We start from the raw sequence: 576,716 nt of genomic DNA, 5'->3' as shown, positions 1-576,716 counted from the left end.
TTGGAGGTCCGCTCTTCGAGCGGCGGGGCGTTTCCGCGGCTGGGCCAGCCGCAACAAAATAATTCACCAAGGTCTGCCCCTGTAGAAATGCCACACACAAAGGAGTTTTTGGTCCATATTTATTGCAGGTTTCCAAACAGAATTGGCTCCTTCCGCCAATGCTAATCTCATGCCATACGCGTTTCGGGCAGCAGGTCTGCCCTTGATCACTGGCTTGTAACGATCACAGCTATCTTCAGGATCTGCCTTGATAAGTGTAACAAGTCCCGCCTCAGTGGGCGTGCCACACTGGCCTTCTGGATCTTGTAGTTCCTCAAATATTAACCCCAGTGGGTGCCGTTGACAGTTACAACATTATTGTTCATTGTTACCCATGTGGGTTGCTCGGTCGTTGGAGACCTAAATCCTGCTGGCAATAGAACACCACAATTCAGGGCTCCTTGTCCACTTCATCGTCGGGAAATCCGGTGTTTGAGGTCCGCTCTTCGAGCGGCGGGGCGTTTCCGCGGCTGGGCCAGCCGCAACAAAATAATTCACCAAGGTCTGCCCCTGTAGAAACGCCACACACAAAGGAGTTTTTGGTCCATATTTATTGCAGGTTTCCAAACAGAATTGGCTCCTTCCGCCAATGCTAATCTCATGCCATACGCGTTTCGGGCAGCAGGTCTGCCCTTGATCACTGGCTTGTAACGATCACAGCTATCTTCAGGATCTGCCTTGATAAGTGTAACAAGTCCCGCCTCAGTGGGCGTGCCACACTGGCCTTCTGGATCTTGTAGTTCCTCAAATATTAACCCCAGTGGGTGCCGTTGACAGTTACAACATTATTGTTTATTGTTACCCATGTGGGTTGCTCGGTCGTTGGAGACCTCAATCCTGCTGGCAATAGAACACCACAATTCAGGGCTCCTTGTCCACTTCATCGTCGGGAAATCCGGCGTTGGAGGTCCGTTCTTCGAGCGGCGGGGCATTTCCGCGGCTGGGCCAGCTGCAACAAAATAATTCACCAAGGTCTGCCCCTGTAGAAATGCCACACACAAAGGAGTTTTTGGTCCATATTTATTGCAGGTTTCCAAACAGAATTGGCTCCTTCCGCCAATGCTAATCTCATGCCATGCGCGTTTCGGGCAGCAGGTCTGCCCTTGATCACTGGCTTGTAACGATCACAGCTATCTTCAGGATCTGCCTTGATAAGTGTAACAAGTCCCGCCTCAGTGGGCGTGCCACACTGGCCTTCTGGATCTTGTAGTTCCTCAAATATTAACCCCAGTGGGTGCCGTTGACAGTTACAACATTATTGTTCATTGTTACCCATGTGGGTTGCTCGGTCGTTGGAGTCCTCAATCCTGCTGGCAATAGAACACCACAATTCAGGGCTCCTTGTCCACTTCATCGTCGGGAAATCCGGTGTTTGAGGTCCGCTCTTCGAGCGGCGGGGCGTTTCCGCGGCTGGGCCAGCCGCAACAAAATAATTCACCAAGGTCTGCCCCTGTAGAAACGCCACACACAAAGGAGTTTTTGGTCCATATTTATTGCAGGTTTCCAAACAGAATTGGCTCCTTCCGCCAATGCTAATCTCATGCCATACGCGTTTCGGGCAGCAGGTCTGCCCTTGATCACTGGCTTGTAACGATCACAGCTATCTTGAGGATCTGCCTTGATAAGTGTAACAAGTCCCGCCTCAGTGGGCGTGCCACACTGGCCTTCTGGATCTTGTAGTTCCTCAAATATTAACCCCAGTGGGTGCCGTTGACAGTTACAACATTATTGTTCATTGTTACCCATGTGGGTTGCTCGGTCGTTGGAGACCTCAATCCTGCTGGCAATAGAACACCACAATTCAGGGCTCCTTGTCCACTTCATCGACGGGAAATCCGGCGTTGGAGGTCCGCTCTTCGAGCGGCGGGCGTTTCCGCGGCTGGGCAAGCCGCAACAAAATAATTCACCAAGGTCTGCCCCTGTAGAAACGCCACACACAAAGGAGTTTTTGGTCCATATTTATTGCAGGTTTCCAAACAGAATTGGCTCCTTCCGCCAATGCTAATCTCATGCCATACGCGTTTCGGGCAGCAGGTCTGCCCTTGATCACTGGCTTGTAACGATCACAGCTATCTTCAGGATCTGCCTTGATAAGTGTAACAAGTCCCGCCTCAGTGGGCGTGCCACACTGGCCTTCTGGATCTTGTAGTTCCTCAAATATTAACCCCAGTGGGTGCCGTTGACAGTTACAACATTATTGTTCATTGTTACCCATGTGGGCTGCTCGGTCGTTGGAGACCTCAATCCTGCTGGCAATAGAACACCACAATTCAGGGCTCCTTGTCCACTTCATCGACGGGAAATCCGGCGTTGGAGGTCCGCTCTTCGAGCGGCGGGGCGTTTCCGCGGCTGGGTCAGCCGCAACAAAATAATTCACCAAGGTCTGCCCCTGTAGAAACGCCACACACAAAGGAGTTTTTGGTCCATATTTATTGCAGGTTTCCAAACAGAATTGGCTCCTTCCGCCAATGCTAATCTCATGCCATACACGTTTCGGGCAGCAGGTCTGCCCTTGATCACTGGCTTGTAACGATCACAGCTATCTTCAGGATCTGCCTTGATAAGTGTAACAAGTCCCGCCTCAGTGGGCGTGCCACACTGGCCTTCTGGATCTTGTAGTTCCTCAAATATTAACCCCAGTGGGTGCCGTTGACAGTTACAACATTATTGTTCATTGTTACCCATGTGGGTTGCTCGGTCGTTGGAGACCTCAATCCTGCTGGCAATAGAACACCACAATTCAGGGCTCCTTGTCCACTTCATCGTCGGGAAATCCGGTGTTTGAGGTCCGCTCTTCGAGCGGCGGGGCGTTTCCGCGGCTGGGCCAGCCGCAACAAAATAATTCACCAAGGTCTGCCCCTGTAGAAACGCCACACACAAAGGAGTTTTTGGTCCATATTTATTGCAGGTTTCCAAACAGAATTGGCTCCTTCCGCCAATGCTAATCTCATGCCATACGCGTTTCGGGCAGCAGGTCTGCCCTTGATCACTGGCTTGTAACGATCACAGCTATCTTCAGGATCTGCCTTGATAAGTGTAACAAGTCCCGCCTCAGTGGGCGTGCCACACTGGCCTTCTGGATCTTGTAGTTCCTCAAATATTAACCCCAGTGGGTGCCGTTGACAGTTACAACATTATTGTTCATTGTTACCCATGTGGGTTGCTCGGTCGTTGGAGACCTCAATCCTGCTGGCAATAGAACACCACAATTCAGGGCTCCTTGTCCACTACATCGACGGGAAATCCGGCGTTGGAGGTCCGCTCTTCGAGCGGCGGGCGTTTCCGCGGCTGGGCCAGCCGCAACAAAATAATTCACCAAGGTCTGCCCCTGTAGAAACGCCACACACAAAGGAGTTTTTGGTCCATATTTATTGCAGGTTTCCAAACAGAATTGGCTCCTTCCGCCAATGCTAATCTCATGCCATACGCGTTTCGGGCAGCAGGTCTGCCCTTGATCACTGGCTTGTAACGATCACAGCTATCTTCAGGATCTGCCTTGATAAGTGTAACAAGTCCCGCCTCAGTGGGCGTGCCACACTGGCCTTCTGGATCTTGTAGTTCCTCAAATATTAACCCCAGTGGGTGCCGTTGACAGTTACAACATTATTGTTCATTGTTACCCATGTGGGTTGCTCGGTCGTTGGAGACCTCAATCCTGCTGGCAATAGAACACCACAATTCAGGGCTCCTTGTCCACTTCATCGACAGGAAATCCGGCGTTGGAGGTCCGCTCTTCGAGCGGCGGGGCGTTTCCGCGGCTGGGCCAGCCGCAACAAAATAATTCACCAAGGTCTGCCCCTGTAGAAATGCCACACACAAAGGAGTTTTTGGTCCATATTTATTGCAGGTTTCCAAACAGAATTGGCTCCTTCCGCCAATGCTAATCTCATGCCATACGCGTTTCGGGCAGCAGGTCTGCCCTTGATCACTGGCTTGTAACGATCACAGCTATCTTCAGGATCTGCCTTGATAAGTGTAACAAGTCCCGCCTCAGTGGGCGTGCCACACTGGCCTTCTGGATCTTGTAGTTCCTCAAATATTAACCCCAGTGGGTGCCGTTGACAGTTACAACATTATTGTTCATTGTTACCCATGTGGGTTGCTCGGTCGTTGGAGACCTAAATCCTGCTGGCAATAGAACACCACAATTCAGGGCTCCTTGTCCACTTCATCGTCGGGAAATCCGGTGTTTGAGGTCCGCTCTTCGAGCGGCGGGGCGTTTCCGCGGCTGGGCCAGCCGCAACAAAATAATTCACCAAGGTCTGCCCCTGTAGAAACGCCACACACAAAGGAGTTTTTGGTCCATATTTATTGCAGGTTTCCAAACAGAATTGGCTCCTTCCGCCAATGCTAATCTCATGCCATACGCGTTTCGGGCAGCAGGTCTGCCCTTGATCACTGGCTTGTAACGATCACAGCTATCTTCAGGATCTGCCTTGATAAGTGTAACAAGTCCCGCCTCAGTGGGCGTGCCACACTGGCCTTCTGGATCTTGTAGTTCCTCAAATATTAACCCCAGTGGGTGCCGTTGACAGTTACAACATTATTGTTTATTGTTACCCATGTGGGTTGCTCGGTCGTTGGAGACCTCAATCCTGCTGGCAATAGAACACCACAATTCAGGGCTCCTTGTCCACTTCATCGTCGGGAAATCCGGCGTTGGAGGTCCGCTCTTCGAGCGGCGGGGCATTTCCGCGGCTGGGCCAGCTGCAACAAAATAATTCACCAAGGTCTGCCCCTGTAGAAATGCCACACACAAAGGAGTTTTTGGTCCATATTTATTGCAGGTTTCCAAACAGAATTGGCTCCTTCCGCCAATGCTAATCTCATGCCATGCGCGTTTCGGGCAGCAGGTCTGCCCTTGATCACTGGCTTGTAACGATCACAGCTATCTTCAGGATCTGCCTTGATAAGTGTAACAAGTCCCGCCTCAGTGGGCGTGCCACACTGGCCTTCTGGATCTTGTAGTTCCTCAAATATTAACCCCAGTGGGTGCCGTTGACAGTTACAACATTATTGTTCATTGTTACCCATGTGGGTTGCTCGGTCGTTGGAGTCCTCAATCCTGCTGGCAATAGAACACCACAATTCAGGGCTCCTTGTCCACTTCATCGTCGGGAAATCCGGTGTTTGAGGTCCGCTCTTCGAGCGGCGGGGCGTTTCCGCGGCTGGGCCAGCCGCAACAAAATAATTCACCAAGGTCTGCCCCTGTAGAAACGCCACACACAAAGGAGTTTTTGGTCCATATTTATTGCAGGTTTCCAAACAGAATTGGCTCCTTCCGCCAATGCTAATCTCATGCCATACGCGTTTCGGGCAGCAGGTCTGCCCTTGATCACTGGCTTGTAACGATCACAGCTATCTTCAGGATCTGCCTTGATAAGTGTAACAAGTCCCGCCTCAGTGGGCGTGCCACACTGGCCTTCTGGATCTTGTAGTTCCTCAAATATTAACCCCAGTGGGTGCCGTTGACAGTTACAACATTATTGTTTATTGTTACCCATGTGGGTTGCTCGGTCGTTGGAGACCTCAATCCTGCTGGCAATAGAACACCACAATTCAGGGCTCCTTGTCCACTTCATCGTCGGGAAATCCGGCGTTGGAGGTCCGCTCTTCGAGCGGCGGGGCATTTCCGCGGCTGGGCCAGCTGCAACAAAATAATTCACCAAGGTCTGCCCCTGTAGAAATGCCACACACAAAGGAGTTTTTGGTCCATATTTATTGCAGGTTTCCAAACAGAATTGGCTCCTTCCGCCAATGCTAATCTCATGCCATGCGCGTTTCGGGCAGCAGGTCTGCCCTTGATCACTGGCTTGTAACGATCACAGCTATCTTCAGGATCTGCCTTGATAAGTGTAACAAGTCCCGCCTCAGTGGGCGTGCCACACTGGCCTTCTGGATCTTGTAGTTCCTCAAATATTAACCCCAGTGGGTGCCGTTGACAGTTACAACATTATTGTTCATTGTTACCCATGTGGGTTGCTCGGTCGTTGGAGTCCTCAATCCTGCTGGCAATAGAACACCACAATTCAGGGCTCCTTGTCCACTTCATCGTCGGGAAATCCGGTGTTTGAGGTCCGCTCTTCGAGCGGCGGGGCGTTTCCGCGGCTGGGCCAGCCGCAACAAAATAATTCACCAAGGTCTGCCCCTGTAGAAACGCCACACACAAAGGAGTTTTTGGTCCATATTTATTGCAGGTTTCCAAACAGAATTGGCTCCTTCCGCCAATGCTAATCTCATGCCATACGCGTTTCGGGCAGCAGGTCTGCCCTTGATCACTGGCTTGTAACGATCACAGCTATCTTGAGGATCTGCCTTGATAAGTGTAACAAGTCCCGCCTCAGTGGGCGTGCCACACTGGCCTTCTGGATCTTGTAGTTCCTCAAATATTAACCCCAGTGGGTGCCGTTGACAGTTACAACATTATTGTTCATTGTTACCCATGTGGGTTGCTCGGTCGTTGGAGACCTCAATCCTGCTGGCAATAGAACACCACAATTCAGGGCTCCTTGTCCACTTCATCGACGGGAAATCCGGCGTTGGAGGTCCGCTCTTCGAGCGGCGGGGCGTTTCCGCGGCTGGGCCAGCCGCAACAAAATAATTCACCAAGGTCTGCCGCTGTAGAAATGCCACACACAAAGGAGTTTTTGGTCCATATTTATTGCAGGTTTCCAAACAGAATTGGCTCCTTCCGCCAATGCTAATCTCATGCCATACGCGTTTCGGGCAGCAGGTCTGCCCTTGATCACTGGCTTGTAACGATCACAGCTATCTTCAGGATCTGCCTTGATAAGTGTAACAAGTCCCGCCTCAGTGGGCGTGCCACACTGGCCTTCTGGATCTTGTAGTTCCTCAAATATTAACCCCAGTGGGTGCCGTTGACAGTTACAACATTATTGTTCATTGTTACCCATGTGGGTTGCTCGGTCGTTGGAGACCTCAATCCTGCTGGCAATAGAACACCACAATTCAGGGCTCCTTGTCCACTTCATCGACGGGAAATCCGGCGTTGGAGGTCCGCTCCTCGAGCAGCGGGGCGTTTCCGCGGCTGGGCCAGCCGCAACAAAATAATTCACCAAGGTCTGCCCCTGTAGAAACGCCACACACAAAGGAGTTTTTGGTCCATATTTATTGCAGGTTTCCAAACAGAATTGGCTCCTTCCGCCAATGCTTATCTCATGCCATACGCGTTTCGGGCAGCAGGTCTGCCCTTGATCACTGGCTTGTAACGATCACAGCTATCTTCAGGATCTGCCTTGATAAGTGTAACAAGTCCCGCCTCAGTGGGCGTGCCACACTGGCATTCTGGATCTTGTAGTTCCTCAAATATTAACCCCAGTGGGTGCCGTTGACAGTTACAACATTTTTGTTCATTGTTACCCATGTGGGTTGCTCGGTCGTTGGAGTCCTCAATCCTGCTGGCAATAGAACACCACAATTCAGGGCTCCTTGTCCACTTCATCGTCGTGAAATCCGGTGTTTGAGGTCCGCTCTTCGAGCGGCGGGGCGTTTCCGCGGCTGGGCCAGCCGCAACAAAATAATTCACCAAGGTCTGCCCCTGTAGAAACGCCACACACAAAGGAGTTTTTGGTCCATATTTATTGCAGGTTTCCAAACAGAATTGGCTCCTTCCGCCAATGCTAATCTCATGCCATACGCGTTTCGGGCAGCAGGTCTGCCCTTGATCACTGGCTTGTAACGATCACAGCTATCTTGAGGATCTGCCTTGATAAGTGTAACAAGTCCCGCCTCAGTGGGCGTGCCACACTGGCCTTCTGGATCTTGTAGTTCCTCAAATATTAACCCCAGTGGGTGCCGTTGACAGTTACAACATTATTGTTCATTGTTACCCATGTGGGTTGCTCGGTCGTTGGAGACCTCAATCCTGCTGGCAATAGAACACCACAATTCAGGGCTCCTTGTCCACTTCATCGACGGGAAATCCGGCGTTGGAGGTCCGCTCTTCGAGCGGCGGGGCGTTTCCGCGGCTGGGCCAGCCGCAACAAAATAATTCACCAAGGTCTGCCCCTGTAGAAACGCCACACACAAAGGAGTTTTTGGTCCATATTTATTGCAGGTTTCCAAACAGAATTGGCTCCTTCCGCCAATGCTAATCTCATGCCATACGCGTTTCGGGCAGCAGGTCTGCCCTTGATCACTGGCTTGTAACGATCACAGCTATCTTCAGGATCTGCCTTGATAAGTGTAACAAGTCCCGCCTCAGTGGGCGTGCCACACTGGCCTTCTGGATCTTGTAGTTCCTCAAATATTAACCCCAGTGGGTGCCGTTGACAGTTACAACATTATTGTTCATTGTTACCCATGTGGGTTGCTCGGTCGTTGGAGACCTCAATCCTGCTGGCAATAGAACACCACAATTCAGGGCTCCTTGTCCACTTCATCGTCGGGAAATCCGGCGTTGGAGGTCCGCTCTTCGAGAGGCGGGACATTTCCGCGGCTGGGCCAGCCACAACAAAATAATTCACCAAGGTCTGCCCCTGTAGAAATGCCACACACAAAGGAGTTTTTGGTCCATATTTATTGCAGGTTTCCAAACAGAATTGGCTCCTTCCGCCAATGCTAATCTCATGCCATACGCGTTTCGGGCAGCAGGTCTGCCCTTGATCACTGGCTTGTAACGATCACAGCTATCTTCAGGATCTGCCTTGATAAGTGTAACAAGTCCCGCCTCAGTGGGCGTGCCACACTGGCCTTCTGGATCTTGTAGTTCCTCAAATATTAACCCCAGTGGGTGCCGTTGACAGTTACAACATTATTGTTCATTGTTACCCATGTGGGTTGCTCTGTCGTTGGAGACCTAAATCCTGCTGGCAATAGAACACCACAATTCAGGGCTCCTTGTCCACTTCATCGTTGGGAAATCCGGTGTTTGAGGTCCGCTCTTCGAGCGGCGGGGCGTTTCCGCGGCTGGGCCAGCCGCAACAAAATAATTCACCAAGGTCTGCCCCTGTAGAAACGCCACACACAAAGGAGTTTTTGGTCCATATTTATTGCAGGTTTCCAAACAGAATTGGCTCCTTCCGCCAATGCTAATCTCATGCCATACGCGTTTCGGGCAGCAGGTCTGCCCTTGATCACTGGCTTGTAACGATCACAGCTATCTTCAGGATCTGCCTTGATAAGTGTAACAAGTCCCGCCTCAGTGGGCGTGCCACACTGGCCTTCTGGATCTTGTAGTTCCTCAAATATTAACCCCAGTGGGTGCCGTTGACAGTTACAACATTATTGTTCATTGTTACCCATGTGGGTTGCTCGGTCGTTGGAGACCTCAATCCTGCTGGCAATAGAACTCCACAATTCAGGGCTCCTTGTCCACTTCATCGACGGGAAATCTGGCGTTGGAGGTCCGCTCTTCGAGCGGCGGGGCGTTTCCGCGGCTGGGCCAGCCGCAACAAAATAATTCACCAAGGTCTGCCCCTGTAGAAATGCCACACACAAAGGAGTTTTTGGTCCATATTTATTGCAGGTTTCCAAACAGAATTGGCTCCTTCCGCCAATGCTAATCTCATGCCATACGCGTTTCGGGCAGCAGGTCTGCCCTTGATCACTGGCTTGTAACGATCACAGCTATCTTCAGGATCTGCCTTGATAAGTGTAACAAGTCCCGCCTCAGTGGGCGTGCCACACTGGCCTTCTGGATCTTGTAGTTCCTCAAATATTAACCCCAGTGGGTGCCGTTGACAGTTACAACATTATTGTTCATTGTTACCCATGTGGGTTGCTCGGTCGTTGGAGACCTAAATCCTGCTGGCAATAGAACACCACAATTCAGGGCTCCTTGTCCACTTCATCGTCGGGAAATCCGGTGTTTGAGGTCCGCTCTTCGAGCGGCGGGGCGTTTCCGCGGCTGGGCCAGCCGCAACAAAATAATTCACCAAGGTCTGCCCCTGTAGAAACGCCACACACAAAGGAGTTTTTGGTCCATATTTATTGCAGGTTTCCAAACAGAATTGGCTCCTTCCGCCAATGCTAATCTCATGCCATACGCGTTTCGGGCAGCAGGTCTGCCCTTGATCACTGGCTTGTAACGATCACAGCTATCTTCAGGATCTGCCTTGATAAGTGTAACAAGTCCCGCCTCAGTGGGCGTCCAACACTGGCCTTCTGGATCTTGTAGTTCCTCAAATATTAACCCCAGTGGGTGCCGTTGACAGTTACAACATTATTGTTCATTGTTACCCATGTGGGTTGCTCGGTCGTTGGAGACCTCAATCCTGCTGGCAATAGAACACCACAATTCAGGGCTCCTTGTCCACTTCATCGACGGGAAATCCGGCGTTGGAGGTCCGCTCCTCGAGCAGCGGGGCGTTTCCGCGGCTGGGCCAGCCGCAACAAAATAATTCACCAAGGTCTGCCCCTGTAGAAACGCCACACACAAAGGAGTTTTTGGTCCATATTTATTGCAGGTTTCCAAACAGAATTGGCTCCTTCCGCCAATGCTAATCTCATGCCATACGCGTTTCGGGCAGCAGGTCTGCCCTTGATCACTGGCTTGTAACGATCACAGCTATCTTCAGGATCTGCCTTGATAAGTGTAACAAGTCCCGCCTCAGTGGGCGTGCCACACTGGCCTTCTGGATCTTGTAGTTCCTCAAATATTAACCCCAGTGGGTGCCGTTGACAGTTACAACATTATTGTTCATTGTTACCCATGTGGGTTGCTCGGTCGTTGGAGACCTCAATCCTGCTGGCAATAGAACACCACAATTCAGGGCTCCTTGTCCACTTCATCGACGGGAAATCAGGCGTTGGAGGTCCGCTCTTCGAGCGGCGGGGCGTTTCCGCGGCTGGGCCAGCCGCAACAAAATAATTCACCAAGGTCTGCCCCTGTAGAAACGCCACACACAAAGGAGTTTTTGGTCCATATTTATTGCAGGTTTCCAAACAGAATTGGCTCCTTCCGCCACTGCTAATCTCATGCCATACGCGTTTCGGGCAGCAGGTCTGCCCTTGATCACTGGCTTGTAACGATCACAGCTATCTTCAGGATCTGCCTTGATAAGTGTAACAAGTCCCGCCTCAGTGGGCGTGCCACACTGGCCTTCTGGATCTTGTAGTTCCTCAAATATTAACCCCAGTGGGTGCCGTTGACAGTTACAACATTATTGTTCATTGTTACCCATGTGGGTTGCTCGGTCGTTGGAGACCTCAATCCTGCTGGCAATAGAACACCACAATTCAGGGCTCCTTGTCCACTTCATCGTCGGGAAATCCGGCGTTGGAGGTCCGCTCTTCGAGAAGCGGGACATTTCCGCGGCTGGGCCAGCCGCAACAAAATAATTCACCAAGGTCTGCCCCTGTAGAAATGCCACACACAAAGGAGTTTTTGGTCCATATTTATTGCAGGTTTCCAAACAGAATTGGCTCCTTCCGCCAATGCTAATCTCATGCCATACGCGTTTCGGGCAGCAGGTCTGCCCTTGATCACTGGCTTGTAATGATCACAGCTATCTTCAGGATCTGCCTTGATAAGTGTAACAAGTCCCGCCTCAGTGGGCGTGCCACACTGGCCTTCTGGATCTTGTAGTTCCTCAAATATTAACCCCAGTGGGTGCCGTTGACAGTTACAACATTATTGTTCATTGTTACCCATGTGGGTTGCTCGGTCGTTGGAGACCTAAATCCTGCTGGCAATAGAACACCACAATTCAGGGCTCCTTGTCCACTTCATCGTCGGGAAATCCGGTGTTTGAGGTCCGCTCTTCGAGCGGCGGGGCGTTTCCGCGGCTGGGCCAGCCGCAACAAAATAATTCACCAAGGTCTGCCCCTGTAGAAACGCCACACACAAAGGAGTTTTTGGTCCATATTTATTGCAGGTTTCCAAACAGAATTGGCTCCTTCCGCCAATGCTAATCTCATGCCATACGCGTTTCGGGCAGCAGGTCTGCCCTTGATCACTGGCTTGTAACGATCACAGCTATCTTCAGGATCTGCCTTGATAAGTGTAACAAGTCCCGCCTCAGTGGGCGTGCCACACTGGCCTTCTGGATCTTGTAGTTCCTCAAATATTAACCCCAGTGGGTGCCGTTGACAGTTACAACATTATTGTTCATTGTTACCCATGTGGGTTGCTCGGTCGTTGGAGACCTCAATCCTGCTGGCAATAGAACACCACTATTCAGGGCTCCTTGTCCACTTCATCATCGGGAAATCCGGCGTTGGAGGTCCGCTCTTCGAGCGGCGGGGCGTTTCCGCGGCTGGGCCAGCCGCAACAAAATAATTCACCAAAGTCTGCCCCTGTAGAAATGCCACACACAAAGGAGTTTTTGGTCCATATTTATTGCAGGTTTCCAAACAGAATTGGCTCCTTCCGCCAATGCTAATCTCATGCCATACGCGTTTCGGGCAGCAGGTCTGCCCTTGATCACTGGCTTGTAACGATCACAGCTATCTTGAGGATCTGCCTTGATAAGTGTAACAAGTCCCGCCTCAGTGGGCGTGCCACACTGGCCTTCTGGATCTTGTAGTTCCTCAAATATTAACCCCAGTGGGTGCCGTTGACAGTTACAACATTATTGTTCATTGTTACCCATGTGGGTTGCTCGGTCGTTGGAGACCTCAATCCTGCTGGCAATAGAACACCACAATTCAGGGCTCCTTGTCCACTTCATCGACGGGAAATCCGGCGTTGGAGGTCCGCTCTTCGAGCGGCGGGGCGTTTCCGCGGCTGGGCCAGCCGCAACAAAATAATTCACCAAGGTCTGCCCCTGTAGAAATGCCACACACAAAGGAGTTTTTGGTCCATATTTATTGCAGGTTTCCAAACAGAATTGGCTCCTTCCGCCAATGCTAATCTCATGCCATACGCGTTTCGGGCAGCAGGTCTGCCCTTGATCACTGGCTTGTAACGATCACAGCTATCTTCAGGATCTGCCTTGATAAGTGTAACAAGTCCCGCCTCAGTGGGCGTGCCACACTGGCCTTCTGGATCTTGTAGTTCCTCAAATATTAACCCCAGTGGGTGCCGTTGACAGTTACAACATTATTGTTCATTGTTACCCATGTGGGTTGCTCGGTCGTTGGAGACCTCAATCCTGCTGGCAATAGAACACCACAATTCAGGGCTCCTTGTCCACTTCATCGACGGGAAATCCGGCGTTGGAGGTCCGCTCTTCGAGCGGCGGGCGTTTCCGCGGCTGGGCAAGCCGCAACAAAATAATTCACCAAGGTCTGCCCCTGTAGAAACGCCACACACAAAGGAGTTTTTGGTCCATATTTATTGCAGGTTTCCAAACAGAATTGGCTCCTTCCGCCAATGCTAATCTCATGCCATACGCGTTTCGGGCAGCAGGTCTGCCCTTGATCACTGGCTTGTAACGATCACAGCTATCTTCAGGATCTGCCTTGATAAGTGTAACAAGTCCCGCCTCAGTGGGCGTGCCACACTGGCCTTCTGGATCTTGTAGTTCCTCAAATATTAACCCCAGTGGGTGCCGTTGACAGTTACAACATTATTGTTCATTGTTACCCATGTGGGCTGCTCGGTCGTTGGAGACCTCAATCCTGCTGGCAATAGAACACCACAATTCAGGGCTCCTTGTCCACTTCATCGACGGGAAATCCGGCGTTGGAGGTCCGCTCTTCGAGCGGCGGGGCGTTTCCGCGGCTGGGCCAGCCGCAACAAAATAATTCACCAAGGTCTGCCCCTGTAGAAACGCCACACACAAAGGAGTTTTTGGTCCATATTTATTGCAGGTTTCCAAACAGAATTGGCTCCTTCCGCCAATGCTAATCTCATGCCATACGCGTTTCGGGCAGCAGGTCTGCCCTTGATCACTGGCTTGTAACGATCACAGCTATCTTCAGGATCTGCCTTGATAAGTGTAACAAGTCCCGCCTCAGTGGGCGTGCCACACTGGCCTTCTGGATCTTGTAGTTCCTCAAATATTAACCCCAGTGGGTGCCGTTGACAGTTACAACATTATTGTTCATTGTTACCCATGTGGGTTGCTCGGTCGTTGGAGACCTCAATCCTGCTGGCAATAGAACACCACAATTCAGGGCTCCTTGTCCACTTCATCGTCGGGAAATCCGGTGTTTGAGGTCCGCTCTTCGAGCGGCGGGGCGTTTCCGCGGCTGGGCCAGCCGCAACAAAATAATTCACCAAGGTCTGCCCCTGTAGAAACGCCACACACAAAGGAGTTTTTGGTCCATATTTATTGCAGGTTTCCAAACAGAATTGGCTCCTTCCGCCAATGCTAATCTCATGCCATACGCGTTTCGGGCAGCAGGTCTGCCCTTGATCACTGGCTTGTAACGATCACAGCTATCTTCAGGATCTGCCTTGATAAGTGTAACAAGTCCCGCCTCAGTGGGCGTGCCACACTGGCCTTCTGGATCTTGTAGTTCCTCAAATATTAACCCCAGTGGGTGCCGTTGACAGTTACAACATTATTGTTCATTGTTACCCATGTGGGTTGCTCGGTCGTTGGAGACCTCAATCCTGCTGGCAATAGAACACCACAATTCAGGGCTCCTTGTCCACTACATCGACGGGAAATCCGGCGTTGGAGGTCCGCTCTTCGAGCGGCGGGCGTTTCCGCGGCTGGGCCAGCCGCAACAAAATAATTCACCAAGGTCTGCCCCTGTAGAAACGCCACACACAAAGGAGTTTTTGGTCCATATTTATTGCAGGTTTCCAAACAGAATTGGCTCCTTCCGCCAATGCTAATCTCATGCCATACGCGTTTCGGGCAGCAGGTCTGCCCTTGATCACTGGCTTGTAACGATCACAGCTATCTTCAGGATCTGCCTTGATAAGTGTAACAAGTCCCGCCTCAGTGGGCGTGCCACACTGGCCTTCTGGATCTTGTAGTTCCTCGAATATTAACCCCAGTGGGTGCCGTTGACAGTTACAACATTATTGTTCATTGTTACCCATGTGGGTTGCTCGGTCGTTGGAGACCTCAATCCTGCTGGCAATAGAACACCACAATTCAGGGCTCCTTGTCCACTTCATCGACAGGAAATCCGGCGTTGGAGGTCCGCTCTTCGAGCGGCGGGGCGTTTCCGCGGCTGGGCCAGCCGCAACAAAATAATTCACCAAGGTCTGCCCCTGTAGAAATGCCACACACAAAGGAGTTTTTGGTCCATATTTATTGCAGGTTTCCAAACAGAATTGGCTCCTTCCGCCAATGCTAATCTCATGCCATACGCGTTTCGGGCAGCAGGTCTGCCCTTGATCACTGGCTTGTAACGATCACAGCTATCTTCAGGATCTGCCTTGATAAGTGTAACAAGTCCCGCCTCAGTGGGCGTGCCACACTGGCCTTCTGGATCTTGTAGTTCCTCAAATATTAACCCCAGTGGGTGCCGTTGACAGTTACAACATTATTGTTCATTGTTACCCATGTGGGTTGCTCGGTCGTTGGAGACCTAAATCCTGCTGGCAATAGAACACCACAATTCAGGGCTCCTTGTCCACTTCATCGTCGGGAAATCCGGTGTTTGAGGTCCGCTCTTCGAGCGGCGGGGCGTTTCCGCGGCTGGGCCAGCCGCAACAAAATAATTCACCAAGGTCTGCCCCTGTAGAAACGCCACACACAAAGGAGTTTTTGGTCCATATTTATTGCAGGTTTCCAAACAGAATTGGCTCCTTCCGCCAATGCTAATCTCATGCCATACGCGTTTCGGGCAGCAGGTCTGCCCTTGATCACTGGCTTGTAACGATCACAGCTATCTTCAGGATCTGCCTTGATAAGTGTAACAAGTCCCGCCTCAGTGGGCGTGCCACACTGGCCTTCTGGATCTTGTAGTTCCTCGAATATTAACCCCAGTGGGTGCCGTTGACAGTTACAACATTATTGTTCATTGTTACCCATGTGGGTTGCTCGGTCGTTGGAGACCTCAATCCTGCTGGCAATAGAACACCACAATTCAGGGCTCCTTGTCCACTTCATCGACAGGAAATCCGGCGTTGGAGGTTCGCTCTTCGAGCGGCGGGGCGTTTCCGCGGCTGGGCCAGCCGCAACAAAATAATTCACCAAGGTCTGCCCCTGTAGAAATGCCACACACAAAGGAGTTTTTGGTCCATATTTATTGCAGGTTTCCAAACAGAATTGGCTCCTTCCGCCAATGCTAATCTCATGCCATACGCGTTTCGGGCAGCAGGTCTGCCCTTGATCACTGGCTTGTAACGATCACAGCTATCTTCAGGATCTGCCTTGATAAGTGTAACAAGTCCCGCCTCAGTGGGCGTGCCACACTGGCCTTCTGGATCTTGTAGTTCCTCAAATATTAACCCCAGTGGGTGCCGTTGACAGTTACAACATTATTGTTCATTGTTACCCATGTGGGTTGCTCGGTCGTTGGAGACCTAAATCCTGCTGGCAATAGAACACCACAATTCAGGGCTCCTTGTCCACTTCATCGTCGGGAAATCCGGTGTTTGAGGTCCGCTCTTCGAGCGGCGGGGCGTTTCCGCGGCTGGGCCAGCCGCAACAAAATAATTCACCAAGGTCTGCCCCTGTAGAAACGCCACACACAAAGGAGTTTTTGGTCCATATTTATTGCAGGTTTCCAAACAGAATTGGCTCCTTCCGCCAATGCTAATCTCATGCCATACGCGTTTCGGGCAGCAGGTCTGCCCTTGATCACTGGCTTGTAACGATCACAGCTATCTTCAGGATCTGCCTTGATAAGTGTAACAAGTCCCGCCTCAGTGGGCGTGCCACACTGGCCTTCTGGATCTTGTAGTTCCTCAAATATTAACCCCAGTGGGTGCCGTTGACAGTTACAACATTATTGTTTATTGTTACCCATGTGGGTTGCTCGGTCGTTGGAGACCTCAATCCTGCTGGCAATAGAACACCACAATTCAGGGCTCCTTGTCCACTTCATCGTCGGGAAATCCGGCGTTGGAGGTCCGCTCTTCGAGCGGCGGGGCATTTCCGCGGCTGGGCCAGCTGCAACAAAATAATTCACCAAGGTCTGCCCCTGTAGAAATGCCACACACAAAGGAGTTTTTGGTCCATATTTATTGCAGGTTTCCAAACAGAATTGGCTCCTTCCGCCAATGCTAATCTCATGCCATGCGCGTTTCGGGCAGCAGGTCTGCCCTTGATCACTGGCTTGTAACGATCACAGCTATCTTCAGGATCTGCCTTGATAAGTGTAACAAGTCCCGCCTCAGTGGGCGTGCCACACTGGCCTTCTGGATCTTGTAGTTCCTCAAATATTAACCCCAGTGGGTGCCGTTGACAGTTACAACATTATTGTTCATTGTTACCCATGTGGGTTGCTCGGTCGTTGGAGTCCTCAATCCTGCTGGCTATAGAACACCACAATTCAGGGCTCCTTGTCCACTTCATCGTCGGGAAATCCGGTGTTTGAGGTCCGCTCTTCGAGCGGCGGGGCGTTTCCGCGGCTGGGCCAGCCGCAACAAAATAATTCACCAAGGTCTGCCCCTGTAGAAACGCCACACACAAAGGAGTTTTTGGTCCATATTTATTGCAGGTTTCCAAACAGAATTGGCTCCTTCCGCCAATGCTAATCTCATGCCATACGCGTTTCGGGCAGCAGGTCTGCCCTTGATCACTGGCTTGTAACGATCACAGCTATCTTCAGGATCTGCCTTGATAAGTGTAACAAGTCCCGCCTCAGTGGGCGTGCCACACTGGCCTTCTGGATCTTGTAGTTCCTCAAATATTAACCCCAGTGGGTGCCGTTGACAGTTACAACATTATTGTTTATTGTTACCCATGTGGGTTGCTCGGTCGTTGGAGACCTCAATCCTGCTGGCAATAGAACACCACAATTCAGGGCTCCTTGTCCACTTCATCGTCGGGAAATCCGGCGTTGGAGGTCCGCTCTTCGAGCGGCGGGGCATTTCCGCGGCTGGGCCAGCTGCAACAAAATAATTCACCAAGGTCTGCCCCTGTAGAAATGCCACACACAAAGGAGTTTTTGGTCCATATTTATTGCAGGTTTCCAAACAGAATTGGCTCCTTCCGCCAATGCTAATCTCATGCCATGCGCGTTTCGGGCAGCAGGTCTGCCCTTGATCACTGGCTTGTAACGATCACAGCTATCTTCAGGATCTGCCTTGATAAGTGTAACAAGTCCCGCCTCAGTGGGCGTGCCACACTGGCCTTCTGGATCTTGTAGTTCCTCAAATATTAACCCCAGTGGGTGCCGTTGACAGTTACAACATTATTGTTCATTGTTACCCATGTGGGTTGCTCGGTCGTTGGAGTCCTCAATCCTGCTGGCTATAGAACACCACAATTCAGGGCTCCTTGTCCACTTCATCGTCGGGAAATCCGGTGTTTGAGGTCCGCTCTTCGAGCGGCGGGGCGTTTCCGCGGCTGGGCCAGCCGCAACAAAATAATTCACCAAGGTCTGCCCCTGTAGAAACGCCACACACAAAGGAGTTTTTGGTCCATATTTATTGCAGGTTTCCAAACAGAATTGGCTCCTTCCGCCAATGCTAATCTCATGCCATACGCGTTTCGGGCAGCAGGTCTGCCCTTGATCACTGGCTTGTAACGATCACAGCTATCTTGAGGATCTGCCTTGATAAGTGTAACAAGTCCCGCCTCAGTGGGCGTGCCACACTGGCCTTCTGGATCTTGTAGTTCCTCAAATATTAACCCCAGTGGGTGCCGTTGACAGTTACAACATTATTGTTCATTGTTACCCATGTGGGTTGCTCGGTCGTTGGAGACCTCAATCCTGCTGGCAATAGAACACCACAATTCAGGGCTCCTTGTCCACTTCATCGACGGGAAATCCGGCGTTGGAGGTCCGCTCTTCGAGCGGCGGGGCGTTTCCGCGGCTGGGCCAGCCGCAACAAAATAATTCACCAAGGTCTGCCGCTGTAGAAATGCCACACACAAAGGAGTTTTTGGTCCATATTTATTGCAGGTTTCCAAACAGAATTGGCTCCTTCCGCCAATGCTAATCTCATGCCATACGCGTTTCGGGCAGCAGGTCTGCCCTAGATCACTGGCTTGTAACGATCACAGCTATCTTCAGGATCTGCCTTGATAAGTGTAACAAGTCCCGCCTCAGTGGGCGTGCCACACTGGCCTTCTGGATCTTGTAGTTCCTCAAATATTAACCCCAGTGGGTGCCGTTGACAGTTACAACATTATTGTTCATTGTTACCCATGTGGGTTGCTCGGTCGTTGGAGACCTCAATCCTGCTGGCAATAGAACACCACAATTCAGGGCTCCTTGTCCACTTCATCGACGGGAAATCCGGCGTTGGAGGTCCGCTCCTCGAGCAGCGGGGCGTTTCCGCGGCTGGGCCAGCCGCAACAAAATAATTCACCAAGGTCTGCCCCTGTAGAAACGCCACACACAAAGGAGTTTTTGGTCCATATTTATTGCAGGTTTCCAAACAGAATTGGCTCCTTCCGCCAATGCTTATCTCATGCCATACGCGTTTCGGGCAGCAGGTCTGCCCTTGATCACTGGCTTGTAACGATCACAGCTATCTTCAGGATCTGCCTTGATAAGTGTAACAAGTCCCGCCTCAGTGGGCGTGCCACACTGGCCTTCTGGATCTTGTAGTTCCTCAAATATTAACCCCAGTGGGTGCCGTTGACAGTTACAACATTATTGTTCATTGTTACCCATGTGGGTTGCTCGGTCGTTGGAGTCCTCAATCCTGCTGGCAATAGAACACCACAATTCAGGGCTCCTTGTCCACTTCATCGTCGTGAAATCCGGTGTTTGAGGTCCGCTCTTCGAGCGGCGGGGCGTTTCCGCGGCTGGGCCAGCCGCAACAAAATAATTCACCAAGGTCTGCCCCTGTAGAAATGCCACACACAAAGGAGTTTTTGGTCCATATTTATTGCAGGTTTCCAAACAGAATTGGCTCCTTCCGCCAATGCTAATCTCATGCCATACGCGTTTCGGGCAGCAGGTCTGCCCTTGATCACTGGCTTGTAACGATCACAGCTATCTTCAGGATCTGCCTTGATAAGTGTAACAAGTCCCGCCTCAGTGGGCGTGCCACACTGGCCTTCTGGATCTTGTAGTTCCTCAAATATTAACCCCAGTGGGTGCCGTTGACAGTTACAACATTATTGTTCATTGTTACCCATGTGGGTTGCTCGGTCGTTGGAGACCTAAATCCTGCTGGCAATAGAACACCACAATTCAGGGCTCCTTGTCCACTTCATCGTCGGGAAATCCGGTGTTTGAGGTCCGCTCTTCGAGCGGCGGGGCGTTTCCGCGGCTGGGCCAGCCGCAACAAAATAATTCACCAAGGTCTGCCCCTGTAGAAACGCCACACACAAAGGAGTTTTTAGTCCATATTTATTGCAGGTTTCCAAACAGAATTGGCTCCTTCCGCCAATGCTAATCTCATGCCATACGCGTTTCGGGCAGCAGGTCTGCCCTTGATCACTGGCTTGTAACGATCACAGCTATCTTCAGGATCTGCCTTGATAAGTGTAACAAGTCCCGCCTCAGTGGGCGTGCCACACTGGCCTTCTGGATCTTGTAGTTCCTCAAATATTAACCCCAGTGGGTGCCGTTGACAGTTACAACATTATTGTTTATTGTTACCCATGTGGGTTGCTCGGTCGTTGGAGACCTCAATCCTGCTGGCAATAGAACACCACAATTCAGCGCTCCTTGTCCACTTCATCGTCGGGAAATCCGGCGTTGGAGGTCCGCTCTTCGAGCGGCGGGGCATTTCCGCGGCTGGGCCAGCTGCAACAAAATAATTCACCAAGGTCTGCCCCTGTAGAAATGCCACACACAAAGGAGTTTTTGGTCCATATTTATTGCAGGTTTCCAAACAGAATTGGCTCCTTCCGCCAATGCTAATCTCATGCCATGCGCGTTTCGGGCAGCAGGTCTGCCCTTGATCACTGGCTTGTAACGATCACAGCTATCTTCAGGATCTGCCTTGATAAGTGTAACAAGTCCCGCCTCAGTGGGCGTGCCACACTGGCCTTCTGGATCTTGTAGTTCCTCAAATATTAACCCCAGTGGGTGCCGTTGACAGTTACAACATTATTGTTCATTGTTACCCATGTGGGTTGCTCGGTCGTTGGAGTCCTCAATCCTGCTGGCAATAGAACACCACAATTCAGGGCTCCTTGTCCACTTCATCGTCGGGAAATCCGGTGTTTGAGGTCCGCTCTTCGAGCGGCGGGGCGTTTCCGCGGCTGGGCCAGCCGCAACAAAATAATTCACCAAGGTCTGCCCCTGTAGAAACGCCACACACAAAGGAGTTTTTGGTCCATATTTATTGCAGGTTTCCAAACAGAATTGGCTCCTTCCGCCAATGCTAATCTCATGCCATACGCGTTTCGGGCAGCAGGTCTGCCCTTGATCACTGGCTTGTAACGATCACAGCTATCTTGAGGATCTGCCTTGATAAGTGTAACAAGTCCCGCCTCAGTGGGCGTGCCACACTGGCCTTCTGGATCTTGTAGTTCCTCAAATATTAACCCCAGTGGGTGCCGTTGACAGTTACAACATTATTGTTCATTGTTACCCATGTGGGTTGCTCGGTCGTTGGAGACCTCAATCCTGCTGGCAATAGAACACCACAATTCAGGGCTCCTTGTCCACTTCATCGACGGGAAATCCGGCGTTGGAGGTCCGCTCTTCGAGCGGCGGGGCGTTTCCGCGGCTGGGCCAGCCGCAACAAAATAATTCACCAAGGTCTGCCGCTGTAGAAATGCCACACACAAAGGAGTTTTTGGTCCATATTTATTGCAGGTTTCCAAACAGAATTGGCTCCTTCCGCCAATGCTAATCTCATGCCATACGCGTTTCGGGCAGCAGGTCTGCCCTAGATCACTGGCTTGTAACGATCACAGCTATCTTCAGGATCTGCCTTGATAAGTGTAACAAGTCCCGCCTCAGTGGGCGTGCCACACTGGCCTTCTGGATCTTGTAGTTCCTCAAATATTAACCCCAGTGGGTGCCGTTGACAGTTACAACATTATTGTTCATTGTTACCCATGTGGGTTGCTCGGTCGTTGGAGACCTCAATCCTGCTGGCAATAGAACACCACAATTCAGGGCTCCTTGTCCACTTCATCGACGGGAAATCCGGCGTTGGAGGTCCGCTCCTCGAGCAGCGGGGCGTTTCCGCGGCTGGGCCAGCCGCAACAAAATAATTCACCAAGGTCTGCCCCTGTAGAAACGCCACACACAAAGGAGTTTTTGGTCCATATTTATTGCAGGTTTCCAAACAGAATTGGCTCCTTCCGCCAATGCTTATCTCATGCCATACGCGTTTCGGGCAGCAGGTCTGCCCTTGATCACTGGCTTGTAACGATCACAGCTATCTTCAGGATCTGCCTTGATAAGTGTAACAAGTCCCGTCTCAGTGGGCGTGCCACACTGGCCTTCTGGATCTTGTAGTTCCTCAAATATTAACCCCAGTGGGTGCCGTTGACAGTTACAACATTATTGTTCATTGTTACCCATGTGGGTTGCTCGGTCGTTGGAGTCCTCAATCCTGCTGGCAATAGAACACCACAATTCAGGGCTCCTTGTCCACTTCATCGTCGTGAAATCCGGTGTTTGAGGTCCGCTCTTCGAGCGGCGGGGCGTTTCCGCGGCTGGGCCAGCCGCAACAAAATAATTCACCAAGGTTTGCCCCTGTAGAAACGCCACACACAAAGGAGTTTTTGGTCCATATTTATTGCAGGTTTCCAAACAGAATTGGCTCCTTCCGCCAATGCTAATCTCATGCCATACGCGTTTCGGGCAGCAGGTCTGCCCTTGATCACTGGCTTGTAACGATCACAGCTATCTTGAGGATCTGCCTTGATAAGTGTAACAAGTCCCGCCTCAGTGGGCGTGCCACACTGGCCTTCTGGATCTTGTAGTTCCTCAAATATTAACCCCAGTGGGTGCCGTTGACAGTTACAACATTATTGTTCATTGTTACCCATGTGGGTTGCTCGGTCGTTGGAGACCTCAATCCTGCTGGCAATAGAACACCACAATTCAGGGCTCCTTGTCCACTTCATCGTCGGGAAATCCGGCGTTGGAGGTCCGCTCTTCGAGAGGCGGGACATTTCCGCGGCTGGGCCAGCCGCAACAAAATTATTCACCAAGGTCTGCCCCTGTAGAAATGCCACACACAAAGGAGTTTTTGGTCCATATTTATTGCAGGTTTCCAAACAGAATTGGCTCCTTCCGCCAATGCTAATCTCATGCCATACGCGTTTCGGGCAGCAGGTCTGCCCTTGATCACTGGCTTGTAACGATCACAGCTATCTTCAGGATCTGCCTTGATAAGTGTAACAAGTCCCGCCTCAGTGGGCGTGCCACACTGGCCTTCTGGATCTTGTAGTTCCTCAAATATTAACCCCAGTGGGTGCCGTTGACAGTTACAACATTATTGTTCATTGTTACCCATGTGGGTTGCTCTGTCGTTGGAGACCTAAATCCTGCTGGCAATAGAACACCACAATTCAGGGCTCCTTGTCCACTTCATCGTCGGGAAATCCGGTGTTTGAGGTCCGCTCTTCGAGCGGCGGGGCGTTTCCGCGGCTGGGCCAGCCGCAACAAAATAATTCACCAAGGTCTGCCCCTGTAGAAACGCCACACACAAAGGAGTTTTTGGTCCATATTTATTGCAGGTTTCCAAACAGAATTGGCTCCTTCCGCCAATGCTAATCTCATGCCATACGCGTTTCGGGCAGCAGGTCTGCCCTTGATCACTGGCTTGTAACGATCACAGCTATCTTCAGGATCTGCCTTGATAAGTGTAACAAGTCCCGCCTCAGTGGGCGTGCCACACTGGCCTTCTGGATCTTGTAGTTCCTCAAATATTAACCCCAGTGGGTGCCGTTGACAGTTACAACATTATTGTTCATTGTTACCCATGTGGGTTGCTCGGTCGTTGGAGACCTCAATCCTGCTGGCAATAGAACTCCACAATTCAGGGCTCCTTGTCCACTTCATCGACGGGAAATCCGGCGTTGGAGGTCCGCTCTTCGAGCGGCGGGGCGTTTCCGCGGCTGGGCCAGCCGCAACAAAATAATTCACCAAGGTCTGCCCCTGTAGAAATGCCACACACAAAGGAGTTTTTGGTCCATATTTATTGCAGGTTTCCAAACAGAATTGGCTCCTTCCGCCAATGCTAATCTCATGCCATACGCGTTTCGGGCAGTAGGTCTGCCCTTGATCACTGGCTTGTAACGATCACAGCTATCTTCAGGATCTGCCTTGATAAGTGTAACAAGTCCCGCCTCAGTGGGCGTGCCACACTGGCCTTCTGGATCTTGTAGTTCCTCAAATATTAACCCCAGTGGGTGCCGTTGACAGTTACAACATTATTGTTCATTGTTACCCATGTGGGTTGCTCGGTCGTTGGAGACCTAAATCCTGCTGGCAATAGAACACCACAATTCAGGGCTCCTTGTCCACTTCATCGTCGGGAAATCCGGTGTTTGAGGTCCGCTCTTCGAGCGGCGGGGCGTTTCCGCGGCTGGGCCAGCCGCAACAAAATAATTCACCAAGGTCTGCCCCTGTAGAAACGCCACACACAAAGGAGTTTTTGGTCCATATTTATTGCAGGTTTCCAAACAGAATTGGCTCCTTCCGCCAATGCTAATCTCATGCCATACGCGTTTCGGGCAGCAGGTCTGCCCTTGATCACTGGCTTGTAACGATCACAGCTATCTTCAGGATCTGCCTTGATAAGTGTAACAAGTCCCGCCTCAGTGGGCGTCCAACACTGGCCTTCTGGATCTTGTAGTTCCTCAAATATTAACCCCAGTGGGTGCCGTTGACAGTTACAACATTATTGTTCATTGTTACCCATGTGGGTTGCTCGGTCGTTGGAGACCTCAATCCTGCTGGCAATAGAACACCACAATTCAGGGCTCCTTGTCCACTTCATCGACGGGAAATCCGGCGTTGGAGGTCCGCTCCTCGAGCAGCGGGGCGTTTCCGCGGCTGGGCCAGCCGCAACAAAATAATTCACCAAGGTCTGCCCCTGTAGAAACGCCACACACAAAGGAGTTTTTGGTCCATATTTATTGCAGGTTTCCAAACAGAATTGGCTCCTTCCGCCAATGCTAATCTCATGCCATACGCGTTTCGGGCAGCAGGTCTGCCCTTGATCACTGGCTTGTAACGATCACAGCTATCTTCAGGATCTGCCTTGATAAGTGTAACAAGTCCCGCCTCAGTGGGCGTGCCACACTGGCCTTCTGGATCTTGTAGTTCCTCAAATATTAACCCCAGTGGGTGCCGTTGACAGTTACAACATTATTGTTCATTGTTACCCATGTGGGTTGCTCGGTCGTTGGAGACCTCAATCCTGCTGGCAATAGAACACCACAATTCAGGGCTCCTTGTCCACTTCATCGACGGGAAATCAGGCGTTGGAGGTCCGCTCTTCGAGCGGCGGGGCGTTTCCGCGGCTGGGTCAGCCGCAACAAAATAATTCACCAAGGTCTGCCCCTGTAGAAACGCCACACACAAAGGAGTTTTTGGTCCATATTTATTGCAGGTTTCCAAACAGAATTGGCTCCTTCCGCCACTGCTAATCTCATGCCATACGCGTTTCGGGCAGCAGGTCTGCCCTTGATCACTGGCTTGTAACGATCACAGCTATCTTCAGGATCTGCCTTGATAAGTGTAACAAGTCCCGCCTCAGTGGGCGTGCCACACTGGCCTTCTGGATCTTGTAGTTCCTCAAATATTAACCCCAGTGGGTGCCGTTGACAGTTACAACATTATTGTTCATTGTTACCCATGTGGGTTGCTCGGTCGTTGGAGACCTCAATCCTGCTGGCAATAGAACACCACAATTCAGGGCTCCTTGTCCACTTCATCGTCGGGAAATCCGGCGTTGGAGGTCCGCTCTTCGAGAAGCGGGACATTTCCGCGGCTGGGCCAGCCGCAACAAAATAATTCACCAAGGTCTGCCCCTGTAGAAATGCCACACACAAAGGAGTTTTTGGTCCATATTTATTGCAGGTTTCCAAACAGAATTGGCTCCTTCCGCCAATGCTAATCTCATGCCATACGCGTTTCGGGCAGCAGGTCTGCCCTTGATCACTGGCTTGTAATGATCACAGCTATCTTCAGGATCTGCCTTGATAAGTGTAACAAGTCCCGCCTCAGTGGGCGTGCCACACTGGCCTTCTGGATCTTGTAGTTCCTCAAATATTAACCCCAGTGGGTGCCGTTGACAGTTACAACATTATTGTTCATTGTTACCCATGTGGGTTGCTCGGTCGTTGGAGACCTAAATCCTGCTGGCAATAGAACACCACAATTCAGGGCTCCTTGTCCACTTCATCGTCGGGAAATCCGGTGTTTGAGGTCCGCTCTTCGAGCGGCGGGGCGTTTCCGCGGCTGGGCCAGCCGCAACAAAATAATTCACCAAGGTCTGCCCCTGTAGAAACGCCACACACAAAGGAGTTTTTGGTCCATATTTATTGCAGGTTTCCAAACAGAATTGGCTCCTTCCGCCAATGCTAATCTCATGCCATACGCGTTTCGGGCAGCAGGTCTGCCCTTGATCACTGGCTTGTAACGATCACAGCTATCTTCAGGATCTGCCTTGATAAGTGTAACAAGTCCCGCCTCAGTGGGCGTGCCACACTGGCCTTCTGGATCTTGTAGTTCCTCAAATATTAACCCCAGTGGGTGCCGTTGACAGTTACAACATTATTGTTCATTGTTACCCATGTGGGTTGCTCGGTCGTTGGAGACCTCAATCCTGCTGGCAATAGAACACCACTATTCAGGGCTCCTTGTCCACTTCATCATCGGGAAATCCGGCGTTGGAGGTCCGCTCTTCGAGCGGCGGGGCGTTTCCGCGGCTGGGCCAGCCGCAACAAAATAATTCACCAAAGTCTGCCCCTGTAGAAATGCCACACACAAAGGAGTTTTTGGTCCATATTTATTGCAGGTTTCCAAACAGAATTGGCTCCTTCCGCCAATGCTAATCTCATGCCATACGCGTTTCGGGCAGCAGGTCTGCCCTTGATCACTGGCTTGTAACGATCACAGCTATCTTGAGGATCTGCCTTGATAAGTGTAACAAGTCCCGCCTCAGTGGGCGTGCCACACTGGCCTTCTGGATCTTGTAGTTCCTCAAATATTAACCCCAGTGGGTGCCGTTGACAGTTACAACATTATTGTTCATTGTTACCCATGTGGGTTGCTCGGTCGTTGGAGACCTCAATCCTGCTGGCAATAGAACACCACAATTCAGGGCTCCTTGTCCACTTCATCGATGGGAAATCCGGCGTTGGAGGTCCGCTCTTCGAGCGGCGGGGCGTTTCCGCGGCTGGGCCAGCCGCAACAAAATAATTCACCAAGGTCTGCCCCTGTAGAAACGCCACACACAAAGGAGTTTTTGGTCCATATTTATTGCAGGTTTCCAAACAGAATTGGCTCCTTCCGCCAATGCTAATCTCATGCCATACGCGTTTCGGGCAGCAGGTCTGCCCTTGATCACTGGCTTGTAACGATCACAGCTATCTTCAGGATCTGCCTTGATAAGTGTAACAAGTCCCGCCTCAGTGGGCGTGCCACACTGGCCTTCTGGATCTTGTAGTTCCTCAAATATTAACCCCAGTGGGTGCCGTTGACAGTTACAACATTATTGTTCATTGTTACCCATGTGGGTTGCTCGGTCGTTGGAGACCTCAATCCTGCTGGCAATAGAACACCACAATTCAGGGCTCCTTGTCCACTTCATCGACGGGAAATCCGGCGTTGGAGGTCCGCTCTTCGAGCGGCGGGGCGTTTCCGCGGCTGGGCCAGCCGCAACAAAATAATTCACCAAGGTCTGCCCCTGTAGAAACGCCACACACAAAGGAGTTTTTGGTCCATATTTATTGCAGGTTTCCAAACAGAATTGGCTCCTTCCGCCAATGCTAATCTCATGCCATACGCGTTTCGGGCAGCAGGTCTGCCCTTGATCACTGGCTTGTAACGATCACAGCTATCTTCAGGATCTGCCTTGATAAGTGTAACAAGTCCCGCCTCAGTGGGCGTGCCACACTGGCCTTCTGGATCTTGTAGTTCCTCAAATATTAACCCCAGTGGGTGCCGTTGACAGTTACAACATTATTGTTCATTGTTACCCATGTGGGTTGCTCGGTCGTTGGAGACCTCAATCCTGCTGGCAATAGAACACCACAATTCAGGGCTCCTTGTCCACTTCATCGTCGGGAAATCCGGCGTTGGAGGTCCGCTCTTCGAGCGGCGGGGCATTTCCGCGGCTGGGCCAGCCGCAACAAAATAATTCACCAAGGTCTGCCCCTGTAGAAATGCCACACACAAAGGAGTTTTTGGTCCATATTTATTGCAGGTTTCCAAACAGAATTGGCTCCTTCCGCCAATGCTAATCTCATGCCATACGCGTTTCGGGCAGCAGGTCTGCCCTTGATCACTGGCTTGTAACGATCACAGCTATCTTCAGGATCTGCCTTGATAAGTGTAACAAGTCCCGCCTCAGTGGGCGTGCCACACTGGCCTTCTGGATCTTGTAGTTCCTCAAATATTAACCCCAGTGGGTGCCTGTAGGAGAGTAGGGTCTGCAATCCTATGATCACCCAGATTTTTGCTTTTTGCTGCACTGGTTTACGACTTTCCCTGGCTGTGGGCCTGCTAATCAGACCCACAGCCTAGCTGTTCTCTCTATCCAAATTGTACTCAGGTACTGAATTGGCACTGGGCCCTCTCTAAGTCCCTGTACCCAGGGCTGAGGTGCACCCAGAAGTCTCCCAGGGACTGAAGCATGTATTGTGCCACCCCTGGGCTGACTAATAAACTGACACAACTGGCTGCACGACAGCTGGGGCAAGGTGGTGTAATCACCCTTTGCTTTAGATATAGTATACCTATATCTAACCCTAAAAATGGACACACAGATCTCCTATCAGTCACTCCTATGGCAGGCCTTAACAATCCTGAAGGCAGAGTGCTTGGAATCGTGTGAGATGGTGCTCTGGCATGAGCTGAGCCTGTCTGCGGCTTTCGGGATCCATCCCTTAGCCGTTTCCATGATATCGCATACCATATACTCTTAAGTGCATTATAATCCTCGCGGTTATATGCCAACTCTGGTATCGCTTTATCAAAACATGTCGAGTAAGGTGTCATACGAATTGGAATACTAACCCCTCGCCAATTCTGGCGACGGGGTTAGCATTCCACCCTTCTAGAGGGACACGACATGTATGTAACCTGTAACCCCGGTTAAAGTCAGACATAGCCTCAGCTCCACAACGACCGAGCAACCCACATGGGTAACAATGAACAATAATGTTGTAACTGTCAACGGCACCCACTGGGGTTAATATTTGAGGAACTACAAGATCCAGAAGGCCAGTGTGGCACGCCCACTGAGGCGGGACTTGTTACAATTATCAAGGCAGATCCTCAAGATAGCTGTGTTCGTTACAAGCCAGTGATCAAGGGCAGACCTGCTGCCCGAAACGCGTATGGCATGAGATTAACATTGGCGGAAGGAGCCAATTCTGTTTGGAAACCTGCAATAAATATGGACCAAAAACTCCTTTGTGTGTGGCGTTTCTACAGGGGCAGACCTTGGTGAATTATTTTGTTGCGGCTGGCCCAGCCGCGGAAAAGCCCCGCCGCTCGAAGAGCGGACCTCCAATGCTGGATTTCCCGACGATGAAGTGGACAAGGAGCCCTGAATTGTGGTGTTCTATTGCCAGCAGGATTGAGGTCTCCAACGACCGAGCAACCCACATGGGTAACAATGAACAATAATGTTGTAACTGTCAACGGCACCCACTGGGGTTAATATTTGAGGAACTACAAGATCCAGAAGGCCGGTGTGGCACGCCCACTGAGGCGGGACTTGTTACACTTATCAAGGCAGATCCTCAAGATAGCTGTGATCGTTACAAGCCAGTGATCAAAGGCAGACCTGCTGCCCGAAACGCGTATGGCATGAGATTAGCATTGGCGGAAGGAGCCAATTCTGTTTGGAAACCTGCAATAAATATGGACTAAAAACTCCTTTGTGTGTGGCGTTTCTACAGGGGCAGACCTTGGTGAATTATATATATATATATATATATCAACAAAACCCTGGCGCTTAGGCAGGCACACGACACTGTCCTGCACCTTGCGGTGTTCTCTGCCCCGTTGCAGCTCGCTGTCAGTCCTCCTTAGATTTCTCTCGTGCCCGACGCGTTTCGAGGCAATCGCGCCTCTTCCTCATGGGCTTAGCATAAAGGCATAGAATTTGCATCACCTAAATGAACTGCAATATCCACCATGCAATGCGGCATTATACTAAACAAGTTACGCCCACTAAAGGCTATTCCGCTTAAATAGAGAGGAAACAAACAGGTGATACAAATTCTATTCCTTTAGTTCCCCCTCTGCAAACGCGCCAGGGGGCGTGTTTGCAGAGTGGTGCAATCCATCTCCTCAAGCCCTGTCCCCTCCCTGCACTACTCTGCAAATGCGCCCCCTGGTGTGTTAGCAGAGGGGGAAGTAATTTCCCTTGAATACTGGGGGTACCTGGGGGCCAACTAGCTCACCAGGTACCTCCAGTAAAAGCCATGGAGCTGCTTTGCAGAGTGTTGTAAAAAGGGGCATGGCTTCATTACACCTCTCTGCAATGCAGCTCCCTGGTGCATACTGGAGGTTCCTGGTGGGCTAGTTGGCCCCCAGGGACCCCCAATATGCAAGGGGAATTAGTTCCCCCTCTGTAAAATCATAGCGATATCTAGAGACGGAGTACAGTACGCGTAACTTCCCGAGCACGAGCTGCATGCTGATTGGTTATCAACTGTCTGTCAACACTCGAAACCAGGAAGTGTTGGCAGCCATCTTGTGCCTCGGTAGAACCGAGTCACAAGAAAACAGGGAAACAAAGGTAAAAACAAAGAAAAGGGGGCAGGGTAGAAACACCCTGACCCCCTAGGCCTGCTCAGGCCCCCCAAAAATATATATATTTTTTTTAAATCGCGGGGTACGCATACACTGCCGATCCCCTCCAAAAAATTAAGGCACCACTCTGCAAATGGGCCCCTTGGCGCGTTTGCAGAGGGGGAACAAATTCCCCTTGAATACTGGGGATCCCTGGGGGCCAAGTAGCCCACCAACAACCTCCAGTATGCGCCAGGGGGCTGCCTTGCAGAGACGTGTAAAGAGGCCATGCCCCTTTTTATAGCTCTCTGCAACGCAGCACCCTGGCGCATACTGGAGGTTCCTGGTGGGCTAGTTGGCCTCCAGGGACCCCCAATATTCAAGGGGAATTAGTTCCCCCTCTGCAAACGCGCCAGGGGGTGCGTTTGCAGAGTGGTGCAATCCGTCACCTCATGCCCTGCCCCCTCCCTGCACCACTCTGCAAACGCATCCCCCTGGCGCATTTACAGAGGGGAAAGTAATTTTACTTGAATACTGGGGGTCCCTGGGGGCCAACTAGCTCACCAGGTACCTCCAGTAAGTGCCATGGAGCTGCTTTGCAGAGTGTTGTAAAAAGGGGCATGGCCTCATTACACCTCTCTGCAATGCAGCTCCCTGGTGCATACTGGAGGTTCCTGGTGGGCTAGTTGGCCCCCAGGGACCCCCAATATGCATGGGGAATTAGATCCCCCTCTGTAAACACACCAGGGGGCTGTGTTGCAGAGAGGTATAAAAAGGGGTAGGGCCTCATTACACCTCTGTGCAACGCAGCCCCCTGGCGCATACTGGAGGTTTCTGGTGGGTTAGTTGGCCCCCAGGGTCCCCCAGTATGCAAGGGGAATTAGTTCCCCCTCTGCAAACGCGCCAGGGGGCTGCCTTGCAGAGACGTGTATAGAGGCCACACCCCTTTTTAGACCTCTGTGCAATGCAGCCTTCTGGCGCATACTGGAGGTTCCTGGTGGGCTAGTTGGCCCCCATGGACCCCCAGTATGCAAGGGGAATTAGTTCCTCCTCTCTAAACGCGCCAGGGGGCTGCGTTGCAGAGAGGTGTAAAAAGGGGCGGGCCTCATTATACCTCTGTGCAACGCAGCCCCCTGGCGCATACTGGAAGTTCCTGGTGGGCTAGTTAGCCCCCAGGGACCCATAGTATTCAAGGGGAATTAGTTCCCCCTCTGCAAACGCGCCAGGGGGCTGCCTTGCAGAGACGTGTAAAGAGGCCATGCCCCTTTTTACACTTCTCTGCAAGGCAGCCTCCTGGCACATACTGGAGGTTCCTGACCCCCTAGGCCTGCTCAGGGGGTCCCACAAGGACCCCCAAGGCCAATGTTTTTTTTTAGAAAATCCCAGGATACGCGCAGGGTACGTGTACCCTGCCGATCCCCAAAAAAACATAAAGGCACCACTCTGCAAATGCGCCCCCTGGCGCGTTTGCAGAGGGGGAAATAATTCCCCTTGAATAGTGGGGGTCCCTGGGGGCCAAGTAGCCCACCAGGAACCTCCAGTATGCGCTAGGGGGCTGCCTTGCAGAGATGTGTAAAGAGGCCACGCCCCTTTTTAAACCTCTCTGCAACGCAGCACCCTGGCGCATACTGGAGGTTCCTGGTGGGTAGTTGGCCCCCAGGGACCCCCAATATGCAAGAAGAATTTGTTACCCTCTGTAAACGTGCCAGGGGGCTGCGTTGCAGAGAGGTGTAAAAAGTGGCGGGCCTCATTACACCTCTGTCCAACACAGCCCCCTGGCGCATACTGGCGGTTCCTGGTGGGCTAGTTGGCCCCCAAGGACCACCGGTATGCAAGGGGAATTAATTCTCCCTCTGCAAACGCACCAGGGGGCTGCGTTGTAGAGAGGTGTAATGAGGCCACGCCCCTTTTTACACCTCCCTGCAACGCAGCCCCCTGGCACATACTGGAGGGCTAGTTGGCCTTCAGGGACCCCCAGTATACAAGGAGACTTAATCCTCCAACTTAGAACGCTCTACGGGCCGCGTTTGCACAGTGGGGAAGGTAGGGGGCGGGGCTTGAGGTGATATGTTTGCAAACATGCCCGGTGGCACGTTTTAAGTTGGGGAATTAATTCCTCTTCAATCCAGAGGTTCCGTAGGGGCCAACTAGTCCAACAGGTACCTCCATTAAGCGCCACGGAGCTGCGTTGCAGCGTCTTGTAAAAAGGAGGCGTGCCATCTGAACACCTCTCTGCAACACAGCTCCCTTGCGCATACTGGACGTACCTGGTGGGCTAGTTGGCTCACAGGGGACCTCAGGATTGAAGAGGAATTAATTCCCCAATCTAAAATGCGCCACAGGGCATGTTTGCACACATGTCACCTCAGGCCCCACCCCCTTCCTAGTGAGCACAATATTCCTCTAAAATCAGCGGAACTACGAATTCCGATGTACTCACCTGTTATCACAAGAGACGTCAGTGCTGCATCTTTGTGCCCAGTACGGACCCTGAAAAGTAAATCTAAGCATACTTACCAGTAACTTGTATTTCCTTCCATAGGAATCTATTGGGTGGTTTTCACCAGAAAAGTTTCTAAGTGTCTATTTTTGAAACGTACAAATATTCCTCTAAAATCAGCCGAACTACGAATTCTGATTTACTCACCTGTTATCAGGAGAGACCTCAGTGCTGCATCTTTCAGCCCACTACTGATCATGAAAAGTAATTCTAATCGTAGTTACAGTAACTTGAATTTCCTTTCTAGGTTAACATTGACTGGTTTGACTTGGAAATTTTTCTAAGTGTGGAGTTTTGGAACTTTAAAAAATTCCTCAAAAATCAGCCGAACTACGAATTCCGATTTACTCATCTGTTGTCAGGAGAGACCTCAGTGCTGCATCTTTCAGCCCACTACTGATCATGAAAAGTAATTCTAATCGTAGTTACAGTAACTTGAATTTCCTTTCTAGGCTAACATTGACTGATTTCACTTGGAAATTTTTCAAAGTGTGCAGTTTTGGAACTTTAAAAAATTACTCAAAAATCAGTCGAACTACGAATTCCGATTTACTCACTTGTTATCAGGAGACCTCAGTGCTGCATCTTTCAGCCCACTACTGATCCTGAAAAGTAATTCTAACAATACTTACAGTAACGTGAATTTCCTTCCATAGGCTAACATTGACTGGTTTCACTTGGAAATTCTTCTAAGTGTGGAGTTTTGGAACCTAAAAAATTCCTCAAAAATCAGTCGAACTACGAATTCCAATTTACTCACCTGTTATCTGGAGATACCTCAGTGCTGCATCTTTCAGCTCACTACTATTCCTGAAAAGTAAATTTAACTGTACTTACCAGTAACATGAATTTCCTTCCATATGATATCATTGCCTGCTATATAAAATATATATAAATTAAAAAAATATTAAATAAAAAAAATTACAATCTCAATATTTTTAAAAACAGTTTTTTTTTCAATTTATATTACAAATATGTAATGTAATTTAAAAAACTAAAATATCTAAAAATAAACATTTTAAAACAATGTAGTAAATTAGTATAAAAAAATAACAATTAATATATTTAAAAATTATCATTTTCAAAACCTTTGAAATTCACTGAAAAAAACATAGTTTTCAGCCACGTTATAGTTAAAAATTAGCATTTTAAAAACCTTACAAATTCACTGAAAAAGCCATAGGTTTCACACACGTTATAGTTAGGAATTAGCATTTAAAAAACCATCGAAATTCACTGAAAAAACCATAGGTTTCACACACATTATAGTTAAAAATTAGCATTTAAAAATCCTTAGAAATTCACTGAAAAAACCATAGGTTTCACACGTTATAGTTAAAAATTAGCATTTAAAAAAACCTTAGAAATTCACTGAAAAAACTATAGGTTTCACACATGTTATAGTTAGCTGGACATTTCACTCAAACAAAACCATTGAAATTCCCCCGTTATAGTTAGTTTAGTTAACTATAATTCGCGCGCCCGCAATGCACTGCTGATGACGTCACATACTACATCACTCATGACATGGTCAGTGAATTCACTCATGACATCACTGATGACATCTCAAATGACATCACTGATGACATCATCCTTGTGAAAGTGTGGCAGACCTCCTCTCACCCTAATATAACCTTTGATACACACATTCAAAAATAGAAAATAAAATTTTCAAAAAAATGGAGATACCAATACCAGTTTCAACAACCTATTCAGTAATTCCAACATCTACATACACATCCACTCATTCACCAACATTTCTATACAGTCACTCATACATGTACTCACTCATCATATGTACTCATACATCTATACATCATGTTACACACCGACACTCATACATAGAGTTACTCACACACATACTCACACATGCAAATAAACTATCAAACATCCATTTACTTGCATATACAGCTATACACACACCACTACACTTACTTCTACAGAAACATACACATACTTACTCTCTTAAACAATCACTTATAGAAACAAATACTTATTTATACAGGAACTCTTCCAATCACTCACTCTCATATATACTCACTTATATACATCAATACTCACATATACTAGTTTAAAACATATGTACTTACTCATAAGGACACTATTGGGACAGTCATTCACTCACTAACACACCCATACACAAACTCATCCACCCATACAGTCGTGCACACATACTGTCTTCAAAACACATACAAACAGTGAGTCAGTCATTCATGCATCTATACGCTAAGTAATATCCCCCACCGAACCATAGATACTCATACTGATACTCAAAAAACCAACTAATAAGCCATATACACACTCATGTAGCTACTCACCAACCCATGCAGCCACTTATACACAAAATGAGACACTGATACAGATATTTACATATTTAAACATTACTCCCTAATACATGCATTCACTAAGATACACTTAATAAGTCAGTTATAGAATCAATTTCACACAAAAAAATCCATTTAGACATTTATTTACCCATTTATTGTTCCATCGACCTTTAGATATACATATATAAACATGTTTATTTTTCAGAAAGACACACACTCACTGGATGATGTCATCAGTGATGTCATTTGAGATGTCATCAGTGATGTCATGAGTGATGTCACTGACCGTGTCATGAGTGATGTAGTATGTGACGTCATCAGCAGTGCATTGCGGGCGCGCGAGTTATAGTTAACTAAACTAACTATAACGGGGGAATTTCAATGGTTTTGTATGAGTGAAATGTCCAGCTAACTATAACATGTGTGAAACCTATAGTTTTTTCAGTGAATGTCTAAGATTTTTTAAATGCTAATTTTTAACCATAACGTGTGTGAAACCTATGTTTTTTTCAGTGACTATATATATATATATATATATATATATATATATATATGTAGATACTCCTCCTCCCAAAGAAAGAAGCTGTGACCCAAAGGGAGAAACAAAGCAGCACTTTATTGGTTGAATGTCCCAGGCGAATGCATTTCGGCAATACCAGCCTTCTTCAGCGCCCCTCTCCAACTGCTACCAGTGCTGCGGTGTTTGTAGATCCGCCACGCTGCTGTTTGCAAAATCTTGCTCCGCCCCCTTGGTGACGACCGGCACTCCTTTGTAGCCCCGCGTTGTGGAACTACAGGTCCCATGATGCCTTTGTATTGCGCCTCATGGGATCGGAATTTCTGCTCGGGGTGATATTCTCGGAGTAGATGTCCGTGGGAAACACAGCATTGGCAGTACCCTGGGAGGTGGGGCAAGCAGTCAATTAGGCGCCACCTCGAGTCCCCCTTCTTTTCACGCCGTTACCTCAACTCCCGGAATATTTTACGGTGGCTAGCACAGGAATCCTGGTTGCCCACAGAAGGGATATGAATATCCCCTGCCCGCAATATCAGCCAGGTGCCAGGGTGGGTGCTGGACTCGACTGCTACCGCAGTCCAAGGTAAAAATGCTCCCGACGGAGCCTGCCAGAAAGTCCGGACCTCTTGTACGGCGGGGGTACACAGGATTGCGTACTGGCTTGTAGCAAGTAAAGTCTGTAGATACTCCTCCTCCCAAAGAAAGAAGCTGTGACCCAAAGGGAGAAACAAAGCAGCACTTTATTGGTTGAATGTCCCAGGCGAATGCATTTCGGCAATACCAGCCTTCTTCAGCGCCCCTCTCCAACTGCTACCAGTGCTGCGGTGTTTGTAGATCCGCCACGCTGCTGTTTGCAAAATCTTGCTCCGCCCCCTTGGTGATGACCGGCACTCCTTTGTAGCCCCGCGTTGTGGAACTACAGGTCCCATGATGCCTTTGTATTGCGCCTCATGGGATCGGAATTTCTGCTCGGGGTGATATTCTCGGAGTAGATGTCCGTGGGAAACACAGCATTGGCAGTACCCTGGGAGGTGGGGCAAGCAGTCAATTAGGCGCCACCTCGAGTCCCCCTTCTTTTCACGCCGTTACCTCAACTCCCGGAATGTTTTACGGTGGCTAGCACAGGAATCCTGGTTGCCCACAGAAGGGATATGAATATCCCCTGCCCGCAATATCAGCCAGGTGCCAGGGTGGGTGCTGGACTCGACTGCTACCGCAGTCCAAGGTAAAAATGCTCCCGACGGAGCCTGCCAGAAAGTCCGGACCTCTTGTACGGCGGGGGTACACAGGATTGCGTACTGGCTTGTAGCAAGTAAAGTCTGTAGATACTCCTCCTCCCAAAGAAAGAAGCTGTGACCCAAAGGGAGAAACAAAGCAGCACTTTATTGGTTGAATGTCCCAGGCGAATGCATTTCGGCAATACCAGCCTTCTTCAGCGCCCCTCTCCAACTGCTACCAGTGCTGCGGTGTTTGTAGATCCGCCACGCTGCTGTTTGCAAAATCTTGCTCCACCCCCTTGGTGACGACCGGCACTCCTTTGTAGCCCCGCGTTGTGGAACTACAGGTCCCATGATGCCTTTGTATTGCGCCTCATGGGATCGGAATTGCTGCTCGGGGTGATATTCTCGGAGTAGATGTCCGTGGGAAACACAGCATTGGCAGTACCCTGGGAGGTGGGGCCTGCAGTCAATTAGGCGCCACCTCGAGTCCCCCTTCTTTTCACGCCGTTACCTCAACTCCCGGAATATTTTACGGTGGCTAGCACAGGAATCCTGGTTGCCCACAGAAGGGATATGAATATCCCCTGCCCGCAATATCAGCCAGGTGCCAGGGTGGGTGCTGGACTCGACTGCTACCGCAGTCCAAGGTAAAAATGCTCCCGACGGAGCCTGCCAGAAAGTCCGGACCTCTTGTACGGCGGGGGTACACAGGATTGCGTACTGGCTTGTAGCAAGTAAAGTCTGTAGATACTCCTCCTCCCAAAGAAAGAAGCTGTGACCCAAAGGGAGAAACAAAGCAGCACTTTATTGGTTGAATGTCCCAGGCGAATGCATTTCGGCAATACCAGCCTTCTTCAGCGCCCCTCTCCAACTGCTACCAGTGCTGCGGTGTTTGTAGATCCGCCACGCTGCTGTTTGCAAAATCTTGCTCCGCCCCCTTGGTGACGACCGGCACTCCTTTGTAGCCCCGCGTTGTGGAACTACAGGTCCCATGATGCCTTTGTATTGCGCCTCATGGGATCGGAATTGCTGCTCGGGGTGATATTCTCGGAGTAGATGTCCGTGGGAAACACAGCATTGGCAGTACCCTGGGAGGTGGGGCAAGCAGTCAATTAGGCGCCACCTCGAGTCCCCCTTCTTTTCACGCCGTTACCTCAACTCGCGGAATATTTTACGGTGGCTAGCACAGGAATCCTGGTTGCCCACAGAAGGGATATGAATATCCCCTGCCCGCAATATCAGCTAGGTGCCAGGGTGGGGGCTGGACTCGACTGCTACCGCAGTCCAAGGTAAAAATGCTCCCGACGGAGCCTGCCAGAAAGTCCGGACCTCTTGTACGGCAGGGGTACACAGGATTGCGTACTGGCTTGTAGCAAGTAAAGTCTGTAGATACTCCTCCTCCCAAAGAAAGAAGCTGTGACCCAAAGGGAAAAACAAAGCAGCACTTTATTGGTTGAATGTCCCAGGCGAATGCATTTCGGCAATACCAGCCTTCTTCAGCGCCCCTCTCCAACTGCTACCAGTGCTGCGGTGTTTGTAGATCCGCCACGCTGCTGTTTGCAAAATCTTGCTCCGCCCCCTTGGTGACGACCGGCACTCCTTTGTAGCCCCGCGTTGTGGAACTACAGGTCCCATGATGCCTTTGTATTGCGCCTCATGGGATCGGAATTGCTGCTCGGGGTGATATTCTCGGAGTAGATGTCCGTGGGAAACACAGCATTGGCAGTACCCTGGGAGGTGGGGCAAGCAGTCAATTAGGCGCCACCTCGAGTCCCCCTTCTTTTCACGCCGTTACCTCAACTCCCGGAATATTTTACGGTGGCTAGCACAGGAATCCTGGTTGCCCAGAGAAGGGATATGAATATCCCCTGCCCGCAATATCAGTCAGGTGCCAGGGTGGGTGCTGGACTCGACTGCTACCGCAGTCCAAGGTAAAAATGCTCCCGACGGAGCCTGCCAGAAAGTCCGGACCTCTTGTACGGCGGGGGTACACAGGATTGCGTACTGGCTTGTAGCAAGTAGAGTCTGTAGATACTCCTCCTCCCAAAGAAAGAAGCTGTGACCCAAAGGGAGAAACAAAGCAGCACTTTATTGGTTGAATGTCCCAGGCGAATGCATTTCGGCAATACCACCCTTCTTCAGCGCCCCTCTCCAACTGCTACCAGTGCTGCGGTGTTTGTAGATCCGCCACGCTGCTGTTTGCAAAATCTTGCTCCGCCCCCTTGGTGACGACCGGCACTCCTTTGTAGCCCCGCGTTGTGGAACTACAGGTCCCATGATGCCTTTGTATTGCGCCTCATGGGATCGGAATTGCTGCTCGGGGTGATATTCTCGGAGTAGATGTCCGTGGGAAACACAGCATTGGCAGTACCCTGGGAGGTGGGGCAAGCAGTCAATTAGGCGCCACCTCGAGTCCCCCTTCTTTTCACGCCGTTACCTCAACTCCCGGAATATTTTACGGTGGCTAGCACAGGAATCCTGGTTGCCCACAGAAGGGATATGAATATCCCCTGCCCGCAATATCAGCCAGGTGCCAGGGTGGGTGCTGGACTCGACTGCTACCGCAGTCCAAGGTAAAAATGCTCCCGACGGAGCCTGCCAGAAAGTCCGGACCTCTTGTACGGCGGGGGTACACAGGATTGCGTACTGGCTTGTAGCAAGTAAAGTCTGTAGATACTCCTCCTCCCAAAGAAAGAAGCTGTGACCCAAAGGGAGAAACAAAGCAGCACTTTATTGGTTGAATGTCCCAGGCGAATGCATTTCGGCAATACCAGCCTTCTTCAGCGCCCCTCTCCAACTGCTACCAGTGCTGCGGTGTTTGTAGATCCGCCACGCTGCTGTTTGCAAAATCTTGCTCCGCCCCCTTGGTGACGACCGGCACTCCTTTGTAGCCCCGCGTTGTGGAACTACAGGTCCCATGATGCCTTTGTATTGCGCCTCATGGGATCGGAATTGCTGCTCGGGGTGATATTCTCGGAGTAGATGTCCGTGGGAAACACAGCATTGGCAGTACCCTGGGAGGTGGGGCAAGCAGTCAATTAGGCGCCACCTTGAGTCCCCCTTCTTTTCACGCCGTTACCTCAACTCCCGGAATATTTTACGGTGGCTAGCACAGGAATCCTGGTTGCCCACAGAAGGGATATGAGTATCCCCTGCCCGCAATATCAGCCAGGTGCCAGGGTGGGCGCTGGACTCGACTGCTACCGCAGTCCAAGGTAAAAATGCTCCCGACGGAGCCTGCCAGAAAGTCCGGACCTCTTGTACGGCAGGGGTACACAGGATTGCGTACTGGCTTGTAGCAAGTAAAGTCTGTAGATACTCCTCCTCCCAAAGAAAGAAGCTGTGACCCAAAGGGAGAAACAAAGCAGCACTTTATTGGTTGAATGTCCCAGGCGAATGCATTTCGGCAATACCAGCCTTCTTCAGCGCCCCTCTCCAACTGCTACCAGTGCTGCGGTGTTTGTAGATCCGCCACGCTGCTGTTTGCAAAATCTTGCTCCGCCCCCTTGGTGACGACCGGCACTCCTTTGTAGCCCCGCGTTGTGGAACTACAGGTCCCATGATGCCTTTGTATTGCGCCTCATGGGATCGGAATTGCTGCTCGGGGTGATATTCTCGGAGTAGATGTCCGTGGGAAACACAGCATTGGCAGTACCCTGGGAGGTGGGGCAAGCAGTCAATTAGGCGCCACCTCGAGTCCCCCTTCTTTTCACGCCGTTACCTCAACTCGCGGAATATTTTACGGTGGCTAGCACAGGAATCCTGGTTGCCCACAGAAGGGATATGAATATCCCCTGCCCGCAATATCAGCTAGGTGCCAGGGTGGGTGCTGGACTCGACTGCTACCGCAGTCCAAGGTAAAAATGCTCCCGACGGAGCCTGCCAGAAAGTCCGGACCTCTTGTACGGCAGGGGTACACAGGATTGCGTACTGGCTTGTAGCAAGTAAAGTCTGTAGATACTCCTCCTCCCAAAGAAAGAAGCTGTGACCCAAAGGGAGAAACAAAGCAGCACTTTATTGGTTGAATGTCCCAGGCGAATGCATTTCGGCAATACCAGCCTTCTTCAGCGCCCCTCTCCAACTGCTACCAGTGCTGCGGTGTTTGTAGATCCGCCACGCTGCTGTTTGCAAAATCTTGCTCCGCCCCCTTGGTGACGACCGGCACTCCTTTGTAGCCCCGCGTTGTGGAACTACAGGTCCCATGATGCCTTTGTATTGCGCCTCATGGGATCGGAATTGCTGCTCGGGGTGATATTCTCGGAGTAGATGTCCGTGGGAAACACAGCATTGGCAGTACCCTGGGAGGTGGGGCAAGCAGTCAATTAGGCGCCACCTCGAGTCCCCCTTCTTTTCACGCCGTTACCTCAACTCCCGGAATATTTTACGGTGGCTAGCACAGGAATCCTGGTTGCCCACAGAAGGGATATGAATATCCCCTGCCCGCAATATCAGCCAGGTGCCAGGGTGGGTGCTGGACTCGACTGCTACCACAGTCCAAGGTAAAAATGCTCCCGACGGAGCCTGCCAGAAAGTCCGGACCTCTTGTACGGCGGGGGTACACAGGATTGCGTACTGGCTTGTAGCAAGTAAAGTCTGTAGATACTCCTCCTCCCAAAGAAAGAAGCTGTGACCCAAAGGGAGAAACAAAGCAGCACTTTATTGGTTGAATGTCCCAGGCGAATGCATTTCGGCAATACCAGCCTTCTTCAGCGCCCCTCTCCAACTGCTACCAGTGCTGCGGTGTTTGTAGATCCGCCACGCTGCTGTTTGCAAAATCTTGCTCCGCCCCCTTGGTGACGACCGGCACTCCTTTGTAGCCCCGCGTTGTGGAACTACAGGTCCCATGATGCCTTTGTATTGCGCCTCATGGGATCGGAATTGCTGCTCGGGGTGATATTCTCGGAGTAGATGTCCGTGGGAAACACAGCATTGGCAGTACCCTGGGAGGTGGGGCAAGCAGTCAATTAGGCGCCACCTCGAGTCCCCCTTCTTTTCACGCCGTTACCTCAACTCCCGGAATATTTTACGGTGGCTAGCACAGGAATCCTGGTTGCCCACAGAAGGGATATGAATATCCCCTGCCCGCAATATCAGCCAGGTGCCAGGGTGGGTGCTGGACTCGACTGCTACCGCAGTCCAAGGTAAAAATGCTCCCGACGGAGCCTGCCAGAAAGTCCGGACCTCTTGTACGTCGGGGGTACACAGGATTGCGTACTGGCTTGTAGCAAGTAAAGTCTGTAGATACTCCTCCTCCCAAAGAAAGAAGCTGTGACCCAAAGGGAGAAACAAAGCAGCACTTTATTGGTTGAATGTCCCAGGCGAATGCATTTCGGCAATACCAGCCTTCTTCAGCGCCCCTCTCCAACTGCTACCAGTGCTGCGGTGTTTGTAGATCCGCCACGCTGCTGTTTGCAAAATCTTGCTCCGCCCCCTTGGTGACGACCGGCACTCCTTTGTAGCCCCGCGTTGTGGAACTACAGGTCCCATGATGCCTTTGTATTGCGCCTCATGGGATCGGAATTGCTGCTCGGGGTGATATTCTCGGAGTAGATGTCCATGGGAAACACAGCATTGGCAGTACCCTGGGAGGTGGGTCAAGCAGTCAATTAGGCGCCACCTCGAGTCCCCCGTCTTTTCACGCCGTTACCTCAACTCCCGGAATATTTTACGGTGGCTAGCACAGGAATCCTGGTTGCCCACAGAAGGGATATGAATATCCCCTGCCCGCAATATCAGCTAGGTGCCAGGGTGGGTGCTGGACTCGACTGCTACCGCAGTCCAAGGTAAAAATGCTCCCGATGGAGCCTGCCAGAAAGTCCGGACCTCTTGTACGGCAGGGGTACACAGGATTGCGTACTGGCTTGTAGCAAGTAAAGTCTGTAGATACTCCTCCTCCCAAAGAAAGAAGCTGTGACCCAAAGGGAGAAACAAAGCAGCACTTTATTGGTTGAATGTCCCAGCCGAATGCATTTCGGCAATACCAGCCTTCTTCAGCGCCCCTCTCCAACTGCTACCAGTGCTGCGGTGTTTGTAGATCCGCCACGCTGCTGTTTGCAAAATCTTGCTCCGCCCCCTTGGTGACGACCGGCACTCCTTTGTAGCCCCGCGTTGTGGAACTACAGGTCCCATGATGCCTTTGTATTGCGCCTCATGGGATCGGAATTGCTGCTCGGGGTGATATTCTCGGAGTAGATGTCCGTGGGAAACACAGCATTGGCAGTACCCTGGGAGGTGGGGCAAGCAGTCAATTAGGCGCCACCTCGAGTCCCCCTTCTTTTCACGCCGTTACCTCAACTCCCGGAATATTTTACGGTGGCTAGCACAGGAATCCTGGTTGCCCACAGAAGGGATATGAATATCCCCTGCCCGCAATATCAGCCAGGTGCCAGGGTGGGTGCTGGACTCGACTGCTACCACAGTCCAAGGTAAAAATGCTCCCGACGGAGCCTGCCAGAAAGTCCGGACCTCTTGTACGGCGGGGGTACACAGGATTGCGTACTGGCTTGTAGCAAGTAAAGTCTGTAGATACTCCTCCTCCCAAAGAAAGAAGCTGTGACCCAAAGGGAGAAACAAAGCAGCACTTTATTGGTTGAATGTCCCAGGCGAATGCATTTCGGCAATACCAGCCTTCTTCAGCGCCCCTCTCCAACTGCTACCAGTGCTGCGGTGTTTGTAGATCCGCCACGCTGCTGTTTGCAAAATCTTGCTCCGCCCCCTTGGTGACGACCGGCACTCCTTTGTAGCCCCGCGTTGTGGAACTACAGGTCCCATGATGCCTTTGTATTGCGCCTCATGGGATCGGAATTGCTGCTCGGGGTGATATTCTCGGAGTAGATGTCCGTGGGAAACACAGCATTGGCAGTACCCTGGGAGGTGGGGCAAGCAGTCAATTAGGCGCCACCTCGAGTCCCCCGTCTTTTCACGCCGTTACCTCAACTCCCGGAATATTTTACGGTGGCTAGCACAGGAATCCTGGTTGCCCACAGAAGGGATATGAATATCCCCTGCCCGCAATATCAGCTAGGTGCCAGGGTGGGTGCTGGACTCGACTGCTACCGCAGTCCAAGGTAAAAATGCTCCCGATGGAGCCTGCCAGAAAGTCCGGACCTCTTGTACGGCAGGGGTACACAGGATTGCGTACTGGCTTGTAGCAAGTAAAGTCTGTAGATACTCCTCCTCCCAAAGAAAGAAGCTGTGACCCAAAGGGAGAAACAAAGCAGCACTTTATTGGTTGAATGTCCCAGCCGAATGCATTTCGGCAATACCAGCCTTCTTCAGCGCCCCTCTCCAACTGCTACCAGTGCTGCGGTGTTTGTAGATCCGCCACGCTGCTGTTTGCAAAATCTTGCTCCGCCCCCTTGGTGACGACCGGCACTCCTTTGTAGCCCCGCGTTGTGGAACTACAGGTCCCATGATGCCTTTGTATTGCGCCTCATGGGATCGGAATTGCTGCTCGGGGTGATATTCTCGGAGTAGATGTCCGTGGGAAACACAGCATTGGCAGTACCCTGGGAGGTGGGGCAAGCAGTCAATTAGGCGCCACCTCGAGTCCCCCTTCTTTTCACGCTGTTACCTCAACTCCCGGAATATTTTACGGTGGCTAGCACAGGAATCCTGGTTGCCCACAGAAGGGATATGAATATTCCCTGCCCGCAATATCAGTCAGGTGCCAGGGTGGGTGCTGGACTCGACTGCTACCGCAGTCCAAGGTAAAAATGCTCCCGACGGAGCCTGCCAGAAAGTCCGGACCTCTTGTACGGCGGGGGTACACAGGATTGCGTACTGGCTTGTAGCAAGTAAAGTCTGTAGATACTCCTCCTCCCAAAGAAAGAAGCTGTGACCCAAAGGGAGAAACAAAGCAGCACTTTATTGGTTGAATGTCCCAGGCGAATGCATTTCGGCAATACCAGCCTTCTTCAGCGCCCCTCTCCAACTGCTACCAGTGCTGCGGTGTTTGTAGATCCGCCACGCTGCTGTTTGCAAAATCTTGCTCCGCCCCCTTGGTGACGACCGGCACTCCTTTGTAGCCCCGCGTTGTGGAACTACAGGTCCCATGATGCCTTTGTATTGCGCCTCATGGGATCGGAATTGCTGCTCGGGGTGATATTCTCGGAGTAGATGTCCGTGGGAAACACAGCATTGGCAGTACCCTGGGAGGTGGGGCAAGCAGTCAATTAGGCGCCACCTCGAGTCCCCCTTCTTTTCACGCCGTTACCTCAACTCCCGGAATATTTTACGGTGGCTAGCACAGGAATCCTGGTTGCCCACAGAAGGGATATGAATATCCCCTGCCCGCAATATCAGCCAGGTGCCAGGGTGGGTGCTGGACTCGACTGCTACCGCAGTCCAAGGTAAAAATGCTCCCGACGGAGCCTGCCAGAAAGTCCAGACCTCTTGTACGGCGGGGGTACACAGGATTGCGTACTGGCTTGTAGCAAATAAAGTCTGTAGATACTCCTCCTCCCAAAGAAAGAAGCTGTGACCCAAAGGGAGAAACAAAGCAGCACTTTATTGGTTGAATGTCCCAGGCGAATGCATTTCGGCAATACCAGCCCAGCCTTCTTCAGCGCCCCTCTCCAACTGCTACCAGTGCTGCGGTGTTTGTAGATCCGCCACGCTGCTGTTTGCAAAATCTTGCTCCGCCCCCTTGGTGACGACCGGCACTCCTTTGTAGCCCCGCGTTGTGGAACTACAGGTCCCATGATGCCTTTGTATTGTGCCTCATGGGATCGGAATTGCTGCTCGGGGTGACATTCTCGGAGTAGATGTCCGTGGGAAACACAGCATTGGCAGTACCCTGGGAGGTGGGGCAAGCAGTCAATTAGGCGCCACCTCGAGTCCCCCTTCTTTTCACGCCGTTACCTCAACTCCCGGAATATTTTACGGTGGCTAGCACAGGAATCCTGGTTGCCCACAGAAGGGATATGAATATCCCCTGCCCGCAATATCAGCCAGGTGCCAGGGTGGGTGCTGGACTCGACTGCTACCGCAGTCCAAGGTAAAAATGCTCCCGACGGAGCCTGCCAGAAAGTCCGGACCTCTTGTACGGCGGGGGTACACAGGATTGCGTACTGGCTTGTAGCAAGTAAAGTCTGTAGATACTCCTCCTCCCAAAGAAAGAAGCTGTGACCCAAAGGGAGAAACAAAGCAGCACTTTATTGGTTGAATGTCCCAGGCGAATGCATTTCGGCAATACCAGCCTTCTTCAGCGCCCCTCTCCAACTGCTACCAGTGCTGCGGTGTTTGTAGATCCGCCACGCTGCTGTTTGCAAAATCTTGCTCCGCCCCCTTGGTGACGACCGGCACTCCTTTGTAGCCCCGCGTTGTGGAACTACAGGTCCCATGATGCCTTTGTATTGCGCCTCATGGGATCGGAATTGCTGCTCGGGGTGATATTCTCGGAGTAGATGTCCGTGGGAAACACAGCATTGGCAGTACCCTGGGAGGTGGGGCAAGCAGTCACACCTCGAGTCCCCCTTCTTTTCACGCTGTTACCTCAACTCCCGGAATATTTTACGGTGGCTAGCACAGGAATCCTGGTTGCCCACAGAAGGGATATGAATATTCCCTGCCCGCAATATCAGTCAGGTGCCAGGGTGGGTGCTGGACTCGACTGCTACCGCAGTCCAAGGTAAAAATGCTCCCGACGGAGCCTGCCAGAAAGTCCGGACCTCTTGTACGGCGGGGGTACACAGGATTGCGTACTGGCTTGTAGCAAGTAAAGTCTGTAGATACTCCTCCTCCCAAAGAAAGAAGCTGTGACCCAAAGGGAGAAACAAAGCAGCACTTTATTGGTTGAATGTCCCAGGCGAATGCATTTCGGCAATACCAGCCTTCTTCAGCGCCCCTCTCCAACTGCTACCAGTGCTGCGGTGTTTGTAGATCCGCCACGCTGCTGTTTGCAAAATCTTGCTCCGCCCCCTTGGTGACGACCGGCACTCCTTTGTAGCCCCGCGTTGTGGAACTACAGGTCCCATGATGCCTTTGTATTGCGCCTCATGGGATCGGAATTGCTGCTCGGGGTGATATTCTCGGAGTAGATGTCCGTGGGAAACACAGCATTGGCAGTACCCTGGGAGGTGGGGCAAGCAGTCAATTAGGCGCCACCTCGAGTCCCCCTTCTTTTCACGCCGTTACCTCAACTCCCGGAATATTTTACGGTGGCTAGCACAGGAATCCTGGTTGCCCACAGAAGGGATATGAATATCCCCTGCCCGCAATATCAGCCAGGTGCCAGGGTGGGTGCTGGACTCGACTGCTACCGCAGTCCAAGGTAAAAATGCTCCCGACGGAGCCTGCCAGAAAGTCCAGACCTCTTGTACGGCGGGGGTACACAGGATTGCGTACTGGCTTGTAGCAAATAAAGTCTGTAGATACTCCTCCTCCCAAAGAAAGAAGCTGTGACCCAAAGGGAGAAACAAAGCAGCACTTTATTGGTTGAATGTCCCAGGCGAATGCATTTCGGCAATTCCAGCCTTCTTCAGCGCCCCTCTCCAACTGCTACCAGTGCTGCGGTGTTTGTAGATCCGCCACGCTGCTGTTTGCAAAATCTTGCTCCGCCCCCTTGGTGACGACCGGCACTCCTTTGTAGCCCCGCGTTGTGGAACTACAGGTCCCATGATGCCTTTGTATTGTGCCTCATGGGATCGGAATTGCTGCTCGGGGTGACATTCTCGGAGTAGATGTCCGTGGGAAACACAGCATTGGCAGTACCCTGGGAGGTGGGGCAAGCAGTCAATTAGGCGCCACCTCGAGTCCCCCTTCTTTTCACGCCGTTACCTCAACTCCCGGAATATTTTACGGTGGCTAGCACAGGAATCCTGGTTGCCCACAGAAGGGATATGAATATCCCCTGCCCGCAATATCAGCCAGGTGCCAGGGTGGGTGCTGGACTCGACTGCTACCGCAGTCCAAGGTAAAAATGCTCCCGACGGAGCCTGCCAGAAAGTCCGGACCTCTTGTACGGCGGGGGTACACAGGATTGCGTACTGGCTTGTAGCAAGTAAAGTCTGTAGATACTCCTCCTCCCAAAGAAAGAAGCTGTGACCCAAAGGGAGAAACAAAGCAGCACTTTATTGGTTGAATGTCCCAGGCGAATGCATTTCGGCAATACCAGCCTTCTTCAGCGCCCCTCTCCAACTGCTACCAGTGCTGCGGTGTTTGTAGATCCGCCACGCTGCTGTTTGCAAAATCTTGCTCCGCCCCCTTGGTAACTATTACGGGGGAATTTCAATGGGTTTGTATGAGTGAAATGTCCAGCTAACTATAACATGTGTGAAACCTATAGTTTTTTCAGTGAATGTCTAAGATTTTTTAATGCTAATTTTTAACCATAACGTGTGTGAAACCTATGGTTTTTTCAGTGACTATATATATATATATATATATATATATATATATATATATATATATATATATATATATATATATATATATATATATATATATATATATATATATATATATATATATATATATATATATATATATATTTGAAAAAACAAATGTTGCCCTCTTTGGAAAGGCCATCGTGAGGACAGCAGTGGAGCCAGCCTCTACCTCCCAGCACTCGCCAAACATGTTTCGGAACAAACTTCCTTGATCACTGGCAACAGAAGGACGAACACCTGCAATGAGTTGGGTACGCCTCTTTATTCAGATAAGTTCCGCCCCAGTGGGCGTAGAGGTCTCGCCGAGTAGGCGTGTGCACTGTTGCACTCTGGTCTTGGTAGTCCCGCTCATTAAAATCCAAGTGGGTGCCGCTGGACGCCTCCCATCAAAACAATGTTAACCCCAGTGGGTTTGCTGAAGGGTAAATTCATGGCGCCACTGCCAGTAAAAATGTCACTCACAGTTGTGTGCCCCCCGGTCCACATAGGTCTCAAAGTGAAAAGACCAAGGATCCGCTTTGTCAGCGACGGGCCTCTCCGCGACCGGACTGGCCGCCAAACATGAAAAAACAAAGGTTGCCCTCTTTGGAAAGGCCACACACGGGGGGTTTGTACCTCCATCGTGAGGACAGCAGTGGAGCCAGCCTCTACCTCCCAGCACTCGCCAAACATGTTTCGGAACAAACTTCCTTGATCACTGGCAACAGAAGGACGAACACCTGCAATGAGTTGGGTACGCCTCTTTATTCAGATAAGTTCCGCCCCAGTGGGCGTAGAGGTCTCGCCGAGTAGGCGTGTGCACTGTTGCACTCTGGTCTTGGTAGTCCCTCTCATTAAAATCCAAGTGGGTGCCGCTGGACGCCTCCCATCAAAACAATGTTAACCCCAGTGGGTTTGCTGAAGGGTAAATTCATGGCGCCACTACCAGTAAAAATGGCACTCACAGTTGTGTGCCCCCCGGTCCACATAGGTCTCAAAGTGAAAAGACCAAGGATCCGCTTTGTCAGCGACGGGCCTCTCCGCGACCGGACTGGCCGCCAAACATGAAAAAACAAAGGTTGCCCTCTTTGGAAAGGCCACACATGGGGGGTTTGTACCTCCATCGTGAGGACAGCAGTGGAGCCAGCCTCTACCTCCCAGCACTCGCCAAACATGTTTCGGAACAAACTTCCTTGATCACTGGCAACAGAAGGACGAACACCTGCAATGAGTTGGGTACGCCTCTTTATTCAGATAAGTTCCGCCCCAGTGGGCGTAGAGGTCTCGCCGAGTAGGCGTGTGCACTGTTGCACTGTTGCACTCTGGTCTTGGTAGTCCCGCTCATTAAAATCCAAGTGGGTGCCGCTGGACGCCTCCCATCCAAACAATGTTAACCCCAGTGGGTTTGCTGAAGGGTAAATTCATGGCACCACTACCAGTAAAAATGTCACTCACAGTTGTGTGCCCCCCGGTCCACATAGGTCTCAAAGTGAAAAGACCAAGGATCCGCTTTGTCAGCGACGGGCCTCTCCGCGACCGGACTGGCCGCCAAACATGAAAAAACAAAGGTTGCCCTCTTTGGAAAGGCCACACACGGGGGGTTTGTACCTCCATCGTGAGGACAGCAGTGGAGCCAGCCTCTACCTCCCAGCACTCGCCAAACATGTTTCGGAACAAACTTCCTTGATCACTGGCAACAGAAGGACGAACACCTGCAATGAGTTGGGTACGCCTCTTTATTCAGATAAGTTCCGCCCCAGTGGGCGTAGAGGTCTCGCCGAGTAGGCGTGTGCACTGTTGCACTCTGGTCTTGGTAGTCCCGCTCATTAAAATCCAAGTGGGTGCCGCTGGACGCCTCCCATCAAAACAATGTTAACCCCAGTGGGTTTGCTGAAGGGTAAATTCATGGTGCCACTACCAGTAAAAATGTCACTCACAGTTGTGTGCCCCCCGGTCCACATAGGTCTCAAAGTGAAAAGACCAAGGATCCGCTTTGTCAGCGACGGGCCTCTCCGCGACCGGACTGGCCGCCAAACATGAAAAAACAAAGGTTGCCCTCTTTGGAAAGGCCACACACGGGGGGTTTGTACCTCCATCGTGAGGACAGCAGTGGAGCCAGCCTCTACCTCCCAGCACTCGCCAAACATGTTTCGGAACAAACTTCCTTGATCACTGGCAACAGAAGGACGAACACCTGCAATGAGTTGGGTACGCCTCTTTATTCAGATAAGTTCCGCCCCAGTGGGCGTAGAGGTCTCGCCGAGTAGGCGTGTGCACTGTTGCACTCTGGTCTTGGTAGTCCCGCTCATTAAAATCCAAGTGGGTGCCGCTGGACGCCACCCATCAAAACAATGTTAACCCCAGTGGGTTTGCTGAAGGGTAAATTCATGGCGCCACTACCAGTAAAAATGTCACTCACAGTTGTGTGCCCCCCGGTCCACATAGGTCTCAAAGTGAAAAGACCAAGGATCCGCTTTGTCAGCGACGGGCCTCTCCGCGACCGGACTGGCCGCCAAACATGAAAAAACAAAGGTTGCCCTCTTTGGAAAGGCCACACATGGGGGGTTTGTACCTCCATCGTGAGGACAGCAGTGGAGCCAGCCTCTACCTCCCAGCACTCGCCAAACATGTTTCGGAACAAACTTCCTTGATCACTGGCAACAGAAGGACGAACACCTGCAATGAGTTGGGTACGCCTCTTTATTCAGATAAGTTCCGCCCCAGTGGGCGTAGAGGTCTCGCTGAGTAGGCGTGTGCACTGTTGCACTCTGGTCTTGGTAGTCCCGCTCATTAAAATCCAAGTGGGTGCCGCTGGACGCCACCCATCAAAACAATGTTAACCCCAGTGGGTTTGCTGAAGGGTAAATTCATGGCGCCACTACCAGTAAAAATGTCACTCACAGTTGTGTGCCCCCCGGTCCACATAGGTCTCAAAGTGAAAAGACCAAGGATCCGCTTTGTCAGCGACGGGCCTCTCCGCGACCGGACTGGCCGCCAAACATGAAAAAACAAAGGTTGCCCTCTTTGGAAAGGCCACACACGGGGGGTTTGTACCTCCATCGTGAGGACAGCAGTGGAGCCAGCCTCTACCTCCCAGCACTCGCCAAACATGTTTCGGAACAAACTTCCTTGATCACTGGCAACAGAAGGACGAACACCTGCAATGAGTTGGGTACGCCTCTTTATTCAGATAAGTTCCGCCCCAGTGGGCGTAGAGGTCTCGCCGAGTAGGCGTGTGCACTGTTGCACTCTGGTCTTGGTAGTCCCGCTCATTAAAATCCAAGTGGGTGCCGCTGGACGCCACCCATCAAAACAATGTTAACCCCAGTGGGTTTGCTGAAGGGTAAATTCATGGCGCCACTACCAGTAAAAATGTCACTCACAGTTGTGTGCCCCCCGGTCCACATAGGTCTCAAATTGAAAAGACCAAGGATCCGCTTTGTCAGCGACGGGCCTCTCCGCGACCGGACTGGCCGCCAAACATGAAAAAACAAAGGTTGCCCTCTTTGGAAAGGCCACACATGGGGGGTTTGTACCTCCATCGTGAGGACAGCAGTGGAGCCAGCCTCTACCTCCCAGCACTCGCCAAACATGTTTCGCAACAAACTTCCTTGATCACTGGCAACAGAAGGACGAACACCTGCAATGAGTTGGGTACGCCTCTTTATTCAGATAAGTTCCGCCCCAGTGGGCGTAGAGGTCTCGCCGAGTAGGCGTGTGCACTGTTGCACTCTGGTCTTGGTAGTCCCGCTCATTAAAATCCAAGTGGGTGCCGCTGGACGCCACCCATCAAAACAATGTTAACCCCAGTGGGTTTGCTGAAGGGTAAATTCATGGCGCCACTACCAGTAAAAATGTCACTCACAGTTGTGTGCCCCCCGGTCCACATAGGTCTCAAAGTGAAAAGACCAAGGATCCGCTTTGTCAGCGACGGGCCTCTCCGCGACCGGACTGGCCGCCAAACATGAAAAAACAAAGGTTGCCCTCTTTGGAAAGGCCACACATGGGGGGTTTGTACCTCCATCGTGAGGACAGCAGTGGAGCCAGCCTCTACCTCCCAGCACTCGCCAAACATGTTTCGGAACAAACTTCCTTGATCACTGGCAACAGAAGGACGAACACCTGCAATGAGTTGGGTACGCCTCTTTATTCAGATAAGTTCCGCCCCAGTGGGCGTAGAGGTCTCGCCGAGTAGGCGTGTGCACTGTTGCACTGTTGCACTCTGGTCTTGGTAGTCCCGCTCATTAAAATCCAAGTGGGTGCCGCTGGACGCCTCCCATCAAAACAATGTTAACCCCAGTGGGTTTGCTGAAGGGTAAATTCATGGCGCCACTACCAGTAAAAATGTCACTCACAGTTGTGTGCCCCCCGGTCCACATAGGTCTCAAAGTGAAAAGACCAAGGATCCGCTTTGTCAGCGACGGGCCTCTCCGCGACCGGACTGGCCGCCAAACATGAAAAAACAAAGGTTGCCCTCTTTGGAAAGGCCACACACGGGGGGGTTTGTACCTCCATCGTGAGGACAGCAGTGGAGCCAGCCTCTACCTCCCAGCACTCGCCAAACATGTTTCGGAACAAACTTCCTTGATCACTGGCAACAGAAGGACGAACACCTGCAATGAGTTGGGTACGCCTCTTTATTCAGATAAGTTCCGCCCCAGTGGGCGTAGAGGTCTCGCCGAGTAGGCGTGTGCACTGTTGCACTCTGGTCTTGGTAGTCCCGCTCATTAAAATCCAAGTGGGTGCCGCTGGACGCCTCCCATCAAAACAATGTTAACCCCAGTGGGTTTGCTGAAGGGTAAATTCATGGCGCCACTACCAGTAAAAATGTCACTCACAGTTGTGTGCCCCCCGGTCCACATAGGTCTCAAAGTGAAAAGACCAAGGATCCGCTTTGTCAGCGACGGGCCTATCCGTGACCGGACTGACCGCCAAACATGAAAAAACAAAGGTTGCCCTCTTTGGAAAGGCCACACACGGGGGGTTTGTACCTCCATCGTGAGGACAGCAGTGGAGCCAGCCTCTACCTCCCAGCACTCGCCAAACATGTTTCGGAACAAACTTCCTTGATCACTGGCAACAGAAGGACGAACACCTGCAATGAGTTGGGTGCGCCTCTTTATTCAGATAAGTTCCGCCCCAGTGGGCGTAGAGGTCTCGCCGAGTAGGCGTGTGCACTGTTGCACTCTGGTCTTGGTAGTCCCGCTCATTAAAATCCAAGTGGGTGCCGCTGGACGCCTCCCATCAAAACAATGTTAACCCCAGTGGGTTTGCTGAAGGGTAAATTCATGGCGCCACTACCAGTAAAAATGTCACTCACAGTTGTGTGCCCCCCGGTCCACATAGGTCTCAAAGTGAAAAGACCAAGGATGCGCTTTGTCAGCGACGGGCCTCTCCGCGACCGGACTGGCCGCCAAACATGAAAAAACAAAGGTTGCCCTCTTTGGAAAGGCCACACACGGGGGGTTTGTACCTCCATCGTGAGGACAGCAGTGGAGCCAGCCTCTACCTCCCAGCACTCGCTAAACATGTTTCGGAACAAACTTCCTTGATCACTGGCAACAGAAGGACGAACACCTGCAATGAGTTGGGTACGCCAAAGAGGGCAACCTTTGTTTTTTCATATATATATATATATATATATATATATATATATATATATATATATATATATATATATATATATATATATATATATATATATATATATATATATATATATATATATATATATATATATATATATATATATATATATATAATATATATTAATATATTACTAAAATACAAGGCGAAGTAAGGAACACAAGATTAAGAAGGTTGCTCCCCCATCAATTCTAGAAGTGTAAACAATAGAACTCGTACATACTAGTGCTTTTAAAGCAGGTAATCTGGAAGGGGAAAGTAAGTTAAACAAGGTTCCTGTATTCACAAGTGGAAAATTCATGCATAGGAATTAGTACATGACATAGTCTTTGTGCCATGCAGGTTTCCTATAATAGTTAGGTAGTAAACAATTACTGTGTGGGAAACCAATGAAACCCTTACCCTGAGTACCATTGTTACCCCCACTATCAACTTCCCCCACAATGTCTGCACAGTTGTCCCTCACAATGCTGTCCTTGCTCCAAGTTTGGTCATCATCTAAAACAACAATATTTTTAGTACTCTTCTGGGTGCAGAGTATTTAATCTCTTCAGAGTGCACCAATTTAAGAATCTTCATCCTCACCATGTCCCCATCTCTCCATTTTACAATTCTTCCACTAACTTTGTTGTTATAATTCCTCACATATTTCTCTTGGTGAGCCGGAAATCTTTCCATGACTCTTCCTCTGTCAACCCTCCCAGCTCTGTATCCTACTAACCACTGCAGGCTAAGTTTTGTATCTGGATTTCTTCCTTTTAAAGATAAAAATTGTGAAATTCTTGTGATTGAGTGGGGAGTAACATGGCAGGACCAAATCATATCCTTCAAAGCCTTTTTCAAGTTGGAGCACTTGGCACAGTTGAGTTGGATACAGTCCTTTATTAGGCGATTTGTATACTCAACCAAAGCAATTGCCCTTGGACAATAGAGAACAGTTTGTAAGTGTTTTACAGAAAGACTACTCAAGAAGTCTTTCGTCTGTGTAGATGTGAACTGCAAACCATTGTCTGTTCCAACAGTCTGTGCTATGCCCTCATCCTGAAACTCTCCCTGTAAAAATACAATAACAGTGCTATTCCCCAAGAGTACTGCCTGTTCATTGATGCACAATTAATCTTCGGGAGCATCCTGCCATTTGTACAAGCCAAAGCAAAAGCTTGCTGGCTCCAGATTACTCGGTGGGCTCTTCTAAAAGTTATATACACCACAAACGATGGATTCAGTGCCATACAAATGATGGTAATGCAGCACCGCTATGTACTTGACCTTATGACGGCAATGCAGGAAGAGGTATCCAAGAAAATGGAAATTTGTGCTGTACTTTTATCCCAGTGAATGATGTGGATAATGAATCTTTATCAGAGTCTATACAGTCACTGATTGATTGCTATGATTGATTGTATAAGTTGCAACAGAAAAAGGTAGATGAAGTAGGTGCCACAGATAATTGGTTTAGTGAGTGGTTTTCACTAATGCCATATTGGATGTTGGGACTGTTGACAACCTTGTTGCTTACTATTGTGGTCTTATTGCTAATATATTGTGTCGTACAGTTAATTTTAGCATGATGTAGGAGAACAGGTGCAAAGGCGGGAGGGATGTTTTCAGTTAGGACACCAACGCAAGTAATGGATTCCCAAAGCAACTTGTATCATCTAGTGTCCAAGTATAGACGAAGGTTTGGATCAAGTAGTTGAAATATCAACTAGCGGGTGAAATGTTGTAGGAAATATAACATATGACCCACAGTGGAAAATGAAAAACCATAGCACGACAACAGACACCAGCAGAAAACACACAGCTATACACACTGAAAGAACAGTTCTGGCCCAAATCTTGTGCTGAGCAGAGTGAGGTGAAAAGTTCACTTATGAACACACTGGAATAGGTAACTTGAAAGGGTTTTAGTTAAAGGCCAACTCTTTGTAGCAAGCATAAAAATATTAATGGGTTTCGCACATGAGATCACGGCACGCACTTCATGCTTCCAAAGAGATTGTAACCTGATGAGGCAATGGGTGCAGGAAACATAATTAGCTCTCATCATAATAATAATAATACATATTTCTATAGCACAAAGGTATCACCTCTTAAGGTTTCAACGTGCCAGGGGGCGTTGAAGTGATTAATTCACGATTAGAAGAATGCATTGTTTGTGGAGTATCATAAGAAGTGCAATAAAGAATGTAGAAGTTTGGGGTCAATATGTAACCTGCAAGTAAAATATTATTTGCTTTTTGTAATAAAGCATTGTGTAAGTTTTGTAGCAGTAATTTGAGAGAGACCGACAGCCTGCCTGTGTGCAGCCAAGGTTAGTCTCTCTGTCGCAATAGTAAATAGCTATCTTTGTGTTGCCAAGAGGAGTCTGTGTCTTTCTTTATTTTAAAGGCTTTAGTCACCTCACAACAGTAGCGAACCAGGAGGGGGCAATGATTTACCAACAAGTGAATCTTCGAAAGAAACATAAGAGCTGAGGTGTACCGTATGGCAATTCTCTGGACTCAAGTGTGTGTAATAAGGTAATTCAGGCTGCCTAAATTCCATAACATGATTGTAAACTCTTGCATGAGGTTGGGGAAGAGCATGTGTAGTGAATGTAGGACCCTGCTGCCCTGACAGGTGGGCAGTGCTGTGTGATTTAAGCAATAACGTGCCCTGGGAGGTGGTTGTTGACTAGTATAAGACTGTAACAAACACAACTAAAACCTTGAAGTGAAACAAGCCCAATCTTGCAAACAGAAACAACTCGCTCCCCAACTACTCCCTCCTCATACTTCTCCCCAGAAGCATCTATCACCCTCCCAAACAAAAATAGGTGTTCGTTTTAATCACATTTCACAATGTGAACCGGGTGGTGGCAGTTTAGTGAAGGATACAATGGTTCTGATGGGTAAGGCCGGATTTCTTCTACGGGGTGCTCTTAAATCCGTGGAGGTCTCTGAGTGAAAGAGTCGAGGGGATGGTGACCTCCTCCGTGGTGCAGTAGTGTTCAGGTTATGAGCTTGGTCAGGTGGACCATCCTCTAAATCCGAGGAAGGTCAGTTCCTGGACTTTGCTTGCTGCCTTCTATGGGATCCCCTATGGTCCTCATGCACTGTCACCGGTCCGGGACCCGCCTTATAGTCCGGGGTGACCCACGGTAGGGCCTAATTGTTCCAGAGGTGTTGCGGTTCCATTACCCAGACCCAGGCGGTCTTTGGGTTATCAAAGAAGAACGATTTGGAGGTTTGTATCACTCCGAGTGCCGCCAGGTACAGGAGCATATACTACAGTTTGAGGGCCGGGAGTTTCTGTTTGACCTTGTTAGAAGATTTCGTCTGTTGCTGGACCTGGCAAGTATAATCGGGGAAGATCATTATGTGTTGAGAAAAGAAGACAAGGTCCCCCCCCCCCCTCGATATGCCTCTTGCATGATCGTGTCCCTGTCTTGATAGTTGAGGATCTATGCTATGGGAGGGTGCAGGGGTGCTCCAGGAGGAAGCTTCTGTACTATGATCTTTGGGCCCGTTTTATGACAAAGTAGGCGGAAATGGTCTGCCGCCACCCAGGATAAAATCTATTTTTTAAAGAGGGCCTCTGAAGCAGATCCCTCCATGCCTTCAGGAAAGCCCATGAAGCAAAGATTGAAACATCTTGCCCAGTTTTCAGTGTCTTCCATCCAATTTTCCTGGGTCCTTGACATATCTGAGAGACAGAACACCATGGCCAAGAGTTCCTTCACCTTATCCTCCAATTATGAGATATGGCCTTCCATATCAGTGACCCACTCAGTCACTCCTGGAGATCCCAGTACGGCACAGGGAAACTCCAACTCCAACCTCTCCAATTGGGGATGATCAGGAGGTTTGGATGGCTTGCAGGATAGTGTTGGTGTCAGATGTCTCGGTGGGCTACCCCAGCAGTCTGACTGCTCCGCTGGTGCTCAACACCAGGGGCGTAAAAGTATTGATTTTACTCTGCTTAGTCTCTGAGGCCCTGGGGACCATCTTTCAAATAATATGGAGGGAAGCTACCCTGTGCCGTACTGCTTCCCCTGCTGCTCCGCTCCTGCGAAGGGGGATGCTGTGCGGCAAGTAGTAAGAAGTACGCCTATGAGAGTAAGGGCCCAGGAAGTTACCACGGGTCGTGCCAAAGTTCGGGCTGTCCGAGGGAGTCTGTTGATGCCCTACTGCTCTCTCTGGCCCAACCTTACCCTCTCGAATAATGGGCGGGTCTTGTGCTGCCCCACTTCGTCAACAAGGGCCGCTGGGCTCAGGAACTCACCAGGGCCAGGAAATTCCACCAACACTTCTCTGAAATTACAAGCTCTGCAAGTGTCGTTGGGGGTGCCGGCAGCCAGCAAGTCAGCCATTTGGCACCCAGTTGCAGGCGGGCGACCCCTCTATGCCGATTCAGTGGTCCGGACAGATCACAGTAGCCATCTTGTGCCACCCGATCGTCATCTTCCCTGGAACTTGTATGCAGCGGGCGGATCGCTCACCCTGGTCAAAACCGCCCTGAGCTTTTCACTAGTGCAGTGGAGGCAGAGGATGCTGGTCTGGGGTCCCTGGCAGCACTGAGGATCATTCAGCAATCCGCCTCGGAACAGAAGCTCAGAAAGAAGCATCCACTATTTTAGCCCGCTTGGCCACGCCCCCATATTTATATCCCTCAGAATGTAATATTAAAGTGTTATTTCACACTCCAAGGTGGGTAAAGCAGCTTGAGTTGCAAACTGTGCACAATGTAAATACTGCATATTGCACAAGGGCTATTTACATGATGCTGAATGTGTGCCCATGAACCACTCCAGGCAAAATTCTACAAGGGACATACCAGCTCTTAATTTGAGCTGGTGGTTGCTGGTGGGGGGCACTGGAACTTATTTTTGGGGGCCAGCACCTATTTTTCTGCATCAGGCACTTACTGCGAGCAAAAGGCATGTATCGGAAAGACGGAGGAAGAAAAAGATGGAAAAGTGTCACAAAGGGAGAAAACAGAAAGTTGCAAGAGTGACCTGAAGGGGCAGGGAGTGGCTGTAATTAGATTAAAGAGGCCCGAGATGCTCCCGGTCTTGACGGCGTTTCCGCAGATTTTTATAAAGCCTATAAAGATGTCTTAGTTCCGAGACTGTTGGAGGTGTATGCTGAGGCATTAGAGGTGGGTATCCTTCCCCCAACATTTAGGGAAGCGGTCATTATTCTCCACCCCAAGCCAGGCAGGGACCCTAAACTATGTAGCTCCTATAGGCCGTTGTCTTTATTAAATCTTGATTATAAGATACTGGCCAAGGTAATTGCGATACGATTGTCCTTATTAATAGAATCCATCATTTCGCCGGCAGTCGAGTTTTGTGCCTCATAGGTCCACATCACTCAATCTGCGAACCTTATTCACTGCATTGCATAGGATCGATCCCACCACACCCGCTGCCGCTGTCCTCCTTGATGCCGAAAAGGCATTTGATTCTCTCAAGTGGCCCTTTTTCCTGTCCATCATGCGACATATGGGCATGCCCGAATGCTTCGTCTCTGCAGTGTCTCTGCTGTACACCCGGCCGACTGCTAGATTGCGCATGAACTGCACTCTTTCCCGCCCTTTCACTCTGTCCCGTGGCACGCGGCAGGGCTGCCCCTTATCCCCACTGCTTTTTATTTTGGCGATGGATCCACTGGTACGCCACTTCCAGGAAAAACACCTGCACCGTGGCATACAATTTTGTACTGGCCCCTCTTGATCTCGCTCTATGCGGATGATACTATTTTGTACGTTAGAATGCCCCAGCTTAATCTCGAACCCTTAATTTTGGAAATCATACGCTTCGGTAAGTTTTCCGGGCTCAATATCAACTGGCATAATTCGATTATTTTTCCACTAACAGCCGGCACAACTTCATGGGCCTGTGAATCCCCGCTTGAGTGGTGCCAAGACGCGGTCAAATATCTTGGAGTTTATATCCACCTCGACACCACTACCATGATTAGGCTGAATTACGGTAGGGCGATCTACTCCCTTGAGTCCCAAATTGTGCAATGGCTGCGGCTGCCATTGTCAATAGCTGGGAGGGTCGCCATAATTAAAATAGTAGTCCTCCCTCGGTTCTTATATATTTTTAATAATTTTCCCATCCCACTTACCAAAACCTTTTTTTCACAACTGCGTATACTCTTACTGCTCCTTGTCTGGGGGGACAAAACACCTCGGATCAACTGGCAGAATTTGACCCTCCCATATGAGCGGGGAGGCTTTGGTGTCCCAAACCTTTATTTATACTACCTGACAGCACAATGTTGTTACGCACACGTTTGGTTTCATCCAGACGTACGCATCCCATATTTGAAGCCGGAGGCAGACCTGGTGCTCCCTCGACACCTTTCCACTATCCTACCTACGGGATTCCCTCGAGACCCCCACGACATTCAAACTGTATCGACCAAATGCTGGGCATGGGACAGGCTTCATAGACTGCTGGGCCTTGAAAGGCTTTATTCCCCAGCATTACCTCTACCTAACCCCTCGCTGCTTCCAATAACGGGTGAGATCTTGATCCAACGCACACTGGAGAAATTTAATATTCTCACGATAGGCGACCTATTCCCTGAGGGCCATGCCTTATTGGTACTAGAGGATGCCCGATTCACCAAACGCTCCTTTATGGACACCTTTGTTTTGACTCGTATGCACTCCATGCTTCGAGCCACATTCCCTTCATTCCCTACGGCCACTGAACCGACCCCACCATTGACTCTGCTTATCCAGAATCCTACTGGCGCACATTTGATCTCCAAACTATACGAACAATGTGGGGCCTCCATGCCTGTTTCTGACGCCAAGGTGCCTGCGGCTTGGGAGGTGGATTTGGGTAGGCCAATTACTGACGACCAATGGGAGCAGAGCTGTAGGGCTACCAAGGAGATCTCTTTGAACAGCAGGCACAAACTACTTCATTTTAAGTTTCTTCGTAGAATGTATCACACACCTGCACGTTCACATAGAATTGATCACAATAGGCCCCACCACTGTCAGAAGTGCAGGGCTCCCTTTGCTGATCTTGCTCACCTCGCCTGGACGTGTCCCAAGATACACCAATACTGGTCCCTGGTCCACAACACACTAGGCGACATACTTTCAGTGCAGCTCTTGCCCACCCCTGAGATCGCAATACTGGGTTATGTGGCCAGTTTCCCCCGGGCAGTCAGGAAGCTGGCAGCGCTGGGCTTCCTGTTGGCTAAAAGAGAGGTTGCTCTATTGTGGGGTAGCAAGAGAGCCCCACCACTGCAGGCGTGGCTCAGAAGCTTGGCTTTTTGTAGCGTTAACTGTGAGGAATACTCCACTCTGATCCCTAGCTTGTCACGACCAGTGGACATTTGGGGCCCATATAGGGATTACATCGTCAAGAAAAAATCCGATACACACGCACAGATAGCAAGCGGCATTGTTCCTGAAGGGGTCGGCTACACTCGAGTTTTGGAACATATGCCTGTATGGTTGATCTGCCTTTATTACTTGCCGCTGTCATTGTGGTGATGTTTATGATACTTCCGTTCCTGTAGAAGATATTGTCTCCTAGTGTTGTAAATCTTTCTATTGTCCACTTTTGATCTCTGTCATTGCTTTCTGCCCATAATGCACTGTCCCTTTACATCAGTGACTGTAATGCCTTTGCCGCTTGATTTGATATGCATGTTTTTTTTCTTTTTGTTAATGCTGCCGATGCTATAATCTGTAATGTACTGATTATTTCGTTCCTATATATAAAACTGGGAAAAAGAAAGCTTTAAAAAAAAAAAGAGGCCCGAGATGGCTTTAGGATTTTATTGCCTCAGTATTCTGTGATCACATTTAATTGCAACAGCAACGTGTTTCACAGGAGAGCTTTGGGCATGGCACGTTTTTATTTACAAATTAAGCAATGGGACATACTATGCGCAAACTATGCTCTAAGCAATGAGACTGATCACCATACCTAAGTACCCAAGGTGTGGGAGGCAGCAAGGGACTTACATCCACACATTATGGAGATACAATGTGATTTCCACATTCTAGGGAGGTGAGAGCAGACCGATCTCAATACTTTCAACACTAAACAGAGTTCTGATACTGCAAATATCATTTGTTGGCATTGGGGAGGTTTTGAATTTGCACCAATATAGTTGGCTGTTATTTTCCCTATGCATCATATTTGAGCATAGAATGGTTGTTGAGGGGCCAAGAGTGACAGTAAAATGAAGATGGCGAAGAGATACGGACTAGAGATGGGTGAACAACTGAAGGATCGAGACAGATAAATGTGTGAAAGATAAATGGAAAAAAAACAACAGTACCCATGATGAGAGGAAAATAAATTAAGAAAAAAATGTGTGTGTGCAGATCTCAACTTGTGTCTTATGTCCTGCTGACCAATGTGCTACTCCGCAACATCAATAATATCTGTGCAGGTCACTTTTCATCCTGAATTGACCCTGGAGGAATGCAAACTATCTGCTTCTGCGTTGAGACATTTGCTGTTCCCATACAATAATGACCAAATATCATAATACATGGCTAAGATAATATGCATTTCACTTGCCATTGTGTTTAGGTAATGTAGAACTTTTTCTAATTGCAGAAAGCCTTGTTTAAATTATGCCACTCACCTGCTAAGCTGTAAATGCTATATTTTTGCAGGCCACATCTTACGAGGAACCAGATAACCTTTGATCACGGAGATTTGAATAAATACATCTGTGTTCCATCTCGGGAGGAGTCTGGTGACTGATGTTCTGCATCGGACAACACACTACTTAGGCGCTTCAAAATCAAAATAAATGTGTATTCTGGTATTACCTGGGAAATGTTTTTTCCCAAAAATACTAAATCTGCCTCGAGGCCGTTTAGGTAATTGAAGCCAATCTGTTAATAGGTGACTGACTTCTCTAACCATACCGTGAATCAGAGAGGAAGGTCACAGAGATGAGAGATGAAGAGGCAAGGGAGAGGAGCAGAGGCTGGGAGGGAGGAAGATGGACAGTTGTCAGGAAGATGCAGAGCAGAGAAGGTACAGGTGATAGCTTGCGACAGGCACATCAGTGAAAATAAACTATGGAAATGTGCCATTGGGAGCGGTGAGGAATGGAAATGGAGAGATAGATCAGTGGGGTAAAACTTGCCTAGCAAGAGGGTTGATACAGTGACTGTCTGGTAGGAAAAGCAGGTAGTGCTGGGGCAGAGTCGGTGTGACTGAAAGTGTCTGACTGCACTACCAAGCTTTTAGGGGCGCTAACTTGTTGCAGTATGCCCATAGAGGAAGACTGACCCCTCAGCCACCAGAGAACAGGGTTCAAACAAACAGGAACACAAAATTTCCCTGGGTACCTATACTTCACAAATGTTCACTACTCACCAGACTCATTCAATCAACTACTATAAAATTCTAATAAAGATACACTTATCTACCACACAGGTTTTAGAGGGAAATACATAGCTTTTAATATATTATACTCTAACATTTCAAAACAAATGTCTCCACATAAAACCATAACATATTAAAAACATTAAAATGACGATGCACATAAAATCTTCAGGAGAAATATTTATAGACAGAAGAATTTGTCTTTGTAAACAGACACGTCTACTCAGTTCATCACTAGTTTTCTATATATCCATTTCACATGTGCAAAAGAACCAGTACTTTGTATACTGCGACTTCAATCCCTTTTCGACCCATTTCTGTGGTAACTAGAAATACCAACTACCTTTCTCAGGACCAAAATAATATCACTTCCCCAATGGTCAATTCATTTGACATCTAAAAAAAGTCATCAAAGTGTACAATGTCATAAATGTTGTATACCCATTTCAAATTGGAAAGTTCAAAGATTTATGATGGAGCAAGGTTTCACATATATCGAAACTTGCTCGTACTCAGCCCTCTCGAAATAACTTGTAATATATTAATCAACATGTTTTGTCCATTAATATTTGCAATACAAAACATATTTAGTATCTAGGGGAAGCTTTCCGATGTGCTTTTACTAACAGTAACTTGAGTGTCCTAATTTTGCCGCCCAAAACGCGGGAAATTTACTGCGCATGCGTCTGCCACATCTACGTGGTGTGACGTACCTCTGCTTTGGGTGGGAAATTCTTGCTTCTGCGCACTAGTGCCAGAAATGGCTGCTTCAAACCTCACATGCTAATGCTTAGGCAGCTGCTTGTACTAAGCTTGTTCGTTCTGCTTAACTATTAATTCCAAAGGTAAAATAAAGTAATGGGGTTAGAATAGATATAAGTGGTATACAGAGCATTCATTTATTTTTGTATTGTAATGTGTCTTTCTTTGACTTTGTTACTAGCTCGTTTTTGGACCTTAAATAAGATGAAACTCCATATTGAAAAGCTGCACCTGCGCAAAGAATCCCTGAAAGTCATGCAGTCATTGTAATTGAATGACTGCCAACACCCTTCTTACCCATGATGTTCCTGGGAACCTGCTCAACTGACCTCTAAAGAGGAAGCGAGAAGACTGAAACAAATACAATGTACATAATTTGTATACCAATATTGTTTGGTGGAATAAAACCGTGAGAAAATAAATTATGGGCGGGAACTTAATCAATACAACCTAATGAAGAATGATCTCATCTTAGTATGGTGTGATGACCTCTCCTCATCTTTCTGACCAATCATTCAAGGGGAACACATATATTTGCAACATTTAGGGGTGGTACATTGCCCTGAATATGGTATAACTAAGGTAGATTTATTTAGAAAAATTGTCAGACTTGTCCGAGTAGCTGACCTGTCACTGACCCAACGCGTGCTATTGGAGATCGAGAGCAGAGGTGCTGGCGGAGCACTCTGTCAGAAGAATCGAGGTATTTGTGGGAAATTGTCGATTACCCAGTTAGGGTTCCAAGGAACAGATGTAGGTAGCCCAACACCGGTCGGTAACGGCCGAAAATACAGATTTTCTGCCGTTTCCGACCGGTATTGAGCATTTGGGATGTAGGAGAGTGAAAATCGTCAGAATCGGTAAATTTACCGAATCGGTAAAGTTACTGAATCGGAAAATATTCCGAATCGGTAAAATTACCGAATCGCAACGGTTTGCGAATCGGTAAATTTACCGAATCGGTAAATTTACCGAATCGGTAATTTTACCGATTCGGTAAAATACAGAATCGGAAAATAAGAAGTGGTAAAATTGAATTTTGAGATGTAGGGAAGCTCAGAAATACCGAATTTGCTTGAAATTCGGTATTTAAGAGTCGGTATTTACCATGGATTGAAATCAGGTGGTAACAAGGTACAGCCTATAAAAAAGGACCCAAAATGCATTCTTTTTTTAACAATGGCGGCATTCTATGTCATTGCGAGAGGGCTACGGCTACAGGAGGAAGGAGAGAGGGACTGGGGAGACAGGACCAGGTCTACAGACAGAGGATCACCTTGTTCATGCTCACAGAGGCAGAGATACTCCTGAGGTACAGGTTGGACCAAGACACCATTTTGGACCTCATCAGGGACCTCCAACCACTGTTGGAGCACACTACCCCAAGGGCACACGCCATTCCACCCCACGTGCAGGTGCTGTGCAGCCTACACCTGCTTGCGTCTGGGAGCTACCAGAGTGTGGTTGCTGCGGTAGGTGGGGTGACCCAGAGCAGCCTGTCACGCTTTTTCCACAAATTCATAGATGCCATGTTACAGAGGATGGACCATTATATATCATTCCCTGCAACCCATGCTGAACTGCTCCAAACAAAATCAGACTTTTATCAGATGGCGCATTTCCCCAACATCATTGGCTGCATTGATGGCACACACATTCCCATTTGTCCCCCTGCAGCCACAGAATACATATATAGGAATAGAAAGTCCACCCACACCATCAATGTGCAGGTGATTTGCAATGCCAAGTGCACCATCACTGACCTTGTGGCAAAATTTCCTGGGAGTACCCACGACTCCTACATATTTCAAAACAGCGGTATATATGCACGGCTGACAGCAGGGGAATTTGGTGAAGGATACCTGCTAGGTAAGACACAGTGTACGACCCCATTCACACCTATTGCTGAAAGATGTACATGTATGCATGTGAGTAATGTACTCCCATTTCCTTTTAGGAGACAGTGCATATGCCCTCTGCTCCTTCATACTCACCCCCTACCTCAACCCCTCAACACCCAGTCAAAGGAGATATAACAGGGCCCACAAGAGCACAAGAAATATTGTGGAGCGTACCTTTGGTATATGGAAGAGCAGGTTCAGGTGCCTGCATAAGAGTGGAGGTGCCCGGCAGTATACCCCCATCACCTGCTGTAAAATAATTGCTGCCTGTGCCATGTTGCATAACCTTGCTGTGAAGAAGGGCACAGAGGTGGAGTTGTCAGACTTTGAGGATCATGACGACGAGGTTGCTGTGCCTGAAACATAACCTGCTGGAGTGTCAACACCAAGTGATGGCAGATACAGACGTGAGGATATCACACGCAACTATTTCTGAGTAAGTAATGAGACTGAGACCTATATTGAAAGCACGAAAATGTGTTTAATTTTGTATATATCTCGGTATGTTAAAGAACAAAAGTGCACCAGTAAGCATTTCACTTCAATGCTCACAGTTAGTAAACACACACAGACAGGTGTTGAATGCACCCACCGTAGTTGTATATTGTCACTACGCAGGTTTCAAAGGCACAAATGTGCAACACAAACTTTAAAATTTCTAAATTGTATGTCCAATGGCAGTAGCCCATACTAATAACTGTTCATTTGCGTCCACGCTTCGCACTGCCAGATGTATGTGGCTCACTCTGTTCACTGGGCGTTTGGCCTGTAGCCTCACCTTGTCGCCTGCTGCTCCTCCTTGTCTCTACAACAAGGGGGCTTGCCATGCTGCTCCTACTGGTGCTACCTTCACTCTCAGGCACTTCAATAGCAGCAGTTTGTGCTGTTTGAGCATTAATTAGAGCCTCTAGCGCACCGGTCATTCCGGCTATGCCCCTTGTCAGGTGATTGCTGTTTTGAGTCAAGACCTCCTGACTGTTCATGCTACGCCTGCATAGCAGGGATGTGGCTGTGGCCAGGCGGTGAATTGCTTTGTCAGTTCTCTGTGCACGCTGCTTCTCCCTGCGCCTTGATGGTATTTCTGAGTCCAGTTTTGTGCACAGTTGCTGCATGGATTGTGTCATGTCATGTATCCCTGTAGCCATGTTCTTGTTTACTTCCACCAGTTCCCTGATGCCCTTACCAATTTCCTTCATGTTGATATTGAGGTTGGGCATTTGTCGTTGACAGGACATGATGCCCTTACCCTGCATCCTCTGAATCTTGACCATGGATCCCTCCAGGCCTTGGAAGACACTGGACCCCTCCCCACGTGCACCTACACTCCTTCCTTGTACTGTGCGGCGTCTTGTGGTACTAGGGACAGGCTCTGCGCTGGGCTGCAGTGTGGCAGAGATGTCAGCTCCAGGCAAGGTGTGTGGGTCTTCACCCACCATTTCACCTGCAGCTGTCTCCATTTCCATCAGTGGGGGAACGACATGCCTCCTGCTAGGTTGTGCTGCAGGTGTTTCAATATCCAGTGATGCTGGCATTTCTGGTGACGACAATAATAGTGGGGACTGTGAAGGTCTTGGGGATGCCTGCATTTCTTCAGTGATGTCAGGTTCTTGGGAAGGTGGCTGCCCACTCGGTACACCTGTGTCCTGTGATGCACTGGGACCTGGCTCATGACTTTCATCCCTCTCGCGTGCCGTGCCTTCTGCCTCCTGTGACTGCCTTCTGGATGTGTGACCTGTGGACATATGAGCGTATATCAGCTAGGCGCAAATGTCTCACAGCCACTACAATTAAAACTTTGGAAATTGCACTTATTACATGCTGCCTGCCCTTCATTATGTCTGCAATCATTTGCCTAACTTGGTGGTTACTGTGCTGTATGACATGTCATTTCATTAACTGACTACACGTACCATGATGCATTGCTACTGTTTGACGCAGACACACTGGAACTGGGGTAACTTAGCTTCAAGGGGTGAGGGGAGGATGAGGGTGTGAGGGGGATTGCTGCGCATGCAGCTTACCTTTTCTACTTGCAGCTTTGGCCGAGCTGTCCACTTCTCCCAGTCCGCAGACGCTTTCAGGCTCCAAGGTTGTGGCCACCATCTCCTCCAGGTCAGTGAGAGGGGGTGCTGTGTTCTTTCCTCCACCTGTTTGCGAGGCCTGTTTGTGGTGGTCTGCTAATTCTTTTTTGTGAGGCTCCTCAGGTCATAAAACCTCTTTTTTAAATCTTCTGTGACTCTGGTGGTCACTCCCACAGCATTGACTTTGTCAAGGATATCAAGCCAAATCTTCCTTTTTGCTGATTCAGCCACAAAGAGGGACTGCCTTCCAAAAGGTTTGTGGTGCACCTTTACCACCTCCTCCACAAGGACCTGGAGCTCCATGCTGCTGAATTTGAGCTTTCTTTGTCTTTCTGTCTGCTCTGTGTCCTTGCTGCTTGCAATGTTTAAGGTTTTAAACTGCACAAACTCTGCTGCTGCTCCCAGTCTCTCTGCTCCAACTGCCTCTCCAGAACCTTCTAATTAGTTGCAGCTGCCTGTGTAGCCACTTCCTGGTAGGGAGGGGGAGGGTGGTTGCACCTGTTTGGCTGTTGTCTTAAGTTTCACTTTTGCTTGCTTTCCGATTCGGTATTTACCGAATCGGTATTTACCGATTCGGTATTTACCGATTCGGTATTTTCCATTCATTCCTATGGGCCTGGCCCATAGGGATGAATGGGAAATACCGAATCGGTAAATACCGAATCGGTAAATACCGATTCGGTAATTTCCGAAAGTCCGATACCGAATTTTTCCGATTCGGAAAAAAATACCGATTTTTTCCCTACATCTCATTTACCGATTTTTGAATACCGAATCGGTAAAATTCGGTATTTAAGAATCGGTAAATGACATTTACCTACATCGGGCCCCAAATTTGCTAGAGAGGGGTGTGATGCTGGTGTTGCCCTTAGCTAAGGTCACCTGTCCTGAACTGCACCTGCTTGTCCCGTGGGCACCTGATTAGTTGGGAGCCTTGTCTTTTGCCCCAGCCCATGACCAGGATTGGTCCTTGCACCATTCTAGGTAAATATAATACATGTGGTACGTCCTTGTGCTATTTCCCTTTCTCACCCTTCCCAGGTACCAATGTTTAAAGGTGTTACTGTGATTTCTAGCAAACTTTATATTCTATTAATCATATTCTTACTTATGAAATTTATAGTCTCTATAATTTGAATGAAGACTCAATTAAAACTTGCATAGATAAAGCTTTAAAAACTTCTCCAGAGTCTGTGGTTATTACAGGAAAGGTAAATTGTTTAAAACTACTTTTATATTCTAACACCCTTTTCGATCCCTAGGACTTATAGCTAAAGTGACAAGGATTGGTAAGTCATGGTTTACAGACATAAGTCCTAAAAGGACTCACAGTACTGATAGACTGTAAGTAATAGAAAACGCAGGACTACTAGGTCAAGTGTGAATGTATATGGGCCCAGGTGAGTATGGTGAAATTGAGCTAGTAGGTCCCCCGCGCTCTATCACAATGTTATAAATGTTGTATACCCATTTCAAATTGGAAAGTTCAAAGATTTATACAGTACCCCCAATACTCACAATACCATTATATATTTTTTTAAAACATGTATGTCAGTAACCTAATGTAGTATATGTTGAAAGTTTAAATATCCATAAATCATCCATTCCAATTCCTGTGAGGATCACATCCAAAATCAAACACTCACTTGAAATACATCAATTATTCACAAAACGACTGCGAACAAGAAGAACGTATTAAAAAAAAAAGAATTAGAAAAAGGTGCCTATTTGTTATGTCCCACTAAGGGGCCGATTACGATTTTGTCAGAAAAACCTTCCCACAGAATGCGGTTATGAATGCGTTCTGAACGATTCGTATTCTGGGAGTCCTACCGACCGATTACAATGTGACTGGATGCTTACGGACTCGGTTTGATCTGACCCCTATTGACTACAATGGAAGCGGTGTTGCAAACAAGAACACAGTCTGCCATTGTAAAAAAATGGCTGGTGGGGAAAACCTTGCACCCTGTGGTGGGCACCCCATGATGCCTGCCACACTGTGCTTGATTGGGAAGGGGGGTCCCTTGGGTACACCCACAGGCTCCATCTGGAGGCCTATGGGTGAAGGGGATCCTGCTACTGGCCCCCAATGTCCGATTCCCACAGCCATTTTGTCTTGGTCAAACTGATTTGGAATGGCTGTCCAAATCGGTCATCATACTCACTCGTTCAGAAACCGTTGCAGAGTGACTCGGGCTGCCTGAATCCCATTCTGAACTGATTCGGACAGCCCGGGCAGCTTCCTTGCATCATACTCGGTCATCCGGAAAGGTGACCGATTCCTGCGGGAACAGAGGTACCGAATCGGATTCGCAGAATCCGAATCATCATGTTAGGAGCCTTTCCTGACGACATCGTAATCGGCTCCTAAGTGGGAATCATGTGAACAATTTCTATTTGCTTATTCCAGGAGATATACCGCTTTCTTAACAGATCTCCAATAATTGGTGCTATTGAACACACTGATTATACTTGATAGGTATGGTGAATGAATCGTATTACAACATTCCTCAAGTAGATTTTCATGAGAGGTAGGCGAGAATGCGCTTTTCCTTTCGTTGTCTTTGAAATGCACTACTTCGGTCTTCACGAAAAAAAAGATAAGGAATGTTTTTAAAAAAAATCACATCTAGCTGACCCAACTTATGCTTAAAAAAGTATTACCTCATCTTAGTCAAATACCATCTGTTTTAGTTCAGAGGAACTTGACCAACACAAAGTCTTCTTGAAGTGGATAAGTTGATAGGTCTCGCTCAATTGTGGACCTTAATAGACAATAATGTTTTCTTTATCACTGAAAGCACAACATAATCCTCACATAGCACTAATGTTAACCTCTTGTTCCAAAATAGAAAAAAACTGAGTTTGTTTTAAACCTATACATCTGTTCTTATGCTCCCTGATCTTCAAATGTTTAAAAGTCATGAATAAAAAAGAAATTAGTGAATAGATGGAGGGGATTGTAAGCAACGTGAATAAAACTTTGGTACATTAAGTAAAGGTAAGTTATACTTCCATTATAGTGATTGTTTATGTTAGTCAATTGCTAAATCTTAAGTTCACAGCCACCAAAGATCGATGTAAATGAGACTTCCTTGACATATCAATGAAGGAAGTACCTGGACACTTAGAAATAGAACTATTTAGCAAGCCCATGGACAAGAACAAGGTTTTACACTACTCTAGCTATCATCCCAAAAGAAGGACAACATACTCTTTGGCCAGTTTCTCTGAAGAAACTGTACTTCTATTGAGGACTATAATAAACACTCCGGATCCTTACAACATAAGCTGAAGGATAGGGGTTATCCTAAAAAATTGCTCAATCGCTCATACAAGTGAGCCCGATATTCTGACAGTGAAAGCATGCTCTAGAAAAACAACAGAAGTGAAAACAAGAAGCTGATTGTATGTGTGAGCAGTTTCTCAGGGATGAGTAACATGATTTAAAATGTGATCAATAGGAACTGGAATATTCTGAATAGTGGCGATCACACAAAGTTAGAGAAACCATTATTCACCTTTCATAGAAAGAAATTTAAGGTACAAAATGGTCCACACATACAGGGAAAGAAGACCTCAAATACAGTCGAATTTGAACAATAAAAGGATTGAGGGCAATGCCCATAGCATGTGCATCAAGTCTGACTAGTCGGCGTGACCCCTGGGGCAGCTGAGGGGCACCACAGGAAAGATCAGGTGCAATTTCTGTGGTGTGAAATAGGCCCTGTGTAATAATGAGAATGTAATCAATTAAATCAGGAGTTTCTGGGGATCATGGAGTGGTATGCTGTCAAAAAGTGCTGTTCCCTATCATTTAGGGCTTGACCAAGGTTCCCTTCCCAATTTCTGCAAAGAGGTGTTAGGGAGATATGTAGGTGTGCACACAAGCATTTATATAGCTATTTGACTAAGTACCTCCCAGCACCCATTTTGTATACTGCTTGGATGAAGGAGTTTGTCTCAGATTCTGTGCCAGAGGGGCCATGTGTGTCTGGATATAACGTGAAATGGTTGCATGCATTAAGAAGAGGAAGATGGGCAAGTCGTGGTTTTCGGTAAGCTCTTGATGGGAAATTAGTTCTCCATTGGCAAATAAATCTCCCAGTGTGAATCCCAGCAGACTCCCAGAATTCCATTTTAAGGGAGGTGAGTGGGTCCATTGGTGTCTTCAATCCTGCAGTGGTATATACGGAGAATAATGTGTAGCTGTCTTCGTGTATTTTAGAGCTTGTCTCCAGTACGTTAGAGCATTACTTAAGAGTAGCAGTAGGCGCTGAGGACGTGAAATAGCCGGTAACAGTAGAGCATGCAGTTTACCCTGTCATAGCCTCCGAGGAGTATAATCTATTTCGGTGAGATTGAAGCCTGGCAACCAGTATGCTAACCATTGTAATTGAGCTACATAACAATAGGCCTAAAAATCAGGGGCACGCATCCCACCCTTGTCCAGGGGTATTTCTAGTTTAGTCAGGCTTACTCTGCATCTCTCTGTACCCCATATTAAGTCAGTGAGTAGAGTATTAAATTGTCTAAAGTAAGTCATAGGGGCCACTATAGGTAGGTTTATGAAAAAATACAACAGTCGAGGGAGCCCCACCATTTTAGACAATGCCAGCCGGCCCATTACTGACAGAGGTAGAGTGTCCAGAACCCGACCTGTGTACGGAGAGAGGTAATAATCTTAGTTAAGTCACCATCTAGTAAGTCAGCCTGAGACCGGTAGATCTGTGCTCCGGGGTAACAAAAGGTATGAGAGGCAACTGGAAAGTAGAAGTGCCCAATGATAATGCATCACCCAAGACTCATTCCCTAAAGGAGAAGGCATAGGATTTGGTATGGTTAACTCAGAGATCGGAAAGATCCCAGAAAAGGCTGAGTAGGGTGGTGAGTGGTGCAAGATCCACAGTCAAGTTGCGCAGATAAATTATAATGCCATCTGCATACATAGTTACAGCATGGCATTGGGGTCCCTGCATTATACCCTATCTGTAGGCTATCTGTCTGAGGCCCTGCGCTAGGGGTTCCATAGCACGTACAAATAATGGTAGAGAGAAGGGACAGCATTGTATGGTGCCTCTGTAAAATGAATAAGTGGATAGGATCCGGTTCGTGCTTGTGCTGTTTTATTTCCTTTTCAGAGTTTTATATAGTGCAAACTTAACCTGAAGGTATCAGAGCACTTTGCAAGAGCACCAGTTTCGTTACAGATGGACACATTCATTTTTTTTGGTTAGGCACGGGGAGATTAAGTTGTTTGCCCAGAATCACAAGATGTTGAGCATCCCTGCTTAGATTCAAACCCAGATCCCCAGCTTTGAGGTTGACCGCTCTAGCCGTAAGGCTACATACTCTGCCCTATCTGTTGGGTCCAGATACAAAAGTTTGAGCCATTTAATATATGTTTGGGGGATGCTGAATTTGGTTATGGTGGTGAACATATACCCCCAGGGTATTGAATGCCTGCAGGAGATCACGGGAGAGATATCCTGCATAGGCAGGTAGATTTAGCAACATCCATCAACTGATGGAAGCGTCTAATATTTAGGGAGGTGGTACGACAGGGAATGAATCCATTCTGGTCAGCGTAAACTAAGTCTGGGAGTATAGAGAGCAGCCTTTTCACCAGAGTTTTGCTCAACATTTTGGATTCTGTTTATATTAATGATAGTGGCCTATAGGAGGACATCTCTCCTGGGTCATGGCTAACCCTGGGCATAGTGGGCTATGCGGAGGTCCACAGAGTTGCGAACAAACTTCGTGAAACTTCACTACGCCACCTGCCTCCACCCCCCCATAACAAGTAATTTAACATCAATTAAAAATACATTTAACATCACTTACCTCTGTACTGCGGCATCTCTGGGCTGCCCTCCTCCTGTTCCTCCCAGTCTCTGTAATCCTTGAGAAAACTGCGCATGGGCGAGCGCCCGCGCATTTCTTGCGAGAAATGCGCAGGCGCACTCTGCAGATGATTATGGAGCTCCCTGGTTTGCTCTATGACCATGTTCCCTTTCACTCCCCATTAAACAGCGATTCAGGCAGCTAGTGTTATGCAGATATGAGGTGCCTGGACCACTCCAAAACACCCTTCAACAGGCATCCCCCAGAGATGACAGCGGTTCCTAGTCATTAGAACAGGGTTCTACAAAGTCGGTCCTGAAGGGCCAGATCCATGCCAGATTTTTAAGATAACTACATTTATGTAAATGGGGATATGCTAACAATCTGGCATGCATCCGGCCCTCCAGGACCGAGTTTGGAGAACCCTGCATTAGAAGGTTGGGTGACAGTGTGTATCGGCAGGTGGTGTGCATAGCAAGTGTTTGGTCCCAAGGGAACAGGCAAACAGTAGCAGGCAGTGAAGGGTGGGTCCCTGTGCCGGCGTGCAGACGTGGTGAGGCCAATTTGGAGTACTCAGGAAATTGAGCCTACAGTAATAAAAAGGCCCCAGGGGCTGAGATTGCTGCAGGATGATGACACCCCCCTTATTTGGGAGTCATGGAGCAGATAAATCCTCGAGGAAGGCTGAGTGCCCAGGGTCTTCTACCACCCACAGAAGGGGTCCTTTTCCAGGATGCTGTGCTGTTCACAGGCGAGTGCACCTAAGGCCGCTGTAGTTTCATGGGCCTCGCAAGCCAGTTCTTGCCACACAGGCTCAGAGGGTCGCCAGGCCATCCAGCACACCTGACTCGCTGTCTGAGGGGTGGCGCCACCACTCTACTGAAAGCGGGTGCCCCACCCTCAAACAATTCTGTGGTCTCACCTTGGGCCTGGAGGCGCCACCGCCGTGCACTGCCGAGTCTGAGGGGAAGCTCACCACAAAGCGAAGCGCCAATTCAAGTCTCCAGGCATAAGAGGTTGAGTGAAGGATGCGGCTCCTAGGCCATCCTGGCTGCTTTGCCTCCGTCAGGGCTAGAAACGGCCCCACCACCATTCGTTACAAGCACAGGAGCAGATATTCAGAGAAAGAGGGTAAGAGGCATCAAAATTTCTCCGGCGTTATAGTGGTGGTTATGTCTTGGAGAGCGACGAATATTTAGTCAAATTTCCCAGTCGCCTCTCGGGAGCTACACTGAATTCCATCAGCCATCTTAGGCAGCTGGCCACGCCCCCCTCCTCCCCCCAGGAAAGTATATGTTTGTGGTTTATTTTGTGCTTGAAAATGGAGAAGAATGACTAATCCAGCATTGTATCAGCCTAGAATTGCCTAATATACTACCATTTTATTTATTTATTTATTTATATTCTTATAGCGCGCCTGAATCAGCCCCGAAGGGGTATCTCCGCGCGTGGCTACTGTATGAGATGGACAAATTATATTAAGAAAGTGACAGAGAGAAAGGTCCGGTTAACCTGATGTGAACAGGAACGTTTTTAGTTTCTTCCTAAAGGAAAAAAGATTGGAGATTTGTCTCAGCTGCGGTGGAAGGGAATTCCACAACAAAGGGCCTTTAAGGGAGGGTGCTCGGCCTCCCTGTCTAGCTCTGGTAACTTTAGGTATGTGTAGCAACATAGTGTTGCTGGATCGCAGAGCACGTCCGGGAGAGTAGAGGAAAAAAATATCTTTTAGATATTTGGGACCAGACCCATAAATGCACTTATGCATAATGCAGCAGAGTTTAAAATGTACCCTCTGTTGCACTGGAAGCCAGTGGAGGTGGGAAAGGAGAGGGCGGGAGGGGGTACGGGGAGGGGCATTCAGGATGAGTCTTGCCGCGGTGTTCTGCACCACCTGCAGTCTACGTAGTTGTTCATGGTTGGCGGAACTGAGTAGACTATTGCAATAGTCTACCCGTCCAAGGATTAGTGCCTGTACCAGCGTTTTCCTATGGATGTTTGGTAGGAAAGGGAAGATACGCCGTAGAAGACCAATTGTGCGGAAACACGTTCCCGTGACCTGGCTGACGTGATCTTTCATAATCAAAGTTTGGTCTAGGCGTACCCCCAGATTTTTGACGGTCTGTTTGGGCGCTGGGACAGGACCTAGCTCAAGTGGCCACCAATCCGGTGACCAGAGCAGGGTGGCCCCTCCAAACAACATGACCTCCGTTTTGGTCACATTGCATTGGAGGAAGTTCTGGGCCATCCAACCAGCCACCGCTCTCATGCCGTTTTGGAAAGATTGCATGACTGCAGGTGTGATAGTTTGAAAGGGAAACAACAGCTGAGTATCGTCAGCGTAGGAAATTGGTGAGAACCCGTAAGATCTAATAATCTCTGCCAAAGGGGCCACATATACGTTATACCACATACCATACCATTTATAATATAATACTTTTGAACATGTGGGGATCAGATTATTAGGGAGTATAGGAACTGATATACAGGTTTATAATATACTTAGTTTTTGTATGTTGGAACATCAGAGGTAATGGGTAGGCCCATTAATGAAAAGGAAATTAGTGTATAGAGGGAGGGCATTGTGAGTAAATTGAGTGAAAAGTTGGGTACATTTAGTAATGGTATGTTATATTTGTCAGATAATGATCGTTTATGTTGCTCAATCGCTAAAAAGTAAGGTGGTGAAGGTCACATGAATCGAAGGCTGACACCATGCATAGGTAAGAATGTTATTAATAAAAAGTATAAAATAACATCACCAAGAGGTTCAAATTCATGCTATGTGAGGAGTTTCAGTGATAAGTTAACCTTAATTGTCTATTAAGATCCATACTTTAGTGAGACCTATCAAAGTATCCGCATCGAGAGGACTTTGTTTTGGTCAAATCCCAGTGAACTAAAACAGATGTTTTTTGACTAAGGTGAGATAAATAATATTTTTTTAAGTATAAGTTGAGTCTGCTAGATATGATCCTTTTTGGTTTCAAACCTATTTTTATTAGAATTTTCCATAAAGACAATTTACAGTGTCCACCCACACTTACATCCACCAGCAGTGAGTAGAAAAGTGGTTAAATAACAATATAACATATAATCTTAACATGGGGGGAGATCCACACTCAATAATTCACAGAAATCATATTAGTCAGTCGGTGAAATAGCAGTACAAGAACATTAAGAGGGAGAGAATTTACCACTATTTGATTTGTGTGCCAGTTGGAGAAGGCTAAGTTTGCGTGGGTATGTTGGGCAAGTTCATTCCTGAAATTCTTGAGAAAGGTAGTGTATGCATGGGACTCAGGTATTAACGAAAAAGGATAATTTATGTTCAATCGTTGCTGTCAGTTTCTCCATGCCCAGAAGGGTCCAAACCGTATACAACTATTCTAACGTTGTTGGGATGTTATCAGTCCTCCATTTGGCCAAGATGATTTTCTTGGCAGCACAGAGGAGAAAATTAATAGCTTGGACGCGGAGTGAATGCAGAGGGTAAGTGAACGTGTTGAGGAGTCCCAACAAACCATAACTGGGAAAGCGAGGCATATCTGTGTCATACATGGAACTGCCCATGTATAGGACTTCTGACCAAAAAGATTGAAGCGTCGGACAATGCCACAAAATATGAGTGAGCGTTCCCTGTTGTCCGCAATGTCTCAAACATTGTCCATGCTTTCTCTGCATCAACCCGCCAGACAGACTGGTGATTGATACCAATAGATATAATACAAATAGTGTGTGACTTTTAAAAGCATTGCTTTCCCACCAATGCAGCAGGCTGAGACATGTGCTCGATGCAGGATATCTGCCCACTCCTTGGGAGGGAAGGTCCTTTCACACTAAAATTCCCATCTACGCTGTCCTGATGAGATTGGTTTATTTATTGGGGGATTACGGAATGTGTAAATATCTGCTAACAATCTTCTGTCTGGGTCACAGGTGAGGAGCCATCTGTCAAGGGATGTAAGTGGTCGGGCAGTAAGTGATCGAATGTGTTATTGTTTAATGCAGTGTGTAACAGCAAGGTATTGCCAGCGAGCAGTGGAGGGAAGACCATATATTCACTGAAGTTGAGGAAAATCTATAACACTCTCCTGATCAAAATAGTCCCCTACTCGTTTGAAGCCAGAAGTCAGCCAAAGAGCGTAGGATGTTCCTTGCATAGCAGGTGGGAAGTTTGGATTGCCCACAATTGGTGTCGGCGGAGAGACGGGTGAGGAGAGATTCTTTGGTGTGTGTACCTATCCTGTGTACCTAATGTTGCCCTAATCACTGGAGAGATATAAACCCCAACCGGTCTATGAATTTTGGGGAGCCAGGGCGCCTTCCATATGTGAGTCCCAGCTATGGCCTGGTCTATGAAGCTCAAACACAAGAAATCCCTGTACCCAGGACTTTAGTTAGCAATCATCTAACGGGCATGAGAACATCCTCCACTAGAATCTTCTATCGTAAAATTCTAGATCTACCCCCTCTTAAATCTATGATTGGGTATCTATTGTCTCTAATGCCCTACTGTCCATGCCAAAGCACTGTTTGTGAGTACTAATAGGGGGTTCCAGTGTGTATTCAACTCAACACAACCTATGATGTCAGCCCTACTGGGGCAATACATACAACCACACACAGACAATTGAAACAGGAAAAAATGTGTGGCGGAGAGGAAGGCACCTCACGGGCGAACACCCTCGGGGAAATTGGTCAGATGTTTACCAATACTTTACCCCTTTCTCATCATAGGTTGCCAATCCTTTTCCAATAAACAAGCGTGTCACAACACAAAAAAATTATTAGTGAGACAGATAGTAAAAGTAAAAGTGCAGAACAAGGAGCTCAGAGCATAGCTCCCTGACGTGACAGACAATACAGAGTGATGGTAAAATCAGCAGTCACACCAACTGTACCACTTTATTGCCGAATAAGGTATGCACTGCTGAATTAAAAAGGCTGGTAGCTTACTGTTGCATACCACTACCTGTAACCAACATGTTTCACTGCCCAATACATTTTATGGCAGATTCATCAGGGTTAACACTCTGTTGCTGCACCAGCGTTGGACATCTTTAAATCAGGAAACTGTAGAGTTGAAAAAACACACAATTTAAAAACAATTAGAACCCATTCTGAGCCACATTTGCTCTCCACATATTTCTCATAACTGCGAATGAGAATGAAGGGTCACATTACCCTGAACCAGCCATGTTCACTTGTACCAGCCGGTCAGGCAATTCTCCGCCTTACTGTAGATTGTAGTATCAATCTGTAAGTAATTCAGATGTAATTAGTGCGGGAATGCCCCATCCAGAGAGTACCACTCACATGATGTACACTTTTATTTAAAAACAGGGGGGTCCAAATCATCAATAGACTTGTAATACTCATTGGTTCCATCCAATTCATACCCCAAAGAGAAAATGCAGACTTGTTTCAACACGGGTTGTTACACACACATCCAAATCAAATTACACAATGGATTTTGTGTAAATAGGCATCAGACATGGTTATGCCAGGAAATAATATCCGACACAACCAAACTATGCCATGGTTTGTTTTGTATACCAAGACCCTCCGTGTCATAATGCATAGCGGTGTTGAATAAAATTCTGCAATGCGCTTTTAACACCAACACCCTCACCGTGGTTCGTTTTCATACCAAAGCACTGCCTGTCATAATGCAAAGCGATGTAAAGTGAAAGTACTGCAGTGCGCTCCTGACAGCGACACCCTCGCCCAAGATGTCAATACCATTTGAACTTCCCCTCGATGGAGATCTAATCTCAGCAAATGGAGAGCCTAACGCATCCTCAGAGAGCCCACTCCTTCCCGTACAGGTATCGTAACGGGACCGTAAATCATCCCAGGAACGCCAACAGAAAGACGTTTGCGCCTTTTAAAGTCTGTGCGCGATATACAGGTTCGTGGACCGGCCGATAATGTGATCTGGAAACCAGTCACATGGTCATGTGGGAGGAGCGCATTACCATGATGACCAACTGAATCTAGCTCTCTTCCCATATGTACTAATGCGGGTGCCATCTTAGAGTGGGCATATATTGCGAGGCCGCCTGTGATTTCACTTGGTTATAACTGTGGAGTTCCATTATTATTAAAAATAGAGGTAAACCAAGATGTTCAAACTTCCTGCTTGATCCTGCCTCCGTAAATCCCCTTTATTTTAAAAAATATTTATCATAACATCCTGGACGGTAAAACCACTGTACTAATGCCAAATATTGTGTTTTAGTGGTCACAAAGTCCAGTGTTGGGGATGGCGCATCACAATAGTGACGAGCCGATTGTACTCTCATCCCATATATGCCAATTTGGGGGCCATAATTGAGTAGTGATCTGAAAACTATCTACCTCCTCTCTCATGGTTACCACAGTGAATCCTCATAATTTAAAGGTGCAGGCATGAAAATGTGTTAAGGACAACAAACCATCCCGGGCATACAACATTTATTTCCCTTACTAATATAAGATGGTGTAGCAATATCCTGAGAAGCACAGTCAGTGTTATAATGCCTAGTGCTTTATTATACCGCAAATGATGGCCCTATCTCGACCAACCTTTATTTCTCATGTCTACAGTTTCAACATTCTCATATTTACAACCCAGAACAGAGCAATGCATAATTGTTGGACCTTACAGCATTACAATTTAGAGGGGCAGTCAGGGTACCAATCAGAGATGGGCATATTAGAAAGGCAAGCGAACTATTTGACTTTATTCCATTCAATAATTTCATTTAGGCCCCGCCTGTCACTACCCTCTCTAAAAATCCATTTAGCTTCTTTTGTGATCAGGACTGATTCGATGTTGTTCGGATTGCCCTTCACTGTCTCCAAAACTGTCCATGTGAAGCTGTGTTTTTCTTGGTGGCAATGTTGAACCAGTTTGGTCGTCAATTTTCCTGCCCTGATAGTACTTAAATGTTCCTGTATGCGGACCTTTATTTTCCTCGTAGTGAGTCCAATATATTGTAGGCCGCAGCTACATAGTAACCTATAAACAACGTTAGTGGTGTTGCAATTACTGAATTGGTTTAAAAACCATTCCTTTCCTGTAGACAACATAACGCTACTGCATCTTTTGGTCAGGGGGCACACCGAGCACATCCCACACGGATAATGTCCATTGGGTACCGTTGTAGATTCATTTCTTAAAGGCACCCGGTCCCGGGTGTGGACAAGCCTATCCTTAAGATTGCCTGACCGTTTAAAGGCAAATCTAGGTGGGGGCATAGAAAAGTCTTTATTACTCAGTAAGTTCCAATGTTTTCTGATTGACTGCCTGATCTTGGTGGCCATGGGCTCATAGGTCGTCACTACTGGTAAGCAATCCTTTTTTTCTTTATTGGTATGTTCAAGTAGAGCACTGCGGGGGGTATTGAGTGCCCTCTTTCTCGCGTTCTTAACAACCTTACGAGGATAATTTCGCTGTTCCAGTCTCTTAGTAAGGTCACAGGACTGCTCAACAAACGTATCTGTGGCTGAGCAATTTCTCCGGTATCTGAGAAATTGACCCACCGGAAGATTATCCCGAAGGGCCCTCGGGTGATATGAATTGTACAGTAGGAGAGAGTTCCTGTCAGTCAGTTTTTTATGTACCCGCGTACTGAGCGAACACTCTCCACAAGCCTCAATGAACCAGGTGAACTCCAGACTTTGATCCTGTGAGTTTAGCCAAGTGAAAAACTCCAGCAAAGACTCCTCTGAGCCCGACCATATGCAGAGCACATCGTCTATATATCTCTTCCAGAGACAAATCTGACTCTGGTAGGGGTTGGTATCAGTATAGACGATGTGCTCCTCAAACTGGCCAACGTATATACATGCCAGGCTGGGGGCCATAGTGGCCCCCATAGAAGTGCCAGAGGTCTGCAAATATAACTGGTTTTTGTACATGAAATAGTTGCGGGTCAAAGCCACTTCAACACATTCCATGACAAAAGATTGTGGAACGTCATAGAACCACTCGAGATCACCCAGGGCGCGTGCTGCTGCCGCCAGCGTAGCGTCCTGGGGGAACTCGTGTACAGAGACTCGACGTCAATAGTTGCCAGCCATTGTACTTCCGGGTCATATGGGACATTCTCCAAGATGTTCAGAACATCAGTGGTATCCTTTACAAAGGACTTCTGGTTAACCACTGCTTCACGGAGAAAATAATCCGCATATTGAGAGAGGGGCTCCAGAATTTATTGTATTCCCGACACTATGGGCCTGCCGGGTGGAGGACGGGTTGGTTTGTGTATCTTTGGTAAGATATAAAATGCAGGAGTCCTGGGGGTGTCATTCACCAGAAACTCCGCCTCTTTCACAGAGATCCATTTGTTGGTCTTAGCTCTGCTCACCATTTCATGAATCATTTACAATAAATCATCAACAGGATCCTTGTTTAGGGGTCGGTAATTTGCATGTACCCCCAGGACTCCTGCGTTTTATATCTTACTAAAGATACACAAACCAACCCGTCCTCCACCCGGCAGGCCCATAGTGTCGGGGATACAATCAATTCTGGAGCCCCTCTCTCAATATGCGGATTATTTTCTCCGTGAAGCAGTGGTTAACCAGAAGTCTTGGTAAAGGATACCACCAATGTTCTGAACATCTTGGAGAATGTCCCATATGACCCGGAAGTACAATGGCTGGCAACTATTGACGTTGAGTCTCGGTACACGAGTATCCCCCAGGGCGCTACGCTGGTGGCAGCAGCGCTCGCCCTGGGTGATCTCGAGTGGTTCTATGACGTTCCACAATCTTTTGTCATGGAATGTTTTGAAGTGGCTTTGACCCGCAACTATTTCATGTACAAAAACCAGTTATATTTGCAGACCTCTGGCACTTCTATGGGGGCCACTATGGCCCCCAGCCTGGCATGTATATACGTTGGCCAGTTTGAGGAGCACATCGTCTATCCTGATACCAACCCCTTCCAGAGTCAGATTTGTCTCTGGAAGAGATATATAGACGATGTGCTGTGCATATGGTCGGGCTCAGAGGAGTCTTTGCTGGAGTTTTTCACTTGGCTAAACTCACAGAATCAAAGTCTGAAGTTCACCTGGTCTTATAGCCGAACCAATGCTACTTATTTAGACCTAGACCTTGAGGCTTGTGGAGAGTGTTCGCTCAGTACGCGGGTACATCAAAAACTGACTGACAGGAACTCTCTCCTACTGTACAATTCATATCACCCGAGGGCCCTTCGGGATAATCTTCCGGTGGGTCAATTTCTCAGATACCCGAGAAATTGCTCAGCCACAGATACGTTTGTTGAGCAGTCCTGTGACCTTACTAAGAGACTGGAACAGCGAAATTATCCTTGTAAGGTTGTTAAGAACGCGAGAAAGAGGGCACTCAATACCCCCCGCAGTGCTCTACTTGAACATACCAATAAAGAAAAAAAGGATTGCTTACCAGTAGTGATGACCTATGAGCCCATGGCCACCAACATCAGGCAGTCAATCAGAAAACATTGGAACTTACTGAGTATTAAAGACTTTTCTATGCCCCCACCTAGATTTGCCTTTAAACGGTCAGGCAATCTTAAGGATAGGCTTGTCCACACCCGGGACCGGGTGCCTTTAAGAAATGAATCTACAACAGTACCCAATGGACATTATCCGTGTGGGATGTGCTCGGTGTGCCCCCTGACCAAAAGATGCAGTAGCGTTATGTTGTCTACAGGAAAGGAATGGTTTTTAAACCAATTCAGTAATTGCAACACCACTAACGTTGTTTATAGGTTACTATGTAGCTGCGGCCTACAATATATTGGACTCACTACGAGGAAAATAAAGGTCCGCATACAGGAACATTTAAGTACTATCAGGGCAGGAAAATTGACGACCAAACTGGTTCAACATTGCCACCAAGAAAAACACAGCTTCACATGGACAGTTTTGGAGACAGTGAAGGACAATCCGAACAACATCGAATCAGTCCTGATCACAAAAGAAGCTAAATGGATTTTTAGAGAGGGTAGTGACAGGCGGGGCCTAAATGAAATTATTGAATGGAATAAAGTCAAATAGTTTGCTTGCCTTTCTAATATGCCCATCTCTGATTGGTACCCTGACTGCCCCTCTAAATTGTAATGCTGTAAGGTCCAACAATTATGCATTGCTCTGTTCTGGGGCGTAAATATGAGAATGTTGAAACTGTAGACATGAGAAATAAAGGTTGGTCGAGATAGGGCCATCATTTGCGGAATAATAAAGCACTAGGCATTATAACACTGACTGTGCTTCTCAGGATATTGCTACACCATCTTATATTAGTAAGGGAAATAAATGTTGTATGCCCGGGATGGTTTGTTGTCCTTAACACATTTTCATGCCTGCACCTTTAAATTATGGGGATTCACTGTGGTAACCACGAGAGAGGAGGTAGATATTTTTCAGATCACTACTCAATTATGGCCCCCAAATTGGCATATATGGGATGAGAGTACAATCGGCTCGTCACTATTGTGATGCGCCATCCCGAACACTGGACTTTGTGACCACTAAAACACAATATTTGGCATTAGTACAGTGGTTTTACCGTCCAGGATGTTATGATAAATATTTTTTAAAATAAAGGGGATTTACGGCGGCAGGATCAAGCGGGAAGTTTGAACATCTTGGTTTACCTCTATTTTTAATAATAATGGAACTCCACAGTTATAACAAAGTGAAATCACAGGCGGCCTCGCAATATATGCCCACTCTAAGATGGCACCCGCATTAGTGCGTATGGGAAGTGAGCTAGATTCAGTTGGTCATCATGGTAATGCGCTCCTCCCACATGACCATGTGACTGGTTTCCCGATTACATGATCGGCCGGTCCACAAACCTGTATATCGCGCACAGACTTTAAAAGGCGCGAACGTCTTTCTGTTGGCGTTCCTGGGATGATTTACGGTCCCGTTATGATACCTGTACGGTAAGGAGTGGGCTCTCTGAGGATGCGTTAGGCTCTTCATTTGCTGAGATTAGATCTCCATCGAGGGAAAGTTCAAATGGTATTGACATCTTGGGCGAGGGTGTCGCTGTCAGGAGCGCACTGCAGTACTTTCACTTTACATCGCTTTGCATTATGACAGGCAGTGCTTTGGTATGAAAATGAACCACGGTGAGGGTGTTGGTTTTAAAAGCTCATTGCAGAATTTTATTCAACACCGCTATGCATTATGACACGGAGTGTCTTGGTATACAAAACAAACCATGGCATAGTTTGGTTGTGTCGGATATTATTTCCTGGCTTAACCATGTCTGATGCCTATTTACACAAAATCCATTGTGTAATTTGATTTGGATGTGTGTGTAACAACCCGTGTTGAAACAAGTCTGCATTTTCTCTTTGGGGTATGAATTGGATGGAACCAATGAGTATTACAAGTCTATTGATGATTTGGACCCCCCTGTTTTTAAATAAAAGTGTACATCATGTGAGTGGTACTCTCTGGGTGGGTCATTCCCACAATAATTACATCTGAATTACTTACAGATTGATACTACAATCTACAGTAAGGCGGAGAATTGCCTGACCGGCTGGTACGAGTGAACATGGCTGGTTCAGGGTAATGTGACCCTTCATTCTCATTCGCAGTTATGAGAAATATGTGGAGAGCAAATGTGGTTCAGAATGGGTTCTAATTGTTTTTAAATTGTGTGTTTTTTCAACTCGACAGTTTCCTGATTTAAAGATGCCCAACGCTGGTGTAGCAACAGAGTGTTAACCCTGATGAATCTGCCATAAAATGTATTGGGCAGTGAAACATGTTGGTTACAGGTAGTGGTATGCGACAGTAAGCTACCAGCCTTTTTAATTCAGCAGTGCATACCTTATTCGGCAATAAAGTGGTACAGTTGGTGTGACTGCTGATTTTACCTTCACTCTGTATTGTCTGTCACGTCAGGGAGCTATGCTCTGAGCGCCTTGTTCTGCACTTTTACTTTTACTATCTGTCTCACTAATCATTTTTTTGAGTTGTGACACGTTTGTTTATTGGAAAAGGAATGGTAAGCAATGATGAGAAAGGGGTAAAGTATTGGTAAACATCTGACCAATTTCCCCGAGGGTGTTCGCCCGTGAGGTGCCTTCCTCTCCGCTACACATTTTTTCCTGTTTCAATTGTCTGTGTGTGGTTGTATGTATTGCCCCAGTAGGGCTGACATCATAGGTTGTGTTGAGTTGAATACACACTGGAACCCCCTATTAGTAGTCACAAACAGTGCTTTGGCATGGACAGTAGGGCATTAGAGACAATAGATACCCAATCATAGAATTAAGAGGGGGTAGATCTAGAATTTTACGATAGAAGATTCTGGTGTAGGATGTTCTCATGCCCGTTAGATGATTGCTAACTAAAGTCCTGGGTACAGGGATTTCTTGTGTTTGAATTTCATTGAGTGGAGGGCTTTTACCTATGGTACCCGTCTTTCCCTCTAAGCTCCCCTTGTTATTGTCTGGTCTATGAAGCACCAATGCTTTTCCATCCTAGATCGGGACCACTCCACCATATAGCGAAGCTGTGCCGCCTAATAATAATGTATATGATGGGGATGGGGAATCCCAGCCCTCCCTCTCTCATTTGCCAATGTTTGTTTTTTGAGCATGCAGACCCATTTATTGTCCCAAATAAAAGAGAAGTTGCAATTTCCTCAGCAATTGGTCGATGTGGTAGTGTTTGCATTACATATAGGGCCAAATGTAGGTAGCCAAATACCGGTCGGTAATGGAGTAATTCGGTAAATTTCACCGTTACCGACCGGTAAATAGGCATGCGTGATGTAGGGAAAAAAGAATCAGTAAATACCGATTCCTCACCATCTAATCGGAATCTACCGATTCATAAATACCGAATCGGATAAGACTGATTCAGAAAATACCGAATCGGAAAATACCGATTCGGAACATAAGAAATGCTAAAAACGATCAAAGAGATGTAGGAAAAACCGTTAATTAAGAAATCCATGAAATTCGGTATTTAAGAGTCGCAGTTACCATGGATTGATAGCAGGTGGTAACCAGGTGCAGGCCATAAAACAGGCCCCAAAATGCAACAGTGTGATCAGAATGGCGGCTTTCTATGTGATAGCAAGGCGGCTTCGGCTACAGGCAGCAGGAGTGAGGATCTGGACACGGAAGGAGCAAGTCTACAGACAGCGGATCACACTCTTCCAACTTACTGAGGCAGAGATCCATGAAAGGTACAGGCTACACCCCCACACCATCCTGGACTTGATAAGGGACCTGCACCCACTCCTGGAGCACCCAACACCAAGGGCGCATGCCATACCACCACATGTGCAGGTGCTCTGTAGCCTACATCTCCTTGCATCTGGCAGTTACCAGGGGGTAATAGCTGCGGTAGGTGGGGTGTCCCAGAGCTGCCTGTCCAGTTTCTTTAGGAAGTTCCTGGAGGCCATGATGCAGAGAATGCATCATTACATCAGCTTCGCTGACATACATGTGGAACTGCTGAAGACCAAGACTGACTTTTACCAAATGGCACAGTTCCCACATGTCATTGGCTATATTGATGGCACACACATCCCAATCTGCCCACCTGAAGCCCCTTAGTACATCTACAGGAACAGAAAGTCCACCCACTCCATAAATGTGCAGGTAATCTGTGATGCTGCCAACATAATCACAGACATCGTGGCCAAATTCCCTGGAAGCACCAACGACTCCTACATCTTCCAGAACAGTGGGATCTACACACGCCTGGCAGCGGGGGGATTCGGAGAAGGATACCTGCTAGGTAAAACACTGTGACACACCCTGATAGAAACTGCAGATGTAGATGTTGTTGTGCATGTGATTAATAGCTCTCTCTTTTCCACATAGGCAGTAGCGCATATGCCATCCGCTCATTCATCCGCACACCCTGAGCCCAACACAGCAGGAGTGGCGCCAGCAACAGATGGGAGACAAAGACGGGCAGAGATCACACGCAACTATTTCTAGGTAAGTAAGGAGACACAGCCAGTTGTTGTATGTATACGCAGTAGTTTTAATATCTTGGCACTACGCCAGTACACAAAGGCCCAAATGTGCCAGTCCAATTGTTACCATCCATTTGGGAAGTCTTGGGTTACTTCACCCATTCCAGTTCAGGGAGTGTGGGCAGCATCAGTGTCTGAGGGCACGCCCACCGGTGCTGGATGCCATTGGCTGGCTGGCCTCACTGGCTGTGTGGGCGGTGGCAGCCCCATGCCGCCTGCTGCTCCTCCGGGTGTCAGTAACAGGGGGGGGGTCATGCTGCTCCTACTTGTGGTCTCCTCGCTCTCCCCCACATCCAGAGCACCAGTATTTGTCGACTGAGCAGTCAGCAGCACCTCAACTGCACTTGTCACCCTCACAAGGCCCCTGGAGACTTCACTGCTGCAGTGTGCCAGTCCCTCCTGCATGTTGACGCAGCGCCTGCAGAGCAGGGAAGTGGCAGGGGCTAGCCGGTTTACTGCCCTTGTGTTTTGTTCAGATCTCTGCCTCTCCCTGCGCCTTGTTGCCCTGTCCTCACCCAGCTTGCTGCACAGCAGCAGCACTGACTGGGGCATGTCCCGCATGCCCGCAGCCATCTCTCTCATTCCCTCCGCAATTGAGCCGATGCCCTTATCAATGTTTTTTACATTTTCATTTAGGTGCTTCATCTGTCGTTGAACCGACTGGATGGCCTTCCCCTGTATGCGCTGCACCTTTACCAAACTTGCCTCCAGGCCGCAGAAAACACCAGGACACTCACCATGTTGGTTTGGACTGCTGTCCCTGGCCCTGCGGCGTCTGGCACCTGTGTGGGCCCCCTCGGCGGTGGACAGCTGATGAGCATTGCTGTCCTCAACTGCCACGGATGATGTGTCACCCCCCACCGTGTCTTCTGCGGAAGACTCCATTTCCCAGAGTGTGCCCACAACATGCCTCCTGGTTCTTTGCACTGCAGGTGTTGCTGCAGCCGGTGATGCTACCAGTTGAGGTGAGGACAGGAGTAGTGGTGAGGCCAGCAGCTGTGGTGACGCCGGCAGGTGTGGCGAGGCTGTCAGTGTTGGTGATGCCGCTGTTGCTTGTGTGGTGTGCCCTGCACTGGTACTCGCCTTCTGTGTGCCTTCCCTCAGGGGGGCACTGCCTTCCTTGTCCTTGGGACGTCTGCGAGATGTCTCGCCTGTGGACAGAAAATCGTACGTTAGCTCGGTGGTCCAGCAGCCCTGCTTATACAATTAAATTCTCATCTCTGAAACACTGTATATTGCCTCAGCTTACTCATCACTGATGTGTGTCGCATGCCTTGTTGTTTGGTGTGTTGTCTGACATGGTAGCTTTTTCACTGACTACATCTCCCATAATGCATTGCTGGTGTATACTAAAACCTGTACTGGAGTGGGGTTCACACTACCACATTGGGGATGGGGAAGGGGAAGGGGTGGGGGTGATTGCTGTGCATGCTTCTTACCTTTTTTGGTGGCAGCTCTGGGTGAGCTGTCTGAATCCTCAATCCCACAGATGCTGTCCGGCTCTATGGTGGACTCCGCCAGCTCCTCAAGCTCAGTCAGGGCAGGTGCCCTCTTCCTCCCTCCTCCTGTGTGCGTCGCTTGTTTCTGGAGCTCAGCCATTTTTCTCTTTGTCACGCTCCAGAGGTCATACCACCTCTTCTTGAGGTCGTCGATGTCCCGTGGGGTCACTCCAATGGCATTTACCTTGGTTTGTATAGCCAGACAAATCTTCCTTTTGGCAGATTCTGCCACCTGCAGGGACTGCTTGCCAAACAACTTGTGGTGTTCCTTCACTACCTCCTCCACAAGGACCTGCAGCTCAATGGTGCTGAATTTCACCTTCATCTGCTCCTTCCCTTTCAGTGTCCTTGCTTGACATCGTGCTGTTTTCCTGGAGTAAGTATCCCAGTGTCTCAAGGGCTCTGCTCTCCGAGCCTCTCCAACAGCTTCAGATTGAGTGCACCTGCATGGGTGTGGCCACTTCCTGGTTGGGAGGTGGGGCGGTTGCACCGGATTGGCTGATTCCTTAATTGTTTCTTTTTTTGAATTGCCGATTCAGTATTTATCGAATCGGTATTTACCGAATCGGATTTCACAGATTAATTAGGTTTTTACCGATCGGTCTTGGTGATTTGGTATTTCTTTACCGAATTTTACCGATTCGGTATATATTACCGAATTTTTTCCTACATCCCAAATACCGAATTCTTATTACCAATTCGGCAAAATTCGGTAATAATCAGTATTTAAGATTTGGTATTTGGGATTTACCTACATATGGTCCATAGTATTTTAGGTAAAAAGGTAATTTTCCCTGCCGTTAACCTTCCCAACCATGAAAGGCATAATTACGGTCCGCTGTGGTACTCAAGGTAGAGTGAATGAAGACCTAGGTCACTTTGTCACTGGATTCATGCTAGCCTGGCTGATGAGGGGTGTTACCCTGAAACGGTCCCAGGATGCTTGTTTCAGATCCAGGGAAGACCTGGGTTGGCAGTTCGGGCTGGACTGTTCCCATGAGGCACAGGGTCAAGATTCATTTGCATATAGCTGGGTCTGAACTGGGGTGGCGAAGTGAGCTAAAGAACGATGAAGGATTCAACCCAGATCTGTGACTGGGGGTGAGTGTCTGAAACTTTTCAGCGCTTCGTCCATCATCTCCTTGTGTTTGCTAGGTAAGTAACGCCATGGGTTGAGCAAAGGAAAGAAAATTGACTCTCAATATGGGCTCTGTTCGTCTGTGGAATTGTAATACCCAGTATTTGTGTTTTCTGAAGATTGACATGAAACCTGAATATCCTGCCAAAAGCGTCCAGCTCCTGCACAAGGTGGGATAGGGAGGTAAGAGGTTGCATAATAGTCACCATCACGTCATCAGCATACATGGCTAACTTATGGTCCTTACCCCCATCTGTATCCCAGCTACCTGGGTGTTAACTTGTATCTTTCTCGGCCAAGGGCTCCATATATAACGCTAACAAAAGCAGTGGGAGCGGACATCCTTGTCTGGAGCCTCAATCTAATGGCAAAGGGGTTCAAAAGTACCCCATTCACCCTAGCACATGTCATCGGAAGGCGTAGCTGCTCCATATCCATCTCTGAAAGTGTGTCCCTACGCCAAATTTCTTCAAGATCAGGCAAAGGTATGGCCAATGGACGCGATAAAATGATTTTTCTGCATCACCGCGAGAGGTAGGGCCGGTGTATGAGAGTGATGTACCTTATCAATAAGACGGCAAATACATTTAGTGTTGTCACTACAACTTAGTTCGGGTATAAAACCTTCCTGATCCAGGTCCACTAGACCTTGCATATAGAGGCTCAAGCAGGCTGTTATGACACTGGTGAAAATGTATGCATCCACAATGAGGAGTGATATAGGGCGATAAGAAGCACATGACTTAGGGTCCTTTCCAGGTTTGGGAGTAACTGATTATGGCATCTCTCATTGCGCCATAAGTGTTTCAGAGCTGCTAAAGGAATTTAAAAAACGAGGAAGGATTGGGCTAATTTAGGGGCAAGGAGTTTATAGAAATCAGCAAGGTAGCCACAGGGCTCGAAAAATCCACTCGCCCACTCGCATTGTCGAGCAAGATTTATTCAAAACAAGCTATTATTAGGGACTACTCAAACTTTCTGGCAAGTTGAAAATCCTCTAATTTCAGTCACAGACCAAGAACAAAAAGTAAATGTATGAAGGCAAACTGACGTTTTACCTCTGTCCCTGAAAGCAGAGCAAACTTGACAAGATAACAAGATTTAAATGCATCTATATTGCTCACAGTGACAGAGCAATAAAAATGCATTTAAATCTTACCTTGTCACATTTGCTGGCTTTCAGAGACAGAGGTCCAAAGTCAGTTTGTCTTCATACATTTAATTTTCTTTCAGTGACTGAAGTTAGAGGATTTTGTAAAGTGAACTGTGTCACAATTAAACTGTGCAAAGCATGTGAAATGAAAGGCTGTAAGATGCAGGGATGTGGAATTCCTATAGCGAAACGCCCAGGACATACTGTTTGGGGTCAAAGGCAACAAGTTTTAATGTGTATTGAACTTGTTATGCACACCACCTGCTGAGACACTCTATCGCCCAACCTTCTACTGACTAAGAACTGCTGTCATCTCTGGGGACGCCTGTTGAAAGGTATTTTGGAGTGGTCCAGGCACCTCATATCTGCATAATATTGGCTGCCTGAATTGCTGTTTAACGGGGAGTGAGGGAACACGGTCATGGAGCAAAGCAGGGAGCTCCATAATCATCTGCAGAGCGCACCAGAGCAGATCACATGGGCAGTACTGACCATCCTGCAAATACTCATTTTGCGGTCGCTGCGTCCTCAATGGAAGACAACTTCACCTGGCGCCCTGCTACCGGCTCTAACTAACTGCTCCACCACTCCTGCCAGTCGCTCTGGCCTACCTGATGACGGGGGCTCCTGTTGCTCCTGTCTACTGGCACGGGACCTTCCATGCATCTGTCTTCAATGTGTACTGGATCGGTCCCACCTTCCTGTCTGTGAGACCCGACAGAGAGGTCCACTGAGCCTCAACACACGCCCACTGCCCTTTGGAACAGAGGTACATTGTCAACTGTTTCCTACGGAATGCCACTGGTTATGGCCTTATGAGCTGGAGTTTGAAGTTTTGGCTGGGCCCTTACAGGTTGCCTGTATGAGTCCCTTTACCTCAAAATAGGCCGTACTAAATGTAAGAAGTTGGCGTGGCATATGCTGTCCACTACTCATCATCATCATCAAAATCTTTATTTCGGCCAAAAAAGCCATAAAAGCAGAGCAAACATAAATATAATACAACAACAAAAGAGTATATTTCATTTCATGAATTAAACTACAATTTATAAAAACATGGAGCCAGCTTCTTTTTACATTTCACCCTGGCAGACAATAAAACTAAGTCGTTAAAAGGTCAATATCGATAAAAAGTAATTATATGTGATGATGATTATGGAATTGTAGGTTTAATCTACAGGCCTGGTTTGCAGACTTCTTCTCTTCCGCCAGAAGGCTTTCAGGTATTTTGCTACTGCACAAACTACCATGGGGGAAAGGTCGGTTTTCAGAACCCTGTATGCCTGCATGCAGTGAGTGAAACCTAGATTTCTGCAGGGCGGGACTAACCACTTCCTTCTTGCTTGCCCATAAGATTGACAAAAAAAAGAGTATGTGCAGCTCAGTCTCTTGGTGGTAGCTGCAGCCAGGGCAATGACTCAGTGAGGGATCAGTCCACTTACTAGTGAAGGCTCGGATTGGGAGACATCCGTACCTCCACTGTAGGTACAATTTCCTAGTGTGAGATGGAAATATAACATCAAGGAATCCCTCCAATTTGTAAGTGTCCTTAGCCTTTAGGAAGGAGTCAGTCAGGGTACCTGACTGCGTGGCCTGTCTCCGAGCTAAAATTTTACTTTCATGGTAGAGTGAAAGCAGCTGTTTTCTTGAAACCGTGAAGCAGGTGGTCGCAGGTTCAAGCCACATGTTGGGTAGCCCCAGACACACAAGCTCGTTTTTTATGTGCTGGAACCAGGGGATATTCCCTGCGATCGGATAGTTCACGACCTCTTGAAGCTCTGACGTATAGCTAGCCAACTCTGGTGTGGTCCAAACTCTGCGCCAAAAGGTTAGGGGACTAACCCCCAAATCTTCGTCCAGTGGCCTTAGTCCCAAATCGAGCCTCATCGGCAAAAGGGGAGTACTTGGGGGGGAGAGATAAAAGTTGCCTAATAAATGTATTCTCCGTTGCCACTAACTCGCGGTTAGACATATGGCCCCAAAGTTCACTGCTGTACATGACCGCGCCCCTAGCCTGTGCTCTATAAATCTCTAGGGGGGGGGCAATTGCCTTGATGGATGATTTATTTTTATTTATATGGGCAATAACTCCTCCCGCCATTTGGGCCAGTTTGAGTTGCGATTTTGTCCTATGGTGGCACCAGGATATATGCTCGTTTAGGGTCACCCCCAAATATTCGAAGGTTCGGACCCTCTCCAGCCTGTTACCGCCAATGCAGGGATTAGATCGTGTTTTAGATGGGGGGGTTGAAAATCATGTATTTGGTCTTGAGAGCATTAATCTCAAGACCATGGGTTCCACAAAATTCCTCAAAATCCTTGAGGACGCGTTAAATCCCCATGGGTGACTTAGACAGGAGCAGGGTGTCGTCGGCGAACATAATCGCCGGCACCCTGCTTCCGGCAAGTCTTGGGGCATCGCTGTCCTGTACCTCATTTAGATGTCCACTACTCTAGTGGGCACCTTGCACCAGTCCAAACGACCCTTATTGATGGTAGGTTAAAGATAACCTTATAGCAAGCTATCCTAGTGGTAGCTGTGGAGAGCAGCCTTCAGGCTAAGTCTTGAAAGAATGTAAAGCAGCTTTTTTTACCAGTCTATAATCTCATGTAATGACCAAATGAAAGGAGAACCACACCAGGTATATATATCAAATATATGTATTTATTCTAAACACATCCCTCTAGTCTCTTTATGAGGCTAAAGGCAAAAGTACATAACATAAACTTATTTAGCACACAGTAAATTAGCACAATATATGATTAGCCCTAGGGGCATCACAAACCATATACTAAGGAAGTGGTATAAGAACCACGACTGACATAGATACAAGGCCTAGAGCCTTCAGACCCGCTGAGGCCACCAGGAACCACCCAAGGTAGTGACACAGGGGACCCACAGGGGACGCGTGCAGTGTCTAAACACTAAAGTTGCGGTTGGAAAATTACAGATTAAGGACACTTAGGAGTGGACTAGGAACAAACCCCTCCAGAACTAGACAGTTCGATAGTCAAGACCCATGGGAGCACCGGAGTGTTACCTCACCCAGGGAAGCTGGGTGCATAGGTGTCTTTTCGTGTCGGGTTTCGTCGTCGTTTCCTATGGTGAGCTGCAAAGAAGTGCTGCAGGCGACCAAGTGGAATGTGTCCGGATGGATCCAAGAGTGGATCGGAGATCTGAAGAACCTGAAAGTAGAGGGGACAGAGTCTGGGTCACTAGCCAGTGACCAGGAAGGCGAAGAGAAAATGTCAACCAATGTCAGGTGAGTTCAGGTGAAGAAGGTGAAGCTTGACTCTTCAGCCACGAGGGCCAGGAGGCGTCGACGACGACCAGGAGCTGGATTCAAGCTGTCTCATGAAGGATGTTGAGTGCTGCGGTGTCCATTTTCGGATTGGACCCAACACGCCTTGGCAACAGCAACCCACGCAGAAAGCAGACCAGCAAGGTCTGAGGGACTCACCCTTTGGAGGGGAGTGAGGGCACGTCTAGAGCAACCAGGAAAGCCCAAGAAACAAAAGAGTTACCTTTGTGGGGACCCACCAGTCGACGGACCAGGGATAGCGAAGGAGCCTCGAGCTGAAATGCTAGAAGCGGGCCCATGAAAAACTCGTGGAGTGTAGGCCCACAATCTTCAATGCAGATGGTGCTCGGGGCTTGGACTACAAGTAGCCCAATGCAAAACTTCGGAAAAGCTTGGGAAGTCGATGCACTTGCAAATGTGCGCGGTGTCCAGGAGTTCCGGTCCCACGTCTCTCGTGATGGCTACAGATCTCAGCTTTGCTGGGATCTTGTGTCGGCCTGGGAGATATCTGGATGTCGGTGTCCTCTGTCACAAAACCTTGGGGTCCGGCGGGAGCCTCTGAAATGCAGACCGGCAAGATGCTTCTTTAGTGGCTGTTTGAACAGGGGTGTCACTCCTTGACCCCAAGGGAGATTCTTTCGTCTTCTAGTTGAAATAGAATGTCGAAGGTCCAGGATATATTTTGCAGAGTTTCGTCCAGGGTAATCTAAAGTCCTAAGGACTGGGGGGCATATGTAGGTAGCCGTTTGCGATTCGCAAACGCCGGAATTCGGCGAATTTTGGCGTTTGCGATTCGCAAACGGCGTTTTGATATGTAGGTGCATATTAGCAAAATAAGGAATTGCAAAAATTGCGATTCCTTATTTTACTCAAGCATTTAAGGAATTAAAAAATGCGATTCAGGCTTAAGGAATTGCAAAATACCACCTACTCCAAGTAGATGGTATTTTGCGATTTCCTTTAAAAATGCATTTTTTTAAAAAATTCAAAGTGCCATGTGGCGCACAGACATGCCCTTAGGGCATGTCTGGGCGCCACATGTACTTACAGACACATTCCAGGGGTGCGACAGGTGCCCTTTGGACACCCTGGCACCCTTGGAATTGCGATTCTCAAATTGCGATTTTCTCATAGAAAATCGCAATTTGAGAATGTATCCCCCTTCATTCCTATGGGCCTCTTGGCCCATGGGAATGAATGGGACACTCATTCCTTAATTGCGATTCACAATTTGCTAATCACAATTAAGGAATATTAGGTAATCGCAAAACAATTGCGAATTATTACCTACATTCCATTTTGCGATTCTCAAATAGCGATTCCTTAAAAATCGCTATTTCAGAATCGCAAAATGGAGATTACCTACATATGCCCCTGGGTTCCTATACTTATACTAAGTTTAGGGGTTGGACTAACTCTAGGGTCCGACCTATGGGTGGACCCAGGGAGGGGGTGGTTACACCTCTTTCCCTTTGTCCAGTTTCGCGCCAGAGCAGGGACTGAGTGCCCCTGCAACCGGTTTGAACTGGCGTATGCACAGGGACACCAAGTTTGCCCCCAGCACTGTCTGAAAAGCATTCACTGAATACACCCACCCAGCCCCAATACACTATTGCCTGTCTGGGAGGTGGTTACACTTCCCTGTGACAGGAAACCTATTGTCCAGGCCTCCACTGCCGGAGTTTCATCCAGCAGCAGGAGGTCAGACTTGTGTCCGTGGCTGCAGCATCCAGTTTGTGAGGCTGGGGCTCTTTTGAACTATTACCGGTTAGGTAAGTGTGTACATGTCTTCTCCCTCTAGAAGGGTGGAATTCTACCCCTTCCGCCAGAACTGGTGGCGGGGGTAGGATTGCAAAGTGTTTGATGCCAAACACAACATGTTTCAATGCAGCCATTCCAAAGTTAGCATTAACCGCTAGGTTATCATGCACTAAGAGTATATGGTCTGGCTGCATCACAGAACAGCTACAGAGAAGTGATTTCGAAAGCTGCAGAGAGGTACTGCTCATGCATGGGCACCCTCTCACACAAAACCAAGCACTCTGCCTTCAGGATTGAGAAGGCCTGCCATAGGAGTGATTTATAGGTTTATATGTGTCAGTGATATAAGGTAGATATAGGTAATCTATATCTAAGTAAGGGGTGCATGCACCACCTTACCCAGGCTGCAGTAGCAGACCTGTGGTGCCATTTTGGAAGGCTTCCCAGGGGTGGCATAATACAAGCTTCAGTCCCTGGTAGGCCTCTGGGGTACCTATGCCCTTAGTACCTAATGTACCATATACTAGGGACTCACAAGGGTACCCAGTAACCAATCTGGAGTGTTCCTAATGTACATGAAACCAATTTAGAGAGGAAGCAGCTAGGCTGGGGTCCTGGTTAGCAGGGCCCCAGCCAGACTAAAGTCGGAAAACAGTAAACACCAGCAAAAAGTGGGGGTAACCATAGTAAGCAGATCCTACTCTCCTACACTAAAGAAACAAAATCAACCTTTACGCCCAGCTGCGGAAATTCACAGCCGGGAAATGTCCATACTGATGATCACCTGACCACACAGGAATGGACTATATCCCGCAGTAGTGCCCAACACAACTCCTGACAAACTAGATCTAATATTGCAAGAAATTTGAGACTCTAGAACAGCCATAGAACAACGCATTTGCCCATTGACATCAGATCTGGGCCTTCTCCACAAAGAAGAAAGAACACGAAGGGAACCGCATTCTGGTCCCCATCAGGCTGCACAGCCTATTATGAATGAATTTAATCAATTAAATTATTTTTCGACCGTTAATTTATTCAACTCTTTTAACCATTATTATTTTCTTTATTCTTAGTTGTTTCAATCCATTACACTCATTTCCTTTTTCTTTTTCAAAAAACACAGGAGCATCGCTGGTTCCACATGCCACGTTTTATTATCAGTCACCCAATGCATTTCGGGAATCAATCCCTTCTTCGGGGGTTTCTAAAGTACAAAAAAATCTTGATCAGTTCCATAATCCCCCTTGAACAACAAGCATGCTCATCTAAACCATTAATTACAATTTTACAATAAGAACTAAACAACAAGGAATAGCTCACAATATCTGTAAATTATTTCATAGCTTCACGCACTTCCTATGTTAGATATCTGTACTCGCAATCCCTTTACATCTTACAAACGAACATCTGAGCAAGTTAGTCCGTAACTACACTATTCTATTCACCCCTGGGACCCCTCATTAATCTTAGTGAACAAAGCTCCATGACGCGCTTACCATGGCGTGGTGTTTTAATCCTCACGTACAGCCACTGATCATGATTTTCGGCCAAACTTCACTGTTTTTCGAGCGGCTACATTCTGCTTCCACTCTTCAGCTCAAAATGCCTTAATGTACACCGCGCAAATAGGTGATCGGCTTTGTTAACCCCAAATACCTGCAGCTGCACTATAGGAAGTGCGTGAAGCTATGAAATAATTTACAGATATTGTGAGCTATTCCTTGTTGTTTAGTTCTTATTGTAAAATTGTAATTGATGGTTTAGATGAGCATGCTTGTTGTTCAAGGAGGATTATGGAACTGATCAAGATTTTTTTGTACTTTAGAAACCCCCGAAGAAGGGATTGATTCCCGAAATGCATTGGGTGACTGATAATAAAACGTGGCATGTGGAACCAGCGATGCTCCTGTGTTTTTTGAAAAAGAAAAAGGAAATGAGTGTAATGGATTGAAACAACTAAGAATAAAGAAAATAATAATGGTTAAAAGAGTTGAATAAATTAACGGTCGAAAAATAATTTAATTCTTTAAATTCATTCATAATAGGCTGTGCAGCCTGATGGGGTCCAGAATGTGGTTCCCTTTGTGTTCTTACTGATTTGCAGGGCAAATGGGCGGAGCGCGGAGAGCGAGCACGCCGACAATGTTTAATGTGGATTCAAGAAAAATTAACCTAAAACAAAGGAGTACAGATGTGTGCATCTCTCCACCATTGTGGTATTACTGAATAAACCTTCTCCACAAAGACCATCACAGACTAACTGATTGGGTCAGGGCCACATAGACCGTGTGGCCCTTGCCCCTCAATAAAAAGCTCACACAAATGATTGGAGGACATACCTCCCAAATATGCCTTCTGTACGACGAGCTAAAGATGCAGAACCAAGAGCACACCACAACTACATGCACATTATAGGAATGCCTGAGGGCACAAAGGGTTCTAATCCCACACTGTTTGTATAAACCTGTCTGAAAACCATGGTGGCTACACAGGGACTGTCAGACATATTTTCTGTGGAGAGGGCACACAGGGTGCCCACTCATCGACCGCTCTAGTGGGGGCCCTCCAGGCCCATTGAGGCCCGCATCCTAAACTTCAGCGACTGGGACACAGTGCTCCAAAAAGCCAGAGAAAATGCTCCAATACCAGTTGACAATATCGTGGTGCCCCTCTTCCCCAACTCCACACTAGCTGTGCAACGTAAACGATCTTCGTTTCTCGCTGCTAAGAAGCAACTCCAGGCAGAAGGTCTCTCCTATGGTCTTATGTGTCTGGGTTGCTCGAGGGTGGTCCATGATCAGCGCACTTTGTTCTTTGACACCCCGGAATCAGTTTTGGACTGGCTTGAAACACAATACCCAAATGCCCATTCCCCCCCATCCCAGGACACATTGTGAGGTCCCACGCGGCGATACCAGTGATGTGCATTATACGTAGCCTCACACTGCTAAACTTAAAAAACTTGTGTACACGTTTTTATACAGGAACCACTGTCAGTAGTACAGTCCGAACTTCCAACATTTAGAGCACTCACCCCAATAATAAAGGATTTGCATTAATGAACCCTAAATACATGTTTGAACAGCATTAACACATGGACACAAATATTACCTTAACTGCAGACATTGCTCTTCCCTGATCTGTAATGTGTTACTGTAAAATGGCAGCCAAAAACTTTGTGCTGTAAGGGTTTAGCCCTACTTGTCCCAAGGAAAAAATTGGGACAGGCAAACAGTAGCAGGCAGTGAAGGGTAGGTCCCTGTGCTGGCGTGCAGATGTGGTGGGGCCAATTTGGAGTATTCAGGAAATTGAGGCCTTCAGTAATAAAAAGGCCCCTGGAGCTGAGATTGCTGCAGGATGATGACACCCACCTTATTTAGGAGTCATGGAGCAGGTAAATCCGCGAGGAAGGCTGGGTGCCCAGGGTCTTCTACCACCCACAGAAGGGGTCCTGTTCCAGGATGCCGTGCTGTTCACAGGCGAGTGCACCTAAGGCCTCTGTAGTTTCATGGGCCACGCAAGCCCGTTCTTGCCACACAGGCTCAGAGGACCTCCAGGCCATCCAGCACCCAACTCCGCGTCCGGGCGGGACCACCACCACTCTGTCGAAAGCGGGCACCCCACCCTCAAACAATTCTGTGGTCTCACCTGGGGCCCGGAGGCGCCGCTGCTGTGCACTGCCGAGTCTGATGGGAAGCTCATCACAAAGTGAGGCGCCAATCCAAGTTTCCAGGCATAGAGGCTGAGTGACGGATGTGGCTCCTAGGCCATTCTGGCTACCTTGCCTCCGTCAGAGCTATAAACGGCCCCACCACCATTCATTACAAGCACAGGAGCAGATATTCAGAGAGAGAGGCTAAGCAGCATAAAAATGTCTCCGGCGTTATAGTGGTGGTTATGTCTTGGAAAGTGACGGATATTTAGTAATTTCCAGTCGCCTTTCGGGAGCTTCACTGAATTCCATCAGCCATCTTAGGCGGTGGCCACCTCCCGCAGGAAGGTTTATGTTTGTGGTTTATCTTGTGCTTGAAAAGGGAGAAATATGTATAATCCAGCATTGTACCAGCCTAGAAGTACCTTATATACTACCTTACCATTTATAATATAGTACTTTTGAACATGTGGGATCATAATATTAGGGAGTATAGGAACCGATATACAGGTTTATATTATACAAAATTTTTGTATGTTGGAACATCAGAGGTAATGGGTAGGCCCATTAATGAAAAGGAAATGAGTGTATAGAGGGATGGCATTTGTGAGCAAAGTGAGTGAAAAGTTGGGTACATTTAGTAATGGTATGTTATACTTCTCCGATAATGATTGTTTATGTTGCTCAATCGCTACGTAGTAAGGTGGTGAAGGTCTCATGAATCGAAGGTTGATATCATGCATAGGTAAGAATGTTATTAATAAAAAGTATAAAAAAACATCACCAAGAGGTTCAAATTCGTGCTATGTGAGGAATATGTTGCGGTTTCAGTAATAAGTTAACCTTTATTGTCTATTAAGATCCATAATTTAGTGAGACCTATCAACGTATCTGCATCGAGAGGACTTTATTTTGGTCAAATCCCAGTGAACTAAAAAAGATGGTTTTCGACTAAGGTGAAATAAATAATATTTTTTTAAGCATAAGTTGGGTCAGTTAGATATGATCCTTTTTGATTTCAAACCGATTTTTATTAGAATTTTCCATAAAGACAATTAACAGTGTCCACCCACACTTACATCCACCAGCAATGGGTAGAAAAGTGATTAAATAACAATATAACATATAATCTTAACAAGGGGGGAGATCCACACTCAATAATTCCCAGAAATCATATTAGTCAGTCGGTGAAATAGCAGTAGAAGAATATTAAGAGGGAGAGGATTTATTACCATTTGATTTGAGTGCCGACTGGGTAAGGCTAAGTATGCGTACGTATGTTGGGCAAGTTAATTCCTGAAATTCTTGAGTAAGGTAGTGTATGCATGGGCCTCAGATCTTAACGAAAAAGGATAATATATGTTTGATCGTTGCTGTTAGTTTCTCTATGCCCAGAAGGGTTCAAACCTTACACAACTATTCTAACGTTGTTGTGATGGTATCAGTCGACCATTTGCTTGGCAGCACAGAGCAGTAAAGTGATAGCATGTACGCGGAGTGAATGCAGCGGGTAAGTGAACGTGTTGGGGAGTCCTAACAAACATAACTGGGAAAGCGAGGCATATCTGTGTCATACATGCATTGACCGCGGATAGGACTTCTGACCAAAAAGATTGAAGTGTCGGACAATGCCACCAAATATGAGTGAGCATTCCCTGTTGCCCGCAATGTCTCCAAGATTGCCCGTGCTTTCCCTGCATCAACCCGCCAGACAGACCGGCGTATAATACCAATAGATATAATACCAATAGTGTGTGACTTTTAAAAGCATTGCTTTTGCCACCAATGCAGCAGGCAGAGACTTGTGCTCGATGCAGGATATCTGCCCACTCCTTGGGAGTGAATGGCCTTTCAAATTCAAATTCCCATCTACGGTGTGCTGATGAGATAGGTTTATTTATTGGGGATTAAGGAATGTGTAAATATCTGCTAACAATCTTCTGTCTGAGTTACAGGTGAGGAGCCATCTGTCATAGGATGTAAGTGGTCGGGCAGTGTGTGATCCAATGTGTGTTTTTTTAATCCAGTGTGTTACAGGAGGTTATTGCCAGCGAGCAGTGGAGGGAAGACCATATATTGACTGAAGTTGGTGAAATCTATAACACGCTCCTGATCAAAATAGTCCCCTACCCGTTTGCAGTCGGAAGTCTGCCAAAGAGTGTAGGATGTTCCTTGCAAAGCGGGTGGGAAGTCCACTATTGGTGTCAGCGGAGAGACGGGTGAGGATTCTTTGGCGTTTGTACCTATCCCATGTATCCAATGTCCCCTAATCACTGGAGAGATATAAACCCCAACCGGTCTATGAATTTTGGGGAGCCAGGGCACCTTCCATATGTGAGTCCCATCTATGGCCTGGTCTATGAAGCACCAATGCTTTTCCATCCTAGATCGGGACCACTGAACCATATAGCGAAGCTGTGCCGCCTAATATTAATGTATAAGATGGGAATGGGGAATCCCAGGCCTCCCTCTCTCAAGGGCCAATGTTTGTGATTTTTAGTATGCGGGCCCATTTGTTGTACCAAATAAAAGAGTCTATGAGATGTTGCAATTTCCTCAGCTATTGATCGATATGGCAGTGTTTGCATTACATATAGTATTTTAGGTAAAAAGTTCATTTTCACTTCCGCGAAACTTCCCAACCATAATAGGGGGTGTAGATAGGCATAATTATGGTCCGCTGTGGTACTCAAGGTAGAGTGAATCTGAAGGCCTAGGTCACTTTGCCACTGGATTCATGCTAGCCTGGCTGATGAGGGGTGTTACCCTGAAACGGTCCCAGGATGCTTGTTTCTGATCCAGAGAAGACCTGGCTTGGAAGTTCGGGCTGGACTATTCCCATGAGGAACAGGGTCAAGACTGATTTGCTTATAGCTGGGTCTGAACTGGGGTGGCGAAGTGAGCTAAAGAACAATGATAGATTCAACATAGATCTGTGACTGGGGGGGGGAGTGTCTGAAACGTTTCAGCGCTCCGTCCATCATCACCTTATGTTTGCTACGTAAGGAACGCCATGGGTTGACCAAAGGAAAGAAAATTGACTCTCAATATGGGCTCTGTTTGTCTGTGTGATTGTAATACCCAGTATTTGTGTTTTCTGAAGATTGACATGAAACCCGGATATCCTGCCAAAAGCGTCCCGCTCCCGCACAAGGTGAGATAGGGAGGTAAATGGATGTATACTAGCCACCATCACGTCATCAGCATACATGGCTAACTTATGGTCCCTACCCCATCTGTTTCCCAGCTACCTGGGTGTTACCTTGTATCTTTCTCGGCCAAAGGCTCCATATACAACGCTAACAAAAGCAGTGGGAGCGGGCATCCTTGTCTGGTGCCTCGTTTAATGGCAAAGGGGTTCAAAAGTACCCCATTCACCCTAACACATGCCATCGGAGCGGCGTTGCTGCTCCATATCCATCTGAAAGCGTGTCCCTATGCCAAATTTGTTCAAATCAAGCAATTGTATGGTCAATGGACGCGATCAAATGATTTTTCTGCATCACCGAGAGAAGTATGGCCTGTGTATGAGAGTGATGTACCTTATCAATAAGATGGCAAATACATATAGTGTTGTCACTACAACCTAGTTTGGATATAAAACCCACCTGATCCAGGTTCACAGGACCTTGCACATAGGGGCTCCAGAAGGCTGTTATGACACTGGTGAAAATGTATGCATCTACATTGAGGAGTGATATAGGGCGATAAGAAGCACATGACTTAGGGTCCTTTCCTAGGGGCCCATTATGATCACGGACGGACTTGAGTCCGTCCGCGATCACCGAGGAGGAGGGAACCTCCGCATGGGAATGCGGAGTTCCCTCCTGTCCAATTAGGATGTGACCGCCACCCTGGCAGTCACATCCTCTATTTGTAACATTGCGGCGGGTGCGGCTTCAAGCTGCACCCGCCGCAATGTTACAAATGCATACATTGCATTTGTATGCAGAAAGCGGCAGGTACCGCGCGGTGCCTGACGATTTCTGCATACAAATGCAGGGGGGTACCATAGGTACCCCCCATGTGCACCAACCACCTCCCCTTCATCCAGGGGGCCCGCTACGGGCCCCCGAGGTGAAGACCTGCATGCTTTTCCTCGGCGGAGAAGCCGCCGCGGAAAAGCATGTTTTCTCAGCCATCCTAATATGTCTGGCGGTGTCTGAGAGACACCGCCACCATATTAGGCCTTTTCCGCCGCGGTTGTAAGCCAACCGCGGCGGAAAAGCGGCAGACTGAAACCAGGACCCACCAGCCATCCTAATGCGGCGGTGGGTCTTTGTTGGCTCCGCAGAGGATTTTCCGCATCCTCCGGGCCGTCCGTGGCTTCCGCCGGTCCGGAGGATGCGGAAAATCCTCCATCGTAATCAGCCCCCAAGTTTGGAAATAACTGATTATGGCGTCTCTCAATGTGGCCATAAGCGTTTCAGAGCTGCTAAAGCAATTTAAAACCGAGGAAGGATTGGGCTAATTTAGGGGCAAGGGGTTTAATAAAAATCAGCAATGTAGCCACAGGGCTCGAAAAATCCACTCGCATTGTCAAGCAAGATTTATTCAGCACAAGCTATTTTTACGGACTACTCCCCCCTTTCTGGCAAGCTGGAAATCCTCTAACTTCAGTCACAGACCAAGAACAAAAAGTAAATGTATGAAGACAAACTGACTTTCGACATCTGTCCCTGAAAGCAGAGCAAATGTGACAAGATAACAAGATTTAAATGCATCTTTATTGCTCACAAAGTGAAAGAGCAATAAAAATGCATTTAAATCTTACCTTGTCACATTTGCTGGCTCTCAGAGACAGAGGTACAAAGTCAGTTTGTCTTCCTAAATTTAATTTTCTTTCAGTGACTGACGTTAGAGGATTTTGTAAAGTGAACTGTGTGACAATTAAACTGTGCAAAGCATGTGAAATGAAAGGCTGTATGATGCAGGGATGTGAAATTCCTATAGCCCAATGCCCAGGACATATTGCTTGGGGTCAAGGGCAACAAGTTTTAATGTGTATTTTGTCCTTGGGACAAGTAGGCCTAACCCGTTACAGCACGAAGTCTTTGGCTTCCAGTTTACAGTAACACATTATGGATCAGGTAAGAGCTATGTCTGCAGTTAAGGTAATATTTGTGTCCATGTGTTAACGCTGTTGAAACTTGTATTCATGGTTCATTAATGCAAAGCCTTTATTATTAGGGTGAGAGATCTAAATAAATGTTGTAAGCTCGGACTGTATACTGACAGTGGTTCCAGTATAAAAATGTGTACACACTTTTTAAAGTTTAGCAATGTGAGTCTTTGTATAATGCTCCCAGAATGCTCTCTGATTAGATGCAGATATTTGCAGAGGCTTGAAAGCAAGCTTGAGGAGTCTTTGCTTTCAAAATGAAATTTTCCCAAAAAAAATGCAAGTAGTAAAACCACATTTGGCTAAACTACTGTAAAATGATAAGTAACATTTCTTTGCAACATCATTTAGAAAGATGTGTTGATGTATGCTAGCATATCCCAAAGATATTCATAATGGAAAATCAGTGTAACCAGTTTCAATAAGATTGTGGAAAACATAAAAACAAACATGCATTGGCAAAGCCAGCAGGCCTGAAATTGATGGTCAGCGTTTTAGTTTTGTAAAACTACTTTGTGTGCCGATATGCTCCTTGTGAAAGAGCAGAATGCTGTCACTCACAATGAAGCTAGCTGATAGACAGAGAGAAAAAGATGGAATTTTAATAAACGCAAAAGGCCATGGTTAATGCCAGACCTAATTAGGGGCCCAATTATTAATGAGTCTCAAAAGTGCACCCATGGTATATGTCCTTACATTTAGTGCAGATATACAACTTTCGTGAACTCACAAAAAGTTACAGAAGTAGGCCAAGAAATAGTACTCCTAGAAAATATTTGTGAACTGCATTTTAGCATGAGCAAATTTGCATGTGTAGATTTGCTCATGCGAAAATCTCAGTGTTTGCAAGTTCACTTTTCCTCCAACCAATTTTTTCCAAACCCTGGAAGAAGTTACACATCTGCCATGGTCGGGGGTTAAGTTCCAACCTTTCACAATATGGTAAAAGATTAGAGAAGAGTTAGTCAAAATCTTTAAAACAAGCAAGTTAGTAGGTTTGCACAGACTCAAAAGGGCATTCCAACCCAGGAACATAGGGCTTACCACTACCTTCAGCCCCAGATGTAGATCTGCGAAAACGTGCCAACATAAGGGAATGGCTAGTATTCAAACCCTACTATGGTATGAGCCTGGCATAATTAGAGAGGCTATATCAGAGAGCGTATGTAATGAGATTGCTGCCATAATTTGTTTCCGCATAACATGCACAAAAGGGACAAGTGGATTTTATTACAGGACAAGTAGATTTGTGAAGCAACCTGTCCCATGGGCAAGTAGATATTTTATTAAATTCCATGCCCCTGAAGATGTCAGGCTTTTTTCAAATACGCCACTGATATAGCTAAGTGAACTGTTCAAACATTTCAATTATATTTCACTAGTTATGAAGACCCATTTTTTGTAATTCTGTGGTGATAAAAATAATTTTATCAAAACAAATTAGAACACTTTACTTGGTGATGTGCAAATTTTAAATAATTATGCTGAAACCCAATTTCCAAACATTGTTTATGCGCTATTATCAGTAAAACTACGGTACTAGGAAGGTTTTCTGGCCATTTTAATGGAAAATATGATATCTGTAGATGACAGTACACTACCACATTATTCTATGGTAATATATTTATGCAAAGTGAGTTTTTTATTTAAGCATGAACTGGGAATAGTTACTGCTCCTGCCCAGATGGCAATGCTATTAGTGAACTGAGAGGCAAGATAGGGATCATGTGTACCCTATGCATGTGCTTGATTCTTGTTGTACATGGAGCAAACATTTAGTCTAGCAAATAAAGAGAGTTTTTGTTTAGCAGGAATAGTGAACTTGCATACTCTTATGTGATAATAAAGAAAAATGCGGCTCCATAAGACAAAATATTTGCCAAGGATCACACAATTTGAGACTAGATTATGGGTCAAGTACATTACAGTTAGGTCCAGTAGATTATTAAAGTTACTAGACCTGCAGGTCTAGTAACATTTTAATGATTTTCTTTCGAGGCGTGATCCATCTTGGCCAGGTGCTTTCCCTTATTGCAACTGGGATATTGCCACCAAGACCTCCCCCACATGAATATTGTTATCCATCTGTGCAGAGTCTAAGTGCGGTGTGTGTTCTAGATGTATAGTATTGATGTATTGTTGGGCCAAGTCCAGATCAAGCATATCCGCAGTGTACAATGTAGAGCACAAATGTTCACGTTTTTGGGCAATGTCGGAGCCTTGATAGACCCTGGCTCCCTGATGTCAATCCAACTCCATAAGTCTGTGTTTGATAGTTTGGGCCCGCAGACAATGCTCAAGGAGGAACCTTGCTTTGATGCCCCCTACATAATATTGTTGCTTGATAAGAAGGGTTATTCAGCCCTATCTATATCAGGTGCCCGAAGTTCTTTTCGCGCTGGAGTAAGCTGTCATCTCACTCTGTGGGAGCCTGAGCATTTGTGTTCTTTTACTCTATTTCTAAGGGTTGCCGCTTGTCTCGCCTATTTTTATTGTGTTTGGCCGCAATACCTATTAAAGTTTCCCGTAGTGTAGCCTTTAGAGTGTCTCATAGAAGTGCAAAAGGTGTATCAGGGGTGTCATTAGATTCAAGGAACGTAGCAATCGCTGTGTTAATTTCAGTGGGTGTGGAGTCATATTGAAGTAGTTTGGGATTAAGGCGCCATACGCTTTTCTAGGGTGCCGTGGACGAGGTTTGCAGGGTTAAAATGATAGGTGAGTGGTCAGACAGTGCAGTAGGGCCTATTTTCTCATTCATCAGTGATGTCAGTTATGGGGAAGTAAGGTAAAAATGCATTCTGCTACATTTTTGATGGACAGCGGAGTAATAGGTGTATGCTTTATCGGAGGGACGTATCTTGCGTCAAACATCTACAAGTCCCACATCTGCCAACCACTGGAGACCTGCAGCTGTAAATACTCCGGTGCCTACCAGTCTCTGGGTCGATCTATCCATAGTGGGATTGGGTGCCAGAATAAAATCCCCACCCACCAATAAATATATCTGAATCAGGCGAAGTTAGTACACGACCCACTGCATCTAATATAAAAGGTTCCTGATGGTCTTTAGGGGTGTAATCGTAAATGCAGTGGAATGTACGGCAATATGGAGCGAGAGCAATCTGCCTGCAATCTCCGCCTGTGTTTGTACCACTCTGCCTGAAAAGTGTAGCCAATAACAACACGTCTCCAGCTGTTTGTGTGGACCTGAAGACACAAACTGGTGATCAAACTAACGTGAGCGCAGTCAAGGCCAGTCTCTCTGGAGTAGACGAGTCTCCTGTAGGAGACAAACATTACATTTGGACTCCTTAAAGTAATAAAAGATGGGCAATTTTATATTTTACAGTTTTACTAAAGTCGGGATCGTGTTTCTGCATTCAGGAATCGGAAGACTATCCCCGAAATCGGTAGTCCCTGGTCTGAATCGGGATGATTGGTATGTATGGTGCTTTGGCCAGTTGCTCAGAGCCCACGGTAGGTAGGGAGCCAGGATATCTGGAGTAAAAAACCTCAACCATCCCCGCTCTCCAGGGTAGCCCCAGTACTTCCTGCTTGCCCATGCCAGTCCCAAAGGGGTACTGACACTTACCACAAAAGAAAGGTTATAGCAATACGAAAGCAGCACTTCCTCGCCACTACACAATAAACACCATTGCAGCCTGTGGTAGACGTTCTAGTTCGAATATATATTTTTTTTTTTACAAATTGTATTTCTTGCTGCATTAAAAAAAATTTAAATTGGCTTTACTGACTCCCTACGTTAAGTTAAAACAGGAGAATCCGTACGATAAAGGACCCATTTAACTCCGCGAGAAGGATCTTAGTCATTCAGTTCCTCCATGACGTGAGACGCACCAATCAATCTATGCAGGAGGTGCCTCGGAAGAGAGCAGGCGCTGCTGCTTGGAGCCCTCGCCGGGACCCTGACAGAAACGGCGCAGCAATAGGCTACCCCGTGTCTGCAAGAAGCCAGCAGCCCCGGCGGCTCCTTGTCCGACACCTGAGCTCAGGTCTCGGGCCCAGCAGCCCCTGCGGGAGGCGGCGCTGTTCCTGTATCCTGGCCGAGGTGAGGCACTTCCGGCTTACGGGCTCCGTGGCAGTGACGTGGCTCAACCGCGGCGGCAGGGGCAGCGGGAGCCGGGGTCGGGCTGAGCGTAGCGCGGAAGGACGGGGAAAGGACCAGTGCTGACCGCCGTAAGAAGAGAGGCGCTCGCTGGCAGGAAGGAGAAGCAGACAGGAAGAAGCGCCTCTCGGGCCCACTGCTACCAGAAACCAACCGGAAGCGGCCACTGAGAGCTGTCAGGCAAGGCCGCCGGGGGGAGCAGCAGCCGCCCAGCGGGCAACAGAATCCCCCGCGAGTTGCAGGAGCCCCAGGGAGGGAGAAGCAGTAGTAACGGGAGGAAGATCCGGCCTCGGTGTGTACAGGACATGGACTCGTTAAAGATGCGACTGGCGTTACTCTTCCTCTGCGCCTCCCCTCTGCTGCCCGTCCACGCAGATGAACACGAGCACACGGTGAGTGGCACCGGACACAGAGGCCTGCCGTGGAGTAAATACAGAATGTGGTGTTACGTTATAATGAAAGAGAGGGCTAGTGGGCCGTGAAACCGCAGTTTACATACCGGCCAAGGGGTGGGTTGATAATCAGGGGGGCGGGGGGGAGATGTTGGATAGAAGCCTGTATACTGCAAAGTGGGCCATAGTCCAGTCGAAGCTTGCTAGGGATAAACCTAATCCCATGTCAAGAAAGCGGGAGGAACAGGGTTTGCTTTTTACTCTATGTAAAGAAATGTCAGTGGGGGGGGGGCTTTACTGGTCAACTTTTAAGATCCAGGCGGGCAGGAATAACCAGTAGTCATACGAGTCGTGAGTCGCAGTACGTAGATGAGGTGCTAGATGGAGAAACTAAGCCTTGCAGGGGATGTGTAAGGCCTGGACGAAGCGAGACACAAGCAGAGCCGTTATTGTCAGTCGCAGATTAAGTCCTGTACTGAAGGAATAATGGAGGAAATCAGTTCTCAGTGTCAGAGCTTTGAGACAATGAACGAGGGTGGCGTGTGTTTGAAACCTGAGGCTACCGAGCATTTACGAGTCTTGGAACATAGCTGTGAAATTGTCCTGTCTCATGAGTGATTTCCTGCCAGTCCGATTTTTTGTTGTTGCTAACAACATAAAGTTTTTCGAGCCTTGAAGGCCCATACAATGAAGGTGAAAAGAGCTGCATATGACTTGCTGTTTCGCTTTCGTGCAGCCGGGGGTGTTGGCATGGAGGAGGGAAGGTGTTAGGGAGGAGGGCTGGGCATTTGGGTACTGATTTATTAGGAATATTTTGATGAATATGCTGTACATCCTGGAAGGAGAACTTAATGCACAGAACTAAATGTTGGCTGAACTCACTTGGAATGATAATGACGATGGTTCAGTAACATACTGCCTGCAGATATAATATCGCACAGAACACATATGATGTATACGAAGACATGTACGGTAGATATGTTTTATTGTTTGGTAAACCCCCCCAAAAAAAAGTTTGTTAAAAAAATAAAAATAAATAAGAAACCCGGCCTGGTTGCAAGTCTCCCGAAGACATGGGGCTACTTAACATCTGTGTAGGATAGGATAGGAAGAGGATCTCCTTTACCTCCCTGGAATTTACTATTGAAAAAGCGTATTCAAGTGGGAGGGGCCCTGTTGATGCAGGTCCCTAAAAATCAGCCACAAAGCCTTAAAAGCAATGTGTTTCCTCACAGAAAGCTGGTGCAGGGACCTAATACTGCTTGGGGGTGTTCAGAATGAGACGAGCTGCTGCATTCTGTACAACCTGAAGCTTGTTCAGGGAGGAACTATTGATGTTCAGATACAAAGCGTTACAAAAGGGGGTGGTGATGGACGGAGCATCTGAATCAATCAAACACTCACACCCAGTCAAAAGATCTGGGTTTAATCCATCACAGTTCTTTAGCCCACACTGCCACCCCAGTTCAGACATGGCTATATGCAAATCAGTCCTCGGAAGCTTGTTTCCGGTCCAGGGAAGGCATGGCTTGGCAGTTTGGGCTGGACTGTTCCCATGAGGCACAGGGTCAGACTGATTTGCATATAGCCATGTCTGAACTGGGGTGGCAGAGTGGGCTAAAGAACGGTGATGGTTTAAACCCAGATCTTTTGACTGGGTGTGAGTGTTTGATTGATTCAGATGCTCCGTCCATCACCACCCCCTTTTGTACCACAGATACGTAGCAGTAGTCCAGCAGTGAGGTAACCAGGGCAATGATGACTGACTGGTGCAGCTCCGATGGGATGTAGGGGACAACCAGTATCATGGTCCTTGTAATGTAGAAGCAAGTTCTGACAGTGCGACTGTCCTGAGCATCAAAGCTCAGTGTCGTCAAAGATGACACCTAGGTTTTTGGATGACCTGCCCGGGGGTGGAGGTGGAGTGGTCCGCAGTCATCTGGCCACCAAGTGCTTTACCAGATCGACTTTTGAGAACCAAGCACAAACACTTCAGTCTTGTCTGCATTAATCTTCAGAGTTGTCCTTCATTCTGCAGGTGATACTGGATTGAACTTCCCCGCCACCCGCTGTAGGTCCCTAGAAATGGAGATGATATGCATGTTGTTAGTTTTTGACAGCACTTGAAAACCAAATGAACTCACCAGGTCAGGCAGAGGGGCCACCAAGAGATTGAAAAGGGTAGGGCTCAGAGATGAGCCCTGTGGTAGCCCGCATGGAAGACTGAAAGACTTGGCCTTGAAGCCTCCACAGCTGACAGTTTGCGCCCTGTTGGACAGAAATGAGTGGAGAAGCTGCAAGGCTGTCCCACTGACCCCCAACTTGATGCAGACGCTGAACCATCTGTGCCGGAGAGATGGTATCGATTGCTGCAGAGAGGTCAAGCATTATCAAGATATGGGAATGACTCTACACTGGCGTCTCCAGTCTTGGTAGGAATGGATTTGAGCCGGGACCTTTAATTTAGCAGTCTAGAACAGTGGTTCCCAAACTTTTGACTCCTGAGGACCCCCATTGAGTCACCACTGGAAGCCGGGGACCCCCAAGCAATTTGTATGAGTTAAATTTCAAACATTAAAACAATAATTCGAAAAAAATACACATGTGTGCACACAAAACAAATACTCAGAGTACTAAGGATTTTGGGGCCCGATGTACGACCATTTCATTTAGCGCCTCGCAATTGGCGACACATTGCGAGTGGCAAATTGCGAGTCACTAAATGAAATGTACAACAGTGTGTTTAACACTGTTTGGGATTCCCAATGGGGTCATAAATAGCGAGGTTCATTAATATTAATGAGCCTCTCGCAATTTGCGAGCCCATTAGGAATGCCAGCCCTCCCAGCGATGGTGGCCTGATGGGCTGTGCAGGCCACCATGTCTCGGACTGCTTTTAAATAAATGCCCCTTCCAAATAGCAAGTTGCAAAACCTATTTAGAGAGTCGCAAACAAATTGCGACTCGCGAAATAGGCTATGTACATGGCCCAATAGGTTTTTGCATGCGCAAACGGGTTTGCGAACCCGTTCGCGCATACAAAAACAGATCGTACATCTGGCCCTTAGTATTTTATATTCAAGTAATAGCCCCTCTGTCACATGTATTTAATTTGTTTTGTAGCATCTCTCATACCATTGTAGGATGTCAGATCACTTTACATCACACACATATAGAGACATTGAATCATACATGTAAATCAGTGTGTATATAAAATGTTTAAAGAGTGCTTGGTCTGGAAAAGCATAAACTCAGGATTCAGAGCATAACACAGTGGCTAGCATTGACTTTAACATTAAAAATGAATTTCCACCCAAATATATATTTTTAGCAGCGTCAGGATAATGAATAACTGGGACAAACTATAAGTTACTAACTGGTACCATGCAGTTTGCAAGCAGATCTTTGATAGTTTATAAGTCCCTCTGCTAGGTTACGATTGTCACTTATGAAGTGCACAGTAATTAAGGAATCTGTGACAAAAGCAGTAACCACGAACCTAGGCACATAAAATTCAGTTTTTTAAGATGCATGTTACACGTTCTTTGCAGTAGGCACATTAACCCTCTGTGCTACATTAGTTAAATCAAAGCTGCCACTGAACAAAACTCTCCTCACACACCAGCAGGTACATTAATCACTGGCATTCTCTTGACACTTTTATTGTTGTTGGAAAGCTGCTAATTATACAAGAAATGTTTTTGTGCTTTTAAAACTGTTGCCTACGGACCCCCTGGGAATGTGTCACGGACCCCTGGGGGTCCGCGGACCACAGTTTGGGAAACACTGGTCTAGAAGCAACCTAAACCTAGCCAGAAAGACGTTGTTTGTACTTCTTTTATAGTACCAATTCTAGCATCTGAGGGTAGGTAGATATGAGACACGAAGTAAGGCACGCTACAGCATGGGGGTCGATTCACCTAAAGGCCAGGGTTGGTGGAACTGACATCACATACACTTTGACCATAATGACATCACAGGAAATGACGACACATTTATTTATTTATTTTTTAAAGTTTTATAGAGCGCGAACACGATCCTTACGGATATCAGAGCGCTTTACAAACATGACTCTGATTTTGTTATTCCCAGGAAGCGTTGCATATTTTTCCAAAGTAACACACAAACTATACCCTGCTTTGCTTGCTTTTGCTTCAAAGGGGTAATCCATGGGTGGTGCATGAGCCTTCCTATGCAGCCACCCATTGGTGTTGATTCAGATCCCTATCTACAAACATTGGTAGACAGGAATTTGTGCCAAAATGTTACTACTCCTCAAGGCATGCGTAACGAGGAAAAATTTGTTTGTTTTTCCAACCTTGCATGTGTGCTGCGTTGTACAGCACACATACAAATTGGGAAAAGCCCTAAACCATAGTTTTTGTGTGGAAGTGACTCTTTCCAGTACAAAACCTGTGCTTCAGATATTGTACACGCCATTGCATTGTGATGCTAGGGTACATGCGTTGGCACATGGCTGCAAACGTGCACCAGCGCTCAGTAAGAGAAAAAATGCACCATATCTTAATAGATATGGTGCATTATTGCTGCTGCATTGCCTTGTCGAAGAACAGTAAATCTGAGTCTCAGTCTCACTCACTACCTGTCACTTAATTTCACCCGCACACACATTCTTTAAACCTCAAAAGTTTTGCAAAAAGAAGACCTATTAGAGAACTTTCTCTGGAATTGCCCCAAGAATTTCGAACTGTCTTCCTCTAGCGATTAGGACCATTCTTCCATTCGCTCTTTTAAAAAACGAAGTAAAAACAAGTCTACTTGAATAATCTCCTTCCTATCTGAGGTGACTATCCATGCCAATTTGATTTTGTTGCTGGTGTTTTCACTATCTCTTTGTATTATCTTTTCATTCTGTGTATTGTATATTTTGTCCTTATATATTTGATGCTATTCGTTAGGTTGTACAGCGCTCTGACAACTCAAATTTTGGTCTTGTTCGGGCTTTATAAAACAAATGAATAAAAATACATTCTCACACGTATAGACACATTCTCACGCATACTTACTCTTTCACATATACGCACGCTAACCCCAAAGCATGAACACAACGTACATATAAAGCAATTTTTACTTACCACTGCTTCCACCAAAGGTCTCGTTCCAGCTAAGTGGGTTCCATTTTTTTTTAATAGCAAATAAATGATGGACGGAATTTTGACAATGCAAACATTCTCCCCCAGTCAAAAGATCCGGGTTAAATCCATTGTTCTTTTGCCCACTACGCCACCCCAGTTTGGACCGAGCCATATGCCAATCAGTCTTGACCCTGTGCCCCATGGGAACCGTCCAGACCGAACTGCAGGCCAGGTCCTCCCTGGACCGGAAACAAGCATCCTGAGACCGGTTTCAGGGTATGTCACCCTTCTTAGCCAGGCTAGCTTGAATCCAGTGGCACAGTGAGAAAGGGACCCACGTCTGGGCATCTCCACCCCACTTAGGGCGAAAAGTGTTACAGCAAACAAATGATCGATGGAATGCTGACAATGCAAACATTCTCCCCCAGTCAAAAGATCTGGGTTAAATCCAGCCCATCTTAACTAAGTCCTTCATATTTCAGAAGCACATAGAACGGATATCTTCTGTACCTTCGAGCACCAAAGTTTGTCCCAAAATCGCAGGTTTGCTTTAAAGGCCAAGAAATTTCAAGCCTGCAAATCCATTTCAGTCCTAATGCCTGGCCCTTCGCACCTTTTGAGATCGCCAACAATTTTTTCAAGCACTTGTCCTCACACCTCTCCCAACTTCCCTCCATACTTGGGGACAATACCTCAGCCCCATAAAGACATTGAGTAGGGACCATTGTATTATAGACTGTCAAAAGGGGAAACCAGGACGGACCACCAAAGGTATTCTTAAAACAGACTAGGTCCCCTATCATTGCTAATGCCTGTGTCGCCACCAATTCTTTAGGTACAGTCCAGTTCAGCTTTCTTGTAAACGTCATCCCTAAATACTTATAAGAGTATACCACCTCCATCCTCCTGTTACCCAGTAACCACTTATACGGTTTAGATTTTTTCCCAAAGGGGATTATTTTTTATTTTTCTCAAGTTCACCTCTAATTTGTTAGCTTCATCATAGTTATTCAATCTATTAAATTTTCTCTGTAGGCCTACTTTGGTCAAATCTAGAATCGCGAGATCAGCTTAGAGTAGGCACAACATATGTCCACCTTCTATTTTCGGCGAAGAGGACTGAGTTCCCGCAAGCACTCCCTGAAGGTCTGCTAGGAACAAAATGAGCAAAGAAGGGGCCGGGACGCAGCCCTGCCATATGCAATTTCTAGAGGAATTCTTTTGAAAGGGCCTCATCCAAATTAAGCTCTACATGAGCCCAATTTTTAGAGTGCTATTCCTGCAGCATTTCCAGCACACATTGGTGGATTCCGTGCTGTGTTAATTTAGCCCAAATTATGCTGCGATCCTCCGAAATCAAAAGCTGAGCAGAAATCAACAAAACATCAGAATAAACTCTGAGTTGTTCTTTTAGCCTTTTCCACCAGTGCCCACAAACTGAAGCAGTGATCTATCTTTGCGTGCCCACTCTTATAACCTTGGTCCATTGGGACTATTTCATTGCTCTCAATCCCATTATTCAATGAGCTAAGGATGACCTTGGAATACAATTTTGCTCCAACATCTAGCAGACCTATCAAGTGGTAGTTGCCCGGTACATCCATCTCCCTTTTTTATGTATTTGTTAGGTCGAGCCTGGAATTCACATCCGAAGGATGCGTCCAGGTGGAGACTTATAGCTAGCTGACTCGGGGGAATGAAGGACAAGAAACTGCCACGCGCTTCTCTTCGGCTGGATTACACTGCGTGCACGCGCACCAACACGCATGCATGCGCACATCACAGCCACACGCATACACAGCCACACGCATACACAGGCACACACCCCCCCCCCCCGTCGCCGCCGCACCTACACACACTAGCGCACCTACACGCACACACAGAGACCCCCCACACACACACCAGCGCACCTACACACACGCACGCACACATACAAAGACCCCCCTCCCCCCGCCGCCGCCATCGCCATCGCACACATAGACACACACACACCAGCACCGGACCCCACTCACCGGCTACGCAGGATTTCTCTTCTCTGGGGCGGCCCCGGGGCTCTCCCTAGCTCACGGGAGCCCCGGGCCGCGGGCGGACTCGGCTTCTTTGCTCCATCCCGGCGGGCAGCCAATCATAGGCCAGCAGCAAGCGGGACTTCCTTCTTTCTTCTGGCCCGGCCCACGTCTTCTCTCCAGTTGCCTGGCTTCCTGCCTCAGGGGTCCGCCAATGGCAGCGCGGCCCCGAGCAGGGAGGCGGGCACAGCGTTTCCTCGGGAATCCCGGGCCCGTCGGCGGTGATAATTTATTTGGGGACACAAATAATTTAGGACGAGGCGCTGCGTGACAAAGCATTTTTGAGCCGGTCAGGTGAGTGACTCTCTCTGGTGGCGGGCCGTCCGATTCAAAATATACATTATATGAAATCACTCAAGAACCGGATTCCCGAGTGGAATCACTGCAATAATAATAACCAAACTCTTGTGCTTTTTTAAGCGCCCTGATGCCTTACAGGCAGCACAGCGCCGTAAAAGTGGCAATAAATGTTATAAGAATCTCAAAACCCTTTGCAAATGGAAAAGGAGGAAGGCGCGAGCTGTAGAAATGTTTTCACATTTGACGACAGAGATACAGTAATTGGAGGGAGCTTTACCCTCGGGGATTCATGACGAGCCCAAAAAGATTCCATGGCCGCCTCGTGGCGCTGGACGGCAGCCAGTCTCCAGGCAGGATCACAGGGAGTGGCGCGGAGGCCTGCAGACTGCAGACATTTAAAGGCATAGTTTTATGTTGATAAACTACGGGTCTACTTTTGAAATATCAGATGGAAATGTTGAGCTGTGTGGTTCATAATTTGAATATATTACTGATGGCCATTGTTCAACATGTGTTGCAACACCGCAGCCCACTTGTTCCACATTTGGACATATTTTGCCCCAATCAATTTTACTCCGAGGAAGAAGCTAGGATTGTGGAGGGAGTCAACTGTGGCTGACAGAGTCCCCTGGGGGCCCGGCGCACCCTGTAGGAAGTCGGTGGTCACTTCTCCGAAGACGCACCTTGCTAACCTCTTGGGGGTGTGTGGGGGGGAGGAGTCAGGGGTGCCCTGACCCTCTTGTGTCCGATAGCTACTGCTTACCTCCTCTTCAGTCCCCAAAACATGTCAGAGTAGGGGTATTGGTTTGATGTTATTAAATATATTGATTTGTTTACCCTTGTGATGTAATCGTTGTTGGAGTGGTAATGTGCTTTGAGAGAGGACGGTGTGCGCTGTATATATGTACGTGTTTGTGCACGGTTTATAGTATACACTGCCCCCTGCTGGCGAATGCGAAGTCTACACTCATTGATGCTTGATTTGTATTTTGGTATTTACTGTTGACCTAAAGTTGGCTTGTTTTGGTTAGATCCTGTGTTTGTCTAGCTGTGCTTCGGAACCCTCGAGGCGCTGTAAACAGGATCCCAAACCTATAGGAGAATGCAGAAAACGCGCTAAGTCTCAGTAATGGGGGTGTCGGCCGGGGCTGGGGCTGCTGCACCCCATTCACCTCAATTTTAAAAGACTGACAGAACGCAGTAAAGAGATAAAACATTTCGTATTCGTGACCAGCCAGCAGGGGGGCGTGGCTTCAGAGTTGTAGGTGCAGGCACGTATGTTGACAGAATCTAAAGTCACTTTACCTGCCTCATAGGGGATGTCTGCCCCCCTCCCAGCTCCCAACCCGCTCCCCATCCCCCCATCGTCCAGCTGCGCCTCGGCAGCTGTGGAGTAAACCCGGCTTAGCACTCCTCACGATGACTGACAGCCTTTTAAAGCGAAGCTCGGGGTGTTATTGTGGCACCGGTGCTCGCATCGCAGCCTAGCGCCCAGCACGCTCAGGCTGATTCTAGGCGCTACCCCAGTCTGGGACCCTCAGTAATCGACTGTTTTTGCAGAGAAGCTGGAGACCCCGCTCGGAGCTCTGTATTACCAGCAGGGCCGGCGCTGCACTGAGGCGCGCTCCAGGCACCGGGTGTGCGCGTTCACAAGTCCCGGCGCAGGCCCAGGGGTGAAGTGATGCTGGAACTGGCCCTGTTCGCACTCACTTCTCGCCGCAATAAACTGGTGGCACCTATGCGCGGTCTGTGTGCGAGGATTTATGTCCTGGAGGCTGGCGACTCATGCACGTGGCTTCACTCGAGAGACTCCGGCTCACACTCAGCAGGTGTGAGGACATACTTCACAGCGCACTAAAGGCCATCTCCAGTGTTTGCAGGACTTCCGTTTATGTTTCTGTGCTCATCTAAGCTTTAGGCAACTGTTAATGCTGGATGAGGCCTGTTTGTAAGCGCTCCCGCGATAGGAAGATGTTCGAAGAGAAGCACAAAGTTGAACGGAGGTGTCCACGATCACACAGTTTGTAGAAGTGGAATTGGACGGATTACAACGCTGGTTGCTGAGCTGATGGACCATGTCTGCCCTTCCCTTGGCCTTGTGGTTAGTCTGTGATGCACCAGCGCCACTGACACTGCCGCCTGCACCGTACCACCCCAGACACTGCCAACTAGACGCAAGTGCCTCGAAGTACACAGCGCTGCCCCAAACGTTGCAGCCCAGTATAAGTAAGTGTTCGCCAACATAAAGCCTTGGAAAGATGTGCAGAACTAAAGACACTGCCCGCCTCAAAATAGTTGCAGTTGCACAGTAGCTGCCTAAACTGTATCTCCCCCGTGCATGCTGGTAAATGCAGTCATTTGTCCTGCCCCTCAGGGTAAATGTTGTGTTTTGAAAATAGTCATTCATTCCCCAACCACACACTCCAAGCTTCGCTGTGAGGCATAGCACGTATATTAAGAGCACAGAACAGCCAATGCACAAACAGCAGCAGTGCAATTTAAACTAGCACCGAACGGGTGCAACCAGACTCCGACCCACGGGCTAAGATCGTCCTGCAGACAGAACGGGAAGAACCCTTCTGTAAGAGTGCACATCTCATACGCACTGCACGCACATATGTTTTGATATTCTCCATTCTGTGCAACAGTTCAACAACAACTGGTTCAAATATGTTCTCTCAATGTTTCAAGCTTTATTTCAACTGTGACAAAAAGATGTTAATATTTCACTTCTGTTCTTGGATTTACGTCACAATGAAATACACTGAACATAATCTTCACAAAAGTTATTTATAAAAGTTTATGCTATTGCCATTATAAATTACAATAACTTTCATTTAAGTATTAATTATTACAAAAAATAAAAGCCATTGTTATTTGTAATATCAATACATCTAAGTCACGTAAATACAACACATATTGCATTACAAATGCTATAGGTGTCCCATTTGCGAAAGGTGTAACTATTGACACTGTAAATGAAAAAGCTATTAATTTCACTATTTTCAAACCTAACACATAAATAAAAAAATTGTCATTTACAATACCAATAGCTCAAACTTTCCTAATGCGAGACCTATTGCATTGCAAATGCTTGTTTAATTATTGCACCCTTCCAGCTGGACGGAAATATATCCGACTTCGATATGGTTATAAAAACTTTTAAAAAGAAAGTTGCCCACCACATTGGATTAGATCTAATCTCAATTGCAGGGAGATTATCCGGCCCAGCTGCTTTGTCACATTTATTAAAGTTATCAGTTTAGCTATGGATTGGGCAGAGAAAGATTCCAAAGTATCTACTGCCAATTTTGGCCAGGTATCCCACACAGTTGTCTCTTATGAATATTGCTTAAAAAGGTCACTTAGTCAGTGTCTGCAACCATACATCTTACCAGGGGACACACACTACTTCACCCCCTTTGAAATAGCTTCCAGAACTTTCTCATATCTTTATCCTGTATGGTGCTAATCATTAGGTCTCAATTTGACTGAAAAAAGGTCTGCTTATTTGTCCTTACCAAGACTTAATACTCCCTTTTTTTTGCAATTATAGGTCTTAGTTTTATTTAAAGGGTCCAGGAAGCGCCTGGCCATTCCTGCTTTCCTTAACTTCTTCCTTATTTATTTATTTTATTTATTTTGAGAGTTTTATATAGCGCGAACAAGATCTTTGCAGATAACAGAGCGCTTTACAAAGGCAGGTGGAGGGTAGGGGAACAAGGGGGCATAGTAGGGAGGTAGATCAACATGATCATGTACATAGCACCAATATAGTATATAACATAGTACCAATATAACGTATAGTACAGGTATGAGGTAGCAGGCATAGTTGGAGCGTAGGTCATCAACAAGTTCATGTACATAGTACCAATATAGTATATAACATAGTACCCATATAACGTATAGTACAGGTATGAGGTAGCAGGCAAAATTGGAGCGTAGGCCATCCACACGCTGTAAATAATACAGAGTAATATTATTATACAAAATAGTATGTATAGTACGCATAGTACAGGTATGAGGTAGCAGTGCATAGTTGGAGCGACGGCCATCAAAACGCTGTAAAAATAAAGAAGGACTAAAATACGTCAAAGCACACGTGCATAGGAATATATAGGCAATATCATAACACAATACTGGTAATACTGTTCTTAATGTAAATCAAGCGAAATTGTTCAAGTGTATTTAGCCATAAGGATACTTTTGACTTCTTTCTTAAAAAGAAGGGAGGAAGAGATGAGCCTCGTTTCAGGAGGAAGTGCGTTCCAGATCCTGGGCGCCATACCAGAGAAGGAGCGTTTGTAGGTTTTTTCCTTCCGGAATCTTCGCGGTTTCAGCAGAAGATTGTTCGTGCTCCTGGTAGTTCTGGACCCACCAGAGATTGTCAACTTATGAGTGAGGTAGCTGGGTGATTTAAAGTGAATAGCCTTGTGCGTCATGCAGGCAATTTTCAGCTGAATTCTGGCTTCCAGAGGCAGCCAGTTCAAGGCTTTGAAGTCAGGAGAGATATGCGAATGCTTTTTTGATCCAGTGATGTCTTGCTGCCGCATTTAGTGACGCTCTTAGGGGTGCAGTTGTCGTTAGGGGGAGGCCGCAGAGGGCCACGCTGCCATAGTCTATGCGAGGGATGACTAGAGCTTGTACTGCTGTTTGGAAGTCTTTTGCTGGGAGGAAGGGTTTCAGTTTTCCCAAGGTGTTTATTTGGAAGTTCGCCCCCTTAGTAGCCTTGCTGATATGCTGCTGCATGCTGAGGTTGGTGTCTAGTGTTATGCCTAGGGATTTAGCTGAGTCCACGATGGTCGGTTGGACATTGAGTGCTGTTAGGTGCTTAAGCCATGTTTGTGCGGAAGATATTTTCGTGGGAGGTGAGATTAGGAGGAACTCAGTCTTCATAGCATTGAGTTTGAGGTGGTTGTCAGCCAACCAGGATTGGGTGCTTCTGATCGTTGAATTCAGACTCAGGATGTCTTTGGGGGATTGTAACTTGAGGTATATTTGAGTGTCATCGGCGTACATGGGAAAGTGTACATTGGATGCTTGTAACAGAGTGGTGAGAGGTTCCATAACTAGGTTAAACAAAGTAGGGGATAAGCAGGATCCTTGAGGGACGCCTAACGATACCGGTACTGGGGAAGACATTAGGTTTTTGCTCTTGAATTTTTGAAACCTGTTGTGTAGAAAGGAAGTGAACCAACGAAGCACAGTCCCAGATAGGCCCATTCTTGATTTTAGGAGTTCGAGTAAGCTCTCATGTTTCACTGTGTCGAATGCCGAAGAGAGATCAAGAAGGATGAGGAGGCAGGTATTGTTTTGATCTAAGATTTGGATGGCGTCGTCAATAATGTGAGTCATAGCGGTTTCAGTACTGTGCCCTGCTCGGAAGCCTGATTGGTGTGGGTTGAGGAGATCAAACTGTTCTATGTGCTTTGTCATTTGCAGTTGGACGCATTTTTCTAGCAGCTTGGCGAGAGTGGGAATGTTGGTAATCGGACGGTAGTTGTTTAGATCGGTGGGGTCGGCTGTTGGTTTCTTCAGTAAAGGTGTAACTTGTCCAACTTTGAGGGAGTCCGGGATGGTTCCTTGTTGTAGTGAACTATTGATAATTTTAGTCCAGAGTGGGAGTAGCAGAGGGATGAAGTATTTTACGGCGTTAGCAGGAAGAGGGTCAGTGAGGTGATTGGATGGTTTTAGAGTGCTGAGTATTCTGCCAATTTCTCCTTCAGAGTAGGTGTCAAAGGATGACCATGTCGCATTGTTTTTTAGTTCAATGGGTGTTATGCAGTTGGGTATTGAGTACAGGCTTGCGTCATTGCGGAGGTCGCTCTTTATATTGTCAGTTTTATTGTTGAAGAAAGCTGCAAAATCTTCACAAGAAGGGGTAGTGCTGATAATGTCGACAGCTGGGGGTTGTTCCTTAGATTGAGATCGGATTAGTTCGAACAATTTACTTGGACGGTTTTTAGCTTGGTCTAGCTGGATTCTGAAGAACTCTGACTTTGAGCGTTTTATTTTCCTGAAGTATGCATTTCTCTTTTTCCTAAGAGTTTTGAGATGCAATGTCGAGGGAATTGATCTACAGGTACGCTCTGCCGATCGCATAGCCCGTCTCTCTTCATTGAGACTCCCGTTGTACCAGGGGTTGGATATCTTCGTGGATACTCTTTTCAATTGCATTGGAGCGGCCTCATTGATTATTGTGGCCATGGAGTTGAGATAGTGGTCAGTTAGGACCAGCACGTCAGAGGTGTCGGTAGGGGGGAGTAGGAGATTGCAGCTGTTGGGGGGTAGAGAGTTTGGATTGAGTTTCCTCATGTCTCTTTTCCAGACTTTGGGCATGGCGTATTGCACCGGGATGAGTTTTACCTTTTCCTTGATGATGAATGTTATAATATGGTGGTCTGACCAGTCACAAGGTTGTATTGAGTCGAGTTGAGTGGTGCCTTCTTTGGAAATGACCAGGTCGAGGGTCGAGCGTTTGTCGTGTGTCGGAGTGTTGCAAATTTGAGTGAGGTCAGAGGCGGTAAGGAAACTTTTGAGGCTATTAACTACTGCGTCACTGCCATCATTCCAATGGAGATTGTAGTCACCAAGGTAAATTTGTGTGTGTAGCCGTCCTGCGTTGATTAATATTGTGTCCATGAGTTGTTGGGAGAAGACGAGGTTGTCCCCCGGGGGGTGGTACATGATGTGTAACGAGCATACAGGTTTATTCTCACTGGTGACATCAAGGCAGAAGTATTCACAGGAGGTAAGAGAAGGGGCGGTGACTTTATTAATAGAGAGGTTGCTCTTGTAAATGCAGGCGATTCCGCCACCTGTCTTGTTGGGCCTGTCAAGTCTAGTGATGTAGTAGTTGGGGGGGACTAGGATATCCATGATAGGATTGGAGGATTCGGTTAACCATGTTTCAGTTAGTATGGCCAGGTCAAGGTTCCTAGACAGGATGAGGTCAGCGACCTCCGTCGAGTGTTTTTGGGCCGATCTACAGTTGAGACGTGTGCATTTGAGACTGGGGGTGCAGGGGGAGGTGGTGGGTTCCGTAGTGAGAGGGACTTTAGTGAGGTTGTTGGGAACAGAGCCTCTGTTGCTATACGTGGGGTGCCTACTGGGGTTGGAGAGAATCGTAGAAATGGACATGTGCGTGGTGGCTAAGCTGTTTTGGGTTGCCAGGACATATGTGCTGAGTAGGGTGTGTATGTCGCGGTCCGAGAGAGTCTTGATAGCGCGCTGGGGGCGGTATTGCGAGAGGGGATAGAGGTCCAATGTAAGGGGCGGTTAGGAAGTGTCTTGATAGTGCGCTTAGGCCTGTTGGAGGTATTGCGAGAGGGGATAGAAATCCCATGTAAGGGGTGCCTAGGATGTGGGGGGGTGTTGTTCATTCGTTGACATGTGGTCGTGCGGGGGGGGTGCGGGAGGAGTAATTCTTTGAGCGAGTGGAGCTCTTCTTTCACTTGGAGGGTGGTCATGATTATATCCAGCGTGACGTTGGGAGTGGGGTTAGAGTTATTAGAAGGGTAATCAGCGTCAGGCGGGGTGAGGCAGATGCGGGACGAGTGGAGACTGGTCGTTGCGGGGGGGCAAGTGTAGTGATGGGGAGTGAGAGTGGGGGGAGAGATGTTGAGGGGGAAGTGGGGACCAGGAGTGGAGGGGGGGCTAAGGGTGGGGGGGAGTGAACTGTTGAGGGAAGAGTGGAGGCTTGGAGTGGCGGGGGGGATATGTTAAGGGTGGGGTGTATGTCTGGCCTGGGTTGAGTGCCGAGCATACGGGGGGCGCTGATGAGGGGGGAGTGAAGGCTCGGAGTGTCGGGAGTGCAGGGAGTGGGGGGGAGATGTCGAGGGAGGGGTGTATGTCAGTATTTCTTTGAGTGGGGGTGGGGGGGAGATGTTGAGGGAGGGGTGTAGGTCTGGAGTGCGTTGAGTGCAGAGACTGGAGGGCGCGCCGTTGAGTGAGGAGTGCGGGCTAGGAGTGGCGGGAATGCAGGGAGTGAGTAGGGAGATGTTGAGGGAGGTGTGTATGACAGGAGTTGTTTGAGTGCAAAGAGTAGGGTGGGGGGTGTTGGGGGGTGTTGAGGGAGGAGTGGGGGCCAGGAGGGGGGGCGCAGGGAGTGGGGGGAGAGAGGACACGGGTGGGGGGGAGCTAGGTGCGGCGCGGGTGTAGGGAGTGGCGGGGGTGGAGAGATTGGAGGGGTAATTGGGAAGGCATAGAGTCGCGTTGTGAGGGTCAGAGGCGGTGGGTCGTTCTGAGACGTTAGTTGGAAGTGAGGAGTTCTGGTTCAGTTGTATTGGGGTATGAGTGGAGGGCCGCCGATTTGAGAGGTGCTCTTTGAAAGTGGGGAACAGGTTGTCTAGTAGTTCCAGGTTCCTGTCTGTGGCTTGAATTAGAACAATCCCGTTATTGTAAATAGTAATGGCTGTACTGCCAGGGAAGCGTTTGGATGGAGCGATGGAGAGTGATAGTCCATGAGCGGATTTCCTGATGGTGGAGACGTTGAGCAAGGCCTGGAAGGTTTTTCTCCATTGAGCTCTACGTGCGGTGTGGAAGATGATATCGGTGTTCAGGGATCCCTTAACCGGAGAGAAGTAGGTGTCGGCAAAGGGTCTTTCAGGGTGGGACCTCAGGAGGTTGTGTTTAAAGCGTTTAGCGGCTTTTTTTGTGAGTGCGGGTGGGTAGATTATTTTAAATGTGTGATTGCCGCAGTGATCCATGTTAGGAAGGTGCAAGGTGGGTGTGGGAGATTGAGCAGAGGAGATGTGCAGGATCGCAGATAGATGCAGACAAAATGTTACCAATGCCTGTAGACGGTATGTTACATAGGTCAAAAGAGGCAACTGCAGACCATATGTTACAGGTGTCAGAAAGGGCACTAGTGGGACAATATGTTACATGGGTCACAGGAGATAGCTGCAGACCATATGTTACAGGGACAGAAGAGGCTCTAGTGAGTGAGCTAAATATGTATTAGCAACTAGGTGCATTATAAGCATAAAAAGCGATGGGAGCAGCATACATAGGTATATAACTATATATATAAACAATCAGCTATGCGTATAATACTGCTGAAATATTGTAGCAAAAACATATGTCCACTGCAATTTAATGCGTCAGGTGACGCTAATGAGCAGGGTGAGATAGGTGCTCGAGTGTGTGGTGATGTAAATACCTTTTTTGCAATTACTGCAGCTCAGCAGGTTGTTCAAGATGGCTGCCGAAATAGTATGTAGTCAGCAGTGTTAGTCCTTTGTCAGTTATTGTCAATGTTCGGGATGACCAGTTTCCCTTTCTGTTGAGGGCGAGTTAGTCCTATTTCTGTGTTGCTACTTCCTGGTTGCTGCTTGGAGGGAGGAGCGAGACTTATCTTCTTTTTGGTGCCCCTTGAACTAGTTGGAATGCATCCTCGCGGCCGAAGTAGGGGCGGTGGTGTAATTTATAGCTTGTTTGATGATGTTGTTTTTATGGCCCCCGCCATTTTACACTAAGGAGACCATGGCGATACAATCCAGCCGGCGAAAAACGTTTTAATTCGTTTTTACCGCAGCGTCCCTGAACCCTCTGCAGCTCCGCTTCCTCAATTTCTCTGTGTCCTCCGGGGGGGGGGGGGGGGCATGCAATCCTTGACAATAAGCAGTCCTTATTAACCCTTTAAGTGCGCCTGTCGGCCAACGGCCGTCGCGAGCTATACCTCAGTAGTGCTGCGCACGTCCCTTGGCTGACGTGGGCCCGCCCACTTAATGGCACGCCCCACACCGCGGCGGAATTGCCTTCGCAGTTAAGGCGATAAACCACTGCTGCTTAGAGGGCTAGCAAGCATATCGTTTTTTGCCTCCTCATTGCAAAACCTTACTACTGGTACCAAATGATTAACTACCTCCGCAATGGTTTTAGAATACCATTCCTAAATGGATGGATCTACATCCCTTCCAAACTCCAACTCATTAAGGATTTGGTACTGCGTCAATTGGGCCATATACCTTTCATCTACTCTAGTTGTTGGGTGTTTTGGATAATCTAATTCCATCGGGACCACCCTCTCCCTAGATATTGGTGTTGCAGCTATGGCCATTTTTTTGCCCCAGTGATCACTTCCCCTTATTCCCAACACCTTAAACTTTGTACAGACGTCAACAAAAACAACACCGGAATGCACATATCATCAATCGGACACTGCTGGTTCCCATACAAAAACGTTTGGGATGCTGGTAAATCCCCCCCCCTTAAAGCGGCCATTTAGGCAGAAAACCCCGAACTCAGAGCGGAATTGTGTAATTTTTTGTTCAAATGTAGACTGAACACATTCTAGGAAAATTGCATTGGGGATGCCATATCACTCTAACATATCTGAAACCCTGGTATCTACCTGTGCTGGAACAAGACGAAGATTTAAGTTCTCTAAAAGGAGAATCAACGGGCCCCTTGGGAATTCAGACAAACCCAACAGATCCCTCTGGAACACCTCCCACATCTCCTTCCGAGTCTCATCCTGATTTTATATAGACATTAGCAACTATTAAGTTATTTTGCCATAGGCAGTCCTCATAAAGATCCAGTGAAAAAGCCAATAGCCAATCATTACTTGTCTGGATGAGTCTTGCTCCTTTGCTGCAATTAGTTGATACCAATTTCATTAGCCCACCTCTTAACTGCCCGGGCCCCATTTTAGTTCCTTCTTTTCCAAACTGCGTGAAACCACCCTGATGAAGAGTCACCCGCCAACCAGGTCTCCTGGAAATAAATTCTCTCATTCCCTTGCCATAGTTGTGTGAGATCTGTTCTTCTTATCAAGTTCTCCAACCCGTGAACATTACAGGATATAATCCCCAAACTGGTGATGCAGCAACTACCTAGTCTACCTGTCGTGCCGCCCCCCAAAAGGAAGGACACTATCCCTATCAACGATTAGACTCAAAAATCTATTGCGAAGAGGGATCTTCTCTAACACACTCTCTCTTGGCTGGGATGGAATAGTTACCTTTAAGGTACCACGATTATATCCCACTACACTGGATCGGGTGGAGTTACCCCTCCAATCACCAAACTCATTTGTTCCTGATTTAAGCCAGCAGGATTTGCCAAGAGGGGCATTTTTGGACGGGGAGGCATATCTACCTCAGTTCCCGGCACTGATTTTATACCTAGTTTATTAACCCCTTCGGCGCTGATGACGAGCTCAGCTCGTCATCAGTTGCGCCTCTCGCACGCTGATGACGAGCTGAGCTCGTCATGTAACGCGGCTTTTTGAAAAAAGCCGCGTAGCGTGAAAATCGCCGCAGCTAGCCTCTAATACCAAGTCCAGAAAACCAGGCAAACTAAAATTAACTTTCGTGACTTCTCTACCCGCTTTAGATTAGGTGAAAGCTACATAATCCATGTCCTTTGACGCAAACTCTTCCAGTATTTTACAGGGTGAGAATGCTGTTAATATACTTGATCTGTTTGGCAGCTTTCATTTATTTGCTTATTTCCATTTTTGGGTCACCCTTAAATACACGTATTTTAACCTGGGCTTACCACAAATGGCGTATACCTGGTCTTGAGCTAAATCTTCATCTAATTGCAGAGAAGCTATTATTTCTTGCCCCTCAAACTTCTTGGAACTACTTACAATCTGTAGAGGGAGTATAGTTCCCTGGGTACTTTGAATGGCATGACCTCCACTCTTTACACTAGAACCTGCCCGCAGTTGGGCAAACCCTCCTCTACCTTACCGTTAACCCTTATTTTCGCCCCTTCTTCCCTGCGTCTGCCTCTCTAATCGTTTGCTGGCTCTTTCTGGTGGTAAACTGTTCTGCTTGGACTTCTACTAACCTATGCTTCCGAATGGGAGACCTTTTCTTTAAACCCATACTTTATTTCCTCACATTTGATTGACCCAGATGCCAACTTCTACCCCATCAGTAATTCCTTCTCTTCACCAACATTGGCCTTTTAGATGCATATACAGTTGAGCATCCCTGTTCCCCTTCTTGGGACCGGTGGCACCTTGCTGCGCACAGATCGAGAAAATCACGGCCGTACCAGCGAGGGCATACAAGAAGGATTGCTTTTAATTCTAAAAGGATCTCCTTTTGCAAACCAGGCTCCGTTCTCAGCGACTCATTTGCAGCAAGAGAAGTTCCAAAAAGTACATGTAATGTTTATTGCATTAAAAGAAGTAGGTCCAACATTGAGTAAGGGGGAGTCAGTGTTTGCAGCGGATAGTAGCCAAGGCCCCTTGATCGCCACCCTGGATTACCAAGCTGGTCGTATGACGTGTACCAAGCAGCACTCTCCTCATCTGGCCGTTCAGATTGTTCCTTGCTCAGTGAGAGCCCTTCTACACTCTCTTCTGCTCCAGTCCCCTCACCAGAGCATGCAATTCTCAGCCCTAAGGGACGGAGCCAACAGGGAGAGGAGGAAAGCCGGCGGTGAATCGCACCTGAGTTTCAAAAGCAAGTCCAAGATTTCCTTTTCCCGGCCTTCTAACCACTCCTGAGGGCTGCCCCCTGGGAAAGCAACATGTCCCATATTTACAGAGTCCTGCAACGCAAAGGGTTTAAAATGTTTCCCCCAGAAAGTCTAATTGAAACCGCCAGTGATTTTGCTAATGAATGTGTTATATCTACAGGGTACCCCCAGCCCCAGCTTGGTTTCCTTTTTCATGGAATGGAGACCCAGTGTCAGTGTATCGGCTCTCATCACACCTACTCTTCTCCCTTTTCCTACTCACTCAAGATTTACACCTTTTTTCTTTGGTGGAGGCATCTTTAAGCAAACCTATACTGATTGCAATACAGTACATTGCTTTATCAACTGTTTAACAGAGTGCACCTACCTCCCCCCTCCCACCAATGGTGACTGCAGCTGTATTATGCTTCAACACTGATGCCACCACCCTTGTTCTGCTGTTTCTCTTACAATTAGTGAAAGTCTTTCAGCAGGCCCCTCCCCCACGCCATACGAACCAAGTCCTCACTGGGCGTCCACTTCCAGCCCATCTCCTCCTGCACGATTGAAGAATAAATGCCCCTGATTCCAACCCCACAGCCACCAGCTGAGATTTGGGATCTGGCAGTATCACACGGCACACAGCACATCGCTTCTTTCAGGCGCGGGAGGCTGGGTAACCGCTGAGTTCCGTTTTGGTCACTCTGAGCGGCTGTCAGGACAGACTGCGTTATTCAGACTTGCTACACTTCGAAAAAATTACTCTATCTGGAACAGCGGTGATTCATAGCTGGATGGGCTTGTGGGCGCAAGCACAGATTTGCTGCAGCGCACACACACAGCACACCAGACGTCAGCAGGAGTGGGTGGAAGCTAGGATTTAATTTAAATTCCTGTGCTTGCTCCTGGGATAGTAACACAATCATTTACCTAGATCTTGCTGTTAAGTTTATTGATAACCTGTTAACCACCTTATTTATGAATCCAACAGACCATAACACTTTAGTTAAATATCAGGGCTACCACACCTGTGGCTTCAAAGATGGCCTTCCCTTAGGCCTGCTTCTGCTATAAACAAATATCACAAAAAGTTAACATGCTCCTTAAACAAAATAGGAGTAAGCACAATCTGAAGTGGGACCACAATCGGAAGTGGGACCACCAAGGCCTCTGTAGTTGATCATTTTATGGAGAACCTTCACACTAAAAATGTTATACAATGGCAAGTTATTGAAGTTGTGTAAAAAAAAAAAAATATCTTAAAGAGGTGAACTAGAGGACCTACTCTCCGACAAGTGTGTAAATGGGAACACCTCTTTAATACAATCATAGAATACTGAATACTCTGGACTTCATTTATTAAATATTGATATATCATTCATCATGCATTGTTTTGAATAATATACACTGATTCTGATTTATGATGTATGTTTTTTTGGTTTGTTATTCATCCATATTTCTGTTCCTTAAAGTTATTGTATGTTAAGCCATTTAGTCCTATCTTCACATGATCTTGATATATACTCTTCAGCCTTTGTTTATTATATCATGATAGTACCTTTTTAGGTGAAAATTGCGGATTTAAGCCACTGAGGAAGAGAACGAAGGTTCTTGAAACGCGTATGGCGATGAACTTTGCACGAAATTAATGCCCTGTGTCTGCAGAAGCTGCCTCAGCATTAAAGATTCGAAAATAAGATCGTACCTGTGGCCTTACTCATAGGGGCAACTCTTTGTGTTTGGATATATATATATATATATATATATATATATATATATATATATATATATATATATATATATATATATATTATATATATTATATATATTATATATATTATATATATATATATATATATATATTATATATATATATATATATATATATATATATATATATATAATATATATATATATATGTGTATATATATATATATGTGTATATATATATGTGTATATTACCTACTGGCGGTCGCCAGTAGGTATATATAGTTAGGATTTTTTCTCTATGGGATTTTTGAAAATTCTATGTCAAATAACTTTGGCGTTTGTGGACGGAATTGGCTGAAATTTTCAGGAAAATGGCACATTTTGTTTCTGAGCAGCCCCTGAAAATTGGGGGGGGGGTTCGTCCAGGGGGGGTCGAGAAAAAAGGGGGGTCCCAAAACGTGTTTTTAACATTGAGTTTTCCATAGGGCGGTTGGCCTCACTTTTAGCCCGAACGGCTGAATGGATTTGCACGAAACTTGGCAAAATTGTAGGGACTGGTAGCCCGATGTGCCTTTTGTAGGTCTCAATATATGTGCTACAGTGGATTTTGAGAAATTAACGTTTAAAAAAAATATATATCTGTAACAGCGGACCGGGCAGCGCTCCAGTACGCGTACTTTTCGCGCAACGGAGCTTTGTGAAGCGAAGCTGATTGGTTCTCCGGCGTCTGTAAACATTCCAAACAGTCCGTAGCGGCCGCCATCTTGTCTCTCGGTAGGATCGAGAGACAAGAGGAGGCCAAAGCGAAGGGGCAAATGACCATAAGGGGGCATAGTAGATCCTCGCTGACCCCCTAGGTTTGATGTGGAGGTTTTAAAAGGGCCCCGCGGGGCAAAAAAAAATAAAAATAATAATAATCGAACGGCTGAATGGATTTGCACGAAACTTGGTAAAATATTAGGGACTGGTAGCCCGATGTGCCTTTGCTAGGTCTCAATATGTGTGCTCCAGTGGATTTTGAGAAATTAACGTTCAAAAAAAGATATATATCTGTAACAGCGCTCCGCTTCGCGTAACGGAGGTTCGCGAAGCTGATTGGTCATTCTGTCACTGGGCTATAGTTGGGCTACATCTGGCTGATATTTGGGCTACATTTGTTTTTTTTGTCTCTGGCGGCCATCTTTGGGCTACATTGGGCTTCATTGGGCTTCATTGGGCTTCATTGGGCTACATTGGGCTACATTTGGGCTCCAACATATATATAGGCCAATGTAGCCCAATATATATTTTTCAAAGTTAATTTTCGTAAAAACCACTGGAGCATATATCTTGAGACATAGCAAAGGCACATCGGGCTACCAGTCCCTACAATTTTGCCAAGTTTCGTGGAAATCCATTCAGCCCTATGGAAATGAAGGAAATGAATGGGTAATTTGTAATTAGCAAATAGCTCATCGCAAACTAGGAATGGTAAAGAATCGCTATTTATTCCTTAAAGTTCGCTATTTAGGAAATGCAAAAAACTTTGATGATACATATGGCGGTTCATCTCTAACAAGATAAGAAGCATAGGGATAGATTTATGATGACTGGCGCATCACCAGGGATGTGTTAGTCATTCTGTGCCGCTGTTCCGTCACCTATGGTGTGCTGCATTTACAATGCGGCGCATCATGGGGCAAAAACAGCACAGATGCGTGATGTATCTGTGCCGTAAAGGTGGCGCATTGCTGGAGTTGTATCGCAAGTGTGATGAAGCTCCAGCAAGGGTCGGGGGTGCCCCTGTCGCAGGGTTTCTGTTCTCACACAGAACTGTGGACAGAGGATTGGAACCTCGGCGAATTAGGGTGCCCCAAAACTCACCTTAGTAATCAAAAACCCCTTAGCAAGCTAGGTACAGTGTCACATTGGATATAACAAACTCTCAATGTTTAGACAATCCAGAATATGAACTTATAGTACCTCAGGATACGTGGAACTCATGAACAGTCGGTCGTTATATATTTCTTAGAAACCAGAACATGGAGTTAAGAAGAACACATGTGTATTTGAAATGTTTATTTACTAATGCCGTCTTCTCAGGCGTAGTATCTTAGATAATACAAGTACACATATTATCAGTAGCAAAATTACCAGCATAGTTACTAGTACATAAAAAGCGAATGGTGACAGTATGTTAACATGCTGTAAATGAATAAGAGTTAGCAACACTTATAAGCAGCCACGGGCCGTGGAGGGAGTTACGGTGGGGCGGGGAGGGGGAGGGGCAGGGTGGAGAGGGCTCCACCCTGCCCCTCCCCCTCCCCGCCTCCCTGCCCCACCGTAACTCCCTCCACGGCCCGCGGCTGCTTATATCTCACCCTTCCTAATACACATATTATATTATTTGCTAAGAAGGTCTCTTTGTGTTGGTTTAAGGCGTGCCCATACTTTAGTGTCTTAGATTTGAAGGAATCACATCAGCATACACCAGCTCTCTCTTCATGTGAACCGCATCAACTGTTGTGTATGTGTGTTCGGCAAAGCAATATAAAACCCGCCTCATGCCCAGAATTGGCAGAAGCTGCACTTATGTTATGAGTATGAAGTCGTGGAGATCAGACCTCATATAACAATTCTGTATCGTGTTGTTCTTGAAACTTCAGCACTCGCTGTACAGATATAGTTTAACAAGCAAAGCAGATAGTAGAGCAATAACATATTATTCTCATGTAAACCACGATGAACTACTAGGTTGAAAGCTAAAGCAACAACTAAGTGTCGTGTGCAGAAGTTGCAAAAAAGGAAAAATGGCGTTTAAACCGGTAATGAGCCCATGCTAACTTAACACGGTGTAAAGATATCCAGGACCTAGATGACACCTCCCCATGATCCGGAAACGAACTGAATAAGATAATAGAAGTGCCATCTCATGAGAGCAGATTGCAACTTTATATGTGGACGGTCCGCAAGGTAAAACATTAAAAACTAGGAAAATTTAATGCTAAAGAAAAATAAAACAGCCAAGTACTTTATCGAGTCTTAAGCCAATAGGCAAGCTAAATAATAAAAACTTGACAAATAAGTCAATGAATTGTCAATGAAATGCTAGTACTCAGCATATCAAACATGAAAAACGTCTATGACATAACTGTGTATGCAAAATAAGCTGCAACAGCCTCCAATAGGAAGTCACCGTCTTCATCCGAAAAGAGTTCAGCCATCCAATTTAAAAGCGGAAAAGAACATACGTGCTCTCCCAGCACCGGATCCTCTATCACTTTCAGAGGACAGCTCGGTGGGTTTTCAAGAAAGCTCTGTTCCAAGAAAGACTGTGTTGCCGCCAGTAAATTCCAGGGACCAATTAGTCCATGCATCAATGCCACAGCCATAATCCTTTCGCCAGGACAAACCAACTCGTGAGTAATGATAGGAGTCATCAGCTGATTAAAGTCGACGTCAGGAGAAACCGGTCCGCAGAGACACAAATCAATGGCCCAATCGAAATCACAGGTCAGGCAGTGAAATACAGGCTGGACACAGGTGAAGTAGGAGAATCGAAAAGATAATCCATATGCCGTGCTTAATATCACCAACGGCATTGTGCCATAATATTCTAGCATGCGATTGCGGAACAGTGTCAGCAGCTGCAGGGCGGGAGCTTGCACAGGAGGGACATCCATATTTAAAAATGTAAAAAAGCACAAGAGCGTCCGCTGGTAATGCAAGTAAAAATGGGAATCCACGAAGCACAGTGGAAAAAAATAGAATGAAAGAAAGCAGGGATGACTCCAAAGATTTTCTCAAATGAAGTCACGAGACCACTGGTAACAACTTTAAAAAAGTGCGCCAGGGCCTTTGTGGAGGACGCGTTAAAGATAGTCCGAACCATCTTGCTGAAATGGAAAGGCGAATCAGTATTGAAAAGGGTCTGCACCTCTGTACGGGTGTTCGCTATGTGAAGCACGAAAGTTTCACGGGCCGAACTCAAGGCCACCTCTCTCTGAGACAAAAGAGCTCTTATTCTTGCCATGCCGTTGAAATCTGCTCCCAAGGTTGGTATTTGTGGCCAGATTGAAAACTCCCTATGTTCATGTGTGGGAGGAAATAGAACATTTCTGCAGCAAATAACCCGTTCACTTACTGTTACGATAAAAGGAATACTTTTAATTAACCCAGAACAATCTTCATTATTGAGCATCAAATAACTACCATTTTCCAACAACTTGAACGTGGGGATGATAGCAGGAACTGGCGTGCCTTGCAACACGCAAGCCATATTTGGTCGGTGTTTGTTGCATGAACCGTGTAACTGTATGTGCCTACACATTAGTGAATGATCTGGCGTCTCAGTGCATTCCTCTCCATTCAGATAAACTTCTTGATCATCTTTGAAACATCTGTATGTGTATGGAAGCGACCAGACCTCATGAAGAAAAGCACTACCTAAAGGTTCATAACGACCTATTGGTATATATTTCATACAATTTGAAAACTTATATAAAGCAAAAGGCAGCGTTATTAAACCGTGGATAAGGCACGTTGCCAAAAAACCCGCAATCCTCTGCTGATTATGTCACTGAGCATGTCATGAATGATGTAATATGTGACATCATCAGCAGTGGATTACGGGTAATAGTATCTCTAGTTTACTCCCCTATAGCTGTCTTTCTTTTAACATAAGTGTCTGTTTCCTTCCCTTATACTTACTGTTCTTTTTTTTAAAAAAATTTTTTGGTTCACTTCCGGTTCGCGTACCGGCGAGCGAACTGGGAAGCGAACTACGAGAAATAGAGGTTGGCACAGTTCCAAATATTGTACCAATTTTTTAATAACGGGGAGGTAGTTCTGAAAAGAACTTTTTTTTTATTGTTTTTGTTGTTTTATATTTTTTTTATTATTTTTCTGAACATTTTTTTACTTTTTTTGAATTTTTCTGAACAGTTTTATATTTTTTTGGGTTTTTCTTGCAGGGGGCAATGAAAACGATTCATTGTAAAGGGCTCAACAGGAGCAACAAAACAAAAAAAAAGTATTTATTATTTGGGGCGTTTCGTACAAACTTGCATATGATAGTCAATAGCTCTGTTGATCAGAGTGATGCTTCTTTCTCCGTAGCAAATGAATCCATTGCAATGTACGCAGACGTGTTTTACTTCATGAAATCTCGTTTGAATATTTGGCACCATCTCCCTGCCCTCTGGTCCCGTTACTTCCGGTACAACAGATCTTCTGGCCATAATAGGGAGATTATCTAGGTCGTTACGAAACTGTGCAGCACTGTAGTTGTTAGGATGCCACCTAGTCATATGGCGATGCATTGTGTAGTTTCCGAAACTGTATTTTTTGTTGGTCCCTCTGGACAGTCTATCTTGACATATAAGGCAAGTTACGTATCTTGCATTTACTTTTTTCTGACCTTTGGGAATTTAAAAAAATTGCCAAATGAAGTTTTCTTTCCGGTGAGACGTCCTGGGCTCCTCAGGCAAAAAGTGCCTCTCTTCGTGCTCGTCGTCCTGTTCCTCTTCTTCCTCTTCTTGCTGAATTATAACTTGAGCAGGTGGTCCACTCTTCCTTGGATGTGGTGGAGGTGGTGGGGAAGCACCAGCTGAAGCTACTAAAGAAGCCATTGCTCACTGGTAACAAAGGGTCTTTCTCTCACAATGATGAAAGTCAGAGTGAGGAAAGAAGGAGGGATTTTCATCATTTGGGAAAAACAATAGTTCTCAACCAATGAAAAGTGTTCATTTTAGATTATATGATCTAGTCTTACATCATTAGGAAACCAAAAGTGAAATGAACCAATGAAAAGTGTTATTACCAAGTCACATGACCTGCTGTGTTTACGTTAAGCGCTTTGCAAGGCCTCCCGGTTTGCTTCCAGAAACCTGTGCTTTGCGACTCGGTAAGCGTACCAGTTCGCTAACGTAGCACGTCATATGACGTATCACGCGACAACGCGAAACGTCATGCGGACGGGAGGCGTCACGATGTTGTTTTCTAACGCGGCAGTTGCGGTAAAGAAACGTTTACTGGCTCGCGGTCTATTTCGCGGCATCAAGGTCAGCTAACGGGAAGCTTCCCGATTCGCGAAGCGGGAACGAAGAAAAAAAAATATTTAAAAAAAAAATTATTAATAAACATAAAAAATATATTTTTGGATTTAAAGAAGAATACATTTTACAGCTACAGATATTAGCTGTTAAAAAACCAATGAAATTCACTGAAAAAACCATAGGTTATAGACCATATATAGTTAGGAATTAGCATTTACAAAACCTTGAAAATTCACTGAAAAAACCATAGGTTATAGACCATATATAGTTAGGAATTAGCATTTAGAAAACCTTATTTTACTCACACAAAACCATTGAAATTCCATATATAGTTAGTTGCACTAACTATATATCGCGCACCCGCAATCCACTGCTGATGATGTCACATATTACATCATTCATGACATGGTCAGTGACATCACTGATGACATCACTGATGACATCTCAAATGACATCTCAAATGACATCACTGATGACATCATGACACACCAATACCAGTTACTACATACGCACTCACTGATTCCTACGTCTACACACACATTCACTCATTCACCCATACAATCACTCATACATACAGTCACTCATTATTACAACACTATCATATGCACTCATACACCTATGCAGACAGTCACACACTGCCACTCATCCATGGAGTTACTCACACACCAAGTCAGTCCTGTAAAGAATCAATCACACTTCCATTTCTTCATCTATACAGTTAAACACAGAACACCATACTTCAGTGACACCACTGATGACATCACTAATGACATCTGAAATGACATCACTGATGACATCTCAAATGACATCACTGATGACATCATGACACACCAATACCAGTTACTACATACGCACTCACTGATTCGTACGTCTACACACACATTCACTCATTCACCCATACAATTACTCATACATACAGTCAGTTATTATTAGAACACTATCATATGCACTCATACACCTAGTCAGTCCTGTGAAGAATCAATCACACTTCGATTTCCTCATCTATAGTTAAACACAGAACACCATACTTTTCACACATATACTAACACATACTTACTCTCTTATACAATCACTGATACAAGTACACATTGATATGCACAGCGTCACACACCTCCCAGCCAGCCACACACACACTCAGTCTTCCATCCATCCAGTCATTCTTCAATATGTAAAACGTATTTAAACTTTACAAAAACACACAGACACTAGATGATGTCATCAGTGATGTCGTCAGTGATGTCACTGACCATGTCATGAATGATGTAATATGTGACATCATCAGCAGTGGATTGCGGGTGCGCGATATATAGTTAGTGCAACTAACTATATATGGAATTTCAATGGTTTTGTGTGAGTAAAATAAGGTTTTCTAAATGCTAATTCCTAACTATATATGGCCTATAACCTATGGTTTTTTCAGTGAATTTTCAAGGTTTTGTAAATGCTAATTCCTAACTATATATGGTCTATAACCTATGGTTTTTTCAGTGAATATATATATATATGTGTGTGTGTATATATATATATATATATACAAGGCGCACCCTGCGCTGTTGGAAGGGATCACCACAACATCCTCGCCCTCCGGCGCTGTGAACGGTGCCGGCAACATCAAACCTTCACCACCTTGGATTCACTGAGTCCGACGCGTTTCTGGGCCATGAACGCCCCTTCATCATGGAAAGTAAAATGCAGCATGGCGTGTTCACCTGTTAACATTCCAAATGCGTTTTTATTTGGAAGTGTCCTCCCTAAGTGGGCGTGGCTTGATGAATAACATTGGCCAGGAATCCTGGTAAATGTAGTCCCGCAGGTGAACATAAGTATTTCCTTGAGTAGGTGCCGTGCTGTTCATTCACAATTGTCTATAAAAATTCATCCCTTGAGTAGGTAGGGAGGAAGATATCGAGGTTGCAGCATTAGTATGAATGATGCGCCGAATGGCGGAGAGCTAGTCTTCTGCCTCAGTCACCACACACGTTGTGTTTCTTAACGCGTGTGATGCGGATCCCCTTCCACGGTCCGGGCCGACCGTTAAAATGTGAAGAAGCAGTGCGCACCCTGCGCTGTTGGAAGGGATCACCACAACATCCTCGCCCTCCGGCGCTGTGAACGGTCCCGGCAACATCAAACCTTCACCCCCTTGGATTCACTGAGTCCGACGCGTTTAGGGGCCATGAACCCCCCTTCATCATGGACCGTAAAATGCAGCATGGCGTGTTCACCTGTTAACATTCCAAATGCGTTTTTATTTGGAAGTGTCCTCCCTAAGTGGGCGTGGCTTGATGAATGACATTGGCCAGGAATCCTGGTAAATGTAGTCCCTCAGGTGAACATAAGTATTTCCTTGAGTAGGTGCCGCGCTGTTCATTCACAATTGTCTATAAAAATTCATCCCTTGAGTAGGTAGGGAGGAAGATATCGAGGTTGCAGCATTAGTATGAATGATGCGCCGAATGGCGGAGAGCTAGTCTTCTGCCTCAGTCACCACACGCGTTGTGTTTCTTAACGCGTGTGATGCGGATCCCCTTCCACGGTCCGGGCCGACCGTTAAAATGTGAAGAAGCAGTGCGCACCCTGCGCTGTTGGAAGGGATCACCACAACATCCTCGCCCTCCGGCGCTGTGAACTGTCCCGGCAACATCAAACCTTCACCCCCTTGGATTCACTGAGTCCGACGCGTTTCGGGGCCATGAACCCCCCTTCATCATGGACAGTAAAATGCAGCATGGCGTGTTCACCTGTTAACATTCCAAATGCGTTTTTATTTGGAAGTGTCCTCCCTAAGTGGGCGTGGCTTGATGAATGACATTGGCCAGGAATCCTGGTAAATGTAGTCCCGCAGGTGAACATAAGTATTTCCTTGAGTAGGTGCCGCGCTGTTCCCTTCCAACAGCGCAGGGTGCGCATTGCTTCTTTATAGATATATATATATATATATATATATATATATATATATATATATATATATATCATTCACTAAAATAACTTTTTAACACTCATTATAAAATATGAAGTACCATACTTTAAAGCATTGACACACTAATACAAGTTTCTAAAAAGCCACTTAGTGATTCCTAGATCTACACACACATCTAAACACTTACCTATAGATTCACTCATACATGGTAGTAAAGATCAATACAACACTATTAAATATATACAACACTATTAAATATACTTATACACCTACATCGCACACATCCTATTCACTTTTGCAGTCATTCTACTCACTTATGCAAACAGTTGATCATACTTATATTTACTAAGCTACACGCTTACACAAACACCACTTTATTTATTGATATAGATTGTAACTCATACTTAGTGTTATAAAATCATTATTACAAGTATACAGTTATCCATACGTCAGTCATACAATCAGTGAGTCTTATGTATAGTTATTTATATACAACTGTCACATACACTGCTTTATATATTTCTAGTTTCTTGGACATGTATCATTGAGAAATATATTTACTCATCAACACACACATAAAGAGATTCATTCACCCAAACAACTGTTTCCACATACAGTCTTAACCTTATATACCTACTAAATTAACTATTTACACATCTTTGGACAGTCACACACCTCCTACCCAACCCCACACACATTCATTCACTATCCCATACAAATACTCACTTAACTAATTAATAACTAATATATACTTTCACATAGCTAGTAACCAACTTATGTAGTAGTTTACACAACAAGAGATAGTGAGATACACCTATTCACAAAGATTAATCACTATCCCATATATTTAGTGAGACACTTTAAATTCGTCACTTAGACAGTCAATCACATTGCTACTAAATCCTCCATTCCGACACTTATACATGCACTCAGTCTTCAAGGCAGATAGATATATATATATATATATATATAGCAATCGAACCAAACCACATTCACTGGATGATGTCATTTGAGATGTCATCAGTGATGTCACTGACCATGTCATGAGTGATGTAATATGTGACATCATCATCAGTGGATTGCGGGCGTGCAAGTTCTAGTTAGTACAGCTAACTATAATGAGGGAATTTCAATGGTTTTGTACGAGTGAAATGTCCAACTAACTATAACACCCCTGTGAATTTCTGAGGTTTTTAAATGCTAGTTCCTAACTATAACATGTCTGAAACCTAATATTTTTTCAGTGAATATATATATAATTTTTCAGTCTCCTCCCAACGAAGAAGAAGAGGCCTCACAGGGGAACGATGGACGACCTTAAATGAGACAGACAAATCGGGCATAATGCATTTCGGCTTATGAGCCTACTTCAGATGCCCTCATGTTAAGGGTACTGCTCCACCCCCACCTTCGAATACTGGCTGCCTCGTCCATTGGCGGTACTCCGCTTGACCACAGGTCAGAAGTTGACAACCTAGCTCCAGACTACAGTTCCAGAATGCAACTGTATCAGGCAAGTGTTGTGTGGGGAGAGCTTATCCGATGTCCGCTCCTGTGGACATTGGTGTTGTTTCAAAGTGCAGAGTGTCCGATTAAAAGTCCCTGTTGTAATATCCGTCTTAGGGCTTCCTCGGGTCCCCAAACGCTCAAGCCCATATGCAGAAACCGCCGGGCTGTAAATCAAGGTTTAAGTAAACCTGATTACTCGTGAAGTCACGAGCTGTAAATGACAGCACGCCCATGGCTAGTTCTGCAATGCGAGGCAGGCCGGAGTCCTTCCAATAACTCGGATGAAAATGAAAGCTGCAGCAGCTGATACCAGCATCTCTCCGGCCCAAGCCGAGCGGGGCCTCCCACACGCCACTTGTTAGCGTGAAAATATAAAGGTCAATCTCCTCCCAACGAAGAAGAAGAGGCCTCACAGGGGAACGATGGAAGACCTTTAATGAGACAGACAAAACGGACATAATGCATTTCGGCTTACGAGCCTTCTTCAGATGCCGCCATGTTAAGGGTACTGCTCCACCCCCACCTTTGAATACTGGCTGCCTCTCCCATTGGCGGTTATCCACTTGACCACAGGTCACAAGTTGACAACCTCGCTCCAGACTACAGTTCCCAGAATGCAACTGTATCAGGCAAGTGTTGCGTGGGGAGAGCTTATCCAATGTCAGCTACTTTGGGCATTGGTGTTGTTTCAAACTGCGGTGTATATATATATATATATACATCAACATGAAAGTTTGCCACTTATGAAGACGCCGACTCGCAGTGAAGTTAAAAGCCTTTAATGGAGGACCAACGTCAAGCAGTGGCAAGGTCCCGGTCCAAGTATCAGGAAGCCTAACGCGTTTCAAACACTGGCGTGTTCTTGTTCACAGGCAGGCAGAAAGTGTCAGCAAACCAACTGGGGAACATCTGATAATCGTTCCAAGTACCGCCCTTGTGGGCGTATGCAAGAGAGCATGCTGGTGCTTGTAGTTCACCCAGTGTATTCTTTCAGTAAGGGCCGCTGTACATCCCCATAATCAGCCATTGTATTACCCAAGTGGGTTGGAAGGGCGGATGCTTACTGCAGACGCTGCATAGTTCAATGTCACACCACACGGCCTTCGCTGCTCCTATGTGCTCGGAATGTGCCGAACACCGGCACTGTAGAATCACAGCGGGGCGTCTTCGCGACCGGGCAGGCCGCTTAACATCAACATGAAAGTTTGCCACTTATGAAGACGCCGACTCGCAGTGAAGATAAAAGCCTTTAATGGAGGACCAACATCATGCAGTGGCAAGGTCCCGGTCCAAGTATCAGGAAGCCTCACGCGTTTCAAACACTGGCGTGTTCTTGTTCACAGGCAGGCAGAAAGTGTCAGCAAACCAACTGGGGAACATCTGATAATCGTTCCAAGTACCGCCCTTGTGGGCGTATGCAAGAGAGCATGCTGGTGCTTGTAGTTCACCCAGTGTATTCTTTCAGTAAGGGCCGCTGTACATCCCCATAATCAGCCATTGTATTACCCAAGTGGGTTGGAAGGGCGGATGCTTACTGCAGACGCTGCATAGTTCAATGTCACACCACACGGCCTTCGCTGCTCCTATGTGCTCGGAATGTGCCGAACACCGGCACTGTAGAATCACAGCGGGGCGTCTTCGCGACCGGGCAGGCCGCTTAACATCAACATGAAAGTTTGCCACTTATGAAGACGCCGACTCGCAGTGAAGTTAAAAGCCTTTAATGGAGGACCAACATCATGCAGTGGCAAGGTCCCGGTCCAAGTATCAGGAAGCCTAACGCGTTAGCGTGAAAATATAAAGGTCAATCTCCTCCCAACGAAGAAGAATTTATATATCCACAAAACTCGACCCCTTAAGGAAGAAAGAGGCCACAGACCTGGAGGCACAGAGACATTTATTCGGCAGACACAGCATAGCATATTAATTTCGGCAGATATTCGAGCCATCTTCAGTGCTGGAGGTGTTGCATGGATGCGGGCACACACTAGCGTCTTTAAATATCCCGCCAACATCCTGTTACCAGGTTTGTCGCTCCACCCCTAAGATACATCATATATATATATAATCTCTTGTCCACCTGTAAATATTTTTCACTGTTCCATCTTAACTTGCTTCTCCTCACCCTTTCCTACAATACGGCGTCCTTGGTTCAGCAACACATGCTGATATGTTTTCTGTACCGGTACAGCGACGATTGCCCTGCCTCTCTAATCCAGTTTTTTACGAATTATCTTGCATAATTCTTTGGGGGTAAGGTTTATACGTTTCCCCCATATATCAAGACTGCGTTGTAAAACATTTCTGTTGGTGATTTTTATATTATTTTAGCACCCCTTGAATCTTTTTAGTCAAGCGTGTGAGTACACCATTGGTTTGTTCACACTTTTTCACTTTGAGTTTATTCATCCCGTTCATTTTGAATTACAGAATTTTAGGACTTTACGATCTTTGCGCAACAGTACGTTTTATGCTCATAAGGTAGCCCAATTGATTTGTATTCGCCTGATATATTAAATTGAAACACGGACATCGCTTCAGTATATCCCATATATATTCCTAAGCAGTATGTATTACTCACTGTTGCCCTTAAAATACATTTTGGCTTGATGACTATACCCTAATCCATATTAGCAAAACGTTGTCTACAGAGGTTGATGCTTTATCAGTGGCTGCTGTACTCAATAGTATAGTTAAAGATGAAAAGTCTAACAGACCCCTGGAATAGTGTAGCTTGTTTGAACACTAACTTATTATATTTATATATTTTGCACTTTGTTATATCGTTTGTCACTGTGTGTTCATCATAAGAGCGTTGCACCATTATTGGTTTCTCTTGTATTTGCACACTTTTTTGAGTAAATGCCATTGCTGATTAAAAATAATGGGAGCATTGCGATTTACATTCAGTTTAGTTTGTAAACATTTAATGGCTTAAAATAAGTTCCCAGTGAACCGTTGTTTCTCTCATGTATGTTTTACTTTGAGTACTTTTGGCATAACGGGTTACTTACCCCAGTTTTATGAAAGCTAAAGCTGAGCTATGAGAGGTCTCCCCTGTTGCCACAGGGCTGGGTTCTTACAAGAGATCCACGTATGGTTACACTTTCCTAGAGCAAATGCATGTTTGAGATTTTTAAACTAAGTTCATTGTAGAAAATGATTTCATATTTCCTAAACGCACAGAAAGAAAAGGGGATTGGCTACTCCAATTTTCATCTTCTGAATGGATCTCAAAGAAATAAAGTGCTTTGTAGGATGTAAAGTAAAACTAAATTTCAAGCATGTTACAGAGATTGTAACACAAAGGCATGAACAGAAAATACTCCTCTCCTTTGTGCCTTTTATTAAAATTTGAGTGTGTCTAACTTTGGGGCCTTGATGAAGAATGGGGGCAGCCTATAACATTGCAGCGCTTAGATTAAATTCATTAACTCTACCTTTGATAGCATCTGTGTGCCAGTACCAATATTTTAGGATGAGTCCGTGGCTCCAATGCAGCTGAACAGCTTGCGTTTATGTGTCAGTTGACCTTTGGTTTTGGAAGCCTAGAAGCACGTTGTTCGAATATGCAAAGAGTCTAGTGGGCTTTCTAGGTAGTGTACTATAGTTCTTATTTGTTCCAATTTCCTTTTGCATTTGTGTCTGCCAGTACATCTGCACCATTTTGGATGCGTTTCAGTCGTTGCAGGGGGTTCCTGGCTTCCCCAGAGGAAGCATGATTATTAGCTAGTGACTGAAATTCAGCATGTCATCAAGTAGACCCTTTTGCTACTAGTGCTGCTCTGTGTCAAAGGGGTACTTTAGGTCTCGCCCTGGAACAGGGACAGAGACTCTATAGCTGTCTGATGCCGGGGAATGAGGGACACAAAACTGGCACGATTTTTAGCAGTCGGATTTGGCTGCGCGAACGCGCACGTTCCGTCCTGCGCCGCCCTCCCAGCCTACTGCGCATGCGCCGCCCTCCCAGCCTACCGCGCATGCATGCATGCACACACACAGACACACACACACACACACACACGTCGCAGACAGACACTCGCTCACACACACACCCCCTCCCTCACAGTCACACACACGCACTCCAAGACACATACACACACGCACGCACACACATACACACACATACACAGGCCGCCTCCCCCCCCCGCGCCTACATGCTCCTCTCCCTCCGCCCGCCCGCCGCTCAGCAACGCACTCACCGGCTTCCTCTCCTCAGCTGCAAGGCCCGGCAGCAGGACTCTTCTTCCCTCCTTCGGCACCGGGGCGCAGGGTAGGCTCCTGCCTGCTCCGGTGCTCCCTGCTCCCAACACGGCTCCAATCGCGGCTCTTCCGTGGGAGGCGGGGTAGGCTCCCGCCCTCCTACTTCCTGTTTCCGGGTGTCGCGCCGGCCTGCCTGACTTCCTGGTCGCAGGCCGGCAGAGTAACGAGGATGTTTTGCGGTATGTATTTATTTATTTAATTATGCACTTTTTATATAGCGCAGACTTTACCCGAAGGCGGTATTTCTTTATTCATGTATTTATGCATTTTTATATAGCGCGGACTTTACCCGAAGGCGGTATTTCTTTATTCATGTATTTATGCATTTTTATATAGCGCGGACTTTACCCGAAGGCGGTAATGCTTGCCTTAGCGTAATGGTGTTCCTTCTTAATTTATTGGTGGTGTCCCTGTTAGAATTATTCCCACTTTTAGTCTAGCAATGCTTGGCATGATGTTGGCATCTTTGGCATTATTGAGCCCATCCCTGGTATAATGGGACCACAACGTATTGTGGGCATTCTTGACCCAATTGTGCTTCTCTTCACCAGCGGTGATGGTCATCCCTGGCATGCGATGGGTGTTCATGGAATTGGATGTTGATATGTAGACATGTAAAGCCAGACTCTGTCCATGGGGCAGTAATATTCATGAGTACTTGATGACATGGAGATCAAAAATACAACTAAAACTGAAAAGCCATTATTTTGAGAGACTGTCATATTTGTTTTTGGGAATCAGAAATATTTATTAAAATGAAATGCTTGTAATAACAAGCCAATGCATGATTACCAGCTGTGATCGTGTTTTCAAAATGTTTGTAAAGTTGATGTTAAAGTGATAATTCATGCTAATTTCTGTAGTCTTATTTACATCTTGTTTACAATTATACTATACTACTAATGTATGTTTACTAGCCATAACTGTACTGTTATATGTTACATTTTAATTACAGTGTTTGCCTTTTACAATCATTTTCTTACAAACTACCTCGTAAAACAAAAATATTTAGGGCTAAAATATTTTGCACTGTTTGCACAATATATTTGTGATGTTTACACTTACCTATTTGAAATTAAAATGTATAAATGGACATTTAGTCAATTACCATTAAAAAGTTTAACTTTTTTGCTAAGATATTCTTGTAATCTTTTATGCAAACAAATTTAAATACTGCATAAATAATTTTAACAACAAATACTTTATATGTAGCTTTTTATGTACATAAGAAAACTATAGCATAAAGCAAAAAACATTGCCATTTACAATAATAATAGCTCAAACTTAAATAATGCGAGACCTATTGCATTGCAAATGCTTGTTTTATAGAAGGCAGCTTTTGCTTGAGATACTTATGACTCAAGTGCTGCTAACTCTAGTAATGGGTCATGTCGGTATGCCTCCTTTAACGGTCTCTTCTGTATCATTTAAAGGAATGTCATTGATGAAATTGGTACTGCTTACAGGAGATCATTTGCAGAAGCTTGAAAGCAAGATTGATGAGCCTTTGCTTTGAAATTAAATGCTCACATACAAATGCAACTAGGAAAAAACTTTTCCTAAATACTGAGAATTTTTAGGTTCCATTTCTTTGAAGCACCATCTACTCAAATGTATTTATACATGCTAGCATTGTCAAAAAGTATTCATAATGGAAAACCGGTGCAACCAGCTTCAACGGGGTTATGGGAAACATGACAATAAACAATCATTGGCAAACCTAATAGGTCTGACATTGGCTGTTAGCCTTTTGGTTTTGTCAGTGCAAGTCTTGTTTTGACATGTTTTTTAAAACTTTATTGTTGTAGGAGATATCGGGCCCTCGCCATTATAACAAACATTAGCAAAAAACAATAATAGTTTTGGTCTCAAAAAGCACACATTGCCACAGGAGTTCCTGGCACTGAAAAAAACTATTTTGTGTGCCGATATGCTCTTTGTGAAAGAGCAGCATGCTGTCACTCACAGAGTGTCCACTGCTGGGGCTGCGGGATGACTCTCTACAATGCCAAACCTCGAGTGATGGGGCAGTCCTGTGGCTATGCCTAAGAGCTGTCAAACTAGCGCTGGTAGCAACGTGGAAGAGGAAGGAAGCGCCATCACTTTCCAAATGGCACTGCCAGACTCTGGCAAGCTTTTACAATAGAAAGAATGGCAGATATTTTTCTGCACAGCTACAATTTTATTTAATTCATTTGGGGTCCCCTGGTGGAGTATCTCTCACGAGGCCTCCCCTTGTGCACATGCCCCACATGTACAAAAGCTCTGCATCTCTTCAGTTTTTAGAGAGTAGACCTCGACCAGGCCCTGCAGGAAGGCCGTTCTCCTTGTCCTCGATGCAGAGATTTCCACCTAATGTCCCCTCATTGTAGGCTACTCCTACTTACTCTATTGTGATACACCCATGTACCTCAGTTATTCAGGGTTATTGCTTGGGGGATGGGGAGGTATTATTGGGGGGGCTTTATTGTTTTTGGATACATTTTGCATGATGACACAATAAGCAGAATGTGAACTGTTTCTTAGTTGTTTCACTTTTAAAGAAGAAACTGGTATTTGCATTGCCAACCCGATTATTTGTGAACGTGACTTGAAATGTGTTATCTACAGATGCTGCCTATTTGCATAAACCAATAAAGAAAGTTTTGGCAAAAAATATTTGTGAACTGCATTTTAGCATGAGCAAGGATGCATGTGTTGATTTGCTCATGTGAAAATCTGTTGAGCGTTTATAAGTTCGCTTTCCCGCCAACCACTTTTTCCCCAAGCATGTAACAAGTTTTATTTCTGTGCGTGTCAGGAGTAAATTTCCATCCTTTCTCAGTATGGGAAAAAACTGGAGCAGAGCCCCATAAAAATTAAAGTTAGTAGGTTTGCATAGATTACAAAGCGCATTCCAGCTCTGGCACTATTGCTTAATGCTACCTCCAGTCCAGTATGTAGATCTTTGGAAAGATGGCAAATTGCGGGTTTTGCTAGAATTCAAACCCTACTCTGAGCCCTGGCGTAATCAGAGAGGCTATTATTAGAGCTCTTATATAATGAGATTGCTGGCATAATTTATCGCTGCACTACTTGGTACTAAAGGGACAAGTGGGTTTCATTTTTTTTTTTTTGTGCAAGACATGTAAATTTATGAAGCAACCTGTCCCATGGACAAATAGATATTTTATTAAATTCCACACCTCTTGTAACTGACTTAATTTGTTTGAGCTATTCTAGTCCTCATAAACATTACTTTTACAAATGGTGACCCACAGACCTGCTGGAATTGATGGTTAAAATCCTCTTGATAACTAGCTTAATTAGAAAGACAGCTACCACAAATAAACTGATTGTTTTTGTATACTTTTTGCCATTTGTTTGAACATGGACTCTTGAAAATAGTGCACATTATTCCTTATTTTTGCTAAACTTTATTCGCACTGAAATTTTTCATATCTATCTTGCTACAGTATTTATTTAAAAGAAAGTGTTCTCTGTAATAAGTCAGTAGACACACACTCTGACTGCAAGTGTTGACCACCTTCTTTTACTTCCCTTTGATAAATGTAATGATCAAAATGTGTTTATTGCCCTTTCAAAGTAAATTCATGATTACCTTGTTGAAATTGTGGAATTAGTTATCTGAGTACTAAATGTTACTGTGTGGAAAATTATCCAGAATTGTATTTTATTAAGCATTGTTTTACCATCCTATAACAGACCATGTTAAAGCTTTTATTGACACAGTTGAAAGAACACTTCCGTATATCCACATGTCTCTGATTGAGTAAGACACCCGATCATTTGATTGAGTACAACAAACTGTCTGTTAAAAACACTGTTGCATCTGCCCAGCGCCAATAGTATAGGTGAATGTCAAAAGTCGTAAATTATTTTGACTAGTAGCAACCAACTTCATGTGCTGCTCCTCTTTTAGTTTGATAACTGCGCCATTTCAAAGCCTAAATACATGCTTGTTTTAACCATTTCTGGGTCCTCGTCTTAATCCAGTTGCCAGTAGTTATATCTGGTATTTACACCAGGGTATTGTTAAACAAGATTCATTTCCTTAAAAAGACTGAATTATATGTTCACAAGCTTTACTTTTTTTTGGAGAGTGACAGTATTAAGATTCAGTGGTTACTCAAAAATGCATGTAACAACCAACCCTTTATTTTCCAAACACACTGTTGAACCAGGCATATTATGTGAAAATATTATCATTGGTGAACTTTTTTGACATAATTCTGCCTGAACTTTTCGCAGTAAATGGTGATCATAAACTCATTTCTCCAGACAATTTTATTATGAGCTTTGCAAAACAATTATCAACCCTAATTTAAGGATTAGCGATTGTGACTTGACTCATTGTTCACCACAACGATTTTTTTTCAGATTATTCAATGAATAAATGATGTTCATTTATTTATATGTATTCCCAATCGGGGGCGGGATGGTGGGGTGGGGAAGGCAGTCTACCTTATATCCCCTGCTGCCTCTGCCACAGGAGTGAACAGGAAGAACATACATTAATATATGCCCCCAAAATAAATGCTCTAAATCAAGATGGCGGATTTACATCCCGTAGAGGTCATCGGTGTGAATTGGTTGTGCAAATTACATATGGTAAATCCACATACGATAGTTCCACATACAAATACAAATGTGAACTGTATTAACCCCTTCGCTGCTAGGCCTTTTCCCCTCCTGTGCTAAGCCTTTTTTGGCTATTTGGGGCAGTGCGCGCTTAGGCCCCTGTAACTTTTTGACCACATAAGGTATCCACGACAATTTTGCGTCCTTTTCTTCCAACATCATGGGGATTCTAAAGGTACCCAGGGTTTGTGGATTTCCTTGTAGGGGTCCCAGGAATTAAGCAAAATACAGTAATTTTTTGTTTTTTTCCCAAAAATGGGAAAAACGGGCTGTTAAATGAAAGCCTCTAGGTTTTTCCCTGCAAATGTTATCAAAAAAGGGTTTGTGGGGCTGAAATCACCATTTTCCCAGCTTTTAGGGAATGACAGTCTTTTGTCAGAGAACCAACATTTTTCACACAGTTTTGGCAGTTTTCTGGGACATAGCCTATTTTTGCTATTTTTAGTGCTTCCAACCTCCTTCCAGTTAATGGTAAAATGAGTATGAAAGCAATAATGGATTATGGAAAGCTATACATTTTCGAAAAGTAGACAAAATCCTGAATTCAGAAAGGGGTCATTTGTCTAAATCCATGAAGGTTTCTTTATAGAAACTAGCAGTTAAATTAAGGAAAAAATGAAAATTAGTTGAAAAAAACAGCCTTTTGTGTCAACGTTTTCACCTGTAACTTCTTATAATTATGACAGCTGTTTGAAAGCAATATACCGTTACATTTGCTGGACCTTCCTGGTTGTGGGGATATATAGGACTTGTAGGTTCACCAAGAACCCGATGAACTCAGAGCCAAAAACTACGCAGCAACTTACAATGGTATTTTATTATGTACCGGGTTTAGAGCAATTATTCTTTGAAAATGTATACATGGAAAAATCGGTATGAAAGACACCTATGTATTTCTGAAATGGGTACAAATTATAGAGTTTAGAAACAGTACATATTTGCACATTTTCAAAATTGGGAATACTCCTACTAGCATGAGAATTATAGGTCAATTTTCAAAATGACTGCTTTTTTACACAATGTCTTTCATTTGGAAGGGAGAAATGCATGAAAACTCAATAGGTAATATTAGTTGATTTACAAATCTGAATTACCCCAAGTCTCCTGATAAAAATGGTACCTCACTTGTGTGGGTTGCAAAACACAACATGGTCACACCTCAATTTTCGCAGTGAAAAATGACCCTTTTTTGGCATAGTGTCTAGCTGTAGTTTTTGTACCATAGCTCTGCCGGCACCTAGGGAAACCTAGCAAACCTATACATTTTAGAAAACTAGGCACCCAGGGGAATTCAGGATGGGGTGACTTGACTGCCTCCCACCAGGTTCTGTTACCCAGAATCCCTTGCAAACCTAACAAATTGACAAAAAAACAAATTTTCCTCATATTTCTGTGGTGGAAAGTTCTGGAATCTGCGTGGATCAACACATTTCCACCCACCCCGCGTTCCCCAAAGTCTTCTGAGAAAAATGGTACCTCACTTGTGTGTGTTGGCCTAGTGCCTGCGACAGGAAACGGCACTGGTCGCACCTCAATTTCTCTGCGAAAAATGACCCTTTTTTGGCAAAGTGCCTAGCTGTAGTTTTTTAACCCTAGCTCTGCCGGCACCTAGGGAAACCTTGCAAACCTATACATTTTTGAAAACTAGACACCCAGGGGAATTCAGGATGGGGTGACTTGACGGCCTCCCACCAGGTTCTGTTACCCAGAATCCCATGCAAACCTAAATAATTTACAAAAAAACACATTTTCTCCACATGTCTGTGGTGGAAAAGTTCTGGAATCTGCGTGGATCCACAAATTTCCCACCCAGCGTTTTCCCAGGTCTCCCGATAAAAATGGTAACTTACTTGCATGGGGGGGGTCAAGGACCCGCAACAGACAAGGGCCCAAAACCTAATGAGGCGACATCAAAATTACCCATCACAAACCAAGCTGGTTTTGCAAGGGGGTTCCCATGAGTTTTTGGCCCGGGGCTCGGTGGCCATCTAGGGAAACCTACCTAACCCACACATTTCTGGAAACTAGACACACGGGGGAGTCCAGCGAGGTATGGCTTGCGTTGGTCCCCCATCATTTTCCTACCCAAAATCCACTGCAAACCTCAAATTTCGCAAAAAAAATCACTTTTCTCTCTCATTTATGTGTGGTAAAGTTCTGGAATCTGCGTGGATCCTCAAATTTCCTTCCACCAGCGTTCTCCCAGGTCTCCCGATGAAAATGGTACCTCACTTGCGTGGGTAGGCATAGTGGCTGCAACAGGAAATGGCCCAGGGGGCACCTGAGTTTTTGGCCCCGGACTCGGCGGCCATCTTGGGAAAGTACTAAACCCAAACATTTTTGAAAACTAGACACCCGGGGGAGTCCAATGAGGTGTGGCTTGCATGGATCCTCCAACGTTTTCCTACGTAGAATGCCATGCAAACCTCAAATTTAGCTTAAAAAAAAACATTTGCCACATATTTATGTGTGGAATCACTGTGCCGGCACAAATTTCCAACTTCACAGCGTTCCCCTTAGTGTCCTGAGTAAAATGATACCTCACTTTTGTGGGTGTCCAAAGCAGAACTGGCTAAAAACGTATTTTTTTTTTAAATTTAGCGCTTAGAATTCTCGGTGCTATACTCTAAATCCCTATGTTTTGGGCTCTTCCTAGTCACAGGCCTTTGGCCCACCCACACACACAAGTGAGGTATCATTTTACTCGGGAGAACAAGGGGAACGCTGGGTGGTAGGACATTTGTGCCAGCATGGTGATCCCACACAAAAATGTATTGAAAAAGTGTTTTTTATTACCTAAATTTGAGGTTTGCAGGGAATTCTGGGTAGGAAAACGTTGGGGGACCCACGCGTGCCATACCTCGCTGGACTCCCCCGGGTGTCTAGTTTTCAGTAATGTTTGGGTTTGGTAATTTCCCAAGATGGCCGCCGAGCCCGGGGACAAAACCCATGTGACCCCCCCCCCCTTGCAGAACCAGGTTGTTTTGTGATAGGTCATTTTGATGTTGCCTCCATAGTGTTTGGCCCCTTGCGTGTCGTGGGTACTTGACCCACCCACGCGAGTGAGGTATCCTTTTTATCGGGAGACCTGAGGGAACCCTGGGTGGTAGGAAATTTGTGTGAGCCCAGTGATGCCACACTTTCACACACAAAAATGTGTGAAAAAACAGATTTTTTTTTCAGCTAATATTGAGGTTTGCTAGGGATTCTGGGTAAGTGAAGGTTGGGGGATCCACTCAAACCATACCTTCCTGGAATTCCCCGGGTGTCTACTTTCAGAAATGTGTGAGTTTGCTAGGTTTCCCTAGATGGCCATCGAGCACGGGGCCAAAAACACAGGTGACCCCACTTGCAAAAGCAAGTGGTTTTGACATTGGCAATTTTGAAGTCGCCTCATTACGTTTTGGGCCCTTGCCTGTCAAGGGTACTTGGGCCTCCCACACAAGGAGGCCCCATTTTTATCGGGAGACCTGGGGTAACGCTGGGTGGGAGGAAATTTGTGTGAGCCCAGTGATGCCATGCTTTCCCACACAAAAATGTGTGAAAAAATTGATTTTTTCAGCTAAAATTGAGGTTTGCAAGGGATTCTGGGTAAGGGAACGTTGGGGGATCCACGTAAGCCATACCTTTTTGAAAGCCCCCAGGTGTCTAGTTTTCAGAAGTGTGTGGGTTTGATAGGTTTCCATAGATGGCCGCCGAGCACAGGACCAAAAACCCAGGTGACCTCCCTTGCAAAACCAAATTGTTTTGACTTAATTATGTTTTCAGTTCTACAGCATGAGATTTTTGGGACAATATTGCATGGAAATTGTGACAGACATTTTCAAGTTTGCAGGACATTGTGGATAAAAAAATAACTTAGAATTCACAAGAGAGACATCACCAAATACTCCCATAGTTTAACAATAATATCTACATTTAGTAAGTTATTTATAGCTGTAATGTACACCTTAACAGAGTTACTCAAAAGTCAAACATTCCAGCACAGCTATCTATTCCTCAAACACACACACATACTGGTTGGATTTGGCACGAGGGCGAGTGATGGTTCAGTACATAAAACTTTATTAACACAATATTTCACAGAAATGAAATGCTCTGTCAATAAATAAATGCATAAACACCGAACCAGTGACTCCAACTCGTGAGCTGTAAAGCCACAACAAGGCACCAACCGTTTTACAGGCCATTCACGCATCCTTTCATACCTGATACACACCAGACCATTCACACCATCCGGGAGCAAAAGCAACACATTACAACATTCACAAAAAGGGACAAGGTACACCCTGCTTCAGAAAGAGAGAAAAGACAAATATTACTGCACAGCCATCTAATCCTCAAGCACACACACATAGTGGTTGGATTTGGCATGAGGGTGAGTGATGATTCAGTATATACAATTGTATTAGCAAGTAATTTCACAAAAATGAAATGCACTGCTAATAATTGAAAGTATGAGAAACTGAACCATGGACTCACAGCTCGTGAGCTGTAAAGCCACGTCCAGGCACCAACCTCTTTACAGGCCATTCATACACCTTTCATACGTGTCACACATAGAAAACATTCACACCGCCAGTCGCGGGCCCATCACATTACAACACTCACACCAGCAGACAGCGCCATTCAAGGGCCCATCTCTTTCACACGCCCACATTCCTGACACAGCAACTACACAAAGTGATGGACTGCGTGGAGTGGTGCTAAGCTAGCAGTGTGTGTAGTGACCAACAGAAAGTAACTACTCTCACACCGCCAGCCGAGCGCCAGTCCACCCACACCGCCAGCCAAGCGCCACGCCATGCACACCGCCAGCCAAGCGCCACTCCACGCACACCGCAAGCCAAGCGCCACTCCACGCACACCGCAAGCCAAGCGCCACTCCACGCACACCGCCAGCCAAGCGCAACTCCACGCACACCGCCAGCCAAGCGCAACTCCACGCACACCGCCAGCCAAGCGCGCCTCCATGCACACCGCCAGCCAAGCGCCTCTCCATGCACACCGCCAGCCAAGCGCCACTCCACGCACACCGCCAGCCAAGCGCCACTCCACGCATACCGCCACTCCATGCACACCGCCAGCCAAGCGCCACTCCACGCACACCGCCAGCCAAGCGCCACTCCACGCACACCGCCAGCCAAGCGCCACTCCACGCACACTGCAAGCCAATCGCCACTCCATGCACACTGCCAGCCAAGCGCCACTCCACGCACACTGCCAGCCAAGCACCACTCCACGCACACTGCCAGCCAAGCGCCACTCCACCCACACGCCAGCCAAGCGCCACTCCACCCACACCGCCAGCCAAGCGCCACTCCACCCACACCGCCAGCCAAGCACCACTCCACCCACACCGCCAGCCAAGCACCACTTCACCCACACCGCCAGCCAAGCACCATTTCACGCACACCGCCAGCCAAGCGCCAGCCTACGCACACCGCCACCACATTTTTAATTTTTTTTACAAAACAAACACAAACAAATTGAAAATAGATACAAATCTAGTAACACAAAATCTGTAACTAAATACATTGCACAAATGCCAACCTTAAAACAGAATACAAATTTCAAAAAACACAGACCAGGCAGTTCATTTTACCACTCATGGATACTCCCAAAAATTATTTTGTGTCTGGTAAGCTCTATAACAAGCAGGCACACACAGCCCAGGGTTAGAAGGACACCCAGGGCAAAAAAGACGAGTCTCCTTCCGCAAACATCTTCGCCAACAGACTCTACATCTCCTACTGGGAAAGTCTTTTGTAGATGTGGGAGGAATGTAATCAGGAAAGTGGCGATCTTTCAATCGAGCCATATCCTCCACCACTCCAAATCTAGGAACACTTACTTGTTCCACAACAACAAGGCTAGATATCACAGAGTGCTGAAACTGCGGAAATGTCAACTTGGACGCAGGAGAACACTCCTTGAACACAATAAAAGCTTTGAAAGTTGCTGAGCTGAAAAAATGGATGGCCAACGTCTTATACCAAACATAAGCCTTCCGAATAGCAGTGTAAGGTTCCAACCTCTGATCTACTCTGTCAACACCACCCATGTGCTTATTGTAGTCCAGAATGCACACAGGTTTGTGCACATCAGCAACCTGACCCCAAACAGGTACAGGTGAAGTACTCTCATCATGGATGGTAGTCAGCATGTACACATCCCTCCTGTCCACAAAATTCACAGCTAGTAGTTCTTCACTACGCAAGAAACTGCACTGACCCCTCTGAAGTTTCTTGCAAACAAGCTCTTTTGGAAAACCTTTGCGGTTAGAGCGGATTGTGCCACATGCAAAAGTGTCCACTTTAAACAATTCCTTAAACAATTGCACAGCAGTGTAGAAGTTATCAAGGTACAAATGGTGGCCTATGTTGAACAGTCTTCTAGCAAGATCCCACACAATTTTCTCTGACACTCCAAAAGTGGACGGACAACCAGGGGGGTCAATAGTGGAATCTCTACCAGTGTACACACGAAAATTAAAAACCTATCCTGTCTTACTCTCAGACAACATATACAGTTTAATTCCATAGCATGCCCTCTTGCTAGGGATGTACTGCCTAAAAACCAAACGACCCTTGAACAAAACCAAAGACTCATCAATAGATATTTTTTTCCCTGGAATGTAAATCTCTGAAAAACGATCAACAAAGTGATCAAGAACAGGCCGAATCTTAAAAAGACGGTCACAGTCAGGGTGACTACGTGGCAACGCCAAAGAATTATCCACAAAATGCAACATGCGTAGCAAAAGTAAATACCGATCACGAGTCATAACAGCTGGAAATATGGCTGTTGCCATCAAGGGACTGGAAGACCAATATGAAGCCAGGTTCGGCTTCCTTACCAAACCCATCAATAGAGTCAAACCCAAAAACTTCTTTAGCCTTTCCAGATTTGTGGGAGTCCACCGGGTAGCTCTAGAGTGGGGCCTAAGTTTGTCACTGTTGTCCCACAAAAACTGTTCAGCATACAAATTAGTCTGCTCAACAATCTCACCCAAAAAACACATCATCCATAAATAACTGAAAATACTGTATAGGCAAAAAAAATTCACAATCCGCTCTACACCCCGCATCACCGCTAAAGGCAGGCAACACCGACTGCACCATGTTAGGATCAACTCAGAGTCTAGCACTTCCAATGGGAAGACTAGCAGCCTCAGGCTGCAATCCAGATACCTCTTGCACCATCGGCACAGCATTATCCTCTTCTAAAACAGGCCCTTCATCTGCACTGAGAGAACCTTCATCATCCGATGATTCCATGTGGAGAGAAAACTCACTGCCAGAATCTTCCCCTCCCTCCTCTCCCTCAGACGCACTGTCAGTGTGATCATCCGGCTCAGAGGAAGATTCAAGAAACATACCAACCACCTGCTGAGCAGTCATTCTACGGCTAGCCATAATGATTACTAATAAAGGTAACTTGTCACACAAGTCAACAACAACAAACACTATGTAAAATAAGCAATGAACAAAATTCACCTTTTTCAAAAATACCTATACACTGCAAAACAATACCACTCACTTGCAAGAAGCAGTTACACCACATACTCTGCACAGACACAGTATGGATCAACAATAACCCACTAAAAAAAAAAGATAAAAAATTACATTAGACAATGCAAAAAACCCATCACAAAGATTTTCTTGCTCAAAACACTAACTAAATATGCTGCCATTATGAAACCACTTACAAAAAAATTCATTCCTACATTACAATATTACTCATTTGTAGCAAATACAACACAAATATTTCACTTACCCAAAAGCTGCAAGTACGCAAAACTGCACAACAACCACTGTCGAAACCAGAAACAGAAATCAAAAGCTTTACACTAGAATAAAAAGGAGAAAAAAACATTACAATCACATATGCAAACAATGCACCAAACCACCATCCAAGCTAAGGGGTAGGTGGGCCTAAGAGTATAAACTAAATATTCACCCCCGTAAAAGGGGAGCAACCCTTGCCCTTGAGGCCACCCCCCAAAACAAAAATTAAAAAAAACCTCTGGTGTCTAATGGCTTCTGCCTCCCTTGGGAGCAGATGGGCCTAAAAACGTACTGCTACTCTGTCACCCAAAGAGGGCAGAAATGGTCACAATCATCCTCCCATAAAGACGAGTAACCCATGTCCAAAGGCGGCACCCCACCAAACTGCCCCTCAAGGAGAAATCAAAAGGGATGATGGACGGAGGGCTTCAGCAAATCTAACTCTCACCCCCATCAACTAATCTGGGTTTAATCCATCATCATTCTTTAGCTCACTCGACCACCCGAGTTCTACACATTTAAATCAGCCCCCTGGGGGGCAAATACAGAAAAATTATAGGCCCCAAAAGGGGAGCAACCCTTGCACAACGGGTCGGTCCCCAAAACTACATTTGATAAACTGGGCTCCCTAAGATGGCCCCCATGGAAGAGACCCTTGCCCAAGGGGCCACTCCCCAGCACATTGGCTCAATTAAAAAAAAAAAAAAAATTCTCCACCCCTAGGGAGGCAGACAAAGCAAATTAAAATGCCCCCAAAACTACATATTAAAAATAGGCTACCTAAAATGGCCCCCCATAGGAGTGACCCTTGCCCAAGGGACCACTCCCCAGCATAATAGCAACATTTATAAAAAATAATTCAAATTCTGCTGCCCCAAAGGGGGCAGACAAAACTAAAAACATTGCCCCCAAAAGGGGTGCGACCCTTGCCTAAGGGGTCGGTCACCAAGACTACATATTTAGGCATACATGCCTAAAATGGCCCCCATGGGAGTGGCCCTTGCCCAAGAGGCCACTCCCCAAAACAATGCCCGATTTTCGTTGCCGATTAAAAAATAAAATAAAAAAATAATAATAATAATTCTGCCGCCTCCCGGGTGGCAGGCATAGATATAATAAATGCCCCCATAAAGGGGAGCAACCCTTGCCCAAGGGGCCGCTCCCCAAACCAACAAACTTTGCCAAACTTAAAAAAAAAAAAAATCCCTGGCGTCTAGTGGGAATTCCTGCTGCACGATCGCACAATCGTGCAGCAGGAATGCTCAAAAGAGGCATCGAGGGAAAGGAAAATCCTTTCCTTTCCCCCAATGCCTCTTTCGTTTAAATACCCCCCGCCCCAGCCCCCAAACTTACCTGTTTCTCCTCCGACGCGCAGGAAGCAAATGGCTTCCCTGCGCGTCAGAGACGAAAGGGAACCTCCAATGACGTGGGCGGGCGGGGGGAGGCAGGGGAAGGTCTTCCCCTGCCTTCCCCGTGAAAATGAATTAGATCGGGCACACGTGGGGGGAGCGCCAGCGATTTTCCCCCCCCCCCCCCCCCCCGTGGGTGGTGCTCATGACGAGCTCAGCTAGTCATGAGCACCCGAGCGCTGTATGCCATGACGAGCTGAGCTAGTCATGAGCATACAATGGGTTAAACACAAAAAACTCTAATGCTTCATTACAGCTGCTTCCGTTTTTAGTATTACATATGTTTATTGAAGGAACAACAGGTGGTAATACATATTGATATTTCCAAAATGACAAAACTGTTTGGGCGCAGACCCACCCTACAGTGTTGAGGAGTGCCCAAAAACCTGACCACCTGATGAGAATGCGAACTAATACACAGCAAGCCGCCTACAACCCAACCAGGGCCGGCCGCGTCATAAACCTAAGGTGGTTGGTGCGTTTCTCTGATGCATAGCTTTCGCCCCTTCCACTGAGAGGCTAGAATTCTAGATAGCCTGCGTCACCGCCATTGAAAGTCTGGTGCCATGTCTGCAAGCCCTGGTAGCTGTCATTATGGTTTGCTCGTCACCTGAGGCCCCTCGTCCTAAAGAGTTAAAAAACGAACGCAAAACCAAACAGGCAAGTAAAGGGAGGATGGGCCTGTCGTAAACAATCGCAATGTCTCTCAAACCCCCAACCCTCGTCCCCCTTCCCCAACTCACCCCCTCCCCCCCCCAAAAAACACCATCCCCACACCCCGCCCCCCCATGGTTCCTCTGTGTTCCGGCCGGGGGCCTCAAGGTCTGTGATGTTAGATCACTGAGAGTTTGGTTCCGTGTCGGTATCCGTCAATCTCAAAAGTCGGAGGTACTTGGGACAGGTTACCTCCGTGAACTCAGATGCCAATAGGGACAAGAATGGTTTCCACAGTTCCGCATAGTGCGCGCCCTCCCCCGCCCTTGATAGGGACAGTTTCTCCATCCCCAGAACCATCCACAGACGATGTAGCCATCCCAGGTGTGTGGGGACATGCTTGGATCGCCAATGCGCCACTATATTCTGCACAGCCGATCCCAGTGCGATCGCAATCAGTCGCCCCCTCCGTGATTTCAGTGGATACGTCAGTGCGTTGGGCACCCCCAGGAGCACGTAGGCAGGGAAGCGTGGGATGTCTGTTTCAAAGTGTGTATCTACGTCCTGCAAAATCTGGTTCCAGTATTCCTGTAGAAGTGGGCAGTCCCAGAGTATATGTGTCAGTGTGCCAAGCTGGCCACAACCACGCCAGCACAGGGGGTCTTGCTTGCTGTCCATTTTGTACAGTCTTTCTGGGGTGTAATACCAGTAGGATGCAATTTTCGTAAGTGTGTCCGTGAGCCCCATGTGGTAGGCTGAATGTCACGCCCTGTAATAGACTCCCTCCCACTCTTTGTGTGTCAGAGTTCTCCCCAGCTCCCTCTCCCAGCCCACTCTGCCCGCGTTATATGTGTATTGGTGTTTCTGCATCAGCATCTTATAGAGGTCTGTGATTAATTGTTTGTCAGTGGTGCAGGAGATTAGCCAACGTTCAAATTTGGTCAGGTGTCTATCCGCCAACGGCCTCACTGTGGTGTCTAGTGCCCAATGCCTCACCTGCAAGTAGCGGAGCCTTTCCATCTCTGGCAAACCAAATTCTTGCCGGAATTGCTGGAAGGGAATCACCCCTTCCGAGTTGTGGACATGATGGAGAGCCCGGCAGCCGGCCGGCTTCCAGCGCGCAAACGCCTTCTCATCCAGCCCTGGGTGAAACTCCGGATTCCCTATGATGGGTGTAAGGGGGGAGGGGTGAGTGGTAAACTCCTGACTAATCCCCATTCGATCCCAAATTTCTAGGGGAACCCGTGTGATAAAGGATGCGTAGAGATTGGGCGGCCTATATTTCCGTCTCATGAAAGGGATTTCCTGCAAAGTCCGTCCCGCTACGGCCTGATCTTGAAACAACCAATGTTTCCCTGACTCCAACCTGACCCATTCCACTAGAAAGCGGAGTTGGGCTGCTTGAAAATATGTCGCAAGGTCTGGTATCCCGATTCCGCCCTGTTCTGGCGCCAGCATGGCGATCTGGCGTTTCAGACGGGGTTTCCGCCCGTTCCAGATGAACTGGGACAGGTCGGACTGTTTGTTTGATCCAACCTCGGGGTGGTGCAAGAGGGATCGTTCGAAAAAGGTACAGGTTTTGGGGGAGGATTGTCATCTTCACTGCAGCCACCCTACCCAGCCAGGACAGCGGATAATGTTTCCATCTGCCCAGCTCGTTTCTGATCTTCTGTTGCAGCTTGGTGTAGTTAACGTCTACCGATTCCTGAAGGGGTCCAGAGAGCGATCAAGGGCCACCGATTTTTTCATGTTGACCTTAAAGCCAGAGACACTGCCGAACCGTTCTAGGACCGCTATGCACGCCGGCAGAGAGCTCCGAGGGTTAGCGAGGGAAATCAGCACATCATCGGCATAGAGGCTGACGGTGTGGACGCTGCCCCCAAACTTAATACCCTGTATCTCCGAATCGGAGCACAGGAGGTGTGCAAGGGGCTCTATGTACAGGGCGAACAAAAGAGGAGACAACGGACATCCCTGCCTGGTGCCGCGTTCTATGTCGAATCGGGGGATGTGCACCCGTTGACACGGCCTGCCGCTGTCGGGAATTTGTAGCAATTGAACACCCTATTACGGAATTTAGGCCCTATCCCAGCTTTGAGTAGTACTTTTTCTAAGTAGGGCCAGTGTACTCGATCAAAAGCCTTTCCGGCGTCAATGGTCAGCATCATGTACTCTCCCTCCGTGCGCGCGGCCTTTTCTAGGAGGTGGAAGGCCCGTTTAGTATTGTCCGTTGTCTGGCGTACCGGGATAAATCCGGATTGGTCCGGATCAATCAGCCCCCCCACATATGGCCCCAGTCTGGAGGCGAGGATCCCCGTATATAGCTTGAGGTCCACGTTTAAGAGGGAGATAGGTCTATATGCTCCGCATTCAGCCGGGTCCTTACCTGGCTTAGGTATCACTGCGATAGATGCTTCCAACAGGTGCCTATGAATTGCTCCCTCGTCTGCGAAGGAGGTGAAGAGTCGAGCGAGTAAGGGGGCTATCTGGCAACAGAATGTTTTGTAAAAACTTACCGGGAAACCGTCTGGGCCCGGTGCTTTCCCTAATTTGAGCCGAGAGATGGCCGAGATCACCTCTTCCGGCCGAATGTCCTTCTCCGTCTATTTGTTCCTGCGTCAGCTTCGGCAGGGGAACACTCTCCAAGAACTCGGACTCCGCTTCTGGGCAGGTGGGGTCAGCTTTGTACAGACCCGCATAGAACGAGCGGAAGGCCTTAGCTATGTCTTGATTCTGGTCTACCGTGACGCCGTCCCCCCTCCTTATCTCCCTGACTTCTCGTCGCTGCGTGACTTCGCGAAGTTTGTGCGCCAGTAAGCGCCCACACCTGTCTCCGCCCGTATAATAAGCGTGGCGCAACCGAAGCGCCGCGTATTCTGCCCTGTCAAGGTCGAGCGCTGCGAGCTGTTGTCGTACCGCTTTCAACTGCCGCCAGATTCTCGGGGCCCCAGTTCTCCGGTGCATCTGTTCTAACTCTCTGGTTTGCCGTGTAAGTTCCTCCCTCTTAGCTTGACGTTCTGTGTTTTCGGCCGTGGAAAGTGAAATGAATTCCCCCCTAAGAACTGCTTTCAGTGCGGCCCATTGTGTCGAAAGAGTTGTCGGTTATGCCGTTATGTGTTAGGTAATCAGTGATCTTGTTGGAAAACTTGGTGACCACCGCTTTCCGGTGCAGGAGTGAGTCTCGGAGGCGCCAAACTCTATGTGAAAAGTAGGTGTCAGGCATGGAGAGGACAATACGAACAGGGGCATGATCAGAGAGAGAAGCGGTGGTAATGTCTACACTAATAGCCAGCGACTTAGTGGCGTTGGATACTAGGAAGTAGTCGAGTCGTGCATATGTCTGGTGCGCCGTCGAGAAGTATGTATACTCCCTCTCACCAGGGTGTTTCTCACGCCAAAGGTCTGTAAGCCCCAAGTCCCGTAGTCTGTCCTTGCCCACTGCAGTAAGTGCCCCCACCTGTGTTGTGCGTTGGCAGGATCTGTCTAACGTGTTGTCGAGAACTAAATTTAGCTCCCCGCCCAGCACTATGTGATGATCAGTGGTGTCAGTGATGTCTGTGAGTACCTTATGGAGAAAGTGTTCCTGCCCCTCATTTGGCCCGTACACCGAACCTATCGTGAGTGATCTGTCGCCTACCGCAAATCTATAGACTAGCAGGCGCCCCCTGGTCTCGGCAAGCTTCCCCAACACCCTGCCCCTGAACTTTTGTGCCACCAAAATTGCAACTCCTGCTTTCCTGTCTGGGCCTGAGGAGAAAAATTGGTGAGGGAACTTACATGATCTCAGCCTATGACAGTCCTTGGCTAAAAGATGTGTTTCTTGTAAAAGGCATATATCCGCCCCGGACTGCTCTAGGTGGAGCAGGACTGCTTTGCGTTTAGTGGGGTTGTTAAGTCCGCGGACATTCAGAGTGAGAATAATCAGCCCATCGCCCTTCATCTAAAAAAGCTACTCCACTCCCTGCTTCCAGTGTGGCCCTGGTGTAACCAGACCCGTGAGCATCCAGTCCGCCTCAGCCCCGTGATTCCAACCTCTTGCTTCAGCGCCGTCCCCCCCGCCCCCAAAAACAACTGTAAATAGTCAATGTCTCTCATCCAAGGATGAACAGTAGAGAAAAAGGTAAGTGTAAGGTAGTCTTACTAGTCTGTTCGGGAATGCCTTCCCGCCAACGGCCATGTGGCCAGAGCGGACAACCATGCCGGCAGGCGCCTGTGTGCCTCTAACCCCGTGGCTCCAGCGCCGCTATCTGTGGCCACTGCTTCTACTGCTGCCCGCTGACTAGCCTCGATTACTGTCGCTGGGGGTTTCTTGACCCGTTTCCGCCTCCTCTGATGGCTCTACTGCGACGTCTTCCCCTCCGTGTTAGGTACGGAGCCCTGGGGTCTCGGCCTCGTCCTCTGGCTTCTCAATTCCTAACAGCGTGCAGGCTTCCGAGAGCGTGCGAAGCTGGTACTGTTTGTTCTCCAGCCGGAAAACAATGCGAAACGGGTGGCCCCAACTATATGGAATGTTTTTCTGCTGTAGGTAGCTCGTGATGGGCTTGAAGAGTCGACGCTTATGGAGCGTGAACGCCGCCAAGTCCTGAAATAGCGACGGGGAAGTGCCCCGGAACATTATCGGGTGCTTCTGGCGCGCTTTCTGTAGGATCTCCTCTTTGGTACGGTAGTCTTGCACACACACCAGAATGTCGGGGGGGGGGGTGCTGTCCCCGTACGGGGCGGACCGGCCCTGTGAGCTCTGTCCTGCTGCAAGGGAGAGTCCAGCGGTCGTCCCAGCACATGGTTGAAAAGCTCCGCAGCGTAGCGAAACACATCTCGGGTGGCATCTGAAGTGGCTACATTGCGAATGCAAATTTTATGGCCCCTAGAGCGGTTTTCCAAGTCCTCCAAGTGGAGCTGTAGGTCTACCTGCTGGTCGTGTAACCGGATTATCTCCTGTTGCTGGGCCGCCAGTTCCGTGTCCCTGTCGTCGCTCTTAGTTTCCAGGTCCGCCACTCTCTCTCCTATACCGTCCATTTCTCGCCGCACCTCGCGGATTTCACTGGTGAACTCAGTCTTGAAAGTCTGAATATCGTCCGGCAGAGAGGCAAAACGGGACTCCAAGAAGGCCTTCGTGATGGGTTCCGTCCCGCTATCTGAGGCCTGGTCCATTTTCGTCGGTGCAGGGGCCCCCGCGTCCCTCTGAGGGGGGGGTCACGGATTTTGCGAACAGGTCCTTCACTGTTCTGCCCCTGGGGGGTCTGGCCGCCGACATTCCGCCTCTCGGGCGTCCTTGCTGCCCGGCTCCGCGGTCTCTGCGTGTGTCCCAGGTGAGCGTGGACCTTCACCGCAGTCTCAATATGGCGCCGGCTTCCCACGTGCCAGTGCGAGCCTCCCGGACCCCTCCCGCGGGGACCCTATCGCCGCGTCTCGACTTTATGTTCAGTTGGTCTCGGGGCAGTCCCCTGAAATGGCGCCGGTGGGCTTCACTCCCCCCCCCCGCTACTCGGCTCCCGCCTCCGGTGTCCGTGGGAGACACTTCTGTGCTGCGTTGCGTCCCCCTCCTCTATCGGGGACATCTACTGTCGCTGCATAGGGGTGATCGTTTCACGACGTGTCGAATGGCAGGGTGCCCCGGCGAGGCCCGATGCCGCGGCTGTGCGCGCTGCCACAAGGCAGGCACTGCCAATTTCGGCCTCTTCTGAGGGAGGACACAGTCTGTCAGGCCCCTGTCGAGGGCGGTGTAGATTGGCACAGATCCCCCCGGGTCGATATGCCTGCCGAAGGGGTCCGCCGACCCGGTATCTCAAGTCGGGGCCCCACTCAGTACCTTCCACTGCGCCTTCCGCTGTGCTTGGGGTCGCCTCTCACCTCCGGCCTCTCCTCCCACAACTCTCCTCCGTCGTCGTCTGGACTCCGCGGCGCTCCGCTCTGCTGTCTGTCGGGCCGACCGCCCACCTCCGCCGCCGATCCAGAAACGCCTGCAGGAGCCGCGGGCCCCGGCGCCGCCTCCGAATGCAGGCCGGAGGTACCTGCTTCAGGCCGCGCTAGTGCGTTGCGGCTGGGGTCCCCCCGTTTGGCTGCTCTCTCCGCACCAGGACGGCCTCGCTTTCAGGCCGGAGGGTGGAGGGGGCGCCTCGCGCCTCCGGGCCGCGGTTATCCCGCACCGCCGCTCGCTGAGTCTTCTGCGGCGCCACCGGGTCCGCTCCGCTATATGGTCGGTTCCGACCGCCCTGAGCCCAGACTACGGGTGTAGAAGGCGTCGGAACCGGTGCTGAAACAGGGCCGTTGGTAGGAGCTGAGGCGATACACGTCCGCTCACTCCGCCATCTTGGCCACGCCCCCCTGCTTCCGTTTTTGACATAAATGTCCTTCTATCAAGTAATTTGGAACAATTGCGGATAGGCCTTGCAAATTAATTTATATTTTATGGGAATTTGTTGAAAGTAATGAAACTTTTGTGCTGGATACAGTCTGGAATACATTTATGGAATTAACAAATATTGCCACAGTCATTCCGAAAGTAGACTTGTATGAGCAGTGCATCTGACATCTTGAGTGAACTTTGTAAACGCTTGGTCTCCCTTTTGTCAGACTATTAACTAGAAATCGGGTTATCTTGGGGCCATTTTTAGGTCTCGCTGGCGTCGCAGCGCGAAGCGCTGTCGCCAGCGAGACTTATTGTCGCCATGTAGGTAGCGAAGTGGGACAGGAGAGGTGCACGAGTTTAATAAACCCATTGCAGACAATGGCTGTGACCGCGCACTTTAGGAGACACGCGCTGTGAACTCACGCGTCTCTTCTTGCGCTCTCCCACACTTTCACTTTCCCAGCGTGTGTCTCCTAAAGCGCGCAGTCACAGCCATTGTCTGCCGTGGCTTTGGTAAGCTCGTCAACAATGCGACCCGCACTCATATAACACCCCCTAACCCTGCACCCACTACTCAGTGGCAGAACTTGTTGACGGCGCTGGTGCGGCCCGAGCGCATACAGACAACCTGGGCTCGCGCCGATGAGCTGCGCTAATACGCCAAGCGTGTGAGCACGGGACTGGGGCCGACGGCTTGAAGCTGCAGGCAAGTCTTTATTTGTTCCCCTGTGAAATGGATCCAAAAAAATGTGGAACACTTTGGCTGGAAATGTCCTCTTGTCCATCGTCTCTCCACGCACAGCACTGCCACCGTAGACCCCTAGCACCCTGACGCTTTCCTGTAGGCGCTGCCTTGAACTTGGCCATGTCTTCGTGGCGTCGTCATCCTCCGGAGCGACACCTGGTTTTCTGAATGTCTCTCTATGTCCCACCATCTTTCTCTTCCTGTTTCCCGGCTCTTTCTTCCCATCTCACTGCAGTTGCTGTTAAATTTAACACCTATCTTCTTGTATCTTCTTAATTTCCATCTCCCTGTTTCTTCATATATCTGCATATGTCTTTTACACTCCCTTCTCCCCTTTCTACCTCTTTCAACCACGCTCTCTTTTGTTTCCTCAATTCTTTTTCAGTGCATCTCGCTTTGGAATCTTTCTGTTTCCTTATTCCTGCCTCTGCACTTCTCGAGGCTAGTGCCTCTGAAAGTCTGCCCCAATTCTTACCTCTGCAATTATGTGCACTGTTGTCTACCGTGGGTTGGTGGCTCAGTTGATTAATGCTCCAGTTGCAGAGATCAAAACGTGATCAGGTGACAGACTTCCAGCTATCCTAAAGGAAGACTGCTTCCTATACAAATGCCAAAAACAGCTTGTTTCTGGTTTTTCCCACCAACTCTCTGGAAGTCGTCAGTTTTTCTGACATTGATTAACTCAAGTTTACAGTGTACAATGGTTTGCCCACAATGCGTATGCATCGATAATGGGATGCCAGCTATTACATCATATGAGAGTGCATAGCCTCATGCCTGGAGAATTTGAGTGTCTTTTTATTTTTTTTATAATATACTTTACTTTCTCAACTGAGTAAAGAGCCATAACTTCCCTGCAAAGTTTTTTTCAGTGAACTATGTTAAATGGTATACTTTAAACAGAGATAACACAGCCCTGGCCAATGAGGAGTGGGCAGAGTGCGTGGCGGCACCTGCCACCAAATTCTGCTTTGACTGCGTGCTGTGTGCACCAAGTGAAGGGCATGGCTATACTCTGGGTGCGGTTCTGTACCCTTAGATGTCACTGTGTACAGGCTTTGGCTGTTCACTATAGGCTCGGGACACACATCACCTGCAGTGTGTATCCTCTGACCATGCACCTTCGGCTCTAGATCCACGGCATGCTCTTTGGCCACATATCCCTTGCCCCCCTCCCCCTTCACTACTCCATACACGTAGAACGCACACTTAACAGCTCGTTCATTTAATTAAATATCTGGTGTCTGTAGGAGAGTAGGGTCTGCTATCCTATTGTCACCCCATTTTTAGGTCGAGGACCGTAGGCTGCGCTTGCGTAGTCTCCGGGATTTAATGTTTTGGAGTATGGGGGCTTGAACCCGCCTCTCTCCTCCATTGGCTGGCTTCCTAAACGGAGGCCAGCCATTGGAGGAGAAGGGAGTCACTCCAATAAAGCCCTGTCTCTTTCGGATTCGGGGGCTTGTTTTTGGCGTTCCTTCGCACTGTGATGTCACCCGTCACTCAGAACGCCTAAACACGCCCCCGAATCCGAAATTTTTGGATGTTTGCGGCCGCCATTGTTGCCCGACCGCATCTGGCCCTTGCATCCCCGCCGCCGCCTGCCAGAAGACTGCAGTGTGCTCTGTCTGCCAGCTTTATTTATTTAATTCACCGGGAGCCTACCCCGGATTGCCGCCGCAAATCATTCTCGAGCCCACCCCCGGGTCGCCGCGCTGCCTGCGACGACCCGGAAGTGCTTCTGTACAGAAGAGGACAGAAGCCCACCCCGCGCTCCGGTGAGGGAAGGAGAAAAGAAGAAGCCGCAGCCGGGGGCTCCCAGGAGTGAGGGAGAGCCCCGTGCTGCCCCGCAGTCTCACCGGTGAGTGCCTTCTGCCCCCTGATTGTGCCGCTTTTCGTGGCTCATCTCCATCGCTCTCCGCGCAGCCGTGCGGGATGTTCTGCCTGAGAGGTAAGTGCTTCTAACACTCTTTGAAGTGCGCCGAGAGGTGCCCTCTCCATGCCAGGGGGCGGCGGGGCCCGTCTGGCAGAGAAGGGTCGCCTCGGTGTAAAGTTGATGGGACTTAACGCCTTGGGATTTTGGGAGACTTCGGCCCCGACTGCATAGCGCTGTTCCATGGGCTGTATGCTCACAAGGCGCTTTGTGGCTTTAATGAGTTATTTCAATAAGGAGTCCGAAAAAGCGGTTTAGCGTTTCTTTTCCTTACTCAAACATGGGTGTTCTGGGCGCCGATGCCCTTGTGCAGCCAGGGTCTCGCAGAGTGTTTGTTCCTACTTTTATGTTTTTCTCGTTTTGTGTTTGTTGTTAAGGAGTTGACTAGCCACCGACGTCTTCCACACCACGGCGCTGCCCCCTGCACACCCAGCATCGTGTTCCTAGGACAAGGGACTTTAGGAAAACGTGTACTTTAGGGGGCGGGGGCATTCTCCCTAAGAAAGAGAACTGTTCTATGCTTTCGGAGGCTGCCAGGGGGGGGAACAGCAGCGGAGGACACCCTGTCAGGCGCCTCTTTTCTGATTTAAGTAACAACACAGACGCAACTGTACCTGCTCGCAATACACACACAGGGAAGTGCTGGGGGAAAGAAATGGCACATTCCACACGGTGCCCTACCTGGGTTTGAGGAAGGTAGGGTATAATTTCCATTTTCTGTTTAATTCCACATTATAACGGGGCATGTAGTTGGCAATGTCTGACTTAAAAATGGGAAAGCTTTCAGAAACAAACAAGTAGGCATGCCACAAAGCGCTATGTAAATGTTGTAATACAATTTAAATGGGTGTGAGTTTAGTGTGGTAACGTATGTAAACACTGCCCCTCACAAACGCAGTTTACATGTGTTATATGCACAAAATTGGTTTACAGTTTTAAAGCTAGTCCCGTGGGCTCTGCCAATGCTGGGAAGAAAGGAGGGAAGGAAAAAAAAAATTCTGTATAGAATGTACACAGGGGATAGATAACTGAATGTGATAGTGAATGTGTTTTTCGTGCTGTCTACCCCCTGATTGTGCTACTTTTCGTGCCTTATGCCCCCTAAGTGTGCCGCTTTTCGTGCCTTCTGCCCCCTAATTGTGCCGCTTTTTGTGCTTTCTGCCCCCTGATTGTGCTGCTTTTCGTCCTTTCTGCCCCATGATTATGCCGTTTTTCGTGCCTTCTGCCCCCTGACTGTGCCGCTTTTCGTGCCTTCTGCCCCCTGACTGTGCCGCTTTTCGTGCCTTCTGCCCCCTGACTGTGCCGCTTTTCGTGCCTTCTGCCCCCTGATTGTGCCGCTTTTCGTTCCTTCTGCCCCCTGATTGTGCCGTTTTTCTTGCTGTGTGTGTGTGTGGCTCTGTGTGTGTGTGTGTGTGTGTGTGTGTGTGTGTGTGTGTGTGTGTGTGTGTGTGTGTGTGTGCCTCTGTGTGTGTGTGCCTCTGTGTGTGTGTGTGTGTGTGTGTGTGTGGCTCTGTGTGTGTGTGGCTCTGTCTGTGTGTGTGTGTGGCTCTGTCTGTGTGTGTGTGTGTGTGTGGCTCTGTCTGTGTGTGTGTGTGTGTGGCTCTGTGTCTGTGGCTCTGTCTGTGTGTGTGTCTGTGGCTCTGTGTGTGTGGCTCTGTGTCTGTGTGTGTGTAGTTTTTTTGTAGGTGGCTCTATGTGTGGGTGGCTCTGTGTGTGTTTAGGTGGCTGTGTATGTGTGTGTGCGCGCGCTTGGCTGTCTGTGTGCGCGCGTGTCGGTGTCTGTGTGTGCTCGTGGCTGTGTCTGTGTGTGCTCGTGGCTGTGTCTGTGTGCGCGCGGCCCTGTCTGTGTGCGCGCGGCCCTGTCTGTGTGCGCGCGGCCCTGTCTGTGTGTGCGCGCGGCCCTGTCTGTGTGTGCGCGTGGCTCTGTCTGTGTGTGCGCGTGGCTCTGTCTGTGTGTGCGCGCGGCTCTGTCTGTGTGTGTGTGCGCGGCTCTGTGTGTGTGTGTGCGTGTGTGTGTGTGTGTGCGCGGCTCTGTGTGTGTGTGTGTGCGGCTCTGTGTGTGTGTGTGTGCGCGACTCTGTGTGTGCGCGCGGCTCTGTCTTTGTGTGTGTGTGTGTGCGCGGCTCTGTCTGTGCGTGTGTGTGTGTGTTTGTGTGTGTGGGGCTCTGTGTCCGCGAATACTCTTTACTACTCTCTAATGCTCACCTATTGCCATTGTAAATGACACTACCATTTATTTATGTTTTAAAAGAAAATGAAAAAAGATTTCATGAGCAATGCCAATAGCTCTACCTTTAATAATGCCGAGACCATTGCATTGTAAATGCTTGTTTGCTTTTTGCTTTACTGGTTTTCGACTTAATGTGACTGTGGGCCTGCTAGTCAGACCCACAGCCCTGCTGTTCTCTCTCTAAATTTCACACCATGTACTTTAGGTACATCACCAATTGGGATTTGGGTCACTCTTATGAGTCCCTGTACAGTGTACTATAGGTACCCAGGGCATAGGTTGACCCAAGGCCCACCAGGGGCTGCAGCATATCTTTTGCCACCCCTGGCTGGCCATCCAAACTGACACAACTGGCTGATCACTCAGCTGGGGCAAGGTCGTGTAATCACCCCTTGCTTAGATATAGTATTCCTATGTCTAAACCTTATCTGGACACATATGCACCTATAAGTCACTCCTATGGCAGGCCTTAACAATCCTGAAGGCAGAGTGCTTGGTTTTATGTGAGATGGTGCTCTAGCATGAGCTGAGCCTGTCTCCAGCTGACGGAACCCTGTCCTTATAGCTGTTCCAGGATATTGCCATACCATATACTCTTAAGTGCATTATGTACCTCACGGTCAGATGCTAACTTTGGTTTGGCTTTATCAAAACATGTCGTGTAAGGTATCATATGCTTTGAAATACTACCCCCTCGCCAGTCCTGGCGACGGGGGTAGCATTCCACCCTTCTAGAGGGAGAAGACATGTTACTTCCGTTAATCCCAGTTAAAGTTAACCAGAGCCTCAGCATCACAAAATGGATGCTGCTGCCACAGACACAAGTCTGACCTCCTGCTGCTGGGAGTCCTTCCAGTGAGGGAGGATTGGACAATAGGTTTCCTGTCACAGGTAGGTGCTAGCACCACCCCAGACAGGTGATAGTGGATTGGGGCAGGGAGGGCTGAATGAAACAAGACACTGCCTGGGGCACACAAGGTGTCCCATACATAGGCCAGTTCAAACCGGTGCTGGGGCACTCCAGCCCCAGCTCTGGCGCGAAACTGGAAAAAGGGAAAAGGGTGTAACCACCCCCTTCCTGGGTCGCACCCATAGGAGGGACCTAGCAGATAATCCAGCCCCTAGATTTGGTATATAGGTTGGAGCTGTGTCCTTAGACTTTAGATAATCCTGACTGAAACTCTGATACGAAACTCTGGACCCTTCGACATCCTACTCGACGTAGAAGACTGAAGAATCTCCCTTGTGGTCAAGGAGTGACCACCCTGTGCAAGCAGGCACCATCCAGCGCTCAACGGTTTGCTTTGTCGTTGCTCCCGCCAGAGCTTGAACACAGAGCCTGACAAGACCCGGACTTCCAGACATCCAACAGCCCGATCCACAGCAAAGCTGAGACCCTTGGAGGCCACGAGAGACGTGGGACCGGCCAACTTGGAAAGCCAGCGAATTGCTTCCCGTGCAACTTCTGAGGCACCCTCGAAGTTGTGCATTGGGGATTGAGAAGCCCCAGCCCCGAGCACCAACTGCACCGAAGATCACCTCTCCACACTCACCGAGTGCTGCGTGGGGCCCTTTTGCATTTTCCTGCTCGACGCGTCTGTCCGGTCACTTGCCTATTGGCTAGTGGCCTTCTTTTTTTTTAATTTTTTTTTTTTATATTTATTTGGGATTTTGCAGTGCATCATAAGAAGAACAGGTGTAAATAAATTAATCCAGTCATAAAAAGAATCATATAACGGGTATCAACAACAGTTCATAAATACAATCCATAGTTAATAACTAGCAGAATACATCTTATCTTACAATAAAGATTGACTCGTCGTATAAAATGGGATGACAAAACAGATAATAGAATAAAACACCAATATAGCTCCGGCGATTACAACTTGTTCTGCCTCCAATTAGTAACTGGGGCCCAGATCTTCCTTCCAAACTCTCTTGACTTCACCCCTTTTTGTTCGTACAAACACGATTCAATATTATGGATTCCCAGAAACCTAGAAAGCCACATTTGGAAGGACGGGGCCACCACATCCTTCCATCCGGCTGAGATTAAGATCCTTAGCACAGCCACAGAAATAAAAACAAGGGCTTCTTCCTCTTTCCCCAACTTTTGATTAAAATCAATGCCCCTGATTGCTAGGGTAGGGGATAGGTTGATCTTTTTACCTAGCAGCCCCTCCCAGAACTTCTCAATATGATTCTTCACGGGGGTCAAGAGATTACAATTACAGAACATATGCAATATATCTGCTTGCCCAGCCCCACACCTTGGACAGGTATCGTCATCCCTCAACCCCCAGGAAAACAATTTGGAGGGAGTGAAGTACAAATTAAAAACAGTTTTGTAATGCTGGGCCCGTAAATTTGAGGCTCTAAGGATCTTTTTATTCAGTAATAAAGCCAGGTCGAGATCTACCTCAGGATTCCCAAGTTTCCTAGACCAGGCTACTTCCACATTATTAACATCATCTTGAATTCCAAAAGAGAAGTATGTTATACAGAATCTTAATTTTTGTACATCCTTTAGTCAATGATCGCAGCAGTTGACCATAAACAAACCAATGATTGGAGGGAATTCCAAACCTATTTTGTAGGGCTAAAAAGCTTACAACTGCGTCTCCATTCATTACTTCTCCCAGGGTCTTAATGCCCATCCCCCTCCAAATTTTAAAGGTCCTATCGGCCCCTATCCCTGAAAAGAGGCTTGAGTTGTAAATCTGTAGGTATGGATTAACCTTTGGAATGTTACACTGCTTTCGACAGGCCTTCCACACCGCCAGACACTGTCCAGGACCTAATACCTGGCTTTCTTATAAAATCTACGGTCCACTTCACATAGCATTAAACCCATTGCCTTCCTACCTAACAGCAGCTCATATATAGAGGGGGGTTGCTGATTATCAAGGTTTGCATCATTAGAGCATGCCTCTGTCTGAAAAAGTACCGACATTTGTGATAAAAGACAAGTCCAATGGTACAGTCTTAGATTAGGCAAAGACAACCCACCCCTTTCTCTTGGAAGTGACAGTAAATTTGTTGACGCCTTACTTTCCCAAATTGCCATATGAACTTAATAAAGACTGATTCTAAATTTTTAATTATTTTCTCTTCCAGGAATATCGGTATAGCCCGAAAGAGATATAGTATCTTAGGGAACATTGTCATCTTGACCGCATTAACCCACTCTATCAATGAGAGATGTAACCCATCCATCCTTCTCAGATCAGTCTCTATGGATTTAATAAGAGGTATATAATTCTCTTCAACTATTTTCTCTACTGAGGTGTTAATTTTCATTCCTAAGTAAATTGCTGCATCAACGAATCTGGAATCAGTTTTTACTATATTTTTGGTACAAATAATCTGCGTCTTTGCCTCGTTCAGTAGATACCCTGAGGGGGCACCAAACTGTTTGGTGAGCTCGGACAGAACAACCATTGCCTGCTGGGGGTTTGTTGAAAAAAAACGCGAGATCATCCGCGTACGCTAGTATTTTATTTTCAAAACCATTGACAACCACTGGTCTTAGCCTAGGGCAACCCAAGATAGCCTGGATGAGGGGGTCAATATAGAGAGAAAAAAGGATCGGGAGCACGGGCACCCTTGGCGCGTTCCTCTCCCTATAGAAAACAGGTCAGACTTCTCACCCATAACTATGACTCTGGCCCTAGGCTCTAAGTACATTGCCCTGAGTGCTCTGATGGTTTTCTGCCCGAACCCTCTGCCTTCCAAGATACCCCAGAGAAAGCTCCAGTCCACACGGTTGAAAGCTTTCTCTGCGTCGAGCAGGATCATGGCCATCTCACCTCCCGTGGCAGCATGGGCGTCGAATAGGGCTATTGCCCTGCTGGTATGATCCGTAGTGCCACGCCTGGGGACAAACCCATGCTTCCAAGGGGAAACGAGACCGCCAATAATTCTGCCCAACCTCAAAGCCCAGATCTTTGAATACAGCTTGGTATCGACGTTGATCAGTTAAATTGTTCGATAAGACCCCGGGTTCTCACTAGGCTTCCCCTTTTTGTGGAATACACTAATATTTGCTTCTTTCCACGAATCCGGGATCAGCCTGGTGCATATAACCCCATTAAAAAGATCTAATAATAGCGGTATGATTTCTGGTTCAATACGCTTATACACCTCCAATGGAATGCCGTCGGGACCGGCAGCCTTCCCAGAGGCTAACTCCTGTAAGGCAGCCTTAATCTCTTTTTCGGTAATATCCCTATCCAGCTCCTCCTGAAATGACTTGTCCAGTCGGGGTCCTATATCTAAAACATCATCCACTTGTCTCCTGTCCATAACCTCTCCACCATACAGTTTCTGGTAACATTTTCTAAACACCGCTAGGATCTCTTTAGCCTCCGTGAACTCCCTACCGCTCTTTACTATTTTTAGGATGACATTCTTTGACTTCTCTTGCCTTAAGCGAAGGGCCAGGGCTCTACCTGCATGTTCTCCTGTTTCATACCTCTTAGTTCTGGTGGCCTGATATTCCCGTATCGCCTTTTGAGTGATCAATTTCTGTAATTCTGCCTTAATTGCCGATAAAACATTATGGCTGCTACTACCATCACCCCCCGAAGTGATAGCATTGATGTGCTCTTCTTCTGCTGTTGCTAACCTCTCCACTAGATTCATTTCCTCAATCCTATCTTCTCTTCTCATCCTGGCTGCGATGCGAATTGTTTTGCCTCTAAAAGCCGCTTTAAAGGACTCCCACACTACAGTACTAGAGGAGCTGTATCTGTTGGCAGCGAAAAAGTCATCCGTCCAGCTCTTGGTGTGGGCTACATATCTAGTATCTTCCAATAGCCTCCTCTCGAAGGACCAAGAGGACCTTACCCTTTCGCACATCTCTCTTTGGTATGTAATTACTAGGGGATTATGGTCTGAAATTACCATCGGTAGCCTAGATATACTAACTCTATTAATTTCGGGGGTGGAAATAAACAGGTAATCCAATTTGGAATATTTCTGAGCTGGATTTGAAAAATAGGTAACTCGAGGATTTTGGGGCTCCTTAGTCCCCCAGATATCCACTAATCCGAGCGAATCCATGAGGGCATTTATAGCCCTGACGATCCTGGGTTTGCGTCCAGCATAAAACCCACCGTTTACCCAGTCTGCAGAGATATTTAAATCCCCGCATACTATCAACGGTGCCGGCCAACCAGCTAATTCAATTTCCAAATGATTAAAGATCTCAGGGTCATCACCATTCGAGCCATACACTACGCACAAAGTATAGCCCATTTCTACTTCTGCTATAGCCCATCTACCACAGCTATCTACTTTCGTCCTTTTCACACCTCCCAAAGATCTAATCAATATGGCGACCCCCCTGATTGTAGAGGATTGGAATGAACAGGCGGCCAACTCAAACCCATTAATAGACAGCAAATTCGGCTTTGACCAGGGAATGTGGGTCTCCTGGAGGCATAGCACATCGATCTTATTAAATGTTACAAAATAAGCCAGTCTTTGTCTCTTCCGCCAGTCGTTCAATCCACCCACATTTTTTTTTTTTTTTTTTGTAAGACCTTTATTGACACAAAGCAGAGTACACAGCATGAACCTACAACCCCGAGGCCGGTTCGCTATCACAATGCAAACAGGGTGTAGTTATCAAGCGGTATATGAAGCAAAGCGTGTAATCTGTCGGTACTACCACCCTCATCATCTTATATATGGCTCATTTCTGTCAAGCGTAGTGAGTCTTACATTTTAACTTTTGATGTAGATGAAAACAAGGAAAACAAAAACATTCCCCAACTGAAGACCTGACATTCTCCTTTCATATGACCTAGATATCTATTCCTCCACCACTTCAGTGTTCCCCCTACGTACACCTCGGCCAGTCTGTACCCATGCCTTAATCAACCCACCCATGAGGTGAAACAGTTGGGTAACTAATCCTCCTCACTGCCCTGCAGTGAAGTAAGGTAGTCTGTCAAAAAACACCACATATCCCTCGGTCTGGATCTCATCGGTAATTGCTCCTCATATGTTTGTAGTCTGTCCCGGCAGATGGACATATCATGCAGCCATGTTTTCTGCGTCGGTACCTTTCGGCTATGCCAACATTGCGCCACCTGTCTCTTCGCCATCAATAAAGCAATTGCACAAAACTTACGCTTCAATGCACGGAATTGAGGAACTATGCCCAGTAAGCAAATCTTAGGTGTGCATTGTATCTCTTCCTCTAACATACCAGCAAGGGCGGTAGTCACCTCCCCCCAATATCCCGCCACTTTCTCACAACCCCAAGCCAGATTTGCAAAATCCGCCCCCTCCCTATTGCACCTCTTGCATCTGTCTTCCTCCTGTAAGCCAAACCTTCGCAGCTTGGTTGGTGTGTAGTAAATCTGGTGTATAAATTTAAAATGTATTATTCTTAAGTTACCGTTAGGCGTTAAGATCTGTGTTAACGCGCAAGTGGTGTTCCATTCTTCATCTGTTAGTGGATTCTCTAGTAGTGCATCCCACCGCCCCTTGGCTTTCTGAGTGTGTCCCGCTAGCTCTGTTTGTGCCGCTGAGTATAATCTAGACACTAGATGTGAAAGATCAGTAGTGGTAATCAGGAGTTGTAGTGTTGCAAGACAGTCTGGGTCTGCCGGGAATGTTGGGTAATGGTCCCTCAACGCCCTAGTTAGTCTATAGTACGTGAAGCGGAACATGGGAGTCTGGTGTTGGATGTAATTCAATTGGTCCAGGCTTACAAACGTACCGTCACGAAACACATCCCCCAGCTTGTCAATGCCTGCCCTACTCAGCAAGGACATCCCAACCTTCTCACCAGTGACTGACAGCGCCTGGTGATGCTGTAAAGGCATGTCCGGAGCGTATAGGGGAGTCTTATGGGTCAGCTGTCCAAGCCTGTGCCATGCTTTGACCGTGGTGTCCACCGTGTTGATGTCCATTGCATGCAGCGGTGGCCTCGTGTGTGATATTATCGCAGATAGGGGGATGGGATGAGCATCACCCTCCTCAACGGCCGTATGTGCGAGATATGGGACATCGTGGTACCAATACGCCGCATATTGCGCCTGTGCGCAAAGGTAATAGAGGAGAAAATCAGGCACACCAAAGCCGCCTTTCGCGAATGGAAGCGTTAGGGTCTGCAGATCAATCCGAGCCTGTTTGCCTGCCCAAATCAATGTCCGCACCATGGATTTTATACGGCGGAAGATCTCACGCGTCGGCGTTATTGGGACGTTGTTAAACAGGTACAAGAGCTTGGGCAACACGTTCATCTTTACGATTGCGATTCTGTCGGCTAATGATAGTGGCAAACGAATCCAACGTTGTATCTTATCTTCAAGCTTAGAGAGTGCCACCCCGTAATTGGCCCGCAGGACCTCTTCCGGATCTCTGTGGAACATGACCCCTAAGTATCGGATCGGGTCCCTCTGCCAGTCCAATGGAAAATCCACGTCGAAGGGCATGGTGGCGTCGGTCAGAGGTATTATGGATGACTTGGACCAGTTAATCGCCAGCCCTGAATGTCCGCCGAAGCGGATGTATTCTCTGAGCAGTGGGTTCAGATGGGTTTCAGGGTCGCGAACGTATAAAAGCATATCGTCCGCGTAGAGTGATATGTGAAGAGGCCTGGCTGCAAACTGCAGCGCCGACTCTTTGTAGTTCTGCCGAATTATACACGCCAGGGGCTCTAGAGCCAGTGCGAATAACAAAGGGGAGAGTGGGCAGCCTTGTCTGGTACCACGCTCAATGTCAAACGGATCCGATATGTAGCCATTGATCCGAACCCTAGCGCGCGGTTCTGTGTAGAGCAAAGTGACCCACTGTACAAACCGTTTAGGGAAACCCATCCGGTGTAGGACAATGATCATATATCGCCACTCAATGGAATCGAACGCCTTCGCGGCGTCGAGCATGACCGCAGCCTCTTTAATCGATGGTTGGAGATAGTGTGCAAGAGCGAACAAGGATCTAGTATTGTGTGACGTGGATCTGGTGGGTACAAAGCCCGACTGATCCGGAAGGACCAGACTAGTCATCAATGGAGACAGGCGACAAGCTATCAGCTTAGCGAGGATTTTTGAGTCTACATTGATCAGGGAGAGCGGTCTGTAGGAGTCACATTCCTCCGGATCTTTGGACGGCTTCAGGAGCGCAATGATCATGGCTTCTCGCAGAGTGGGGGGGAGCAACGAATCCTCGAAGGCAGCGCCATACATGGCTACTAAATAGGGTGCGAGAATATCCACAAAGTGCTTGTAGAATTCAGAGGTGTACCCGTCAGGGCCGGGCGCCTTGCCATTCGGAAGCGAGGCGATCACTTCCATCACTTCCTCAACTGTGATGGGCCTAGCCAAGTATTCCCTTTGTGCATCCGATAGCCAGCCAATTGCTACATTGCGCAAATAGTCATACGTGTCCTCCGCTGGGGCAGTGGGTTGCGACCTGTACAGCGTGCCAAAGGTGTCAACAAAACATTTCAAGACGTCTTCAGAGTGCGTTTGTGGTATACCCTCTTTAGAGTGAACCTTAAGTATCGCTTTTTGTCCTCGTCCCTCACAGATTTTACGCGCCAGCACCCCCCCTGGCCTACCTCCCTCCCCGAAAGCTCTGGCCACTTGCGGGCGATCTAAGTACTTTATTTCGGACTCCAAAAAGTCTGCATGCTCCGTATGTAGTGCACGCAAGCCTTGTAAATGTGAAACATCCTGCGTGGTCTCATACAACAGTTCCAAGTCCCTCATGTGCTTCTCACAACGACTAATTTGGCCCCTTATGTCCCTGAGTATCCCCACGGTGGTGCTTAGGCAGACTCCCCTGATCGTAGCTTTGAACGCCTCCCAGAGAAGGCACGGGTCATCCGTCGATTGCGCATTATCATCAAAGTAGTCTTTGATAGCTTTCGTTATTGTGTCAACATAGACTGTGTCCGATAGGGCACGGGCATTGAATCTCCACTGGAAGGGGGGAGGTGAGTATCGGGGCAACTCAACCCGCAGTAGTACAGGATTGTGGTCCGATAGCGTTCGGGGTAGCACCTGCAATTTACGAACCCAAAGCGCCATGTCCCTAGAGCCTAGCCAGTAGTCCAGCCTGGACCAACTATTGTGTGATGATGTGATGTGAGTAGCGCCCGGCATATCAGTGTGCTGCAACCTCCATAGATCTGCTAAGGCCAGATCATTCATCATGTGACCCACCATTTGCCTTGATTGCTTGTGTTGTTCTAGCGATTGGGAGGAGCGGTCCAGTCCATCCTGCAACGTGACGTTCCAATCCCCCCCACAGAGTATGTGTGCGCTAGCATGTGCTTGCAAGTGTCCCCATATTTCCCGGAAAAATTCGGGAGCATCAGTATTTGGCCCATAGACGTTCAGGAGCGTCAGTTTGTGGCCTCTCAGTGTGCCTGTCACCAATACATATCTGCCATCCGGATCACAAAGAACGTGTCGCTCCTCAAAGTGAATCCCTTTCTTGATCAAAATAATCACCCCGCGTGAGTAGGAAGAATACGAGGCTTTATACACTGATTCGGCCCATCTCCCCCCCAAATGTGCATGAGTGTGCGGTGCGAGGTGTGTTTCCTGTATGAACGCTACATCCACGTTCCATCTGTTAAGACTAGCAAAAACCTGCCTGACCTTTTGAGGCCTAGAGAACCCCCTGATATTCCATGTAAGAACGTTCAAGCCCAATCTACCTTCCTTCCCAGAACCCATTGATATCTGCAAATATAACAAACACCATCTCTACATACGCCACTCCCTCAGGTGGTATCCACCCTCCAGTAATGCAAAGAATGATCACTTCAATGACAGCATAGTACAATGAGGAATACAACAAGCAGTACACACACAAGGTTGTCGGTCTTAGTAAACTGGCAAACATACCCCCACCCTGAACCCCACCCACTCCAGCAACCCCAACCTGCCGAAGCCATGTCCCCTCAGAGCACAATTCCCACAACCATAGAACCATCAAAACATTGCCCATAATTAGAACACTTCGTGGGTAATACCCTTACGGAGGTCCACTAGGAGCACAACTCTACACCCGGTGGTCGGGTTCCGGCGATACTGCAAGCAACTGGATATATACATAAGACAAGTGATCGAACCCCTCACCCCTCACCCCCACCCCTCACCCCTCCAATACCTCGGCCACATGTTACAACGGGTCCCAGTTCCACAAGAGCCACACCGCGATATCACGGCACTTATCGATGTCCGCTGCTGACAACAAGGTCTATTTGCCCCCTGTACCCTATGCCACCCTGACTATGTGCGGCGCGGCCAGGGGGCACCTTCGCCAATGTTACAATGGAATGCGTTGCCAACCGCTGGAGTCTGTGCCGCAAGGCAGTGCCACCGCACTCGTGAGAGTCTTGCACTCTTCTAGCGGCCTTGTTACTCCGCAGTGTTAGAAGTTATTGGTAATGCATGAGGTGAGAGCCCGTCAGCCCCCACAGCTGTCCGCTACATCAGCAGCCTGTTCCGGCCTCGTGAATTAATGCATCGTGGGTTGGAAAATATAGCATGGGGCAGCTACAGGCGAAGTAGTCATCGAGAGGAGAAAAAAGGGAAAAAAAACAAAAAAACAGAGTTGCACTGCAGCCCCCAACGCGTCAACGGACGACTGCCCCAGTGATAAAGTGCAAGTGTGGGATAGCTACATTGACCTCCCCAGGGAGGATGACCCTGGACGGTGCCGTCTACCACCAACAAAAGTGGGCCATTGGTCATTCACGACGTGGAACAGTATAACAAAACTCACCGCTGCATGATGATAGCCAGCTTCACTGGCATTAATCCGAGTCTCCATTCTGGTCCCGTTGCGAGTCTTCTCTCGACTCACGCTGCGCTCTTTTAATAAAGTCCTGGGCTGCCCTCGGTGTTGTCAGCACGATTGGTTTCTCCTTCCACATCACTCGAAGCCGCGCTGGATAAAGCATGGAGTAGACAACGTTCATTTCCCGCAACTTGGCCTTCACGGAGGAGTATTCCTTACGTGCCTGCTGAACTGCGACCGTGTGATCCGGGTAAAACTCCAGGGAGTTGCCCTGATGGGTGATTTTGCCCTTTTCCCGCGCAAGCCTGAGGATCGTGTCCCTGTCTCGATAGTTGAGAATCCTCGCCACAATAGGTCTCGGTGTGGCGCCAGGTGGCGGTCTGGGGACTAGCGATCTATGGGCACGTTCCACTATGAAGACCGATGACAGGGCCTCCGCTCCAAAGAGATCTTTGCATAGGTTTTCAACAAATTGCTCCATCCTCCCAGTGTTGGTCGTCTCCGGCAGGCCCGCTATTCTGACGTTATTGCGCCTCGAGCGCGCCTCCAAATCCTCCTCCTTTGCCTTGATCACCTCTAGGAGCCGTTCCATTCCCGTGCATTTTGTGGTGGAGGTCCTTGCCTCGTCCTCGACTGCGGAAATCCTGGTCTCCGCCTCATCCAGCCGTTCACCATGTTTCTCCTGACGTGCGGTTATAGTATCCATTCTGCATGTGAGGTTATCAAGCTTACCGTTAATGTCCTGCAGATTTGACTGTATCGCTAGCAATATCTTCTCCATATTGGTACTGGGTGGTGGGTCGGCCGCACCGCCCTCTTCCACCGCCCCGTCTATTAGTCTCGTCGCTTTTTTGGAGTCGAAAGAGATCTTTGACTGTTGTTTATCAGGTTTCCCCATGGTAGTGGAGGGGGAAGTCACCTTCCTGAGGATGGCCCCAGATGCCCTCGTGGCCCTCGCCGCCGCCGCCGTGATGTCTCCGTGCAGACGTGTAGCAAGCACGCGTGACAGCGCCCCAGAGCTCGGGCTCACCTCATCAGACCGCACAGTTCTAGAGGGGGGGGCGCGGCTTGCGTAATCTGTCCTCTGCGTGTACTGGCGTTGCCAGCGACCGTCTGTAGCCCCGTCCTGGGCCCTGCAACAGGCAGCAAGACGCGGGAACGCCTCTCCCCGCGTGTGCCTCACCGTGTCTGGGTCGCGTGTCCTGGCCGGTCTGGCAGGCGCCCACGTGGCAGTGTTGGTGAAGGTAGCAACTTTGGCCAGGACAGACCGCCCCTAGGAGCATACAGCAGTCTGCAGTGTGTTAGCGCTCTTTCGGAGGACACAGGTCCGTGCAGCAGTTATAGCGCGTTTAGGCGCGAAGGCAGTAGACTCGGCGCTCCGGAGCCGCCCGCCGCCATATTGTCAGGCAGTTGCGTCTGGACATCAGCAAAGCTGTGTGGCCGGTAGATGAAGTGAATGGCAACGCCACACATCTCCACAGTCCCTGAACGCTTATCCTCACCTCCGCTTGCGTTGATCAGTACAGGAGGGCAAGCCTAAGCCGGGTCGCGTCCTGTCACCGGGATCCGCTGTCCGACGGCGGCCATATTGTCAGGCAAGCTAGCGAGCTCCGCATCAAATACGGTGAAAAGTCGTTATTACCGGGGGTTTAGTTGAAGCATCCCCTCGTCGCCGACACACCTCAACTTCCCATTAGTGATGTTGGCCTTGGAGAGCGGAATAACGGGGTGAGGGCGGACATCGACCACCCAGCTGATGATCGCCCGGCGGAGCTGCGGTTCAGGCAGCCATTCCGCTGTGCGCCCCCTAGCGCCTCCCCTCCACCCACATTAATTGTACAAATTCTAATGTCTGCCATCCTTACTTTTAATTCGGTCCTCCAACTGACCATAGATCTTATACCTTCCAAGGTTCCTTAGATACCCTTTTAGCCCAAATAATACGACCACAAAAACAATACCAATGATGCACCATTTCCTCCCATTTTCTTTTTTCGCCCTACCACACCCACCCACTTCCCTTACAATCCCACCCCCCCAACCAATCCCTCTACAACCCGACCCCCCCTGCCTCCCCCCCACTCAGTGAGGCGCACAGAACTGAACTGTGCAAGTGATGAACGTGCAGTGTTTGCGGTGAGGACAGCAATAAACACCTCTTAAACCTAAATAGAGCCCAAAAATACAAAACATGTGGAAAACCAAAACAGTAAAAGCAAGGCACAAGGAGCAACTATCCTTCAACTATAGAGGCACCGACTATTACCCTTATGATATGCCCCATAGAAAGCCTATTTGCCCAAACTGTCCAGATACTCCTTGGCCTTAATTTCTGAGGAGAAGTACAATATTTTTCCCTCATTAAAGACTTTTAGCTGCGCCGGGTTGATTAAGTAGGCTAGGAGTTTCCTGTCCTGGAAGGGTTTGATCAACCCCCTAAGACGCCAGCGCCTTTCCACAGTCACGTGGCAAAAGTCAGGGCGGACAAAAAACGACACCCCATCACAGCTTCTCCTGGCATCAAGTCTTGCCCTCTCTGCAATTGCCTGTCGTAAAATAAAATTGCCAAGAAATATCAGCACCGCCCTGGGTTTATCGCCTTCTTTCGCATTCCTTTGTACTTTAAAGGGGGTACGATGGACTCTTTGTAGTTAATTTGGCCAGTCCCAACCGGACAGCTTGGGAAAGGCTTGCTGGAAGAGCTTAATGACATAAGACCTGATGTCGGACCCCTCAATCCCCTCCAGAATTCCCAGGACTCTCAGGTTGTTCCTTCGAAGCCTATTTTCCATCTCCTCCAGCTTCCATTGTATGTCTGTAACCTGGGAGTACTGTGAGTCCACCTTAGCCACAGATCCTGCCACCTCGGTTTCTGTAGCCACCACCCTCTCCTCCAAGTTTGACACTCTATCCCCCGTGGTAGCACAGGCCCTGGAGAGTTTCCGAACCACTCCCTGCTTATTCGTCATAGCAGCCTGGGATTTGTGACTGTCTTGACGCGTTTTCTCTCTGTGTGCTAAGATCTCTTGGTGTATCGTCTCTAGCAGAGACAATTGTGTCTGTTCCAACAGAGGGCTGCCTTGCAGTGGTAAAGCCGAGGAGTGGTCCCAGGTTAGTTCTCGTCGCAGGTGAGCTTGACCCCCTGCGGCGTTTTGGAATTTCAAAGCTGTAGCCGGCTGATCATTCTCGGGGTCACTTTCTGATTCCACTAGAGAGCTACGTTCTTCCTCGTCTTCAGACCACTCTGCCCCCCCCATCGGAAACAGAATAGAAGGCTTTGCTTGGGGGACTCTCTTTTTCAATGCTAGTTCCAGTCGCCCCTTCTATAGCTTCATCCAGTACAGCTTCTGGGAGTACTATTCTGCCAGAAAGTTCGCCACTGGTCCCCACACCAGCACTTTGAGCCGAGGATTGAGGATCACCCCCTAGCTACCCAATCCCAGAGGAGCTCGTAGGGGGCTCCTGGTTCCCCTTGCTAGCGGTATCCAAATTTACTGCCTCCAAGCCGCTTTCGAGAATTACTTTTTCAGTTAGAGTCTCAGGAGCCTTGTCCAAGTCGTCGGGCTACCTCGGGGACATTATCCGTTCCCAGCTCTTTAGAGCCTTTCTCCTTACCCGCTTTTGTAAATAAGTCGAGAATTGTAGTAGCCTGCCGAGTCTTAGGAGCGCCTTGCTGCCTCTTCTTTAGCTGGGGCTGGGATTGGAGCTGACTATCCCCGCATATATCATCAGGGGCGACGTTCTCATTTTCCCCCTTTAAGGCTCCCTTTTTATTCAGGCTATTGGTCTTTGATCCCAATTTCTGTTTGGGGGCCATACCTCTCACCGACAGCCGCCTCTGCTGACTCCCCAATCGGCTGTGTCCACTGCCAGCGCCCGCAGTCTCCGACAACCGCCTCTGCTGACTCCCAAATCGGCTGTGACCACTGCAGGCTCCCGCGGTCTCCGCTCCTGATTTCACCTTGCTCCGCAGACTCCACCGACTCCGCATCAGACTCCCCCATCCTGCCTCTGAGCAGCGTCCTCGACCGGGAGCGAGTCTCTCCAGCGTCCACACCACTGTCCGCAGGAGCAATCTCGTCGAGGCGGACCCGGTAAGAGCTGACAACATTGCCACGATCGGACACCAGGCTAGAACACAGTTTTTTTTTTCCGCTGCTCCTTGCTGTATGCTTAAGTCGCCATCGGGCTGACACCGAGCAGCTTCCTCACCGCACCTCTGCACCGGCCACTAAGCGGCCGCCATCTTCGCCTCCAACACAAAAACCGTTGCTAGTGGCCTCTGTGACGACGAAACCTTGTATTTCCAACGCTGGTCTGGTTGCTCCAGACTGGCCCTTGCTCCCCTGAAAAGGAGCAGCCCATCAGACCTTGCTGGTCTGATCCAGAAGCCATCTTCGATTCCTGCATGGGTTGGATTTGCCAAGGCCTGTTGACTCCGAATCGAGAACCAACACCGCCGAGAGCCTTAGTTGAATAGTCCGTATCCAGCTCCTGGTAGTCGTTGGCACCTCCTGGTCCACGTGGCTGCAGAGACAAGCTTCACGACATCACCTGATTGCTTCCCGACATCGCCTGGTTCCTTCCTGGTTCCTTCTTGGTCACTGGCTAGTGACCCAGACACTGTCCCCTCTGCTTTCAGGTACTCTTCATCCTCGATCCACCCTTGGATCCAATCGGACTCTTCTCTCCTGGTCGCCTGCAGCATCTTTTCTCCAAGGCTCCATAGAACTCCACGACGAAACCTGACTGTCATGGTTCCGGACCCTAATCCATCCCCCCCTTTCCCCCGCTTGCCCGTTGTCCGTTTGGAAGTTGCGGACGCTTGTATGGGTCTCAGCTTCCTCACTTCCGGCCTCGGCACGTTAGCGGTGCAGTCGACGGCCGGAAGTGTAGCCACGTCACCAGCGCTTCCGGGAAGGTCACGAACAGCGCTTCGTGTACTCTCCACGGCGAGCTTCGGGAGCTGAGCGCCGTCCTCTGTAACCCAGATAGTGCAGGAGCGCTTGTCCCGCATCCGGTTGCCGCATTCCTTCTCCACGGACTCCGTGTGTGGCAGCTGCTGTTCCTAGGAAATGCGAGGGGTATGTAACGCTGAAAGCGCGTTTGGGAACTTATTACTGTTAGCACAGGAGCGCTTGTATCTTTGGCAGCAGCGCAGGAGCGCCTTGACATTATTTGTGTTTAGCGCAGGAGCGCTTGTGTCTTTGGCAGCAGCGCAGGAGCGCCTTGACTTTATTTGTGTTTAGCGCAGGAGCGCTTGTATCTTTGGCAGCAGCGCAGGAGCGCCTTGACTTTATTTGTGTTAAGCGCAGGAACACTTGTCCTTCCTTGGTAGCAGCGAAGGGCGCTATTGACTACCTTGTAAGTAGCGCAAGAGCGCTTGCCTTTCATTTCTATCAGCGCAGGAGCGCTTGCCTTTTCTTGTAGCAGCGCAGGAGTGCTTTAGTTATTGTTTCTGGATTCCTTGCCATAGAGCGCAGGCGCGCTTATGATCCTTTCATTTCGTTTTCCATGATGGTAGCAGGGCCTCTATGAGAGAATAGGAGGTAAGCTGTTTCCCATATGAGTGTGCGGTTGTATGAGATTGCCGAGCAAGCAATTAATTGGTAATCTGTGTTCCCTTGTCTCCCTCTCCAGTTGATGCCCCGGGTCCACCCAAGTAGAGAGACGTCCACCACTTCCTGCATCCCCACCATTCCGGTCCTAGACTTTTAGCTACCATCCTCACTCCCACCCTTATCCTGGTTTGTTCCTTACCCAGAGCAGGGTAGGGTGTGTGCGGAAGCGATAGCTTGTGTCGTCTCTGCGAGAACTCACCACAAAAAACAGGTACTTGTGGGGAACCCGACGCCGACACACTTTGACACCTATCTACCCGCTTCCTGTGGGTGAGGTAACGCGAGTACTACGGCGCTCCTATAGAGGTGTACACTCCTAGTGTCCTAGTTTCAACTGGTTAGCTTCTAGTCCAGTCGGAAGACTCCTAAATCTTGAACTTTCTAACTTTACGCACCCATTGACTTCTATGTGTGCACGTGTGCATTTAGACACTGCACCCGCATCCCGTGGGCCTCCTGCTCCCTAACTACTGTTAGTCCAGTGTAGCCCCAGCGATTCCCAAGGCCCTAGGCCTTACAATTGTTCGTGACATTGCTCTTATACCACTATTTTAGTATATGGTTTAGCGGGCCACCAGGGCCTATCCATATTTGTGCAACTTTTGTATGTTATATCAAGTTACTTGTTATGCGCTTGTGCTCCTGTTCTCGTAAAGAGTTCAGTGGGTTGTTTTAGAAATAAATACATATATATATTTTGAATATATAACCTGTGTGGTGTCCTTTCATTTGGTATTAAAAGGATTGCATATGGTAAAAGAGCTGGCTTCACGTGCCCTCTTGAGTTTAGCCTAAGACTGCTTTTGTCCATGCTACCGTCGTGGAGAAGTGTGGCTCACCGGTTAGAGGAGGCAGTCCCTGATGCAGAGGTCAGACCCGGGACCAGGGTTCAATCCCCGACGCGGCAGGGTCTTGAGCTCAAAATGTCCACGGACTCGATAATTCTCGCCTCGGTGCCTACTCAAATCGTGGGTTCACACTCTGTAACTCTGGGCAATAGCTTGCTTAATCTCCACTACGGCCCCACCGCGATGGGATGCCTGGTCTTCACCTTGGGGATGCCCAGTAGGGGTAATCTCGCAGGGAAAAGTCAGGACGGGTTCCCAAAGCAAGCGCCTTGAGACCTTACGGTGAAAAGGCGCTATATAAGAACGTATGATTTATGATTTACCCCTAGGATAGCTGGTCTATAAGGTTGACTTTACAACCATCACCATAAGGGTTGTTTGGACTGGTGCAAGGTGCTCATTAGAATAGTGAACATCATATACCAGGCCAACTTCTCACAGTGTTCTGTCACGAACAGTGGCCTTCTAGGTTGTGTATCACTAAAGTCGGCGCTGGTAAGCGGGGGAAATAATGTAGGTGACACAGACATTCTGTGCTGCTCGACTCTGGTCAACGTTGGGGCGCTGGGAGTGGCCTGGAAGAGGTTTGGCTGTAGAAGGAATCCCACCTGGGGATTTTGCTCCCTGGTGCCGGTGTTCAGGCTGGGGTGTCTGCTGATATACCGCAGAGGGTTTTCAGTTCCTACCTTCTAGGATAGGCAAACTAGTGCAAATAATCCCCTCTCTGTTTCTGTGCAGACCAGGGAAAGGTTGGAAGACAGTGTACATACTTTGTTCCCTCCCTAGTTGTTATTTCATGGCCACAGATCACAGGACTACCCTTGAGTTGGATTCCCAACTCATGACTGAATGCAATATTCCCTCACTTCAAATTAAAAGGGCTGAGGAGAAATGTTCATTTACGTTTTTCTTTGATTTTATGCAAATACCGAGCTAGCACTGCTATCCGACAAGCCATGCACTGATTCATATTTATTTTATTTCCCATAAGACATGGGGTATTTTCCATTCGCCCCTTTGGAGTGGCTTTGTCTGTGACTTTTTTTTTTTTTTTACGACAGGTTCATGAAGCATTTTATTTCATTGAGCAGTTCAGCTACCACATAAGCATCTCTTCTATTTTAAAATCAAAGATTCTTCAAAGACGTGTTGTGCAATAGGTCTTGCATTACTGAATGTTTGAGCTAGTGGTGTTGCATTATTATTAGCAATACCAATAGCTCAAACTTTAATAATGCAAGACCTATTGTATTGCAAATGCTTGTTATGCATTGGGCACATTTTTCCTTTTTTCATGAGGTCCTACTTGTATGAAAATGTAAAGATGGGAAATAGTTTGTTACTGTATTTCAGATGAGGTCCACTAGAAACATCCAATTTGAGTTCCCAACTGGGCTACATGCTTTTTAGGTCTCGGCCTGCGTAGGCTGCGCTTGCGCTGGCGAGATCTTATGTCTCTTAGTATGGGGCTTGAACCCGCCCCTCTGCTCCATTGGCTGGCTTCCTAAACGGCGGCCAGCCATTGAAGAAGAGGTGTCTGTGACGTAGTGTTTTCACTGTAAGCCCCGTCCTTTTTGGATTGAGGGGCTGAAAAGGACCGGGCTTACAGCAAAAACAGAACGTCATGGCGAGTACTTGTATGTTTTTCCCGCCAGGCTTCCTCCGTTCCTCCCTCAGCCCTGTCCATTTTTGTCACTTTTAAGACACTTTTCAAACAACTACTTTAACCGCGCATGCGTAGAACATTTATTGGGGGACTAATGGCACTTTCCAGCAGCAAAGTGCGTGTGGTTAACTGCAGGCTTATGTCCGCGTTTGGCTCGCCTAGATTGCACAGGTACTAACTAGAAGGTGCGAGAGTCTGCAGCCGAGGTCCAGCCGGGGGAGGTGGTGGGGGGGTGGTCGTGCCGCAGCAGCAGCGGGGAGCTAAGCTACTTGGGTCCACTACACCCCGCACCATCCTTCTCTGCCCTCAGTGCTTGCTCTCTCCCCTCTGCGCAGTGCCCACAGAGTTCCGACCAAGCATGCTGCCAGCGGGAGTCTGTCAACAGCAGGAGAAGGCCTTACTGCGAACCCCAGTATAGAGGAGGCCTAATGCCTACTCACTTGGCGGAGGTCGTCTGCAATCGGCAAGTCCGCTGGTCCGTGCAAGCCCAGTTCGGAGGTGTGCGTGTCCTTCCTCTGGTCTCCGCCACAGCCACGGGCCGCCCCAGCTGCATCTGCCTGCACGGTGTTCGTGCTCCGCTGCTACAAGGGACTGTTGTGGCCGGATAGGTGGCTGTGGTCACGTTGGCTACAGCAGCCGCCTCCTGTGCCCCACTCAGTCTCTCGCTCACGGACCGCAGCGCGATGCAACAGGGCAAAGCGTCAGCCACACCTTCCACAGGCTACAGGCCAGCAAGGTAATTTTGCAGTGTTTCCAGTGCGCTGCACCGCCGGGCCGCAAGGATATTGCAGCACTGTCCTGATGATTGTCAACAATTGAGGGTAGCCGGGAGGTGATGGCGGTATTGTTCTGCCCAAGGGCCTCAGTGAGTACTAGGGTGTAGAGCGCCTCCCCAGGCTCCGCAGTGGCAGCTCGGCCATGCTTCTTTCCACAATGTCGTCTCCTCTGACGTAACTGCCTCTCTGAGCCGCGTGTTGACACAAGAAAGGGATGATTGTATCCCCCGTAGGTTGCGGAATCCAGCTCACAATGTCAGGATTCTCGATCTCCCCGTGTTCAGAATATTGAAGGATAATGAGCCCTGTAGGAAGAGCCCCCTATAGCAAGCGGCCATCTTGCTGCACGGCCAAGCCATGCCCCCGATTTTGGGAACAAACTTGATTTTTTAAAGGCAGATTGCTCTACAGAGGAATATGTTGGTTTTACGCCCTTAATGTGGTGCCAGACCAACTTGCTGCTGATACCTGTTCCATTGGTGGCTAGAATAATTTTAATGGAATGAAACCTATGAAAAAATGTATTATTAATCCACCACTGAATTAGGGTGTAGCAATTTAGCTTATTCTGGTCAGCCAGCTACCTATTTTTCTCTGGGTTTTTTTTGTGTGTGGAAATTTTAAACCTGTGCCTCTTTATGGAAGTTTATCAAAGGGAAGAAAACAAAACTCAGGAAAAATGACCTTACATTCACTCCTCGTGTAGGAGATAAAGAGCAAATCTGAGAATATAGATACACTGTCAATTCTCCCTTTACCCATCTCCTCCACTCAACTCCAGCCCAGCCCATTAGAGTCTTGGCTCAGAGGAGAAGGTCCGGTACAATCTGTCTATCTTTTTAAAATAGTTTACATTAAGCTGCCATGTGGCTATGGGAGCCACCTTCCATGGCATTGTCTGTAGCAGTGCTCGTAGTCCAAAGAATCCCAGTGCTCATAATCACACTGCTGATTTGTTTCTAAGATACAGATTTTCCAGACCCCATTTGTGGGTATTGCATCTTATCTGTCCCCTGCAGCTTGAAATCATCACATTTACATTGTGCAAACTTTTTAATGTATTGGTGCAAAAAAAGATCTGTTACAACTCCACACGCCACCTTGAGATCTTCTTATTGCATTCCTGGTGTAAATTCCAGGGTTTTTAGGCAAGGGAAAGGAGGTGAGCGATCCCTTTCTCGTTCTCTGTCCCAGATCTCAATTCAAATGGGTCTGGGCAGATACATGCTTTTGGCATTTGAAATAGCAGCAATCTAGCTAGGTCCTAGAGTGGTCTCCGAGCCGTCGCCCGATCGATGAACACCCACTTCTTATCTCTCTCCCTAGCAGTCCATTTTACAATGTGCCTAATATGTGTTGTGTAGAATGTTGGGGCATCCAAGGCCTCATCGTTTGCTAGGTCCCATCAGCAACCTCCTGCTTATCTTTATTTATTTATTTATTTTTAGTGTTTTCTATAGCGCGAACATGACCCTGCACAGGGTATCAGAGCGCTTTACAATAGCATATAAACAACATTCTTACCTTTACATGTTACTAGCCATTGGTGATTACGGTTTTAGCAAATCCGTAAGGGCTAACATAACCAAAAAGTTCACAGATAGATTTCCATAAAGTCTTTGGAACTTAAATGAGATAAAAAACTAGTATAACATTCCAACCTAGTACAGTGAGTTGCTTGTGTGGAAATTCTACCAGCCAGGCAGAATGAAATAAATGAAGTACAGTTTTAAGGATTTAAGGGAGAAATTTCCTCATATAAAACGATTTTGCTTCCTTTTTAAATTTTGCGATGGTTGGAATTCTTCTCAACTCCGCGGGGAGGGCGTTCCAAATTCTCGGTGCCGCCCCTGAGAATGCTCGGTCATAAGTTCTTTTCTTATGGAAGCGCGCCGGTTTCAGTAGTAGATCAGCATTGCTCCTGGAGGAACGGGACCCTCCCGACATCGTGAGTTTCTTGGCGAGGTAGACTCGAGATTTGTTGTGAATTGCTTTGTGTGTGACGCATGCCAGCTTGAACTGGATTTGTGCTTCGAAATGAAGCCAGTTGAGAGCTTTCAAGTGGGGGGAGATATGGACAACTTTTTGGGATCCCGCTATGAGTCTTGTGGCTGCATTAAGACATGCTCTCAATGGGGCTGTTGAGATCTTAGGGAGTCCGGCTAAGGTTGTGCAACCGTATTCAATCCTTGAGATGACCAATGCCTGAACTGCTGTTTTGAGGTCTGCCTTGTTTAAGAAAGGTTTTAGTTTTCTTAAGTAGCTTAAGTGGAACCTGGCGTTTTTTGCCATTGTGTTGATATGTACAGACATATTAAGGTTTTTGTCCAGAGTGATACCCAGAGATTTAGTTGACTCCACAATCTTCGGAGTGCACTTTAGAGCCGTGATGAGGTTGGACCATTCAGCAATCAATGTTTTTTGCTTTTTTTAGGAGTAATCAGGAGGAATTCAGTTTTTTGAGGATTTAGTTTCAGGTGGTTCTTGGTTAGCCATAGAAGTGTTCTTGCTAGAGCAATGTTCATTGTCTTTATATCATCAGTCGACGATAACTTGATGTACAGCTGAGTGTCATCAGCATACATATGGTAAGCAATGTTAGCTTTTTGAAGTATTTCCTTAGGAGGTTCTACGTATAGATTGAAAAGTGATGGAGATAGCGTTGAGCCTTGAGGAACTCCTATAGTATTGTCAGTTGTGCTTGAAAGGGTTTGATTGACCATTACTTTTTGCGATCTATTCTCCAGAAAGGAGCCTACAGCCTGCCCAGAGAAGACCAACTACCTTTCTTTGAATGTCTGCAACTCTTTTATAGAGATGAGGGCTGGCTGTGCCTAGAAAACATGGAGTAGCCTCTGCATCAGGTTACTTTTGTTCACATTGATTCCACCCACCTTCGAAATAGATATTGAGTTCAATTGTTTGAGGTGCACCTTTATTTGGTTACAGAGAACTGATCAGTTAGCCTTAGCCACTGTTCAACTCAGGCGACATCGATCTACAGTCCGCTGCGGATCCTCCTGTGAAAGTTACAGTCCCAGTATCTCTAATTTGTACCTATTAATTTCAAATTTCAAACCTGTAAATTTCCTCCAGGGTTGAAGCCAATGAGTGCAATGCATTTGAAATATGAGAGCAGGACATCATCTGTGTATAAGCAGATCTTATGTTCTTCTGAGACAAATTTAAACATTTTGATTTCACCTCATCTCCTAATTCTATCCACTAGGAGTTCGACCGCCAGCGCAAAAAGAAGCGGTGAGAGCAAGCAAACATGCTGTTTACAAGGTGTAAGCCGCAGGGGGCCCAATCTCCTTCCGATTAGCTGAATCCAGTCCTCAAGGTCCAACTCATATGATAAAGGCCTTTTGGGCATCCAGGATGACAAGTACCATAGTGACCTTTTACCTGCTAAGTTTTTCCACCAAGGGTACAATTCTCCTTGTGGTATCTGGCCCTCAACCTATCTTTGATAAAGCCCACCTGGCCAGAATCCTGCAAGAAGGGCAAATAGTTGTCAAGGCGATTGGCCAAAATTCTAGTGTATAGCTTGACATTCGTATTTAAAAGTGTGATAGGCCTATCAGAGGCACAACTCATGCGATAATGTCTGCATTTTGGAATTATATCAACAGTTGCCTCTCTCATTGTAGGCAGCACCCCCACCCCCCCCAGCAAAATAGTTGAATTAGTATATTTAGGTGCCTACTTAGTTACGGGCTTCATAAAACACTAGTGTAAAGCCATCAAGGTTGAGGGTTTTGTTCATGAGCATAGTTTTTGTACATGTTGCCGCTCACTTAGCTCTAATGGGTTCTTTAGATTCTCTACACCCGAGTAAGGTATGGCAGGGAGCTCAACATGTTCAAGGTATTGCCTAATATTGTGTGTGTGGCTCTGTGTGGGTGCAAATGCAATAGTTCTCGCATTTGCAAGAGATTAAGCTATTGGCCTTGTAAATGACAATGCCAGTTATGTATGTTTTAAAAACAAAAATAATGTCATGAGCAATGCCAATAGCTCTAACGTCAAAAAGCGCTACTTTGCCGGCGACCAGCATGCTAGAACGCGCACAAGCGCGCAGCACTTTTTCCCGTCGCGCGCGCACCACTCGCGTTTTTTTTTTAGTTGCCGCGCGGAATTTACTGTGCCTTCTGTGGTAAAGAGGCCGAGATGGACAGTTATACAGCGGAGGCCGAAGTCCGGCTTGAGCAAAACTTTGAAAGCATTGTTCGTTCCAGTCAGTGCTCTTCTGCATTGCGGCTTCCTTAAAAATGTCCCCCATGCTCCTTTTTAGACCAGTTTCATTAGTGTGTTGAAGTTATTGTTGCTAGACCTGCCACGAGGCCCTGTTGTCACGTGCAGATTTAAAGCGGCGATACCGAGCAGTCTCCATCCTATCTTTAGGTTGGTTTCTCGGCCACACAGAACTGTAGCCCGGGGCTGCAGTACACTCCTTCGACGCAAGACAGTGCCCAAGCAGTACAAGTGAGGCCGAATTCAGGGTTTAACTGAAAGCGGATTTTCGTTCCATCATGACTGCATGCATGTGCTGCTTTTGTGCTTTCCTTTTTCTGGAGTATGCAGGTGTTCGTGATCTTTTAGTGTTACCTAGGTGCATATATTTATATTTAGAAGCCCTGGATTAGTGACTGTATTGTGCTGTATTGCTGTTCTTCACCACTGTGTATTGTGATTGTTGTCGTTGTTATTTTACGTATGTTTAATTACTGAGGTTTTACCATCTGTTGTGCTCCCCCTTATTGGTAGCAGTGCTTTTTATATCAGCTTTTCAACTATTGCACCAGCACAATTCTCCGATACCTATAGTAGTAGTCTACTGTGTATGTGAAAGCTATTCAAATATGTTCTTTCCAGAGCACATCACCTGTGTTTTCTAGCTTTTCAGATTGAATTGATTATGCGTTCCATGAGCCCCTGATGGAGTTAATCACATTCTAGCCCAGTGTGTAAGGTCATAAAGGGTAACTTATTCAGCGTATATATAGCTCTCACAGGAAGCCAATCAAGCTGCGTGGTTATAAATAGAAGAGAATCCTTCTTGTGTTAATTATCAAGATAAAACCTATAAATGTTTATTAAAAGTGGGCTCATCCTCGTCTGCCCCACCTGCCCTTCTGCCACCTACCTTTTTGCACTATTTTGTCTATATTTTCTTTATTTACTCAATCGAATAATAATGATATAAGACTGAACATCTATGTATTGGTAATTCATGCAATAAAATGTCAGTCTGCAAATTATGGATGTGGTTTATAAAAGTTATTGAAAAATATGATTAAACTGTTATTTTGTATATGTTTTTTAACGTCGCACGGCCCCTGCCCATCTGATGACATGGTGGGCGTGTGTGGGGGACGGCCGGACGCCGTCCGAACCGCGCACGTGTGGAATTCTTATGCACTGCGGGGGAATTCCGGCCGCAGCGAATCTGTTAAGGGGTTTCTAAAAAATGTCTTTTTTTATGTTTCAAAAAGACCTGAATTACGAATTTCTATTCTCTACACTATTTCTTGAAGACATGCAGTTTCTCAAAAAGGTCCTCTGAAAAAGACTTCTGAAAGACTCAACATGATTATCTAATAACATTCAATCATGGAGTGATGCAAGTTGGCTGATTTAAATAAAGAAATGTCTGGAATTGAAAACTGCTTCATGCAACAGTGAACATAATCGTATGATCTAGATCATTGGTTCTTAATCTATGGTTCATGGACTCTTGTGGGGTGTGCAAGCCCTACTCAGTGGGTCTTTGACTGTTTAGAAAATTATATGATGTTAGCAGATAAATTAAGTACATATACATTCAAAAGTTACATTAAAATATTTGAAACACTGTAAATATGAAGGTGTTTGAAGCTGCAGTCTAAAAATTAAGTTACTGTAATTCATGGGAACCACCCAAGTGCAGCAAACAATCTAGCATGGATGATGAGTGGCCTTAATTGAGGCAGCACTGATGTGTCCGCAAAAAGAGAAGATGCATTAGGAGCACAAAATACAGTGATATGCTAGTCTAGCATATTGCTCTGTCTTTTAGAACTAAAAGTAAATTTTAAAACACCCAACCTTCCCATTAAAATTGATTTCCTCACATTTATTGTTATGAATTAAATAAAACCTTTCATAACTTGTATATTTGTTTTATGTATTTTTCTGTTTGTTTATATATTATTTACGGGTCTAAATCATAGAAATTGTTTTGGCAGGAGTCCCATCTTCCAGTAGTGATTCAGTGAAGGTCGACAGAAGTCAAAAGGTTAAGGATTGCTCTAACCCCTTACCACACTTTGGACATTGCCTTCAAACACTTCAGACACACATTTTAAAAATATTTAGGAGCTTCAAACTTGGATAAAAAAAAGGCCATCCTCGGGTAATTCAATCGGCATGGCACTGTACATAAGATCCACTGATGACCTGTCTGGCTGTAGAAGGAACATCCTGTTCTTCAATTGTTAATCCCAAATAAACTATACAGCTGAAAGTCTGGAAGTCCTAGTCCGCCTTTCCCCACCTTCCATCTCGACTTCTTCCAGGAAAGCCTGACCTCCCTTACTAACCCATACAAAAGATGTAATTCTCCTGTGGATCTTCATAAGGAGCACCATATCAAAACTTAGCGGGTTGTTATCAAACAGAAAAGAGAATTTGGGCAGAATAGACATTTTAACTAAGTTTACTCGGCCATGAGGAGTGAGTGGGAAATTCTGCAATTTATTTTAAGCTCTTATCCTCCTCCTGATAAACTTTCTCCATATTCACTGATCAAACTTTATCCAGGTCCTGCATTGGTGTTAACCCCAAATACTTATCTCTTTCGAGGTTTGAATACCCTCACAGTCCTGATTCCATACCATTGTCTCTGTTTTGGTTTCATTCATCTCGTTACCAGACAACTTCCCAAAACACCTTACCTCTGTCATTAGTTGTGAAATAGCAGACTCCGCATCTGAAGTGTATCACATTCACTCATCCGTATGGTATGCTATTTTCCTAGAGAAGTAATTGCAAACACAACAATGATGGACAGAATGTGGATCAATGTCACACATTCACCCCAGTCCAAAGATCTGGGCCCAAATCCATCGTTTTTCCACTCCACACCACCCTGGGTTAGACAATGGCGATATGCAAATCAGTGCTGACCCTGTGCCCCATGGGAACAGTCCAGTCCGAACTACAAAAGCCATGTCCTTCCCAGAACGGAAACAAGCATCCGAGGACCGGCCCGGTTTCGAGGTAACACCTCTCATCAGCTCGGCTAGCTTGATTCCAGTGGTGTGGAGTGCCTGGGACTCATGTCTGAGCATCCCCAGTACACCCAGAGCGGTAATTGCAAACACAACAATGATGGACAGAATGTGGATCAATGTCACACATTCACCCCAGTCCAAAGATCTGGGCCCAAATCCATCGTTTTTCCACTCCACACCACCCTGGGTTAGACAATGGCGATATGCAAATCAGCGCTGACCCTGTGCCCCATGGGAACAGTCCAGTCCGAACTACAAAAGCCATGTCCTTCCCAGAACGGAAACAAGCATCCGAGGACCGGCCCGGTTTCGAGGTAACACCTCTCATCAGCCCGGCTAGCTTGATTCCAGTGGTGTGGAGTGCCTGGGACCCTTTGTGCCCTCATTTATTAAATTAACTTTACCGAAGTGGGCAGCTAGGATGCTTGTAAAAATATTATAATCACAATTTAATAGTGATATCGGCCGATACAACTGACACTGAAGGATTCTTACCCGGGTTTAAAATCAATTAACTACCTCAATCCAAGATGCTTATATGGCAGAACCTTTCAGTAAAACCACATTAAGCAACTCAAGCCAGTCAGGCGTCACTATCTCTGGCATGAAGATATAGATCTCAATTGGGATCCTGTTGCTTTCCCTCTTTTAAGTCTCTTAGCAGCTATCAAAATTTCACTCGCAGTTATTTCACTACTCAAAAATTGCTGCTGTTTTTCAGTGAATTTAGGTAGGCATTTATCTATCAGCCATCTATCTTAACTCCCCCCTCATCCACTTCCAAAGGTTCTGAATATATATCCTTAAAGAACTTGTGAACTGCACATTCTATCCTTTCACTATCCTCCACTTTTAGATCTTCCACCTTCTCCCTAACCGTTCTGATATAATTCTGGGTTCCACAACTCTCACCCTGCTCATACTACTTTACCTTGCTAGTCTCCCACTGTTGTAGTACTTTCTCTTCCAGTTTAATCTTACAGTTTAGTTGTAGATCCAATTTCTTCTCTAACCTTTTCCTTCCCTAACCCTGAACTTAGGTTGTTTTCAGAATTGTTTCTATAGCAACAACCTCCTTCTCTAATTATGCTGCCTTCATCCTCTCCCTCTTATCCAAGGTGATTGAGGAGCTCTTTAAAACCCCCTCAACTAAGCCTTGTATACATTCCATACTTTGTAAATAGGGGCAGATGTCATATTCCACCTTAAAAAAAAAAAAAGTCCTCCGTTCCCTTCCCTACCTCCTGCATAATTCCCGACTGGATGAATAACCTCTTATTAATTTTTCACCTTCTGTATTGCTCATTTACTGGCAATCTAATCTTTAATAATATGAGGCTGCATAGTCTGATAAGTGGATTGAAAGATGTTCTATCTCGAAATTTCTCTATGCCTCTCCACTCTCAACAAAGAAATAATCTATCCTTGAATAATGTCAATTTTTCTTGCTAAAGAAGGTGTAATTCCCACAATTCCCCTTTACTCTGCACCACACATCACATAGATTTGTATTTTCCACCATAAATGGAGGTAGGCCAAGGTACCTCCTTGGTGAGCTGATTTGCGTACGAACTGAGGACCTGTCTAGGTGATTATCTATAAGATTTTGAAATCTCCGCCTAAGACAATAGGGGTTTTAAATTCTACCATAGTGGAGAAAAGTGCAGACAATGACTAAACCTCCTCTATATTCGGACCATAGTAACTGGCAAACGTATACAAGCTCTGCTGGGCCTTAATTTTGGCTACTATCCAGCATCCTCCCTCGTCCGCTTTATATCTCACTATTTCTACCCTATAGTTTGCCTTCACTAAAATGGCTATCCCTTTTGTGCAGTTTTGCTGCTTCGTGGCCATCCTATTTTCAACCCACCTTTATTTCATAAAGAAGTTTTTGCACTCTGGTCTTGGCATATGTATCTCCTGCAACATAATGAACCCGAGAGGTATATTATCTCAAATTCTTGTTGAATTAAGCACCGCCTTCTCCTCACCCGCAGCCCATTCACATTTCAACACAGAATTGAGAGAACTTGGTCCCCTTGCTGGTCATCCATTTGCCCCACAGTCTTCAAGGTTCATTGTATTTTTCTCCCCACCTCGAATTTCCCCCTACATGGGAACCCTTGCACATCTCCCTCTCGACATTCTTATGCTTGTTCGAGCTCACCCCTCCGGGAACCATTGGAATGATAATGTCTCCCCTTATATTTTACATCTTTCGTTTGCCCCTCCCCAACTCCGTTTGGGCTATAAAGCTGTCCACATCTTCTTGCGCTAGTAAGTTATGCATTTTGTTTGCCCACATAACTTTCAAAATTGCTGGAAATCTTAGGCGGAATGACTACACCCATTTTCCTGATCTCCTCCACGCGTTAGTCCACTTCCCACTGTCTTGTCTTCCGTAGCACGGGAGATATCAGACCTGATCTTGAATGTAGTCCCTTGGACCGGGAGAGACTTTACCTTTAGAGCAGCACTCAGAATTATTTCTTTAACTACACATGACTGAAAGTTAACCAGTATTTTTCGGTGTCTCTTAAGCCCTAGATTTAGTTTGAACGGATCTCAATGTTCCCTCTGTATTTCTTCCCCTCGGTCCACAGAGGAAGTCTCCTGAGGGAAAGCATTCGTTAACAGATCAACTACAAATAGTTTCACATCAGCTCCCTCCGCACCATGCAGGATTCTGATATTGTTTCTTCTCGAGTTATTCACGATTCTCTCGAGCTTATCTGACAGCTCTTTTTCTCTTTGCCTCAACTGGGCAACCTCTTGCATATTCACATTGACAAACTAAGTTCCTGAACCCTGTTCTCTAGTGCCTAAGTGGGGTGGGCTAAATCTGAGATTTTCTCCTCCAGGCTTAAGCATGTTACTTGTATCTCCCTTTGGTTTGACTCTGAGGTTAAGAACTGCTCTTTAATGCCTTGCGACGACTGGCCAAACATCTCCTGCAGTGCTCCCGAACCAGGAGATTCGCTTCCACTATCTCCAGCCATCTGATTCTGCAATGAAGGCATCAGGGGCAAAGTGACCCCCCTCTCAGACTGATCTGCCACCTCTCTGCTCCCATCACTCAATGCCAGGCTCTCTGCAGCCAGGGGTGTAAACATATTTTCGTTAAAAATACCTAGGTGCAAGCCACTCTCTCCCCTTTGCTCTCATCCTCCGTGCCCTTAATTTGGTCCAGAGTCTTCCAACCCTCTCTTGGATTCCTTTCACAGTTCATGGAGTTAAGTTTAAAAGAGGACCTCGGGGATGGTGCCACTCAGCAGCTCCTAGTACCTGTATCACTGATTCTTTCCTTTAAGACAGGCTCATCCCTTGATGATATCTTATTTTAGGGTTTCTTGGGGGTCGTGCGCTGGTCCCTTCTATCAGCTTGACCTGTTTACTTCTCTTTCCTCTGCCCCCCCCCCCAGCCTGAGGGCGCGTTTCTGATAACAGGAGAGTGTTAGACATTAACCTATAATGCTTGCAGATTACCTTGTCCACTGATTCCAACCTGTCTGTTACACTCCAGTTGCCAGTATCCTTATATTTCATGGAGTCCAAAGATACTCCTTTCAAAGAACTGTATTTGGACATAATCTCAGCCCCTTGGGAAAGGTCCCTGTATTTTAAATTTAGAATTGGCCTCCTCCCCGTAATGGAATTTACTAGTCATTGGAAAATCCCATACCAGACTGCACCGTGGTGTCCTTTCTGCCCACAGCGCCAAGAATCCGTTCCTCACCTTTTATTCGAGTGTCCTGCATACAAAATCCCACGGTCAAAATGGTTAAAACCCATGTGTCGCACATTAGGTACTAGGCATTGTAACGTGGCCTTAAGGATTCTTCTTTCAGACACTCGTACCTTTTACGCATGTGCCACCTCGAAGTACCTTGGGTGGGCATGGCGAATTCGGTCAAAAAGACTCAGACAAATTGTTTAATTATGTTTTTTATCAGGGTCTATTTTAATCTGTGGTTTTTATCTCTAAATGCACTGAAGTGAATTTTATTGTATGTACGCTTTTTAAGATATTTTTATATGTCGAAATAAAGCCTTTTTGACTGACTGACTGAGTATCCTTATATGCTCCCAATACCACTACTTGCCCCACAAAAACAGTCTTGCCCGCAATCCTCTGCCTTTCCAGTTGCATATGCTTCTCCCTGAAACTGGAGTCTATTTTCCTCCTTCCTCAGTAACCAAACCTCCTCCACTGGACATGCAGAGCATGCAAGAATCGCACTGAATCATTCCTGCGACCTTCAGAGCACCCAGGTTGCTGCTGCTTGTGCTAACTCTGGTCACATCACCCGCACCGACATCACCTCTGTGTCGTGAAAGGATGCGCTGGGGTGCTTGGGGACAGGAAGCGTGCTCGCCGCAAATCAATGCAGCTCTCCCTGCCACACCCGCATCAGCCCAAGTACCAACCCAACAGTTAGCCTAGCGGGGTAAGAACAAACTGATCACTGTGCTACTTTTTTTGTAAGGTGAAAGCTCTCAACCTGCTTCTCTAGCTGGCTGCCATGTTTCCTCAAGGACCAGGCAGGCTTGTTTTCTTTGGTAGACATCTCAATTTCCTCTTCCATTATTTTGGCAGAGGATGTTTTAAATTTCAGATATTGCACCCTACTATCTAAATTAAATTTTGGCTGATCAGCTGAGTAACGGATCACTTTACTGCCGCTTACTCTCTTAAGCGGCCCCTTTTCTCTAATTTCAAGTAGTGGATTCAAGATTTCTCTCTGGTTGCCAGCATTGTTTTTTTTATTTTACTGAGTTTTGAAGAGCATGATGCTTTGAAGAAACTTTCAAACTCTCAATTGCCCCTTTTGTCCATCTCCTCCTGACATCCTTAGTGCAGTGAGTAAGCACCTTGGCAGCTCAGCTTTCTGTCTGTTTACCCTGGACAGAGATGCAGAAGCCTTTGAGGCTACCATGTGTTATGCGTGGTTAAAATACCCCTCACACACCAACAGGCCCCTTGGTGTCATGCTTCATCATCGGGGTCTTCGCAAACCTCTACGGGATGCGGCGTGCTACGACTTCACGACTACGCAGGAGCACTTTTAAGGTGAACTATGTGTTTGGTGTGTGTGGGTAAACAATGTGAGTGGTGAGGTGAAGGTGAAAAAAGAAAAAATACCTGGCACGTGAGTACTGAAAAATTTTATTAAGTCTCCGGCTGGTATTATTAAAAGAGTGCTGGGATGGTTGTGGTCTACTAATTAGGGTAACCCAAACATGTCAGTGCGTCGACATGTTTCGGAGTTTGAAGAACTCCTTCTTCAGGACGAGGATGTGCACTACTTATCCCCACCTTACTCACATGTGTGTAGATTTAAAAGTGTGCTCTACAAAAAATGGATATGGTGAAAATGTACCTATCTATGTTTAAAGTAAGGTCCGTTGCGCCCAATTGGCGATTCGAGACACTTATGGAAAGAGGTTACATGGCCTCATGAGCCACAGCGTGTTGGGGGGTCCGTTCTACCAGATGAGGCAACGGTTACTCTCAGGGCTTCCTGACTTCCTCCCTCTTCACGCGGCTCCGACGGCTGTGGCTCATGAGGCCATGTAACCTCTTTCCATAAGTGTCTCGAATCGCCAATTGGGCGCAACGGACCTTACTTTAAACATAGATAGGTACATTTTCACCATATCCATTTTTTGTAGAGCACACTTTTAAATCTACACACATGTGAGTAAGGTGGGGATAAGTAGTGCACATCCTCGTCCTGAAGAAGGAGTTCTTCAAACTCCGAAACATGTCGACGCACTGACATGTTTGGGTTACCCTAATTAGTAGACCACAACCATCCCAGCACTCTTTTAATAATACCAGCCGGAGACTTAATAAAATTTTTTCAGTACTCACGTGCCAGGTATTTTTTATTTTTTCACCTTCACCTCACCACTCACATTGTTTACCCACACACACCAAACACATAGTTCACCTTAAAAGTGCTCCTGCGTAGTCGTGAAGTCGTAGCACGCCGCATCCCGTAGAGGTTTGCGAAGACCCCGATGATGAAGCATGACACCAAGGGGCCTGTTGGTGTGTGAGGGGTATTTTAACAACCCTGGTTGCTCCCCACCATTGTGGTAGCAACCACCTTCCACTTTGTGGATTCCTTTTGTTTATGATACTTGCTAGGGGAGACAGAATCCACTACTTCCTCTCCCTCTCCCTCTTATGTTAAGGATTACCATGTGTTATGCTCAGTCTGAGCAGCAACTTAGACAGCTTAGGTTTGCTTGACTATGCCTTACATTTCCTAGGTTGAACATGACTCAAGGCGGTCACTTGTACAGTGGTTTCTTAAATAGTACTAATTACTGCAGCAAATGTTTGCGAAGATTTATTTGCCCTTTTTTTGTAATGAACATAGGCTTAGATGTTAAACAAAGTTCACCTCTGTCTCCTATTAAAAGTCAGGTCAAATCAGCTGAGAACCCCATATGTGGTTCATTCTGTTTGTTAGACTGACAAAAATAAATTCTGTCATTGTACATTCTAACCAGAGAAATCTTAATTTCATTATTATGGATCAACACCTTTTCATAAATGTTGATCATTTTTGCTCTGCTCTCACTTAGTGTGAATGTGTAGCCAGCACTCAAAAGTGGTTTTAAAACTTCATTTGCTTTTAAAAAGGGTGCAAACTTAACTGAAGGCTGGTAGTTAAGTTGTCACTGGGAGTTTATTGTGCATTTGCCTCCCTGTTTAGATCAGCTACTTGGCTGAAACGTCATCCTGTAGAAAACTAGCTGCAGAAAAACAGGTTTGCCCTTCGAGACTTACATACTCTGTACTTCATTCTTTTGTCAATCCCTTTGGTCCTTGTTGTGGCTAAACTAAAGATGACGCATTGAAGACCCTCTGCTTTCTGATCAGTTGTTGGAGGTGGACAAGGGATAGACATCAATCGTCTAAGTAAATGGGCATTGGGTTTGGTTGTCGTCAATTTCTCAGAAGACTTGATTCTTGTGTTTCATTTGTTTCTGCTATTTTTTTACACATTTTTTCAAGTATTTTTTCCATTGTATACGACTTGTAGTACTTGTTGTTACAATGATAAAATATTTGATCATTTTCATTTATCAGTTTCAATCTTGTGTGAACTTCGTCTTGACGTATTTCTGCAGCATCTCAAACTCTCTTTTTTCAAGCCACAGTTGATGGTAGCTTTTCTTTTAGATTAGTTTGGCATATGACACATTTTTGTTGTTGTTGAAGGAGTCCTCAGATTTTGTAGTTAGCAACACACTGTCGGAAGGCAAAGATCCTCTGCCGCTACCTGCTTCCTCATGTTTACAAATTTGAATCAAGGGAATAACTGAAACAAAAACAATATTAAAATAAACGACTCTGATGCTTAAACACAGCATTATAGAGCCACCAGAAGTATATAGGCCTCATGGTTTCTGAAATATTTCATCATCACTGCAACTCATCTGCTATATTCAAAAATATCGTCCCCAAAAATTTGGCTTGGATTACCAATGTCTACCCAAGCTAAATTACTTCTCTATGGTAAAAAAACACAAATCAAAAATGAAAATTTCAGGACGGCGTATTTTTTTTATGGAGGTATATCAAGGGGCCATGACTACTATGTGTGATGGAACGTCCAGGCTCTGCAGAGGGATCTGCAGTCTCATTGGTCTCAGCACCTAGGTAACCTGTCAGATTCCATCCAGGATGTGGACACGACTGCAAAGGGCCTGCAGTGGTGGTTTACCGACCACAGTTGAATCGCCAGCAGACCTCTCTCTCTCTACTCCACCCAGGGGAGCTGACAGTGATGACGAACCCATCTCTGCTGAGTTGATGAGGTCATGTGGGTAAGGTGGAAATCAGTGGACTCTGGTATCTGGTATCTGGCAGAGACCCAGCTTCCACCTCAGTCTGTTGGATTTGCAGGCCATTCATGTTGGAGGTCCACCACCTGCCCAGCATTCTATGCTCTGCCTCACCCCTCGAAAGAGGAGAGAGTCCACCGTTTGCATCCCAAAGAAGCTCTGAGCTTTTACATCGATCTTAGCAAAGACCATAGGATGGAGGCTCAATTGTGGGGTTCACTTGAATGAAAATGGGCATGGCAGTGCAGAAGAGGGCCATATCTAGTTGGATAGTCTTCTGTATAAACATCTGCTGTGCCTTGGCCAAGAAGCAGACCCCAGAATGTCTGAGAGCTCATTCAACCAGAGCCAAGCCTGATATCACTGCATTGGAATGGAGTTTCTGTTCTGAATATCTGTCAGGCTGTGAAATGGATGGTCACTCCATACATTCACAAAGCCATTCCTCAGACCATCCATCTTATCAGGTACTGCTTTGGTATCTATTCATGAGGAGAGGAATCTGCGGTTAGAAGTATCCATCAGAGTAGCAAGTTACTTACCTTCGGTTACTTGTTTTGGTGGTTACTCTAACCGCTGATTCTTCACCGCCTTCCATCCTTTCTATTCTGTGGAATGAACTCCACACCATCCACAAAAAGATTCCAGATTAGCGATCTGCATACTGTTGCATCTGAACAGTTCATAAGCACTGTGTCCGACTGGGCAGACCGATTCAAGAAAGAGAGTGACATCAGCTTGCTAAGTTGATGCATGTATGTGGCTCCCGCGTCACTTCCGGGGTGTAACGAAGGTAAAGCAGAGGCACACAACAGCACCTACCAGCATAAAAGACCACTGCTGAGAAAAATATGCGTATCCAATCTGGTGACTGGCAGGATACACAAGGTGAGGAATATGCAGTTCATATCCACCAGAAAGAGCATTACCAAGGGTAGGTAACTTGATCTTTTGTACACAAAGAACAGGAATATACTACCGAAGTGGTAAGAGCAGATATACAGAAAGCCCTAAATCCGACATACTTTACATCTAAATCTAAAGGTATATGTACCTTTGTAAACTGTGCACAGTGTACTAATGTGATTAGAGGAGAGCAAATGTAACGTCCAACAATGGGTAAAAAAGTGAAACATTTTCCAACCTGCATGACCAGTAATGTGGTGTATTTGGTATAATGCTCATACTGGTAAGGTTATCTGGGCCAAACAACTAGAATGGTAAAAACTAGAATCTCTGAACATAAGTCTGATATCACAATTAAAAATAAGAACTGTCATTTTCTGGCTAAGACATCCACTCACTAGCATGTTTCCTCTAAATATCCAGTTTGCTGTTTCCGCTACCTTCCCTAAGATAACCCTGCTCTTAGTTTATACTGTGAGTGGATAAAATGGCCTAGAAACCTAGATTGGAGCAGGAAGACAGGAATATGGGTGGGCTACGCTTGCTGATCGCTGTAACTGCTATAAATGGTGGTTCTAGTCGCGTCCCTCATTTCAATGGACAGTATAATTATAAGAGAAATAAGGGTATTGCTGCTGGGTTTAGTGTGCATGTCTCAGTGTTATGTCTCAGCGTTATGTTAGCAGCGTTTGTGTTGCACAGTTAAACCAAATGTATGATCCTGTAGCATGTACTGATTTTCTTACTAATTGAGAAGCAGTTTACAGAAGTAAAGTTATCTTTCATACTGAAATTTATAAATTGCATTATAATTTCTCTTCTAGTATCAGGACAAAGAAGAAGTTGTCTTATGGATGAATACAGTTGGACCATATCATAATCGGCAAGAGACTTATAAATACTTCTCACTTCCATTTTGTGTGGGTAGAAAAAAAAGTATTAGCCACTACCACGAAACACTAGGAGAAGCTCTGCAAGGAGTTGAATTGGAATTTAGTGGTCTAGACATCAAATTTAAAGGTAAGAACTCTGATTTTATTTTTGAGAAATCGGTTTCGGAATATATTTAATCCAAGGAACTTACTTTCTTTACATTTTAATGTACAAAATGAAATTTTGTAAAAGTATGATATAAAATGTATGCATTGCTTTCCAAGATAAGCCGCCTTCCTTTTTTGTACGATTAATGACATTTCATTCCACCGTTTGAAGGTATTTGGTTGCAGTTAAAAATGTACATGTCTTAGTCATGTTTTTCCTAAACATAGCTGAGTGGATCTTTTTGAGCTTGCTCCACAAGTGTTATTGAATGTTTTGTACCCTGTATGTTCAAACCTTGCAGCAGATAGACATTCACACACACCAAGAAAATTAATTTGAGTGCATTATGGAAACGTTCTAGTGACAATAGATTATTTTTCTGTTTTGGTGGTTCTTTCGTCCCTAGCAGGAGCATCTTTTTTCGAGCTAGAATGTACGGTCTTCGTGTTCAAGAGGTGTAACAAGAAAAGTGTTTTTCTTGTGTTTAAAAGACATACTGTCAAATTTAAAGCAGCTTAAGATCTCTTAAAACAAAGGAAATAGGACCCTCAGTTAATTGTATTAAAATTCTCTTTGAATAATGGTTACAATTTTGACTATTAACTATGCTACAATTCAAAGCAGCTCATTTCCATGAAGTGTATTCTGTGGAGCCACAGTCTTGATTATGACTGGTTATTTAGAACATGCTTCTCCAACGAGCAGCTTGTGAGCTACTGGTAGCTCTCCAGTTACCAGTAAGTAGCACTCCTGAGTACAGCTCAGCCTACTGAATTAGAAGCTTTTGCTTTGTTGAATTAATATTTTAATATACCAACATTGGAAAGTATGTGCTTGAGATGAAAATGTACATGTTTTCAAAAGTGATAAGCTGATATTTGGAGAAGATTGGCTGACTAGATTTCAAATTTCCAGTTCCATTTTCAATTTAACCATTTGAACCATTGAGTTGGGTGACAGCAAACTTATTTCAGCTTCAAGACACCCTTCAGGGAGAACACGTGCTTTACAAATATACTTGTTATGTTATACTTAAAGCTGATGGTTGAGTGAAAACATATGCAGCATTGGTGAGACTTTGCTGCATTAGACCTATAGCTGTTATGGTTTACGTAGGTAGAGACATGTCTGCTTCCATTTTAAAGTCATTAGAGCATCCCGTCATAAAATTGTATTTTTAGATCAAAGAAACCCATGAAACTTTGAGCTGCTCACACTTTAGTCGTCTGCAGGAAACTTTAATATTGGTGTTTGCAAGGCAAGATCCTGGGTGAATAAAAAGCCACTTTAATGGAAATTCTGTGTCTATGAAATAATCTTTGCCTGTTGCTGTGTTCGGTCATTCGGTAATAATTTGTTAAATTCTGTGAGCATACCCTCTTAGCACCAATGTCAGCCACCTGTCGCAGATGCTCCGGGTCCATTGGAAGACATCTGAACTTTGGACTATACCATGCTGTCTGTGGCGTCCCCTGGACCACTAGGGTTTCTCTCAGGGGACTAGAGTCCGATGCAAACCAGACAATAACACAGCCATAAGATTATGAAAAATGGATGCAATAATGCTTTCTGGTTAACTGCTGCGGGATGCAAACCCAAGACCGAAACCAATAAAAACATTTATAGTAACCTGTGATAAAACATCATCAAACAATGGAAGGGGTACCCGGGTTTTGTATCAGAAATGGACCCTAGATGTTTTATATCATCTGGAGACAAGGAAGTTCCCATTATCAGTAAAAATATTATTTTGCCGAATTAATGTTTTCTGGAATCATATGCGGTGCAATGTTAAAGGTGGTGTCAAGACTTATCTTGTTAGTCTCTTTTCTTCTTCTTTTTCCCCTCTGGGTCAAGGCAACCATTTGGAGCTTAGTCTTCTTTCTGTGACAGCAATCCCCATGGCGTGGTTGCCATCTTCAGATTTTTTTTTTGCCATTGGGTCTGGAAGCAGAGCGAAAAGTGCAGAAGATTTTAGACAAAAGGCGCGTTTTTCACTGTGGGATATTTGGGAAAACACAGAGAGGTTGATGCAATGACATTGAGAAAAAAAAGATTCCCCCCAAGAACAACTAATAGTTGGATGAAAATTTATCACAAGGGTTGGTCAGTGTACATAGGAGGATGAAGCATACTACCTTTATTTTTCGCTTAAAGTGTCACCATATATATAAGTGCAAAAAGACAGCCACGAGGTCTGCAACCTTTGCTTATGGAAAAACCACAATGCCCAGGGCTACACATGTGCAGAATTCTAACCGACGACCATGTAGACGGGGGAGTGGAGGGGGGTCTTAAGGTGAGCACATTACAGCATGGCACATGCAAAAACATTGTTTAAAGACCTTGGCCTCTCCAGTGATTAGGAAATACTCGAAGACATCAGTAGTGCTGGGTGAAGACACAAACAACAAAAGGGTCACCGCAACAGAGAAGGAGAATTCGAAGAAAATGTCGGAGTCATCAGAGAAGCTCCAGGTAATACACAGGTGCAGGCTGAGGTGAAACATGTGAACTCTAAATCAGAAGCTACCCCAATACCAAAACAAAGGGTGATCGAGGGTAAGCATAAACGTAAGGAGCCCCTTGTGCCTGGGCTGAAAGACACTGTTGGCATTACGTTCTCAAACCTGACCTTGAACCCAAAAGGCAATCTGTGCTGGAGGGAAAAGAGCCCCAAGAAAAGACATGAACTCCATAGAGAAATGGCTTGAAGCTCGACGTCTAACAAAGAATTTTAAATATTGAAATAAAAAAGCGCAGACTTGAAGCAGAGATGGAATCCATCATGAAGAAGAAAAGGGAGTTTGACAATTCCTTCAAGGGAAATTGCATCACATTGAAGCACGAAGCAAAAAAGAGCAATAGGTACAGCTAGTGGAGCTTACGCCGCCATTCCTTCAAGGGATATCGCATCACATTGAAGCCCCAAGCAGAAAAGAGCAAGCAGTGGAGTTGGAGCCTTCAATAACACATAGGTTCTAGGAGGCATAAGAAGAATAACCCTTCTGTGAGTAGAAAGGAGGTCAGTTTGTTGAAGGTTGCAGGACATATAAGCTGACTCCACTGAGGAAGAAGTGGACAGCTACCCCAGCAGGGCCTCTCCACCAGATGATATTGCAATGTAAAACGCCCTGGTCAAAGGGGCAGTAGACACACATGGGGTCCAATTAGATGAGGAACAGTCCTGCTTCTTACAGGAAACTCTCTTACCAGCACAGAAGAGAAAACAGTTTCTCCCTATGCTACCAAGGGTCCTGGACCCAGGACGAGAAGCCCTCAGTGAGCCAGCAAAAACGGTTACGCCAGAAGTGGAGAAGTACAAGCATTCTTCAAACAATCCATCTAACGATCCATCTTCCATCAGAGGCAGTGTGGGGGGCAGACTCCATTATTGTGATCGTCACACCTAAAAGGGCAAATAGTCCAACCACCCAGGGGCCACCACTCGACAGGGAGAGCATGTAGATGGAGATGATGATGAGAAAAATAAGAGAGGTCAGCAGTGACTCGATGCATCGCCAACTCCTAACTCCCACCTTAACATATATTCTCACCAACAAGGAGAGGAAGTAGAGGAGCTGATGCAGCATCTTCTGGACCAATACAAAGGCAGAGCAAAAAAAGTTCACCCAAGAGGTCAAGGCAGACTAGAACACATGCCTCAAGTCCTAACTAGATGCGGCAGATACAGCGAGCAGACAGCTATGCAAGGGTTCCACCCTGAGGAGACATGCATGGATACGAGGTTCAGTGTTCAAACAGGAAGTGTAAGCAGCGGTTCTGAATCTGCAGTCAACTGGCGACAACGTATTGGGCTAAGCATCGGCTGATTTGCTGCAGCAAATGAAAAAGGGTAGCAACGCTTTCAAGGCGAAGGGAGCTCTCCAATTCAGGGGACCCTGAGTTGCTAGCCACCACAAAGAAGGGCTTCAGTAAAGGGGAGAATCACAGCCAAACACAACTCATACTAGCTTTGGGCCCCAAGCCAGCTCACAAAACGCACCACCTATGCGGCAATACCCTAGCGCACAAAGGCAGCCCTTTCAATGTAGATCTGGAGCCAGAGGTGCCCTTCCGCTATGAGCGGGCATCAAAGCAATTGACTTAACATCAAGCCCCTCTCCTCCACTCAGCACATATAGGGGTCAGACTCTGAGGATTCTTCAGGGAACGGAAAATAATCACCTCTGACAAATGGATTAAAAACCTAATACAGCACAGCTATTGTATAGAACTGTTAACCCCAACAAACATAGGACCAAAGACAAGGTTTTGCAACAAAGACAAGAAGATGCAACTACTGCAAGAGGTCGAGGGCCTCCTAAATAGACATGCAATGGAAAGGGTACAGAAGGAAAGGAAAACCAAGGGATCTATTCAGTTTACTTCCTGGTACCAAAACCAGGCAACACCCTCCGACCCCTGCTGGATCTGCGTACTTTGATCAAATTCAGAAAGATGAAAAGGTTGAAGATGGTCACTCTGCAAGAAGTCATCTTGTATTGTGGAAGGAGAACTGTGTGGCAAACATAGACCTCTGCGATGCCTACCTACATGTGCCAATGAACACCAGACAAAAGAAGTTCCTGAGGCTTGTCATGGACAAGGTACTCATACTAGTACATGATACTACCTTTGGGATCAAGTTTGCACTAAGGGTGTTCACAAAGCGGCTTGCTGTAGTGGGGGCATCCTTGAGAAGAGGGGGATACAGGTCTACTCCTTTCTAGTCTACTGGGTAGTAAAGGCAAAATCGTTCATACAGTTCCAGGACAATACTGTTATAGGAGCACTCAACAAATTGGAGTTCTCCATGAACATGGTTGCACAAAGAGAAGAGAAGTTCTTGGGGCAATACTAAAGTCAAATGAGGCAAAAGCCTTCCCAGCCTGCAAAATAAGACTGTCACTGACAGAACAAACTTGCCTTTACCAGAGGGGACGGTCTCTGATGGGGAGTATAGTCTGGAAAATAATGGGAATGATGGTATTCTGCATACCGCTGTTATCATAGTCTGATATTCTTCATTCGATCAACAAATTAACCATTAAGGACACAAACGTACATTAAAAAGCATGATGTAGACCAACTCATGACACCACTTGTTGATAAAAAGCAAAGTTAAAATGCTCTTCAGTTCACTGAAAAGTTAAATTAAAATTTGCTTAAACCTTGTTTTTTAAATCCAAGATTGGTTCGACTGGAGTTGGGCGATACTAAGCCAAGGTAAATAAGTTATGTGCAAACATCATAATAAGTAACAAAGCGGACGAGGACAGCGGTCCTCTTTTCGCAGGGTAGTCCTACTTTTGATTGCATATTGTATTTAGATGCTGACAAACAAATATAAATTGAAGGCAGTGATTGAAAAAATTCCAAGGCTTATCTGCATTGTTTTAAAGTAGGGTACCTCAGAATTGCTATCATGTAATATTTCCTAAGAGATACATAAAATTTGTAAAGAGCATAACATGCATTGTAGTCTGAGGGTAGTAATAGTCACAGGGACATATAAGTAGCTTAGCAAAATATAGGATGGGAACTGAAGAACAACCATGTCATCTACAGTATTCAGCCTTAGTCGCATGAGTAAATATCTATGGTGGCTATTTGGGACCCAGATGAACCCACTGGTGGTAGTAACTAGCGTGTGGTTTATCAAAGTTTGCTTTTCAAGTTGATGGTGGTCTCTAGCATTACTGCACTAGGCAAAAAAAAAACTTTTACTTTTGTTTTTGCAAGATTTGCCTCCCGATTAATGAACAGTTGTGACATATGCAGACTATGACATTTATTAACCTAACCCTGGAATCTTCGTAACATTGTCTAATTTTATGCAGCCTGATAATACAGGACGATAATACAGCCACAGTCCTTTATGGCATAAATAAGTAGACATGCTCTGGGGGACTGCCAGCAGTCTTCTTATAAACCCATTCTCTATCTTCTGAATGACTGTATAGTCCTGCACCATAGGTGGCAATCAAAATGCATTTAGATTCATATACAGCGACCATTTTTTGAGAGGTTTTATCCCACTTTCCAGGCAAAGTTGAATAGAGCCTCCACTCTTCTTACAAAGTCAGGTGACCTAGCTTTTCCCAGAGGACTTCAGCTCGAATTATCTGTGAATAGGACCCCCAATTCAGGAAACATTGGGACAGGACTGATTATTTACAATATATTGAGCTTGGTTTTATTTCCACAGAACATTATGAGTCTTAGATTGATTTGCTGTCAGGTCTGAATCAGCCAGAAAGCTGGAAAATTAATCCAGCAATCTCTAAACCAAGTTGGGTCCTGGCAATGAGTACACCATCTTCAGTGTAGTGCAACACTGGTCTTTTGGGGGTACCTACTTGAGTCAGATCTATGCTCAAGGTGGCCAGATGTTTCTCCAGCCTGTTTAATATAGAGTGTGAATAAAAATGACACAAACATACAGCCCTGCAGCACAGCAACCCTCTCACACCTTTGAAAGGTTTTTGGTCTCATCTTTCAGGCCACATATGACAATAGCGGTCATCTCATTAGGCAATTGCTTAAGAAAACACTATGAACCTCCATTCCCATATCGGGCATGATGTCCCTGAATTTGGAATAAATTTACAGGGTCAAAAGCCAAACTTAAGTCTAAGAAAGAAAAATTGAGCCCCCCTCTCTTTGGCTATGGTGTATTTGTTTATTAAAAGGTAAGGGCCCTCACCCCCAGGTAGTCTAAAGTAATTCTTCCCATAAATGTGTTGTTTAGTCAGTGAGGGATATTGGGCGATAACATTTTCCTTTAGTGCCCTTTTAAAAATAAGGCACAGTAAACAAAAGTGGCCAGGATTGAGGTGGGCCACACCTAGAAAGTGCCTTCCCCATTTTTTAGTCAAAGGGGGGCCCATAAAGTGGTATTCTTCTTGAATGTGTCTGCTGTGACTTAATTGGAGCCAGAGCCTTATACTTAGGGCACCTATTTATTACAGACATTACTAATCTTGAAGCTTTATGTCAAACCTTCACAATGCCCTGCTACGTTGTCCCCTATGACTGTAGAAGTCTCACCATTCAAAGCTGAGCCAAAGTAGACCTTAATAAAACAGTTTAACCGCTTTTCGGTAGATATCACTTCATCAAGGCCAGACTCTGAAGAATCCTTAAAAATCTTTATGAACAGTAGCAGCTAATAGGGACTCGCAAGGATCTCCTCTAATGGCTTTCTTTCTGTGTGCAAGAGCCCGCTTGCAAGTTCTCCTACAGTGGTTTACATTCTCCATGCTCTTATGCACGGTTTTAAGACATTTGATGAGATTTTCATGTGCCTTTGAGCAGTGCAAATCGAACCATCCCACTAGCTTCGGTCTGCAATATTGTAAAAGAAGAGACTAAAAGCTCCCTAATAGATCTGCGTATGGTGCTATAGAACCTAACCATATTATTCGGGTCTGCTTCTTCATCCAGGCATTGGCAAACACAACTTTATTACTTAAAATGAGATTGGAGAGCAGTCTTCCTTCATCATCTCAGTCCCATCTCAACAAAACATCCTTATTTTTGTCCGCAATCAAGGGAAGTAGGTTAAGTTGTGTTTTTTAAGCGGTAGAGAATCTGCAGTAAGTAATTTAAAATGTTGTCACTAAAATTATCAAATACTTTTAAATGAAGGAAGCATCCATACACATCCCATGAAAACAATATGAAGTCAATTATATTGTATTGATCCCTACCAATAAATATTGGCCTTAATTAGAGAATGAATAAAAGGTAAACACCAAACAATATTTGAAGAATAGCTTGTCCCTATGCCAAAAGCGGGTCAAACCTTCTCCTGAGGGGGCCTGTTATTTGACAGGACTTATTACTTGATAGATGGCAGTGTTGATTATTACAAACCCTCATCCATACCATAGATACCTGGCCATCGCTGTTACTTACAAACACCTCTATTTCCCTGCTCCGTAGATTAATAATATCAACTCAGTTAGAATTAAAGTTATTATAAAAATTAACAAAAACATATTTTGACTGCAATCAAACCACACTATTTGAAAATGTGGTCAAACGAAGTCTGACCAAGTAATTCTTCTTAGGAATAAAAGTGAGTCCAAAGTATTCGGCCCACCCTTTGCTTTACCAGAGCTTGCAGGAATCGCAGGGGTAAATTATGAGGTAAAGCAGTCTGTATGTTGAGGATGTGTGGCCTATGTTTCCTGGCAACAAATTATATCAAAGCCTTTTATGGAACACATCCAATCAAGATTGTTTAATTTTGAAACCATGCCTGCTATGTTCCATGAGTCAAATCTTCAGGTACTCTGAATCAGTGTTGGAGACATTATAATGTCTGTATTGAGAGCAGGACCAGAAAGATGAAAAGTGGACGAAAAGAATTGACCTTTATGGTGGACCATAAGGATGTGATCCAGAAAGGCTCCTATTGCAGGCCTTGATGCAGATTTGCGGTTTTCAATCTGTATTATCAGTCTGTGCTACATGGCATCTCTGTTGGCCACTCGGATAGAGTACAATTGGGATGGTGAGAAGTCCCATCTTGAGTTATTCAAAAGTAGGAAATGCTGCTGGATAAAAACTGAATCTATAGAAAAACCCTAATGGAAGGGCCTCAATCCTACTGTGACCCACAATAAAGAAATTAAACCTATAGACAAAATTGCATACATTTTAATTCCTAAAGTTAATGATAACAAAGTTGTTAGCACCACTTTTGGGTCGATTCCTTATCGTGGAATTCTCTACACATAGTTATCTAATTGTGCTAAGAGTTTGTCACCTAATCTCCCTTTTATCCAGTGTGTGACTTTATTTACAAGTTGGATACGTTTCACCAAATGCCTCAGTCTAAGGGTGGAACCCATTTGAGGATGATAAACGGTGTTGCTCCAGGTGGAAGTATTAAGAGCAGGACATTTCTCAACACTTGATTAGGTCAGCTGACAGCATTACTTTGCGAGACACATTTGGGTGGAGAATGTTAGATTGAAAGTCGAGGGTGATTGTCCCTGAGTTAGTACAATAGTGTGGTGGCCGAAATATGCCCACTCCTTTGGAGTGGAAGTGGATGCTGCTTTCTTCAAATCAGACATGCTAAATCACACTTGCATTTGTTCCCAAGATGTGACTTTCGGTGATTTTGGATGATTTTCAGATGATCAGTAACAGTCCTTAAACTGTCTCCTTCCTATGGATTATTTAGTTCAATACTGATCAAAGAGAGTTCCTCATCTCCCTCTCCCCCCAACTCCTGAATTCAATGTGAACCTCCACTCGAGAGACATTTAACCACTGTTTTCCTCTTTACCTATAGAGGCCATCTGCAAGCTTTTTTCTTTTTAGCTGGGAGAGCACAAAGAATCCATGTTCAATATAGAGCCTGCATTGTCTACTCAATCTATTGACAGGGGCTGCTCAAGGACACATAAATTATCCTTTTTGACATCATCTGAGACTGTGCACAAGTGGCAGAGGAATAATATTAGAGGCTTTTTGTTTAAATGGTTTTTTATTTCAGTTTTCATAAAGATAAGCAGTAAGATACAGATTTAGCGAATCGGAGTGAGACTGGAACAGCAGCAACACAACTTTAGTACACTAGAGTGGTAAAGAACCTGAGGCATAATAACGAAGGCCACCTTAATGATTGCGCGTCACATTCACATCCTTCACAGCAGTCAAACGGACAGGTTTCCCTCTGGGCCCAGGCCAGCACAGGCAATAGAAGTGACACTGGGCAGCAATGGCGAGGTGCTGGGCTCCGGCGATGGAACACCAGAAAGCCCCTTCTCCTCCAGGATCCGACCCTAGGCATCAATTCTGAGGTAGGCCAAGAAACTCGCTGCCCATGCATATACATTACCTGGACCTTTCGTACCCCTGTATGCTTCTCCATCCAAATCAGCTCCCTCTGAGAATCCACCCACGTGGTCAGCTCTGTCCACCATCTATACAGGTTGGGCCCCTGGTAGATTTCCAGCTCATTGTCAGTTGCCTGTGATCAAGGATAAGTGCCAAAGCCGCAAACCTGTCTGTCATTCCACAAGTAGCACTTTGACAAAAGAATGCCTAATAAGCACAACTATGGAGAACACTTAAATGATCTCTCTGTGGCCTGACAGATAACCTGCAGGAGAGTGCCCCAACATGGAGCCAGTACTTGGCAGGCCCAGACCATATGATTAAAAACCTGTAATGCCTACTTCGAGGCAGGCCAATGAAGCCACCCAAAGCTGGTGCAACTGAGACTGATTAGCCTGTGCCCCCTGCAGTCGAGCCCTATAGAGAAATGTAGTAGCTCTTGTTCTCCCCATTATGAAGAATACATATCGAAGGCATTCATGTTCAGGGGCATCATTAGCCCCATCCCCCATCAAGCACAAATCTTACCCAGCAGAGCCCTGTGCATTAAGAAATGTCCAACCACAACATCGTAAGCCTCTTTCAGATCCAGAAAGGAACTAGTCTCACCCCCGTAAATAAATCGCCCTGAATGGAGAGTTTTGCATCAGTCCACAACATCTGCAGGCCACTCCAGCCCCCTGGGTGCCGCAAGTTCTGAACAATCATCAAGGGGAGTACGGAACATTGGTGTGCGTCCTCTATAGTGCCCTCACCCAGACGTATCCTGCCGTTTTAACTAGCGCCAATGCCGCATGGATTGGTTTCAGCAGGATCCAGCAAAAAAATGCATGAGAAGGCATCCGTGTTCTCCTTGACCTATAGCACTCATGTAGTCCGTCAATCACCACTGTGTCACCCACTGCTATTGGGCAGCCAGGTAGTAATGCTCAAGTGTGGAGCAGTAATTTCTCCCCCGTCCACCCGGAGCCACATTTTCCCCAATGCCACCCTACGTCTTGATGTCCCCCAATGTAAGGTAAGAAGGATGCTATCCAACTCCCTAAACATTTTCTAGGGCATTAACCTGGTAAAGCTGCATACAAATGGAGCAGCCGCGGTTTTACAGATCCTCTTGCCGCTTAATGTCAGCGTACAGCTGGGTGCGCACACCCAACTTATTAGATATACAATAGCCCTGCACAACCACCTTCAGGACCTCCCACTCAATCCCCACTGATGACGCTGTCCCGGAGTTCTCCTGCAAAAAACTATTAATTACTTCCCCAAGTGAGGCTCGACAGGCCGGATCATCAACCAAGGCCGAGATAAGCTGTCCAGTTTGGGACACAAGGTATGTGAGGCGACTATCGGAAAGTGCATAATTAGAGGTTATGGTCAGAAAAGGTTCTTGCCAAATACTCTGTAACCCCCACCCATTCATACACGGTATCACAACATTGTTATTATATGCCTCTTAAAGTCTACCTCGCTACCATAGTAACATACATTAGAGATGTCATAAGAAGTTTCTTCAAAGCCCCAGTGATTAAGAGGTTTTTAGAAGGGACGGACAGGAGAGCTCTACCAAGGTCTTTGCCCGCACCTCTATGGATTCTAAACCTATTGTTAACACAATTTATAAAGACCTCATTTCAGCGGATGCAGAAAGATAATCTCAGATGCCTGACATTAAAGGTGTTCATCTTCATACCCATCATGTACTTGCAGCTAGTTAGTGAATTGCAAGTGCTCACAACGTAAGAACTTTACTTACAAATACACAATGTCAGAACGGTAATGAGGACAAACGCACAGTTATTACCAATGGTCATTTCACGTTTCCACGTTAGCTAAGCATTGCAACTGCCAGCCTTTTTTCCATAATCTAAAAATACAGGCAGAAAGAGCCTTGAATGCGATACCTACGATATAACGGTCAGAGTGCCATGAACAACTGTTGACTGCCTTTTTAGGTCGAGGTAATATCCGGTCTGCCGAAGGCAGAACCGGAAGTCCGAGATTTTATGTTTCTTAGTGTGGACTATTTGTCCCGCCTCTGTTTTTGGCTCTCTCCCATTGGCTGGCTTCCTAAACGGAGGCCAGCCATTAGAGGAGAGAGCCGTCCCTCCGAATAGGCTCCGTCTTTTTCGGATTTGGGGGCATAAGTTTTGCTGTTATTTAGACAGTGACGTTGTCTGTCACTCAGAACAGAAAACCACGCCCCCATTCCGAAAAAGACGGAAGCTTGCGGCCGCCATTTTTTTTTTGTCCCGAAGACGAGCTGCAGGACTCCCTTCATCCTCGCCTGTGCTGCCGGGCTCTATTCCGCCTTGTACCAATCCAGGTGAGGTGGGGGCCGGAGCAGGAGCTTCGTTTGGGCGCAAGAGGGTACCCCGCAGCACAGGTGGCTCCCAGCCCCGCTCACCTCTGTTTTTATTCAACGCTCCATGTCTCCAGGCAGCAGTCGGGACCCCCTGCGTTCCTGGGCCTCTCACCGGGGCTACAAGCGCGTCCCCAGGTCCCAACGCACCACCACAGGTGCCCAGGGCTCAGAGCCAGTCTACCGCAGGCCCGTCTTCAAGTCCGGCTCGGAGCGGGACCCCGGCATTCAATCGCAGTCAGGACAGGTCTGCCCCTTATCCCGCGGCCCGGCAGACAACCCCCAGTACGGCAGGTATGTTCAGGCTTTCTTCGGCTGGGTATCTGAATTCTGCATAACCAATGAGTGGGATATGGAGTTGGGCCCTGGTCTCCGGAATCAATATTACATCAAATGTGCTTTCTATTCTAGTAGGAACTTCTTAGTTTAGTTATAAGTCCCAGCAACGTACGATCTTCATTACTCGGCTATCCATACCTCCCCTCCGCTCACTGCCCGACCCCTCTTCTTCTGCTCCCCCCCCTCCCCGCTTCCCTCACATTGTGACGTGCTTCCCAGAGTTGCTCTTGCAATGCCTGCGAAAAGATAATGGCTTCCAAGGAATACAATGGGCTTGCTTTCTAGGTCGTTTTTTGCCACTTTCACTTCACCCCCTTCGTGTGTATGCCTGTCTCACCTTTAGAAGGCATTCTGCACATGTGCGTCTCTTTGTATGTATGCATTTATTGCATTCTGTATGTGAGCATGTGTATTATTGCCTTCAGTCGGTGTGTATTTTTGGGTTATGTGAGTGCGCCTCTGTGTGTTTGTGCCCGTCTGTGTATGGTGTGTGATGCCTGACTGCGCTTGCATTTGTGCTAGGAGTGGTGTGTATCTTGTTGGTGTGTGTTTGCATGTGCTGTTAATCGTATTCTGTGTGCATGGAATATGTTAGTGCTTCTACGGGCGGGAACACCAACCAGAGAACTGAATCGGAAAAATTCCAATGCACCAATTGGTTTCAACAAATTCCTTATGAAAACAAAGGTGGTAATGCCTACTTAACACTGATTATTTCTGTTTTTATCAGCAAAACAGCAGTCGTTGGCTATACATGCCAGTTAAAAACCTAAAAGAGAAATAAAAACTCTGCCGTAGATTCAAATCCTGCCTCGGTGCAGTATTTGTGAGAAATGTGCAGTGGCTCTGCGCCTTTGATTCTCACATGTCAAACCTCGTTCCAGCTCCCCACTCTATCTCCCATGGTCTGTGCGGACATTTAATTCTAGTTGATCCGTGTCTCTATCTCTCAGTACAGCCCATTTTCCTGATCCTCATTAACTTTCTCGTGCTCTCTTTCTAAGTGTCTCTCGCTCTCACTTCAAATCTCTCTCCTCATCTCTCTTGTCTTTGTCTCTTACCTTACCCATCCCCTTGTCTTTCCATCCCACTCTCGCCCTCTCTCTATCTCTTTTATTTAACCCACCTATTTTTCTCACACAATATCTCACTCCCTCTCTATTTATCTTTTATTTTATCCACCCTGTTGTCTTTATCTCCCCCTCTCTCTTTATCTCTTGTCTTACTCCTTCACCCAAGTCGCCCGATCTCTCTCTCCCTCCTTCTCTCTTTCTCTCATCTTACCTACTCACCTCAGTCTTCATCTTCCTCCCCCTTGCTCTCTCTCTTTACCCATCCACGTTGCTCCATCTCGCTCTGTCCTTAAAATCTCTTGTTTCTTCAAATCTGGACGTTTTAAACCTCCCATTGCAAACCAGTTAACGGTAGGGGTCTTCTGAACCTTCACAGCTGTTGTACAGGAAACACCTCTACTTAGTTTGCATGAAGAGGGTCCTGTAACACTTGCAGCCTTCTAAAAATCCTAGTTGCTGAGCTCTACCCTCAGCCCAGCCACCATCTTCACCATCCTCACCCCGACCATACTTTAACCAACCGCACAGTTGTGTAGCGCCCGCTGTTATGTGAGTTTAGTGTGTGTGTGGCGCTCTGTCTGTGTGTGGCGCTCTGTGTGTGGCACTCTGTGTGTGTGTGTGTGTGTGGCGCTGTGTGTGTGTGTGGCGCTCTGTGTGTGTATATGTGTGGCGCTCTGTGTAGCGTGTAGCGCTCTGTGTGTAGCGCTCTCTGTGTGTGTAGCTCTGTGTGGATAGCTTTTTTTGTAGGTGGCTCTATGTGTGGGTGGCTCTGTCTGTGTGAGAGTGGCTCTGTGTAGGTGGCTCTATGTGAACGACTGTGGGTGGCTCTGTGTGTGTGTGTGGGTGGCTTTGTGTGGGTGGCTCTGTGTGGGCGTAAATGCAATAGGTCATGCATTTGCGAGCTATTGGCATTGTAAATGACAATGCCATTTATTTAACGATTAAACTATTGGCAATGTAAATGACAATGCCATTTATTTATAATTTAAAAAAAAAAGTCATGGGCAATGCCAATAGCTCTACATTTAATAATGCCGAGACCATTGCATTGTAAATGCTTGTTTGCAATGGTTCATAGGTAAAAAAGATGCCAGACATGCATATGCTTTTCAACTTTAGCAAGTATAAGTGGCTGTGAGAGAGTAGCATATGCTTTTGTTGTTGAACCAATCTTTGACCCACCTGCATTTCATGTGGGAGTGGGAGCACAGGTTTTTCATTTCTGAAAAGGGAGGAGGAGGGAATTTAAGAAAGTGGCCCTTGTTTTTCTCCTTTAATAATTATTTGCTCCAGTAACACTGATTTCCTCTTAGCTTAGTGTTTCAGGATATAAAGGTACAAGCAAGTATTTGTAAAGGAAGGCGAAAGGCACTCTGTTAATTCAAAACTATTTCTCCTATAAAAAAACTGCAATCCTAGTTATCAAATGTCTCAAATTTGAATGTTTTGCTCCTTTATGAATGAATTTTGTGACTGTTCATATTTTTATTTTAAATTTAAACATCTTTTTATTTTAGTAGAGCAGAAATGATACCTTGACATTTGTGAGCATACAGTCATAGACCAAACATTATTACAGTACAGTACAGGGTATGCACAACCCTTCTCAAAACCTTACAGCAATCCAACCTCTTCTTGCTGCAGAATACATCAGTCGCTGCCTGAATCCAGGGTAATAAAGTTTCTCCCACCGGTGGAGTACATGGATTGCCCATGTAATCATTCCATTTGGACCAGATTTCCCCCCATTTTTTCGGGCACCCTCTCTTCACATAAAGTGCTTTTTCCACCACCATACACCAATCCATATATTTTTTCCAATCCCAGAGCCTGGGTAGCAAGGCTGCCCCCATTGTCGTACTATGTTGCATTTCGCCACCATTAAACCTAATGTAGCCCAAGTTTGCTCTGCACGCCCCACATTTGAGTCCTCCCACAAATTTAGGAGGCACTGTTTGTGCGAAGGGTTAAGCTCCTCCCCCACCATCTCCGACATGCAAGATATTATTGCCTGCCAATAAACCTGGATCCCTGGATATGTCCCGAGTATGTGGTAGAAAGACCCCAGCTCGCCACAGCTCCTGTTGCAAAGATAGTCAGTTCTGCGTCCCATCTTTACTAGGGTGGCACATGATATGTAAGTTCTCTGTAGGATTTTGAACTAGACTAGTTGAAAACGGGCCCTAATGGCCACCTCTGTCAGGGAGTCCAGTGCCTCAGGCCAGTCCTCGTCCTGTAAATCTGTTATGTCGTGAGACCATCGTTCTTTTAGTGTTCCGATGGTATCGGGAACATTATTGATCAGATTTCAATATGTGAGTGAAATTGCTGCACGCGTCCAATGTTCTTCAAGCAGTCTACACTCGAGTGGGTATGACTCTGAAAGCTCCGATCCCCTGGCCACCACTGCTTGTATGACATGTCTGTTTTGGAGGTAGTGAAAGTACTTGGATTTGGCCTAATCGTAAGTCTTTTGCAATTGCTCACAAGATAGGATTTTACTCCCTGTGTGCATGTCCCCCAACTTCGAGATTCCTATCAGGTCCCATTTACTAAAACTTTGTTGAAGTTTCCTTGCACCTAGTTATTGGGACTCCCAGAGCGAGGTGGCCCTGGTGAGTTTATTTTTCCATCCCAGCTTGGCCAATGCGAGATGCCACTGTCGGACTGTGACCGCCGTGGGGCCCTCAATAGAGAGGCGGTGCAGATCTGTATATAATGCATAGAGGTAGCCTCGGCTGCATCACTAATCTATCCACTGTATAAGCTGGTTCTGTCAGGGGCTGATGCACCCATTGATTGACCTTTGTCAGTTGAGCTGCCCTGTAGTAGGTTTGAATGTGTGGCAGTGCTATTCCACCGCCATACCAGCTACGCATCAGTTTACCTAGGGCGATCTTTGGGGGATCCCCCTCCCACAGCAACGTATGAACCAAACTATCAATAGTATTGAAATGCGTATCTGGAACTGGGAAGGGAGTATTTTGAAGAACATATAAAAAACGTGGGAGCGCCATCATTTTGAACAATGCCGCTCTACTGAGCAGTGAGAGTGGGAGGGCCAGCCAGTGATGGATGTCACTTTTGAGGTGGTCCAGAGGGGGCTGCAAATTCCGGGCTGCATAGACCACGGGGTCTCCAGTAATTAAAATCCCCTAGTATCTAAAACCCTGCAAGGTCACTTTGGCCTCTCAATCTGCTGGCAAAGTTGGACATGGTCTATTAAGAACATAGACCACTGACTTTGCCCAGTTGATAGTGTATCCACAGTACCTTCTGAACGTGGCAAAAATATTGAATGTTCTCGCTAGGGAGGATCTGGGGACGTGACATACAGGAGGACATCCTCTGCATAGAGCGATATCCTGTCCTCCCAATCTTCCGACCACCATAGGTCCCTAATTATTGGATCCCTGCAGATCCATGCCGCCACCGGCTTCAACATCAGTGCAAAAGTAAGTGGGGATAGAGGACAACCCTGTCTTGTCCCTCGATGTAAAGAGAATAAGCGAGATCTTACCCCATTTACCATCTGTTGCGCACAGGGGTCTGTGTATAGAAGTCCCAACCATGAAAGAAATCTGGGCCCAAATCTCATGTGTTTGAACACTGCCATCATGTAAGGCCAATTGATCGTATCAAACGCCATGCGCACATCTAGGGACAGCACCATCGCGTCCTCCCTAATCCTATGTGTGCGTCCCATGACTCCATGCAGGCATCAGAGATTTAGGGCCGTGCTACGCCTGGGCATAACTCCGGACTGATCCGGGTGGACCAGGGCCAGATGTAAGGGTAAAAGCCGCTGGGCCAGCAGCTTCACAAGGATTTTGCTTCTGCGTTTAGTAAAGAGATTGGCCTGTAGGAGGCACATTGGTACCTGGGTTTTCCCGCTTTGCGTATCACGACTATTGTCCCTAATCTTTGATCTGATGGCAGTGTTCCTATGACTCTACTTTACAGAAACATGGCTAGCAGATGAGAGCTTTTACCTGCGCTGTAAGTTTATAAAGTTCTATTGGGATGCCATTTGGTCCCCTAGCCTTGCCCGGCTTCAAGGCTCCTATTGCCTGAGCTACTTCAGTCACTGTAAAGTCTTCCTCCAACTGCTTACTTTCCCCTGCGGTTAAGATTGGGAGCCTAATATCGTTCAGGAACTCCAAGATTTCCTGTTCGGTATATTGTGTTTTGGCAGAGTAGACCGCCGCGTAATAATTTGCGATGGTCTCCGCAATCTCTCTCGGATCTTTATTAGTTTCTCCAGTTTGGGCAACCACCGACGTAACCCATCTGTCCGCCCTTTGGCGCTGTTCCAGCCAAGCCAAGAGTTTACCTGATTTGTCGCCTGCCTTATATTTTCGGTGATGCGTCTCCCTAATTGTATTCCTGGCCTCCTCTGTTACGTGGTCTCTATAATCTTGCTGTTTCAATTTGTACCTATGTTGCAATGCTTCGTCCACCTTTCCCACTACTTGAAGTTCGAGGTCTAGTATTTCTTGCTCAAGTGTCGTTACAAGCACCCTTTTTTCTTTTTTATACCCTCTGATCAGAGAGAGGGCCTGTCCTTTCATCACCGTTTTGTATGTCTCCTATAATGTCTGCAATGAGGCGACTGTGTCTGTGTTCTCCTGAAAATAGAAATTTGTGGCCCCGGTCAGGCCCTTTCCTATCTTTGGGATCTTAATATACCAGGGGTTTATGGGCACGGGACCCGAACATTGCCCCCTTCCCACCGCATATCTTGCCCACACGGGGGAGTGGTCCTAGATACCTCTAGCCAGGTGCCCAACTTCCTTGAATTGGGAGATGAGGTCTGAGGGGGAAATTCATAAGTTTATTTGCGACCAGCTACCATGCACCCCTGAATGAGATCTATATTCTAAGGCAGTTGGGTTGAGTGCCCTCCAGATGTCTATCAGGCCTAGTGCTAGGAGAAATTCGGTTAGTCATGATTTTACTGGCGTCTGCATTCTGGGTGGCATGCGGTCTAGGGTGTCACTGCCCGCCATGTTGAAGTCCCCTCCCAGGAAAAGTCGGCCTGGCAGAAGGTCTAGTAATAAAGTCCCCAAGTCTGTCGGGATCGAATTTCTCAGCGTGGGAGGGACATATGATACAATATTTAATACGGCCCCTACCCATTGCCCCAAAATTACAGCATATCTCCCTAGTTCTAGTGTTCTCTATAATTAGGGGCAGTCCTTTCTTGACAAGCCTTCCTGTCCTTGATCCCAATGTGTACCCCGCAGGCACTTTCATCTCGTAACCCCAACGGTTTAGTGCCTGGCAACTATTTTCCATGAGATGGGTCTCTTGTAGGAGAATCCCATCTGGAGAATGTCTCTTTACGAAGTGAAGAACTATACCACGCTTAACCTTACTCCCCAGTCCATTGACATTCCAGGACAGAATTCTCATTTCAGCCCGAGGTTGTGCCTGCATTTAGTAATAAATCTGGTGACTCTCTTGCCACTATGTTGCTAATGTCGGAATCCATGTTTTGTCTTAAGGATGATTCTAGGCCTTCCAAATTAAACTGTAGGGTTTGATCTGAGTTTGAAATATCGACTGCTCTACACATATGTGTGCCTGCTCATATTTGATACATTAATAAATATTAAGCATGCCTTGTATAGGTTTTTTTCAGTTGATCTTTAGAAGTAAATTTTGCGTTGATATTCTTTGTTGGGAGCGATTTCAAGGAATTTTTTAGAGTGGTTTACAGTGTGATCCTATTCTAGATTAATATTAATTCTGGGCGGTGAGCTCCGCTCGCGGAGTTTGCAGAGTTTTCCTCACTCCGCGTTACGTGGAGCTTGCGGAGTTGGAAAAAAGCTTGAGCTCATCAATGTTAAATTGACGAGCGTGGAAAATCAACCTCCCGGAGAGATTTTTCCTCATTTCCAATCGTCAGCGTCAAGTTGCTGACCGCGAGCGTAGAAAATCAACCTATCAGTAAGATTACTCAACATGAGTGATCGGATTTCTCATTGAATGGTTGTGTATGCTCACGTTGAGAAACTGGCCGTTTGCATTGAGAAAGCTGCTGCTCGAATAAAAAAAATCTACTCGATTGGCAGAAAAGAAGCAGTTCCTGCTTGCATTGTGCATGGTGCCCTTCGGGATGATTGCACAATGCGGACAAACACCCGGCGCTGAAAATCACCGCAAACATTATTATCTTACACACTCAGTTGGTTGCGGAGCTCCACGTAGCGCAGCAGAGTTTTTTTTGTACTTTAAACTCCACGATCACTGCCCAGGCTAAATTAATATACTGTATATTAGACCTGCATCTTTTTCTTTGGCCCTAAAAGCACTATTTAAATGAAAAATAACTTTTTCTGTTTTAGTTACTGATTAAGGGGAAAGTGTGTATGACAAGTCATGTCTGTAGGCTTAAAATGTTCAATTGTATATCTGCAGTCTTGAAACTTACTACTTACTCTCCCTACTCCACTCTACTTACTCTCCCTACTCCACTCTACTTACTCTCCCTACTCCACTCTACTTACTCTCCCTACTCCACTCTACTTATTTCACCTACGACACCTTACTTCCCCCAAAGACACTCTCCTTACTTCCCCCTATGACACTCTCCTTACTCCCCAAACTCCACCCTAGGACACTTTACTCTCCCCAACTCCACTCTAGGGCACTCTACTCCACTAAGTTTTAGCCACGCTGAACACATGCCACACTGGTGTCCAACATGGCAAAAACATTGCCAAAGCTAATAGCTCTTGTATAGGCCAGACCTATTGGCTTTGCCAGTGCCTGTTTCTTTTGCTGTTGGTACTCCATGTGAGTGCATGTATTTGGTTTCCCACTACACAATGTGATCTGTTTTTACATTACATAGTGCCTGACAGATACACACTTCATATAATGCTTAGTGCTCCCTCCTCCTGTCCTGTACATTGCTTTCCCCATCCCAACGTGCTTTTTTTTTTTTAAACTCCGATGCCTTAGAGCCATTAATCAAGGATCACATGGAGCTATCTAAAATCGAATGCTTCCAAAACGAAAATACTCGCATGCGACGATGGGAAAAATTATGCCCCACTCTGCGCCTGTGCAAAAACAACAGGTGATGGACAGAATGCAGAACAATGTCATACATTCACCCCAGTACAGAGATCTGGGCCTAAATCCATCGTTTTTTTGCTCATCATGCCTTTCCAGTTTGAACCCAGCCATATGCAAATCAGTCTTGACCCTGTGCACCATGGGAACAGTCCAGCCCGAACTGCCAAGCCAGGTCCTCCCTGGGCTGGAAACAAGCATCCAAGAACCGGTTTCGGGCTTTCAGCCCTCATCAGCCTGGATAGCTTGATTCCAGTGGCATGGAGAGCACGGAACTCATGTCTGAGCATACCCGTCCCACTCGGGGTGACATCCGCCTGGCCTGATGATCTGGGAGAGCCTCCTAAAAATATCTAAGAAAGAAACTTTTCAATAACCATGGCCTCCAAGTTATCAATGAATGCCCAAGTGGACAAATTAGCAAGCTCTAGCTTCATTACTATGAAAACTCTGTGACGCATCTTCCCCCACCTGGGATTTCCACACAAGGTCCAAGCCTTTATCTATCTTGTACTGTCTAAACTTGATTACTCCAATCGCCTTTACCACGGATTATCTTTATCAACTATGAAAAAACTACAACGGATTCAGATCTCTGCTGCCAGACTACTCCTACTTATAAAGCCACAAGCCCAATCTCCCCTGCCTTGAGGGCCCTACATTGATTATTGGTTGCTGGAAGATACACATTCAAGCTGCTTTGTATCACACACAAAGCAATACATGGAACAGTACCGCTTTTCATCATAAATAAAATTACCAAATACTTTCAGCAAAAGAACCTCTGCTCCAAATTGACACCTCATCTAATAATTCCACCATACAAGAAAAAACCATAGGTGGCACACCTTTCTCTGTTCAAGCAGCCAAACTATGGAATTCATTACCCCCAAACACAAGATCCACAGATAACTAATTACTTCAGAAGACTATTCCAGTTGGCTCTTTCCTACATAACCACCATACTCAAACACATATGTATATAAACATTTAATTGGTTTGTGTATGTATCTAGATGTCTTTCTTGATATAAATATGTATCATATGTACTTGTGTATTTATATATCCATTACTTTACTCCTAATGTAAAAACAAATTTCCAAAGTACTACCCTTTATCTCACCCTATACCTCTCTCAATATTACCACCCCACAACCCCCCCCCCCCCCGCTGCACAGAATCAACAAAAGGTAATGGCAAAGCCTATAGATCAAGAAATTGATGCCTGTTTGCTTTGCCAGTGCTTGTTTTATATATTGTGTAGGTCCATTCTTGAATGTTAGTATTTTTAATTCCGCAAACCATGGTTGATCGGGCTAAGCTGCTCTGCCTCACCTATGCCGTGATGTATGTCAATCTACAAGCAAAGTACATATTTGATTGAGAAGAGCGTGGGACAATGTATCTGTTGTTAGTACATTTCCATACATCTTTGAACATAAATAGCTGGCCTTCATGTAATTAGGTGTTTTTTTATGAAGCATACTCCAGTTACTATATGGTTTTGGGTAGGAAAACCTGACATGAACAACATGAGTGTCCTGCTACTTGGTATGCCTGGGTGTTTTCTCTCTTGGGATCTAGACCAGAAGCTGTAAACATGTCACTTGGCTAATTTTAGTAAAGATTGTAACCTGTAAATGCTGTTGGTACAGGGATTCCCATCCTAGGTGTTATTAATTGGCAGTAATGATGCCCAAAGCTTCTTCGCTATATTTATTTCTGTTGACAGCAACTCTTTTGCAACCCTCCCTCCCAATCCGTTAAAGATTATTTTTTTAAATGCCGTCCTTGTGGCTCTCAAAGGAAACTACATTGTTTCATAGCCACTGTGGAGCAGTTTGGAGGCAGCATACATGATTTGCTCCTCCATGTTATAGAGTCAAAAATATGTATTCTTTTATATAAATCTTAGTAACAGTCTGTGAATGAATCTTCTAATTCAAATATTTGGAAACTAGTACAGTTGTGTTCATTATAATTTGTTAATTTAGTTTGAAGATTCATTGCCAACTATTGTATTTTTATTGTATGTACTGTAATCTTAAAATGTAACATTAAAAATGTACAGCTTATTTTTCAATTTTTTGCTTTTGTTTTACTCAGATGATGTCATGCAGACAACCTACTGTGAAATCGAATTGGACAAAGCTTACAAAGATGCATTTGTGTATGCTATTAAGAATCATTATTGGTACCAGATGTACATAGATGATCTACCAATCTGGGGTGAGTCATACAATGTGGTTTAGTATTCCCAAGTAAGCTGGCTTGTACATCCTTAAGTTTACATGTTCAAATAATTAATCCATATAAAACATTTGACTACTTGAATGATTGTTTAAACAGGTATTGAGGCCATTTAATTAGAGACTGGTAAAGATGAATGGAACATTGCGGCACTTTCTTCTGTATTTCACTGTTTGTCACCCACAGTGAGATGACCTCAGAAAATATTTCTTCGGAGGTTGTGCCTTTTCAATGATTGTAGACACAGCTTTCCTTATTTGCTACCACCTGTGCTTGCTTTAATCTTTTTTGATATGTGAAAACAAATTGATTATATTAAACAACTTGGCAGTAATTTGTGGAGTAGTCATTGACATCACTAATCTGAAGTAGGACCACTGAAAACAGTTCAAACTAGGTTTGTTTCTTGTTAATCAAGAACAATACAAAGCCATTAATGGTTGCATCTCATTTATTCATCAAAAGCTTTCTTGATGAGTGCCATTGTTCTCTTGAACTTGTACTGCTATCTAAATAAGCTGCTGCTCTTGAGCTTCTTCCGTGAACCATGTGTAATGCTGGAAGGTTGTTAGTGCTTCCATTGTTTACATTTATGTCATTTCCACTGTAAAACCAATATTTAGTCATTTGTATCATGGCTTCAATGTAACCAATCCTGAATTTGTTGTTTTAACTTTGCTATGAATTAACATTTCAGTTTTCCTTAAATTCTTTGACAATATATCCAAGATCGACACTGCATTATATATTCTTGCTATCCTATGTTTCCCTTTTTGAAGGAGCAAGCTTTCCATTTCATAACTAAGTATCCAGAATAATCCAATAAAAGACATAAAGGGGGGATATTTTAGTCTTTTTTTTGTTTTTGTTTTTCTATTTACAACTTAAGTGTAAAGTGATTTCTTGAGGAAGATTTTTTTTTGTGATATCATTTTTAATTGTTTGCATGTTTTGCTGTAATTCATAGATTCTTAATTTCTGGCAATTCAGATAAGAGATTCTTTCACTTAAAGCTCCTCTTCAGATAAAGTAGTAGTAGAGCTCCTCCTTGTGGCACATGAAACGTTGGTTTGTTTATCTGGACATAAAAGCTAGACAAGATATGTAGATGCTTGGGAATAGAATCATTGTTTGGATAATACAAATTCAGAGGTGTACAATCAACAGCTGTTGCTTAACTCAGTTTCTTGTGCATGTTTCAGAAATTGGTAGGTTTCCTTCGTACCCATTTTTTTCTGTCATTAGAGTTTACTATATGAATAGCTGCATGGTCGATAGGCTATTAAAATTCATTATAAGCTGGAGCTTAGTTATTGACTGAGTATCCATGTTTTTAGGAAAACCTATATACATTGCTTCCAGAAGGGTCTGACAGGTGTAACTGTATTATGCTTTTCTAAATTTGACAAAAGAAATTGCACAAGATGAACACAACTTTGGCATGGATACTTATGAATGCATAAGATCAAAATTTCCCAAATATAAAAAAAGGCTGAGCACTCTGGATAGAAAAACTGCAGCAGCTAAGAGGATTAGCTTTTGGAGTACAAATATGAAGAGGCATTCACATTGAATAAGTGATGTAAACCTGAACGCGCATTAACAATTATTGAGCCATTGGACAAATCTGAACATGCAGAGGGGTAGTCATTCTTGACATATGGTGGAGATTATTGGTACAATTATGGCCACTATCACTTAATTCCTCCAGTGGCATAATGACAGTAATTCTTGACTTACTCTAGGCACTGTAGGAATGCTTGCTGCTTGCCTTTGGTGCAATGCTTACTTACGATGGCGTACTGTTACTAATTATATATATATATATATATATATATATATCTATATATCATTCGTGATAAAATGGTGCCCAATTCTGGTGTAATGCTTGAAATGGCATAACATTAATAAATGCTGGAATTTTTAAAACCCTGTTATAAATACTGCCTGTACGTTTGATATAATTTGCCTGCATCCATTCATTCACTCAATGCCATTCATGCCTTTACCAGTTTATCCAGCCATCCGCCACTGCACTCGCCTGTTATCATTCTATGAATTTTCTCTTTGTAGTTATACATGTGCTCAGCCATTTATTGATCCACTCGCGCTGACCATTGTATCCACCTGTTCACTCATAATTGTACACACAATCTTGGCAATGAACGAAGTATCACTTTAACTTATAAAATAACTAGACTTATTGGCTTTGCATGTTTTCTTTCTTGGAAAACCATGCTAAAAAGTTTAATTTAAGGCTATTAAAACACATGTTATATCATCCTTAAATGTATTTAAATTTGTATATTTTTCTTGTGTCTGAGCTGAGAACATAAAGCATGTCTCATCTGTTGTTTAGGTGCTACTTAGGCATGTTAAAACAATTTGGGGATATATGTTCATCTCTTTAGAATCCGAATACACTAAAAGGTTGGCAGGTAGGCACTGCATAGTGTGAGAGTGGTCATTTTACATTCAATTTTTTTTCCCCAGTTTGTGGAAAAAATGTTGTTAATTCGGAACCCGATCATGTAGTTCTTAGCCAATTCTAATCTCTCCTGAATTCCGGTGGCCTGTTGGACAGTATATTAGTTCTTGTTGGGAATGACGTGGTCATTGATGGTACAGTTTTTAACATATTATCTTATCATATTCTTGACCAGTGTTCATTAATAGGCAGGTGATCTCCTAAGAAGAGCTTTGTTAACCTCTAATACCTGTATTTTTCATACTTTGGCTTTACTCCTCCAACATCCAAACGTCCAAGACATCTGTTGCCTATTGCATGGTGTCAGTCATCTAGTGGCATCATGAACATCTTATATGAGCATCTGAATTGCGTGTGTGTGTTTGGAGCGGGAGTAGGGGTCCAATGGATCCAATTAGCTAATGGGCTGGGTTCCCAAAACACTACTTAGATTTTATATGGGCTTATTTTGTCTGAAAATATGCAGAAAAAACCATAAATAATGATGTAAAGGAAAATGATGTTAAAAGTCTGGTTGACTGTCCCAGGGCTGCCAAATTACCCAAGCATGGTGAAGGAAATTGAGAAGTTGGTTTAAAGAAAATGGTTGTAAATGTTCAGACAGAATGGGAAATAAAGCCAGGCAGGGAGAAAGAGAAAAGGCAAGAAACAGCAAGTAGGAAAGGAAAGAAAAATGTGTGGGAGGATAGAGGACGATAGGAAGGAAAGGTGATAGGAAGGAAGCATGGCTATGTGAATCTGAGTGCAACTTGATAGATGAATGGAAGAGTAAAATAATCAATGACTGGAAAGGTGATAGGATGTGTGCATGGATGGATAGAGCGATTGAAGGGCTGTACTTCTTATATCAGAAAGGGAGATAGTTTAATTTTCTAGCTACCCCTTTCAGTCGTCACCAGGTATTCCTAGTCCACGCAGCCATTAAGCTAAACCTCACCCTTGGGAATGTTAATGCCCATGTTCTTTATGTTTGTACAACAGCAATATGGTCCGCTTAATATTTTCCTCACTTGATATTGCATGTATTTGTCCCATGAAAATATGGTCAGATTGTCTACAAAGATTACATTCAGAAATGAAGCAGTATTTTTCAGGAAGTTAAACAGATGTATATTCAAATTATTTTTGTGTTGCAGGCATTGTTGGAGAAGCCGATGAAAATGGAGAGGATTATTTCCTTTGGACATATAAAAAACTAGAAATAGGCTTCAATGGAAACAGAATTGTTGATGTAAATCTCACCAGTGAAGGAAAGGTTAAACTTGTACCAAACACCAAAATCCCAATGTCCTACTCGGTAAGTAGTTAAATAGAAATGTAACAATGAAAAAGTATCCCCAATACCCTTGAATTGAGACCTTACTTAAAAGACCATTCTGATGGAAACTTCCAATTGCAAATTCCTCTCCTTGTGTATACCCCATTTTTTTTATCTGTTTATTAGACTTTTAGCATAAGTGCTACATTCAACAGGCAAATACATTGTCAAATAGGACCAGTAGGCAATCTCTGAAACAAATTATTCAAAACATTATAGCGGTATACTGATCCAGATCCATGTTGTATATTACCTTATCCCTAGTATAACAAGTAAATAAAGTCAATCCAAGTATGTTGCATTTTCCTCATTGGAACACCCTACAATCGCATTATACCTGAACATTTTAATACCATACATACATCTTAAAGGGTTCCACTCCACCCTGTCGCTTTGATCGAGTGTTTGATCAAATGACCATACATATAGTGCTTGAACTTCAAAACAACCAAATGAGGAACAGGAAGCAAGATGCTGGAGCGGCAGTGTTGCCTCACCAGGGATGGTTCAAAAGCCACCACTTTCCACCCTGAAGTGCAGGCCCAGGTGTTAGACATGCCGTTTGATGGGGAATGTCTTTTTGGGAAGCACATCGATGATGCACTCCAATCCATGAAATCAGATACTGACATTGCCAAATCCCTCTGCAGTTTGCAGTTTTGACTTTCTTATTCTAGCCAAACCTACAATGCCACCGCATTCGATTACAGCAATCCTAAAATTTTTGTGAAAGCCTGTTTGTCTAGATAAACTTCAAGGAAGGAGAAGTCCGTATTGAACATTGCATACTTAGACCTGGTCCAAATAGAGTCGGTACTGCAGCGGGACCCCAAGACATCCGTGGCAAAATCTCCTCTTTTTTTCCAAAAAGGATTACTGATGAGAGAAGTTCAGTGCTGAGTGCTTATGTCGTAAAACATAGACAAGTCATTCTTATACAAGTCCTATCTCAAACAACCCTTATGGCCTTTTGACCCCTGGTTAACACGCGAACTCCGCAAGACCTTTCCATTAAACTATAGTTCCAAAAAGGCGAAGAGACCCATCATGTAACAGACATGCGGAAACCACTAGAAATACTGGGGTGGAGAGAAACTGTTAACAAGACAGCCTGCTCGTGTAGGAGACAAAAGATGCATATTGGATTGCCTAACGGGAATCTTCTAATAAGACGTAAGAGTGCATAAGAGAACAAAGGATGCAAACTTTTTCTCAGGGGCCTAAAAAAAGGCAACTTACCGTATCACCCAAGGATTTAAAAACAGCTGTAAGCTAGACAAGAAATGATGCATGTGTGTGTGTGAGGTGCACAAAAGATCACAAGCACATAGGAGGAGTTGGCCACAGGGCACTGTGGACATGAGCGGAGTTTGGAGCTTATTAAAAGTCTAGAGCTGGGGTAGAATGAGAAGTTGGTGAGGGATGGACAAAATCAGCCAGCAAATTATACGTTTTCACTGTGACCGCATTTAACGAGTCTCTAAGGCTAAATGCCTTTGACTCTTTTACTGAGAATAGCAACTTGCCCCTAACACTATATCAGCAGTAAGGTGGGGGTGTGAAGGAAAAAGCCATCAGGAAAAAACACAGTTGCTATAAACCATAACCTTTTGTGATTGGCTAGCAGGAGAAAAAGGTCGGGAGAGGAGAGGGCATAGTGTAAAATAGGAGTTAGAAATACAAGTTATTGGGAAACACAGATTGAACTCATCATAGTCATTAAATAATCTTTATTTGATCAAAAAGACCATTAAAGCACAAGGTAAAAAACAGATTAGAAACTGATCACACCCAATAAAATCACAAAAATAAGTGGCACATCCTTATTGCCTTTCCATGACCTCATAATTGAGTCACACTACATACTTTTTCCTTAAACTCCTTGCCTGAGTAATACAGTTCAATACTGTATAACCGGTTGTTGAAGACTCATAGCGTTGAAAAAACAGTAATATTTCTTGATGTGTTTTAAAACAACTGGATTCTAAAATTTGAATATATAGTGCAGAATAGCAAAGTGCTTAGTGGACTGTATGGACACTGTATCACATGGGCAGCTGCGTAATGAAGCGACCTGCATCCTAGTAAAGTGAATAGCCACCAGGAGATTAATCATAGGGTTAAATAAAATCTATGTTCTGGTGCCTTTAGCTATAATAAATAAGGCTCCATACCTTCACAAGTTGACAAATACGCATGGATGGTTACCATGTCCAGAGCTTTTCTCAAGTCTTGTCTCATTTCTGTGGGCATGGTGTGTCCTTTATCTGTTGCCAGGATTCTGAGGAGTCACAGAACTATGTTTGGGATCATAGAACCTTAGTAGACCGGGACTGACTCATCCTACCACCTGAGTTCCCATTAGCCCGGGACCGACTAGTTATAGTGTCTCACTTGCCCTTCTACTCGCTCACAGAGGAAAAAGTGATTAGACACCCCACAACACTCCGATCCTCTCAGGAATCGTGGTTGCAGGACACACCCTTTCGCTCTCACACTTGTACTAGTCCACCATAAGATCTGATAGAGACACGAGAAAAGTTAAAAATGTTTATTTTAACTATTGTGCTCTAGTTCGCAGTATACGTGCCACAATAAGGAAGAAGATGCCTAACACCAATACGATCAGCATAGTAAGTAGTCCATAGATTATACAAGGAGATGTCATTATTTAAGACAGGGTAGCCTAACCCCCTACCCTTCTACAGAAGCAACATTATTAGATAGCAGAAGATCTCTAGGTGTTGTCCGCACAACCAGTACCTTAGCATGCACAGATGATAGTTCTACCTTCCAGGTGCTATCACGGTCTCTTTACTGGAAAGATGCCTCACCAGGTGTCTTGTTACCTATTCTGTGCATAGCTGTCTTGCAAAGTACGTGTCCCCAAAACAACTACTGAAATTTGTGTGTTTTGTCTAGGTGCTAAGGACCTGACCAGACCAAAATAACAAGGGGCATTGTTGTTTAACCTTGTCTATGGTGTGCAAACTAAATCCCAGGAAAGGACAGAAGCGAAAACAGAGGATTATGTGTGAAAGTACAGTGTGGCACAAAGCAAAATAAGTTTGCATAGTAACGTGTGCAAAGCAGGGGACAGTCTGCAGCGTGCTCATGCTAACATGGTGAAAATGACAGTGGGCCTGCACGGGATATATGACATACCTAAGCCTTTGTGCGTGAGCCATTCTCACTAGCGTTCTCAAAAACGGTAGTGAATCCCAAGTCATGAGGTATTTTTTATGTACTTAATCAATGGGATGTCTAGCACATTAGTCTGCTTCAGACAACCCATCAACTATTCCCCAAGTGAAGCTAAGCTCCGGAGTGGACCATATTGTAACCCACAGCAAGAACGGTGCCAATCCCACCTTGCCCCAGTATTGGAACTTTCATAGATTCCCATGCTTTGTATCATTCCCCGTCGTCGGAATGGGAGCCTCGGTAGTATAAAAACCATAGAAACAAAAGAGAAACCTAGGCCTAGGCCTCTTCTCATTTTGTATTCTATCCACCTCTTTTTGTGAAAAAGAGACCAAACTTCTGCCAGGACCAATCAGAGCAGCCTCACCCTCTAGAACCTTCCTGAGAGAGCTCAGAGCCTCATTTTTCTACCGCACGTTGTGCTAGGGAGTCTCCACTGAGCTCTGCTCAGTTTTCACTGTTTTTCTACTTCTTTCTTCAAGTTTCTACTTCAAATCATCATGTCTGACAAGGAGAAGAAGGCCTTATTCAGGTCCTGTGCCTCTTGTGGCAAAAAACGTCTTTTTGTGGAGGACAAGCATGATAATTGCATTTATTGCTTATATCCTGACCACAAGGCCACAGACTGCAAGATCTGCAGGAATTTTTCGAACAAGACTCTTCGGGACAGAGAAGGCCGGCTTCTTACCTGGCTTCAAAAGATGAAGACACGCAAGGTGCTCTCTTCGGATGAGGAGGATTCCGTGTCTGCTGCTTCCTCGCAAAGATCAAAGAAGAGGGGTAGGTCTCCCCCTGGGTCTTCGACATCTGAGCCCCCTTTTCAAGCCCCTCACAAGATCTCTGACAGGTCTGAGAGGGCTGGTCCCCTTCAATCTCCTCACGTAAGTGTAAAGGAGAGGCAGGGACAGGCTACGGCAGTGGTAACAGCCTTAAAGGACAAAAAGGAGGTTGTGATCCCTTCTCCTCCGTCCAAAAAGATCAAGTCCAGTGACAAACATTCTACTGGCTCTTCAGGATCTGGTCCGGAGAAAAAACAGCGTCCGTCGACGACGAAAACGCCAGGTACGTCGGCGACTGTGACTTTGGCTAAAGTTCCCGCTGTTTCTGTGGCACCGTCGATGGGCTCGTCGACGGTAGCGGTGTCCACGACGGCGACTTCGTCGACGTTCAAGGTTCCGATCTCGTCGACGATGATGGCTTTCACGTCGACGACGACTAGCAGGCCGCTGTCGACGGCCGCAACGACGACGAAGACTACGTCGACGACGACAGCTTCCACGTCGACGACGATGATCATGACGACGAGTTCGTCGACGAGACCGTCGACGGTGGTCCCATCGACGACGAAGATTGTGTCGACGAAGGCTGGGTTGCCGTCGACGATTCCACCGACGACGACGGCGTCGTCGACGAGACCGTCGACGGGCCAAAAAATGCCAGTTCAAAGAATGAAAATCACGCTGGAGATGACGTCTCCACGACGAGTCTCTTCCCGTCTACCGACAATGCTTTTCGATGATGAGTCTGACGAGGATGAGTTTCAGGATGATGGCACTTATGGACCTGCCTATAGTCCCTCTGATTTAAACGTCAAGTTACAGGAGACGGACACGGAGGAGTATTTCGACCAGGCTGGTGGCCAACAACTACAGCCTTATGTTGTGGGAGAGCGACTTCCGCCGACTCTGGGTCAAGGCATGGTGGCCATGCCCTCCTCTCTCATTTCGGATCTTCAGGACATGCTTCAGGATTACCGTAAAAGGTTTCCGTCGGACCCTTCTGGACAGACTACGGTTTTTCCACTTCCAGTACAGCCGCAAGTGCAGCCGGCTACTAGTGTTCCGGTGGTACCCTCCCAGCCACCGCCAGCTACTACTGTTCCGGTGGTTCCCTCACCACCACCGCCAGTGACACCGTTGGCCCGAGTTCCCACACCAGATCCCGCACCAGTTCCCGATGTCCATCAGGATACCTCTTCGGAGGACGAGGTTGTCCCAGTGGATCCCTTGATGGATCCTTTACAGGACCCCGACCCGGATCAGGGGGATAATGACCCGCAAGACCCAAATGCTGCTGGTCGCGACTCTTCCATCTCCCCTCCGGTGGATATAGGGGGTTTTCATCATCTGATGGAGCGGGCTGCTAAGAGGTTTGGCCTACCTGTTTCAAGAGAGGAATCGGAATGTTTCCTTTAGGACTTTAAGGAACAATACCAACGATCTGTAAAATCTATTCCCATTATTGAGCATGTATGGGAGGAGGGCATGAAGATCATGCAGAGTCCGGCCACGGTGATTCCAGTGCTCCCCAGACTGGAGAAGAAATATATTACGCTCCGGAAGGCAGTCCAGCTTGCCTTACTGGTCAACCGAAGCCTGACTCGGTGATTTCTCAGGCGGCTCAGAGCAAATCAAAGAATCCGTCCACGCCGTTGACCACTCCGCCGGACAAAGACGGCAGACGTCTGGATAATGTTGGGAAACGGTTTTCCTCTATGGCCAGCTTACTGGTTCGAGCGGCGAATGCCCTTGCCATCTTAGGCCGTTACGACCGCCAGATGTGGTGCGACATGGAACCCTTCGTGGAACTATTACCTGAACCCACTAAGGAGGACGCCAAGAAGGTACTGGCAGAAGGAGAGAAATCTTCTGCAGAAGTGATTGATTGTGCAATGGACATTGCTTCCACGGCCTTCCGGGCCTTGGCCGGCTCCGCTGTGTTACGGCGTCAGGGTTGGCTCAAGGCCACCTGGTTTCGGCAGGAGGTCCAGAACAGAGTCCTTGACCTCCCATTTGATGGGGAGATGCTGTTCGGGAAACATGTGGATGATACCCTCCAGAATATAAAGAAGGACACAGACACTGCAAAGTCCTTGGGCTCTCTCACCTATCGCAAGGTCCCCTTTAGGGGCGCACGAGGTAGAGGATTTGCGTCTTACAGAGGAAACCAACGTTATTCCTTGCAGTCGTCCCAGTCATATAAACCCCAATACTCGAATCAGCGACAAGGGCAATCTGCATCTTTCTCTCGCAACCCTCCGCGAGGCCGGCAACAGCGTCAGGGTCGTGACAACAACAAACGACAATAGCGGCCTCCCGGCTCTACCTACTGTTCCTCCCCTCCCGATCACATCAGTGGGGGGCAGGATATCCCTTTGTCTGGACAGTTGGAGGTCAATAACATCGGACCAATGGGTCCTCAACATCGTGGAGAAGGGCCATACGTTGGAGTTTCACAACTTTCCTCCAACACGAGCTCCGGGCGCCATCCGCTCAGGACATCTAGGATTATTACATCTAGAAGCCCACCAGTTGTTCCTCAAAGGAGCGATAGAACCGGTCCCGCTCTCTCAGAGGGGCCGGGGGTTCTATTCCAGATTCTTCCTAGTGCGGAAGACGAAAGACACTTGGCGTCCCATCCTCGATCTTCGGGAGCTCAATACCTATCTCATAAAGCTCTCCTTCAGGATGGTCACTCTCCAGGAAATTCTTCCTCTCTTGAATCCAGGCGACTACTTGGCGTCGCTGGATTTAGAAGACGCATATTTCCATATCCCAATACACCCAGCTCACAGACAATACCTTCGCTTTACAGTGGGAAAGAGCCATTTCCAGTTCAAAGTGCTTCCATTCGGCCTTCGGTCGGCACCAAGGGTGTTCACCAAGGTATTGGCACCGGTGGCAGCGTTTCTTCGACGACAATCCCTCGAAGTTTTCCCTTACTTGGACGACTGGCTCGTCAAGGCACCATCGTTCCAGGAAGCTTCGCAAGCCGTGTCTACTTGCCTCCATTTGTTCCGCTGCCTGGGCCTTCAGTTGAACGAACACAAGTCAGTCCTCCTGCCTTCCAAGACGGCCAGGTTCCTAGGGTCCGTGCTGGACACCACGCATTGTACGGCTTGTCCCTCGGAGGAGCGACAACAAAAATTGATGGGTTCTGCTCGTCTACTCTGCCGCAGCAAGGTTCTGTCGGTCCGCCAATACAAATCCCTTCTCGGATCGATGTCATCCTGCATACCATTAATACCGCATTGCAGGCTACGGATGCGTCCTCTGCAGGAGGAGCTGGACAAGCAATGGCGCCAGGCAGAGGGGTCGTTCAACGACAGGGTTGTCGTAACTTCAGCAATGAGAACAGCGAGCGAATGGTGGCTTCGGAAAAGCAATCTCGCTCAAGGACTAACATTCAGGATTTCTCCTTCACCCATGATCATGACCACGGACGCCTCGTTGGAAGGCTGGGGTGCAGTGCTCCGAGAGCTTCGAGTCAGTGGCCATTGGAGTCCACGACAGCGCCAATGCCACATCAATTTCCTGGAGCTGACAGCTATTCGGTTGGCCCTGCAAGCTTTTCTACCCAGAGTGGGCAACCGTTCTGTGCTGGTCCGGACGGACAATACGACGGCCATGCACTATGTAAACAAACAAGGAGGCACCAAATCGCAGACTCTGTCCGTAGAAGCTCAACGGATTTGGGATTTCGCGATTCACAACAACATCACTCTGAGAGCCGAGCACTTGGCGGGAACTCTCAATGTCAAGGCGGACGCCTTAAGTCGCCAGACGGAAGTGACTCACGAGTGGGAGTTGAATCAATCCATTCTCGACGGAGTGTTCTCAGTTTGGGGGACGCCGGCCATCGACCTCTTTGCTTCGCCGGAGAACGCCAAATGCCGGTTCTACGCAAGCAAGGGTCACCATCAGGGATCCCTAGGGAACGCTCTTTCGATGGCCTGGTACAGCGCGTTCTTTTACGCTTTTCCTCCCATTCCCCTCATTCCTCGAGTTCTCAAGAAAATGAAGGCGGAACCCTGCAGGATGATTCTAATCGCTCCAGCGTGGCCCAGGCAATTCTGGTACACAGAACTACTGTGGCTCTCCCAGGCACCTCCGATTCAGTTGAAGCCCATTCCGTCCCTCTTATCCAGGAGTCAGGGGCAGGTTTTCCACCCGGATCCGAGATCCCTCCACTTGACAGCGTGGCTCCTGAACACAGAGAATTCAGTCATCTAGCATTGTCTCAAGAATGCAGAGAGATCTTGGCTCATGCCCGGGCACCAAGTACCAATAAGACTTACAAGGCGAAGTGGAAGAGATTCTGCTTGTGGTGTCAACGGGAAGGTCTCCATCCTTACACTTCCCAACCTCATCAGTTGTTGCCGTATTTGCTGTATCTGACTAAGGCTGGCTTGGCAAATTCATCGGTCAAGGTGCATCTGGCAGCCATATCAAGGTATCGGCGCAATTCCTCAGGTCCTTCCTTATGGTCCGCTAGGGTTGTTAAACAATTCTTAAAAGGTTTATTCCGGATGTATCCGCCAGTCCGCCCTCCTCCTCCGGTGTGGCAGCTCAATCTAGTCTTGGCGCAACTCATGAAGGCTCCGTTTGAGCCTGTGCACAAAGCGGACTTGAAGTTCCTATCTTGGAAGCTGGCCCTCCTTCTAGCCCTCACGTCAGCGAGGCGAGTGGGTGAACTTCAGGCGCTATCCATTGTACATCCATTCCTTCAATTTACAAAGCAAGGCCTGGTTCTTCGGACAAATCCAAAATTCATCCCGAAAGTGCCATCTGAGTTCCACTTGAACGAACCTGTGATTCTGAAAACCTTCTTTCCACATCCTTCTACACCGGCGGAGCGTACGCTCCATTCTTTGGACGTTCAACGGTGCTTAAAGTTTTACTTGGAGCGCACACGTCCCTTTCGGAAGTCGACTCAGATGTTTGTGTCCTACAGCGCACCTCGTAAAGGGTTGCCTTTGACAAAGAGTGGCATTTCACGCTGGATCTCCAGTGCGATTCAGTTCTGTCATCAGGAAGCGGGCAAGCCGCTGGACGGCAGAGTCCGTGCACATTCCACAAGGTCCATGGCTTCATCGGTGGCTCTCTTTTCAGGAGTTGCCATTAAGGACATCTGCAGGGCAGCAACGTGGAGCAGTACTCATACCTTCACGAAACACTACTGCCTGGAGTCTGCAGGGCGAGATGATGCGGCTGTTGGTCAGGCAGTCCTGCGGAATCTGTTTCATTGAGAGGTGAGCTTTCCCTACGATCCCTCCATCCTGGTGAGCACATTTTGTTTGTCTTACTATACTTACTGTGTTCTTTCTATGGTTATGTGGTGCCATGTATTTACAAAATGTGTTTCTGGGTCCTTTACTGCTAGCTATTCTGATACAAAGCATGGGAATCTATGAAAGTTCCAATACTGGGGCAAGAAAACAAGTTACTTACCTGTAACTTTGGTTCCCCAGTATTGGTAACTTTCATAGATTCCCATGCGCCCGCCCGCCTCCCCTGGGAAAGCTCATCCTTTTACAGAGTTAGTGGCTGTTTGCACAACGGCTACGAAAATCTGAGGCTCTGAGCTCTCTCAGGAAGGTTCTAGAGGGTGAGGCTGCTCTGATTGGTCCTGGCAGAAGTTTGGTCTCTTTTTCACAAAAAGAGGTGGATAGAATACAAAATGAGATGAGGCCTAGGCCTAGGTTTCTCTTTTGTTTCTATGGTTTTTATACTACCGAGGCTCCCATTCCGACGACGGGGAATGATACAAAGCATGGGAATCTATGAAAGTTACCAATACTGGGGAACCAAAGTTATAGGTAAGTAACTTGTTTTCTTGTCTTTTATTACATCAAGGCCCATTCCTTTGAGTAATAAAACTTGATTCGGAAGTGGGAATTCCTAAAAACCTTGCCAAAAACGTGTTTTCTGCTTCCCTGAGGGTATTTACAGGTGTATGTCCCCAGACTCCTGCACCATATGAACCCACCAATAGACATTTACTTCTGTATAGCATTATCAGTTCATTAAGGGGATTGTGTCCTTAATTTTCTGTGAATCTAAACAAAGATTCACAGGTCTTCTCCATTGACTGGGATTTTCGAAGAATCAGACTGTGCCATTTCAAATTTGCGCTAAATAGAATGCCCAGGTAACTAAAATTGGTTATTTTCTTTATTGGTGTATGGCTGCTATAAAACAACTCTGAGTGTCTAGACTTTGGCCAGCATGTTAAAATGTAGGATTTTTCATTATTTACTTTGAGATTTAACTGCTGCATAAAACTATAAAACCCATTTAAAAGAGCTTACAGACCTTTTGCAGTACGTCCGGAAGGACGTCATTGTCCGCCAATAATAAAACTGTGACTAGGCGCAAACCACTTTTGGGATGCTATGTGTATAGTCTGTTAAAAAGGGCATTTATATAAAAAAGAAATATAAAGGGCACTAAGATATAACCTGATTGAACTCATGTTTTCTAAGGTGTTCAGTATTATGGCAAGAAGTAATGTAGACATGCTACCGCACGAAAAAAATAATCAAAAAAACCTCAAAGCTTTTAAAAACAAAATAGAATATTGATCTCCACTTGCTAAACTGACAATCTGTAGTGCAAAACCTTGTTTTACGTTCTCTGCATCTTAAAGCTCGGAAGAGGGTGCAAACATTTTGTATATACTATTTTTTTTTTTTAAATAACACTTTTCTCCCACTTTTTATAAAGAGAAAGAATACCCAAAATAGCCACATTTTATCTATATTCTCAGGCCTCTCCTGGGGACATAAGTCATTCGCACCGTTACAATCTCCAACATGTGGGGATGAAAAAGGTCACACATTTGGCCTTGGTGTCTTTTGTGGAAAAAAGAAATGAACCCTTTTCCATGAAATGCCTCAAATGTGTGACACTGTGCACTAAAAGGGTTAATTATTAGGGTCTGGATAACAGCTGCACATTATTTGTGAACTTAGAGGTTTATAATTAGGGCTCCCGGTTTTATGGTACTTATTTTTTGGCCATTTCCGTCTGTATTTATCCATATTTATTTTTTGGCCATTTTATCTGTATTTGTCCATATTTATTTTGTGTTTGAGCATAAATAAAGTTGTAAACCTGTACCTTTCCATATCTATTTAACTGTCAGACGTGCACTAATACTTTGAAGTCTGTCGTGTTTTAACTATTTAAGCTGCTAAATATTACACAATACATACACTGGTAGATATTAGCACTATACCATAAATATATGCTATCATATTCCTTTATTTAAAGACATTTCATCCTGTTTTTTAATTTCCCATGCTGTTCATCTGCTCAGCTGCTGGCCTATAATTCATGAAAGAAAGCAGAGAGAGTCACTTAAAAGAAGCACAATTTTCTGTATTTATCCACTTTTAAAGATAAATGCAGACAGAAAACACAACCGGAGCCTTATTTATAATGCCACCTGAATTTTCTGTTAACTATTTGATTGCAAGCAGAAAAAGTGTTTCTAAGTAATTCAGATGAACATCTTTTAAATCTTGATACAGATTTACCTAAATTAAGATTGTATTTTAAGAATTCTGATTTAAAAATAGTAATACTTAAAAACATAAGAAATCTTGACTAAAACCTCTGTAATTTTGTAATTTTCACTTAAGCTCTGATTATTTTTTTTTTTAGGTGAAATGGAAAAAATCTGATGTCAAATTTGAAGATCGATTCGATAAGTATCTTGACCCATCGTTTTTTCAACACCGGGTATGCAGCTGTTCTTGACTCATTAGTTTGTATTAGTTTTGCCTCTTCTATCTTCACTCCAAATATGATGCAAATTGTTGCTGTTTGAAAGTTAGTTTAGACAATGATCTCATTACAGTTAATTTTCCTCTTTTAGCTGTGTATAAGAAGTGCTATGTATTGACCTAACATCCTAGTGCCATTAGAGGATTTGTGATCATTCCTCTCAATTAAAAAAGTCATGTTTTGTGTACATCCTTTGAGGTACTGGCTGGTGGAGGTGCGGGTTTAATTAAGGAATGCATACAAAAAAGGTTGGATTTTCTCATTTGAATTCCTCAAACGTTTGCTTTCCTCTACAGCAAAAACGGTAGCACGGAATTATACCAGACTTTGCATGCATCTAGAACTTTAATCACAGGAGTGTGTTACTTGGTTTTGTGCATATCTGTTCATTAGTGTTTTTGAGATGTTTGCTTTGGGTGGGCTTTAAGGAGTCAATGAGCCAGGTACTTCTGTACGTGTTTTCAGTTTATTCACATATCTACATCCACCAGTCCTCCTAGGATTATACATTTAAAAAATAAATCTCTTTGGAAAAGGAAACATTGTTTCCCTATGGGATTAAAAGCTCTTCAGAGGGCTGAGAACCCAGGCAATCAAATTGGATGGCAGCAATTGAAACATTGAAAATGTGTGTGCCCTCTGCCATTTGAAGATGCCATGTGTATACAACACAAGGAGAACCTTATATGCCCTCTGGAGCCAGAGTATTATTATGTAAACTAAACAGTTATCCAGTGGTACTCATTCAGCTTAATACCTCGCTTATGATTAAGAGGTAATTACATTTATTTGGTCTGTGTGTATTCCTTTCATCTCTGAATCCTTTGTATGCATGTACCAGGATTTCTCCTCCCAGCAAGGCCGCATCCACTCGGGGATTCTGTGCATCTTTGCCTCTAGGACATAGTAATACTTACGCTCAAGACGGGCCTCTTCCCATCGGGCATAGAGCTTAGTATAATTTTCCTAAAAGCCCTATTGATTTTGGTCTGGTTATATACCATCTTGTTGTCGGATCTGTGTAATTGGGGGGATTGTGAAGTAAGTCGGTCAGAGTTGGCTAACCAAGCTAGAAGTCGCCCCATCTTGTTGCGTTCATGGTGATGTAGGTTTACAATTATAAGTCCGGAGGCGTTCAGATAGCACCAGAAACTTTTTCCATTCTGTTTGTAGGCAGTCTGGTGCTGCAGTGTTACTGACAAGTCATTTCCAAGTCTGCTAGAATATCCTCTAGTTTCTTGATCTCCCTATGAGTTAGATGTGAATTCCTACCGTATTGTCTATACAGTGACCTCTAATAACCAGACTGAACGCCTCCCATTCTGCAAGTGGTGAGGAGGCAGAGCCCAATTGTCTCAAAGTAATCACAAATCATGTGCTTTCTGAAAAATATGGGAATCTAGCGCTAGAACATTCAGCCTCTAGGTGGAAAGGTATTCTGCCTAGGTAGTATAAGGAAGCAGAGCACAGTAAAATGCTGAATCGAAAAGAAAGGTCATGTAACCAAAATCGTATGAGTAGGAATTACCCAGATGGTTATGCACTCTCCGGGTGTTGCTTAGTCTCCAGTCCACAGTCCAAGAGCGAAAGAGCCAAGCAGGTTTGTGAATGGGGGTTGTTATCTGCCGAGTATAACATCTGCTATACAGTTTAAGTCTCGCCCTACTAGGAGCGGGAATTGTCTGACTATGGGGATATGCTGTGCTATGGAAGAAAGGAACGTGGGCAGATTTGTCTTCATGACATATATGTTGCTGAAAGTGATGTCGGTCCTATCAAATTGACCCCCACCACCATGAAGCGTCCCTCCCGGTCAATAATCTTCACTTGAGGAAGAAAGGGGGTTTCCAGGAGCTCCCATATTTTCACTCCCCTAGCAAAGGAAAAGTAAGTAGTGGTATAATCTTTCGCCTCCAGTAGTTTTGTAGCACAAAACTCTGCCTGAGTGAGTCCTGGAGGAATGCCACCTGTATTTCTCGCCTCTTAAGATACGTTTGAACTATGTTACGCTTAGTTGAGGAATTGAGGCCTAAGACATTCCAAGTAATTACTCTGAAGGTAGCGGTTATTCCGGCCAGGAGGAGGGAAAGAGGGATCAGAGCAAAGACGGCTGCCTGCCACCGGTCAACCTATTCAGCCGTCCCCACGTAATGAAGTGATAGCGAGCATCTTGGTGACGGAGAAAATGTGAAGACTTCCAAAAGGGACAGAACAACTACAGAACTCCCCAACAACCCCCTCCCTCCCCTCCCAAGGACAGTCGCGCCAGGGTGGTCTGTCCAAACTACATGGACCCATGACGAATTCTCACTGCTGGTGGCACCACTGTCGACCAGTCAAGTGAAAGCAGTGAAATGAAGGTGAGGCCACAGTAGTAAACCTGTGCTCCTCTGCCCCAAGGCCTCTGAACAAGCCATATAATGTCTGGACCCAAAACACCACTAGAAGAATAACAGTGCTGGTAGTCAATCCCCGTGCTGGGGCCATCAGGGGAAGGGGAGGTCTCAGGGTGGCCCTCCAATAATGTCATCAGCATGGAGCAGGGTGAATGTAGGAGGTACAGCGCTGGAATCTGAGTAGGAGGCACTCTTGGATCCAGAATTGGAGTCCTCTAAGGAGGTAATGGTCGATCTGTTGGTCAGGCGGAACCCGGGCTGAGAGAAGGGTTGGTGCTGATAGCCAGGGGTATCTCGTGGAATGAGGTGGGGTGAGAGGGAGCGATTAGTTAGTCATGCCCCCCGGGCTGTGACAACGGCTTTGGGTATTCACTTAGGGCAAATTGCTACCGCCATATTGTCCGCCCAATGCGGCTGTGGTCTCAAGGCAGGGGCGTCTGGCGGAGCGGCGCTCAGGGATCACCAGGCTTCTGGGGAGGTCTGGTGCACCTCGACATCGAATTGAGCCCCCTTGGTCCATTGAAGTGGGGTCCAGACTTCATAGTGAGACAGAAGTCCCCGGGGATACTGAGGAGTTCTGGCAAGGCACTCCTCACAGCATGGCAGATGACTCCGCCCCGCCTCCACCTCCTTGCTTAATATTCAGCGGGGGCACTGAATTTCTTTTCAACAGCCACCGGAGGTGGTCAGTTTCCTTTTGTCTGTGTGTCGCCCTTCTACCAAGATGTTTTTTTCTGCAATATGGAAATGATTTGTTGCTTGGTGACCTGTTAAAGATGTGGATTCCTTGTGGATTGCTTGAAGGCTCACCTGTAAGAGCTCCTTCACTTTACAATCTGTCCAGCTCAGCAGGGTTGTGCGTTGGGCAATGTCATGGAATACATTGCAGTCTTGTCAGTGTTACCTGCCATCCATACCCTTCCCTCGTTAAAGGCCAGATGTACAACCGTTTTTTGAGATTGCAAACGGGAAAAAGGCCCGTTTGCAACCGCAAAAAAGGGTGGTGGTATGTACAAATGCTATTTTGCTAGTAGGTGACTCGCAAAGTAGTGTTTGCAAGTTGCTATTAGGAAGGGGCGTGCCAAGGGTAACCCCCATTAGGAATCGCAAACCGTCGCATTTTGTGACTCGCAAAATATAATGGTCATGCATATGGCCCCAAGTCGTCTATTGTGACGACTTTTGAAGGGAATTGCTTAAAGGAATTCACACTTAATGTTAATATTTTTTAATGGTTTTCGTTTTGAACCCCTTGTTATTTGCCTGTTAAGGCTATCTATTGTGGTTTAAAACATTTATTCTCGTAACAGTTACGTAGGCAAGACGTTTCAGTGTCTTGCAAGCACTGAGCGTCTGAGCCCCATACACAGGCTGTTGACTTCTACTGATTAATTCATGCCTTTCAAAATTTTGGATTTCTTTATTTCAAGAATTTAAGATAACATTCTGGCATAGTTATTTTAAAATAATGTAGTTCCTCCTCTTCTATTATGTAAATGCTGAAAAATGTGCCTCCCTACCAGCTTTTTTTTTGCCTGTAATCCAGTTGTAACCTACAGCTTCTGTGTAGGTGTCTTGATACCCTCAAACTCTATCTGCATGATGTATAAACTATCTACCACCTTTGCTGCTAAGGAACTTTTGAGTTCTCTCTAGCTAAAAGTCTGTCCAAAAATGTCCAACTGTCAGGAAGGACTCCAGCGTGGCATACTGCAATGGTATGTATTCCTTCTTCCTTATGTTCTGGAATTGATTTTCTTAACAGCTACTGCATTTAAGGTTTTGTGAAGCTTCTGGGATTATCTGGTATAAATGCCCCTCCTTTGTAATAATACTTTTCTTCCTTGAAGAGTGTCCGTCACATTACAACTGGAGACATTTCCTGTCTTCTGAAAGGAAATTCTTCTACTTGTACATTTTATTAACAAAGCCTGCCTTTCACCATCTTACTTTTGATCTGTAGTTTTACACTCCCCAATTTCGTGCATCTAGAGTTCTACTTATAGCCTTCACGTCCCATGGCAGTTGGACAGTTTTTTTCTTTAACTTGCACACTTGTTTAGGAATCACTCTTTATAGTGGACTTTCCTGTGTTATGCAGGACACATGCTTTTCTTTGACCTCTTAAAGGAATTTGACCTGTTTTGTGTGACATAGTCTATTAATGTTTGTTCAGTTTTTTTTTTTATTCTACATCCTTCTCCCACTTTGTTCTTCCGACTTGTGTTTCTCTCTTTCAATCCATTGTCCTCTTTGCCCAGTTCTTTGTCTCGTGATTGTAACCTAAATGCAGCATTTTTTGCCCATAGACTAGTAACTCCTTTAATGTTTTGCTTCTTGTTCTGATTGAAGAATGTTTCTGTTTAATTGGTACCTGACAGCACATTGAGTTGAACGTGTGGATTCTTTATCTGCTGTAACTTCTAAAATAATACCTTCTTCTATCAGGCTTTTGCCCACCTAACCTGGCAGTCTATCCACCTCTTTGCAGGTTTAGTGGCACTCTGCATGATGTAATAATTTAATTGTAAAGAGGTTTTCTACTTTTAAAAACTTAGATCAGCTTTTGGTCTACCTCCTCCGTAGGGCATGTTGCCTTCCATCATCTCCCCCTCCCCCCTTTCACATATTTTTAAACTCCACTGCTAACTTTGGTAATTGATCTTATTATTGATTAATTATGTTGCAGACTGTATTGTCAGTTAGTACTATTTAGTTTTTTTATCGTTTCATGGTAGTGTTTCTTTTCCCTATGGCTTGGAAACTTACGGTTTTGATAGAGAACTCCTTTGGAGCCTTCCAGCAAATACGGTGTTGACTCAATTCATTTGCTTGTATTTTCTTTCTTCCGGTCTGTACATCAGCAAATTCAATGCTCTCATTCTTGATTATCTTTTTACAGTTTTTCAAAGTGATGAGCCAATTTTTGTTCTTTGTGCGAAGTTTCACATCCTTGATTTCTAGTTGCATATGAATTCTGGTATTTATTTGCCTGTTTTGTTTATCAATCTGGTTGAGCCAATTTGGTAGGGCATTACATATTCTTTCTTCTGCGGTTCCTATCGACTGCGCTTCTGTTTTACAGTTCCTTTAATAGCTTTTTGTGCTAATGACGGTTATCAAAGCAGATGTGCTCCCTGCTGCACACATTAATCTGTGGTGTCACCTAGGGGCTGGGTGTCATTGGATCCCTCTTGATGTTAGTAATGTGTGTTTCCAGCACTTCCTTCTTATGGCATTATGAGTTTGAATAGATGTGGAAATATTATTGAAGTATTCATGGAGTTCTGAAATTTGTACCTAGTAAAAATAGAGAAGATAACCCACTCTGGAGAACAGTGGTTACAGGTAACAATGGTTCCTTCTTTTTAATACATGCAAGTTTTTTCACTTATCTTTGCTTCTTGTAAAAAGTGTTTTATTTCTTTTAGTAGTGGTATAATGGGAGAACGTCCAGTTCCGGCCTCTGATTTGCCCATGAGGTTAATCGCATGGGATAATGATGTTGATGTGGTCATTACTAATGTTTCTGTTCTCGATATGTATGTGTGTTCATGTGCTTGGATGGTGATTCAAAAAAGAGCTTCAGGCAGTTTGGTAGTTTAACTTAACCTAGAAGTGAGAATTGGTATTTTTATCTGTTCTAGCAGCACTTGCATTTTAAAGGTTTCTAGCTATAAAACCATCTTTATCACCAATATCGCTGATTACAGTACTTTTTTTGGTTTAAACATTTGGGTAATTAGCATTGATATTTTCTTTCCCTTTAGATACACTGGTTTTCCATCTTCAACTCATTCATGATGGTTATTTTTCTTGTGGGCTTAGTGTCCATGATTCTTATGAGAACTCTGCGAAAGGATTATGCACGATACAGCAAAGAGGAGGAAATGGATGACATGGTAAAATATTTTAACCTGATTTTTTTCTGTTTTTGTACATCACACAGTTGATATGTTCGGATCCACTTAACTGCTCCCTTACTCTCTCTGTTAGTCTTAACTTATAATCAATGAACATGGCATATCACATGATTATTCAATATTGATGAGATTTGTTTTGAACATTTATGTTTGTGACACTGCTGTTCAGTTGTGATCATGTTGGTTTTACTGGGAAGTAAAGTGGGAAGATGGACACCTTTGTATGTGCAATCCCATGCTTGTGCTTTTATTTGTGACCGTGATATCCAGACCTATTATGTAGACTAGGATACTTGCAAACCTTACTGTGTAGGACAGTGTTTCTTGAGTCCCAATTAAGTACTAGACTTGTAAAGACTGTGTAGTCACCCCAGGATGAGGTACACCACCTCCTCATTGTTAAATCCTTACATTTGTCTGCGTTACCCAAGCAGCCAATATTAATGCAGGATTATTCAATATGAAATATATAGATGAAGAACGTCCCCTCTTTAAAGGAATACTGAATACAAAATTTGACCTATTTGGATACTCTGGCTGATTTAGAGTTAGGCGGAAAGGGTACTCAATTGCAATGGCAACTGTCAGCTGACCGACCACCACATTTACAGTGGGCTGTTGGCTGACTTTTATTTTTCTTCTGTTCGATAGTGAGGGACAGTAAGACACCATAGGATAACATTTTAAATTCTGAAGCTGTGGGGTCATTAGTTTTCAACTTTTTAAACCAAGCAAACTTCTGCTTTGGGAGTTTTGTTTTTGAAAAATATAGTAAAAGTTTAACAGGCAGCTCCTGTTTTACGGAGCCGTCTGTCAAACTTAAACTACACTGACCAGAACTGCTGTGACTGCAGTTCCTGCCAATGTTAAGAGTGGTCAGTGGGGCTGGTGGACAGAGCTCCTAGATTACCTCAAGATGGCAGGAGTAATATCCTCTAAATCACACCTCAGTGACCTAAAAATCTTTCACTCCACCTTAACATCATCATTAAATACAGGTAGAATTTGATAAAATTTGTATTTTATTCCCATTTTGCTTTAGTAACCAATTCCACCTAGATTTTCCTGGACCCTTTCTTGCTGACGGTTATCTCATTCTTAATGGAGTATTACTATTCCGCCCCAAACCTATCCTGAAATTCTGTCAAGCCGTCATTGTGACCATCAAATAATGCATCACGACTCCGTAAAAGGGGAATGATGAAGAATGAAACATTTCTTCCCAGCCTCCCAAGTTAATCATAAATCTAATTTCAACTTCATATCTTGATATTATCCTGGGGTTGATTCACAAAACTTTGCTCACATTCATAAACCAGGTTAATAAAGGGAAAAATGCAACAACACTAAGTTATTATGGGTATTGTTTTCAGCAATATTAGGATTTAGACTTTAGTCCCCCAAGGATTAAAGCTGGTGACTGAGATCCCAGTCCCCAAGTCATCCACTCTTTCAAGGATCTGTCCCCTCTACTTAAGGAACTTCTTACTGCAGATCCCCTCTAAGTCTAGAAGTTCTAGCCACATACTAACGTACGTTTTATAGACTCACCCTAACGGATGTAAACTATCTTATTAATGGCTATTTGCAAAGCATGATTTCCTGTTGGCGTTTTCGTTGCATTAATAAGGATCTGAAAGAGACCGTTAGTTATAGATTCCTTACCTTCGAATTACCCCCAGGCGTCAGACTGAATCCGGAGAATTTGTTTTCTCTTAGCAGTACCCCTGCGCATCAGTAGGTGGTGTTTGTCGACTCATGGTCGCTGGGGTGACGTTGCGGTGCCTACTTAAACTCCGCACTGACGTCAGTTCTTTCCTTTTCTGTGCCAGCCTAGCGCAGATCTGGAGAGAGCTTGCCCCTTAGTCACTTTTTGATTAAACTTTTTTTGACTTGTGTCAACCTCTTTTTTGAGTCATCGACTCCTGGTGCGCGAGTGATGTCCCATTGATGTCTGTGACGGACACGCACCTCATTTGTCTTTGGTGTCTGGAACGCGACCACGACCCAAAGTCGTGCTCGGACTGCCGGGCCATGAATCTGAAGTCTTTGCAGCCGGCTCCGCTATGTTCCCTGTCTGGCTCCAGAGGAAAGTCTCGGGACCGCTCGCGGAGCCCCCGCACCTCGTCACAATCTTCACATTCATTGGGTAAGTCAAAGCACAAGAAGAAGGCATCTTCGCTTTTCACGTCCCCCGACGGACGTGATGCGGGATCCAGAGCATCGTCGCACTAAGGCTTCGTCCTTGGAGCCTCCTTCAGGGACGACTCCGCGCCTCCCTCCGTTTCCCGGAGCCGGGGCATCCCCTGCCCAGCTTCGCGCCTTTTACGAATCCCTTCAACGCATCTTTGGGCAGCCTGACTCAGCAGGTCGCACCTGCGGAGCTAGTTGGGGATCCTGGGCTTCTGATGCTGGTGGCTCCGGCGCAGACGCCGGAGGGCCCCCGAGGATTCGGGCTTGGATTCACATCAACGCCGGTCGACATTACGTGCCCTTCCCCACACCGATATTGCAGATGACGCCCATGGCACCAGCTGTGTCCTTGGCCGACGCCGTCCCCATCCTCAGCCTTGAGATGGACCCGGAGCCAGATCAACGTCGACCGACGTCGAATCAGACGGCGGAGGGTACTTTTGTTTGCTTGTTCAACCTAGGTGTTATCTATCACCCTGAAGGTGGTGATGAGGATTGGGAGGGGTCGCTGGACCCTTTGGCAGACCAGCTGGAAGAACCGAACTGGAGAAAGGAATTGGGTGACACCAGTGGTCTGGACACTTCCCCAGACCTTGGCATGCTTTCTCCCCTACCGTGGCTATGGAGGAGGGAGAGTCCTATGCTGTAGTGGTGCGTAGGGCAACCGAAGCTTTGGGCTTGGAGCTCTCGACAGTGGATGTCAGAACTAATCTGACGGAGGTGCTTCAACCTGCGGCAACTACCTCAGAACCCCTCTTGCCCTTCAACAAAGCCCTCACTGATGTCCTTCTGGGAACTTGGTCCAAGCGGAATGGACGATTGCCCGCCTCCACGGTCCTGGTCTTGCCGATCCTATTTTCCCCACCCAATACCCTTTCCCTGAGAGCTGGGTGGTCCAAGCTTCCTCTTCCAAGGGGCAGTGTTTTCTGCCCTTCCAGACAGGGAACCCAAGAAGGTGGATCATCTTGGGAAGCGCATGTTCTCTTCCTCCAGCTTGGCACTGCAGTCTGTGAATACTGCATGCCTCTTGGGGCGATACTCCCATATCATCTAGGTTATGATACGCTGTGGGCTGGATACCACCGACTCACGGGGCAGAACGATTGCCACGTCAGTAGCCCTTTGACGCTACGCCAGTTTGACGCTACGCCAGTCTGGCTTTTCCGGGGATGTCCAAGACACCTTATTGGATATGCTTTTCGATGGCCATCGCCTTTTTGGTGACAAGGCAGACTCGGCGCTGGAGTGGTTCAAGGATTCTCGAGCTACGGCCACATCCTTGGGCTTCGCTGGATCCTCCTGTCCACCACAGTCTACTTTTTGCCCCTTTCATGGCTACGGTAGGGGCACCCCACCGTGTCCGGTCCAGTCTAGCCACCAGTCCTCGCAAGCTGTCCAGCTTCTGCGTGGGCCCGGGACCCAGCAACCTCATGGGTCTGAGAGCCAGCAGGTGGGCCAGTCCACCCATACTCAATCTGCAGCAGCCTCCAAACCCTCCTAGTCTGACCAGTCAGGCCCATCAGCGGCTAGTGGGTGGCAGGATTCGCCATCACCTGCCCCATTGGCAATCCATCACCTCATACAGCTGGGTTTTGCAGTTAGTCCAAACGGGATTCTCCCTCCCCTTCAAGACTACGCCTCCCTCCATGCCACTGTCTTTCGACCGTTTGTTGGAGGATCATGTGGCGCCTCCCCGCTAGGAAGTTTCAACTCTCTTGGCCAAGGGAGCTGTCGAACGGGTCCCTGTGCCAGAAGTAGGTTGTGGTTGCTATTCCCGCTCTTACAGATATATTGTTACAGAAGTTAAGTAACTTGCTCTTTTCTTGAAGTTGATCCTCACCAAAATCATAAGCATTAGAATATTCCCGCCTATAGAAAAACAGAGAGCATACGGATTTTATTGAAGAGAAAATTGTAAGGGAATGCAAAGGCAGTATTAGCCAATAGGCAGCTTTAAAAGCATAACAAGAGAACACTGGTGACAAGACAGCTCCTTCGGTCAGGATCCTGACAAAGTAAAAAAAAACTGATCTGCACCATTGTGTACACTGCTTCTCTTGCATTGCACCTTTTTTCCATATGGAAGGAAAGTATGAGGCCTGCGTGTATTTAGCATATTCCTGTGGGAATAATTGAGGGATTGTCACAACGACTGGCACTTAACGCTGAAACCTTACATTGTCTAGGGGCATCGGCTGCAATAGGTGGTTTCCTTTGACTTAAAAAAGAGCTGTGGTTAAAAAAAAAAGATCCTGAGAAGCAGAACTCTTAATCAAAGTAAGCTTCACTTACTTTTAATACAAGATTTAAAAAGGCAGTCTCCCTTTTCTCTAAGCACTGTGTTTTACATAGTATTTTCTTTCATTTCCTGTTTTTTTAAAGTGATATTAAAAATGGGTGGGGACAAACATTGCATGACAGTTAAAATGTTTAGAAAATGCAATTTTGGGTGTTTCCAGGGTGTATACTGGTGGCTGGGAACTATTGGAAGATTATCTATGTCCATAGGGCACGCTTGCTGACGAAGAATTGTTACAGGTCAGTAACCATTCTGCTTTTAATGCTTTGGAATGTCATAACCTTAAGTCCTCAATAGTAGTTGTGATAAACTTAGCTTACATTGAGTATGTTGGTGATAAGAACCTTTTGCATTTACTTTTGTATTGTAATTTCAGGACAGAGATCTAGGAGATGAATATGGCTGGAAACAGGTACATGGCGATGTTTTCCGACCATCTAGCCATCCCTTGATATTCTCATCGCTCATCGGTTCAGGCTGCCAGATTTTTTCAGTGTCTCTAATAGTCATCATTGTTGCAATGATTGAAGACTTGTACACAGAGTGAGTATACTTCGGCGATTGATGTAGCTCATCAGAATCTGGTTTTACATCTTTTAAAAAATTATCCAAGAAAATAAACATTGTGCATTCAAACATAATACATACGCTAGCTTATATGGAAATGGGAAAATGTAAAGCTTGCTTTCCTCTGTAATCAGTAGGAACTTCAACATTCTAATTTTGTGCAGTGAAAGTTACAAGAGAGAAGCATTTAATTAAAAAGGTTTTAACCTATTTCTAGCTCCACATTCCTATAAAATTTTCGTACCGTTTTCATTTTAGAAAGATGTACTACCAAAACAAATTAAATGTTCTTTTATATGCATAAATGTAGCCCCAATGTACATTTCTTTTTGTGTATATTCTCTTAAGTTAGATCTTTTCAATTAAGTTATTTCGAATAACTCATGTGTGACTGATTACCCTGAAACTCATTTGCTTTCTTTGTTTGTGTGTTTTTGCATTAAATAACCCCAAAGTTACCAAATTGCACCAGTAATTCTACTAGTAGTCCCTCCATCCTTCTCATTGCATGAGAATGTTTCTTAGTGGAATGAGATCATATGCCATAATGTATCAACACAAGGCTCTTATGTTACCCTCCAACCCTAAAACCAAAAGGAAGTCCCTATCTTAATATGCAGCTAGTCCACAAGAAAGCTTTAGGTTACTTACACCAAAATGCTCTGCTTCCCATGTAAAGGAATATCCCATGCACCATAGGTCAAAGTACCTTTTTCCACATAGAAGAAAGAGCAATACATTCCTTGTAAGGGATGGTGATAATCGAAGTCCATTTTTGGATTAGAAGCAAGGATGTCATGTTTCCAGATGTCACCGTTGAGATATTGAAGAAATCCTGACAATTGGGTCTAACCTTTTGTTTTCTTGTATTCTTTTTATTAGATTCCAAACATTACAGAGTAAAGTGGATACAGAAAGCCTCTTACAATTCAATGGAGCTATGACAATAATATGTCCAATACAGAGGCTGTAATCCATACTGTATCGGTAATAGAATAAGAGAGAAAAAAAGGAGGGGAAATAAGAGATATAGGGAGAGAATTCACTCCGCAATGACATGAGGCATTTACAGGCATGGTGTTTTGACATGTGAACTTGTGATGTACATTACTTAGCATATACCACCGGTGTTCGGTTTCTAACAAATAGAGACTATTCTGAGTCACCAGTTACTAAGGCAAATTACAGACCCTGCCACCCCCCCGTATTGCTGTGGGGGGCATGAGCAGGTCGAGAACAGGCTGACTGTAGGCCAAAAGACAGCAGCGCAGAGTAATCCTTGCAACGGTGATGTCTGTGTGGCCAAATCTAAATAGGTGTGCTCAGTGTGGTTTATAGGGTAGAGCAGGCCAGACTCATTCAGACCCGCTACTCTTCAGCTCCCCAGGGGCATGAGCAGGTCTAGTAGTACCGTACAAGTGGCATCAGCTCAGCAGGTCTCGCATAGGTGGTATTTATTTGTTGTTGCCTCAACAATACAGTGGGAACAACCTCACCACTGCCATATTTTTATTTTTTATTTTTTTTATTTAAGAGATTTGTAGAACACGTAGCTACCAGAGGGTTTCCCACCGCTAGGAGACTGATGCTAAACGAAGGCTAGAGGTCGGTTAGTGATACTGATTGAACAGCCTTGTTTTGATTGACTTTCTGAATGCTGCTTCCTTAGTCAGGATTCGAGATTTGCAAGGTAATGAGTTCCATAACTTGGGTGCTAGGTGAGTGAAGGATCTGCCTCCCCACCTGGCTCTCCTGATTCTTGTTGTTTTTAGAAGTTGGTCAGAGCCAGATCTCAAGCTCCTGTTTGGGACATAAAGGGTCAGCAGGTTTATCACTTTTCTGGGACCCATGTTGTGTAGAGCTCTGTGAGTCATGACAAGTGCCTTGATGTTGATTCTGGCCTCCGCTGGAGTGCTTTGAGATGCCTCCTGGCTGATTCCTTGATTGGGGCCTTTCACAGTAGCCTTGCTGCTGTGTTCTGGACCACCTGAAGTCTGTTGATCACGTATTTGGGAGACCCTAGTAAAAGTGAATTTCCATAGTACAGGCGTAACGTGACCAGGGAATGGACCACTGTCTTTCTAAGCTGTATGGTACTAGTTTCTTGGCTTGGGTCACCATTGTTAGATCCTTTTCGAGCCAGAAACCCAGATTTTTAATCGATTCCTTCAGAGTGGGTAAGCTACCTAGGCAGTTGGGCCAACTGATTAAAGGCCTAGGTACTGCCTTATTTCCGAGGACCATTAGCCCGGTTTAATCTCCATTAAAGTTTAAACAGCTGCCATCCATCCCCTCTTTCCATACAGGGAGCTAGACTATCGGAGTCCCCGTTGATTCTGGGGTCTAAGGAAATAACCACCTGGGTGGCATCAGCGTAGGAAGTCATGAAAACATCAAACTCTTGGGTTATCCATGAAAGTAGCTCCATATAGACATTAAACAGAGTGGGACTCCGCAAGGATCCCTGAGGCACCTCGCAGGTCAGAGGCATCAAACAGGAGAGGAGATTGTTTTCCATAACTTGGAAGGTTCTCCATTCCAGAAACTAATCCAGCCACTGTAGAGTGTTGCCTTAGACACCTGTGGCCATCAGTCTATTTTGCAAAATGTGGTGGTCCACCTTTACAAACGCTGTGCTCAATTCCAGAAGTAATAGAGCTGCAGAGCTTCCCCGGTCCAGAGATGTTTTAAGTTCCTCTATCACTGTTAATAGTGCTGATTTGGTGCTGTGCTGAAACGAAATTCCATCTGCGTGGGGTGGAGGCATTGGTTTGTTTCCAGTGCCGTTTACGGTCTAGGGGCCGCTCCACAGAACGCTCGTGGTGCCCCCATCATCGATCCTCGGGTTCCAGGACTTCACCCTCTGATTCGGGTAAGAGACTGCACAAAAAGAAGTCGAAGAAGCGTTGTCGCTCTCCGATGTCCCCCCAGTCGGTCCCTGGATGCGGACGAGGGGGACAGGGGTTCTGCCCCTGCGGCTCCTTCGGATCCCGGGAGTCCCGCGACCTACCCACCTTATCCGGGTTCGTCGGCGACTCCCGCACAGGTGCAAGAATTTCATGCTAACATGGACCGCCTGTGCTCCTTCGGGCCCCGCGGTCCCGTGTCAGGATCCTGGCGAGCCGGCTCCTGCCCCGGCGCCACAGGATCCTGCGCCGCTGGCTCCGGCCAATGCGCCACAAGGTCCCACCCTTCCAGCCCCGGCTCCGCCTCCTGGCCACAGTGGGTGCCATTTGTTTCGCCCCTGCCCAGGTTCCAGGATACTTTTGTCCCTGCCTGGGATTTGCATTGGGACACGGCGCCTGTTCAGCCCGTCCAGCGCCGTTCTCGGCACTGTTTCCGGCGCTGTTTGTTTCTTCCCCAGTCCCTGCCCTGCCGCTGCAGTCTGTACCACATACAGTGGAGGTGGAGGACGACTGGAAGGGGTCCGAGGACCCTCTTGCTCGTCCGTGTGACTCTGAGCAGGACTGGGTGGACGAGTTGGAGGAGGCCAGTGACCTTGATGTCTCCTCTGACCTGTGGTTTGCCTCTCCCTCGCCTACCATGGAGGAGGGAGCGTCTTACACAGTGGTGCTCCGTCGGGCAGCTGAGGTTCTCAACCTTGATCTCCCTACGGTGGCCCTAAAAACGAATCTCCTCACTGAGGTGCTCCAGACGGTGTCCACCTCGTCGGAGCCCCTGCTGCCCTTTAATGACGCCCTCACTGACGTCTTACTGGGCACTTGGTTGCGGCCAGCCACAGGGGGCCCCTGTGGATAAGAACGTCGTTGGGCGTCATCGCCCGGCGCCGGGTGACCCTACCTTTCTGACCACTCATCCCACGCCCGAGAGCCTGGTCATCCTACCTTCGACGTCCCAGAGTGCCTTTCCCACGGCTGTGCCGGATAAGGACTCTTAAGAGGCTGGAGCTATTCGACAATCGGTTGTTCTCTTCGGCCAGCTTAGGGCTACAGTCAGTGAACACCGCATGTCTCTTGGGCCGCTATTCCCACGCGGTGTGGGATACAGTTGCACAGGTGTTGCCTCAGTGACCTGAGGAGGACCAAGCTGTGCTGTCCCAAGCTGTTGCAGAGGGTAAAGATGCGGCTAAGTTCGCCATTCGGTGTGGTTTGGACACGAAGGACTCACTAGGTAGGGCGATTGCTACGACTGTGGCGCTTTGTCGCCATGCCTGGTTGAGATCTACTGGGTTCTCGCCAGATGTTCAGAGCTCGTTCATGGACATGCCCTTTGATGGCACTCGCCTGTTTGGCGATCAAGCGACTGTGCGCTGGGCCGTTTTAAGGACTCTCGGGCTACGGCCAAGTCCTTGGGTCTCTCCACCACGAGCACGGCCACGTCTACCTTTCCTTCCTTTCGTAGCCACGGAAGGGGCGCCCCTGCCTGCTCGTTCAGTCAGAAGCCTGCGCAGAACCACACTCAGCGCGTCCGTGGGCGTGGAGGCTGCAGTGGCGGCACAGGGATCTAGCGTGCAGGTCAATCCACCTCTGCTCCCGCAGCATCTGCCTCAAAGCCTTCCTAGTCCGAGCTTAGGGGTGCACCCCACGCCTGTGTGCGGCAGGATTCGCCATCATCTTTCCCAATGGCGTTCTGTCACTTCAGACAAGTGGGTGCTGCAAATCGTCCGGAGGGGTTACTACCTCCTCTTCGAGTCTACCCCCCCAGCCATCCCACCTCAGTTCCACCGCATGTCATGGGATCACTTTGCGCTTCTCCAACAGGAAGTTATGGCCCTCTTGGCCAAGGGGGCCATCGAGCGCATTCCTGGGCCAGAAGTAGGACGTGGTTGTTATTCCCATTACTTTCTGGTCAATTGCAGTGGTGGCTCATGAATCTTGATTTGGTCAATGGCACATCCCTCTCCTTTCCCCAACCGGAGCACACAGTGGTGACGGATACGTCCCTCCTGGGATGGGGAGGCCACTTGGGAGAGGCGGAGATCAGAGGTCTCTGTTCTCCGGCAGAGGCCCGGCTCCGTATCAACCTTTTGTAGCTACGGGAGACCCGATTTGCATTGAAAACATTTCTTTCCTCTATCTTGGGAAGTGTGGTGCTGGTGTTCACGGACAACACCACCGCCAGGTGTTATTGCAACAAACAGGGCGGGGTGGGGTCCTGGCCCTTATGTCAGGAGGCTCTGTGCCTCTGGACATGGCTGGAACGTCAAGGCATTACCTTGGTGGTTTAACACCTGGCAGGTTCTCTGAATGCCAGGGCGGACAAACTCAGCCGTCGGTGCTTGATGGATCACGAATGGCGTCTGAACTCTGACGTGGTGCAAGGTCTCTTTCAGCAGTGGGAAGAGCCTTGGTTAGATCTATTCGCCACCGAAGAGAAGGCACAATGTAATCTGTTCTGCGCATTGGAATTTCCAAGGCGGCACTCGCTCTGCAACGCTTTTCGTCGTGAGTGGAGTTGCGGTCTATTGCACGTCTTTCCGCCTATACCTCTTCTTCCCAGAGTGCTGAAGAAGATTTGGCGCGACCGGGCCCAAGTCATTCTTGTGACTCCGGATTGGGCACAAAGATACTGGTATCCCGAGCTACTCAATCGATCCCCTGTTCCGACTGCCTCTTTGGGAGGATCTTCTGTCGCAGCAGCAGGGGATGGTCCTCCACCTGAACCTGTCCACCCTCCACCTCAATGCATGGAGATTGAACGGTGACAGTTGACAGCTTTCGATCTTCCTCCCGAAGTCTTTGATGTCATTTTGGAAGCCAGGCGTCCCTCCACTAAAACGGTATACGCCTGCAGGTGGAACAAGTTTGTTGCATGGTGCACAGCAAAGACTGTGGAACCCCTTTCTGCCCCTCTTTCCGAGGTCGTTCTGTTCCTTCTTTCTTTGGCCCAGCAGGGCTCTGCTCTGGGCACTATCAAAGGTTATCTTTCGGCCATCTCCGCCTTTCTACGGCTTCAGATCAGCCTTCTCTTTTTCGGTCCCCGCTGAGGTACTGGGTTTTTAACAACCGGCACAGAACCGGTAACCCAGCGGTGTCAGGGTACACCCAGAGACCTCGGGTTCTTCCTGATCCAGACCACAGAAACTCAGAGTCTTCTAGGTGAAGTCAACGATCGATTTATTGGCTGCAACCAAGGTAACAAGTGTCCTAGAAGTACAACACACGGGGAAGTATATTCTCAGGAGACTGCTCAAATTTACAAAGTCAGGCTTCTCTCTTTATACAGAATATTCGGCTTCAGGCAAACATTCTTCGAATTTGCAATATATCATTTACAGGTTTTGGTTACAAAGGAAAAGCAGAGTCATGATGACATGTACATATTTCACGTTGTGCTGCCCATAACAAATCACCCGGCAAGGCCCAACATTTCATCAGATATCGGTGGACCCCCAATAAAACAGGCACCTCCCCACCATAAAGTAAGTGAAGCAAAAGAGTAGAGACAGATGGGAGCAAGATACGGCAGGTGTGCGCGCTGAAATGGTTTTATGGCCTGTTGAGCCTTGATGCTATCTTGTTCGGCCACTGGGAGGGGAACTGACCTAACTAGTTCGGCCTGGGGCAATGGTTCCAACTTGCACAGGTCATAGGAAAGTCGATTAAGGAGTATGTGTCCTTGTGGAATTGATTCAACTGGATTAAGGCCTATGTAAAGGGCAACACATAAATGGAGGCCAAGGGTTCAGGACGTGAATGACGATTTCGAGGGGAAATAGTCACCCGAATATGCTGAAAATATTTGTACATGGTATGCTCGTCATTCTCGGTCTTTTGATACCAAATTCGTCATGTTTCGACGAAGTTTTAATTCTCGAGTCCAGAACGATTACATGAATCCAGAATCTTCAGAACCACAAACCCTCCTTTTGCCCTTACATAGGCAATTTAGTCTATTCTCATGTTAATCTGAGTCCAGATCTATATTCCTAAAGTCATTGAGATGTTGCTGTAACATCATTCTAGTACTCAGTTCATCTCTTGATACAGGCTTCCTTATACATGATGTGACGCAAAGGCCACATATTGCAGGAGTACACTGTATGCATAGACAGAACAGGAAAAGAATGGCTAAGACCATCCCAATGACCATCAGAATTTTCCATCCCCAGGCGGATATCAGTTCCCAGAACCATCCCATTAACGACCAATCTCCTTTATCCACATGAATAGATTCGGAAATCTTATGTAGTTTGGAGATGGCCTGGTACACTGTTGGAGCGTTATCAGGGATGAAGATACAGCAACTAGATTGGATCAATCTGCATACCCCACCCCGATCTGCAAGTATGACATCTAAAGCGACCCTGTTCTGAAGGGTCATAAGTCGATCCGACTGGAGCTCAGCAGTCAAGTTACTAAGGGCACCAGCAGTTTCAATCACGGTGGACTCAACTACCCTTGTCAATTGCCTTATGTTTCTGCTGTTAGCCATGGATCCCCAGAACGGCAGAAAACCCTTTGCAAAGTCCCCAAATTCTTGACCTGCAGTGTCTTCTTCACTCAAAACACCTCTAACTATCCTTGTCCTGTGGTAGTCTGCCGCTGCTGTGTAGGTGGGAGGCAACAGGAAGGAAACAAAACATGAGCCCGAAAAGTCAGGGGGCAACCATGTATAGGCTCTATCGTGGCAGATGAAATAGGTACCCTTAGCTGCTAAAAACGCAGGGGAAGTCTGAGATCCAAAAACATACGTTTCAGTACAGACACTCTTCCCTAACTGAGCCCTGGAATTCGTGCCATTACCTTGCAGACACAGATGACCCTGATGGGGTACAATCCAAATCGGGGACGATTTCTTAGCTTGCTGTTTCTCACTCAGAGTAGCTCCATATCCAGTCATGTTCCATCCTATGTATACCAGTGTCTCATCTCTCGGGATAGTCTCGTAAGAAATACCTTCCTTAATCATGTCTACTATACCCTGGACTAGAGCACTTTTTCTAGGATTGTCTGTTACAGAACGCAGGGGGTAGATTTCGTGTGCATATATGAACATTGCCCTATATGCCCATACAGAACCATTGTGACTGAATGGCAGGACCAGATAAGGGATACCTTTATCCGTTGTGTGAGGCATAAGACCGCACACCCAACAGTTAGTTGTGTTCATTATATGTTGGTGTAATAACTGAACAAAGGAGTTATTGATGAACTCCAATCTCCTATTTGATTCGTGGTCAGGCAGAGGGTGGAAAGAATGAGATGAAACAGTGGGAGGAGGTATGGGTGATGCAGTGGGTGCAAATGTTACACGAAAAGAAAGTAAAACATAACTTATCAAAAATAGCATTACACTAAATAGCATCAAAATACACAATATTATAAAACTTTTCCTTGTCATCACGTTGCTAAAATCGTGCTTAGAATTCGTCCGTTTGGCAGGTCTCTCCACATCGGGAAACTCCATCCTCTCTAAAGTGCTGCCCGCAGTGGGAGGTTGCCTCTGCTAAGGGATGCTTCTGTCAGTCTAGGGCAACTCCCTTGGACCAACCAGAACTACCGACCTAACGTCGTCAGCTGCACCCCAAAGACTTTAATCAACCGCGGCCCTAGCAGCGGAACCCGGATGGCGGTTCGAAAAACAAAAATAAGCAAGTTTCCTAGATGGGAGAGCTGCACTTTCAAAAATAGTACTTGGGGGGGAAAAGGAAATATCTCTTTTATTAGTCCATGGGTCTTAGTCTCAAATTGCAAAGGAAATTGTTTTATTAGTTCGTTTTTCTCGGTCTCAAATTATATCGTTGTTTCCCAGGTATTGTCTGATCCTGGAACAAAAGGTCAGGCTCTGTAGTGTTCAATCGATTTGGTTGCAGCACAGCCTTGTGCAAAATGTTCTCATTTTCTTGTTCAGAGTCAGTTCTTTTTACATGCAAGTTATTATAAGGGACGGCATGTGACACGGTATCAGGTTCTGGGTCAGCGACACCCTTCTGGACCCACTGGTCATAGGGCAGAGGGAAAGGGATTTTCTTACAATGGATCCCGTGGACCCAGTTGGCCTTCCCCTCCACCCGAACGGCTGATCTTGTAGAAAGAAGGACGAGATGAGGCCCGGTCCACCTGGGCTGGTCGTTCTTCGTTCTTTGGAAGTTCCTGACAAGTATCCAGGAACCAGGGTCAATGGCGTGACCCGGAGGCAGGGTTTTGTGGACCTGTTGATGCAAAACACGCAATTTAGCCGTCAATTCATACAGATAATTAAGCAAAATAGGGTGTTCAAGCTCGCTGAACTTAGTGGGTCTAGGCACTCCCCATATGTTGGCTGGCCGGCCAAAAACTATCTCATATGGACTAAGTTTCACTCGTGAATGCACAGTCATTCTAGTGGACAGGAGTGCTAAGGGTAGAGCGTCAGGCCATTTAAGACCTGTGCTCGCTTGGATTTTGGCCAGTTTAAGTTTTAAAGTGCCATTGTAACATTCTACTAATCCAGCTGATTGGGGGTGATTTGCAGCGTGAAACTTCTGCCGGATACCTAGCCCTTCACACACTCTCTTCATCACACGACCCACAAATTCACTTCCATTATCAGACCAGACCATTCTAGGCATTCCAAACCTGGGGAAGTACTCTTTCGCAAGGGCTTTTGCTGTGGACAAGGCAGTATTGTCTTTTAGGGGATAGGCTTCTACCCATCTTGAGAAGGCACAAACAATAACGAGTACGTATTTTAAATTGTTGCACCTCTCCATGTGAATGAAATCTAGCTGCAAAACCTCGAACGGATACGTAGGAGGTGCAAAATGACCAGCTGGAGTTGGGGTTCCCCTACCAGGATTGTGTTTCAGACATACCATGCAATTCTTGACAACATTCTCTGCACACTTGGGAATCCCTGAATTCTTCCATACTGGGGCTAACAACTCGCAAATCCCTTTCACGCTGATATGAGCCATCCCATGAGCCTTTGTAACCACTGCAAGCACATATGCATCGGGTAACAACCATCTCTGATGCTCTGATAATTCAATCCAGCAACCATTTGCATCCATTCTACCCGTACTTTCTCTCCACGTGCTCAACTCTTTCTCTGGGGCCTCAGCTTGAATAGACTTCACACACTCTATTGTGTCTTCACACATTCCATCATCACCAGTCCATCTTGCAGGGCCTGCAACATACATTCGGCTCATTACATTCTTTGCAGTTTCTTTCGCGATCTCATCAGCAAATGCATTTCCACGACCAACATCATCAGTCACCTTCTTGTGAGCACTACATTTCACAATCGCCATTTGCAGGGGCAAGGTCAGTGATTCAAGAAGCTCATTCACCAACTGACCATGCTGAATCTTAGCTTCATGCGACGTCAGGAACCCACGTTCTCTCCACAATCGTCCAAAACTGTGAGCCACTCCAAATGCATACTGACTAAGTGTAGATAGTCACTTTCATTCCCTTGGACAATACACATGCTCTCGTGAGTCCAATTAATTCTGCTGCTTGAGCCGAATTATGTGGGACACGTGCAGCTTCAACAACTGTATGCAAAGTCGTGACAGCATATGCTGCAGTTGTGTCACCATTCGGGAGCTTAAAGCATGAACCATCCACCCATAATGTACCATCACACTCAGCAAGAGGAGTATCGGATAGATCTACTCTCCCTTTCGTCTCTTCCTCTGTTCTGAGAAAACAATCGTGCTGTTCTGAAACATCTGATTCCTCTGCAATTGGCAACAACGTAGCTAGGTTTAAGGTACTGCACCTTTTTATGTGCACATGACTCGCTAGTAATGTCAATTCGTAACTGGACAGTCGAGCACTAGTTAAGTGCTGTGTCTTAGTTCTATTTAACAATGTGTCTACTGCATGTGGGACCATCACGACCAGTGTATTATTCATTACTAGACCAGCAGACTGTTGAATAGAAACAGCTGCTGCTGCTGTGGCTCTTAAACAACTTGGCAATGCTTTAGCTACCAGATCCAAAGTTGACGAAAAATAGGCACATGGACGTTGCCTACCTCCAAACAACTGAGTCAACACAGACAATGCACAGCCCTCTTTCTCGTGGACATATAATGTGAAAGGCTTACTGTAGTCGGGGGTACCTAGCACAGGAGCCGAACACAATGCTGTGCGCAATTCGAGAAAACTTTTTTGACATTCTTCAGACCAAGGAATGGGATTGGGTGTATTTTTACACGTTAATGCCACCAAAGGTTTGGCCAATAACGAAAAATTTGGAATCCACTGTCTACAGTAAGATGTAATGCCCAAGAAAGCACGCACTTCTCTCTGTGTTCTTGGCACATTCAATTTCGCTATTGCCTGAATTCTTTCTGGGGTCAGTTTCCTTCCCTCCTTCGATAAGAGGTGACCTAAGTAGGTCACTTCTTGTTGGCAATATTGCAGTTTGGAAAGTGACACCTTGTGATGAAGATCACACAGATGACGCAATAATGACAGTGTGGCCTTTTTACAAATTTCCTCAGTGTCTGCGGCTATGAGCAAATCACCCACATACTGTACAAGAGTAGCACCTTCAGGTAAAACAATCGTATCAAGCTGTGTTTTTAGAGCTTGACTGTATATTGATGGACTTTCACAGTAGCCCTGAGGAGCGCGTTTAAAGCGGAAGCTGCGACCTCCTAAACTGAAGGAAAAAATATCCCTGCTCTCCTCAGCAATCGGGATACTGATGAAAGCATTCTTCAGATCAATCACCGAGAACCAGGAGGCAGAAGCTGGAATCATAGTCAATAATGTGGTAATGTCGGGGACAACTGGGAATTGTGGCACAACTATTTTATTCACCTCTCTAAGATCAATCACGAATCTGTACACAGGTGGCTGAGAAGGATCAGTTCGTTTTAAAACAGGCAGAACTGGACTATTGCAAACGTTGCCTCGTGTTTCTTCAATCACATCCTTTCCAATCAATTCGTAAACGATCGCTAGTAAAGCTTTTTCACCTTCACACGAGATTTTGTATTGGGGAATTCGTGGCATTTTAACGTTGGCTTTCAATGTTACAACATATGGTGGAATTTCTAAAAGACCCACATCATTTGGACTAGTGGGCCAAAGAATATCTGGGAGAAACGACAATTCTGCTAGAAGTGCATCTCCCGACAAATACCTGGGAGAAACCACTTTCTTACCTAAAGTAAGTTGTACTCCTGACGGAGAACAGTACAAAGTCGCATACAATCTTTTTAACAAATCCAATCCCAGCAAGTTTTCACCACAACCTGTTGTCAGAATGAGGGGTGCTTCGAATTCGCAAGGACCAACAGAAAGAGACAAAGGATCAGAAATCGGATTTCTAACTGGGGCGCCAGAAAAACCTACAGAAACGTTCATTTCGCCAGACAAAGGTGCGCCAGGGAGTTTGGAGTGCATTATAGAACTCTTTGTAGCACCAGTATCCAACAGAAAAGGCGATGACACACCTGATGTAATCACCTCAACGTAGGGTCCACTCTGATCTACTGGAACTGAAACAACTCCCTCTCTTTGTCTATGGCTGTCCTAGCAATCATTACCCTCCAAATACTAATTTTCTGTATAATAATCATCAACATAGTATTGAGCTGTCCTGTCAGATGCGTTGTTCTGCTGATCGAACCTATTCATAGAATTTTGTGGTGGAAGGGGACGTGTGTTTTGGGGGACGTTTCCGCGTCCTCTACCTCTAGGCGCTTGCTGAACACCACGACCTCTTACACCAAAAACACCATTTGCACGTTGTAACAGATTAAGACAACTATACTTAAAATGACCTTCTTGTTTGCAATACGAACACTGGTTGGGGCCTACAGGGACACGTGGCTGAGTGTACTCGACTCTTTGCGAGTTCCTCTGATACTGTTGAGGCTGCTGAAAATTATTCTGGTATTGATTCTGATTACCACCACCACGTGGCGTATAGGCTTGCTGTAGCAAAACCTTCGTTTTCAAATCCTTAGTTTTCTTTTCTACTCTATCTTTCTCGTCCTTGTCTCTATTTTCGTAATATTGTGCAGTAGCTAATATCTGCGCTGAAGATGAGACTGCCCAAGAACTTTCTGAATCCTTTAGCTTTTTACACAATTCTGGAAGGAGATTGTGCACAAATTTATCGACGAATAATCTCTGACCACCTTCTGTGGTCATATCTTGACCGCTGTGGTCGACAAATGTTTCTTCAAACCTGGTGAAGAAACCTGAAACAGTTTCTTCTTTCTTCTGCTTGCATGCAGACACCTTATCCCAATTTTCACGTATTGCAGGCATTATCGTTTTCATGTAATCAACTATTCTACCAGGGAGTTCTGCTATCAAAGGCTCAGGCTTAGCCCCACCAACTTGTCGGGCATCTGCAGCGGCAATATTAGCCCATGAGTCACCCAACTCCTGATCATGGTCTGTATGACGAATTTTACCCCATAAAGGCTGTGGAACAACATTCCCAAATAGCATATCGATATCGGCTAAATTCATTATACATGACCCAGCAGTTTGCGACAATTCTTTGTAATACCCTGCAGGATTTTTACGCGGATCAGGTAATGTCTGTTTGAACGCTAAAACTTCAGCTCGTTTCCATGGGACATGTACCCATACACGCTGAAAGTGTGGCAGAATAGGTGGGTTAACAGTTGTGTCGCCCTCTCTCCATTGTGGGGGGAACTTCCCTCATCTGGTATTGTCGCGCCTTTTTCCTACTAGACGCACTAGGCTCAGATTGTGACCCAGAACTGCTCCTCTTACTCCTATATGATAACAATATTTCAACCGCTTTCTCTACATCGGGACCTACAATCATGCCCTCTCCAAACTTAAACCGTACACAACACAACTCTTGTGGTTGCATTTCAGATCATTGTCTTCCAAATCCTCACCAAGGAAAACACACATCTGTTCAAAAACATATCTCTGCGTCGGTGCTTCCCATTGATGGAAGACTTCCATGACAGACTCTACATCATATTTTACAGTGTCCATAACCCATTTCCGTGCTAAACGATTCAAAGTGTCTCTCTCTTCATAGTCAGGCAGTCGACTTCGCAACTGTCTTCGTCCCATGTTAGGGGTCGTAGTAGGCGACCCGAAAAGAGGTGTGAAAAGGTTAGTAACAGTGCTGGCCATTTTCTGCCGAATGGAAGGTGAAACTGAAGGAAGAACGGGTGGAAAAACGGGGTGAGATAAGGCAGGGGCAAAGACAATAGCAGAGGAGGCATCAGGGGAAATAGAAGGAGCACTACGCAAAATCGTAGAGGGAGCATTAGGAGAAGTAGAAAGGCAAAATTGTGGAAAGCATAGGTGAAACAGGTGTGATCGGTGGGCCTTGAGGAGGCTGCACCATAGGGACAGGAGCCAGCTGGAGAACAGCTGGTGAGTGCTGCGGAGGAATAGGAGGCACAGGTTGCACAACTAAAGGTTGCGGTAGTGCTATGGCATTTTGCGCATAGGGGGGTGGCGAACTTAATAAATGTGACATTAATGGATCTTTTTCACGCTCTTTTGCTGCCTCTTGCTGAAGAGACGGCAAAACTGGATAGCATTTATCTATTGCCATTTTACGTTGCCTGTGCAACTGCTCACTCATCTGTTCTTCTTCATCATCTTTAAACTGCATAGCAGCTTGCATTACTGAAAGTCCTCCTTCTCTTTTATTTTTCTTAGCTAATTTGATTTCTTTTTGTTTGGCCTCCTTACGCCATAGGCGGAAAGAGTCAAACATCGCCGGCATGGCTTTCTTTTTGAAAAGTTTAACTTCAAGGTTATCTAAGATTTCGGTATCAAAGCTACCATATTGGGGCCATTTTAAAACACCATCTTTCCTTGTGTATTTGATCCATACTTGATGGGGCCTACCCCATGTTTCACATATAACTCGTAAGTTGGAGTTCCAACCGGAGGAACCGGACATGAGTCTTCCAATCGGGAGTCCCTATTATTACAACCAAGACAAAACAAAATTTCCAAGTCTAAGACTAGGCATCTTCGCTCTCTAGTCTAGTTCCAAGCTTCAAAGGATTATCGATTACGATATTTTCTCGTGAAAACACGAGTGCTTCGGTTTTGGTGCTTGCAAGTACCAACAATTATCCCAAAGGATACCCAAGACTAAGACCAACTAAGGACTGGGAGACGCTCCACTTATACTTAACTGAGATATCGATGACGTCACCAGAAGACTCGTCTTAGTGTTTCGCTCTACCAAACTTCAAGGGTCCAAATCAGGGCGATAGCCAGGGCAGCAGTCCTTGTAGCCGTCGGGAAGCGGGGAACCTCGCAGCAAAGACCTTCGGACCACGTCGACATGCAGGGGTCAATGAGGTGGTTGGCCGTCCTCCGGAATTTTCACACGAAGCTCCTCACGATCCTCTGGCTGACTGGTACCACTGGAATCACCCCAAACGTTGGGCGCCAGCTGAGGTACTGGGTTTTTAAGAACCGGCACAGAACCGGTAACCCAGCGGTGTCAGGGTACACCCAGAGACCTCGGGTTCTTCCTGATCCAGACCACAGAAACTCAGAGTCTTCTAGGTGAAGTCAACGATAGATTTATTGGCTGCAACCAAGGTAACAAGTGTCCTAGAAGTACAACACACGGGGAAGTATATTCTCAGGAGACTGCTCAAATTTACAAAGTCAGGCTTCTCTCTTTATACAGAATATTCGGCTTCAGGCAAACATTCTTCGAATTTGCAATATATCATTTACAGGTTTTGGTTACAAAGGAAAAGCAGAGTCATGATGACATGTACATATTTCACGTCGTGCTGCCCATAACAAATCACCCGGCAAGGCCCAACATTTCATCAGATATCGGTGGACCCCCAATAAAACAGGCACCTCCCCACCATAAAGTAAGTGAAGCAAAAGAGTAGAGACAGATGGGAGCAAGATACAGCAGGTGTGCGCGCTGAAATGGTTTTATGGCCTGTTGAGCCTTGATGCTATCTTGTTCGGCCACTGGGAGGGGAACTGACCTAACGAGTTCGGCCTGGGGCAATGGTTCCAACTTGCACAGGTCATAGGAAAGTCGATTAAGGAGTATGTGTCCTTGTGGAATTGAATTCAGCTGGATTAAGGCCTATGTAAAGGGCAACACATAAATGGAGGCCAAGGGTTCAGGACGTGAATGACGATTTCGAGGTGAAATCGTCACCCGAATATGCTGAAAATATTTGTACATGGTATGCTTGTCATTCTCGGTCTTTTGATACCAAATCCGTCATGTTTCGACGAAGTTTTAATTCTCGAGTCCAGAACGATTACATGAATCCAGAATCTTCAGAACCACACCGGTTGTTCACCGTTTTCTGAAAGGCATTACGCACACATTTCCTCTTGTGCCGTTAATCAGCCCTCAATGGTACTTAAACCTTGTCTTTACATATCTGATGTGCGCTCCCTTCGAGCCCCTTCATAACTGTCCTTTGCGTCATCTTCCTCTCAAGCGGGCTTTCCTGGTAGCTATCACCTCTGCCAGAAAAGTGAGTGAGTGAGCTCCAGGCTCTTTCTTCTAAACCTCCTTTCCTTTCTGTTCATCCGGGCAAGGTGGTTTTAAGGACCCGTCCTCCTTTCTTACCAAAGGTTATTACGCCCTTCCACATTGGGCAGACCATCACTTTGCCCACCTTCTTTCGCCTCCGCATCCTTCAAAAGAGGAGGAGAGGCTCCACCGCCTGGACCCAAAACGTGCGCTCTCGTTCTATCTGAAGCGCACATAACAGTTCCGGGTGGATGACCAGCTCTTTCTTGGCTACGTGGGCGCCAAGAAAGGTCGGGCCGTGCACAAATGGACCATCTCTCGTGGGTCGTTCTCTGCATCAAAGCCTGTTACTCGTTGGCTAAGAAGGAGCCTCCTGTGGGGCTGCGTGCCCATTCTACCAGGGCAACAGCAGCCACTACTGCCTTGGGACGCGTTGTTCCCTTGCAGGACATTTGTCAGGCAGCTAGGTGGACCTCGCTGCACACGTTTACCCAGCATTACTGCCTTGACAGTCAAGTCCGGAGGGACGGCTTCTTGGGCCGTTCTGTTCTCCGTGACTTTCTGGTGTAATCTTGTTCGCAGACCCACCACCGGGGTTGGTATTGCTGGGGTATCTATTCTAAGGTAAGGAATCTATCACTAACGTGTCTCATTCAGATGCACAAGTTACTACTTGTGTAACGATATTTTTGTAGTAGAGGATCTCTGTTATAGTCATAATCTAGTGAATAGTCCCGCCCATGTGCGTGGACCCCGGAGCAATCAAAAATAATCTCTTAAGTTGTCAAAACATGCAGAACTGCACAGACACTTCAGATAGAATTTAAAGACAGACAATGCATCCTATATCCACAGGCTACACTGTCCAGTACTTCAACTAGAAATTCCACCAAAATCCACAAACCGCACAGCCTGTCCAGGGTTTTCTACAGAGAAAACCTTGCCTTTAACAGCAAAACCCTCTGGAATGATAGAGAGGAAGAAGTGGACAGACAAGCCCCATAGGCTGCCATTCTGTGGCTCAGAACAGGATACTGTGCCTTTAAGAGAACTTTCCAGAAGTCTCACAGTATCCCAGAATGCACTCTAGGTCCCTTTTACTTTCAGTTCTTTTTTCCGGCTCCTGCAAGCAGGACCCTGGAGCATTGAGCTCTCTCTTTTCAAGGGTTTATTTGGTGATTTTTCACTTTTTTTTTAGTTTTTTGAGTGCTTTTCTTGAAGTACTTTGGTGTTTCTTCCTTGTGTTTGTCTTGGTGCACTCTTTATTTGCCAATATGCCTGCATTGTTTGACAAATGCCCGGAGTGCTCGAGGAAGAAGGCCAAGTCGGACCCACACGAGGTGTGCATCATCTGCCTTCCCTCATCTCATGTCCCAGAGGAGTGTGACATTTGCCAGGGCTTCTCTAGCAGAACCCTGAGAGATAGGTTGAAGATCAGGCTCCAAGGCCTGGAAGACAGAAGGCGCAAGGTGGGTCTGGAAGGGCTTCCTCTGCCAATGCTGAGGCCTCTGGGGGGCTCCCCAGCGGCAGGAAGACCAGCAAGCGTCCCCATTCTCAGTCGGCGTCGTTTGCACCGACTACGGCGTCGAGAGGTATGACTGCAGTCTGTTCCCCGTCTCCCCAGGGCTCTGTGTTGAAGCGGCGTCGACGCTCGGCGTCGAGGGAACTGAATAGACCGCCGTCGAGATCACCGGTGACGATTTTGTCGTTGTCTCCGTCGGCATCGAGTAATCGACGTCGAGAGGTGGCCCGGCGTAGGCGCTCGCCGTCGTGGCGACACCGCCGTTCGCTGTTGGCGAAGAGAAGGTCGTCGTCGAGGGGATCCTCGACGTCGAGGAGGACGTCAAAGTCACACAGGCGTCCGGCGTCGAGACGAAGATCGCCGTCGAGGCGAAGGTCGCCGTTGAGGCGAAGGCGTTCGACGCCAAGGAAGAGGCGTTCGCCATTGAGGAGGAGACGCTCGCCGTCGAGGGCCCGACGCTCCAGAAGGAGTTCTGGCGCCAGGAGTCAGTCGAGCAGGCGGCAGGTGCCGATAGGGGATTCTCCAACGCCCCAGCCTAGGACAGAAGGCAGATCACCGGGCTCGGTGTATTCTGAAGTGTTTTACGCCTTCTAGGCCGAAGTCGGTGACGCCCCCTCCTCCATTGCCCAGGGGGCCACCGCCGCGGGCTCCCAACCCGCCTCCACTTCCACCTCAACCTCACCTTCCGGCTGACAGGCCTCCTCCGGTTCCTCCGAGGACGGCTTCGCTGCCTCGATTCCCGACGCCCCCTAAGGGGACCCCTCAGCTGAGGGCCCCTGCCAGGCCAAAGTCGCCCACTCCGGTGAAGCCGGCGGAGCGCACGAAGCCAAGGAGATCGCGATCTCGCTCCGGTCGGAGGGGGAGATCGCGGAGTCGTCACAGGTCCTCAACGAGATCAAGAAGGCGTCACAGGAGGCGACGGTCACGGTCCCGCACGGATTCTTCCGAGACCAGAACCTACTCACCGACCTTGTCGGAATCCCCGGGGACGAGAGTATCGCCGGTGGACGACATCAGCATATTCCAGGATGTTCTCCTAAGGGGTGCTGCTAAGTTGGGTATCACGGTGACGGTACCTACTCCCACGACATCCGTGATTTTCGAGACACTGCATAAAAAACACCTGTCTCGACCTTTACTGCCTCTAGTGCCGGGGCTGGTAGAGCCCGCAGAGGAGTTGTTTCTCACCCCTGCGGTGACGAAGGCCGCTCCCTCCCGGCACCTTAAGAAGTACAGGGCCCCGGATTCTGACCCGGCCTTTCTTCGGATGGATCCTACTCCGGATTCTGTCATAGTGACGGCGGCTAGGAAGCAACATGCCACCTCCCCGTCTTCTACTGTACCTCCTGATAAGGAGAGCCGATGGATCGACTCGGCAGGCAGAAAGGTCGGTGGGACGGCCTCTACTGCGATGAAGGCGGCCAGTGCTGCGGCTTTGCTAGAGCGGTACGATCGTGCCCTATGGGAATCCCTACAGCAATTCACGGAGTCCCTTCCCCGGGAGAAGAAAGAGGACTTTACAGAGATCCTGAAGGAGGGGATGCTGGTGTCGAACCAGCTCATCAGCGCGGCTGCGGATACGTCTCTTCTGGCTGCACACGGGTACTGTCATGGTGTCAACCAGCGGCGCCACGCTTGACTTCGACTTACGTCACTCAAGCCGGAAGCTCAGCAGCGGGTGGCCAATCTGCCTTTCTCGGGTGAAACCCTGTTTGGCAAGCATGCGAATGACGAAATGGCCCGCATGAAGGCGGAGGCCGAGACCCTGACGGCGGTCGGGTTGGAAAAGCCCAAGGAGAAAAAGACCTACCGCCCATTCCAGAGACGGTTTGGGGCGCAGGGCAGAGGGCGTGGACAGACTTCGGGACAGCAGCAACACTAGCAGCAGCAGTTCCGGAAGCTCTTCCAGAAGCGCCAGAAGGGTAGAGGCGGCCAGCAGTCCGCAGCAGCGAACAAAGGCCCAGCTGGGTCTCGACCCTGAGCGGTTACTTCCCCTACATCCGTTACCCGCTCCGGTGGGGGGGAAGCGTTCAATTTTTTCTGGCAGAGTGGAGAAAAATTACTCAGGACAAGTGGGTGCTGAATATTGTTTGCAATGGATACAGCCTTCGGTTCACCAGCCCGCCTCTATCAATTCCACCGGTCAGCTCGCAGTTTCAACTGCGTGAGCTCCAGGTGGAGGCCGATATCCTGTTAAGGAAAAGGGCGATAGAAGACTTACCTCTGTCTCAAAGAGGAAGAGGTCTGTACTCCCGGTTCTTTCTGGTTCACAAGAAGGACAAGAACGAGTTCAGGCCCATTCTGGATTTGCGGCAAGCAAACAAGTGGATTCGCAGAGAGGTTTTGCATGCTGTCGTTGCATCAGATTTATCCTCAGCTGCAACAGGGAGACTGGCTATGTGCTATAGACCTACAGGATGCGTACTTCCATGTGCCCATTGCACACAAACACAGGAAGTTCCTGCGATTCCAAGTCGGCGCCAATCATTATCAATACACAGTACTGCCATTCGGGCTGAAGTCTGCGCCCAGAACCTTCTCGAAGTGCATGGCGGTGGTAGCGGCACACCTGAGGAAGAACAAGGTGTTTACCCGTACCTGGACGATTGGTTGATTAAGGCCTCCTCCTTCTCAGAAGCTCAAGCGCACTTCCAGAAGACGTGTGTTCTCTTGAACAAGTTGGGGTTGCACATCAACATGTCCAAGTCTGTCCCGACTCCGGTCCAGTGCATACAGTACTTTGGAGCCTCCATCAATACGCTGTCAGCAAGCGTGTCTCCTTCGGAGGAGAGACGATTATCCTCCTTCGGAAGGCTCAGGCTCTTATGACCGCTCCATCTACTACAGTGAAGACGGTGTCTTCTCTACTGGGGTTGATGGCCTCTTGTATCTTCCTCACGCCACACTCACGGCTACACATGAGACCATTGCAGGAGTGCTTGGAGGATCAGTGGGATCAGAGGAAAGGATCTTGGGAGGACGAGATACGACTGTCTCTGCATGCTCTTCAGTCTCTGAAGTGGTGGTGTTCAGCGGAGAATCTCCTCAGAGGGGTTCCCTTCCACGAGGACATTCCCACATAGACTATCGTGACGGATGCGTCTCTCCACGGCTGGGGGGCGCACTCAGGAGACTTACAGATTCAGGGAAAGTGGTCCCCGACGGAATCCACGTACCACATCAATTTCCTGGACCTCACAGCTGTTCACTTGGCACTGAAGGCCTTTCATCCGTCCTTCCGGACCAACTCTCTGCTTGCTCAGACGGACAATACGACCACGATGTATTACCTCAACAAGCAGGGGGGTTCGAGATCGCGCACTCTGTCGCAGGAGGCGCAGGCGATCTGGCACTGGCTTCTAGCCAGGGGACTGACGATAACGGCTACCCATCTGCCAGGTGTGCAGAATGTTCAGGCAGACGCACTGAGCAGACTGATTCAGGAAAACCACGAATGGGTCATAAACGATGAAGTACTAGGAGAAGTCTTCGCAAGGTGGGGGACTCCAGACGTAGATCTGTTCACCACCGCCGAAAACAGCAAATGCCGAGACTTCGCCTCCAGGTACTACCAGCAGGGGACGCTGGGGAATGCGCTATGGATCAACTGGTCGAACAGCTTTCTGTATGCTTTTCCACCCATTCCCCTGATTCCGGCCGTGCTCATCAAGCTGTCCCAGTCCAGGGCGCGGATGATCCTGATTGCCCCGGAATGGCCCAGGCAGTGGTGGTTCACGGACCTGCTACACCGGTCTCTCCTTCCTCACATACGGCTGCCGTGCAGGCCGGACCTTCTCACGAAGTTCGGGGGGCAGATGTTGCACCCCAACCTCTCGTCTTTGAGTTTGGCGGCATGGCTCCTGAGATAGTGCAATATGGCCATTTGAATCTACCAGAAGATTGTATGGACATACTGAAGGAGGCTAAGCGACCTTCCACTAGGACTTCCTATGCTTACAAGTGGAAGAGATTTTGCATCTGGTGTAAGTCCAAGAACTATGACCCTACGACGTGTAAGGAAGATGTCATCCTTCCGTATCTTCTACATCTGGCGCAGTCTGGCCTTAATGTCCATTCCATTAAGGTTCATCTCGCTGCGTTGACTGCCTACAGGAAATGCCCTTCACAGACTTCCTTCTTCCAGATCCCTGTGATCAAAGATTTTTTGGAAGACTTGAAGAAAGTGTTCCCTCCTGTCCGGCTTCCTTCGCCTTCATGGGAATTGAATGTGGTGCTGTCCAGATTGATGAAGGAGCCCTTTGAACCTATTCATAAGGCTTCGTTACAGCACCTGTCCTGGAAGGCGCCGTTCCTCGTGGCCATTACATCGGCCCACAGGGTGAGTGAAATTCAGGCGTTGTGTTGCCAAGAACCTTATACTGTATTTCATGCTGCTACGGTTGTTATGCGTACTCACCCTAAATTTCTTCCAAAGGTTATATCTGATTTTCATGTTAACCAGACCATAACTTTACCTACGTTTTTTCAGAATCCTTCCCCTCCAGCGGAAAGGTCCCTGCATTCCCTGGATGTTAGGAGGGTGTTGAAATTGTATCTGGATAAGACCAAGGATATTCGTAGGTCAGACCAATTGTTTACCAATTATGGATCAGTCAGGACGGGTCTTGCTACCTCTAAACAGTCCATTTCGAGGTGGATTGTGTCCTGTATACAATTGTGTTACCAAAAGGCTAATAAGACCTTAGGGGGTAAACCTAAGGCTCATTCCACCAGGGGCAAAGCTGCCACGACTGCTTTGCTACGTAATGTTCCGATTGCAGAAATCTGCAAGGCGGCCACTTGGAAGTCGGTCCATACCTTTACTAAGCATTACTGTCTGGACACTGATGCCAGGGCAGACGCTCAGGTTGGGCAGGCTTCGCTGCGAAATCTGTTTGCACAGTAGTGGTGTTATTTTTCTTTTCTCCACCGCCGCTTTGGTGTGGGGATGGGCATACCATTCTATTCACTAGATTATGACTATACACAGAGATCCCCTACTACAGAAGGAGTAGTTTCTGTCCTGTACCTCCAATTCTGTAGTAGGGGTATCTCTGTTATAGTCATAAGCGCCCGCCCTCCTCCCTGGTGGAGAGAGATATTCATGTAAGAAATGCTACAGGTCTGGCGTGTTTCGCCTTCAAAAAGAACTGAAAGTAAAAGGGACCTGCAGTCCATTCTGGGATACTGTGAGACTTCTGGAAAGTTCTCTTAAAGGCACAATATCCTGTTCTGAGCCACATAATGGCAGCCTAAGGGGCTTGTCTGTCCACTTCTTCCGCTCTATCATTTCAGAGGGTTTTGCTGTTAAAGGCAAGGTTTTCCCTGTAGTAAACCCTGGACAGGCTGTGCTGTTTGTGGATTTTGGTGGAATTTCTAGTTGAAGTACTGGACAGTGTAGCCTGTGGATATAGGCTGCATTATCTGTCTTTAAATTCTCTCTTAAGTGTCTGTGCAGTTCTGCATGTTTTGACAACTTAAGAGATTATTTTTGATTGCTCTGGTGTCCACGCACATGGGCGGGACTATTCACTAGATTATGAGTATAACAGAGATACCCCTACTACAGAACTGGAGTTACAGGACAGAAACTACTCCATCTGTAAGAGACATTAGTTAGTGTTAGATTCCTTACCGCCCCACCCATCCTCCCGTTCTGCAAGCGGATTTCTAGGGTTAAGGACATCCCTTTAAGGGCCCTAGTTTCTTGGCACCAGTGGTCAGTTTTTTGCATGGCTCTGCGTTCCTGGAGCGGAAAGTTGTGTACAGAACTGACGTCAGCACGCATGGGTGGCGCCTAAGTAGTCTCCGTGACGTCATCTCGGCGCATATGATGCCAGCGACGGACACGGCGCCGCACGGTGCCACCTACTGAGGCGCAGAGGTACTGCTAGAAAAAACTTTCTGGATCCAGTCTGACGCCTGGGGATATTCTACGGTAAGGAATCTATCACTAACTAATGTCTCTTACAGATATAATGTATAAGTAGTAACTTGTGCGACAGCCCTATGGCAGACTGAATATTACATGTGAGGGCATGCCTGCATGAGTAGGTGTTCTCCTGTGCTGGTCAGTCCTATTACTGCCAGTACAAGTGGACAGGGAAGCCATTTTAAAACATCTGCATGGACACTGGTGAAAACAAGTTCCCCAGCTGCATGATGGCTTCACTGAAAATGAGGATGTTTAGTTTCAAACATCTCGTATTTATAAATCCACATTGATGCCAGCGATGGATTTACCAATACTTGCACCCAGAGGACACCTTAGAGGTGCCCCTGAAAACCTACCAGCCTCCGCTGTTTCTGCCAGCCTGCCACCCGAGATGCTGTTTTAATCTCTTAGGGTGAGAGCCTTTTGCTGTCAAGAGATCCAGAACAAAAGCCTGTCATTAAGAGGGTGTAACACTCTCTCCCACAGGATGACCTGCTGATTATCCTCCTAGGGCCGGCAAGCTTCAAAGAGCTGCCACCTTTGGAATGCGAAACTGGCTCCCCTCTCAAGAGAGGAAGACGCCTCCCTTTGTCCAGGACCCGCTTGGCACCTGGACAGGCGCGAAAATTAGCTAGACACGTATGTGTGCCGCCTCCAGGCTAGTACCACCCCTAAGGTGGGCTATTGTGAGGTGGATACGATTTTTCAGAAGTAGCCATTCTGGGACAGGGTTATGCCCACTTCCCACAGGAAGTGGTCATATAGACGTGTAGTGACCCCAAGGGTCAAGTAGCCCTTTGGCTACTCCCCTACCACCCCTAAATTCAGTATTTAGTAGAGTCCCTTTCATCAGAGAAGCAGATCCTGATGACCTACGAAGAGAGAAGGCACTGAAGAGCTGCAAAACCAGGGAGAAGAAAAGAAGCAGCTGACTTGGTTCCAACCCTGTCTGCATCCCTCATCGAAAACTACACCAACGCAGACTCGTCCTGCAGCTGTGTACTCCAGAATCCAGGAATACTGTCTGCCCTTGATAAAGACCCAATACCTCCTGTGAAGAAAGGATCTGTACTCCTGCAGAAACTCCAAAACAAAGAGACTGAGGCCTCTGAACCCACCAAACCCAGACACCTGAAGCCACCACTCGACACATCACCCCCGTGCTGAGTTGAAGGGGGCCAATGGTGTCAAAAACGACCCACAGCCATCTAGAGCTCGAGTCCATAGTTGTTTCACCCCTCGTGGACTCCCCGAAGTCGCCTGCAGCCTCTGCACGCGTTCCCTCTCGACTGCGACTGCTCCCGATAAGAAAACTCAACGCCCAAAGTCACCTTTACATCCGTCACCCCCGCCCTGTGCAGAAGAGGTCCCCAGGTGTCCCCAAGTCCCAGAGTATTGCAAGAGTTAAACCTCCCCCCTCCCTCTTTCAGCCAGAGCCTGCAGCCTCTTTTTGCATTGATCGATATTCCATGAAAACCATTGGACTACAGATGCTGTTTTGCACCCTGCTCTCGCCTGCTTGTGTATTGCTGGTGCTGCCTTGGGTCTTGCCCACCACTTACCTTAACTCCTGGAGATTGGTCTTGTAAGATGCTGCACTATACCTGTTCGCAGAACTTGTTCTTCCTTCCGTAGGATAGGATTGCAGAACTCAAAAATTGCACTGTCCACTTTTTGAACTGAAAGGAATTTATATTTTAAAACATACTTACCCGAACAATGATTCTCCGATGCCTATACATATATAGAGATACTTGTTATTTTTATAAATTAGTGTGGATCTTCTTTTTGAGGCGTGTGCCATTAATTGATCATTGTGTGTATTTGCAAATGTCTTGTACTTCTCAGTAAACCCTAAGGCTGCTCGACAACACTACCATCTACTAGAGAACTTTGGGTTTACATAGGAATCGCCTGTACACTTAGAAGGGAACCCCTTCACTCTTTTCACAGCATATCAGATTTTTGATGTATCACATAAAGAGCCAGCTTCCTACACTCTCCAATGTAGGGAGGTGAGACCCAAAGCAATCAAGATTATCTTTACAATCACACTGAAAGAGACACCAAATGTTCACCAGTTTCAGGTCTTCTTTCTTTCTGTGTTCACAGGTTATCTTGTTCAGCCAGCACATGTTTTTTTAATAGGGCGTAAGCCTGTGAATTCATCAGGGCTTAGTATGGAGTCAGTTAAGTATGTTTCATCATATAAGTAAGTAATGGAGATCCTCGTGGTCTGTAATGTTCGTATGGTGCTGCCACATATCTGAAAGAAACACGTAGTGATAGATTCCTTACCTTAGAATTACCCCCAGTCATCAGACTGGATCCGGAAAGTTTTTCGTCAGCAGTACCCCTGCGCGTCGGTAGGCAGCGTTGTTCGGCTCCGCGTGCCCCGTTGGCGTAGTTGGTGCCGGGATGACGTCGCTGGAGCTACTTAGACGTGCCCACGCGCGCTGACATCAGTTCTTTCTTTTTCCGCGTCAGCAAGTGCAGTTCCAGGAAGAGCAAGTACCCCCAGTCAATTGTTGACTGGGTTTTTTCGAGGCCTTTTACCTAATTTCTTCGAGTCGATCGACTCCTGGTGTGGTAGGGATGCCCAGCTTAAAGAACTGTCGAGACTGTCACCGCATGATATCGGTGACGGACCCACACCATGTGTGTCTCTACTGCCAGTGGCACGACCACGACTCCAAGTTGTGCCCCGACTGCTGGGCCATGGTGCCGAAAACTTTGCAGGAGCAGTCCCGAAAGTTGCTGGAAGCCCAGCAGTCGGCTCTGCGCCGCTCAAGGTCCCGGACCAGTGGGAGGTCGAGGGACTGGTCGCGGAGCCGTCAACATCGTTCCTCTGGATCAAGTCTTCGCACTCTGGGTCAGGTAAGTCGAAGCATTCCAAGAAGAAGTCGAAGAAGCGCCGTTGCTCTTCGACTTCGCCTGCGCCTGTCGCGTGATGAGGGTGCGGGTGGTGCCATCCTTGACGTCGCACCCGGCCTACCCACCTTATCCGGTGCAACAGTGTCTTGCTGCCATGGCCCGACTCTTTGGGCCGTCTGGCCCCGCCGGCTCGCCTTCAGGCCCCGCGGGCACAACAGGAGGTCCTGCCCTTCTGGCGCCAGTGGTTCTGCCCCGGAACCACCGTCGGCTCCGATGCAGCAGTACCTCCCTGGATCTGGGCTCGGATTCCGGGCGACACCGGTTGACCTGATCACACCTCCACCGGTGTCGACCCCACCTCTGACGTCGTCCGGTACCACCGTCGACGTCGTCCCTGGTTTCAACCCAGAACCGGACGCGGCGCCAGAACAGCGTCGATCGATGCCGATTCCGACACCGATGGGGCCCTTCTACCCCTACGTCCATCCTCCTTATTCTCAGCCTGCTTCACAGACCTCGGAGGAAGGGGAGGACTGGGAGGGGTATGACGACCCTCTCACACAACAGTGCGGTGATGACCCGGACTGGGCAGAGGATTTGGGGGATGCCAGTGGTCTAGACACCTCGCCTGACCTTGGCATGCTGTCTCCTCCTTCCGTGGCTACAGAGGAGGGAGAAAGTTACACAGTGGTGTTGTGTAGGGCGGCCGAGACTCCCTACAGTGGCCGTCAGGACTAACCTCCTGACAGAAGTGCTTTAACCGGCGCCAACCTCTTAGGAGCCCTTGCTGCCTTTTAATGATGCACTGTCTGATGTTCTTTCGGGCACTTGGTCCAGGCCCAACACAGGGGCTCCTGTGGACAGGAACATGCCCGACGCCATCGCCCTGCTCCAGGCGACCCCCTCTTTTTCTCCCAACACCCCACCCCTGAGAGCTTGGTTGTCCAAGCCTCTGCACCCCAGAGCGCATTCTGTTCCGCAGCCCCGGATAGGGAATCAAAGAAGCTGGAGCAGCTTGGCAAGAAGCTGTTTTATCTGCCAGCTTAGGGCGGCGGTCAGTGAACACTGCATGTATCTTGGGCTGTTACTCCCACTCTGTGTGGGACACAATTGCGCAAGTGCTGCCCAACTGTCCGCAGGAGGCCCAGACAGTACTCTCCCAGGCTATTGCAGCTAGGATGGACGCAGCACAGTTCACCATCCTTGTGGGCTTAATACCGCTGACAGGGTGATTTCCACGACCGTGATGCTTTGGCTCCATGCCTGGCTGAGGACAACTGGCTTTTCGGGGGGATGTCCAAAACACCTTGATGGAGATGCCCTTTGATGGCATTCACCTTTTTGGCAACAAAGCAGATAGTGCGTTGGAGCGCTTTAAGGTAAGTAACTTGTGCATCTCATGCATATGGAGAGATGCACAATATGAACCTCAAACCTACATTTCATAGAGCAGTGTTGCTTAAACTTCGGGAAAATACCAACCACTAGGTTATATACCCATTTAATATCCCTAAATCCATTGAATTATGAGCTTTATTATAACAAATTAACAAAATGCTCCAGAAATGTCTTTGCAAAAGATTGATGATAGGAGAGTTTTTGTGCACTACATTAACTCTACTAAATCCAAGACAACTTTTTGCCAGATGCTGCATTAGAAAAAGGAGATACTGCTGCTAAATCTGTGTGCAGGATTTGTCACACGCTGTACATAAAAAATAATGTTTGGCCGTAACAGTAGGTTTGCAGCTTGTGTTGTAAAGCTGGGTCTTGTGGCTTAGTGGACTAATGTGTCCACTATACGGGCCTGTGTTTGACTTCATAGTCATAGGTTAAAATTCCTGGCGGGTTCACTCAGCCGTTCATTCTCCTGAGGTTGATAAAATGAGTACCATTGAGTTGGGTAACGATAAGCATCTGTTATTCAGTGCCAAGATTCCCACAGTAAATGTGTGCTTTAGAAATATACGTGTTCTGGTATGATGTGGTGGTTTTGTGTTTTGTTTTGTTGCGTTATGCATAGTGTTATTTGTTATGTTAAGTGTTGTGTTATGTTTCAGTATGACCCTCCCTGGGTCAAAGCAGGAGCAGAGTTACAATATTAAGATTATACAAAGTTAGATGCGCGCAGTCACCTATTCCGCTGGTGAAAAAATCACAAGCCATTCAATCTATGACAGAAACCGAAACAAAATCTTAAACTAAAACAATTTGCAATATTGTGAACCCACCACTAGATTGCAGTAGAGGGCCCAGCATGCTTATCTACTTAACAAAAAGCTTCCAAGCAGTCATGACAGGTAAGTATTATTTTCTTTACTGCTACTTAATTGAATAGATCCCCATACTTCAAGATGATAATTTTGAAACCATATTAAATATCATAAAATATTGAAAATAAGTTATATTTACCCTATTACAGGAGAGGATCCATGCTTAGCACAGCGATTTTTGTATATGCAGCTACATCTCCTGTGAACGGATACTTTGGCGGAAGTCTTTATGCCAAACAGGGAGGTGAGTTTATCTGCTCTACTGATTTATTTATTTTTACAATAAATTTTTTAATATCCTGATTTACTATGCATGATATAGTTATGATGTTCTTGTGCACAGTGCTCCTAAGGATTTTCTTCAAAATGAGGGCCTTCCAGTTAACTTGAATATTTTTATGTGAATATTGCTAAACATTCTTGTTAAAAACTGCCCAGAAAATTATAGCCCTATTTTTGATGGATGCTTCTACTTACAGATACCTAACCTCTTGAATTTCCCAGTTTCCAGACTAGATCCAGAAACTCAACAACTTTGTCTGTGCCAGTAGAGGGCAGCGACTACATGTCTGCACCAGAAACGACCCCAGAATGATGCCAATGGAGCCTTATAGCACCTTGACAACCTTTCTTCTTTGTTTCCATGTCGTTCTGTTTGGTCCCAAGCTTTCAAAACATCCCTAAACCAATACAACCAACTCTTTGAAATAGATGAAAAAGAGTGCCCTTGTCAACTGCATCGAAGCCAGTTTGAACTGCAGTAAAGAACTATTCATCATAGTCCGAGAGTTCTCCAGCTCCTCAGACACCGAAAAAAACATCACCCCCTCCCAGGAACTCTGTGACACCCTGATGAACTTCTTCCTCAATAAGATCTCCTCAAGCTACAAAAATTTAGAACCCCAACCCAGCGGCATCCTCTGCTTCATTGCTCCCAAAGACACTAATGCCAACCTCCTGCCGACCACCTGGGACCAGCTCACCATACAAAACACCTATGACATCATAAACTCCGTCCATTCAGGAGCAACTTTGGACCCCTGTCCCCACCACCTTCTCAACCTAGAAAGCAAATCGATATGCAACCAACTCACCACAATTTTCAATGCATCCTTCACCATGGCCACCTTCTTCGAAGAATAGAAACACACGGACCTCAGTAAACGCAATAACTACTGTCCTATCTCTGCTCCCTTCTCCTGCCAAAGTCCTTGAAAAAGGCATCAACCACCAACTCGCAGAACTCCTGGAAAATAATCTTCTGGACTTCTACCAGTCAGGATTAAGCACCAACTAAAGCACAGAAACCACCCTCATCGCTGCCACCTACAACTCTAGACCCTCCTTGATTGTGGAGAAATGGTGGTCCCTCCTCTATGACCTCTCAGCAACAATCAACACCTATCCTTTCACACCCTTATCAAGAGGCTTCACCACATTGAAATTCAAGGAAATGCCCTCAAAGGGATCGCCTCCCTTCTCACCGTACACATAGAATCTACCTCCGCCCCTTCAACTCCGAACAGAAGAGCATATGCCATGTTCCCTCAAGCCTCTGATCAACAACTGCATGATCCCCTGGCCTACATCATCAGAACCAACAGACTAAATAACATATCCTACACCGACACCCAGCTCATCCTCGCACTATTGGACGACTACTCCACCAAGAGGGCCAACTTTCACAGGTGCATGATGAGCATCGCGGACTAGATGAGACAACAACCTGAAACTCAACACAGACAAAACAGAAGTTCGCTTCCAGGGGATCCTCATCAATAGTCATAAGCACTGAATATTCCCGCCCATGTGCGGGTACCCCAGGAAAAAATATATATATATATATATTCTGCGTACCTGTCTGTGCGTGAAGCACTTTGGAGGCAAGTTGGAATATATATATATTCCAACTTGCCTCCAAAGTGCTTCACGCACAGACAGGTACGCAGACCACAAAATACGCCAGAGTCGGTCTTTGAGTTGATGCTGCTTTATTTAATGCATAAAGAGGTGCATGTCGTCAGACGCGTTTCGGGCAATGCATCTTCGTTGAATTTTGTTTATGCTTTTAATGAAAGAAAAGAATTTCCAACTGTGAAAGCATTGCTTAACTTCACTTACCTTCCAAGTATGATTTAGTGTACATCTTTGTGAACTCCTCTCTGTGCTATATCTGTATTTTTTCTGTCTTTTTTCTGTGTTTAATTAGTAATCTTCATTCATGAGAGAGTGTGATAGGCAATAATCACATGTGGAATTTTGGAAAGAGTAGGATATCTGAAGTATGAACCTGCTTAGTACAATGGGGTGCATTCTGCAGGCATATTTCCCCAGGATATGATTATCATGTGAGGACTCAGCAGCCATTGGGCTGCAAATTCCGATCCACGGTTTTATTGAACTTACATGCACGGTGTGGTGCAATAGATTAATTAAAATCTGGCAATATAGAACACGCCGTATTTTTTTATAACGTTACCTGCAATCTGTAGGGGTAGATGTTGTCCTCGCGTGGTTTGTCAATAGGGGCATGTATATGCAGAATGCACTCCACAAGATCTAAGCTTTAGGTCGTGGTATAATTTTGGCAAGTGAGAGGCAACCCTGATAAGGGGTTGCCTATGCCGATACACGCAAGATCTTATGAAAAATTGGATGTGAATACGAAAACACGATGAAAATGTTGTTTTGCTAAAAAAAACATGTTTAAAGATGGCGCCCATCGATGAATGAACAACATAGTCCATTATCTATTGTTACCACGCTACATGGATTCTTTAAAAATGGTGACACAGAGAAAGGGACGCTTCCCGAAACGCGTCTGTAATAAAGTTTACTGAATAGCTGTAAGAACCCGTGAGTGCTGCTGTTTTTCTTCCGCCTAGATGGGATTGTGAGGAGAACCGTGGAGCAGTGATATATGACACGAGATTATTACAAAAAGGAAGCTCTGAGGCAGCTCTCAGATGAGAAATTTTACAGCAAATGTACTAATGAAGTCTACCAACAAAGTATCAAAGACTATGATACATTGATTACAAAATGGTATGATCTCCAGATGCTAAACAAGGACGAACATCTGTTCTTGCGGACTAACTGCCCCATGACTCCTACATTCTACCACCTCCCGAAACTGCACAAACATCGTGACTGCCCACCTGGTCGCCCAATCATTTCCTCAATTGGGAGCCTTACAGAGAACATGTCTCGCTTTGTGGATAATACCTTGTTTCCTTTGGTGTCAACTTTGGAATCCTACGTGCGAGACACAAAAGACTTTTTGATGAAATTACAGAACCTTGTGTGGGAACCGGGATACTTACTGATGGTATTAGACATCACTAGTCTATATACCATAATTGAACATCAACATGGACTAGAGGCTGTTAAGTATGCACTAGAACAACGCCAGTTACGTTTTTCAAGACATAACATCATGATTCTTGAATTCGTACAATTCTGTTTGACCCACAATATCTTCTTGTTTGAGGATCAACTGTATATTCAGAAGTCTGGAACGGCGATGGGCACCTGCTTTGCCCCCAGCTACGCGAACTTGTTAGTGGGCTGGTGGGAGGAGCAGGTGCCCAGGAGCTGTGTATTGGGAGGAAAAGAGGGAAAGGTCATTTGTTGGCATCGTTATATCGATGACCTGTTCCTGGTATGGAGTGGTGAATGCGATACAGCACATGAATACATCAATGTCCTGAACAGGAATACAGTTAATCTTCATTTCTCGGGAACAGTTAGTCCGGTGGCAGCGGACTACCTGGACCTGAAGATATATGTAGAAGAAGGACACCTCCACACATGCTTATTCAGAAAGGAGACTGCTGGCAATTCCACACTGTTTGCCAGCAGCAGTCATCCCCCCCCAATTGATTAATAGCATCCCCTATGGGGAACTACTCAGGCTTCGCAGGAACTGCTCAAAAGAGTCTGACTTCGAAGCGGCCGCTTCGGAATGTGTATCCAGGTTCAGGGTCAGGGGTTATGGTGACAAATTACTGAACAACACCCTGAATGAAGTTAGGAGAATTGATAGACACACTCTCTTGACCAACAATCCTGAGCATGGTAGACGCAGGGGACTGACGGGTGACAACAAAGGAAAATTCAGAATCATAACTCCCTATTCATCAGGAGCTGAAAACCTAAGAGGTATGCTTAGGAAGAATTGGCACATTCTCCTAACGGATAATGTGCTGAAAGAAGACCTACCAACCCACCCTCTCCTGACCTTCAGTAAAGCCAGATCAATAGGCGACATGCTAGTGACCAGCCATTTTGAAAAACTGCCCCAAAGAATCAACACCTTAAGGGAGCAAAAAGGCTTTTACCCCTGCGGCCGCTGTAAAGCGTGCGCAGGTAGTAAACGGGTCCTTTCGTACATTATAGCTGATACAGGTAGAAAAATGAACATCAATAAATGTATCACCTGTAGTACGCAGTATGCCGTCTACTGTCTACAGTGCCCTTGTGGCTTACGCTACATTGGGAGCACTATTAAGGAGCTCAAGCTAAGAATACTTGAGCATCTAAGAGCCATTGATAAAGTGGACCAGGCTTACCCTGTGGCCCGCCACTTTGCAGAGGCCCATAAACAGGACCGGAGTAAACTTCAATACTTCGGCTTAGACATTGTGCCTCCCAATATACGTGGCGGTGACCGTCTACGCAGGTTAAGGAGACTAGAGTCTAGATACATCATAGACCTCTCAACAAAACATCCTAAAGGTCTCAATAGTGGGGAGGAGATGGCCTTTCATTTGGGGAAATGAATTAAGATCTATCTCTCTGTGGTAAATAAATAAATAATACCTCTATTTTTGACTAGATATACAATAACAGATAGCTCAATAAATAAGAGTCAAGATTCGAGGTAGTAGGAGTTTGCAGGTTTAATACAGCATAAAGGACAGGAACAGGACAACCTGCACGGGAATAGGATGGCAGCGCTGCACGGGGCAGGGACAAAGGAAGGGAATGGCAACTTTTAATAACAGTGCACAAGTATATATACTTAAACAAAATACATGATGTTCAATACAATAGGCGTAGCAGTGGGCAGGGCCTGTAGCAGTCGCGAAAGATAAGGCAGAAAGTAGGTGTAACAAGAGGCGTGAACAGGGCGTATACATAGACATGTGATGTAAACGTAACGGAATATGTCACAAATGGGGCGGAAACATGGAGGGGGCTACCTAAGGAGCCGGGACCTCTAACCTAGTGGTGCGCGCAAGCTGGCAATGACGTGTTACTAGGGAGAAGCTGGGGGCTATGACTTCTGAGCTAGAAGGAGAGACGAAAGTCTGGAGAGTCAGAGCGACATGTACCTAAACACTATCTAGTATCTGATGTTTAGAGAACATGTTGATAGAATCCAAAAGTTATCAGGGCAAAGGCTAACAGACACTAAGACTGGTGCATGCATTATTCTACATGTAGTGTGTGTTGAGGAATATTAAATGACCATAAATACAGTATTTCTCTTACATGGAGACGTAAAGGCTAGACGATGACTGAAACTATTGATGCGATTCAGTAGCTTAGGAATGCAGAGAAGGAGGGCTGGACTGATAACTAGAATCATAACATACTCTTGGCAGACTGGCAGGCAGAGCCAGGCCGAGCCGGGCACTGTGAGGCAGGAAGTAAGTGAAGGGTCAGGGATACAGGTGGGGGCTGTATCGCTCCTCGGAGAGGGTTCAGGAGACAGGAGCTGAATCTGAGTCCGGGCCCTTTTGAGGCCTAGAAACGGGGACTTTCAATGAAATAACGTGCACACTGAGAAACGTGGCAATGTAGCTTTACATAGGCCTAATACTCGTAGCTTTCACGAGAACTGGAAACTGGCATACTAGAGATGGACACAACTGTAATTGCGTCTTTAATCGATCATGGGGAATACATATGCATATTAATCATGCACATATAGCATAAGATGGGGAACACGTAGGGACACAGAACATGGCAAAATTTACTTTTCCACATTCCCTCCTTGTCACTACGTTTCCATCAGGAAACATCAATATTCATGATACCATCTATCATTTCATACAGTATCATTTGCTCGTCTCGAAATTTCTTGGAACGGGATCTAGGACGGGACTTGAGACTAGGAATACAAGAGGTAGCACAAATGCCGCAAATCGCAGGGCCACATTGTATACAGAGGCAGCAACTGAATATGATCGCTACTGCAATACCTAGAAAGGACAATACTTTCCATCCCCAGGCAGAAATTATACTCCAGAACCAACCGGACCATGTCCAGGTGCCTGGATTCTGGTGTAACTGATGGGCAATTTTATGAAGTCTGGTTATAGCTGAATAAACAGACGGCGCGTTATTAGGAATGAAAATGCAGCAACTAGATCCGATGACTCTACATGCTCCTCCTCTATCGGCCAGTATGACGTCAAGAACGAGACGATTTTGGAGCACGACAAATCTCATAGCAGATTGCTCTTCGGTTAAGTTACCTAGAGCAGAGGCAGTCTCATTCACTACTGCCTCAAGGGTTCTGGTTAATCTACGGATTAACTTACTATTCTGGATAGGTCCTATAAAGAAAAAGAATCCTCTATTGAAATCTGTATACTGTTCTAGAGCAGTTTCAGTTTGATCGACAATCGGGGACTCGATCTCCCTTCTATGTCTAATGTGTACTAGATGTGTGTTTCTGTGATAATCGGACGGGGCTAGGAAAACTGGTGGCAGTAGGAAGGCAATGTAACAGGTTCCATCCCAATCGAGGGGCAGACGAACATATGCGGTCTGACCACAAACAAAATAAGAATGACGTGAAGCTTTGAAAATAGATTTCCCACTGTCACTATACTCGACAATAGTAGTACAATCACTATGTCCTACATGTACGGAACCATTATTTCGGACACATAATTCGCCTTTGACTGGTAATACTGAAATAGCAGGTAAGTCTGGAGTAGGATCAGACTGAACATTCAGGACCATGAAATTCGAAGAATAATTACCCAAATTATAAACTTCATTTTCTAGATCTAACCCTGTTCTGTGGGGAAGACCTTGCTTGTCTGGAAAACATGTACTGTTCAGAAGGGACATATCAATTGAGGATGACGTTAACGTGGACCATGCTCCACATGAACCATTATGTGAAAACGGATAAGGAAACAGTGGCAGAACTCCCTTCGGTGTCTGGAAAGGGGGGAGTCGACCACACACCCAACAATTAGTGGCATTGCTGGTCTGGTGTGAATAATGCAACATACGGATAAATGTATTGTTGCGCATAGCAAGACGATAAGATAGTTCGTGAGGAGGCAGATCACTAAACGTGTGCTCTACTGTAGCATTAGAAAACTTATTTACATGAGAAATTGGAAAACATAAATGAAATGCATAACTCGTGCAGGTAACCATTAAGCTTAAAAACAATATAAAACTTAGAAAAACGATACATCGGATAGAGTTTTGACTAACTCTCTCACTATGGGGGTCTATCTCATACATGTCAGATACCTGTCTAACCGTTTCACCTAGGGGAGGACTTAGACAATTAAACTGGCTGACTTATTTTACTAGACCGGAGCTTACTTTTATACTCCTGCTGCGGAGTTTTCTCTAACAGGGAGGGCTTGATATCAATGTCATTTGCGGGACAGTCCTTAAGAATAGTATCTTGGCAGTCTTTAAAATCTTGACAATCCTTGGAAATGTTCTTGGAAACAGTTTTTAGTCCGTGAAATTTCTTGACGTGTGACAGGTGCACCCACCCCTTCCTGCCTTCCAACTTGACGGTAGTACGGGTGGTTAGAAGGACTAACTTCGGCTCCTTCCAGCGAGGCTCCAGCGGACTTGAACGATCAAAATTGCGGACGAGGACCAGGGTGCCGGGAAGGATCTCGTGTGGCTTGACTTCAGTATTGTCGGGAAATGCGGCGGCAACCTGTGAACGACAAGAGTGTAGGGCAGACATCAAGGAAGCTAGGTAATCTGTCAGCATATTACTGGAAACATCTGTAATACTTCGGGGTCTAGGTGTACCCCACATATTCGGGGGGCGGCCGAATACGACCTCATAAGGGGACAGACCTGATCTGGAGTGTGCGACCATGCGCATATAAAACAAAGCGACTGGCAGAGCAACTAACCAGTCTACACCTTTTTCTTGACAGACTTTGGCAATACGTATTTTCAAGGTTTGATTATGTCTCTCTACGAGACCGGCTGCTTCTGGATGGCGTACACAATGGAACTTCCACTGGTACCCTAGTAAAAGGGAAACGTGCTTCATTAGTTCAGATGAGAATGGCTGGCCGTTATCAGAATACACGACCCTAGGGAGTCCATAGCGGGGGAAGAATTCACGAACCAACTGCTTGGCAGTGGTCGCGGCTGTGTAATCTGGGACTGGATATGCTTCTGTCCACCTGGACAAAGCGCATACAACTACAAGGACATACTTGAAACCTCGACATCGCTCCATCTGAATATAATCCATCTGGAGGACTTCAAAAGGGTGGTCAGGAGGTTGGAATCCACCTTGTTCCACCGGGACACTTTTACCTGGATTGAACTGGCAACATATCATACAGGTACGGACTTTCTGCTTGGCTGCAGCTCGTAAATGCTTGTTAAACCAAATGTTCTGGATACTGTCTAACATGGCTTTTTCTCCTAAATGTGCAGGACTATGTGCGGTATTGATAATGACTTGAACCATTGAGTCGGGGAGAAACCATGTGGCTTTTCCCCTCGTCAACCATCCCTGATCTGTCTGGACCCCTCCTTGTTCGGACCATTTCTTAATTTCTTCAGGAGTAGCATGTAACTGGATATCTATGACATCTTGAGTAGGGTCCTTAACTGTCATACAAGTAGTCTGTTCTAGAGTGGATGTCGGTGTCTTGTTAACTGGTATGTCTGGAGTCTGTGCTGTAAGCTTGGCTGTTCGATCTGCTAGATCATTACCTTGAGAAATAATGTCTGTAACTTTCGGATGTGCTTTGCATTTCATAATAGCGATGGATGTCGGTAAATGTATTGCATCTAACAGAGCTTGAATAAGGAACCCATGCTGAATCTTGGTTCCATGAGAAGTCATGAAACCTCTCTCCTGCCAGAGCACTCCGAAGTCGTGTACAACTCCGAATGCGTAGCGTGAATCTGTGTAAATATTAACTTTCAGGTTCTTGGCACATATGCAGGCTTGAGTCAGAGCAACTAGCTCTGCTGCTTGAGCAGACAGGGTGTCAATACGATGTGTTTCAATAACTTCAGTGTCAGTAGTCACTGCATACGCGGCTACTAGTTCTCCTGTACTTGTTCTCATACATGAACCATCCACATAAAGTGTCAGGTCGGGGTCTGGTAATGGAATATCTGTCAGGTCTTGTCTCGGCTTAGTCATAGTGTTAACTACTTCCACACAGTCATGTGTGGCAGGATTTGAAGTAACTGACGGTAACAGTGTAGCAGGATTTAGAACGTTGCAGCGTCTGATTTCTATGTGTGGCTGGAATAGTGTCAATTCATAACCTGTTAAACGTGCAATTGTCAAGTGCTGAGTCTGTGTTCGGTTTAAAAGAACTTCCACGGAGTGTGGAACTTGTACTGTCAGGGAATGTCCTAATACTATGGAATCACTTTGTCTGATAGCTAGAGCTGTGGCTGCAACTGACTTGAGGCACGCATGCAGAGCCTGGGCTACTGGATCTAGTGTGCTCGAAAAATAAGCACAGGGCTTGTATTGTCCGGCTTGATCTTGTGTGAGAACAGATAATGCTGTACCATCACGTTCTGTGACAAAAAGTGTAAAAGACTTACTGTAGTTCGGTGTAGCTAGAACAGGTGCTTGGCATAAAGCTTTCTTTAACTCATTGAAACTAAGTGTATGTTCAGATGTCCAAGGGAGGACAGTCGATACGGCTGCCTCCTGTGTCGTTAACTGTATCAGTGGTTTGGCTAGAAATGCATACTGAGGAATCCATTGTCTGCAATAAGAAGTAAGGCCGATAAAAGCACGTACCTCCTTCTGTGTCTTGGGCTGAGGGAGACTCGCTATTAACTGGATACGGTCGGGTGTCAACTGCCTACCCCACTTGGACAGTAAGTGGCCTAAGTAGATCACTTGCTGGACACAGAATTGAAGCTTTGAAGGGGACACCTTGTGCCCCATCTCGGCTAGGAAATACAGAACTGTGAGTGACGCTCGCTCGCAAGCACGTTCAGAACGGGCAGTGATCAGTAGATCATCGACATATTGGAGCAGGGCAGTGTCAGTTGGCATGTGAATGTTGTCTAGTTGTCTCTTAAGTGCTTGACTGTAAATACTAGGACTTTCTGTGAAACCTTGAGGAGCTCGTGTGAATTTATAGCTCCTTCCATTTAAACAGAATCCGAAAAGGTACTGGCTGTCTGGATGAATGGGGACACTGAAAAATGCATTCTTGAGGTCGATTACGGTAAAGAATATTGCCTCAGGATCAATGGCTGTCAATAGAGATGAGATATCTGGAACAACTGGGTACTGAGGAATGATACATTTATTGAGTTCTCGAAGGTCAATCACTAATCGATATACTGGGGGTGCATTTGGATCAGTACGTTTCATGACTGGAATGATAGGAGAATTACATACATTGGAGTCAGTTTCTACAACTACTCCTTGAGCCATAAGCTCGTCAATAATTTTGGATAAGGCTGCTACAGCCTCAGGTGGCAATCTGTACTGTCTGATTCGTGGTAACACTACACCTTGCTTGAGAGTCACACGATGGGGTGTGATTTGCATGAAACCAACATCAGTTGGACCTTGCGCCCATAGATGTTGCGGGACATTTGACAATCTCGGATCAAAATCTCGTAATACATAGTAACCCTTGAAGTCACGTAAAAACAAACGTATCCCCTCTGGGGAACAGCAAATAACTGCACCTAATTCTTTCAGTGTCTTAATGCCTAACAAATTTTCTGGACATGACTTCGTAAGCAATAGATCAGTAGTTCGGGACAATGGACCTACTTCTAGAGTAACTGGCTTTGATATCTCGTTTACAATAGGCTGTCCTGAAAATCCAAGGGAAACATTTCTAGAGCCTGAGAGCGGAGCCCCTGGAACCTCGTCGTGACTAATGGTAGTCCTACTTGCCCCTGTATCAATCAGAAACTTTCTGTCTTTCCCTAATACTTGACTGTGAACATAGGGACCTTCTTGATCTACAGGAATCTCGATGAGAGGCAAGCCTACCTCCCTCTCTAGGCTGTTTCATGAATACGCTTGATACTCTGGATACTCGGATTGTGCATACTGGTACATCTGCTGTGTAACATGCTGTGTTGCAGCTATAGGTTGCGGTGCTGGAACTGTCTGTTGTGCATTCTGTGGTGACTGAGAAGTCTGTGAAACTTGTTCTTGTCTAGGCGGACGTGGTCTTTCTTTAGTTTTACCAGTGGCTATATTGTGTTTCAGAACTGCACACTCGTTTATGAAATGACCTGGCTGTTTACAATAATTGCATGTCCCTTTAACGGGAGCTGCAGGATGACTGGCTTGATTCGGACCCCTCTTCTGACTGTCTTGTGGAACAGATTGTGCAACTAGTACTTTCATTTTCGTGTCTTTCATACGTCTTCTCTCGTGTTCTTGCTCTTCTCTGATTCTATTCTGGTGATACTGGAGCATTTGGAGCATCTGGGACGGAGTACTAGCTTGCCAAGTACTTTCGACTTTCAAAACTCTATTCTTAACTTGTGGACTTGAATTCTCGACTAGTTTAGTAACAAAAAGATGAGGGTATGACTCGCTACTCGTCTTCAAACCACTGTTTATTATAAAACATTTCTCAAATCTAGAATAAAAATCACTAGTATCTTCGTCTGGTTTCTGTTTACAGGCTGAGATTGCATCCCAGTCTTCCTTTTTCGTGGCTAATAACCTAGGCAAAACTTGTATCAATAATTCTGGTAATTCTTTACATTTGTCTCCAAGACCGGTACCTGGTACTCGTATCTTATCTTCAGCTTCTAGAGCTGTCCAATCGATCTTTTTCTCTCCCACCTCCCAATCTTTTTCCTTGAGTTTTTCGTATATGCCCGCAGGCAACAGGACTTTTAACATTTTAATAATATCTGGATACGTGTATTCTCCCATACGGAGCATGTCTTTTAATTCTCGGTGGAACCCTGCTGGATCTTTGTCGTGACAGGGAATTCATTTCTTCATCTCTAAGAGTTCCATCTTGGTAACTGGGGTGTAAACAAATACTCGTTGCATTTCACCACCCGCTGTCCTAACTGGGTGTACTTCTCGTAACGGATGCTGTCTATCTATATAAAACGGTTTACTTTCTGGAGGTGAGACATGAACAAAATGCGGATTTAGGAACGTTCTATATTTGTGGCGCTGTTCTAGAATGACACTAATTAAATCAGTACCTAAACCTTTCCATCTATACTGGAGTAACTCGTTCAGGACATCATGTAACGGACCTGGATCAGAATGTTGACCCTCATACAGAGTAATGAGGTGTTGGATCATATACATACCCACCAGTCGCTGCTCGGCTGGGGGCAGTTTCAGAAACATTTGTGCCACTATTTCGTCTGGAAAAGTGGTAGAATCAGTAATCCATCTGACTGCTGATCGGGCTAGTTCCTGTTCATGCATGGTACTTAACTCACTATAACCGATTCGTGATTTCAGAATGTGATCGGTAGCTTGAAATACTTGTTCTAGAGAACCTTGTTCTGGTGCTGGAAGAGGAACAGTTTTCTTGTGTTCTAGGCGTAAATGTCGGTCTGGAAATCTAGATTTACCTACATACGCTATTCTGGCGGTGTTCTCGTCGTCTACCTCTTCAGTAGGAGAGTCATTTTCTTTCTCGCTTCCTAGAGCTTCTTTGCGTTGTTCGTGTAACCTTATTATTTCTTTACGTATTTTCTTGTACATACTCTCTATACTATTGAGTGTCTTGTGCTTACCCTCGGCTATATTATCACTCCACTTTGTCAGAATTTTCATTTTGGTCGGATCTTTAGTCGGGGAATCTTGTTCCCTAATTAAACAATTGATCAGAAACTTTAACAGCATGAACTGGATCTCAGATTTTCTGTGAGACATGACTTCACCAATACTTTCTGGATCTTGTCCTGTACGAATGAAACGATACATTCTGTCTAGATCTTCTTTCATATTCGGTAGGGTGTCCAAATACTCGGTCACCCGTCTTACACGTAATGAATATATAACCATACTATCATCACCTGGGACCGGATCATAACGGCATTCGGTAAGAGCTCGTCTGATATCTGCAACAGACTGATGTTTGGGCGTGCGCTGTAACGCACGTTCATGTAACTCGACTGACGTTACACGTTTGTGTGGCGGCGGGGTTCCCGGAGGACCTCCTCCCGCGGCCCCTAAACTGGAATCGTCGACTGATACTCTTCGTGCTGGCAGAGTGACCAGTGTAGCGGGTACTTGTAATGTAGGCTGGACCGGGGGTACCGTAACAGGTGCTGTAACAGGTGCCCCGGTGACTGGAGGAGCAGGATTTACATTATTTACAGGAGCTGGCGGAACAGGATTTGCATATTCTGGGACTGTGTCGTCCAAATAGGACGAGAGAAAAATATCAGCTGCGGTCGGTTTGTGACGTAGCTTGGTCGGAACTAAGGGTGGCGGAAAATTACTGGATGCTTCCGGGGTTGCTTTTGGCAAACCCTCGGCAAGAAGAGGATACATACCCTTAATAAGGGCATTCCTCTGTCTGTCTGACTGTTCGGTTTTAACTCATTCACCTATTTCGATTAATTCCCTTTCTTGGGCTCTTTCTAAGGATTCTCTACTTAATTCTGACTTTCTGATTTCTTTTTCGGTTCTTTTATGAGATTCTTTGCGCCATAACTCGATGGCATCTTTCTGTGACTGTCTGGCTTTCTTTTTCCATAATGCTTCTTCTACTCGCATGATGCACTCGGCATCCCATGTACCCGATACGGGCCATCTGTACTTTTCTTCTAACTGTTTGGTGTACTCCACCCACAAATCTAGATATAATATGGCACTTATGCCATGCTTTTGATACATAAAATGACCTGGACTGTCCCTAGGCGGGACAGGAACTGCTTCTTCTAACAGACCTTTTCTAGTTCTTAACTGACGTAACTTGGAAAACAATGGCATGACTGGGCTGGAGTCTAGACACAATACAATACACAATGAACACGATAATTACTGCAGAAACACCACTTTCATACCACGACATTGAAATACATGAATGACATTTAAAATAACAGTTCGGACAAAATACTACCTGGAATACTGGAAACAGAATACATGAATTTCTCGAGAACAGAACGGACTAGAACAGAAACGAGATGCACTGCTAAAACAGTACGAAACTTACCGGTCTCATAAAGAGGCACGTCAGGACCCGCTTCCACCTAAGTGGACACTGCGTGTTGGATCTGTGTACCCAAACCCACGGACCAGTGACAATGCAATTGACCCTGTCTAGATACTACCCCAGCAACGGTACTCACCGGGCAGCAAGAACGGAAGGCCTCGGACTGGACTGGACTGGACTGCTACGACGACGGACGGACGAACTTCGGACTTCAGTTACAGGTGGGCCTCCGGATACCTCGGACCTTGGACTCTCGGCTTGGGCTCTGGTCGGGACTCGCCGCGTTCCTCCACCGCCTCGTCTGGACGCTGGACCGCAACCTCCGTCTCCTCCGTGGGCCTGAGGGATACTTGAAGCAGAAATATCTGCACGTGGCCGGTATGGTTCCGTCACGGCTGCAGAGGATCAGGGGGCTTGCGTGGCTTCACCGGCGCGTGGGGAAAGGGCAAGTCCCTATTCGGGCGCCATTATGTGGTAAATAAATAAATAATACCTCTATTTTTGACTAGATATACAATAACAGATAGCTCAATAAATAAGAGTCAAGATTCGAGGTAGTAGGAGTTTGCAGGTTTAATACAGCATAAAGGACAGGAACAGGACAACCTGCACGGGAATAGGATGGCAGCGCTGCACGGGGCAGGGACAAAGGAAGGGAATGGCAACTTTTAATAACAGTGCACAAGTATATATACTTAAACAAAATACATGATGTTCAATACAATAGGCGTAGCAGTGGGCAGGGCCTGTAGCAGTCGCGAAAGATAAGGCAGAAAGTAGGTGTAACAAGAGGCGTGAACAGGGCGTATACATAGACATGTGATGTAAACGTAACGGAATATGTCACAAATGGGGCGGAAACATGGAGGGGGCTACCTAAGGAGCCGGGACCTCTAACCTAGTGGTGCGCGCAAGCTGGCAATGACGTGTTACTAGGGAGAAGCTGGGGGCTATGACTTCTGAGCTAGAAGGAGAGACGAAAGTCTGGAGAGTCAGAGCGACATGTACCTAAACACTATCTAGTATCTGATGTTTAGAGAACATGTTGATAGAATCCAAAAGTTATCAGGGCAAAGGCTAACAGACACTAAGACTGGTGCATGCATTATTCTACATGTAGTGTGTGTTGAGGAATATTAAATGACCATAAATACAGTATTTCTCTTACATGGAGACGTAAAGGCTAGACGATGACTGAAACTATTGATGCGATTCAGTAGCTTAGGAATGCAGAGAAGGAGGGCTGGACTGATAACTAGAATCATAACATACTCTTGGCAGACTGGCAGGCAGAGCCAGGCCGAGCCGGGCACTGTGAGGCAGGAAGTAAGTGAAGGGTCAGGGATACAGGTGGGGGCTGTATCGCTCCTCGGAGAGGGTTCAGGAGACAGGAGCTGAATCTGAGTCCGGGCCCTTTTGAGGCCTAGAAACGGGGACTTTCAATGAAATAACGTGCACACTGAGAAACGTGGCAATGTAGCTTTACATAGGCCTAATACTCGTAGCTTTCACGAGAACTGGAAACTGGCATACTAGAGATGGACACAACTGTAATTGCGTCTTTAATCGATCATGGGGAATACATATGCATATTAATCATGCACATATAGCATAAGATGGGGAACACGTAGGGACACAGAACATGGCAAAATTTACTTTTCCACATCTCAACGACAATGCGATCTAGAGGATCTGAGATGTCATATGTTTTCTGAAAGCTGCGAAAAGACCTATTCCAGTGACATCTATAATTGAGAAACCCTAGAATAGCATACACTTTGGTTGTAAGTTGAAAATTGATATGTGTCAGATGAAGGAACCATGCTTATATGTATTTGTATTATGTTGCTTAAGCTCATAGTGAGGAGATCTTTTCATTTCTTTCATGTGACGATGATTTTGAGACTAAGAACGGGTATTGGGATTATGTGATATATATAATTCTTTATATCTAGAATGTGTCCGCTATTAACGACAATTTATCTGGACTATCTATAATCCCTTTACATTTAATCATGTGAAAGTGAGTCAACACACATTGATAACATCAAACCCCACGAGCACCAAGGCAACAGGATTTATGTATTTTGATTTGATTTGGATTTTGAATCATGATTTACGATTTGCCATTGATTAATTTTGATTGGATCCTCAGAGGGGATTGCTGGGAGACTACTATTTCTCTTTCTTTCTCTTGTTCCCAGAGATTGGTTTTATATATGAACTGTGATTTTTAGATTTGTAAATAATCTAATGAGCTTTCTGCTGCCACACGTCAAGCATCCAACCCTATGACTCCCATAGTTTAGTTATAAGTAACTTCAATAGAAATGTTATTGAACTTGAAGTCTTATAATTTGATGGACTGCACTAATTTTGACAGGGGACATTAGCCGATCCACGGCTGGATTACTTTCTCCAAATTTGGATTATATTTTATACACACCATAGTCGGAATCCGGCACCTGCCCATCGGTGGGCTTAAGTGTTTTCTACATCTTTTATATGTATGATGTTGATTTGTTTTGTAATCATAACACACACTACAAGATGGCTGCTTTTATTCTGCATGGTGTGAGTCCCCTTTCACTGTTTATGTCCTAAGGATGTGGGAGTGACAGAATAATGTTTAAAAACAATGTCGAGAGAAAATGCAGTGTAAACACACACTGACGAAGGCAGAACGCCGAAACGCGTCTGTGTGTCCCCCTCCGCTAAATAAAATCTAGCGTGTTGAAAGTATTCTACCCTTCGAGTGCTGTCTCGTTCTTCTACCGAGTTTGGGAGGATTTTGAGCGTCATATATATATATATATATATATATATATATATTATCTATCTATCTAGAATTGGGGTTTCTCTCGTATTCCCAGAACCGACCTGACAAAATAATCACAAGCTGGGTGCAATCAAAATGGGGGTTTATTGTCAGTCATAAACCCGCCGTGACGCGTTTCGCCACCGTAGTGGCTTGTTCACACAGTGTTACCACAATCCCAGTAGCCATTACATACACAGGAGTATAAACATAGTAGAAGGACTCAAAGCAGAATGTACAATACTGTATATTTTGAGTGCCATCTTGTCGTCTTATTTTCAGTACTTTTCATTCGAATATATAGGCAATTTCTTACACTCTTGACCATCTGGATGAATTGTGATGGACATGAAGTCACTGTTTTAGTATTTGTGTTTGGATCATATACCTCTATTGTGATGTTAGCTACTGCTGTCGCGCATGTATATAGCGTGCGTTGTGTGGTAAATTTCTTACGCTCTGTACATCTAAACTAATTACGATTGACATGAGGTCACTCTGTGTGTTTTGAATTTGGCTCATTTGTCTCACTTGTAGTGATTCATGAAACTGTCGCGCATGTATCTACCATGCGCTAAGCATTGTGGATGTAGTAGTTCCCATGTACTGCGCGTGTATGTTTATGCTCCCCACATAAAATTAAAACAATGCGCTTATGTACCGACATGTATTACAGCCTATGCCCGCATCGGTGTATAACCCTCATTAGTGGGTACCTTCTATCAATGTCTTCAGCACTCTACATCTGGCAGTTATCGCCATTGGGTAGACACACTAAATTAACATACTACGCAATAGATGCATGGTAGATACATGCACGACAGTTTCATGAAGCACTACAAGTGAGACAAATGAGCCGAACTCAAAACACACAGAGTGACCTCATGTCAATCGTAATTAGTTTAGATATACAGTGCGTTAATAGTGATTACTGTGATGGAGTCCTGATGAAGGCCATGCCGAAAAACGCGTAGTGTGATAACATACCGCCAGTCTCTATATATCATGGTTATCTACTGTTATAATGTAACATCTAGATCATGGAATCTGTTACCTTCTTTGATGTAATGATTTAAGCCGTACAGACTCTCTCTGTATTATATCCTGTATCCTTTCCATTCTATATGATATATATATCTCGTTTCGCCGGAAACTGAAGTCAACTAATGGCAAGGCGAATCATATAAAAATGTGAAGGGGTACTTGTCCTCTCACTTGTGATATTGGCAGATGACTATTCAAGGGACCATGATCTTCTTTCCCATTGCATGGAGAAATAGGTGAAATTCAAACGTCACTAATGACTAAACTCAACGTTCTCATCTGGCATGCGCAGTATAGTATTCACAGGGTTCCTTCTGGATAAAATGATGGATTGGATGCAGTGCACGTAACACTTCTAAAACGGATGGATCGCACCGTCTATATGTATGTATAGGAAACACATGCAGCAGATACCGCGCTCCAGAATAATAAATGACAACTGCAAATATCAATTGTACGCAGCAATATTGATATCCGAAAAAAGGAATCCCTCCTATTTTCTCATTGTTGTACAACTCGTTAAACTCTCCAGTTGCCTTATGATCGATTTCCCTCCGTGCTGCAGAGACTTGGTTGCAGATCGCCTCTATAATCTGAGTCGTATAGATGGAGCAGATGGCTACTTCTGCCCACATCCTCTATATCAGTTTCTAAATGTATACTTATTTACAATGATCCACTTGGCTACTCCCCCTACTCCTTGTTATCCATCTTTTTCATGATTTTATGAAAGGTTTCAATCCATGGGGCTGAATTTTTTGACTGTGTATGATCTTTAACTAAAAGACTCATTGATTCATCAGTTGTTAAGACTGGCCCAATAATTGTGATATTTTTTTTAAAGATTATTTTTTATTACTGGTACTTGAATAATATTAGTCAGTCCCAACTCGAGCTTACTGTGTTGCCTTTCAAGAGGCCTAGCCATCTTTTCAAACTATTCATTTTGATAAGCGAGAGCCAATTGGTGTTTTCCCTAGGAGGATTTGACAACCATACAAAACCAAATGTACTATTTTCAAATTGACAGACTCTTTAAGGACTTCTAGAGATGTATGCTCCAGTGCAGCATCTTTTTTTTAACATGCAAGCCACCAACTTTGATCTTGAATCCTGTTGATCGATATGTTATTTTATGTTAAGATTGTATTAAAAAGAATGCATAGGTACCTGTAATCTCTTACCAACTCCAATTGTACCTCATACAGCCACCACCTCTGATGTGTCTTTTGGATAGTTTATTAGAGAATACCATATTTTTGTTTTTAGAAATGTTAATAATCAGATTGTTCTCATATGGTATGCCAAAAATGCCTCTAATTTCCTCTAAAGTCCTACAGGGGTAGGATCTAATAAAACTGTTGTCCGCATAAATCTGTGAAGAAATAGCCCCTCCTACCTTTGGTGGAAATGAGCGAGCATGTCTTATTCTGGTACATCTGCAATATATAGAGAAGAAAGGAGTGGGTTTACTATATACCCTTGCCTTATGCCATTTATTGTGTGTATTTTCCTAGCTAGTGCTCCATTCTTCCCCAGTTCTATTCTCATCCATTACCCCTCATCGAATTGATTTATCAATTTTAACAATCCAGGAAGAATATTCTAATTCATCATTTTTCCATGAGGAGGATGCGATTAATTATGGCAAACACTATAGATAAGTCTATATCTGAAACATAAAGGGTCTGCTTTCTTCTTAAGACCTAATCTTAGGCCAGGAGTTTCAGTATGAAGCAATCATCAACTATAGAATACACTTTCCTTAGGCCTAACTTTTTGAAGCACTACCATGTAGACCCTTAAACTCCAGAACAGATCTTGTTCTGGAATACCAAGTCACACACTGCCAAGCACTTTCAACACTTTCATATGAAACCATGTACATCTTGCCAAAAGACTGGAACTGTATTTTCTCCAGCATTTCTATGAACTATCAAAACTGCCTGTACCAACATGCAGATGAAAATAACTACTTTTGGTTCTAAACCCATCATTAAATGGACAGAAGGTGGCATACTTTGCTCAGGTGGTATATCACTCTGTTGTCCTAACTGCAGTACCGTGGTGCATTTCTACTAACGTTTTCAAGTAAAATCCCTCCATATGTGAATTCCCTTTGACTTGAGCGTTTCCCTTTGTGGGATTCCAAACTCTGGCCAGTACCTTTGGAAACCTATTCTACATCTGGCTGGCAGTCAGGACTTTTTGAGTCTTTGTTGACTCTGGGCTCTCTACTTTCTCTTTTGCATTGGCCCTTTTAGGTTTTCCTCATTGTGGCCCTGCAGTTAATAGCGAATTTGCCTCTAGGCATTATGACCACAAATATATTTTCATGACCTTTATACACTTCATCATATTTTAAAATCTGGCAATGAAGTGCACGTCTTCTTAGGTGACTCTACAAAGGCAATCTGGTAAAACGTTATAGTGTAAAAGGCAGTGTCTCAAGTGGGCTGGCCACTGTCCCATGCTCAGTGATGTGCAGGGCAAATGCAAAATGTTAAAGACAGCTGAGCAGACCAATAGCTGAGGATAGCTGACCCAATTCATAGCTGTGTATGCATATATGTGTTAATATTCATGAAGTTTGTTGATTACCTTATACTTGCAAGGCACTTCAGTGGTCTATAGGCCTGGGCTAAAAAAAGAAGACAGAGGGATTTAATCTGTCTCCTCCATGTTCTATTATGTTATGTGCATTTATAGACTTCGAAAATTATGCAGTGACTCATATTTTTAAGTGTGAAATTCTGTGTCTTTGCTTTCACAAACAATATTTTTTATACGGGGGTCGATGTTGTTTGGCCTACAGGTCCCATTAGACAAAGTTAACACAAAAGTGAGAGACTGACTGCCTCCACTGTTGACATCTATTTGAGATAGTTAAATGTCGGAGAACGATTACATTCAAGGAAAACAACATCATTAAGTGAATTATTGGCATCCATCCTTTCCTTGTAGTCAGTGGTTGTAGTGCAGTACAATGCATTCACTACCAAGGAGTATCCAGAAATTTAAATACCCCCCCCCCTACTTTGAACCAAATCTCTGATGGCACCAGGCAAATTAATAAAGAGCTCCTTTGTGTCTCCCATCCAAGCATCTATCCATTAATTTTTTTCAACCTTTCCTCCACCCGCTGATATCCACCATTTCACCTTTCTATAGTCATCCATTCATTCGTTCATCCGCAATTGTCTTTCATCGTTCCATCCATTGTCATTACATCCATAAACTCATCCGCTTTGATACCTACCATTTCACCATTACATTCTGTCATCCATTCATTCTTTCAATCCTCATTCAGTCTTTCACCTTTCCATCAATCCATTGGCAATTCGATTCAGCAACTCACACATACCTCTATGCATTCATCTATCCATATATCCATCTACTCAACATCCATCCTTTGAGCTAACCATCCATTAAAAAAGCCTTTCATCCATCAGTGGATCTTTTTGTCTATTGATCCATATTTCCTTCCATTTACTGTGCCATCCGTTCACCTGTCCATTCACTTAGCCGTTCACCCAGCCATGTATCCACCCACTCATCCATCCACATCTATCTACTTTCCCTTCCATCCATACTTCCCATCACCCTTCCTTACTTTCAAACTTCCTTCCTTTTGTTTAATAGTTTTCTTTAAATCTGTCTTTCCTCCTTATCTTAATTACAAGCTTTTTTCTGACCTTCCCCACTGTAGCTGCTAAAGCAGTGTAGGCGGGGAGGGTTCACGACGTCCATGCTCACTACCACTTCAGTAATAGGAGTCTATAAAAATGAAATAGCTGCACTGCATGAGCCTATTTATGCAGCACAGCAGGATGTCAGCAGAAGCCATTCCCTTTTCGGTGTAAATAAAGTTGGGAGCCACCCCTTGCAGATACTGATAATCTGAACCGTACACTTTCCAACAGTGAATTGTTCTCTTTTCCATGTAGCAGCCAGTCTTGCTAGGTATTTATCATGTCTCTTGTCTGTTATCCTTTGAAAAGTTGCCGTTTTTTTCCTTAAAGAAAAACTGCAGAGCGGCATTGACGAGCACTGGCGACGTCCTTGCACCCCTCCCTGATGGGCCCCACACTTCTAAGACTAATTGTGGTGCAGGCGATGCTTGGAAGAACCCGCTACTCAAGCCCTCACAAATCCCCTGAGTGGCTCCGATCTCAAGCCCGTCCCCTCTGTCTCCTTTCCCCGTCCACTTCAATGCTTTTCCATGCACCAAGAGGAACACTAGCTTTAATGCCAAGGTTTCTCTCCTAATGCCAAGATCAGCTTGCGTGCTCCCGAAATTATTTTGGGCTTTAAGAAAAGGAATGGTGCAAGCATGCAACCTACAGGGAACACAATTCGTTTGGCAAAGCTGCACTTGGTCGGATGTAGAAAGCTACACTTGGAAAATTACATTTCGATCTCCGGTCTTGCCAGGTGGATAGTTAAATGCATTTATATATGTTGTGCATAGTTGAAACACACTATACATGCTGTGCCAGGAGCACCATCAACTAGGAAGAAAGGAGCCACAATGCCTTATTTTTTTTAGGTAACATACCAGGATGCATGTAAGGTTGCTGCTTTGTGAGCACAATGCACCTTTACTAGCCTTTCCTTTGTGGACATCCAAGAAAGGCAAGAGGCTCATATTGGCCAAACTATCTGCTCAGTAACCACCAATTATGGGGGAATACCCTGCTTTATAGACTATGCAAAGAATAGGATATACAGCAACACATGCTACAAATGGAAAGTGTTACTGACCCTGTAATTATCTGTAGCTTGTAGTAATGTAGATTGCATGCATTTTCCAGCCTCCCTGGATGCAAGTTAAGGCATTAAATGTTGCTGTTGCTCTCTAAATATTCATTCAATATACACCTGCACACGTTTACTATTCTGCTTCGCTTAATTGATTTAATACAGTCAGACATTTGGCAGGGGCGGACAGAGCACACTCTTAGGTGGAGTCTTTGAATTGAAGCATTGTGGGCTTCAGGGAGGAGTATCCAGGTATCTCCAGATTGAGAAAAACAAATTGTAAACATTTGCACCCAACCCTAGATGGCAAAAACATGCTAAGCAAATGAACTACAGCACTATAAGGTACAATCTGATAGTTGCAGGGTAAGTAACATTTTCTTATATTTTAGCAACTGATTCTCAAAGATAGATCTGCATTTCTTCAAATACAAATTATAAAATGAACAATAAAAATTTGTATCTGTTTTGATTCATTTTCAGTTTTGCCACTGAAGCACTAAAGTGTGTTATTTATTTTAATTGAACTTTTTTGTCAGGTGTTGGTTTTGTTTTTTCTATCATAGTATGATAATCCCTTTTCTATTCTAGGCAGGCGCTGGATAAAGCAAATGTTCATTGGAGCTTTCCTTATTCCAGCAATGGTGTGTGGCACTGCCTTTTTTATCAACTTTATTGCGATCTACTATCATGCTTCGAGAGCAATTCCTTTTGGAACAATGGTAAGTGGCTTGATTGGTTAGTTTGTTTTGTGTGCATCTTATCCCATTATGTATTTCAAAACTGATATTCATAGCATAGCTACGGTATCTTAAGTATTTAAAGTATGTTGTGGGCTTACGTTTAACATATTGAAGAAGTCCATTTTCTAGCACTTTGTTTTGGTTTAAAATCGAAGTCCAGTTATCCAGATTAATACTACTATACTTTTGGCTGAAAAAACACTGTACTAATCCTTTTTTAAACCTTATAATTTGAATAAGATGAGCACACATTGTGCTAAATAATAATGCATCTTTAAGAATTTAAGAGGCTTCTAGCTTGCCCATCCTGGAGGGCAGTCAGTGAGGTGTTTAATTTTTCTGGGTCACTTGAAAGGATGTGTGTCGGTGCATTTGTCTTTTTTTGCCATATTTGACGTTTTCTAATGTTTTCTTAAATGTTCCATAATTTTTTATTAATGAAGTCCGTTTTCTTTTGTGACATGTTCCAGAGATGTTTTTCTCCTCAATACTTTGTCACTGTGACACATCTTTTTAACAAATGTCCTTTGTGTTCAGACAAAGAGGTCCTGGAAGGATGAAAACAATGTGTACACCATTTGTCTTTTAGATTATTTCTCAATCTCAAGGTGCAAAATATTATCTATGAAATCACACTTGTATGTGAGGCGTTACTTCCAAAACCTGAATCTAGGCTAATGGTGCCTTTGGTTTAAGTGTTATTGGTAACCACTATGCACATGTTCCAGACTCATGCGGCCATAAAACCTTTAGACAGAAGATAGGATGAAAAATTGAGACCTGCAGTCTCTGACCTGTTCCACTTTAAAGTCTTCTGATTCTGTAGTAGGGGATCTCTGTGTAAAGTCATAATTTCACAAAGATATACAACATATTAATAAGACAGTAATTATAGGAGTCATAAGACAATGGTGCTCAATAAGTTACACAACAATATAAAGACAATGGACTGTATAAACAAAGAGAGTGGCTGAGGAAAATTCCATATATGTGGTCTGTACAAAACTAAAACAAAACATGGCTAGAAATGCGTCCTCGTCAATCAAGGCCACATGTTACAGTGATTCATAGCGTGCACGGCTACTCCTGAGTGTCCCGGCGTGACATGAAGGCGTCAATGGTGTATCAACCACATTTAAATTTGAGGGTCATCATCAGGACAAACAATAATGAATACCAGAGCTTAAAATAGAAAAGTTCAGTAAAAAAATAAGGCATGAAATTTGGTATGCTCCAATTAAAATTGCACCAGGGCAGGAATGCGAATGAAAAGGCACCCTTTCCACTCGCATTTACGTAAATTCTGAGCTTATCAAAGTCACGAATGTAGTCTCCATATACTGGCAGCAAATGGCCTCACATTAATTCAAAGGCGCTGTCAAGCAAAGCTGCTCTCACTTTGAGCAAATATATTTCACGGGCCAATTATGAAATAACGGTCCCGCTGAACTAATCAATCCGAGGGCCAAATTACAAAAAGTGCAACATTCTGGTTTTGATTTTTTTGGTATTATTTCATTTTACTGGAACCTTTGTCGGATGAAATGAGCACATAAGAATTGGGGAAAAAAGGTAAGGATCTGAGTAAAGAAAATTACCAGTATGTATTCTAAGCATTTTTCATGTATAGTTTAAATACTTTTTCTAATGATATTCCAGTGGTGTGTAAATAATAATTTTCAAACGTTGTTACCGTTGTCTAAACAGTCAAAACCTGGTAATGGATTATTGGCCCTGTATGCAGTCAGTGAGTTCCCATTTAAATTATTTGAATTTATGGATTTAATTGCTAAAACATAAAGTGTCATTACTTTACAATTCTCAAGATAATTTGATATTCTTATTTTTTTTATTTAAGGTTGCTGTATGCTGTATTTGTTTTTTTGTTATCCTCCCCTTGAACCTAGTTGGAACTATTCTTGGCAGAAATTTGTCAGGGCAACCTAATTTTCCTTGTCGTGTCAATGCTGTGCCTCGACCTATCCCTGAGAAAAAATGGTGAGTTATGTTTCAGCATTTAATTTTCTTTCATTAATGGTTGACTTGTTACATTAGTATAGACCTGCCAACACTGAAAGGCGAAGGGGCTGTTAGAAATGTGAATGTTAGTACATAATTTTCACATTTCCTAGAATCTTTCAGTGCATAAACCGAGATAGTGCCCAAGGTAGCAACATAATATCTCATTGTACCAACTTAAATGTGTAGCTGCTATAAGCCCAGCCCTCCTTAAAGATCATATATTTGTGTGTTGTCATCTGGCAAATTATAATGGAAGTGATCCCTGGAGCCTGGTTGGCCCTTGAAATCTTAGGTTTCTCCAGCATTGGGGTTTTCATACATTTATGTGGTTGAATCATCCCATAGCCGAGCTGGACGGCCCATTGTTATTTTAGTTAGCAGTATAATACTAAACATAGCTTGGAAAAGGTTAAAACTGCCACATTGTTAGCCTACTCCCATTGTTTGAAAAGAACAAAATTTCAACCAATCAGGAGACCTTTCAGAAAACACAACATCCCTCAAGTACGACAATATCTCTGATCTTTTAGCGCACCTTGTGTGAAGGGAGTCTCCCTGAGCTCTCTTCAATTTATTTCTCTGAGAAAGATTTATTTCAGTGTTTGACCTTTCTTCTAGCTAACACAACTCTGTAACTGGCAAACAACTGGGAGGTTTTTATCTGGTTCAGAGTGTATAGGCGCACAACCTGGGTAACCGCAAGGTAATGGTGACAGTGAGTGATCAGTATAGGCAATGAGGTGAGCGGTAACCCTCACAACCGCTCTGGAGGTGGACCCCGTGGGATCCCCAAAGTAACAAAACACAGCAATACCCCTGCACTATACAGTTACAGTTAATACTTAATAGTAGTGGTATCAAAAGCAAGTATTCGAAAATAATCTGAGCACATCAGTCCGAAATCCTTGATTTTAGGAATAGGTAAGCATTGATAACACAATTCAGTACAGAAACGTTCTTTTCTTGTTTGAAGTATTCTTGTTTAATGTTCCTTAGTGTATGCCAACACGTGTTTCATCGCAGGGAACAAAACTGCGAATCTTCAGGGCCTCATGAATGGCAGATCTATTGCTGCCATGAGAAAGCCATGAGGACGGCGCCGGGAACCACAAGAGGGAGACCGGTACCAGTTAGGTGTATCCGCCTATGAATCGGTATCACCACGTAATTCTCCTCCCGGTTACCACACGATTGCTTAAAACTTTTGATTTACAAATAAACGTTCGCAACAATTGGAACCCAGACCGCTGGATACGCCCAAATACCGTGTTCCAGCTAATACCCATACCGGGTGCTTTCTCATGGCAGCAATAGATCTGCCATTCATGAGGCCCTGAAGATTCGCAGTTTTGTTCCCTGCGATGAAACACGTGTTGGCATACACTAAGGAACATTAAACAAGAATACTTCAAACAAGAAAAGAACGTTTCTGTACTGAATTGTGTTATCAATGCTTACCTATTCCTAAAATCAAGGATTTCGGACTGATGTGCTCAGATTATTTTCGAATACTTGCTTTTGATACCACTACTATTAAGTATTAACTGTAACTGTATAGTGCAGGGGTATTGCTGTGTGTTGTTTTACAACTCTGTAACTGTATCATGGTGTTTTTCTCACAGAAAAAACGTCCATCATATCCTAAAAAGATCCCTTCAGGACTTGTGACTCATATGGCAACTTAATGCCGCATTCTGATGACCCCCACACACAAACAAATTTAATTACTGCCCTTATCCTAAATATAAGGCCAAGTATACATTTTGCCATACCGTCTTAGCCAAAACACTTCAGAAGATCAAAGCCAAGGATATCTTCTCTTCTGAGGATGAATAGGAATGTACCTTAACGTTTCCCAAAAGGCCAGAAAAAGAGACTGTCGCTCAAAGGGAGAGCCATCTGGTGAACCTCCCAGGAAGGTGCACAGAGAGCATGAATTGAGACCTTCAGTACAGCAAAGCCTACCATTAGACATAATAGAATTTCAGAAGAAGGTGGAATCATCTTTCGGGACCAGAGAAAACTTATTCTGAACTCTCAACACCTTCACTAAAGGTACTGTTGCATGAGAGTTCAAAATCCAAGGTCAAAGCTCCAACAACAGCCCCCTTGTGGACGAGAGCAAAATCGTTGATTAATTTTACTCTATCCGCTGAGGGACCCAGTGTTCTGTGTTGAATTAAGAACAGTAGGGGAATGGTACTTCACGGACAGCTGAGGAAAATCTAAGATCACTGGCAATGAATGAGAAGATCTGAAAATAGCTTCTGGGGGAAATGATTCAGTAAAACATATGGTATATTAACCTGGCTTTGAAATGGGAAAGGCCAAGTTCTCTGATCTTGACATTGGTGAATGAGAGAGACAAGACAGTTGCAATGCAAGCCGTAATTAACTTTACACTGCAACAATATTTAACGGAATTTGGTATCCTACAAGCAACCTAGGTGCAATACTGATACTTCTTAGGAGAGGTAGCAAACCTGGAGATAGACCTATCTAAAGAGTAGCTCATAGCGACCATTAAGAACATGCCTAGGAATAAAATGCCAGGAACAGATGGCCTACCACTGCAATTCTATCATTTATATGCAGAGCTACTCTATAAGAAATTATTAGAAGTCTTTAGAGGGCATGGGGATCTCCCACAGCCCATGCTTGAAGCGCTCCTAGTAATTTTGGCCAAACCGGACCAGGATCCTTCGAAGCACTGTCTATGTTCAATATCGACATCAAGCATGTTGCAAAGAGCAATGGGATCCTGCAGGAAAGTTTAAATTCTATTAAGGACGCGGAGGCGAGGATTAGGCTGCATCTTTCTTCCATTTATTACGATACATTAGCTCCAGCAGCCTTTCCAAGAAACACAATCCACATGAAAAAAACACAATTTCCCATGAACACAGGGAAAATGGAAATAAAGAAAGTCCAACAGAGATACCCAATCCAGCGCAAGGATCTCTCATAACTTTCTCCGTGGACGCTCTGTCTCCCTCTTTCTTCGTGCAACCCCATCAAAGTAGTCTCTGGTTATTCTTGCTTGCCAGGGACTAGGGCTCTTTGCCACCATCCTGTTCAACATTACATGAGTAGAGCATGAAAACCAAAGGCATGATCAACATTACTTTGCCAGAAACATTACCGTAAACAGTTACTCACCATACGTACGCAGATGTTCTGGGAGGGTTCAGAAGGAAAAACGGGTGGGCTAATCCTCGCCTCCGTGTCCTTAATAGAATTGAAACTTTCCTGCATGTTAGCTAGGAAATTTTGCATTCTATGACAGGACCGGACGCTTCAGATTAGGCTAGGTTAAAGCTTGTCCACCACCAAAGATCCCAGTGATACCACTGGTCTAAAGTAAAATCTTTTGAAGGTGGAATCCGAAGACCAGTCTGCGGCATTCAAAATATCCTCTAGCTGCGCTCCCAAGGAAAAAGCCTTGGATGCCATTGCACCCCTCACTAAATAAGCTCCAAAGCGGGAAGTATCTATACCTGCTTCCTACATCACCCATCGGACCCATGTCCCAATCGTGGGGGACGAAACAGCCTTGTGTGGTTTAGTAGGAGCAATAAACAATTGTTTCACGCCCTGTGGACGTATGTCTACTGTTGCCACCTCGTAGGCCTTTAGCGCTCTAACCACACACAGTTTTGGGATGTCAGGGAAAGCAGGATAAGACACAGATCATGAATAACACTTACTTTGTCGAGAAATATGAACATAACTCCTTCCAGAGTGAAAACCCGGCCTGTGAGATCGAGTGCCCTCACATCTGACACTCTGCGACATGAAATCAAACACAGCAACATTGCGAGTTTAGCAGACATTTGCTTTCGTGACAAATACTTGTTAGATGGCCAGGGTCGAAACAGGTTTAGAATTTTGTTCACATCCCATAACACAGAGTACCTAGGCTCCGGAGGAACATATAACCTGATACCTCTCAATAATTTGCAAACTAAGGGATGTTCGCCAACCGGGCGATTATCCAATGGCACATGACCCGCTGAAATTGCTGAAAGAAAGGTGTTGATTGATCTGTAGGCCAGTCCCTCCTTTGCTAGCGAGGCTAAGAAGTTAAGGACATAGACAATGTCCACCCCCATCTGATCCACCTGTTGTCGCAGACACCAACTTCCCCACCGTGACCATGCGGACCGGTATCTCTTATTGGTGCTCTTGGCCCAGGACTTGGAGAGCAATACAGCAGCTTCCTCCGAAAGGCCTGGGACTTTCCAGCGTTGCCTGTAACCCGCCAGGCCATCAAGCGTAGACCGCTCGTGACTAGAAGATGGTGGGGGTTCCCCTGAGGATCCTTGAGGAGATCATGTCCGAGGGGTAGAGGGATTGGAAAATCCCAGGAAAGTTCCATCAGAACTGGAAACCAGACTTGCGACCTCCATACTGGTGTGAACACCACTAGGCCCGCCTGTTGTCTCCTCACCTGGGTTGATAACCTCATGATCATTGCAAAGGGGGTAATTGCATAACCCTGCTCATTGCTCCAATCTTGGAGGAAAGCATCCACTGCCAACGCCTCCGGATCCGGGCGCCAATTGAAGTACCGTTTCAGCTGGGCGTCCAGACTGGAGGCAAAGAGATCCACCGAGAAGGGGCCCATCGAGTCTGGATTTCCCTGAACACACTGGGGTGTAGTTGCCACAAGCTGATGTCCTTCTTGCGACAAGAGCACCAGTCTGCCACTTGGTTGGACGAACCCGGCAGATGTTCCGCCGACAGGGATATCTGGTTGGATAGGCAATATTCCCAAAGGTCGCAGGCCAGATGCGACAAAGCCTTGGACCGAGTCCCTCCGAGTTGGTTGATGTAGCGCACCGCTGCCACATTGTCCATCTTGAGTAGAACACAACTTTGGATCCTGTCCTTTGTCCAACACTCTACCGCGAACGAGCCCGCCATCAACTCCAGGCAATTGATGTGAAGAGTTTGCTCGGAAGAGGACCGCCTTCCTCCGGTTGATACTTCTCCGCATCGGGCACCCCAACCGAAACCGCTGGCATCCGACTCTATGACTAGATCTGATTGTGAGCCAAAAATCGCCCGGCTGTTCCAAGCCTCCATATGTTCGATCCACCATTGCAGCTCTGTCTTTGCCTCCTCTGTGAGGGGCACGACCTGAGAGTAGGGGAGGCCTTTGCGCAAGTGATATGCTTTGAGGTGCTGGAGGGCCCTGTAGTGCAGGGGTCCCGGAAATGTGGCCTGAATCGACGACTATAGCAGGCCTACCACTCTGGCTAATTGTCGCAGGGAAATCGTGGTCCGTGTCAATGTACGTTTCAGTTTGTGTCTGATCCTGGATAACTTCCGAGAGGGCAGGGACAAGGTCGCCACGACCAAGTCTACCATGAAGCCCAGAAACTGCATCTTCTGGGAAGGGGTCAAGTTCGACTTGGTCTCGTTGATTACAAACCCCAGTGATTCCAGGAGGGACACTGCATGTTGCAGTTGAGCCACTAGACGTTGGGGACATTGACTCATGATGAGTATGTCATCCAGATAAATTATCAGCTGGACGCCCTCCGATATGAGACGCTCCACCACAGGCTTCATCACCTTGGTGAAACACCACGGAGCGGAAGACAGCCCGAAAAGGAGGGAGTTAACTCTTCTTGGGATCGCGGATAAATTTTGCCCAAAAGGTGGACATTTTAGGATTCACTTCGGGGGTCACGGCGACCTTACCCTCTAGGGCAGGGTGCGGGCACTCCACACGGAGGCAACTCCTTCCCTCCTGGTCCAAAGGTTTGCTCAGTCTGGCCGCCATGTAGGCTGCCACCTTAGGAGCAGGGGTCCCCTGCGATGAACGCGGATGCAATAGGTCATCCGGATTAAGCATGTCTGCGTTTGAGTCTGGAGATGCTGATGGGGCAGGTTTAGATGGGCGCCATGGTTGCGCCGATTCCCCGTCGGAGGTCTGGGGGGACTCATCTGGGTCCAAGGTAGCCACATCGTCCGGAACGCCAGAGGGTCCCGCCAGAGCCTCCTCCTGTTTGTTGGGTGGCCTTGGCTTCCATAAATGCCTTTTTAAGGTGCGCAAAAGCATCAGTGTCTACTCCTAAGTCCTCGGAACACTTGCGTTTGGGATCCGCTGTACTAGGGGATGGTTGGGCCGAAGGTAGGGGAGTCTTAGGCCCCGACAGATCTTCCCTCTGTTCGAGGGGTAACTGGCATTGCGCCTGTAACCTTTAAATTTTCTTCTCCAGAGGCTCAACCTCCTGGGATACTTCCTTGAGGATGGAGGAGTCCATGACCCGACAAAAGTGATCGTCTACGGGCAGGTACATGACCTCCTCCTCTTCCTCGTAATAATCCTCATACTCCATGAAGTACTCAAAGCGCAACAGCAGTCAAAGGGGAATCAGTGTAGGGACAATCACTAATTAATAGCACAGAATGTGCACCTCAGTGGCCACACCAGGCCTGGGACCATAAACGCCCTCTCTATTCTGAGGGTACAGACACTCACTGGGCCGGCCCCCACTCTTAATAGCAACCGTGGACTTACCCGCTCACAAAGTGAAAAAACTTGCCTATACGCTAAGAAGGGATATTCCCCGGCAGTCACAGTGAGTCCGTCGGAACTGCGCTAATTGATTACCAAGCGGAACTAGACGACTCGCTGCTGCGTGGGGTAGATGCACCGGTAGTGCGCGAGTGCGCGCGGTCCCGTAGCGGCGGGAGGCTGCACTGCACCGAGAGCCTGAGGGAAATGTTGCGGCCGCGTAGGAGTGTACTACGCTCCTGCGGCCGCCTGAAATTAAAAACAGTATTACCTGTAGTCAAACGCAAGGCAATACCCACAATGGTACGCAACCCGCACAGGCCAAAGTCTCACAAGAACCCAAAGCAATCCCAATTTCACAGACAAAGAGAAGCACTCATCTTAATACTGCTGGAGCAGCGAAGAAAGAGCGAGATTGGGCATCCGCGGGGGGAAGTTATGAGAGTTCCTCGCAGTGGATTGGCTATCTCCATTGGACTTTCTTTATTTCCATTTTCCCTGTGTTCATTGGAAATGTTTTATTTTCATGTGGATTGTGTTTCTTGGAAGGGCTGCTGGAGCTAATGTATTGTAATAAATGGAAGAAAGAGACATGCCTAATCTGAAGCCTCTGGTCCTGCCATAGAATTCCTGAGTTGGGCCTCGTTGCTCTGCTTGAAGTCCACATCACGGGTTAGATCAGGAGGGTATGTTTCGGATAGGTGGTATAATCTCTGTATATACTGACGATGCACATTGTGCATTTACTGCATTCAGAGAAGTCTGTACCACGGTTGCTGGCCAAGTTTAGACAGTTCAGTAGTGTTTCTGGCTTAAATGACAATTTGGAGAAGTCTTTCCCCCTCCCCCCGGTCTCTCATGGGTGGCACAAAACAAGCTGCAGCCCATGTGAGACCCCTGGGTACCATATACTAGGGTACACCAGTGGCCAATTGTGGGTGTACAGAAGTACTTACCATAGTCCATTTAGGGAGAAAACACAGTGACTGGGATCCTGATTAGTAGGATCCCAGTCAGACTAGTCAAAAAACATACTTACAACAGCAAAAAGTGGGGGTGACCATAAAGCAGATCCTACACAACATAAAGCCTAATGGAAACACAGTATCCACCTTACTACTTAGTTACCGGTTATTTTCTGCTTTTACACTTGAAAACAGTACTGGTCCCGCTCATGCTTCAGTAAAAGTAAATTTAGTGAGAATATCGTGCTTAAGATTATCCACATTGGTTTACCAGACGTGTTGATGAAATTCAAGTTTTACCATCAAATAACCACAGATGCAATTTCAGAATGCCATAGCATTGTAAGAATAAAAAAACCTGGATCAACCCCAAAGTTCCATCAGACCTTCATCTTAAGGAGCCAGTGTTTCTAAAGCCAATCTTTCAAAATCCTAATGATGTCCCGCAGAGAGTCCTTCATAGTCTTAGTATTAGACTGTGACTCAGATTTTACAGATAACAAAGACTGAAGATGTGACCAGCTTTAGGTAGATATTGGTCCTCCCAGAAGGAACCTGCTCTTTCTAATCAGTGTGTTTCACACTGGGTTTTTGCAGCCATTGTTTTCACCCATCAGAAAGCTGAATGTCCTTTAGACAGGAAAATTAAAGCATATTACAATAGAAGCATATTCACATCCACTGCTCTATTTGCTAGTGTACCTTTATCAGTCATCTGCAATACAATGACGTGTAGGAACAGACACATTTACTCCGCTCTGCTATCTTGGTTCAGTAGTATGGAATGATCAGGAGGTAGTGGGACATGCAGATCTTTGCCATGTTTTCCCTTAAGGCGAGTATATTCTCTCAATAGTTGTTTCCCACAATCAGCTAAATGTATTTAGTCATATGGTTTTGACTGATGCTTACTATTCTGATTCAAGCATGTGAATCTATGAACAATCCAATATTGGAGAAACACACAAGGAACTTAATTGTACACTGTGATTCTAAGTATTGGTATCTTTCATAGATTCACATTCATTCCTCCCTTCTCCTCAGTTCAGACTCACCTGTAATTCCTTACATCCATACAGCTAAGAGACTGATGTATGGTGGCCCCTGCGGGGACTGACGTTCTCGGAGCTGTGTCCTGATTGGTTCTTTTCTCATGAAATGAGTAGGCTCATGTGGAAGTTTTAAGCTTTCCCAAGGTACATTTAAAATTGTTTTGCGTACTACAATTACCATGGAACCATCAGCACAAAACGGAGATAATTAAATCATGTGGATGTATGAAAGATATCAATACTGAACAACTAAAATGTGTAGGTAAGTAACCTGTTTTATCTTTTCTGTGCAAGCTTTTTTTTTAAATATAATTTTGCCTAATTGAGGATTGTTTGATTTCTCAAATGTTATGTAGATAAAAAAAAATTAGCATCTAAAATGTGTTTTCAAACAATTCAGGTCTGTTGATCACTGACGGATGAAAACAACCAAAGGCTTTTATTCTTTGAATGCAAACATATTAGACTCCAACATAAAGGAGACAGAATTCCTAATGAAATGTGTCTGACAATCTGTACACCTTCCATAATGCTTAGATTTTTCCCTGGTATTCAGTTGTAGCTTTAATCTCAGTGGACCAGTCAACTTCATACGAACTGGAACGACTAGTTATTTGATGTAGCCTGCAGTTTCTTTCACTGTTAGGTTTTTTCTTTGTGGAAGCTTCAGCTGTATCGCAAAGATTTGTTTTTTGTTTCTTATTTAAAAACTGTCTACTTAATTTATATATCTACACAGGGGCATCTGATAGAGACCTCTATCTGCAAATTATCTACCTTAGAATTATCTCCAGGCATAAGACTGGATCAGGAAATTTGTCATGAGCAGTATCTCTGTGCGCCGGTAGTTGGTGTCGATCGGCTCCATTTGGCATCGCACACGCCAGTAGAGATGTGGGCAGTGCCTATATAGGTGCAACACCAGCGCACTAACATCAGTTCTTTTTTTCCGTGCCAGTCAGCGCAGATCCGGCGAAAGCTAACCTTAGACACTTTTTGACTAGGCTTTTTTTGACTTTTGACAAAGTCTTTTGGGAATTTTTCTCCTGGGGTGGCAGGGATGTCATCTAGGGAAGGCGGGCATCAAGCCCAACTGTGCCTGTCATCAATCAATGTCTGTGACGAACCTGTAGCTTTGCTTTAAGTGTGACCACAATGTGAAGACCTGCGTTGACCGTCGCGCAGTGAATCAAAAGGCCTTGAGAGAGCAGCCCCTCAAGCTCATGGAGGCTTGACATGTGACACCATGATTGTCTCGATCCTGATTGAAAGGAAGGTCTCTGTTCGATTGTAGAGCCCAAAATCTTCATCACACTCTGTCGTTGGATCACTCGGGTAAGTCTCACCCCAAGAAGATGAGTAAGAAGTCTAAGAGGTCTTCAACTTCACCTCGTCCATCTGCTGACAAGACAAGAGCGTCGCCATTCAAAGCCTGGCTCTGCAGTTGGACCAGCGCCTGGGTCGGCTCCTCGCTTCCCCGAGTTTCCGGAAGCCAAAGCAACCCCCCTCAACTCCAAGAGCTTTGAGTTCTTGTGCCTCAAATTTGAGCGGGCTGTTTCTGCCGGAGTGCCTTCAGGACCTGCAAGTTTGGGATGAGCCCCTACTGGTTCCACGCCGGCAGCTCTGGTCATGCCCCTTGGATCCATGGATGCATCCACACCAGTGCTGGTCATACCATCTTGACCTTCCCCCGTGCCTACCGGAGTCCCTGCGCCCCTTCTGATCCCCGACTCTGAAACAGTGCTGAAGGGGCGTCGTATGACACAGACTAGAGACATGCCTTCCAGGCTTGAGCCTGAGCCCTATTCGTGAGGATCTGGACTCTGGGAGGATTGGGAAGGGGTCGCTGGATCCTGAGGAATACTAGTCCTTAGATCTACAAATGGACCGGTGTGAGGACTTGGCGGAAGCCACTAGACTGGACACTTCCCCCAGATACTGGCATGCTTTCTCCCCCTACCCTACCGTTGCTAGGGAGAAGGGAGTTCCCTATGCAATGGTGGTGAGAAGGGGGGGCCGAGGTCCTAGACCTTAGTTTTCCCTCAGTGACAGTCGAGACAAACATCTTGATGGAGGTACTTCAGTTTCGAGTGTCTCCCTCAGAACCTCTTCTTCCATTTAATGAAGCCCTTACTGACAGCCTTCTTGGGACCTAGATTGCCCGCAGCCACCACCTCGTCCCACAGGATCCCAATATCTCCACACCCTAATCTGGAGTGCTTGATGGTCCAAGCCTCTTTCTCCCATGTAAATCTTAGCGCATTCCCTACCTCCCCACAAAATAGGGAATCCAAGAGGCTGGCACCATAGGGAAGATAATTGTTTTCACCAGTCTGGCACTACAGTCAGTGAACACCGCATGCCTTTTGGGCTGCTACTCCCATGCTGTACTGGATTCGATTGCGCAGGTGCTGCTCACGGTCCTGGAGAAGGTCAGAGCATTGCTCTCCCAGTCTGTTGCAGACGGGAAAGATGCAGCTAAGTTCACAATCAGATTTGGACTGGATACCACCGACTCGCTGGGCAGAGCTGTTTCCATGGCATTGGCCTTACTGCGCCACACCTATCTGAGAAAACCTGACCTTTCTGCAGATATCCAAGCATTGCTTATGGACATACCCTTAGATGGCACCCGTCTCTTCGGGGACGAGTTGGATTCAGTGCTGGAGCGCGTGAAGGACAGCAGAGCTACGGCTGGGTCCTTGGGCCTTTCCATGCCCCTCGCCACCCCAATCTGCAGGAAGGGGCTTTGCAGTAAGTAAGCGCCTCTATACCCTACCAGCCAAGGTGACACGCAAGCCTCCTAGCCCCTCTGTGTGGCCGAGGACACTGTACCCGCAGACCACATGGATAGGGCAGCTAGAGGTCGGGCCAGTTCACCACCCCCTCCAGAGCAGCCGCAGCCTCCAAACGCTTATAATCTGCCCTCTTTCCATCATGGATACCCAATGGAAGGGCACCCATGATGGATGGGAGGCTACATGCTCCACCGTGGGCCTATCACATCAGGAAAATGGGTTCTCCAATGTGCGGAGGGGATACTCCCTCCCCTTCGTGACTACCACCCTACCCATGCCATTTGCTTATGACAAGCTGATAGAGGACCATGTTTCCTAGCTCCGCCAGGAGTTGACGGCTCTTTGCTAGGAGAGCCTTCTAGAGGGTGCCAATAACAGAAGTAGGTAGTGGTTGTTATTCCCCCTACTTCTGGTGCCCAAGAATGACGGAGACCTTTGTCCAATCCTAGAGCTGCGCCCTCTCATTTTCTTTATCGAGAAGAAGTTCAAAATGCTCATGCGTTCTCAAGTTCTGTCTGTCCGGAACCCAGGAGAATGGATGGTAGCATTGGAATTGCAGGGCACATATTTCCACATTCCCGTCCTGCTTGTCCACGGGCATTATCTGCAGTTCTCGGTGGGCCACAAGTATTTTGAGTTAGCTGTGTTCCCTTTAGGATTTACCAGCACCACTCGGGTGTTCACCAAGGTGATGGCGGTGGTTGCAGCTCATCTGTGGAGATCAGGGGTGCTGGTCTTTCACTATCTCGATGACTGGCTGTTGAAGGCAGGCTCGCCTCAGGCTGTCGTCTCCACTTTCAGACTATGGCGTACCTTCTGCATTCACTGGTGTTCACGATCAACGTGACCGAGTCACACCTGACTTCCTCTCAGACGCTCCAGTTCATCTTAGCTGTTCTAGACACTGCGGTTTCAGTTCTATTGTCCTGAGCGGTGAGTCATGGATATTCAGGCTATGATACCAATGTTTCAGCCTCTATCCTGGATTTTGGTGAGACTGACTGAACCTGCTTGGCCTAGTGGCTTCCTCCATCCTGCTTGTGGCACATGCTCGCTGGCATATGCGGGCTCTGCAATGGGACCTGAAGTTTCAATGGGCACGGCATCAGGTGAATCTTTCCGAAATGGTCCAGAATATATGCAGGAGATCTGCAGTGGTGGTTAACGAACCACGATTGGGTCAGCAGAAGACCTCTCCCTTCCTCAACCAGATATCACAGCTGTGACAGATGCATCACTCCTGGGATGGGTCAGCCATTCGGTAGAGGTGGAGATCAGATGCCTCTGGTCTCCGGCGAAGTCCTAACTCCAGATCAACCTTCTGTAGCTTAGGGTGATCTGGTTTAACGCCTTTCTACCCTCTATCATGCGAAGGCTAGTACGTGTGTTCACAGACAACAGAACCACCATGTGATACTGCAACAAACAGGGCGGGGTGGAGTAGTGGACCCTTTGTCAAGAGGCCCTTAGTCTCTGGACATGGCTGAAACAGCAGGGCATATCCCTGTTGGTTCAACACCTTGCTGGTTCTCTGAATGCCAGGAGTAACCTCACCGACTGGGCTCAAAAAGAGCGTTGTCGTTCTTCCTTGACTGTACAAGAGTTCTGGGTAGACTACCAACTCTTCATATGGTATGTCGGAGCTAGGAAGGGAAAGGATGAGCAGAAACGGACCATCTCTCGATAGATTGTGCTCTGCATTAAAATCTGCTACGAATAGGCCAAGAAGCAACCCCCTGAGATCGTGTGTGCTCATTCCACCAGAGCCAAGGCTGTGACCACTACGTTAGCAAGTGGGGTCCCAGTCCTGGACATCTACTAGGCAGCAATATTGGCCTCACTGCACAAGTTCATTAAACTCTACTGCTTGAAAAGTCAGGTCTTTCAGGACGGGCGCTTACTATTCGTCAGGACTTTTTGGTGTTAAATCGTTTAGCCGACCCACATCTGAGAAGGTATTGCTTGGATACCTATTCTGAGGTAAGGAATAGTAATGCCTCATCTGATAGAGATTCTTATCTAGCTTCAGACTCCTTAACGACCCCAACCGCTCCTATTCTCCCAGCTCTGCAAACCAATTTCTAGGGACAAGGCTTTCCCTTTTAAAGGCCCTAGTTTTCCACACCAGTAGACAGTGTTTTTTGTGGCTCCGCACCCCTGGCGTGGAAAGTTGCCTAAAGAAACTAAGAAACTGACGTCAGCGTGCTGGGGTGGTGCCTTTAGAAGGCACTGTATGCACCACAAATGGCACAGACGACTCCGCCAAGTGGAGCCGAACGACACCACCAACCGGATCGTGGGGGTACTGCTCATGAAAAAAAATCTGGATCCAGTCTGGGGGCCTGGGCATAATTGTAAGGTAAGAAATCTGTGACTAGACGGAGTCTCTACTAGATAAGGCATTGCCGAAGGTAAATAACTTGTTCTTTTGGTTGGTGTGCTTCATCCATTAGTCTAGTTATCATTCACATTTATCTTCTACCCACCACAGAATCCTACATGGGCGGTAGATCAACCCACACTACCAATTGGTTGCCTTTAATTTGTGTGACTGCAGAAAGTCTGTGCACAATGTTAACCTGTAATAATAATAATAGTAACTTACTGTTTAGTGGCAAAACTGGTTCATAGTGTATTTTTTTAATATTAACTTGAAATACTGGCTTTTTGTTTTGTCTGCACTTACGTGTCCAGCTAGATGGTGATTTATTTTCCAACTTCTTTTTAAAGTAATCGTTATAAAGTGACCTTGCAACATTGTAGCTGCTTGCAATTTGAGTGCTTGGTTAGGTGGTGATTTATACCTCTCCCTCTCGAATAATAAAATGAATGCTTGCAATAAAATATAAATCTCACCTGCTTGTGACAGATGGACCTATTGGTTTGCCAATGCTTGTTTTATTCTTTTTTCCTAAAGAACCACTTCTCCTGAGTTGGTTAATAATTCATTAATAAATTATTACTTATTCTAGTCATGCACTGTGAATTTTTTCAGACCCTGTGATGGTCTTTATACAACTACAAATGCAATCTTCCTTGACTCGTGTATTATGGCATCAGGCTGCAGCAAAAATAGCAAGCCAGTGCAGAAGAGGACCATCACTTGTTGGCTCATGCTCTGTATCAAAATCTGATACTCATTGTCAAAGAGGCAGCGTCCGAAAGATTAGCTACCTCTGCATTGGCATGTGGCCTGCCAGTTCTGGATATCTGCCAGGCTGTTACGTGAGCATCTCTTCATACGTTGGCAAAGCCCTACTGCCTGGACAGCCAGGACTGTCGAGAATTGCATTTTACCCGCTCTGTCTTGCAAAACGTTTTGTTTTCTGCCAATTCACAGACTCGCCACCTGGAGGGTACTGCTTTGGCATCAGTCCAAAAGGTCCTGTGCTTAGTAGTATCCATCAGTAGAACAAAGTACATACCCTCTGTATCTGATAGACATCTAGCCGCAGATAACTTACTTTTTGAATTTCCCCAGTCAGACTTGATCTGGAAATTTTTGTGAGCAGTACCCCTGCACTCTGGTAGGTGGCAACGATCAGTTGGAAGTGACATCATATTACCTATATAGGCACCACCTAGGTGCTCTGACGCCTGTTCTTTTCTTTCCGCAACAGCCAGCGCCAATCCGGAGAAGAGCTACCCTTAGTCACTATTTGACTGGATTTTTTCAATGTTTTGTTGCAAGTTTTTGAGGTTTTCCTTCAGGTGTGTTAGGAATATGTCATCTAGGAATATGGGATGATTCAAGTCTCGCGGAGAGGGTCATCGGCCGTTTCGGTGACGGACCCACAGCTTTGTCTTAAGTCTACTGGGTCCCTGCTAACATTGTTCCCAGTACTAGCGTTCTTTCCCTACAACTGTGACATTGTTCCCTCAATTGGCAAACCTTTAGCTACCACTGTAAGCCCCTAGTAAATAATACCCTGGTACCTAGGGCCTGGGGTATTGAAGGTGGGCCTCGGGTATTAAAGGAGGGCCTCCCAAGGGCTGCAGCATGAATTATGCCACCCTAGGGGACCCCTCACCAAGCTCATGCACGACTGCCATTGCAGGCTTGCCTGTCTTGGTGCAAACCAAAGTGAAAACATGTCACATATCCTTGTGTGCCATGTCCCCTACCACTGCATATATATGTAAGCCACACCTACATCAGACCCGATAGGGCGCTTAATATTAAATGTGAGGGCATACTTGCATAAGCAGATATGCCCCTGTGCTGGTCAGTTCGAATACTGCCAGTGCAAGTGAACAGGTAAGCCATTTTAAAAACGTGCTGGGCCCTGGTGAAAATTAGTTCTCCAGTTACATGATGACTTTACTAAATATAGGTATGTTTGATTTTAAACATCTTGGATTGATGAACACAAGCTGGTTCCTGTGTTGGATTTATCAATGCCTGCACCCAGAGGGCCTCTCCGAGGTGCACCCTGAAACTGTATCAACTGCCTGTGGGCTGAATAACTGATTTTAGCCAGCCTGACACCAGAGATGAATTCCTGACCCCCAAGGGTAAGGGCATTCATTCTTGGGAGGCGAGAAACCAGGCCAGCTCTAACAGGGGGTGTCTTCCACCCCCTAACACAAGATGACCTGCAGATTAGCCTGCCAAGGCAAGGGAGCCTCAAAGCAGGCCCTTCGCCTTTGGTATGCGACTGTGGTTTCTCTCATAGGAGAGGATGACAGCCCCCTGTCCTGCTTCACTTTTGGCGGGAGGTCAGGCGGGAAAATTAGTTAGATTAGGAGGGGTGCCCACATTCAGCCAGCACCATCCCTCGGGTGGCGCAGGTGATGTGAACCCCTCTCCTCCGATTCCTCTATCTTAGCTTGGAGAGAATTAACCTACCAGGGTTATGACAAGTGGTCATATGAGGGTATAGTCACCCTAACGGTGAGTAGCCCATTGGGTACGACCTGGCGCTCCCTCTTACACCCCTAAATTCGATATTTAGGGGAGCCCCTAGAACAAGAGCAGCAGATCCTGATGATCTAAGAGAGAGACACCAAAGAGCCTCAAAGGCAGAGAAGACTGAAGAGAGCACCTGACTTTAACCCAACTCTGCTGGCCTGTCTACAGCCTTCATCGAAAACTGCACCTAAATTGACTTGTCCTGCAGCTGCAGAACGAGACTCCAGAAACTTGGGAAGACTGCCTGCCTTTGAAAAAGGCTCAAGACCTCCTGTGAACAGCGGACCTGCTACGAAAAAACTCCAAAGAAAAGACTGGCGCCCCCAGAACTGCAAAAACCAGACACCTGAAGCAACCACATTACCCGCCCCCTCCGGCCGAGTTGAAGTGGGCCAATGGTGCCAACAAGTTTCCCAACTCTACAGAGCGTGAGTCAATTGTGGTTTCGCCCTTCCTGACCTCCCGACGTTGCCTGCATCCTTTGCACGCTGGACCCCTCTATCGTGACTGCTACGGCAAGGAAGAACCAAGAGCCTAAAGACACCTCTGCACCCGTTGCCCCTGGGGCTTGGAGAAGAGGACCAAAGGTATCCCCCTTCCCTTAGCATTGCAAGGCCTGAGCCCACTCGCTTGTTCAGCTCGACTGGATTTATAGCCAGAGCATGCAGCCGCCTTCTACAGAGACCAATCCCCATTGAAACGCATTGGGCACCCATTGCTGTTATGAACCCTGCACCTGTAAGAAAGTGGCTCTGTATATACTGCACCAAAGTAAGGTACAGTGTGCACAGAGTCCACAGTCCCCAGAAGTTTGGCAGAGGTTAAAGTTGGATATAACCTTACTCTCTAAAGTGGTAGCTTGGTCGAGCAGTAAGGCAGTATCAGAGGACGGTGAAAAGCATTTGTTGTACACACTCAGTCAGCAAATTGTCTCACACACTCAAGAACTGAACTCTTTGTATATAAAAATGTGTTTTATTTTTAGAACCACAAGTAGGTATAAAACTACTTTCTCAGAATGAGATGCTATAGTCGAACACTTTCAATTAGCAATAGACTTTTCAATGCAATAGATAGTCGTTGCAATATGCAACACAATCCTAACACAATAATAACTTTGAGCTCAACTGGAATGTTAAGTAAATGCTATATCAATTACTTTGCGTCTTTTTTTTCGTACTCTGGGCTGGATCCTGGATTCAGCCCTGGTGCATCTCCTGTAAACAGTCGAAAGAAATCGTTTATAGTAAACAGGGGATTTTTAAGGAATATTTGTAAGTTGCAAAAATCGACACTTAGCCTGGTTTTCACCAGAAATTCTTCTATGGGGGAAAATCAGGTTATCTGAAAAATCACAGTTGTAATTACTTTTTAGGGTCAGTGCTGGGCACCAAGATCCAGCACTGGGATCTCTCCTGGTAACAGGTGAGTAATTTAGTGTTCGGGGCATATGAGCTGCAGATCTCACACCGCATTAGATCGCCATCTGGTGTAGGGCTCATATGCTTACACGTTGTTGTCTTGGAAGAAGTTTTTGTAGTCACGAGATCGGTGACTCCTCCCTTGGACAAAAGTGCGCATGGGCATCGACTCCTTCCTTAGATTGTTTTTTTCCGCCATTGGGTTCGGATCCAACTTTTGCGCTCCAGTTCGAAATCTATACTTTAAACTACTTTGACGCGAAAAACTTCCATAAACGCTTCGGACTGACTTCGAACATCTTCAGCTTCGACACAACTTTCATCGGCTCAATTCCGGTCGCCGACGCGGGCCATTGGGCCTATCCACGCCGTGAGTCCTACAGCTCATGGAAAGGATGCCATTCAAGAAATGCCCCAGTGTGGAGCAAAGTTCCCGCATAGTGACCCTCACAAGGTCTGCAACCTGTGCCTATCACCTGAACACGACAAGTCCAGCTGTCTAGCCTGCGCATCCTTTCGATCGAAGAAGACCTTTCGAGATCGATGGGCTCATCGAGACATCATGCAGAGATCAGCTCCGGAACCAGTGGACATCTTCAACGAAGGCCCAGATGTCCCAGAAGAAGATTCCGAAGATCTCCAAATCGTTTCAAAGGCAAAAGACTCTGTGACCCTATCACTCGCCACCAAAACTAAAGGCAATGGTCAAGCCTTCGCCTGCTGGCCCCAGTCGCGACCGAAAACACACTTCAGAAGCCCTGCCTTCGAGCCCGGCTCTGAAGAGAAAAGAAAAGCCTTCCGGTAGCTCGGGACCGAGCAAACCACATCTACCAATCCCACCTGCACCTTCGGCACCGAAACCAAAAGAACTCTCAGGTCCGAAATCGGTTCTGACGCCTTCCGCCTCTAAAGACAAATCAACCCCAAAAACCTTGAGGCCCGTGGATAAACCGGCTTTGAACGTTTCCAAGCCTAAAGATCCTGCTTAGGCTCCAAAACCAAGATTCTCTGAACCAAAAGCTAAGCCTAAGGACTCTATCACGCCTCCTAAGGCCAAAGACAATAAAAGTCAAGACCAACCCTGCTCTGAACCGAAAAAATTGGCGCCGAAAGCGGTTCCTGAGAGGAACTTTTTCAGCCGGATCCTGTCGATACTAAACAGAAAAAGATTTATATTGACCCAGAAACAGGACATGTCACCACTGTGCCATATAGGAAGAGAAGTTAGACATCACCTGCTCCTCCAGTGCCTGTAAAGAAGAAGGACTCTCCCACATCACCTATGCATTCTTCTTCTCCTATACTTCCTTCTAACCCACTTCCAAAATCTATTACACCACCTCGAACTGAGACTTCTCCACCTCATATTTCTCCACCTCATACACCCCCAGATGATGATGAGGACCTAGGGGTGGGGGTGACCCAGATGACCCTTTCATGTATCCAAATGACCCACATGATTGGGAGTACCCTATACCAACAGATATACCAGACGTCCCAAGCCCACACACATACCCTTCAAAACCATCTCCCCCAGACGAAAATATTGGTTTTGGACAGTTGATTAACAGGGCTACCATCTATCATGGTGTCAAAATGCACTCGGATGCAGCAGAAGAGGACTTTCTGTTGGATACATTTGAACAGTCCCAAAAGACAGTGCAAATATTGCCAATGATTAAGGGAGTCATTGAATATGCCCCCGAAGTGTTTAAAGATCCCGTACGTGCCAGGATTCTTAACCCTAGAAAAGAAAAAAAGTATAGACCTGCCTCTGCAGATCCTCCTTACATCAAGGGACAGGTGCCTTTGGATTCTCTAGTAGTTTCCAACGCTAGAAAGCGTGCCAATTCCCAAACCTCAGGGGAAGCACCACCCCTTGATAAAGAAGCCACATTTCTAGACGCTTCTGGCAAAAGAATAGCTGCGCAAGCAGCCAATCACTGGCGCATAGCCAACACACAGGCACTGCTCTCAAGATATGATAGGGCTCACTACGACCAGTTAGAAACCCTACTACAACATTTGCCTGACCAAAATATAACACAAGCAAATGATCTCATCCAAGAGGGCAAGCTAATTTCAAATGCGTCAATAAAATGTGCACTTGACGCAGCAGACACTGCCTCTAGATCCATCAATACCAGTATGCTCCTTAGGCGACATGCCTGGCTGCGCATCTCAGGCTTTAAGCAGGAAGTCCAGACTACCATCCTCAACCAGCCGTTCAACCAACAATAACTTTTTGGCCCGGCTGTGGACACTGCTCTTGAAAAAATGAAGAAAGACACTGAGACTGCTAGGTCCATGGGAGCTTTACAGTCTCCACAAACACGGGGCTCCTTTCATAGCTCCTTCTATAGAGTGGCCTCCAAACACACAGACAACTCATCTTCGTTTAAAGCCTCTACACAAACATCCCCCAATAGAGGATACTTTAGAGGTGGATACAGAGAAAATAACAATAAAGAGGTTGAGGTAATAACAACACTTGTACCTCCCCACCACAAAACAGTGACTTCCCTCCGCTCCCCCCACACCATCCCACTCCAGTCGGGGGGAGATTGTCACAGTTCCTACCTGTCTGGAATTCCATCACAACAGACAGGTGAGTGAGACAAATTATCCAGTGTTGTTACTGCCTAGAACTTACAGCTACCCCCCCCCCCAATATACCACCCAAGCAGCGTCCCATGTCCACAGAACATCTTACTCTCCTAAAACAAGAGGTTCTCTCACTGCTTCAAAAGCACGCAATAGAGATTGTTCCCATACAACATCGAGGAACAGGGGTTTACTCGCTGTACTTCCTAATACCCAAGAAAGTCGAGACTCTAAGACCAATACTCAATCTCAGACCCCTCAACCTATATATACACTCAGATCATTTTCATATGATCACTCTCCAACAAGTGCTCCCGCTGCTGCAACAAGGCGACTTCCTTGCCACACTAGATCTCAAGGACGCCTACTTCCACATTCCCATACATCCTTCTCACAGGAAGTATCTAAGGTTTGTAGTGGACGGACAACATTATCAATTCAAAGTCCTTCCATTCGGAGTCACAACTGCACCCAGAGTGTTCACAAAGTGCCTTGCAGTAGTAGCAGTATATCTCAGAAGACAAAAGATCCAGGTCTTCCCATATCTAGACGGCAGGCTAATAAAAGCCAAGTCATTCAATCAGTGTGTTAAACACACTCATCAAACCATTCAGACATTACACAACTTGGGGTTCAGAACAACTACACCAAGTCGCATTTCCAACCGTCTCATATACACCAATATCTGGGGGGCACAATAAACACCTCCACAGCTCTAGCTTATCCCAGTCCAGCCAGCATACAAGCCCATGTCACAACATTTCAAGTCCAACACTCTCTCCCAGCCAGAGTGTTCATGCAGCTCATAGGCATGATGGCATCTTGCATTTTTATGTACCATATGCAAGACTTCAAATGCGTCCATTACAGGAATGTCTACATCATTGGAATCCGGCTCAAGGACAACTTACAGATCTGGTGTTGGTGGACAGCCGCACACATCGCTCTCTGCAGTGGTGGAACACAAAAAACTTGTCCAAAGGGCAGCCGTTCCTCGAATCTGTTCCACAGATAGTACTCACAACAGACGCATCAGTTACAGGATGGGGAGCCCATCTCCTCGGACTTACAACTCGGGGCAGATGGACCACTCAACAAAAAGTGCTCCACATCAATTACCTGGAGCTACTAGCAATATTCCTAGCACTAAAATCTTTCCAAGTACATGTACAAAACAAAGCTGTCTTGATCTGGACGAACAACATGACAGCCATGTACTACATACAAAAACAAGGAGGCGCACATTCTCTGCAACTGTCCCAGCTCACAGAGGAACATTTGGAGATGGGCCAGCCCACTAAATATATATCTCCTGACCGAACACCTTCCAGGAGTTCACAATCAGATTGCGGATCTGTTAAGTCGACAGACACAACAGATTCACGAATGGTTACTACATCCCCAGGTTCTTCTACCATTTTTCCACATGTGGGGCCAACCAGACATAGATCTGTTTGCCACACACGACAACGCAAAATGCCCAACCTTTGCTGCCAGGTTTCCACACCCGTTGTCCAAGGGCAATGCAATATGGATGAACTGGTCAGGCAGATTTGCGTATGCTTTTCTGCCACTCACACTCATTCCACTAGTGGTACGCAAACTCCGACAACAGTCTCTAAAATTGATCCTAGTGGCTCCCACATGGGCACGCCAAACGTGGTTCACAACGCTGTTGGAACTGTCACTAGTTCCGCACCAATAATGCGCCAGTCCCCATCCCTGCTAACGCAGAACCATGGAGAGATCAGACATCCAGATGAGCTGAATCTAGCGATCTGGCTCCTGAAGTCCTAGAGTTCGGTTACCTTCACCTACGACCGGACTGTATGAACATCATTAAAGAAGCCAGACGACCTACTACTAGAGCTTGCTATACTGCAAAATGGAAAAGATTTGCCATTTATTGCACCAATAATCATATTGACCCACTGGATGCTTCCATCCAGAATATCATTTGCTATCTACTGCACTTGCAGAGATGTAATCTAGCATATTCATCCATACGTTTACATCTAGCAGCACTCACTGCTTACTTACAAAACAGACAACACTTGTCACTATTTAGAGTCCCTGCAGTTAAAACCTTTTTGGAGGGCCTAAAAAGAATCATTCCTCCTAGGTTACCACCCTCTCCAGTGTGGAACCTAAATATTGTTCTTACCAGGCTCATGGGACCCCCATTTGAACTTTTACACAAATGCGAACTACAGATCCTCACATGGAAAGTAGCTTTCCTTCTTGCCATTACCTCTCTTAGAAGAGTAAGCGAGATACAGGCTTTCACCATACAGGAACCATTCTTACAATTACATCGTAACAAAGTGGTCCTCAGAACAAACCCAAAATTCCTTCCTAAAGTCATCTCTCCCTTTCATCTTAATCAATCTGTGGAGTTACCAGTGTTTTTTCAAATCCCAGACTCCGTAGAGAGAGCTCTACACATCTTAGATGTTAAAAGAGCCCTACTTTATTACATTGACAGAACCAAATCTTTTCGCAAAACAAAACCGTTTTTTGTAGCTTTCTCCCCACCGCCTAAAGGGAATCCCATCTCTAAAGCTGGGATTGCAAGGCGGATCGTTAAATGTATCCAAATATGCTACCAAAAAGCGAAACGCACATTAACCATTCCTCCTAGAGCGCACTCCACACACAAACTAGGAGCCTCTATGGCTTTCTTAGGCAACATTCCCCTAGAAGACATCTGTAGAGCAGCAACATGGTCTACAACATACACCTTCACTAAGCACTACTGTGTTGACGTGCAGGCCAAGCAGCAAGCTGCTGTAGGCCAAGCTGTTCTTAACACCTTGAATGCTAAGGCTTTTCCCGCTAGGTGCTGATATTGTTGTTTTCCCATTGTTCATGACAAGGTCAACTCGTCATAAGCACAGCTCCAGTGTACGGCATGATGAGCTGACCTTGTCATGAGCATCGAAGAGGTTAAAACTCTCTTTCAAACTACTGCAACAGATACAGGTGACCACCGCTAGGGGAGATACTGCTGTATAGTCTATGCTAAGTGTGAGATCTGCAGCTCATATGCCGCGAATGGAAAATGCTACTTACCAGTATGCATCTGTTCTTGGCATGTAGAGCTGCAGATTCTCACACGCCCACCCGCCTCCCCGGGACCTGTATCTTTTCCAGTTCTATCTTAATTAGATATACACACATGGATATCTTTTTTCTTTCTACTAGCTCCATCATTTTCCATCATGGCGAAAAACAATCTAAGAATGGAGTCGATGCCCATGCGCACTATTGTCCAAGGGAGGAATCACTTATCTCGTGACTACAAAGACTTCTTCCAAGAAACAACAACGTGCAAGCATCCGAGCCCAACACAAGATGGCGATCTAATGCTAAGTGTGAGAATCTGCAGCTCTACATGCCAAGAACAGATGCATACTGGTAAGTAGCATTTTCCTTTCGTTGATCGGATGATTTTTAGTGATTATTTCAAAGTTTCAAAGCTCGACACTTAGAAGAATTTCCAAGTGAAAACCAGTCCATGTTACCCTATGGAGAAAATGTAAGTTATCGTCTTTCAGGTACGTACTCGACTGGCAGAGTTAAGATTCTGGGGTAAGACTCAGGAGTCTCCATGGGTAAGGTAGGTACAGTATTTACACCCTCAGCGGCACAGGGGCAGCCGGGTGCAGAGAGAGTAGGCCCAATGTTAGCCTATGGTGGGTAGGGGGCCTTTGGTTGGTGGCTGCTAGCAGGCAGGCCACGCGGCTGTGGGAGCTGGGCTCCTGGTCACTTGCTCAGGGCAAGTGGGGAAGTCGAACAGAACAGAGGTTGCACTCCTAGCGACACTGGGGCAGCTGGGTGCAGGGTGCATTTGGGCCGCAGGGTGCGCAATGTATTTCAATTGGAAAGCTGCAAGACGAACAAAGGCTGCAGGCTCAGGGACAGTGATTCTTAAGGTGCGACCAACACTTTGAGAGGTAAGTTGGGAAGCTGTAGGTTAGGTAGGCACCCAGAAATTGGGCACAGGGAGCCTCAAGGCGCCGGGTGCAGGGGTGTCTTTTGGCGCCGGGAAATCTTACCCCTCTGCTGGTCGCAGTTGGGGGGGTACCCTGGAGTTGAGGCAGCAGGCGTCGTCAGGAGCGTTGAGGGAGGTCCTTGGGTGCTGGATTCTTGGTCACAGTCGCTGGGGGGGACGTCCTCAGGCACGGGCATGGCTCGCAGGTGCAGAGTATGCTGGATTCGCGGTTCCTGGCTGGCACCAGGGGTTGTACATCTTTGAGCAGAACCACTGCTCATGGGAGTCCCAGTCTTTGGATGAGCAAGACCCTCAGGTCCTCCGGGGTTTTCGAGGTTGCTGGCCACAGGAGACGCCGGGGGTTTAGCAGGAGCAGGTTCGAGGGCCGACAGGCCGGTAGGGCTGGGGCCAAGTCAGTTAGTTGGTGTCGTCCTCTTGTTAGCAGCTGCACAGCAGGTCTTATTTCTTCTTGTTCTTCTTTGTAGTTTCGGAATCGGGATCTGAGGAAGGAAGGTTCAGGGTGCCCCTAAATACTAAATTTAGGGGTGTTACAGGTAGGGAAAGGACATGGTCCCTTTCCTGTGGTGAGTACATCCCCTATCCTGCCACTCTCCAGTGGGCAGGGGCAGGAGCCTAGCCCTGATTGGGTAGGGCTCCCCATCCTCAAGATGGCGAGAGCCCGGAGTTGTGCTGCACCTCGCCTCCCCACCTGAGGGGTGGGGTTGGCAGAGGCTGGCACACCCCCTTTCCTCACTTTGTTTTCTCGCTTGTCTTCCCGCCAGAGTGGGGGTCAGAACCGGTGAGGGCCAGTTGCTGAGTACAGCAAGTGGCCTGCAGAAGCTCACAAAGGCGGCATGCCTTTGAAGCTTCCCCTGCCCATCCTGGGGCAGGAGGCCTAGCACCTCGCCCCTGGATGTGCATTGTTGCAGGCCCATGAGAGCGGATGGCTCTTTACCCAGGGGTCCAGCAACATGTCTGCTGGGTTGCAGCCTAGTTGGCCTCTCAGTGAGGACGCGGGTTGTGGGTTCAATCAATCAATCAATCAACATTTACAAAGTGCGCTACATACCCGTGAGGGTCTCAAGGCGCTGGGGGGGGCTGCTACTGGTCGAAGAGCCAGGTCTTGAGAAGTCGTCTGAAGGCTAGCAGGGTCTGGGTCTGACGTAGGTTTGTAGGGAGGGTGTTCCAGGTCTTGGCGGCGAAGTAGGAGAAGGATCTGCCGCCGGCGGTGGTCTTCTGGATGCGTGGGACTGTGGCGAGGTCGGCAGAGCGGAGGTTGCGGGTGGGGGTGTAGAAGCTGAGTCGGTCGTTGAGATATGCTGGTCTGGTGTTGGGTAGGGCTTTGTGTGCGTGGATGAGGAGTTTGAAGGTGATCCTCTTGCTGACGGGGAGCCAGTGCAGGCCTCTCAGGTGGGGGGTGATGTGGCTACGTCGGGGGACTTCGAGGATCAGTCGTGCCGAGGCGTTTTGGATGCGTTGCAGCCGTCTCAGGAGCTTTGTTGTTGTTCCTGCGTAGAGGGCGTTCCCGTAGTCCAGTCTGCTGGTGACGAGGGCCTGGGTGACGGTTTTTCTCGTGTCGGAGGAGATCCATTTCAAGATTCTGCGGAGCATCCGGAGGGTGTTGAAGCAGGACGCGGATATGGCGTTGACTTGCTTGGTCATGGAGAGGGCGGGTCGAGGATGACCCCCAGGTTGCGTGCGTGGTTGGTGAGTTCTGGGGCGGTTCCTAGCGAGGTCGGCCACCAGGAGTTGTCCCAGGCTGATGGGGTAGAGCCGAGGATGAGGACCTCCGTTTTGTCTGAGTTCAGCTTCAGCCTGCTGTCCTTCATCCATTCAGCGACGGCCTTCATTCCTTTGTGGAGGTTGGCTTTGGCGGTGTGGCAGTCTTCGGTGAGGGTTATGATCAGCTGGGTGTCGTCGGCGTCGGAGACGATGTTGAGGTTGTGTTGTCGTGCGACGCGGGCGAGCGGTGCCATGTAGATGTTAAACAGCGTCGGGCTTATGGAGGATCCCTGAGGGACGCCGCAGATGATCTCGGTGGTCTGGGATCGGAAGGTGGAGGAGGCGGACGCTCTGGGTTCTGCCGGAGAGGAAGGATGTGGTCCAGGCCAGGGCCTTCTCCTGGATTCCGGCGTCGTGGAGTTAGTTTCAGGGGGCAACTCTAAGTTGCCCTCTGTCGTGCATTTTACATTAAATCCCACACTGGCATCAGTGTGGATTTAATGTGCTGAGAAGTTTGTTACCAAACGTCTCAGTCTTCAGTGTAGCCATCATGGTGCTGTGGAGTCTGTGATGACGACCTCCCAGCACCATATACTCTTGATGGCAGCACTGCACTTACAGTGCCCAGGAATGGACCTGGGTTGTAGGGGTACAGGGCTCATGCACCTGTACCCACACCAGTGGCATAGGGCGCCCAGTTAGAGGGGTGACTGAGGTATGCCAAGGCAGTGTGTTGTGGGCATGGCACACAGGGATGTGTGCCATGTCGACTTTGTTTTGTTCTGCACCAAGACACTCAGCCTGCAAAGGCAGTGTGTGTGTGTGTGTCAGGGTACAGGGCCTCCTCTAAGTGTGCCACAATAAGTGTTGCAGCCCTTAGGGGCCTTTTCTGGTCAAAGTGCCCTGGGTACCTAGAGTACCATTTACCAGGGGCTGACATGTGGCCTGAGATGCCAATTGGGTTAAGGTTTCAATACAGTTTTAGGGAAGGAACACAGGCCCTGGGCACCTGATTGGCAAGAGCCGAGGGCACACCCAGTCAAAGTACATCAGCAATTCAGCAAAAAGTCGGGGCATACCATGCAAGAAAGATGGCACGTTCTCAGAGCACCCAACTGCCCTCATGCCACTGGTGTACTATTGGTGCTACTTTGGACCTTGCCCACAATTCAACCTAACTCCTCGAGATTGGTCCTGTAAGTTGTAAGCTGATGTACTATATCTGTTTACAGAACTTTTGTTTCTATCCATTGGATAACATTGAAGAACTCAAACTCCACTGTGTCCACTTTTTAAAGTGAAAAGAATTTATATTCAAAAAAGTACTTACCTGAACGAGTTTTCTCTGATGCCTAAACATATTTAAAGTGACTTGCTATTGTTATAAATTGGTGTGGATCTCCTCCTTGACCAATCACAAAGGAGGGACTCTGGGCTTTTTGGACAGGTCCAGCATACGTGCCCAAACTTAGTAAAGATACAGAAGGTATGCGGTCCCTAATTACAAGACAAGGGAAAACTAGGGGAACCGGTTTTGCGTGGTCATGAGACGTAGGACAGGGGTTCATCCTCTTGGAATTAGAGGCCCTCACACACTGGGTGTCATGCTTCATCATAGGGCTGCTCCGCGTCAGGTCGGCGCTGCAATACCTGACAGGCTCCCTATGAGGGGCTCTTTGGCGGAGATCTTTTATTGCAAATTGCCGTTTGGTGCCGTGTGGGTGAGGGGCCTAACCAGTGTAGATGAGTGAGTGGAGGTGTGTAACATGAAGGAAGCTTAAAACAGGTTTGGAAGTACCAACGAAAACAATTTTAATCAATGGGTCTCCCAACCTGATTAAAAGAAACAGCACATGAGGTTTTGTATCAGGTAGGGCGCTCTGTTGTGTGGTCAACGTTTCTCGCCTAGTAGTCAATCAATCTGGTGGCGATTCGTCAGGGCCTTATAAAATCAAATCTATCCACACATGGGTGATTATATGGAGTAATCTACCTCTTTTAACCAGCCTAACACATACTATGTGTAGTACCCGATAGAACATGACCAACCCCAGTCGGGTTTCTCATTTTACTTCATCAATACCCGGCAGGTATGGCACAAGGAATTTCCCTATGTAGTTTGCTGACTCAGCAACAGGCTCTCTGACTTGTCCACTTCTGCTTGGATCGCCTTCTTGAGTCATGTTATCATTTACTGACCATTGTGTTTATTTTGTGAATGTCTTGCACTACTCTGTGTTAATCCTAAGGCTGCTTACCACACTACCCCCGAATAGAGCACTTTGGTTTTGTATTGCAAGTAAGTAATCCCTGGACTCATTACATGGTGTATAGGACTATTGCTACACAAAAAGAGACAACTTCCTGCAGCAAAGTTCACAATGTGATACAAACTCAACACGACAGACTCACTCGGCAGAGCAGTTTAATTGACAGTGGCCCTGAGTCATCTAACCTGGTTGAGGACGACTGGCTTTTTGGGAGATGTCCAGGCTTACATTCTGGAAATGCCCTCTGATGGCACCCTTCTCTTCAGAGACGAGGCAGATTAGATGCTTGTGCACTTTAAGAACTCTCAGGCTGCAGCCAACTTCTTGGTCCTCTCTGCTGCCCGCATCACCCTCAATCTGTCTTTTGTGACTATGGAAGGGGCTTCCAGCTGCATCAGTTTCCTTGACCCGCCCATGTGTCCCAGCCTCTGCGTGGCCGAGCATGCTTAAACACTTACTTTGTGGGTCAGTTACCCAGCGGTCTGGTCTGTCCACCATTCCCATGGCAACTGCAGCCTCCAAATCTTCCTAATCTGCCCCTTTATCGTGAGCACGCAAAGAATTAACGTGCCTGCTCTGTCCTGGTTTTAAAAAACAGATCTTGTTCGCTCTTCCAAAACTGTTTTGTCCTGAGGATGACCGTAATGTCTTACTACGGTCGAAACGCCGTCGACGAATATGTGGCATATGAACTGTAGAGGGCACATAATTTTTGTATATGTTGCATTCCTTCTTATACAACACAATTACTGTTTGCCACTTGTTTGGTTTTTGTATATGTTCTTCATTTAAAAACCAGCAATTACTTGTTGAGCGCAATATTTATAATAAATTTGTAATAATTTTCTAACCTAATTTGTTGACATTTTTTGATTTAAATCTCATTCTTGACTCCTGGTGTCTCTCTCTCCCCTCCCCCTTTTTCTTTTCTCTTTCTTTCCAAACGATTTTTTCTTTGATGTGCAAATTGATTTTGCTTAAATTGTAATTTGTGGTTTGCCTGAACTGTTGTTCGGAATACTTAACTACTGCCCCTGGTTCAGGCTGGTGGGTTGCCTCTGTTGTCGTTTTTGCCTTTATCTCCATCGGCATCAAGTTGGCGACAGGATTCGCCATCATCTGCCCCACAGACAGTCCATAACATCACACAGGTGAGTTTTGCAGATTGTCTGAAGGGGCGACTCCCTCCCATTCAAGACTACCCCTCCCTCTATGCCACCATCTCACAACCGTTGATGGAGGATCTTCTGTCCCTTCTCTGCAATGAAGTCATGACTCTCTTGGCCAGGGGATCCACAGAGAGGGTTCCAGTTCCAGAAGTAGGCTGTGGTTGCTATTCCAACTACTTTCTGGTCCCTTAAAAGGACAAAGGCCTTCGTCTTATTCTAGATCTCCGAGCCCTCAACTTCATCCTCAAGAAATACTCACGTTGGCTCAAAACGTATCTGCCCTGGACCCAGGAGACTGTATGTTGGCACTGGACTTGCAGGACACCTATTTTCACATTCCCGTCCTGCCAGCCCATCAACCCTATCTATGGTTTATGGTAGGCCACAAGCCTTTTCAATTCAATGTGCTCCCTTTTGGCCTTGCCAGCGCCCCTAGGGTATTTACCAAGGTGATGAGGCGGTTAAAGCTCATCTGCGAAGATCAGGGGCGCCAGTCTTCCATTATCTCGATGACTGGCTGTTGAAGACTGGCTCGCTCTAGGCTGTCATCTCCCACCTCCAGACTACAGCAAATCTCCTACACTCACTGTGGTTCACTGTTAACATGCCGAAGTCACACCTTAGTCCCTCTCAGATGCTCCCTTTTATTTTCATTGACTTGTTCTGGATACAGTGTAGCTTCAAGTTTATCTTCTTGAGTGCTAAGTCCCGGATATTCAGGTTATGATAGAGATGTTTCTCTTCCAGGGGATACTCCTCAATAGTCATAAGCACTAAATAGTCCCACCCACGTGTGGGGACCCCGGAGCATTGTGGAAGTTGACTAAAAACTCCCTTTTCCGCCTGGTGTCCCATCATGCACCCTATTCACCCTAACACCGACCAGGCAAGCCGATTTTCCTACTTCAAGCACAGATCCTGTTATACCCCCTCTTGCCTATTTTTCTCTTCGTTGTACTGGCACATGCAAAGAAAATAATGGCCAGCCATCGTGTATCTTACGGGTTTCCGTCCCGTTCGATATTTTCCCTTAGACCAGAACAGAGTCAGTTAAGATGGTTGGCTCGCCAAAACCCCCCCCTCTCCAACTCTGTCACAGAACGAGCAGCTCTCGCTCGTCAATGACCTCTCAGCTTGCGGGGGCAGCCACGGGTTGGGTCAACAATCAAGGGAAAACCTGATCAAGCACACGAGACAGCCATGAAGAAGAATAGTTAACCACAGCCCATTCTCCTTCCTCCCAGCTGCACACATATACCATTGTGAGACATCACCGCCCTTGTGTAAGAAGTAAAGAACGCACAATGCCTCGTCCTCTTTACCTTTCCGACAGAAACGACCCTGTAACAATGCCTCGATTCTCTGTCCCCAGACACTAGTAACTCTGTAACTTGTCACCACAATCACTCCAATGCAATATGTTTGTCTATGTGTAAATGTAATCCAAGTTATTCTTTAAACGAGAACAAGCATGCTATGTCTTCCGTATGATTACATCATGAATGATTGAATCAAGTCCGGGGGAACTCCTTCTTTTGATTGTACTCATAATGTATATAAGTGCTGTTATGTTCCAAGTAAAGCAGACTACTCCTGAACCCGCTTGGTGAAGAAGCTCTCCCTTAACTCGAGTTCTGGAATAAAACCCTTTCAACTCGAAGACCACGGACTCTGCTCCTCATTTTATGTATTACCATTTCGTGGGTAATTATAGAAATTCCGACAGCGTAAATAATTAGTTTTTTTATTTACCACAGCATATACAAAATACATATAAATGTATGTTTAGCCACAAACATGTATGTAGTACCTTCAAACATACATATATACTTGTATATACATAAGCAGCCTAAAACCATTCAATAGGGTAAGATGCCAAAATTGCATTGGATTTTTAATTTAAAATAAAAATAAGCTAATATAGCATTTCTGTAAAGAACATGCACTCCTCTAGTGTACCGACGTAGCCTTTTATTTTCAAAGAAAAAGGCAAGTAATAGGCAATTAGCCCATAGGCTGCATAGATAAAATCACAACATTAATAAACTGGCGCCATGCCTTTAAGACCTCCCTGCTCCCATCATACACCACAGGTGACAGTTAGGTCAGTTCTTTTTTCCAGCTCCTCTGTGAGGATCCTGAGCATTGAGCTAGTCAATTTTTGATTCTTTCATTCAGAAATTGGTTTCCTGATAATTTTTTCTACCTTCATCCAACGTTTTTTGACTGCTGGTAACTTTGTTCGTTTTTCTGACAATGTTGAGATCTGTTTCTGTCAGAAATACCAGCATTGTTCAATAAATGTCCCTCTGTGGGAAGAAGATGGCAAAGTCTGACCCGAATTCTTTCTGTATTGTGTTTTTGCCATCCTCACACCATCCGGAGAAGTGTTAATATTGCCAGCACTTTTCTAAGAGAACACTTTCAGACAGATAAAAGAGCCCTCTCAGGTAAAACACAGATCAGAGAAAAAAACAATGTCAATCTGCTTCTCCAGCATCAAAAAGGACGCAGATACCTGACTTCTTCCCCTGCAACATCACAGTCGACATGGGAAAACATACACATCATGCAACCACGTTGAGGGACAGATCATCATTGAAGCTGTCAGAGCCTCCATCGTCAAAAGGCAAGTCACTTTGAGACACATTACTTCGGGCTCGGAGTATGTCAGACCGGAGAAGCGCAAGTTAATGTCAAAGTTTGGGTCGACTTCGACGAAACTCCTGCATTACCATTCACCGAGGTCGATGCAACAGTTAGTGTCCAGAACTTTGCCGCCGTTGCAGCAAGTACGGCTGACGTCGAGAGTCGACGTCGAGGACCACACCACGATCACACAGGCAGTCCACGTCAAGGACCCCGCCACAGTCACACAATCGGTCCACGTTAAGAGCGTCACAGTCCATGTCGCTTGCCCCAGTCCAGCTTTTGGCGTAGAGAGACGTTTCTGAAGTCTATCCAGAGAAGGTACGGCATAGACTGTCCTCGCCGCCCAAGAATCCTATGGCAGCAACAAGCATCACGACGTCGAGGCCCCCTCGTCGTCAATTGAGGTGCCTGGAAGGCTGAGCTAGATGTCATGGTCCCTACGATCGACGTTGAGGGAAGCGTCTTCTTCTCCAGGCGTTAACATATTGCTAATCACGCCAGAGGGATCTCGAGTTCTTGGGAAACTGACACCTCCAGTTAACCTTTCTCCAAGATGGCTACAGAGTGTTAGACATTGGAGAGTTACACCCAGAAGTCCTGGTTCGGAACAAACATATTCTCCCTCCAGAATCTCTGCTGGTCCTCAACCTGCTACATCTACCAGAAGATCTCCCCACAGATAACCAAAGAGAACCAGATCTCCTCCAGCTCGACATTCCCGATCTTGGACACCACTTAGCTGATCGAAATCTGGACTTTCGTCCAGTTCACAAAGAGGTAGGCGAAGGTCACCGTCATGGTCGACATCATCAAGGTCAACGGTGAACGACTACTCACCAACCCTGTCTGCTACCCCTGCATCTGGGGTGTCTCCAGTGGACGACAGGGTCCCCTTTATTCAAGTCCTCTGCTGAGGTGCCAACAAGTTCAGCATTGACATGCCTGTGCCGGCTACTTCTTTTGTAATATTTGAGACACTACACCATAGATCCTAGGCAAAGACTTTACTCCCTCCGGTTCCTGGGCTGCTTGATCCAGCACTGCAGACCTTTTTAACTTCAGCTGTGGTGCGTTCGGCTCCCCCATGCTTTTCAAAAACGTACAAGGCCCCTGACCAGGATCCACTGTTCCTATGATCAGATCCAGCCAGAAAAACAAATCCTGGAGCAACATCCTCTTCAGTCCTTCCTGAGAAGGAGAGTAAGCACATGGACTCTCTGGGGAAAATAATGTGCAATACATCGGCATCCTTCATGAAGCAGGTTAGTGCATCAGCACTTCTTGGGAGGTACGACAGGTCTCTGTGGGACTCTTTGGTTAGATTCACTGAGAAGCTGCCCAAGGAAGACCACCAGGAGCTTAGGACACGCTGATCTCTTGCTTGGTAGGCACATTTTCTGTGTTAATTATATTATCAAAATAGAATGTCCATTATCGTGTTGTTGGTTTTCCCAGTTTATATGGACCTCCACGGAGTTCCGTAATCATAAATAATAAAATAAAAAGAATTTTGATTGTGAAGACCAGCAGGATTTTCATGAGATTCTGCAGGAAGCTGGTCTTGTTGCAAACCAGGTCATTAGCGCAGCTGCGGATGCTTCGGATTTGGCAGCACATGGATATTCCCAGGGCATGTGCGCCAGACGTTCGGCCTGGTTGCGGCTCACTGGCTTCAAACCAGAAGCACAAATGCGGATTATGAATCTTACTTTCAACGGTACTTCCTTGTTCGGCGCTCATGCCCATGATGAGATGTCCAAGTTGAAATCGGAGTTGGACACTTTGAAGGCTGTCGGTCTTGAGAAGCATAAGGATTTTCGACCGTGTATCGACCATATGGCCATCAGTTTTTCCAACAAAGGGTTCAAGACCCTCACTGGTCGACTCAACCGCATCAATCCAGGTTGCATTACCATCAGTGTCGACCAAGTCGAGGAAGGGGAGCTCCAAAACCAACACCTTCCTCAACAAAGCAACCAATCAAAACAATGAACACTGGCTTCCCCCATCTCCGTTGCCCACTCCGGTGGGCGGAAGTATTATGTTTCACCTGGACGAGTAGCGAAAAATCACAAAAGACAAGTCAGTACTCAATATTGTTCAGAATGGTTACTTGTTCTGATTCAAATACCCACCTCCATCAGTACCACCTCAGGGAAGGTATGTCCAACATCATCACTTGTTACATGCAGAGGTGAACATCCTGCTAAAGAAAGACGCTATAGAAGCAGTCCCTTCTGCGCAACAAAGACAAGGAATTTATCCCCACTACTTTCTCGTACGAAAAAGAGGTGCTATCCACGAGTACAGACCAATTCTTGGCCTGAGGCTTTTGAAAAAATTCATCCACAAGAAGAAATTTTGGATGTTGGCACCACACCAGATTTTTACTCAACTACATCAAGGAGACTGGATGTGCTTTATAGATCTGCAGGATGCTTATTTTCACATGCCAATTTCCAGAAACCATCAGAAATTCCTGCGTTTTCAGGTAGCGTCTCAACATTTCCAGTTCAAAGTCCTCCCGTTTGGGCTCAAATCAGCCCCACGTACGTTCTCAAAATACATGGCAGAAGTAGCAGCTTTTCTTCACAAACAAAAGATCTTTGTCTATCTGTATCTGGATGACTGGTTGCTGAAAAGCTTGTCACCCACTCTGCTGCAGAATCACCTCCTATACTGCATACAAGTGCTAAGCAATCTGGGTCTGCAAATCAACTACAAGAAGTTGATTTTCAATCCAACTCAAAAGATCCATTAACTGGGTGCTTCTCTGGATACCGTACGTGTAAGCTTGTGTCCATCCGAGGAGAGGTTATCTTCATTACACAAGTGCTGCACTCTCCTCTGCTCTCGCCGCCCAACAATCAGACCATTGTCCTCACTTCTGGGCTCGATTGTAAAGGAAAGTGGGTTTCAGTTGTAGTAACTCCCCCACTTTTTGCCACACTACTGATGCACTTTTACTTGGTGTGCCCTGGGTCCCTGCCAATCAGGTTCCGAGCAATACCAAAGGGGATGATGGACGGAGCATTTGAGCAAATCAAACACTCGCCCCCAGTCAACTGATCTGGGTTTAATCCATCATCATTCTTTAGCTCACTCCACCACCCCAGTTCAGTCATGGCCAAATGCAACTCAGTCTGACCCTGTGCCTCATGGGAACAGTCCAGCCCGAACTGCCAAGCTGTGTCTTCCCTGAACCGGAAACAAGCATCCTGGGACTGGTTTCGGGTTATAACCCTCATCAGCCAGGCTATCTTGAATCCAGTGGCAAAGTGAGCAAGGGACCCATGTCTGGGCACACCATGCCAACTTAGGGCAAACAAAGCGATACCAAAGGGGATGATGGACAGAGCGTTTGAGCAAATCAAACACTCACCCCCAGTCAACTGATCTGGGTTTAATTCATCATCATCATTCTTTAGCTCACTCCACCAGGTTCCCGGGGCCTGTGTTCTTTCCCCAAAACTAAACCCAAATGGCATCTCTGGCCACAGGTCAGCCCCTGGTAAATGGTACGACAGGTAACCAGGGCACTGTGACCAGAGAAGTCCTCTAAGGGCTGCAGCACTTATTGTGCCACCCTTAGAGGCCCTGTACCTTTACACACACACACTGACTTTGCAGGCTGCGTGTTTTGGTGCAGAACAAAGTGAAGAGTCGACATGGCATACATTTCTGTGTACCATGCCTACAACCCACTGCCCTGGCATAGATCAGTCACCCCTCTAGCTGGGTGCACTATATGTGGTGAGGGTACAGGTGCATGAGTCCTGTACCCCTACAGTGTCCAAGTCCATTCTTAGACATTGCAAGTGCAGTGCTGTCTTTAAGAGTATATGGTGCTGGGAGTTTGTCATTACGAACTCCACAGCACCATAATGACTTCACTGAAAACTGAGTAGTTTGGTATCAAACTTTGCAGCACATTAAACCCACACTGATGCCAGTGTGGGATTTAATGAAAAATGCACAGAGAGGGCATCTCAGAGATGCCCCCTGAAAACTAACCAACCTCTAGTGTCCCGACTGAGTGGCTGCCTAGGCTGCCATCAAGAGACATGTTTCCGGACCCTGGGTCGAGAGCCTTCTGATCTCTAGGGTCTGAAACAATGCACATCCTGGGACGAGGTGCCAAGTATCCTCCCCCAGGATGGGCAGGGTTCACGAAGGGGAAGTTTCAAAGGCATGCCGGCTTTGTGAGCTTCCCCAGCCCACTTGCTGCTTCCAGCAACTGGTCCCCACTGGTTATACCCCCCCACTTTGAGCGGGAGAACCGGCGGGAAAAACAAGTGAGAGAGAGGTGTGCCCACCTCTGCCAACTCCACCCCTCAGGTGGGGGAAGCGAGGTGTAGCACAACTCCGAGTCCCCGCCATCTTGAGGATGGAGGACCCAACCACCAGGGACAGGCTCCTGCCTTCCTCCCACTGGGGGGTGGCACAATATGGGGTGTACCCACCCCAGGGAAGGGACCCATTGGTCCCTGCCCTCTACCTACCTGTAATGCTCCTGAATCTAGTATTTAGCAGGACACCCTAAACCTTGCTTTCTCAGATCCAGAAACGACAAGTAGGAAGATAAGAAGGACCGAAGAGCCGTGCAGAGCTAACAAGATGACAACACTTACTGACATGGCCCCAGCCCTACAGTCCTGTCTCTCCTCGAACCTGTTCCTGCGAAATCCTGGTGTGTCCTGCAGCCAGCAACCTCAAAAACCCCAGAGGACCTGCCTGCCTTCCCTTCCAAAAACTGCTTCTCCCGTGAACACCGGATTTGTTCAACAGCAACCTCTGGCAGCAGCCGGAAACCACGAATCCTGCCCACTCTGCACCCGCCGAACCCGGCCCGAGCGGAAAAACACTAAGAGGAGGTCACCCATGCGATCCTGAACCGAAATCTGGCGACCCCTGACCTGCCTCAAGCCTCCAGCTGACGCCTGCAGTCTAAATACGGAAGGTCCCCCTAACCACGACCAGGAGCTGGTAAGAAGATCCGACCCCAAAAGGCACCCCGACACCCCACGGCCTTCTGTGCCCAAACCGACGGTGCCTAACCAACCACTAACTTCCCAACTTCCCAACTCGAAGTGGTGGTCGCACCCAGAAGTCCTTTGTCTTCCTGCCTGCAGTGCTTTTGCAAACCGGAAATTCTCCATTGGAAACCACAGGGCACCCAACGTCGAAACAGCACTCTGCCCCAGTGCCGCTGAGGGTGCACCTTTTGTGCTACTTTTTTCCCCCATTAGCCCTGACCTAAACCCGACTAGCTTTGTTCCCACAACCCAGTGGCCTGCTCGTTAGCAGCCACCAACCGGAAGCCCCCTATCCCCCATTGGATAACATTCGGCCTCAACACTCTGCACCCGGCCGCCCTAGTGCCGATGAGGGTGTAACAAGAGTGCATCACTGACCCTGGGAGACCCCAGAGTCTAACCCCAGAACCTTAGCTCCCATAGTCGATAACTTAACTTTGAACCGATAACCTGTTTTTTCTCCATAGGATAACATTGATAATTTTCACCCAAAAAGTTTCCTGGTGTGGAGTTTTGAAACATAAAAATATTCTTTAAAAATTGTACTAATAACCAAAACGCAGTTACTTAACTGTTTGCAGGAAATGTCCCAGTTCTAAATCTAGGTATCCAGCACTGAGTTAGAAAAGTAACTTGAAAAGTAACTTACCTGTATTTTACTGAAAAAGCCTATTCATTTCAATGTACTGTATTTGATAAGTATTGCAACCTACTGCATCCCCTGTAAATCAAACAAAGTTCCTATTGCATTTTCAAACTGTTCTATACTCAGCAACTTATTACTGTAAAGTATTTAATGCTTACCTGTGCCAGACTTGCTTGGTTCTAAAATTAAACAGTATATTCTATCTAACTTTAACCTCTGCCTACCTCTGGCGTCACCTGGACTCTATACACACTATCTCATTTTGGTGTAGTATATATAGAGCCAGTTTCCTACGGATGGCATCCTGCATCTTCATCGTCCCGAATGCCAGACTACAAATGCGTCCTCTGCAGCAAACTCTGGAGGGCCAGTGGTCTCAAGTATCGCTGGGAAGACTTTGTGGTTCTCCCTCAGTCAGCCAAGGATTCAATCAAATGGTGGATGAAACAATCCCATCTGCTGACAGGAGTACCTTTCCATTAGGATCTTCCCTGCCAGACAATTGTCACTGATGCTTCCCTCCAGGGTTGGGGGCTTACATGGGTCCTCTTCAAGTAAAAGGACTCTTGTCAGAGCCTGAGCGGGGTTATCATATCAACCTACTAGAGCTGAGGGCGCCACATCTTGCACTCAAGTCTTTGCTCCCTTCCTTCCGCACATGTTCCCTGTTGATTCAGATGGACAACACCACAACCATGTATTAGCTGAACAAACAGGGAGGAACCACGTCGAGACCCCTCTCACAGAAGGCTCAGACCATATGGAAGTGGTTTCTAACAAGGAATTTGACCACTTTGGCAATTCATCTCCCAGGCACTCTCAACATTCATGCAGACTCTCGAAGTCGGAACTTCGTCAAAGCTCACGACTGGGTGCTAAACAACTACGTTGCACAGGACATCTTCCATCGATGGTGTGTTCCAGACATCGACCTGTTTGCAGACGCAACAAATGCAAAATGTCCTGTCTTCGCATCCAGGTTTCACCAACCAGGCTCCAGAGGGAATGCGCTTTTGATAAAATGGTCACAGACATTACTTTACGCTTTTCCACCAATTCCACTCATCCCTCTGGTGAGCAACAAACTCTACAGTGCCAAAACCAGAATGATGTTGATTGCACAAGAGTGGCCTCGCCAGTGGAGGAATCCGGATCTTCTTCAACTATCCGAGATCCCACACAGGAGGTTACCGTGCCGACTGGACTTACTATCCAAACATGGGGGGAAGGTGTTCCACCCCAACCTTTCATCCCTCAGATTGAAGGCATGGCTCCTGAGGTCCTCCAGTACAGACATCTAGGTTTGTCCGCAGACTGTATGAACTTTCTTAAGGAGGCGAGAAGACTATCCACCAGAAAGTCGTATGCTTTCAAATTAAAGCGGTTTTACTTATTGTGCATTAATAATAATCATGATTCCATTCTGGGTCAAGAACAGGTGATTTTACCATACCTACTGTACTTGGCCAAATCAGGCCTTACGTTTTCTTCTGTAAAGGTCCATCTAGCGGCTATTAAAGCTTATAGAAAATCTCCTCTGCCGGTTTCCTTCTTTCAGCTACCTGTGGTAAAAGTCTTCCTTTAGGGGTTAAAGTCTACCCACCAATCAGATCCCCGTCCCCTTCATGAGAACTTAACATTGTTCTTGCTAGGGTGATAAGGTCCCCATTTGAACCTATTCGTAAAGCTTCTCTGCAGCATTTGTCATGGAACACCGCATTTTTAGTGGCCATCAACTCTACTCACAGAATGAGTGAGATACAAGCTTTGTGCTGTAAAGAACCTTACATCATTTATCATGCAAACAGGGTGGTCCTTAGAACTCATCCGAGTTTTCTACCTAAAGTGGTCTCGTATTTTCATACTAACCAAACAATCACTCTTCCTACTTTTTTCCTTAACTCTACAAATCTTCCAGAAAGGGCTTTACATTCACTAGACCTTAAGAGGGTTCTGAAGTTCTACCTAGACAAGACCAAGACATTGAGAAAATCTGACCGCCTGTTTGTAAACTATGGTTCCATAAATACTGGTTCTACAGCTTCCAAACAGTCCATCTCTAGATGGATAGTCTCATCTGTCACATTGTCATACCAGTTGGCCAACAAATGTCTCCCCGCAACCTAAAGGCTCATTCTACAGGGGAAAGGCCTCTACCACGACTCTGCCTAAAAATTAACATATTGGAGAGATTTGTAAAGCTGCCACATCCGTGCATACATTTACTCGCCATTATTGTTTAGACTCTGACACTCAGGCGGATGCTCAGTTTGGGCAATCCTCTTTAAGGAATCTTTTTGGATGATATGTCCTGGGAATGTTTTGCTGTGACTTTACTGGTGTTTGTCCGCAGGATAGTGGGTAGGGGCTTGCTATTCTATTCAGTGCTTATGGCTATTGATGAGTATCCCTGGAAGAGAAGGATAAGTTACTTAGCTGTAATCCTAGTTCTCTTCCAGGGGGATACTCATCAAAGTCATAAGCAACCTCGCACCTCCCCGGATGAATACCTATAGTGTAATTGCGTTTCTATCTTGCTTCATGATTCTTACATGTTAGTACACCGAAAAAAGACCTGACCTAACTATCACCTGTGGTGCATTGTGGGAGCAGGGCGGTCTTGGAGGTCTTAAAGGCATAGTGCCATTATTTTAATGTTGTGTTTTTATCTATGCAGCATATGGGCTAATTGCCTGCTATTACTTGCCTTTTTCTTTGAAAATAAAAGGCTATATTAGTACACTAGAGGAGTGCATGTTCTTCTTTACAGAAATGCTATATAAGCTTACTTTTATGAAAAATCCAATGCAATTTTGGCATCTTAGCCTGTTGAATGGTTTTAGGCTGCTTGTTTATGTATATACATGTATATATGTATGTTTGAAGGTACTACGTACATGTTTGTGGCTAAATATATATATATATATATATATATATATGTCATGTGATGAAGGCCCAGGTGGGGCTGAAACGCGTCATGGCGGCGATGCAGGGTGCTTTGAAATAAAACTTTATTTGGCACAAAGAACTTTTGGGTCCGCAAATTCATCTTTCTGGCAGGATTGGAATGCTTTGGATGAAATACTGCAATATATATATATATATATATATATATATATATATGTGTATGTATGTATGTATTTATGTATATGTATGTGTGTATATATATCCGCTCGCAGTCTGACATTACATTCCATTATAAGCAGCATCCAGGGAATCTCTCCAAAGCGTTCCAGATCTCAGAGGGTACTGCAAAAGATCTGCACTGGTGACTCACAAACCGCGATTGAGTCAGAGGCAGACAGACCCCTCTCCCTTCCTCAACCAGATCTGACAGTAGCAACAGATGCATCACTTCTGAGATGGGGGGGGCCATCTGGGAGAGGTGGAGATCAGAAGACTCTGGTCTTCGATGGAATCTGGACTCCACATCAACATGCTGGAGGTCTGTGCGATCTTACTGGCATTGAAAGCCTTTCTACCCTCCATCAAGAAATTGCTAGTGCAAATGTTTACGGACAACACCACTGCAATGTGGTACTGCAACAAACCGGGCTGGTGGAGTCATGTACCCTTTGTCAAGAGGCCCTACACCTCTGGACATGTTAGGAATAACCAGACATTTCCCTGTTGGTTCAACACCTGACGCCTGACAGACAAACTCAGACGCCGATGCCTAGCGGATCATGAATGGCATCTCCATCTGGAGGTGTTGCAAGTTCTCTTTCAGCAGCAGGGAGTGCCTTGGTTAGATCTGTTTGTCTCCGCCAAGATTATGCAATTTCTGCCCTTTTGCGTGCTGGAGTTGCCAAAGTTGCTCCCACTCAGAGACGTTTTCCGCCTTGAGCGGAGCTTAGCCCTCCTGTACGCCTTCACCACTTCTGCCCAGAGTTCAAATTGTGAATGACCGGCCAAAGTCAATCTTTTAACTCTGATCTGGTATCCCAATCTACTCAGCATGGCCACCGATCTTCTGATCAGGCTGCCCTTTCAGGAAGATCTTCTATCACAGCAGCAGGGTAGGGTTCTCCACCCATACCTGTCTACTCTCAAAGATTGGATTGAGCAGCTGCAGTTGACTGCTTTCAACCTTCCTCCTGAAGTCTGTTATGTCATCTCGGCAGCCAGGCATTCCTTCACCAGACGGTGTGCGCCTGTTGTTGGAAATAAATTGTGGCATGGTGTGCAGAAAAACATATTGATCCCCTTTTTTCCCCTCTTTCTGAAGTCTTGCTCTTCATTCTTTTCCTTGTCCAGCAGGGCTCTGCTCTGGGCATTCTTAAAAACTATCTGTCAACTTTTCTGCCTTCTTGCGGCTGCCTGACCAACCCCCACTGTTCAAGTCCCCTATCGTGCGTAGGTTTATAAAGAGTCTTGTCCATCTTTTCCTCCTAAACCATTTATCATGCCTTATTGGGACCTTAATCTGGTCTTAACATTCTTACTGTGTGCTACTTTTGAGCTTCTCCTCAATAGTCCCCTCAGGCATCTGAAATTGAAAACAGCCTTCATTGTGGCAATTACATCTGCCTACAGAGTGAGTGAGCTGCAGGCCTTATCATCTAAGCCGCATTACCTCTCTGGGAATCCTGATAGTGGTGCTTCATACACAGGAACATTCTACTGACAGTGGTCACCGCATTTAATATAGGTCAATTAATCACCCTACCTACCTTTCATTCGCCTCCACATCCCTCTAAAGAAGAGGATTAGTCCACCATCTGGACCAAAAAAGAGATTTATCGTTCTATCTTGACTGCATACGAGAGTTCTGAGTTGATGACCAACTCTTTGTGGGTATGTTGGTGCGAAGAGGTGTCGTTCGGTGCAGAAGAAGACCATCTAACGATGGATCGTGCTCTGCATCAACATCTTCTACACACTGGCCAAGAGGCAGCCTCCTGAAGTTGTGCAGTGAAGTGAAGCCATCATGTAGCTGGGGAAATCTTAATCACCAGTGCCCAATACATATACTCAAGACGGCTTCCCTGTTCACTGACAATGTTCAAGATTCGACATGGACATCACAGGGGCATAGCTGCATATGCAGATATGTCCTCTCATGTAATGTAATGCACCCTGCACTAGGGCTGGAAGGCCTACTATGGGGGTAAATGACATATGTTGCATGCAGTGTCTATGGGCATGGCACACAGGAGGTGTGCCATGTTGTGTCTTAACTATTGTCTGCACCATTCCACACAGCCTTCTATGGAGGTTTGCATGAGTATTGTGTGGGGAACCTTTGGGTGGCACAATAAATGCTACAGCCCTTAGGGGCCCTCTTTAGTCTCCCTGTCCTAGGTACCAAGGGTACCATTTACTAGGGTCTTACAGGGGGTGCTAAAGGTATTGCCAATTGGGGGGGAACAATTGTATAATTTTAGGGAAACAGATCTGGGAATGGGGACCTGGATAGCAGGAACCCAGTGCATGTATGTCAACATTGTGTCATTTACCAGGCAAAAAGTGGGGGTGACCATGTCAGAAAGGGGTACTTTCCTACACAACCTCCCTCCCAAATGACAGAGAATGAGAATAACCTTTGCCAAGCATATCTTTTGTATTTGGTTTGTGGTATGATGCATCTTTCTTGCTACTCTGCCCTTGCTGCTCAGCCAGTGTGCATGTGTGCTGTGGAATGTTGGTGTGCAAGGTGATGTATTGGCTTTTGAGGATGTCTGTATGTGGAGTGTCAGTTGGAGTATGGGCTGAGCAGCAAGGAGGCTGCTCCTGGTGGGGCTGAATACTTATACACTACAAGACTATCTAAGAACTATTATCAATAAGCCTTCATCTTTATTCTACACCTCGGCTACTGGACTTATTAGATTACAACAGTATACTCATCATCTAAGTGGAAAAACAAGGAAAGGCATTGGCAAGATCAGCCTCAGGTCTGTGCTCCACTGTAAAGTCCACACCTTGAACGGAAATGGAACAGTTTGAGGTTTTCACTTTTCATTTGCATCAGCCATCTGAGAGACCTGTGGTCAGTTTGGACAAGGACGTGAAAACCAAACGGGTATAGTCTCAACTTCTTCAGGACCAAAACCACAGCAAAGGCTTTCCTCTCAATGGCACTCCAACGCTGCTCTCTAGTAGTAACCTCCTGCTAATGAAAGCAACAGGCTGGTCAAGGCCATCATCGTTGGTCTGGGATACAACAGCTCCTATCCCATGTTCAGAGGCATCCATCTGCACTATGAACTGCTTTGAAAAATCTGGAGCTTTTAGAAGGGGGACCTGGAGGTCAGTTCTGTGAGGAATGCTATAATGAGGTCATACCCTTTCTGAAACCTCCTGTAGTACCCAGTCAAGCCAAGGAATGCCCTGACTTAAGTCTGTGTGGTTGGAGCTACCCAGTCCACAATTGTTTGGGTCTTTGGTTTTAGTGGTTGAACTTGGCCTCTACCTACAATTTGGCCGAAGTATACAACAGAGCCCTACCCTATCTGGCACTCACTTGCCTTGACAGTGAGGCCTGCATTCTGCAGTCTCATGCACCTTTCAAAGGTGGACCAGATGATCCTGCCAAAATGAACTATAGACCGCAGTAGCATCTAGATATGCTGCACTAAAAACTTCCAGCCTAGCAAGGACTTTATTCACGAACCTTTGGAAGATGACAGGGGCATTCTTTAGTCCAAATGCATTACTATAAATTGGTAATGTCCATCTGGGTTAGAGAATGCTGACAGCCTTTCCTCCAGTGGTGAGATCAAAAACTCCTGTACCCTGAAGTTAAATAAAAAGTATTGAGAAACTTACCTGCCTAGCCTGTGAATAAGTTGATCTGCCCTTGAGATAGGGTGTGCATCTGTCTTATTGACAGCATTGAGACCTCTATAGTCCACACAAAAACTCAGCTCTGGTTTACCACCCTTGGAATGAGGTTTGGGGACCGAGACCACTGATCTAGCCCCAAGACTTTCAGAGGGTTCAAAAACCCATAACTCCATTATCTTACTCAATTCAGCCCTGATGCTTTCCTTCACCTGGTCAGACTATCTGTATCTTATTTTTGATAGGCATACTTTCACCGGTGTCCACATCATGGGTAATCCAACTAGTCTGACCGGGGGGTGACGGAAAAGAGCCCAGCATACTGCTCCTGGACTTGCCTGCAGTCTGCTTGTTGTGGGCAGAGAAGGTATCCGAAAAGACCTCTCGTCCTAAAGCTGACCCATCTTTAGGACTGTGGAAGAGGAAGTCGTGGAAAGTTCACTCTCTTCTTCCTGATCCCTATCACTGACCAGTTTCAGGCGGTTCACATGGATGACCTTGTGAGGGCTTGTGCTAGTGCCCAGGTCAGCTAAGTAGGTAACCTCACCTTTCCTTTCAAGGATAGGTTAAAGACAACTCCATTTGTCCTGAAGTGTCCTTGGGGCCACAGGCTCTACTACCCACACCTTCTGCCCTGGTTGGACCTCCACCAGTGCAGCCTTTTCATCATACCAGAGCTTCTGGAGCTATTGGCTGGACTCAAGGTTTTTGGAGGGTTTCTCCTTGTACTCAGGTATCCCTGAACGTAAGCCAAGTACATTGTCCACAATGTCTAGCTTAATCTCTTAGATAGTTTTCTCCCAGCCTTCCTTCCCCAAACACAATGGTCCCCTGTCAGGATGACCAAACAGAAGTTCAAAAGGACTAAAGCCCACTCCCTTCTTGGGCACGTCTCTGTAGGCTAAAAGCAGGCATGGCAAAAGGACATCCCATCTTCTTCTGAGTTTTTCAGTGAGTCCCATGATCATGCCTTTCATTGTTTTGTTGCATGTCTCAAGTAAATCAATGGTTTGTGGGTGATATGGGGTAGTGAACTTGTAAGTCAAGCCACATTCATTTCGTAAGCCATTTAGGTAAGCAGACATGATGTTATTACTTCTGCCTGACACCACCTCCTTAGGAAAACCCACTCTTGTAAAAATATTCAAGAGGGCTCTGGAAACCGCAGGCGCAGTGACAGCCTTAATGGGTATAGCTTCAGGGTACCTGGTGGTATGATCCAGTGTGAATCTGTTCCCTGATGCAGTTGGAGGGTGCAAAGGGGCAACAACATCGACCCCTACCCTTTCAGAGGGAACCCCAACCACTGGTAGCGCAATTAAGTGGGCCTTTGGGTGGTTACCTGCTTTCCCACTTGCTTGCTGGTGCAAAAACAACAATTGATGGACAGAATGTAGAACAATGTCATACATTCACCCCGGTACAGAGATCTGGGCCTAAATCCATCCTTTTTTTGCTCACCATGCCATTCCAGTTTGAGCCCAGCCATATGCAAACAGTCTTGACCCTGTGCCCAATGGGAACAGTCCAGCCCAAAGTGCCGGGCCAGGTCCTCCCTGAACTGGAAACAAGCATCCTAGGACCGATTTCGGGGTTTCACCCCTCTTCAGCCAGGATAGCTTGACTCCAGTGGCATGAAGAGCACAGGACACACGTCTGGGCATACCCGTCCCGCTCGGGGTGACAAATGCAAAAACAACAATTGATGAACAGAGTGTGGAACAATGTCAAAAATTCACCCCAGTACAGAAGTCTGGGCCTAAATCCATCGTTTTTTTTGCTCACCATGCCATTCCAGTTTTAACCCAGCCATCTGCAAATCAGTCTTTACCCTGTGCCCAATGGGAACAGTCCAGCCCAAACTGCCGGGCCAGGTACTCCCTGGACTGGAAACAAGCATCCTAGGACCGGTTTCGGGGTTTCACCCCTCTTTAGTGAGGATAATTTGACTCCAGTGGCATGGAGAGCACGGGACCCACGTCTGGGCATACCTGTCCTACTTGGGTGACGAATGCAAAAACAACAATTGATGGACAGAATGTAGAACAATGTTATACATTCACCCCCGTACAGAGATCTGGGCCTAAATACATTGATGCTTGACAGGTAACACAGGAGTTACAAAACTCCTTCATCTTCTGGGACATGCCTAGCCAGTAGAAGTGGGTGACTAGCTTACTCCAATGTTTTGTCTGGTCAAGATGCCCAGCTAAGGGGACGTCATAAGCTAAAGAGAGTAAGAACTCTCTGTACGGCTGTGGCACTACTAGTACTATTGGCACCATGTTTGGGATCTCTGACCTCAGTGTACAGGAGTCCCTCCTCCCAATAGGTTCGGTCGGAGCCACTGAAATCTCCCTTCTCCTGGTCAGTAGCTGGCTGTCGCAGGCTCCCAAGAGTGGGACAGTCCCCTATCCCACTCTCGAGTGGGACAGATCTTCCCTGGGCCTGGGAGCACTGCTGTCTAATGCCTTAGTTCCTGGGACTTAGTTCCCTCTGGGGCTCACAGGTCGGCTCCCTGAGGAGAGGGGACCTGAGCTTGTGTCTGATTAGAAGCTGGTTTCCTCACCCTTCCTGCCTTTTCCTTTGGGGATTTGGGCCATTATTCCAGGCTCCAACTCTTCTTTTTCACCCTGGGCATTGCTTTGTGACGGTCTTGCCAATTGAGGGTGCAAAGGAATCACAACAGCTGGGCCACTCTCTATATGACCACTTCCTGTGGGAAGTGGGCATAACCTGACCTAGTGAACCTAATTCCACCAAAAACCAAGATGGTGGAATTCAAGTTTTCGTGTTCACATGAAGTAGCCCACATTAGGGGTGGAACTGGCCTGATAGAGAACACGCCTCTTGGTTAGCTAAGTTTCCTGCCTGTACAGCTACCAAATGAGCCAGAGGTATGGGGTGCATTTCTCCTCTCATGGGGAAGCCTGGGTCGCATATCAAAGGCTGCAGAAGCCTTTGAAAACTCCTGCCTTAATATGCTAATTATTAGCCATCCTGCTTGGAGGAGGTGACAACACCTCCGGCCTGAGCAGGCATTATTTCTTCCCTCAGAGAGCATGATCTCTCACCTGAGGGGGGTCAGAAAACTGTCTGTGGTGGCAGGCTGGTCTACACTAGTCAGCCGTCACACTTGAAGTTGGTAGGTTTTCAGCTGGTGCCTCTAAGGCTCTGGGTCCATGTATTAATAGATCCAACTCTGGAATCAGTGTGGGCTTATTAATATGAGATGTTTGATACCAAGCATCTTTAGTTTCGGTAAAGCCACCATGTAGCTTAGTAACTCTTAATCACGAGGGCCTAGTGCATATACTCAAGATGGCTTCCCTGTTCACTGGCATTGTCCAGGAATCTGCATGAACATCACAGGGGCATGTCTGCTCATGCAGATATGTCCTCACATGCATTATAATGCAACCTGCCTTGGGGCTGGAAGGCCTACTGTTGGGGTGAATGTTGCATGCAGTGTCTGTAGGCGTGGCACCCACGAGGTGTGCCATGTTGTATCTTCACTTTTGCCTTCATCATGCCATGCAGCCTTCTATTGCAGTTTGCACGAGTATGGTGTGAGGTCCCTTGGGATGTCACAATACATGCTGCAGTCCTTAGGGAAGTGCTTTAGTCTCCCTGCCCTAGGTGCCAGGGGTACCATTTGCTAAGGACTTAAAGCGGGTGCTAAAGGTATTGCCAGTTAGGGAAATTATTGTACAGTTTTAGGGAGAGAGATCTGGCACTGGGGATTGTAGGAACCAGTTCACTTCTGTCAAACGCCTTCATTAGAACAAACTAGTCGTTACGACGCGTTCCTTTAGCACGCAAGTCATTATAACGACTGGGGCTGAACTTTGGATTACTATCATCTACTAATCCAAATCCAGTCTAGGCAACAGTAGGGAAGGTGTTGGACTTAAAATCCAACACCATTCCATCAATGCATCCCCGTAAACGACTTGTATGCTAAACAAATGTGTGGAAATGATGCGTTTGTTCTATTGCCGACGCTGTAAAGGCACAGCGTAATTCCGGCTTTGTTCCAAAGGACGTTTCCCTTCTGAAACAGTGTAACAAAGGTCTATTGAAGAGCTAGAGTGCTCGGTGAGGATGAAGAAACAAAATGAGCACTTCATGAATACTATGCAGCTGAAATATTGGCTTTGAAGTCTGTGAGAGTTTTGCTCAAACCGTTTGTGGACTGTGTGAAGAAATCTTTTACTTTAGCTGCCTGTCATTACATGGCACGCTGCGAACAAAGTGAACATGCATTCCTTGTTTACAGTGTTTTGTACTTGTTGACAGTGACTAAATGGTAAAATCTCTTTAGAAAGTTTGAAAAACACAGGTGTTTTTGACCAGTACCATGGCTTGGTTGAATTCCATATTATAATTTTTTCTAATCTATTATATTCTAAATGTTGGAATGTGCCACATTAACTTATGCAAATCTTTTAATATTTAGGTTCATGGAACCAGCGGTCATTGTCTGCTTGGGTGGAATTCTACCATTTGGATCCATTTTCATCGAAATGTAAGCATAAACCTGTTCAAATAATGAATCCTAAAAGTATTTTCTTCACCTAAAGCAGACAATTTCCTTACATAGTATATGAGTATCTAACTGTCTCTCATTTTATTTCATTTAGGTATTTTATTTTCACATCCTTCTGGGCATATAAGATATACTATGTCTATGGATTCATGATGTTGGTCCTCGTTATCCTCTGCATAGTTACTGTGTGTGTCACCATTGTGTGTACATATTTCCTGCTAAATGCTGAGGATTACAGGTGGTAAGTATGTGTGCCTCTTCAACCTGAATGTGAAATGAAATGCAATAGATTTTAGAAAAGCAATGATATTTAATGTCAACATTTCGAACCTCATCTCAGTTGATTACAACCTTAGTCTGACCCTTTATTCTTAGAGTACCTACTTTGTCACATGGTACTCTCATTCGTGACTGATTGTTTTAATTTTTTGAGGTGGAATTATATAGTACAGTGGCATAAAACTACAAAGTAATATACACCGATATCTGGAACGTGTAATCACATCAGAAACGGCAAGGCACATAGTCTGCTGTTTTCTGAAGCTGATGTACAAAACAGTGCAACACACTCAATAAATCTTTACAATTGTTGTTGATTTTTAGGTTTAAATCTGTTTATTATTTTGCCATTTGACGGCCCCTGCGGGAGCGCAGTGGGTAGGTCAGGCTGTTGGGGAGACCTAACAGTATATAAGCAAGAAAGCATGGTATTTCTGTCTGGAAGTGCGCGTCAACTTCATCTAGGATATGTGTCCAGTACGAGCGGATGAGCGGGCAGTCCCACAAGATGTGTACCACAGTTCCAGTGTGCCCACAACCCCTCCAGCAGACTTTATCTTTGGAAGGATCCATTTCGGACAGTCGCTCGGGGGTATAGTACCAGTATAGTATTATTTTTGTGAGTGTTTCGGTGAGCCCCATGTGGTACGCGGAGTGCCTAGCCCTATATGCAATGCTCCCCCACTCCTTATGACTCAGGGATCTACCCAGTTCCCTTTCCCAGCGCACCCTACCCGGGTTATAGATGTGTGTGGTTGGCGTCTGTATCAGTTTGTAGAGATCAGAGATGAGCTTGGAGTTGGACGTGCGCGAGAAAAGCCATGTCTCATACGGAGTAAATTTCCTAGCGGCAGACTCTCGTACTTGTTGCTGCAACGCCCAGTGACGCACCTGCAAATATCTCATACGCTCCGTTTCGGGAAGGTTATATTCTTGTTTGAAGAGCTGGAAAGGAAGCACCCCATCTGGGCCATACATATGATACAGGAAGCGGCAACCTGCTGGTCTCCAGTGTGCAAAGACTCCCTTGGCCATTCCGGGGGTGAAATCCGGGTTATCTACCAAAGGTGTAAGCGGGAAGGGGAATGTAGTCGAGCCGTGGAGTGTATTGGTCGCGTCCCATACCTCCAAGGGGACTCGTGTTATAGAGGACGCATAGAGGTTGGCAGGCCTATAACTCCTAGGTAGAAATGGTATCTCCTGTAGCGGTCTCCCGGCTACCGCCTGATCCTGAAAGAGCCAGTGCTTGTCGGACTCCCATTTACTCCACTCCACCAGATAGCGCAATTGCGCTGCCTGGAAGTATTTATGCAAATCAGGGATCCCCAAACCTCCATCCTCGGGAGCTAAAGTGGCGAGAGTTCTCTTTAGTCGAGGCTTCCGACCTTGCCAGATAAATTTGGCTAGATCAGATTGGGTTTGACGTATCCAGCCTGCTGGAGGCCGGAGAGGCAGGGCCCGGAAAAGGTACAGGACCTGTGGTAGGATGGTCATCTTCACCGCCGCAATGCGACTTAGCCAGGATAGGAGAAGATGCTTCCATCGATCCAGCTCCCCGCAGATGCGGCCACGTAGAGTATTATAGTTTGCCGTGACCATCCCAGCCAGGGTCAGGGCAAGCTGAATTCCAAGGTATGAAACAGTGTCCGTGGCCCAATGAACGGGCAAGAGCGATTGTAGATGAGCCCGTGTCGGAGACGTAAGAGACAAGTCTAATGCTATGGATTTGTCCGTATTTATTTTGAAGCCGGACACCTTGGCAAAAGCCTCAAGCTCGGTAATGCATGCTGGCAGTGCTGTCCGCGGATGGTCCAGAGTAAGTCCGCGTAGAGGCTAATGGTATGGAAATCGCCGCCGAACCTGATGCCCAAGGCATCCCGACGCTGCCTGATCCGATACGCGAGGGGTTCCATATAAAGGGCGAAGAGAAGTGGCGACAGAGGGCACCCTTGTCTCGTCCCTCTCTCGATGGGGAACGCGGTTGAAGTGTAGCCATTGACTCTCACTACTGCGGAGGGCCTGTTGTAGCAGTTAAAGATTAGGGTTCGAAATTTCTCCCCCCATCCCAACCTTGGCTAATACCATTTCTAGGTAGGGCCAGTGGACACGGTCGAATGCCTTTTCCGCATCGACCGCCAGAATCATGTATTCCCCAGGTATTCTGGAGGCCTTTTCGATCAGGTGGGTTACCCTTTTAGTATTGTCCACTGTCTGTCGATCAGGGACAAAGCCCGCCTGGTCGGAATCCACCAAGCCCGGCAGGTGAGCAGCCAGACGTGTGGCGAGGATGCTGGTGTAGAGCTTGAGGTCAACATTAAGGAGGGAAATCGGCCGATATGCCCACATTTAGTACCGTCTTTGCCCGGCTTCGGGATAACCGAGATAGAGGCGCGCAGGAGATCCGGAGGGACGGTCCGCAAATGAGTTAAATAGGCGGGTGAGCAATGGCGCCAGGGCGGTGCAGAAAGTCTTGAAAAAGAAGGGAGAATAGCCGTCCGGCCCAGGTGCCTTTCCCACCTTAAGTCGAGCAATGGCAGCGACCACCTCCTCAATGCGAATGTCTCTCTCTAGCCAGTCCAATTGTTCGGGTGTCTGAGATGGAAGTGTGATCGAGTCCAGATACTTGGTCGCGGCAGCAACATTCGGGGGGGTGCCCTCGTAAAGATCAGCATAGAAATCGCGGAATGTCTCCGCTATTTGCGCGTCCTCCCACACAGGAGAGCCATCGGCGCGCGTGAGCCCGTTCACATTCTGACGTTGGTGGACTATTCGAAGCTGACTGGCCAGTAATTGTCCACACCGATCTCCCCCTGTGTAAAAGGTGTGTCTCCGCCTCAATGCCGCATATTCTGCCCGGTCATTATTGAGGGCTGCAAGATGTCCTCGCGCCACCTTGAGCTGTCTCCAGACTCTTGGGGCTCCCATCCGCTGATGCACACGCTCGAGTTCCCGTACCTTCTGGGTGAGGTCCTCACGTTTTTCTTCCCGTAAGCGATTGTCCGCTGAGGAGATCGCTATAAATACTCCCCTGAGGACAGCTTTCAATACGGCCCATTGGGTTGCAAGCGGGGTGTCGGGATTCGCATTATGTCGTAGAAAATCCTGAATGGATTCCTGTATCTGTTTCACTACAGCCTGTCTATGCAAGAGCGTGTCCCGAAGGCGCCACACCCTGGAAGGTGGTCGGGACGGTGGAGCGGTAATAGTCATAGATACCGGGGCATGATCCGATAGGGATATGACTCCCATATCCACAGCCGAAGTAAGAGAGCACACCGGGCTGGTCACTAAGAGGTGGTCTATGCGGGTGTACGACTTTTGTGCCGCAGAGTAATGAGAATATTCTCGCTCCCCCGGATGTCATCGCCGCCATAGGTCTATTAAATCAAGGTTCCGCAATCTATCAGTGCAGTCGGTCGAGAGGCCCTTAGCTTGGAAAGTGCGCGGAGAAGACCGGTCTAAGGCAACATCAAAGACTACATTCATGTCCCCGCCTATTATAATGTGCCTGTCCGGAGACACTGCTATTTCGGTAAGGGCGGCATGTAGGAATTTCTCCTGACCCTTGTTGGGACTGTACAAAGAGCCTATCGTAAAGGTCACTCCACCCAGGACAAAACGATACACCAGGAGCCTGCCCCTTATCTCTGCTATTTTGTGGAGGACCTCCCCCCTAAAGTGCTGTGCTACAAGAATGGCTACTCCAGCCGTTTTAGAGGCTCCGCAGGAGAAGTACTGACCCGGGAACGCCCGCGCCTGGAGCCTGTGACAATCCCGGGCCAGCAGGTGCGTCTCCTGGAGGAGGCATATGTCCGCGCGTGTACTTTCCAGAGAAGAGAGGATCGCTCGTCTCTTAACTGGGTTGTTGAGCCCTCGCACATTGAGTGTCAGTATTGTAAAGGTGTTAGGCATTGTGGCGTGTGAAGATGTGGGCTGAAACCATGTAGGGGTTGGAAAGGGTCCCCCCGCATAGTAAAAAGCGAGTTGCGTGGAAGCGCTATCAGCATGCATGTACAAGACTTGAGCTCTGGACTCCCCCCCTAACCCCTCCCAACTCCCTCCTGGATCCCTCCCTAACCCCAACTGAGAAACCCCAGAAGAACAAAATAGTCCTGGACCGGTCACGAGATCGTGGTGGCCCATAGTTCAAGTCAATGTTGGGAAATGTGACGTTGGATTGACAGCCCCAAGCCCAGATCAGCTACTCCGTAGTCCAGATCTTCAGTAGAACAACGTAGAGGAACGTGGAAGGTGGAATGTGGCAACAGCAGCCCCATCGGCTCCCCGCCCCCCCCTCTACATGAAGATATTGCGATACTTAAACCCCCAAACCTTGAGATGTCAATCTGGGTGCGATGTGTCTTTCACCACTTCCTGGATAGCTGCAGCTTGCTCTTGGGCCACTGTCTCTGGGTCAAGTTTGAGGCCCTTCTTAGGATGGCGGTGTCTTCTCACCTGTCTGCTAGTGACGATGAAGACCCCCCGTGTGACCCTTGTGACGACATTCCCCCAGGCGGTTCCTCGTCCACTAAGTCAATGCCCAACAGGGTGCAGGTGTCACGAAGGGAGCGCATCTGGTGCAGGGCTCCCTGCCATTTGAAGATAATCCGAAATGGGTGTCCCCAGGAGTACGGTATCCCTTTAGCTTGGAGAAAGGACGTAACTGCATGGAAGGATTTCTGCTTTTGGAGCGTGATGGCCGAAAGGCCCTGGAATAATGCCACTGGATGGCCCTGGAAGCTAAGAGGCTGTTTCTGGCGTGCCTCTCGTAGGATGCGCTCTTTCAAAGGAAAATCCGGAAGAAACGCCAAAATGTCTGGCGGAGGGGCAGAGGCCCGCCTCGTCAGTCCCACTCTGTGTGCACGGTCAATACGGACCTCGAAGCCAGCCGGCTCCCCGAGAATCTCCCGGAATAGATCCCGTAGGTAGCCGGATACGCTGTTATCCTCGGCTTTTAATGGAACACCCCGCACGCGGATGTTGTTCCTTCGGGAACGGTTCTCAAGGTCCTCTGTGTGCGCCTGAAGGTCTACCTGCTGTTCTCTGAGTTGGAGTACTTCTTGTCGCAAAAATTCAACCTCTTCGCTGCGTGCTTGATCCGCGGATTCCACTGCCGCCACTCTCTCGCCCAGACCATCCACATCCCTGAGTAGTTCACGTTGCTCCCCGGCCATATTCTCTTTCAAGGCCGTGAAGTCATCGCGCAGGGTATTGAATAAGGATTCCAGGAACGCCCTGGTGATAGGGGCATTCCCATCATCCTGCACCAAAGCATCGGCCGGGACAGTGGGGGAGGGAGGCGTGCGAGTCTTGTCCCCTTTCACAACACTCTTAGCCAGCATGTCTGGTATTGTGCGGCTAACTCGGCGGTTGGTGTTAGCCATAGTTCCAGGACTCCGGGGGCTCAAGGCGGGTCGGAGATCTCTTTTCCGGGCTTTGAAGAGATATGGACAGACTCCAGGAGCCCAATCAGGGAAGCAGGGGTCAGCGGGGCGCAGGGGGCTCCCCCCGGGTGCAGCACCCCCAAAGCTTGTCTGGGGAGGTGCCCGGGAATGCCGGGTATCGGGATATAATCAGAGGGGGAGCCACTCACCGCACCTCCCGCCGGTCCGCGGGGCGAAGACACAGTCCGCAGGCTGCTAGGGTCTGCCGATCAGCCGCTATGGCCACCAACAGGGGATCCGCCACCTCCAACTCCGGTCACAGGGGGGCCGGCAGGGCCAGGCAGCTGGACGAGCTCGTCAACTGTAGCGCCGTGATGTAGGTCTCCGCGGGCGCTGACCCAGGTCGCCACCGCCAACAAGGTCGAGCCAGGTCTGCAGCTCACTAGCGGGCCGACCGGCTTCTACGGCCAAAGACGGGAGGTCTCGGCGGGGGGCAGGCCCAGATCCCGCGCCGCACCAACGCACCAGGAACGCCGATCTCTCCGGCTGTCATCCAGCAGGTCCCCAGCTGGGGCAGGTGCTTCACTCCCCGCTTACCGTGCCCCAAGGCGGGCACCGGCTTCAGCAAAGTTCCTCGCCGCGTCCCTTGTCCTCGCCAGTCCCAATCCGAGCCGTCCTCGCAGCAGGCAGTCAATGGCGCCGCAGTCCCCCGCTCCGGTCTCCCGAGGGCCCGTCACTCCTGGCCCCGCGGAGGGGGGCTTCTCTCCCAAATGTCCTCAGCCGCCAGTAGCAGTCCGGCGTGCTGCACCCCAAGGCACAGCTCAGCCCCCAGGACCGCCGGCAGGGCCTCCGAGTCCCAGTCAAGCTCCGCTTATTTTAGGCCGCAGAGCCGGGGTCTCAAGTTTTGCGATGGGCCCGGCGCAGCCGAGGTCCGCAGCGGGTGGCCCGCGGGGCCGATCGCGCCCCCGACGGCAGTGTATGTGTGGCCGATGCAGCTCGGGTCACCAGACCCCCAGATCGGGTCCTGCGCACCCCCAAGGACGCCGTGGAGTCGTGCGTCCGCTCCGGGTAGGCCCAAGACCGGGGCCTCAAGTTTCGCGACTAGCCGTGCCCCAGGCACCGGTCCTCGCTGTCGCTCTTCGGGGAAGTGCCGTCGCCGGCTCGGGGGTCCCGGTGCAGGGCAGCACCCAGCAGTCACTGTCCACTAGCGTACCCCTCCTTCAAAGCTCCCTTCCGAGCTCCGTCTTTGGATCCCTTGGTAGGCTCACTCGCAACTCGGGCGGGAAGGCGGAGCAGTCTCGGGCGGGACCCGGTTTCCCGGCACGGCAGGGCAGCGATCCGGGCAGACCAGGCGACCGGAGCCCGCCGAAACCGAGACCGCCGACTTCTCCAGCGGGACCAGGGATATGCAGAGGCTTAGGAGGAGTAAAAGGTGTTATTTAGGGGTTGAATCGGGTCTCAGGGCCGGGGAGCCTCACGATCCAGCGTCTGGTTAGGTCGCCATCTTGGCCACGCCCCTGTTTTTGATTTTTAATGTTGCATTGTTCTTTTTGGGTGGGTCACCATATGTGTTTGAATGACAGGCTGGGGGTGAATGATGTCTTTCCTGCCCTTTCACCTAGGGAATATGTTAAATGGAATCTTCCAGTATCTAAGTCCTACCTTACTTTCAGCATTAGCCTTCTCTTGGACTCATGAGTAATTTAAATGCATTGCGTTTTTTCCTTTCTTTCGGACGGGGCAACATCTGGTTGTTGCCATAACAACTGGGCGAAGGAAAGACAATGTTTATGTTGGTCTGTGTGCGCTCTCTAAGACATTAAATGTCATGCACTTTCTATTCTTCCTCCTCCTGGTTGGATGTCTCAATAAGTCTTATCTTAACTCCTTCAGAGTGTAAGCATTCAGATTGTAATGGATAGTAGATAGTTCCTTTACTCTGCATTAAACCCCATTGTAGTCTTAAGCGTTTTGCAATTGTTATCACTAAATCTGAAATCATTCTATTTGTGTCTAAGCCTTGTCAGCATAGCGGTGGTTGTATTTTAAAAGGTATAAGAATTTTATAATTGTGGGGTAGTATTCTGAACCCTGCAGTTTTGTCAAATTTAGCCACAATGCTTTTAACTAACAGTTTAAGTGCTTTTGTATTTTTATGTATGTATTCTAATTCTATGCAATAAATTGATATTGTAGGCAATGGACGAGCTTTCTTTCTGCTGCGTCAACTGCAATTTATGTTTACATGTACTCGTTCTACTACTACTTTTTCAAAACCAAGTAAGTGTTATCCTTTTCTAGCACCTTTGAGTACAATAACCTGCCCTTGTTTTACTTGTCTTTTATCTATGCATGTACCTCTTTTATATACTCCGTTAAACTGCCGGAGACAGGGTGACATGGGAAAGTGTAAACACATGTAAATGTAAATGTATTTGAGCTTGTAAAGCGCACTGCTACCCGTCCGTAGGTTTCCTGGCGCTGTATAACTCTGGGGAACCCGTCCTGGCTTTCCCTGTGGGATGGTCCCTGCTGGGAGTCCCCAAGGTGGAGCCAGGCATCCCCGGAATTGATGGGGCCGTTGTGGAGATTAGGCAAGCTAATGCCCAGAGTTGCCGAGTGGAACCCCTGATTAGAGTAAGCACCGAAGCGAGAATTATCGAGTATGCTGACCCAAGTCCACGACCCTGCCGCGTCGGGAATTGAACCCTGGTCCCGGGCCGACTTCTGCTCCCGGGTCTGCTGCCTCTAACCAGTGAGCCACACCACTCCACATGTCGACATGTCCAGATTCTACTACGCAGAGCCTAGCAGGATAAAATGTTTTTCGAGCATGAGGTCTTCCCCAGATTCTTCTGTTGTGAGAATTCTTTTCTTTACGCAAGGAATATATTAGAATAGTTTGATAATGCAGCTTTTCTTTTTTTTTTTTTTTTTATAAAACCTTTTACACCATGAGTGATCAAACTTAATGGATTTAAACACATTTTAATGTGCTGAATGAGACTTCTCTCTTTTGGAGACCTGCACAGTATTACAATGAAGTACGGAACTCCTAAAGCAGTAGTTTTTATATTTTTCATTTTAACTTGTCCGCATGTTGCCCTGGAGGATGTTTAAACATGGCATTTTAAAACTATATTTCAAATATTTTTGGTGCAGAATTATTTTCCAGTTTTCTGTTATGTCTCCAGTTTTACTTTGTAATAAGATTGCATTTTCTACCTCGCTAAGGTATTTTTCGTGATCTTTTGTATGCAGTAGTGCAGGTTTCTGCAAGAGTTTTCTCTTACTCACTGCAAACTATTGCAATCAATAACTTGTCCCATCTCTCCAGTGCTACATGGCAGGTATTCAAATTGCTCTTCATCTCTGAAGGTAAGATGGCCCAAATATACTGTCTGGGACCTGTCAGGGAAATGAGGAATACAGCAAAATTGCAAATGTGGACTATTGGAAGTTGTGCCAGCTTTTTTCAGATGGGGACATTATTTACGTGTCTGCCTCAAAGGTAAAGGTTTTGGCTCCCCTGCCAAAGTCTTATCTGTTTAAATAGAGTCTTGTTCTGGGGCATAAAATGTGGGTATTCCAAGGTAGGTTTTTATTCTCCTCCTGAAAATGAGAAGAGTGTGACCACCACTAACAAACACCACCTGCCCCTTTCATGTTACTGTGTCTGAAATCTCCTGTGAGGAGGTCCCAACAACTTTGCAGATTAGGTATTTGATGCTGCTGTCCTTGATCAATGTCCTTGACATCATTCAGCCTCTCACTATGGAGCTGTACTACCTTGGACTTTGGAACCTTATAGGCCGTGAGGTCTAAGCAGCAGTGTGACCATCAGACTGCCTTAATTGTGGTAAGAACCATTGTTAAGTGAGTTTATATGGGGGCGTGCATGGAATGCACTTAGTGTTGATGCTGAAGTGTCTCCTAGCTCTCCATGGGGGTTCCAGTGTTGTATGGAGTGGTGGTGCTCACGCTACCTGCCTTTCTGCTATTCACTCACTAAGTTTGTGATGGGGAAGTGGGGTGATTGCCGGATGCAATTTAACCCAGAATTTCCTACGGAGGACGGCGACTGAGCGATTAAACTGCCCACAATGTCTCTCCCGGCAGCATTTTGACTCATGCAGATTTGCATCTGAAGGTATTGGACAGGTTAGAGATTCACATTCAAGCTCTGTAGTCTTGTTTTTTTTTGGGGTAACTTCTTTGTGTTTGCATAGATTTTTTACCCAACTAAGAAGTTTTTCCTGACCCCAGTGTTGCTGGCAGTCGTTTTCTTGAAACTCTGGTAAAATAGCAACAGACCTTGTTGGTATCCTGTTTTTGTAAGGGTTACCTTTGGGCAGATACGATCAAAAGTGTACTTTTAGCAGAAATGCTTTGGCTGTTGGATCTGGGAAATGGAAGAACTTGCGTAGTAGAAAGAAAGGTGCATTCTCAGCTGAGTGGCAGAGAGGATGGATATGAGTGTTAACTTGCGACCACTTTTGGACGGTTGGACTTTCTTGATTCAGTCCTTGCAAATGCAGTGTTATTCAGATGGGTTGGTACTTAAGGGAAGTCAACTAGTTCTTCACCTTATTTTGTTCTTCTTGACTTGGATACTATAGAGGTCAGTGCTGAAGAGAATCCCTTGTTTAAGACTTAACATTTAAGGCAAGAGGTAAGGCACTATGTATTTGATCCACCCTTCACCTTTAGTACTCTGTTCCAGAAATACGAATGCCTGAAGCCAGGCAGGGTGGTTATTTATTTATGTGGAAGGTTCAGATTGTACAAAAGGAAACCGAGTGAAACCAACATCAGCTTTGGCAAACCGACATGGCATCATTAGTAGTAGCAATGGTGCAGACTCTGAGTTAAACCACAGGGTTTTTTGTCTGGTGAACCCTCTCACAAAGTGGTGCAGTTAACCTAAAACATAATTGCTTCATCTGAACTCCCTCTGTCATAATGTGGGGGCGAAAGGCTATTGTCACCTCAGTCTATTACAAACTGTAAACCCACACAGTAGTGCAAACAATTTAAGCTTGTGGGTGACCCTCCAAACCGCTGTCCTCCGAGGAACAAAACTGTAGACATAAAGTTTAGGTGATTTTGTTTATTAAGACAATCAGTCACTGCTTCTGTGTGGGTCCGTAGAGCTTGCATCTCCACAGAAAAGCATTTAGATGTACTTCTACATTTTTCATTAAATAAAATGTTCCGTCCTTGATCTCCTTTTGCTCAACAAATTGATCTTGGAGTGGACATTCAGGGTTCTTTTAATTAAATAAAATGTTCCGTCCTTGATCTCCTTTTGCTCAACAATGATCTTGGAGTGGACATTCAGGGTTGATGATCCAGAATCTCCTGTCTTGACAAAATGAGATTTTTCTTTGTCTCTTCATTTAGAAGCTGCATAGGTAGGTATTCCAGCCTTCAATAATTCCAACAAAGTTCCTGAATTCTAATGGGTAAATGAATAATTGTGTGTCCTCTCACTTTACCTAGTATACACAACCCTATGATGAGGAGCTAACATTGGCAGGCCTTTGCCATTATGTTTGGCAAAGGCCTACTGTGTTGGCTGAGCAACACAGAAGACAGACTACTTGAATATTTGTCTCGTAATAGATGGGTAATCAGACTATGTACTCAGATTCAAGGTGGGACGCATGTTTAAGAAACATACTCCCATCAGCTAGAGGTTAACATCAGTTGGAGGAAAGCTTGGATTGTTTCTGAAATTAAGATGTTAGAATGAGCTAAAGATTGACTTGAAGTTCAACTGGCTAAAGACCAGGGGCGCTAGGTGGCGCACAACCGAGATGGGCGCACGCCTGTGAGGCTCTGGACACGTGGCTTATTAATTTGACTTTTATTCTGGATTAAACGGCCACAGCACTTTCCCACTGTACTGGAATAGATTCCTGAGAACGACTGCTCCCTGCTGCTACAAAATCAGCTCCTGAAAGCGTCACCCGGTGCAGTTATACGCTGAAGAAACCCGTCACGGTCGGCGACCGCATCCTGCAGTGATCCGCAGGCTGTGCTGCCTCGGAAAGAGCCCGTGATCCACACGTGACGTCTAGGCCATGTGGCCTGTGATACTGCCTTCTTCCTTCCCCCTCATACGACCTGGAGCCTTCCGCCGCAAACGCTTGCCATCAACACCAGCAAATCCGGCTACCACCTCGGAACCCACGACGGAAAGATCAGGCTCTACGACCCTGCCACGCATCATTCATTACGGTGAGGCAGCCGAAGCTCGCATTTGCTCTCCAGCGTGTCACACTTCTCCACCTTCTCAGCGCTCATAACAGCTGCTCCTCGGCTCCTCCGTAGAGCGCTGCAGCTCCTGGCAGCTTGCTTCCTCCGACCGCACACCTACCATGCTGTCTCCATTGACACTGCCCCAGGCTATTGGCAGGCGGGGGTGAGTCCTGTGATCGGGCGGCACACGCTGCCACTGAAACTCGACGAACCACCTGGAGCCATTGTCTAAAGGGAGACACTGGCTCTCCCACGCTCCTCTGCAGGAGGGCCGCCTTCTTCTCCCTGCTTGCTGGAACTTTGACGAGGCCACATGAAGCAGGCCTACAGCGCCTTCCTCCCCTATCAACACTCCTAGGGTGCCCCCGCGGACACCTCCTCCTAGGTCCCAATATTTTACCGCCCTACACCTTGTACTCCGGTAGGAGGTGTTCGGACCGGGCCCTACACAGGAGGGGACTGCATAGTCTTTTTACCACAAAGTACTGTTTGGCTGATTTGTTGCGGAGATTGCCCCCGCACTGTTAATGAGACACTGAACCCAGACTCCCTCCCAACTGCAACTTTTTATTTTTTATTTATTTTTATTTTGAAAGTTTTATATAGCGCGGACAAGATCCTTGCGGATATCAGAGCGCTTTACACAGAAGGAGTACATGAGGGAGCATAGTCAGACGGGTAAATCAGATGAGCAAACAGTACATCGTCAGACAGGTAAATCAGAAGGAGCAAACAGTACAATCAAGTAAATCATGCATAGGGTGCAATATGAGCTAACGATCGGTGCATTAAAAACAAGTAGAAGTATAATACTGCAATAAAAGGCATACATTCGCTAGTTGATAATAGTCTAAAGAGGCCATTTCTTAGGGTGCTATATGAGCTAACGATCGGTGCATTATAAACAAGTAGAAGTATAATACTGCAGTAAAAGGCAGACACTCGTTAATTAATAATAGTCTAAAAAGGCCATTTCTTAGGATGCTATATGAGCTAACTATCGGTGCATTAAAAGCAATTGGAGGTATGATACTGCAAAAATGGCAGACATTCGCTAATTAATATTAGCCTAATGAGGCTTTCTTAGGGTGTGTTCAAGTAGTGAGAAAGACTAGTCCAGGATGGCCGACAAAGAGAGAGAGAGAGAGAGAGACCAGTCTAAGATGGCAGCCAAAATGTAGGGATTACAGAGTTTGGTTTCCCTTTCTACTCTGGGAATGTCGAGTTAGTCCATCTTCCATGTTGATTGAGGGGGAGAGCAGAGTTCAGCTTCTATGCTGCTAGATGGTGGCTTATCTCTGTTTTGCTGCTCCCTGACCGCGTTGGTATGTAGCTTCATGGTCATCTGGTGGGCAGGGGGGCGATTTATGGTTCCAGCTTTATGGCCCCAGCCAGATTAGCCAATGGAGAGTAAAAAAGCCCGCGAAAATACCAGTCACATAAAGATATCAGTATAGAAGTCCGGGCAAAGCGTAAAAAACCTGCATGAGTGTTTAAGATGATGGGATTGCGAGTAGTTGCCCTTCGAGTCGCCCCTGAAGCTGTTCAAATAGTTTTGTGTGCTGTATTCCAGGCAGAGAGTGAAAAGACCTGCATGGGTATTTTGGTAAATAGCTCTGCGTGCAGTTACCTTACAAATCACCACTGACGCTGCTGCTCACATCAGGCTTCTCCCAAGTTGCGCAGTGGTTGCCCCCAACACACCGGTAAACAGGGCATACCGGCACTGTGAGGGGGGAGGGGGGAAGCCTCCCGCCAAAATGCTGCCCCAAACATCTAGACAATGGCACACCGGAGCCGTTCCAGATGCCCCCCGTTCCGTACTCACCGAACCACTGGACGGCGGGGGGGGGGGGGGGGCCTCTCGTCGAATCACTACTGAAGACACACCACAGGGCACACCGGAGCCGCTCCAGACGCCGACCGCTCCGTTCTGAAAGAATCCTTGGAGGGGGAGCGCTTATTCACCCGCGCCGGCTCAGCCAGCGCCGACCCCCTTCCTCAGCGTCACCGATCCTATGCTGCCGAGGGTGCCCACCGATTCAGCCGTGTGTGCCTTTGGGCTTCTAGGGATGGATCAGCAACCGAGCTCCAGTGCCTTCCTCCGCCTTGTAGCGGGGGACCACTTCCAGCCCTCCGAAGTAGTCGAGCTGTCTGGAACAGGCTCCTGGAGTTTCAGCCGCCCCTTTTGATGCGCCGCTCTTATGCCGCCTTGGATCCAGTGCAGGGCTGGTGGCAGGGTGGTCCGCGGGGTCGGCTCAGCAGCACCGCGTCAGCGATGAGGGTGTCAGAATCGAAAGTCCGATTGGGGCATTTCAGGGGTCATTAGTCAATCCAGTTACTCGATCCAGTTACTCTTTCGTTCCGTTCTTCTTTCTCCTTTCGTTCCGTCGTGCTGGTAGGTGCTAACAGGGATAATGCCCGAATGGGATCCCCAGCACTGGGAGCTCCTCACAGGAGCTCCCTACCAGGCGGCCATCTTCCTCGTACCTTCCTCGTACTTCACTGGCCTGCTGCACTCTGGGCCCCCTGCTCTCCTCGCCTGCCGAACGCCATTACTCCTGGGCCCACACGTTTGCAGCTCTGCCCCGCGCTGCTGATCCCTTGGCTCTACCTTTAAGGGATCAGCGTGGCACCCCTATCCTGTGTCGCCATACTCTTGCAGTCCCTGCTGTGGGGGTGCACGACTGTCTTCCCCTGTGCCGACTCACCCTTTCCAGGACACCTTCATTATGGGGAAGCCCCGAAGGTAGCCAAACCAAACTTCCCTTTGATACAAAGAGAGCTGTCACCCGCTCTACTGCTGAGGAAGCAGACCCCCTGGCAATCACATCTCACTCTATCTCCCCACCAGCCCCGGAGGTTGAGGTCAAGTCCCTCTTGCTGGCAATGCAACGCAGCTTGACTGACCTTTACACCAAAATAGACTCGGTGAGCACTCGCATGGACTACATAGTACTGAAGGTGGAGAAACCTGATGAGCGGCTTAAGGAGGCAGAGAGGCATATTTCAGACACAAAAGATACCACCTCGCAGGTGACCCAACAAATGGCCCAGATGGATAAGCTCCTGAAAGTAATCCCCGCAAAAAACTAGGATTTGGAAGCTAGAAGCAGACGTAACAACATCCGCGTTACCGGAATTCCTGAGAGCGCGAATACTGGCCGGATGGAGGACTTTCTTGAACGTCTCTTACGCACCACCTTCGAAGCAGACGCCTTCTCCGCTCAATTCATTGTGGAGCGGGCACATTGATCCCTCGGCCGGCCCCCGGAGCTGTCCCGTGGCCGATAATTGCGCGCCTCCTAAGTTACAGGGACCGAGATGCTGCGCTGAAGCTAGCCAGAGAACATCATAACTTACAATTTGAAGGTGCCCATTTTTCATTATACCCTGATTTCACGATGGCGGTGCAGGAGGCCCGGCGCAAACTTCTCCCGGCTAAGCAGAAACTCCGCAAGCTCCAGATAGAGTATGCTCTACTGTACCCCGCCCGTTTGAGAGTCACCTACCGGGATAAATATCACTTCTTCACAAATGAACAGCAAGTGGGCGATTTTCTTCGAACTGTCAAAAAGAACACTCAGACGTAAGAATCCCCGGTCCACCTCTCCCAATCTCCATCATTAAGCGCTGAGTGAGCATCCTTCGTTCTGGTCACCGATGTTTCTTCTAGTATGAGTAGATTGGCTCTGTTGGAGTTTGTCCCCATCCCTCGGAGGCTGGCCCAGTCTGCTGCATTCCCGACGCCTCGGCTGGGAGCTCGGAGTGCGATGCAAAACTGTATGTACTCTCACCATATTCCGCTCATGCCGAACTGGGACACTTTACGCACTACTCTCAGACCACAGATAAGTGATGATGCTGCATGCATATTGACTGAATAATTTCCCCCGTTAAATACTATTCCCTCACTATATCTCATATTGGTACGATAAATCTCTCGACTGACGATGTCCTTTCATATGTACTACTCCGTTGTTGCTGGAGGTTGTTGCCAAGTACCCTCCCCCCCTGTAACAAGAATGGGGGAGGTTTTCGTAGCCCACTGGCGTACCCCCATATGGGAGATACCCCTAGATCACTCTTTTGGATAATGACTTTTCCCTTATTGCACTGTTGCAATGTGTTTTTTGTTCTGGGTGAGGGTAGTACTGCCGGCACGTTTGGGGTGCCGCTGTGGGTGGGAGGTGGAGGGGGGGGGGGGGTTATGCTAATTGTTCGTATTGTTTTTCAACCCACTGGACAGGCGCAGACTTTGTACCATGAATCACATGGCGTTATGTGTCGTACAGACCATTCCCTATCCTTCGTTTCGTAGTTTACCATGCCATTGCACGCTGAACCCTTACATCTAATCTCCTGGAACGTTTGAGGCCTTCGTGACCCTCGGAAGTGCAGGCAAATCCTTTCCTACTTGGGCAGACATCATGTACACATAGTGGTATGGCAGGAAACCCACCTCGACCCTTCCCGTTCCCCTACATTTGCTAGTAAATGGGCTATGAAACGTGTCTTCTCCTCTTACTCCACATACTCCAGGGGGGTGGCAATCGTGGTTAAGCGGAACTCACCCGTCATCCTAGGGGGCACACAACAGCACCACATGGGGCACATCTGTATACTGTGGGGCACACTGAGAACCCAGTCGGTTGTGATAGTGTATAGCTACACTGATGACCCAGATTTTTACACTACATTATGGGGGAGCATTCTGCAAGTAGGATCAACTCATATCATCTGGGGAGGAGATTTTAACACTGCTTTTAACTCAATGGTAGACAGATCTAACCCCCTCCCCATACACTACACCAGGATACAAACAACCATACAGGGCATACATAAGGCCCATGAACTCACTGATGTCTGGCGCCATGTACATCCTGGAGAAAAAGAGGGTACCCATTACACTGCTCTACACGCCTCCTGGGCTCGACTGGATTACTGGGTGGTCTCCCGGGGCGCTGTTTCCTGGGTCAAACGTGCCACCCATCCTGCCAGGACTTATTCCGATCACTCGCCAGTGCTCATAACAATTGCCCCTCCCGACCTGCGATCCATCTATGACAGCTTGCTCCGGAGACCTTGCTTTATACGGTGTTCAGAGCTGAGATTGGGGAAGAAATCACTGCTTTCTTTCAGACCAATTTGGACTCAGTCTCCACGTGGGTTTGGTGTGGGAGGCCTTCAAGGTCACGATACGCGGGGTTTGTATGGCCAAAAGCTTCGGAGTTTTGCGAGATTACGCCGTACCCTTCACAAACCAGAGAATGAACTCAAACAGGTGGAGACCGACCTCTGGGGGGCTAACTCGGGCCAGACCTTTCAACATTTAGGGATAAGCTCACGGAATATAAAAAAACAGCTGACTCCGAGGTACGCTTTTGCAGAAAATACTACGTTGCACGTAAATAGCCAATGCCCAGACAAGCAGCTAGCGCAATTAATCCGATGCCCTAGATTCGCCAATTAAGTCCTTGAGGTTAACATACTCGTACGGAGTATGGCACAGAGATAGCCAAGACATTCTACACACCTTTTCTGAATTCTATACTGCCCTGTATGGCACCTGCAGAAATGAATCCCCTGACATTGCCCCCTTCTTGCAGGATATTGCTCTTGGTTGGCTGGGTGACACAGCGGTAGTTCCTTGCGGCTCCTTTTAAAAATGATGAAATACACGAAGCGATAATGCAAATGCAGTCCGGTAAGGCCCTGGGTTCGGACGGCCTCTGTGTAGATTTTTATAAAGCATATATCGGCCAGTTACTTCCCGTTGTTAAACTCGTCTTTAACGAAGCACAGGAGTTGGGCTGTCTACCCCCCTCCATGAGACTGGCATTGATATCATCCCTCCTTAAGCCTGGTAAGGCATCAGATCTTTGTGACTCATACAGACCTCTATCCTTAATTAATACCGACACAAAAATCCTTGCGAAAATACTAGCTAATCGTCTCAGCCTGGTTTCATCCCAGGCCGGGCGACTACAAATAATCTTAGCACGCTCTTCTCCACTTTCCGCACGGTAGACCTAAAGAATACCCCTGGCCGCTGTATTCTTCGATGCTGCAAAAGCGTTCGATTCGGTGGAATGGGACTACCTTTTTGTAATCTTGCAAAACATGGGCTTTCCGCGGGGATTTATATCTCGAGTTCGCCTGCTTTACACCGAACCTGTAGCCAAAGTCCTTATTAATGCCCACTTCTCCTCCCCCATCCCGATATCTCATGGAACCCGGCAGGGATGTCAACTGTCGCTGCTCCTGTTTGCCCCAACGGTTGAACCCCTTGCTGCCAAAGTCAGACAGTATCATCAAGATAAGGCGCTCCGCTGCCCACTCCGACATATTTTGATTTCTCCGTATGCGGACAATATCACGTTATATGTCAGAGAGCCCCAGATAAACCTCAATCCGCTGCTTCTAGAGTTTGTGAGATTTGGGGGGCTATCTGGGATCCATATAAACTGGTCCAAATCTCAACTCTTTCCCCTTACCTCCTCAGTCACGGAATTCGCTCCGGACTTCCCGATTGAGTGGTGCCCTGACTAGGTTAAATACCTTGGCATCTGGATCTTCGCGAATCACGACGAACTGATGCGACTTAATTACAGTCGTGCCCTGGATGGGATTAGGGACAACATCACGCGCTGGATCGCCCTCCCGCTATCCATTGCAGGTCGCATATCCTTAATAAAAATGGTTATTCTTCCTAAACTTCTTTATTTATTCATGAACATACCCTATAACCCAGGTAGGACCTTTTTCACGATGCTCAGGACAGAACTCATCCGACTCACTTGGGGTGGCAAACAGCCCAGAGTACAGTGAGACATTCTCACCCGGCCCTACTCACAAGGTTGTTCGACATACCAAATTTCAAACTTTATTACACCTGTGTGCAGGCTCATTATGCACACTTCTGGTTCCACCCCCCCAGATATATGCCTCAGGTGGCCGCCGAGCACTAGCTATTGGATCCCATACCTATAGATGGCGCTATATTCACGGCCATTACTGCATGCGCGGATGCTCCATCCTCAATCACCAGTACTGTTAAGGTGTGGCAACATATTGCTACAAGAACCCAGGCCCCTATGCTGTACTCACCTTTTCTCCCTCTAACATATCACCCGAAAATGCCAGTCCTCCAGGAGGGAGTTTAAAAAAAAACTCTAGCCAAATATGGAATTAAGAATTGGGGAGACCTCTACCTCCAAGGGAAATTCTGTACCTCGCAACAACTCTTCTCTGCGCAGTCCCCTTCCCCTATGGACATCTTTTTATACATCCGGTTGCGTCAGGGACTTAAGGAACATACTCCTTCCTTCCCCCGAGAACCTCCGGAGGTAGCTGCGCTTCGCCTCATATTGGCCAGAGACGCAGCACCCCATTTAGTTTCTTCCCTTTACCATTCGCTCTACACCAGTCAACACCCTTTACTGAACACTTCCAGGGTTAAATGGTCTGCAGAACTGGAGCTAGCTATTACTGAGGAGCAGTAGACCTATTTTTGCAGGCAAACGGAGCAGAGCACGTCCAGTAGCCACCTCCGGATTCTTCATTACAAATACTTACACCGTACATATTATACACCCGCGAAACTCCATCGCTTTAAGCTACGGGATGATGATAGATGTGGCTGATGTGGGACTACGGGGGCCGACTTCCTTCACTTGGCTTGGGACTGCACTGCGGTGCAGGAGTATTGGCTCCTGGTACTTGAAGCTTTGGAACAGATGACATTGCTACGCCTCTCACACACTCCCCTCTTCGCCCTCCTTGGCTACACCGAAAGTATAGCAGTGACACACAGAAAATTTGTTTCATTCAGCCTCCTCCTCGCCAGACGGTGTGTTGCATGCAGATGGGGTCAGGGACGGGCACCTAAATTTAAGGAGTGGATCCGGGACTTGGTGTTTTGGCAGGACCAAATGTACGCTTTCGCTGAGCTGCTCCCCCTAACCTCCCGTCCTCGGGACAATTGGGTTCCCCTCACAACATATCTGCTTACATATCCTATTGCTAATTAGGGCTGGGCGTAGTTTGCAAAGTAGCGCTTCGCAAAGCTACGTTTCGCACTACGCAAACTACGTGTAGCACTACGCGAACTACGTAGTAGCATGTTTGCACTGTGCAAGATGCCGTTTTCAAGGATTGCACAGTGTGGACAAGCATCCGGCACTGTGCAATCATTGAAAACGGCATCTTGCACAGTGCGAGTTGTAGTTTTCTGCTGCTCAAGGAGATTTTTCCTCGAGCTGACTGGTAGTTTCTCATCGCGAGCGGTTGCGAGCATACGCGACTACTCGCAATGAGAAAACAGACCTCCTCGCGTTGAGAATCTCGCAGGGAGGTTTATTTTCAACGCTCGCGATCGGCAACTTGATGTTGCTGATCGCGAACGAGGAAAAAGTCTCGCCAGGATGTCATTTTGCTTGCTCGCAGTCGCCAACTTGACGTTGAGAACACGAGCAAGCAAAAAATGACCGCTGTACTACACTACGCGTGTTCGCACTGTGCTACGTGCAGCTCACCTAGTGAAAAGTTGCGCAAACTTCGCAAACTACTCGAGCGTAGCGTAGTGCTTCGTCCAGGCCTATTGCTAAACCCGATAATACACAGACTGATACAGTGCCACCCACTTGAGACCCTCATACCTGTAATAAGCTGTTATAAGGCCCAACTCTTCCCCCATTTTATTTTCTCATGAACTCGCCTTACAACTGAATGCTGCTATTTTGTGTATTACACGGTTTCCCTTATTATATTGCCTCTAATGTTTCTATGGATGGATTGTTTGCCCACTGTGTTTTATTGGCCTTCAGACCTATTTCGCCAATTCATTGTTCTTGTTCCATCTGTACACCTGTAATGATACCGTCTGTACTTATGTCTGCCTACTCTGTTTTTGTTTTTAAACGTATAAATGAATTAATCATTATTTTTTTTTTTTATTAAATTTTTTTTTCTAAAGAGCCATTCCAGGCTAGCTCCTTGATTGACCTACACCTTGTGTGCCTCTGGAGCTTGGAACATGACCACAACATGAGAACCTGCGCTGATTCCTGTGCCATGCACACCAAGTTCTTGAGGGAATGAACCCTCAAACTCCTTGCTGCCCGACTAGCTACGCCATTACGTTCTCCAGCTCACTCAAGAAGAAAGTCCCTGGATCGGTCACAGAGTCCTCGATCCTCCTTGCATTCCAGGTCCTCGGACCACTTGGGCAAATCTCTCTTAAAGAAGTAAACTCGTCCATCTGCCGTCGTGAAGAGGGAGCGTCTGCTTTGAGGCCTGGCTCCACAGTTGGGTTAGCACCTAGGTCAGCTCCACATTTCCAGAGGTTCTGGGAGCCAGAGCAACCCTTGCTCAACTCCTCAAGTTTTAAGAGGCCATGCGCCTCATATTTGAGCAACCCGCGCCCGCTGGCGTACCTTCGGTCCCCACGGGTTCAGGAGGGGCCTGCTGGCTCCACACCAGCGGCCCCAGCTCCAGTCGGGGCCTGTGGATCCACAGATGGATCTGGTCCAGCGCTGAATCTACCACCTTGAGCTTTCCCTGAGCCAGCTCTAATACCGGCTCACCCTCGTCATTGGCAGCGCCGTACCCATTCTGATCTCTGAAACGGAACAGGAGGGTAGTCATCCAATGCTGACTGGAGCCATGCCTTCCATGCCTGGGCCCTCTTCCTACGGGATTGGAAAGGGCTTGATTGGCAGGCGTCGCTGGATCTTCATGAATACCAGCCCTTAGAGCCTCAGATGGACTGGAGTGAGGACTTTGTGGAGGCCAGTGGACTGAATACTTCCCCAGATACTAGTAAGCATTCTCCTCCTACTGTGGCTACAGAGGAGGGAGCATCCTTTGCAATGGACCTGGACCTTAGCCTGTGTTTAGTGGCAGAGAATTAACGAAGAAGCAACCCCCTGAGGGCTTGCATGCTTATTCCACCAGAGCCAAGTCTGCGACCACTGTGTTAACAAGCAGAGTTCCTTGTTCTTTACCACTCCCAACATTCTCCACTCAGTCTTATCTACTGTTCATTGCCACATAAAGCAGGGTTTGCTGATGCCTTTCTGGCCTTTGTGTGGAATATCGCAATTGAGTACACTAATCTGTGGATCATAAGCGATATCAAAACCTGAGTTATCTTGCCTGATCTCCTAAATCTAAACCTTCCGCATAAATGCCCTTGAAGCGCTCCGTTATGATCAGCCTGTCACTGGGGCCACAAATGATACATGCCATATGCTTCACACCAATTTTGCTTCAGAGGATCTGATCTCAGTCAGAGGAGCACAGACCATTACCTGGAGCGATCACCTCTTAACGTGCTTCAAAGACAGAGCAGACCTGATGTCCTATTCCTTTGTGTGCATGTGTAGGAAGCAAAGCCGTTTGAAGTGTAAGTGAGGCTGGGTACAGCTCCCCCCCAACCATCCTGGCAGATTTCTCATCCTGTCCGCACCTAAGTCCCATTTGTCTCACTGTCTAGGAGAAATACACAAACCTCAACAGCAGAGCCATTCATAGTCATGTGACTCCAGAACCTGGCAAAAGGCACAAATGGTTGGAACAATAAAATACCAACTTTTTAAAAGGGGCATTTTCAGAATTGTGACTTAAAATCCGACTTTACCATTAAAGAGGATTCTAAATTACAAATCATTTGAGTCTAAACATCACATCTCTCTTTGCTCCCAATCCAAAGTTAGCAGTTATTAAATATAATAAGGTAACCCAGTGTTAGTCATTGGGAAAGAAAGGCCTTACCACAGTGAAAAATTACATTGTTTTTCACTGCCAGGACATGTAAATTGTAAGTACACATGTCCTACTAGTTACATACCATTCATCCTGCCTACATTAAGAGTGACGTAGTATTAAAAAAGAATGTGTGGGGGCGTGGCTTCGGCGGCAATGGAGTAAGCAGCGACTCCCATGAGCTCCTGTGCCCCGCTGCCTGTTTAAGCCATCTTGAGCGGAATCTGGGGGCTACTCATCATCTCTGGGGCTAGGAGAGCCCCTGGCTGCGTGGGGTGCAGTGTGAGCGACGACGGGGCCCCCGAGAACGGTCTGCGAGGAGGCGGTGTGATGGCGAGGTCCTGGCTGGTGGTCGCGCCCGCTATTTTGCTTGAGGGGCCGGAGGCGAGCCCCTTCACCCGGACCCGGGCAACCTCCCCTGGGTGACTCCCGGCGACGACCTGGTGGGCCCCACAGAGCGGCCCGGGCGCGGGCTCTGCCCTTGTGCTGCAGCGCCGAGGCTTGGTGCAGCTGCCGGTGGTTCCGGCCGGAGGGAGCCTCGAAGCCCTGTGGCTGGGGCGGGCGCCGGACTCGGAGGCAGGCTGCCCCTGTGAGCGGCGGAGAGGCCTGCGGGAGCGGCGAACCTTGGCGCCGGCCTACCTGGAGGCGGCTGTGCATCGGACCCGGGGCTGGGCTCCCCCGGTGGCTGGCGGAGAGGCCAGAAGCGGATTCGGGAGCTGGATTGCTGAAGGGACGTGACACGGCGGAGGCGAGGCAGGCCCGGAGCGTCGCTGCAGCCGCCATCTTAGACACAGGCCTGGACACAGCCGGCGGTGGCATTGCTGAGCTGGGGAGTCCTGAGGCACTGGCGCAGGGGCGGAGGTGAGGTGCATCTGCTGGGGGCTGTGGGGGGTGCGGCTGAACGCGGTGGGCGCCCCCTCGCCCCTAGTGTTGTTGGCGGGATGCGGCCCGGCGCCCTGCGCCCCTCCCCCCTTGTGGCCTAGGGCCTGATCTACACCCCGTGCCCGGCGAGGGAGCGTGGGGACCTGCAGCCCTCTGGAGCAGGGAACGCACAGAGCTACGGAGCCTTTTGTCTGTCTACTGACTGCCCTCTTGCATGTCCTGGACTGCTTCGGCTGGGGGCATCGGGAGGCAGCCTGCATGGTGAGGAACGGTGTGATGCTGCGGGCCCTCCTTGTGGGGATGCGAATTGGTCTGGGGCCCGGGGGCCTGCGATGCTCCCCGACTAGCGTGCCATCCCTGAACCAGCGGTGGTATACCATCGCGCTCGGCTGGACCTTGACTAATTACAGCCTGCCCCCCTGACTGGTGGTGTGGACTTGGAGGGGGGTGCAAGGGCCCTACAGAAGTCTGGAACTGTTTCTGGGTGCTGGTGGATGACGGAGGGAGGAACTGCCTGCCACTGAGAGTTGCCCTGCTCCTTACCGCTCGGGAGCCCTGCTCTTGGTGAGGTGGAGAGGACTTTGGCCTGTCTGGGTGGAGGGGCTGGCCGAGGAGACTACTGGTGCTACTAGATCCGGGCCCTCAGCGGTGGAGGTGTCCCTCTCACGGCCTGCTCGAGTGGGCTACAACTCCTTAAAGCAGAGCTAGGGAAGCTGCATCACCTGGGACATTGCTTCTCTATACTGTGAGCGCTCTCATATCGTGCCTCCCGGCCTGTAGCCTCCCCGCCTCGAATGCGGCGCTCTGTGCAGCGCTCTGTCCTGCTGGGCCCTGTCTTCTGCCTGCATTGCTTGGGGGCGCCCTCGGTGTGCCCTCCGCCGAGGCCTGTGGTGGTCGGGGGGCCCCAGCCTCTAGCCACTGAGCTGCTGCCATCTGGGGGGACCCGGTGCTTCGACACACTGAGAGGGAAGCGAGAGGACTTGTGGTGACGAGGCCCGGCGTGGGCCCTTCCCCGCTGACTATCCCCTTGAGTCTACGGGGTTGCACCCTGCTTGCAGTGGCACGGGCACGTGGCCCTCACCTGCAGGCCTGATCATGACACGGTCCAAAAGAGGCAATAAGGACCCGGCGGCGACGACTAAAGACACGTCGGTGATGGCTATGTGGGGCAAGACTGGAGCGGCGGCGCCGACCGACGGGCCCACAGAGGTGGCTGCGGACTCGCCACCGGTGCCACAATCCTTTATGGCCTCCTTCATGTCTGATCTCAAGACGGAGATAGGCTCCCTACGCACGGAGGTGCAAACATGTGTCAAGGAGATGCGCAAGGAGGTTACGGAGCTGGGCGACATAGTGGGCAGCCTGGAGAAGTTGGTCGACGCTCGCACAGAGGTCCAGGAACAGCTGTGGCAGAGAGTGGTGGCCCTGGAAGAGCAGAATATTGAACTGCAGGTTAAACAGGAGGACCTTGAGAACAGGAGCCGCCGGAACAACCTCCGAATCCGTGGCGTTCCGCTCGACGAGGAAGGGACGGATATTTTGAGCTACGTGGCGCAGCTCTTGCACGAGGTATGGGGAGATGAAGACGCCCCCCCCCCCCGACTTTGGATCGTGCTCACCGGGTATATGGACCGGCGGGTAGGGCGGGCCTCCTCCCAGACATCCAGACGCGGGTGCACTACTTCACGGAAAAGGAAGCCATCTTGAAAGCGGCCCAGGACAAGCCCAACCTCACCTACGGAGGCCATAAAATACAGATTTTTCAGGATCTGGCTCCTAACACCCTGCGTCTGAGACGAGCCTTTCGGCCAGTGACGGAGAAGTTGAGAGCTCTTAACATTGCCTACCAGTGGGGTCACCCCTTTGCCCCTATCTTTCGCTGGCAGGACAAGCGCAGGGTCATCCGGTCATACCATGAGGCAGCGCAACTTCTCAAGCTACCGGAATCGCTGACCCACAGCCCGTCACGATCACGTCAACAAGAGAGAGTCGCTGCCCGCCCTGCCTGGACCAAGGTTCGACGCTATCGTCGATCTCCGGTGGATGAGAAATCCGCATCGCAGGCCAAGCAAGACATTATAGCGCACATCCGCTCTCTGGAGGGTGACCGAGATGGCCGGTCCTCCCAACCGCCCACCCCATGATCTGGACTTCGTTGGGACATATTCTTCCTTGGCTCCTCCTGGCACTGTGGGACGCCTCTTTGCCCCCTGCCCTGAGGTGCTGTCTTGACGCGCTGCCTACACGGCCACTCCTGGCGACGCCTGGACTCCCTTGCTTTGCTGCAGTCGCCGGCCAGAACACCAGTCTCCCTGTAAATGCAGGCAGCTTGCACCCCTGCGGCGTCCTGCCCTGACCTGCACTTGGGGACTCAGCTACCCCTGCCTACGGCGTGTGGGCCCCCTCTGATGCTGCTCCCGCGGTGGACCTGGACCTGTAGGGGCTCTTCCTGTAGTACAACGACTGGTTCGCCATTAGGACCTGAGCGATGGCCGCTGATATGCCCAACTGCTCTGCCCAGTTGTGTGGTGCCCCTGGACTCGGTTTGAGCGGCGGGGCTACCGGGGTCGGGATCTCCTATCCTGCCTGGGAGTACCCCCTGTGCTGCCCCAAATCCTGTGTGCGTCCAAACCCTCGGGTAGAGGATGCCTGGTGTAGTTCGAAATGGCCCTGTTGGCCTTTGTTGTTCTTGGTAAACGCAAGGCGTGTTTGGCCTCCTGCTATTCCCTCTCTTCCTCTCTTTCTCTTCCTCTCCTTTCTTTTGCTTTCCCTCCTTTGGCTTTCCTCTCTTTCCCTTTCCTCTGGTCTGGCGGGTGATGGGGTGGGGTTGGGGAGACGGCTACCATCTGGGGGGGGGTGGATCCTTTGACAGACCCCTATGGGCGCCTTTCCCTGCGCTGGTGGGTGCGGGAAACGTGGGCGGGTTCTGCTTGTCACTTGCTATGGCTGCAACTGTGCCTAGAACCCTGAAGGTCTTGTCACTTAACGTTAAGGGCCTGAACTCCCCTAACAAGCGCAAGCAGGTTTGGTGCTATCTCCTCCAACAGCAACCCGACATTATTTACCTTCAGGAAACCCACCTGTTACAGGGCGACACACGTCGCATGGCCCATCCCAAATACCCTCTTCAGTTCTGGGCAGCTGCGGACACTAAAACTGCGGGGGTGGCCATACTATGCAGAGCTGGCTTCAGGCGGGGAGACTCCAGACCCTATAAGAGTGGGGATGGGCGCTTCCTCAAGGTCACGGTGTATGCGGGAGGGCGCAGGTTCACTTTATGTAACGTGTATGCTCCTAACCAGTTGCAGGACCGATATCTTCAGCAGCTTCTGAGGGAACAGATACCTTGTGGAGAGCCGCACCTGCTACTGGGGGGGGGGGGGGGACTTCAATCTAGTGTGGGACCCTGACCTGGATCGATGTGGTGCTGCCCCTAATGCCTCCGGGGCGATGTCCTCAGCACTGCGCAAGCAAATTGCAGATCTGGGCCTACTAGATGTGTGGCGCTATCATAATCCGGATCTAAGAGATTATTAATTCTATTCACACTCCCACAGGTCTCACTCCCGTATTGATTTCCTCTTTGCGTCGCTGGGAATACTCCGAGACACGTTGGGAGCCTCCATCTCGGACATTTCCCTGTCGGATCATGCCCATGTGGAGAGGTCCCTCCAGGACCCGGCGGCGCGCCCTACGCATGTCGCCCGTTGATCTTTTCCACCGAGCGTTGTTCGAGACGCTGACGATGTGGATAGCATTCGGGAAGCTATAGACGCCTACTTTGCCTCTAATGCCACCCCGGATATGTCTTTCCCGGTGGTCTGGGATGCCTTCAAGGCCACGATTCGGGGGCACATCACCTCCCTGGCAATTGCACGGAGGCGCGCGGCCTGCAAATTAGAAGCCGACTTGGCAGAGGACATTAAGAGGGCCGAGAGGCAGGATCGGGAGCGGTCGTCGCGAGACACTAGGAGGAGATTGGCCAATCTCCGAGGGCAACTCAGACTCCTGCGCACCAATAAGGCGGAGGGTGCCCTGTTGACCCTGAAGCAAAAATACTTTGAAGGGGGTGACAAGGTGGGCCGACTGCTGGCGGGACGGCTGCGAGCGCGCACTGCCAAGGCTCACATAACTAGTATTCAAATACAGGACGGATCGAAAGTAGTCTCGGAGAAATCCAAGCAAGCTGCATTTGTGGACTACAATACCTCCCTGTATGGTTGAGAATCTGTCTCGGTAGATGCGATAGCGGCCGTCCTGGATGACTACGAAGGACCGACGGTACCAGCTGGGGATGCAAGGGCGCTGGAAGGCCCCATTACGGAGAATGAGGTCACGGCGGCGATTAAGGACCTCCCTTTGGGGAAGACACCGGGTCCAGACGGCCTGCCACTATCTTTCTATCGCACATTTCAGACTCAGCTTCGACCTTACCTCCTGCGGCTGTTCAACTCTTTCTCTGCAGAGGTGGGTCCATCCTCTGACATGGGCATGGCCGAGATAGCGTTAATACCGAAGCCCGGGAAGGACCCCACACTGTGTGCGTGCTACCGCCCTATCGCCTTGCTTAATACGGATCAATGGAGACTTAACACAGCCGCTGGCAATCCACAGGGGCACTAGGCAGGGGTGCCCCCTCTCCCCCCTCTTATTCGCCCTTGCAGTGGAACCCCTCGCAGAGCTAATACGGCGTGACTCGGGCATCCACGGGATAGCGCACGGTGGGCGGGATCACAAGGTGGCGCTGTTTGCGGATGACCTGATCCTTACTCTCACGCGCCCGCGAGAATCCTTGCCGGCTGTCCATAAGGCGCTCTGTCTCTTCGAGAGAGCTTCCGGCCTCAAGATCAACCACGACAAGTCCTGGGCTCTTAATCTTACCATCCCGGCGAGGGACCTATCCGCCCTGAGGGGAGTTGTGCCCTACTAGTGGGCTGAGCGTCATATCAGATATCTAGGCCTCACCCTGACCCCCTCCCTAGATGACTGGACCTCTCTCAACTGGCGTGCCTGCCGAAAGGAGGTCCTGGAGGACTTGCGGCGGTGGAAGCCCCTGATGTTGTCCTGGTTGGGCCGCCTTCACGCTATCAAAATTTCGATCCTCCCCAAAATTCTCTACGTGTTCCAATGCCTTCCCACTCCCATCCCGCTTCACTGCATACGCAGCCTACAACGCGAGCTCACATCTTTCATCTGGGGTGGTAAACGTCCACGTTTCTCCCAGAAAATTCTCATAGCTCCGCGAGATAGGGGAGGACTAGCTTGCCCTAACCTGGTCCATTACTACTGGGCTGCACACCTTCGATTCGTGATAGAATGGGGGGTGAGAGAAAGTGAAAAAGGGTGGCTGCACATGGACAGGGCGGTGACGGGGCGTACCATTTGGGACCTGCCGTGGCTCCATCGAGCAGCCCGCTCCAGAAGTGCCTACCTTGCAGTGCCCACGAAAACGGTACTGGACATCTGGGACGCTACCGGTGTATCCAGGGGTCTCACCATGTTCCCGTCCCCGCATACCCCCATAGCGGCAAACCCTCACTTCCCGCCGGCCTATCAAACTCGGGCATTTGAGAACTGGGTGCAGGGGGACTGTAGGGTGCTCTGTGACCTGTTTGACGGGGGCTCATTTAAATCGTTCGATCACTGTCTGGAGTAATTCCTCTTGCAGCCCACTGCACAGCTGCAATATGCCCAACTGCGACATTGGGCCTCCGATGGTGATACATACCGAGCTGCCACAAGCGCCTTCACCCCCTTCGAACGTCTGGCGCGCACCCTCGGGGGACTGAAACGGCTGGTCTCTCAGATTTACCACATTCTACAGCATCCACCACTCACACCTATCCACCCGTATCAGCGCCAATGGCAGATAGCGGTCGATACGGACATTACGCCCTCGCAGTGGGCAGCGGTGTGGAGAGACATCCCCAAGGTCTATCGGAGCATCCCGCAGAGGGAAAATGCCTATAAACTTTTAACTCAATGGTATTACACTCCCCTGCGACTTCATAAGATGTTCCCCAATGTCTCGCCACTGTGCTGGAGGTGTCGAACTGCGACGGGGGACTTTGTACACGTATGGTGGGCGTGCCCGCTCCTCACTGTCTCCTCTATCTCCTGTCTCTGGCCTCTTTCTTCTTTTCTTTCCTTTCCTTTCTCTCTCCTTCCCCTGTAGCTCTTCTCTGTGCTCACGGACCTCTGTTGGGTCGTTCCTGTGTGTTGGGTTTGTTCACCTCCTATTTACCCGCCCTGATCTGTCCTTGGGGCTCTACTGATGCTGACCAACTTTAACAGCTCATCCTAAGCCACGCGGCCGGCCCCCTTGGTGTTGTAGGCAAGGCGCTGTGTTAGGCAATTAGACTACGCAAAATTCATTGCCCACTCTTCGCGGCCGGCCTCGGATAGAGGTTGTAGGCTTAACGCTGTGTTAGTGTGCCCCTCCCAGGGGTCTTGTTCTAAAATAAAACAGACTTATAACAAAAACAAAAAAAAGAATGTGTAGGCCTGGCGAAAGGTTTACTTTGGTATGTCAATATAGCGATGTAAAACTGCACTACAGGCTGCAATGACAGGCCTAAGGCATATTTTAAGGTGCTACTTTAGCAGATGGCACAATGAGTGCTGCAGGCCCACCATTAGCATTTCATTTGAAGGCACTGGGTAAATGAAGTAACAATTCCAGGGTCTTAAACCCAAATTAAATATGCTGACTGGGTGTATGCAAATTTTACCATGTTTTCGTGAGAGCACAAGCAGTTCACCACTGGTTAGCAGTAGTAAAGTGAACACAGTCCTAATGCCAACTAGAACGGATTTAAACAAGACTGGAGGAGTGAAGGCAAAAAGATTGGAGCAATACCTCGCAAAGGATGTTGGATCTTACATAGATCCTTTGAAGTGTTGTCTCCTCCACACTGGCCTTTGTCTAGGGGACATTCTGCTATTGCAGAAATCGATCATTTCTGAATGGCCCACTACACAGGCCAAGGGAGTAACCAGGGATCAGACCTAGTTTTTCGCCTCGACTGAAATATACCCCAAAAGGTTCACAGAACCAAGCCTTCCACTCTCTCAGTATTTCCTATTAGTGCAAACCCTATTAATCCTGCCGGTTCCTTGACAGTGAGTCCATGCCCCAGTGGCCAGTACCTATTCCGGCAAAGTGTACTTTTTGCCAATGGTGAGGGCCCAGCAGCTCCCACAACAATAAAGTTTTACAAAACCCAAGTCAAAACAAGATGCGCATTGACAAAACCAAAAGACTAACACCCAATGTCAGACCAGTTTGGCTTTGCCAGTGCTTGTTTATTTCTGTTTCACATAATTTTGTTGAAACTAGCTACACTGATTTTCCATTATGAATATGCTTCAAAGAAATGGGAGTAAAGTAAAACTTGAATTTTTTTCCTAGTTGTATTTTTGTGTGAACATTTTATTTTGAATGTAAAGAATCATCAATCTACTTTCAAGCTTCTGCAAATATTTACATCCAATCAGAGAGCATTCTGGGATTGTTATACATAGCCTCATATTGTTAAACTTTGAAATAACTTTCAAAAAATTTCACATGTTGTTTTAAATGGTAGTTCCATGTAACTGTATTTCGTCAGGTCAGGTGACCGGAACCTTCCCCCACAATATTAAAGATCGCCGTACGACACTTGTTTAGCATTTGAACACAGACGCCATCGCCTAACCATACATTGGGAAATTACGGGTACATCGTATAAGTGGCGTTTCCGCATCACACCTTATCAAATGCCCTCAAGCATTTCTCATTGCGCAGCAATCTGTTCACCATCGATCATCGCGTCTAGTATAAAGAATTTAAGACCCCTGATGAAGGGAAAGCCCGAAATGCATTGGGGAGAAATGTTTGAACAAAAAAGAAAAGATGCAAGATTTACTTAGTGTAGAATCTATAGTATGGTATTGAAAACAAAACAAATGAAATACAGTTACATGGAACTACCATTCAAAGCAACTTGTGAAATTTTTTGAAAGTTATTGAAACGGAGTGCTCACTGGGGACATTACTCTCACGGGAGCCAACGCTTGACCTTCAGTTTATTTACCCTCACGCTCAGGAGGGTTCACCAATGAGGCACCCAGAAAGTGTTTAATTTCCATTACCTTAATTAACCAAGGGGTGCAAACGCCCACGTTGCAATTGGATTTCACTATAAACTAGAAGCTAGAGGGTTTGTGCTGCAGGGGGTTGGTCCTACTTGTCCTAAGGACAAAGTAAGCATGAAAACCTGTTGTTCTTGACCCAAAACAATATGTCCTGCACTTCAGGCCATAGGAATTCCACACCACGGGAGGCATGCCACCCACCATACATATGCAAGAATCACACGCTGTCTGGTGCTAAACCCAATTCATGCAGGCCAAGGATAAGTCAAATGCACAGCCACAGAGCTTTACTGAGTGGCCCAGTAGGCCCCACTCCAGTGATGCTGCTAAATGGAACCTTTCACATTACTGATTCTTCTGGGTACAAAACTGGTGTGCTGCCACGACTGCTCTTGTGTCACTTAACACCAGTAAGGGTAGTAGCACTCCATCTACACAAGAATATCGCTTGGTGCGCCTCTCCAGTTATAAGCAGACTGCATTATCGTGAGGCAAGCCTAGGTCATGTCACATGCACATGATCTGTGTTCGTCCATGACGAAAAATGTGTACCAGGAATTCAGATATTGATGCAGCTAGGCACTGCGGGCAGGGATGCATGTCATTCACCATGCAGGGGGCTTTTCTGTCCCAGCACCACCTTGTACAACATTTTTCCCAGCTAAGTTGGTGTTGAAAACCCAAAATTCCTTTCTGCTTAAAGCTGTCCTCCATTTCATATCAGACAGGCTATCACTCTCTGAATTCTTATCTCCAGCTATTCTCTCTTAGGATGAAGAGAAACTCGATTGTTTGGAACCTAAAGAGGGAACAGTTTTTTTATATAGATCACACAAAAGAACATTGGATTGGTGATCAGCTCTCTGGTGTTCGTTGGGTCAAAGAAGAGCAAGGCAATGCAAATGTGAACTATCTCCAGATGGATTGTTCTCTGCATGAAGATCTGCCATACACTGACTAAGAAGCAGCCTGCAGAGGCTTTTGGACTTGTTTCACTAGAGCCAAAGCTGCTACCACTGCACTGGCAGGCGAAGTGAATGTTCTAGAAAATTGTCAGGCAGCAATGATGCTGTTACACACATTCATCAAGCACTACTGCCTAGATAGTCCGGTCCGTTGAAAGGCATTTATCCCCACTCAGTCTTGCAAGACTGTTTGACTTGAGCCAGTTCACAACCCTACCACCTACACAGTACTGCCATGGTATGTATTCACAAAGTGAGGAATTTTCTGTTAAAAATATCCATCCAAACAACAAACTACTTTCCTTTGTTAATTGTCTTTCAGGTGGATACTCTGTCTAACCACAGATTCTTCACCAATCATGCTGTCTCCCCTTTCTGTGAAGTGGACTCTTCCATCTGAAAAGTTTCCAATTTAGTGATCTGCACACTGGTCATGTAAATCTGTTGACAGGCTTTGTGCGTAAGGGCAAGAACAGCCTGGTATAGCTACTGACATCAGTGTGCATTGGTGACGCTTGTATGTGGCTTCGATCACTTATTGAGTGGAACAAAGAAGGCGGGAGATGCACTGTGAAACCCTGCTGTAGCGCAGAATTACTGCTTTGAAGTTTCCCAGTCTAGTCTGACTCCTGGGGAATATTCACTAGGTGAGGAATCTGGCTATGAATCAGGTGTCCACCAGAAAGATAATTTCCTAAGGTAAGTAACTTGTCCTTTAGTGCTTTTGTTCACTAGCCAATGAGGCTTTAAAATGTTTCCATATGGAAGCAATCTTCAGATTAGTACTATTGTGTGTGATCATGTACAAGAATGTAAAAATGTTTGAGAAAAGGAGAAGGAATTCCAAAAGTGTTCATGCTTGAAGACAGCCTTTGCTTTTTAAACAGGCATTTGAAAAAAGCTTCTCACAGTCTTCCACGTTGAAAGAGCCCACATTTGGACCATTCACACTTTTGAGACATCTCACAAAGCTGTTGATGGGTGATTGACATCCCGGTTCTGTGAAAAACCTCGGTAGGAAAACAGTGAGAAACCTTCATCTTCCAAGAGAAGACATGTCCTTAATCCTTAGCCAAGGAATGTACAAGATGTATCCTGGCAGGCAAGGTCATTGCCAGATTTTCTTTATATTCACTTAAGAGAAACTTACAAACAAGAAACTAAAAGAAAATAGCAGAAAATTATGTGGTCAGTGGTTATTCTAAAAATCTGGCATGCATCTGGCCCTCCAAAGCCACTTTGAAAACTCATGCCTTAGCTAAAGTTTAAATTGTGAAGCAGCATACAGAAGGAAAGTTTAAACAAGATTCACTGAATTTTTTAAAATTATTTAAATCTCTCGTTAAGGCCAAGTTACAATTTGCAGGTCCCATCCAGTTGTGAAGAGAGTACTGAAAGGGTTAAAAATACTGGGAAAAAAGATTGTTTGAACAGAAGAAATAACCTGGCAAATATTAATATTCGTGGCATAAATCAGTTGAAAATGTAGTGATCGTATGAGTGATTTATATACCTAGTATAAATAATCAGCATTCTTGTGGTAACTGCCATATTTGATTTTCGGGCTTAAATGAAAGAAGGCATACCCGTTTTGTTTTTTGTGATTTTTTTTTAAAGTTACATAGTTGTCAGTATTATGGTTAGTATAGATGTTAATACAACTCTGAAAACCTTTGGTCATCTTAAACACACCTTTTAAAATAAAAACTTTGATTTTTGTTTCATTCAAGCTTTTCTGGGGTTATAATTCTCCTGCCTATCGTGACTCGCACTTTTTAGAACTCTTGTGTTCCGTAGTTAAAATGTATTATTGTCACAGGAGTGACAAAAACCTCCCTTCGATGACCCCTCGTGGTTGAGCCCTTATTCTTGACTTAGCAAATTCCTATTTGCTGCTGTGAAAGTGACAAATGGGCTTTGACACACTAGTGTGAATGATGTGTGTTAAAGCAGAATGTAAAGTAATTTTTGTTCTCATTATTTTAGGCATTTCTAATTGCAGACCTTTAAATTGAAAAAAATAATGTGCATTTTGTTTTCCAGGATGTATGGTTTGTTTCAGACATCGTTTTATTTTGGATATATGGCAGTATTCAGTACAGCATTGGGAATTATGTGTGGTAAGCTCAAACTAACTTTTACAACTTTTTATTGAAGCTACCTTTAGATGCATTCATTTGGTCTACATGTGGTTATTGCCAATTTGAATTCTTCCACTTTAAGGTTGTTTCCTTCCTAATTATATAGGAACAGAGCCTACATACATCAGATCCACTAACACTGCTATTAAAAGAAAACCCTGTACAATATTTGTGATCATTTTTAAATCATTTGCTTGGAAAAATAATTATTTTTCTTCTGAGAATTACATTTTTTATTTTTTTGATAAATTGTAATTTCTTTTTAAATATATTTTTTCCAGATCATTTGGCTCAAAGTAACTTTTAGTCGTCACCCATCCCTCAAACACCAGCCAGCTCCCCTCCCCTTTTTTCCTCTAGCCTTCACTTTCCCTCGTTATTTTTCTTATAAATTTTCCCGAACCATATCCCTATTTTTTTTGTTTAATTGTATCTGAAAGAGACACGTTAGTGATAGATTCCTTACCTTAGAATATCCCCAGGCGTTAGACTGGATCCGGAATTTTTTGCTTAGCAGTACCCTTGCGCATCAGTAGGCGTCGTCTGCGGCTCCTCGTCAGTCGTCGGCGTCGTGGGCGCCGTGATGACGTTGTCGGAGTACTTAGACGCCACCTCCGCGTGCTGACGTCAGTTCTTCTTTTTTCCGCGCCAGCAGCGCAGATCCGGAAAAAGTGGTACCTTGGTCTTTTTTGACTAAACTTTTTGATCTCTTTTGATCATTGTTTTTCGAGTCTTCGACTCCGAACGGTGCCGTAGGGATGCCAGGTTTTAAGCACTGTGAGGATTGCGACCGACTGATGTCGGTCACCGACCCCCACCGTCGGTGTCTCCACTGTCTCGGCGTCGACCGCGACGACAAGACCTGTTCCGACTGCCGGGCCCTGACTTCGAAAGCTAGGCAGGAGCGGTCCCGCTAGCGACTCGAACTCCGGCAGTCGGTCCCGCGCCGAGAGAGGTCCCGGTCCGGATGGAGGTCGAGGGACTGGTCGCGGGAGCGGAGCCACCATAGCTCCGGGAGTCGACATCACTCCTCTGGGTCGAAGTCGTCAGGTAAGCACAAGAAGTCGAAGAGACGTCATCGCTCTTCCGACTCCCCCTGATGCTCGCACGACGCGGCCGGGGGTTCAGGTGACACCGCCCACGCGGCTCCGTCGGAGTCGCAGGCGTCGCGTCCGGCCCCATACCCTCCGGTCCCTGGGCCTCGCGCGACGCCGGAGGAGATCGAGCGGTTCCTTATGGCCATGAGGTCCCTCACTCCCCCAGCGGGCTCCGCGGCGCCTTCGGGCCCAGCGGACCCATCTGGGGACCCTAGCGAGTCGGGGGCTCTGGCCCCGAAGCCGTCGAGTGCTTCGGCCGCCAGCGCCTTCGGGCCCGGCGCCGCAGGGCCCCACTGGATCTGGATCCGGGTCGCCGCCGGTGGACCTAACGACCTCCCCGGCACCGGTCCCTCAGGTGTCACCCCCGGCGCCGCCCCCGAGGCCTCCCTCGACCCGGCGCCGGAGCGGCGCCGCTTCAGACGCCGTTCGGAGAGTTTACCTTTCATGAGCCGGCCCCATCGTTTGACACCCCTGGGTACCAGGAGATGGGTGATGAGGGGGATTGGGAGGGGTCTGAGGACCCTCTGACACGGGAGTGTCAGTCCCAGGAAGACTGGACAGGTGAACTTGGGGATGCCAGTGGTATGGACACATCACCAGATACTGGCTTTGTCTCCCCTCCTACCGTGGCTACGGAGGAGGGGGCTGCCTATAGTGTGGTGCTGACGCGGGCGGCCAAGGCCTTGGGCCTTGAACTCCCCGTCGCGGCCGTGAGGTCTAACCTCCTCACTGAGGTCCTTAAACGGCAGTCAAGCTCGGCTGAGCCTCTGCTGCCGTTTAATGAGGCCTTGACCGACGTTCTTTTGGGCACTTGGTCCAGGCCCGCTACAGGTTCGCCTGTAGATAGGAACGTGGCCAGACGCCACCGCCCAGCCCCGGGCGACCCTTGTTTCCTGTCCACCCACCCCACCCCTGAGAGCCTGGTGATCCAGGCCTCCAATTCCCAGACCGCATTCCCGTCGGCTCCGCCTGACAGGGAATCCAAAAGGTATGAGCAATACGGCTAGAAGGTATTCTCCTCCCTGAGTTTGGGTCTGCGGTCTTCCAACACCGCATGCCTCTTGGGCCGCTACACCCACTCTCTCTGGGATACGGTCGCGGACGTGCTGCCAGAATGCCCGTTGGAGGTACGGGCTAAACTCGGCCAAGCCCTTGTGGAAGGCCGAGATGCGGCACGTTATTCTATTCGGTGTGGACTGGATACCACCGACTCACTGGGCAGGGCGATGGCAACGACGGTGGCGATTCGTCGCCACGCCTGGTTGAGATCCGCCAACTTCTCGGCTGATGTCCAGAATACACTCATGGACATGCCGTTTGATGGCCGTCGCCTTTTTGGCGACAAGGCAGACCATGCGCTTGAGCGCTTTAAGGACTCCAGGGCTTCGGCCAAGTCCTTGGGCCTCTAGGCCCCGCGCCAGCAATCGGCTGCCTTTTACTCCTTTCGTGGCCACGGAAGGGGTGTGCCCACACGTGCTGCCAGCCACGCGCCGCAGGGTAATACCAAACGCAGTGGCAGCCGTGGAAACTGCCGTGGCGGCGGTCGGTGACAACGGCGAGGTCAGTCAACACCTTCCCCCGCGGCATCCGCCTCAAAGCCCTCCTAGTCCGTGCTTTCAGGCCCATGTGTCGCCAGTGGGGGGCAGGGTCCGCCATCACCTCCTCCACTTCCACAGGCACACTGTCACTTCGGACAGGTGGGTGCTGCAAATCGTCCGAAGGGGCTACTCCCTCCCCTTCGAGACGACCCCTCCAGCCATGCCACCGCAATACCACCGCGTATCGGGGGATCATTTGCGGCTTCTGCAGGAGGAAGTTACGGCCCTCTTGGCCAAGGGGGCCATCAAGCGCGTTCCTGGGCCAGATGTAGGGTGTGGTTGTTACTCCCACTACTTTCTGGTACCCAAGAAGGGCAAAGGGGGCCTCCGCCCTATCTTGGACCTACGGAACGTCAACGGCTTCCTCCGGAAGGAGAAGTTCAAAATGCTGACACTGGCTCAGGTCCTAGCTGCCCTGGACCCAGAAGACTGGATGGTAGCGTTGGACTTGCAGGACGCTTATTTCCACATCCCCGTCCTGCCGGCCCACCGGCGCTATCTGCGGTTCACGGTTGGCCACGAGCACTTTCAGTTTACCGTGCTCCCCTTCGGCCTTACCAGCGCCCCAAGGGTGTTCACAAAGGTGATGGCGGTAGTCGCAGCTCATCTGCGCAGGTTAGGGGTTTCAGTTTTCCCCTACCTCGACGACTGGTTGTTGAAGGCGAGCTCGCCCCAGACAGTCGTCGGCCACCTCCAGACGACGGCGGACCTCCTGCACCGGCTGGGGTTCTCCATCAATGTGCCGAAGTCACACCTGTGCCCCTCTCAGAAGCTCCTCTTCATCGGAGCGGTTCTCGACTCGGCGCAGTTTCGGGTTTATCCTCCCTAGCAGCGGGTTCGGGATATTCAGGCTCTGATTCCACTCTTTCAGCCTTTATCCCGGGTCTCGGTCAGGTTGACGCTGCGGCTTCTGGGGCTGATGGCCTCCTGCATCCTTCTGGTGCATCACGCCCGGTGGCGGATGCGGGCTCTGCAGTGGGACCTGAAGTTTCAGTGGGCCCAGCATCAGGGCAACCTTTCCGACCATGTCCTGATCTCGGAGGGCACTGCGAGACAGCTGCAGTGGTGGCTCACGGACTGCGATTGGGTCAGCGGCAGATCCCTCTCCCTTCCCCAACCGGAGCACGTAGTTGTGACGGACGCGTCCCTCCAGGGCTGGGGAGGCCACAAGGGAGAAGCGGAGATCAGAGGCCTCTGGTCTCCGGCGGAGTCCTGGTTCCATATCAACCTTTTGGAGCTGCGGGCGATTCGTCTAGCACTGAAGGCATTCCTCCCCTCTGTCCGGGCGAGTGTGGTGCAGGTGTTCACGGACAACACCACCGCCATGTGGTACTGCAACAAACAGGGCGGGGTGAGGTCGTGGACCCTTTGCCAGAAGGCTCTGCGCCTCTGGCAGTGGCTGGAACATCAGGGTGTGACCCTGGTGGTTCAACACCTGGCAGGTTCTCAGCACGCCAGGGCGGACGAACTCAGCCGTCGGTGCATGATGGATCACGAATGGCGTCTGAACTCGGACGTGGCGCAAGGCCTCTTTCAGCAGTGGGGAGAGCCTTGGTTAGATCTATTCGCCACCAAAGAGAACGCGCAATGTCATCAGTTCTGCACGTAGGAATTTCCAAGGCGGCACTCGCTCGGCGACGCTTTGCGTCGCGAGTGGAGTTGCAGTCTGTTGTACGCCTTTCCGCCTATACCACTTCTGCCCAGAGTGCTGAAGAAGATCAGGCGCGACCGGGCACAAGTCATCCTTGTGGCTCCAGACTGGGCACGAAGGTACTGGTATCCAGAGCTACTCAGTATGTCAGTCGATCCCCCGGTTCGTCTGCCTCTTCAGGAGGACCTTCTGTCGCAGCAGCAGGGGACGGTCCTCCACCGGAACCTGTCCAGTCTCCACCTCCATGCTTGGAGATTGAGCGGCGACAGTTGAGGCCATTTGACTTGCCTCCTGAAGTCTGTAATGTCATTCTGGCAGCCAGGCGTCCCTCCACAAAATCGGTATACACCTGCAGGTGGAATAAATTTGTGGCATGGTGCACAGCAAATGCTGTCGATCCACTTTCTGCCCCTCTTTCTAAGGTTCTTCTCTTCCTTCTTTCTCTTGCCCAGCAGGGCTCTGCTCTGGGCACTATCAAGGGCTACCTTTCTGCCCTTTCAGCCTTTCTAAGGCTGCCTGATCAACCTTCTTTGTTCAAGTCCTCTATTGTTAATCGCTTTCTGAAGGGCATCACACACACATTCCCTCCTGTTCCGTTTGTGATGCCTCAGTGGGACTTGAACCTTGTTCTTACATTCCTGATGTGCGGTCCCTTTGAGCCACTTCACAACTGTCCTCTCCGCCTTCTTACTCTGAAGACTGCTTTCCTGGTTGCCATCACCTCTGCCAGGAGAGTGAGTGAGCTCCAGGGTCTTTCATCTAAACCCCCTTTCCTTTCTGTCCATCCGGACAAGGTTGTGTTGCGGACTAGGCCATCTTTCCTGCCCAAGGTTGTCACGGCCTTCCACATCGGGCAGTCTATCCCCTTGCCTACCTTCTTTCCACCACCGCATTCCTCTAAAGAGGAAGAGCGGCTCCACCGTCTGGACCAAAAACGCGCGCTCTCTTTCTATCTAGATCGCACATGCCAGTTCCGGGTGGATGACCAACTCTTTGTTGGTTACGTGGTTGCTAAGAAGGGAAAGGCGGTGCACAAGCGGACCATCTCTCGGTGGATCATCTTGTGTATCCAGGCATGTTACTCCTTGGCTAAGAAGGAGCCTCCTGTTGGATTACGGGCTCATTCCACTCGGGCCACGGCGACTACAACTGCCCTGGGCCGGGGAGTGCCCTTGCAGGACATTTGCCAGGCAGCTACGTGGGCCTCGCTGCACACGTTTGCAAGACACTATTGCCTGGACAGTCAAGTCCGGAGGGATGGCTTCTTTGGCCGTTCTGTCCTCAGGACTTTCTGGTGTGATTATTGGTTCGCAGACCCACCACCGGGGCTGGTATTGCTGGGATATCTATTCTAAGGTAAGGAATCTATCACTAACGTGTCTTTCAGATGCACAAGTTACTACTTGTGTAACGATATATCTGTAAGAGACATTAGTTGGTGTAGGCTCACATTGACTAATTTTGTTCTTTTTTAAAAACCAGTCCTCAAAGGTAGGTGAACAAGAGGTTTATAGATAGTAATAATTCTGTGATTTGAGTAGCTAAGCATATTTGCACACCATCTGACTATGTAGTGTCAGATGACTAACTGAAAAGAGCATTTATGGATTAATTTCTAATTGTCTGAAAAAAATGTAGACATTTTGAAACCTCTATTTCCATAGTCTCCAGGTGTATGGGGATTACATCTTAGGCAATTAGGTCTAGGGGTTAAATGAATTTTATGAAGACAAACGGATGTAATATAATAAACATTTATTATAAAAGCACATATGAAGATTTCTCCATCTGCTCCTTAACTGAAGTTATCACTTATTTAGTACAATAAGGTATCTCAGTGGTAGTATATGGCTGGGCTAGCCTTGCTGCAATTATAAACGACTGGCTATTTTTCATTACTAGGATATGTACACATGTCCTACTTTTCTAACACCATGCACTATGAGCCTTTAGGGACTACCTTTGAGGTGACATACAAGCATTAGAAAGGATTGTTTAGACCTGGCGAAAGTCGTATTTTGCCTGGTCAAAAGTGCAGTTTAAGACTGCAAAGCAGGCTGCTGAAGCAGGCCTGAGACATGATTTACAGTGTTACTTTAGTGAGTGGCACAATGAGTGCCTCAGCCCACTAGCAGAATTTAATTTACATGCACAGGGTATAGGCAGTACCATATACTAGGGACTTATAAGTGAAGTAAATCTATCAATCAGGGATATACCCAGGGCCACTGGAATTATGCGGCAGAGGACCAAATTATGATGCAGGGTTAAACAAATTATGCAGCAAGAAAAAGCAAATTATGCAGCATAATGCGGCACATTTTGTGATAGTATTACTTCACTAGTTTGTCATTTTTACACCTGATAATAGTGTCTGGGAATACAGTTTGCCTTATTAGTATCAATTTGACATCCAAATACAGCAATAAGCAACTAAAAGATGACCAGTCAAACTCTGCAAACAGCATTCAGGTGCGCAGGTATCAGAGTTGCCATATTTTTTGTAACATTTGATCCATTTAAGCTAGAAACCAATTTATTTTGGTTAAAATCTGCAGATTATATGCAGCAGGTGACAGATTACGTGGCAAATGCGGCAAGTACATAATGTGAAAATCGCTGCAGAATCGCATTATTCCAGTGACCCTAGATATACCAATTTTGCTATGCTTGGAAGGTAAAGCAAAAATACTGTACTGCTAGCTAGCAGAAGAAAAGTGTGCAGAGTCGACAAAAACAGGTTCTGAGAAGGCGAAAAATCTGGGGAAATACCACACAGAAGATGATAATTTTTAACATGTATCTCCGAGCAGAAAGCAGGGAGAACTACCCTCCCTCATGGGAGTTTTCATTGCTAAGGCAGAAAGGCCATCAGCTTTGGTATGATCAATCCCACTGTAAAGTCTATTCCCTGTAGATGGATGGACCACCTCAACAATTTTGGATTCGCTCCCCTCATCTGCATCAGTCATCTGAGGGGGTCTGTCTGAACCCAAAAGTGAGTCCCAAACAAGTATGGTCTTGACTTCATCAAAGCCGAGGCTTTTCCAAATGCCTCCCTTTCAATTGCACTCCACCTCTGTTCCCCGGGGAAAAGCCTCCTTCTGTTGAAGGCTGCAGGTTGTTCTAAGCCTTTATCATTTAGCTGTGAGAGGACAGCCCCAAACCTATGCTCTGAAGTCTTGGGGCGGGCGGTGTGGGGATGGTGTTCCCAAGCCAGGATGGTCTGTCTCTTGGGCTGTAGAGGTTGTACCTTGCCACCATCAGGTTGTCGCCACTGAAGTTCTCCAATCCAGCCCGGACCCAATTGACCTGCCTGTAGAAAGTGGCGGGGCATCCTTTAAGTCAAAAGGCAATACTCTAAATTGAAAGTGGTTTTTAGGGGTGGAGATTGCCTACCTCCCCTTCGCCTCCTCGGTTAAGGCAGTCTGCCAGTACCTTGATGTCAGATCAGAGGTACTCATGAACTTGGCAACTCCCAATTGATCAATGAGCTCATCATCTCTGGGAATGAGGTGAGCATCAGTCTTTGTGACTTAATTGACACCCCTATGATTCACACAGAACACAGTTCTGGACTGGCACCTGGTGGGGTCAACCTTCGATACTAGTGGACTGGACCAGTGACTACAGGAGGGCTCAGACACTCCCAGGAGAGGACAATTCCTTCCACGGATCCATCTTGCTCCCTGGAAAACAGGTCGAGAGGGGCTATGTCTGGGTCTTAGGGCCTCTCAAATTGGGCCTTTAGGTCATTCACAAGCAGGACCCTTAAGGGCTTCCTGGATGTCTTGAGGTCCATTAGGTAAGAGACCTTGACTTTCTGTTCCTGCACCTCATAGGCCCCGGTTCTTAAGGGCCCAGGGTTCAACAGGCACTATCACCTAAGGGGTTGAAAAGAATCCACTCTGCAGCAGCTAAATTGGCCCTTGGTAGGAAACGGAGTTCTTCCACAACTTTGGCTCTGAGAGAGCTACACTGGTTGCCTATAAGGGAAAGGGTCCACTTTAAATCCCTTTGTCTGGTTTTTTGAGCAGTGCATGAGCTAGGTCCTGTCCCTCTGCAGGAAAGGTTTACATGGAATCGTCCCATAAGGCTGCTTCGCTCTTCTAGTGCCGGCCTATTGACGATCCCCAGATTCAAATGGTCTAGGTTAAGAGGAAGGGCATTCAGCGTGGTTGGTGCCCGTCTGTGGAATGAACTCCCCCAGAGCCTTAGACAATTCAACTCCCTGCTAGAGTTTCACAGGAACCTAAAAACCTGGCTCCATCCCAAGGCCTAAGTCCCTGTTCTTCTTTTTCTCTCTGCTATGACCTGCTTCCACTCTGGTCATATCATACTAGTCTGAAGCGCCACGATACCGGTAGGGTGACAGTATGCACTATATAAGCTCAAAAATCAATCAATCAATCACCCACATTTTCTGGCCAGGTTGAGACGCAGCGAGAGTGGCCTTGTGGTTGTTCCTATGTTTCATAAACTGAATGACGAACAGGTTCTCAGTGGCCTCTTTCCAGAAGCACTTCTTCTGAGACCAGAGGGCTAACATGTAGTTCACTACTTCTTGAGGGGGGTTTTTGGGAATTTGCTCCTAACCCTCCTTTGCAAAACTGAGTGGTCCACGTACAGGGTGGCCAAATAGTTCAAAGGGACTGGACACAGCTGCCTTCTGAGGCACCTCCTTGTACGCATAGAGAAGGCATGGAAAGAAGGCTTTCACTTTAACCTCATGGGTTCTGGTAGGTTCATAATCATTCACTCGAGGGTCTGGTTTAACCTTTCAACAAGCCCACTAAGCTGGTGGTGGTTTCATGTGGAGAACTTCTGGGTTACCTTCCGCTCCTCTCCACAAGGACCTTATATAGGCAGGTATGCAGTTGGTGCCTGGGTTACACAACATGGGTAGAAGGTTTAACTGCGTTTTGAATACACCGTATCTAAATCCATGTAACTAAAAACTTTGTACATGCATCTCTCAGGCATATTGGATAACTGGGAAAAGGTGGGAATGGTGTTGACTAATAGAGTAGAAGTGAAAGTTGTGTTGCATGTCTTGGATGACTTGTTTGGGCATGCCAGAGAGGCAGGTGTCCAAATGGTCAGACCCTCTGGCCAACCAGACAGCCATAATCAGGAGTCACCAATCGCCTCTATGCCCTGATGAAGTCAAGGTGGTGACACCATGATATTGGCTTTGAGGAATAAGCCAGACCATTCAAAAACCAGGGAAGGCAGTGAGATTGAGCGCCAGGTTTTGGGTTTGCAAGATAATATAAGTCATTGCAAGTGTTAGACTAGCTGCTATTTTGGTCTACGGGCATTTGTAGAGTGCATGTCTTATTTCTTTTCCTAATGTTCCTTGTCCCCCAGCCAACCCCCCACAACACACAGGTACTCTTCTGTGTGTCACCTTTTGCACAAATCAATTCGCTCTCTATTCAGCAACGTATCAGATAGGAAATTGCATGCAGAGGAGCATATCGTTTGTAGTTGGTGTCTTTACTCATCTCATCTCGTTAATGAAATCATTATTTTACATATTTTATATTCTTAATATAGTCTATCATTGGTGACATATAAAGGCAGCCTGAACTATAGACTGTGAATTGTTGTTCCTTTTCACATTGTTAAAACTACTGCTTATGCTTTTTTGTCAGAGAATCTAAAACAATGTTATTCTTTTACAGGAGCTATTGGTTACATGGGAACAAGTGCCTTCGTGAGAAAAATATACACTAATGTAAAAATTGATTAAGAATCAAGGAAAAATATGGGAACTCTGGATCCGTTACTGCTTTTTGGGGGTGGAGCTTGCACAAAAACAGAAAAGCAAGAAGAGACTGGGTTTTAGCACTGGTACTGTGTGGGTCTCCATTTTGTGGATGGCTTAAAGTAGCATCTCTTTCATTGATCCTGTGTTCTTACTGACTGCTTTCACCAACTGTTCACAACAAATGTGTGGGTTATTTGCAGTAGGCATTACCAATGCTAATGGTCCCAAAAACAAGCTCATATAAGATTAATAGACTAGCTCTCTTCAGTGAAGAGGACAAACAGTTTATTTCACACATTTGTTCCACTGAATAAAAAAGGGGAAGCTCAGCTTCTAAAAGAAGTGATTTGATGTCTTCTAGGCACCCGGCATTTTTTTAAAGATGTTAAAATGCTGTCCCTAAAAGACCATTTTTTTCTAATTAATACCATTGTAGGGAGAGTGGTATGTTTTATATTTTGATTCTGGGTGTTTTTTTGTTTTTGGGCTGTATCAACAAATGCGCCATTTGTTAAAAAATGGGGGAGAATACAATGTGCATGTATTATATATCAGCTTTCCATGTAGTTGGACCAACTTCCCATGTATTTATCTTCAAAAAATAAATATTGTGCTACATCTTTACAATCCATCCAAAGAAGATACTCTGGAGAGGAGGGACGGTTCTCTGCATCTGCACTGCAAGTCTCTGTACAGTTAGAAAGCAAAATGTTAAATGAAGAGGTTCTTTGTTTTTATTACACATTCTGAGGTCTAGATTAAACAAAACAATTTATAACAATGCCTAAAATGATCTCCTTTTTCTCCCCAAGTTAGTCTTAAATTTGTTCATGTATTGTTTGGGTTTAAATGAAGGCTCTACTTATGATATTAAAGGGGTAATATGTGTATATAACATTAAATAATGTAACTTAGGTGTAGATCCCAAATGTATTTTGGATGTACAGATTTACTACAGAGTACTTTTTCCGATGATGATTCCATGTACAAATGTGTGAGCTTAAGTGGCTTTTTTTCATCTTGCCTGCCACTGCATGAAACAATGATTTCTCCACAGATGCGTGTTTGTCATGGTTTTTGCTATGTTCCTTTTCAGAAACTGCAATGTCAAATTTGCAATTTAGAACATTTAATTTTTTGTTAAACTTGTCTGAACATCCAGAACATCTAAAGCACAGGTGCTTTATGACATGTTCAGAAAGCTGAAATAAACTTTCAGAAACCAATTGTTACCCCTTGTGGAAATATATGTTTCTACAATTTAAAAAAAGAACATTTGTTAAATGCCAATTTTGCACAGTGTTTGTGTCCTTGTCAGGTGTTTATGATACACTGTTCAGAGTAAAAACAAAAATGCACTGGCTTCCTCTGTCCAGATCACTTCTGTAGTGGGGAAGAATCAGCTTGTGGATCAAGATAGTTGAACTAGGTACAGGGCTGGATGACTTGGATAATGGGGAAAATAAAAATCGTGACTGTTAAGGATTGTGTTTTAGTTTGACAATTTCAATTACTTAAAAAGAAGTAAATTAATATTGGGATATTTCACTCAGAGTAATTAATTGTTTGGTAAACTAGTTTAGTTGAAATATTTTTCTACCTGCCATTTTCTTTTGTCTCCGTAATACAGAAATGGATCCTGCCCTAACCGTTTGTTTAATAATTGATTTTCAGAAGCCCTGTGTGTGCAAAATGGACCGTATATGTGTGCTTAGAAACTGTCCTAAGCAGAACAATGAATTTTAAAATGAACTTCCTAATAATCATATTTGAATTTTTTGTGTTTTTTTATCCGTTTCAAATTAACAGAAACAAAACAATACAGCTGTTTTGCAAGCAAGTGACAAGGAGTCAATAAGTCTTGTCGTTTTACATTTTGAATCTAAGTCAAGGCACAGTATTTGCCTTACCCTAAAGTCTCGTTGAACGTTCAGAAATTGCTCCTAATTGACGCAGCGTGCAAATTTGAGGGGTATAAGCTTAAACATATTTCTTGTTTAAAATTCAGCTAACATATCTTTTAATGTTGACTTCAGCTTGACTTTTCACTTTCAGTTTGATAGGGTAGGATTGGTTATAAGGTCTAAACTTGAAGGCTTGCTTAAGTTAGGCCATGCTTATACATTACTTGTAAAACTGCTGCTCTCAAATCGATCATGGGAATGAACGCAAAAACATTTAAAGTCAATGTGTTTGTTGGTATCTAAATGTAAACAACTAAACCATAGCACCAGTGCAAACTTTTAAGAGCGCATAGACCATTTATGGCGTGGGTGCTGGGTCAGTAATTGTTTTGCCTGAATAAAATAAACACAATTTCGATTTCCTAAAGTAGACATTGAAATTAAGCTTTCTGAAATGTGTTAAGTTGCTCAGCAAGTTAACACAAGTAATTTGCAGTTTCCTGTACTCTTCATAAACATAATGCAAAACTTTTAGATAATTGTGTTTTGTGTTACTTGTTGATCTATAGCCTTGTCACATGTAAATTAAGACATTGAGTTAGTAAATGTTTTTAGTACCTTTCCAGTGTAACCTCAAGATCCAATTCCTTCATATTGTTTGAACATTTTGCCCCTTGAAGATAGCACTTGTACATCCTCAGTTTACATTTCATTTCTATTTTTGGGATTATATTACCCCAAAGGTAGGCACGATTCTTAAAGCCAGAGGTTAGCGCACCAGTGTACTGAGCCCAGCACATTGCACTGTGTTCTGTGAGGTCATATGTGTGGCATTGCACTTCTGTAATATGTGCTATCATAGTTTGCATCCTTCCTCTTGTGATAATATCCCCAAGGTACCTTAAAAGTCTAATAGTGTGCTTACTCCATGTGAGACTGTGTGACCAGTCTCACCTGGAGTATAAATGGCCACGGGCCATTTCAGAAATTGTCCACGTAGAACACTAAGCTAGAACCAGAGGTGCAGCAGTGGTCTAATTTTGTTGCAGGCGTCTAACTGTATACAGTTCCCCTACTCTTGCGCTGTTAGAAATGGGGGTCTCTAGTTGGCAATGGTTTGCACCCTGTCCATGTAGGGACCTTTCTTTCTAGTCCGGGTAAGGGGATTACACAGCTAAAATAACCCCTGCTCACCTCCTTGGTAGCTTGGCACGAGCAGTCAGGCTTATCTCAGAGGCAGTGTATAAAGTATTTGCACATAACCAACAGTAGTATTGTGAAACCACTACAAAAGGACACCACACCAATTTAAAAAAAAAATCCAATATTTTTATATATCCACAACAAGATCAAAACGATAAAAATCCAACATACATTTACTTAAAAATATGCATTTTGCAAGAATACTTTAAAAATGTAGTTCCTTGAAGTCGTAGCTTTGTCCGGTTCTACCGTGGTACTGAAAACAGAATCCGAATCCAACAGTTCTGCCTGACAGCGTCGGTCAGAGGTTGTGGCAGACTCGTAAACAGTACCTTTTGTGTTGCGGCCAACAGTGGTGGGAGCCGGTCGTGCCAACTGTCGTGGTTGCGATGGAAATTTAGCGGTGCTGATTGTGGTGCCCTCAAGTCGCGGTGCAGGCATCGGCTCTGTGGTGGTCGCCCAGAGGCTTCAGTGAGACCAGGTCTGTGGTCAGGAGTGAAGACGATGCTCGTTGCGGTGCTGACAGATCACGGTGCAGGCGACCGAGCCGGTTGAGGGGACCTGGCGTCGGTCGGTCCGGACTGCGGTGTGGGACGGAGCGGTGCGTCGTGAAACTCACAAGTTGTGCCCTCAATCCACTATGTGGGCACAAAAGTCACAGTCTGTGTGCACCGATGGCATTGGTGAAATCAGGATGGCGAAGTGAAGCGAGGCGGTGCAGAGGGTGGTACCCACTGATTATGGTGCAAGCAGCTGCTCGGTTCACCATGGCAACTGAAACCACTGATCCAGAGGTGGTACACAGGTTGGTGAAGTCTTTGCAGTCCCTGAGACTTCAGAACAGGAGGCAAGCTCTACTTCAATCCCTTTGAGATACTCAGCGCAAGTAAAGAAGGGTCAGTTTGTCCTTTCACTGCCCAAGGCAGAAGCAGCAATTGCAGACCAACCCAGCAAAGAAACAACACAGCAAAGGGGCAGTGCTCCTCCTGACAGTTCTTTCAGCTTTTCTTCTTGGCAGGCTCCTTCATTCCAGCGAGTTCTCTGAAGTCTTTTATCTCCCTGAGACGTCCAACAGGAGGCATGCTCTACTTGAAGTCCTTGGAGAAAACTGTAACAGCAGGATGATTAAAGTACAATCCAGCCCTTTCCCTGCCCAAGACAGAAGCAGCAGAGCAAACAGCAACGTGGCAGTTCCTCCTGACAGCTTTTCCAGCGCTTCTTCCTGGCAGGTTCCTTAGTTCAGCAGTAATCTGAAATACTGGTGTCTGGGCCCCAATATTTGTACAGCAAATTCTTTTGTTCTTTTGGTGCAGAGTCCCTGTGCTTAGTCCAAACCAGTTCTGTCCTCTCTGGTCTAGCTTCCCAGCAGGAGGTGGAGAAAGCATTGCCCAAGGCAGACAGGGCCTCTTCAGGTGCAAGGGAAATCTCCGCCCATCACTCTAAATGCAGACCAGACTTTTTCAGGTGCTGGTGAAAACTCATCCCACTACTCTGAATTCAGCCCATCCCTGACTCATCCAGAAAGGGTAGGACACACATCAACCCTCCCAGTGGCTGTGTGAGAGAATTCACATCCTCAACCCATGTCACTCCAAAGCCAGGCAAATACTTACTTTCTAAAAGTGGTATTTGCCAACATAGATTTTAAAAATCATCTTCACTAAAATTGCATTTCTACATTCTGAGTTAAGGCATACTAAACTCAATTTTTCTATCTTGTCCCCATGGGAAGATATACTTATACTATGTTATAAGTAAACTTCCATTCTATCCTATGTGACAGATAGCCTTCCCACAGAGAAAAACGAAATACACTGTAATTCACTACCAGGACATGTCACACACCTCAGCACATGTCATACCTTTCACATACACTGCATCCTGCCCACGGGGCAACTTTGGGCCTACCTTAGGGGTGACTTGTATGTAAGAAAAGGGAAGATTAGGGTCTGGCAAGTGGGAGCAATTGCCAGGTCAACCTGGCAGTTACAAACTGCGTACAGACACTGCAGTGGCAGGTCTTAGTTACATTTAGAGGCTGCTCATGTGGGTGGCACAATCAGTGTTGCAGGCCCACTAGCAGCATTTGATTTATAGGCCCTGAGCGCACACACTGCACTGTACTAGGGACTTACCAGTAAATCAAATATGCCAATCATGGAATCACCAATCCAATCTGAAGGGAGCAGAGGGGTATTTTTACGTGTCCTATTATCCATATCCATAGTTAAGGAGCTTTGAAGAGTTGACTTTGGTGCACACACCTAGGGCTCAGGATCATCATTCTCTAAAAGATGAGCAACGTCCTTTCAGACGGTTTTGAAGCAAGATAGGTGATTGGTGTTCCGGGGTGCTGTTCGTAGTGGACTCGTGGGTCCATCAGGGGTGTGGAATTTTATAAAAATAACTACTTGTCCAAGGGACAGGTTGCTCACAAATCTACTAATCCTGTTAAAAAAAACTATATGTTCATCTGCATATAAGAGCTGAAAGTAGGCAGGAAGCTGAAGCTCCAGAGACTGAAAGCCCTCAGTATGAACCCACAGACTAACTAGTTTCAGGATATTAGCTACTCCTCTCCAATCTATGCCACACTGGAAAAGGTTGGACATTTTCTCCTGCCAAGAGCAGGTGCAGTGTTTAATTTGAGCCAGCCACTGCAGGTGTGACTCATTGGCACACTTTTTTTTTGAGGACCGGGACTTGTTCCCAGAAGAAGCGGGAGAAAGGCCGAAGAGGGGGTAACTCGAAGGGGTTGAAGAATGAGGAATCAGGGGTGAAAAGGAATCTGCAAGAGTGAGATAAAGGGACTGGGTGAGTATGAAGGCAGATAAAGGAGGCAGGAGAATAAATTGGGTAGACGGACTTGGTATTCTGTAACACTGACATCAATCATTTACATCAACTGGATTCTGAGAAAAACTTGGGCACTGTCACTTCTTGTATTACAAATTAAACACTGGGCAGGAGTCATTTTCGAGGTCTAGGAAAAAATAGGTGTGTAGGTGAAGTGAATATGCAACCACTCTTGCAAAAACAAAATTTACAAAACTTTTCTAGGAGTGCGGTTGTCATGCCTACTTTGTAATGTATTTTGAATTCCTGAATTTCTGCACCTCCAATTCCTCACCAAACACATTTCTGTATGTACTGATCAGGACCAGAAGACCAAGAGGTCAACTTGTACTTAACATCTATAAAACCTTTACTAAATCCTTCAAAAACATAGCCCTCTCCATTGCTGCTGCCAGGAAATGGATTATGTTCTCCAGTAAAATATGGACCACCACTCCACTGCTGCTCTTTAGCAAGCTATTAAAAACTAGCCTCCTTAATCTGTAATTCTTCCCAAAATTTTAGTTACCGCCAATAAAATTTGGTATACATGCACTGTACTAATAAATACAATACAAAAGTTGAAAATCTGCTCCAACACAAGGACGGGTAGTTACAGGTACACTTTTGTGACTTTCTTTAAGAATCAGACCCCAATCTATTTTCATATTGCCATGATGGTTTTGCACTGATTCTCCACCATTATTATTCTTAATTTTTTTTACACATTGGCATACATCAAATATTTTATGGAGTGTTACCACAGAGAAATGATATTTAAAGTTGACTGATGTAGTAGTTTTTTGTTTGATTTTTATTTTGAAAGAAAATTATCAATCCTCCTTTTGTGCATATGTATTTGCATACATGTAATCCGGGAGCATTCTGGGAACATCACAGTTTGCCTCAAATTGTTAAATATTTCAAACATGTTTACACATTGTATATTGGAACTACTATTCGTAATGCAAGGTGAACGCACACCCCACTGCTGTAATTTAATTAATGAACCATATAGATGTTTGGTGAACTTCTACATATCAATATAAATCATCCCCGTATTGGCAGACATACTTGTTCATAGATCTATTATTATTGTAACCTGACAAAGTACAAGCTATTTGTCCAATGGGCAAAATGCATTGGAAAACTTGTAGCCCTGGACCCTAAACAGCATGTTATGCAAGTCGGGCGATTGGGTGAAAAGAGCCCTTCTGAATTTCACATTACTTCTGGAGGTATGAATGTGGCTTTGCCAGTGCTACTCACAATGTAACTGTCTCAGCTGTCAGCCATGGCTCTGTAATTGCTAAGATATAGTGGTTACTCAGCGGCAGTGCCTCCATCAGGACGTAGGGGAGTCCCCACTGCCAAAATACCCCACCCCCCAGAAAGCCCCAGAGATAAAAAATAAATAGTAATGAAGTTAATTTATTCGCATTTTATGTTTTATCTACCCATCCTGAACCGACTGTCATGACAGGGCAAGCCATTGCTGCTGAGTGGCATGAGTGAGCTGTGCACTTCAGTTTAAAGTGCGCATTTCTTTTTGGTTAGCTGTCTTGCGACGGCCAGCCATTTAATTTTCTCTAACCTAACTGTCTTAGACAGCTGGGTTAGAGGAAGCACTGGCCTCCAGTACTGAGAGGAGCTGCTCCCTCAAATCTTGGCTCTTCTCTCATCCTGGTTACCAGAATGAGAGCAGCACCAGGTTTGGGTAGAAGAATTTGCTGAAATCCGAAGAGTTAGAGCAGAATACAGACCGGAGCGAGGAGGAAGTTGGACATCCTGCAACAAAGAAGGTAAGTGGTTATTTCTTTCTATTTACACTCACTTTGCATGCACGCACTGAACACACCTATGCCTGCCCCGCACACACTGCCCACCTGCCGCTGTGCTTACTATAATGTGCCCTATATAAATGCACATGTTGCTCAAGCATTTTGACTTATCGAGGGTAGGCACATTTTCAGGCTTCTCCCTTGCCATGTGCCATTATTGGTTCTCCCTTGCCATGTGAACAGCAGATGATGCTTACTGCTAGTGCACTTGATTTAATCCTCTCCTTCGTTACTCCAATAAAGGTGTCTTCCTTGATTGATGTCTCCAAGGAAGTTATTTCTTAAGCATGTACACAGGTGTCACTCACTATACCATGTTAGCCAATGAAGCCTGTAGCTCCACTGCTACCAACAACCGTAAATGTGTCCACCTGGGTTCTTTTGTGTATTCCTCATCTTTTTGACAGCAACTAGGTCAAATGGCTTCTCCAAAGATTTTAGAGTTGCGCCCGGCTTCATATACTGCAAGAGTTTTTCTTAGACCGATCTACATGATCTCTGCATGTGATGTTTTGGCTCTGAACGAGACGTTGATATGCAACTCCTTTTCATTGTTGCACCCGAAGAACATCCGGAAGAAGGTGGCCAAACTATTTTTTGTCAAAGCGAACAGGGATATGCTGAAGTGTTTTGCTTCCCCTTCAGGTAAATCCTACAGGAAATGGGGTCTCAAAAGATCATCCTTCAAAAACTAAAAACTTGTCATAACAAAAAGAAATTATTTTCTAAGGAAATTATTCTGCTCCTGGGACAATTCAGAGTCTCAAAGCTGCTCCAAATGCAGGACTATTCCACATTGTTAGAAATGGGGGTCTCTAGTTGGCAGTGGCTTGCACCCTGTCCAAGTAGGGACCTTTCTTTCTAGTCCGGGTAAGGGGATTACACAGCTAAAATAACCCCTGCTCACCTCCTTAGTAGCTTGGCACGAGCTGTCAGGTTTATCTCAGAGGCAATATGTGAAGCGTTTGCTCATAACACACAGTGAAAACACTGCAAACTGACACCACACCAGTTTTGGGAAAATAGCCAATTTTTATCTGTGTAAAAGAAGACCAAAACAATAAAAATCAAACCTACATAAATTAAGGATATAAGGGCGGTAGCCCATAAGTTACACCCCTGCAGACTAAGGGTTAAACCACAAGCAAGAGCTCCCCAGGTGCACTTTTCTCTTCTTTCTATATCTTGCTCTTTCTCTCCTCTCCCACTTTCTATCCTTCCTACAGTAGGACAGTGGATAGGGGGACATCCGATCATGTAGACAACTTACCTGTATGGGGTCATGTAAAGCCATGTTGTGATGTTACCCCATGAAGAGAAAACGATGCTAATCTTAATTGTATGTGTAAAATTTCTTAATAAAATACTTTGAAATCAAAAAATGAATGTTGTAAGAGTCAGCTTAATATACAGCTCCTCAAAGTTGATAGCTTGGTCCGGGGCTATCGCGGCATCGTGACCAACAAATCCTACAGTTTAGGCAGACCACGAGGTGGCGGTCCAGTCACAGTGTCGGGAAGATCCGCAAACGTTACTTTGAAAATGCAGGGAATTGTGGACCTTGCGTTAGGATCTGATGATGTAGCATTAGCAGGCGTCTTCACCGGAGGTTGATGCAGAAGTCATCCGTCCCTTGAAGACGCCTGATGTTTAAGTCAGGAACACAGGTGTCTGCGTAGCCGGGACTGTGATGTGAAGCATGGCGATGGGATGTGCTGTGCCCACAGGTTACGTTGCAGGCAGCAGCTCGGTGACTACATCCGGCGTCATCAGTGGGACCGGGACTGCAATGTGAAGCGGGGCGATGCAACGTGCTGACCGCAGTTCATGGTGCAGGCAGCGCCCTAGCGTCATTGCTGAAACACTTTTGTCGGTAGACCTAAGGTTGTGATGCGAAGCCTCATGCGATGAAAGCTGCAGCGTCAGTTGACGATGCTGGGATCTAAGGCGCTGACTTCAATGGACCAGGGCTGCGATGTGGGATGGGGCAATGCTTCGTGTACCTTGCGAGTGCTGTCCACATGCCACAATGCAGGCAGCGGCATCGATGTCCGAGTGGAGTGTTGTTGTCTTCGGTGACACCAGGGCTGCGATGCGACATTTGGTGCCCACAGGTCATGGTGCAAGCAGCAGCTCGATGATGGCCTTCGGCATCTGGGCGAGCAGGGTTTCATTGTGAAGCTGGTTGATGCTTTGCGCGGTACCGTCAAGTCACGAGGCAGCGGCGTCAGTGTTACCTTTTCTTCTGTTGTAGCACGGACTGCAGTTCCCAGTGTTGTGTAGGCATATTCCTCATTGTTTGAAATGGGGGTCTCTAGTTGGCAGTGGTTTGGACCCTGTCCAAGTGGGGATCTTGGACAGGGTCATGCATTGTCATACATTCACTGCAGTACAGAGATATTGGTCTGCATTCTGTACATAAATTGTTCTTTTAGCATTTGTCACTCCGAATGGGATGGGTATGCCCAGACGTGGGTCTCGTGCTCTCCCTGCCGCTGGAGTTAAGCTAGCCTGGCTGATGAAAGGTGAAACCCAGAAACCGGTCCCAGTATGCTTGTTTCCAGGACCTGGCTTGACAGTTCGGGCTGGACTGTTCCCATAGGGATCAGGGCCAAAACTGCTTTGCATATAGCTGGGTTAAACCTGGAATGGCATGGGGAGCAAAGAAACAATGGATTGAAGCACAGATCTCTGTACTGGGGTGAACGTATGACATTGTTCTGCATTCTGTCCATCAATTGTTCTTTTTGCATGTGACATAAGGAACATAGCATAAGTATTAGATCTACCCCTACTGACAGTGGAGGCCAGTTCTACTTAGACGTCTTGAAGTACGATTTGGTGGGGCCAGAAACACTGCTGCCTTTTAACGGGGCCTAGTGTAATCCCATTAAAGTAGCTTGGGATAAGTCCAACACTGTTCCTGCAGTGAACGGAGTCATTTCTAAATTTATTAAGCTAGCTCCAGGGGATCCTAACTTCTCACCACCTCCTTCCGCAGGGAGCACAGTGGTGCAGACCTCATCCTGTACCAATCAAAACCCAAGTGCATTCCCCACAGTATTCCTGGAGAGGAAATCCAAATAATTTGAGGCAGTCATTTAACTGGTGTGTTGCCTGCACTTTTTCCATGAGTGTCCCATGCCTGCTTGCCAGGTATACACACAGCTTCTGGGACCATGTGAAAGACTAGTTTGCTGAGTTGTTTATGGATGGACAGGACTCCACCATGCAGATTATCAGCGCAGGACACAGTGGATTATGTGGCAGTAGCCATGGGTTCTTCAATAGCCCTGAGGAGGCACACATGGATGAGGTTCACTGGCTTTTTCAGTGATGTGCAGGAGTTATATGAATAGTTCATTTGATGAGGGTCACCTTCTGAAAACAAAGCTGACTGCCATTTTGTGGCATCAGCCCTTTTATCTCGTTAAACAGCAGAACTGTTTTTTTTTTCAGCCTTACAGGGGCATAGTTAAAGGAAACAGCAGGTAAGCCCGTTCGCGCCTGGCCCGCGCCCAGCCCCAGGACCCCTGGCCCTCCCCGCCGATGCAAGACGACCCGTCTGACCTACGACGCCGCCACTCTCAACGCACTCAATGCCGGCCGGACCCACGCCTGCTGCTGAGCCACCCCGAGACGCACCCACGGACCCTTCACCTGCTGTACCTGCAAGTTCACCTGCCTCCGAACCTGCCCCGCACCCGCCAAGACAAGCACCAGCAGCAACCACCTCAAGTGCATCCTGCTCAACACCCGATCCGTCCACAGACACGCCGTGGAACTCTGGAACCTCCTCGATGCTACATCACCGGACGTCGCCTTCCTCACGGAAACCTGGATGAACGCCTCCTCTGCACCCGCCATCGCCATCCCGGACGGGTACAAGATCATCAGGAGGGACCGCATCAACCAGACTGGAGGAGGCATCGCCATCGTCCACAAGAACACCATCCGCATCACGACCGATGCCAACGACTCCCTCGCCGCAGCCGAACATCTCCACTTTCAGATTCACACCGACCCTAAGACGACCCTCAGAGGCACTCTCGTCTACAGACCCCCGGGACCACGCACACAATTCAGCGAAGACATCACAGACTTCATCAGCCCACACGCCCTCCCCTCCGCTGACTACATCCTCCTAGGGGACCTCAACTTCCACCTGGAGAACAACAAGGACCGCAACACCACCGCCCTGCTGGAAAACATCGCCAACCTCGGACTCAAGCAACTGGTCAACACCCCCACCCACTACGCCGGCCACACGCTTGATCCCGTCTTCTCTTCCAGCAAGTACATCACCTTCAGCCACGCCACCGGACTCCACTGGACCGACCACAGCTGCGTCCACTTCAGCTTCAAAAGAACCACGACCCACCACCACCCTCAACAGGTACCTCACAGGAATTGGAGCAAGATCACCGCGGACCAGCTCACCACCTCCCTCAACCAGAGCCCACCCGCCAACAAAACAGACCCCAACGAAGCTGCCCGCAACTTCACACAGTGGCTGTCCGCCTGCGCCGACGACCTCGCACCACTGAAGAACCCTCCCAGCAGACCCAGAAGCAAGAAGGCATCCTGGTTCACCGACGAACTCAAGGACTCCAAGAAGACCTGCCGCACCCTCGAGAGAGCCTGGCTCCTCGACCGGACCACCGGCAACATGACCGCCCTAAAACACGCTACCCGCAAGCACCACCAGCTCATCCGCACCACCAAGAAGAAATCCCTGAAGGAACGACTGGACAACAATACCCACGACAGCAAGGAACTCTTCAGCATCGTCAAGGAGTTCTCCAACCCCAGCACTGGCACCAACGACATCACTCCGTCACAAGACCTCTGCGACTCCCTCGCCTCATTCTTCCACTGCAAGATCACCGACATCCACAACAGCTTCGGCGCACCACCCACGCACCCAACCGTCGAACCAACGCCCCCCACCGCCACCCTTCGCACCTGGACCACGGTGACCACCGAAGACACAGCCCGCACGATGAACACCATCCACTCCGGATCACCGACCGACCCCTGCCCACACCACGTCTTCAACAAGGCCGACTCCACCATCGCACCCCAACTCCGGAACATCATCAACACCTCCTTCCACACCGCCACCTTCCCGGAGAGCTGGAAGCACGCCGAGCTCAGCGCCCTCCTGAAGAAACCTACAGCGGACCCCACCGACCTCAAAAACTTCCGCCCCATCTCGCTCCTCCCTTTTCCTGCTAAAGTCATCGAGAAGATCGTCAACAGACAGCTGACCGCCTTCCTCGAGACGAACGGATCCCTCGCAGTCCAGCTTCAGAGCCAACCACAGCACCGAGACCGCCCTCATCGCAGCCACCGACGACATCCGGCCCCTGCTCAACAAGGGGGAAACAGTGGCCCTCATCCTCCTGGACCTCTCCGCTGCGTTCGACACTGTCTGCCACCGCACCCTAGTCCAGCGCCTCAGCAACATCGGTATCCAAGAGAAGGCACTGGAGTGGATCATCTCGTTCCTCGCCGGAAGAACACAAAGAGTCCGCCTCCCCCGTTTCGCTCCGAGGCCACCGACGTCATCTGCGGCGTCCCGCAAGGATCTTCACTCAGCCCCACCCTCTTCAACGTCTACATGAAACCTCTTGCAGCCATCACGCGCCAGCACAACCTCAACATCATCTCTTATGCCGACGACACCCAGCTGATCCTCTCCCTCACCAGAGACCCCGACACCGCCAGAACCTGCCTACACGAAGGGATGAAAGACGTCGCCGAGTGGATGAAGGACAGCCGCCTGAAACTGAACTCGGACAAGACGGAAGTCCTCATCCTGGGATCCTCGCCCTCCGCCTGGGACGACTCCTGGTGGCCCCCAGCCCTGGGCACCGCACCCAAGCCAACCGACCACGCATGCAACCTGGGCTTCATCCTGGACTCATCCCTCTCGATGACCAGACAAGTCAACGCCGTCTCCTCAACGTGCTTCAACACCCTGCGTATGCTTCGCAAGATCTTCCGCTGGATCCCGACCGAGACCAGGAAGACTGTCACCCAGGCACTCGTCACCAGCCGACTGGACTACGGAAACGCCCTCTACGCCGGAACCACAGCGAAGCTACAGAAAAGACTCCAGCGCATCCAGAACGCCTCCGCCCGACTCATCCTGGATGTCCCCCGACGCAGCCACATTTCCAGCCACCTGAGGAACCTGCACTGGCTCCCCGTCGACAAGAGGATCACGTTCCGGCTCCTCACCCACGCACACAAGTCTCTCCACGACCTGGGCCCCAAATACCTCAACGACCGCCTGACCTTCTACACGCCCACCCGCCAGCTACGGTCCACCAGCCTCGCCCTCGCAGCCGTACCACGCATCCGAAGAGCCACCGCCGGAGGAAGATCCTTCTCTTACCTGGCTGCCAAGACATGGAACTCCCTCCCCATCCACCTTCGGCTGATCCAGGACCATCTCGCCTTCAGGAAACAACTCAAGACCTGGTTGTTCGAGCAGTAGCATACCCCTTCCCCCAAGCGCCTTGAGACCCTCCCGAGTGAGTAGTGCGCTATACAAATGGTATGATTGATTGATTGATTGATTGATTGATTGAGCCCAGCAACCGTTCTAGTCTCCGCCTACACCAACTGAAAAGCTGCTTTAGCTTGCCATTACAGAAGCATGTGCAGCCAGTTGGAGGGAGGGCGTCATGCTTTCGGCAGGCCTGAAACATCCTAATATCTGATCAATGTGTGTTAAAAATCATAGCAAGTATATGCCATTCCAGCAGGCACCTGCCTGATCCTTCCACCTCAGTCACATCGTTAGTAGGGTCACCGTTAAATCTTGCCGCAGGAGATGGTGGCCCCAAAGTAGGAATTTAGGCAGCTGTGCTATTCTTGGTACTCCTCGTTTTCCAGAAAGGATGGCAGTCTTTATCTGTTCCTACACCTGAGGCTGTTTAACTTTCTTCCTTGCAAGGAAAAGATGTAGATGCTGCACCTGACTCAAGTACTTCTGGTGTTGTTGGACCACCTACGGGGAACAGCTACCCTGTTGTTCAACTGACACTTTTACATCAGTCGGCCCAAGTTTTACTTAGTGCACCCTTAGTGGCTCCTGTTCATTGAGGCATCCTGGACACCACATCCTTGTGACCTTTCACTCCTCAGGAGATCCATGACATTCAGGATAGTGTAGACGTGTTGGAGGGCGGTGGAGAGACAGTTTGAGATCCAGTTCTGATGTTTTTTCACCTGCTGGCTTCGTGCATGCTACTGGTTACACATGCATGAGGTCTCTCTATTGGTGCCTTCATAGGAAGTGGTTCATACATAGAGAAAATGTTAGATACTGTGTGGGTCCCTGTCGAATTGGCACCTAATGGACTTGTGCTGTTTATCGGTAGAGGAGCACCTTGGAATGTCCTTCTACTCCCATCCACCAGTGGCCAAAGTTCTGACAGATGCTCCACCTTGCAGCAAGAGGAGATCAGGGGCCTAGAGGTCCGGCCCAGGTCCTACACATCAACCTGCTCAAACTATAGGCAATTTACCTGACCCTGAATGCCTTCTTTCCCTCCTTACATGAATAGCCTGATAAGAGCTTGATGGACAACATGATGTGCTATGTCTACAAGCAGGAAGCGTGTGGCCTAATCATCTCTGTCAAGAAGCTCTGAGACTGTGCTTCGGCACATGCTGTTGGGTTCTGGCAGGGTATGCCCAGTCGTGGGTCCCTTTCTCACTTTTCCACGGGGCTCAAGCAGCTAGCCTGGGTGGTGAGGGGAGTTACACTGAACCGGGTCCAGGATGCTTGTTTCTGGTCCAGGGAAGACCTGGCTTGGCAGTTCAGGCTGGACATGCCTATAAGGCACAGGGTCAAGACTAATTTGCATATAGCTGGGTCTGAACTGGGATGCCGAAGTGAGCTAAAGAAAAATGATGGATTCAACCCAGATCTGTGACTGGGGTGAGTGTCTGAAAAGTTTCAGCGCTCCGTCCATCATCTCCTTGTGTTTGGGTTGCTAACCATTTGGCAGGCTCTCTGAACACTAGAGCTGACAGTCTGAGCCTGTGTCATCTTGCTGACCACAAGTGATTTCTTAATCTGTAGTCGGTCCAGAACATTTTTGCTCTGTGGCGCATCTTTCATATGGATCCCTTTGTCACCAGAGAGCAGTGCCCACAAATATGGGCACCTGAATATCTGTTGCAAGGAGCCTTGAGGGACCTGTTTTGGTTGAGGGGGAGATTTAAACTTCACTACTTCTTCCTTCCCACGCCATTGAGTCCTCAAGTCCGAATGAAGTTGTGCCAGGAACAGGCCATTGCCATTCTGATCACCTCAGACTAGGTAAGGAGGTTGCTGTCTACAGACCCCCTGAAACTCCCTCTGTCCATGCTCCAACTGCCTCTCTGTAGCGCCTATCCCAGCAGGAAGGACAGCACCCCAACCTCCAAAGCCCACACCTTCATATCTTGAGTTTGAGCCGGGACACCTGAGCTTCTTTTGTCTGCTGCAGGAGGTGGTCGACATTATATTGCAGCTGTTCATCCCTTCACAAATGTATGCTCGGGAAAGTGGAATCACTTTGTTGAATGGTGTGCACAGCATAACGTGGATTCGCTGAAACCAACTTCCCCGAAAGAATGACGGCTGTCGCCAAATGGATGAAGAACAGTCGCCTGAAACTGAACTCGGACTAGACGGAGGTCCTCATCCTCGGCTCCACCCCCTACGCCTGGGACAACTCCTGGTGGCCCGCCTCGCTGGGAGCTGCGCCGACACCCACCGACCACGCACGCAACCTGGGGTTTATCCTGGACTCATCACTGTCAATGACCCAGCAAGTCAACGCCGTTTCCTCCTGCTTCAACACCCTCCGTATGCTTCGCAAGATATACAGATGGATCCCCACCGGAACCAAAAGGACGGTCACCCAGGCCCTCGTCACCAGCAGGCCGGACTATGGCAACGCCCTCTACGCAGGAACCAAGGCCAAACTCCAGAAGATACTTCAACGCATATAGAACGCCTCTGCACGCCTCATCCTCGACATCCACAGCCACATCACTGCCCACCTGAGGGACCTGCACTGGCTCCCCGTCAACAAGAGGATCACCTTCAAACTCCTCACCCACAAAGAACTCTACGACGCCAGACCAGCATACCTCAACAAACGACTCACCTTCTACACTCCCAACCGCCAGCTTTGCTCCACTGACCTTCCCCTCCACTGTTTCACGCATCCACCGAACGACCACAGGCGGCAGATCCTTCTCCCACCTTGCCGCCAAGACATGGAACACCCTCCTACCCTCCTACCCACCTGCGACAGACCCAGGACCTCCTGACCTTCAGGAGACTTCTCAAGACCTGGTTGTTTGAACAGTAACAGCTACCCCCCTCCCACCCCCACCTCAGCGCCTTGAGACCCTCATGGGTGAGTAGTGCGCTCTACAAATGTTTGATTGAAGGTGCATTTGTCTGCTATTCTGTACTTTGCTCTTTCACTAGCTCGGAAGGGATGTGTGGTGAGCACTGTCCGCTTTTTCAAATTGAATCTCTACCTTCACATATAGCCTTTGCTTTTTAAATCTAAAGTTGCCATCCTTTTTAAAGGGGCTGCCTCATGTTGCCTCCTAAACCTTTTGCGATGCCACAGTGGGATCCAAACTTCGCTTGGACTTTTCTGATGAGATCTTCATTTGAACACCTGTTTGTTGAGGTTGCCACTAAAGAGTTTTTTTGTTGGATGTAACTTTGGAAAGAAAGATCAGTCTGTTGCATTTGTGTTAGTCAACCCGCCACATGCTTCTGTCCAGAAAAGCAGGTCTTGATTAAAGAAGGCGATGACCCGCTACCATCTGGGATAATTCATCACCCTTCCCATTTCTTTTCCTCAGCCACATCCCTCCAAAGAGGAGAGGCTACAGCAGTTGGTTCATTGAGGCGCATTCATTAATTACTTTGACCGGCTGAGGGAGAGGGCAGTGCAGTCCAGAAGTGGATCTATTCACACTTTCTCACCTTTTACATTAAATTGTGTTAGCTGTTGACAAGAAGTCATGTGTGGTAATCTGCTCATTTACCAGTGTGAAGTTTTAAACTTCAACACATGACAAGGGTGTTCCCATTGCTGAGCTTTGTCATTCAAATAGATAGGCTTCCGTTCACACTTTTACAAAGCAGTATTGCATCAAAAGAAAAGTTACTTGCCTCTGGTAACAATCTAGTGGGTACTCAAACTGCAGATTCCTTACCAATATCTCCCGCCTCCCTGTCCTGATGGATGGCATAAGCCACTAGTACTATTATGGTTCCAAATTAGTTTGTTGCACTGTATATCTACACTTGATCCATAGCCCCCCTTGGTTCTGCTTCTAAAGATTCAGAAAAAATGGATGAGGAACTGATGTTGATGTTCCTTTGTGGAGCTGTATGGCTCCAGTGATATCCCACCTGCCCCACTTCCACTGCGGAGATGAAGAGTGTGCCATATGCCAGTGAAGGAGTGCTATGATAAGTTATTAGTTCAAGTCTGGAGTTGGAGGATAGAAGGTGAGGAATCTGCAAGTAGATGGAATATCCACCAGAAAGGTTATTACTGAAGGAAAGTAACTTTTCATCTGTCAAAAACTCGATTCCAATTCTTCAAGTCCTCTGCCTATTAAGCATCATGACTTTATACATCTGGTTGATGCTGCAAGGCTAATGGCAAATTAGTAGTGCCAAAGGATGCAATGACTCCAGCATTAGGGGAGCGTCTAGGCTCGGTGCAGATGTTTCATTTAAACCCTGCCTCTGCACTGGTGGATCATCCCTTCAGTACCCTTCACTTGTGACTACCTTAGAGACCCCATGCAGGGCTGTGGCCTGCATCTGGGTGGTATCACTGCGTAGGTAATTTGTTCTGCATCACTTAGTGCCTACACATAAATGTGTTGGAGCTGCAGGTGGTCAGCCTTGCCATTAAAGGTTGTATTCCCTTTCTTTTCATGGCATTTCTTTTAAGTTCTGTCAGATAACACTGCAAGTCTGTTACATCATTTGGCAGATAAAGTTGTGATGTTGTTGCTCCTGTGTTGAGAGGCAATTAAACTTGTGGTGGGTCCAGCAATGGGGCATCATTCCCTTAATGGCACACCTTGCAGGCCCTCAACATAAGTCTCCTCTCCTTGGAGAGCCACAAATAGGATCTTCATCTAGAATTGATGGAATTTCCCTTTTTTAGATTGGCTTATCCATTTGTGGGTCTCTTTGAAACGCCCCACAACAGAAAGTGTCCTCCGTATTTGTGCCATACTCTTCCCTCTGAATGATTGGTTCCCTTGAGGATGTCTCCAGGCCAGGTTAGACTGGTCACAGTGAGTTTAAGCAAATAAGATCCACAAGGTTAGAAGTCACTCCAGATATTCCCTGAGGGAAAAGACGTATTTTTCTTAAAATAACCCTCACCCACCAAAAGGCCCCTTGGTGGCATGCTTCATCATCGGGTTCTTCCCACCCTGCTGCGGGACAGGGCATGCTTTGACCAACAGAGACATGGGAGCACTTTTGAGAGGTGGGGACTATATTATAAAAATGAATAGGGAGTGAATAGGGTCAGTGAGTTGTGGAGACTGGTCACGGCCTGCTTTGTGCATGTTTGCCAATCCCACTTCTTCAGTGAGCCTTGTAGAAGGGGTGGAAGCAGTGAGCACCGCTGATCCTTACCATGAGGAGAATTTGGCATGCCGATATGATGCCACTGGGTACTCAACCCTATCTTTTCTCCTGCACAGGATGGGCCTTTTCTTGCAGCACAATGCCAGGTACTTCAAGCCAAGTCTTGTGGCTGCATGCTTGGAGATTGAGTGTTGTAAGCTGAAACCCTTTTGCTTGCAGCCTGAAGTTGGGGTTGTCATCCTCACTGCCAAGAAACGGCCACAAAATCTGTTTATGTGGAAGTGTTTTCATTGCTGGTAGTTGAAAGAGCTGAAATCTTTTCATTCAATCTTTTAGATGTGCTTCAGTTCACACTGTCTGCTGCCCTAGCAGTTGCCACGATAGGAAGTCACTTGGGAGACTTCATGTGTCTGTCTAACCAACCTCCTTTGTTTGTAAACACTAGAAATGCATTTTGTTAAAGGTTTACCTTACCTGTTTTCTCCCACTCTGTTTTATTGTTCTTCAAGGTGATTTGATTCTTATGCATACCCATTTGAGCTGATACACGCTTGCCAAGTATGACTTGTGACTCTGAAAACAATCTTCTCTGTGTCAATGACTTCAGCCCGTGGGGTCTGAGAACTTCAACCCCCATTTAGTGTTCTATCCAGATAAGCTGAATGCCCATCTTTCTTGCCAAAAATGCCACCTGCCTTTCACATGGAGTAGACCATGACTCCTTAATCCTACCTACCTCCTCCTTCCACCGTAGAGGAGGATCGGCTGCGTTGACTGGATCCCAGGCGTATGTTGTACTACATTGATCATACTTAATGGGACAGTGTAGATTATCAGCTCGTTATGTGCTTTACTTCAGCCAGTAAAAACAAACCTGTTGTACATCATTTCCTGTTGGGTTACCCTTTGTATCAAAATCTGATATGCCTTGACCAAGAAAGCCGTCCTACCGTCATTAATGTCCTCTCCACCAGGGCAATGGCGGCCTCTCCTTTCTACTGAGGCTTTCCTGTGGCTGACATGTGCCGATGGTGACTTAGTCACCCTTACATACTGATGCAGTGCTAAACACTACTGCCTTGCAGATCATACATACAGTTGCAGATATTTTGCAAGGGCTTTGTTGCAGGTTTTCTTGGTTAATCGACACTACTCTGCCTCCTGCTCAGGGAGGTGGAGTTTTGGGACTCATTCCTAAGGTGAGGAGTGTGTGGAAGGAGATATACACCAAAAGAAAGTTGTTTACTTTTAGTATTTTTGGGGGATACTCTTAGCTACTCAAAGATTCCTCACCATCCATGCTCCTCTTGTGTGACTTAGTGCTTTGATCCCCAAGGTATGCAAATATCATGCTGTACTGTTGCTCTCTTATTTCATTTGCTGGGTTGTGGAAAAAGGAATGGACCTGGTCACCAACGTATATACTCTGAAGTAACCACCTACCAATACTGTAGAGCTTTTGCCAGAGAAGGTTTTCAGATCTCGTCTGGCACCTGCTGCATATTCATAAGATGAGGAATCTTCAGGAAGATATATTATCCACCAGAAATATTGCTTCCCATGATGAGTGACCTTCTTACCTTTTGAGGGATGGGGAATGGAAGGGGTTAAGACTGGTATGAGCTTATGGAAAGTTCTTTAGAAGGTAGCAGAAAGAGTAAACTGCATTTATTTTTTATTTAGAACGTTTTTTATAGCGTGAACATGACCCTTGCTGGTATCAGAACGCTTTACTAGTGAACAGAGGGCAGAGACAAAGTAAAACAGATATTTTGCCCTCATACAAATGGATATAAAACTACATGCATAAGAACAGTAAATTCAACAAAAATCCAAAACGGAGACTGCCAACACCTGTCATGCGAGTAATGGGCGCAATCAGGTGAGTTTGCGCATGAGTAAAGACTTCACTTCTTTCTTGAAGGAAGCAGTTATGGGGTTCAGTCTGGTTTCTGGGGGCAGTAAATTCCAAATACTTGGGGCAATCCCAGAGAAGGCTCAATTGTATGTTTTCTTTTTGGAAAATCTTTGTGGTTTCAGCAGTAGAATGCTAGAGCTCCTGGAGGATCTATCACTGCCAGAGAGCACCAACTTCTGAACCAGATAGCTCGGGTATTCTAGTGAAGGACTTTGTGAGTCATGCAAGCAATTTATTATGGAATTCTTGCTTCATAGGGGAGCCAATTGAGCGTTTTAAGGTCAGGGGGATGTGGCAGTTTCTTTTGGAGCCTGTGATGAGCCTAGCAGCTGAATTAAGGAAGGCTCTTAGAGGAGCCGTTGTAGACTTGGGGAGGCCGCAGAGGGTTGCACTCACGTAATCTATTTTAAGGATTACTAGGGTTTGTAGTGCTAATTTGAAGTCATTAGGTTGGGGGAAGGGTTTTAATTTCCTCAGTATGCTCATTTGTAGGTTTGCCCCATTGGTTGCTGCACTGATATGCTTTTGCGTGTTAAGCTTCATGTCGAGTGTTATTCCCAGGGATCACTGACAGAATATCGACAGTCAAAATATCGAGGTAAAAATATAGAATGCCAGAATATCGACTTCCTATCTACAAACAGGTAAGTACAAAAATATCGACACCAAAATATCGATAGGAAAAAATATAGACAGTCAAAATATCAAAATTTTTAAATATCTTAAAATTAATTTAAAACTAATATAATAATAAATATAATTAATTTAAACATACTTAAAATACTTAAATAAACTTAAAATTAATAAATAATTCATGTAACTTTAAAAAAAAGATTTTAATTTTAAAATGTATTTATTTATTTATTTAAAACACTTGTAAAGCGCAACTGTCACCTGGCAGGTATCCTGGCGCTAGGAAGCTTACTCCTGAATTAGAAGCGGTGGGAGATGATTAGGGGAGTGGTGGAAAGGGAATCTAGGGGAAAAGCCAAGTCTTTATTAGTTTCCGAAAAGGCAGAAGCTGTGAAGTTTGACGAATGTCGGCGGGCAGACTGGTTCAGAGCTTTGCAGCCGCCACTCTGAACGATCTTCCCCCGATCCTGGCTCTCTTAAATCTGGGTACTGTTACAAGGCGGGCGGTTGCGGATCGCAAAGCTCTGGTTGGTGTGTACCAGGTAAACATTCGTTGTAGAGGTCTTGGTCCTAATCCGTGTAATGCCTTGAAGACCAAGCAGAGAGACTTGAAGGCAATTCGTTGCTTCAAGGGAAGCCAGTGTAGCTCGGCTAAGGCAGCAGTGGTCGAGGATCTCCTGGTCCATCCGAGGGCCAATTTGGCTGCTGCTGACTGGACACGTTGGAGTCTGTCCAGCAGTACCATGGGGGAGTCGAGCAGGAGGGCATTGCAATAGTCAAGGCGACTAAGAATAGTGCACCTGACTATCTGTGCTCTGGCGGGAGGTGGTAGTAGTGGCAGGATTTTACGCAATGAGCGCATAAGGGCCGAGCAGGTGGCGACTGTTCTTGATACCTGTGTTTCCATGCTCAGTTTGTTATTCAGCATGACGCCCAGGTTGCGAACACTGGTCACAGGTAGCGGATTATCTGGATTTTCCGGGGGCCAGAACTCAGCAGGCAGAAGGCGGGGTATGCGGCTCGCCGGACAAAACAGGACCTCGGTTTTAGAGGAGTTGAATTGGAGGGAGTTGTGGTGTAACCAGCCAGCAGTATCCCTCAGGCAGTCGTGGAAGGCTTCTAAGGTAATAGAGTCTTCACCCTCCCAGGAAAAAATGAGCTGGGTATCGTCCGCATAGTTTACTGTAGTCATATTGTGGGATTTGATAAGAGTGACCAATGGTATTAAGTAAACATTAAAAAGAATCTGACTGATAGAAGAACCCTGGGGTACACCGTGGGGGACTGGGGAGAAGGCAGATTGAAGAGGGGGGAGGGATACAGCCTGTTTCCTATCTCTGAGAAAGGAGTGGAACCAGAGCAGGGCTGTGCCATCAACCCCAGCCTCTCTCAACCTCTCAAGCAGGATCACGTGGTTGACAGTATCGAATGCGGCAGACAGGTCCAATAGGATCAAGGCCACCGCTTGGCCCCTGTCTGCCCGCATTCGAAGTTCTTCCATGGCCGTGAGTACTGCTGTTTCGGTGCCATGGACTGGACGAAATCCGAATTGGAAGTCGTCCAGAACGTGGTTCTGCTCGAGGTGGGTTGACAGGCAGGTGCTGACCCATCGCTCCACCACTTTCGCTGGAAAGGGCAGAAGTGATATGGGTCGGAAATTGGAAAGGCATTCTGGGTTCAGGATATAAAACATATATATATAGATATATATATATATATATATATTATTATTAACAAAACATATACAATATTTTTTCCATAGGATAGCAAGAGGGTTAGATTTACTAATCCCACTCCAGAGAGTGCAACAGTAGGGAAAGTGTTGGATAGCGTAGGGGTAAAAATTACTATTCCCACTCCAGAGAGTGCAACAGTAGGGAAAGCGTTGGATAGCGTAGGGGTAAAAATTACTATTCCCACTCCAGAGAGTGCAACAGTAGGGAAAGTGTTGGATAGCGTAGGGGTAACAATTACTATTCCCACTCCAGAAAGTGCAACAGTAGGGAAAGTGTTGGACAACGTAGGGGTAACAATTACTATTCCAACTCCAGAGAGTGCAACAGTAGGGAAAGTGTTGGATAGCATAGGGGTAACAATTACTATTCCAACTCCAGAGAGTGCAACAGTACGGAAAGTGTTGGATAGCGTAGGGGTAATAATTACTATTCCCACTCCAGAGAATGCAACAGTAGGGAAAGCGTTGAATAGCGTAGGGGTAAACATTACTATTCCCACTCCAGAGAGTGCAACAGTAGGGAAAGCGTTGGATAGCGTAGGGGTAAAAATTACTATTTCCACTCCAGTGAGCGCAACAGTAGAGAAAGCATTGGATAGCGTATGGGTAAAATTTACTATTCCCACTCCAGTGAGTGCAACAGTAGGGAAAGTGTTGGATAGCGTAGGGGTAAAAATTACTATTCCAACTCCAGAGAGTGCAACAGTAGGGCAAGGGTTGGATAGTGGGAGGGTAAAAATTACTATTACCACTCCAGAGAGAGCAACAGTAGGGAAAGCGTTGGATAGCGTAGGGGTAACATTTACTATTCCCACTCCAGAGAGCGCAACAGTAGGGAAAGCATTGGATAGCGTAGGGATAGAAATTACTATTCCTATTCCAGAGAGTGCAACAGTAGGGAAAGCGTTGGATAGCGTAGGGATAAAAATTACTATTCCCACTCCAGTGAGTGCAATAGTAGGGAAAACGTCGGATAGCTTAGGGGTAAAAATTACTATTCCAACTCCAGAGAGCGCAACAGTAGGGAAAGCGTTGGATAGCGTAGGGATAAAAATTACTATTCCAACTCCAGAGAGTGCAACAGTAGGGAAAACGATGGATAGCGTAGGGGTAAAAATAACTATTCCCACTCCAGAGAGTGCAACAGTAGAGAAAGAGTTGGATAGCGTAGGGATAAAAGTTACTATTCCCACTCCAGTGAGTGCAACAGTAGGGAAAGCGTTGGATAGGGTAGGGATAAAAATTACTATTCCTACTCCAGAGAGTGCAACAGTAGGGAAAGCGTTGGATAGCGTAGGGATAAAAATTACTATTCCCACTCCAGTGAGTGCAACAGTAGGGAAAGCGTTGGATAGCGTAGGGGTAAAAATTACTATTCCAACCCCAGAGAGCGCAACAGTAGGGAAAGCGTTGGATAGCGTAGGGATAAAAATTACTATTCCAACTCCAGAGAGTGCAACAGTAGGGAAAGCGTTGGATAGCGTAGGGGTAAAAATTACTATTCCCACTCCAGTGAGTGCAATAGTAGGGAATGTAAATACTTCATATATAAATAACATAAATATTAATACCAGTTACAAATTATTTAAAATATTTTACAATTTTATAACATATATTAATTAATCAATTAAAATTACAAATACAAATTAACTAATAATAAAAATTACCTACCAATACTAATTATTTACCAATAAATTAATTTACAATATAAAAATAATTAAAAATTAGACACAAATACAAATATTTTAAAAATGTAATTACTTACAATTAAATTACTTCCCAAGCTATTCCCCTATAAACACACAACGCACTACAGGAAATAAATTACTAAAATTAACATATTTATCAATTAATCAATTAAAATTAATTATTAATTATATTTTAATTAATTACCAATTAATAATTAATTGACAATTAATTTTAAATAAATACCAATAAACAAAATAACATATTTAATTAATTATAATTAAATTACTTCCCACCCTATTCCCTATAAACCCACAACCCGCTACAGAAAACAAATTACTAAAATTAACATATTTATCAATTAATCAATCAAAATTAATTAACAATTACATTTTACTTAATTACCAATTAATAATTAATTTACAATTAATTTTAAATAAATACCAATAAATAAAAAACCATATTTAATTAATTATAATTAAATTACTTCCCACCCTATTCCACTATAAACCCACAACCCGCTACAGAATTATATTACACAAATATTAAAAATTATTATTAACTTACCTTAAATTCGATATTTTTGTTGTCTATATTCTGTCTAGTCGATATTACATCCATTCTATATTTTTGATTCGATATTATGTTCATTTTATTCGATATTAAAATGTTCTAGTCGATATTTTGGTAGTCTATATTCTATCTAGTCGATATTATGTCTATTCTATATTTTTTACTCGATATTATGTCTAGTCGATAATAAAAACTCGATATTTTGACTCTATACCATTCCCAGAGAGCTCACTGAGTCGATAACTTGGGGCTGGCAGTTAAAAGCTGTTAGTTGTTTCAGCTGTTCCTAAATAATGGGTGACTGGTTTGGAGGAGGGGTTAGGAGGAATTCGATCTCAGTGAGGTTAGTTTGAGGTGGTTTTCTGCAAGCCAGGACTAAGTTTTTTTTAGAGTTGAGGTAAGAGATCTGATATCATCAGGGGAGGAGACTTTTAGGTACAGTTGTGTATCGTCCGCTTACATATGATAATGAATGTTGGATGAGTCCTGAATTTCGGTAAGCGGTTCCATAAATAGGTGAAAGAGACTGGATGAGAGGGAAGAACCCTGCGGGACTCCTAGAGTAACCTGAATGGACTTAGATAATGACTGATTGACCTTGAAACTTTTAGGTCTATTTTGGAGAATTTAGGTAAACCAGTTTAGGGCGGATCCTGATAAGCCCATTCTATGTCTCGGGAGATCTAATAGATTGTTGTGTTTTACTGTATTGACTGCCGAAGATAGGTCAAGAAAGATCAAGAGGCAAGATTAATTATTTTCCAGAATTTTTAGCGTGTCATCCACTGTGTGAGTCAGAGCAGATTTGGTACTGTGCCCCTGGCGGACGCCAGATTGCACAATTCTGCTTTCTGGACCATTTCCAATGTGGTTGCAAAATTGGATCTGCACACATTTTTCCAGGAGCTTCGCCTACGCCTGCGTTGGAATGTTAGAGATTGGGCAGAAATTGTTTAGGTCCATGTGGTCAGCGCACTGATTTTTTAGTATGGGGGCCACCTGCCCCAATTTTAAACGTTTTGAGATAATGCCTTGAAGTAGAGAAGCATTCACAATCTTGGTCCATAGAGGCAGTTTAGAAGATTTGATCTCATTGAAGAAGTTAGAGGGCAGAGGATTGAAGTGGTTAGAGGGTTTCAATGATGCAAGAATTTTGAGGATTTCGCCTTCATTAAAGGTTTTGAAGGAAGGCATTGTTTTTGAGAGTGAATCCTGATGGGCAAATGGGTAAGGCCAACAGGGAGGGGAAAAAGGGTGGGGATGGGAGAGAGAGTATGATGCTCCAAAGTGCTCTGCAGGTCAATCTTCATGTTTTCGGTCTTCTCAAAGAAGAAGGAGGCAAATTCCTCACAACTTGGTAACAAGATGGGTCCCACTTGTAGGGGGTTGGGTAAGCCATTTAATTGTGGTTTAACAAGTTCAAATCGTTTTTTTAGTTGGTTTTTAGCTTGGTCTAATTGGTTTCTAAAGAAGATAGCTTTGGACCTTTTAATGTTTTTGTAGTAGAAATTCCTGGTAGCTCTCAGAAGCTCAAGGTGATCAAGGGACAGAGATGATCTCCACTGATGTTCAACTAGTCTTAAAGTAAGTCTTTCCATATTGCGGCTGCCATGGTACCATGGTTTGGAGTCTTTGGTGGATAGTCTTTTTAGTTGTAGCGGTGCAAGGGAATCTAGGATAGTTTTCATGGAACTGAGGTAGTGGTTTGTAAGACCCTGTACATCTGATATGTCTTCGGGAAGGCATGAGGTTGCAGCTGAGAGAAGTCAGTTGATTGATGTTAGTATTTTTTAAGCTTAATTTCCAGATTTTAGGTTTTGTTGGTTGACCCGAGTTTAGTCTCCGCTTCATTAATGAGGAAAGTGATGAAGTAGTGATCCGACCAGTCACAAGGGAGGATCGATTTAAGTTGAATGGGGTCGGTCTTGGCAATAACAATATCTAAGATTGATCCCTTGCCATGTGTGGAGCTGTTGCCAATTTGAATCAAGTCGCGGTCCTACAGGAATGTTTTGAGGCTGTTCACAGTTATTTAGATCGTTCCTGTGTAGGTTGAGATCTCAGAGGAAGATGTGGGTGCCTTGTTGACCTGTGTTTGTAGTAATGATATCAATAAACTGTTCAATGAAAGAGATGTCACCTGGAGGGTGGTAGAACGTGTGCAACATGCAAACTGGTCTGTTGTTGCATGTGATATCAATACAAAAGTATTCGCAAGAGGATAACAGGCGAATTAGATTGTTTCACAGTATGGCTATTACGGTGGATGCAAGCAATGCCACCACCACTAGTCTGTCAGATCTGTCTAATCTAGTGGTACCTTGGTTTGAAGGGACTAGTATGTCCAGGATAGGTGTAGATGAATCATTTAACCAGGTTTCAGTCAGGATCAGAAGGTCTGAATCGTGCGAGGATAAGATCAGCATTGTCTGCCGCATGTCTTGAAGCCGATCTACAGTTGGATAGTATCTGTTTGAGATGGGGTTTGGCAGTAGCTAGGGTATCCTGTAAGAGGGTAACTCGCTTAAGGTTGTGTTCATTTATTCCTATATGGTTGAGTTTTGGATTCCTATGTGGATTAGAAGGTATGGATTGGATTAGGGCATGTTTGTATGTGTTATCAGGAAGAGATGAATTGTTAGTGTGTTGCGGAAGATCATAGAAGCCAATGGATATCATTGTCTGATGTAGGTTCAGTCAATCTGAATGGCTGAGTGGGCACACTGGGGTAAGGTAAAGTTCTCCATCTTGGGTGTGTGAGCTTCGGAGAAGGGGAGAGCCCGTTGGGTGGGAGGTTTGTGGTTTGCATGGTGGAGAGGTTGGGAGAACGGTCATTGCGAATCAAACTGCTTGTAACCAAATCCCTATCAGGCCATCTAGACTTGGATGACTGTAGATAAGGCCAAGCAGACTTTGTAGGTCTGCTTTGAGTAGGAATAGATTGTGTCTAGTGAGGGGTGTGTGCACAGTATATTTGGTTCTAGGGGCAGGGGGTGAATGGGAGGAAGGGAATGGGGTTTAAGGGGTTGGGATACCTTAGGCTTATGTGGGGTAGCAGGGACAAAGGATGATTAGAGGGAAAGATAAGTTAGGTGATAGAGGGAGATGGCGAGGCGCATAAAATGTGGAGAAGCTAGAGATAGGTCGCTAGTCAAATTTAGCGGGTCCAGCTTAAGACGTGCCATGATTAACGGGGATTGAGAGGTAGGTGGTCTTGTGCTGGAGGGGGTATGAATTTCAAGGTCAGGAGATTCTGACAGCTGAACTGGGTGTGTAGTGGGTAATATGTGGCTACATAGTGAGGGACTCCAGTGACATGTTAGAGGTGATTACCGAGTTAGGAAGACCATGGGTGGGGGAATTAAGACCTAGTAGCCATTTTCTTGGTAAGAGGAAAAATATCTTTAAGTAATTACAGGTTGCGGTCGGATGATTGTATGAGGATGATCCCATTGTTGTATTTGGTGATTGTTGCTGCTGCTCTGTAAATCGATGAGGGGACAATCAAAATACTGAAACCATGTGCAGTTTTCATGGAGGTGGGGATAGGGAGCAATGAGTAAAGGGCTTTCCTCCATTGAGATCTTCTCTTCGTGTAAAGGATGAGGTCACTGGTTAAAATTCCTTTGTTGATGGAAAAGTAGGGATCTGAGACCAGGGTCTCGGGGTGTGATTTGAAAAGTCTTTGTTTAAAACTTTTGGCCGATTTTTCATCAGATTTGGTGGGTACCTAATAACCTTCAATGGAGGACTCTGGTTCCTTACCAGCCACCTGGAATGCCACCGCCTTGTTCAACCATGGCGCCAGCTGGTCCATCTGAGACCACCATGCCTCTGCCTCTTGCTCCGACACTGCTCCGGGAGCCTAAAAGTGTGCCAGGCTGAGGTACGTTGATGACAATACTGACCTCGCTGCCCAAAGAGGTGGCACCAATTGTGCTCTCAGACGCTGACTCAACGCCAGCCCAAAACAAACTGAGGTGCCCATTTCTGCTCTCGACTTACCACAAGGCGCATTCCCTTTTTGGCATGGACACTGATTAATGATTGTGACCTTAGTGATGAGTATGAGCTTACTCAGTTAAATCAGGATGTCAACTAGTATGAGGACTTGCAGGATGCCAGTAGCAAAACCTTCTCCAGAGACAGCTCTTTTCTCCCCTACAGGACAGGCAATGGAAGAATCGGAATCCTATTCCATTCAAGAAAACACCCCTAGGTAACTATAGGTCTATAGCACCTTTCAGACCTAACAGAACATAAACATTGGGGACTCAGTGTACACATAAAGTCATTCAAAGACCATTTATTTTATACAAAATTCTTTAAAATAATTCTGATACATATTTCAACAATTTCCAGGTGTAAACACATGACATCTCGACATAACTTACAAAATACAACAATCAACGTGATGACAAATAAAAAAAATAAGAGAAATTAATAATGATATATTTCCAAAAAACACGGTACATCCAAGGAATAAACATTTAAATAAGGTGGTTACATGGTGGATCTTCTACACTCGTTTCGGTGTGCACATTTCCTTCGTCAGGAATACCACGGTGATTCCAAATGTAAACAGAAAAATGCATGGTGGATGGAAAAGTGACAAGTACACAAATTTTGTGATGAGCTAGATGTTCATGGCCAAGTAATTCAAGAAGTTTGAGTCGAAGCTGAAGGATGCCATGATTACACAGTCTGGTATAGAAGATTATCCTGAGTCAACTGAATTGACATGTGTTAATAACCCGGGAATCAGGCTTCCAGATAGTACAAGAGTAGCAATGCTAAAATCTAGTAATGGGTAGGTGGCCCACGTGTTGACAGCCTGTTGGCCCCAGAACCAACGGGTTGTTCCCACCTCAAACCTGCTCCAGCAAAATCCCGGTGTGTCAGCCAGCAACCTCAAGAACATGGAGGACCTGTCCTGCCTTTCAAGCCAAAGACTTTGTTTTCCGTGAGCACCGGATTTTCTCACCCAGAGACTCTGGCCAAGTCCACAACTCTGCACCCGACTCCTACGACCCGAGTTTGAGTGGCCCAAAACCACGAGGAGGTCCCTCTGGTCATCCTGTACTGAGATCTGGTGATCTCTGACCTGCCTCCAATGTCCAAGTGAAGCCTGCAGCCTCTTTCTGGAGGATCCCCCCCAACAGCGACCGGAGCTGGTAAGAAAACCGGACGCCTAAAGACATCCCTGCACCCGCAGTCCCATGGCCTTGGGTGGCCCAACTGACGGTGTCCCAGCATCCCCAAGCATCCCAACTTACCTGTCCAACTGGTGGTCACCCCCAGATCTTCGTCCCTGAGCCTGCAGTCTGTTGCAACCGGAGAATCCCCATTGAAATCAACAGGACACCCAACACTTAACCAGCATCCTACACCCAGCCGCCCCAGCGCCGATGCGGGTGTATTTTGGGTGCTAACTCGGATCCCCCTTTGCCCTGAGCAAGCCTAACACCAGAAGCTATGCTCCCACAACCTTGTGGCCTGCTTGTGAGCAGCCACCTACCGGAGGCCCCTATCCCCGATTGGATAACATTGGGCCTCAGTAATCTACACCCGGCTGCCCTAGTGCAGCTGAGGGGGTTTTGAGAGTGCATCCTTGACCCTGGGGAACCCTGATTCTAACTCCTGAATACCAAATCCCCCAACCAAGTACCTACCTGTGAACCAATAACCACATTTTCTCAATAGGAATACATTGACTGTTTTTCCGTGAAAATTGTTCTAAGTGCGGAGTCGGTTTTGTATGAGAGCTTGAAAAACTATAAATATCTAAAAACAGCATTACTTAACTGTTCTATAGGAAATGTCCCAGTGTGATATCTAGGCGTATCACACCGAGTAGAAAAAGTAATCTGCAAAGTAATCCGACAGTAATTTCAATTGTATTTACAAACCTGTAACAAAGACACTTTCATTCAATGTGTTTGTATTGTTTAACCTGCCTTGAAAAGTACAATTTGCGCTCACCTGTACCAGGCTTGCTGGGTTCTAGAAAATAAATCTAACTAAATAATATTTTTATACAAACAAATTGGTCTGAATTCAGTCTTTGAGTGTGTGACATCATTTTCTGCCTGAGTGTGTACAACAAATGCTTAACACTACCCTCTGATAAAGCCTTACTGCTCGCCCACACTACCACAAATAGAGATTAAGGTGCTATCTACTTTTACCTCTTCCTACCTTTGGGGTTCCACCGGAATCTGTGCACACTATACCTCATTTTGGTATAGTATACACAGCGCCAGCTTCCTTCACTTGTTCAGAAACCAGGCTGACCCCACTCTCAAACATTTCATAGAGAGTAGTGCCAGCGCTTGCTCTCTGCTCCTTTCTATCCCACCTACCAGAGGTGCCCACCATGGCAAAGGGCATCGCGCCACTCCGCTCACCCCCAGCCCACCTGCCAAACCTCTTTAGTGTACCTGTACTGGGTCACAGCCACCCGGTGGGAGGCAGAAGCCACCATTTCTATCCGAGTTGACAAGCAAATGCATTGGACAGTTGGGCCTACAGATTAATGGCAAATGCTACAACTTACCCTTTCTTTTCTCCTTGCGGCACCTGCCAACGTTGACCCAACGACTGACTGAGGAATCTCCATTTTGTGGCAGGAAGTGTGTTGGACTTGGCCCTTTTTGCAGGGTCATCCCCAAACTGTTTGCCTTCCTCCTGTATTTTGTCTGACCTGTTTTTGTTGGTTTTATGACTCTGGGCACTTTACCACTGCTGATCAGTGCTAAAGTTCATATGCTCTCCCTATTGTAAATTGATTTATGGATTAGTGATTCCATGATTGGCAGGTTTGGTTTACGTGTCAGACCCTAGTACAGTGCACTGAGTGTGCCCAGGGCTTGTAAACCAAATGCTGCTGGTGGGCTTGCAGCAGTGGTTGTGCCACCCCCAGAAGCAGCCTGTAAAAGTATGTCTCAGGTCTGCCATTGCAGAGCCTGTGTGCAGTCTGGTACTGCCATGCTGACTGGGCAAGTGCACCCACTTGCCAGTCCCTAAACGTTCCCTTTTCTTCATATCAGACACCCCTATGGTAGGCCCCAGGGCAGGGTGCATTGTAAGTATAGGGTAGGACAAGCTCTGATGTTTGTGGCATGTCCTAATAGTGAATTACAGCCATTTTCGTTTTTCACTATTGCAAGGTTACCTACTCCCCATAGGCCAGAATGAGCAGTTTGAATATTACATCTTATAATCCTACATGACTCAGGGAAATAGGTAGAAATTTGAGTTTAGTATGCCTAAACTCAGAATGATAAAATGCATCTTTTAGTGAAGTTGGTTTTAACAATCTGTGTTTGAAAAAACCACTTTTAGAAAGTAGGTTTTTTCTTATCTAACTATCCAAACTTGCCTCTGCTAGGTTGTGTATTCCTTGTCTGGGTTTTGAGTGACAGGGGCTGGGGGATTCCAGGAGACAGGGTGAGTCAGCCTAGTGCTGAATAGAGAGATCTGCATCTAGATGGGAGGGAGTAGTTAAACCTGGGACCTGAATAGGGCTGTGCCTTCCCTCCACAATGCTGGCTTCACCTCCTGTGGTGTGTCTGATGTCTCTGCCCTGCATTGTGAAAGGAAAGAAGGAGTCATGTAAACAGAGTGCTCCAGGACTGATCAGAACTGGTTTGGACTAGGCAAAGGCCTCTCTGCCTTCAGAGAACAAAGAGAAACTGTGTATAAAAGAGGGGACCCAGACCCCAGAGAATTAGATAACTTTGGACAACAAGAAGAAACCTTTGCTGGGGAGCGGCACCAGAGAGACTGAGGAGAGACTATTCCCTAAGCTGAAGTCCTGCTTGGGGGATTGGCCCGCAGTGGTTGCCTGACTGCCAAAGAAAGGAGAGAGGAACTTTGTGTGTACTTTCATCAACTTGTAAGGATCTCCAAAGGCTTGAGAAAAGAGCTTGCCTCCTGCTGAAGTTTCAAGGACAATAGACTTCACCCACCAGCTCCCCAAGAGCTCTTTGGAAGTGCCTGCAGTTGTGTTGGCTTTCTGAGGAACTGCGTGTCGCAAGGAGCTGGAAGCGCGGCTCACGATCAAGAAGCGTGACGCCAAACTGCTGCTGCCGCTTCACAACACGAAAGCGCCTTGCATCGCCGGAGAAGAGGATCAACATCGCCGCAGATGCCGCCGCATCACCGGGAAGCATGTCGCAGGGCCTGTCGCGGCCCAGAAGAACCGTTTAGTCATCACAGGGCCCCCGAAGTGCCTCGCATCACCGGAGAAGAGGATCGACATCGCAACAGACTCCGCTTCATCACCGGGAAGCGTGTCGCAGGGCCTGTCGCAGTCCCCATCCTGCCGCACCAAGAAGAAGACGCCATCTTTTTTTCTTTGCACCAGATCTTTATCGCCGCATCGCCACGGAAGCGCAGTGAGAAAGCGAGGCATCATCTCCCCTCGCAGAGAAGAATCAACGCATCACTGTCCCCTAAGCAGCAGTAGGGAACCGACGCATCACCGTTCTTGCGTGTAAGGAACCATCGCATCACCTTCCCTGCAACACTTTCGCTGTATAGCGTTACGCATCTTCTGGTAAATTGACTCAAAGTGTCGCATTTTAAGATCTAAAGAGAACTAAGCTAATCCTACCATTTTGGGTACAGCATTGTGGATTTTTGTCGTTTGTGGTCTTGTGTTAAATCTATATGAAAGATACTTATTTTTAATATACAACTTGTGTGGTGTCCATCTGTAGGTTTGACACTTGGTTACTGTATGTGTTCACAAATGCTTTACACTGCCTCTGAGATAAGCCTGTCTGCTCGTTCCAAGCTACCAATGGGGTGAGCAGGGGTTATTTTAGAAGGGTACCCCATTACCCTGACTAGACGCAAGGGTCCCTATTTGTCACAGGTACCTACCTATGCCAACTAGAGACCCCCAAATCTAACAAAGTGCAAGCCTATTTAGCCAAAAGAGCTGTTAAGAGGGTGCTGGTGCCAGAGGTAGGGCCTGGTTGTTATTACTGCTACTTCCTCATGCCCATAAAGGACAGAGGCCTTCGACCTATTCTCAATCTGTGCCCTCTCAACACATTCTTCCGAAAGGAGAAATTCAAGATCACCCTGGCCCAGTCTCTACCCTGAAGACTGGATAATGGCGTTAGATTTTCAAGATGCCAACTTCCATATACTTGTCCAGTCAGTCTATCTGCACTACCAGAGGTTTGTGGAGGGAGAGGAGTGTTTCCAGTTCACTGTGCTCCCCTTTGGTCTCACCATCTCCCCTCAGTTATTCACAAAAATGATGGCAGAACACCATTGGATTCAGGGTCGCCAGTCTTCCCCTACCTCGACGATGACCGGCTGTTGAAGGCGGGCTTGCCCCAGGCAGGCACCACCCACCTCCAGACTACTGTGAACCTCCTGTCATCTTTGGGGTTCACTAAACATTCTCACACTCTTCACTTCATCAGAACCATTCTGGTCACAGTTCAGTTTTGTGTATTTTCCCTGAGAAAGATATTCTAGGACATTCAAGATACAATCCTAATCTTTCAGCCTCACTCCTCGGTTTTAGTAAGGTCAACTCACAGGCACTGGGACTGTTGGCCTCCTACATCCTGCTGGCCGTGGACGCTAGGTGGCATATGCGGGCACTGCAGTGGGATCTAAACTTTCAGTGGGCACAAAATCAAGGGGACCTATCAGACCACCACATTCAGATTTCGGAGGAGAACTTTGATAGATTTGTGGTGGTGATTACTGAACAGTGATGGGTCAGTGGCAGACCCCTCATCCTTCCCCACACAGAGTTGATAGTAATGACCGATGCATATCTTCTGGGCTCTGGCTGCCACCTAGAAGAGCTAGAGATCAGATGTCTCTGGCAGCATCCCGCCCCCACATCAACCTTCTGGAGCGGAGTGCTATCCACTTGGTGTTGAAAGCCTTCCTGACGTTTATCAAGGGGAGGCTGGTACAGGTGCTCCCAGACAGTACCACCGTCATGTGGTATTGCAACAAATGGGGAGACATGGCATCTTGAACCCTGTGTATGGAGGCCTTGCCCTGTAGAAATGTTCGGACCATCAAGGAGTTTTTTCTGGTAGTAAACCACCTGGCAGAATCGTTGAATGCGAGGGTGGACGAGCTCAGCCATCGACGCCTAGGGAGCCATGAATGGCAGCAACACCTGGAGGTTGCATAAGGTCTCTTTAATGACTGGGGAGAACCTTGGCTTGATTTGTTAGCTACTACTGACAACACACACTGTCCACACTTCTGTGCACTGGAGTTTCAAACGTGTCTCTCGCTCTGAGACTCATTCCTCCTCAAGTGGAACTCGGGACTCCAGTATGCCGGTCTGCTGATAACACTCCTGCCCCGAGTTCTCAACAAGGACAGGACAGACCCAAGTTTTCCTAGCAGCTACGGATTGGGCACAGAAAATTCTTGGAGTTGATCATATGTTCTCAGATTGGGCTGCCCCTCCGGGAGGACTTGCCATTGCAGCAACAGGGCAGGATTCTGAACCCAGGCCTTTACACTTTCCACCTTCATGCTTGGCGATTGAGGGGCGACAGCTGAACTCATTCAATTTGAGGTGGTTGATGTCATCTTGGCAGCCAGGCTCCCTGTGACGAAAACTGTATATGCCTATCATTGGGACAAGTTTGTGGGTTGGTGCTGCACACGCCACATTGGCACCCTCCAGGCCACACTAACTGTCTGAAGTTTTCTCATTTGTTCTCTCTCTCGCTCAGCAAGGCTTTGCTTTGTGCACAGTGGAGGGTTATCTTTTGGCCTTCTCTGACCTTTTATGGTTGTATAATCAACCCTCTTTGTCTAAATCACCAGTTGTAATGTGATTTTTAAAAGGGCTGCAACACGTTCCCCCCTTCTTCTTTGGTGATTCCCCAATGGGACATTAATCTAGTCCCCATCCTGACTAATCTGATATGTACTCCATTGGAGTCACTTCACTGCTGCCCTCTGCTGCTCCATGACATCAAGAATGTTCCTAATTGCTATCCCCTCAGCATGGTGTATAAGCAAGATCCAGGATCTCTGTCAATTCACTTTACACTTCTTTCTTTCCAGACAAACTGGTTCTGCATGCACAGGCATCCTTCCTGTCAAAAGTTGTGATGCTATTCCACGTTGGTCAAACTATAACCTTGCCATCATCCTATGCTATGCCTCCCCCTCTAAGGAGGAGAGGCCCCTTCACTTAGACCCCAAGAGAGCACTGAGCTTTTACATAGATTACACCAAAGACCAGCGGGTGGTTAATAATCACTTTGTAGGAGGTTTCTCGAGTAAAATAAAAGCCTGGCAGTACAGAAGCTTACTATCTCACTGGATCGTGCACTGTGTTAAGATCTGCTATGCATTCGCTGAAAAGCAGCCTACAGGGATGCTTGCCTGCTCATTCTACCACAGCCAAAGCTGCTACCACTGCGTTGTCCTTGTCCTAGATATTTGCCAGGCAGCTACATGGGCGTCCCTCGATATGTTCACAAAGCATTATTCCCCGGGCAGTCCTATTTCTGGAGTGGAAGCATTTTGCCAGCTCAGTCCTGCAGGATATTCTGGTTTGAGCCCATTAACAGATACCCCTACGAATAGGTATGAATATCTGTTTAATAGGTGAGGAATCTGCAATTAAAGGTCCCTCTCAAAAGAACAAGTCACTTACCTAAAATAACGCTCTTTCTGGTAGAGACTGTGACCAACCCACCCTGTTCTGTGATTGGACTCTATCCATTAATGAGATCCCAAGTCTACAAATCTGCGCTCTGTCTACCAATTTGCTTTTTGGGCTGTGTGCTTGAGCGGCACGGATAGTCTCGAAAGCTACTAATTTCAGCATGGAGGAGTGGCGCCTACATAAGCCCCACACATCATTCCCTTAGCAGAATGGCATTAGTGTGGAGCTGCAAGGTGCAATATAGCGCCATGCAGAGGTACTGGTGATAAGTTTCTTGATCCAGCTGAACACCTTGGGAATATTCAAAGGTTGAAGAATCTGAAGTTAGATATAGTCTCTACTGAAGGTAAGTAACTTGTTCTTCAGAACTTGGGACTGAGCCCCCAAGTCGTAAACATGGCGGCTGCACCATGTATGTTCATGTTGACAGCAGCTGATTTGATGATCTGACAGGTCTATGGTGCCTGAAATATACAAACATTTTGAAACTTAATTTCTCAAAAACTACTGATCCTATTTACAACTAATAACGAAAAGCATGTTTTTTTGTTGAAGAATAAGATCTAGCTTTCTGACAAATTTGGTGTATTTCCGTTCAGCCATGTTTTTTCTGTATCATTGTTCAATTTTCCAAAGAAAAATTGTTACATGGACAAAATGTATTTTTGCAACCTCCCCTCCTCCATTTTTCTCGTTGGGACAGAATAAATATAGAAACCAGACTATTTCTGGAGAATTGATGAGCTGACACGTAAACATAGACAAATTCAATACTTCAACTAACCTCATATTTGAAATCATATACAGTTTGAGATGTATAACCATAACGATATAGGGCTTGGTAATTTCCTTGCATCATGATCATCAGAACACAATACAATCTACTGATTCAACATGTAAAGGCAATATGTTTGAAACTATTCACAATAAAAGCAATATGTGCAAACTGTGCCAATGTTCAAAATAAGCAATTTGACATAATTGATCACAAATTGTGCAAAATACTGCCTAATTAAGTCCAAAGCCTTTTCCTGATTGTCTGTTTTCATATATATCTGTTAGTTGTCAGTCTTCTGTCATTGTTATACCAAGTAGAATACCTTGCTTTAAGGGGTGATTTAGCTCACAACGATTACATCCTGACTGCCTTTTCGCAGTATAACTGTGTTTGATTTCATCCATCAAATGTGTGATATAATATGTATTGAAAACAATAAATATGAATGCCCATGTGGGCAGTGTCATGTTATACAGCCACCTCACTAGTCAGATAAAGTGCTGTAAGTGCGTTAAAGTACAAAGCAAACGGAGGGACATATACTTATAACAAACAGAAAAATCGGAGTGCAAAGCTAAACTGCAGGCACTATAGATGCAATGTTGCATGCTGTCATAGATTGCCCAGTGGAATCAGAGAAATTAGCCAAATGGCTAAGCATGTAGTACACAGTATTGTCAATAACTGGAGAATGTTAGACCAGCATTAAAGACAAGTATACATAACTTCACTGCTATTGAGCCCATGCTGAGTGTCCGTGTCTAAATTGAAAATATATCTGGTCTCCAACATTCTCAGTATGGCTTCCTGCTTGCCTCCACGTCTTAATCTAGGTACAGTGTCTAGCACAGAATATTTAAGGTGTCGCAAATTGCTGCCATGGAATTCTTTAAAGTGACAAGCCACTGGATAAGCGAGATCAACGTTTGTAATTGTCCGAATGTGGTGCAAGACCCGTTTATGGACTTGTCGTTTGGTGCTACCAATGTACTGTAACCCGCATGTACATTCCAAGACGTAGATGGCAAAGTCTGTTTTGCATGTAAGAAATGTGTTAATCTTGGCTGGTCTCTCGTGAAAAGGTGTTTGGTATTGTGTCATGTTCAAACCAAATTGACAAGCCCTGCAGGAATTACATTTGAAAAATCCCTTTCTAGATGGCAGCCAATTGGCCGCCTCTGAAATTTCAGGACTGCTCTTTACTAGGGCATTACTCATAGACATGGCTGTCCTAAAAGTGATCTTTGCTGATTTAGGAAATTGTGGACCTATTACAGGATCACTGAGAATTAACGGCCAATGTGTCCTAAGTATGGCTCTTAATTTCCGTTCCTGCTTAATAAAGGTCAAAATCAACCTAGTTTCTCCTTCCATGTCCCAGTGATGACAGGCTCATTGGGAAACTATCCCTTAAACCAAATAGAAGATTCTCTCTACTCACAGCCTCCGTTTTGGCTATGGCTTGATCAATGACTGGGGCAGAATAACCGCTAGAAATTAATATTCTTTTTTAGAATTACCGCAAGCGTTTTTAAAATCCAATTCACTGCTACAAATTCTTTTTTAAGTCTTAACAAATCTCTGTATGGGATACTATGAATTACATTTCTGGGGGAAACATACTAGCATGAAGCAACGAATTGCCTGCAGTTTACTTTCTGGGCAATCAGGTTTCAATCTTGTCATTTTCTACAAAAACATGAACATCTAAAAAATCAGCTGCATATGGACTCATTAGCGCTGTAAATTTTAGACTGCGTTACAATTGATGTTGGCTACAAAATTCTCTTCACTTTCTTTTGATCCCCCTCCATATTACAAATAAATCATCAATGTATCAGAGACAGCAGATCACATGATTATCTAACAGGTCACGGTAGTCCTCCTTGAGGACCTGCTCCTCTGACCAGCCCATGTGCAGACATGCATAACTGGGGGAGAAGCAAGCCCCCATGGTGACCACACGAATCTGCTGGAAAAACTCATTGTTGAAAAAGAAGAAATTATTCTCTAAACAAAATTGCGTAATACATAACCACATTCGGATGTGCTCATACAAATTAAGAGATCTATTCTCAAAAAAATGTTGCATTGCTCTATTTCCATCTTTGTGATTTATGCTTGTACAGAGCGGTACAAAGGGGGTGGAGATGGACGGAGCATCTGAACCAATCAAACACTCACCCCCAGTCAATGCTTTTTTCCAGGGAAGGCATGGCTTGGCAGTTCGGCTGGACTGTTCCCATGAGGCACAGGGTCAGACTGATCTGCATATGGCCATGTCTGAACTGGGGTGGTAGAGTGGGCTAAAGAACGGTGGTGCATTAAACCCAGATCTGTTGACTGGGTGTGAGTGTTTGATTGGTTCAGATTCTCCGTCCATCACCACCCCTTTTGTACCACTTTGTTCGCCATAAATTGGCAGGGTATACTCAGACGTGAGTCCCTTGCTCACTTTGCCAATGGATTCAAGCAAGCTGGGCTGAAGACGGCTGAAATGCCAGAAACCGGTCCTCGGAAGCTTGTTTCTGGTCCAGGGAAGGCATGGCTTGGCAGTTCGGGCTGGACTGTTCCCATGAGGCACAGGGTCAGACTGATTTGCATATGGCCATGTCTTAACTGGGGTGGCAGAGTGGGCTAAAGAACGGTGATGGATTAAACCCAGATCTGTTGACTGGGTGTGAGTGTTTGATTGGTTCAGATGCTCCGTCCATCACCACCCCCTTTTGTACTGCTTTGTTCGCCATAAGTGGGCAGGGTATGCTCAGACGCGAGTCCCTTGCTCACTTTGCCACTGTATTCAAGCAAGCCGGGCTGAAGAAGGCTGAAATGCCAGAAACCGGTCCCCGGAAGCTTGTTTCTGGTCCAGGGAAGGCATGGCTTGGCAGTTCCGGCTGGACTATTCCCATGAGGCACAGGGTCAGACTGATTTGCATATGGCCATGTCTGAACTGGGGTGGCAGAGTGGGCTAAAGAACGGTGATGGATTAAACCCAGATCTGTTGACTGGGTGTGAGTGTTTGATTGGTTCAGATGCTCCGTCCATCACCACCCCCTTTTGTACTGCTTTGTTCGCCATAAGTGGGCAGGGTATGCTCAGACGCGAGTCCCTTGCTCACTTTGCCACTGTATTCAAGCAAGCCGGGCTGAAGACGGCTGAAATGCCAGAAACCGGTCCTCGGAAGCTTGTTTCTGGTCCAGGGAAGGCATGACTTGGCAGTTCGGGCTGGACTGTTCCCATGAGGCACAGGGTCAGACTGATTTGCATATGGCCATGTCTGAACTGGGGTGGCAGAGTGGGCTAAAGAACGGTGATGGATTAAACCCAGATCTGTTGACTGGGTGTGAGTGTTTGATTGGTACAGATGCTCCGTCCATCACCACCCCCTTTTGTACCACTATGCTTGTACAGAGGTTGATAACGTCGTAAGTAAGTAATTTGGTTCCAAGGAATATTATATATTTGTTTAAAAGTCTCCTGTGTCTTGAATAAAAGATGGTATACTTCGAACATATTCCTGTAAAAAGAAATCAATATATTGGGAAGTGTTCTCTGAGAGACTGCTTCTGGCAGAGATGATAGGCCTAGCCCAGTGGAGTTGTTGAGTTCTTATGTATCTTGGGAATAAAATAAATGAAAGGCATTACCAGATGATCATTTCATAGAAATGTGTATTCAGCAATAGTAAGAAGACCATAATTCTTCCATGCTACTAGTTTTGAATAGAACTTGTTTTATATTTCTCTTACTGTTTGTATGTTACTTTTCCTGTAACAAAACGTGTCATCCAAATTCTTATAGGTTTCTTGCATATAATCAGATTTAGGCCACATAGTGATGTTACAGCCTTTATCGGCATTGCGAATAACTATGTGTCTGTTGTTTTGTGATTAGTAATTAGCTCTTGATATTTCCTATTGTGGTCACTTTGCTCAATATGAGCTGTCTGGGTTGCATGGTTAAGTTTCTTGATCTGAACCAGTAGACTTTCATTGAATATAACAATTGAGTGACGAGGCTTAATTGGCATGAAAGTTGATTTTGGTTTAAATGCCGACGTAATGGTGCCATGGGTCTTTTGTCCTAGTTGCATTATTATTGCTATGTAGATAATCCTGGACTTGTTTCTAGACCTTCATTATGTAGCTCTTTCAATTCCTGATAAAGCGAATGTCGGAAGTCTGTAAATCGTCCGAAGTACTGATATTCTTGTGAATATCAGCTGATGGCATGTCAGTGCTTGTACTATTAGCTTTCTACAAATTATATTTTTTGAGGTTGAGTTTGCGAATACATTTGTAGATGCTGATTCTGGTCTGGCTGTAACTGAAAGCACTCTCTGGGCAAAACGTTAACCCCAGAAATAGTAACTGTTTCTCTGCTTCTTCCAGGACGACATCTGACAAATTGATTACAGTTTTATCTTGTTGTATTGTTTTTTTTTGCGTCTCCACTTGGCAATTGGTTGTTTCCTTCCTCTTGTACTTTGTGTTGTTTTCCTCTTTCTCTGTGCCTTTTGTTTCTCCACTGTTTGTTTTGTAATTTGGCACTCTCTGTCGCAAGGTCTGGCGCCTGTCCTGCCTTGAAATATCCAATTCCTCGGCTAAAGTGGCTTGTTACACTAAATCATTCGTTCATGATGGTCTGCTTCCATCTAAATCAGATTCACTCTCTAAAGCAGAACTCAAATCAGAGGCTGATACGGTGCCAGGTAATGCTGAACTGATTCTGTCATCCTGATTCATGATGTTTCTATCAGTTCGTTTTTGTTTTTTCATTACTTCATATTTACGGGAAAAAGAACAAATCTGACCATTTTCGTAATCAATTTTGTCCCTTGGAAACTTGTGAGCATTTCTACTTTTGATAGTGTCTTCTTGTTTGCGTAATCTGGTTGACATTTCCTCACAGTACTTCATTATGAGATCCGTTTTTTCAGATTTACTTATTTTATCATTAATAGAATCAATTACTTTTTGTAGTTGTATGCGATCTATTTCTGCATATTTGACCAAGATTTGCATTAGTTTCTTAGATGAATCTAGGTTGCACTCCGCCCACTCTTTTAAATGAGTAGGTTTGGATTCTCAAAACTGGGTGCCAATATGATTCGCAATCCCTTTGTATTCGATCTACCTCCAGATATTTCTGTAGTGATTTGCGCTCCCACCAATCTGCCTGTTCATGTTTCATATGTTTTTCTAGTCTTAACGTGGTGTTTGATATCCACAACTCCTCCCCTACTGCCACTGCTTGCTGCTTGCGCAAATGAATCGGCCCTGGGCACATTTGTAGGTCTCGGCCTGATCCAGCGCATCCGCTAGTCTCGGCCGAGACTTTAGTAGGGCTCTGGGAAATGCAACTTTGCCGGCGATGAGCTTGTTAGAACGAGCGAGCAAGCTCATTGCCGGCAAGGTAGCACTTTCGGCCGCCAATGCTTGTTCTTGTTTTCTGAGCATTTCCCCCATAACTGTCCCTATTGGCTGTTCAGTGCAGTCCCCCTCTCCTCCCACCCACGGCTTCTCTCTTTGGCCTGTACGGCGGGGAGCCGATGAGACATTCACTGCCCGCCTAGCCTGCCTTGTTACTTTCTGTTCCTTGTTGCGTATGGTTGGACAAGATTGGGGAACAGGTGCACACGCACATTGAGAATTGCTGCAGGGTCGATGCTCCAGTCTCTTCATACACAGAGCCTTTTTCCTGACCCTTATGCGGTTCGCCTCTCCTTTCTCGGGTTCCACATGTGCACTGAGCCTGCTCTTCATGCACAAATCTGTCCTACTTTGCCCCCTAACAAACAGCGCAGGTCTTTTCACGCGTGGATCTGTCACCCTCTCCTTCACATGCTGAACCTATTTCTTTGTGCACCGACCTGTTTTCCGCTCTGCTTCCTCACGCATTGAGCCTGGTTCTTCAAAGACACAGACCTGTCTTCTGCTCATTACCACCGAGAGCCTGTCACCTCCACCCTCACACATCGCGTATGTCCCCTCACTCACACGGACACGTTTCGTGTCTCCAACACTCTGCGCTTGCGTTTGGCTCACACACACAGCTGGCCGCACTCCACTCTCTGTTACCGCAAGAAGTGTTGTCTGATCTACCTGCGTTAGTTAACATATACCCTTTAACATTACTTTGTGCCAAGTGGGAGGAGAGAGGAAGTGCTTAAAAGAGGGAGTTCTTCCCCTAGGGTGACGGGAGAGGAGAGCTGGCAGTAGGACCTGATCTGGCCCTGTCCAGAATCTGCTGTCTTGTCCTCGGTCGGAACATTGCTACAGCACTCCTGCCTTGGACCTGCACGTGCCCAAAACCTATCAAGGACCTACACCCTGCAAAGGAACTACCCACATCTGTGACTCTGCTCCCAATGCCCAAGCTGTCCCTGTTGCACACTCTACCCCAAACCTACCCAAGATCTGCACCCTACCGAAGATGTGCATTTGCCTAGTATCGGCGGTCAGGCTACACTCCACCCCTGCACCCCAATCCTGCGCCTTGCTATTAGTCTTGTCCAGGCGTGCAACACCCATTGGAATCAAAGAGCTTCAGCCTCACCCCCCCCCCCACCCGTCGTGTGTGGCAGCCCGGGCTCATATGGCTCCAAGGCACACACACAGCCGCACCCGAGCACTTCACAGGTCTTTAAAAGACCATGTGCATGTTAATGAGGCTTTGATGGTGTTTCACCCCTTCCAAGAGCCCCTGCAGCTCCACTCTGACTATTGCTTAAAGTTTCAGCCCCCCCACCGAAATTTTTTCTTAGCCGCCCCCCAAAATGTGGCTCTAGTTGCGCCTCTGGTCTTGTCCCATCCATGCGCTTTGTCTCATCATCCATCAGCTCCAGTACTGCGATATGCCATATGCCATTCGTTCACTCCCAGTCAAGTTCTATTCTGTGCTAGTACCTAACTGTTCCAATCATTCACCATCACTGCCCTGGCTAGTACCACCACAGCCTCCTTCCCAGGACTGCACTCTATCCTAGTCTTTCCTGCTCAGCATCCCATCTTGCACTCCACCTGCCTGGGATCAGCCACACTTTCCCACACTGCCCTCAGTGTCTTGCCCTTGCCCTACCCTAGCCCTGGATGCTTTCGCCAGCCATAGCTTCTGCCCTAACCCTGCTCTGTGCTCCTACTCATTGGCTGTGCCTTCATTCATCGTTCTCCAGTCTTTTAGTCTGCCCACAGTGCTGCCCCAGCCTGGCACTTTGACATCAGTCCTTTATTCTGCCCCCAAGCCACCCCTCCCTTTACCCCTCTACCGTGGGAACAGTGAGAAGTGAAAATAATAAAGCCACCTCACAGTCTGTGGGTTGCAGCTCTCATGCTGCCCCTCCCTTTAACCCTTCATTCGCTCTTGGCCAGCCCTTCACTGTGCCCACAGTCCTGGACAGTCCTTCACACTTCCCCGAACATGTCCCTCACTGCCTTTACACCTTCACTTTCCCTTTCCCAGTGCTTCACGCTGACCACAGTCCTACCTCTCTCAATTCCCCTACTTTATTTATTTATTTATTTATTTAATGCATTTTTATGAAGCGCGGACTTTACCCGAAGGTGTCAGAGAACTGTACAATAGAATCCGTTATGTTACATGAGAGAACTGTTGCTGGAATAGAGCAAACAAAAATAGCATGAACAGACTGTATAAGCAAAGGTAAGAATAAGTATGACAAATTTTACAATAACTAAAGAACTTCCTGGCGAACAATAGCAGGCCATAGAATCAAAACAACGCAGGCAAAAGGAACACAAATTCCAACACAGCAAGCACAGGATGTATAGGCAAAAATATAAACATATATGACAAATTTACAATAACTAGAGAACTTCCTGGCAGGGTCTGAGAAGGAGGGAATTAGTTCTGAAAGTGTCTTTGGAATAAAAGAGATTTGAGGTCCGCTTTGAAGATCTGGATGGAGGTGATGGCACGGAGCGAAGGAGGAAGCGAGTTCCAGGTTCTCACCGCATTACCTGAGAACGATTGTGCCAACAGTTTTTCTCTTTTGAAGGAGGGGGGTTCAAGAAGGAACTTTTACGCATTCCGAGAAGGTCTTGAGCCTCCAGATAGTTTGAGTTTATTCGCCAGATAGCGAGGGGAGGAAGAGTGCAAAGCTTTGTGGGTGATGCACGCTGTTTTGTAGATAGCTCTAGCCTCGATGGGAAGCCATCAGAGAGAAGACAGGATAGGAGTGATGTGGTCACTTCGTTTGGACCCTGAAATGAAGCGAGCTGCTGAATGGAGGATGGATTTGAGGGGGGAGAGATGAGATTTGGGAAGGCCAGTCAGAAGAGAATTATAATAGTCAAGTCTAGAGAGAACTAGCGATTGGACCAAGGTTTTTAGGTCATTCTCCGGGAAGAACCGACAAATCCCCCATAAAAGTCACAGTTGATAACGTGCGCTCTTGGCCATGGAGTTGATGTGTGAGATGAGGTTGAGTCTTTTGTCAAGTATGACACCTAAGGATTTAGCGCAATCCACAATGATGGGTTTACTGTTGAGTAGATTTGATTGATCCATCCAGGCTTGAACAGGAGGCGGAGAGAGAGAGCTAGATATGAGGAGGAATTCCGTTTTGGAGGGATTGAGAATGAGTTGGTGAACTAACATCCAGTTGTGAATAGATAGTGTTGAGAGTAGAGCTGAGTAGTGAGAGATCATGAGGGGAAGACACCTTGAGGTATATTTGGGTGTCATCCGCATAGAGATGGTAGAGGATTCCAGATTTGCTTAGAAGGTTCCCTAATGATTCCAGATAGAGATTAAACAGAGTGGGAGCAAGGATAGAACCTTGAGGGACGCCTTGACCAACCACCAGTGGAGACAGGAGACTATTTGCAATCTTGATCATTTGGGATCTGTCTGTGAGGAAAGAGGCAAACCATTTGAGTACAGTGCCTTCCACGCCCATTCTCTGTTGAAGAATGTTAAGGAGGGTGTTGTGATTAACAGTGTTAAAAACTGCAGAGAGGTCAAGAAGAATCAGAAGGCACGATTTCCCAGAATCGAGAATATGCAGGGCATTATCGATCACTTGCAGCAGGGCTGTTTCAGTGCTGCAGTTTTGAATAAAGCCCAACTGGAACATGTCGAGGAAATTATTGTCCATAATGTGTTGGGACAGTTGTTTTGCAACACATTTTTCTGTGATCTTTGAAAGAAAAGGGAGATTGGTGATGGGGCGGAAGTTATTGAGGTCATTTGCATCTGCATAGGATTTTTTTAGAAGGAGGGTAACCTGTCCTGTTTTGAGTACACTTGGGAGGGATCCTTGACTGAGGAAGAGATTGACTAGCCTGGTCCAGTAGGAGAGAGTGTTAGTATAGAAATCAATGGCAATGCCACTGGGAATGGGGTCAGAGGAATGGTTGGAAGGTTTGGTTTCGCAGATCCATTTGAGGAGATCAACCTCTGAGATGGCGGCAAAGTTCTGCCAAGTGACTAAGGATTTTCGCTCCTCGATGGGGGTGGGTGACCTGTTCCACCAGAGATTTTACCTTTTGATCGAAGAATATAGCGAACTCAGTTGCTTTCTTTGATGCAGCCTCAGGCTTGGTGGTTTGGGGAGAACAATTGGGTTTTTGATGAGGTCGAAAAGTTTTGTGGGTCTGTAGCTGAATCGAGGAGGGATCTGAAGTGTGATGTTTTTTCCTGGAAGATGTGATTGTGGTATATGGATCTTGCCGAACGTAAAAGAGAGAGGTTGGTGATGGATGGAGATTGTCTCCAGTGCTTCTCTAAGATTCTAAGGTTTTTCCTTTCGTCATAGAGAGCTTTGTTGAACCAAGGAGCTGATGGGGTGGGTCTTTTCCTTTTGCTTTGGAGTGGAGCAACCTTGTCGATTTCGACTGCGAGTATTGAGAGGCAAAGGGGAGTGAGATCGTTGACATCCGTATTGGGGTCTAGACTAGGAAGAGATTGCATAGCAGAATCACATAGAGTCTCAAGATCAATGATTTTTGTGTTGCGGAACCACGTAGAGGCTCTTTTGGGTTGGACGAGATTTAAAATGTGAGAGAGGTGAAAACAAAAGGGAATAAGGAAATGGTCAGACCAGTCCACATGCATGGGTGAAGCAGTGGTCATCTGGTCTGATTTGGAAATCACAAGGTCCAGAAAAGAGCCATTGTCATGTGTAATTTCCGAGCAGTGTGGTGCAAGATCATTAGCGGAAAGAAAGGTTGCAAGCTTGTTGGCAGCCAAATCTTCCAAAGAGCCCCAGTGGAGATGGAAATCACCTAGGAAGATCTGCTTGTCGCTTTTTGAATATTGGTCACTAATGAAGTCAATGAATTCCTCCATGAAGGAAGAGCAGTTTCCAGGCGGGTGGTAGATGGTATGGAACCTGAAGGGTGTGCCATGATGAACTTGGAATTCTAGGGAGAGGCATTCAAAGGTGTGAAAGAGGGTAGTGGGAGAGGCTTTGATGTGGAGGGTGTTTCTGAAGATAATCGCAACACCTCCCACGATCTTGCCTGGTCTGTCGTTTCTGAGAATAGAGGAGTCAGTAGGTAACAAAAGATCAAATGAAGTGTGAGAGGAGTCATTAAACCAGGTCTCAGTGAGAAAGAGCATGTCAAGATTGTGGCGAGTGATGGTGTCGGAGATTTCCAGTTTGTGTTTGGTTGCAGATCTGCAGTTATGGAGCATACAGTGTAGCTCTGACGCAACTGTTTTGGTGATGTGATTGTCAGGACTGATGAGGGGGATAGGGATTAGATTCTTGAAAGAGGGTGCCCCTTGAGGGGGAGGCTGGTAAGTTCTGACGGAAGAGATGGTCTGAATGGCAAATTGAGTAGAGTTGTTAGGAGAGGCGAGTGTAGGGGAAATTACATTGATGGTCTTGTAGGTCGCCAATAGGTTGGTAATGTCTGTGGAGGATAGATTGTGGTTGGCTCTATTGGGGCGCGGGAGCAAGGAACTCCTCGGGAGGTTGTTCGGGGAGGGGGATATCTTAGCACATAGGAGTGAAATGGACGCTTGTCAGTGATTTCCTCAGCCCACAGTCCAGCCACAGCCCAGTGCTGTAACCAAAGATCTCTGGAAAAAGAAGGCTGGAATATTTAAAGGCAGTACTGACCAGTTGTAGATTTTCACACTACAGCTGTCAGTATTACTGCTAAATATTTTGGCGCAGGGCCAACGCTGGGTAAAACGTGTGCTGAATTCTTGGGTGTAATTAATTTAGCAACTGTTTTTTGCAGTAAGTGGGATATACAGCTTTCGCCAGCTGGGCATATCCTGGAAGTGCTCCCAGGTTGACCGCCCACTGCCTCCCATGACCCCTTCACCCACAAACAGGTTGCAGTTTTCCCGATAAAGACTATTCTCTCATCGTCTTTAGACATTCATTGTTAAATTCACGAAGAAGGCTTGATGAGTGACGCTCTGTTGGCAAGCAGGAAGGAGGGACTGTAAGTCCCAGTATGTACAGGGCTCATCTGTATTGGGCGCTACAAAGTGCGTCCACAAAACCTGTGCGAGATGTGCCCGGGCCAAGGTCGCACCGGTCAGAGCCCATAGGAGGCTGGTCTGGGCCACCCCCATTTAATTTAGTCTCATGTGGATCAATGCAGTAAGATTTGCCATAAAGGATCACTACATCAGAATTGTGCCCTTAGAAACCTGTATCTGCATTTTTGTTATATTTGTGTTTGACAGGACAAAGGGGAAAATGAAAATGCAGGGTCCCGTTAGCACAGAGATCACTCACTGGCTTCAACAAAATCTCTGTTGGTCACAAATTATCTGTCCACAGTTAAGGGGGCTCTCAATTCGGAAATTGGCCGGGTGAGGGAGAAAATTGATGCAGTGAGGTGGCATTCATTATCACTGGCAGAGTGCAGGCAGCGTGCAACAGTTCATACTCTCCGGTTACCAAGCCACTTGTTAAATAAAGAATCCGCTGCAGATTCACGTTCCTATAGTGCGTCGGCGGACATAATGTGAATTTCGTTCTGAGATTATGGTCCGTTACGTGTTCAAACTGTCTCGATCCCGGACAATGCACATCTCTCAACCTGCCACTTTAGTATTCTTACCGTTGTGCTCTCCTGCGTCATGCGCGTCCTACGACTCGAATTTCGCAACTGCACCTTCAGCATCACTCCACTTGGCAGGGAGCTTCTGTGGCCATCCTTCCTCGAATAAACCGTCCCTGCTTCCCACTGCCGTCAAAATGGCTTACTGCCGGCCAGCCACTTTTCTGAGAGGGGGTCTGTGAATGCGGAGGTAGCCGTCTCCGCAGTTCAAATGTATTTTTCTCCACTTGTGTTGATTCCTGTATGGACGACGTCGGGGCACAGACACCATAGATGAGTGTAAATTCTCTATTTTATTTTTCACAATCCGCCCTGATGCCTTTCGGCCAAGCCTGGCCTTGATCACATGACCAGCCACAGTAGTTCCAAAAATATTTCAAGCTAATTTTCCTATTACTGGTGACTTGTGGCATCTTAGTTGCCTGTAATAAAGAAATGACATAGCTGCTCAACTGTAGTAAATTATTACAGTTGAGTTCTGAATTTACAGTGCCTGCTGCCAGCAGTCAGGGTGAAAGGCAGGTTACTGGCATAATTACAAATGCAGTTTAAACAAGGAAAACTATCACTTTTTTCATTTTAGAGAGTAGAAGACGGACAATAACAGACTTTTCTTTCTGTTTTATTTGTCTAAAAGGAAAAAAGTAATTTTGACCTTTTTATAACTACAGTAGAGGTTTTTCCGTCTGCTCACACCAGACTTCTCTTCCAGCCTACCAGCCTTTTCAGCCCTTTCATGGCAGAAGCCTCAGTTCCCAGCGACCATGAGGCCAGTATGGGCAACTTGCAGCTCAGGTCTCCTCTTCTCCAGTGGTCGCTACCTCAAAACTACTTTATTGTGTCCTTGCCAGCACATAGCCACCCTGTAGGAAGCAGGATTTGACATCTCCTCCAGGAATGGCAGGCCTTGATGACAGACAAGTCAGTCCTACAAATTTTACACAGGGCTATTCCCTTCCTTTTCTTTCTACTCCGCCGTACCTTCCGCTGCACTTAGGATGGATGACTGCGATGGTTGACCATCTGTCTCTTTTATGGCAGGAAGTGCAGACAGCCTTATGCCTCTGGAAGTGGCTGGTCCACTAAGGGATTTCCTTGGTGACAAACCACCTGGCAATATATTTAAATACCAGTGCAGACAAATTTAGCCACAGGCTTCTAGTGGCTTACAAATGAACTATACCCAGAGGTCGCACAGGCCATGTTCTAGCATCCACGAACTTGCAATTTCTGCGCTCATGCCCCCCTGGTGTTTCCAAAGCAGAAATGAGAGGGCCCAATTCCTCTTAATAGTACCTTATTGGCCATGAGAATGTGATACTCTGAACCCTAGAGCATCTGTTCCTCAATCAAGCTGCTGCTTCAGGAGGATCTTCTGTCACCGCAGCAGGGCATGGTTCTATACTGGGGAGAGCATACTTTACTTCTCCATGCATGGACATTGAGAGCTGATAGTTGAACTCCTTCAACCTGCACACTGAGGTCGTTCATGTCATCCTGACAACAAGGCCTCCATTCACAAAATCTGTGTGCGCCAGCTGTTGGAACACATTTGTGGATTGGTGCAGCACCCAATAGATTGACCCTTTACAGGCCAAGTTGCCTGAAGATTTGCTCCTTGTTTTGTCTCTTGCCTTGCAAGGACATGCTTTGGGAACAGTTGAGGCCTACTTATCGGCTCTATCAGCCTTCCTGTGCTTGCTGAATTAGCCTTCGTTATTTAAATCGCTAGTTGTGGTGTGGTGTTTTAAAAGGTTTGCAACAGTTGTTCCCACCAAAACCTTTTGTGATGCCCCAGTGGGACTTGAACTTAGTCCTCACGCTCTTGATGTGCACCCCTTTTTAGCTGCAGCACAGTATTCCCTTGAGTGTTCTGACCATAAAAACCTTCTCATCACCATAAAATCGACAAGATATGTGAGCCAACTTAAAGCTCTCTGTGTAAATCCATCTTACACCCCCTTCTTTCATTATAAGTTGGTTCTGAGGACCCAGACTTTCATTCTACCCAAAGTGATTACTTCTTTTCATATCAGTCAGGCTATAATCTTCCGATCATTCTTTACTCTATCTCATTCATCTAAGGGGAAAGAGAGACTCCATTGCTTGGACTATAAACAAGCATCTAGCTTCTATATTGAAAGTACTAAAGAACATCGGGTAGACCATCAACTGTAAGTTTTTGGGGAGTAAAGAATGGTAAGGCAATACAGAATTGAACCATCTTCCGATGGATTGTTTTCTCCATAAAGATCTGCTACATACTGGCTAAGAAGCATTCTCCAGAAGGCTAACAGGAGCATTCCACCAGGGCCGAAACTAATACCATTACACATGCATGCAAGGTGCCTGTCCTGGGCCTCTGTCAGACAGACATAGGCTTCAGTATACAGCTTCACTGAGCACCACTGCCTCAACAGGTTTATTGAGAGGGGCATTTTGCCCACTCAGTTCTACAGGACTTTAAGTTGTGAGCCAGTTCACAGACCCACCACATTGAGAGGTACTACATTTGTATCTATTCACAGGTGAGGTGCTGTTAGAAGTATACATCAGAAGAAAAAGTTGCTTACCTGAGATAATTATCTTTCTGGTGGTTATTCTATCTGACTTCAGATTCCTCACTTCTTCCACCTCCTTATTCTGTGAGCTAGACTCTTTTCCATCTAAAAAGGTCCCACTCTAGAGATCTGCACACTGATTTGCAAATGGGTTTGGCATCTGGAGGCGTGGACACTCTAGAAAGTAACTGACAGCGCACATGGGTGGCACTTCTATCCAGCTTGTTAGCGGAAGGACGTCAGCAAGGGAGCAGCATGACATTACATACTGTGGCAAAGGTTTTACGGATCCAGTCTTGGAAGGTTTGCACAAGGTGGGTAATCTGCTGTTAGTGAAAAAATCTTCTAGAAAGATTGATACCGAAGGTAAGTAACTTGTTCTTCACTGTCCCGCCTGGATGAGGTCCACAGGCTTCTTTAGAGACGTGCTGGTATCACTGGTGGATATGCCTTTCCACGGTTCTCACCTGTTTGGCAAAAAGGCTGATTCTGTCTTGGAACAGATTAGAGAGCCAGGCCATGGTGCATTCCTTGATCCTTTCTACTACGCCTGGTCAATTTCCTCAGCATTTTTTTCTCTTCCGTAGCTGCTCTAGAGGTTTAGCTTGCTGGCAACGCCAAGTTTCACCATCTCCACAACAAGCATCCCAGTTCTTTTGGGTTTGGGCACGGGAATCAAGCCGGACCATGTCCGGGCCATTATGGCAGGGTCAATTGGACAAATTTCCATGTGACTTTCATGAGAGTCTTACAGGATCATATGAGGCCCCACTTCAAGCTTCACCTGCGGAAGCTTGTTAATGACTTGCGAGACTGCTTCAGGATCATAGCACAATTTGAAAATCACCCAATAAAAAAGCTCCTCTCTTTAACAAGTGACTCTGTAACATACAAACAGTAGTTGGTCACAACCTAACCTACTTTTCTAACTCCCACAAATCTACCAATTACATTTATATTTTTGCCTCCCTCCTATTCTTTCTCTCCTCTTGTAAGTCCATATTTCTTCTGAAGCTTACTCATTTTGCTGAGTACTCTGCTCAGGACAGACATCTCCATACTACATGATGGGGTTCCTCTGCATTTGGGACACATCTTCATCCACTGGGTTAGAGAATATGACATTAATTCTGGTATTGACAAGAATCCTGGATATCTAAACCTGGACATTACTTAGATTAGCCATAGGGATATAAAGTGGCATCAGTTGTTACCACTGATTGAAAGCATTTTGGATTGTGAGCACCCAGACCTGATGATGGTGCATTGCAGTGGCAATGACCTAGGCACAATCCGAGGGGTTGTGCTTGAAATCCAAATGAAGGCAACTTTTCCACAATTGATGTCTCTCATTCTTCTCACTGCAATTGTATATGTCAAAGGAAAAAAATTGCAATGGTGAAAAGAGTTTTGTCCTAAGATTGAGCAAACCCGGAATCATGTCAATAAAACAGTTCCTGCATTTCTTCGTGACCATGACATGGGATGTACATAAATATCTGTTTTGATATACCAGGGTCAATTGGCGAGATGGAGTGCACTTCACTGCAGAAGGGAGCATGATCTTCCTTAATAGCATCAAGGAATGCATCCAGTTTGATGTGTAACTGTACATTACTCTATAGAAACACAAAGGCTCTTATCAGAGCCACTTATTCCTGCATTATATTATGATATAACTCCCTTTTTTGGGGAGGGATACTGACACCTGCAAGACTTTCGTGAGAGAACACAAACGCCTATATTTCTCTTAGTCTTGCGGGATCGTAAAACATGTGGCAGGCCCGGTAATTGTCCAAGCTGGTCTCACCAAACGCTCGCGAGATTGACTGACCTCACTCAGCAAGCTTCACTCCCTGAAGCTTGCACACTACTCTTGCAAGATTGCAACACAATTCTAGGGAAATAGTAGTATATGGAGGGACTAACCTCTCTACTGAGACCCGGACACTTAGATAATGGGTGTCTACACTAGGATGTGAGAATGGCTGCACTCCCCTTTCAAACTTTTCTCTTACATGGCAGATATGCATAGAGTGTGTGTGGATGGACTGGTTTCTCCTTCAACACTACTCTCGTAGATGATGGGTGTGCATAGTAGGGTTTGTGGAGGGACTAAACTCTCTGCTGAGACCTCTGTGATGATAGGTGTGCAAAGTAGGGTGGGGGGGGAGGGACTGGACTTTCCTTTCAGACCTCTCTCTCAGATGACAGGTTTGAGTACTAGAGTGTGTAGAGGGACTGGCCACTCCTTTCAGACCTTTTTCTCAGATGACTGGTGTGCATAGTAGGGTGTGGGGAGGGACTACTCTCTGTAAAATAACAGGAGCCCCCTGGTGCAAATAGCAATCCTGGGTCAGGGTAGAAAATAATTGTAAGCAAAAGTTCCCAGGCATACACAAACGTACTAGCAAGTACACATGTAGATAAGATTATCTACAACAACATTAGCCAAACTGCTTTCTCCAATAAAAATTGGTTTTAATTTCTCAGATATTCATAAAAAATTCATATGATAAAAATACATTACAATGTTCAGAGTCAATGCAAACTTCATTGTAACTATACATGATTTGTTAAGATTAAAATTTCGATAAACATTTTAAAAATGATGGTTTCCTGTCTCCTTTTAGAACTCTCTCTCAGATTATGGGTGTGTATAGTTGGGTGTATGGAGGGAGTTGTGTGAAGATTTATCAAACAGGGGCAAAGTTACTAGCAAACCAACAAAACTGGGATCCCCCGATGTTGGTGAAGCCATGCACTTTATAAATCTGCCTAACACAACATCTAAGGAAAAGCAGACCTAACTATCTACTGGAAATTACCGGAAGGGAATATATATATAGTTCAAGCTTTTGAACTTTGCATTCAGCGTCTGAGGAAGTCGCAATGACGAAACGCGTCATGCTGGTTGCAATTAAAAGTTGTTCATACAATCCCCAGTGTGTCCAGAGTGTCTTTTGAAGTGGGACACCTTTGGGAGCTATATTTACACGTGCATTGCCGTTTGCACGAAGGATGCACCCGCCCCAAGCAGTTCAGCAGGCAAGCGGCGTGTGTGATGGAATCTGTGGATACTGCCTGCCAGAACCGCCGTTGAAAGTGAACCCCGTTTTCCGAAATTGCGACTAACGCAAGGTAGCACGGATGACTGACATCGTCTACCCAGACACGGGTTTCTAAAGCAGCGGCTGGCGGAAGGGGACACAGCGGACCAACAAGCTCCACAAACAACTTCTGGCAAAATCGTACCATCATATTGAACAGTGTGTTTCCTACCCAAAACAATGGAAGACTTAACCAGTGGAACATAGCCACGAACATTGAAGTTGCACATTTGACAAACACAAAACACACTCCAAGATGGCAGCCAAAACCAGGTGAATTAGAAGGGGGAGGACTATGGAAAGAGTCCCTCTTCGCTTGTGCCAGAACAGGAGGAGCCAGGCTGACTTTTAAAAACTGTTGACAGCAAGAAGCTTTTGAACTTTGCATTCAGCGTCTGAGGAAGTCGCAATGACGAAACGCGTCATGCTGGTTGCAATTAAAAGTTGTTCATACAATCCCCAGTGTGTCCAGAGTGTCTTTTGAAGTGGGACACCTTTGGGAGCTATATATATATATATATATATATATATATATATTCATTCAAAAACGCTCGACACTGGAGGGCACTTCCACAAACTCCTGGACGCCGCAGCAGCAAGGAACACAAGACCCAAGGTTCAGGTGAGTAGATTATTTAATCAGCACCTTCGTCAACAAATATATATATATACATGTGCAGCCCAGCAGAAGAGGTCTTTGACCTTGAAATGCGTTGGCATCTGATGAAAGTGGAGTGTGAAGGCAGGCACGGAAATTCAAAGCTGGATGGCAGAGCGCTGTGTGTGCATTCCCAAAGCAATTTGTTGATTGATTTATATAGGGCGCGATCATTTACCATCGAAGAAGGCTAAACGCTGAAACGCGTCTGGTAACTTGAAGCTGTGAGTTTGTAATAAATCTTTGAACTCACCCCTTGAGAGTGCTTTCATTTCTTCAAAAATACGGAGTAAGTGCGTGTGCTAATACCTTGCGGGAGACACCGCCCGTGGGAGCACCCGTCCCGGGAGTGCGTGGGACTTGGTGTAACCATGAGGAGCTTGAATATATATACCACCAGTGAGAGCGCCATAACTGTCCCCGACCTGGACCATAACTGCATTGTCTCGGCAAAACCGAATCGAGGGGAAAAAGGCTGCCGCCTGACACTGGAGTCGGGTATGGTTCCCCCGCAGCCCTAGAAAAGTTGGGGAAGCGACAGGGAGTTACACAGAACTGGAAACCTAAACGTTCCAGGAAAGAAAGTCATGAACTCACCCACTACCTCGCAGAGAGCCATCACACAAACAGCATGCGTGGAATTGCAGGGACCATCAAGCCGAGCAAATCGCCACACCGAGGGTGTCCACTAGAGGGCTGGCATCTTTGCTGCAAACACCCCCTGCAATCCACTCGGAACTCTGCTGAACTGAGGTATAACCTTTTGAAAAAGTTTTAAAAAGAAAAGAACAAATGAACTCACCGACCACCTCGTAGAGAGTCACCAGATATACAACATACGTGGAACTACAGGGACCATCATGCCGAGCAAATCGCCACACTGAGGGTGTCCACTAGAGTGCTGGCATAGTTGTTAAAACCCTCCCTGTAATCCACTTCAGACTCTCACGGACTGAGGCAAGACCTTTGATAAAGTTTTATGCAAAACGAAACGCATCAGGTGCCTCAGACTGCTCAATAAATAATGCAGCCTGCATCCTGTGTAACGTGTGCGTCTCTTCGTCTCTCCAAACTGGGAGAGATCCGTGGCTGACATATAGCGACGTGGTTTTGTCGCAGAGAACACGCACCACCAGTGAGAGCGCCATAAGTTTCCCCGACCTGGACCATAACTGCATTGTCTCGGCAAAACCGAATCGAGGGGAAACAGGCTGCCGCCTGACACTGGAGTCGGGTATGGTTCGCCCGCAGCCCTAGAAAAGTTGGGGAAGTGACAGGTAGTTACACAGAACTCGAAACCTAAATGTTCCAGGAAAGACAGTCATGAACTCACCGACTACCTCGCAGAGAGCCATTACACAAACAGCATGCGTGGAATTGCAGGAACCATCAAGCCGAGCAAATCGCCACACCGAGGGTGTCCACTAGAGGGCTGGCATCTTTGCTGCAAACCCCCCCTGCAATCCACTGGGAACTCTGCTGAACTGAGGTATAACCTTTTGAAAAACGTTTAAAAAGAAAAGAACAAATGAACTCACCGACCACCTCGTAGAGAGTCACCAGATATACAACATACGTGGGACTACAGGGACCATCATGCCGAGCAAATCGCCACACTGAGGGTGTCCAGTAGAGGGCTGGCATAGTTGTTAAAACCCTCCCTGTAATCCACTTCGGACTCTCACGGACTGAGGTTAGAGCTTTGATAAAGTTTTATGCAAAACGAAACGCGTCAGGTGCCTCAGACAGCTCAATAAATAATGCTGCCTGCATCCTGTGTAACGTGTGCGTCTCTTCGTCTCTCCAAACTGGGAGAGATCCTTGGCTGATATATATATATATATATATATATTACCTTTCCACAAGTGTTCAAAAACGAGGAGGCTCACTCGCACCAGAAATAATAGTTTGCAGCGCACCAAAAACCAGCGTGTCAATTCCTTTTAATGTTAGTGCCCAATGCGTTTCAAATCTTACATCCTTGTTCACGGGCCTGAAACATTTGAAAGCAAGTTCATATCCAGGGACTCTCCATAAATAACTCCAACAAAATTTCATTCTCCTCAGGTGAGTAAATTACGATGCCATGCATTGTGGGATAAATAGTCACCTCTGCTCTGCGGTAGTTCATCAAATGCCACTAGTTTACCAGATACAATGTCAATAACCATGATAAGTTTGGAAAGGAACGAGGTTCAGGTGCGCTAAATATCGCAATCCAGTGCTCCGTCAGGCTCCAGGTTTATGTAGCCTCAGAACCGTCTTTCAGTTCTCAGCAGCGGTGCGCCTCCAAGACTGGACTGCAGTGTATATTACCTTTCCATAAGTATCCAAAAACTAGGCTCACTCGCACCAGAAATAATAGTTTGCAGCGCACCAAAAACCAGTGTGTCAATTCCTTTTAATGTTAGTGCCCAATGCGTTTCAAATCTTACATCATTGTTCACGGGCCTGAAGCATTTGAAAGCAAGTTCATATCCAGGGACTCTCCATAAATAACCCCACCAAAATGTCATTCACCTCGGGTGAGTAAATTATGATGCCATGCATTGTGGGATAGATAGTCACCTCTGCAGTAGTTCATCAAATGCCACTAGTTTACCAGATGCATATATCTATATCCATATCCATACCCTACTGGCGGTCGCCAGTATGTAGTTAGAGTTAGGACTTACTATCCATAGGAAAATTGTAACATTCTATTCCCAATAACTTTGGCGCCAGTTGACGAATCTTCGCGAAAATTTCAAAACTTATGGCCTGCTCCGGTCAGCTCCTATTTCTAAAGTTTCAGGGTGATTTGGCAAGTGGGGGGCAGAGAAAAAAGTGGGGTCCCAAAACGTGTTTTCTCCATGTTAACTTCCATAGGAAATTTTAGACACGGCTACAGCCCGAACTGCTGAACGGAATTACACCATATTTGGCAAAAAGGTAGCCCTTGGTTCAAAAAGAATTCTTTTTGTTAAATGGTGTAAATCCGTTCAGAAGTTGCTGAGAAAATCAAAATTATATAAATATCGCTATATAGAGGCGCGCTGCGCCCTGCCGATCACGAGCTGCATGCTAATTGGCTGTCAACACTTCAAACCAGGAAGTGTTGACATCCATCTTTTGCCTCGGTAGAACTGAGGCACAGGAAAAGAGAAAAAGAAAGGCGCAAAACAAGAAAAGGGGGCAGGGTAGAAACACCCTGACCCCCTAGGCCTGCTCAGGGGGTCCCACAAGGAGCTGCATTGCAGAGTGTTGTAAAAAGGGGCGTGGCCTCTGAACACCTCTCTGCAATGCAGCTCCCTGGTGCATACTGGAGGTACCTGGTGGGCTAGTTGGCCCCCAGGGACCCTCCGGATTGAAGAGGAATTATTTCCCCAACTTAAAACGCGCCACAGGGCGTGTTTGCACACATGTCACCTCGGGCCCGCCCCCTTTCTTCACCACTGTGCAAATGCGCCCCCTGGTGAGTTGTAAGTTTGTGAATTAATTCCCCTTCAATACTGAGGGTCCCTGGGGGCCAACTAGCCCACCAGGTACCTCCAATATGCACCAGGGAGCTGCATTGCAAAGAGGTGTTCAGAGGCCACGCCCCTTTTTACACCTCTCTGCAACACAGCTCTGTGGCACTTACTTAGAGGTACCTAGTGGGCTAGTTGGACCCTAGGGACCCTCAGGATTCAAGGGGACTTAATTTCCCAACTTAAAACGGCCACAGGGCGTGTTTACACAGTGGTGAAGGGAGGGGGCGGGCCTTGAGGTGACGTGTGCAAACACGCCCTCTGGTACGTTTTAAGTTGGGTAAATAATTCCCCTTCAATCCTGAGGGCCCCTGGGGGCCAACTAGCGCACCAGGTGCTTCCAGTAAGCGCCACTGTGCTGCGTTGCAGAGAGGTGGTCCAGGCCGTGCCCCTTTTTACACCTCGATCATGTAGGGTCTGGAGGAGGCCCCGGTTCACCATTCAGAGTGCCTCGCTTGCATATCTTGTGGAACAACTCCGTGCACCCCCCTTCCCCCACGCCACCACTGCACGCATCTCTCACCTGGTCCTCTCCAGACTGTCAGTGCTCCCTTTCCTGGTGGGGCCTTCATCTGTGGTGTGGCATTTCAAGAGGAGTTCCTGGGAGAATAGCCCAGACTCCTTGGGGATTAGATGGTCGTCGCTGTTACCCCGGGAAGGTAGCTCTGTATTCTCCAATGGAGAGCAGGGGGTGCTCAATAAGGCCTTGGTGCAGCGGTTGGGTCTGGGGTAAAAAAACATGTGGTGCTCCATGCATATTGTGAGGGAGGCCCGGCCTGTCACACGGCCACCATCCCAGAGTCAGGCATCGGTGTCTTTGAAATCCCAGGTCCACTTGATAGACGATAGTCCTCTGGGATGCACCAGTATTCTGTCCCTCTCCATCCGTGTAATCGATCCAATAGTGCTGGTCCAATTTATTGCATACATGCATGTAACTCTCGTATCTCTGGTCTGTGGCTGTATCGATTAATCTGCCTCAGAGCTGCGGGTGAAGGATACTTGCTTCTCATGATGTGTGCATTGTATGGCAGTAGTTGGTAGCAGCACTCGATCCTTGCACTGTCCTCCGCACCGTGCTCACCTCGCAAAGGGCACGGGGAGTCACCAGGTGCCGCTGGAGGCCCCAAGATGGCAGGCTACTGGCGTGGTTACCCCAGGATCGGTGAGGTGACGGCTTGAAGTGGTCTTTCCCCTAGCACCGAATCATCATACCTGGATCTCTCGGGCACCCAAGGTGTTGCAGACGCATCCTGCTATCATAGCATGGTCTGCAGGTATGTGGAGCGACTAGTATCACCCTGAGACAATACGGATCACGTCTGTTCGGCCATCTTGCCTGCCCACACACCCCAATAGATGATTTTTTATATATGTTGATATGCTGCCCCCCCTTGATAGACTCATCAGCTGCTATATTTTGATCCTTTTACAAAATCAGTAGGTCTCCCTTACTTAAAACAACACCTTTTTATTTAATTACATGACATAGTAAACTGTGTGCGGAGTAAGGTTGGGCTCAAGCAGGGATTTGGGCACAGGGCCTGCACCCAACCACTATGCCGTGCACATCCAAAGGCCGTGTGTAGCAGGGGGTTTGCTCTCAACCCCACGCAACACACAGCAATGGACATCTTACATTATGAATGAATGAATGAATGAATGAATGAATGAATGAATGAATTGACACTTGTAAAGTGCATGGCTACCCGGGAACATCCCATCGCTGAGGACATAACTTAGAGGACGGATCTCTTATGGAAAAAGCCAAGTCTTTAATTGTTTTCAGAATTTCAGATGGTTCAGTTCCGTCCGGCGATGTAGCGGGAGGGCATCTGGAAGCATTAATTGAGAAAAGCCTTCCGCCACTTCTAGCCTTCTTGATCCTAGGGACCACAGCAAGATGGAGTTCGTTTGATCAGAGTTTCCTGTTCGCCCTGTAGGGGTGAATCATGGCATTATTAATTAGGGTTCCACTCCCATCCAGCGACTTATGGGCTATGCAAAGAGCCTTGAAGTCTATTCTCTCCTTTACCGGGAGCCAGTGGGGAGAGCGTAGTGCAGGTCTTGCTGAACAATGGTTCGAGGGTCTCAGTGAGCAGCCTTGCAGCACAATTCTCTATGACCTGCAATTTTGAGATCACCTCTTTTGGGGCACCTAAATAAAGGGCATTTCCATAACCTAATGTGGACAGAATTAGGGCTTGGATCACTAGTCTTTTTGCTTGCAGGGGTAGGAGAGGGAACATTTTGCGAATAATTCTCAGTAGGCCATAGCATGAAGCAGCCATCTTCCTCGCCTGTACTTTGAAGGTAAGGTTCTGGTTGAACATATATATGTGCATAAGTGTGTGCTTAATCTTATTTAAGGTGTTTAAATGATGGTGTCTGGAAAAATCAGAAGACCTTCTCTTACTTGCAGGAAGGGCAGTATTCAAAAAATTGTAAAATACCCCTCACACACTAAAACCTGATTCAGTGTCATGCTTCATCATTGGGGTCTTCCCGCCCCTCTACGGGACGGGGCATGCTACTACCTACGTTGACAAGGGAGCACTTAATTTAGTGATTGGTGTATATGTGTAGTGCGGGGAATCGTAAAAAATATATATGTGATGATTTAAAAATTCTCTGGTTAGTGGAAAAAATATACTTTATTGACTTCCCTAGCTAAGAATGGTAAAAATGGGGAGGTGTAGATGGTGTACTTTGATGGGTCACTTTCTACAAGGATCCCTGTTGCACCTCACTGGGTGAGATTATAAATGTGCATATGCCTGCTGGTCACAAGTACTCTTATCTGTACCCTATGTAGGGCAGTTGACAAAATATACCACTAGTATATCCTGCAAAACAACATTCGTATATTCCAATCCAATCCAAATGACTTTATTTCAGCCACGAGGGCCATCAAAGTAAAGTTCACAGGTATAGTACATTTTGTAGTTAAACAATTATAAATTTCTCAACTTCATATACTAAACAAGTCGTCCAGTGGACATACACAGGTTAAAAATCTCATAAAAAGTAAAAAAGCTCATGATACAGTCATCAGCCAATTAAAAAGAATAAAGATAGATGCAGCCGACTAGGGGAAAGCAGCACTCAAGGATTAATACACAGCTAAAAATGTGGGACTACGGCACTAGTGGGAGAAACTTATCCACTTTGCAACTTCCTCCAGGCAGGAAAAGAGATCATTGGCCTGTTGTCTAAGGTGGCTCAGAGATACAACCAACTGTGTATCGTCAGCGTATGTCACCATGTGGATCCCAAAGGGGGATGCCACTTCTGCCAGCAGGGCCATGGAAGCATTAAAAAGGGTGGGACTCCATGAAGAGCCCTGTGGGACTCCGCACTGTAAGGGCATGGGCCGAGAGTTGGTATTGCCCTCGAAGACCTGAAAGGATCTCCCTTCTATTAAGGATTGCAGCCTTAATAAGGCTGTTCCCGTCACTCCGACACTCCTGGGGTGGTGAATCAAAACACGGTGGTTAACCGCGTCGAAGGCCACACTCAGGTCGAGGAGGATTATTGCTGCTGTTCCTCCTGCGTTCAGAAGTTTTCTTCTTTCTTCCACCACTGATAATATAGCAGTTTCCATCCCTTGACCGGGCAGAAACCCGTTTGGGAGGGGTGGAGAACACCGTTGGTTTCAAGAAACGCGGAGAGAGTGCGATACGCATGTTTCTCCGCTATCTTGCTGATTCCAGGCAGGAGCGAGTTAGGGTGGTAGTTACCTAGATCCCCTGGATCCAGGTTAGATTTTTTTAACAGTGCACATACCATTTCCCTTTTCCACTCGGGAGGTACCACGCCCATAGCAAATGAAGCATTGATCAGACTGATGGCCATAGGAGCGATGGTTGATCCGACCACAGTCAGGATGTTAGGCGGTGCAGGGTCTAGTGGCGATCTGCTTTTTACTGATGACAATATGGCTAGGAAAAGTTCCTGAGTTAACATGGGGAAGGTCTCCAGTTCATGTTTTTCTGAATGCCCACCATCATTTATGTGCATGATTGAAGTGTTCCTGTCTTCTTGGGGGAGGTGCTTAAGAATATTCTGGACTTTAGTGGAGAAGTAATTCGCCAATTCGGTGCAGCGGAGACCTGAGGTATCCAGTGGGGCCGCCGGCTTTCATTAGCTTTGTGGCAATGTGGAAGATTTCTCTGGGGGAATTAACGGACGATACGATCTTTCCCTCTTAATAAGAGGCTTGAGCAGTTTTTATTTCTTATTATTTTTATTTCTGCTTGAGCATTATGGTGAAAAAAACCAGAAATTCACACCAAAAAATAAAAGTTAAAGCGACGCTATAGTTGGGAATTGTAATATTCTCTTTCTTTATATTAAAAGAAAACCTTGGAAATTAACTAAAAAAAATAATGTTAACATCACTGCTGGGACAGAAAGGTCCTCTGCAAGGTAATGGACATTCACCCCAACCCTGCATTCCTTACTGCACTGATGTCTGGAGCCCTATTGCTGATCATTGTCATAGACAAACAGGAATCATGGTTGGCTTTTGTGATATATATTTCTCATAGTTTGCAAACTTGTTGGACTGGGAGGGAAGCCCAAAGCACTACTCTTATAGTGGTGGACGCTTTTGGCAGTATACTGTGTAGTAATCATAGGAGTGAACAGGTCACTGGAGTAAGGCCTACAGGCTCACTCACTTTTAAAGTTTAACTGCTAGGTGCTCATGCTTGCCCTACATCAGTTTTGTGTGTAGTGCTGCGCAGCGCAGCGCAGCACAGAAGTGGTATATCTGCACTGCGTGTATGTGTGCCTGAGAACGATATAATGCAGAACTAAGCAGTGTGTGCATGGTGAGTGGTACAATACTGGAAGGGTGAAGTGCGTGCATGTTAGATGCATATGCTGGATGTATGTGTGACCCTTGAGAGGCACATTACATGTAGGATACAGTTGTTGATAACCCAACCCACTGCTATTTCACATCTGCACAATTGCTGCGCACTAGCACACAACATGATCCTTTTTATCCCAGTAGGAGTCTATTTTCCTGGGCATGTTGTCGGGGACTGACCAAGAAAAATGACTCGCTGGTCCTGCGAGAGGTACTAGACCATGTGTCTCAGAGGGCAACATGGGTGTGGCAAGCCTATATTAAGCCACACCCAAGAAGCCTTGCTGCTTGCTATGCAGAAGCTACCCAAGGAGCAAGAGCTCCGTGGGGAAGCACCCAAGAAATCAAGATTATGCATGCAGCCAACTGATGATTGACTCACCTGTTTCCTCTCTAGATGCTGGTCCTACTGACGGTGGGGTGATCAGTACCCTGTTGAAGAAAAGGCCAGAACAAACTACTAATCAATGACAGCTTGGAATGAAAGCATCATAGTATTATCAAAGTAAGCTGCAGACACCTAGTTGTAATTGTATTTATATAACACTTACTATCCCTGATGAGGCGTCGGAGCACTTTTTGGCTAGTAGTATGCTACTCCGGAACACAAAAGGATTAGTGGTGGATTAGTATAGGAAAATATGAGTTCATGTGAGTGGGGGACACGTGAGTCTGTTTGTTGGATTGAATAGGATAATGAAGAGATAGAAGAGGGAAGAGTTTAGAGAATGTAATTTGGGAATTTATAGCAGTAAGATGAGGTTTGGGATGAGTAAAAAGGAAGGATAGAGGAGAGAAGAGTCTCTAGAAAGGGATTAAGAGATCATGGTAGTAAAAAGAGGTATGTTATGAGTCAAGGGAGGGATACATGAGGGAAGAATTTAGAAAGGGTTGTTTGGGAGAGTATAGTAGTAAAATGAGGTTTGGGGTGAGCCAGGAGGGATAGAGGAGGAAAGAGTCTAGAAAGGGTTATTTTGGAGAGGACAGTAGTAGAGTGAGGTACAGTTGAGTCAGAGAAGAGGTAGATGATATATTGAGAGAGGTATATGTTGAGAAAGAGTAGCGTATTGGGGAGAATTAAAGTTGTTTTTCTTTGCATATGGGCACGCCCTGTGTATAAGCATAGGGGCAGCAAGGCACCAGCGCTGGTAATGCCAGCATCAATTAGAGATGGGCATAGATCTCAAACACACAGACACATATACACACACACACACACACACACACACACAGACATATAAACAAACCCACACCGCAGGACTACACTACGCAGAAAAATAAAAACATAACTGCAACACCTGTGCAACACACATCTATTAGCAAAGACTGCAAGGAAGATACTGCGTCTGCAACTATTGCAACATAGTCTCAGACAAACAGCACTACATACGATGACTGGCAAGCATAACAACATGGAGTAAGAGACGCACAACAAAAATATACAGGGGCAGATGCTGTGGTAAGTGGTATATTTATATGTACAGTGTAGCTAGAACAGGTCGCAGGGGGAGCTGGCACGAGGACCGGTGACCTGCAGCCTACACATTTATGGATTTTTACAGTATATTAACCACTGAACTATTTCACCTGAGTTAGAGTCATGGGCAGTAGATTGCACACACTACCCTGCATTAGGTGCATCACTCCCTGCTTGTATTTCACACTTATTTTACGTATAGCACACAAGGCTTCTGTATTTTCCCTCTGCTTTCTTTTAGTTTCATTACTTTTCTCTCCTATTCTGCCCTACATTTCAGGCTGCTTTCTTTTGTCTGCAAGAGAAAGGAGTGTTTCCAGAAGGACTAGTTTGCACACTTTAAAGAGAATACCCTAGACCATCAATTCTAGGGTTCTTATTGCTTTATTTAGCTTATTTTAAATTATTTAGATTAGTGAAGCAAATACATATTTTTTCATATCTTAGAAAAGAAACCTTCCATTTACAGAACACCACATTTACAAAAACACATTTATACACAATGTTATATTCCACTTAAAAACGAAAAAATTCAAAGACAAAAATGACAAGTGAAACAAACTTTGACAATCGTGTGAAATAACATTAACAGTGAAAGTACAACACCAGTCCTAGTTTTTACATAAGGCACTAAGCGGACGTTAGATTCTTAACTAGACGTTGTTAAATGTCCTGCCTAGGCCAAGAGACCTGGGGTTATGTCTTCAAAACAATGTTGCCTACACAAGAGGAAACATTATTGCTAAATTCCTTAAGGCACAATATATACACAATCCCCCGAGCTCACAAGAGTCTGCAGCATCTCCTTTCTTTCACCGTTCCCCTTGGTTGCTATATTTTGATGATTTCTCTCATTCCTTCCCTTATACTGTGATATATTATCTTCCTCCCATTTAGCATTGTCCACTATATTCCACATTAGTTCTTTATAATACCCCACTCTGTATGTCTTTTCTGCTGTTATTTTTCTTCATTCCTCTCTCCTTCTTCTCCCCCTCTTTTTTACACTGTTCTTTTCCTTATTCCACCCCCCACGTTTGCCCTCTCTATGTCTCTTTAAAATTGCATGCTCTTTCACTTTTATCCTCCATCCTTTGTTCCTGTTTCAGACCCCTTACATTTTTATTTCATTTTCTCCCCACCTTCCTTTCACCCTTCTTTACATTGTACCCAGGTGCTAGTGAAGTGAAGAGAGCAACCGAATGACTGTAAACGAATGGAGCAGTTGTTCGTGAGATTGTGGTGAAAGGGCTCCCTGTACAAATTCATTGAACTTGTTAGTAAATGGCTGCTGATTAGACTTCCCGAAGCTCTGCGCTTTTTGTAGATATTATGGGTGAGTAGGGGCGGAGCTGCAGATAGAAGGGGAGCCTTTAGGTGAGGCCAACATTTGTCTACCTTGATCACACTTCAGTGCAGAGCCCTCACACCTCTTTGTCACTCTGTTTTGGGTGCTCCAGGCTGGAGACAGTCCTACTGTGAGGGGCGTCGCTACATAAAGGCTGTGTCTGGGGTGCAACATGGAAGACATTTGAAATGTAAACATGTTAAAATGTACCTTTCCTTATCAGGAAAGGTAGCTGCCGTCTGTCCTGATCCTACTGTCTTTGCTGATATGGGCAGTTTTTAAGGTAGAATAACAGCTATAAACCATTGCACAGGAGACATCAAGGAAAGGGGAAATAGTGTCCATAAATAAGGGACGAGAGTGGTGTTTGGGGGGGGGGGGGGAGATTATCTGTCTTTGTTTAAAGACAATAAACAATATTTCTGCACTTAGTCCCTTGGCACGTTTGGCCGACAAACATGACCACAGGCAGAACAGCTTATTTTCAAGATAATAGCATACGGTCTCTGCCCACTGTGTAGGGGACTCTACCAACACAATGGTCAATTGGCACTAAAATAATACACAGCATTTTTATCCACAATCAACTATACAACTTTAATTGACGAATTACACTCTGAGTTGGCTCAACGAGATTCAGTCTGCGATGTGGTCGATACACAAGGGATCTCAGTATCATGGAGCATTTCACCTTTCAATGAAGTGATGGACACTAGGCAGCATCCTTTTGTTTAAGCTGTAGGATGGACGGATTGTCCCATTATACAGTGGGTAATGCCACATTTTTCACAGTTACACCAGAACACATTTTTCGCAGTAAACATGCAGAAAAATATGCATCCCTGTGATAGTAACCAGGAACACACCATCAGAAGCTCCACAACCTTTTCCATGGACACTTCACTCCCTAAAACAGTGCCATTAGCGCCACTGTAAACAAAACCTTGACTGTAGATGAAGCACGTCGAGGCATTCGAGGACCCCTCATGCAATTTGCCCTGACTCAGTGCATGCCAATGGGGGATTCTTTATTAAACCCAGTCAGAGACTGCCAGCACTTCCAAGTTTTCGACAACGCTTCTTGATATGGGCTTCAGTGAAGATTCCGAGGTTTGTTGAACTGAAGATGGGACCATGAACCTTTTAAAAACCCAGCAAAGTAGAGAGGGATCCCTCATCATCAACCTTGACCCGCTCACGTTTTTGATGTGGCCAGCCTAAGTCAGACATGGGCGATTTCACTTTCCTAGTACTTTGCAAAGTATCAAATGCTTTCATTTTGAAAAAGCCAAGAGATTGGCTCTACAATTAGCACTGAAAGCAGAAACAGACCTTTGAAAGTCTAAGCATGTGGGCATGTTAGCCAGATAGTGGATACCCAACGATCACCCAGTATGGGGCTCTTTGGCGGGCATCTTTTGTTCCTGCGGTTGGGTGCAGTAGTGGTAAGGGGCCTAGTGTGTGTAGATGTGAGCAGAGTGAATTAAAATAGCTCAGTTAATCCTAACAGTTATTTATTCAAGAAGATAAACTGCCTGATTAAAAATAGGGAGAGTGGCAGTGAACTAGAGGCTATGTATCTAGCTATGTACTCCCTACTCTCAGTCGATCAACATGTTTCGTGCCCTGTGTGTCAGGAGGATCAAGGCACTTCTTCAAGGCCAAAAAAACGCTATCTACACTACGTGATAAGGGAAATACTACATACCACATTTTCAGGTAAATAACCACAACTGTTGTCTAAAGTAGACTTCAACAGTGTCCAGTAGTCGTAAAGGACACCAATTTGTGTCCAGTGTTCAGTCAACGCTCCTCTTGTCACCTACCCTGCCACCGAAACCAGGATATGCTATAAACACCCACATTCTTATAATTATGATTATATCTACAAATGATCATTCCATCGATGGAATTCACATCACATGCAATAACTCAGTCAAAAAAAAACAGAACCTGTGTTGTGCATAGAACACAGCGGGCGCAAATGTAAAGACAAAGGGGCATAGTCTCAAGGATTTATCGCCGAGTTATCAGCCCTTTATCACAGCCAAAGTGGCGATAACTTTATCGCCCCATTCATAAGCTGGTGCTAACAGCCGATATTACCAGTTTATCTGCAATAGCAGCCGCCAAAATCATCGCCACAGACGACCCTTGCAACTATCGCTAATGAGATGCAGAGTAGGCGTTCCTGTGCAAAAAGCAGCGACAACACCACTCGGCAACATTCTCAAAGACCAGCCAGAATGGCAATACGATCACAAAACAGCCAATAAGGCACGTTAGCAGCAGGAATCTAACACCTGCTCTTACCTGGTGTAAAGTCGGATGACAACCTGCACCAGAAAAGGGAGCCCAGCCCAGAGCCAAACCAGAAAAACAACAGATGCCATGGAGCTACTGATCATGCAGCTCGGAGCCCCAAGAGGGCCACAACGCCCACCACCCCAAAGCCCGCCAACCCCCGGACCACCCCGCACCCCTACCCCAGACTACCACAGAGGCAGCGCCGACGATGTTGCAATATTCGATCTAATGCCCATTGGCCTGCAACGTCGTCTGGACGTCTTGAGTAAATATTACGAGGCCCACTTCTTGAAAATTAATATTGCAAAAAGCAAGATTTTTGTTTTTCGCAAGAAGGGGCTCAGAATAAAGAGATGTCTAAGATGGATGCTTGGTTCTGAAAAACTGGAACTGGTTGACTCGTATTTATATTTAAGGAAAGTTTTTTCCATAACAGGTCGATACTTGGAGCATACTAAACATTGTGTTAGTAAAGCTGTCGGCCAGGCAAGTGCATTAAACAGATTTTATAGAACTTGCGGGAGACGCCATTTAAGCCATGTCTTATCTATTTTTAAGGTCAAAATCCCTCCCTCGTTAATATATGCTGCCGAGGTGTTGGAAATGAATTATTGGCTCTAGTTCAATAATGTGGAAGGACGAATTTGCAATTTAAACTCTTTGCCTACCCCATGTGTACTGCGCCTTGAATTTGGATTAGTCTTGTCCTTCATTTTAGCCCATGCAGCGGTTCTCAGGAGGGGTAACCCCCTCCTTCTCGGGGAAGAGGGGACAACTTATGGCCGCCCTGAGAATAGAAATCTTTGGCTCACTAAAAGAACAATCAACGTTTTTTAGGTCTTTTCTATGTGCAAATGATACTTTCAGTCTTAGTTTAAATCCTGTTTCTCTTATATCTAAATCTGTTCTGAAAACCAAGTGCTGTCAATTGAAAATTGATTGCATCCCTTAGGGCACACTTATGTCTGTGGATCCTATGCCTCCACAATCGTAAAGAAACAATCTTGACAATTTGTTTGAATTTCGAAGAGTAACATTTTAATCCAATATAGTCATTGAAGTATGTTTCTCCACATACTTAATGTGAATTATAATATCCATAATTATTCTCTCCAGCTCCAATGCATTTCGGGCTGTGGCCCTTCGTCTGGGAGCATGTTAGGAGAAGATAAACAAGCGTGTTCGCGCTGGATGTGATGCGAACACGCTTGTTTATCTTCTCCTAACATGTTCCCAGACGAAGGGCCACAGCCCGAAAAGCATTGGAGCTGGAGAGAATAATTATGGATATTATAATTCACATTAAGTATGTAGAGAAACATACTTCAATGACTATATTGGATTAAAATGTTACTCTTCGAAATTCAAACAAATTGTCAAGATTGTTTCTTTACGATTGTGGAGGCATAGGATCCACAGATATAAGTGTGCCCTAAGGGATGCAATCAATTTTCAATTGACAGCACTTGGTTTTCTGTACTTTTACTCGTCCCTCGGGAGAGGACGATACCTAGGAGCACCTACTTTAAAGATTGAACTTTCGCCTCATACATTTGATCAACTAGCTGTGCACTTGTCTACCAACTCATACAGTAAATCTGTTCTGAAACAGCTCTCAAAGAAGTTTAGATCCCCTATCAGTTTGGCGAGAGATGCTTCTTTAAGCCAGTCCAGGTCCAGTAATGTGGTGGTCAGTGGGAGTGCTTTGGGGAATAAACCACAGCCTTATTTAACTTGGAATATCCCTCACGGAATTAGAAGGCTGATAATCCTACTGTGACTCAATCTGCTGCCTCTAAGAGATTTTGATGGCATCTGGGATAAAACACCTAGAAAGAAGAGAATTTATGAATTGTGCCAGTTGCAAATCCAAGATCTAAATCATGTCTTATTTGTATGTTCAAAGCTGCAAAGTACCAGGCGAATGTTCTTAAAGGCAGTTTTCACCAGATTTAATATTCACTCTTCTCAGGACGCACGATCTTTAGTCTTGTCCCCTCCGAACGAAATGGTTTGTTTTAAGATATATCCATTTTTTAAAACATTTCATTCTATTTATTAGAACATTTTCTAACAGTAGTTTTCTGGTTATGATTTAATACCAACTGGTTGGTTATTTGATTGCTTCATGTATTCATAGCACTATTTGCACATTTCTTAGTATGTTCGATATAAGAATTTTTTATTGGTTGGTTATTTGATCGTCTTATGTATTTATAGCATTATTTGCACATCTCTCGGTATGTGTGATATAATTTTTAAAGCAATGTTTAAGGAAGAATTTTGTATTGTATGCAAAGTTTGTCCTTTTTTTTTCACAACAAAATTGTATTGATTTTATCGATCAGGTAAAGCATAAATGCAGTCCTCCACAGTCAGGAGAGTCCTGCCACAATTTGAAGCATATAGGAGCATGATGCAGGCCCAATCAGAAACAACCCCACCCGTCCCCTCCACCACCCAGCACCCCCCAACGAACCCACTACCCACCCCTTATCCCTCCCTAACCCCGTGCACGTAATCATCGCCGGTCATCAGTAATCGTTCGTATCCAGTAAGAGAGCTAGCGTCTCCTCAGGCCTGATGCCCGTCCATCGAAACCACTTCTTCATCCGGTTCCACTGGGGGATCCAATGTCAAACCCCTATATTCCGCCCACCTCTTCCAGATCTTGAAATGTTTACGGGGGCACCCTCTCGCTTCGAACACCGGGCGCTCCAACCCCATACAATATTCAATCCCTGCCTTCCAAACACTCAACGGGGGGGCCGTTCACTCTTCCACGCCCGCGCCAAGTCTCGCTTGGCAACGACAAGGCCCAGCAACAACAGATGACGCTTGTAAACGTTTCCCCCAACACCCTATAGTATGTGGAGAAGGGCCAGACAATGGGTTCGGGGAAGATCCCATCCCAGTACCTCCGATAGACAGCTCCATACACCCCGCCAGAACCGGGACAGACCAGTACAGGACCACACAGTATGCAGCAGCGTACCCATTTCAGCACCACATCGCAGACACTCCGGGGACCCAATCAAGCTCGCCTTCCACAATCGCTCTCGCGTATAGTAGGCCCTATGTAGATATTTGAACTGAATCAGTCGCAGGCGCACCGCGATAGCTGTACCCCGCGGGGACTCCAGAGCTTCCCTCCAATCATCCTCATCTAGTGGGCCAATATCCCGCTCCCAGGCTCCCTTCAATTTAACCGCATCGTTGCGGCGCATTTTCCCCTGCTGTGCTGGAATATGCAAAAACCCATTATTCATGACGAGCTGGGCTCGTCATGAGCGTGCGAGGAGGCTACCTCATGACGAGCCCAGCTCGTCATGAGCGTCGAAGGGGTTAAGGAGGGAGGAGGAGCAGTGAGTGACCAGGGTGTGGTATATGCGGGACACTTTCTTATCGCCAAGGTCTCCCATAAAGACCTTCGCCTCCAGAGGACTGAACTCTGGCAGCGACTCCAGGCCCACCAAGCTAGGTCCAAGCGCGTGGCGGAGCTGAAGGTACTTAAAAAATTGGGTGTTGGCCATATGAAACTCAACCCTGAGCTCTTGAAACGACTTGAGCACCGTGCCGGATACGACATGTCCTAGCGATGAGATCCCAATTGAATCCCATCCGCCAAACCCCGACAGCGAGGCTCATGCGGGGAGTTGCCCATTATGCCACAGAGGGGTCTCAGCCGTCAGTCTGCCCCACCAACCCATGCGGCGCAGCGCTTGTCACCATATCGTAAATACCACCTGTGTGGCACGGGGCAGCCGCCGCCGCAGCCTGGCCGAGTATAGAATCGTATGCAAAGTGTGGTCCCCCATCAGCGAGCGCTCCAGGGTGTATGCTGGGTCCCCTCTATCTTCGTACCACCATTCGTTTAGGACTAAAAAGCGGGAGGCCTGGTAGTAGGACAGCACGTCCGATGTCGCAAGCCCACCACAGTAAGTGGACAGAAAAACGTACGCAGTGCCACTCTGGCGGCGCCCCCAGCCCATAGGAAGCGTCCCAATGCCGAGTTAACCTGCCGAAACCACCGGGGTGCAATCGGATGTGGGTGATTCTGCAGCTGATATAAAAGGCGTGGAAGTGCATCCATCTTGAATATCAAAGACCTACCAAAGATAGTAAGGGGCATCCGGGCCCACGTTTTAAGGTCCGACTGAACTTTATCCCAGACTGGTACCACATTTCGCTCCCAAGAGATCGACGCAGATTCGGACAAGAACACACCCAGGTATAACAGGCCTCCAATCATCACCTTCAGGGCCGACGCCCAGTGCCCGCACGCGCTCCATCACCCAGTACCCACAGGGTGGACTTACGCGGGTTAAGGTACAAACCCGAGACCTCTCCGAAGATGCGCATAATTTCTAACACCCGCGGGCCCGACCTATCCAGGTCTGTAAGGAAGAATAGGACGTCGTCCGCATACAGCGCAATCCTATCAGTGCGTCCCCCGTCCCATCTGAAACCCTGCAACTGCGCATCAATGCACACCCAGGAAGCTAGGGGTTCCATAGCTAGCGCAAATAGGTGGGACAGCGGGCAGCCCTGACGGGTCCCCCGACCGATTGGGAACCGCGCGGAAACCGCACCCGAGACCCGCGTCGAATGCCCTATCTATATCGGCTAGGAACAGGGCTGCCCGCTCACCCGTGGCCCCCATCGCATCTATGGCCATCTGTGCCCGTCGAATGTTGTGCCGTGTCGCCCTGTGCGGCATAAAGCCTGCCTGGTCCGGATGAACAAGATCCGCCACATAAGGGAGAAGCCGGTTCGCCAGCGCTGTTGCCAGTAGTTTAGCCTCTATGTTAAGCAGCGATATGGGGCGATACGAGTCGTGCTTAGCAGGCGGCCTACCCGGTTTCTGGAACACCACCACCTCAGCATGTCGCCAGTCAGCAGGCAACCGACCCGACTCACGTGCAGCCTCCAGGACCGCCTTGTAGTGAGTCCCCAATTGGAGCTGGAACTTCTTGTAGAATTCGCACGGGAAGCCACTCGGCCCGGGCGCCTTTCCCGTGTTGAGCTGCGCCAGAGCGTCTCCCAACTCCTTCCCTGTAATAGGGAGGTCCAAGATCGCCCGCGTCTCGTCCGAGACAGCCCTCGGGGGCAGGTCAGCAATAAACTTGTCCACTGCTTCGGCTGGGTGGCAATCCCACGGCGCATAAAGGTCCGCCTAGTATTGCGCGAAGCTAGCCGCCAGTTCTACTGGATCCATCACAGTAACTCCAGCATCATCCATGAGACCAGGCAGCGTAATCGGCTGCATGATATTCTGACACAGTCTATGGAGCATAGTGCACGACTTGTCCCCCCATTGATAAATCCTACATGCTTGCCGAGCTTCATCAAGCAATACATATGCATAGGCCTGTTGCGCCTGCAGGAGTAACCGCACAGCCTCGCCACCTCCCTCCCCTTGGCACCGCCGCTCAAGGACCCCTACACGCGCCGCCGCCGCAACTATGGCCTCCGTGCATCGGCGGCGAGCCACCGCGCACCACGCTATGTCCACCCCACGAAGCGTGGGCTTAATAGCTTCCCAGGCTAATGACACCTCTGTATCCTCGCCCAGGTTCTCCTGCCAATAGTGGGTTATCGCCCCCCTCATATGATGGACATAGTCAGCTTGCTGGAGATGCCACGGGGACATTTGCCACCGGAACGGCTGCCTCCGCCTGCACAATTCAACATCTACAGCCACTGGGGAGTGGTCGGACAATCCACGAGGCAGAATGGCCGCCCCTCGAACTCTGCTCAGGTACGCACTGGGTACAAACACACAATCCAGCCGTGAAAAGGAGCCATGCACTGCCGAGACATACGTATACTCTCTGGCCTCAGCATGCAGATGTCGCCAAGCATCAACCCAGCCCAGGCCATCCACCATCGCACGCAATCGGGAGGGGGCGGCCACCGAAAAAAAGTTTGTCCTTTTAATTGTTGGTGTGTTTTTGTGGACCTCCGTAGGAGATCCCAAAACAAAATAAATAAATTGAATTGACAAAGATAGCAGACCTTCAGAAAACGCACCAGCCTCACAGACCTAACACCAGAGGATGTCATTGCCCACTACAGGCTCAAAAGTACAACCATCCTCTGCATCCTGAACATCATTGCCCACAGGCTGACGGTACCCACACAGCGGACAACTAACATCCCCCTGCAGAAAAAGCTGCTGGCTGTGCTGCATCTCTTGGCCTCTGGTACCTACCATCCAACAACTGCCAGAGTTGGAGGTGTCTCTCAGCCAGCCCTATCAAAGTTCCTCACAACTATCTTGGATGCCATCATCAGCTTGGTACCCCAGCACCTTCACTTCCCCCACACTGCGCAGGAACGGCTGGAACCCAAGCAAGGCTTCTACGCCATAGCTTGCCTACCGCATGTGTTGGGGGCATTTGACTGCACACATGTCCAACTTGTGTCCCCTGCTGACACTGCACACAATTACTGCTACAGAAAGCACACACATTCCATTGATGTGCAGGCAACAGTGGAACACCAGGGACTCTTCATCAATGTCGTCACCAACTACCCTGGCAGTGTGCATGATTCCTACATCTTCCGACAGTCCATCAACAACTAGCGCTTCCTAGATGGCACCTACGTAAATGCTCTGCCCGTTGGTAAGTACCAAATGCACACACCACACACCCCAACTCCACAATCATGCAGCTCACAACTCTGGTAATGCACACATTACAAACTCACTTACAACATGCCAAACAACAAGCCCACCCACCAGACACGACAGCACAACTTACTGTGGTAACCTGGGCTTGCCATCTATATGAGCCATTAACGGCATGGCACCTCAGCCACACAATAGCAGAATGTGGTGAGAGGTGGGAACCAGGCATGTGCGAAGGAGGCAACTGGGCCTTGAATGAGAATGTACATGAGTGTGGCGTGGATGTGCTAGACAGACTGCAGTTTTTACGACCACAGGCATATCCATGTAGACATACAATGCTGGTGTTTGGAATGTAGTGGCAAGTGGATGCACCCATGTTACCCCAGCCAGTGGGGAAGATCGCGGAAATGTAGCTTGTTACGTCCCCCATGTAAGCAGGTGCGGAGTGGGCTGGCCCGGTGTACGCCAGGCCAGCATAGGGGTGTGAATAAAAAGCACGTAGCTCTGGGCATGGTTCTCTTCCAGAATGTACAACGTGTCTGCCAGGGCGGTGCCTCTCACCCTGCAATGAGGCTAACACCGTGAGCTGTGTTGCCTGCGATCCTGTGCGCCTACTGCACCCCGGGCTGCTGGTCCCCGTACCTGTCTTGCCTGCCCCTGCGTACCCCGGCCTCACTGCTCACCTGCCAACACCGACGTGTGTCAAAGAGGACCCACCACATGCCGGTACAAGCTCCAAGCACAAGGCCCACGATCTTGACAGCCTCCTCTGACCATCATGGCCTCCACGACACAGGCCCACAGTACTCCTTTCTCGTTGACATACTCCACCGTTGCCTCCGGCCGACACTGCGATCAAGTATGTCACACATTTGGAACTGAGTCTTGATATCCTGATGGCCGAGCTCATATCTTCATGGGATGTTTGATATCACGGGACTCCCTTCGATGTGGTGCCACCAACTCTGTGTATAGTATTCAAACCACACGTCTGTGGTCCCTCGCTCACTACTGCCTTCGGCCCACACTGCGGTCAAGTAGGTCACACATTTGGAACTGAGTCTTGATTTCCCAATAGCATAATTCATATCATTGCACGCAAGGAGAGGTGTAAGAGGAAGACGCGTTTCAGTCCGGAGGAAAAAAGGATCATTGTTACGGAGGTGATCGAACACTACCAACAACTGCTCTGGTGTCACTAACTCTGTGCATCACGAGCCAACAACACGTGGCTGTGGGCCCCTGCTGTCCGCTGCCTAGGGACTAAACTACAGTCCAGTAGGTCACACATTTGGAACTAAACCTTGATTTATTTATGGCAGAGTTTATATAATTGTACAGGCCTCATCGCAGACTGCATCCCCTTTCAGCTCCGGTGCCACTAATTCTGTACCCTGACATTCATGGACACTCTCTGGTTGAACTTTGCTGGAGTCTGAGTCTATGGACTGGGGGTTGTCTTCATCATCATGTAGCTGATACTGACCTGGTTGTAATAACGAAGCTGTAGCATTCCACTGCTCAATTTGCCGCTTTCTGCTGGCTTCTGCCCTCTGCATCATGCCCTGGAGGACACCTTCTACTGTCCCCCGCAACTCTCCACTACAGTAACCTTCGACATCGACAAGGACCAGCTCAGCTCGTGTGGCCCTACATCAGTGCTCCACAAGTCACCGTCCTGTGGTGGTGTGCCTGTGCTGGCCGCAGTGCATCCCGGGCCACTAATTCTGTGCTGCTCAAGTCATGGACCCTGTCGGATTGAATATTGGATGGGCTCTGGGTGGGGGTCATCAATGCCATGTCTGTGGCCCTGCGCTGCCTGCTGCCGCCGACCCCAACTGCGGTCCACCTGGGCTCACACATCAGATCGAGTCCAGACTTGCCTGGACGTTGCATCACCGCAGGAAGCACACGCCACCACCACCAGGACCACCTCCAAACAACAACTACCAGTGTCGGAAGAGTCTTACTGCCAGACTATCAGAGGTGCTCACACCTGTCGTGGGTATCATCATCAGCTTGATACCCTGCTCAGATCTTCAGGTGTCACTAACTCAGTGCACCACAACTCATGGACCATTTCTGATTGAGTTCTGTGCTGCGGACAGCTCACGCAGCAATGTCACCTCAGGCAGTGTGGAAGACCTGGGACGATGATGAGGAAGAGGATGCAGTTGTAATACACCCCACTGCAGGTGCAGCAGGAATATCCTGAAATGACACAATCCTAGACAATTTATTCACATGAGCACAATCAGCTCCGGTTACCAAACCTCAGTGCATGCAACTCACGGACCCTTCTGATTGCATATTGGGTGACCTCTGTACTTGCTCCGGCTACCACCATGATACTTCGCAGTTGTTTCTGTTATGCTGGTGTTTTCTGTTCCCAATTTTAATTGTGATCACTGTTCAAGTTGTTTCCAGCACCAACCACTCCATGAGGGCTGGCTTAAACTCACCTCACACACATCCAGCACCCGTGCCACTGTACATGGGGCCCTCGCAATAAAGGTGCTGGGCGCACGTGTCCGTAGCCGGTTCCACAAACTATCAGAGTGCGTCCATGCGGTCATAATGTATTCATGAGGGCCCTACAACATTACATTGTGCTGTGTACAGCGGACACTAACATGTCACTGCAGGCAGCGGGTAAGACCTTGGACATGTAGCTTTGTCATCCCATACTCAGTATGTAAGAGGAGTGGACTGGGCCGGCATACGTAAGTCCAGCGTAGGGATGTGAATGATTATCCCGGGGCTGTGGGCGTTATTCAGTACTGGAAATGTGCTACTGCATGTGTCTCTATCGCAGTGTAGGTCTCCATTGGGGAGTGTAAGTGGTCCCTGATGGGACTTAGACACCCACGTATGTAATCTAGTTCGGGATCCATGAGGTCAAACCCCACCCGCACCTGTTTGGCAACCTCCTTCTGGCAGTCTGACACCCGGCCTTGGAATGCGATGTGTGCTTCGGTGGGGTGCTGGGAGCCAGGCATGGTGCTGGGTGTTTCCAGCTGTGTGGTCTGTGCAGGGGTGGGGTCTCCTCGATGCAGCTGGGCTGCCCTGCTCCAGGAGGTAGATTGCCTAAGATGTCCATGAACGGTTGTAGGGCGTCGGTGTCGAAGGTGTGGAGGTCTTCTTCAGCATCACTCATGAGTTGTCTGGTCTGCTCTGCTGGAAGTGTTGTTTGTCCCTCTGCAATGTGAATGGGCGATGTATTTTGACATAGTGTTGACATGTATGTTGACGCATTGTTCACGTTTACATACAGACTGCATGACAATGTACATTGTGACTGTTTGGGTGGAGCGGACTATTTGATGCGGGACAGTGGACATTTGGACTACATGACAGATGTGAGTTTGTACACATGCATTTTCATCTCACAGTTTCCTGCTATGTCAGGTGTGATTGGCCAGTTTCTATGCACAACTGGACCCAGTTGTGTCCTCTGTTCTTCAGTGTAAGTGTTGCACTTTGTACAACATTGTCGTCAATGTAGATGTGCTGTTATTGCTATGTGTGTGTGCTGCATTGTGGGGGAGTCGCCTCTGCAGCAGTGATTTGCTGCCCCTTATTCCTTTGAGGCGGTGTGCCTTTGACTTTTCTGCTTTTATGGTGCTGAGATGTTGGAAAATTGGGTAATTTGTGATCTTGGACGGTTTTTGTATTCTTGTGCATTGTTTGTCTGCAGATGTGTTGTTGCCGTCAGGTGTTGTTTGTGCATGTGGATGTGTCAGAGTGTGACCTGCTCCTTTCTGGATGTGGTCCACACTCAGCCACCTGTGTCGTGGCATGCACAATGTCATGATGATTGTACTGCAGCCATGCTGATTGTCATGTAGTGTCACTTGCATTGTCAGTGTGGCTCACAAATTCGCATCTTTCCTGTGTTTCGCACATGTGCATGTGTTGGTTGTGAGATTGGTGATGTGTGGGGTGGGACCCCTTTGGGCACATGGTGGACGGGGGCCTACTTGGTGTTTGTATGTGTGCTGCAGTGTGCCACAGGGATCATGGACATGATCCAGGGTCATCTTGGGTGTGCAGTGTGCTACACATTGTTGTGTATGTGTGCCATTGTGCCCATCTCCCCCAGTCCCCCCAGTCCCTGGTCATTACTTACCCTGTTTATGTTGTGTCAGGTCATAAAGAGCTGTGTCCGGACTCCCAACTCCTTGCACCGTCTCCACACTGATGACTGTGGCCACCAGTTCTTCCGGCTTCTCCTGTGGCACAGAACTCCCACCTCCAGTCACCGTGGCTGCCTTCCTATTGGCAGTTTTTTTCAGCTTGGTTTGGCTTTTCAAATCATGCCAGCGCCTCTTGACCTCCTCGACACTCTGAGTGCATTGACGTTGTTCACGATGGACTGGTATGTTTCCGTTTGTGTTGCCAATAACACAGTGGAGGTGACAAACAGTTGCTGTTAGTGTTCTATCTCCTCCGTGACGAATATCCGTTTTTCCTGCGGACTGAAGCCAAACTTCCTCTTCTCCTTGGCCTTCCCCGACCACGGGGTTCCTTGCTGGTGGTCTGTGGGGTTCGCGTTGGCCTCTGCATGGATACACTCGGTCTGGGTGCATCCATGGTGCTACGCAGTTTATTTTTTTCTCCCTTTTATTTTTGTTCTGCTTTTATGGTGTATTTTCCTGCTTGATGCTTGGGAATTGCAGGCATGTTGCTGGTAATCGATGACTTTTGTATCGCGATTGGTCTCATCACTACTATTTTCGCGTTCTTGTTTCACGTTTTTTTGGTGTTGCATTGATTTTTACGCTGGTCATTTGACGCGTTATCCTGAGACTATCACATGGTGCCGCCGGGTTGGGAATACAACGTTAACATGGTGTTATTTTGTCGTGATAGACTGCGATGTGAAGAGTTGCATTAAGCTTATTTTGCGATAATTATCACACATTCTTGAGAATGTTCCCCAAAGTTTACTCACAGGCACATCAGTACCCAAAGACGCTGGTGCCCAAGTACACACATCACTGCAAAACCAGCATTGGGGTTAGTTCACTTGTAAAGTGAAGTATGTTGGCGAGAGAGTGAAAGATAAATAAATAAACAAACAAAAAGGTAAGTTACCAGGCCCCACCACCTTATTCCTCTCCTCTCTCCCTGCACCGGGTTAATCAACACTCACCGGGTTAGCCACAACGCTGCTGACTTGTGAGCAGGCTTACAACCAGTCCTCCTCCTCCTCCCCTTCTGTCTTTCATACTCTGTTTTACTGCAACACGATGCCCCACAGATAAATTACTATGAGGAGACAAAACACAGTTGCTTTAGAAGCATTACGTAACTGTATGATTATAAATGCCCTAGATAAGGAACTAACGCTCTACAGAAACTTTAGCTCAGGATTAGTGAGAGAATTGTTGTTTACAAAACTCAAAGTGCTCAAGCGTGCAAGACTTTTGAAAAGTGAAATGCGTGAGGTGTGTGTTAACTCTGTTTTAACCCTCAAGATAAAGATTTCCTTTTCTTCAATACTTCCCATTGTGAGATGACAGATCAGAACACAAGATCTACACCCAAGGTCACCACAGAGCACATATGGGGAAAAGGGACATCTTTTGTGGCTCCACCATGCTAACCTGTGGCCAGAGGGAAATCTGACCAAAGACCAGTCACAGGAAGACCACACCCTATCATCGTTCTCAGGCAGTGATGCTGGGACATCATTGTCTAATTTTTTTCCTCTTTAAACCCCCTTTCCCTTGCTTTCCTAAAGCTGGAACTGGATGTTGCATGGCAGTAGTGGATAGGTGGGCCTAGCAAACCTGTGCATAAAGGTTATACCATCAAGAGAAGAAGCACAGGTTAGCACCTAAACTTGGCAACAGTGCTGGGCAGTGCCTGCATGTTAAATGCATATGCTGGATGTATGTGTGTTTGTGCATGATACAGTAAATGAAGGATACAGTGCTGGGCCGTGCATGCATGTTAAATGCATATGCTGAATGTATGTGTGCCTTTGAGTGTCACAGTTCTGTGCAGTGTTTGTATGCTGTATACATGCACTGGGTGTATGTGTGCCTGTGGATAGTACAATGCACGGACACACCTGGGTAACATTTTAGAAGACCAAGGCCTGCATGGTGAAAAATGGAGAGGGGAATTAGAGCAATTCCCCCCCAAACAGATTTGTGTATTACTGCATTCCAGTAAGCTGGGTGGGACACACACACTGGATATGGGAGAGCCAGGATTCCCCTGTACACTTCAAAGATTGCTCTTTGGTTCATTGAGAGGTCACAAGGAAGGGGCATAGACACATCTCAAGAAGGAGATGGAACTGATAAGAGAATCATAAACAGTAGGGATGGGGCCCGGGCTAACCTTTTGATGCACATATTGCAGTTGCTGACATCCAGTTGTGAAGTCTAGTTACTTCCATTGTCTGTGTTGTGGGACTATCAGCTTTAGAGACATGCCTTCTGTGACACACTACTTTACAAGAGGAAGAGAGAGCAGAGGAATGGCCACTTAAAAAGAAGCAGAACCCCACAATAAAACACCAAAGACTCTAAATCACATTTGGTGTCTGAAAAAGGATAAATAAAAATGTGAGTTTTAGACCCAAAAAATTGTCATCTGCCAAGCAACCAGACAGGAAATCTGAGGAAGGAAAACTCTGCAAGACTTCTGCCAGTGATCAGGATTTCGAGACCAAGGCCTGCTAGTCTCTCTGCTGGATGATGGGACATCGCTCAGGGAATCAAAAGACTACCCACCCTGGAGCACCACCACTTGCCTGCTGACCAAGACCAGTGTGACCTGTGAGTAAGAGAACTTAGGAGGGACTGCAGTCTAGTGGGGAGCTTGGTTCAGTGGACTCCCTTTGCGAAGTGTGAGGAAACAGTTGTTGCACCAATCTGGTTGTTGCCTGTGTGCAGGACAGTGTCAGCCACCCCTGTATGTCCAAAGAGGGCCGTCATGAATTGAGACGTGACACATGCTACGATCATCGGGCCAAAGGGCAGTGTAGTATAGAGTTGGCGACCCCTGTATGCCAGGATGGGCCACCGTGAATAAGACTACCTTGTGTTAAGGGCCAGAGCCTTGTACAGCAGAGGGCGGCGGACCTGTATGCCAGGAGGGGCCACCATGGAAGAGATGGGTAAGGGTACTGAATTGGAAGGGTGTTTACTAGTGGGTCATAACCTGAATGCTGCCTCACATGAATGGGGAATAACTGCAGTATATATTCACTGAAAAAAACAAAGGTTAAAGTAACGTTATAGTTTGGCGAATTGTTCAGTAACAATGTACATTTTATGAACTCTAAAAACCACTGAAATTCATCAGTTATAGTTATCTCAAGTAACTCTAACTCATGTCCTAAAGTAACTGAAACTTGTGCCTCCGCCATGCCCAGTGATATTATCAATTAGGTCAAAGAAGATGTCATGAGTGATGCAATATGTAGGGTAATTAGCAGTGCATGGTGAGAGTGTGAGTTATAGTTACTTTAGATAACTATAACTGGTCAATTTCAGTGGTTTTTAGAGTTTAAAATGTTGTGTTTTTACTGAACATTTCACCTAACTATAATGTTACTTTAACCTTGTTTTTCTCAGTGAGTTTCTACGTTTTTTTAACGTGAAGTAATATTTAATTACCATATGTTAATCCACCCCCCGCCACACACAAGAACTCTGGCCCAGCTCTGCAGTCCACCCCCGGCATGGCGGGGGTTCGATAAGGGCCTGGGCATTTTAAAAAATGTTTTAAAGAGGAGAGTGTCTGTGTGGTACACTGCTCCCTCCCCAAGCCTTGATAGACCCTCGGGACCCCATCCTCCAGGGCAACTAATTAAAATGAAGGGAAGAGGGCACACAACCCTCCCTCCCCAGGCCGATTTCAAGCCCAGAGACCCCATTCCTTTAGGCCCAGTAACACTTTTAAGGCAGAGGGGCCCCCTCCCCTAGCAGATTTTAGGCCGGGGACCCCATCCCCAGTAGCATATTTAAGGGGGCACGCAGTCCCCCTTCCTGGGTCTATTTCGGCCACAAATGGGTGAGTGTCCTGGTGCCCACCAGGGCACTCACCACACTATTGTTGGGGCAATGGGGTATTGAGGTTAAAGGCACCTGCCGCCCCAGCTGGCTTTCCACATCCACCGGTAGCCTGCATTACTCCTGCCTGCAGGGAAAAGCTAATAATGCTGCTCCCTGGGGGCAGGAGAAATATTTAGATAGGTTTCTCTGCCCGCATCACTACGGGCAGGAAAAAGGATTTAAAGTCTGCTCCTAGCCGGCGGGAGCATTTTTAAAGCTCCTGCCCGCTGGGAGCGGACTTGGTATTTGCTTGTGCTTGGTGGGAGATTTGAAATCGCTTCTGCCAAGCAAGAGCAAACACAGGTTTTCTCGGCCATGCCTGTGCAGACAGGGAAACCGCTATGTCCCAGGGGTGGGAACCCCAGGACATAGCCTATGAGCTGGCCCAGGGGTCCCCAGCACCATTACTACCTCAGGGAGGGGGCTGTGAGGCTCCCCTTCCCCTTTACAGATATGGCTGGGCCTCGGGGAATCGCTTCCCAGAGTCTGAAACTGGCCTGGGGAGGGGGGCTGCATGCCCCCTTCCCCTTTTCAAATATAAAAAGGCCCCAAGGGATAGGGTTTCCAGTACCAAAATTGGTCCGTAGAGGGTGGTAGCATGACCCCTCCCCCTTTACAATGCAGCCAAGCCCCCTGAAACCTGGCCCAAATAGGGGACTTGAAGAAAGTAAGGGCTGGAGACTCGCTTGTTTTTTTAATGTTGCAGTGGATTTGTGGATTTTCTGCGAATTTACGGCAAAGTAAAAAAATAAAAAATGTTTTGGCCCCAGGCCTGGGCATTCAGGGTATTCCTACCCAGCCCCCTTATGTCTTTTTTTATTTTTTATTTTTACGACACGGTACCAAGTCCCAAGCCCTAAGATGGCTGCCGCCGCTTCTTGTTTGAGGTGGTGGCAGCCATTCAGATCTCAATTTGAGGTCCATCTGTATCCACGAAGCCTCCGTATACCTAGATATAAAACGTTTTTGGGCACTAATTGCTCAAAAATTACAGAACAACTTTATAACAGTGCAAAAAAATCACTTTTTCTGGACCTAGATCTAGCTTTCTGCCAAACTTGGTGAAAATCTGTTTTGCAGTTTAGGATGTAGCTTTGTCTAAAGTTCCTATGTAAAAATGAACGGGGAAAACGTGTTTTTAGAACCCCATTTTTGTGGGGGGGCCCCTGCTTGACAGATCATTGCAAACTTTTCATGTACAAACTAGGCAAAAAAGAGAACTTTTCTGGAAAGTTTCATGGAGATTTGTCAAATGTTTACTAGCAACACAAACAAGGCATTTCCTATGGAAACATAAACAAGCATTTACAATGCAATGGTTTCGCCTTTTGAAAAGTTTGAGCTATTGGCATTGTAAATGACAAAATTTGTATTTATGTGTTGGTTTTGAAAACAGATAAATAAATGGCATTGTCATTTACAATGCCAATAGTTTAATCCCCGACCTGCCTTGGATACCTACTTGCCAAAAAAGTGCTTTAACACCCCATTGGGGGTAACAAGCGCTATATAAATGAAAACCACGGACAGCGGGAGGGGGGACGGGCACAGGGACAGCGGGAGGGGGGACGGGCTCACGGACAGTGGGAGGGGGACGGGCTCACGGACAGCGGGAGGGGGGACGGGCACACAGACAGTATGTCGACAACGTTTTTTGATACTTATGTTTAAGAAATACAGTTAAACTCAGAGTTTCTGTGGTCTGAATCAGGAAGAACCCGAGGTCTTTGGGTGTACCCTGGCACCGCTGGGTTGCCGGTTCAGTACCGGTTCTGAAAAACCCAGTACCTCAGTTTGGCGCCCAACGTTTGGGGCGATACCAACGGTACCAGTCCAGCCAGATGTTCGTGAGGAGCTTCGTGTGAAAATTCTGGAGGACGGCCAACCACTTCATCGACCCCTGCATGTCGACGTGGTCCGAAGGTCTTTGCTGCGAGGTTCCCCGCTTCCCGACGGCTACGAAGGACTGCTGCCCTGGCTATCGCCCTGATTTGGACCCTTGAAGTTTGGTAGAGCGAAACACTAAGACGAGTCTTCTGGTGACGTCATCGATATTTCAGTTAAGTATAAGTGGAGCGTCTACCAGTCCTTAGTTGGTTCTTAGTCTTGGGTATCCCTTTGGGATCTATTTGGAACTTGCAAGTGCCAAAGCCGAAGGACTCGTGTATTCACGAGAAATATCGTAATCGATAATCCTTTGAAGTTTGGAGCTAGACTTGAGAGCGAAGATGCCTGGTCTTAGACTTGGAAATTTGTTTTGTCTTTGTTGTAATAATAGGGACTCTCGATTGGAGGACTCATGTCCGGTTCCTCTGGTTGGAACTCCAACTTATGAATTATATGTAAAACATGGCGTAGGCCCCATCACCTATAATGAAGTGTGGATCAAATACACCAGAAAAGATGGTGTTTTAAAATGGCCCCAATATGGTAGCCTTGACACAGAAATCTTAGATAACCTCGAAATTAAACTTTTCAAGAAGAAAGCCTGGCCGGCGATGTTTGACTCTTTCCACCTATGGCGTAAGGAAGCCAAACAAAAGGAAATTAAATTAGCGAAGAAAAATAAGAGAGAAGGGGGAATTTCGATAATGCAAGCTGCTATGCAGTTTAAAGACAATGAAGAAGAACAGATGAGTGAGCAGTTGCACAGGCAACGTAAAATGGTAATAGATAAATGCTATCCAGTTTTGCCGTCTCTTCAGCAAGAGGCAGCAAAAGAGCGTGAAAAAGATCCGTTAATGTCGCATTTATTAAGTTCGCCACTCCCCTATGCGCAAAATGCCACGGCACCTCCGCAACCTTTAGTTGTGCAACCTGTGCCTCCTGTTCCTCCACAGCACCCACCAGCTGTTCTTCAGCTGGCTCCTGCTCCTTTGGTGCAGCCTCCTCAAGGCCCACCGTTCACATCTGTTTCACCTGTACTTTCTACCACTTTGCCTAGTGCACCTTCTACTTCTCCTAATGATCCCTCTGCTATTGCTTCTGCCCCTGCCTTATCTCACCCTGTTTTTCCACCCGTTCTTCCTTCAGTTTCTCCTTCCGTTCGGCAGAGAATGGCCAACACTGTTACTAATCTTCTCTCACCTCTTTTCGGGTCGCCTACTACGACCCCTAACATGGGACGAAGACAGTTGCGAAGTCAACTGCCTGACTATCAAGAGAGAGATTCACTGAATCGTTTAGCGCATAAATGGGTTATGGACACTGTAAAGTATGATGTAGAGTCAGTCATGGAAGTCTTCCGTCAATGGGAAGCACCGACGCAGAGATATGTCTTTGAACAAATGTGTGTTTTTCTCTGTGAGGATTTGGAAGACAATGATCTGGAATACAAGAGTTGTGTCGTGTGCGGTTCCATTTTGCAGAGGGCATGATTGTAGGTCGCGATGTCAAGAGAGCGGTTGAGATATTGTTGTCATATCGGAGTAAGGGGGGCCCTTCTCAGTCGCTATTTGAGCATGGTAGGAAAAAGGCGCGACAGTATCCCATGAGAGAGGTTCCCCCACAGTGGAGAGAGGGTGACGCAAATGCTCACCCACCTATTCTCCCACACTTTCAGCGGGTGTGGGTACATGTCCCATGGAGGCGAGCGGAAGTTTTAGCGCTTAAACAGACATTACCTGATCCCCGTAAAAATCCTGCAGGGTATTACAAAGAGTTGTCACAAACTGCTGGGTCATGTATCATGAATTTAGCCGATATCGATATGTTATTTGGGAATGTTGTTCCACAGCCTTTATGGGGTAAGATTCGTCATACAGATCATGATCAGGAGTTAGGTGACTCATGGGCTAATATTGCTGCTGCAGACGCCCGACAAGTTGGTGGTGCTAAGCCTGAGCCTTTAGTAGCCGAACTTCCTGCTAAAATAATTGATTACATGAAAACGATAATGCCTGCAATACGTGTAAATTGGGATAAGTTGTCTGCATGTAAGCAGAAGAAAGATGAAACAGTGTCAGATTTCTTCACCAGGTTTGAAGAGACTTTTGTCGACCACAGTGGTCAAGATATGAGCACAGAAGGTGGTCAGCGTTTGTTCGTCGATAAATTCGTGCACAATCTGCTTCCCGAGTTATGTAAAAAGTTAAAAGATTCAGAGAGTTCATGGGCAGTTTCCTCCTCAGCACAGATATTGGCTACTGCACAGTATTACGAAAATCGAGACAAAGACGAGAAAGATAGAGCAGAAAAGAAAACTAAAGAGTTGAAAACAAAGGTTTTGTTACAGCAAGCATATCCGCCACGTGGTGGTGGTGGCCAGAATAGCGGTGGTCAAAATAATAGTGGTCAGAGTAACTATCAGAATAATTATCAGCAGCCTCAACAGTATCAGAGGAACTCGCAAAGAGTCGAGTATACTAAACCACGTGTCCCTGTAGGCCCCAATCAATGTTCATATTGTAAGGAAGAGGGTCATTTCAAGTATAGTTGTCCTATTTTATTACAGCGTGCAAATGGTGCTTCTGGTGTAAGAGGTCGAGGTGTTCAGCAAGCGTCTGGAGGTAGAGGACATGGAAATTTCCCCCAGAACACACAGTCTCTTCCACCTCAAAATTCAATGAATAGGTTTGATCAGCAGAATAACGCATCTGGTAGGACAGCTCAGTACTATACTGATGATTACTATACTGAAGATGAGCATTGGGAAGGTAATGATTGCTAGGACAGCCATAGACAATGAGAGGGAGTTGTTTCAGTTCCAGTAGATCAGAGTGGACCTTATGTTGAGGTGATTACATCAGGTGTGTCAGAGCCTTTTCTGTTGGATACTGGTGCTACAAAGAGTTCTATTATGCACTCCAAACTCCCTGGCGCACCTTTGTCTGGCGAAATGAACGTTTCTGTAGGTTTCTCTGGCGCCCCAGTTAGAAATCCGATTTCTGACCCTTTGTCCCTTTCTGTTGGACCTTGTGAATTCGAAGCACCCCTTATTCTGACTACAGGTTGTGGTGAAAACTTGCTAGGATTAGATTTGCTAAAAAGATTATATGCGATTTTGTACTGTTCTCCTTCTGGAGTACAACTTACACTGGGTAAGAAAGTGGTTTCTCCAATGTATTTGTCGAGAGACAAACTTCCAACAGAATGGTCATCTCTCCCTAATATTCTTTGGGCTACTGGTCCTAATGATGTAGATCTTTTAGAAATACCACCATATGTTGTAACATTGAAAGCCAATGTTAAAATGCCACAAGCTTATTGCAAAGGATGTGATTGAAGAGACAAGAGGCAACGTTTGCAATAGTCCTGTTCTGCCTGTTTTAAAACGAACTGATCCCTCTCAGCCACCTGTGTACAGATTTGTGATTGATCTTAGAGAGGTCAATAAAATAGTTGTACCACAATTTCCAGTTGTCCCCGACATTACTGCATTATTGACTATGATTCCAGCTTCTGCCACCTGGTTTTCGGTGATTGACCTGAAGAATGCTTTCTTCAGCATCCCGATTGCCGAGGAGAGCAGGGATATTTTTTCCTTCAGTTTAGGAGGACGCAGCTTCCGCTTTAAACGCGCTCCTCAGGGCTACTGTGAAAGTCCATCAATATATGGTCAAGCTCTAAAAACACAGCTTGACACGATTGTTTTACCTGAAGGTGCTACCCTTATTCAGTATGTGGATGATTTGCTTATTGCTGCAGATACTGAGAAAATCTGTAAGAAAGCCACGTTGTCATTGTTGCGTCATCTGTGTGATTTACATCACAAGGTGTCACTTTCCAAACTGCAATATTGTCGACAAAAAGTGACCTACTTAGGTCATCTCTTATCGAAGGAGGGAAGGAAATTGTCCCCAGAGAGAATTCAGGCAATAGCGAAATTGAGTGTGCCAAGAACACAGAGAGAAGTGCGTGCTTTCTTGGGCATTACATCGTACTGTAGACAGTGGATTCCAAATTTTTCGTTATTAGCCAAACCTTTGGTGGCATTAACGTGTAAAGATACACCCAATCCCATTCCTTGGTCTGAAGAGTGTCAGAAAAGTTTTTCTGAATTGCGCACAGCATTATGTTCGGCTCCTGTGTTAGGTACCCCCAACTACAGTAAGCCCTTTACATTATATGTCCATGAGAAGGAAGGTTGTGCATTGTCAGTTTTGACTCAGTTGTTTGGGCACAAACAGCGTCCATGTGCATATTTTTCGTCGACTTTGGATCCAGTAGCTAGAGCGTTGCCAAGTTGTTTAAGAGCCACAGCGGCAGCAGCTGTTTCTATTCGACAGTCTGCTGGTCTAGTAATGAACAATACACTAGTCGTGATGGTCCCACATGCAGTAGAGACGTTGTTAAATAGAACCAAGACACAGCACTTAACTAGTGCTCGATTGTCAGGTTACGAATTAACCTTGTTAGCGAGTCATGTGCACATAAAAAGATGCAACACACTCAACCCAGCTACGTTGTTGCCAATTGTAGAGGAATTAGATGCTTCAGAACAGCATGATTGTTTTCTTAGAACAGAGAAAGAAACGAAAGGGAGAATAGATCTCCTAGACACTCCTCTTGCTGAATGTGATGGTACATTATGGGTGGATGGTTCATGCTTCAAGCTCCCGAATGGTGACACGACTGCAGCATATGCTGTCACGACTTTGCATACAATTGTTGAAGCTGCACGTATTCCACATAATTCAGCTCAAGCAGCAGAATTGATTGCACTTACAAGAGCATGTGTGCTATCAAAAGGAATGAAAGTGACTGTCTATACCGACAGTCAGTATGCATTTGGTGTGGCTCATAGTTTTGGACGACTGTGGAGAGAACGTGGGTTCCTGACTTTGCATGGAGCTAAGATTCAGCATGGTCAGTTGGTGAATGAGCTTCTTGAATCACTGACCATGCCTCTGCAAGTGGCGATTGTGAAATGTAGTGCTCACAAGAAGGTGACTGATGATGTTGGTCGTGGAAATGCATTTGCTGACGAAATCGCGAAAGAAACTGCAAGGAATGTGATGAACCGAATGTATGTTGCAGGCCCTGCAAGATGGGTTGGTGATGTTGGAATGTGTGAAGACACGATAGAGAGTGTGAAATCCATTCAAGCTGAAGCCACAGAGAAAGAATTGAGCATGTGGAGAGAAAGTACGGGTAGTATGGATGCAAATGGCTGTTGGATTGAATTGTCAGAGCATCAGAGATGGTTGTTACCCGATGCATATGTGCTTGCAGTGGTTACAATGGCTCATGGAATGGCTCACATCAGTGTGAAAGGGATTTGTAAGTTGTTGGCTCCGGTATGGCAAAATGCAGGAATTCCAAAGTGTGCAGAGAATGTCGTCAAGAATTGCATGGTGTGCCTGAAACACAATCCTGGTAGGGGAACCCCAACTCCAGCTGGTCATTTTGCACCTCCTACGTATCCGTTCGAGGTTTTGCAGCTAGATTTCATTCACATGGAGAGGTGCAACAATTTAAAATACGTACTCGTTGTTGTTTGTGCCTTCTCAAGATGGGTGGAAGCATACCCCCTAAAAGACAATACTGCCTTATCCACAGCTAAAGCCCTTGTGAAAGAGTTCTTCCCCAGGTTTGGAATGCCTAGATTGGTCTGGAGTGATAACGGAAGTGAATTTGTGGGTCGTGTGATGAAGAGAGTGTGTGAAGGGCTAGGTATCCAACAGTTCCACGCTGCAAATCACCCCCAATCAGCTGGATTTGTAGAATGTTACAATGGCACGCTTAAGTTAAAACTGGCCAAAATTCAAGCGAGCACAGGTCTTAAATGGCCTGACGCTCTCCCTTTAGCACTCCTGTCCACCAGAATGACTGTGCATTCCTGAGTGAAACTTAGCCCCTATGAGATAGTCTTTGGCCGCCCGGCCAATATATGGCGAGTGCCTAGACCCACCAAGTTCAGCGAGATCGAACACCCTGTTTTACTTGATTATCTGTATGAATTGACGGCTAAATTGCGTGTTTTGCATCAACAGGTTCACGACACCCTGCCTCCGGTCTCTGAGACTCCAGGACATCAGATCGACCCTGGATCCTGGGTCTTGGTCAAGAACTTCCAGAGAACTAAAAACGACCAGCCCAGGTGGAACGGACCGCACCTCGTCCTTCTTTCCACAAGATCAGCAGTTCGAGTGGAGGGGAAGGCCAACTGGATTCACGGAATCCATTGTAAACGGATCCCTCTGCCTCTGCCATATGACCAATGGGTCCAGAAGGGTGTCGCTGACTCAGAAACAGACACCGTGCCACGTTTCCTACCTTTCAGTGATGCACGTGTAAAAGGAACTAACTCTGAACGTGAAAGTGAGGACATTTTGCAAGAAGATGTGCCACCATCAAAGCAATTGAACACTTTGGAGCCTGAACTCCTGTTTCAGGATCAAACAGTACCTGGAAGAAAACGTTACAATTTGAGACCGAGACCTATGGACAAATAAATGTATTTCTTTTTTTCCTCCAAGTACTATTTTTTTTAAGTGCAGCTCTCCCATCTGAAAACTTGCTTATTTTTGTTTTTCGAGCCGCCATCCGGGTTCCGCTGCTAGGGCCGCGATTGCTTAAAGTCTTTGGGGTGCAGCTGACGACGTTAGGTCGGCAGTTCTGGTTGGTCTGAGGGAGTTGCCCTGGACTGACAGAAGCATTCTTTAGCAGAATCAACCTCCCGTTGCGGGGCAGCACTTTAGAGAGGATGGAGTTTTCCGAGATGGAGAGACCTGCCAAAAGAGTGAACTTTAAAACAAGGATCTGTAAAACAATGACAAGGAAAAGCTTTTTGATATTGTGCATTTGTATGTTATTCAGTGTGATGATATTTTTAATAAGTTATGTTTTGTTCTCTTTTCGTGTAACCTTTGCACCCACTACATCGCCCATACCTCCTCCTTCTACTGTTTACCCACACTCTTTTCAACCCCTTCCTGAACACGAATCAGCTAGGAGATTAGAGTTTATTAATAACTCCTTTGTTCAGCTCTTGCACCAACACCAACTTGTAATGAACACGACTAACTGTTGGGTATGTGGTCTTATGCCTCACACAACGGATAAAGGTATCCCTTATCTGGTCCTGCCATTCAGTCACAATGGTTCTGTGTGGGCATACAGGACAATGTTCATATATGCACACGAAATCTACCCCCTACGTTCTGTAACAGACAATCCTAGAAATAGTGCTCTAGTTAAGGGTATAGTAGACATGATTAAGGAAGGTATTTCTTATGAGACTATCCCGAGAGATGAGACACTAGTATACATAGGATGGAACTTAACCGGATATGGAGCTACTCTGAGTGAGAAACAGCAAGCTAAGAGATCTTCCTCGATTTGGATTGTACCCCATAAGGGTCATCTGTGTCTGAAAGGTAATGGCACGAATCCCAGAGCTCAGTTAGGGAAGAGTATCTGCACTAAAACGTATGTTTTTGCAGCCCAGACTTCCCCTTCGTTTTTAGCAGCTAAGGGTACCTATTTCATCTGCCATGATAGAGCCTATACATGGTTGCCCCCTGACTTTTCGGGCTCATGTTTTGTCTCATTCCTGTTGCCTCCCACCTACACAGCAGCGGCAGATTACCACAAGACAAGGGTAGTTAGAGGTGTCTTGAGTGAAGAAGACACTGCAGGTCAAGAATTTGGGGACTTTGCAAAGGGTTATCTGCCGTTCTGGGGATCCATGGCTAACAGCAGGAACATAAGGCAATTGACAAGGGTAGTTGAGTCCACCGTGATTGAAACTGCTGGTGCCCTTAGTAACTTGACTGCTGAGCTCCAGTCGGATCGTCTTATGACCCTTCAGAACAGGGTCGCTTTAGATGTCATACTTGCAGACCGAGGTGGGGTATGTAGATTGATCCAATCGAGTTGCTGTGTTTTCATCCCAGATAACGCTCCAACAGTATACCAGGCCATCTCTAAACTGCATAAGATTTCCGAATCTATTCATGTGGATAAAGGAGATTGGTCATTAATGGGATGGTTCTGGGAACTGATATCCGCTTGGGGATGGAAAATTCTGATGGTCATTGGGATGGTCTTAGCCATTCTTTTCCTGTTCTGTCTGTGCATGCAGTGTGCTCCTGCAATATGTGGCCTCCGTGTTACATCATGTGTAAGGAAGCCTGTATCAAGAGACGAACTAAGTACTAGAATGATGTTACAGCAACATCTCAATGACTTTAGGAATATAGATCTGGACTCAGATTAGCATGAGGATAGATTCATTGCCTATGTAAGGGCAAAAGGAGGGTTTGTGGTTCTGGAAAATCTGGACTCGTATAATAATTACTCGAGAATAAAACTTCATCGTAACATGACGAATTTAGTATCAAAAGACCGAGAATGACGAGTACACCATGTACAAGCATTTTCAGCATATTCGAGTGACGATTTCACCTCGAAATCCTCATTTTCGTTCTGAACCCTTGGCTTCCATTTTTTATATGGCAGCCATTTTGTGAGTTGCCCTTTACATAGGCCTTAATCCAGCTAGATTAGATTCCAGAAGGACACGTACACCTTAATCGACTTTCCTATGACCTGTGCAATTTGGAACCATTGCCCCAGGCCGAACCTGTTAGGTCAGTTCCTCTCCCAGTGGCCGAACAAGATAACATCAAGGCTCAACAAGCCATAAAACCTTCTTATCGCACACACACCCTGCCGAATCTTGCCCACATCTTTCCCTTCACTTGCTTTATGATGGGGAGGTGCCCGTTTCTATTAGGGGTCCACTGATATCTGATGGAAATACCGGACCTTGCCGGGTAATTTATTTTGGGCTGGACGAAGTGAAATATGGACATGTCATCATGACTCTGCTTTTCCTTTGTAACGAAAAATGTTAATAAGTATACTGTAACTTCAAGAATGTTTTCCTGAAGCTGAATATTTCGTATAAAAAGAGAAGCCTGACTTTGTAAGTTTGAGCAGTCTCCTGAGAACCGTGTGTTGTACTTCTAGGACTCTTGTTACCTTGGTTGCAGCCAATAAAATCGATCCTTGACTTCACCTAGAAGACTCTGAGTTTCTGTGGTCTGAATCAGGAAGAACCCGAGGTCTTTGGGTGTACCCTGGCACCGCTGGGTTGCCGGTTCAGTACCGGTTCTGAAAAACCCAGTACCTCACCCTCTCGATCTTTTCAGACTTCCTCGCAGAAATCGGAAAGAAGAGGACGGTCAGAACACAGGGAGGAGCACGTCAAGTCCAAAGACAAGGAACCTGCTCATCAAAGTAAAAAATTACAATTTCCAAAAAAGAAGGTAGCCAGTATTAAAATAATCAAACATGCCGAAGATCCTGAGGACACAGCTGAAAAACGGAGAGTGGGCTCAGACAATGCTGGACAGCACAGCAGAAGTGAGCATAGCTCGCAAGATCCTGATGAATCATCTGGAGACAGTGGACACGAATGAATACATTCAGGTGGAAACTGCAGACACCAGAGTTAGCAAACCTCATAAAATATACGAAATAACATTACGTATAGAGGGAGATAAGACTAGGAAAATAAGGGGTCTATTTTGGGATAACCTCTCCAAAGGCTATGACATCCTTTTAGCTGAAAAAGACTGGCCACCGGAGTTTGTCAGGGAGTGCCCTCATGGCGAAGAAATGATTATGCCTGCCTTCTCAAATCACATTCCAATACATAAAAAATATACACTTGCAAGAAAGTGGGCAGTAGCCCAAGCTCCTGCATTATATAAAAACCACGTTGGATGGGATGAGGACCCTCCTCCTCACAAAATCCAGTTAAAATGTCAACCAACTGCACAGAGGCAGTACCCAATTAAGCAAGAAGCTAAAAAACAGGTCAGGGAGATCTTAGATCAACTTGAATACCAGGGGGTGATTGAAACATGCACCTCACAAATGAATAACCCTTTGTTTCCTGTCTCCAAGCCAGACGATTCATATCGTCTAGTTTTGGACTACAGACACCTTAACTCATGTTGCAAAACTTTTGCAGTACAAAACTCACATAGTGCAGCACTAATGAATAACATCGTGCGCAAAAAATACAAAACAACATTAGACATCTCTAATGGATTCTTTTGTCAAAATATAGCACCTGAAAGCAGGTATTTGACCGCTTTCTCAATAATGGGCTCGCAGAAATTCTGTCGACTCCCCCAGGGGTTCAAGAACAGCCCAGGATTATTCTCAGCAAGAGTAACAGAGTTACTACAAATGTATGATGATGAGGCATTATCTTATATCGATGACATCTATCTAACAGATGATGACTTGGATACTCACTTGAAAAGAGTGAACACCATAATACTTGGGTTCGCAGCAGAGGGTTACAAATTCAACTTTAAAAAGTCACGAATTGCCCATCTAACTGTCCTGTTTTTAGGATATGAATTATCAAGTGAAGGCAAAAGCCTGGCAGACAATTTCTTAGAGAAATGTGCTGTAATCCAAGCACCTAGAACGCTGAAAAACTTACAATCAATTCTAGGCTTCCTGAATTTCAGAAGAACTTACATTCTAAATTATGCAGAGAGGGTTAAACCTCTCTATGAACTAATAAAACCAGATTTTAAAACAATCAATTGGACTCAAAAACACACAGAAATTTTGAGATCATTGCAAACAGACATGTTAGCTAAAACAAAATTGCAAACACGCGATAACACTCGCAACCTTGTAATCCGAGTCATCCCAGGAAGATGCGGATTCGCATACCTGACCTCTAATGAGGGAGAAAAGGTACCAATAGCATACAAATCACATTTGTACACAGAAGCTGAAAAAACATTCAGCATTAAGGAAAACATTGTTCATGCGGTTCAAACAGCTGTAGCAAAAGAAAAAGACCTAGCTGACGGCAGACGGATTACTGTTAGAACAGCAGAATCAGCTTTTGAGGCATTAACAAGCCCATGTAATTTACCTACTGTGGCATTAAATCCAAAATGGATACAATGGGAAAATTCTCTTGCTACAGACAAAGTGAAATACTATTTTGACCCGGAAATGAAAAAATTACAAAATCTAGAATATGAAAGAGAATATCCTCTGCCAATCGACATTCGGCCCATACAACAGTACACCTGTGTAATATACACAGACGGACATGCACAACCCTCAGTTTGGGGAAAACAAGCCTATAACGCCACATGCGAGATTGTTAAATACGTGTGGCACGGAGGAAAATTGAGACCTCTGGTAACAAAATCACACTCTGTAGAAAATAATTCAGAAAAACAAACTGAAGTAATGGCGTTAAAAATTGAGCTAGATAATGCCGATCGCGAATTCCCGACACTAATAGTGTGCGATTCGTATTACTGCGTCAAATCATACAATAACGACTTGCAGAAATGGGTTCAAAACAGTTACAAAGATGACACAGGTGCCACAATAAAGCAAAAATCGCTTTGGGAACAAGTAGTTCTTTAACAGAAAGAACTACCAAAGACTCACGTGATACATTCATTGAGTCATGAACGTGATGGCGTTCACGTTTCAGGGAATTCATTGGCTGAGACAGCCACAGCGGAAGCAACTAAGTCGGCTTCCATAGCTACAAAAAAGCGTTCAGGAAAATACGTAGACGGGGAAACGATGCTGGCGGTAAAAACGTCATCAAAAGGCGACTGTTCAGCGCTACCTGTCAACTACCCACTCAATTATACATACGTAATCGATGCAAACTCCATTCCTTTTGCTCAAATCCCTGGAGTGGGGGATAGAGTAATTCCAAATACGAACAGGAGAGGCTTCTTAATACAAGAAGCACATATGGGATTAGGTCTAAGGCATCAGATGATCAAGGAATCTCTGACAGAATTAAAATCAGAATACTGGTGGCCGGAAGTGAGCGTGGATAATCACAAATTTGCCAAAAATTGTGAAAACTGCAACAGAGATCGCAGTGGCGAACCGGCCTACATAGTGCCAGAACACCTAATAGAAAGCATAAGGCGATCTATACGCATGATTAAACAGGAAACATGCGTCCCAATCTATATTATTTGAGACTAGTTTCACTTAAAATGTAGACCCCAGCTCTCGGCTGACGTCTGAACTGTTATAAAAAGATTTGCGAGTCTATATCGGCATAGACGCAATTGACATGCTACATTCTGACCAGTGTCCTGTTTTTAGCTCTCGAGCTTATGAGGAGGACGTGACCAGCATGGGCATTGAATTGCGGGAATCTTATCACTTCCTTCCTGAGGGAAATGGGATGGTGGAAAGAAAAAACCGAGACATAAAGCAATCTATAACGGCAAAGGTATTAGGTTCGGGTGTTGGGTGGGTCAAACATTTAATAAGTGTCCAACTTAGTCTTAATAATCTGCCAAGAAATTCTCTAAAAGGTTTCAGTCCGTACGAAACATTGTTCGGGACTAGAATGCATATCCAGGACCTCGATAGTCAAACTTCAGTGGTTGAAAGAAAATGCTTTGATATCAAAGATCGTTTGGCTATTTTACAGGACTTAAACGAAACAAGAAAAGACCTGAGCAACATAAAGTTGAAATAACAGCCAACAGCCACTGAAGAGAAACCACCTGTCCCAGCAAGGTCTGTCTGGATTCCAAAGATTGGGGATCTGGTCAGAGAGAAAATCGCGGTGAAGAACGAATTTGGGCCTTCTTACAGAAAAGCAGTACCTGTCTTAGCTGTCAACGGAACTAGATCAGTTGTACTACAGCCCCTTGCTGGTAAAAAGGAGAACCGAGTTGTATCCATCGACCTGGTTAAACCACAATCATGTGGCCAATAATAAGTAGTAGGCCAAGTGGACTCCCAAGAAGTAGCAGAACACCAAAGTTTGCTACAAATCAAGAGGTTCAAACTGAGAGACTAATCACATTTGATAAACCTACAGTGAATCAACAAGGACTATGCAACAAAGCCATGGAACCTATGCCTCTTGAAACCCAAATTGTAACAATTTGTCAAGAAACACCTGTCTACAACGATGTAGCCACAGACTGTGCTAATAAAACAAAGAAAAATCCAGAAGCAATTCCAATAATTGACAGAACTGCATCAGGCTACTTCATCAACTTCGATGACTTTTCTGAGGATCCGAGCGAACCTGAGGAACAGCCGACAAAAACAAAAACTCTTAAAGACAAAACTGAAGAACTCTTTCATTAACTAAAAGAAACCTATCTGATTTCCCCTTGGATTGAATTTTGGGTGCTAGGTGTACTTTTTCTCATGCTTTGGCTCATCATGGTGCTATGCTTGGGACACTTCATTGAGGGAAAATATGTTACAATGGACACAGCAAGCCAGAACATCAACCTGGTCCTAAAGCCACACAAGTCTTCACACATCGAGAAAAGAGAACTTTCTTCAGTAAACTTCACAGCCAATCCATTACCCGGTGGGGTAGCATGGGACAAAACAGATTACGATATATATGGCCCGGTCGAGCTCTCTAAGTATCCTCATCAATTTAAGGTTTCATTAAGTGACTTTGTAAAACCGAGTACATTCTCTGATGATTGGGACTTTGAAAGTATTAATGATATGATGTCAGACTTAGTTATGTCAGCAAAATTTACAGAACATGATTATTTACAAGGTTCATCGAATTATGATCAGATGTACTGCTACAACCACTATGGTAAGCATTATTTGCATAAATCTGCTCAGCCTAGAAATGTTTTAAATTATAATCAATGGGAACATTGTGCAACTCCACCAAAAGGTAGTTCAAAAACATTCTATGAGAAATTCCCATACTTCTCAGGGCTTAACACAAGTGAAGCAGAAACATTTTATTTCAAATTGTTAAATAAGACAGGAATGAAAACCATGCTAACAAATACAAAATTAATCTATTCAGAATCATTTTATGAAAAAATGAATACACTTGTTTTTGATTTTTGGAAAAATAACATTGAAACGAAAACAATCTGGGGTACTAAAGACTGGCAAGTGCAAGGTATAGAATCATTATTCAGAGCCTGCATGATCCCAGAACAAATTATATTTTTAAATGACACAATTCAACAAACAACCTGTCTCGGCCTAGCCAAAATTAAAGACTTAAACAAACCGTCTATTCCAAAGCCAACACCTGACAGTAATAGCACTACAGATGTTGAGATAGACGTATCCCATATTTTTAACCAAAACAGAACTCATCCTGATTGGAAGAAATGGTTGATCTGGCCCACAGTCACAAATAACTGTCAAGATAGATTCCTGAACAAAATACAGGGGTTCAAATTGACCAGGCCAGACCCTAGATACTCCCAGCGACAACATCCAGGGATTGTAACAACATACAGTGTAGGAAAACTCTGCCTTGAATGGCTACATACATCCACACTGGCAGAAATTAAGCAACACTTGACTTTACTTAAAGAAGGTGCTGACTTGCGTGATTTCATTATGGGACCACGCAAACAGCGTCAAAAACGTTTCATAGCGGCCTCTATATATGCAGCTTATAACGAAGTTTGGAAAGAAACACAAATTAAAACAGCAGAGAAAATACGGGAAATTGACCGTATTAATTTGGAAAAATCACTTTCTGTTGTGGACAATGGGTTAATGACTCTGTCTTCCAGAATATATTCACTGGACAGGATTGTATCATCTGCAATCGATATAATAGAACAGGACATGCTAATGTTACAACATGGTCAGTCCCAATTGCGTTCTATTGTACAGCTTGGCAGGACGTTACAAAATCTGCGTTCAGGCTACGTGCCTTGGCGTCTAATCAACACAACGTCACTGTTCTCTATCTTTAACCTTACTGATATACAAATCAGCTTGGCACAAAAGGGAGCAGAATATACAATTCTGAGCATTGAAAAACTTGAGAGATTACCATTGACAATGTCAGAACGACCTGTCATTGAATGGATAATACACGGGATAATAACTATTCCGATAACAACTTTCCAATTTCGATACTGCCAACAGTATATACAGGCAGGCCAGTATGAAAGGTTGGGTAAAGGATACATCAAGTCATCATGTAAATTGCCTTACACTCACACATGTTATAGTGAAAAAGGACAGAATGTATTTCTCAGTGGTGATAATTGTGAAAAATCACTAAGTGGTACACTTCTGTGTAAGGGTATAAATCTACATGGGGCCTGTGAGGGGACTTCAAATAACCTTTCATGTCAACAGCTTGGCACACCTGCAACTCCAATAGAGCCATTCTTTAGACGGCTTTCAAACGGGAGCTACATTCTAATAGTGGACCACAGATGTTGTGGCCTGGTGCCAGGAAAAGCTTATCTCGTAGGCGTAACGTCCAGGGTCACTTGCTGTATGCAAGTATTGTATCCCAACGACACTCCAGACAGGGAGGGAAAAATTTGGCCCAGTTTGAAAATCTCTTCTATTTGAATTGATACTGTAAGCAGAATAAAGTCTGTTCTTCTACAGACGCCAGTGCACTGGACGTCATCAAAAGAAACGTATGATCTCCAAGTTGCAAGGACAACGGCAGAGATACATAACCTTTTATCAACATATTGCACCCTACACTTCGCAGAAATGCTAAACGAAATCTTAAACATTTCTGATACGAATGGTATCGCGACAATTATTTCGGGACCGTTGACACCTTTCAAAGCAGTCCTGGGCATCTTTCCTAATTTTATCCATTCACTCTTTGGCGGCCTTCCACTCCTGTTGGGACTCGTAGCAGGCATTTTATTTTTGATACTGCTGCTTCGTTATGGCAAGCCACGTCACAGACAAAACTCCAGCAACAATGGAAGAAACGATCCTAGCTATACGCTATCGGGACCGCATAACTAAAGTCCTTGGATTAGCCCGGCTAAGAGATCTGAATATGACCTGGTTTCTTTCATTCAGACCCATCTGGCAGAACTGTATCTTACCTGTGTTAAGATGTATGCTGTGCGGAGAAGAATGCGTGTTAGACGTCTGTCTTACACTACAATCAGAAGTACCATTGGATACAGATACTTTGCTAAGCCCAGTAAAAGCTCATGCATCGTGTTGTCCCCAGTGGTTACCCATCCTGATGACGGCATTCGTTGAGACTTCACCACTGCGATTGAAGGGTAGTGAAGTGCAAGATGAGAGCAGCATCAACCAGGTACGACCTTCTGTGAGCACTGCTGATCCTGTTATCGATGATAGCAATCATTCTCACGACTGCACAGTTGCGGCATTTTCCAACTTGGTCGAATTTTCACCTGAAGAGGTAAACTGCTTTTTTGAAAGTCTGTCTGAAATGATGTTCTCCCCCGAACAGACAGAATAAACTTTTAAGCAAACAAGCACTCAGCGTTCCCTGAACTCTGAATTTGGCCTTCAGCTTTGAAAAACAAAAGGTTCTGAAAATATTTGGAACTGTTTTGACTTTTTCCCCTGAAAAACGAAATTATTTTTTTCCCCCATTCCAAAATATTTACCTTTTTTTGGCACTCATCCTCTGCTTAAAGTAGAACTATTCTTAGAGAACAGAGCTTCTATTTTTAGGAACTCTAGAGACAATATATTACCTCAGCCTCTAGCATATTTACAAATAACTGTATTTATATGTGATGGAATGGTCTCGCACTTTCTTTTCTGTATTAAGAGCCATTTCATGTGTAATGTTCGCAAATCATTCATGCTGATATATATGTGCATCCTTTTTAATGAATGATTACACTGCTTAAAAGCATACAGTACCTATACTCATTTTTCGTGTATTTCGCATATACCATTTCAGATGCAAAATAATGTATTTTGGGGTAGATTGGTATACACATGCACCGTTAGATATGTTTACTATTGCTTAGTTTAGTAATTATGGACATGAATTCGTGGAGTGGGTGTAGTGTGTTTTATCTAGGTACCTGAATCAATATCCTATTCTTTGCCCTTGTCCGGTTATAAATCAATAATATCCCTGCAACGGCATAGAAACCCTTTTTTAGGTCTCGGCTAGCCGCGTGAAGCGCGTCTCCGCCGAGCCCCTTTTGTCGGCATGTGTGCTTCCCAGGAGACAGTCCTGGCCGCGCGCATCGCCTTGGAGGCGATTTGAAAGTGACACGCGCACGCGAACGAGCGCTGCGGCCAGGCGCTGTCTCCTGGGAAGCACACACGCATGCGCATACACACACAAGCGGCCACATACATACAGAGAGATTCCCCCCACACACACACATACACACACGCGCATACAAGCTGCATTCCCTCCATCTCACTCGCTAACTCCTTTTCCTTCCGTTTTTATCACCCTTTGAACTGCACTCCCGCCTACATATCTGGCCGCTTACCCTCGATGCCCATGTTGCGACTTTCATACAGCCTCCCCCACACACATACACACGCGCACGCACACAGACACACGAGTGCTGCCCCCCCCCCTCGCACACAGACACACACGTGGGCGCCCCGCCCGTAACGCCTCAGCTAGAGACGCCTTCACGGGCCGGACAGAGCCCCACCGGGAGGAGAGCCGCCAGATTGCCCCAGGAGCCCCGCCTACGCCCGGACAACAGACAGCACCCCCGACGGCCCGCAGAGCCCCTCGGAGGCCCCGCTCCAGCGCCGCATCTCTTCAACGCTGCCACGAGCCGGACCTACCTCCGGGCCTCTGCTGAGCCCTGCCGGTCCACAGCTGTTCCCCGCATTGTCCGCGGCATCCCGGACCCAGGTACTGTTTAGTGTGTGTTCGAGGGCGCCGTCGCGGACTCGAAGGTCCGCCCCTCATGAGATCTGTTTGCTGACTGTTAACCCCTTGCAGGGCACACATGGAGCTCAACACTTCGAGAACTGTTGTGGTTAACGTTCCTGCTAGAGAGAAAGAGATTGAAGTTTTGTCTAGTGTCAGTTTTGACCTCCCATAATGTAGCACTGTCTAGGGTTAATGTGCCTGCTGTGAAGAATGCGTACTCTGCGGATCAAAGATCTGTATTTTAACAGAACCAGAAGTTTGTTTTTTATTTTTTTATTCTGAAACTTTTTCTTTTAAGGTGAAGTCCCTGTGCCAGGCCGGCAGCTCCTCTGGGTGGTGCCGATTGACCAGGACCTGAAATGAGCCCTTCTTTTGGGCGCTCCCGCGGCAGCACCATCTTTCATCGTCTGCCAAGGCGAGGTCTGGCCCGCGGCGCAGGCCTGTCATTTCCTCCACGTCTGGGCGAGACTTCCGGTGTGGTTTCCCAGCGGTGCGGCCCTGCCCTGCGGCCACCCGGCCAGGGCGGCGGGATAATGGGCACCGGCGCCCCCTCATCACGGGGCGGGGAGCGTGATCAAAAGAATCCATGCAGGCTTGCGCCCCCTGGTGGCTGCAGGACCTCATGTGACACCGCAGTATGCCCATCCGAAGCTTGGCACCTTGGCTGTGAGCTGGTTCACCCATCCCACAGGCTGGCACTGCCTGCTGGGCATGGAAGCTGACAGGACGTATGGTGAACGCATGCATTCCTCTTTGACTGTTCCCTGTGGCCCTACCTTCAGGCAAAGGAGTGCTAAGGTGGGCTAGCCCCCGCCCTGACACCGCGTCACCCACCAGGTGCACAGGAATGCGGAATCAATGGTCTTGTTAAAGTGAACACGTGACCAGCCCAACCACATCCCGGAAGCAGCTGGCAGCCTTCCATCTTAATTCGTGCACATTTCCACGGCGGTGCCAAGTTTTTACCAAACTTTGCGAAGTATATGGGAACGTTGCAACTTCTTCTCGAGGTCAAGTTTTTTCACTTTGACACTTCCGCAAGCACCTCTTGACTTTGGTACCAATTTATGGCACTCACGTCATAATTAACGCCAACAAACGGTTCTGAATAAATCGTTCTCAGCGTACAATGGTGTTCTTTTTTTACGTACAGCTCGGTGCTTTAGTTACTCAGCCAATCGATAATCTTGCATTCTGGGATTTGTAGTCCTGATATTACAGCAAGTTAAACAATGTTATAAATCTCAGCAAGCAACCAAAAACCTGGACTGGATCTGGGACACTAGAGAGTTCTGTAGAATATGCTCAGCGGGAGGTAAAGATGCTGCTTGTCGATGAGAGGTACTAAGCCTTGTGGACTTGAACCTTTAGTAACACCAATACAGACTTAGCTAAAAATTTAATGCAACCCATTGTCCTATACAATGCCAATAACTAAAACTTTAATGCTGCGAGACCTATTGCATTGCAAATGCTTGTTATAATTCAGTCATAGCGCATGCTGTCACATTAAGCAAGCCTATTCCTCCAGCCCCCTAGAAAGCACACCAAGTTCTTAAACAAATCCAAGCCTCCAGCAACCTGGGAAATCCCCGCTGCTTTGTTTTGATTTCGTCCGAAGAACTCCTGTAAAGCACTGTAAGAACGACCAGTTCTTAGTGACATCTTTATTGACGTCTTATGTCCAGCCTTACGTCAAACCCGGCACCTTTCAGGTGGGTATAAATATACCAACGTTGCCTTAAGCAAACACACGGTGGTAATCCTGAAGCAGTGCAGCTATCTACTTCCGAAGAGCCCAGCTGATGCGAGAGCCCACGGACGCTACCCCTCCCTTTTGACGCGCTGAGAAAGACGCTGTCTTTTCTCCTACCGAGAAATCCAGCCTCCGGAGTTTCCAGCCTACCCTTGCGGGTGACTGGGATACCGAGTCCTGAGAGAGAGATACCAGCCCTCCTGCCTTCTAATACCCAGGTGCTGAACTGACTAAACCCTTACAGAGAATTCTTGAGTCAGATTCTTGGCAAAACAAACTTAACTTAAACTGCTACTTACTTACTCCTTCCCACGTATTAGGCTTAGGTCAGGTACACCGGGGTAGGCGTAGTTAGAAGCACCAGTTGAGTACGATTAGTCAATGTATATATGTATGTATCTATTTTATCCATTTTAAAGTATCATATGGCTAAGAAACCATATCAATGCTTTTACAGTATTATTTCATAATCCTGCTTTTACTGGATGCACTTTACTTAACTATAAGTATTGCAATTGTAGCAATTCATTTCTCTTGTATGAGGAAAGAGACTGCTCAATAAATAACACCTTTTATTGAAAACGCCCGTCTCTCTTTTTCTCTGCAATCTGGTGAAACTAAGTACGCACCTTTGACTGAGTGAAATAGCTGTCTTTTGTTTTCACACGACTCTAGAGATATACTCTTATTCAGGGAGAGCAAAGTTGTCATGTTTTATGGTTGTCAGAAACTAAATCCCTTCTTGTCTATCCAGGGAGGTTAAACTCCTCCTAGCTTATTCGAGAAAGTTTCTAGTGAACTCTGAGCTAGCTGGCAAAAAACGTAAGTCTAATATAGTCAGTAGAGACCTAGTTAACCTCAGTCCTACGTCTAAACTACTGAAGATATTATTCCAAAGCGCAGAGCCTATGGGGACTATAGGAACTACACTACAGAAAGACTCTCTGCACTTGAGAACAGACTTGGGAAGGCGGAAGGACTGATAATGCATACTCTGGGTAGCATTGATGACAAAATAACGAAGTGTGGCCATTTCAAGATGTCAGGAAGGGAGGGTGAAATGGAGGGTGCATCTGGCTCGATTCTTACTGTCCCACCTATGGTGGAGCATGTTGTGCAACCATCGGCTACTGATAAGTCAGGGGGGGGAACCGCAGGTAGCGGAATTACAGATTGTGCAAGGTCACAGGGGGTACTAAGTAATGATGACAAGGAAAGAAATAAGGCAATGATATTGCATCCCCATTTAGACCTACCCCCAGACTGCTCGCCATATGTTGCTGTCCTGACTGGGGTCCCGGAATTAAAATTGGGTGCAGAGGAACTATATAACCAACTTAAAAATAAAACAATATATTGGTTAAATCATAACAGACCTCTGCCTCGAGATGTCCACTGTAAGATTCTCTTTGTGAGGAGAGTGAGTTGGGAGGGACATAGGCAAAAAAATGTATCAGGGGATTGTATTGTTGTGAATTTTAAAGACCCAAAAGCAGTGCACTATGTCACCCAGGGCACCCAGATAGGCCCACGATCCAAAATCCAGGTGCAGGATTTGGGTTATTTCTACATGCCAGAAAACTATAGGCCCAATTGTAAGCACGGGGGGGAGGACGGTGCAGCCGGATAGATTGAGAGGAGGGGCAGATAGTGAGAGGAGCGAGTTTCCGGAAACAGTTGCAGTGGGAGTACACACATATGATAGTCAGGTAGCCCCACTGGGGGAAGGAGGAGGGCCCGCACTCCTGTTATTTAACAAATATGCGCCACTTGGTTGGGGAAGACACCTCAGCGAAGAGGACTGACTACATGATGAAGAGACCAGAAAAGAAAGGGAGCTAAACCCAATATCACAAGTAGGGGAGCATCTGGAACGCATACCTCTGAATGAGAACCAGTTGATACTGTGTAATCCACATCCAGTTAGACTCAAGGGTGTCCAAACCAGCAATAGTCCTATTATGGACATTTGCCCCCTCAACAACTGTCAAGGGAGCTCCTTTGAACTAGTATCCTGCAATGTGGCCGGGTTATCTGCCAAATTTCAAAACACCGAGTGGCTTGAATACATTAACAGATTTAATATAATCTGTTTGCAGGAAACATGGGAAATAGATTACACTAATTTTCATTTAGTTGGGTATAAGTCTTTCGGGGCCTCCGCAAGTAGGTCCATGGCGGGCAGAGCAAGGGGCGGTCTCCTAATTTTTAAAACATTTTTTTTAGTCCTCATTCTGCAATAGTATGTGTAAGGAGTTGTCTGGTACCCGTCTCTGTAACTTCTAATCCTTCACTGCCCCTTAATTGGTCCTGTGTGGGGAGTTTCCCTATAATGGTTGTTTCAGATGGGGTCCCCTTATTTCCATTACCATATTCAATAATTCTGTCTGTTCGTGGGGGGAGCTAGCCATCCTGGCCACTCAACAGGCATTTACCCATTTTATTATTGTCATTGCATAATCATTGGACTTTGTGTAATTTGAAGTTGAGTATAAATAGGGAGTGATAATTAAAGTTGTATTTTTTGCTAGGCTTTCCTTTCCTGTCAAGTTTATTCGTTCTAAGAATCGAGTTTAGCCATTCCCCATGAGTAGGCGGTGTCGGGCCTACCCATTTGATACATATCTCCCTCCTTGCCAATAAAATTAGTACAAACAGCAAATTCTCCTGTTTTTTGGTTATTTTACCCATACCATTTGAACTATCAACCCCAAAGATGACAAGATTTATACTTACATCCAATTGCTTTCTCAATACCGTGCTTAAAGTCTTACCCACTTCCTGCCAGAAGATGTCGAGGTGGGGGCACTGCCGGAACATATGTATATCATTTGCTTTTTCCATTCCACATTTAGGGCAGTTCTTTATTGTGGCCCCATTGATCTTGGATAACCTTTTTGGAGTCCAATAAGCTCTGTGGGTAGTAAATAGATGGTTTCTTTTTAAGGCAGCCGGTTTTACAATGGACCAGCATTTATCCATAGATACTCTATTTGTGTTCTGAATATCCAGCGCCGGCAGGTCTTTTCCCCAGATCATTTCTGGAATCAGGAAGTCTTCTTCCCCTGCTGTTATAAGGGCCCAGTACCATCGGGATATCTCTTTGTTTATGGGTGAGTCCTTTGTCATCTCTGTCTCTAGTTCCTCGTTTCCCTTTTTCTTTTCTGTAAGCGATTTTGTCCAGCTAGTAAGCTGGTAGTATTTGAATTTAGATAAGGAGGCGTTTGTGATTGTGGTCAGTTGATCCCAGGTGCTTATGGTGTTCTCTGTCATCAATTGGCCCCATTCTTTAATACCTGCTACTTTCAATGGGGTGGCCATGCGGTCCTTGAGGCAATCTGGAGTGCCCGGGTTATTCCCATATGGGGGCTAACTTACTGTAGTATGGTATGTTTAGTGTGTTTCTTATTTGATACCATAGTTTTGCTGCAGCGCTAAGAATCTTTAGCTTTACCTTTTTAACCACTTGGCTGCTAAGGTACATCCCCCTCTTCCCATTGACTTTCCATTGAAATCAATGGAAACTCCATGACGAGTTACCCTTGTCATTAGCACTGAAGGGGTTAAAATATTTCGGGTGGCCGAATTTATATAGGAAGTGATCTGCTCTTCCAGTCATTGCTTGTACATATTCAGGGTACTGTTCGAAGCTTTTTAATAGTGGTCTCATGTATTTGAATTGGAATGCTCTATAATATTCGAATAGGTCAGGGCTAGCTATCCCTCCTTGTTCTTTTTTTCTCCTTAATTTACTCCACGCTCTTCTCGTTCCTTTGGATGACCAGATGAAACTTGTTAGTTCCCCCTGGAATTTCTTTAAAGATTCTCTCTTGAATGCTAGCGGTATAGTGCTGAAGGGATAGGTGAATTTAGGCAGGATGGACATTTTTATTATGTAGGATCTCCCCAGGAAGCTTAGGGGCAGTCCTCCCCATACTTTGAGTAGTTTTCTGACTTCGCAGGTGATTCTATTAAGATTTATCTGAGTCACTTTATCTAAATCCTTAAACAGGTCGATTCCTAAGTATGTTATCTTGTCTTTGATATAGGGGTTGTTGAATTGCGTGTTCCAGCTCATAATCTCAGTTTTTGCGTGGTTGGTCTGGTACCCTGATACCTTCCCAAAGTTGAGTAGGGTTTCTTCTATTGATCCAATAGAACCTAAAAAATCGTCTGTAAAGACCATCAAATCATTCGCATACAATGCTACTTTTTAACTCCATCCAAGGTGCCTGAAGAGTGATATTGAGCAATGATTTCTGAGATTATTTGCCAAAGGTTCAATGTAAAGATTGAAAAGTAATGGTGATAGAGGACACCCTTGTCTTGTTCTTCTTTTAATCGCTATGTTTTCGGTGAGGTTTCCATTAATTAAGATCTTAGCTCTCGGTTTTTTATACAGTTCCTCCACCATACGTAGAAAATTCTCCCCCAGATTATATTTGCTAATGACCCTGCTCAGGAATGCTCAGTTTACTCTATCGGATGCTTTGGCAGCTTTGAAGGTGATTATGGTTAATGGTGTTTTTTCACAGATGGCTATGTCTATTGCCCCAAAAAGTTCATGTGTTAATTCTCGTAGCTGTCTGCCTTTCACAAAGTCTTTCTGATCTGTGTTAATCAGATTTGCCATTACTCTCCCTAACCTTTTAGCCATTATTTGTGTAAATATTTTGTATACACAATTGAGTAGGGAGATGGGCCGGTATGATTCACAGTTCACCGTATTTTTACCTGGCTTTAGTAAAATATTAATTGTTGCATCATTCCAGGAATCTGGGAGTTTATCGTTTTCCCTATAGATTGTATTTAATAATTCCGTTATTGGGGGTACCAAAGCATCCTTTAGATTGATGTAGAACTCATTTGGTAAGGCATCTGGGCCTGCTGCTTTCCCTCTTTTTAGACCTCTTATCACTTCTTCTACCTCTTTGTTCATGATTTTTGCATTTAGGTCTTCTTTTTCTTCTTCCGATAATGATGGGAGGGACTGGTCATCTAGGTATTCTTTCAGTTGTTCCTCGGTTAGGTTTGTGTCCTCAGTGTACAGACCTGAAAAGAAGTTCCTAAATTCCTGCATTATTACAGTGTCTTCTGAGCTTGGTTCAGTGTGATTTTGTTGCTGGCTGCTGGATACTTTGTTTCTGGTTTGGTCAGTTTTTGTTTTCCATGCCAGCATTTTACCACACCCTTCACCGTATTCATGGTGAGATATAGTTTACTGGCTTCCCATTTCTCTCTCACTTTATTCGCCAAGATGTCTGTGAGTAGTTCTTTTTGTTTTCGCATATCCGTCTCTAATTTCTCCTTATCGGCTATTGTGTGTTCTGCTGCTATTTGTATATCAAGTAGTTTTATAGTATTTTCTAAATCCCTTATCTCTTGCTTTGTTGTTTTTAATCTGTATGCTGCCATGCTTAGCAGTTTGCCCCTGATTACTGCCTTGTAAGCATCCCAGGTAATTTGTTTCGAGGTCCCCGATTTATTATTCTCAAAAAAAGTATCTGTTTCTGTCTTAAGTTTTTCTATTATTTGTGGATCTAATAAAATAGAACGATCAACAGTCCATCTAGCTCGGGAGTTGTTTTTTGTCGTTTGTATTGTGAGCTGGACTGCTGAGTGATCGGACAGGTGAGCTGGCAGGTGGTCTATTTTCATAACATTTTCTACTAGACTTCTATCTATTAAAAAATAATCGATTCTTAATTTGTGTCCTAATTTTTTATTGTGGAATGTAAAGGCCTGTCTTTTATCGCCTTTCTCTTTCCATATATCCACCAGACCCAAATCTTTTGTGCAGTGCCCCAGCCACTCCCTCATTTTTGGTAGGTTTGCTTGCTTCCTCGGAGGGACTCTATCTAGCTTAGGATCTATGATTATGTTATAATCACAACACAACAGGGTACCAGAGGGTCTAAAAAGAAGAGGTTATAATTGTGTGTGGAACAAGCTAAAGGACCTAGGACTCAACAAACTAAACCCAAAAATTGGTGTACAGTGACAACTCAAGAGATGGTCAAAAGTACCGATCAGTCACCACTCGAAACCGGCCTTCATCATTTGGGATTTTATTCTCAAAACCATCTATGCAGTTGTATTGTGTTTAGACAGAAGGAGACCAAGGTGTAATAAGTCCCTCCTTCTCAACAAACAGATAGTATGGTTTACCACTCCTAGTAACTTGTGAGTGGTCAAATGTGGTATGACTGAATAAGTGCAGTGCAAGAGAACTCATAAAGTGAAAAGTAATAAACATAAGGAAGTGAGTTTAAAATTGGGTGAGGAAGCATAGAACAGACTTTATTCGGGTGATGCTCGCTCTCCCAATATTAAAAATTTGTTAAAGACAGTTGAAAAAATACACTGTCTCAGGGTGGAATTCGGTCGACATGTTTCAGCAACAATTGGACATAATTGTCCTTGCTTTCTTCAGGACCATTATAACAAACAAATGCTACTGCATCAATAAAACAAATAATAAGTGACAGCTAAAAAGCAATTGTTACAGACAAGTACAGAGATCACCTGCAGTTTCCAGGCGAAAAACGTCTTGTCTTAAACTTACAGCTTATGTCGTTCACTGAAAAGGTTTAGAACAGAAAAAAGAGAATCACAAGTCAAGCAACCTGACCACACACACATAACCTCAATTACAAGCTAGGTCTGAACACTAGAGACCTTAAACACAATCACACCTAGGGTGTTGAATAGGAACACTTAAAAATATAGTGTAATCAGTTTATCATGTCCGGATATATCATTTATATGCCTGTGTAATCTTACCATAATTTGTAAGACGTGAAGACCTCACCCCACCTGGCAGTGGCTCAGGAAAGGAGTGAAGCACCGCTCTAAGAAACATGAAAAAAGGAATAAAAACATGTTGTTCCAAAGTGTACAGACACCTACATATTACGAAAGGCTGGTGGGGACTAACTAAAACTAGGGAGGATAGGAGTCATACTGGATGACTCCACATTCGTATTCGTCCCTCAAGTCTATTCTGAATAATATGCTGAATTCAGCATGTGGTAAGAGGGCCCACGGGCATTAGGCTCCTGTCTCCGGAGCGAATTGCCAAGTCCCGACAATCAGTACTTTAAAGAGGAGTCAATACTTCAAAGGGGGTTTTTTTGCCAGGCGTTTAAGGTGTATAGCATAGACGCTGTGGAGACAAATCGCCGTCTTACCTAACCGTCGGTACTTCCTGGCCGGCATCTGAGTCGACTGGGGAGGCACCGGACGGTTGCTTCGTGTCTCTATAAAAGGAGAGACCTGATTTGTCGCCGTGGGCGTTTGACTGACTCATCAGCCTCTAGATTACTAAAGAACCGTCTGATTCGCCGCCGCGACCACATGACAGGTTCGGAAGCATAGTGATTGGCTGAATAGCAGACTATGGGGCATATTATCAAGGGCTTTATCTCCGCTTTTTTGGCTTTAAAAGCCAAGAAAGCGGAGATAAAATTATCTCCCTATTACCAAGCTGTCGCTAACACCAGTTAGCGACAGCTAATAGGAGATAGTGACCATCTTGGGCCCCGCTTTGCATGTCAGTGATATTTATCACTAATGACATGCAAAGTGGGCGTGCCAAGATGTTAGCGACTGGAAACAGTCGCTAACATCGCTATCTCCTATTACCAACTTTTGGAGATATTCGCGCTAAGCGCGAATATCTCCAAAAGCTAACACCTGCCCAGGAGCAGTTCTTAGCCATGTTATCCAATGGGAGGTGGATAACATGGCTAAGAGCATTTGCTCGATAATGCATGAATATCGCTGACTTTTCAGCGATATTCATGCATTGCGGCCGTTTTTTATCGCATTTGCGATAAACCTTGCTAATAGCAAGGTTTATCTGCGATAAAAATCACCAATTTGCGGCGATAATGTTTGTCTCTAAACAAGTTAGAGACAAAAATTATCTCTATTGGTTGGTAATATGCCCCTGAGTGTATTATACCGCTTTTCATTGGTAGCGGGACGTACCCTTAGTAACCCTGGTGTTTGAACACGGCCGCGACCACGTGACAGGTTCAAAGGCATCGTGATTTGCTGAATAGCGGACCGAGCGTGTTAAACCACTTTTTATTGGTTGCGGGATGTTCCCTAGGTAATCCTTATGTTTGAACACATCTTCCCACGATCGATAAACATAATCAAAGTCAGGATCTGTAACTCTGAGGCCCCGAAGTTACCGTGTAGGTTTACTATAAGACTCGTGTTCAATGCGCTATCAACGCTTACGTATTCTACAAGATCGGTTCGCAAATTATACTCGTACCCCGTTGTAACCAGTATGGAAGCATAAAGCTTCCCGATCTGTGGGGTGTGAAGGTTCTCAAGACTAAGCATCAAAAGGAGACTCAAGTACTTCATCCTACCGCTATTTAGTGGTGTCGGCAGGGTAGAAAAATGAACAAAAAAATTGGACAAAAGAGTTGCAAACCTCGTCCTTATCATGAATGGCCAGTGAGTTTGTATGCACAGTTGCTAAAAGGTTGCTATTAGGTAAGCCCGCAGGTGTGTTTATGGAATCAAAAGACAACCAGTGCCTTAGAAAGACCTTGATTAATGCCTAACCTACTTAGATGGATAACACTTCATAGCAGGGTTAAAAGAGGCATTGTTAGAGAGTGATGTTGTTATTATACTCATGTTTTACAGAGTGGACCAGGGAATTTCGTCGTTTAACCCATTGCGGTGGGTGTCCAGTTTCAGAACCCATCTCTGCTCCCTGACAAGGAGGAACTTGGCTACATCCGCGGTATGCGAGGGAATAAAGGGTTGTTCCAGCACAGTCCATATGAATGCAGTAGAGGGATGGTTGGCTTCTAAGAAGTGTGTAGTTAACTTAGTCGCCTGTCTTTTACAGCGGATAGTGCTTTTGTGTTCTGATATCCTAATACGAATCCTTCGTGTGGTCATTCCCACGTACTTGTATCCACACGGGCATGTGATGAGATAGATGAGTCGCTCACTATTACAGTTCGTAAATTTATTCTGTTTCCAAGGTCGCGATGTTCCTATGTCAATCTCTGTTGTTTTCTTCGTTTGAGGGCATGCTTGACAGTTACCACACGGATGATGTCCTATGACTGGTGGAAGGTCCCATAATCTCCCTACAACCCTCGGATGTTCTTCAAGGGGTCTTGTATGCACCAACCTATCTCTCAGGTTTGGGCCTCTCTTGAATGAGAACAGGGGAGGGGGAAGAGCCAGACGTCCGGGGTTCAGGTTCGACCAGTGCTTCTTGACTGTTTTCTGAATACTAGTGGAAAGAGTCCCAAAAGTATGAACGAACGTTAGTCTTTCTAATGGAGCTTTTTGTACAGATGGTTCCAACAAAGCCGAGCGGTTGTTGTTCATGGCCCGTTTCATGGATTGACGTACCAGCTTCTGTGGATATTTGCGTGTGATATCCACAGAAGCTGGTACGTCAATTCAGAAAACAGTCAAGAAACACTGGTCGATCCTGAACTCCGGACGTCTGGCTCTTCCCCCTCCCCTGTTATGTCCAATTGTTGCTGAAACATGTCGACCGAATTCCACCCTGAGACAGTGTATTTTTTCAACTGTCTTTAACACATTTTTAATATTGGGAGAGCGAGCATCACCCGAATAAAGTCTGTTCTATGCTTCCTCACCCAATTTTAAACTCACTTCCTTATGTTTATTACTTTTCACTTTATGAGTTCTCTTGCACTGCACTTATTCAGTCATACCACATTTGACCACTCACAAGTTACTAGGAGTGGTAAACCATACTATCTGTTTGTTGAGAAGGAGGGACTTATTACACCTTGGTCTCCTTCTGTCTAAACACAATACAACTGCATAGATGGTTTTGAGAATAAAATCCCAAATGATGAAGGGCGGTTTCGAATGGTGACTGATGGGTACTTTTGACCATCTCTTGAGTTGTCACTGTACACCAATTTTTGGGTTTAGTTTGTTGAGTCCTAGGTCCTTTAGCTTGTTCCACACACAATTATAACCTCTTCTTTTTAGACCCTCTGGTACCCTGTTGTTTTGTTATGTATCTATGGGGGCCGTTCCCAGAGCTGGGTCTTTAAATATTCCCCCGGGTCCTACCCCACCTTAGTGTTTTTGTTATGTTATAATCACCCCCTATTAATACTGGGGAGGTTGCTGATAGCAGTTGCGTATAAAGCTTTTGAAGAGGGGCTGGGTCATCTGTATTGGGACCGTAATAACCTGCTATAATATACAGATTGTTATGTATTTTTACCCTAGTTACTGCCCATCTACCCTTATTGTCTACTTCTGTGCATTCCATCTTGACCTTGAGGGATTTCTTAAAAATTATAGCTATGCCCTTGATGTTACAGTCTTGGTTGGTGCAAACATAGGCGTCAACCCAGCTCAGGCTTTTCATAATTTGGTCCCATTCTATTTTTAAGAGATGCATTTCCTGTAGAATAATAACTTCGCTATCTATTGTCTTCAGATATTTGAGAATCCTCCTCCTTCTGCTTTTTGTTCTGAGACCATTAACGTTCCAAGAGAGTATACTGAATACTTTAAGGTTTTCCTTCATCTTCCTTATTTTCCCTTGGGGATCTCCTAATCATATCTGTCGGCCCCATAGACCCCTTCTTTTTTTTTCAACACTGAGGACATGTTTTTTTGTTTTTTCCCTAATTTGCTCCCCACCCGTGTTCTCTTTTTGTTTTTGTTTTTTTGTGCATATTACAATTACCCTCCCTGGGGAAGCCTCCCTTCTTTCTTTTTTGGGCTGTATTCTTCGCCCTCTTTGAGATTTAAACTTCGCCTATTCATCTGCTTCACCTTTTCATTTTGTCTATTGATGTTCCCGCATTTGATCTTTCATTTGCTCCAGGAAGTGTTCGACCTCCTTAGGGTCCCTGATGTTGTGCATTTTGTTTCTCCACATGATCCTGAGGGCTGCAGGGAACTTCATTTGCACTGTGGCTCCGAGTGATCTTAGTTCCTGCATATGCTGTCCCAGCTCCCACTGTCTGTCCTGAGTTGCCTTAGACATATCTGAGCGGATTCTAAACAACCATTCGCCCTTAGTGAAGGTGCCCTTCTTTAGAGCCTCGCTCAAGATTCTTTCTTTCAAGGTGTATGTTTTGAAATGTATTAATATTTTCCTGGGGGTCTTCCTTTCTTTGTTTTTGCCAAATGGGTCGCGATGTACCCTCTGTATGTCTTCTTCCAATTCCGCTGCTTTCGCCCAGGGGAAATGTTCTTAGAGGAGTGACACAATGAATTTTTTAATGTCTGTTCCCTCATGATTCTCTGGAACATTTAGAATTCTCAGATTATTTCTTCTTGCCTGGTTTTCTAGAGATTTGAGTTTTCCTTTGATGTTTTTGTCGCTTTCTCTCAGTGCTCTAATCTCCTTTTTGATTGGACTCCACCTTTTTGCTAAGAGCTCCTACCTCCACTTCTACTGCTGTCACTCTCTCCCCTAGTGCATTTAATTTGGAGTCCAACATCTCGCAGACCTCCTGGATCTTGCTCTGGTTAGCCTCTGATACTGCAAATTTCTCTCTCATTTCTCCCAGCATTTTTTCTAGGATCTTTTCTGTTTGGTTTAGGGCTTGTGGAGCTTGTGGGTCTTTTGTGGTGTGCTCCGTAATATCTTTCACCGCACTGTTTGTTGTTAGTTCCCCTGCGGTTTCAGTAGGTCGTACCATTGTAGAGCCCCCAGCTAGGTCAATCTGTGGTTGTGTAGACGAACCTGTCTCACTGTTCATACCTGGTCTGTTGATTTTTGTTAGTTCGGTGTTATGGTCTGATTTAGGACCGGGATTTGGGGTAGAGATAGTGTTAGCTACTGAGGGGGGTAAATGTTTGCTGTTTTGTTGCAGTGGAGTGTTTTTTTTTTGCATCCCCTGCACCTCCTGACCCCCCTGAACCTGTAGTTGTACCTTGAAAAAGGATCTTAATGAGGGGGTCACCCTGATTTTTGTCTCTGTCTGTCCTTTCTCCCCCTCCTTCCCCTTGCTGATTTACTTTTATTTTTGGGAGTTTGGCCTCTGAATTAGGCTGCCTTTTGGTTTTCCTTTTTGTACTGCTGGGGGCCACACTCTGTTTCAGAGGGAGAAGTTGATTATGTTTAAGGAACTGTCTGTTCCTAAGGCAGTAGCTTGATCGTGTAATTCTACTCTGCCCGGCTTCTGCTGCTCTTTTTGTCAACTCAGGAGAGTTTGAGGAGGTAAGATACTCCCTCCCCCCCCCGACCCCCTAATTGCACATGGAGCTAAATCCTCAAATGTATTGCCTTCTGCCCTGTAACAACAGCCTTTGTACTCCTCGAGTGATTCCACCCCCTCTCCTCCCCCCGCTCCAGATACCTCCGCAATATTGAAGACCCGAAAGGACATCAGAAGAATGGTGGTCTCCTAATATTGGTAGATTTGGGTTTGGAAGGGGTCTGGTCTGACCTAAACTGGAACTCAGAATGTATGATAGGTTTACGGTTTAAAAATAGGGACCTTAATATAATTCTGGTCAATTTTTATAATGCGGGAGGATGTAGAGCAGTAGAGTTGGACTAAAGACTTGGGTTATAGAGAGAGCAGGACCAGGGTGCAACGGCCCCGCTGATTTTAATAGCTGGGGATTTTAATTGCCATCTGTGTCCGAAGTTGATACCGTTCACAGAAGACTGGTCCTCATGCGATTTAGAAGAGGGAGTACATTTTGAGCACACAGTGGAAGGTAGGGAACTGAGTAGGGCCATGAAAAGACATATAATGGAACATTCAATGGACCTATTAGCCATCGAACCTAATAAGCAGGTTAACCCTACCTTTAAAGGAAGGGGGGATGCAGCTCATACATTGACTATATACTAGTGTCCCAATTGCTTAAGAAGCGGCTTTTGGGTTTTGCCATAGATTGGAGTGGTTTTAGTGACCATAACCCACTAACAGTCAGTGGCAGTGACAAATGTTAGTAAGGCTATAAGGAGTGGGGTGGGGATAAATAGGGAGAAGGTTACGGACCAAGGTAGGCACCTGAAATGGTCTAGGCTTAATGGAGAAAGTTTTTATAAGTCCCTCGTGGAAGAGGGGAAACAGCTTATGGAGGTGTGTCTAGATTTAGCAGTGGAAGGACCACCGTTAGTGGAGGCATTTGAAGATATAGGGCGCTTGATAGATGGATGTTATGCATACGACAGGGCAGGGCAAGAGAAAAAAAGATCCCAAGTGGTTCGATAGAGGGTGCTCTTTAGTCCAGAGGAATCTAAGAGCAGCTCTTAAACACAAGCCAAGGGATGAACAGAGGGTTATGCGATGCAGATTAATCTACAAGCAGGCAGTAAGGCGCCGCAAGAACGCACTTCAAACTCAAACGTAGGAGGATTTGAGAGGAGCGGCTGAACGGAAAGACCTGCCCACCTTCTGGATTATAGTTAATAACCCTTGTTTCCAAGATACAAATAGCCCGCAGATAGTGACTAACGTGCTCCCTGAACAGTGGGTGGAGCATTTCAGAGGGCTATATAATCGGGGGAACACGGAGACACAGGAGTATGAGGAGAGTGGCGGTGGGTGGAATGTGGCGCTAGAATTCACTCTAGAGGAGATCATTGTGGGCATTAGGGGCCTAACTCAAAATAAGGACTCGGGACCAGATGGGATCCCTCCGGATCTCTTCCTAAGTAAGGTGGACCTATGGGGACCAGTCATAACAAGAGTGATAAATGCTACCATAGCCTCAGGGCTCCCCCGCTCATGGTCAACGGTCATAATAGTTCCAATTTTCAAAAAGGGGAACAGACATAGCCCCCAATGCTACCGTCCTATCTCTCTGATAGACGTGACTGCTAAGGTGCTGGGCCGAGTAGTTTTAAATCGTTTGATGAGTTGGGAAGAGGAACATCACATCCTTACTGATGTGCAGTATGGATTTAGGGCCAACAGATCAATGACTGACCAATGCCTAAACCTATATTTATTGGTGACAAAATATACATTTGCCAATAATGAAGCGGATTATCTAGCCTTCATGGACTTGGCCGCAGCCTTTGACTGTGTGAACAGGGAGAAGTTGTGGGCCATAATGTTTAACTTAGGGGCAGACACTGATCTCATTAAGATCTTGAGAGCTTTACACTGGAATACATCAGCCAAAGTTAGGTACAATCTCGAAGGAGATAACACGAGCCTATTATCTGCACCAGTGGGGTAAGACAGGGATGTATCCTGGCCCCGTTCCTGTTCTCCTTGTATATTAATGGCCTACAACAGTCGCTAAGTATTTTAAAAGTGGACTCACCTAGAGTAGGCAGCAGAGTGATCCCCGTCTTGCTTTATGCAGATGACGCGGTCTTGCTGGCATGTACCCCACTGGGACTACAGCATCTGATAGACGGTTTTGTGGATTTTATGACCAGTCTAGATCTATCTCCCAACATGACTACGTCGTATGTTATGGAGGAGGGGCCCAAACCCAGAAAAATTTCAATTATAGAATAGGCGCATTCATCTTAGCGAAGGTACAGTCCTTTTCATACCTGGGAATTTAATTGATAGGGGCTTAAATTTTAAATTACCGATTGAGGAACAATGCAATAAGTTAATGTCCAGCTCAGGGGCAACAATGAATCTGGTCGTAGATTGGGGCGATGGTCGCCTGAGCAAATGATGACCTTATACAACTCAATATGCTACTCATAAGTGGCGTATGGCGCAGAACTGTGGGGGATTGCTAATGTAGCCAAATTGCAGATAGAGGAGAATAAATACTTGAGAAGGCTCCTCAAAGTCCCACAGTGTGCATCTTCCTACATCATACATGAAGAACTGGGCGGAGCATTTATAGAGGACAGGGTGGGGGGTAGGCCCCTGCTAGCATGGCTAAAGATTTGGGTTAACCCAGAAGCTAGTCTGACCAAACAAATAATAATGGATTGTTTGCGGAGGGATAGGGGAATGAATATTCCATGGCTTAAGTATATAAAGTGTGCCTTGGGAAGCATCGGCTGTGAGGACCTTTTTCTGACGCCGTCTTCTATAACAAGTCGGGATCAGGCTAGGGTAAAGGAGATGTTTTTCAAACACAAAGCCATAGCTCGAGAAGTTAAGAACGGGGACAAACAATCAGTTAAATCACATGTTTTAGTTGAGGTCCTGTGAAGGAATAGAGCCTTACCTTGCCCTCATACACAATGCCCAGGACAGATTTTTAATTACACGTTTTAGTCTCAACTTTTTACATCACCTATTAGCCGATCCGGCAGGTTTTACGAACTCAGTTGAGTCAAAGGGTCCCTGCGGCTGCGATCAACAATCTCCACAGGACACCCTTCATTTTGTATTATTATGTCCATTTTATTCATTGCCCAGGCGTCGCTTTTTAGTAAGTCTGTTGAAAAAGGCCAAATTTAGACATGCGAAAGAGGCCCTTTTATATTTACAAATGGTCCAAGATCCCCATACCTTACTTTCTGTGATACATTTTTTAAGATTAGCAGTCAAACTAAGAGATACCAGAGGGACTTGTTGAGTAAAATACCACTATAATTTTGACTAACAGGTGGTGGGGGGAGATCGGCCCAACGAACGAATGAATTGTAGGAGTAACAGTTCCTGTATCTTTCTTGTTTTCTTTTAAAATTGTATGTGCTGTCATTTTAAAACTGTACTTTTATGTTGTTAATTGTAAAATGCCGAATAAAGAATTTGAATGAGAATGAGACATTAATAGAAGAAAATGTTGAAGAGAATGTGCAACATACTACTACAAAAAATTTTGAAAATCAAATTACAAAGTTTAAGGTGATTTCAGGTGAAAGGCCAAATTGTTCTTGTATTTGTTGTCAGCGAACTCACTATAAAAATCAGACTAGGACTGTTGATCTGTATTTAAAAAGTGAAAGAGAAAATAATGATAAGTGGAAGGAATTTGCAACTTATTTGTTGGTAGAGAATTATTTTGATTTTGGTTCTGATCAGCGTATTTGTAAATAGTGTTATAACAAATTAGATGAGAATAAAATGCCCACTAGAGTTATCCATAATATTCCAGAGTAAGTTGCAATTCCTCCAGAACTGATAGATTTAGATACCTATGAGTCTATTCTCATTCAATGTGTGCACTCGTTTCAGGTTATTGTTCCTATGGAGCTTAAAACAGGTACATTGCCTCCTTCAGATTTACTGAGAGGATTAAAAGGAAGAGTTGTATATTTACCTCTAGATTTAAAGAAAAATGTTGAAACTATTGGTGTAGAGTGTGTACAAAATGAACCACTAGTCATTCTAGTTAATGGAGTGCCTACTAAAAGTAAGAAAATCTGGCAGGAGTTAGTGGATGTTACGAAAGTGCAAAAGGCAACTTTGTATTTGATAAAAAACAATGAGTACTATAAAAATGTTTATATGGGAGAAGAAGAAATACTTTTAGCAGAAGATACTGAAACGTCAAGTGGACAAATTGAAAAAATGGGCATGTCTAGAAGTGAACAAATCTTTGAACATTACTGTGTACATCCACTTCATTCAAAAGAGTGATGGGGAATACTATTGAGCTATTCCAAATGAAAAAAGCGAAGGGAAGTCCCATGAGTGTTTGGGAAGAAAGCTTAGAAGCTCATTGTTTTCCGCAGTTGTTCCCAACAGGAAAAGGAGGCTGATATGATGAACGACATGTGCAGATTCCTGCATCTGAATATCGGACAGCAAGATTGTATGCAGAAGATCCAAGATTTCGACAATGTATCCCATATATATTTCATCTTTTGTTTGAAAGTGATTTGTCTGGACTTTCATATGCAGTCAATCACATATTGAAAACAAGAGTACATCTGCAAAATGTTTCTGCAAAGGATTTCATGGATAAAGTGCACCAGAGAGATGATCATTTAGAATCTCAGCTGATTAATCTGATGGCATGTCAGCATGGGACTAATGCATATTGGTACCGTACCGTCGTCATGGAGAACTTAAATGTATGCTAAGGAACTTAGGAACTCCTACATGGTTCCTTACCCTAAGCTGTGCTGAGCACGCTTGGGATGATTTACTTGAATTTCTTCGAGAGGCAAATTCCAATATAAAAAATATTGAATACAAGACACCAGGAGAATTGTGCTCTTTGGATCCTGTTAATGTATGCAGGTATTTCATTAATAGATTTGAAGCTATGATGTCTTTTATCTGCAATAAGAAAATCCTCCTCTTGGAGAAGTTGTGGATTTCTTTTGGAGAAAGGAGTATCAAGCAAGAGGTGCTCCTCATATACATATGCTGTTATGTATCAAGGATGCCCCCAAATTCGGAACAGATTCGGATGATACTGTTTTGTCTTTTATTGAAGAATATGCTACATATGCAATACCCAAAAGCACAGAAGAAAACAATTTAAGACAACACGTCTTACGATTCCAAAGCCATCGATGTGGAAAATACTGTCGACGAAAGTACAAGTCTAAGGATAAGTTCTATGCCAAATGTCGTTTTGCATTTCCACGTCCTGTAATATCCAAAGGAAGAGTGAACAGTTTTATATCAGCTATGCAACATACTATCACAAGAAAGTCTCCAAAAAATACTTACAATTTGAGAAGAAGCAAAGAATCAAAATACATAAATGATTACAATCTGGTTTTTCTGTCCATGTGGAATACTAACATGGATATTCAGTACAAATCAGAAAAGACGGAATTGAAAGAAATGTGGGAAGAGATTTCTCACAAGAAGAGTCTAAGTAAGAAATTATATAGTTTCAGTTTGAAGATGTTATCCCATCGAGAAATCGGAGCGTATGAATGCTCAGATCGGTTATCATCTGCAAGTCTATACTCCAAATCTAGAAGAATCATTTGGGTGAGTCTAGGTCTTGCTGCAATGCAAAATCGAGTACTTAAATCTGTACAAGAAATTGAATATTTAGCAGAAAAAGATCCAGGAAGTACAGATATTTTAAAAACAAATATGTTGGACACATATTACCCAAACAGAAGTCATCATCTTGAGAACATGTGTCTCTATGAAGTGCTGCAAAGCTACACTTTTAAACGGAATACTACAGAGAACATCAATGATGGAAAATATGGAGTTATTGGTTTCGAAGGATGTTTGGTGAAACAAACAAAAGGAAATTTGATTAATCACAGGAACCTGAGTTGAGACACTGCTGATAAAAGGGAATTTTACTATTTAGCCCTTTTGCAACTCTTCAAACCATGGCGTTCAGAAGTGGAATTACTTCGAGATCGAGAACAAACAATTTTTTTAATATTTACAGATTAGGGATTTGCTCAGTAAAAGAACTGTTACCTGGACACACATCCCGTTAGTTGATTTGATTAATGGGGGTCAATCGTCAATATCTTCTTTATATAAACTTGTAAACGAGAAAAGGAGCGATGATTTAGCTAAGAACTTTGACAGGTGGCAATCGGCTTTACAAGCAGGACAAGGTGAGTGTGGAGATTCTCTTTTCTTTAGTCTAACAGCGTTTATATCTGCAAATTTACAGGTACAATGCTTTAAGACCTGGCTAAATCTTTATATAACTCCTGCTCGAATTTATAAATGGTGGGGGACTTCAATTGCTAAGTAAAATTGAACAGCGCTTAGAACAAGTTCTGGGATACTCAGTATCATTGACCCCCTCAAGTTATTATGTTAGGAGTTTCTAATCAAAGCATGGCTGAACCAGCCCGTAAGATGGTTTTTGTAGCAATGGCTGTATTGCGGCTTTGCTTAGCCACATTATGGCATGACCCGACCCCCCGTCTATACATGTATGGATTAGTAAACTTTTATTTGTGTACCACTGGGAGATTTCTGTGTACAGGAGAAGAGGAAATAGGGCTCGGAGGGAGGGAGAAAAGATATGGGGATCTTTAACTTATTGGTTAAACCAGGAAGAATGTTTAGTTTGATTGGGCTTATGCACTTATTCGCTTTTTTCGGATTTTATGCTTTCCTCTGTACCCTGAGGGGATCCACCTGGGGAGGGGGGGTGGTATATAATGAAAAATAGGACTTAAGGCATAGTTGTTTATTTGATGCTTTTTTCTCTTTTTTGTCATATTGTATCTATGTCTGATGCCCTAATAAAGATCTTTAAAAAAAAGAGAGAAACATAAAAATGATTTTTTTTTTAAAGAATTGGAATTGCTTGGAGAATTTCAGAGCTATGAAGATTCCTTCAATGCTTGTAAAGATGCCATACAATGCACTGTTTTTGCAAATTATGTGAAAATGTTGAACAATGAAATTGATCAAGAAGCTCCTATTGCAGCTGAGATTGCTAGAGACAGTTCTCAAGACATTCAAAGTTCCGCTCCGCTGAGTAAAGATCCACTAGGACAACCAATTGTTGAAAGCAGCAATCCCCATGAATGAGGTGGAAACAGCAATGCATCAAGCTCAAGAAGATGTAATGGACTTAGCAAACTTGGAAGAACAACTAAATGTTGAACAGAAAGAAATATATCAGCAGTGAAGCAACAGATTGATCATGGATTTCTTCATGAAAAGAAAGAATGCACATGCACACTATTTCAACCTATCCAAATGTATGTGAGTGGACAAGCTGGAACAGGAAAAAGTTTCTTAAATAAAGCAATCACCAGTTATCTACAGAAAACAACTGAGTCACATTTGTCGTGGGTTGTAACTGCTCCAACTGGATTGGCAGCACACAACATTAAAGGAATTACATTACATTGTTTACTGATGCTACCTGTGGAGCATGAAAACAAATTGGAATATCACAAGCTATCTGGAGAAGCTTGTTGTGAAGTTTCAAGAGTGCTGAAGAAAATGAAACTTCTGATTATTGATGAGGTAAGCATGGTCTCAAATGTAATGCTTGCTTTTGTGCAATTAATAATGCAGCAAATTCTTAAAACAGAGTACGACGTGTTATTTGGAGGAAAACATGTCATATATTTTGGAGATCTACTGCAACTTACTCCCGTAAAAGGACAACCAGTATTTAAAACACTAGCGCATGAAGACACCAGAACGTCTCTGGGTTGTGTTGGAAACGTTAACATTTGGTCATATTTTGAATACAAAGAACTCATTACAAATATGCGACAGGCAAATGATGTTGAATATGGAACTATTCTTCAAGATATAAGAATTGAAGTACTGACAGAACATGGGAAACAAGCTTTGCAGAGTCAGTTACTTTCCAATTTGTTTCCAAATGAAAATATATTTCCTGAGAAAATATATATGAAAATTGCAGAAAACAAATCTGTAATCTGCTTAATGCCAACACTGCGTGAGTGTTCTATATTCAATTAACAACTTTTGAAGCTTCAAAATAAAGAAATAATAAAAATGGAAGCCATTGATAAAATAGAGCATGAAGGAATCACTATATTTTGACAGAAAAGTTGAAAACAAACTTGGATTCTTTCGAAAAATCGATATCTAAAACTGCTGCTTTAGAAAAGAATCTATATGCATGTAGAAACTGTCGGGTAATTTTAAGGCATAATTTGGATGTAGAAAAAGGTTTAGTTAATGGAGCAATGGGCAAAGTTGTGATTTTGTTAATTATCCGAATAAAGATGGTATTGAATTTTTAAAAATTAAATTTGATCAGATTGAAGAAGTGAAACAAATTGGTCGTTGTTCAGTTCGTTTTTTGCTTGTTAAAGATGTCTATGTCCGTAGAAAGCAGTTTCCAGTTTCTCTCGCATTGTAGTGTAGCTCCTATCTTCCCAATAGGCTCTGCGCATTGGAATAGTACCTACAGCAGTAAAGGCCTAGGCCAGACGTTAACTAGGTCTACTACTGTCGATGCTAGACTTAATTTTTGGGTTTGCCAGCTAAGCTCAGAGTTCGCTAGAAACTTTCTCGAATGTTCAAGGAAGGATTAACTTCCCTGATTAGACAAGAAGGGATTTAGTTTCTGACAACCATAGAACATGACAACTTTGCTCTCCCCTAATCAAGAGTCAATCTCAAGAGTCGTGTGAGCACAAGGCAATTATTTTACTCAGTCAGTACGTGCATTCTTAGTCTCATCAGAATGTAGAGAAAAGGAAGAGACGGGCGTGTTCAATAAAAGATGTTATTTATTGATCAGTCTCTTTTCTCATACATGAGAAATGGATCGATATTATTGCAATACTTATAGTTAAGTAAAGTGCATACATTAAAAGCAATAGTATAAAATAATACTGTAAAAACATTGATATGGTTTCTGAGCCATATGATGTTTAAAATGATTAAAATATATTTACATACACATATACATTTGACTAAACGTACTCAACTGGTGTTTCTAAATACGCCTACCCCGTGTAACTGACCTAAGTCTAATGCGTGGGCGGGAATAGAAAGTTACAGTTTAAGTTAAGTTTGTTTTTGCCAAGTGAATAACTAAAGAATTCTCTGTGAGGGGTTATTCAGTTCTGTACCTGGAATTTAGGATGAATGAGGAATGGTATCTCTTTCTCTGCTCTCGATATTCCAGGCTGCCTGCGAGGGCTGCCCAGAAACGCCGGTGCTGGGTCTCTCGACTTGAGATAGCAGCGCGTCTCTCAGCGCGTCAGGAAGGCGGGGCTGCTGCCAGCGGGGTCTGCTTCTGCTCTCGGCTTCGGCAAGTATGGCTGCTCCGTCTTGTCACCACGCGTGTGTTTGCATAGGGCAAGGTCGGCAATATTTATACCTTAAAGGTGCCGAGATTGACGTAAGGATGGACATAGGTACGTCAATAAAGATGTCATACGACTTGCTCGTTAGCACATTCTTTTGCAAAAGTTCTCTGTGAAATCAAAACAATGGCCGCACGGATTTTCCAGGTTGTCATAGGTTTGATTTGTTATGAGAACGTCGTATGCCTTATCAGGGGCTGGAGGAATGTCGCTTGTCTAATTAGATCTCAAGCGTTATGACCTAATCAGATAACACGTTCCTGTGCCGTAGTGTGACTGCGTCAGATAACGGTATCTGCATCATGGGGGATTTCTTGCCTCATGGGCTGACTGTTAGTTAACTTGATAGTTAGTTTAACCAGAATAGGGTCAGGAATAGGGGGACTGATTCAGAACCTATAGAAATACACGACACCCACTCCACGCTAACTATGGTCATATCTACTAATCTATGCATAGTCTAACATAGTACAACATACTATAGAGTATAGTGTATACCTTACCACCCCAAAATACATAAATGCATTTCGAAATTTTCAAATATACTGAAAAATTGCAGTCATATAGATTGTATGCACTTAAGCTATGGATTAAATGCAAAAGTAAACACGCATTGTTATGCATTATTGCTTTTTGGTATATGAGAAATACACATGAAATGGCTCTTAATATGGCTATACAGAAAGGAAGTCCGAGACCATTTCATCACATAATAAAATATTTGTGAACCTACCAGCGGGCAGCTAAAGTCTATATAAAGTATCTAAAAATAGAAATCTTATTTCTCTAGGAATAGTTTCTTACTTTAAGCAGAAGATCAGTGTCCCGGGAAAAAATATGTAGAAAAATATTTTAAGGGGCATGCTGAAAAAATTGCTGTCCGTGAACTGGATTGTAATTGTTCATGTGACTTTATTTTTAAAGTTGAAGGCCGAATTCAGGGAACGCCGTGTGCGAGTTTACTCAAAAGTCTCTATTTCTGTTCCGGAGAGAACATCATATCATTCAGGCTTTCGAAAAAACTGTCAACAGCTTCATGGGAAAGTTCCACTAAGTCGGAAATAGGGGTAACCATGCATTCATGCGCATGATTGTCTCCATTGACATTCTGATTTGCATTGCTGACAGAAGGTCGTACCTGTTCGATGTTGCTTTCATCTTGAACTTCACTACTCTTCAATCGTAGTGGTGAAGATTCCAGGAATGCCATCATCAGGATTGGCAGTAAGCATGAGCGCAAAATCCGCTCCGATCGCGGATTTTGCGGATTTTCGGTAAATCCGCAATCCGCGAACTCTCGCGGATTTACCGAGAATCCGCAATCCGCGATCGGAGCGGATTTTGCGGTCAAAAGTTCAAGCCTGCATAATTTACGATGGCGCCGGCAAGCTGCCAGCGCCATCCTCAAATGGTTACTTAATTAGCTTCGACAGGAAGCTCTAATAGATAAGATACAGCAGGGGCTCGAGCGCCTGCTTTATTTTAACAGTTGGAGCTTCCTGTTGAAGCTAATTAAGTAACTATTGCAGGAAGGCGCTGGCAGCTTGCCGGCGCCATGGTAAATTATTTCAACGGTGCCCTAGTTGAAGCTTTAATTCAGTGACTCATTGATCAGCCCAAAAATTAATCTGCTGCTCTGATCGGTCTCTGCCCTTTTATACACACAAGAGGCATGCTCGCATGGACGCCCCGTCCGTTTGGCCCCGCTCACACACTCGAGGTGTGCACCGTCTTCCCGCCATTTACCCACTATGATGGACATTTCACTAAAGGGACCCCTGCGCACTTCGGCGCGATTGCATAGTAACACACACTTGGTCGCTGGAACTAGTTGAAGCGCAAATGCAGTGACTCATGCATCAGCCCCAAAAAAATCGTGAGCGTTGGGAGGCTGGGCAGATGTGCCTTCTTCCCAAATATACCATCGATGCTGCTCTGACCTTTTAGACACACAAGAGGCATGTGCGCTCGCGTGGAAGCCCCGTCCGTTTGGCCCCGCCCACACACTCGAGGAAGCCCCGCCCCCAATCCGCAAATCCGCTGAATCCGCTAAATAGGCGGATTTTGCGGATCCACGATCCGTGGATCCGCTAAATCTGCGAATCGTGGATCCGCAAAATCCGCCCATGCTTAAAATTTGGCAGCCTTTGAGGGCAGCACAAAGCGTGAACCTTGGTAGGAACCAACAGTGTATCTGCATCCACTGGCGCATCCGATTGTAGCGTCAGACAGGTGTCTAACACGCATTCTTCTCCGCATAGCAGACACCTTAGTACAGGTAAAACACACCTTTGCCACATTGGTCGAAATGATAGAAACCAAGTCATGTTTAGGTCTCTAAGCCGGGAAAGTCCCAGGATTTTTGATATCCGGTCCCGGTATCCAATGGCTAGGATCGTATCTTCCATTGTCGCGAGAGTTTGATCTGTGACATGGGTTGCCATAACGAAAAATAAGGACTAGGAATAGGATTCCTGCAATTAGTCCCAGGATCAGGGGAAGTCCGCCAAAAATCGAATGTACGAAATCTGGAAAAATACCCAGTATGGCTTTGAATGGTGTTAATGCCATCGAAAATACTGTCTTAAATACCTTTGAGACCCCAGTGGTATCAGAAATATTTAAGATTTCGCTTAGGATTTCCGCGAAATGTACGGGGGAATTAGTTGATAATAATGTATGTATCTCTGCAGTCGTCCTTGCGACTTGTAGATCATACGTTTCTTTTGATGACGTGAGCCTTGTAGGCGTCTGAAGAAGCACTGTTTTCATTCTGCTTAAAGTGTCTATTCGAATAGAAGTAATTTTCAAACTGGGCCATGCCCTTGCCTCCCTGTCTGGAAAGGAGCTGGGGAACAAAGAACGTCCACAGCACTTGACCTTCGCTGTTGTAGTTACTAGATAAGGAGTCCCGGGCATAAGACTGCAACATCTGCGGTCTACAATAAGAATGTAACTCCCATTATAGAGTCTTTGAAAGAATGGTTCTATTTCAGTTGCAGGTGCGCCTTGCTGGTGACATGAAAGGTTGTATGAATTCCCTTCACAGGCTCCATGCAAACTAATTCCGTTACACAGAAGCGTGCCGCTTAGTGACATAGCACAATTGTTGCCACTAAGAAACACTTTCTGTCCTTTATTACTGACACATGCATGTGAATAGGGCAGGTTCCAAGTTGTTTTAAGGTACCCCTTTCCCAATTTCTCGTACATGCCAGCCTGTATATATTTTTGGCAGTATTGAAACCTGAAGGTTGAGATTGGAATATTTATGATTCCGTGTATTATCCATTCACTGACAGGTCGTTCTGACATTGTCATTGGTAATCTTTCTAGTTTTTCAATGCTCAAGATTGTATAATCAGCACCCTTTTGCGCCATACCGATTTGTCTATCAGTAAGGTTAAAGATTTGGAATAGTGACCTTGTGTTGATTAAACGCCAAGGCACATAGCCTGAACGCAGATTTTGTAACGTCCAGCCAAGCTGTACAATGGAACGCAATTGTGACTGACCATGTTGTAATAACAGTAAGTCTTGCGATAATATATCGATTGCTGAAGACACAATGCTGTCCAATGAAAAAATTCTGGAGGACAGAGTCATTAACCCATTGTCCACTACAGAAAGTGATTTTTCCAAATTGATACGGTCAATTTCCCGTATTCTTTCTGCTGTCTCAATTTGAGTAACCTTCCAGGCCTCATTGTATGCTGCATATACAGAGGCTGCTATGAAACGCTTTTGACGCTGTTTGCGTGGTCCCAGTATGAAATCACGCAAGTCAGCACCATCAGTAAGTAAAGTTAGGTGTTGCTTAATTTCAGGCAGTGTGGAAGTCTGTAGCCATTGAAGGCATAATTTGCCCACACTGTAGGTTGTTATTATCCCTGGGTGATGTCTTTGGGGATATCTAGGGTCTGGCCTGGTCATTTTGAAACCCTGTGTTTTATTCAGGAATCTATCTTGACAGTTATTTGTATCTGTGGGCCAGATCAACCATTGTTTCCAATCAGGATGTGTTCTGTTTTGGTTAAGTATATGGTTTATGTCTATTCCTTCATCTGTATCAGAGTTATTGCTAAACATTGTTGGCTTTGGAATAGACGGGTTATTTAAATCTTTGATTTTGGCTAAGCCAAGACAGGTGGTTTGTTGAACAGTGTCATTTAAAAATATCATTTGTTCTGGGATCATGCAGGCTCTAAACAAAGCTTCTAAACCCTGTACTTGCCATTCTTTTGTACCCCAAACACTTTTCAAATCAACATTTTTGTCCCAATAATCAAATCCAAAAGTATTCATTTTTTCAAAGAATGAATCTGAATATATCAATTTTGTGTTGGTTATCATGGTTTTCATCCCTGTCTTGTTTGACAATTTGTAATAAAATGTTTCAGCATTAGTTATGTTAAAACCTGAAAAATATGAATATTTGTCATAAACGGTTCTAGAGCTCCCTTTTGGAGGTGTAGCACAATGTTCCCATTGATTATAATTTAAAACATTTCTAGGTTGTGCAGATTTATGCAAGAAATGGTTACCATAATGGTTATAGCAATACATACTATCATAATTTGTAGAACCTTGCAAATAATCATGTTTTGTAAATTTAGCAGACATTACTAAGTCAGACATCATATTATTAATGTTTTCGAAGTCCCAATCATCAGCAAATGAGTTTGGTTTTGCAAAGTCACTCAAGGAGATCTTGATTTGGTGTGGGTATTTCAGGATCTCGACCGGACCATAAATTTCATAGTCAGTGTTGTCCCAGGCTACCCCACCAGGTATAGGATTGGCTGTGAAGTTGGCTGAAGAAAGTTCTCTTTTCTCGACGTGTGAAGATGTGTGTGGTTTGAGGACCAAGTTGATGTTCTGACTTGCTGTGTCCATTTTAGCATATTTTCCCTCAATGAAGCGTCCCAAAGTTAATACCATGATGAGCCAAAGTATGAGGATAAATGCACCAAAACCCACCCAAAATTCAATCCATGGAGAAATCAGATATGTTTCTTTCAGTTGGTTCAAAAGTTCCTTAGCTTTGTCTTTAAAGGATTTTGATGATGGCTGTGTCTTTGATTCACTGAAGCCTTCAGAGGAATCATCGAAGTTGATGAAGTACCCGGATGCAGTTCTGTCAATTGTTCCAATTGGTTCAGGATTTTTCTTTTTTGCATTGTCACTTGGTACTTCAGTATAGATTGGTGTGTCTCTGCTAAATGTTTTTATTTGGGTTTTCAGAGGTCTTAGTTCTATTGCATTGTTGCATAGTCCTTGTTGTTCTTCTGTAGGCGTTTCGAATGTGATGAGCCTCTTTGATAGGACCTCTGTACTGGTAGCAAACCTTGGTGTTCTGCTACTTATTGGGAGTCCACTTGGCCTACTGTTTGTTATCGGCCACATGTTGTGGTTTTACCAGGTCGATGGATACAACTCGGTTCTCCTTTTTTCCAGCAAGTGGCGGTAGTACAACTGATCTTGTCCCGTTGACAGACAAGACAGGAACTGCTTTTCTGTAAGAAGGCCCAAATTCCTTCTTTACCGCGATCTTCTCCCTGACTAGATCCCCGACTTTTGGAATCCAGACAGGTCTTGCTGGGACAGGTGGTGATTCTTCAGTGGTTGTTGGCTGTTGTTTCAACTGTATGTTGCTCAGGTCTTTTCTTGTTTTGTTTAAGTCCTGCAAAATAGCCAAACGGTCTTTGACATCAAAGGTTTTTTCTATTACCACTGAAGTCTGACTATCAAGGTCAGAGATCAACATCCTAGTTCCGAATAATAATTCGTACGGACTGAATCCCTTCAGAGAATTTCTTGGCAAGTTATTTAGACTACGTTGGACACTTATTAGATGTTTGACCCACCCAGCTCCCGAACCTAATATCCTTTCTATTATAGATTGCTTTCTGCCTTGGTTTTTTCTTTACACCATCCCATACCCTCAGGAAGGAAGTGAGAAGATTCCCGCTGGGCTGTGCTCATTTGGCCATGTTTCCCCCCCAGGCTGGTTTGCCTGAGTGAAAGAAATGGTCGAACGTAGCATGCTCTTAGCGTATATGCCATTTAGACTCGCAAATCTTGTATAATAGTACGGACGTCAGCCGAGTGCTGTGGATCTACATTATAAGTGGAAACTAGCCTGTATATGTTAATCGCAAGCCATTCTTTTTGCTGGTAATATTATCTGCCTTGATTCGACGAGGTATTAAACTGCTTCTCTCCCCTCTGCGATCTCTGTTGCAGTTTGGGCAGTTTTTTACAAACATGGTGTAGTGCAGGCTCATGCCTGGCCACCAGTACCGTGGTTGTAATTCTTCCAGAGAATCTTTTAATTTAAGGTGTCTGAGACCCTCGCCCATGTGTGCGTCTGCGATTAACAAGCTTCTCCTGTCCATGTTTGGAATCACTCTATCCCCCACTCCAGGGATTCGAGCAAAAGGGACGGAGTTTGCATCGATTATGTATGTATAATTGAGTGGATAGTTGATCGGTAACGCTGAGCAGTCGCCTTTTGATGACGTTTTCACCGCCAGCATTGTTTCACCGTCAATGTATTTTAATGTACGCTTTTTTCGATCTACGGGAGCCGATTTAGTGGCTGCCGCTGCAGCTGCTTCAGCCAATGAATTCCCCACAACGTGAACGCCATCACGCTGATGACTCAGTGAGTGTGTCACGTGAGTCTTTGGTAGTTCTTTTTTCAAAAGAGCTACTTGTTCCCAGAGCAGTTTCTGCTTTATTGGTGCATCTGTGTCATCTTTGTAACCGTTCTGAATCCATGTCTGCAAATCCTTGTTATATGCTTTGACGCAGTAATATGAATCTGACACTATAAGTGTCGGGAATTCGCGATCCGCATTATCTAGCGCCATTTTCAAAGCTATTATTTCAGTTTGTAGTTCTGAATTAGTTTCTACTGAGTGTGATTTTGTTAATAGAGGTTTTAGTTTACCTCCGCGCCACACTTCTTTTGTAATCTCACATGTGGGATTGTATGCATGTTCTCCCCAAACGGAGGGTTGAGCATGTCCGTCTGTATAGATTACACAGGCGTAATGTCGTAGAGGCAGAATGTCGATTGGCAGAGGATACGCATACGTCTTTTCATATTTTAGATTTTTCAATTCTTCTAGTTCTGGATCAAAGTAGTAGTATACTCTGTCCGTTGTGATTGAATTCACCCATTGTATCCATTCCGGATTCAATGTTGTTGTTGGTAAATTACACGGTGTTGTTAGTGCCTCAAAGGCTGATTCTGCTGTTCTGACTGTGATATGTCTACCGTCAGCTATGTCTTTTTCTCTAGCTATTGCGGTTTGAACTGCACGAATGATTTTTTCTGTATTACTGAATTTCTGTTCAGCTTCTGTGTACATGTGTGATTTGAATGCAATTGGTACCTTATCTCCCTCATTAGAGGTTAGGTATGTGAATCCGCATCTCCCTGGGATGACTCGGATCACAAGGTTGCGTGTATTATCACGGGTTTCTAATTTTGTTTTAATTAGCATGTCTGTTTGTAAGGATCTCAAAATTTCTGTGTGTGTTTGAGTCCAACTGGATCTTTTAAAGTCTGGTTTAATTAGATCATAAAGGGGTTTGACCCTTTCTGCGTAATTTGCAATGTAAGTTCTTCCGAAATTTAGGAAGCCTAGAATTGACTGTAGGTTTTTTAGTGTTTTAGGAGCTTGGATTACGGCACATTTCTCTAGGAAATTGTCTGCCAGGCTTTTACCTTCACTTGATAACTCATATCCTAAGAATAGGACCGTCAGATGGGCAATTCTGGACTTTTTGAAGTTGAATTTGTAACCCTCTGCAGCGAACCCAAGTATTATGGTGTTCACCCTTTTCAAGTGAGTCTCCAAGTCATCATCTGTTAAGTAAATGTCATCGACATAAGATAATGCTTCATCATCATATAGTTGTAGTAATTCTGTTACTCTCGCTGAGAATACCCCTGGGCTGTTCTTGTACCCCTGGGCTAACCGACAGAATTGTTTTTGAGTGCCATTTACTGAGAATGCAGTTAAAGATCTGCTCTCTGGTGCTATGTTTTGACAAAAGAATCCATTGGAGATGTCCAAGGTTGTTTTGTATTTTTTGCGCACTATGTTATTCATTAGTGCAGCACTGTGTGAGTTTTGCAATGCAAAGGTTTTGCAACATGTGTTAAGGTGTCGGTAATCCAAAACTAGACGGTACGAATTGTCTGGTTTGGAGACCGGAAACAAAGGATTGTTCATTTGTGAGGTGCAAGTTTCAATCACCCCCTGGTATTCTAGCTGATCTAGTATTTCATTTACTTGTTTTTTAGCTTCTTGCTTAATTGGGTACTGCCTTTGTGCAGTTGGTTGTGATTTTAACTGGATTTTGTGAGGAGGAGAATCCTCATCCCATCCTACATGATTTTTATATAAAGCAGGTGCCAAGGCCACTGCCCACTTTCTAGCAAGTGTGTATTTTTTATGAATCGGTATTTGATTCGAGAAGGCAGGCATAATTACTTCTTCGCCATGAGGGCACTCCCTGACAAACTCTGGTGGCCAGTCTTTTTCAGCTAGAAGGATGTCATAACCCTTGGAGAGGTTATCCCAAAATAGTCCCCTTATTTTCCTAGTCTTATCTCCCTCTATACGTAATGTTATCTCGTATATCTTGTGGGGTTTGCTAACTCTGGTGTCTGCAGTTTCCACTTGAAGATATTCATTCGTGTCCACTGTCTCCAGATGATTCATAAGGACTTTGCGAGCTATGCTCACCTCTGCTGCGCTGTCTAGCATTGTCTGAGCCCACTCTCCGTTTTTCAGTTGTGTCCTCAGTATTCTCGGCATTTTTAACTACCTTGATACTGGCTACCTTCTTTTTTGGAAATTGTAATTTCTTTTTTAGTTGAGCAGGTTCCTTGTCTTTGGACTTGGCGTGCTCTTCTGATCGTCCTCTTCTTTCCGATTTCTGCGAGGAAGTCTGAAAAGATTGAGAGGGACGTGTATCAATGTCTTGATATCTATCAGGTTTTTTAATATTATCCCTATTTCTAAGGTTATATCTATTCCCAGAGGGGTCACTCTGCGGTGACCTCTGTCTTTGGTTTGGAGATTTCTCTCTTCGCCTAGGAGACCTTCCTCTGGACTGGAATTTCTTTTCTTTAGGATTGGATTGTTTGTTTCCATCCCAGTTCTTTTTTGGTGAATTATTATTATTAAAAAATATTTTTTCTGGACTTGTAGTCAGTTGCGGTTTTACTGGTATTCCACCTAGACTATCTCTGCCTAGTTCTTCATAGGATTTTTCTATGATTCTGGCTATTTCAGCTGGTTGGTCTGCTATATCTGTCTCTTTTAACCTCTGGCGGATCGCCACGTTTGCTGCTTCACCTTTTATGTTGGCTAGTAATATAGCCGAAACCTGCTTGAAGTCTTTTAGTAATTTCATACCAAGAGTTAAAGCAGGTTCTGGACCGTATTCATCTTGAATTTGTTTTAGCACATCTGGTATCACCGAAATGGATGGGACACCGTGCGTTTTTGTGTAGATGGAAGCAAAGACTGTACCCCAAGTGTCGCAGTCCTCAATGTGTGGTGCGATTCCCATTGGGAGACATATAGTCAGAATCCTGTGTTGTTCCAGCGGGGTGGTGTCAGGAAACACCGCCTCTATTTGGGTGATTTTCTGTGCCAACCAGAATGGTATTTGTTCCCGTTTAGCTGGAACTTTACCTAGGCAGGATTGGATGTTCTGTGGTGTAATTTTATTTGTGTTCCCCTGGTGAGGGGTCAGCTGTGGAAGTTTAATCGCTGGCTGAATTGTTGAAGTCCGCATTACATACTGAACTAATTGTCTATGAATTTTTAGTAGTTGTTTTAGCTGTATTAATAGCTCTGCTGCAGGCATTCTTTCGATGTCTGGATGTGGTGTGTATCCGGCTAAGACCGGCCACGTTGCTCCTGGTCTTCCTAAAGGACCGAGCCTTGTAATGTGATTGTTATGTATTAGGGCGCCATCAAATAAGAGCAAATGCTCTTGGAATTTGAGTGGTACTTCCACCTCCTCGAAAGGAGTGTAAATGTCGGGTGGAACCTCTATTTTGTAATAGTGGAAGTACTTTGTTACAGCATTTGCTGCTGGAAAATGTATCCATGTATAGTATACCTCTGTCTGCCGATATTCATGTGCCTCAATTACGAATATAACTGTGCCACCTCTAGGTGTCAGTCCATTTTCTATAAGTTTTAAGGTTATAGATCTTCTTTTGCTGACCGGAATGAGTATTATATCCGCGTCTGCATCCTTTAGTGCAGTATCTGCTGCTGCTATTTCAGCTGCTAATCTAACTGCCTCTCTTTCTTCATCACTGTCTCCCATTTTACAGACAGGATGATATTATGTCTATTTGCAGATCAGGTTTCTTTATGGAACAAAGATTAGATGCACAATATTATGGAACTGTTTTTATCCTTCAACGTTGACTTGACCAAGAACCATACATCGGAGGTTTTGGAGGATATAACCTTTCACCCACTCCAGACGTCTTTGGAGTATTTGGGAAAAGGGGTCTGAGTGAGAAAGCACGACTGAGTTACTCTAAATGTCTTACGTTAGTTTTATCGCCCTTTCCAAACGCGTTGGGCGCCATGTAGTGTAGCTCCTATCTTCCCAATAGGCTCTGCGCATTGGAATAGTACCTACAGCAGTAAAGGCCTAGGCCAGACGTTAACTAGGTCTACTACTGTCGATGCTAGACTTAATTTTTGGGTTTGCCAGCTAAGCTCAGAGTTCGCTAGAAACTTTCTCGAATGTTCAAGGAAGGATTAACTTCCCTGATTAGACAAGAAGGGATTTAGTTTCTGACAACCATAGAACATGACAACTTTGCTCTCCCCTAATCAAGAGTCAATCTCAAGAGTCGTGTGAGCACAAGGCAATTATTTTACTCAGTCAGTACGTGCATTCTTAGTCTCATCAGAATGTAGAGAAAAGGAAGAGACGGGCGTGTTCAATAAAAGATGTTATTTATTGATCAGTCTCTTTTCTCATACATGAGAAATGGATCGATATTATTGCAATACTTATAGTTAAGTAAAGTGCATACATTAAAAGCAATAGTATAAAATAATACTGTAAAAACATTGATATGGTTTCTGAGCCATATGATGTTTAAAATGATTAAAATATATTTACATACACATATACATTTGACTAAACGTACTCAACTGGTGTTTCTAAATACGCCTACCCCGTGTACCTGACCTAAGTCTAATGCGTGGGCGGGAATAGAAAGTTACAGTTTAAGTTAAGTTTGTTTTTGCCAAGTGAATAACTAAAGAATTCTCTGTGAGGGGTTATTCAGTTCTGTACCTGGAATTTAGGATGAATGAGGAATGGTATCTCTTTCTCTGCTCTCGATATTCCAGGCTGCCTGCGAGGGCTGCCCAGAAACGCCGGTGCTGGGTCTCTCGGCTTGAGATAGCAGCGCGTCTCTCAGCGCGTCAGGAAGGCGGGGCTGCTGCCAGCGGGGTCTGCTTCTGCTCTCGGCTTCGGCAAGTATGGCTGCTCCGTCTTGTCACCACGCGTGTGTTTGCATAGGGCAAGGTCGGCAATATTTATACCTTAAAGGTGCCGAGATTGACGTAAGGATGGACATAGGTACGTCAATAAAGATGTCATACGACTTGCTCGTTAGCACATTCTTTTGCAAAAGTTCTCTGTGAAATCAAAACAATGGCCGCACGGATTTTCCAGGTTGTCATAGGTTTGATTTGTTATGAGAACGTCGTATGCCTTATCAGGGGCTGGAGGAATGTCGCTTGTCTAATTAGATCTCAAGCGTTATGACCTAATCAGATAACACGTTCCTGTGCCGTAGTGTGACTGCGTCAGATAACGGTATCTGCATCATGGGGGATTTTGTTGCCTCATGGGCTGACTGTTAGTTAACTTGATAGTTAGTTTAACCAGAATAGGGTCAGGAATAGGGGGACTGATTCAGAACCTATAGAAATACACGACAGCATATGCAGTGACTATTCATAAATCTCAAGGTTTAAGTGTAGACAGTGCTTTGGTGAACCTTGGAAGTACCGTGTTTAAAGAGGGTATGGCATATGTTGCTTTGTCGCGAGTCAGAACTTTATCTGGTTTGTTTTTGATTGATTTTGATGACACAATGGTTATTGCAGATGCAAACTGCGTAAAAGAGTATAATAGGTTAAGAAGAGTGTATGCTCCCAATTGAGGTCAATATTCTGTATTTGAAAAGCGTGTAGTAAGTTGAAAAAGAAGGTAAAACTGTAGTGAAGGCATAGAGAAGGAAAAAAAACAAGATAATGTCGTCATTGCAAGCAAAAAGAAAAAGGACACTGTTGAAGAGATTGTTGGTTATCAGTTTGAAAATAGTTCAGGTGTCAACTGCTAGGCTAATGTGGTGGTCAATGTTGTATTTTTTCTAGAAGGTTTGCAACAGCAAATTATGGAGAATCGGGGAAAAAAGATTTTGTTCCTTGTTGGATTGTGCTTATGAAAAATCGAGAACTGATAAAAGTAAAATACAAAGCGTTTGTGATATTCGGAATCTTGTGGATGTATGTTCTGGTTCTACACAATTTATGCAGAATATCCAACACGATGCTCAGGAATTTCTAATGTATATGCTTACCATATTGGAAAATGAAGGCATAGAAATTGAAAATATTTTTGGCCTTTGTTATAAATGGGAACATCCTTGTGAAAATTGTATGTCTACATGTAGCACTGACATAGACACTGAAAGATTTATATATTTGACATTACCAGACTGTAAATCAGTGTCTTTCAATGAACTAGTTAAAGCAGCAAATCAAAACATGGAGTGTAGCCAATGCAAATCAGAAATGTTAACAACATTATTTATACAAAGATATGGACAATATATACTTTTAATGATGCAACGTTGTACAGCTGATGGAAGAAAATTGGACACTTTAATAAAACATTTTGTAGAAAGTCAACTCTCAATATCAGGAAGGACGTTTGTAGCAGTGGCAATAATTTTCCATGATGGTCCTTCCACAACATCTGGACATTATACTGCCTATTTAAAATGTGATAAAGGCTGGACATATTGCAATGATGCTCAGTTGGTTTTTAAACAACGTTTGCCAAGCGAATTACCAAATTAATACCTAATATTTTTAAAGCCAAAGTTTTAGGAACATAATTCGGCCCCTGAGGAATTTATTAATATGTATTAATACGATTACTATTGGATAATTTGAATATAAAGGATTTCAAGAATACTATTTGGCATAGAGGAAAAGTATATATTTGAAATTCAGACTTTTTCTTGCACATTCTCTCAGCATATATTTTTAAACGACAACATTTACAGTGTATATAAATGTAAGTTAGAAAATTTTCTTAGGAGCAAGCATTTTATATTTATGTGATTTGCATTATATGGTATGTTATTGAGGATGTAGTCTTGTTTTTTTTAAAACAATCTTATTGATTGGTTTTTTTTTGCCCGCTGTTATGTGATGAGTACGATTGAAATCACTGTTTCTAGTGAAATTCAATATATTCTGAGAACAGCAGAAAAGGCAAAGAAAATAATTTGTAAAATGTTAAAATTATGCTGTATTGTGAAAAATATAATATTATATATTATAACTGTATTTTTTCTTCTCTTTCACAGATCCTAATTCTAAAATATCCAATTTTCACAAATTTAGATTATAAAAAACAACTGAAAAAAAAGTTTAGCATTTTTTATTTCTAATACTGTGAAGTTTAACTTAGTATTAAAATGCACAATGGCCTGTGTTTGCGCACAGGTGAGGAATGGGGAGATGGATGGAGTAGATATGCGTGAAAAATGCTCTGTGGGCATTTTAAGTTACAGGATAAAGTTAGCATGAATACTGAGTGTCACTGGGGCCAACTAACCCACCAGATATGTGTAGAAAGCATCCTGTTCAAACAATATGTCACTTTCTGTAACATAGTGATAGTACAAAACACTTTCATATTTACCAGGATAGGAAAAGGCACTCTGTATACTTTTTCTTGTCCATGTAAATACGACCTCAATTCAATTCAATTTCGTCTTTATTCGATCACTTTGCATTGAAAGGGCGTTCTACAGGTGTTGCTGTGCGTGTTTGCACAGAACAGTCATAGAACAAGACACATCACCAGATTTATCAGAAATGATAAATCTGGACATGTGAGTGAATGCTGCTCCATCCTCCAATTGAAGTAGCAAGGCACAACAAGGAGAAATTTCGTCTAATTTTTTCTCTTTCAATATATGCTACAATGCACAATATACATTGAAAGAGAAAAATGCATTCACTGATTGTTTTTGTGCAGGAAGGTGTGTCTTTTTGCACAAAAACAAACTCCACATGACACAGATATCCTTGCACCATGGTGCAAGGGTACCTGTGTCACCACATGGCTGCAGTTTAAGCAGCAGTGCAGAGGGAAGCATAGATTTGCAACATATGTATGGACATATGTTGCATCCCTGTGCTTCGGAAGTACCACAACAAGCTGTAGCTAAATAGCTTACAGTGTCATGCTGCAGCACTTCCTTATAGTTCTGCACTTATACATTCACCATACACCACAAATGCATTATTTCAGTCAATTATGCACTACACATTCATTCATCTAAACTTTCATACACTTGCATACAAATTTAGCTCTTTTTTTAACCCGAGTAGTTAGTTCTGAAAAGAACTTTTTTTTTCTTATTGTGGTTTTATAATTTTTTTTGATTTATTGAATAATTTTTTTTTTAAAGGAACAAAATGTCAACGGGACGAACAAAACCATGAACTTTGGGTAAAAAAAAAAAATTTAGCAACGATGGTTATCGATTGCCCTGCAAACTAAGTCTACTGATTGCTCCCCATAGCAGATTAACCGATTACACTGCACACAGTGCATTTTTACATTTCCAAACTGTCGACGTATGTCCGGATGGGAGGTTGAAGGTGATACCTCAGAGGTACTTGGAGTTGCCGGTGGTGGAGGTGCATTTTGGCGGAGTCTTCTGTATTCTTTGTGAGGGTAATTCGCTGGATGCAGGGATGGTAGGTGCTTCTGCATGCTTGCAGTGCCACAGGAGTATTTTATATTAGGATCTCCTCTGGATAGCACAGCCTTGCAAATCTTACATGTCACCTTGGTAGCATTAACGTTTTTTTGTCCCGCCGGAAAAGTGAAACATTTCCATATGATGGCTGAGTATTTTTCGGGACGGGGAGGTTCTAGTAGAAATCCCTCTACATCTGAATGGTCAGAATAAGATGACTCTGGCAGTGGTGTAGCCATTTTTGTCTGCAGAAAGGAAATTCAGGTCTCCAATTAAGAAAAATGAAGTTCTTCTCAGCACAGGTCTTCTCCCAAGGAAGGTCTAAGAAGAGTGACTGAAATGGGTGGGGTCCTTCAACAGTTAGAATAGGAAGTGTTATGAACCAATCAAATCTCTTTTTTTGTGTCACATGGGATCCACGTGGGGTGCGTACATGCAGCACGCACCCAGTGCGACTTCGCGAAATTGCATTTAAAAGTAATATAAGTTTATTAAAACTAAAAGAATATTATTTTTTTGATTAGCTAAGATAATGTCTTGCCTTAATATTTATATTAAATACATATATATATATCTTTTTAGACATTAAAAAAAATTCACGGGAGTCGCGCACCCACCACGTCCAAAATGTAGATGATGTCACGCGGAAACGCGTGAGCGCCATGTAACGTAATACGTACATGTCGCCTATGCACCAGGAGTCGCGTACAAGTCGCATAGCAATCGCGTGAGGAAATACGCACCCATCCATACCCTACGCGGATCCTACACAACAATCCTAAAATGGCAGCTAGGTTCCGTGCAGTAATCAAGGAATGTGAGCTTTGGGTGTGCGACTCCCTCAAATTTTTTTTAGAAAATAGAAAATACTATAAATACATTTTAAGAAATATAAAATAAAAAAAAATATAGAATTTCAATATTCTTAAAAAAAATGTATTTCAATTTATTTAAAAAAAAATGTAATTTAATTAAAAAAATATCTAAAAATAAATAGTATAAAAAAATGTAGTAAATCAGTATAAAAAAATAAATATAAAAATTAATATATTTAAAAATTGTCATTTACAAAACCTTTGAAATTCACTGAAAAGAACATATGTTTCAGACTTGTTATAGTTAGGAATTAGCATTTAAAAAACCTTAGAAGTTCACTGAAAAAACCATAGGTTTTAGGGGTGTTATAGTTAGCTAGACATTTCACTCGTACAAAACTATTGAAATTCCTCCGTTATAGTTAGTTGTACTAACTATAACTCACGCGCCCGCAATCCACTGCTGATGATGTCACATATTACATCATTCATGACATGGTCAGTGACATCACTGATGATATCACTGGTGACATCTCAAATGACATCACTGATAACATCACCCACGTGTGCGGATGACGGCTGGGGTTCGTCACGGTCCCGCCCTGGTCTTTTGTTTACCGCACAGCGGAAAAATCGCGGCCGCAGCGAAGGGGTTAAACCATTGACACACCAATACAAGTTTCTAAAAACCCACTTAGTAATTTGTAGATCTACACACACATCTAAACATTCACCTATACATTTACTCATACATGCTGAGAAAGATCAATAGCACACTATTAAATAGACTTATACACCTATATCGACATTAGACACCAGCACACATCCTATTCACTTATGCAGTCATCCTACTCACTTATGGAAACAATTGATCATACTTACATCTACTCAGCTACACACTTATACAAACAACACTTTATTTATTGATATAGATAATAAGTAATCTTAGTATGTTATAAAAACACTATTATTAAGCATGAGCGCAAAATCCGCTCCGATCGCGGATTTTGCGGATTTTCGGTAAATCCGCAATCCGCGAACTCTCGCGGATTTACCGAGAATCCGCAATCCGCGATCGGAGCGGATTTTGCGGTCAAAAGTTGAAGCCTGCATAATTTACGATGGCGCCGGCAAGCTGCCAGCGCCATCCTCAAATGGTTACTTAATTAGCTTCGACAGGAAGCTCTAATAGATAAGATACAGCAGGGGCTCGAGCGCCTGCTTTATTTTAACAGTTGGAGCTTCCTGTTGAAGCTAATTAAGTAACTATTGCAGGAAGGCGCTGGCAGCTTGCCGGCGCCATGGTAAATTATTTCAACGGTGCCCTAGTTGAAGCTTTAATTCAGTGACTCATTGATCAGCCCAAAAATTAATCTGCTGCTCTGATCGGTCTCTGCCCTTTTATACACACAAGAGGCATGCTCGCATGGACGCCCCGTCCGTTTGGCCCCGCTCACACACTCGAGGTGTGCACCGTCTTCCCGCCATTTACCCACTATGATGGACATTTCACTAAAGGGACCCCTGCGCACTTCGGCGCGATTGCATAGTAACACACACTTGGTCGCTGGAACTAGTTGAAGCGCAAATGCAGTGACTCATGCATCAGCCCCAAAAAAATCGTGAGCGTTGGGAGGCTGGGCAGATGTGCCTTCTTCCCAAATATACCATCGATGCTGCTCTGACCTTTTAGACACACAAGAGGCATGTGCGCTCGCGTGGAAGCCCCGTCCGTTTGGCCCCGCCCACACACTCGAGGAAGCCCCGCCCCCAATCCGCAAATCCGCTGAATCCGCTAAATAGGCGGATTTTGCGGATCCACGATCCGTGGATCCGCTAAATCCGCGAATCGTGGATCCGCAAAATCCGCCCATGCTTAATTATAAGTATATAGTTTTCCATATAGCCACTCAACTATCAATGAGTATTATGTATACTTATTTATAGACAACAACTGTCCCATACATTGGCTTTTATATTTCTACTTTGTTGGACATATATCATTGAGAAAAATATTTACTCATCAACACACCCATAAAGACATTCACTCACCCAAAACAACTGTTTTCACATACAGTCTTAACCTCATAAATGTACTTAATCAACTATTTACACATCTTTAGACAGTTACACACCTTCCATCCAACTACACACACATTCATTCTCTCATACAAATACTCACTTAACTAATTAAAAACTAATATAGAGTTTCACATAGCTAGTAACCAGCTTATGCAGTAGTTTACACAACAAGACACAGAGTGAAACAAATATTCACACAGTTAAATCACTATCCCATATATTTAGTGAGACACTTTAAATTACTCACTTACACAGTCAATCACAGTTGTACTAAATCCTCCATCCAGACACTTCTACATCCACTCAGTCCTCAATGCAGATTCCTATATATATAATACTTATATAAATAACAAACCAAACCACATTCACTGGATGATGTCATCAGTTATGTCATTTGAGATGTCATCAGTGATGTCATGAATGATGTAATATGTGACATCATCAGCAGTGGATTGTGGGTGCGCGAGTTATAGTTATTACAACTAACTATAACGGAGGAATTTCAATGGTTTTGTACGAGTCCAGCTAACTATAACACCCCTAAAACCAATGTTTTTTTCAGTGAATTTCTAAGGTTTTTGAAATGCTAATCCCTAACTATAACAGGCCTGAAACCTATGGTTTTTTCAGTGAATTTCAAAGGTTTTTTTAAATGCTAATTCCTAGCTATAAAATGCCTGAAACCTATGTTTTTTTCAGTGAATATATATATATATATATTACCTACTGGCGGTCGCCAGTAGGTAGTTATAGTTAGGACCTATTTTCCATAGGAAATCCGCAACATTCTATTGGGAATAACTTTGGTGTTTAATTTCTCCAAGAAAATGGCCAGCTCCGCTCCGCTCCTTCCCTGGAAGTTTGGGGAGAATTCGTCAAGCGGGGGCCGAGATAAAAGGGGGGTCCCAAAACGTGTTTTCCCCATGTTAATTTCCATAGGGCGGTTGGACTCACTTTTAGCCCGAACGGCTGAATGGATTTCCACCAAACTTGGCAAAATTGTAGGGACTGGTAGCCCGATGTGCCTTTGCTATGTCTCAAGATATGTGCTCCAGTGGATTTTGAGTAATTTAGGTTAAAAAAAAAATATATATCTATAAGCGTGCCCCGGTACGCGCCCTGGGGCACGTACCAGCGCGCTACGCGAGTTCGCGAGCGGAAAGCTGATTGGCTCTCGGGTGTCTGTCAACATTCCAAACAGTCCGGAGCGGCTGCCATCTTGTGTCTCGGTAGGATCGAGACACAAGAGGTGGCAAAAACAAAGGGGGAAATGACCAAAGGGGGGAGGGTAGACCCCCCCTGACCCCCTAGGTTTGATGTGGGGGCCATAAAAGGGCCCCGTGGGGCAAAAACATTTTATTATTTTTTTTTCGATTTACGCGGGGGGAGCGCCCGGTACGCGCACCGGGGAGCGTACCATGGAGAAAAAAGAATGACAGAGTTTTTAAAAAATTTAGCATTTTTTTAAAAATTGGAGGTAGTTCTAAAAAGAACTGTTTTTTTTATTCTTTTTGTTGTTTTATATTTTTTTATTGTTTTTTTAACATTTTTTACTTTTTTTGACTTTTATGAACAATTTAATATTTTTTTTGTAATTTTTATGGGGACAAACAAAAAACAGGGAATTGTAAACGGCTCAACTGAGGCAAAAAAAATCAGAAAAAAATTAAGGTTTCTTTCTGCAGTTGTGGTTGTCTCCAGCATGGTTGATGAGTTTGATGCTTTGCTCACCATAGGAAATTGTAGTCCCGCAAAATATACAAATTATTTTGTAATCTCCGAACTGGTGTTGTATATTTGGGACCATCTCCCTTGTCTCTGGACCCGATGGAGTGGGTTGATTTGTTTTGGAGGTGCTAGGAGAAGATTGGGGAGGGTTTCTGGTCAGTTCTCTGACCTCTGCCGCAGCATAGTTGTTAGGGTGCCTGCGTTGCATGTGGCGAAGCATTGTATGGTTCCCAAATGAATATTTTTTGGCAGGGTTCCCCCTGGAAAGTACAGTGCCACAGATGAGACATGTCACCTTTGCGCATTGACTTTTTTTTGGTCCTTTGGGATTTAAAAAAACTCTCACACAAAGTGCTCCTTAGGTTTATAGGAGGTATTATCTTCAGGCAGGAACTGCCTCTCCTCCTCCTCCTCCTCCTCCTCCTCCTCCTCCTCTTCTTCTTCACCACCAATGTGGTGTTGTGGTGGTCCTTTTGGTGGTGGTGGTGGTGGTGGTGGTGGTGCAGATGCTCCTGCTGCTGCTGCTACTGTAGCCATTTCTCAATGAATAGAAGCAGGTCTTCCTCACTCAAAGAACAAAGTGAGAATGAGGAAAAAAGGTGGGGGCGTTCATCATTTGGAAAACAAAACTGTTCTGAACCAATGAAAAGTGTTATTTTCAAGTCACATGACCCCGGCTTTCATCATTTGGAAAACAAAACTGTTCTGAACCAATGAAAAGTGTTATTTTCAGGTCACATGACCCGACGCGCTTACGCTACGTGCCCGGGGGCTCGCACCGGGGCGCGCCCCGGGGTGCGTAGCGTAAGCGAGTCGGGGCGCGCCCGGGGGCGCTTACGCCGTGCGTCATAAGACGCATCACGCAGCTACGCGATACGTCACGATGATGTTTTCGTTCGTGGAAATAGCGCTAACGGGACGCTCACCGGTATGCGCACCGGGGCGCGCCGCAACTGCACTTACCGGTGCGCTCGACGGTATGTGCACCGGGTGCGCTCTAGGGCAAAAAAATATAATAATAAATAAACATGAACAATATACATAAAAAAATAGTATTACATAAATATACAATAAAGGATTCATTATAAAAAATATTATATTTCATAGCTATAGAAATTAGCTATTAAAAAAACCTATGAAATTCACTGAAAAACCATAGGTTTCACACCAGTTATAGTTAGGAATTAGCATTTAAAAAACCTATTAAATTCACTGAAAAAACCATAGGTTTGACACCAGTTATAGTTAGCTGGAAATTTTACTGATATAAAACCATTGAAATTCCCACGTTATAGTTAGTTGGACTCACTTTAACTCGCACGCCCGCAATGCACTGCTGATGATGTCACATATTACATCATTCATGACATGGTTAGTGACATCACTGATGACATCTCAAATGATATCACTGATGACATCACTGATGACATCTCAAATGACATCACTGATGACATCTCAATTGACATTGTCAAGTCCCAGTTTTCAGCTGACCAGGTTGGGCTAACCTGTGGCGTCCCCCAGGGATCTTCCCTGTCCCCACTTCTTTTTAATTTATACCTTGCTCCCCTGATCCGCTCCCTCCGCAGCCTGAATGTCACCGCGTTTAATTACGCGGATGACATCCAACTGGTCTTTACCATCGACCCCTCGGATCAGTCAATTTCCACTTTCCAAACCACCCTCTGTTTCATCAGTGATTGGATGAGCTTAAACCATCTCAAGCTCAACCCCGACAAGACCGAGCTGGTTCTTGTCGGGGGATCCCCTAACCCTTGGCAACCTTCCTTCTGGCCGACAAGACTGGGCAGTCCCCCTTGCCCAGTCAACTCAGCAAAAAGCCTGGGGGTCATTATCAGCAGTGACCTCTCAATGAAGTCCCAGATCAGTGCGGTAGTGTCTTCCAGCCATTTCCAGCTTAGGAAGATCCGTAAAATCTCCCGCCTCCTCACCTCCGAGGCCCATATATATATATATATATATATATATATATATATTTTGTATTCCAAATTGCTCTCGCTACAAAGAATCACTCCACAGCAGTAGGTATGCTCGCATGCCTTTAATGGTTTCTTGAAGGTCACATTGCATCCGTAATTCGCAGCCTTGCAACACTTGAAAAGGACTGTAAGGCAAGCCGGAAATGATTGCAATTAGCCACCACACCCTGAAGAAAGAGCGGACGGCTCTGAAACGCGTTGGTGAAAGGCTGCGAATTACGGATGCAATGTGACCTTCAAGAAACCATTAAAGGCATGCGAGCATACCTACTGCTGTGGAGTGATTCTTTGTAGCGAGAGCAATTTGGAATACAAAATATATATATATATATATATATATATATATATAAATATATATATATATATATATATTCCCAAATTGCCTAAGCTTGCGAGAGGCACACAACAGGATTCTTCCCTCCGGGCTGATAGGCTTTGCGTGACTCGTTGCTTCACCTTTCATCAATGTGCCCGACGCGTTTCGGGGAACCACCCCCTTCCTCATGGGCTGCAACAAAAAGCACACGAGATTTGCATCAATTTCATCTGGACTTAATTTTATTCATGACAAGCCCCTCTGTGGGCGTATGCTAAGTGCATTTTGCTTACAGCGTATTATGGGACTTGTAGTCCGTTGATGCAGTTCAATTTTCAAGTCTTTAAGTAAGTTCATGTGTCCATTTGTGAATTAGTGCATGTCTTTATCCTGCCTTGAGTAGGCTGCGTTGCAAACCTGTCACGCTGTATCATAAGCAGTTTCCTGTGCTTCTTTAGGTCCCAATAGTTCAGGATTCCAGGCCGCGCCTTGCCGCTATGGTCGTTTCTCAAGCAGCCAGCGCTGGTGCTCTCTCCACAGCTAGGCTGCCGTGAAAACATATATTCCCAAATTGCCTAAGCTTGCGAGAGGCACACAACAGGATTCTTCCCTCCGGGCTGATAGGCTTTGCATGACTCGTTGCTTCACCTTTCATCAATGTGCCCGACGCGTTTCGGGGAACCACCCCCTTCCTCATGGGCTGCAACAAAAAGCACACAAGATTTGCATCAATTTCATCTGGACTTAATTTTATTCATGACAAGCCCCTCTGTGGGCGTATGCTAAGTGCATTTTGCTTACAGCGTATTATGGGACTTGTAGTCCGTTGATGCAGTTCAATTTTCAAGTCTTTAAGTAAGTTCATGTGTCCATTTGTGAATTAGTGCATGTCTTTATCCTGCCTTGAGTAGGCTGCGTTCATATGATTTGATATGTAATAATGTCGTGTTCTAGGGACTGAATGAACTCTTTCTTTCTTTCTTTCTTCTTCCATTTTTAAGAATGTTGAAGTATTGGGATTTATACAATGTGAGTTGTATCGTAACATTTTGCGACTTATTTGGTAACATGAACTGTTGAATGCCTGCAGGTATAAAGGTGGACCATTATGCCATCCATTAGTTAGAGGACCTTAGCCGATCCACGGCTTGATTCTGTTGTTTATCTCAGAAACTTATAATTTAATGTTTATACCCACTAAGTGTATGGATTAGCCCATCTAGGGGCCTTATTGTATAACCTGTGAGCACTATGAGGTTATCCATACTGATATTCCAAGATGGTGCCCAGAGTGACCATAGTGGGGTTGTCCTCTGTCTATTTCTATGTATGAAAAATAGAAAGTGAGAATGGTGTATTTAAATCCACCCGAGAGCAAAAATCACTGTAACCACACTGACGAAGGCGACACGCCGAAACGCGTTTGTGGAGAGTGCCTGCGAATAATAAAAACCTGCGGTGTTGAAAAGTAGCCCTCGAGTGCTGTTGTCTTCTTGTGAGTCGAGAGGATTTGGAGCGTCATATATATATATATATTACCTAATGGCGGTCGCCAGTAGGTATATATAGTTAGGATTTTTTCTCTATGGGTTTTTTGAAAATTCTATGTCTAATAACTTTGGCGTTTGTGGACGGAATTGGCTGAAATTTTCAGGAAAATGGCACATTTTGTTTCTGAGCAGCCCTTGAAAATTTGGGGGGGGGTTCGTCCAGTGGGGGCCGAGAAAAAAGGGGGGTCCCAAAACGTGTTTTTAACATTGAGTTTTCCATAGGGCGGTTGGCCTCACTTTTAGCCCGAACGGCTGAATGGATTTGCACGAAACTTGGCAAAATTGTAGGGACTGGTAGCCCGATGTGCCTTTTGTAGGTCTCAATATATGTGCTCCAGTGGATTTTGAGAAATTAACGTTTAAAAAAAGATATATATCTGTAACAGCGGACCGGTTAGCGCTCTGGTTCGCGGACTTTTCGCGCAACGGAGCTTTGTGAAGCGAAGCTGATTGGTTCTCCGGCGTCTGTCAACATTCCAAACAGTCCGTAGCGGCCGCCATCTTGTCTCTCGGTAGGATCGAGAGACAAGAGGAGGTCAAAACAAAGGGGGAAATAACTATAAGGGGGCATAGTAGATCCTCGCTGACCCCCTAGGTTTGATGTGGAGGTTTTAAAAGGGCCCCGCGGGGCAAAAAAAAATAATAAAAATAATAATTGAACGGCTGAATGGATTTGCACGAAACTTGGCAAAATATTAGGGACTGGTAGCCCGATGTGCCTTTGCTAGGTCTCAATATATGTGCTCCAGTGGATTTTGAGAAATTAACGTTCAAAAAAAGATATATATCTGTAACAGCGCTCCGCTTCGCGTAACGGAGGTTTGCGAAGCTGATTGGTCATTCTGTCACTGGGCTATAGTTGGGCTACATCTGGCTGATATTTGGGCTACATTTGTTTTTTTGTGTGTCTGGCGGCCATCTTTGGGCTACATTGGGCTACATTGGGCTTCATTGGGCTACATTCGGCTAATTAGCAAATAGCTCATCGCAAACTAGGAATGGTAAAGAATCGCTATTTATTCCTTAAAGTTCGCTATTTAGGAAATGCAAATAACTTTGATGATACATATGGCGGTTCATCTCTAACAAGATAAGAAGCATAGGGATAGATTTATGATGACTGGCGCATCACCAGGGATGTGTTAGTCATTCTGTGCCGCTGTTCCGTCACCTATGGTGTGCTGCATTTACAATGCGGCGCATCACGGGGCAAAAACAGCACAGATGCGTGATGTATCTGTGCCGTAAAGGTGGCGCATTGCTGGAGTTGTATCGCAAGTGTGATGAAGGTCCAGCAAGGGTCGGGGGTGCCCCTGTCGCAGGGTTTCTGTTCTCACACAGAACTGTGGACAGAGGATTGGAACCTCGGCGAATTAGGGTGTCCCAAAACTCACGTTAGTAATCAAAAACTATTTAGCAAGCTAGGTACAGTGTCACATTGGATATAACAAACTCTCAATGTTTAGACAATCCATAATATGAACTTATAGTACCTCAGGATACGTGGAACTCATGAACAGTCGGTCGTTATATATTTCTTAGAAACCAGAACATGGAGTTAAGAAGAACACATGTGTATTTGAAATGTTTATTTACTAATGCCGTCTTCTCAGGCGTAGTACCTTAGATAATAAAAGTACACATATTATCAGTAGCAAAATTACCAGCATAGTTACTAGTACATAAAAAGTGAATGGTGATAGTATGTTAACATGCTGTAAATGAATAAGAGTTAGCAACACTTATAAGCAGCCGCGGGCCGTGGAGGGAGTTACGGTGAGGCAGGGAGGCGGGGAGGGGGAGAAGCAGGGTGGAGAATACAAGTACACATATTATCAGTAGCAAAATTACCAGCATAGTTACTAGTACATAAAAAGCGAATGGTGACAGTATGTTAACATGCTGTAAATGAATAAGAGTTAGCAACACTTATAAGCAGCCGCGGGCCGTGGAGGGAGTTACGGTGGGGCAGGGAGGCGGGGAGGGGGAGGGGCAAGGTAGAGAGGGCTCCACCCTGCTTCTCCCCCTCCCCGCCTCCCTGCCTCACCGTAACTCCCTCCACGGCCCGCGGCTGCTTATATCTCACCCTCCCTAATACACATATTATATTATTTGCTAAGAAGGTCTCTTTGTGTTGGTTTAGGGCGTGCCCATACTTTAGTGTCTTAGATTTGAAGGAATCACATCAGCATACACCAGCTCTCTCTTCATGTGAACCGCATCAACTGTTGTGTATGTGTGTTCGGCAAAGCAATATAAAACCCGCCTCATGCCCAGAATTGGCAGAAGTTGCACTTATGTTATGAGTATGAAGTCGTGGAGATCAGACCTCATAACAATTCTGTATCGTGTTGTTCTTGAAACTTTAGCACTCGCTGTACAGATATAGTTTAACAAGTAAAGCAGATAGTAGACCAATAACATATTATTCTCATGTAAACCACGATGAACTACTAGGTGGAAAGCTAAAGCAACAACTAAATGTCGTGTGCAGAAGTTGCAAAAAAGGAAAAATGGCGTTTAAACCGGTAATGAGCCCATGCTAACTTAACACGGTGTAAAGATATCCAGGACCTAGATGACACCTCCTCATGATCCGGAAACGAACTGAATAAGATAATAGAAGTGCCATCTCATGAGAGCAGATTGCAAGTTTATATGTGGACGGTCCGCAAGGTAAAGCATTAAAAACTAGGAAAATTCAATGCTAAAGAAAAATAAAACAGCCAAGTACTTTATCGAGTCTTAAGCCAATAGGCAAGGTAAATAATAAAAACTTGACAATTAAGTCAATGAATTGTCAATGAAATGCTAGTACTCAGCATATGAAACATGAAAAAGGTCTATGACATAACTGTGTATGCAAAATAAGCTGCAACAGCCTCCAACAGGAAGTCACCGTCTTCATCCGAAAACAGTTCAGCCATCCAATTTAAAAGCGGAAAAGAACATACGTGCTCTCCCAGCACCGGATCCTCTATCACCATCAGAGGACAGCTCGGTGGGTTTTCAAGAAAGCTGTGTTCCAAGAAAGACTGTGCTGCCGCCAGTAAATTCCAGGGACCAAGTAGTCCATGCATCAATGCCACAGCCATAATCCTTTCGCCAGGACAAATCAACTCGTGAGTAATGATAGGAGTCATCAGCTGATTAAAGTCGACGTCAGGAGAAACCGGTCCGCAGAGACACAAATCAATGGCCCAATCGAAATCACAGGTCAGGCAGTGAAATACAGGCTGGACACAGGTGAAGTAGGAGAACCGAAAAGATAATCCATATGCCGTGCTTAATATCGCCAACGGCATTGTGCCATAATATTCTAGCATGCGATTGCGGAACAGTGTCAGCAGCTGCAGGGTCGGAGGTTGCATAGGAGGGACATCCATATTTAAAAATGTAAAAAAGCACAAGAGCGTCCGCTGGTAATGCAAGTAAAAATGCAATCCACGAACCAGAGTGGAGAAAATGGAATGAAAGGGAGCAGGGATGACTCCAAAGATTTTCTCAAATGAAGTCACGAGACCACTGGTAACAACTTTAAAAAAGTGTGCCAGGGATTTTGTGGAGGATGCGTTAAAGATAGTCGGAAACATGTTGCTGAAATTGAAAGGCAAACCTGTGTACGGGTGTTCGCTATGTGAAGTACGAAAGTTTCACGGGCCGAACTCAAGGCCACCTCTCTCTGAGACAAAAGAGCTCTTATTCTTGTCATGCCGTTGAAACGTGTCCCAAGGTTGGTATTTGTGGCCAGATTGAAAACTCCCTATGTTCATGTGTGGGAGGAAATAGAACATTTCTGCAGCAAATAACCCGTTCACTTACTGTTACGATAAAAGGAATACTTTTAATTAACTCAGAACAATCTTCATTATTGAGCATCAAATAACTACCATTTTCCAACAACTTGAACGTGGGGATGATAGCAGGAACTGGCGTGCCTTGCAACACGCAAGCCATATTTGGTCGGTGTTTGTTGCATGAATCGTGTAACTGTATGTGCCTACACATTAGTGAATGATCTGGCGTCTCAGTGCATTCCTCTCCATTCAGATAAACTTCTTGATCATCTTTGAAACATCTGTATGTGTATGGAAGCGACCAGACCTCATGAACAAAAGCACTACCTAAAGGTTCATAAAGACCTATTGGTATATATTTCATACAATTTGAAAACTTATATAAAGCAAAAGGCAGCGTTATTAAACCGTGGATAAGGCATGTTGCCAAAAAACCCGCAATCCTCTGCTGATGATGTCACTGAGCATGTCATGAATGATGTAATATGTGACATCATCAGTAGTGGATTATGGGTAATAGTATCTCTAGTTTACTCCCCTATAGCTGTCTTTCTTTTAACATAAGTGTGTGTTTCCTTCCCTTATACTTACTGTTTTTGGTTCGCTTCCAGTTCGCGTACCAGCGAGCGAACTAGGAAGCGAACTAAGAGAAATAGAGGTTGGCACAGTTCCAAATATTGTACCAATTTTTTAATAACGGGGAGGTAGTTCTGAAAAGAACTTTTTTTTTTATTTTTCTGAACATTTTTTTAATGTTTTTGAATTTTTCGGAACAGTTTTATATTTTTTTGGGTTTTTCTTGGAGGGGGCAATGAAAACGATTCATTGTAAAGGGCTCAACAGGAGCAACAAAACAAAAAAAAGAAGTATTTATTATTTTGGGCGTTTCGGACAAACTTGCATATGATAGTCAATAGCTCTGTTGATCAGAGTGATGCTTCTTTCTCCGTAGGAAATGAATCCATCGCAAAATACGCAGGTGTGTTTTACTTCACCAAATCTCATTTGTATATTTGGCACCATCTCCCTGCCCTCTGGTCCCGTTACTTCCGGTACAACAGATCTTCTGGCCATAATAGGGAGATTATCTAGGTCGTTCCGAAACTGTGCAGCACTGTAGTTGTTAGGATGCCACCTAGTCATATGGCGATGCATTGTGTAGTTTCCGAAACTGTATTTTTTGTCGGTCCCTCTGGACAGTCTATCTTGACATATAAGGCAAGTTACGTATCTTGCATTTACTTTTTTCTGACCTTTGGGAATTTTAAAAAATTGCCAAATGAAGTTTTCTTTCCGGTGAGACGTCTTGGGCTGCTCAGGCAAAAACTGCCTCTCTTCGTGCTCGTCCTCCTGTTCCTCTTCTTCTTCTTCTTGTTGAATTACAACTTGAGCAGGTGGTCCACTCTTCCTTGGATGTGGTGGAGGTGGTGGGGAAGCACCAGCTGAAGCTACTAAAGAAGCCATTGCTCAGTGATCACAAAGGGTCTTTCTCTCACAATGATGAAAGTCAGAGTGAGGAAAGAAGGAGGGATTTTCATCATTTGGGAAAAACAAGAGTTCTCAACCAATCAAAAGTGTTCATTTTAGATTATATGACCTAGTCTTACATCATTAGGAAACCAAAAGTGAAATGAACCAATGAAAAGTGTTATTACCAAGTCACATGACTTGCTGTGTTTACGTTAAGCGCTTTGCAGGGCCTCCCGGTTTGCTTCCAGAAACCTGCGCTTTGGCACTCGCTTCGCGTACCAGTTCGCTAACGTAGCACGTCATATGACGTATCACGCGACAACGTGGAACGTCATGCGGACGGGAGGCGTCACGATGTTGTTTTCTAACGCGGCACTTGCGGTAAAGAAACGTTTACCGGCTCGCGGTCTATTTCGCGGCATCAAGGTCAGCTAACGGGAAGCTTCCCGATTCGCGAAGCGGGAACGAAGAAAAAAAAATATTTTAAAAAAAAATTATTCATAAACATATAAAATATATTTTTGGATTTAAAGAAGAATACATTTTACAGCTACAGATATTAGCTGTTAAAAAAACAATGAAATTCACAGAAAAAACCATAGGTTATAGACCATATATAGTTAGGAATTAGCATTTACAAAACCTTGAAAATTCACTGAAAAAACCATAGGTTATAGACCATATATAGTTAGGAATTAGCATTTAGAAAACCTTATTTCACTCACACAAAACCATTGAAATTCCATATATAGTTAGTTGCACTAACTATATATCGCGCACCCGCAATCCACTGCTGATGATGTCACATATTACATCATTCATGACATGGTCAGTGACATCACTGATGACATCACTGATGACAACATCCAGTGATTATGTGTTTCTGTAAAGTTTAAATATGTTTTACATATTGAAGAATGAGTGGATGTATAAGTGTCTGAATGAAGGTTTTAGTAGGTGCGTGATTGACTGTATGAGTGAGTGATTAAATGCGTCTTACTAAATGCACGGGTTAGTGACTAAACTGTCTGAAAGTGTGCATCAGTATGTCTGTTGTTGTGCAAGCTGCTGCATGTGTTGATCAGTAGCTATATAAGTAGCTATATGGGTTATTGATTGGTTGCACAAGTATTTGTATGGGAGACTGAGTGTGTGTATGGCTGGCTGGGAGGTGTGTGACTCTGTGCAGATCAATGTGTACTTGTATCAGTGATTCTATAAGAGAGTAAGTATGTGTTAGTATATGTTTGAAAATGTAAGGTACTCTATGTTTAACTGTGTAGATTAGAAAATGGAAGTGTGATTGATTCTTTACAGGACTGACTAGGTGTGTGAGTAACTCCATGGATGAGTGGCAGAGTGTGAGTGTCTGTATAGGTGTATGAGTGCATATGATAGTGTTGTAAAGATGAGTGATTGTATGTATGAATGATTGTATGGGTGAATGAGTGAATGTGTGTGTAGACGTAGGAATCAGTGAATGCGTATGTAGTAACTAGTATTGGTGTGTCAATGGTTTCAAAAATTATACTCTGTATTTAACACTGGGTGTAACAGAGGTTATATTAAAGTTGAGGAGATGCATTGTATTGTCACATTAATGATATCATCATTGATGTGACCATTGATGTCAAAAGAGATATCATCAGTGATGTCATTTGAGATGTCATCAGTGATGTCATCAGTGATGTCACTGACCATGTCATGAATGATGTAATATGTGACATCATCAGCAGTGGATTGCGGGTGCGCGATATATAGTTAGTGCAACTAACTATATATGGAATTTCAATGGTTTTGTGTGAGTGAAATAAGGTTTTCTAAATGCTAATTCCTAACTATATATGGTCTATAACCTATGGTTTTTTCAGTGAATATATATATATATTCACTTACAAAACCAAAAGGTATCTGATAGAGACTTAGAGTTGTAGATTCCTTACCTTTGAATTTCCCAGACCTTCAACTGGATCCCAGAAATATTTTTGTATGAGCTGTACCCCTGTGTGCCATCATGTGGCTCATTTTGGTTCAGCACAGTGGCATCGTTGTCACCAGATGTGACTTCATGGTCAGCTATGTAGGCGCCACCCAGGCGCGCTTAATTCTGTTCCTTTCTTTCGTGCTGGTTAAGCACTGATCCAGTGAAGAGCTACTCCTCTGTCTCTTTTTGACAGATTTTTTATGTTGTATTGAAGATTTTTTCTTGTGTGTCTAGAGGTAGTTGTTATTCCCACTACTTTTTTATACCCCAAAAAAACAAGGCATTCATCCTGTTATAGACCTCCGAACCATCAAAGGAGAAATTCAAGATGCTCACTTTGGCTCAGGTCTGGTAACCCTAGTCCATGAAAACTGGCTGGTAACGTTGGACTTGCAGGATGCGTGTCTTAACATCCCCCTTCTGCCAGCCCATAGGCGTTATCTGCATTTAAGGAATGCCACAAATACTTTCAATTCATGGTGCTCCACTTTGGCTTTACCAGCACCCGTCGGGTGATTACCAAGGTAATGGCGGTGGTTGCAGCTCATCTGCGCAGGTTTCAGTCTTCCCCTACCTTAACGATTGGCTGTTGAAGGTGGCCTTGTCCCTGACTGTTGTTTCCCACCTCCAGACTATGGTGGACCTTCTGCACTTACATGGGTTCTCTAAAAATGTGCTGGAAGTCAACCTGACTCCTTATCAGCTGCTTCCTTTCATCTGAGCTGTTCTGGACACAGTGCAGTTTCAAGCTTATCCACCTAAGCAGCGAGTCCAGGATATTCAGGTTATAATACCGATGTTTTAGACTGAGAAGGACTCAGAGGCTGATGGGTCTCATGGCCTCCTACATTCTGTTGGTAAATCATGCCAAATGGCATATGTGAGCTATGCAGTAGAACCTGAAGTTCCAGGAGGCACAGCATCAGGGAAATCTCTCCAACATGGTGCAGATCTCGGAGGGAACGTCAAAGGACCTGCAGTGAAGGCTAATGAACCACGATTGTGTCAGAGGCAGACCCCTCTCCTTTCCCCACCCAGATCTTACAGTAGTCACAGATGCATCACTCATGGGGTGGGGTGGGCCGGCCATCTGAGGTAGGTGGAGATCAGAGGACTCTGGTCTCCAGTGGAATACAGACTCCACATCAACCTGTTGGAGCTCTGAGCGATCCAACTAGCGTTGAAAGCATTTCTTCCCACAGTCAAGGGGAAGTTAGTGCAAGTGTTCACACACAACACCACCGCCCTTTGGTACTGCAACAAGCAGGGTGGGGTGGTGTCATGGACCCTTTGTCGAGAGGCTCTGCATCGCTGGCATGGCTGGAACAGCAGGGCATAACCCTGGTGGTTCAATATCTGGCAGGATGTCTGAACACAGGGGCAGGCAAACTCAGCCGTTGATGCCTAGCGGATGATGACTGATGCCTCCACTTAGAGGTGGCGCAGTGGGTACAGCCTTGGTTAGATCTGCTCTCCTCAGAAGACAACGTGCAGTGTCGGCAGTTCTGTGCATTGGAGTTTCCAAGGCAGCTACTTCTTGGCGCCGCTTTTCATCACAAGTGGGGTTCTGGCCTCCTATTTGCCTTTTCGCCCATACCACTTCTGCCCAGAGTTCTCAAGCAGATCAGGAATGACCAGTCCCAAGTCATTCTGTGGCTCCAGACTGGGCACAGAGAGTTTGGTATCCCGATCTTCTGATCCTTCCATCAGGCTTCCCCTTCGATAGGATCTTCTGTCAAAGCAGCAGGAGAGGGTCCTCCACCTGATCCTGTCAAATCCCCGCCTCTTTGCGTGGAGATTGAGTAGCAACAGTTGACAGCTTTTAACCTTCCTTCTGAAGTTTGTAAAGTTATTCTGGTGGCCAGGCGGCCCGCCACCAAAACGTTATACGGCCTTAGGCAAAAATGTGTAAAATATTGTACAAAAAAGTCTATTGACTCTCTGCCTCTTTTTCTAATATTCTACTCTTTATTCTTACCCTTGCCCAGCAGGGCTCTGCTCTGGGTACTCTCACAGGTTATCTTTCTGGTCTATTCGCTTTACAGCGGTTGCCTGATCAACACTCTTTATTTAAGTCCCCTATTGTAAATAGGTTTCTGAAAGACCTTGTACATATGTTTCCTCCTTCATCTTGTCTCAGAGAGATCTGAATCTGGTTCTCATGTACTATCAAGACAGTCTTTCTAGGCGGCTGGCGCGGGGCAGCCTGGGGGCTGTGGTCTGTGCCCCGGCTCGTCAATTGCGTGTCCCATGCAGCGGGGCCTCTGGCGTGCCTATATGCGCCTCCAGGCGCGGGCATGATGATGAGGCTGGTATGGTGGAGCCTGGAGCCTATAGTACGTGCCCCGGTTAGACAATTTGTGTCCCACACAGCGGGTCCTCTGGCATGCTTATATGGGCCGTAACTGCAAACACAACAATGATGGACAGAATGTGGATCAATGTCACACATTCACCCCAGTCCAAAGATCTGGGCCCAAATCCATCGTTTTTCCACTCCACACCACCCTGGGTTAGACAATGGCGATATGCAAATCAGCGCTGACCCTGTGCCCCATGGGAACAGTCCAGTCCGAACTACAAAAGCCATGTCCTTCCCAGAACGGAAACAAGCATCCGAGGACCGGCCCGGTTTCGAGGTAACACCTCTCTTCAGCCCGGCTAGCTTGATTCCAGTGGTGTGGAGTGCCTGGGACTCACGTCTGAGCATCCCCAGTACACTTAGAGCGGTAACTGCAAACACAACAATGATGGACAGAATGTGGATCAATGTCACACATTCACCCCAGTCCAAAGATCTGGGCCCAAATCCATCGTTTTTCCACTCCACACCACCCTGGGTTAGACAATGGCGATATGCAAATCAGCGCTGACCCTGTGTCCCATGGGAACAGTCCAGTCCAAACTACAAAAGCCATGTCCTTCCCAGAACGGAAACAAGCATCCGAGGACCGGCCCGGTTTCGAGGTAACACCTCTCTTCAGCCCGGCTAGCTTGATTCCAGTGGTGTGGAGTGCCTGGGACTCACGTCTGAGCATCCCCAGTACACTTAGAGCGGTAACTGCAAACACAACAATGATGGACAGAATGTGGATCAATGTCACACATTCACCCCAGTCCAAAGATCTGGGCCCAAATCCATCGTTTTTCCACTCCACACCACCCTGGGTTAGACAGCTTATATGGGCCTCCAGGTGCGGGAAGGATGGTGCAGGTGGCGTGGTGGAGCCTGAAGTCTGTGGTCCGTGCCTCAGCTCATCAATTACCCTTTTAAGCCTTTATGTGAGGATTCTTTCTTGTTAAACCTTGTGACTCCCTGCCCCGCTGGAGGTGGTTTGTCGACCACTGACAGCTCTTCCCACGATTAGTTGCACCTGCAGCTTGAGTATCCTTGTAACGTTCAGGGGGAAGACATTGTTTACTCCAATGGACGTATGACCCTGGCAGCTGTATAAATTCAGGGGGAAACAACCTGAGAAAGAGAGGCCCATGCCGCTTTGGAGAGAGGTCACATCCAGGCCCTTGTAACCAGTTGGCTCACCCAGGGGCCCCCCAGACATTTATTTGCTTCGGGGGCATGCCCTTTTGAATTTGTGATGCCCCCCCAGCCCACTACCCCCAGACGATTGGTTGCTTCAACTCAGCAAACCACCAAGCGCTTGCGTTTTTCTGGGCTTATCTACCGCCTACCCTCATTACTGCCCCCCAGTTGAGGTTTGTCGTATCCTCTCATCAGAGTGACTGTACCTCCCTGGCTCGTATTCTAACTACAGGAGCCTGATATCTAAAGGTCCGTTGGACAGATAAACCCTATCATCTGCATAATTCCCAGGGAGATCCTGCAAAGAGTTGTTGTCTCTGGCTGCCTTGTATCCCTTGTCCATCTGCCTCTGTTGCAGCTTCTTTGAACAAGTGAGTTTAATCATGATACCTGGGAAGCATTTAGTTTTCAGGTTCAGGAATTATAACACAGTCCCACTCTAGGCAAGGTACCTTTTGCACATCGCTGACCCAGGCACTTGGGTTGCCAATGGCTCAATTGTGAGGGATTGGTGATACAAATGTGTCTTTCACTTCTACAATCTTTGCATATCCTTTGTGTAAATACATAAGTTGTTGTGCAATGGCAGCTGCCTTACCAGAAGGAAAATTATGGCAAATGGGACATAAAATTCTACTTGTTTTAAAGGGCACCAGAGGCTGATCCATTTAGCAAGTCACAGCCATTGCAGAAGTCACAAGAGCAGAGTCCGACTTTACTGCCATAACATAAGGAGGGTATTTGTAAAATGCATGTTTACCTATGGGTATCTCGGTGCTGAATAACTGCAGTTTTATTTATTTATTTTTTACCTAACTCACTGGTACCATATTTTTCCGATCTCAGAAGGCTGAGTGGCCCCCTGTGATTTGAACCTGTGACTATTCAGTTAAAAAATACTTGTATTTGATTCATTAGAAAATCATAAAAGGATGGAAAACCATCATTAAACACAGTACTTTAGGTGTACATTTAAAAAACATATTATTAAAAAGCTTTAAGGTTGTGACCGCGGACAGTGGGAGATTAATTAGGTTAAAATGTTTACTGGTGTAACAGTACATGTATGGAGTATGTGCCAACAAGTTATTATTTGGCTACTTGGATTGAAGCCCTCGGATCCCTTTTTTCCAGTTCTTTTGATACCATTTTCCAGAATTGTATGGCTCTACAAGACAGGGAAATCGACAACCCTCCAAGGCACCTAATGACTGGTGCTCTACATGTTCCTATTTGTTCCTTCCTTAGAGCCGCTCAAAGAATGGTTTTTCGAGTTTCCAGTAAGAAAGGGCAAGTACATAGTAGGTGCAATAAAGACTCATCCCCTTGACCGCAGAGACGACATTCCTTGGATGGCCATGTATGTTTCCATTTCGGTATCATATCCTTTGAGGGAAACAAACCCATTCGTAGCAACATCAGATAGTGTCTTTTCTGATGGAAGAAATGTTCAGTCAGGTACGGTTTAGGCTTCAGCCTCTGATTAATCTGTATCACAGCCCAAGCATGATGTTTTTTTGCGAAGGTATTTTTGTCTGTTGACAAAGAGATCCGCTTGATGGCATTATTCACCACACCTCAAGCTGTAATGCCGACAGGGATTCCTTCAGAACTGTCATGGTTGAATTGGCTAACCTTTCTTGATTTTCAATCTCTAGCCAGCAGTAGTGGGCCAGGGTGTTGTCTTCTGCTTCCCTCATCCTCCAGTAATACTTTACTAGTGCCCCATGTCTGGCTGGGATCTGATTTTTTTAATCTGTATTCTAGGCGGATTTGAGCCTGTGAGATGTGTTGCGGTATGAAAAATAATCTCTTAAAAAATGTGGATTGTGCAGTGTTTAGAACTGTGGCATCTTTAATTTTCAGAATTTCAGAGCCGTACGAGATGGAAGGTAGAAATTTTGCAGCAATCACTTTTAGCAGGTGGCCGGTAGAGCAGCCTATAAGCTTTTATTTTAGTATCTTAAAGGCAAATAACAGTTGTTTGGCTTTCATGCATCCTTGGGCCAATTGTAGCTTGAAGTTAAGTTTGCAATCTAGCTGGAAGCCTGAATATTTATAGGAAGTTGCCTAAGTCAGTGGTTGCTTACCCAATTTCCAAGAAAATTAATGTTTTTTAGATGTTTTATTGTGCTTGACGAAACACATAACTTTTGTTTTTGGATGGTTAATTGTAAGTTGGTTCAGGGTGGTAATTCCACAATCAATTTCTGCAGGCCAATTGGAGTTTGTGCTATTGGGGGATTGCCTTGGATTAATCGTAGGCACTTGTCAAGATCAGAGGTGTAAATATTGAATAAGCAGGGCGCTAAAGCGCAACCCTGTTTAAGCCTGTTAAAAGTTGGAATCTTGCTGGTTAAGCTGTACCCATCTCCTTTCTTGAATTGAACCAACGTGGTGAATAGAGGTTGATGATGGCCTCCAGGAGTTTGGGTGGGACGCCCCAGTCGTACATTTTTGCCCATAAATTTGCTCTCAAAACTTTATTAAATGCCTCTTTAAGATCGCTAAAGCAGGCACACAAAGGCCGAGATTTTGAGTAGGCTTGATTGACTAGGAGGGTAACCGCAGAGATGTTGGCGATAGTGCTCATCCCTGCCCGAAATCCGGTTTGCGTGTGGGGTATTCGGTGTGTTCTGATAATCCAAGCCTCTAACTCCACGAACAGATTAGATGCATATATTTTCGCCTCCACATCTATTAGTGCAATCAACCTGTAAGTGGAGGGATCCGAGCGAGAACCCAACTTGTGGATTGGGTTTAGAATGCTTCCTCTCCAGGACTCAGGAATCAAACTAGAGGCTACAGCGTTGGTATAGAAAGGGGACAGGAGACCAGACCAAAACGAGGGGTCGTGCCAGAACAAGGCATTTGGGAGTCCATTTGGACCTGGCACCCCATCAGGCTTTACATTTTTTAATACTTGTTCTTCTAAGAACAACACAAGATTTTCTGGTGATTCGTGGATCAGAATGTTGTTGGCTTGACCTCTACCCGCTGACCCCTTCCCTGTTGTTGTTCCACTATTTAGAGCAATTAGAAGTGAAGTTTCATTGTATAACAGTTCAATATGGGCTCTCCATGTGACCTCCAGTACATCCGAGTTATGGTGACGGTTCCTGCCGTTAGTTAGCTGGTTAATGTGTTCCCAAAAGAGCTTGGCATCCCTTAGTTTACATGCGTGGAGGAGTTTTGCGCAAATGGATTTGTGATACTCTTTTTTGGCCATTTTTGTGTCCCTTTTTAGCTCTTTTCTTGTTTTTGATATTAGGAGCAGGAGTTCCTAACGGGTGTTCTGGTCCCCGGGATTGTAGTTGTCTTAGGTACTTAGGGGTGTCTTAGCTGTTGTTTTTGTTTCCTAGGACTTTTGTTGAACGAGACTGCCCCTTTTGGGCTTCCTGCTTCATGGTCGTAAGCATGTTTTGAAAAATGTTTGTTTACTTCATGAACGAAAGTCTCCCAGGCCTTTATACTCAGTGTTTCGAGCTTGAGTCTTTTCAAGAGACGGGAATACATTCCAGTGATGTCCTCAACATTGTCCTTTTTCCAGTAAAGGCGTTTTAGATTGTACCATTGTGTTTGAGAAGATGTCGCCTTTGTTTTTGCTGGAGTTGCAAATGTTCCTAATAAGGTAAATGATTACGGTTGGTGATCGCTTTTCCGCCCTATCTTTTATTTGAAAGTTCATAATGTACGGGAGAAGGTCATCATCCGTAAAGGTGTAGTCAATGGTTGAGCGTGTTTTATGGGTAACCCTTGTGTGGGCTGCAGGGCAGTCTGTCGTTCTTTGACCATTAAGTACACACATTGAGAGGTCAACCAGGCGGGCTGCGCATCTCTTACCGAGTGTGCCCCGTCGATTACGGGCTGATGTGGTGTCTATGGAACCCTTTTCCCTATCAAGTTGTAGGTTCATATTGAAGTCTCCGGACAGTATGATGTTAGCATCTGGATAGGCAAGTTTTAATGCTGTTAATGATGTGATTAGTTGTTCAATTCTTAGCCTCTTTTGTCTGGCTGCAGGATGAATATAGATATTAAGAACCTGTGACTATGAGATCAAACACAGGCCCCTACATTGGATGCATTAGTCCCCCAAGCCAGCATCTGGGTGCACTTGAAACTTGGGTGCATAACCAAAAGTGTCACAGGTGACACGTGAGGCGACAGCAGTGCCCAATGCCTTGTTTTGTGTAATGCCTGTTTATTGCTAATAACTGATATAATAGAAAAGGGGTAGTATCCACTCCAGGGATTAAAGTGTGAAAATTATCCATCAGGGTAACGAAGAGCTGTACACAAAAACTTGCAAGATGAACAGGAAAGTTAGTTTATTACTTGAAGGTAATAAGGTAAGTATAGCATTAGAAAAGAACAACCCAGGTAACAGAAGGCATAAAGAAGTACAACTGTGCCAAGTACATCGTGGCCTTTGCCTGATCAGCACCCCTCTCGAGCACCTTATGTTGAAGTGTCATTTCTTTGTCTGGTCTCTGGAATATAAGGCAGTATTTGATGCAACTAAGTGCATCACTGTAGCAAGTTACAACTTGTACTTTAACCCTTTGTTGCAACCTGAAATTGCTATGTTTTTCCAACCCAGATGTTGGACTTGGGCCTTGTGGCAGGTTCACCCCTGAACTTTTTGCCTTAAATTATAGTGATTTCTGTCCTTTGCGCACTTTGACACTGTGGCGCAGTGTAAAGTGCGTGCTCTCCCTGAGTGCGTGTGTGAGATTGGCCTGCCCTCCCATAGGAATGCATGGGGAATGTCTGTGTCCCTGGTAGTTCCTGATGCGTGAGGTGTGCATGGTCAAGTTTGGTATGTGTGAACTCGGGGGAGTGAATGCTGCGAGATGGTGTATGCAGCATGTATGTGTCTAGAAGGGAAGCGCCATTTCTAGACATGGCTGTACGTGTGCTGTGAGGGTGCTGGCGTGTGATTGGCTGGAGCTGGCTGGGATGCCAGGCTCCAGGAAGTCTGTGTGGGTCTGCCCCGGTGGTGAGTTGGAGATTAGCATGAGTGATGTGTGGGAGGAGTGTACCTGTGTCCTGGATGGGCTGGGTTTTCCCCACACAATGCTGGCTCCGCCCCCCTGTGGTGTGACTGATGACCCAAGCCCTGCCAGTGAATAGAATGGGTGGTTGGGCCATCAAGAGTGCTCCAGAACCAGCTGCGACTGGTTCTTCCCCCACCCTGCACCTAAAAACAAAGGGAAAAGGTGTATAAAAGAGGGTCTGTGACCCCATGAAAATGTTCTTGTTTGCTGCTTGAATCTTGCCAGGGGCGTGCTGCTGCTTGGGCTCAGGGATGGCTTGCCTCCCTGAGCCCTGCCCAGCCCCTGGACTTCTGATGACCACCTCCTGAAGGACTTTGTGGCTTTTTGTGCCTTCATAGCGCTGGGAGCGCTGTATTTTCCTTCCTAGCACCTGGGAGCGCTTTGGATTTCCCCTGTAGCGCTTGGGAGCGCTTTGTTGCCCCTCTAGCGCTGGGAGCGCTGTATTTGCCGTGGTAGCGCTTGGGAGCGCTTTTTGCACAGCCGGTGCCCACCCGGCATTTGCCCGTCTGATTTGCTGATTTCGAAGCCCCTGGCGAGTGCCCACCTCGCCAGGGACCGTGCCGCTATTGTCTTGGCCATAGCGAGAGCCCACCTCGCCTTATAGTTAAAATAGAAGGTTCACCGCCGCAGCCCGGAGTGTTTTGAAAATGTTGCCGGGCCGCTGCCAAGTGCGACCCGGAAGTGCCCGCCTCCCTGCTCGGGGCCGCGCTGTCATTGGTGGACACCCGAGGCAGGAAGCCAGGCAAGCTGCAGTGAGACGGGGCCAGGCGGAGAAGCAGGAAGCAGCCTGCACGTCCTGCCGAGGCTCCCGAGTGACAGGAGAGCCCCGGACCTCTGCCAGCCTCCGGTGAAAAAGATGCTGCTGTCCGGAGGAGCCCCCACCAGAGGAAAGAGACCGGTGAGTGGGGCTCTGATCGAGGCGGTTAGGGGTGTGTGTCGGGCACGCTTTCGGTGCCGCCCCCGTGACCTGGGCCCTGTCCTCCCTTTCTGCTGCCCCAGCAGGGCAGCGCTTGGTGTTCAGAGTCCCCCGAGAGGGACTCCAACGGAGTTAGAACACTTTGGGCGGCCCCGGTTGGCAGAGGGCCGCCCCGACTACCTGGGGCATTAC

At 46.3% G+C, this 576,716-nt stretch overlaps 1 protein-coding gene across 1 annotated transcript; it reads left to right on the top strand.

Annotated features, from left to right (window-relative positions):
- The first annotated feature begins 109,884 nt into the window (after positions 1–109,884).
- Positions 109,885–409,914, top strand: TM9SF3 (transmembrane 9 superfamily member 3). The gene is made up of 15 exons (XM_078643122.1): positions 109,885–110,553; positions 209,181–209,376; positions 232,222–232,344; positions 235,990–236,150; positions 247,823–247,900; positions 254,112–254,243; positions 259,133–259,299; positions 288,472–288,566; positions 311,933–312,063; positions 313,943–314,082; positions 363,122–363,190; positions 363,306–363,452; positions 371,071–371,154; positions 397,932–398,008; positions 408,063–409,914. The coding sequence occupies exons 1-15, from the start codon at positions 110,467–110,469 to the stop codon at positions 408,128–408,130; spliced, it is 1,755 nt and encodes a 584-aa protein (XP_078499248.1). The 5' UTR covers positions 109,885–110,466; the 3' UTR covers positions 408,131–409,914.
- The last annotated feature ends 166,802 nt before the right edge of the window (positions 409,915–576,716 follow it).

The sequence above is a fragment of the Lissotriton helveticus genome, chromosome 5_1 (genome assembly GCF_964261635.1).
Source record: "Lissotriton helveticus chromosome 5_1, aLisHel1.1, whole genome shotgun sequence".
Lineage (NCBI taxonomy): Eukaryota > Metazoa > Chordata > Amphibia > Caudata > Salamandridae > Lissotriton > Lissotriton helveticus.
The sequence above is the reverse complement of the archived record's forward strand: the minus strand, read 5'-3'. Positions and strand labels throughout refer to the sequence as shown.

Coding starts and splice junctions, on each gene's coding strand:
- TM9SF3 (XM_078643122.1), top strand. CDS start 110,467: ATGGACTCGTTAAAGATGCGACTGGCGTTACTCTTCCTCTGCGCCTCC. Junction 259,300..288,471: donor ATTGAAGACTTGTACACAGA/GTGAGTATACTT, acceptor ACCCTATTACAG/GAGAGGATCCATGCTTAGCA. Junction 371,155..397,931: donor TACTACTTTTTCAAAACCAA/GTAAGTGTTATC, acceptor TTTGTTTTCCAG/GATGTATGGTTTGTTTCAGA.